General features: G+C 40.4%; 117 protein-coding genes, 13 long non-coding RNA genes, 6 other non-coding genes and 1 pseudogene across 148 annotated transcripts in view; 75 read left to right on the plus strand and 62 right to left on the minus strand.

The window, feature by feature from the left end:
- Positions 1–271: 271 nt before the first annotated feature.
- LOC145704765 (protein S100-G-like) lies at positions 272–775 on the plus strand. Its single transcript, XM_081782235.1, has 2 exons — positions 272–396; positions 442–775. The coding sequence occupies exons 1-2, from the start codon at positions 288–290 to the stop codon at positions 648–650; spliced, it is 318 nt and encodes a 105-aa protein (XP_081638361.1). The 5' UTR covers positions 272–287; the 3' UTR covers positions 651–775.
- Positions 776–4,859: 4,084 nt separating this feature from the next.
- Positions 4,860–6,099, plus strand: LOC145703460 (uncharacterized). Its single transcript, XM_081780819.1, has 3 exons — positions 4,860–5,069; positions 5,166–5,499; positions 5,575–6,099. The coding sequence occupies exons 1-3, from the start codon at positions 4,934–4,936 to the stop codon at positions 6,044–6,046; spliced, it is 942 nt and encodes a 313-aa protein (XP_081636945.1). The 5' UTR covers positions 4,860–4,933; the 3' UTR covers positions 6,047–6,099.
- Positions 6,100–8,904: 2,805 nt separating this feature from the next.
- Positions 8,905–10,900, minus strand: LOC145705493 (REST corepressor 3-like). Of its 3 annotated transcripts, none has more exons than XM_081782977.1 (5): positions 10,634–10,900; positions 9,977–10,346; positions 9,608–9,739; positions 9,324–9,561; positions 8,905–9,203 (listed from the first exon to the last, which is right to left on the minus strand). In XM_081782977.1, exons 1-5 carry the CDS (start codon positions 10,721–10,723, stop codon positions 9,005–9,007), a joined length of 1,029 nt encoding a protein of 342 aa, XP_081639103.1. In that variant the 5' UTR covers positions 10,724–10,900; the 3' UTR covers positions 8,905–9,004. The 3 variants fall into 3 exon arrangements, with proteins under 3 accessions (XP_081639103.1, XP_081639101.1, XP_081639104.1); XM_081782975.1 differs by having other exon boundaries at positions 9,932–10,346; positions 10,634–10,898; XM_081782978.1 differs by having other exon boundaries at positions 9,061–9,227; positions 9,932–10,346; positions 10,634–10,899.
- Positions 10,888–12,516, plus strand: LOC145705494 (myotubularin-like). 2 transcript variants are annotated; one of them, XM_081782979.1, is made up of 5 exons: positions 10,888–11,093; positions 11,706–11,847; positions 11,890–12,091; positions 12,148–12,180; positions 12,315–12,516. In XM_081782979.1, exons 1-5 carry the CDS (start codon positions 11,037–11,039, stop codon positions 12,499–12,501), a joined length of 621 nt encoding a protein of 206 aa, XP_081639105.1. In that variant the 5' UTR covers positions 10,888–11,036; the 3' UTR covers positions 12,502–12,516. The 2 variants fall into 2 exon arrangements, with proteins under 2 accessions (XP_081639105.1, XP_081639106.1); XM_081782980.1 differs by lacking the exon at positions 12,148–12,180 and having other exon boundaries at positions 10,892–11,093.
- A 43-nt stretch (positions 12,517–12,559) lies between these two features.
- Positions 12,560–16,857, plus strand: LOC145705492 (myotubularin-like). The gene is made up of 5 exons (XM_081782974.1): positions 12,560–12,821; positions 14,742–14,958; positions 15,003–15,270; positions 16,157–16,476; positions 16,521–16,857. Exons 1-5 carry the CDS (start codon positions 12,575–12,577, stop codon positions 16,597–16,599), a joined length of 1,131 nt encoding a protein of 376 aa, XP_081639100.1. The 5' UTR covers positions 12,560–12,574; the 3' UTR covers positions 16,600–16,857.
- On the minus strand, positions 12,874–14,186 carry LOC145705495 (3'(2'),5'-bisphosphate nucleotidase 1-like). Its single transcript, XM_081782981.1, has 5 exons — positions 13,634–14,186; positions 13,513–13,586; positions 13,314–13,407; positions 13,138–13,272; positions 12,874–13,092 (listed from the first exon to the last, which is right to left on the minus strand). The coding sequence occupies exons 1-5, from the start codon at positions 14,163–14,165 to the stop codon at positions 12,890–12,892; spliced, it is 1,038 nt and encodes a 345-aa protein (XP_081639107.1). The 5' UTR covers positions 14,166–14,186; the 3' UTR covers positions 12,874–12,889.
- LOC145705491 (RNA-binding protein 39-like) lies at positions 16,854–19,219 on the plus strand. The gene is made up of 7 exons (XM_081782973.1): positions 16,854–17,638; positions 17,708–17,798; positions 17,850–17,970; positions 18,030–18,240; positions 18,282–18,375; positions 18,417–18,533; positions 18,908–19,219. Exons 1-7 carry the CDS (start codon positions 16,895–16,897, stop codon positions 19,000–19,002), a joined length of 1,473 nt encoding a protein of 490 aa, XP_081639099.1. The 5' UTR covers positions 16,854–16,894; the 3' UTR covers positions 19,003–19,219.
- Positions 19,220–19,264: 45 nt separating this feature from the next.
- On the plus strand, positions 19,265–21,129 carry LOC145702331 (COP9 signalosome complex subunit 2-like). The gene is given in 7 exon segments (XM_081779552.1): positions 19,265–19,376; positions 19,416–19,611; positions 19,614–19,831; positions 20,084–20,321; positions 20,365–20,516; positions 20,554–20,753; positions 20,792–21,129. Coding segments are annotated over 7 exon segments (1,362 nt in total). The 5' UTR covers positions 19,265–19,280; the 3' UTR covers positions 21,054–21,129.
- LOC145702332 (protein Rae1-like) lies at positions 21,130–22,669 on the plus strand. Its single transcript, XM_081779553.1, has 9 exons — positions 21,130–21,300; positions 21,339–21,424; positions 21,471–21,591; positions 21,635–21,814; positions 21,857–22,055; positions 22,099–22,168; positions 22,211–22,340; positions 22,380–22,489; positions 22,531–22,669. Exons 1-9 carry the CDS (start codon positions 21,160–21,162, stop codon positions 22,652–22,654), a joined length of 1,161 nt encoding a protein of 386 aa, XP_081635679.1. The 5' UTR covers positions 21,130–21,159; the 3' UTR covers positions 22,655–22,669.
- Positions 22,670–23,085: 416 nt separating this feature from the next.
- Positions 23,086–24,606, plus strand: LOC145703680 (protein dcd1B-like). The gene is made up of 4 exons (XM_081781064.1): positions 23,086–23,263; positions 23,309–24,117; positions 24,157–24,340; positions 24,384–24,606. The coding sequence occupies exons 1-4, from the start codon at positions 23,104–23,106 to the stop codon at positions 24,557–24,559; spliced, it is 1,329 nt and encodes a 442-aa protein (XP_081637190.1). The 5' UTR covers positions 23,086–23,103; the 3' UTR covers positions 24,560–24,606.
- Positions 24,607–25,318: 712 nt separating this feature from the next.
- LOC145701388 (uncharacterized) lies at positions 25,319–25,778 on the plus strand. Its single transcript, XR_014134267.1, has 4 exons — positions 25,319–25,431; positions 25,479–25,535; positions 25,578–25,631; positions 25,674–25,778. It is a non-coding gene; the product is annotated as an uncharacterized LOC145701388 (long non-coding RNA).
- Positions 25,779–26,018: 240 nt separating this feature from the next.
- LOC145701389 (uncharacterized) lies at positions 26,019–27,881 on the minus strand. The gene is made up of 3 exons (XM_081778608.1): positions 27,654–27,881; positions 27,284–27,614; positions 26,019–26,629 (listed from the first exon to the last, which is right to left on the minus strand). The coding sequence occupies exons 1-3, from the start codon at positions 27,879–27,881 to the stop codon at positions 26,019–26,021; spliced, it is 1,170 nt and encodes a 389-aa protein (XP_081634734.1).
- A 5,711-nt stretch (positions 27,882–33,592) lies between these two features.
- Positions 33,593–41,370, plus strand: LOC145702217 (G1/S-specific cyclin-D2-like). The gene is made up of 6 exons (XM_081779430.1): positions 33,593–33,762; positions 37,584–37,656; positions 37,707–37,855; positions 38,390–38,558; positions 39,358–39,497; positions 40,403–41,370. Exons 1-6 carry the CDS (start codon positions 33,622–33,624, stop codon positions 40,565–40,567), a joined length of 837 nt encoding a protein of 278 aa, XP_081635556.1. The 5' UTR covers positions 33,593–33,621; the 3' UTR covers positions 40,568–41,370.
- A 2,925-nt stretch (positions 41,371–44,295) lies between these two features.
- On the minus strand, positions 44,296–44,624 carry LOC145705647 (uncharacterized). Its single transcript, XR_014134619.1, has 3 exons — positions 44,536–44,624; positions 44,402–44,491; positions 44,296–44,364 (listed from the first exon to the last, which is right to left on the minus strand). It is a non-coding gene; the product is annotated as an uncharacterized LOC145705647 (long non-coding RNA).
- A 141-nt stretch (positions 44,625–44,765) lies between these two features.
- LOC145702197 (prolyl 4-hydroxylase subunit alpha-1-like) lies at positions 44,766–46,582 on the minus strand. Its single transcript, XM_081779408.1, has 6 exons — positions 46,394–46,582; positions 46,032–46,348; positions 45,698–45,990; positions 45,149–45,656; positions 45,017–45,106; positions 44,766–44,968 (listed from the first exon to the last, which is right to left on the minus strand). The coding sequence occupies exons 1-6, from the start codon at positions 46,560–46,562 to the stop codon at positions 44,777–44,779; spliced, it is 1,569 nt and encodes a 522-aa protein (XP_081635534.1). The 5' UTR covers positions 46,563–46,582; the 3' UTR covers positions 44,766–44,776.
- Positions 46,583–50,662: 4,080 nt separating this feature from the next.
- Positions 50,663–51,611, minus strand: LOC145703650 (uncharacterized). Its single transcript, XM_081781035.1, has 4 exons — positions 51,407–51,611; positions 51,252–51,365; positions 51,095–51,200; positions 50,663–51,056 (listed from the first exon to the last, which is right to left on the minus strand). The coding sequence occupies exons 1-4, from the start codon at positions 51,565–51,567 to the stop codon at positions 50,817–50,819; spliced, it is 621 nt and encodes a 206-aa protein (XP_081637161.1). The 5' UTR covers positions 51,568–51,611; the 3' UTR covers positions 50,663–50,816.
- A 257-nt stretch (positions 51,612–51,868) lies between these two features.
- Positions 51,869–53,833, plus strand: LOC145701390 (uncharacterized; the record flags this gene model as incomplete). Its single annotated transcript, XM_081778609.1, has 8 exons — positions 51,869–52,055; positions 52,098–52,391; positions 52,566–52,866; positions 52,909–52,983; positions 53,024–53,196; positions 53,390–53,465; positions 53,510–53,647; positions 53,689–53,833. Coding segments are annotated over exons 1-8 (1,320 nt in total), but the record flags the coding sequence as incomplete, so codon positions are not given.
- A 1,279-nt stretch (positions 53,834–55,112) lies between these two features.
- On the plus strand, positions 55,113–57,031 carry LOC145702499 (F-box only protein 32-like). The gene is made up of 5 exons (XM_081779731.1): positions 55,113–55,453; positions 55,719–55,889; positions 55,933–56,299; positions 56,447–56,654; positions 56,693–57,031. The coding sequence occupies exons 1-5, from the start codon at positions 55,411–55,413 to the stop codon at positions 56,993–56,995; spliced, it is 1,092 nt and encodes a 363-aa protein (XP_081635857.1). The 5' UTR covers positions 55,113–55,410; the 3' UTR covers positions 56,996–57,031.
- A 2,324-nt stretch (positions 57,032–59,355) lies between these two features.
- On the plus strand, positions 59,356–62,084 carry LOC145701391 (solute carrier family 22 member 15-like). The gene is made up of 8 exons (XM_081778610.1): positions 59,356–59,538; positions 59,662–59,921; positions 60,103–60,237; positions 60,428–60,671; positions 60,725–60,991; positions 61,035–61,572; positions 61,704–61,914; positions 61,958–62,084. Exons 1-8 carry the CDS (start codon positions 59,451–59,453, stop codon positions 62,066–62,068), a joined length of 1,854 nt encoding a protein of 617 aa, XP_081634736.1. The 5' UTR covers positions 59,356–59,450; the 3' UTR covers positions 62,069–62,084.
- A 519-nt stretch (positions 62,085–62,603) lies between these two features.
- Positions 62,604–67,190, plus strand: LOC145705787 (uncharacterized). Its single transcript, XM_081783272.1, has 10 exons — positions 62,604–62,735; positions 62,780–64,537; positions 64,582–65,752; positions 65,798–65,892; positions 65,935–66,187; positions 66,228–66,417; positions 66,459–66,558; positions 66,602–66,684; positions 66,731–66,833; positions 66,877–67,190. The coding sequence occupies exons 1-10, from the start codon at positions 62,654–62,656 to the stop codon at positions 67,116–67,118; spliced, it is 4,077 nt and encodes a 1,358-aa protein (XP_081639398.1). The 5' UTR covers positions 62,604–62,653; the 3' UTR covers positions 67,119–67,190.
- Positions 67,191–67,355: 165 nt separating this feature from the next.
- On the plus strand, positions 67,356–68,847 carry LOC145703685 (uncharacterized). The gene is made up of 7 exons (XM_081781069.1): positions 67,356–67,482; positions 67,530–67,630; positions 67,674–67,785; positions 67,826–68,020; positions 68,064–68,205; positions 68,249–68,547; positions 68,589–68,847. Exons 1-7 carry the CDS (start codon positions 67,438–67,440, stop codon positions 68,766–68,768), a joined length of 1,074 nt encoding a protein of 357 aa, XP_081637195.1. The 5' UTR covers positions 67,356–67,437; the 3' UTR covers positions 68,769–68,847.
- An 833-nt stretch (positions 68,848–69,680) lies between these two features.
- LOC145701392 (inositol monophosphatase 3-like) lies at positions 69,681–71,135 on the plus strand. The gene is made up of 5 exons (XM_081778611.1): positions 69,681–69,999; positions 70,212–70,385; positions 70,430–70,641; positions 70,794–70,990; positions 71,030–71,135. Exons 1-5 carry the CDS (start codon positions 69,699–69,701, stop codon positions 71,133–71,135), a joined length of 990 nt encoding a protein of 329 aa, XP_081634737.1. The 5' UTR covers positions 69,681–69,698.
- A 5,683-nt stretch (positions 71,136–76,818) lies between these two features.
- Positions 76,819–78,416, minus strand: LOC145704227 (uncharacterized). Its single transcript, XM_081781671.1, has 4 exons — positions 78,266–78,416; positions 77,534–78,057; positions 77,166–77,275; positions 76,819–77,121 (listed from the first exon to the last, which is right to left on the minus strand). Exons 1-4 carry the CDS (start codon positions 78,315–78,317, stop codon positions 77,022–77,024), a joined length of 786 nt encoding a protein of 261 aa, XP_081637797.1. The 5' UTR covers positions 78,318–78,416; the 3' UTR covers positions 76,819–77,021.
- A 19,332-nt stretch (positions 78,417–97,748) lies between these two features.
- Positions 97,749–99,863, plus strand: LOC145705464 (uncharacterized). Its single transcript, XR_014134594.1, has 3 exons — positions 97,749–97,870; positions 99,590–99,709; positions 99,781–99,863. It is a non-coding gene; the product is annotated as an uncharacterized LOC145705464 (long non-coding RNA).
- A 167-nt stretch (positions 99,864–100,030) lies between these two features.
- Positions 100,031–105,789, plus strand: LOC145701393 (uncharacterized). The gene is made up of 6 exons (XM_081778612.1): positions 100,031–100,178; positions 100,790–100,866; positions 101,323–101,558; positions 101,606–101,696; positions 104,306–104,495; positions 105,783–105,789. Exons 1-6 carry the CDS (start codon positions 100,084–100,086, stop codon positions 105,787–105,789), a joined length of 696 nt encoding a protein of 231 aa, XP_081634738.1. The 5' UTR covers positions 100,031–100,083.
- A 609-nt stretch (positions 105,790–106,398) lies between these two features.
- Positions 106,399–107,464, plus strand: LOC145704241 (uncharacterized). Of its 2 annotated transcripts, none has more exons than XM_081781684.1 (3): positions 106,399–106,710; positions 106,941–107,023; positions 107,099–107,464. In XM_081781684.1, exons 1-3 carry the CDS (start codon positions 106,504–106,506, stop codon positions 107,460–107,462), a joined length of 654 nt encoding a protein of 217 aa, XP_081637810.1. In that variant the 5' UTR covers positions 106,399–106,503; the 3' UTR covers positions 107,463–107,464. The 2 variants fall into 2 exon arrangements, with proteins under 2 accessions (XP_081637810.1, XP_081637811.1); XM_081781685.1 differs by having other exon boundaries at positions 106,399–106,698.
- A 1,183-nt stretch (positions 107,465–108,647) lies between these two features.
- On the plus strand, positions 108,648–109,796 carry LOC145704116 (holothin acyltransferase-like). The gene is made up of 6 exons (XM_081781552.1): positions 108,648–108,696; positions 108,738–109,023; positions 109,064–109,320; positions 109,362–109,510; positions 109,552–109,649; positions 109,692–109,796. The coding sequence occupies exons 1-6, from the start codon at positions 108,648–108,650 to the stop codon at positions 109,762–109,764; spliced, it is 912 nt and encodes a 303-aa protein (XP_081637678.1). The 3' UTR covers positions 109,765–109,796.
- Positions 109,797–113,549: 3,753 nt separating this feature from the next.
- LOC145701395 (histone lysine acetyltransferase CREBBP-like) lies at positions 113,550–114,529 on the minus strand. Its single transcript, XM_081778613.1, has 4 exons — positions 114,293–114,529; positions 113,892–114,093; positions 113,773–113,848; positions 113,550–113,729 (listed from the first exon to the last, which is right to left on the minus strand). The coding sequence occupies exons 1-4, from the start codon at positions 114,369–114,371 to the stop codon at positions 113,550–113,552; spliced, it is 537 nt and encodes a 178-aa protein (XP_081634739.1). The 5' UTR covers positions 114,372–114,529.
- Positions 114,530–115,879: 1,350 nt separating this feature from the next.
- On the plus strand, positions 115,880–116,935 carry LOC145704371 (uncharacterized). Its single transcript, XM_081781820.1, has 4 exons — positions 115,880–115,903; positions 116,403–116,503; positions 116,548–116,719; positions 116,758–116,935. Exons 1-4 carry the CDS (start codon positions 115,901–115,903, stop codon positions 116,887–116,889), a joined length of 408 nt encoding a protein of 135 aa, XP_081637946.1. The 5' UTR covers positions 115,880–115,900; the 3' UTR covers positions 116,890–116,935.
- A 1,807-nt stretch (positions 116,936–118,742) lies between these two features.
- Positions 118,743–123,089, plus strand: LOC145705982 (uncharacterized). The gene is made up of 5 exons (XM_081783488.1): positions 118,743–121,158; positions 121,199–121,824; positions 121,865–122,062; positions 122,106–122,216; positions 122,278–123,089. Exons 1-5 carry the CDS (start codon positions 118,863–118,865, stop codon positions 122,452–122,454), a joined length of 3,408 nt encoding a protein of 1,135 aa, XP_081639614.1. The 5' UTR covers positions 118,743–118,862; the 3' UTR covers positions 122,455–123,089.
- Positions 123,090–124,625: 1,536 nt separating this feature from the next.
- On the plus strand, positions 124,626–126,947 carry LOC145701396 (uncharacterized). Its single transcript, XM_081778614.1, has 4 exons — positions 124,626–124,853; positions 125,051–126,659; positions 126,766–126,868; positions 126,912–126,947. The coding sequence occupies exons 1-2, from the start codon at positions 124,626–124,628 to the stop codon at positions 126,647–126,649; spliced, it is 1,827 nt and encodes a 608-aa protein (XP_081634740.1). The 3' UTR covers positions 126,650–126,659; positions 126,766–126,868; positions 126,912–126,947.
- Positions 126,948–130,033: 3,086 nt separating this feature from the next.
- LOC145701397 (uncharacterized) lies at positions 130,034–131,049 on the plus strand. Its single transcript, XM_081778615.1, has 2 exons — positions 130,034–130,570; positions 130,625–131,049. The coding sequence occupies exons 1-2, from the start codon at positions 130,357–130,359 to the stop codon at positions 131,047–131,049; spliced, it is 639 nt and encodes a 212-aa protein (XP_081634741.1). The 5' UTR covers positions 130,034–130,356.
- Positions 131,050–170,798: 39,749 nt separating this feature from the next.
- Positions 170,799–171,087, plus strand: LOC145705791 (uncharacterized). Its single transcript, XR_014134638.1, has 2 exons — positions 170,799–170,886; positions 170,927–171,087. It is a non-coding gene; the product is annotated as an uncharacterized LOC145705791 (long non-coding RNA).
- Positions 171,088–171,658: 571 nt separating this feature from the next.
- Positions 171,659–172,822, plus strand: LOC145701398 (kelch domain-containing protein 8A-like). Its single transcript, XM_081778617.1, has 6 exons — positions 171,659–171,764; positions 171,805–171,948; positions 171,987–172,080; positions 172,115–172,322; positions 172,360–172,528; positions 172,569–172,822. The coding sequence occupies exons 1-6, from the start codon at positions 171,659–171,661 to the stop codon at positions 172,820–172,822; spliced, it is 975 nt and encodes a 324-aa protein (XP_081634743.1).
- A 565-nt stretch (positions 172,823–173,387) lies between these two features.
- Positions 173,388–174,950, minus strand: LOC145701399 (uncharacterized). Its single transcript, XM_081778618.1, has 5 exons — positions 174,624–174,950; positions 174,365–174,585; positions 173,767–174,325; positions 173,628–173,723; positions 173,388–173,590 (listed from the first exon to the last, which is right to left on the minus strand). Exons 1-5 carry the CDS (start codon positions 174,910–174,912, stop codon positions 173,388–173,390), a joined length of 1,368 nt encoding a protein of 455 aa, XP_081634744.1. The 5' UTR covers positions 174,913–174,950.
- Positions 174,951–176,916: 1,966 nt separating this feature from the next.
- Positions 176,917–177,750, minus strand: LOC145701400 (beta-1,4-galactosyltransferase 2-like). The gene is given in 5 exon segments (XM_081778619.1): positions 176,917–177,093; positions 177,136–177,343; positions 177,388–177,439; positions 177,442–177,582; positions 177,624–177,750. Coding segments are annotated over 5 exon segments (642 nt in total). The 3' UTR covers positions 176,917–176,979.
- Positions 177,751–178,127: 377 nt separating this feature from the next.
- On the plus strand, positions 178,128–179,619 carry LOC145703846 (uncharacterized). Its single transcript, XM_081781243.1, has 3 exons — positions 178,128–178,343; positions 178,389–178,896; positions 178,951–179,619. Exons 1-3 carry the CDS (start codon positions 178,278–178,280, stop codon positions 179,484–179,486), a joined length of 1,110 nt encoding a protein of 369 aa, XP_081637369.1. The 5' UTR covers positions 178,128–178,277; the 3' UTR covers positions 179,487–179,619.
- Positions 179,620–180,678: 1,059 nt separating this feature from the next.
- On the minus strand, positions 180,679–183,480 carry LOC145702873 (beta-1,4-galactosyltransferase 2-like). 2 transcript variants are annotated; one of them, XM_081780163.1, is made up of 7 exons: positions 183,375–183,480; positions 182,105–182,192; positions 181,667–182,058; positions 181,484–181,622; positions 181,247–181,442; positions 180,995–181,202; positions 180,679–180,951 (listed from the first exon to the last, which is right to left on the minus strand). In XM_081780163.1, the coding sequence occupies exons 1-7, from the start codon at positions 183,399–183,401 to the stop codon at positions 180,838–180,840; spliced, it is 1,164 nt and encodes a 387-aa protein (XP_081636289.1). In that variant the 5' UTR covers positions 183,402–183,480; the 3' UTR covers positions 180,679–180,837. The 2 variants fall into 2 exon arrangements, with proteins under 2 accessions (XP_081636289.1, XP_081636290.1); XM_081780164.1 differs by lacking the exon at positions 183,375–183,480 and adding an exon at positions 182,376–182,489.
- A 398-nt stretch (positions 183,481–183,878) lies between these two features.
- LOC145701401 (uncharacterized) lies at positions 183,879–185,019 on the minus strand. Its single transcript, XM_081778620.1, has 5 exons — positions 184,927–185,019; positions 184,728–184,843; positions 184,459–184,543; positions 184,236–184,410; positions 183,879–184,025 (listed from the first exon to the last, which is right to left on the minus strand). Exons 1-5 carry the CDS (start codon positions 185,017–185,019, stop codon positions 183,955–183,957), a joined length of 540 nt encoding a protein of 179 aa, XP_081634746.1. The 3' UTR covers positions 183,879–183,954.
- Positions 185,020–185,938: 919 nt separating this feature from the next.
- On the minus strand, positions 185,939–188,665 carry LOC145701402 (transmembrane protease serine 9-like). Its single transcript, XM_081778621.1, has 6 exons — positions 188,656–188,665; positions 188,080–188,519; positions 187,477–188,006; positions 186,641–187,429; positions 186,292–186,583; positions 185,939–186,243 (listed from the first exon to the last, which is right to left on the minus strand). Exons 1-6 carry the CDS (start codon positions 188,663–188,665, stop codon positions 186,016–186,018), a joined length of 2,289 nt encoding a protein of 762 aa, XP_081634747.1. The 3' UTR covers positions 185,939–186,015.
- Positions 188,666–189,403: 738 nt separating this feature from the next.
- LOC145703113 (uncharacterized) lies at positions 189,404–190,483 on the minus strand. The gene is made up of 4 exons (XM_081780425.1): positions 190,261–190,483; positions 189,894–190,211; positions 189,666–189,847; positions 189,404–189,622 (listed from the first exon to the last, which is right to left on the minus strand). Exons 1-4 carry the CDS (start codon positions 190,372–190,374, stop codon positions 189,499–189,501), a joined length of 738 nt encoding a protein of 245 aa, XP_081636551.1. The 5' UTR covers positions 190,375–190,483; the 3' UTR covers positions 189,404–189,498.
- Positions 190,484–190,512: 29 nt separating this feature from the next.
- Positions 190,513–191,885, minus strand: LOC145701403 (uncharacterized). The gene is made up of 3 exons (XM_081778622.1): positions 191,459–191,885; positions 191,182–191,416; positions 190,513–190,868 (listed from the first exon to the last, which is right to left on the minus strand). Exons 1-3 carry the CDS (start codon positions 191,882–191,884, stop codon positions 190,513–190,515), a joined length of 1,017 nt encoding a protein of 338 aa, XP_081634748.1. The 5' UTR covers position 191,885.
- A 175-nt stretch (positions 191,886–192,060) lies between these two features.
- On the minus strand, positions 192,061–193,979 carry LOC145702442 (selenide, water dikinase 1-like). Its single transcript, XM_081779666.1, has 6 exons — positions 193,865–193,979; positions 193,522–193,818; positions 193,300–193,476; positions 192,849–193,090; positions 192,646–192,810; positions 192,061–192,604 (listed from the first exon to the last, which is right to left on the minus strand). Exons 2-6 carry the CDS (start codon positions 193,583–193,585, stop codon positions 192,395–192,397), a joined length of 858 nt encoding a protein of 285 aa, XP_081635792.1. The 5' UTR covers positions 193,586–193,818; positions 193,865–193,979; the 3' UTR covers positions 192,061–192,394.
- A 128-nt stretch (positions 193,980–194,107) lies between these two features.
- LOC145705612 (protein Aster-B-like) lies at positions 194,108–198,276 on the minus strand. 2 transcript variants are annotated; one of them, XM_081783098.1, is made up of 11 exons: positions 198,139–198,276; positions 196,547–196,789; positions 196,331–196,503; positions 196,069–196,157; positions 195,731–195,845; positions 195,283–195,503; positions 195,127–195,240; positions 194,991–195,085; positions 194,752–194,945; positions 194,463–194,709; positions 194,108–194,419 (listed from the first exon to the last, which is right to left on the minus strand). In XM_081783098.1, the coding sequence occupies exons 1-11, from the start codon at positions 198,162–198,164 to the stop codon at positions 194,302–194,304; spliced, it is 1,635 nt and encodes a 544-aa protein (XP_081639224.1). In that variant the 5' UTR covers positions 198,165–198,276; the 3' UTR covers positions 194,108–194,301. The 2 variants fall into 2 exon arrangements, with proteins under 2 accessions (XP_081639224.1, XP_081639223.1); XM_081783097.1 differs by lacking the exon at positions 198,139–198,276 and adding an exon at positions 196,861–196,990.
- A 22-nt stretch (positions 198,277–198,298) lies between these two features.
- LOC145705624 (putative oligoribonuclease) lies at positions 198,299–199,039 on the minus strand. Its single transcript, XM_081783112.1, has 3 exons — positions 198,778–199,039; positions 198,498–198,732; positions 198,299–198,451 (listed from the first exon to the last, which is right to left on the minus strand). The coding sequence occupies exons 1-3, from the start codon at positions 199,014–199,016 to the stop codon at positions 198,338–198,340; spliced, it is 588 nt and encodes a 195-aa protein (XP_081639238.1). The 5' UTR covers positions 199,017–199,039; the 3' UTR covers positions 198,299–198,337.
- Positions 199,040–199,100: 61 nt separating this feature from the next.
- LOC145705616 (uncharacterized) lies at positions 199,101–201,016 on the minus strand. Its single transcript, XM_081783104.1, has 6 exons — positions 200,855–201,016; positions 200,034–200,516; positions 199,774–199,991; positions 199,651–199,729; positions 199,456–199,609; positions 199,101–199,417 (listed from the first exon to the last, which is right to left on the minus strand). Exons 1-6 carry the CDS (start codon positions 200,998–201,000, stop codon positions 199,121–199,123), a joined length of 1,377 nt encoding a protein of 458 aa, XP_081639230.1. The 5' UTR covers positions 201,001–201,016; the 3' UTR covers positions 199,101–199,120.
- Positions 201,017–201,050: 34 nt separating this feature from the next.
- Positions 201,051–203,233, minus strand: LOC145701404 (retinol dehydrogenase 14-like). Its single transcript, XM_081778623.1, has 5 exons — positions 202,984–203,233; positions 202,648–202,929; positions 202,354–202,596; positions 201,302–201,444; positions 201,051–201,260 (listed from the first exon to the last, which is right to left on the minus strand). The coding sequence occupies exons 1-5, from the start codon at positions 203,193–203,195 to the stop codon at positions 201,208–201,210; spliced, it is 933 nt and encodes a 310-aa protein (XP_081634749.1). The 5' UTR covers positions 203,196–203,233; the 3' UTR covers positions 201,051–201,207.
- LOC145702424 (uncharacterized) lies at positions 203,210–205,075 on the minus strand. Of its 2 annotated transcripts, none has more exons than XM_081779648.1 (6): positions 204,889–205,075; positions 204,756–204,847; positions 204,554–204,676; positions 204,376–204,510; positions 204,021–204,328; positions 203,210–203,827 (listed from the first exon to the last, which is right to left on the minus strand). In XM_081779648.1, exons 1-6 carry the CDS (start codon positions 205,025–205,027, stop codon positions 203,806–203,808), a joined length of 819 nt encoding a protein of 272 aa, XP_081635774.1. In that variant the 5' UTR covers positions 205,028–205,075; the 3' UTR covers positions 203,210–203,805. The 2 variants fall into 2 exon arrangements, with proteins under 2 accessions (XP_081635774.1, XP_081635773.1); XM_081779647.1 differs by having other exon boundaries at positions 204,021–204,337.
- Positions 205,076–208,965: 3,890 nt separating this feature from the next.
- Positions 208,966–209,489, minus strand: LOC145704745 (c-Myc-binding protein homolog). Its single transcript, XM_081782213.1, has 3 exons — positions 209,364–209,489; positions 209,211–209,322; positions 208,966–209,169 (listed from the first exon to the last, which is right to left on the minus strand). Exons 1-3 carry the CDS (start codon positions 209,478–209,480, stop codon positions 209,042–209,044), a joined length of 357 nt encoding a protein of 118 aa, XP_081638339.1. The 5' UTR covers positions 209,481–209,489; the 3' UTR covers positions 208,966–209,041.
- Positions 209,490–214,815: 5,326 nt separating this feature from the next.
- Positions 214,816–215,758, plus strand: LOC145705622 (transcription factor HES-2-like). The gene has a single exon (XM_081783110.1). It carries the CDS (start codon positions 214,907–214,909, stop codon positions 215,636–215,638), a length of 732 nt encoding a protein of 243 aa, XP_081639236.1. The 5' UTR covers positions 214,816–214,906; the 3' UTR covers positions 215,639–215,758.
- Positions 215,759–219,116: 3,358 nt separating this feature from the next.
- Positions 219,117–219,405, plus strand: LOC145705631 (uncharacterized). Its single transcript, XR_014134616.1, has 2 exons — positions 219,117–219,172; positions 219,220–219,405. It is a non-coding gene; the product is annotated as an uncharacterized LOC145705631 (long non-coding RNA).
- Positions 219,406–219,461: 56 nt separating this feature from the next.
- On the plus strand, positions 219,462–221,739 carry LOC145701406 (transmembrane protease serine 9-like). Its single transcript, XM_081778624.1, has 5 exons — positions 219,462–219,909; positions 220,056–220,301; positions 220,345–220,932; positions 221,013–221,249; positions 221,339–221,739. Exons 1-5 carry the CDS (start codon positions 219,462–219,464, stop codon positions 221,737–221,739), a joined length of 1,920 nt encoding a protein of 639 aa, XP_081634750.1.
- A 375-nt stretch (positions 221,740–222,114) lies between these two features.
- Positions 222,115–225,210, plus strand: LOC145701407 (macrophage mannose receptor 1-like). Its single transcript, XM_081778625.1, has 4 exons — positions 222,115–222,267; positions 222,340–223,791; positions 223,989–224,610; positions 224,863–225,210. Exons 1-4 carry the CDS (start codon positions 222,176–222,178, stop codon positions 225,208–225,210), a joined length of 2,514 nt encoding a protein of 837 aa, XP_081634751.1. The 5' UTR covers positions 222,115–222,175.
- Positions 225,211–225,212: 2 nt separating this feature from the next.
- LOC145701408 (macrophage mannose receptor 1-like) lies at positions 225,213–234,380 on the plus strand. The gene is made up of 16 exons (XM_081778626.1): positions 225,213–225,429; positions 225,796–226,626; positions 226,956–227,678; positions 227,728–227,824; positions 228,469–229,388; positions 229,547–230,770; positions 231,703–231,987; positions 232,028–232,315; positions 232,354–232,463; positions 232,787–232,818; positions 232,996–233,177; positions 233,219–233,410; positions 233,513–233,712; positions 233,754–233,961; positions 234,002–234,181; positions 234,224–234,380. The coding sequence occupies exons 1-16, from the start codon at positions 225,339–225,341 to the stop codon at positions 234,343–234,345; spliced, it is 5,685 nt and encodes a 1,894-aa protein (XP_081634752.1). The 5' UTR covers positions 225,213–225,338; the 3' UTR covers positions 234,346–234,380.
- LOC145705627 (myosin regulatory light chain, smooth muscle pseudogene) lies at positions 230,838–231,486 on the minus strand (annotated as a pseudogene).
- A 3,578-nt stretch (positions 234,381–237,958) lies between the features above and the next one.
- LOC145705611 (uncharacterized) lies at positions 237,959–243,264 on the plus strand. 2 transcript variants are annotated; one of them, XM_081783094.1, is made up of 11 exons: positions 237,959–238,093; positions 238,172–238,293; positions 239,626–240,056; positions 240,280–240,475; positions 240,517–240,863; positions 240,909–240,986; positions 241,030–242,183; positions 242,242–242,341; positions 242,385–242,655; positions 242,702–242,783; positions 242,825–243,264. In XM_081783094.1, the coding sequence occupies exons 3-11, from the start codon at positions 239,688–239,690 to the stop codon at positions 242,985–242,987; spliced, it is 2,760 nt and encodes a 919-aa protein (XP_081639220.1). In that variant the 5' UTR covers positions 237,959–238,093; positions 238,172–238,293; positions 239,626–239,687; the 3' UTR covers positions 242,988–243,264. The 2 variants fall into 2 exon arrangements, with proteins under 2 accessions (XP_081639220.1, XP_081639221.1); XM_081783095.1 differs by lacking the exons at positions 237,959–238,093; positions 238,172–238,293; positions 239,626–240,056 and adding an exon at positions 240,142–240,231.
- Positions 243,265–243,420: 156 nt separating this feature from the next.
- Positions 243,421–243,927, plus strand: LOC145705628 (uncharacterized). The gene is made up of 2 exons (XR_014134614.1): positions 243,421–243,593; positions 243,743–243,927. It is a non-coding gene; the product is annotated as an uncharacterized LOC145705628 (long non-coding RNA).
- A 251-nt stretch (positions 243,928–244,178) lies between these two features.
- On the plus strand, positions 244,179–245,967 carry LOC145705617 (solute carrier family 28 member 3-like). Its single transcript, XM_081783105.1, has 4 exons — positions 244,179–244,294; positions 244,337–244,477; positions 244,584–245,484; positions 245,542–245,967. The coding sequence occupies exons 2-4, from the start codon at positions 244,358–244,360 to the stop codon at positions 245,880–245,882; spliced, it is 1,362 nt and encodes a 453-aa protein (XP_081639231.1). The 5' UTR covers positions 244,179–244,294; positions 244,337–244,357; the 3' UTR covers positions 245,883–245,967.
- A 166-nt stretch (positions 245,968–246,133) lies between these two features.
- LOC145705608 (uncharacterized) lies at positions 246,134–254,402 on the plus strand. The gene is made up of 8 exons (XM_081783092.1): positions 246,134–251,655; positions 251,832–252,120; positions 252,161–252,361; positions 252,404–252,769; positions 252,814–253,158; positions 253,201–253,377; positions 253,424–253,903; positions 253,944–254,402. Exons 1-8 carry the CDS (start codon positions 246,190–246,192, stop codon positions 254,279–254,281), a joined length of 7,662 nt encoding a protein of 2,553 aa, XP_081639218.1. The 5' UTR covers positions 246,134–246,189; the 3' UTR covers positions 254,282–254,402.
- On the plus strand, positions 254,347–255,238 carry LOC145701409 (uncharacterized). Its single transcript, XM_081778628.1, has 4 exons — positions 254,347–254,377; positions 254,455–254,569; positions 254,613–254,891; positions 254,934–255,238. Exons 1-4 carry the CDS (start codon positions 254,347–254,349, stop codon positions 255,100–255,102), a joined length of 594 nt encoding a protein of 197 aa, XP_081634754.1. The 3' UTR covers positions 255,103–255,238.
- Positions 255,239–255,250: 12 nt separating this feature from the next.
- Positions 255,251–257,704, minus strand: LOC145705613 (aldehyde dehydrogenase, dimeric NADP-preferring-like). 2 transcript variants are annotated; one of them, XM_081783100.1, is made up of 9 exons: positions 257,556–257,704; positions 256,893–257,034; positions 256,519–256,791; positions 256,253–256,479; positions 256,059–256,213; positions 255,889–256,016; positions 255,635–255,847; positions 255,427–255,593; positions 255,251–255,381 (listed from the first exon to the last, which is right to left on the minus strand). In XM_081783100.1, the coding sequence occupies exons 2-9, from the start codon at positions 257,026–257,028 to the stop codon at positions 255,265–255,267; spliced, it is 1,416 nt and encodes a 471-aa protein (XP_081639226.1). In that variant the 5' UTR covers positions 257,029–257,034; positions 257,556–257,704; the 3' UTR covers positions 255,251–255,264. The 2 variants fall into 2 exon arrangements, with proteins under 2 accessions (XP_081639226.1, XP_081639225.1); XM_081783099.1 differs by lacking the exon at positions 257,556–257,704 and adding an exon at positions 257,142–257,256.
- Positions 257,705–258,857: 1,153 nt separating this feature from the next.
- Positions 258,858–259,869, plus strand: LOC145705623 (pfs47 receptor-like). The gene is made up of 4 exons (XM_081783111.1): positions 258,858–258,972; positions 259,018–259,223; positions 259,345–259,634; positions 259,674–259,869. Exons 1-4 carry the CDS (start codon positions 258,911–258,913, stop codon positions 259,776–259,778), a joined length of 663 nt encoding a protein of 220 aa, XP_081639237.1. The 5' UTR covers positions 258,858–258,910; the 3' UTR covers positions 259,779–259,869.
- Positions 259,870–259,885: 16 nt separating this feature from the next.
- LOC145701410 (uncharacterized) lies at positions 259,886–261,226 on the minus strand. The gene is made up of 4 exons (XM_081778629.1): positions 260,954–261,226; positions 260,561–260,878; positions 260,283–260,516; positions 259,886–260,034 (listed from the first exon to the last, which is right to left on the minus strand). Exons 2-4 carry the CDS (start codon positions 260,721–260,723, stop codon positions 259,886–259,888), a joined length of 546 nt encoding a protein of 181 aa, XP_081634755.1. The 5' UTR covers positions 260,724–260,878; positions 260,954–261,226.
- An 889-nt stretch (positions 261,227–262,115) lies between these two features.
- On the minus strand, positions 262,116–262,620 carry LOC145705630 (uncharacterized). Its single transcript, XR_014134615.1, has 2 exons — positions 262,522–262,620; positions 262,116–262,378 (listed from the first exon to the last, which is right to left on the minus strand). It is a non-coding gene; the product is annotated as an uncharacterized LOC145705630 (long non-coding RNA).
- A 1,071-nt stretch (positions 262,621–263,691) lies between these two features.
- LOC145705632 (uncharacterized) lies at positions 263,692–264,041 on the minus strand. The gene is made up of 3 exons (XR_014134617.1): positions 263,888–264,041; positions 263,803–263,841; positions 263,692–263,750 (listed from the first exon to the last, which is right to left on the minus strand). It is a non-coding gene; the product is annotated as an uncharacterized LOC145705632 (long non-coding RNA).
- A 1,990-nt stretch (positions 264,042–266,031) lies between these two features.
- On the plus strand, positions 266,032–266,750 carry LOC145705626 (uncharacterized). The gene is made up of 4 exons (XM_081783114.1): positions 266,032–266,187; positions 266,234–266,357; positions 266,404–266,562; positions 266,602–266,750. The coding sequence occupies exons 1-4, from the start codon at positions 266,089–266,091 to the stop codon at positions 266,733–266,735; spliced, it is 516 nt and encodes a 171-aa protein (XP_081639240.1). The 5' UTR covers positions 266,032–266,088; the 3' UTR covers positions 266,736–266,750.
- A 481-nt stretch (positions 266,751–267,231) lies between these two features.
- LOC145705620 (steroid hormone receptor ERR2-like) lies at positions 267,232–269,000 on the minus strand. The gene is made up of 9 exons (XM_081783107.1): positions 268,810–269,000; positions 268,601–268,767; positions 268,335–268,447; positions 268,054–268,204; positions 267,883–268,011; positions 267,706–267,842; positions 267,560–267,664; positions 267,409–267,517; positions 267,232–267,364 (listed from the first exon to the last, which is right to left on the minus strand). The coding sequence occupies exons 2-9, from the start codon at positions 268,611–268,613 to the stop codon at positions 267,321–267,323; spliced, it is 801 nt and encodes a 266-aa protein (XP_081639233.1). The 5' UTR covers positions 268,614–268,767; positions 268,810–269,000; the 3' UTR covers positions 267,232–267,320.
- Positions 269,001–270,148: 1,148 nt separating this feature from the next.
- Positions 270,149–272,579, plus strand: LOC145705619 (4-hydroxyphenylpyruvate dioxygenase-like). Its single transcript, XM_081783106.1, has 7 exons — positions 270,149–270,192; positions 270,234–270,573; positions 270,735–270,987; positions 271,364–271,554; positions 271,756–271,877; positions 272,069–272,293; positions 272,437–272,579. The coding sequence occupies exons 1-7, from the start codon at positions 270,175–270,177 to the stop codon at positions 272,524–272,526; spliced, it is 1,239 nt and encodes a 412-aa protein (XP_081639232.1). The 5' UTR covers positions 270,149–270,174; the 3' UTR covers positions 272,527–272,579.
- On the plus strand, positions 271,936–272,007 carry TRNAE-CUC (transfer RNA glutamic acid (anticodon CUC)). The gene has a single exon. It is a non-coding gene; the product is annotated as a tRNA-Glu (tRNA).
- Positions 272,580–273,476: 897 nt separating the features above from the next.
- On the minus strand, positions 273,477–276,430 carry LOC145705615 (uncharacterized). Its single transcript, XM_081783103.1, has 5 exons — positions 276,305–276,430; positions 275,886–275,959; positions 274,800–275,820; positions 274,491–274,755; positions 273,477–274,445 (listed from the first exon to the last, which is right to left on the minus strand). The coding sequence occupies exons 2-5, from the start codon at positions 275,929–275,931 to the stop codon at positions 274,302–274,304; spliced, it is 1,476 nt and encodes a 491-aa protein (XP_081639229.1). The 5' UTR covers positions 275,932–275,959; positions 276,305–276,430; the 3' UTR covers positions 273,477–274,301.
- A 4,281-nt stretch (positions 276,431–280,711) lies between these two features.
- LOC145701411 (uncharacterized) lies at positions 280,712–285,561 on the plus strand. The gene is made up of 15 exons (XM_081778630.1): positions 280,712–280,852; positions 281,071–281,427; positions 281,478–281,698; positions 281,740–281,839; positions 281,890–282,090; positions 282,137–282,264; positions 283,163–283,290; positions 283,334–283,616; positions 283,658–283,823; positions 283,872–284,230; positions 284,310–284,494; positions 284,538–285,033; positions 285,084–285,161; positions 285,224–285,423; positions 285,462–285,561. The coding sequence occupies exons 1-15, from the start codon at positions 280,712–280,714 to the stop codon at positions 285,548–285,550; spliced, it is 3,132 nt and encodes a 1,043-aa protein (XP_081634756.1). The 3' UTR covers positions 285,551–285,561.
- A 114-nt stretch (positions 285,562–285,675) lies between these two features.
- On the plus strand, positions 285,676–292,122 carry LOC145701412 (scavenger receptor cysteine-rich domain-containing protein DMBT1-like). The gene is made up of 11 exons (XM_081778631.1): positions 285,676–285,807; positions 286,022–286,292; positions 286,340–286,508; positions 286,553–286,734; positions 286,775–286,937; positions 286,988–287,166; positions 290,731–290,893; positions 290,946–291,293; positions 291,338–291,519; positions 291,560–291,725; positions 291,772–292,122. Exons 1-11 carry the CDS (start codon positions 285,702–285,704, stop codon positions 292,120–292,122), a joined length of 2,280 nt encoding a protein of 759 aa, XP_081634757.1. The 5' UTR covers positions 285,676–285,701.
- LOC145705020 (uncharacterized) lies at positions 287,494–289,622 on the plus strand. Its single transcript, XM_081782470.1, has 7 exons — positions 287,494–287,609; positions 287,703–287,868; positions 287,911–288,445; positions 288,499–288,994; positions 289,059–289,144; positions 289,286–289,462; positions 289,501–289,622. Exons 1-7 carry the CDS (start codon positions 287,494–287,496, stop codon positions 289,587–289,589), a joined length of 1,665 nt encoding a protein of 554 aa, XP_081638596.1. The 3' UTR covers positions 289,590–289,622.
- A 31-nt stretch (positions 292,123–292,153) lies between the features above and the next one.
- Positions 292,154–293,374, plus strand: LOC145701413 (anionic trypsin-2-like). The gene is made up of 4 exons (XM_081778632.1): positions 292,154–292,361; positions 292,427–292,925; positions 292,965–293,227; positions 293,265–293,374. The coding sequence occupies exons 1-4, from the start codon at positions 292,154–292,156 to the stop codon at positions 293,351–293,353; spliced, it is 1,059 nt and encodes a 352-aa protein (XP_081634758.1). The 3' UTR covers positions 293,354–293,374.
- A 765-nt stretch (positions 293,375–294,139) lies between these two features.
- On the plus strand, positions 294,140–295,703 carry LOC145701414 (uncharacterized). The gene is made up of 7 exons (XM_081778633.1): positions 294,140–294,368; positions 294,525–294,670; positions 294,713–294,788; positions 294,831–295,009; positions 295,048–295,148; positions 295,338–295,468; positions 295,519–295,703. The coding sequence occupies exons 1-7, from the start codon at positions 294,140–294,142 to the stop codon at positions 295,665–295,667; spliced, it is 1,011 nt and encodes a 336-aa protein (XP_081634759.1). The 3' UTR covers positions 295,668–295,703.
- A 1,466-nt stretch (positions 295,704–297,169) lies between these two features.
- Positions 297,170–298,547, plus strand: LOC145705621 (uncharacterized). Its single transcript, XM_081783108.1, has 4 exons — positions 297,170–297,316; positions 297,801–297,919; positions 297,971–298,106; positions 298,174–298,547. Exons 1-4 carry the CDS (start codon positions 297,172–297,174, stop codon positions 298,506–298,508), a joined length of 735 nt encoding a protein of 244 aa, XP_081639234.1. The 5' UTR covers positions 297,170–297,171; the 3' UTR covers positions 298,509–298,547.
- A 352-nt stretch (positions 298,548–298,899) lies between these two features.
- Positions 298,900–300,675, minus strand: LOC145705614 (calcyphosin-2-like). The gene is made up of 7 exons (XM_081783102.1): positions 300,254–300,675; positions 300,133–300,205; positions 299,896–300,085; positions 299,558–299,851; positions 299,388–299,516; positions 299,136–299,337; positions 298,900–299,096 (listed from the first exon to the last, which is right to left on the minus strand). The coding sequence occupies exons 1-7, from the start codon at positions 300,667–300,669 to the stop codon at positions 298,901–298,903; spliced, it is 1,500 nt and encodes a 499-aa protein (XP_081639228.1). The 5' UTR covers positions 300,670–300,675; the 3' UTR covers position 298,900.
- Positions 300,676–301,742: 1,067 nt separating this feature from the next.
- Positions 301,743–302,212, plus strand: LOC145701415 (uncharacterized). Its single transcript, XR_014134268.1, has 3 exons — positions 301,743–301,844; positions 301,958–302,018; positions 302,064–302,212. It is a non-coding gene; the product is annotated as an uncharacterized LOC145701415 (long non-coding RNA).
- Positions 302,213–303,247: 1,035 nt separating this feature from the next.
- LOC145705625 (uncharacterized) lies at positions 303,248–304,155 on the plus strand. Its single transcript, XM_081783113.1, has 4 exons — positions 303,248–303,515; positions 303,665–303,811; positions 303,857–303,934; positions 303,979–304,155. Exons 1-4 carry the CDS (start codon positions 303,282–303,284, stop codon positions 304,099–304,101), a joined length of 582 nt encoding a protein of 193 aa, XP_081639239.1. The 5' UTR covers positions 303,248–303,281; the 3' UTR covers positions 304,102–304,155.
- A 5,826-nt stretch (positions 304,156–309,981) lies between these two features.
- LOC145701418 (UNC93-like protein MFSD11) lies at positions 309,982–310,620 on the minus strand. The gene is made up of 2 exons (XM_081778638.1): positions 310,162–310,620; positions 309,982–310,122 (listed from the first exon to the last, which is right to left on the minus strand). Exons 1-2 carry the CDS (start codon positions 310,618–310,620, stop codon positions 309,982–309,984), a joined length of 600 nt encoding a protein of 199 aa, XP_081634764.1.
- LOC145701419 (UNC93-like protein MFSD11) lies at positions 309,994–311,686 on the minus strand. Its single transcript, XM_081778640.1, has 4 exons — positions 311,572–311,686; positions 311,175–311,470; positions 310,162–311,134; positions 309,994–310,122 (listed from the first exon to the last, which is right to left on the minus strand). The coding sequence occupies exons 1-3, from the start codon at positions 311,684–311,686 to the stop codon at positions 310,658–310,660; spliced, it is 888 nt and encodes a 295-aa protein (XP_081634766.1). The 3' UTR covers positions 309,994–310,122; positions 310,162–310,657.
- Positions 311,687–315,245: 3,559 nt separating this feature from the next.
- LOC145701420 (uncharacterized) lies at positions 315,246–316,300 on the minus strand. Its single transcript, XM_081778641.1, has 4 exons — positions 316,208–316,300; positions 315,555–316,164; positions 315,424–315,515; positions 315,246–315,380 (listed from the first exon to the last, which is right to left on the minus strand). Exons 1-4 carry the CDS (start codon positions 316,298–316,300, stop codon positions 315,246–315,248), a joined length of 930 nt encoding a protein of 309 aa, XP_081634767.1.
- A 1,975-nt stretch (positions 316,301–318,275) lies between these two features.
- Positions 318,276–321,605, plus strand: LOC145705610 (transmembrane protease serine 9-like). Its single transcript, XM_081783093.1, has 4 exons — positions 318,276–318,589; positions 318,667–320,830; positions 320,873–321,159; positions 321,239–321,605. The coding sequence occupies exons 1-4, from the start codon at positions 318,341–318,343 to the stop codon at positions 321,503–321,505; spliced, it is 2,967 nt and encodes a 988-aa protein (XP_081639219.1). The 5' UTR covers positions 318,276–318,340; the 3' UTR covers positions 321,506–321,605.
- Positions 321,606–323,598: 1,993 nt separating this feature from the next.
- LOC145704544 (uncharacterized) lies at positions 323,599–325,235 on the plus strand. The gene is made up of 4 exons (XM_081781998.1): positions 323,599–323,691; positions 324,686–324,801; positions 324,848–324,987; positions 325,032–325,235. Exons 1-4 carry the CDS (start codon positions 323,652–323,654, stop codon positions 325,186–325,188), a joined length of 453 nt encoding a protein of 150 aa, XP_081638124.1. The 5' UTR covers positions 323,599–323,651; the 3' UTR covers positions 325,189–325,235.
- Positions 325,236–325,423: 188 nt separating this feature from the next.
- On the plus strand, positions 325,424–326,071 carry LOC145704473 (uncharacterized). The gene is made up of 3 exons (XM_081781925.1): positions 325,424–325,611; positions 325,659–325,798; positions 325,838–326,071. Exons 1-3 carry the CDS (start codon positions 325,606–325,608, stop codon positions 326,004–326,006), a joined length of 315 nt encoding a protein of 104 aa, XP_081638051.1. The 5' UTR covers positions 325,424–325,605; the 3' UTR covers positions 326,007–326,071.
- Positions 326,072–326,194: 123 nt separating this feature from the next.
- TRNAS-GCU (transfer RNA serine (anticodon GCU)) lies at positions 326,195–326,276 on the minus strand. The gene has a single exon. It is a non-coding gene; the product is annotated as a tRNA-Ser (tRNA).
- A 145-nt stretch (positions 326,277–326,421) lies between these two features.
- Positions 326,422–327,044, minus strand: LOC145704992 (uncharacterized). Its single transcript, XM_081782447.1, has 3 exons — positions 326,845–327,044; positions 326,666–326,799; positions 326,422–326,619 (listed from the first exon to the last, which is right to left on the minus strand). The coding sequence occupies exons 1-3, from the start codon at positions 327,040–327,042 to the stop codon at positions 326,433–326,435; spliced, it is 519 nt and encodes a 172-aa protein (XP_081638573.1). The 5' UTR covers positions 327,043–327,044; the 3' UTR covers positions 326,422–326,432.
- A 563-nt stretch (positions 327,045–327,607) lies between these two features.
- On the plus strand, positions 327,608–328,249 carry LOC145702769 (uncharacterized). Its single transcript, XM_081780036.1, has 2 exons — positions 327,608–327,814; positions 327,917–328,249. Exons 1-2 carry the CDS (start codon positions 327,672–327,674, stop codon positions 328,152–328,154), a joined length of 381 nt encoding a protein of 126 aa, XP_081636162.1. The 5' UTR covers positions 327,608–327,671; the 3' UTR covers positions 328,155–328,249.
- Positions 328,250–328,257: 8 nt separating this feature from the next.
- Positions 328,258–329,421, minus strand: LOC145702768 (uncharacterized). Its single transcript, XM_081780035.1, has 5 exons — positions 329,269–329,421; positions 328,981–329,205; positions 328,747–328,939; positions 328,465–328,705; positions 328,258–328,419 (listed from the first exon to the last, which is right to left on the minus strand). Exons 1-5 carry the CDS (start codon positions 329,348–329,350, stop codon positions 328,288–328,290), a joined length of 873 nt encoding a protein of 290 aa, XP_081636161.1. The 5' UTR covers positions 329,351–329,421; the 3' UTR covers positions 328,258–328,287.
- Positions 329,422–330,217: 796 nt separating this feature from the next.
- LOC145703851 (uncharacterized) lies at positions 330,218–334,540 on the minus strand. Its single transcript, XM_081781249.1, has 10 exons — positions 334,298–334,540; positions 333,481–334,090; positions 332,788–333,430; positions 332,310–332,663; positions 331,628–331,886; positions 331,404–331,586; positions 330,985–331,344; positions 330,796–330,945; positions 330,541–330,750; positions 330,218–330,498 (listed from the first exon to the last, which is right to left on the minus strand). Exons 1-10 carry the CDS (start codon positions 334,422–334,424, stop codon positions 330,317–330,319), a joined length of 3,078 nt encoding a protein of 1,025 aa, XP_081637375.1. The 5' UTR covers positions 334,425–334,540; the 3' UTR covers positions 330,218–330,316.
- A 227-nt stretch (positions 334,541–334,767) lies between these two features.
- On the plus strand, positions 334,768–339,982 carry LOC145702184 (cyclin-dependent kinase 9-like). The gene is made up of 7 exons (XM_081779397.1): positions 334,768–334,876; positions 334,955–335,037; positions 335,886–336,158; positions 336,203–336,372; positions 336,551–336,781; positions 336,880–337,015; positions 339,483–339,982. The coding sequence occupies exons 1-7, from the start codon at positions 334,774–334,776 to the stop codon at positions 339,708–339,710; spliced, it is 1,224 nt and encodes a 407-aa protein (XP_081635523.1). The 5' UTR covers positions 334,768–334,773; the 3' UTR covers positions 339,711–339,982.
- On the plus strand, positions 337,091–339,394 carry LOC145702183 (uncharacterized). Its single transcript, XM_081779395.1, has 3 exons — positions 337,091–338,139; positions 338,190–338,861; positions 338,999–339,394. Exons 1-3 carry the CDS (start codon positions 337,224–337,226, stop codon positions 339,349–339,351), a joined length of 1,941 nt encoding a protein of 646 aa, XP_081635521.1. The 5' UTR covers positions 337,091–337,223; the 3' UTR covers positions 339,352–339,394.
- A 35-nt stretch (positions 339,983–340,017) lies between the features above and the next one.
- LOC145701000 (cyclin-dependent kinase 9-like) lies at positions 340,018–342,187 on the plus strand. 2 transcript variants are annotated; one of them, XM_081778225.1, is made up of 7 exons: positions 340,018–340,258; positions 340,717–340,973; positions 341,019–341,132; positions 341,174–341,343; positions 341,405–341,771; positions 341,811–341,904; positions 341,952–342,187. In XM_081778225.1, the coding sequence occupies exons 1-7, from the start codon at positions 340,048–340,050 to the stop codon at positions 342,077–342,079; spliced, it is 1,341 nt and encodes a 446-aa protein (XP_081634351.1). In that variant the 5' UTR covers positions 340,018–340,047; the 3' UTR covers positions 342,080–342,187. The 2 variants fall into 2 exon arrangements, with proteins under 2 accessions (XP_081634351.1, XP_081634352.1); XM_081778226.1 differs by lacking the exon at positions 340,018–340,258 and adding an exon at positions 340,370–340,578.
- A 916-nt stretch (positions 342,188–343,103) lies between these two features.
- LOC145704151 (uncharacterized) lies at positions 343,104–345,054 on the minus strand. The gene is made up of 8 exons (XM_081781590.1): positions 344,878–345,054; positions 344,689–344,833; positions 344,497–344,647; positions 344,392–344,449; positions 344,085–344,216; positions 343,969–344,039; positions 343,472–343,926; positions 343,104–343,428 (listed from the first exon to the last, which is right to left on the minus strand). The coding sequence occupies exons 1-8, from the start codon at positions 345,013–345,015 to the stop codon at positions 343,172–343,174; spliced, it is 1,407 nt and encodes a 468-aa protein (XP_081637716.1). The 5' UTR covers positions 345,016–345,054; the 3' UTR covers positions 343,104–343,171.
- Positions 345,055–345,425: 371 nt separating this feature from the next.
- On the minus strand, positions 345,426–347,549 carry LOC145703629 (uncharacterized). Of its 2 annotated transcripts, none has more exons than XM_081781013.1 (8): positions 347,343–347,549; positions 346,789–346,933; positions 346,588–346,741; positions 346,486–346,543; positions 346,282–346,440; positions 346,167–346,237; positions 345,737–346,122; positions 345,426–345,688 (listed from the first exon to the last, which is right to left on the minus strand). In XM_081781013.1, exons 1-8 carry the CDS (start codon positions 347,544–347,546, stop codon positions 345,438–345,440), a joined length of 1,428 nt encoding a protein of 475 aa, XP_081637139.1. In that variant the 5' UTR covers positions 347,547–347,549; the 3' UTR covers positions 345,426–345,437. The 2 variants fall into 2 exon arrangements, with proteins under 2 accessions (XP_081637139.1, XP_081637138.1); XM_081781012.1 differs by having other exon boundaries at positions 346,486–346,549.
- A 796-nt stretch (positions 347,550–348,345) lies between these two features.
- Positions 348,346–350,126, minus strand: LOC145704152 (uncharacterized). Its single transcript, XM_081781592.1, has 8 exons — positions 349,897–350,126; positions 349,702–349,846; positions 349,507–349,660; positions 349,388–349,445; positions 349,145–349,264; positions 349,032–349,102; positions 348,532–348,990; positions 348,346–348,488 (listed from the first exon to the last, which is right to left on the minus strand). Exons 1-7 carry the CDS (start codon positions 350,047–350,049, stop codon positions 348,609–348,611), a joined length of 1,083 nt encoding a protein of 360 aa, XP_081637718.1. The 5' UTR covers positions 350,050–350,126; the 3' UTR covers positions 348,346–348,488; positions 348,532–348,608.
- Positions 350,127–351,189: 1,063 nt separating this feature from the next.
- Positions 351,190–355,077, plus strand: LOC145701421 (uncharacterized). Its single transcript, XM_081778642.1, has 9 exons — positions 351,190–351,482; positions 351,525–351,804; positions 351,849–351,962; positions 352,170–352,851; positions 353,043–353,640; positions 353,709–353,913; positions 354,134–354,372; positions 354,415–354,865; positions 354,905–355,077. The coding sequence occupies exons 1-9, from the start codon at positions 351,391–351,393 to the stop codon at positions 355,010–355,012; spliced, it is 2,769 nt and encodes a 922-aa protein (XP_081634768.1). The 5' UTR covers positions 351,190–351,390; the 3' UTR covers positions 355,013–355,077.
- Positions 355,078–355,082: 5 nt separating this feature from the next.
- On the plus strand, positions 355,083–357,684 carry LOC145703343 (protein FAM81A-like). The gene is made up of 6 exons (XM_081780694.1): positions 355,083–355,225; positions 356,462–356,581; positions 356,626–356,791; positions 356,984–357,153; positions 357,204–357,380; positions 357,424–357,684. The coding sequence occupies exons 1-6, from the start codon at positions 355,118–355,120 to the stop codon at positions 357,568–357,570; spliced, it is 888 nt and encodes a 295-aa protein (XP_081636820.1). The 5' UTR covers positions 355,083–355,117; the 3' UTR covers positions 357,571–357,684.
- Positions 357,685–357,819: 135 nt separating this feature from the next.
- LOC145703041 (X-linked retinitis pigmentosa GTPase regulator-interacting protein 1-like) lies at positions 357,820–361,883 on the plus strand. The gene is made up of 10 exons (XM_081780352.1): positions 357,820–358,061; positions 358,132–359,483; positions 359,553–359,763; positions 359,810–360,153; positions 360,191–360,580; positions 360,624–360,765; positions 360,806–361,074; positions 361,123–361,355; positions 361,400–361,553; positions 361,595–361,883. Exons 1-10 carry the CDS (start codon positions 357,820–357,822, stop codon positions 361,708–361,710), a joined length of 3,453 nt encoding a protein of 1,150 aa, XP_081636478.1. The 3' UTR covers positions 361,711–361,883.
- Positions 361,884–361,892: 9 nt separating this feature from the next.
- Positions 361,893–362,515, plus strand: LOC145703043 (EF-hand calcium-binding domain-containing protein 10-like). Its single transcript, XM_081780354.1, has 3 exons — positions 361,893–362,040; positions 362,089–362,203; positions 362,247–362,515. Exons 1-3 carry the CDS (start codon positions 361,917–361,919, stop codon positions 362,389–362,391), a joined length of 384 nt encoding a protein of 127 aa, XP_081636480.1. The 5' UTR covers positions 361,893–361,916; the 3' UTR covers positions 362,392–362,515.
- Positions 362,483–363,679, minus strand: LOC145703042 (D-alanine aminotransferase-like). The gene is made up of 4 exons (XM_081780353.1): positions 363,401–363,679; positions 362,958–363,235; positions 362,684–362,914; positions 362,483–362,637 (listed from the first exon to the last, which is right to left on the minus strand). The coding sequence occupies exons 1-4, from the start codon at positions 363,677–363,679 to the stop codon at positions 362,547–362,549; spliced, it is 879 nt and encodes a 292-aa protein (XP_081636479.1). The 3' UTR covers positions 362,483–362,546.
- A 157-nt stretch (positions 363,680–363,836) lies between these two features.
- LOC145704488 (uncharacterized) lies at positions 363,837–365,546 on the minus strand. Its single transcript, XM_081781940.1, has 5 exons — positions 365,444–365,546; positions 364,466–364,969; positions 364,312–364,426; positions 363,953–364,028; positions 363,837–363,910 (listed from the first exon to the last, which is right to left on the minus strand). The coding sequence occupies exons 1-5, from the start codon at positions 365,502–365,504 to the stop codon at positions 363,866–363,868; spliced, it is 801 nt and encodes a 266-aa protein (XP_081638066.1). The 5' UTR covers positions 365,505–365,546; the 3' UTR covers positions 363,837–363,865.
- A 1,087-nt stretch (positions 365,547–366,633) lies between these two features.
- LOC145703648 (uncharacterized) lies at positions 366,634–369,424 on the minus strand. Its single transcript, XM_081781033.1, has 9 exons — positions 368,992–369,424; positions 368,701–368,777; positions 367,657–367,780; positions 367,511–367,613; positions 367,378–367,465; positions 367,090–367,260; positions 366,977–367,043; positions 366,798–366,925; positions 366,634–366,754 (listed from the first exon to the last, which is right to left on the minus strand). The coding sequence occupies exons 3-9, from the start codon at positions 367,681–367,683 to the stop codon at positions 366,688–366,690; spliced, it is 651 nt and encodes a 216-aa protein (XP_081637159.1). The 5' UTR covers positions 367,684–367,780; positions 368,701–368,777; positions 368,992–369,424; the 3' UTR covers positions 366,634–366,687.
- A 5,776-nt stretch (positions 369,425–375,200) lies between these two features.
- LOC145703070 (uncharacterized) lies at positions 375,201–377,809 on the minus strand. The gene is made up of 6 exons (XM_081780383.1): positions 377,412–377,809; positions 377,243–377,348; positions 376,249–376,422; positions 375,897–376,210; positions 375,716–375,857; positions 375,201–375,416 (listed from the first exon to the last, which is right to left on the minus strand). The coding sequence occupies exons 1-6, from the start codon at positions 377,450–377,452 to the stop codon at positions 375,225–375,227; spliced, it is 969 nt and encodes a 322-aa protein (XP_081636509.1). The 5' UTR covers positions 377,453–377,809; the 3' UTR covers positions 375,201–375,224.
- Positions 377,810–378,978: 1,169 nt separating this feature from the next.
- On the minus strand, positions 378,979–380,478 carry LOC145702834 (uncharacterized). The gene is made up of 6 exons (XM_081780118.1): positions 380,347–380,478; positions 379,798–380,266; positions 379,443–379,756; positions 379,317–379,404; positions 379,154–379,278; positions 378,979–379,109 (listed from the first exon to the last, which is right to left on the minus strand). The coding sequence occupies exons 1-6, from the start codon at positions 380,415–380,417 to the stop codon at positions 379,010–379,012; spliced, it is 1,167 nt and encodes a 388-aa protein (XP_081636244.1). The 5' UTR covers positions 380,418–380,478; the 3' UTR covers positions 378,979–379,009.
- A 139-nt stretch (positions 380,479–380,617) lies between these two features.
- On the minus strand, positions 380,618–381,522 carry LOC145704143 (uncharacterized). Its single transcript, XM_081781582.1, has 3 exons — positions 381,140–381,522; positions 380,840–380,927; positions 380,618–380,799 (listed from the first exon to the last, which is right to left on the minus strand). Exons 1-3 carry the CDS (start codon positions 381,431–381,433, stop codon positions 380,654–380,656), a joined length of 528 nt encoding a protein of 175 aa, XP_081637708.1. The 5' UTR covers positions 381,434–381,522; the 3' UTR covers positions 380,618–380,653.
- A 40-nt stretch (positions 381,523–381,562) lies between these two features.
- Positions 381,563–381,635, plus strand: TRNAR-UCG (transfer RNA arginine (anticodon UCG)). Its single transcript has one exon. It is a non-coding gene; the product is annotated as a tRNA-Arg (tRNA).
- LOC145701423 (uncharacterized) lies at positions 381,633–382,675 on the minus strand. The gene is made up of 3 exons (XM_081778643.1): positions 382,412–382,675; positions 381,940–382,335; positions 381,633–381,898 (listed from the first exon to the last, which is right to left on the minus strand). Exons 1-3 carry the CDS (start codon positions 382,464–382,466, stop codon positions 381,633–381,635), a joined length of 717 nt encoding a protein of 238 aa, XP_081634769.1. The 5' UTR covers positions 382,467–382,675.
- Positions 382,676–382,941: 266 nt separating this feature from the next.
- Positions 382,942–384,029, plus strand: LOC145701424 (serine/threonine-protein phosphatase CPPED1-like). Its single transcript, XM_081778644.1, has 2 exons — positions 382,942–383,611; positions 383,656–384,029. The coding sequence occupies exons 1-2, from the start codon at positions 382,942–382,944 to the stop codon at positions 384,027–384,029; spliced, it is 1,044 nt and encodes a 347-aa protein (XP_081634770.1).
- A 255-nt stretch (positions 384,030–384,284) lies between these two features.
- On the plus strand, positions 384,285–385,986 carry LOC145703607 (tau-tubulin kinase 1-like). Its single transcript, XM_081780989.1, has 8 exons — positions 384,285–384,383; positions 384,421–384,542; positions 384,586–384,742; positions 384,786–385,011; positions 385,056–385,299; positions 385,346–385,467; positions 385,512–385,761; positions 385,813–385,986. The coding sequence occupies exons 1-8, from the start codon at positions 384,314–384,316 to the stop codon at positions 385,966–385,968; spliced, it is 1,347 nt and encodes a 448-aa protein (XP_081637115.1). The 5' UTR covers positions 384,285–384,313; the 3' UTR covers positions 385,969–385,986.
- A 416-nt stretch (positions 385,987–386,402) lies between these two features.
- On the plus strand, positions 386,403–386,824 carry LOC145704606 (uncharacterized). The gene is made up of 2 exons (XM_081782065.1): positions 386,403–386,607; positions 386,652–386,824. Exons 1-2 carry the CDS (start codon positions 386,454–386,456, stop codon positions 386,801–386,803), a joined length of 306 nt encoding a protein of 101 aa, XP_081638191.1. The 5' UTR covers positions 386,403–386,453; the 3' UTR covers positions 386,804–386,824.
- A 262-nt stretch (positions 386,825–387,086) lies between these two features.
- LOC145701425 (uncharacterized) lies at positions 387,087–388,206 on the minus strand. Its single transcript, XM_081778645.1, has 5 exons — positions 387,946–388,206; positions 387,742–387,906; positions 387,598–387,700; positions 387,308–387,557; positions 387,087–387,249 (listed from the first exon to the last, which is right to left on the minus strand). Exons 1-5 carry the CDS (start codon positions 388,204–388,206, stop codon positions 387,087–387,089), a joined length of 942 nt encoding a protein of 313 aa, XP_081634771.1.
- A 6,903-nt stretch (positions 388,207–395,109) lies between these two features.
- Positions 395,110–397,585, minus strand: LOC145705454 (uncharacterized). The gene is made up of 3 exons (XR_014134593.1): positions 397,484–397,585; positions 397,341–397,436; positions 395,110–395,244 (listed from the first exon to the last, which is right to left on the minus strand). It is a non-coding gene; the product is annotated as an uncharacterized LOC145705454 (long non-coding RNA).
- A 414-nt stretch (positions 397,586–397,999) lies between these two features.
- On the plus strand, positions 398,000–398,700 carry LOC145704882 (uncharacterized). Its single transcript, XM_081782346.1, has 2 exons — positions 398,000–398,085; positions 398,127–398,700. Exons 1-2 carry the CDS (start codon positions 398,004–398,006, stop codon positions 398,441–398,443), a joined length of 399 nt encoding a protein of 132 aa, XP_081638472.1. The 5' UTR covers positions 398,000–398,003; the 3' UTR covers positions 398,444–398,700.
- A 1,094-nt stretch (positions 398,701–399,794) lies between these two features.
- On the minus strand, positions 399,795–399,876 carry TRNAS-AGA (transfer RNA serine (anticodon AGA)). Its single transcript has one exon. It is a non-coding gene; the product is annotated as a tRNA-Ser (tRNA).
- Positions 399,877–402,555: 2,679 nt separating this feature from the next.
- LOC145704315 (uncharacterized) lies at positions 402,556–404,371 on the plus strand. Its single transcript, XM_081781765.1, has 5 exons — positions 402,556–402,945; positions 403,008–403,188; positions 403,253–403,401; positions 404,115–404,169; positions 404,215–404,371. Exons 1-5 carry the CDS (start codon positions 402,556–402,558, stop codon positions 404,313–404,315), a joined length of 876 nt encoding a protein of 291 aa, XP_081637891.1. The 3' UTR covers positions 404,316–404,371.
- Positions 404,372–405,418: 1,047 nt separating this feature from the next.
- Positions 405,419–410,183, minus strand: LOC145703141 (uncharacterized). The gene is made up of 11 exons (XM_081780457.1): positions 410,075–410,183; positions 409,860–409,907; positions 409,474–409,521; positions 409,356–409,414; positions 408,830–408,888; positions 408,682–408,781; positions 407,716–407,848; positions 407,204–407,357; positions 406,454–406,521; positions 406,248–406,408; positions 405,419–405,694 (listed from the first exon to the last, which is right to left on the minus strand). Exons 3-11 carry the CDS (start codon positions 409,505–409,507, stop codon positions 405,509–405,511), a joined length of 954 nt encoding a protein of 317 aa, XP_081636583.1. The 5' UTR covers positions 409,508–409,521; positions 409,860–409,907; positions 410,075–410,183; the 3' UTR covers positions 405,419–405,508.
- Positions 410,184–411,030: 847 nt separating this feature from the next.
- LOC145701426 (uncharacterized) lies at positions 411,031–412,014 on the minus strand. The gene is made up of 4 exons (XM_081778647.1): positions 411,895–412,014; positions 411,746–411,850; positions 411,638–411,699; positions 411,031–411,254 (listed from the first exon to the last, which is right to left on the minus strand). The coding sequence occupies exons 1-4, from the start codon at positions 412,011–412,013 to the stop codon at positions 411,031–411,033; spliced, it is 510 nt and encodes a 169-aa protein (XP_081634773.1). The 5' UTR covers position 412,014.
- Positions 412,015–412,956: 942 nt separating this feature from the next.
- On the minus strand, positions 412,957–435,238 carry LOC145704767 (uncharacterized). The gene is made up of 15 exons (XM_081782236.1): positions 435,100–435,238; positions 434,899–435,008; positions 432,184–432,271; positions 429,289–429,485; positions 428,491–428,599; positions 418,613–418,775; positions 418,408–418,472; positions 418,043–418,210; positions 417,844–418,002; positions 417,485–417,574; positions 417,189–417,297; positions 415,960–416,040; positions 415,744–415,883; positions 415,551–415,691; positions 412,957–415,217 (listed from the first exon to the last, which is right to left on the minus strand). Exons 4-15 carry the CDS (start codon positions 429,399–429,401, stop codon positions 414,966–414,968), a joined length of 1,590 nt encoding a protein of 529 aa, XP_081638362.1. The 5' UTR covers positions 429,402–429,485; positions 432,184–432,271; positions 434,899–435,008; positions 435,100–435,238; the 3' UTR covers positions 412,957–414,965.
- LOC145704770 (uncharacterized) lies at positions 420,846–422,116 on the plus strand. Its single transcript, XM_081782239.1, has 4 exons — positions 420,846–421,058; positions 421,318–421,643; positions 421,684–421,771; positions 421,815–422,116. Exons 1-4 carry the CDS (start codon positions 420,957–420,959, stop codon positions 422,007–422,009), a joined length of 711 nt encoding a protein of 236 aa, XP_081638365.1. The 5' UTR covers positions 420,846–420,956; the 3' UTR covers positions 422,010–422,116.
- LOC145704773 (sulfoquinovosidase-like) lies at positions 422,190–428,492 on the plus strand. The gene is made up of 22 exons (XM_081782241.1): positions 422,190–422,308; positions 422,359–422,477; positions 422,524–422,681; positions 422,869–422,990; positions 423,330–423,410; positions 423,867–423,904; positions 424,379–424,490; positions 424,715–424,969; positions 425,125–425,255; positions 425,800–425,873; positions 426,022–426,092; positions 426,134–426,210; positions 426,431–426,475; positions 426,738–426,895; positions 426,946–427,024; positions 427,069–427,203; positions 427,243–427,314; positions 427,388–427,519; positions 427,702–427,748; positions 427,852–427,922; positions 428,027–428,151; positions 428,371–428,492. Exons 1-22 carry the CDS (start codon positions 422,197–422,199, stop codon positions 428,452–428,454), a joined length of 2,298 nt encoding a protein of 765 aa, XP_081638367.1. The 5' UTR covers positions 422,190–422,196; the 3' UTR covers positions 428,455–428,492.
- A 7,224-nt stretch (positions 435,239–442,462) lies between the features above and the next one.
- Positions 442,463–444,689, minus strand: LOC145701427 (organic cation transporter protein-like). The gene is made up of 6 exons (XM_081778648.1): positions 444,683–444,689; positions 444,502–444,641; positions 444,022–444,457; positions 443,700–443,805; positions 442,652–443,660; positions 442,463–442,603 (listed from the first exon to the last, which is right to left on the minus strand). The coding sequence occupies exons 1-6, from the start codon at positions 444,687–444,689 to the stop codon at positions 442,463–442,465; spliced, it is 1,839 nt and encodes a 612-aa protein (XP_081634774.1).
- A 12,604-nt stretch (positions 444,690–457,293) lies between these two features.
- LOC145703548 (serine/threonine-protein kinase pim-3-like) lies at positions 457,294–458,736 on the plus strand. The gene is made up of 4 exons (XM_081780918.1): positions 457,294–457,626; positions 457,811–457,959; positions 458,006–458,140; positions 458,313–458,736. Exons 1-4 carry the CDS (start codon positions 457,377–457,379, stop codon positions 458,649–458,651), a joined length of 873 nt encoding a protein of 290 aa, XP_081637044.1. The 5' UTR covers positions 457,294–457,376; the 3' UTR covers positions 458,652–458,736.
- Positions 458,666–458,739, minus strand: TRNAN-GUU (transfer RNA asparagine (anticodon GUU)). Its single transcript has one exon. It is a non-coding gene; the product is annotated as a tRNA-Asn (tRNA).
- A 512-nt stretch (positions 458,740–459,251) lies between these two features.
- TRNAN-GUU (transfer RNA asparagine (anticodon GUU)) lies at positions 459,252–459,325 on the plus strand. Its single transcript has one exon. It is a non-coding gene; the product is annotated as a tRNA-Asn (tRNA).
- Positions 459,326–466,500: 7,175 nt separating this feature from the next.
- LOC145705093 (uncharacterized) lies at positions 466,501–467,178 on the plus strand. The gene is made up of 3 exons (XR_014134550.1): positions 466,501–466,655; positions 466,706–466,940; positions 466,983–467,178. It is a non-coding gene; the product is annotated as an uncharacterized LOC145705093 (long non-coding RNA).
- A 1,296-nt stretch (positions 467,179–468,474) lies between these two features.
- LOC145705506 (uncharacterized) lies at positions 468,475–469,798 on the plus strand. Its single transcript, XR_014134601.1, has 3 exons — positions 468,475–468,502; positions 469,393–469,677; positions 469,723–469,798. It is a non-coding gene; the product is annotated as an uncharacterized LOC145705506 (long non-coding RNA).
- A 78-nt stretch (positions 469,799–469,876) lies between these two features.
- Positions 469,877–472,434, minus strand: LOC145701428 (beta-1,3-galactosyltransferase 5-like). Its single transcript, XM_081778649.1, has 7 exons — positions 472,378–472,434; positions 471,413–471,579; positions 471,080–471,371; positions 470,623–471,009; positions 470,253–470,559; positions 470,036–470,209; positions 469,877–469,991 (listed from the first exon to the last, which is right to left on the minus strand). The coding sequence occupies exons 2-7, from the start codon at positions 471,518–471,520 to the stop codon at positions 469,877–469,879; spliced, it is 1,383 nt and encodes a 460-aa protein (XP_081634775.1). The 5' UTR covers positions 471,521–471,579; positions 472,378–472,434.
- A 360-nt stretch (positions 472,435–472,794) lies between these two features.
- LOC145703542 (uncharacterized) lies at positions 472,795–476,109 on the minus strand. Its single transcript, XM_081780912.1, has 10 exons — positions 476,080–476,109; positions 475,636–475,817; positions 475,466–475,590; positions 475,359–475,402; positions 474,288–474,415; positions 474,104–474,213; positions 473,862–474,030; positions 473,317–473,410; positions 473,111–473,267; positions 472,795–473,016 (listed from the first exon to the last, which is right to left on the minus strand). The coding sequence occupies exons 2-10, from the start codon at positions 475,766–475,768 to the stop codon at positions 472,846–472,848; spliced, it is 1,131 nt and encodes a 376-aa protein (XP_081637038.1). The 5' UTR covers positions 475,769–475,817; positions 476,080–476,109; the 3' UTR covers positions 472,795–472,845.
- Positions 476,110–476,237: 128 nt separating this feature from the next.
- LOC145702878 (abl interactor 2-like) lies at positions 476,238–477,157 on the minus strand. Of its 2 annotated transcripts, XM_081780169.1 has the most exons (3): positions 477,039–477,157; positions 476,548–476,661; positions 476,238–476,505 (listed from the first exon to the last, which is right to left on the minus strand). In XM_081780169.1, exons 1-3 carry the CDS (start codon positions 477,079–477,081, stop codon positions 476,324–476,326), a joined length of 339 nt encoding a protein of 112 aa, XP_081636295.1. In that variant the 5' UTR covers positions 477,082–477,157; the 3' UTR covers positions 476,238–476,323. The 2 variants fall into 2 exon arrangements, with proteins under 2 accessions (XP_081636295.1, XP_081636294.1); XM_081780168.1 differs by lacking the exon at positions 477,039–477,157 and having other exon boundaries at positions 476,548–476,830.
- LOC145702877 (uncharacterized) lies at positions 477,130–478,893 on the plus strand. The gene is made up of 6 exons (XM_081780167.1): positions 477,130–477,441; positions 477,504–477,956; positions 477,998–478,198; positions 478,242–478,451; positions 478,494–478,733; positions 478,775–478,893. The coding sequence occupies exons 1-6, from the start codon at positions 477,177–477,179 to the stop codon at positions 478,885–478,887; spliced, it is 1,482 nt and encodes a 493-aa protein (XP_081636293.1). The 5' UTR covers positions 477,130–477,176; the 3' UTR covers positions 478,888–478,893.
- A 6,244-nt stretch (positions 478,894–485,137) lies between these two features.
- LOC145701429 (acetylcholine receptor subunit alpha-type acr-16-like) lies at positions 485,138–486,870 on the plus strand. Its single transcript, XM_081778650.1, has 4 exons — positions 485,138–485,432; positions 485,479–486,488; positions 486,532–486,681; positions 486,725–486,870. The coding sequence occupies exons 2-4, from the start codon at positions 485,696–485,698 to the stop codon at positions 486,868–486,870; spliced, it is 1,089 nt and encodes a 362-aa protein (XP_081634776.1). The 5' UTR covers positions 485,138–485,432; positions 485,479–485,695.
- Positions 486,871–487,052: 182 nt separating this feature from the next.
- LOC145701430 (b(0,+)-type amino acid transporter 1-like) lies at positions 487,053–489,443 on the minus strand. Its single transcript, XM_081778651.1, has 7 exons — positions 489,197–489,443; positions 488,624–488,933; positions 488,079–488,273; positions 487,807–488,030; positions 487,679–487,761; positions 487,217–487,360; positions 487,053–487,170 (listed from the first exon to the last, which is right to left on the minus strand). The coding sequence occupies exons 1-7, from the start codon at positions 489,414–489,416 to the stop codon at positions 487,060–487,062; spliced, it is 1,287 nt and encodes a 428-aa protein (XP_081634777.1). The 5' UTR covers positions 489,417–489,443; the 3' UTR covers positions 487,053–487,059.
- Positions 489,444–492,285: 2,842 nt separating this feature from the next.
- On the minus strand, positions 492,286–492,985 carry LOC145705087 (uncharacterized). Its single transcript, XR_014134549.1, has 4 exons — positions 492,903–492,985; positions 492,637–492,855; positions 492,434–492,593; positions 492,286–492,393 (listed from the first exon to the last, which is right to left on the minus strand). It is a non-coding gene; the product is annotated as an uncharacterized LOC145705087 (long non-coding RNA).
- Positions 492,986–500,897: 7,912 nt separating this feature from the next.
- On the plus strand, positions 500,898–502,990 carry LOC145704768 (creatine kinase B-type-like). Its single transcript, XM_081782237.1, has 7 exons — positions 500,898–501,115; positions 501,323–501,398; positions 501,478–501,666; positions 501,710–502,016; positions 502,058–502,479; positions 502,526–502,738; positions 502,788–502,990. Exons 1-7 carry the CDS (start codon positions 500,931–500,933, stop codon positions 502,824–502,826), a joined length of 1,431 nt encoding a protein of 476 aa, XP_081638363.1. The 5' UTR covers positions 500,898–500,930; the 3' UTR covers positions 502,827–502,990.
- A 10-nt stretch (positions 502,991–503,000) lies between these two features.
- Positions 503,001–503,627, minus strand: LOC145704772 (uncharacterized). Its single transcript, XM_081782240.1, has 3 exons — positions 503,410–503,627; positions 503,221–503,367; positions 503,001–503,180 (listed from the first exon to the last, which is right to left on the minus strand). The coding sequence occupies exons 1-3, from the start codon at positions 503,623–503,625 to the stop codon at positions 503,040–503,042; spliced, it is 504 nt and encodes a 167-aa protein (XP_081638366.1). The 5' UTR covers positions 503,626–503,627; the 3' UTR covers positions 503,001–503,039.
- A 7,892-nt stretch (positions 503,628–511,519) lies between these two features.
- Positions 511,520–512,520, minus strand: part of LOC145705022 (uncharacterized) — a 1,895-nt gene continuing 894 nt past the window's right edge. The window contains exons 3-6 of the mRNA XM_081782471.1: positions 512,482–512,520; positions 512,250–512,436; positions 511,857–512,118; positions 511,520–511,694 (exon numbers count right to left, since the gene is read on the minus strand). The exon at positions 512,482–512,520 is cut by the window's right edge and continues 61 nt beyond it. Coding sequence (XP_081638597.1) covers positions 511,520–511,694; positions 511,857–512,118; positions 512,250–512,436; positions 512,482–512,520 — 663 coding nt within the window. The remainder of the gene's footprint in view (positions 511,695–511,856; positions 512,119–512,249; positions 512,437–512,481) is intronic.

Here is a 512,520-nt window from a genome sequence, read left to right on the forward strand (position 1 = left end):
AGAAGAAGGCACAACAGAAATTTGAACAAATTAAGGTGCCGATAAGGCGGCTCAAGAAAGACACGAGCTGTTTGGCATTCTTATCGATACAAGTGTCTTCGTAAGAAATTGAAAAAGCTAGACAAATATCAATTTTCTTGCTAAATTTTTCAATTTTCATTAAAATAGAGTCTTCTGTAATGGCCTTTGCTTTGTTAAGATTAAAAAAACGGAAGTAAATTGCGAATATTATCGAGAGTTTCCTGTAAGTAGTCGCATATCAAATAAGCTAGTCAATTTTTTGAGCCATGACGAAAATTGTCCACTTGATGCGATCCATCATTGGAATCTTCAACGAGCACGCTGGTGAGGACAACTTGCTCGACAAGGAAGAATTGAAGGCAATGATGGGACAAGGTATTGATAATCATAAAGCTTATTTTTCTAAATGATTCTATCAAGAGCTCCCTGAGGTGTTTTCTTCTGAGGCAAGGGTGAATGAGCTCGTTGCCCATATCGATAAGGATTTCGACGGGAAGATCAGCTTCGACGAGTTCATCAAATCGATGGCCTACATCTGCAACCTGGTCAAGGTCGACAACGAGGCCTCTACTGACGGCAATAACGGTAGCAGCGAGGGCAGCAGCTACAGCGGCTACGGCGGCTACTAGAAAAATTGCAATGGCACGCGAATAAATTATTCGGAATAACTCATAAGGTAAACTGTCTACACAATCTGTACAATGCTAAATAAGATTTCCGTCTACAATTACTAATTGCCAATTTGAAAACTTATTCTTATTCGTGCCAATAAAAAAAAAACTCTTAATCTCTCTCTTTTTTGATAATTATTTTTGGATAAATAACCGGAAGTTATTACAGTTTCCTTTCCTATCTTTTGATATATTCTCTGTCAGAGACCTAGTAAAGATTAGCCTTGGATGCTTTATTAAAAGTTGTAACAGGGAAATTTCCCTGGAATAATATATTCTCCACCTGAAATACAAAACAAGCAGGTGTCTGGCGGGGTCAGAGTTGGCCCTTCTTCCACCCTCGGCTGATCTGAGAAAACCATGTTTCGGCTCGCTCCCTTCAATCAGCTGTCCGCCCCTCTCGTCCGAGAAAATGCATGTCAACCCGGTTGTATGAAAACATGATTCGTGGAAAATGACTATTTTCAAAACAGGTGTCAAGAATGGGCTCAAGAATTTTATCCGCTGAGAGAATCGGACATGACGATTTTGACAGGAGTAAACAGCGTTCTGATTGATAGAAGACTGATATACAGTCAGTTTTGTTTTGAAGACTTTTGAATAAAGGCTTCTGAATAAGTTTCAATAAGAAATCATGTTCTGAGTGTGATTTTGGCTCAAAAACCTGTGTGAAAACCTGAGTCAGGATCCTAATAGACTTTTAAGATCCTGACTCAGGTTTTTACACAGGTTTTTGAGGCAAAATCAAATCCATTAAACCAGAAAACTTTGCGTTTAGATAGAGATCTGGACAAACTTCTCCAAAATAATTTGAGGTCATCACGTGATTCAGTCGCGAAGAGGAGCAGGAGCAGGATCTTTTATCAATTGAACCCATCGGTACTCAAAATGGCCCAAAATCGAAAAAAACATTGTTTCTTGCTTCAATCTCGACAGGTTTAGGGTTACACGTGTTATGCAAATTTGCAAGAATTAGGCATAGATTCTAAGGCGTCGATTTTTATTGGCGCAAGTCAAATTTTTAAAACCCTTGCTCCTGGCAGGCGATCAAAAGGGGATCAAGAGGATCCAAATCCAAGCCACAAATCAGATCAGCAGTAAATATTTGAAACGCAATTTTTTTTGTCTTGCTGATTTGCTTGATTGAGGCTACTCTAGAATTAGTATCGGCTATCTGTGCGAAAAACCTGAGTCAGGATCGGAAAATGAGAAAAATGACCAAATCAATTTGTTAAATAAATTCTGGCGAAGCCGCTTTAGGGCTTCGTTTTAAAAAAAGCCGCTGCGCGGCTTTTCAATTAACCTATTTCAGGACCCTGACTTAGGCTTAATACACAGCCTAACTACTCGAGCTCTAGAATTTTATGCATTTATTAACAGAAATGAGCCTTTATCCGTGTTCGTATCAAAAAAAAACCTTTCATTTTTCGATTTTCTGAAAAAGGAATAAATTTCTCAAAAATCATGCGATTAAAATTTTCATAATCTCATCCCCTTACTAGCATATTAATCCATTTCTCATCCGCGGCTCAGCCAACAGGTACAAATTTATCCCCTCCCCTGATCGATCCTCCCACCCTCCAGTCTATCCACCTCCCGCTGCGCCCGTCAATTCTGTATATTGCCAGTTACAGTTCTGCCAACAACCAAGGTGTATTTTGCAGTTTTTAATATTGTTGGAAGGATATCATGCTGGTGCAGCTTTTGAGCTGTTTCCGGTCGTGTGCTTCAGGGTGTCCTAATATCCATTTTGAGCGGGCTAATCGCCCGAGTATTTACGCTCTAAGCGTGAAACTAAGCAGCTCACTAGCTGACTAGATCAGGTCACTGTCAGGAACCGATACACTTTCTGCTTCCGGACAAAATAACAAATTCAGACGGATAAATCGGGCTCAAATTTTAATCTTACCAATTTTTCCACAAAAAATTTTTGCACTCAGGGAGCCTGAGTCAGGTTTCTACACAGCCTTGCCAAGCCCAGCCCCTTGGTCGACTCGAAAAATGCTTTTCCTGGGAAGTCAAAACGCCATAAAACGCAACAAGGGGCGTATATCAGATTTCGCAAATATAACCATTTCCTGAAAAAGCAGAAATCTGAGCCGGGTTCCCAAGTGCTTCGCAAACTCAAGTGATTGCAATATTCAACGGTTCGTTACGCAGATACCATATGTTGCTACTTAGCGATCTACAGATCCGTGGGAGGGGTTTTCTTGCAAAATAAAACTTTTTCCTGGAGCTTCAAAAATGATCAATTATTTTTATTCAGATTCAAAATTGATCAAAAAATATTTTTACTGATCAATGCACATTCCGCTGACTAACAAATTCATCCCTTTTCAAAGATCCAAAACCGCCTATAAACCCCACTAATGGATCTCCAACCGCGGCACCGGAATTTCAAAGAAGGCCGGCGCGAGGAATCCATTACCGGCCTGATCAAAAATTTTTCATTGTCCTCCTTTTTTGACAAATAATCATGTGGTCACGACCGGGGACAAGAGACACTGGACTTGAAGTTTTTCATCCTAATTGATTCGGAAACATGGGGGCGAAGGTTGAAAAGAGAATTTCAAGGGACGTGAAATTTATGGGCTTCCGACTTTTTCAACTTGACGATTTGCATTTTTAATTGATTGATTCATGGACTTTTGGATCTGAAACTGGTCTCGGAAATCTGTGTGGAAACCTGAGTCAGGGTTCTGAATTTGAAAAATGATGTTTTTTTTTGGCGAAGCTTTGCGGCTATTTCTTATAGTTCATTTAGTAAACCCTGACTCAGGTTTCAACACAGGTTGAAAGGAGATTTTTTCATGGGGAGGAAGAAATCCTGTGTTTTCGATTATTTGAAAAATGTGTCACGCACTTTTCAAAGTCAGAAAGACGCGAATTTGGGAAAGAAAATCTGTCAATAGGATCTGATTTTGGCTGATGTATGGGAAAATGGCGAGGTCAGGCTGGAGATGCGTCCAAATGTGTGTGTGCTGATTTTGAATGCGCCCAGCAGTTGCTGTCGAGTGGCTCAGTGGGAGCTCAACCCTTATGGATCACGCGAGCAGATAAGGACACCCCTCGATCTCATCGCCAAAAATCAGCCTAGTTTAGGGGTCGAGATTTGACAGGTGATTGTATATTACGCAAATAGAGGTGATAGAGGAGTACCCTACTTAGCGATTTTTGGCCAATTTTCGAGGCATTTTGAATTAAGGGTGTCATTCCACTAAAATGAAAATAAGCAATTTTAGCGAGAATCTTTCATTTTCGCATCCTTTTTGAGCCAAAAAAAGACTTGTCTCAATCTAAATGACCCTTCTTTCGGAAGACTCTTATATTCAAAGAAGGTATATTTTATCTGGAGATAATCCAGTTGTCAGTATCGATCCCTGACTGACCTAATTAGTGCTCTAATGTTTCCTTCATTTTCCATCTGCCGCCGCGGCGCGCTTTCATCTTCAAACCTCGCGCCAAATTTACTTAGTTCCTCATTTGTCGATTCCTCTTTTTTCTTCTTCTCGATATCGATACGGTTAACTGTTACTTATTGAAGGACTGTAGCTGTTACCCAGTTAGAGCTTGAGAAAGTTGAGTTTGTTTGTTGAGCCAATTCATAAAGTTGTTATTTGCGCCTAATCCGCGCGAAAGTTGATCAAGACAGCGATTTTGTTTTCCCATAAATTTGTTATGTTCGTCGAGTGATACAAATAGAAGGGAAAATGAACCCCAAGGAGTGTAACATTGGAATGGAAAATCTTATCTCCAAAAGGCTAAGACCTCGGCCTAAAAAACGTACGGTAATTTTCGTGAAAACTCATGAAAATTTTAATTTTCGTGAAAACTCATGAAAATCTTTACTTTAAATATTTTCAAAAAAGTGACTGAAAATGAGTCTTATCAGATCATAATTGTTAATTCATTAGGAGAAGCGATAGAAATTTGACAAGTTAACTAAACAAATTAACGCTCAAAGAGCCCCAACAGATTTCAACCCGCACCTGCTTCGGTACTCGTTAGGCGTCCGATAACCCACTGTCCTGTGAAGCTATCTTGGAGGGCGCTGTCGACGCTTTTTTGGTGGACAATTCAAAATTTGCGCTCGCGCGCGCCTCGGCGCTCGGACTACTTCTACCAAGTGCTGAGACCTAAGCCAGTCACTCAAATTGTAATCTCAAATTAATTCGAACCGAGAAATTTTTCACTTATCAAAAAACTCAAAAAACCAAAAGCAAAACTCACCAGCAGCAAAAATGCACGAAGTCAAGCGCACATCAAGCTTCAGGATGCCAATGACGATCCAAAGAAAGAGACCAAAAAACACGATGAGGGACTATGATTCGCAGACAGCAATGCCTCTCAAGTCTCAAGGATGGAGAGGATCAGTCGGTAAGTAAAGAGATTTTGAGTTTCGAGCCGAAAATTCGGACATTTTTTTTTGAAATTTTCAAAATATTTGATCGATTTCTAACCATTTTTCTTCAGAAGTCATCTCCGACGTCGAACTCACCGTTTCCGACACTGAAATGTGCTCCACCTCGAACCGCCGCCGCAAAGTCATTCCCAAGTACATCTCCGGCTTCGTCTACAGATCTTCTCCGGTCACTTCCGAGCAGAGCACTTGGGACGGGTCTTCCACGAAGTGGCGGAAGTATTACGCGGTGACAAGTGGCTCCATTATCGCCATTTCCGATCCGACTTCTTTCATGCTTCAAGAAAAGATCAAGCTCAACAAGGCGATGATCAAGGAGTGCCGCCTCCGTGGACGCGGCGTGCTCTTCATTCAGCTTCAAAACGAGGAAACCGGCTTTCTTCTTCGGTAAGTCAACTTTTTCACCACTTTTTTCTTAGGGAAATTCTCAGTATCAGACCTTTCCCTAACCCTCTTTTTCAGGTTCAAAGATCGAATCGAGCGCCGAAACTGGTACCAAGTCCTTCACTCGACTTCTACCCCAGCTCACGCCCTCAACATCACCTCCGCTTACCCAGCTGCGATCAAGGAAACCCCCACGATCCTCTACTCTGATCAGGAATCCTTCTCTTCCTCTGGCACGGAGTCTTACAACCCTCGAAAGCGGCTCAAAGTCGTCACCGCCAGCTACAACCACTCCCTCGCCAACTCCTCGACCATCAGCAGCAGCGTCAGAAACACCTCCCGTCACGTGATGAGCCCCCGCGCGATGAGCCACCTCGGCAACTTGGGAGAACGAGAACTGGACCAATCGTTGGACCAGCAGGAGAAGAGGAAATCAAGGAGGAGATCCGCCATCGACTTCATCAAGAACTTCAAGAGCAAGTTCGAAATCCTCAAGCCGACCGGTGGGAAATCATCGAGAAAGCAAAACAAGCGACTTTCTATTAACTGAATTACTGTGCTTTCAGGCTGATTACTGTATATATTCGCTCTTCCAACTTGTAAATAAATTTAAAAAATACGATAAATAATCGTTTCCGCTCATTTTTTGCAAAAAAGCAAGTTTTAAAAATAAAAAAAATCGACTTTTGACCTTTATGCATTTCGCCTCAATTGTCCAAGTCAAGATCCAAGCACTTGATTAGAATTTTGATTGTGGCTAGCCGCTACTGTAGCTACAGCAGGAATTTCGCGTTTTGGCTTTTTGTAATTTGAATTCGTTATGCAATTTGGCCCGTTCGAGGTGTTAGCCAGAACGGGATGGGCTTGAATTTCGGGGAAAGATTCTTCGAACAGCTGATTCAAGCCTGGGCTGATATGGATCGCGAAGCTAGGAATTGAAGATGAACTTTTTGATAAGCAAAAAATTTGATGAAAATTGAGCAAAATTTTTTGACCCCGTGATTTCCATGAATTCCTCCGCGGAAAACAGCCAAAAATTATTAAGGGTGTCAATGAGAAATCGCTTACTTTTATAACCCTTCGAGTGAGGTATAGAACCTTAAATTTAAGTGACTTAAATATATTTAAGGCAGCTGAAACCATAAACTAACCTTTATCAAAACCCAATTTTCCTTCCTGTTCAAAATCTGTTCCTTTCATGTTTTTCTTTGATTTTCAATTTTGAAGAAATCAAGTTTATATTTTTATTTTTCTCCTTGACCTGCCCTTGTCTCAAAGATAAAAGGCTAGGATTAATATAAACTTGGGGGCTTCCCGGAAACGGACTGATCTCGGATTCGGGTTTGATCCGAGCTGGCCGAGCGCGAGACCGCAACAGCTGGGAACTGGGTGGAAGGGAGGATTTTATATTCGACTTTTATGGTGGATAAACTTGAATGGCAGTGGATAAGCGCTCTGATCTACGGGCGCTCAGATGGAATTGATCTTTTGCTGTTCTGTCTTCTTTGATGGGAAGAGCTTTTTTCGAAGATGATGCTTTTGGCTCGACAACCTGTCAAGAAACCTGAGTCAGGGTCCTGAAAGAAGCTGGACGAAAGATATAAAGCTTCAGATGAAAGTTCTAGCAGAGCCGCTTTGCGGCTTTATTCTCAGAAAAGCCGCGGCGCGGCTCTTTATTTCGGCTTCTTTTCGAAACCCTGAGTCAGGTTTCCAGACAGGTTACTGAGGCTAGATGTTGAAAAAAAGCGTCTTTTTCGAGGCAAAAATTAAGGAAAGGTATGAAAATCCTCTCGACACCATTTGTAAAAAGTAAACATAAGAGCACATGATTAGCCATACGCGCCAAATACTCCACCACATATGGATCGTCGAGTGTATACAGCCATATGTTGTGAGCTTAGAGGATCAACCACAGATGCACAGTTTTGTTTTTAGCACAATAAGCTCAACAAACGAAAGCTCCAAATCTGTAATCTGATTGTCGCGAAATTTCAAATTTTTCAAAATCCAAATTTCAAATTTTCAATTCGCATTTTTCAATCGAAACTCTGAGTGCCTCGAAATTCCAGTCGGACAATCAAAGCAATAATTTTCTAACAAAAAATTCTAGTGGAGAAATTCTTGGAATTTTTTTGAATTCTGGACTAGCGAAAAGGATAAGCTGGTTTTGAGAAAAAAGGCTGGAAAACAGGTGTCAAGAAAAGGCCAAAGCTGAGTTGGTATTATATACAAATGAGGTGGGGTCTAATCTTTCCCACAAGAAGGGATTTTGTGATATGGGGGCTTTGCCACGTGATTGACAGGGCTCTTTGGTTTTTTGTTCAGAACCAATTAGAAATTTAAAACCCCAAAATACGGACCGTAATTTTGAATTATCACTTTGTAAATATAAATTTTTGAAGCTCTCTAGAATTCGAAATTAACAAAAAAATGTGATCACGCCATATACCAGCAGCCAATACTAAATTGAATACAAACATGAAGAATAAATAAAGCAAACGGAAGTATCGCCCGAAATCAATTTCTCCGTTTTCACACTGGTCATTTCATCCGGTGTCCAATTAGCCGAGAAAATAGCGGCCTGGGCTGAGAACGGAAACTCTGAGTGGCGAGCAATAAAACTTGCTCAAGTGACCCCTCCCAGTCAGGAAAACTGCTGCACCTGCGGATCGACGGGGAAATAAACGGAAATTTTAACATTAACAAAAAACTCTCCTTGGGAAAATAAACAGGTTGGAGGAATTGATGACCGTTTTCAGGCGGATAAATAATCAGAAAGAAAAATTGGCAACCTGTAAAGGAAACCTGAGTAAGGGTCTGGAAGATCTTTGATAAGAAGCCGCGTAGCGATCTTTCAAACCCTGACTCAGGTTTTCTACACAGGCTTTCGAAACAATGGGAAAATCGTCCGAAAAGTCGAAGAAAAATGTCTTTCCGGCTCAAGTAAAAAGTTAATAGGTGAAAATGATGCTTGTGGTAAAACATCCGGCGTCGAGAAGTTGATCGGATAGGCCGAGGCAGATTTGAACACGTGATTTGAACGAGATGTTCTATTTAGTGCGGAAGAACGCAACGTCACGAATCAGCGGACACGAAATCGACGATAACACATTGCCCAAAATAATGATGTTTGCTTAATTGACAAAACAGATGCTCTTATCTAACACTGAATAAACCAAGGCTTCAGAGAACTGGCTGTATCTACGAGTTTAAAGAGATAAAAAGGGGGTACCCTTGTTCATCCTCTAACTTCCTGCATGTGTGCCCTTGTTCATCCTTTGGCCACGTATCCTCGACCAACCAGCTTACGGAATATGGAAACGTGGCCATGAGATGAACAAGGGTACACATGCGCGGGTTTCGAGGATAAACAAGGTCACCTCTTTTTTTGGTCAAAAAATCATTTGATTGGCTCACTTTATTAATTTTAGACTTTGCAGAAGACGGCTGATTTCTTCAGTAAATAAACGGACAGAAAAAATAGTGGCATAAAAGTTAAAAAGTACATTCAACTTTGAATGTTACAACAATGCTGTTTGATCAATTTTTTCTTTTGCTCGAAGAAGTGTTGAAGCATTGCCGGTGATTTCGTAGGGATGATTCTGGACAAGAGCTCAAAATTGGGGCCGAATTCGGTGACTCCTTTCAGTAAAGCGGCGACTTCGAAAGGAGTGAAGATGGTGGAGACGTTTTGTGTGCCAATTTGTCTAAATTTGAAGCTCTACTTCGAACTGAAAAAGACTTATCGAAAATCGAGAAGGGTCAAAAACGAACAAACTTGGATAGTGACCACGATAACCTCCGTTGTCAGAAATTCTAGCTCTTACCTGTCTTTGAGAATCTGGTCCAAGTCAAGTTCGCCATTTGGATTGTACGATCTGAGCTTCTTCTGAGTCTCGTTTTTCTGCGCCTCGACTTTTTGCTTGAAGAGTTGAATTGATTGATACGTCTGATAGATTTCATGCTGCGCTCTTTTCTCGATTCTTTCTTTTTCTTCTTTTGGGATGTCGTTGAAGACGGAGTCCAAAAATTCGTCAGATTCTTCTTCTTTGAGTTCAGGCGTTTCTTGAAAGATATTTCACTCACTCACTCACTCACTGTATTTCCTTACCAGGATCAGCATCGAGGTCATAATGCCTTGAACCTGAATTCAGGCGGCTGATTTTCTTCTTGAGACCTCCTTTCCTCTTCCAAATGTAGTAGAAATTGACGAGCTCCGAGATTTTTTTGTGCGGCAGGTAACCTGAAAACAATCTCATTATTCATCTATGATTTACAATTCTGACGATGAAAGAGGCCAACTCTTAGATTCACGAGAAGAGGTAGACTTCATGGTCTTTTATTAGAAACATCGAGACAAAGATGAGTCATCTTAGATGACCTCTTGTCGAAAATCTAAGAGAAAGCCTTAACTGAAGTGAGTTTTTCTCGATACCTTTTATTTTTGAAAGTTTGATATCATATCTGGTATCATCGGTACCTTTAAGCTTGCTAAACTGTCTCGAGTGCACCTTATAAGCATAAAAGAACGCGTTCTTATCATCCTCTGTGAAGCTTTCCATCACACTGGGCATGGGTTCGAACGTTTTAGTTGTATCCATTGCTCTGCGAAAATTAAACTTTCTCACGTACAAAATCCCCAGTGCTTGTTCCTCGGCCCAGCCGTGTTCGAGGTAACATTTTTCAACAAACTCCTGGACTTTGTGCTCTGGAATCTTGATGTTTGGTGGTCGCCAGATGCAGGTTTCGAGCTCTGTTGTTTGGCGAAAGATGCTTGTGAGGCCGGTATCCATGAAATCACCGGCTTCGTTGGGTTGGCTGTAGGGACCTTCGTACATTGGGATTTGAGCCTGAAATGGAGGGTGAAATCATGGAGGAGACGATGGAATATGGAGCTCTTGGATAATCGATGTTGCAGCTTCAAGGAAGCAGGTGCCCTATTGGTCCTTCTACTAATCAAAGTCTTAAGGGTATCACTAGGAAAGCTTCTTGAGGATCTCCTTAGTACTTTTGAGATGGAAAAACGGATGAATTTATCAATATTGGGCATTTCAAAACTGCAATTATTGATGATAAACGAGGAGTCGTTCTTTCAATGTCGAGAAATGACTGTAGTAAGAATAAAGAAATACAGTACCTGATGTTCATCTCCGACTTTGATCTCAGCCTTGGAATCCTTGTCATTGCTTGTTTTGCGTTCTGGTTCGCTATCACCGTTTACTGACATTTTTGGCGAATAAAATGGGGTTGGTTATTGTGGTACTAGTCCTAACTCATTGTTCTGGTATCTCTGGAATCTCTTGACAGAACCGAGTGGAGTAATGAACGATAAAAAGCAAAGTTAGAGTTTTTGTGTTCTCCGCGAGAGCTGGAGAGCTCGATTTCCCGCCGAGGAGGAATCCGAAAAAAGCGCGGGCGGGAGGCAAGCCAACCAAGCTCGAGTTTTCCACTGGAGGAGAATTCTTCCGACAACGATTTCTTTCAGCGAGTAAGAGAATCTGAAACGTCCTCAATTTTTTCTTCTCGAAGACGAATTGGAGATGGAAACGATCAGTTTGGACTTGCTACGCAAAGAAAATCTAGTGGAAAATATAAAGGTATCGTTGATTGTATTCTGGGGTTAATTTTTGTTTTCGTGAGTTCTAGCTATATTTATGGTTCTTGCATAATTTTCGGTGATTTTCATCCCTTTTTTTGATAATTTCGGCCAATAAATGGCTAATAGAACTATGGACTTTAGTACTGTCTTGGACTGAGCTCTAGAAAATTGTAAACGCATTCCTTTTCGATTTTGCTTTCTTCGACTTCTTCTTCGATTGTTTCTTTACTACAGGACCTGTACTGATAGCGTTTCCATTTTCGTCCTTTTCTTTCAACTGGGATCGGTATCCTTATTTTAGTGTAACTATCAAACTTTGAGTTCTTTAGTTGTCGACCCCAAGCTTTAGGCTGTATATTCGTTATCTCGATTTCTTCATTCGTGTCGTTTTCTTTCATCAATTGGCTTCTGTTCATTGAGATTCTTTTTGAGTTCAGTAAAAGCATTATTTTTCAACCTTTCAAATTTAAAAAATCGTCAATCTTTCGCCTTTTCCTAGTTTTGACCATCGAAAACCTGTGAAAAAGTTTCAATTCCAGGTCGAAATTCTAGCGATTTTCCGCGAAAATATCCCTTCCCATGTTCTAGAGAATTTACCGTTTTTATTCAGGAAGAAGCGCAAGATAAGAACAACAACTCCGAAGATATTATTCATCATTGTCAATACCGCGGCGAAGTGAATGGAAGAATCATCTTTACAAACTATCGACTCATTTTCGCTGCAAAAGGAAATTCTTGGTTCATCGTCTCAGGTTCGTTCTAGCTTCAAAACTGGCAAACGAAGGTGATTCTAGTGCCGTACAACACGATAAACAAAGTCTCAAAAAGCCCCCACCGAACTACCAACACAAAGAACCTCCTCAACGGCTCAGAACAAAGCCCACTCGTTGTGGAAATCGAATGCAAAGACTTCAGATCACTGAAATTCGACTTCAAACACGACAACGGGGACAAGAGCAAATTTCACAACAATGTTTCACAACGGGCTTTTGGCAAGTAAGTTTCGACAATAAGGCCTTCAAAATTAAGTGTAGAATTTGATAATAATTTAGAGACTATTCCGTGAAGACTTTTTCGCCAAAAAGGTTACTTAAACTCCAAGTTTCAAATTCAAAACTCATGATTTCAAATCCAACCACAAAATTGGTGATTTCGACAAACAATAATCATTCCATCACTAGAGCCTGTTCTTGCCCAATTATAAAATAGCATTTTTTAGTATTGAGCGATTATTTTGCTTCGTGAAGAAATCCGAAACGAGTGAAAATTGGTTCATCTACGATGTTCACAAAGAGTTCGAGAGGCAGACAAAGAATTTACAGAGTAAGGGAGAGTGGATTATTACCGAGGAGAACAATAATTTCGGCCTTTGCGATACCTATCCCAAGGAACGGCTTATCAAATAATGTCCATTTCTTCCCAATTTCAAGGAGAAATTGCTTTCTTGAAAGCCTTAAAAAGTACCTCGTTGTTCCAAAAATGGAGAAAGAAAAAGTCACTTTACAAAAAGTCGCCTCCTACCGAAGCCGAAATCGTCTACCGGTCGCCACTTGGATTCACCCAACGAATGGAGCCGTGATTACGCGCTGCAGTCAACCCCTTGTTGGTGTCACTGAAAGAAGATGTGGGGAAGACTATCTGTATTTGAAGAAAATTCGAGATTTGAGAACACCGGAGGCGAATAAATTGCTGATCTATGACTGCAGACCGAAGGTTAATGCACAAGGTTAGTACTGTAGCTCAATGACTCAAGCTAGGAGAGACCCGTATTAGTTTTTCTTGCTTTGATTTATTCTATGATTCTATTGATACAGTTATAAAAACTAGAAAGGAAGGGGTTTGAGTTATTTCAAGGCTGGAGTTGAGGATTGTCCCGGACAGACTGGGGCACATGTTCCAAGTACCACTTCTGCGTTTCGGGGAGATTGTGGCGAGAACGCCGCCGGAATTGGGCTTTTTCGCGTTCTTGTCGTATGGCATCACGTTTCCGTGCATATCTAAAGGGTGGAGACTGATTTTAGGGAGAAGAAAAGGCATTTTACCAGTCAAAGCGCCGCCCATAGCAACAAGAATGGCTTCTGGAGCGCATGTATCCCACTTTTTGGTGCCAGGGGAAGCAAAGACGTAAGCGTGCGCGTCGCCCTCGATGACTCGCAAGACCTTGTTTCCGGCTCCACCTAAAGATAAACATAAGCTCCTTTGATTTCTGATTTCCTACCTTGGCGAAGGATTTCGTCAGGCTTCATAGCTTCAATGCAAGCGTTGACATCGTGGGAAGCGTGAGATCGAGTGGTGCAGATGATTTTCTTGTCCTGTTTTTTGGTTAAGAAAAAGTTGTTTGACTTGGCCTTGATTCATTTTTTCTTTGTCAAGGACGAAGTGTTACATTCTCTGTTTTATTTTTTCTCAAACATGACCTTTGGAAGTGGTTTTTGCTCGAAAGGACCGAATGATCCAAGACCGACGACTCCCCAGATTGATCTTCCCCACTAAAAAGGGGGTTGAATTCAAAGTCATATGAATGGGAGTACTTGATCGGGTTTTTGGATTCATCGTCGAATCCAAAGAATGGCTGATTGACCACTCCGGAGATTGCTTTTCCGTCGACGGCGATGCCGATCAAGATGGTCACGTGATGAAGCATTCGGTCGATGAATTCCATCGTTCCATCAAGAGGATCGACCCAGATGCAGATTCGCTCAGGCGCCACATCTTGCAGGTCTTTTGGGAAGGTTTTCTCCATAACTTCCGGGGCAAGAGCATCAAAGACTTTTTCATCCCCCGCTTCTCCGTCGTCTCCGTCTTCTTCTCCGATGACCGTGACTTGTGGGTACTTGGTTTTCAAGGTCTTCAGGATCAATCGTTGAACAGCACGGTCGCCTTCGGTTTGGAAGTTTTTAAGGCCGCCCTTGTCGATGACTCCAAGGTCGCCATTTTTGAAGATCTTTCGGATGAGCACGGCGGATTCGTCGGCAACGGTGACGCATGATGCGGTCAAGTCTTGAAGAAGTCCTTGATTCAGGGTTCGAGAAAGATGCTTTATGGTAGTTCTTGTTGAAAAACGAAGCATTTTATTTTCATTCTGAATTCTTTAATTTTTTTTTCTTAAGATACTGTCTTATCAAAAAATTCTTTCTTTTTCGAACCCATGGCCATTTTTTGAATTTTTTTCTCTTCTCGTTTTTCGAAAAGAGTAGCTTGTGTTTGAAAATTTATGAAATCAAGTAAATATGATCTGCGCGCGCCGTATTTATTGGGCGAACGAGCGCTATTTAGACGCGTCGCGCGTTTCAGATGTGGACTCAAGCAAGGAAAAGCGGGACGGAAAGGTGAAAGATTGGCCTTCAATCATTGTCGTGGTTTATTATATTCTGTCGGCCTTGTTTTAATCCATCAATGTCGCCCATAATTTTAAAATTTTTTAGATTCTAAAAGTTACTCTTTTGGTAAAATCAAACAATTTTCCTTGATGAAAAATTTCTTTAATTTAATTTAATTGATGATCATTCAATCGGCAGCGATATATTTTTTTCTGATTCATTTTAGGGAAATCGAGAGGAACAAAATAAAAGCTAATAAGATATCAGTCTTATGTTTCATTTTACATTTTATGGTTTAAAAAAAAATGATAACCTTTTTATTTTAGCGAATCGAGCAAAAGGTGGAGGCTACGAATCTCACGATAGTTATGAAGAGCACGGCGGAACGACCTTCATCGAGCGAATCTTTTGCGACATCGATAACATCCACGTGATGCGCGACTCGCTCGCCAAGGTGATCGAGGCACTCAACAATCCAAACAAAAAAGGTGAAAAGAAGTGGTTCGAGTTGTTGGACGATTCAAAATGGATGCAGCATCTGAGGTTTGAAAGAACTAAACGAGTAATCAAAGACGCTGTAATTTCAGGTTGATTTTGATAGCTTCAAATCGCGTCGTCGACAGAATAAAAAACAACGGCCATTCCACCCTTATTCATTGTTCTGACGGGTGGGATCGTACACCTCAACTTTCGGCTTTGTCGCAGCTTTGTTTGGATGGGTACTATAGGACTTTGGAGGGATTCTTAGTGCTGATAGACAAAGAATGGTGCGCGTTTGGACACAAGTTTCAAGACAGAATAGGACATACAGTGAATAAACCGCAAGATACAGAAAGAAGTCCTGTCTTCATTCAGGTTTGTTGGAAAAAATCAGGACAATTTGGATACACGACGTTTTCAGCATACCGACGTTTTCAGCAACCGACGTTTTCAGCATAACGATGTTTTCAGCGCCGCTGAATTCGTCGGTTTGCTGAAAACGTCGGTTTGCTGAAAACCTCGTTTTTCACCTGAAAACGCGTGGGCGTTTAGAGAGGCAATCATTTTATCAAACTACATCTGTAAACGATATTTCCGTAAATCGTAAAATAACATAAAATCGATGTAATATTAATGAATCATTTACAAAAGACTATATTTAATAAAATTATTATTTTTATCTTTTTCAATATTGATTTATCATTATTTTCATTGTTTTAAAACAGATTCACGAAACTTGATAATACGTTTATACTGTAAACTTTCTAGTGATTTATAGTGACTAATGATTATTATGATAATAATGTATTAAGAAGTAATTTAGCTAATTCTTACTTTTTTCTAAATAATGCATAATAACGTTTTCTAAATAATGCATTCTTAATGACTCATTTAGAAATGCTTTCAAACTATTAACTAGCCAATTAAATTGCGAGAACCTCGCCTTTAGATCCATTTGGTTTGAAAATTTCGTTCCGGCAAACGCCCACGCGTTTTCAGGTGAAAAACGATGTTTTCAGCAAACCGACGTTTTCAGCAAACCGACGAATTCAGCGGCGCTGAAAACGTCGTTATGCTGAAAACGTCGGTTGCTGAAAACGTCGGTATGCTGAAAACGTCGTGTATCCGGACAATTTCTCTGCGACAAATTTTGCCCCTGATTGGCTGATCAGTCGGAGGGAACGATCTGATTGGTCGAGTTTTTCCCAGGAATTTTGTCGCAGAGACACTTCAGATCCGAGAAAATAACACGCCTTTCTAGTTCCTCGATGCAGTCTACCAAATCATGTGTCAATTCCCCGAAGCCTTCGAATTCTCCGAACGCCTCTTGATCTTCCTCGCCGAGCACCTATTCTCTGCTCGTTTCGGCAACTTCCTTTTCAACTGCGTGAAAGACCGACTCGCTCATAATCTCCACGAAAAGACGAAAAGTATTTGGTTTCATATTCTTCACAACGACCATCGTGGACAGTTCTTGCATCCGATCTTTGACAAGAATAGCCGTTGCAAAACGCTTGTTCCCAATACAGCTGTAATAAGGATGACCTTCTGGATAAGGCTTTACAACAGATTCAATCCAAGGTAGAGAAAGATAAACGTTTTCCCAGAATAATCCTTCATTTCAGTACACCTAGAGATCAACTTTTGGAATGGGCGCTAAGAAGTCAGCAGAGACAGAGTCAATCTGCACCAACAAACATGTAGAAAAATCTTCAAATAGTGCAACCTTCAGTTTTGCCATCAAAAATTATTCCTTCCTATCTTCTCGTAATTTAATTCTTCTGTTACTTTCCTCTATCCATGTCTCTTTTCTTCTACATATTTTCATACATTCAGAGTCAGATCAAACTTATGCAATATATGATCTTAATTATAAAATAATAATAAATACATGTAGATTAATCGTTCAAACTGTGCCAAAGCAAAGGATGATTCCACAAATATAATTTGCCTTATTCTTCATTCCTTCTTGCTCTCATCCAAACCTGACAGATATAGAATGGCAGATGATATCGATGTCGAAGCTATGCTGGAAGCCCAGCTCGAGGAAAAGGCCAATATAAAGAGCGAGCCTGGACTGGACGATTCCGGAAGCAAGAAAAGCTCAAGAAGAGAGCGAGATCGTTCAAGAGATCGAAAATCGTCAAGGAGAAAGTCTCGATCTCGGTCGCGTGAGCGAAAACGATCGAGGGATCGGAAGAAGCGATCTCGATCAAGGAGTAGGAAAAGGTCCAGAACTTCGAAGCGTTCGAGGTCACGTGATCGGAAGCGAAGCCGATCGAGGGATAAAAAATCAAGGAAGAAGCGATCCAGATCTAGGGATCGAAAGAAACGATCGAAATCGAAAGAACGGGAAAAGAAAAGAAGCCGCACTCCTCCACCGAAGGTCGACACATCGAATACCCTTGAGGATCGAGATTCACGAACTGTCCTGGCGATGCAGCTGAGTCAAAAGACGAAAGAAAAGGATTTGAAGGAGTTTTTCAGCGTCGTCGGAGACGTCAGAAGCGTGAAGATGATTCAAGATCGACATTCTCGACGCTCAAAGGCCATCGGAATCGCCTACATTGAATTCAAATACTCACAGTCCGTTCCCCTCGCGCTTGGGTTGAGCGGTCAGCCGGTCAATGGAATCCCTATCCTGGTACAACAAAGTCAAGCGGAGAAGAATAGGCATGCAGCGATGGTTGAATCAGCCAAACAAACTCTTTCCAAGCTCGGAAATGGGCCGATAAAACTCAAGGTGCGAGTCGGAAATAAGAGGGCTTTTGGCCCTCTCCTTTCTTGATATGATTAACAATCCGATTCTTAGGTTACGAATCTGATCGACGAAATAACGGAAGAAATGTTCAGGACGATTTTCGAGCCATTTGGTCGGCTCGAGTCAGTGGAACTTATCGATGGTAGGGATCACTTGTCTTTTGAGCAGGTCTCTTTCTAGCTACTTTTTTAAGATCCAATCACGGGCAAGTCAGCTGGCTCCGGATTTGTCACCTTTTCCGACTCCGATGCTGGGAAGACTGCTCTTCGAGAGCTGGACAGATTCGATCTCGGAGGAAAACGAATTCGAGTATCAGGAATTGCTCTTAACACTCTTGAACTCAAGAAAGAACTACCAGTTTCGAGCTTTCAAAAGTCGTCGATAAAGTCGTTTCCAAAAACCGAGGCGATAAAAACGAAGATGCTCCAGCTCTAGAGGAGTCTTTCCCCGATGGAAGCGTTGGTCGAATCGCTCTTATGAACAAACTCGCGGCTAGAACCGACCTGCTCAATCAGAAGGAAGAACAGCCTGTACCAAAACCTGTAGCAAAACCTCTCCAAGCCATTGAAACCCGATGCTTTCAGGTCTGACGTGTCTGAAGGTACAAGATTAACGGAGATTCTAGCTATCGAACATGTTCAATCCGGAAAAAGAAAGTGCCGCTGGCTGGGAAAACGATATCCGCGACGATGTTATTTTGGAGCTCTCTGATCACGGAGGTAATTCTTCCTTTTAGAGCTGCTTCTGATCATCATTCTAGGGGCCCTTCATGTGCATGTAGACAAATTTTCAAAAGATGGAAACGTTTTTGTAATGGCTCTCTCTCCAGCGGTCGCCCAGATTGCATCCAAAAAGATCCACGGAAACTACTTCGACGGTAAGCTATTTGGTCGGTCACTTCTTGAATTAAATCTGGAACTCGAACTGAAACTCGAACAGGAAAGATACTGACTGAATAAATTAGGCGCCTGAAAAACCCAACTCGTTGATAGAAAGACAGTCAGACAGTCAGGAAGCTTTCATCCCTCAAATCCTTCCTCGAATTGAGGCCCATAAGACGGTACTTAGCGCGAAATACTAGCTCAGTTATCGATCTTGCCAATTCTGATATATTATCTAGGAACAGATTCAACGAGAAAAATCCACGAAATCTGACGTATCTGGCTGCGCAAATAACGCTCTAACTCGATCATAATGATCAGCTAAATCTAAAACTGACCTTGTCGGCCCAATGCTAATCATACCTTTTAGGCAAGATGATCCAAGCCGCATACATCCCCGAAGAAAGCTACAAAGAGCTCTTCCCCGAGTCCGCCGACGCAAATAGAATCCTCCGGCCCGCATAAGCAAAACGACCCATCAAAAGACCAACCTGACTTTTAAAAACTCCTTACCACTCTTATGCTTTTAAAATTATCGCCAACTTATTGTTCGTTGAGCAAAAAAGAAATCCCTCCCAAATTCGTTCTGGCCTACTTATTATCATTTCTTGTGAGTCACACGATACGCATTTTTTTCAACATTACTTGTCTGAAATTACTTTAGAAAAAATAAAAACAAAACTGCCAGAATCAGAGTGTCGATGATTTCCCAGAGTAATACCATTTTCTAGAGCAGTTATATAATGTCGGATATTGATATGAGCGATAATGACGACGAGTACCAGATGGAGTACACGTCAGAGTCGGATTCAGAGCCAGATGTTGATCTTGAAAATCAGGTTGAAAGACTAAGAAAGCTCCTTTTCATCCCTTTCTAGTACTATACCGCTAAGGGGCTAAAAGAAAGTGGCGAAATCGACGAATCTTTAGCAGCATTCGACCGCGTTCTAGAGCTCGAGGAAGAGAAAGGCGAGTGGGGCTTCAAAGCTCTGAAGCAAAAGACAAAAGTCAACTTCAAAAGCAAACGCTACGACGACATGCTGAACTCATACAAAGTCCTCCTCAGCTACATAAAAGCTCAGTGACGAGAAACTATTCTGAGCGATCGATTAACTCGATTTTGGACTACATTTCTGCGTCGAAGAATATGAAGCTGTTGAAGGAGTTTTACGGATTGACGCTGGAGTCGTTGAAAATTGCGAAAAATGATAGATTGTGGTTCAAGACGAACACGAAATTGGCGAGCTTGTATCTTGAGAATCATGACTGGAACTCACTACTCGTTATTTTGAAGGTAAAGTATTTTTATACATATTATCATGATAAAAATCAAATCTATGAGAGTTGTAATAGATAAGTTATAACTTATAAGTTATAAGATAACCATAAATTGGATAAAAAGCGGAATTATTGTTTTGAATCGACACACAATTTCATTGTCAAAATGATTCAAAAGTTCTCGTGAGAAAATGATGTGTGCCCTTGTGACACCGTCCTTTTAGTAAAGTTTTTAAATATATAAATACCAATTTTAACTCATGTTCAGCAACTGCGAAGCAGCTGTCAAACAGAATCGGGCGAAGAGGACCTAAAAAAGGGCACCCAGCTGCTAGAAATCATCCAAATCGACATCCAAATGAGCACTCTTCGAAAAGACAACAAGCGACTGAAATTCCTCTACGAAAAGAGTAAAAGCATCAAAACAGGCATTCCTCATCCGTTGACGAAGGGGATAATCCACGAGTGCGGCGGAAAAATGCATCTTTCTGAAGAAAACTTCGCCGGTAAGGTCCTGTCTCTATTTCAAGATGATCAAGATGATTCTAGCCGCGCACACTGACTTTTTTGAAGCCTTCAAGTGTTTCGATGAAGCTGGTTCGCCAAGGCGCATTTCTTGCTTGAAATATCTTGTTCTCGCGAATATGCTCAGTTCATCGGACATCAATCCGTTCGACAGTCAAGAAGCAAAACCATACAAGGTAGCATTCCTACCTATCATCAATACTCATTTTCTAGCGCTACGATGATATCAGCGCGATGACAGCTCTTCGAGAAGCGTATCAGACGAACGATATCGAAGGTTTCCAGACCATCGTTGCAGATCCAAAATCACATGACGCAATCATGGGCGATCCTTTTATACGAGAACACATTGAATCCCTTCTGAAGCTAGTCCGCACGCAGAAATTGACCAAGCTCATCATCCCTTACAAAAGGTTAGACAGGGCCTACTTCTATTCTGACAGTATTTGAGGATCAAAATGTCTCGATTAGCAGAAGAGCTAAAAGTCAACCTTGAGGACATCGAAAGGCTGCTTGTAAACTGCATCGCTGAGGAAATCATCGACGCCAGAATCGACCAAAAGAACCTGCTCGTCTTGATGAACGAAAAAGAACCAGATCAGGAAAGATTGAGAGACACGGGCTTCGCGAGCTGGGGCGCGAACATAGCCGAACTTAATAGAAACATTGAATATTATCAAAGAATGCCAACAGCGAAAAAGTTCGGCTACTGACTCTGACTTCACTGTTTTGTACTATTTTGCTACCATTCACTACCGATTCCACCTGGTTCAGGAATAAAGTTCAACCAAAGAATTTCGACAATTTTTTCATTCAGAAATGACCCTTTTTGGCAATTCGGGGAGCAGTTTCGGATCTTCAAGCAATTCAAACAGCAACAAAGAGCATTTTATTCAAGAAGTTCCGAACGATACAGTCTCTAGGCTTCGATTTACTGGTGCAAATTCTTCAAATGGACAGGTATTTCCTTGATTTATCGACTTTTTCAAGCGTCTTAGTTCTTGGCTTCGACTTCTTGGGCAAATGATGTTAGAATCTGGCAAGTAGCGACTCAGAGTTCTGGCGGTAGCTTTGGAAATAATGGGTAAAATCATGACTCGATGTTGATTTCACTCGAACTTGTTTTCAAGAAATTTCCAAATGGCGACTCAAGCAAAAGCTATGAAAAATCACGAAGGTCCGGTTCTCGATTGCTGCTGGACTGGAGACAATACCAAGCTGTTTTCTGTTGGAGCGGATAAGAAAGGAATGGTGAGTTTGTTCTGCTTATTTTTGATCCTCACGATGGGTTTAGTTGTGGGATCTTGGAGCTGATAGCTTCAATCAAGTTGCGGCACATGACCAGCCGATCACTTGTTGTGCCTATGCGAAGGGGAATAATTACGAATGCATGGTTACTGGAAGTTTGGATAAAACGATCAAAATGTGGGATATGCGACAATCTACTCCAGCGAAAACTTTTAACTGCCCAGAGGTAAAGAGCATTTAACAAAGAGGGTTTGACTGTAAAAACTAGAGAGTGTACGCGATGGACTTGATGATGCCGATCATGGTCGCCGTCACAGCCGACAAGAAGCTCCTTGGTTACAGAATGGACAACGATCCGTCAGAGTGGAAAGTATTCGAGTCACAGCTCAAGCAGCAATTAAGATGCATTTCAATCTTCAAGAATAAAAACGGAACCGAGCCGTTTGGCTTTGCTTGTGGATCTATTGGTAATCCATATCGAGTCCTTTATGTCTTCAATAAATCATTTAGAGGGAAGAGTTGCCATTCACAATTTCCAGCCAGACAAGCCAGTTGATAACTTCACATTCAAATGCCACAGGTAAGCTCTCTCCCGGCTCTTCTCCTCCTCACTGTTTCCAAGAGGACCGAACAACACAAGCTCGAGAGATGCTCAAGAAATTTACCCAGTCAACGACATCGCCTTCCATCCAAATTACACCGGTCTTTTGGCGACTGTCGGCTCAGATGGAAAATATACCTTCTGGGACAAGGTAAACCACTCATGTCATCCGAAATAACCAGAAACCCAGGACAACCGAACGAAAATCCACGGCGCTCAAAATATGAACACAAATAACGACCCGAAGAAGTCGATTTCTTGCTGTACTGTCGATCACGAAGGAAAGATATTTGCATACAGGTTCGTCCCGACGAAGTGGACACGAGTTAAAATTATTCTAGCGTCGGTTACGATTGGCACAGAGGTCACGAATCTAACGATCCAAACACGAAGCCACAGATTGTTCTCAGAAACGTCGTGGATGAGTTCAAGCCAAAAAGGAGAGGTTCCCAATTTCCCGATTGAATATTTTGAATGAATTTTTATGCTCAAATTTGGAACCTTTCTGAAGTAAGTAATTAACGAAAGAAAAAAAACCTTCACGACAAACTACACAATTGACAAAAACTGATAAATACCGACGTCAATTTTAGGTTGAATTGCCACACTTCTTAGGCCACAGTTTAGTCTTTCATTCAAGTTTTAAATATGAATATTTGTTGCACTGCCTTTTTAAAATGAATAAAAACTCACATGTCACCACAAATTTGAATGAGTTGAAGAATATTTCTTCAATTCAAGTGTTATTCGATTATTAGGAAGCAGAAAGCCTTTGAGTTCATGAGCATTTGAGCAACAGAAGACAGCCTAAATAAATAAAGAAATTGTTATGCACGAGACTATCCATGAGAAATCCAGCAGGTGTTCATCAGCAGAAAAGAGTAGCAGGGCAATTCTGAGCATAAAAAATAGAAATGAAGCTTGTCGATTTTCTTTTACCAACCGTCTCTCTCGGAGCTTACTGCCGAGGCGGTCCCAAGCCCGATGCTCCTTTGAACTTGAGCCCCATCTTGGACCAAGAGCCGACTTTCGTCAAGGAAGTTGAGAATGGACGACTTTACACTGTCAACACAGGTTGTCTCGCAATAGATCTATCAAATAACTAGGCTGTTTTCCAAGGAAACAATGAGGTAACCATCGCTCACGTTTTCGGTACTCCCATGGAAATGGGCCGAGCCCATGGTGAACTCTTGGGTGAAACTGTCAACAACTTCATCGACGGTCTTTTCGATTACATCATCGATGCGCTTACCAAAGAGCTCAACGATTTTGCACCAAACCTTCCGGATGATTTCATCCAAGATGTAGTTGAAGGCGGTCTTGACTGGGCGATGGATAGGACCATCAATATCACCGAGCCCTACACACCAGACTACTTCAATCAGGAAATCGAGGGAATCGCTCGAGCAACTGGCCTCTCCGCTCATAAACTGAAGCAAGTTCATATGTTTGGCGAGATCACCAAGGGAGCTTGCTCGATGTTCGGTATTTGGGACGAAGCGCTTGCATCTGGCGAAGGTCTGATCCAGGGACGAACTCTTGATTGGGACATGAACGGTCCCTTCAGAGATTTTCCCCACATCACTGTCTACCATCCTTCCGAAGGCTGGGGCAACGACTTCATCAATCTCGGCTGGCCCGGTTGGGTTGGCTCCCTCACGGGCATGAACGATCAGCTCATGGGTATCTCTGAAATCGGCGCTTCTTATGCCGATCATACTTTTGGAAGAGAATCTCGCCATGGAATTCCCTTCACCTACCTGCTCCGTGATATTCTTCAGTGGGACAAGAGCCTTGATGATACTAAGACTCGCGTCAAGACTGCTGATAGAACTTGCAATCTGATCCTCGGAGTCGGTGACGGAAAGATCAACGAGATGAATTCGATCAGATACAGCTACTCAGCTGCTGATTTCTTTGATGACAAGGTATTACTCTGGGTTAAACAAATTCCTCATTCTTTGTAGACTCTTGAACCAGGACCATGGTGCATCGAAGAAGTCCGACCATGCGATTGGATGCCGCTCATTGACAACGTTGTCTACCACGGAATGGACTGGAACTGCCCAACTTACACCAGAAGACTCTCGGAAGAGATTCAGAAGAAATGGGGCGAGATCACTCCTGAAAACGCCATTTCCGACATCATCGGTAACGAACAAACAAGTCACTCACTTTTCTAATTCCGTTTCAGCTCGAACTTGCACCGGTGACGTTCACAATGCAGTTTACGACTTGACCAAGAACGACTTCTACTTTGCCGTCGCTTCTCCCCACGGAACTGATTCTAGCACCAAACAGGCCTACAAGAACTCTTACTACAAGCTCGATGCCGACAAGCTCTTTGCTGAAGAACGACCACGCCTTTAATTGAACTTACTTCTTATTGAAATAAATCCCACTATCGAAAGCGTTAAGAAGTCTAGTGAAATCGCGGAGTTATACTGAAGTTAAGGAAGTTGATGCTCACTCAGTCGTGAACTCGCTCGCTTTAAAACTTCGATTCTACACATTTTCCTCAGTTATTATTGCTCAGAGATGCGACGCAGCATATTTCTTCTCATCTTTGCAGGTTTCAAATTTTATTTTTTCCTCTACCATCAAGGAGATTCTAGCGCTTCTTGCCGAAGGCGCAACTTTCCCTGGCATATCAACAACTGAGCTTTCGACTTCTACATCAACAACTATGACATCGACTATGACTTCGACAACTAGACTAGAATCAACGACAACTCGAGCGACAAGCCTTTTTCAGTCCCTTTCAACCAGAGTTTCGAAATATTAGTTGTTTACTAATGACTTTTATTTTTAAACTTGACCAACAGCTATCGGCTCAACATCGCATCCGACACAATCATCACCTGTATTTTCCACAGGATCAAAACTTCAATCCTTCTCTACAACATCACCTACTACTACAACGAGTTTCTCGTCGACTTCTACAACTTTCTACAACTTAACTCCCAGATCTCTGACTTCGACAACTAAGATTAGCACTCACTCATCCATAGTGGGACTCAAAACTGTGGGAGGCTATCGCGAAGGGTTTATTTCGCCATGTTTCGCAAGCATTAATCCCCTGTACTTTAAGTTCTATTTATGAGCGGACATTTCCGAATGCTTTTCGAAGTCTTCGAAGAAACGAATTCCATTTTCGGCCAAATAGCGGAATTCAATCGTACGTCGGATTCGAAACCAGCGCCCCAGAGAGTTGGATTGACGACGAAATGAAGGATTTCGAAGTATTATTTTTGAGAAAGAATTTGAAATAATAACGCCCAAAAATAAGATCGAAAAAGAAAAACTGTCCGAAGAAGCTGTTGGAGCATTCAAGCATATTGAAAATGTAAGACACGAAATTTTTTATCCCAAACGATTTTTTTCATAGATGGAAGTTCTTTTCATTATCACTTGGATCGTGGCCATGATCACATTTATCTTCGTAAGATCCATTATTTTTTCTTCAAACTAAAATGCGTCTTAGGTTCTCAGTCTCAAGATCAAGTCTCAAAAGAAGAACGCTCAAAAGACCGACAAGAAAAAGAAGGGAAAAAAGGAGACCGACAAAAAGATTGATTTCGAAATCTGATCATAACTTTTTCATTTTATCCGTTTGCTTTATTTTGATGGCTCTGCTCATGTCTCAGAATATGTTCAATAAAGTCAATAGTTTCCAGCAAGAATGTCGAGTAAAAATCTATCATCGTCCACGAATTTCCTTGTTTTTTCGTCCCCAACTCTTTGGATGTGCACATTACTTGACCACGACGATGGTCTTGCTCGCTTTTTACGGATCAAAATATGGCTTCAAGAGCTTCATTTCAGTGTATTATTTGATCCGTTCCAGAAAGATTCTTGCTCTGAGGCAAACTTCTTGTTCTATCGAAGACGTGATATCTCCCCTGAGACCTTCTGGAATGTCTTTGAGACTGTCATAGTACGGATCTAAGTCGTCAGCGTCGAGAAACTTGACTTCCTCCTTCGTATATCTTTTCTTCAGCGCGTTTCTGATGGCACCGTGAATTTCTTTTTCTTGCGGCGGGGAAGCGAGATAAACGGCATTGAGGCTAATGTTCATCGCTCGTCTTGACTCGAGATAAGTGACAAAAGAATCTGCCGCGCTCCCAACATCCTTTTTCATGTCCAAAACGACCTGGCAATTGCTTCTTGAAGCATCAGAACATCGCCCGAGAAAATCTCGCTCATCAAATCGATAATGCAGCGCTATAAAATCGCCATGAAAAAGTTTTTCTTTCACGAAATTATCGACAAGAGATCGGATGAATTTCGGCCGCTTCACATGATTGACGACATCGGCAAAGATACGCTGATCTTCTTCTGGAAGCTCTGAGTTTTTCCAGCCACGGAGGTTCCGGTCGATGAGGCGGTGAAAATTCGGGAAGAGGACGAAGGGATATGTGATCGCTGCGCATCGCTCATCTAAAAATTGAAGAAACAAAATATGACTCGAGGTAACTTTTTGGGAACGTTGTCAATCAAGGGTTGATTGTTACTGAAGTCGCATTTGTTTTAACGACGCTGACGCTAAGAGTCGTCGGGAGTGGCTACGCACTTCAGGAAATATTGAATATTTAATTTATATATTCAAGAATGATCCTATTTAAACTTGAAAAAGACGTTCAAAATTGCTCAAAAACGAAAATGATGGAATTTTTTCTTTTGAGCATTTTCTTCATCTCTTTTTCTAATGTACTTCCAACTCCTCATAGAGATTTGAGCGCTGAACGCAAGCTCGCAATTGCTAATAAAATGTACCACGACTGCGAGCAAGGTTTGACAAAGAGACATTTTATAAGCTTCAATTATATTTTAATCTGAGATACGTAGGCTAAAAGAAGTAACTCCTCGATCACTCGAAATTATTGACGAAATGTGCTTGGAGTTTCCCAATCGTTTTCTTGTAAAAATGGATGCAGCCCATCATCCCGACCGGTCAAATACCGTGATCTTTATGAAATAAAAGTGCTCTATCAATTCAAAAGCGCTAGAATTACATAAACTTTCTGAATAAACAAGCAGAAGAAATCTTTCCTGATAGAAAAATGCCTCGTTGTTGACACCCTTAAGACTTACCGCTTGGATAATATTCCTTCAACCAAGTCCGATTCGTCGACAGCACTCTCGCAAGTTCATCATCCTCTGGATACGTTTTCACGCCATTCACGCCTCGGCAATTATCTCCATCCATAAAGGCTTCAAGCCCAAGTTGCTCCCAGGTTTCTTTTGTTGTTCGAAATATATCTCCAGAACAGATATTTCTTCCAAGGAACAGTGCGTCGATTTTTCCTCCACAATTTTTTGCGATTTTCGAAGCGTCGCAAGTTGTCATCAGATTGTGAATTTCAGAAACCTCGATTCGAAATTCTGGCTGAACGAGATGTTCGCTCTTTGCGATGCTTGAATCCTAAAAATTATATTTTGTATTGAGAGCAAGACATCTTACTGTATAGTGCTTGAAGAAAAGAGGAATGCAGATTGTTCTGTTGAGCTTGATTGCCAAAATAAGCGCTTCTTGAAATCCTCGTATTTGATTATTTGGCCCCCAGTTCAAAAAAGGAATCAAGAATTTATCATCTCTTGTTACGTATTTTGGATTTATTTTTCTCTCTTCCTTGATTGCACCGATTCTAGCTCTTCGGATCTCTTTTTCTTCGAAACCCAAAAATGTCATGAAAAGAAATTGAGCTCCGAATAACAAAAGGGTTGAAATAACTAGCGTTGATGCGCATATTCTGATTTTATTCATTTGCTTTGCTTTCTCTAGGCTTTATGGTCAAGTAGCAAGGCTAATTAGCAAGGCTAATTTATTATTAAAGTTGGAGCAAACGTCGATTTTTACGATCATGAGAAGCGAAGTTGATTGCAAGACGTCATCATTCAAGTCAGAAAGCGTTTTCTATTAAAAAAAAACTAGGGAGCTTCTACAGAGCATTTCATATGATTTCGAAAGTACCACAATTCTCCAAGATGATCTTTGAACTCTAAAAAGCAATTTTACTCGAAATTCGGAGAGAAAATCGACCTGTTTCTGAGCCGTATTTTCTGCCAAGTCTTTCAGAAAGATATCGGTGATAATTTTCTTCTGAAGTACAGTCATTAACGTGCTTAACCATTGATTTCTTGCACCAGGCAATTCTTAGCTGTCCCCTTGCATCGATGAAGAATTCCTTGTGGCCTTTTCTATCAAATTCTAGGTCTGAAAAAGGAGTCATTTTATTGAAGTGAAGATTTTGCCCCTTACCGAATCTTATTTTTCCCGCAGTTGCTGTCCTCCCCAAGAAAAAATTGTCCATCAAATCAACAATCAAACACTCATCTTCAAATCCCGGTAGTTCAAGATTCCGATACATTCCCCTGTGGAAGCAAAATCCACTTTCAGATGCCCGGATATTCAAAAAATCACTCTGCGCCCACAGGCTACGCTCGTGTTTGTTTAAACTTCCGCCAACAATATCGAAGCCGGTCGTTTCGGCAACATGAACCATATACTCCAAGTCGGTTTCGCTGGTGAACTCGAAGTCGTCATCGCACCAAACAAAAAACTGCGTCCTAAAAGAAATTAACCATAAAATCAGCATTATTTTCAATACAAGGTAAAAAATCAGCCTCAAAAAAGCGAGATTCATAGATAAGGTTTAGTTACTATTTAACCATTTACACGTCTAATAACCATAAACGCAGAATTAAACTGGGGGAATGGTTAAATAAAATGCGGATAAAGATTGAGTTAAACTCATTATTGCAATTTCGACTTCTGTAAGTACCATCGAAATGTCAAAGACCATAAAACTAGTAAAATTTAGTTTTATTCACAAAAAAATATATGAATATTATGACAAGAGTAAATATCTTGTTCCCCTTGTTGGGTATTCACCGTAACCAATAGTCCATAATTCATAGTATTATCATAGAAGTCCTCAGGAGTTCTCACTATCATTATCAAGATAAGTACAGTTAGAATCCTACCTAACTTGACTCATCCAGAGTTGCAAATTGTTGAAAATTTTTTCTGAGCTGAGCTAGCTGAGCTGAGGTCGAAATTGAGCTGAGCTGAGCTGAGCTGGCTCCTTATAAAAATCAACTGAGCTGAGCTGAGCTGAGCTGGTTTTTATCAAAAAAATTGAGCTGAGCTGAGCTGAGCTGGGGCATTTTTGAAAATTTTTGAGCTGAGCTGAGCTGAGCTGATGATTTCTCAAACTGAGCTAGCTGAGCTGAGCTGACCATTTTTTTATGCTGAGCTAGCTGAGCTGAGCTGAGCTAGCTGAGCTGAGCTGAGAAAGCTGATTTTTATTTACTACAAAAAATGTCAACAAAATGTGTTGAAGCGAATTTCAACCCTCTAGCGTAGATGGACAGGGAGCCCCTGCCCTCGCACACCCCTAGACCAGTCTCTCACATTCGCAATCACATATTTATCATCTGTACTTTATTATTTCTTTATTGGAAGCCCTTTTTTATTAAATTTCTCTCTTGTTTCAAAGAAAACTCGAATTATTTCTATCTAAAATTGACCAACAGGAAAGCATGAATAGAAAATACGTCGAAGTTTTTGAAAAAAAGACCAATCGAAAGTGGTTCGATCTTCGTCAGCTCAATAGACTGAGCTGAGCTGAGCTAGCTGAGCTGAGGTTAAAATTGAGCTGAGCTGAGCTGAGCTGGCTCTTTTCGAAGAACCATTGAGCTGAGCTAGCTGAGCTGAGGTCAAATTGAGCTGAGCTGAGCTGAGCTGACCCTCACCTCGAAATTGCTGAGCTGAGCTCAGCTAGCTCAGATAGCTCAGCTCAGCTAGCTCACAAAATTTGCAACTCTGGACTCATCGCTAAAGCTCTTCCAGCAAACCATCCTTCTTTCTCGGGCATTCGGTACTGCTTGATCCTCAATGTCTTGCTTTCAATCTTTTCAAAATCGTCGTCGACGTTATCATCCGCAATTATTACAGTGATTCCAGGGTAAAATTGCTCGACGCTCTTCAAAAATCTTTTGAGACAAGAATATCGCAAATATGTTTTGGTAATGATAGTGACACGATGCTCAATTGCATCAGATATTCGATGATGAAGAACAGGGAGTGGATTCCATCTGATTGTAACTGGAAATTGAATGGTAAAGTCGAGGTCGCCGCTGACGAAGAAACTGACGATGTCGACGAGTTTTCTTCCTTGATTTCAAATTATTCTTGATTTCTCGATTTCTAAACTAAGGATTTTTTCAATCAAATGAAATCATTTCCTAGCATCATAAACCCTTGGGAAATATCGAGCTTTTTCGAAGGCCTTGTTCATTTCTAAAACACTTATTTCTTCACCCCCAATCCAGCTTACTTCGCCAAAATGAGCCGTGAATCTACCGCAGACTTTCTTTCCCGGATCTGCCACAATTTTGATCTTCAAATGAACTGACTCAATCGGTTCAATTTCGTAGCCATTCGAAACATATTCCACAGGAAGATTGCTTTTTGCAAAAATCATTGGCGGCTTGTTTATTTCAAAATAGAAATCTCGCTTCCACAAATCAAAGTCCTTCACGTATTTAGCAAGGTTTTCTTTCTTCGACATTTTCACAAAGTTAAAATATTTTCCGGCAAAGTCGCATTTGCACATTTTTCCATTATACAAGTCCTCTGGCTGTGGGTATGTCTCTGGAATGGCTCTGTTCCACCCTCTCAAATGATCAACGATTATTCTGTTCCCGATTCGCTTGGTGTCGAGTTTTTCTTTTTCCTCGATTTTCTCGTTTTTGGTCGTTTTTGTCGGTGAGATTGGAGTATTTGGCCTGTTTTCTTCCTTGATTTCGACTTCTCTCAATTTCGAGCTGAGTCCAAAGAAGTATCCGGCGAAAAAGAGGGCGAAAGGGATTAAATTTTTGAAAGAAAAAGGGAGAGCTCTCATAGAAAACGGAGAATCTGACATATTTTGCGATGATTTTCCCGCTTTGGCGCGAGGAAAATGTCACAAACATCATAAAATCGTCGGTTATTCCATGTTACTAAGTGCCGGAATTCCAGAAGACTCTCGGATCAGAGTCGGAGTCGGCAAAAACAGCGTTTTTTATTCAGTAGAAAGTCAATAAACAGATAAAATTTAAATAGCGTGAGAATATATCAGAGGCGCCTCTGCCTTTTCTGCTTTCCAAAAATCGATGTTTATGGCACTTCGGATTATCTGAGAAAATCTCAGCGACTTGAAAGGAAAAGCGCCGAGTAATGATAAGTTGGATTAACGGCGCCTGTTTAGGACGAGGACCGCAGAAACGGCGAGGATTAATCGCGACGGAAACCACCTAAAAGGATAATTTATTGATTGCCCTTGATTGATAATTACACCTCAAAGGGATTAGCTTTTCCCAGATCGTGGATAATTGGGAAGATTTGATGAATTGTTCTTTTTGGACTTCTGAACTTGAATAATTGCCCTTTTCTGTTGAAAATAAAGAAGCATCTTCTTCTTGAATATCAAAGATTGTCAATTTTTCTTCTAAAATTTTGCCCAAGATTGTCGATTTTTCCCAGGATTTCCCGATATTCGAAAATCGGCAATTTTATCGGCGAACTCTTTTACCGATTATTGCCGATTTCGGGAATTTCGGTAAGAATGACTCAAATCGACAATCTTGGGCAAAAGCCCTGAAATTTCATCGACAATCTTGGATCGAAAAATGAAGATTTTTTTTATCAATTTCATCTCAAAAAAAGGCCTTTTGAACCGTTCATTTTTCAAAATAAGCTTTTTCAAAATAAGCTTCTGCCCTTGTTTCTGGGAGAAGACACTCATGAGCTCAAAATCCAAGCAGGCGTAGAGTTTGATTACGGAACGGGCAAACACGAATATCGCAGTTTCTTTTCCCTTCGTGATTATGGGCAAATAGCACTTCAAAATGTCAAGTGTTTTGGAAATTTCTTTTGTAAACTCAAAAGCCCTTTTTAAATTCTTCGGGGAACACTAATTTTCGAGCTTATAGAATATTACGAGTCGTAATTTACGACCAATTTCCTCCCGTTTCATCTAAATCTTTTGCAAAGCATCGATGACTTTCCTCCTTCACAGGAAAAGCTGAATCGAATTATCGATAAAAATACGCGGTAAAGGAAATCTATCTTCAATAAAGGAAACTTTCCCATGATTCATGGGCCATGAATCAAAAATGTAATCAAATTTGTAACTTCCTCTAGGAAGAATTTTTTAATGAAAAATCAAGCAATAATTTTTCAAAAAACAAGAGTAGGTTAGGGTTAGGCTCGAGGAATAAAGAAGCCTTACTTAGGGTTATGGCTAGGCTTTTCCGTAGTTAGCAACTAAAGCCCTAAAATTTGATGATTTCAGTGAAATTGGGAGGGGCCTTGTTCATCCTTTTATTTTTGCATTTGTGACTTTGTTCCTCCTCTAAACTCGGGTTTAGCGAGGGGTGACAAGCAGATAATTAGAGGATGAACAAGGCCATATATGCATGAAGTCAACGATGAACAAGGCCTTCCTGAGGTAAATTGCCCTTATCAACCACTATTCTAGAGGTTTGAGAATCTTGGACTAATAAAAAAACTGAAAATCACCAATTTCGTTCTTTGTTTTGAAAATACTAGCTACGGCAATCTATTCTTTTTTGAATGAGCTGCCTGTTCTACTTTCCCCTCAAAAACTAAGGCTGAGATCGTTTCATTTTTCAAAATTTACGAAGACCTTATAAAATTGGTAAAAAGTAAATTTCACGCTACGCACTCATAAAATTCCAAAACACGTGACTAGGCAGTGCCTTTCAAACATTCCTCGCCGCTCGTCACATTTCTTTCGCTCCGCGCATTCGAAAACGCGCCGCTGAAATAGATGGCGCCAGAGGACGCCCGCGCAGCTCAGCCGCACTTCTCCTTTTCGAAAAAGAAAGAATTCAACGAGTCGAGTCGCCGAGTCGTTATTTTCGATCAATTACCGAGTTCGTGCGTTTTTCTTCTAGCGTCTCTTTTTGAAGATTTCGAAAAGAAATTTTAACCTGTTTGAGAATTGAGTGCCAATTTTTTGGCAAAAGAAGGACTTTGATAAGAAAAAAGAGAGAGAGAAGATAGTAATCGAAGATATAGAAGAAAAAATGTCGCAGTGGACTTGGGATCAATCTGCTCAGGAAAGGGTTCAGCTTTTGCATGTATCTTTGTTACTGTCTTTGAACTACAGTAAATATTATTAAAAATGTCGAGGAAAAATGAGTTTTCATGAAAAGAAAAATGATTTTTTTATGCCGGAATTTAATAAATAGACAGCTTTACTTATCTGACTGTATCTCCTTAACTGTAAATATCAGACCTACAGTTCTATACAGGTTTCGATAGAAGAAGATCTGATCTTTCTTTTGGTATGAAAATGTTTTCGTAAAAATTTTTTCTGAGCCCTAAAAAGTGGGTTCAAAAATCCATCAACGACCCAGCAATGGACTGTAACCCGCGCGTGCTCGAGTCCCTCGTCCGTCTGGAGGAAAAGTATATGCCCATCTCGAATTACTTCTCCCTCGTCCAAAAGAACGTAATCGCCCCCTGGATGCGCCAAAAAGTCACGATGTGGATGTTAGAGGTAATGATCTTTTTCTTGACTTTTGCGCTTCTTTTCAAAATTTACGAATCGTTGAGTCGACTATTTCCGGACGGTTTTGATCCGTTTTCGAGCCGAAAATTACTGTTTCGGCTCGACCAAGCGATTTTTCTATCGCCGGAGGGCATCGCTGCGCGCAAAAATGTGCGCGGTTCCGTTGGCCGAAAAATGCGCAAAATTTGAAAAGGCTTCGCGGGCGCCTCGGCCAAAAATGCAAATTTGTAATAATAAATTCGCTAATCCGATTCCCTCATCGGACGTACTGCCGGATTTTGCGGCTTTTGACCCCCTAGGAAGGCTTTAATAAATAATCATTATGTTCCCCTTTTCCCTTTTTCACCTTATTTCAGCTTTTATTCGTCTGTCTATTCCAGCTTCGGGTTCATAAAAACAGACGACCTCTGAAAAGAAAACGTCGCTTATTTGAAAACATTGCACATTTCAAATAATGATGAACGCCTGGGTAAATACGAAAAATCACGTGCCCGGATGAGCCGTTTTTTCATTGATTTCCTTCAGGAAGTGAAATAGCGGCCGGGAAACCCTTATTCAAAGTCTGACTTTGACTTTCTTTTGAAAAAAGATTGAAAATATGTTTTTCAAATTAAAAATTTTTGAAAAAAAAATCGGGCTTTTCGCCAAAAAATTTTAAGGGCATCCGGCGGAAATGACTGTCCATTTTGTCAAAAACCGCAAAAATTAACGGCTTTCGATTCAATCTTAAAAATTTACGAGACCAAGAATTCCAATTTCAATTTTGAAAAATTCAATCTTGAATCTTCTTGTGCCCAAGGGTACTTGAAATTCACTTGTCGAGCACAACCACTAAACAAGCTCCTGAAAAAAAGAGGGTCAACTTTTTTGGGCGGGCCTTGGCGCTTAATCAAACTAAAATTACCGCCAAACTTGACCTTTTTGATTCCCACCGAAGAAGTACAATAAACAAATATCCCTTCCCTTCCCCTTCAAAATAAGACCCCCAAAATCCATAGGACACCCTTATCAATCTTCCCGATAAGAAAAAAAACGTTGTTGACACCCTTAATTGACCCTAAAAGACAGAAAGAAAAGCGTGCGCATAATCCGTGCCCTACAAGATCAAAAAAAGACCGAAAGACCTAACAACCTAAAAACCGAAAATCCGAAAATCCGCTGATCAAAGAAATGCCCGGCTGTTAAAAAATTAAGGGCGCGACCCGTACGTTAATCTTCCGAGCTTCCTCTTAGCTCCATGAGCTGGGGTCTTGTCGATGACTGTTTGACATTTTGTTCTGACAGTTACGTTTTCGTAAAAAAAAAGAAAATAACCCCAGAAAAGTCATCGAACAAAAATTTTCTTGAAATATATTTTTTATCATTTTTGGAAGTTGAACTTGAAATTTGGCAAAAGAACTTTCGAATTGAAAATGTCAAATAATATTATGTTACGGATTCTTATCTCTTTCCCTCTCCCTTTTCCAAGCTCCCACGACTTCCCCCCGCAACCACGAAATCCACCATAATAAGCTCACGTGATGATTTTTCTTATATTCGTCAATGGACAGGTGCACCCAACATTCAACTTGAAACACAAACAATTTCATGCTCGAGTACCGAAATGAACAAAAAAGGGACTTTATTTTTGTCGCGCTCGATAATTATCGTTATAAAGCCGTAAATTTCATTTTTTGTATGAAAAAAGACATGTTTCGGTGGCGATTTTTTGATAAAAAGAAGCCGTAAATTGCCGTTTTTTCAACTGTCAGGTCCGGAAACAGCTATTCTTTTCTATCATCTGATTTTCGATGATTTCGAATAACGGCTTGATACCCTTAATCTTGAAGCTTTGGGGATAGGCAGAAAAGTCTATTGAAATTCAAGTTCTTTCATTCAAAAAATTACCTAACTTTTTGTTTCATCATTTTTTATGACGACCAAAATGAACAATTAAAAATCTGCTACTAATTACAAGAACTAGTAATTACTTCTTTCCTTCATGACATTTTTGCGGGCAGTTTCACGATCGGTGACCTTACCGTTTTTCTCAGGCTCTGAATTTTTTAACTGGTAATATATTCGTATGTTTATTAGGTTGTGAATTATTTCCTGCTGTGATCAGCAATGATCACTTGTCAGGATTAGTGCTGATGTTATAAGTTGCTGATCAATACTTTCACAACTGTGACAACTGTAAAATCGATTAGCAATAGGACTGTTGAGAATGAGGACTTATGGCAAGTTTCAAACTTATTTTCGGTTGAGTTGCTTTTGACCCTGATTTCTTATTCCGATTTACTGGGCTCCCCAAACTGAGTAGAAAGCCTGAGTCAGATTCTGAGAGTGCTAAAAAGAAAAGCCGCGTAGCGGCTTTTTCTAAAAACGAAGCCGCAAAGCGGCTTCGCAAGTATATCTTGATCGATATCATTATTTAGCTCTTTCAGAACCTGACTCAGGTTTTAAACTCAGATTTTCTAGCCGACAAATAACTTGTGGAATTTTTTCCACAGTGGAAAGATCGTTAAGGCTCTTCCTACGATAATGAGTGTCATTAGTGTCATGAACATTTATAAGCTCATTACTTAGATAGACACTTATTTAGACAAAGTAATAAATAAAATTAACATTTTTCTGAAGCCTGGGAAAGATTTACTATTCAACTTGACATTCTTGGTAGTTGTTTGTCTTGGTGGTCTGTTTTTATGCCGGATGATCATTTTTTCTTGTTGTAAAAAGCGTCGGCTTTGAAAGTTTTGAAGCGTTTTGAAAGTACTTCCGAGCCGCGGCGGCGCCCCGGCTGATCTCGCCACGCATTAAACGAGCCCGTGTCCGGTTTTATCGCGCGTTTCCGGCTATTACGCAAAGTTCGATCTTCCGGTGGCTATCTTGAATGATTGATTAATTTTTCAATTGAGGGGAGACTTGATCGGAAGTGCACCGCGTGGGAGATCATCGGATTTGAGAAGAAGGGGTCGAAAAAATCGGATTTATCGACTTTTTGAAGCGTTTGATTCCCGATTTTTTCAATTCTAGCGTTCCAGTTTTCGATTAAATTGAGGAAAAAAGCTTTTTTTAGGCAAGGGATACCTTTAAAATCCGGATTTCTCGCATTTTTCTTGTTAAATTATTCATTCCATCCATGTTTGTTGATTCGGTTTGACACCCTTAAAAAACTGGACCATGAAATCACCCAAAAAATCGTTGATGAGACCCTTAACCCTTCCGTTTGATCACGTGATGTTCCGCCGCGTCCAGAAATCTGTCAGTTTTGGAAGACAATAAACGTCCGGCCCAAAAGTGGGCCCACTTGAAAAGACGGAAACGGCACCCAAATACACTTTTGCTCGGGTACTTGAAAGGATGAGGCCCTTTATCGACGATTTTAATGAGTCTGGGTGGAATCAAAACAATGCATTCATCGATTTAGATCTATTAAAACAACTAGTTCTTTTTTATAAAGAAAAATCGTTGCTGGAAGCTTTTCCTGTGTTGAAAACCTGACTCAGGGTCTGAAAATCTTGTTTCGTATTTTAGTTTTTCAGACCCTGACTCAGGTTTTTCACACAGGTTTCCGACCTCAGCAGCTTTCAGAAATATGGGAAGAGTTCGAAAAAAGTCTTTGAACTTGTGATTTTCTCGTCGGGGAAATATAATTTCAAATTAAATTTGACGTATTTCGATGGTCGGCCACAGCGCGATAATCGATTTCATTTAGCTCCCAGAAAAAAATGCGCGCCTACCGGAAATTCTCGACAATAGCGATAATTTATTTTCTCCTTCCCAGAAGCTCAAATCTTTCTAGCGTCGCTCTAACTGTATGTTTTCAGGTTTGCGAGGAGACGAGGACGGCAGAGACGGTTTTCAGCTTGGCTGTCAATATGATGGATAGATTTTTATCCGGTGAGTTTTTCGTCTTTATTTTTTTGACTTTTATGAACTTTGAATTTTAGTCTGCACAATCCGCCGCTCGGAGCTTCAACTACTCGGCGCTGCGACCCTCTTCCTTTCCGCCAAATTGCGCGAGTCATTTTCGCCGTTGACGGAAGTCGAGGTGATCGTGGCGTACACCGACAGATCGATCACCGCCCAACAGCTTCTGGTAAGTGTGCTTCACCACCGGTCTACGTATCCGGATAACATAAACTAGTGGTAGAAATGACTAGTTTTGTCGGGGAAGGATATTGTTGGTATGGTGATAGATTGGGATCTTAGTCTTTTCGAATTCAAGGTTGTCGAAAATCTCGGCTCGAAAACCTGTGTAGAAACCTGAGTCAGGGTCCAAAATAACTTTCATGAAAATATGCCCCAATTTTTTTAGCGAAATAATACCAAACTTACCATCTCTATTTTCGGACTTAGCAACCTGTGTAAAAACCTGAGTCAGGGTCTTAAAAAAGCTCGGTGAATCTCAAAGGATTATTTTTGCGAAGCCGCCCTGCGGCTTCGATTTTGAGAAAGCCGCTATGCGGCTTTTCATTTGAGCTTTTTCGGCACCCTGACTCAGGTTTTTACACAGGGTGCCAAGAGCTGGTTCAAAGGAGATGTCAATTGTTTTTTTTGAATATTTGTAGATTGGTGAGTATATTTTCCCTTCCAATAAAATCCGCCGAAGCATGACATTTTGATTTTTAAGGACATGGAGCTGCTCATCCTACTGAAGCTAAAGTGGGACTTGTACGGTCCCGTGGCGAAAGATTTCATCAAAGAGCTCGTTCAATTGCTTCCCGACGACATTTCCAAATCCGACGACGTCGATTTGGTCGCCCGTCACGCTTCTACTTATGCTGATGTCGTTGCCATCGGTAAGAAAATGAGCTAGAAATAGCGACTGTTTTTGAAATTTGGTGTCAAGGAGTTTTACGCGCGATCGGTTTGATCCAATTTCGGGCTTCTTGGGTGGCAAGGGAGATAATAGCGGATTTGCATGATTTTCAACGAGGCCGGTTGTGGATAGGATTTTGAGGAAAAAGCCTTCAATTTGACATTGAAGGCAAATTAAGGGGCTCTTAATTGAAGGGCGTCAACACCTTTAAACGCTTTTTTAGCTGACTTAGAGGACGCCATCCTGTGCAGAAAACCTGAGTCAGGGTCTTGAAAGGGATTCTTATTAGAAGCTCTTAAAGGACCCTGACTCAGGTTTTCTGCACAGGATGGCCACCTCTTAGTCAGCTAAAGAAGCGCTTAAAGGTGTTGACGCCCTTAATTTGCCTTCACAGTTTTCGGGCTCAAAACTTACTCTTGTCTAAAATAAGGGTTCTTTTATTCGTTAAAATCTTTTTTTTTTAAACTCAAAAATCTATTTTGATTTGAGCCACAAATATTCATTTCCCACGCACTTCTTCCTTTTTTTATTCTCCTTCTTTATTTTCGCTTCGCGCGCGCTTTTTAAAAACTGCCACCTGGCGCGATCGCCGCCCTGAGAACGCTGGCTTAGGGTTTTAGGCAAAACAGATTGACACGGGCTATTGAGTATTAAAAATTGCACAGAAACCGTTTTCCCAGGTGCGCGGAGAAGGGGAGATAAACAAAGATAAACCCTCGCGAACAAAACAGGCCGGATCTTCGGTCGTCTTTTTGACGCTTCATTCAAACTTCTTTCAGATGAAAAATTCATCATGGTTCCGCCATCAATGATCGCCGCCTGTTGTGTCACCGCCGCCGTCTGCGGAAACGAAAAATTCCCAAAGAACACGCCTGAGGGCATTTTGGCCCGGATGCAAGCTGGAATCGGCGTTGAAAACGTAAGTTATGCACTTTGATTCCCCCTAGCTAGCGCTAGAATTTTAAGAAATTTCGAAATCTCGATTTTCGGCTTCGAAAATTCGAAATTCTTTTTATTGTTTTGAGTCGAAGTTCAAAAACGTGGGAAAACGCTTCGTAAAACTTTTCAAATTCCACTGCGGTTTTGGGTTTTGAATACAACCGGGTGACTAGCTGGCGCGGGCAAACACTCGCTTTCTTGATAATGATGAAAAGCCCCGTTTTCGTTTGCCAGATTTCGCCGCAGAGCACATTTGTCAAACAAATTCAACGCCATAAAGTTATTTAGGAAGTGGGATAATTGAGTAATTGGCCGAGATTATCTTTCTATAAAAAAAAACACTAATAAGAATTATTTTGGCTCGAAAACCTGAGTCAGGGTTTAATAGAGCTTGAATAAAAAGCGGCATAGCGGCTTTTTTGTTAACAAAGCCGCAACGCGGCTTCGAAAAAATAACCCTTGAAGGTTGACAGATGTTTTTCAAAAACCCTGACTCAGGTTTTTCCCTGTGTTACACAGGGTCGCCAGCCAAGGATCCCACAAGCACCGAAATCTTGACCCCGAAAAAACCGTCTGTCTGGTAGCACCAAGATGAGAAACTTCCAAAAAGCCCCAGCCAGCAAAAAAAAAACTGATCAGCTTTTCAAAATCTTTCTTGTTTCGAGCTCATCAAGCTCGCAAAAGTCGCCCTTGACGTTTGAAATACGTCGCGTCCGCTATTTGGCCGGAGCAAATAAAACCAGCGACTTATGAGGAAGTTAAAATCCCATGGAACGGACTCTGATTAACTTACGCGTTGCTATGTGATCTGCTGACCCAGGCGGTTTTTAGGATGAGCTTTTATGAACCCAAATTTTCTTCCTTGATTTCAAACTTTTTTTTTAGGATTTCCTGAAAAGCTGCTACTCGACGGTCGCCGAAAGCCTCAAATCCGCCTTTTTCTCCGACTCTGGTTCCGATTCTGGCGTCAACGATTCCTCAATGTCGTCTGAAAATTCTAGCGCCACGCTCGAGCGAGTCACTCCTGACGAAGTTGACGAAAATGTCTGACTTGACTTGACTTCCTGACATAAGTTATGACTCATGCAAGCACGATTCTAGTGACTTTCTGAGTCAATCCGACTGTTCTTTTTACATGACTAGAGCCTTATCAATGTTATCTCTCTTTTACGAGTTTTGAACTTAAGGGTATCGAGCCCGAAATCGTTAATATTTTTTTATTTAAAAGTTTTAGGCTAAAACTTGATTTATTGAATACTCTCAGCAGGATTTCTTGAGTCTCTGACTCTCAAAGGATCCTGAAAGCCTAATGTGTACAAAATTATCGGGCTGACCCCCTTATTTAGCGAAAATTTAAATTAGTTTTTTTTTTCCCAAAAATATGCATTTTCTTACAATTTTAATTTTCAAAAATAATCTTACCCTCAAAAACGATCTTAAAAGCCTCAATCCGACCAAAACTTAGGCAACAAAAGAAAAATACAGTTCTCTATAACGGCAACCTCAAAAAGATATATACAAAAAAGTATATTTCAAACTAAACTTTCATATTCAAACATGATCATTTTATATGTATAACGATTTGTTTTAGCTTTTTTATTCTTTTTTTTTTCTTGATCACATGTTTATCTCTCTATTTCTTCTTGTTTTTTACATATTTGTATATTGGTGTGAATACTCAAAAGACGCTCAAGTTCAGCTTTCAAAATTCTCTATCAAAATTTCCCCTACTGTTTCCCTCGAACTTCTACTACTGTACACTTTTATTTTTATTCTCCCTGTTAGACAAAATAATACTTTGATATATTCCGACGCTTCGATACATTCTTGAATAAATGTGCGATTTTTTCGAACCTTTTGCTGTCTGATCTTGACAACCGTAGAAAATACCTGAGTCAGGGTATGATGGATATACAATTGAATCTTTTTACCTTGAATGATAATGTCGCAAAGCCGCTTCGCGGCTTCGTTTTTTGAATAGCCGCTGCGCGGCTTTTCGTTAAATATCTTCACGACCCTGACTCAGGTTTTCTACGCAGGGTCCCGCGGCCCGTGCCCTTTTTGGACTATTTTTGGGAGTCAAGCGGTGTTAAAATTTGATGATATCCATTTTTTGTATTGTAAGATTACGGGACAATGATAGCTGAATGATCTTATTTGTACGAAAACCGCAGGGGCTTCGGGGCTATGTTTTCTAAAAACGGTGTAAATTATGTGAGTCGTTTATGATCTCCATTTCTAGTCACGCGTCAAAAATTCAAAAAGGGTGCAGAAAATATTCTCTTTCAAAATTAAAACGCAAAAAATCATCAAAATCTGGTAAAATTTTAGAAATGAGTGTTTTTTCGTCCTTTTGAGCTCTTTTTTTGCCCGTTTTCTTACTAAAAAATACCTTATTTTTTCCTAAGATTATTTTCCTAACCCTAACCTAAAGCCAAATGAAAAAAATACAGGAAAAAAACCCAGTAAAACCTAGTTAAAAAAAGGAATTTGCAAGCCATTAACCCAGTTAGCCAATAATGACGTATTCGTAATTTACAAGCGCTTTGACTTGTGTAAACCCCGGGCTTTAGCTAAAATACCGCGTTGTCAAACAATTTGAACTTGAGTAACCAATTTTTATTATCCTCGTTTTGCTTTATTTTTTTTCTTCGCCAAACAGCGGCATTTTCGGCTTCTTCCAAGGGTGTTACACCGTAATAAAGCCTGAATAGAATCCGAAACCGGAGAAATTCGCATTTGTGAAGGACGAGTGTTTGGCTACGTATTCAAAGCTCTTTCAATTTTTGTGACAGCCTTCCGCCGATAAAATAATCCAGAGGCAAACAAGCTGTTTCCAATCGACTGCATAAATTTACTTTTTCCAGCTCGATCTCAAGTGTTTTTGATACCAAAGATTGTTACTGCTTCCATGTTTCTCATAATTTTTGAAAGGTCATTCCTTCTTCCAAGTTTGGCGTAGTGACACCCTTAGTTGACTTGACTGAAAGAAAGCTCAATCCCGTATTTTTGTCCAACACAGCTTAGCGCTAACCCTAACCCTAGCGGTAACATATCCCTTGCCCATCAAAGTCTCATTCTTTATCATCCGCTGAGTCATCAAAAATCAAATCATCGCATGCTCTAGAAAATCGACCGGTTGGTATTGATTTTGCGCAGGTGCAGAGTGAATTTTAAATTTGACCTATTCTATCGTTCGGCCTTGATTTTGTCTAATTTCTTCTTTTTCAAAAATGCTTATTTTCTCCCTCATCACAGTTACATACAGTTCGAGTTTTTGCTACATCCAGCACAAGCAGGACTGGATTATTCTGCAAGAGAGCTGCTTTGAGTCTTGGAATGGAATCAATGTCACTGAGGAGAAAAAAGCACTGATAGGAATGAAGGTTTATTAACAAACTGACACCCTTAACAAAAGTTGAAGAGCATTTTTCAACCTTGAAAAAGATTGCTCGGATATCTCATCAGATTCGGAAAGCACTCTTTCGGTAAATCTCTTCAGCGACAGGAAAATAACTCAGGACGGCTTTATCATCGGCCAAGTAAAGGAAGGTCCTTATCCAAAAGACACAGAAAGTCCTTGCGACTTTCACTCAGAAAATGAAGCGTCTGGCTCGCCCGGAGAATATGTCATCTTTTGCGAAGAAAATTCAAAGAAACAAAATTGCGACGAGCTGAAAACTGAGCTAGAATCATGTAACGCGAGAAAATTTGTCTGCAAAGAAGTTGATAATTCTGAACAGTCAGAATTCAACTGCCCAAGATGGACAGAGTGGAATCAGTGGTCGGATTGTATTGCTCAACATCCCTGCTCGCCTAATCGAACAAGGGTAGGAACGGCAATGAATTGTACCCCAAATTCACTTGAATTTCTAGTACGAGAGGAAACAGCTGAGAGAATGCACTCACAACGATGACTGTATGATCGATTGTATTGGCTCAAACGAGAAAACGGAAGGTAAAGAGGGTTTATCTCGCATTTTTTCTTCTTTTTCTTAAAGATTGCTTATACGATGCATGTCCTGATTGGAGCGAGTGGGCATCATGGAGCGACTGCATCCAAATCCCGAGTTCTTTCGCTGACACTGATCTTTCGGAAAACTGCCCGCCGAAGTTCAGATTGAGGGAGAAGCGAAGATGTCCAGAATCGGAGCAATTTTGCTCGCTGATAGAAGAGGAGCCCTGTGCCTGCCACTTAGAGAGTGAAAGAGAGGGAGAAAGACTTGAAATGAATGGAAATCAAGGAGGAGTACCGAGGGAGAAGAAAAAGATTGAAGGACTTAGTTCTGCGTCAATGGGAATGGGTCAATGGATTTCCTTCTTTTAGATTCTCAAAGAAAATTTCAAAGTCATTCATATTGACCAGTAAAAGTTGCTCTTTCGTGTGTCGTTGTTCTGACTCTTGTCGTCATGGTCCTGATCGTCGTCCTCATCAAATACAGACGAAATCAAGAAGATAGTTAAATTTGGTCTGAAAATACCATCCACAAATTTTTTTTCTCCTTCAAGAGTGGACTATTTTCAGCCTTTCATAAGTTTCGAAGTCAATCAAGCAGAGCTCAGCCAACAGTCTCTGCCTTCAATCGCTTCTCATAGAATGGTTGGATAAGATACCCCCAACCATTGCCCCAAAAAATCAACTGAACAACCTCAACCCTTTTTTCAACCAAACAAAAGAAATACTGATGCTGATGACTGGAGTTCTGTACCTTTTGAACGTCTCATGTGAAGAAAAAAATAATTTGGCTTCAAAAATATAAATAGATTAAAAGAAAAGAAGCAATTTCTTTATTTCATATTGAGCAGAAATCGTAGGCATCCCATCGTTGTCAGGATGAAAATGATCACTAAAGAGCTATTTTTGAAGATACTCTTTCCGTTTACCTAGGAAGACATTGAGCGAAAATCGTTGTTCTGTTGACTTGATTTCAGTTATTGACTCTTCCAAGACACTTTTTCGCCGAGGTCGGAGAACTTTGACATTTTTAGGTCTTTCGCGATTTTTGATTATTTCAAACCTGAGTTCTTACTTTTGACAAGATTTTCGTCAGCCATCTCTTTTGATGTTTCCCTTTTTTCGTCTTCTTAGGAATCTTAGACGCTCGCCGTGCTGACCGAGGAAAGAACACGATGCATCTTTCGCGAACTAACGCTATAAACAAAAATTGACTTCCTTGGGCGGGTCATTCTGCCAAAGTGCAAAATCAGTAATACTAATACAGTTCAGCTGAAAGATAAAGAGCTCATTTTCAATTTATTTTACAAGTAAGTATTTCGAGTATTTTCATCAAGCGCACATTTTCTTCTGAATTCTTGCCCTCTTTCGTGAAACCATTTGTTTGACACCCATTTTGTCCCTGACAATACTGGACAAGCTGCGTGTTGAGTGTTGTCATCGCTTTCACCAGAGGGTAGGAGATTGTACCAGAAGACGGCGGAGTTTCTCACGGGCTAGAAATGATAGACATGAAGAGATTTGATCAAATTTGAAGAACTTACTCTGGCTTGAATTCCTGCTTGAATAAATACAGTTCCTCCGCCCATGTTTGGCTCTGACATGTACGCCAGCCACGTCGCTATTCTAGAGCCCTAAAAATAGATCATTCTAATGACTCCATAAGAAAACTCTACCTCTGCAGGATCCCAACGATTCTCAGCGCCGGGGTAGCTCTGATGATCCCAATGCGGCTCATATTGACCCGCGACTCCATAATTTCCAACTTGCACGAGTTCCGCGAAATCTGCATCGAGACCCGTTATTTGCGTCAGTTTTCTGTTGTATTTTGCGATTGTCCCGTTGACATCGAGTTTTTCATGTTCAGTAAGCCAGGCAGTTTTTTGAATTCGATAATCAGCGTTGACAAGTTCTCCCGTTGCTGGATCTTGAATTGTGGCGCGGTTGAGGTGTTCTCCAGCGAGTAGTTGAATTGCTTTTTCCTCCTCGTTCGAGACGACTTCGTAGAATTGGACGATGAGGGGGTCGTCGTGGAGCTCTTCGGTCTTGACAGGAGCCCATTGGAGGAAAGAGAGAGGGCTTGGGCCGGTCCAGTAGAAGCATTTGAGGTTTGGTTTGTGAGGAGGGGAGAATTCTCGGCACAAACGCTCGTATTCTCGCATAGATTCGTAATGCGCCTCCGGTCTGAAATGCATTTTCAGTAGAAAATCGACAATGTTTTTTACCTGGGAAGATGTTTCGCTGAAAAATTCATCCCCCTTTTCATCGATGGTGTTGATTCTTGATCAAGTCCGAGTTCTTCCAAATAGTAATTGTAATTTCTTTGATATCGCGCCTCTTCTGGTCGCATTTGCATCAAAACCGCTGTGATTTCCAGGGCTTGGAGAAGATCACCAAGTTCAGCGATGGAAATGGCAAGGTGATCGAGGATTTGAACAGCGAGATCACCGTCGTTCTCTTCGATTTGATTCTGTTGCCAAGCTGCTACGAGCCAGAGAGCAGAGTGATAATGGTCGCTCTAGAATCTATTTAAGAAGAGAAAGAGCGAGGTTTCGTTACCTTCCAATAGGCAATTTTTCCTATGCTGAGGGTTTCTTCTACTGTCAAATCTGATGGCTCTTTGTCCTTGACCCCGAGTTCCATTCCTTCAGCGAGGTCAAACGAATCGAGAGCATAGACATCTTGAATCCTGAAGATTCCCTCCGCGGCGCCGACTAAATCATCTCGATTCGGGTACGGCTCAAATTGCTGGAAGTCGAGAGATTCTTCTATTTCGGATTGAAGGGAGGTCCAAAAGGTCAGAAATCGACGAATGATCTTGTATTGTTCGATTGGGTGGTCGATGGATGATTTTGACTTGAGATTTTTGACATTTTCTGAAGAACAAAATTACGGGAAGATTTTTTTTATTAGGTTTTCACCGATATTGTCCCTGAGAGTTTCATACTGTCCCAATTTCTCCTCAATTTGGATAAGTAAGCTTTCAATAAGTTGGCTCTCGAAATTGCTCAGTTCTTCTAGCGCTTTCTTTGAAGAGAAAATCTCTTGTGCAAATATTTTATTTAAAAATAGAAAATTCAAAAGTTTCATTTTATTGAAGCTCGACTGATTTTTACAACTGGGCAAGTATTGTTTTGGGATTTTTTATTGGTGTACTTTGTGAGTAAACAGTTGACGACCGGCGTGATATCACAGGCCAGTGGTGAAAGCTATCGTATGCGGGAAATAAAAGATAAGAAATCTTCATGGATTTATTCTCACCGCCGGTCTGAGTCACCGGTCTGGCTCCCTCAATGCATGTTGCAGTATCAGTTCTCATAGCCGAATTCGGCTGATTATGCGTGCTAACATTTGCCCAAATTAAATCGTGAATGACTAGTTTTCCTTTTTGAAAAAAGCAAAAATCGAAGGCAAATCTAAATTGAGCATGTCTACGAATATGTCGACCCGTGCATACTCAGAGAGTTCCCTTGGTTCTTATCAAGATGTTGACGTTCCAAATCCTCCGAATTATTTGACTCCCATTCTTGAGACCGAAGAAACTGAGGGTAAAGCCGCGAAAGAGACGAAGAAAAATGTCAAATTCTTGACAATTTTAAGCGTTATCTTTGGAATAAGTGAATGTTTGAAACAATGAAAAATAATTATCAATACTAATCAATAGGCTCGGCAAAATATTTGGAATTAAGAAGATTTGGAGTAACAAAATCTGGAGCAACCGAAATTTTAAAACCAATTTCTAAGGGTGTTTAGGGCCTCCCGGCCCCCTCCAACCCTGGCGAAAACCCGGCTTTGGGCCCGGGCTTTCTTTTGACCGAGTCAGATACCCTTAATTATGACTTTAACACCCTTAAAAATCGGTTTGAAAATTTCGGTTGCTCCAGATTTTGTTACTCCAAATCTTCTCCTGAAATTGACTTTTGCCAAATCAATAATTTCTAACCTACACTGTAGTTATTAATGTTTGAGCTTATTCTCAAGTGTCAAACACAGACAGTCTTTTTGCTGTAATTGGAATTCTGATCATTGTTGGCTCAGAATCTGGGCTCGGCAATCTGAGTCATGGTCTGTAAGGTCAGAAATGAAAATCCGCATTGCCGCTTATTTATAAACGGCTTTGCCAGAAGTTAAAAATACGATTAAATGATAATCCAACCCTGACTCAGGCTTTCTACTCAGGTTGCCGAGCCCAGATCAGAATGGAACCCTGAAATATCAAAGCTTGGCGAAGAAATAGAAACCCTGAAAGCTTCGTATGAATATTCTAAGAATGAAACTAAAACTTGGAAAACTCTATCAAATGACCAGTCAAGCGAAATCGATAGACTTCGCCGAGAAATGAAATTTTTCATGTCCGACGAGCAAGCAATAATGGTCATTGCTTCATCTTATCAGAATTCTTATTATTATTTAATCAAACCAGATGGGGTAAAATTTGATATAACGGAACAAATAATGGGAAAGCCAGAACCAATAAATGGGCGACCATATTTTGTCAATACAATTTCGGCGATAATTCGAGGAGAAATGTTCATTTTTGGTGGAATTGATGATTCATCAAGACGAGTAAGGCCCATAAAATATGCCTTCAAAAATTGATAAATTAAGATTGTGAGATTAAATAATTTGGATATTTCATTCATTTTTATTGTCGAAAAAGATGTTCGGTTGACAATTGATATTGATGAAAGTTCATCCGTTACTTCTTTGAAAGATCAAGAATCAGGTTATTTTTGAATATTCGATTGTCTTTTTTCTCATGATCTTTAAGTTCTGCTTTGTTTTGAAAGCCTTTATGTTAATATTGACATTGGATGGAATGGAACATCTCGAAAATGTGTTGAATACGATGGGGGGAATTCTGTTGAAGAAAGAGCATCGACAATTTATACGCATAGAGACTCGTGTTTGGAGTACGAGTTCGAATTTTTCATGCTTTTTTGATAGTTTTTTGATCAACTTTTCATTTTCTTAAAAAATGAACTCGTTTTAGCATTTTTGAATGGTAAAGCCATGGCTGTCGGAAGCTCACTTACGGACGGAGAGAGAAAGGTTGAAGAATTCGATAATGGAAACTGGACGGAACTCACAAATTCACAACTTCCGAAGTAAAAATTGATGATATGATCAGTATTATTTTTCATTTTCAGACCTCTTGGTTCTCATTCTTGCATCACAGTCGATGATGCTCTACTTGTCTTTGGAGGCCAAGGATCATTATTCATTGGTTCTGGTTTTCTTACTCCACCTTCAACGGATGTATATATGCTGCGAAATTATGAATGGAGAGTCGCTGCGAAACTACAAAATAATGTCCTTTGACCAGGAATATTTCATTTTATAATTTTCATTTTAGCACATTCTTTCATCCCTTGCACGAATAAATAATTATATATTTATTATAAGTGGCCAGCAAAAACCGTAAGTTTTAATTCTTATTATATATAAAAAAATTGATGAGAATGTTTAGATTTCCCATTGAAACTGTTGTCTGGGATCACGAAAGAGCAAGCGAAATGTCCAATAGAAGTTCATTGTCGAATATACGCAATTTTAATATTCTGACTAGCGACTACACATACGAAGAATCACCAATGTAAGCAAAGTGAATTTCCGTCGACAAGAGGGCTGGCAAATTGGAATCCTACTACCCGTTCTGACTTGAGTTTGGACCCTATTGTTGGGGCCCCAACTTTTATTTTGTAATTTTTTGGATGGGTTAGGATGGGTTAAGAAAAGCCGTACTAACTCCGTATTAACTAAGTACGGATTAACTACTAAGTTAGTAAGGCGCGCGCGCTGATTTGTCCGTCAATCAACGCGGTTGATTAAAAAAAAACAAGAAAATAGTACGAATTCGGAGGAAAAGCCCTTCTAACTCGTGCTAACTTTTGGTTAGAACCCCAACCATTTTTTGTTAGTACGGCTGTCGGGACCCCAATTTGCAAGGCCTGATCGATAAATTATCGACGATAATGATAATTTTAGTTTTCCCGTCAGCGAAGAAACCATCATCAGCCATCACTCGGAAGGCTTTTCCAGACCGATTGTTTTCCCACTCACTGATAATCAATACGATCATATTAAACTTTTGCGTGGTTTAGAGCTAGAGGAAGAGCTCGGAGAAAGAAAATTTGATGAATAAAAAACTCTTTAAAACACTCAAAAAAGTTTTTTTTTGAAGAGTCTGCAAATATTTTTTAAGAAATAAAAAAAAAATAAAAAAGTTTTATTTTATTTTAGCTTGTGAAAGCTCTTGGCTCCGGAAAACAGCTTATCATTGAATTCGATTATTCAATGCAGAGTTCCAAAAAACACAAAATTCTCGCGTGTGCGTGCGTGCGCGTGCGGAGAAATTTAGAATTTTGCGTGAGCTGAGCAGTCATTTTGGAAAATGATCTGATCTGCTCAGCTCACCTCAGCTCAGACAATTTCCACTTAGCTCAGCTCAGGTCAATGATTTGCATACAATTTCAAAAAACAGTTATAAACAGCTCAGATCAGCTCAATCAGCTTAGTTCTAATATGGGTCCGCTTAGCTCCAGAGTTATACATTTGGCAAAATTTTCTCGTAGCGGACATAGCGGAGCTGACCCGAAAATTTAGCGGAGCTGACCAAAAAAATTTTCCCCGTAGCGGAGCTGACTAATTTTCTTTTCCCCGTAGCTGAGCGTAGCGGAGCTGACTCAAAAATTTTTCTCCGTAGCTAAGCGTAGCGGAGCTGATCAATTTTTTGTGACCCGTAGCGGAGTCCGTAGCGGCCTTTTTTACACAGAGAGTGGCCTTATTTTACAGAGAAAGGGGCCTTATTTTACAGAGAAAAGAGCCCAAACTTAGTCAGCTTAGTAGTGGTGGAGCTGAGGGGAAAGTTAAGCTAAGCGTAGCGGAGCTGATAAAAAAAATTTTCTCCGTAGCTGAGCGTAGCGGAGCTGGTAGAAATTTTCTTCACTGTAGCTCAGCGTAGCGGAGCTGAGCAAAGAATTTTTTTCCCGTAGCGGGGAAAATCAGTCGCAAAGCGAAATTACTATCGGTAACCACACGGAAGCTTGCGTCAAGCCAATTATATTCCCTTTTGATCAAATTTGGCATGACGGATTCAAAGAAAAGGAGTATTTGACACGAGTTCCACTGTGGAATACATAATTATGCGATTAAATAAATTTATGTTGGAAATAAATAAACAGTTAAAAAGCCCTCGCGAAGGGATCATTTTATTTTGGTTGTTAAAAATGAAATATTTTCAAGTTCTTTTTCAGATTTTTTATCAACAGAAGAATAAGTCAGATCAGTCCTTTGAAAAGTTTTGATTTTTTCGGACTTTCGATCTGACCATTGTGTGTTCATCTAATATCGATTCTTCTTTCCGCCCTTGCCGCCCTTTTTACGGGTGGTGGTAGTCGTAGTAGTGGTGGTTGTGGTGGTGGTGAGGCCGAGGTTCTTCTTGTAGAGATCCTTGAGCTTTTCTTCCCATTTGTTAGCGCGGTTGACCTGCAATTCTGGCTGAAGAGGGCAGTCTGCAATGTATCGAAGCGCCCATTTTCGGTAGCCTGTGAAGATTTGTCGGAGGCCGATCAGAGGGTTGTTCTGTTGAATGAGTTAAAAGATCATTTTTTAGGACTTACGGTGTCATATCTGACGGTGAGAAGATCATCCTCTTCAGCAGCAGCGGCCTGTTCCACTTGTTCTTGCTCAGCAGGAGCGTCAATTTCTCCGACTTCTCGTCGCTTTCTGAAAAAAAAAATACTTATCGAACTCGTCGATTTATTCTGAGATGCAAACCTGTACTCCGGAGCAGGTCCACCATGCTCGATATGAACATCAAAAAAGCCGCAGATTGAGAATCGCTTGCGCATTCGCTCCGAGTTGTTGGTAATTTTTCGGGCCCATCGCTCGCTAAAATCGCTGTAAGCGACGAAAAATCATTCATTACTTACGCTTGGTTAGGGCTCAAATTTGCGTTGGTCCATTCAATTCCGAACTCGTTCAAAGTCTCGAGTCGCTGAATCGGAGTTCTATATGGAACCTTTCTTCCCTCTTCTTCTTGATTTTCTTGAGCCAAGACGGCGGCGGAAAAGAGACCCAAAAATAGTTTCATTTTCAAGCTGAAAATATCAAATCAAGTTGTGCACCTTTTTGATACTTTTTAATCAGATGAAATTTTCAGTGCGAAAGGGACGGTTTTATAGCGAAGGGTTAGATGTAGCGCTAACCACCGAAATGGCGTAATTGGCGATCGGAAAAACACGTGGTTCAGGAGCATCGAAAATTCGTGTCGGCCAGAAAAAATAAGGTGAAATTTCAAGTTCGCTATTTTTCAGCGCATTATTCGATCATCATGATGAGCAATTTAATTGACGTGGAAGGATCAGTACTTCCTGACGTTCTATTTGTTTGTCTACTTCAGTCAGAGTTGGCAATGATCGCCAGAAGCGACCTCAGAAAGGTTTGAACTCAAAGGAGAGAAAATGAAGTTGGCTACTTTTCTGACAGTTTCTGCCGCCGGAACTGAAGCTGCTGGAAGATGGATGGGAGATCGCCCGGAATTGAGCAAGGAAGATGCGGATTCCTTTCTGAAAAGATACAGTACGTGACAGTAGGGAGAATCTGAGCAGATTCTTATTCTAGCGCGAATGAATTCCGTCCCTGGCGCAGCAGATGACTCCCTTTTGGAAGAAATGCGCACTGGAAATCTGGAGCGAGAATGCAACGAAGAAACTTGCGACTGGGCCGAAGCGTATGAAATCTTTGGCGACAAGGCGCAAACTGACGATTTTATGTACAATCGACTTCACCAGTGCGAGATCAAGAATCCTTGTTTCAATTTGGGAACTGCTAGTTGTCAGAATAAATGGGATAGTTACTGGTGCCAGTGCTTGAGTGGGTGGTATGGGAAAGATTGTGATTTTATGGATACAAAAGGTAAACACCATAAAAAATTTCAAAATTTTTTTCGCCCCAAAATTGTTTCCTACATTTTGATGAGGATAAATTAAAAGTTTTATTAGGAAACCTACGTGCAATTTGTCGTTCTTAGATAAGCATAACTTCAGTTATCAATAACAGATGAGTTATAAATTATAACTTATAATTAAGATGGATACATGTGCCAACGAGCCACCGGTTGCAGTAGTCCTCTTATTGCCGCACCTCAAGTCGTCCTTGAATCCACCGAAACTCAAGAAACAACAACAACAACCACCTCTACGACAACAACGAGAATTCAACAAAAACTATCAGCCTACGAACCAAGCGTTGAGTGCGATACAATCAATGATCGATTTACTGTGAAAATGCCGCTTTCGTATGATGGCGACTTTTTGCTCGGCTGGGATATGATGACTGCCAACTGCGGGTTTACTTCGGAGGATCAGCAAGGTGTTGTTTATTCTTACAAGTAAGAGGGTTTTTGGAAGATATTAGTCGAATGAAAATTGAGGTTTACTGAATGCGGAACGCAAATGAAACTCGACGAAAACGATCCAAATAAATTTGTCTACGAAAATAATCTCAGGTATCCGCCGTAATCAGCTTGTAATCTAGCTTTATTCTAGCCGAAAACCAGTACTTTCTGGAGGTGTTTACCGAGACTACGGAGCCATTTATAATTTCCGATGTATCATTGATCGTCTTGGTCATGTCGACAATGATTTTGTCAATGCAACGACTGGAGAAGTCTCTGGAGATATTTTGCCCGTTTATGTTGTTTCTGATAATATGATCTCAGGTTATGGTTGACTTGATATTGAGCACCTGAAGCGATGGTTAATACCGGATGGTACGATGGATTATACTTCTAGCTGATGTTTTAAATTTTATGTCTTCTTCAAAATATCCCCTAGATTAGATACCCAATTGTTTGAATTTATCTTCCTTTTATGGTTTCTCGAAAATCAATATTATAAAAACCATGATAAAAGCAATGGGTGAATACGAAAGCAACGACAAATTCATCTTCCGACTCAATGTTTACGAAGATTCTTCTTACCTCAACAGGTACACAACTCAAACGAGCGAATATGTAAAACATTTTCATTGAGATATAAAATGCAAGAGTTTCCTCTTCTCAAATCTCTCAAAGAAAGAATCTATCTCGGGACAGAAGTCATCACCAAAATGGAGCACGAATACATCTTCACCAAGCGCTGCTGGGCCACGCCTTCTGTCGATTCGGAAATGTACAGTTGCCCCCTTTTCAACCCCATCAGTTCTTTTCTAGCAATGTTGCTTACTCGCCAATTATCGACAACGGTTGCCCGTCAGATGCCTTCACTGCGCTACAAGCTCGGCTCAACCACGAAGATCGCTTCTCAACGGAGACGCTGAGGTTTCCCGAGTCTAATTACGTCTACATACAGGCAATGATTAATGTCTTTAGAAAGTTTGAAAATCAATGTGTTTTAGTGCGATGTTATTGTCTGCGACCTGCGAAAACCTAATGTTAGGGGTTAAAAATTTATTGAAAAAACCTACAGTTTTTTTCCTCTTTTGTGGACCCCAAGTTTGTGGACATTTTTTCCATTTTAAGGCCTTTCAGTGGGACACTTTATAAAAGATGCTGTTCCAAGTTTGTGGACATTTTTTCGCGGAAGGAAATAAAAAAGACAATTTTTTGTGTGTTGAGATTAATTCTTGCTAATCAAGATCGAGTTGTTCATTGTTTACGAAAAAAAGACAAAATTAAAGGTTGAACTAGAGACAAAGGGGCCTTTGTCAGTCTTTCAGGAGCATAAATGCAAAGTCTAGAAAACCATTCGGCGTACTCAAATCTCGAAAAAAAAATTTTAAGCGATTTCGATGGGACATTTTTTCGAAAATTTTGGGACAAAAAATGTCCACAAAAGAGGAAAAGAACTGTATTTATATGTCTAGTAATATTAATTTGTATTGTAGAGAATTGATTTTCACTATAAATTATAGTCTATAATTAAGGCCTACGGGTTACCACATGGTCTTACCAGACGAGGTTAAACGTCGTTTATCATCTTCAAAGCGTTCTCTCATTAAAAACTCAGAAGGAAAAGGTTCTTCACTAAATTATGGTTTTAATAGTTTTGAAACAATATTACCATCTTATAAAACTTAACCCTCTGTAAGACCCAGCTTGTCAATCCACCTGCCGAGCCGATGCTCCAACAAACCTCCAAGCTTCCGAGATCATCCGCCGAAAGCGACGATCCGCCTTCGACGAAACTTCTCACCCAGAACAAACCGTCACCCTCGGCCCCTTTTTGATCAAAGATCAGGAAGAGCAAGCTCAAGAAGAAGCAGCAGGTTTTAGCTTTTGGTCGACTAGTTTTGGCTGGGTCGTGGCAGGATGCGCGACTGTAAGTCTTGTCGCTTACGTCAGCCAGCGAAAGAAGTTTTCAACGATCGAGCCGAATCATGAAAATACAGTTATGTAACTAAGATGATCATTTTTACTGTCAAAAAATAAAGGTCAGAAAAAAAGTCATTTTTACCAAAATTTTCGGTATTTTTTCGGTTTTTTTTACAAAAAATCATTTCACAGATCATAAATCAAAGAGTGTCTGCAGGTCTGTATTTATATATTTTTCCACGGCGTCTGCGCGGAGCATGTGAGAGTGAGCTCACGTGGTGTAGCTCTCCCTTTCCTTATTTTCCATTTCTACATGGCCGAAAGCCAAAAAACCGAGAGCCAGAGCGAGATAAATTCAATTTCCCTGAAACCAAAACTCTTCGTTTTTATTATCGGACTCAAAAAGAAAGAAAGAACCATCAATCTTGAGGAACAGAAAAATAGCTAGTAGAGGATAGGTGTGAAAACACACTCATCAAGAAAGAACCTTGAATCAAAAGAATCGAGAAAGAAGGATCAACAATTTCGAGTCGATAAAAAGGAGGGGTTCTCGAGGGGAAAGAATTCAATTTTCTGAAGAAAAAATCAGAACGAGAAAGTAAAAAATCAATAAGAAGAAAAATGACGAGCCCGATTTATTGCGCTACTGATGGAACTGGACCAGGTATGACATGGATCTTTTGAGTTGAAAAAAATAAGGCGCTTATCAATTTATATTCATCATATTTCATTAAAACCCGCTTCGAGATACTGTTCTAGATATTAATTGTAAAAACAGTAATGGCATCTTTTTAGCAAATAGTTATATAATTTCTTCAGATGAAATTACTGGAAAAAAAGAATGATAAGCCCATATTTTTGTCTCAATCGGGCCAGCTTAATGTATCAAATTAATTTATTCATATAAAATGACTCAACAATAGATTAAGGCTCTCAATGGATTCGAACACGAAGTGGCTGGAGATCAAGCGAGTCTGAAAGTACTGTAGAAGAATCTCCACCTGACAAAGAAGAGGTCAAAGAGCTCCTAAGCTCGCACGTGACCAAACAGTGGCACAAGCAATGTCTCGTCCAAGCTCAAGGCATCAAAGGAGCGCCTCGTAAGTCAAAAAGCAGCTGGTTATCATCATCGTCTTTTTCTAGCGTCGCGGGCAGGAGCAAGCGAGAATTTATCCTACCTCCCGATTTTGACCAAAACGACTCAGGAATTCGGCTACACGACTCTTGGCGAAGCTCTCCGCCGGCTGAACTTTCTTTCCGCCCTTGACGACCGCCTCAAGTTCAACTTCATTCTCGACGTCGTCCATCTTTGCGTCAAAGATCGACTTCTCTCTTTGTCTGGTTTTGCCATCCGAAGACTGTTGGCTATCATTTCGCATATAATCGACAAAATGGAGGAGAGGAGTGAATTCGGGGCGAGGGATGATCTTCATGCGACGCTGGAAGTTTTTATCAAGAAATTGACGGAGTTCAAGAAGATCATTAGTTGCTCGCATTCTGGAATTCAACAGTAAGTTTGGATGGTTTCTTCTCTTCGGACACCATAAAATTGATTTTGTTTTAAACAAATATAAATTTTTTCCCGCTAAAACGGCTGATAATACCATAGAAAATACGATACTTGTTGAACACTCTAAAGTTTGTTAAATAATTTCAGGATGATAAATCAAAGCGAAAATTTAAAGCTCCGTCTTCATTCACTCCAGCTTCCTGAAGTTCAAAGACAGAAGAAAGAAGTCAACATAATCGACCTTCCAAATGAAATTCAGGATAAGATCTTGCTATCCCTTACGACTCCAAAGGATTTTGACAGATTGGCGAAGGCGAATTCGAACTTTGGAGAAATCGTTTCTGTTTTTGAAGAGGTAAAATAGCCATGCTTTCCTTAAATTATTTTTGGTAGCTTCATCTGAAAAATATGGTTGATTTCCACTGGCAAGAGGAGCAAAAACGCGACTGGCGTCTGCCAATCTGGAAATCCGACGCGCCGAAATCCGATTCCGTCAATCTCTCCGCCTCCGATCTACGAAATCAGCACCAGCGACTGCTGAAGAAACATGGTCTCCGAAAGGAATACTCGTCGATTCTAATTTTTTGTCCGAAAAACTCGATTTTATTCTGGGACGATGCAGAGCATCCTTATTCGATTTTTGAGGAAAATTTGAAAGAAATTTTTCCTGCTGATTTTGTCTCGTTTTTTGATTGAGCTGCTGACTTTTGGAAATAAATTGAAAGGTGCTTATTTCATTTTTTATTAAAAAGGGATTAGAATTTTCGCTTGAATTCTAGAGCGTCATTTTGATCATGTCGTCGATGTTTTTTGCAAGCCGCTTTGCAATATTCTTGCTTGCATAAGAATTGTACAGTAGCTCAGAAGTTATCAGATCGATGGGTCGGTGAGCCAAATCTTGGTATCGAGTGGCTTTTCTGTAGAAATTCCAAAAGTATCCATAAACTGGCGCCGTCAAAAATAAAACAAGAAAAGTGTTTATTCGTACCATAATTTCAAATAATTTATTTGAACGCTCAGATCGACATCAGCTTATATTGCCTTGATGTAAAACAGGTAGCATGATTTCCAATCAAGAAGAGAAGCCTTTGATTCCATTGAAAATTTTATTAAAAAAGAGTCTGGACTAGAATAATTTATTCTTTCCTAATTTTTGGCAGAAAAAAGTTACATCATATAGCGCAGCTCTCGTGAAAGTTTCGGGAGTATTTCTTCCATCGAATAAGCTGCTTTGATTAGTTCTAAGGTATTATCCCTTACTGGCTTTTTCCACATCTCCTGATACTTCGTCGCCTTTCTAAAGAAGCACCAAGGGCTAGCAAAGACGGTCAGAACCATGAAAGAAAAGATTTTCATGGCGTTTCGTAACTAACGTTTCATAATTCTGTAAATTTTGTTTTATACTCCTCCTCGGAATATATTGAAGCGCGGGTATTTCCATTTTTGAATAAATAAAGAAAGAGATCGAGATGATTTTTCGTGAATCATTTTTTAATTAAGATTTCAGAGCGAAACCGGGACAGGGGAAAGAATCACATCATGTAGCGAAGTTCTCGTGAAAGTTTTGGGAGAATATTTTCCCTTGCATAAGCAGCTTTGAACAGTTCAAAAGTATTCCCCCTAGCAGGTCTTTTCCAAAGTTGCTGGTATTCTGTCGCGCTTCGGAAAAAGCACCAGGAGCTGCAAAAAGGCGAAGCAAAGACGGGGAGAATTATGAAAGAAGCGATTTTCATGGCGTTTCGTAACTAATGTTTCATAATTCTGTAGATTTTGCTTTTATAGTCCTCCCCGGTTCACCAGGAATAAATTGAAGCGTAGAGATTTCCATTTTAGAATTAATTGATGGAGATCAAAAACGACCTTGGCGACAATTTTTTGATGATGTTAGAAAAAAAACTGGAACAGTCAATTTTGATCAGTCTATTTTTGTTCAATAAAACGGATCCCCCGTCACGTGGCAATGACTTTTTCAAAGAGCGATTTCGGATTGATCCCCTTAAGGTTCTCGGAAGTTTTTGTGCTAAGAATCTTGCCCGATAGTTGTTCGAACGCAATAGAAGGACAAGAATGTTCGTGTTTTTCTTAAGGGCGTCGCCACGATAAGTGAAAATTTCAAACATCGGTATAATATAAAATCTTCGCCGTAGTTTAATGGATTTGATATTGCTCCGAGTTTTAGAGTCAAAATGCCCAAAATTTAACGGATTTTCGAGCTCTAGAATCTTGATTTCTTCGAAAAAGGGCATGCTTAAAGTTTGAGCAAATAAAAGTGCGCACTGCTGGTATTATATTTGAAATAAATCTTTCACTTATTCTTCCCTCCAGTAGAGTAAAATTACCGGCGATAGGGAAGTGCTTAAAGATTTAAATGTCTTTATCGCTCTTATTGAATCACAAATATCGAAGTGGTATTGAACAAATAATAAGCTATTTGGTCGGGCTTTATGCGCCGGAAAAACTTTGAGATTTTTGCTACTCTAACAGGGCTTTTAAAAGCACACTTACGGCTGTACAAAATACAGTTTGTCTGTCTCTACTTTTGAAAGAAGAAAAGTTCGAATTTTCCGAGAGAAAATTTTTGAAGAAAAAATTTGAAAAATGGAGGAAAATAAGGAAAGATTTTGATCAATTTTTCATGATAGTGAAGGCATTTTTTGGATACTGTAATTTTGGATACCCTGTATAAAAACCCTGAGCCAGGGTCCTACGCGGCTTTTCAGACCCTGACTCAGGTTTTCTTCTCAGGTCGCCGAGCCAGGAGCAAGGTAAACCCCCTTAATCGAGGGAAAACTTCAAAAGAAAACGCCCATTTTCAGTAATAACTTTTTCGTAATTATTTTGCCCTTCAGCGAAATTCGCATACAGCCTCATCCCAGGAAGATAATCATTCCAAACACAAGGGTCAAAACACGCTATTTTGTAATTTCTCAGGAAATATATTTTTATCGTCCCTATTTGACCTTTTAGAGCTCTTTCTTCTTATATTTCAAGTTTATTTACTTGAAAAGTAGGTTCAACTAAGGGTTCTCACTGAGCCGTGCAAATTCCTCGATTCTATCAAACTGAAGAATCTGATAATAATCGGGCTTTCTATTCTCTTCCCAGCTCAGTTTAAAAAAAAGAGAGTTATTTGGAAGGTTTTTGAAAAGATATGAAAACAAGAGATTTTGGCAAATATGCGAAAAAAGAGAAAGAAATTTTGTTGGATGAAAGTGCGGAAACCATAAGTCGCAAATCTGGTACGTCTTTTTGTATTTATAAAACTGCCGAAATTTGATCCGCAAAAAAATATTATACAAGATGTTGTCTCTAGTCGAAAACTCATTTTGAAAATCTAAAAAAGTCTGACCACAACATTCAAGATGACAAATACGAAGGAATGGACAAAATCTTCAACCGAATGCCTCACTTCTCCGGTTACCAATTCTTGGTGCTCGTGCTCGGCTCATGGATGTGCTTCTGTGCAGGGCATGTTCAAACCGGTTCAGTTTTCCTTCAAGCGGCTCCGGAAGAGTACAGGTGTCACAATGAGCTGGATGAGATTGCGGAAGGAGCGAATTACTCGAATACGGAATTTGCTTCAGGAGGAAATTGCAAGGTCTTCGAAATTGATTGGAAGAAGGTATAAAATTGAGTCGAAAATCGACGTTCAGAAAACCTGTGCAGAAACCTGACTCAGGGTTCTAATACATGAGATTTGCTGCTTGATATCAGGGCTTACCTAAACCCTTACTCAGGTTTCTAGACAGGTTGCCTAGCCCAGAATAAAAGCATTAAAAAACCAAGACCCAATGCAATTCTAGCAATGTCCTGACTCATCGACTCCAGAAGAATACGAATTCTGCATGATCGAGAAAAAGCTCAACGAAACATCTGTCTGCTCAAAATGCGAAGATTTCGAATACTCTCCCGACAACACATTCACTGAAACTGTTAAGGTAACCGACCCCTATTTAATTTTTGGATAATCCGAAATTGATTGTCGTTAAAAATCACAAACGCTAGAATTTTTCTATTCCTAGAAAAGACGCATGAGAGTTTTGAGTGCACTTTTGATTGGTATTTTCACAGGTATTTTTTGATTTCGAATCTCGTTTTTCAACGTTCCTTTCTCACTCTGTCTGCTAGACACAATTCGATTGGGTGTGCGATGACAAAGTCATTCCGACCGATTCAATTTCGACTTGCATCTTCATGACTGGCTTGTTTTTTGGAGCCCTTGGTTTTGGAATGATTTCCGACCGAATTGGAAGAAAGAATACTTTGCTTCTCGCTGGATTCTTACATTTTGGTGGAAACTTGACGCTTTATTGGATCGACAATGTCTGGGCGTATACTTTTATTAGGCTTGCTTGTGGGGCATTCGGGACGGGTTGAAATCATAGAAGAGTCTTTTGATAAAACCGATTTAATAACCCGAGAAAGCGCATGGAGGAGTCGTGGTTGGATACGTCTACGTCATGGAATTCATGGGGCCAAAGTGGCGCGCAAATGTTGCGAACCAATATTTGACGATTTTCAGCTTAGGTTTCATGTCTCTCTCCCTGATCGCTTACTATGCACGGGACTGGCACACGATGGAACTGGTGATTGCTCTCTGCGTCACGCCCGTTTTTGCTTTTCACTTTGTTCTGCCAAAGAGCTACAGATGGCTTTACAGTAAAGATCGAATTACTGAAGCTCGTCAAGCAGGTAGGAAGATGGATTAAGGGAGAGTTTGTTGATTGGTTTTTAGTTCTGACGTTTTCGGACAAAACTGGTGGTTCCTTGGACCTAAATTATCTTGAAAAAGTCGAAGCCGCAGCAAAATCCGGCGATGGAGAGCAAGTCAAGATTCTAGAAGTCTTCAAGTACCCAAAAATGAAGTGGATCACCGTCAACTGCATGTATGGCTGGTTCGTGACTTCAATGGTCTACTACGGGCTTGGACTAAATGCAGGGAGCCTCACAGGGAATTTGTTCGTCAACAATGTGATAAACGGATGCTTTGAAATCGCAGCTCGATTGCTCGCGCCGTTCATTCTTGAGTGGAAAATGATGGGAAGAAGAGGCAGTTTGATCTTTTTCTTCATGGTTTGCTCGCTCTCCTGCATCGGTTCCCTGATTCTGACACTCCAGGCTAACTGTGAGCCTACCTATGATCCTGATGATTGCTCGGAGACTCCGATCATTCCAGCTGACTGTAATAGAAATCTTCTAAATATTGCTTCATACACTGCCTTTCTCGGGAAATTCGCTGTTGCTGGGACCTTTTCTGTCCTATATGTTTACAGGTATTTTCAAAAACAATAATCATTTGAAAAATCGATAAAATTTTTATTTTAAATAGACAAAAGTTCTGATATCCTTTGTATTTATTCCCTTTCAGATAGAAAAACATTTTTATGAAACTCCTTAATTCTAGTGCTGAATTATACCCAACTTGTGTGCGAGGATCTGCTGTTGGACTTTGCTCTTCCGCCGCTCGAGTTGGTGGAGCCATCTCACCTCTGATATTCGGCCTTGATGGCACCATTTGGGCTGGATTCTCAAATACTGTCTTCGGAACTTTAGGATTTATTGCCGCTGTTCTTGCCTGGTTCATGCCTGAGACTCAAGGAAAATGCATGTCACAGGTAAATGTCGACTCGAAGGATTAAATCAAAAGGAAATTTTTAGACTATGGAAGAAGCAGAAGCTTCCTACTATCAGCCAAATAATGTCCGGCCAGAAGAACAATCTGACAATGAAAAATCCCGTGCTTCGATTGAAAGTTCAACTAGTTTCTAAATAAATTAAATATTCGTCAAAATGATTCTTTTCTAAATCAATGCAGTACGCTCAAGTTAGATTTAGAATAAATTATTGCACATTATTGATCATTGTCTACAATAAATTTTTTGATTACATAATCATCAGTAAGTAGAACATTGCAGAATATTCTTCAAGGATACTTGAGTTGTCAAACTGCTCGATATTTATCAATACTAAAATGGTGGGATTCTGTTTTCACGAGTTTCCACAAGTTTCAATATCGACGTCAAACTTTCCATGAAGTCGTATAAAATCGCTCAATTTTTTATTCATTTGACGCATAAGAATACAAAAATGTCTGATAGGCTCTCATCACGCCTCCTTAACACTAATGAGCATTTATGTTATGTAATTATTTCGGTCATTTCTTGCAAAAGGAAGTCTATTTCGTGCAAATTCTCGTGTTCCAAATTTTGATTAACTGCTTTGCAAATTGTAAACTTGCATCGCCATGATGCGAGCAACCGGCGTTAACTGCTCCGCAAATTTCGCGACAGCAAGCCGCTAAAACCGGCCCTGGCTTTGGTGAAAAGTTCAGTCACAAATTTTTCATTCACGAAAATGAGGAACCCGATTCTCCTACTTTTTGTGGGAGTAAGGGTCAAGGCCGCCTTCAATGAGACTTGTTCCTGGCTCAATCAAGGTAAGTCATAGAGAGAAAAAGGAGAGAATGAAACTTTTTTTCAGAGCAAAAATGCTCCGGTGAATGTAACGCCGACTACCAGACTTGCATGGGCTCTTGTGATCCCTCCGATTACAAGTGCACCCAGTACTGCAACCGAGACTTGACCACTTGCATCGATCGATGCCCCTGCCACGACAAATGCTCCTGGGGTTGCCCATGCGGCTTCTACCAGTGCTCTCCCCCATCCACCTGCGACATCCAAGAAGAAAATAGTGAGGCCTTCGACGAGTGCGGTATCTACTGCATCTCTGAAGCTGACCGAGTCACTGGCGAGTGCATCGCTGCCAACCAAAACACCGAGGACGAGTGCTACGCTAAAGGAAACGAACACGGCTGGCGATGCATGGAGGACTGCCCATGCGGAGAAAACTGCAAGGGTGGCTGCAAAGAGTGCCCCAACAACCAGTTCTGCGGTGACAACGGAGGTATCTCCAACCAGGACATGTGCATGTACGTCTGGGGAGCTAACGAAGCTGCCTGCAAAGGTGACGTCCAGGCTGAGCGAGAAGTATGCATGGGTGCCTGCAACGATGCCCTCTGCGAAGATGACTGCAACGAAAAATACACTGAAAAGCTCAAGCTCTGCCCCTGCCACACTGTTTGCCCCAATGGCTGCGCTTGCACCCCATCCAACACTTTCGGCAACTCTTACTGCCCAACCCTTCCCCTTCCAGATGAGAACTGCCTTGGAGACCACGGTGACGTCTCACAGGACTGCCGAGATAGCTGTGGCTACGACGCTTACATTTGCGTTTCGAAGTGCTATGGCGACGGCGAATGTCTTGCCAAATGTCAGGACCAGGAAGCCGTTTGTGTCAACAAATGCCCCTGCTACCCTGGTTGCCCAGGCGGATGCCCATGCTTCGACTGGTGCCAGTCTACTCCACCACCAATCGAAATCCAGTGCGAAGCCATCTGGGGCGATGAAGCTTCCCGATGCGAGACTGATCAGAAGAACACCCTCACCGTCTGCAACGCCAACTGCCAGAACGACGCTTACCCATCGATCTGCCAGGACAACTGCGCAGAGCAGTACTCCGAAAACCTCAAAAAGTGCCCATGCCACAAGCAGTGCGCAAACGGGTGCAACTGTCCAACTGAGAATGAGCTCGGCAACAGCTACTGCCCAGAGGGCCTTCCTGATCCAGACCTCGAATGTCTTGAGCAACACGGTGAATCTTCCCAAATCTGCCGAGACTCCTGCACTACTTCTGGATACATCTGTGTCAATACCTGCGCTGGTGATAGCCAATGCGAAGTTTACTGCCGTGAAAAGGTTATTGAGTGCATCAATGGCTGCCCATGCTACCCCGGATGCGATTTCCCGGAGACTCCAGAGTGCCTTCCATCTCTTGAAGACCAGTGCAAAGTGATTTGGGGAGAAGAAGCCACTAATTGCGAACAGGATCAGCTCGCCAAGCTGAACTCTTGCCTCGCCGGCTGCTCCACCGGAACTTGCCAGGATCAGTGCAACCAGCAGTACGTCAATGACTCATCCAAGTGTCCTTGCCACACTCACTGCCCCAACGGTTGCCGATGCCCACCAGATAACGTCCTTGGAAACTCCTACTGCCCCAACCTTCCTGATGCCAACGCTGACTGTCTCGAAGACTACGGCGACATCTCTGCTCAGTGCCGAGACTCATGCACTAGCGATGCCTACTATTGCTCGATCGCTTGCGCTCCAGGAGATAGCCAATGCCAGAGCGATTGCCGATTTTATGAGAATGTTTGCGTCTCCAACTGCCCATGCTACCCAGGTAAAATCAATATTTAGCTTCACAGATTAATGACTGTGTTCTAGAATGCCCTCTTGGCTGCCCTTGCCCAGGATGGTGCGGTGGAATCTCCGACAAGGACAAGTGCCTTGCTATTTGGGGAGATGAAGCTCGAGCTTGTGAGCAAGACTGCGCTGATAAGCGAGCCGAGTGCCTTTCAAGCTGCACAACTGGAACTTGTGAAGACAAATGCAACGACGAGTACATCGAGGAATGTGCCACTTACTGTCCATGCCACACTTACTGCTCCCTTGGCTGCGCTTGCCCTGAGTGGAACGACCTTGGAAACAGCTACTGCCCAGAGGGAGTTCCAAAGCCCGACCCTGAGTGCCTCGAGGACCCATACCATAACAACCTCTGGCAACAATGTCGATCTGGATGTGCTGACACCGCTTACTATTGCTCTCTCACATGCTATGGCAACCCTACTTGCTTGTCCATCTGCCGAGCCGATGAGTACGCCTGCATGAACACTTGCCCATGCCACGAAGAATGTCCCAACGGCTGCCCATGCCCAGGATGGTGCGGTGATACCGAAAATCCTTCTATCATCGAGAAGTGTCTCGTTGTCTGGGGTGATGAAGCTCAAGCTTGCGTCGACGACTGCGTATCCATCCGAAACGAGTGCATCTCCGGGTGCAACGGTTCGAGCCTCTGCGAAGACGCCTGCAATAGTGACTATCTCTACCAGTGCTCGTACCACTGTCCTTGCCACAGCTACTGCCCCAACGGTTGCCCCTGTTACAATGAAATCGGAAATCAATACTGTCCCGGACCATCCCCACCAGCAAACTGCATCGAAGAGCACGGGGAAAATGAAAAGAACTGCCGAGATCTGTGCACTGACAAATCCTATGATTGCATGAAAGCATGTGGTTTTGACGAACCAGCTTGCGTGAGCCAGTGTCAGGCTGAGATGCAAGAGTGCACTGCTCTTTGCCCATGCCATGAACAATGCCCCAACGGCTGTCCTTGCCCAATCTACTGCCCAGAGCCACCTCCATCTACTGAGGACCCTAATGTGTCAACACCAACAACTCCGCCAATCACTGCTCCTCCAGGAGGTGAGATCGAACCAATCTACGGTGATCACGTGCTTGTTCTCTCTCGTGATGCTGCTACAATGTTCAAGTGGAGAAATGGCGAGGCCCTTTCCTACACTGAGCTAACAAAAGGCTTTACTGATACCAACGCTCGGTATGTTTTCTCCTTCTCTTTTTTTTTTAATTTTTATTATCCAAGATTCGACATCAACGGCTTCTGGACTCATGATGCTTGCTCAGTTGTCGTCAAAGGCAAATCCTACATCATTGGTGGTGCTTATGACTGCACTACTCGTAAGTTTCTTTAAAATTCTTTTTTCTATTCGAATATTCTAGAGCCCGAATTCTGCGGCCACTTGAACGTTCAGCGAGCGGTCATGAAACTCTCCGAAACCTCCTGTGGACTCGACATCGTCATGGACGGTATCACCAAGAAGCTCCCATACTCGATGAAGGAACACTCTTGCACTGGATTCCAGAAGCGACTTTCTGGACAAGCTGATCAGGAACGAGCTATCATGTGCTCACCAACTGACTCTGCTGATGAAATCAACGACGGTATGGACTACCAGGATCGTGCTTGCTGGAGGTAACGTCAAAAAGTAATTCAAATACCAAAGTGACTCTAGTTCTTCTGATATGGTCGTTTGGGAGCGAGAGCCATGGCTCCGATACACCCACATCAAGGCCACGATGAAGTACCACAAGGGATACGTCGTCATCATGGGTGGAACTGGCCTTAGCAACGATGGCAATATCCTCGCTTACAACGATCATCCATACGTCGAGTTCCTCTCCCAGAATGGACAGTACAACACTGTAAGTATTTTGGTCATCCACTCATCTAACACTTTTAATAGACCGATGGAACCTTCGGAACCTGGATCCAAGGTGTCAGCTTGCCAATCACTCTCGAAGAGATGACCTCTGTCACTGATGGGGAACATCTCTACGTTTTCGGTAAAAATGGTCTTTATTTCAAAATTCAATATATCTCTCTTAGGTGGTCTTCATTACACGAGCCAGGAGTGCAACTTCTGGGCTGATGCCGCCACCTGCAACTCCCGACGTGTCTACCGAAACTCTGTTAGTAACTGATTTTACTCATTGATATTTACTCAATTATTTTAAGGATCCTACCCGAGGCTTCCAGTGGACTTCGTACGGTTCACTGATGAACCCTCGATCTCGATTCAGCTCCATTCTCGTTGGCTTCCAGAACCAAGTCCCGAACCGTAAGTCAAAACAAAATTATATTGCGCTCAAAATCCATTCTAGTCTTCCACGTCGCTGGCTACGCCAAGGCCGGAACTGATCACAACGGAAATAACATTTCCGTCACCGGCCGAACCATCGAAAAGTGGTGGCAGACTGGAACTGAATTTGAAGCTGCTGAAGAAATGATTGCACCCGATTTCAGCCAAGTCTCTCAGCAGACCTCGGCATCGTTCCTCTATGATTTCATCTCTCCCCAGACTTTCGTCATCAACGCGGATTGGTACAACCGATACTGCTTGTAATTCGGTTTCTTTTTTATTATTACTATTTGACCGCTTGCTCTGACTTCTGTGAATAAATATCAATCAACACAACAACCAAACCAAATCAGGAGTTCAAAACAAGACCGTTCCTCTTAGAAAGAAACATCTTACGAATAAACTCGCGTTCAAGCCAGCAAATATATCTTCATGTAAATTAGAAAAAAAAAGTGGAATTGGCGAGATAAGAATTTGTTTGCGCGGCTTATCAGGGCGCGTCGCTTATAAAGGTTCCAAAAATTCATCCGAAGCACTTCACTTGATTCTCAAATCAGCTTTTTGATTTTTTGAAGAGAGAAAAATGAAGCTTTTTTCTTTATTTCTTCTTAGTGCTGAGGCGTTAAAGGTAAGGAAAGATGGTAGATAAAGCAAGAAATCTTGATTCCTTTCCAGTACAAAGAAGTTCTTCAAGCATACAAAGAATCACCAGCAGAAACTGGGCTTGGACTGCGAAAAAAACCAAAGAAACCGAAGAAAAATAAAGGCAGCTCAAGGTGAGAATAGGTCAAAGAGGGTCTGCCTGTATTTCATTTTCAGTAATGCAAGCGAATTCTGGGAGGAATGCCCACCTCTTCGAGTAACTGGCGACATTGAAACATTCTACTGCGAGGATAACAAATGCATGGCAATTTGCAAAGCAAATTCTCAGGTAAAAACGTAAAATACTCTTCCTCTTATCGTGTCGTTAGCCGTATGGGAATAGCATGCTGACCTGCGTAAAAGGCAAAAGAAGAAAGGACTCTCCTTACTGGAGCGGGGATCAACCCCAGTGTATAACATGCGGTGGCTCAGCTGATCTTGGTCCACCTTTGACCGATAAAAATATTGAAGCGCATTGCACCATCACGAAGAAATCGAAAAATATGAAGCTCTGCAATCTTCAGGTTCTTATTCTCTTCCGAAAACGAGAGAATGATTGATTTCTAGTGCACAAACGGAGGAAGATTGTATCAGGAAGCGCGAGAGATGTTCAAAAACATGGAAGTGAAATGCATCTGCTTGAACGGAGAGTGCTTTTGGGGACAGGGGAAGAAAACGTCTATCGATACGGAATCCCTGACTTGCAAAGGTTGCTCCTTCGAACAATAAAGGGAGGAATAATGTTATTTTAGGCAACAAAATCAAGACAACAGAAAAACCCATCACGACAAAGCCACCAAAAGGGGAAACCACCACCACCACCGTCGCAACAACCCACCCTAAGAAGCCGAAGCGCTGCGTCGATTTGGGCCCCGAAAGCGTCAGAGTGATGAACACATGGGTCTGTCGAAACTGCTTCCGGATCAACGCCAGCTACAAGTTCCGAAAAGTCGGGCTCAACAAGTGGGACCCAAGAGACTTTTTGATCATCGAGTTTAACTCGCCCGTGGAATGGACTGAAATGAGCCATCCAATTTTGAACGCGAGAAAGGTCAGTTTTTAACCCATTTTCGCGCCTTGACCAATTTTCAGGTGAACGATTATGACGACACAAGATGGCGAGTGAATTTCAAAACCGATGCAAATTACAAATCGGGAATGAAATTCGACGCGAATTTGATGCAGTTTGGATTCGAAAGCATGAACATGTCTCCTGGAAGCTCTCAGATAAAAAGAGTTCAAGCCTGTCCCTACTGGTACTCTGATTATTAACTCCTGAAAAAAACTTTTATAAATTTTTACCAAAGAAAAAAGGGATGGTGTCTGGAACCGACAAAAAAATTCGACAAATTTTGCGTGGGCGGCTTCTTGGCTGCTGAGGGAAACGGTCGGTTACAATACCAATTGGTATTCCAATACCAATTTTGGTATTCCAATACCAAAGTCGGCAGAAAATGCCAATTTTTCAAAATTAAAAAGCGGGTGTGCGCTTCGCGCCTGTATTATACGATATTTTAGAAGTGTTTTTAATAATTTCTCGGGCAAAAAATCCAAATTGTCTAAAAAATTTGGTATTGGAATACCAAATTTTGGTATTGGAATACCAAAAAAGCTTTGGTATTGTAACCGACCGTTCCCGGCTGCTGATTGGCCGGTTTGCCGAATCCAGCCTTGTAATTGGGTGTAGGGCGGCTACGTTCGAAATTTCGAACGCCGTTCGAGATTTTTCGAACGCCGTTCGAGATTTTTCGAACGCTGTTCGAAAAATTTCTGAAATTGCTTATAAAAATGAGCTTATATGCGCTCCGCGCCTGATTTGTAAGAAAACTCCTTCATAATGATGCCAACTTCATCTGCTTACACAATGACATTGATTTAAGCTCATTCTAAGGTCAAGATTTTTCGGAAATTTCGAACGCCGTTCGAAAAATGGGCCCAAAAACCGATTTCGAACGGGGCCGCCCGCCACCCTTGTAATTGGTTGAAAATTTCCACGCAAAATTTGTCGAAATTTTTGTCGATTCCAGACACCTCAGAAAAAATCATTGTTTTTATTGTGAAATTTCTCGAATAATTCTAGTGCGGCTCAAAAAAGGCCAACAAAATGACCCTGCCGGAGGGTGCGCCACGAAAAAAGCGATAAAAAATATTATCCTTGGTCTTTCTTTCCATCAAGTTTATTGTCAGAAAATTGATTGTAAAATGCCGAAATCAGAGAAAAATCCAATTTGTACGCTTATTACTTTCGTTGTTCTTTTTTGGCTGTTTTTGCATTGGGTTCATCCGAAACATAATAAAATTTCGGATCATGAGACGATTTCGATGAAGGAACTTTTATCCGCGGCGATTGATGTGGCGGAAGAAGGGGGGAGAGAACTGGTGAGAATTCAGAAGTCGGGGAGATTGAAGACGGTGGAGAAGAGTGGAAAGAATGATTTGGTTACGGCGGGAGATCATGCTTCGCACAAGATTATGTTTTACGGGCTCAAGGGGGCTTTTCCAGGTGAGATGAGGAAAAAGAAGAGACCATATTATTTATGAAATGAGTATTTGTATATTTTTTTAAATTTGATGGTAATTGATGACGTAACAGAAACTTTCACGGATGATGGAAGAACACCCCGTCTTGATCATAATACTCTATATACTGTATATAATATACACCCCATAGAATGATATAATCGGTAAACCTTCCTTCTACCAAATCTTTTCTAGGACTGGCCGTGATTTCTGAGGAAGGAGATGCGCCAGAATCTACATCATCTGTTTTCTCACCTAAATTATCGAACAAGAAGCTGGAGCGAATTCTAGTGTCGGACGAACTGATTCCCATTGAAGACCTCACCGTCTGGATTGACCCACTTGATGCGACAAAAGAATATACTGAAGGTAATATTTAGCCTCTTTCTTTTTGATGATTTCTTATTGACAAGGCCTGACGGAATATGTCACGACAATGGTCGGATTCGCCGTCGATGGAGAAGCAGTTGGTGGTGTTGTTCACTTTCCGTTTACTGGAGAGACTGTTTGGGGATGGCAAGAACATGGGAATAATATTTTGGATCAGTCGGAAAATGCGCCGAGAAATTCTGTTCTAGTCTCTAGATCTCATACAGGCCAAGCGGAAGAACAATCGAAAAAGGAATGAGTAACGAAAAAGAAACCATAAGATTAAGCGACAAAGAATTTTACTTGAAATTTATCAAAGTTTACAAATTGATAAGATAAATGAAATTTCCTCAAAGCATCACGCGTTATGAGCTTCCTTTTGATCAAAATTTGAATACTTTTAAAAAGCACCTTGGGTCGAACGCAAAAATAATCAAAGCTGGTGGCGCTGGGTTTAAGGCCATTTCCATCTTCCATGGCCGCGGAGAGGCTTACTTTCACTCTGGAAAGATCAAGAAATGGGACATTTGCGCAGTTGAAGGCATCATCAAATCCACATGCTACGGAAAATTCACCAATTTGAAGGGTAAAACTATCGATTACAGGTACATCTCCTCAATATTCAAACGTAACCTAGATTCTAGTGCCGAATCAGGAGCAGTTAATTATGATGGGCTCATCACATCGTTACATCATCATGAAAGATTTTTGAAGGCTTTTTCAAACTTAGAAAAACACGACCAACTCTGAGTCTTATCAATCGCTAGAATTTAAAATTTCCACTTATCAGTTCTTTCACTGTAAATAATAAACAATATTCGCACAGTCTAGTCCTTGTTGATTCCTTGTCTTATAACCGCTTGATATGTCCGCTAATCAAATCCAGTTCCAGGCGATTTCAAAAAAGTGGTTTTCCAAAAAAAGTACCAGCACTGCCCTTTCAAAAGGCGCAAAAATCCCATTCCAGGCAATTCCTTCAATTAGCTTCATTTTCTGAACCGCTCATTACCTCTCCGCACGAGTCATTTTCGCGCAACTCAGATTTATTAGCGTGAAAGTTTGCAGCGGAGGAAATATTCAACGAAATAATGCAAAAATGCCGCGGCGTAAGAGCGGCTCAAGATTTTTTTGATGAATCAAAGAAGCTTTTTTTTAGAAAGAACATCATCATTTTTCATGGAACGAATTTCGTTCTACGAAAAGTAAAAACGGTAAAGGGAAATGACAAGGCGTAAGTCGTGTCGAATTAGCATTTCTTCAAATTTTCATCATCGCCATCGATTTTCAAAGCACTTCCAAATACAACGCTTGATGAAAAATGCGCATAACGAGGTTGAAAATTCATCAAAAATGATGCCATCAAGTCTTATATTCTCCCCCGCCTTGGAGCCTCACTGCATCATTTTTGAAAAATTGGAAGGTTTTGAAAAATAGTGACGTGGAGGCATCTTTAAACTCTGTTCAGAGAAAAAAACAGTACTTAATTGGTTTGAGAAACTCGACGAATTTGGTCGGAATTCGGCTCGGAAATTGGCGCAAGAGGAGGATTTGGATTCATACTTCTTAGATTTTCTGTTTTTCGCGTTTTTCGGAGGCCGTTTTCTTTTTCAAATCGTCGGATTTTGTCCGAATATATTGCTGGATTCTGGTACCAATGAAGCGCCACTGAATTAATAAGCGAGCAAAGCCTTTATCATTATTTACTTTTGTATTTTTCCAAATTTCTGTTGGCAAACTCCAATTTTTCTTCAAAATCTTCGATCATCTTTTTGTTTTCTTCAGCCTGATCAAGCTGGTCAAGGAGATCAGAGTTTTCCTCGGTGAGTTTTTGAATCTCAGCGTCAGCCAGGACTTTTTGGCTTTGGACTCGAGCAAGTTGAATTTGATGCTGTTCCATTTTCTTTGAGATGCTCTTGTTTTCTTCGCGAAGAGATTGAAGCTCATTTTGCTCTAGACCAGAAAATGAAGCCAGCTTGAGAAAAAGGATCTACCTGAGTCTTCTTTTTTTGACTCTGCTTTGGCAAAATCAGCTTTGAGTATTTTGAGCTGCTTCATAAAGTCATCCTTTTCGAATTTCACCTTCTCCAGCTCGTTGATATTCAAATTCTGAGACAAATATATGCAATATAAAAATTTTGTCAGACCTACAATTTTCTTTTCTTGTCGATTATTTGTCGATTTCAGAACTCGAAGCTCTTCTTCAAGCTCTTTATTCTTTTGCTTCAACTCTCCTACGATTCTTTCGTTTTCGTCATGACCCGCTTCCAGCTTTCTGTTTTCTTCTCTGAGTCTCTCCAGCTCGGAGTTTTCTTGCATTTCTAAGCAAAAATAAGGAATTTCGAATAATCTTAATTTACCAAAATTCATCTTCTCGTCTTGAAGTTGAATAACTCGAGCTTTAAGTTTTTGAATCTCGCTTTCTTGAGCTTCGATTTTCCGGGCATTTTCATCGTTGAAATTTTTATCTTCCATTACTGATAAAAAATAAAAATTAAAATATTTTTGTTGAATTTACCCGCTTGAATTCTCGAAATTTGCAATTCATTGATTAAAATTCTTATTTCACTTTTCAGCGTCGAAACATATTCTTCGTTTTCTTGCTTGATTTTTGCTTCGTTTTCGCTGAATCTGATTTCTGATTGAAGCCGCTCGACTTTCATCATTTCAAGGTAGTTTTTCATCTTCGCGATTTCCTTCTCTTGCTCTTCAATTTTTCTCGCGTTATTTTCATTTTGCTCCTTCATCATTTTGAATTGCTCGTTTTCCTGTGAATCGGAACTTCTTTTCTGATTCTGGAGTCGTTCCAGCTCGACCTGCAGCAGGTACATTTCGTTATCAACTGTATGTCGGCTTCTAGAGCAGTTGTCGAGCTCAGTTTGTTGCTCCATGAGTCGGGATTCGAGTTGGTAATTGATGTTTTTGAGTTCTTCGATTTTTGCTTGAGATCTTCTATTTCTTTTGATGACTCATATTTTCTAACGTCAATTATGGGGCAATAATTAGCTAGTCTTATGAAAAGAAATCGAAGAATCAAAGTCAAGAAAATCAATAAATGACATAATCTTGCAAGATTTATGGTTTTGGAAATAAATAAAAAAGCAAATTTGATCATTAATTAAGTCGTTCCTATGGATCTTTCATGCTGTTGAGCCAGGGTCGTCTTTTCCCTTATCATTGTAAATTGCCGTTGAAGTCGCTTTCGACCGATTAAAAGGACGGGTTAATTTCTCCTGTCAAACCGCTAAGTGCCTCTCTGTAATCAGTTCCTGCGGCTCATAAATATACTCGACTCCAACTTGGAAGTGCTCGTCGTGCAATAATCGCACTGCCTCTTTCAGATTTTCGTTCTCTTCTCGCAAAAGCTCATTTTCAAGTTGCAATTCTTCCATTCTTGAAGTTTTCCTACGGTCATAATAAAATGCGATCAGTAGTTAGGAATTCTCCCCCTTGTTTTTTCGGGCCCGATAAAATAAACAAATAGAAACGATCTTTATTGTAGCGACGTTTTACTTTTATTTACATGAAAATGTGACAGAATAATCGTTCAAAAATTCTATTTTCGATCAATGAGCTGGCTAAGCTAAGCTATTTCCAAAAAGGGGGGCCATTTTTTCGCCGAAAATTCTTATTAAAATTCGTCGAAGGGGAGTTGTCTCGAACCGACGAAAAATCTCGACAGATTTTGCGTGGAAAGTTTACGCCAATCAGAAGCCTGGACTTTTCTTATGGACCAATCCGCAGCCGAGTAGCCACCCACTCAAAATTTGTCGAAAATTTGCGTGAGCGGCTACTCGCCTGGTCATTGGATGGTTTGCCGAATTCAGGCTTCTGATTGGTTGAAAATTTCCAAGCAAGATTTGTCCGGATTTTTGTCGGTTCCTAAAAACTTCCCATTTTTTGTCCTTTTTTCCTCGAAGCCGCAAGCGGCTTTTTGCTCCTTAGCCGTCAAAATCAAGGAACTGTATTTCTGTCTTTTGAATATACAGAAAAAGACGCGTCCGTTTCTTGAATTTGGTTTGCGTCTACAAGAAGCTCTAGTAGTAAATTCAAGCTGAAACGCGTAACAAGGATGTAAAAAAGGGCGCAGCTGCTTTTTCGAGAAGCGAAAAATTCGGAATTCAAGTGTTCTAAAAATTAATCAACAACTCTTAGTTGTCCTTTTTTTCGACGGTAGCTGTTGCGGAGAAAGACGAGCGCGGCGGATAATAAATCGAATTTGTGATATTTTTAAATTCTCATCTGGAGATCTGGAATGTCCCGATCCAGTTTCATTACAGAAGGTGTCCACGTGATGAAATTAAGGTGCCACAGGCTTCTAAACGATCACACGTTTCTAGAGCGTAAAAAAGAGTGCAGACCTCTCGCGATTGATGATAAGAGAGTAACGCCCTTATTGGAAAAATGATAATTTTTCGGGGTGGCGTCAGGAACCGAAAAAAAAAATTTCGACAAATTTTGCGTTGCCGGCTTCTCGGCTTCTGATTGGCCGATGAGCCGAATCCAGGCCTCTGATTGGTTGAAAATTTCCACGCAAAATTTGTCGGGAAATGAATAAAAACAGCCATTGAAATATCATTTGGAGCTCAGAGCGATTAAAAAAAACGTGATTCTAAGAGTGCCCGATTACAGCGTAACCTGGGTCGCCGAGTGATTAATCCCGAACCGGCCTTCTCGCAATCGGATCTTTTCATAATTCGAGAAATTATGCAGCGCCTTAAAACTTTTAATAAATCAAATATAACTCGTATTAAATTCCCTTGCCCAAATTCGATCACTTTGAAATTTTTGGGCCAAAAGTCGAAATTCGAAAAAATCTTCGAAGAAAGCACTTTTTTGGACAACGTGGTTCCGGTCGGAGGTACTTGAAAAACTGCCAGGAAAATCAAATAGGAGAGTAAGAGCACCTGTAATACTCCCTGCTTATCAAAAAGAGAGGAAAAATAGAATTGCGACATGTCACATGTATGATATCTCTGAAATGTCTGGTAGACAGATTTTCGTGGGAAAATATTTTTGTCACGTGAGAGTTTTTATTTTGAGTAGGAAAAATGGGGACTAGAAAAGACGGATAATTTGGACGTTTGTGAATTCTTTTCGGCAAATCGGACAGTTCTTTGGAGCCAGTTCAGTCAGGCACTTCAGGCAGGATCGATGGCCACAATGAAGGGTGGAATGGATTCTTTCATCGTTGTTGTACTTTTCGAAGCAAACGTTGCATTCTCCATTTTCCCCTGCAATTTCTTATTAAGAATTTCTTAATAAGATAGATTTTTTACCAAAAAATAAGTATTTTTTTTATTACGCGTCTTCGAGATCTTATTGTTAATCATCTCGACTGTCTTTTCAAGCAGAGCTCTGATTTCTGTGTCATCTTTTCTCGTCTCCTTATAAATTTTATCAGCTTCATCGACTGATTTTCTAGCTGCAATAAGAGCATCTTGAGCTTTTTTGCCTCTTTTTTGGTTTCAAGCATTTTTGCCAAATTTTGCTTTTGCTTAGAATCTGTTTGTTCTGTGAACTTGTTGGCAATTTCGAGGAGAAGATAATCGTCCCTTTCGAATGGATACATTTCACAGGCTTTTTGTAGTCACTGAAGCAGCAAATTCCGCTGACGAAATCGCGGAAGGAGAGATTCGTGTTCGAGCACTTTTTCGCAGGGCATTTGAAGGTCGAAGTAATGAGCTCTTGTTTTCCAGTGCTGAATTCATTTCGATGCCTGTTTTGTGCGCATGGAATACAGATTGGATCCCAATTTTTAAAGAACCACATTTTCTCAAAATAGCTAAAGAGCATATCAGCCTCATCAAATTAAATAAATAACCTTTTACAATAATAGCAATGACCACAACCCTGATGATTGCTTTGATGGACAAACTCGTTTGCAATCGAAAATTTATCCATTTTCGAAATATCTCTTCAAATTTCAAAAGAAAACCCAAATTTTATGTCTAAAAATTCTGTTCGATTCGTAAAATATTAGTAAAAAATGCTTCAAAACGCAAATAAACGGGCGCAAATAGCATGGTATTTCATTTTCCCTTTTTCTAATAATTCATCAATGCAAATAGTTACTGCGTTTTTGCAAAAAATGACAATTTGGCGATTTTGTGTTTGATTGTGTAATATATTTATTTGCATGAAAAAGTGTGTTTTTTAAATTCTTGGAAAAATCTTCTGATTCTTTTCGCTCTCCAACCATCGGCAGGCAGATCAATGGCCATCAAGTTTGTTTTCTTCATTTCGGCGAAAATCCTCAGCAGTTTCCAAAAAATGATGCGTTTTTAAAAAATGATTTTGTGTATCGGGCGAAATCAATATTTACAAAAATAATAATTATTCTATTTACAAAAGACAATTTTAATTTTTAACCAAAAAGCCGCTAGAATTTTTGAAAAAAGATTTTTTTGACTCAAAAAATATAAAATTTTTTTAAAATTTTGACTCGAAAAACAGGTCGAGAAATATTTTGACTCGAAAAACCGACAAAAGGATACTGCATAAATTTGGACATTTTGAAAATATGTCGTTAATGTCAAAAAATCTAGCTTTTTTATCGAAAAAATTCGGCTTTTTGGCGAAAAAATTGTTGTGCAATTTAAACATTTAGAAAAAAAAGAAACTCAGTAGAAGCTCGAATTACTGGTTTCCAAGGCTAGTAATTTGCCCATCAACGCATTGGTTGTTGAGCGAGAGGAATGGCTTTCGTAGTGGGTAGTTGCCACAGCATTGGTCAGATCTAAAAGAAGGGTTAAAAAGGGGCTGGGGGAGACGGAGTCGTACGGTCCAGTGATGACTCGGGAAGCGGCGGGAGTTGGCTTCTCGCATTTTTCGTCGTAGATTCCATTTTCCATCAGCTTCCAGTTCGAGGGGGAGAATTCCGCGAAGTTTTGAGCTTTCATGGATCAAAATTTGGAACAAAAGGGTTTCAAATCATGAGCATAGGGATTGATAAAGTGAATCAAAAAACGCCCTTATCGTTGTTGACACCCTTAAAAATCGAGAAACATCAAAATAAAGCCGCACTCAACCAGCGGCTATCTGATGTTTACCGAAAAAGGAAAGCCGCGAGTGGCTTACGTTTCAAAAATAATATCAAGTCGGATTTTCGACTTTTTCGTCAGAAATTTTTTCTTTGTTTTTGATCCCTTAGCAAAGTTATCAGCAAAAGCTTTGTCGCACTCGCAGAGGTCTCGTTTGCAGTCGCCGTTGTTGGTCTCTTTCTTGTTCATTTTGTTCGTGCATTCGACTTCCATCGTTCCGTTGTTTCGCGTGAGTTTTGCCTTGTACTTGGTGGTGTGCGGGTTGCAGGTCTCTTCGGAGTAGTCGAGTTTGATGCAAGTGTGGCATTTGGAAAGCGCCTGGCAGCTAGAATCGAGAGCGTCGAGGGGAGTTCCGTAGCCGTTCAATTTGTCTTCAGCTCGGGCCCAGCAGTAGCAGCCGTATTCGTTGATGCGCTCAATGAATCGCTTCGGTCGGAGCTTCTCGCCGTTTTCGTCGAACATTGTGTCGAAGTTCACCTTTGCCAAAATCATCGTCATTCGCTGAGATCGTCGCTTGGTGCGCTCGATTCCGTCGCCGTCGGAGAGACTCATGATTTCTTGAGCCCAGGAGAGGTTTTCGGGAGTTCGCTCGAGGCAGAATCCCTCGAAATCGAGCTCATTTGGGCCGCAAGCTGAAAAAAATTTTTAATAAAAAAATTATTTTTTTATTTCAAAATTCTAAATAAAAATATTTTTTTCACTAACTTAAAAAAAATATTAATTTTTATTCGAAAATCAATCAAATTTTTAATTCAAATTTTGTCAGAAATTTTTTTTCTATCTTTTTATTCAAATTTATGTTAAAATAATATAATTAATAAAAACCATAATTTTACTTACAGGTTTCGTCTTGGGCAAGGGCAAAAGCAGCGATAGTAGCAAACAATCTCATTTTTTCTGTCTTCTTCGTTTTTTTTGACTGCGAAAAAGCGCTAACGATGAAATTCAAACTTTTTTCAAAAAGTGGCAAAAGACGAATTCGTACTTTCTTTCTTGCTTGTATCGGAGATGATTGACGATGACGCGCTTGGTCGTTTTTTATATACGCGGCCGCTAGCGGACAAATGGCGCTGGTGAGCAGCGAGTTTTCACGAGCGCCGCGGTGGATCGAACGCGCGCTCAGACGTACCACCACCGCGAGATCAAAAACCGGCGACAGGGGGATTAAACTTGTTCGAGGGAGACTACCGGTTGGGGAATGACGACCAAGGTCATCTTTTGCTGTAATATTTTCGAGTCAAGTAACGTAGAGGACATTCAAGGGCGGAAGCCAATAAGAGTCGCACTTTTCGAGTATTTTTTTTCCTTAGTTAACAAAGTGATACGGTATCATTGATACCCTTAATTTTCAATCGAAAAGTTGGACTTCGATAAAGCTTGTTTATTGGTTAGAGCTTCAAATTTAGAGAATTTATTACAGATTTATAGCAGAATTTCAACTACCGGGTCGATCTAACAGCTTTTTTTCGAATATTAAGGGTGTCAGCATTGTATTTTAACTGTCGAAAATCATTTAAAGTTGAATTTTCGGCCTGTTTTTGATAAGTAGGGCCGAACGAATATCGCTTCAACCTTTTTGATGTTAGAAAAACAGTTAAAATCGGCGATGGAACATGATTTGCCACCTTTACCGCGGTTTTACGACCATCAGCGGCCAGACGTGCCCGCCAAGACGTTTTGAAGACCAATCATTAGAACGATAAGGCCAGACCTAAACGTCAAAAACACGTCGTTCGGGCTGAAATTTTTTATGCAGATGCGAAGAAGCTGAACCTAAAAGGGGATAGGAGGGGCTTTTTATTGACTTTCAAAATTTTTGAAGATTCATAAGAAATATTTTATTTAGAAACTGTTCTCAGAAAAATGAGAAAATGTCGCATCTTGAAGCAAATCAAGCTTCATTTCGTGGAGAAGCTTCTTTAGCGGCAACTCTGCGCTGTCTTTTTGATCCAAGATGATTTTCTTGAGACTCTTCTTGTTTTGGTTTTCCTCAAATTCTTGGGGTGCCATGTAGCCATGAGCATATATGAAGTCTTCGTCGTCGTTGAAACTCTTCATTGTCGACCAATCTTAGTGAATTTATTAGTAGAGAGTTACAGCGACTTTCCGCGATAACGAAAATTTTTATCAAGATCTGATTGGCCGAGAAAAAATTTTTGAAACGAGCCAATCAGGCGAGAGAAAGAAATTCTTCGTTATCGAGGTAAAAAGTTGTAGAAAAAATATTTTGACTCAAAAAAGAATAAAGTAAAAAAATCCTTACAAACCTAAATTATCCCTTGCAAAGCAAAATGAAAAAAGCAAAATATGAGAAACTCTCATTTTTCGAAAAAAAAGGAAATGATTTTCTCACTCTATCTATTTGAGTGGTGAATGAGTTGGATCAAATCAAATTGAACCGATTTGTATTTTGCTCAATTTGAATTTTGACGCGCGCAGATTGCCAAAAGCCCCTTATTTCGAAGAAACCGTATGTCCTCGCAGTTCGTAATAGGGAGGGTCTTATCGTTTTTTTCGTAGTACGGATAAAAGTTTCGGCAAACGCGACCGAAATGAAAGTCACTTGGGAAGGCATAAATGTGATAAATATTTCGGCAGCCTGCCGAAATATTAATACAAATTTCACTCATTTTTCTGGCAAAACATTTCGGCACGAGCCGAAACAAAAATCAGAATTAAGGTGGTAGAAACAGCTTTTTTGAAAAAAGCCGATTTTTGAACAGCGCCCAAGCTCACCCAACCTTAGATTTTTAAATTCTCTCTTCGATTTAAGTTAGATCTATCTTAGATCTAAGAGCATCTGTTTTTAAAATTATTTTTTGTTTCGCCAGTTTAGCGCTAGAGAGCGAAACATCAACCCATCTCCTCCAAAGTCCCGATTTTTGCCCATTTTCAAACACAATTATCTCGAGTCATGTGATGAACCGAGAATTTAAAATTTCATTTTTAGATAGTTCAACCCTTTTTCTAGGAGCATCTATGATTGAAATTGCGTAATCATGAAAAATGATAATGTTGCGAGGCCGATTGAAATTTGGGTCTCAAATTTTCAAAATTTTGAGTTTTAAACACCATTTTTTTGTGATACCCTTAAGTTATGGTCCTACCAAAATTATTCAAGATGATCATGTGATCCAAGCAAATCTATCCTTTTCGCATTTATCCCCTTATAAAACGATTTTAACTGTCCCTAAATTTCGAAAAACTCAAATTTGCGCCAAAATTTCAATTTTAAAGGCAATTTTAAAAGCGTTCCAACAAAGTTAGAATAAAGTTTTTGATAAAAATTATATTCTTCATGCATTGCGTTATCAAAATCTTTAAAAAAATTTTTAAAATTCCTTCTTTGGCAAAAGCTGTTTCTACCCCCTTAACCGCCTTCAAAGCAAAAAAGTTTCGGCAGGCTTTTTCATTCTCATCCTGATGCGCGCTGGTATGCACGTCCAATGAATGTTCATTACCAAAATCTAGAGTTCTTCTCTTCTCGCATATTTAGAACTTCTGAATCAGAAGAGTTTTTTTCTAGCGCTTCACTCTTCATTCTGCAAAAATAGATGCATTCGAGGATGATTATGCCCCGATTAGAAAAGCAAAGAAAAAGTTGAGGCTCCCCCAAAGATATATTTTCGATATAAAAAATTAAAAGCGTAGTATTGGCTTAAATAAATGTTAGGGTTAGGGGGCACCTGCAAAATGACGGAATAAATTACCCGAGGGGGATAGGCTAGGGTTAGTTAGGGTTACCAAAGGTAACCCTAAGTAACCCTAGACTAGACCCCGGCATCTTAGGACCGAGGGGCGGAGCCCCGAGGTAAGGGACAATTAGATTTGATAATTTTTTAGAAAACATATTATTGAAATATCTAGCTTAATGATTTAAAAATAAAGGAAAATCGAGTGCAGGAAATCTCCCTTTTTGATAAGCAATTTTTGCTTATCCGACCTTAATCCTTCTTGAACCAATTTTCTTCAAATCGATGTTATGCAATGTTTTTCATTTGCCGAAATATTTTTACTAGAAACGAACTAAAGAGTGAAAAAAGTTTCGGCAGCTTGCCGAAATGTTTTTGCAAAAAAAGAGTGAAAAAGTGAAGAAAGTTTCGGCTATTGCCGAAATATTTATCAGAAAATGACCTCACAATATTTCGGCAATCTGCCGAAACATTTATCCCTACTACCGTTTTTTTTAGTTTTATCAGTGATTGGAACCGGCAATTGCGTCAAGGATTGGCGCCAGTTTTTGTCTCTTCTGCCTGTCAAGAACCCGGATCTCCACCGTCGTGGTAAGAAGATTATGATCGAATCGTTTATGCAAAAGTCTCCGAAAGGAGATGATAGTCCATGTTGATGATGCTCTTTTTTTTTGGAGTCGGATCTGTCGAAAGTCGGAAAAAATTTTGAACTCTTCAGTTTTCGAGCTCCATCCTTTATCGAAAGACTGTTTTATGAACTAGAAATATTATATTATATTATATTAACAGCTGATGGCCTAAGTCATCCTCTTAGCTGCCGAATGTATTGCCTTGTTCAAGCTTTTAGCCACGTGGCCTTACACTTTAAAGAAATAAAAATCTATTTTTTTGAATGAAAATTTCTGACTCAGAGAAGAATTATTGAAATCGCAAATGAGGTGAATCTTTACATCAAATTTATTCTTCAAAAATCATAAAATATGATTCATGAAATAACAATTCTCGATGCAAATTTTTTTTTGCCTCTTTGTTTTTAATAAGTGCACGTTTTTCGCGTTCTTCGAAAACTTTCTTCTAAATTTTTTGCTTTCGAAATTCCGAAGCTTTCTTGTTTTTCGATGAAGCAAGATGAAATTACAAGAATTTAAGAATTTTAGGCATTTTACGACGATTTCGCATGGATTTGTGTTGATTTCGCTAATGAGCAGTTTGGAGGAGGATTATTACGAGGAGATAAACAAGCTCATTACAAGCTAATTGACGATTTGACGAGTTTAAAGGTAGCTTCGTGAAAAGAGACGTAATCACGTTGAGAGGAGGAGAGATTAAAGAGAAGTGATTGGATAGCACTTCCGATCTGAGGGTGGAGATTTGTGTAAGGAAACCTTTCCAGAAGAAATATTTTCGTTAGAGGGTCTAAACGGCTTATCGCTTTTTAGAAACATCAAACGAGATTGCGCAAAAAAAGCTGAAGGAAAAGATGAGTCGAGAAAAAATTTAGGTATTTCCCATTTTAACCGGCAAAAAAACTTCGACGAATTTTGCGTAGGCGGCTTTTTAGCTGCTCATCGGCCGGTTAGCCAAATCAAGGCTTTTGATTGGTTGAAAATTTCCACGCAAAATTTGTCTTAATTTTTTTGTCGGTTAAAGAGGGAAATACCTAAATTTCTAGTCGACTCATCTTTTTTTCAGTTTTTTTTGGGGACCCCTCAAAGCGAAGGATTCTAGTGAACTCTTTCTCATTATTTGCTTATTCGAAAATTCCCCTAAGCTGTCATTTCAGACGCTAAAAACGAGCGACGAGTACAGTCGACTCTGGCAATTACGAGTAGCAGAATTACGAGTATTTTGACAAAAACCCGCCAATTTTGAAAACAAGGGATCATCGACCGAAAATAATTTTTTTCGAAAAAATTGAGAATGCTTGATTTTAATCATTAACCCGCTAACAGGGTGGTCGATTTTGCCTACGCTTTTGCCTGTCTGTGATTGAGTGAAAACATGGATCCGGGCATGCGATTGGCTACTCATTTCCACGCGTGGCCGTGAGACGGCCACGCGCCTGTTACCGGGTTAAATCGTTGGCTTAAGAGTCTCCGGCTCTTCAGATGGTTTTAAAGCAGCTTCAACAGATTGAAAATTTGCATTATTTTTTTTATGAAAGTCTCTGAATATTATTTTAATTTTTCGTTGACAAAAAACTTTCCAAAGGGGTACGGTGGTAGCTTAGAGCCTTAGCTCTCTCCTGAAAAAAATTAAGGGTTTCCCTCAGCTTAAATCCCTGAAAAAGCTTGATCCTATCAACCTGATCTTTAACGGCCTGTATATCATTGAGGAGGTAGAACTAGATTTTTTGAACAACCGTGATTTTCGGGATCATCATAAGGGAAGCGTTTGTAGTCGAGTGTTAAATTCGAGTTCCAATTAAATTAAGGGTGTAAATAAGATAGCTTCGGAGAAATACTAGCTCCAAGGAGGCCCATTTTCGCAATTCTTGATGGGGGGTCCTTAAAAATGAAATCGAGAGAAAATCGAGCCAAATTTTCCAACTCGGAGAATTACGAGTATTTCACGAAATTCCCGACAAAAAAAGGCTCGTAATTGCCAGAGTCGACTCGTTTGCCCTTGTCTTGAGCTCCTCGTCGAGTTAGGGGATCAATATTCGGGACTAAACTCATCAATTGGCGCAGATGCCAACTTGATGGATGGAGGCGCGAAGCGAGAAGAAGAAGAACTGGCGGTTTTTTCTCCTGGGCGCGGCCGATTCGACCGCAGCGTCGCGACCTCCGAGCTTCTAAAATTTCCACCATTTTTTTGCGAAATGGTCAATTTTTGCTGAATTCGATTTGATGATTGATCGAATGCTTGTTATTCTTTGAAGAAGGGGAGAAATGAAAATACTAGAACGAAAAGATACGAGGATCGAAAATGAGACACCAAAGGAGTGAGCAAAAAAGGAAGCGACAACAAAGAAGCGAATAAGAAAGTATTGTCCACCAGAGGAGTGATTCTGATGGATTGGTTTTGAAACAGCAATCTTATTGGCTCCAAAAATCATTTTTGCTCCTTTGGTGTCTCGTCGTATCTTAATTGTTCCTATTCTTGGTTTGTCCCGAATCGGGACACCCGACAATGTTTTTTTGACAGTTAATAGTGAAATATGGCTTTCAAATTATTTTATCTTGTATATTAATTTTAAGCGTTTTTATCTTATATACCAGGTAATGCTCATATTAGAAGCTAATCAACGAAACGAAGTATCAAAAATAGATGATCAATTATAATCTTGATATCTTATGGTTTTTTTTCAAAATTTTTTGTTACTAGAAAATCTCCTTGGTTTTTTCTTGGTAGAAATACTGACTTGATTTGTCATTTTTCTCAACAATACTGATGCAGCAACAGTGATGCAAATTTCAATTCAGAGAAGGTTAATTGGTTTTTCCAAGATTTTGTCATTATATGTCGAAATAACAGTTTCAGCTCACATTTTTCAATCTGCGGTTCAGAATTTCAGAGCTAATGGCAAAGATAACAACCCTCAACTCAAAGATAATTACGCTAACCAAAGAGGAAGGAATTCCATCCGCGGTCGATTCTTCAGAATTTTACAGGCAAAATGTTCCTCATTTTACAATTGGAATTTCATTTCCCGAGTCATCATAGTGAACCAAATTCTTGACTTTTTCATTTTCGGAAACGTGTGATTCTAGAGTTTTCTTCTAGAGGTTTCTTGAAGGTTTCGGCTCGTCAAACCCTGAGTCAGAGGCTCTGACTCAGAGCCTGGAAAACCTTGAATGGAAAGCCGCGTAGCGGCTTTTTTTTTTAAACAAAGCCGCGAAGCGGCTTCGCCAAAATAACCAAAAAAAAAGGAATGTTGATTTTGGCGAAGCCGCTTCGCGGCTTTATTTTCGAAAAAGCCGCTACGCGGCTTTTCATTCAGAATCTTCAAGGCCCTGAGTCAGGTTTTAAGCCAAAGTCATGTTTCTTGATCAGAAGGAGGAGCATCAGAGGGCTCTTGAGCTTCAGAGGATGATCAATTAGGATAGGATGTCAGCAGGAGATAAGAAAACGTCGTCTCCCGCGGAGAAGAAGTGCAATAAATCGCCGCCGCGGTCGGCATAAAATCGGCCTCGACATAAAGTGGATAAATTGTGCTGCAATTGCAGCAGCTTCTGGGACGCATTGATTTACAATCACACGCAGAATAGAAAAAGAATAGATGACTGAAAGCAGGGTTGAGTATACAAGAAAACAATTGGGAATTGGAGAATTGTAGAATAAAGATGTTGTAAAAAACCTTTGTATTCAAGATTTATGATCTTTCATTCGGTTAGCAAAAGACTGAAATTAAAGGTTTTCTTGATTGATTTTTGAGTTTGTCATTTTGAGTGTAATTATTAATAATTAGGGAGGGGACACAAAAAAATGAACTTTCTCAGCAAACGTCGTAGAGGCTTTATTTTTGGTGACAAGATGGAATCAGCCCTAGAAAAATTTTTGACACAAAATTTTTTTTTGAAATTTTTTCAGGTCACGTGGGAAAGCACTAAGTGTATGCTAAAATCGCCGAATGAAGATCGATTTTTTTTATTCCTGCATATGTGATAGAGAATTCAATTCTGAATCTGATGGTACCAAAATCTTTTTGGAATGGACCTCCTAAAGATCCATAATGACCATTTATATGCCAAATTACGTAATAATTTTGAAAAATGAGTCATCAACAATGACGTCATGCTTATTTTAAAAGTAAGTTTTTACACCTAAAACCAGCAAAATGTAGTCTAAGGAGTCAAAAACAGTACTTATATGTCTTTCAATACTTATGTCTTACAGCATAATCCTATATTTTACAGTAATTTACAGATCCAGAATCAAATTCTCTATCACATATCCGAGAATAAAAAAAATCCGTCTTCATTCGACGATTTTGGCATTTTTGGCACTTACAATGGCGATTTTCATCACGTGACAATTAAAATTGAAATTTTTTTTTTCAAGAATTTTTTTTGGTTGACCATAAAAAATCTTTTACCAAAAATTTTTTATCATTGCTCCTACGAGTAAAAAGTCCATTTTTTGTATCCCCACCCTATTAATAATTGTTATGATAGTAATAACGATAATTAACGTCGTCGACCGAATTCTGAATAGCAATAATACTCGTTAGTAATCGACTTTAGTAATAAACCAAAATTATATAAATTTAAAATAGCAATCAGTTTTATGGTTCCTTCTATGATAAAAATAGAAGTCCTTCTAAGGAAGAAGATTGATTGTATCATCATTTGCTCCAAAGCTCAAATTCATTGATTCCTTGATTTATTGCTCAGAACCCCTTGGAAAAAATCGGGACCCGGGGGCGCCCTTGAGCCGAAAAAGTAATCAACCCCGGGGCGAGAGAGAGCGTGGCGGTTTTTCCTAAGCTTATCTTGTTGTGTTTTTTTTTGGTTTCTTTTTTAATTTTTCCAAATAACGAACTTGATTTTCGAAAGAAAATGAGATTTTTTCTAAACTTCTTTTTGCTTGGATTTCCAACCGCGGAAGGAAAGAATGATAAGAGATCGAAAAAGGAAGAAAAAGTGATGAGCCCGAAGATTCTTCAAAATCCAATTGATCACATCGGCAACAGAGGCGATACAAGTAAGAAGCTCATTTGAATTTATGCATGGGGAAGTGGAGAAGTAATCGTTTACCCGGGGTTAAATTCCAGGTTCAATTCTAGGCAACCCCAGCTCACGACGGCTAGCGCAATTACGAGGAAAATGACCGCACAAGTCACCTTTCTCACAATTAGTCTTTTTTACCTCCAAGCTCAATTCGTATTTTTTGCAAGAACTTGACGTTTTTACCAGAGGCGTTAGATAAGGGAAGACAAAGAAAGCTATTTTCGAAAGAATTTTCTCCTAGAAAACCCTGTTTAGACCCTGACTCAGGTTTTCTACACAGGAACAAGAGCCTAGTAAGGACCCTGTCGTCTTTTTGAAAAAATAAAATAAGGGTGTCACTGTGCTAAGAAATCCTGATTTTCTTTGCCTAGTCATTTCTAACCAGCTCAATAAATTCAAGCGCTAGCCCAGTAGAGCCCCCAAAACTGGACTTGGAGAGTCGGTGTCAAAAAGCTCACGGATAAATTGACACGTGGCTCGCTCTCCTCAAGTACTTCTGTCACGAAAACAGCTATGAAAATTTTCTCAGAAAACTTTTTTTTTTCTTTTCGGCTCTCCTCAGCTTGATTCGCTTGAATGCAGCGAGTGGTGGTTCATTGAAATGCCGAAAAAACGTGCGAAGCATCATTTTTTCCACTGATAAGAAAATTTAAACAAATCCGTCCTGATTGGGATTGGGCGTTGCCACTTTTTTGGTACTCGAAAGTTCCCGGCTCTGATGGATAACTCCAAGTTATCAAGATCAACTTCTCTCAACTCGGAAAAGTACTGTAACTCGACAAATTCCAAAATTCCAGAGGGGGAAGAGCACCGCCCTAGAAAACGCGGAGGAGCTTGGTCGCTCTTTTCAAGATATGATTTGTTTCTTGTTCGTTGTCAACAGCGCATGCTAATTTGAGCGACGATTCTAGCGCACGGGGGAGCTTTTCTACGAGCAAATATTACTACTCATCAGGGCGGAAGGAGAAATTCTTGGAGAAAGGGGATATGGGCAAAGTTAAAAAAAATTGCCTTATTTTTGCTGAGCTGAGCTAAATGAAACTTTATCTGAGCTGAGCTGATCTGGGCTATTTTGGAGGTCATTGAGTGGAGCTGAGCTGAGCTAAGTGATGATTGTCTGAGCTAGGTGAGCAGAACAGACCTTGTTCGAAAATATTTGAGCTGAGCTGAGCTGAGTGAAAATTGAAAGTGAGTGAAAGTCGCCCAGCTTAGCTCAGCTCAGCTCAGCTCAATCAGCTCAGCTCACTCAGCTCAGCAAATCTGTTGCAAATCTGGATATGATAAGAAATTCTCTGAAAAAAATCTCTCTGAAAATCGCTTTTTAAGAATGTCACCCTACTTTGACATTGATCAAATGGTAATCTCAATGCAAAAATTTATGTTTTAGCGAAAAATATTTAACGATTTTGGTCTCAAGAACTTTATCTTCTTTTTTTTGTACTAAACACACGTTGAAATTTCTCGAAGTCAGCAAATGCGGGTCCAAGTGCGCTTCGTAGCGCCTGAGTACTATTATTAAAGCTGGCCATAATCGTTTGACTTTCTTCCGATAAAGGTACGTACTGCTCCGGCCGCCAAGTTGCATTTCAAATTGGATTTTGATCGCTGGCTGGAACTGGTGGATCGTCAGTTCCGACCCTAATCGCTCTTTAATTCCCCTTCGCTCTGCAAAAAAGTACTTCAGTAAAACCGGAATTCTATTCGAAAAAGAAAGGCTGAAAAAGCTTCGATCAGGGCTCGAAAACCTGTGTGAAAACCTGTCTCAGGAAGGGTAGGTCAATCAAAGTTGCCCAAAAATCGTTTTTTCGAGTAGAAAACAAGTTTTACTGAGTCAGAGAGCCTGAGTCAGGGTGCTTAGAAGGCATTTGATACCTTTCTGACCCTAAGTCAGGCAACGTGAGTCAGTTTAACATGTTTTTTACACGAAAAAAAAAATACTTTTTTGGCAAATTTGATTGAATTTCCCCCGACAGTGTTTTTTTCGCCCTGCAGACCGACTATTGATTTCTGTATTTTTTTTTCTATTTTTGCTTAAAGGGCCCCCATATGGTCCCCATTTAGACCCCCGGCTCGAACAAAGAGACTGCTCAAGATTAATTTCAGTTAAATGAGCGATTAATTGCCGCGTCTGTAATGGCCCGAGACTTGTGATTTTGAATTTCGCGGTGGATCAAATCAACACCCTTGACCCAAAATCGGGTAAATCACGGTTCACACGCACAGACCAGCAAATTTTTAGCAGCAAGCGAAAAAGTTAATACAATTTGACAAGGAGGAAGTTCGAAACGTGGATTACACCAGTTTCTTTTCAAAACGAAAAATTCTCAAAATAAACTTGGCAACCTGCGTAGAAGACCTGACTCAGGGTCCTGGAAGAGCTCAGGCAAAAAGCCGCGTAGCGGCTTTTTCAAAAATGAAGCCGCGTAGCGGCTTCACCAAAATAACCATCAAAAGTTTGATGGTTATTTTTAGTTCAAAGGTTTGATTCAAAACCTTGTTAACCTGAGTCAGGTTAGCTGACCTTTTCAGAACCCTGACTCAGGTTTTTACGCAGGTTTTTGTCGCCAGGGCAGAACGAGTTTTTCGGTGAACTCAGGATCAAGTACAGTAAAGATCAATCATGTCCTCCTTCTTTTTATGAAAATAAATAATTACCATAATTGAATAATAAATAAAGCAAACGAATCTCAGACGGCTGTTTAATTATCTTTCTTATGAAAAAGAAAGAAGCATATTGTGGCTGCTCAATATTGAATGGACCGGGACTCCGGCTTCAATTTGCCCTCTGTCTTATTTCGCTTTATACAGTCGTTACCGAGGTGAATTCGGTTGATAAAGAATATTCACGTTTATCGAATTTTCTCCAAAAAAAGCTGGTCATAGATCTTATCATTCAAGTTTTTTTATTATTCCGACAACAGAGCGGCTTTGGAGCTCCCGCTGCGTATTCTTATCATTCTTTCGTACTAAATCTTATTCAGCGCTGATAAAATAATTTGAACGGTTTGCTTCCTGATTCAATCCACGTTTTCGTAATTATGATTTTCTGACGCAAAGCTACTTCATAGTAATTATATCGCGGCAAATTATCTGGCCAGAACGAAAGGTGTCTGAGGTTAACAGCTCGTGGAAATTGTTAGGGGTGCTCCCTAAAGTTCGCACTTGTTAACTTATCAATATCAATAGTATAAAAGCTTTCTATTAGCTGCTGAAAAGCAGCCTCCCTTGTTGGGATGGTATCAGGAATCGACGAAGAAATCTCGATAAATTTTGCTCGGGCGGCTACTCGTCTTCTGATAGGCTGATAAGCCCAGTCCAGGCTTTTTATTGGCTGAAAAATGCCAGGCAAAATTTGTCAGGAATTTTTTTGGTTCCTGACACCTCGACCCCTTGTTCATCGTTAAAATTCCTGCATGTGTCCCCTTGTTCATCCTTGGGCCACGTAGCCTTAGCTGTAAAATCAATTTCGGTCCTTTTTTACAATTTTCTAATTTGCTTCTTTAGTCCGATTGAACTGCATTGCAAGTGGCTATCCTCCGCCTGAATACCGCTGGTTAAAGTCTGGTTTTCCAAAAAGCAACCCAAAGCTCAGAGCTCGCCATCATCCTTTCTGGAATTCGCGTCATATTTGGCCAAGAACTCTTGAGGGGACTCAGAGGAGCTGGATTCCCCCGGCAGCTGGTTGCTCTTCACTGAGTACGACCAAAAGCCTGTGATCAAAATATCGCTCGAAAGTGTCAATCATCTAGCCACGTAGCCGTCTTTTACGTAGGAACACGAAGGGGTCTCTTCTTGAAAACCGAAAAAAGGACGGAGTGGAAGTCAAGCCAGACTTAGAAAACAGCATCATCATGTTCGACGGATCGCTGATCATCCAGAAAGCAGAATGGCCGGATAGGAAAGAGGGATGAACTTGTTCGCCAAAGAAATGAAGAAAGTAATGGGCAGGTTAATTATCTCGTGGAAAATGTGCCAAATCAAAGGGCCTAGAGCAGATTTTACACGCCATGAGTTGTGTCCAAGCAATTAAGCTAAACTCTCCCAGGGGGCTAGAGTTCTTATTAAAGAAAAAATGTTGATGGAGTAAGATTCGTCAGTTTTTTAACCCCTCACTTTCGCTGATAGTGGCACTGATGGACGAAAGTATTTCCTAGAGACTGGTCTTTACAGGACCGCAAACACCACTGATACTTGGGCGGGCGAGTGAGTTAATCTCGTAAGGCCTTAACTCAATGAACGGTCGGTTTTTATGTCGACCGGAGTGTGGTTCGCCACTCGGCCACAGTGACAGGATTCCAGCTCATTCCGACTGGACGTGTCTTGTGTAGACGACGCCTGCCCGCGCAGTAAACAGTTTTGATTATTACAACTCCCCGCTCGAGTTCAAAATGAAAGTTTCGTAAACATTCTCTTCATTCTTTGGGTGTCAATTGCGGTCAGATGTCACAAAAAAAATCGTGGAAAATCTTGTGAAAATGAATAACGGTGTCAAATTGTTTTGAAAATTCTGGTCAGCAAGAAATTTTATCCAGACCTTTTTTCCAGACTTAACATAGTGACACCCTTATTTTTAAAATTTTTATTTAACAGTAGCTTGTTTTTCACGGCTTTCTTTTTTGGACATCTTGAGGTAAGGGGATACCCATATGATAGAAAAACAAAGTTTCTTGAAATAAAATAAGGGTGTCACTTTGTTAACCTCAAAAAAGCCTGAAGAATAGTCACAAAAGCCACAAAAATGCCCTTTTTCTGGATTCAACAAAAAACTTCTATAACATGAGAGTCTGATGAGAGTCTGTTATTTCTTGACTTTGAAGACTTGGCGCGTGTGTGGGGCCAATATTATGCACGTCACATAGTTTGGGTTAAGCTTATCTGTACTGTAGAAGCACTTGGCTTTAGCTGCTTACGGCATAGCTCCTTTTGCACAGCTGCGAGGATCTGTCGAGGCTTTTCATCCCTCGCCGAAAGAATGAAGCAGGCAGCTTGGGCCGGCACGTACCAGTGTATCGCCGAGAATGTTTCGGGACGCGCCCTTTCCCGGAACATAACCGTCCAATCGGGATATATTAAGAAGCGATTCGAGAAGCAGCCAAAAGATGTCGAGGTCAGAATCGGCCAAGGAACGGATCAAAGTCAAGTTCAAGTTCAAATTTTTTTTTTGCATTTCTTACCACAAAAATGTCTCCAGATGTCAACAAATATCCTCTCATGTCCAGAAATATGAGTTTAATGTCCAAAGATGAACTCAAATGTCGCTTAATGTCTCTATTTTATGACAAAATGTCTTCAGATGTATCCAAATGTCCTTTGATATCACCATTTTTCTTCATCAACGGACATTATACCGACATTGCGAGACATTTGAGGACATCTTCTGACATTCAGAAGGAATTTTTTTATTTAACAACATTTGTCGACATCTGGGACATAAAAATTTTCATTTTTTTGTCTATAGACTAAAGACTATAGTAGAAGAGCTACACTTTTTTGACTAAAATATTCTAGAGCTTGATACGTCTGTATGCCCTTAATTTTCCGCCTCCCGTCATTGACCTTTTTTCCATGTTCAAAAGTGCAAAATTGCGATTCCACTATCAACTGATGAACATCTCAAGCCACTTTTTGGATCTTGACCGAACAAGATCTCAAATCTTTTTGAGCTGTAATTGAAGCAAATTGAAATTGAACGAAGTAGTACTTCGCGCGCTTGTGTGAATTGACTTTGATCCGATGATAACAGCCGTCCACTTCGACTGTCAAGCGCCGAAAGGCTTTCCGGATTCGGTCCAGATCCCCTTTTGAATAGTAATTTTGAGACACACTCTGTAATTTTTTGGAACGAGCGTTTTTCGATTCACTGGAGTTTTCGAACAGTCAAAAGGTCAAATCATGTTGGCTTCATCAAAATTTTTTGAAACGTTGAAATTTGGCGCCGAAAACCTGTGAAGAAACCTGAGTCAGGGTTGGAGACAGGCAATTTCAATTTTTTATACTAAAACTCTCAATTTGGACTCGAAAACCTGTGTATAAACCTGAGTCAGGGTCCTGAGAAATGTATTTAAAGCCTTGTTAGGACCCTGAGTAAGGGTTCATACACAGGTTTTCAAGCCCAGATTAAGACTTTCAGTATAGAAAAATAAAAGACCCAGTATCCAATCCTGACTCAGGTTTCTTCAGAAGAACCTGTTCTTTTTTCGAGAAACTCTTAATTTTCAAGTTGAAAGCTGGCTTTTTTCGTGTTTACGGCCTCACGTACAAGAACGTTAATCCCATCCAGGTGCGAAATTTCTCTGGAGCACTGTCTGTCAATTTCACCGTTGATTCTTGTTTTGGCAAGACCGCCAAGGTCAGAATCGTGACTGCTGTCATGAGAGTTTAGAATCGTTTTGTTGATGATTTCCACGGAAGCGCGAATTTTAGAAACAACGAGTGCGCGGGGCAACTGAGCTGAACGTGTCCACTAAATACCGCGGCCGAGTGGGCAAGAGTGTTAAAAATGGCGGACTTTCAATTGACTCGTTTGAATTCTTCTCACACACAATTTAGAAACGCGTTCCTTCCACTAAATTTCAGATTCACGCGGTTTTTGACGTACAAATGCTCCGAAAATCGAAAATTTACGCGAAAAAAATATGTTCCTAACAGGATTCGAACTCATCACCTTCTGTTTAGCTACTTTCATGATCTTTTAATTGTTTCATTTTTGTGTGACCATAAATTTTAAAACCATTTAAAGTCTTATAATTTATAATTTATAAAAAAATACAAGAAAAATATTATGAATAAAAAACTTGAATCAAGACTCTTGATTCAAGAGGTCATAAATTCGAATCCCGCTGGAAACATGTTTTTTCGTTTTTTACTGAAAATTGTTATCTCCGAGAAAACCCGGTCAAAAAATTGCCGTGTCAACTACGGTACGGATGCAACAATCCATTACCAAGCTGATTCCGGCTAGAATGGCGATTTTGGGTTCGCCCCGTTCACAGAGCCCAAAAATGCAAGCCGCCATAAGACCACCACAGCTCGCAAATTGAGCGATCCTCGGCATCTGCCTGAAAAGAGAGAAATAATAAACGACTAGTTGTCTGAAAATATTTGCGCTTTTGTAAGCCAAAGATAACACGATTTTAGACAACAAGTTGATGCCAAAGAGTCCAAATTTCTCCGCCATTTTTGACCGCGATAAAATTCAGTACAAACAGTAGATAGACAGTATAAATTCCTGTTTTAGTGTGTCTCATCAGTTTTTGAGTTGTTTTCTTTAAAATTCTGGACCGCGCCTCTAAGCCGCCGATTATCAGATGGGAAAAAGAAAACCAACCCATCAAAGCGACCGGCAACATCCGGGTAAGTCAGATAACCTCCCACCTCACTTCGTAAATACGAAGTTTTGGTTTGTTTTTTTGGCAGTAGAAGGGGTCCATTTGAGTTATGCAGGAGCCCTTTTAGAAACGAGCTTAGGGATAGGATTCTTTTTCCATCAAAAATCTTTATTTTCTACGTAAAAATAAGGGTATCGCTATAATATTTCCTCCAAAAGATAAAGTAATATTAATAGCATTTATCAAGCCTTATATGAAAGAATTATGATAGTGATACCCTTATTTTCTTGATTGAAAGAAAAGATAATGAATAAGGGTGTAACTCCACTAAACAAGTTTGTAGAAATAGCCTTACTTATTTAGTTAAGATACACCCTTATTCATTTTCTTTCAAAAACCGATGAAAATAAGGGTATCACTGAAGTAATTATTTCGAAAAATCATATTTTGTTTATATTCTCCTCTAAGTAACCGCATTAATTTCTGCGTGCATCCACATTTTTCCGATCGAAATCGCTCAATATGACATTGACAGAAAGCAGGTCGGTTATTACTGTCAGCCTGGTCTGATGCCCTGTCACTGTGGAAGTTCTAAACATATGTCATTTTACGCTCTTGACATTTCACCCACGTTTTTGGTTAAATCGAGCTTACCGTAAAGTCACAAGACTTATCTAAGAAAAGAAAATTGAAAACTAAAAACTATTTTTGTAGAAAAATCTCGCTCTTCTTTAAATCCCTTTATTCTCCCCGCTCCCTAGTCGGGATGAAAAATTCTAAAGAAAAATCTTATAAATCCCAGCTTCAGTAAAATTCTTCGAAGAAAAAAAGGAATTTTTGCGGATTTTCTTGACCATCATATATACAAGAGTGACTACTCTTTTTATCTAAGATATAAAATTTTATACAGCAAATGGTTTTTGATTATTTTGAACGGAATTTTGGAAGGTGCGTTTTTCGCGCTTATCGAAAATCTGACAGCGTCATTGACGCTCGATTTTCGGCTCAAAAGCTCAATTTTTAAGTAGAAGGGTACTTTTAAAACGAATTTTACGTAAACAAAGCTGATTAAGGGTACCCCTCGCGTCATCAAAACAAGATTCCTTGTCGCTATATTTCAGCCTTCAACCCTTTTTTAGCCGAGTCAAACTGGCCTGACAATCCTCAATTCAAGCTTGGAAGACGATGGAAAATATACTTGGCAGGGCTCAATCTTTTTTCATAACTAAGTCCTTCGGTATCAAGAAAGTTCAAGTTGCTCGATTGCTTCAATTTGTTGAACCTTCGAGTTTGTTTTCAAACACTCTCAAGAGTCTCAAGGGCGGTCTAAGAGAATCTTAAAACCGGTCAGAACTGTTGCACAAGCAAAAGTTAATCAAAAAGTGTAAACAGCAATTTTTAAAATATTTGTGGTTCACTAAAAAATCTGCTAACGGGTTGCTAAGACGAGTTTTAGCGAAGATTTTCGGAAAGAATAAACAAGGGGATACCCTTAATTCAATTGCGCTCCCCTTAAATAAAACTCAAGTCTAAAAGAAAGCCGATTCGATGGTAACTCAAAAACATTTTCATAATCCAGCTCAATCGGGGATTAAAGCGATTCTTAACCAAGACTGCGAATTTTATACGACCTCGTTCTCGGTCATTTTGAAACACACAAATCCCTGGGGTCGCGTAACGGGTAAACCCGCTCGCTGCATTAATACGCGTAATCACATACAACCCTTCTTTTTGACAATGCCAAGATCTAGCCGCAGACTTTGGTCAGGGTTACAAACGATAAATTTGTCTCTCAAACTCGAGCCAATAAAAAGCATTGCCGAAAATGTCGCTGGATCCGTGAATTCTAACTCGGCGAGGTTGGTGGTTCTTCAAACTCCTGAAATAGAAGGTCTTCCAAAAGGTAAAAATAAAAGAAGAATAAAAAATTCTAGAACCTCTAGTAGAGGTAGAAGTCCCCTGAGTTGGTGGTAGTTTAGATGGTGACAAAATAAGGGGGTATACAGTCATAAGGCCCTGGGAGGGTTCAAAAGAGGGGGGAGTCTCGTGGCTTGAGGAACGATGGGGGGTCAAGAGCCTACCTCTTAGCTAAGGTTAAGGGTAAAGCCCCCTCCCCCAAGACCAAAACCTAAGGCCAGGAGACCTTTCCCTACCAAGGCCTTATCATTGAGGACCCCCTTATTTTCGTCAACATCTAAGTCCAAGTTGAAAGGCGTTCTTTTGGTCACTATCCTCTTTTTGGCACGAAAGTTCCATTTTTGAATATTCGTGTATTTCAAGATAGTAGCACTGCATTTGACAACTCATCCGTTTTCTTATCTCAGTCAGTGCATGCATATTTTTTCCAGCGCGATAATGCCCTGTAAGACACGGATCAACTAAGTCATGGCCGCGCTCCGATTTCAGAAACATGACAGTCTCAACTTTCCGGGCAAAAACGAGGTGCCAAGAAGGGACTTTCACTGTAATCAGAGCGACTGACCGGAAAGTTGAGATAAACCAAGCTCACGTGACTTGAACACTCGCCCGGAAATCGGGGAAGAAGAACAGCTGAGTCATCGCTTCTCAAAACTTAGACAAAAAGAGTGAATGTGAAAAAAGGGTTGAAAGAAAAGAAAGGACAATGATTGATGGTGGAAATGTGGTCTGAAGAAATGATTTCGTAACATCGTTTTCTAGCGTCAAACTCGCTGATCTTGGTCGACCCACGTCGAGTATTGAGTGTCGCGCTAATGGATCACCGACGCCCGTTGTTTTTTGGGAGCTCGACGGAACCAGGTAGAATTCATATTTTTTTATTTTTCAATTAAGATAGCGTTCGGATCCTTCAACATTTCTGATAAAATAAGAATTTATTTTTTGTAAAAAGCTGCTTGAAGAAGAGGATTTTCCTATGACGTGTTTTTCGGCGTCAGGAACCGACAAAAAATTTGGACAAATTTACGTGGGGCCCACGTCGTGGGCGGCTACTCGGCTGCTGATTGACAGGTTTACCGAATCCACGCATCTGATTGGTTCAAAATTTCCACGAAAAATTTGTCGAAAATTTATGCCTGTTCCGGACACCTCCCTTTTTCTAATGTTATTCAGTCAAATTTAATTTTTTTGAAACTTCATTTAATAGTTATGTTTATCAACGCTATCTTTTTTATTGATACTCTTAATATTGGGTCATCAAGCTTGTAAAGAAAAAAAATAAATCATCGATAATAAAAAAATAAGTTATGATTCTCTAGCTAAAGAATACTATTCAAGAAAATACAATAAAAAGATCGTTTGTTTGTAGAATGACGGAGGCAAGTGGTTACAGGAGCACTCTGCGGCTTGGCAAAGAAGGGATCTACAAGTGCGTTGCGGAAAGCCGCGCTGGGAGCTCAACGAAATCCGTCCTCGTCTACGACGCGCAAATGAACTCGAATAGAGTTCCGCCGATTGTCAAAAGAACGGTCGATTATGTCGAAGAAGGATTTACAGGAATGGTTCATCCGGTTTTAATTAGCCATTCAGGCTTTTTTTGGGAAAGAATTTGGCGCTAGAATTTAAAAAAAAGGAAGATTTTAAAATTCATAAGCCACTCAAAAGTGTTTTTTCGCCCCTGTCAAACACAAAATTACTTTCTTTCGTTTTTCTACGGAAGATAGGTCATCCTTTGTAATTTTGTTTACGGAAAGAGCGCGGCGCCGCTTCTAACGATGAACCACGTGCCCAAGCCGACTGTGCTCCGACAAATGCAGATCACCTAACGACTTATAGGTAAGTCACTCCGAGAAAGTATTAATTTTGCTTCATCTTAACAAGTTGGGTAAGAGTCTGGCCGCAAAATTGAGGGTTGGGCCCAAAAGGTAAAGGTAACAAAAATGGTAAAGATGAAAGAGCATAGAAGGTATATGATGAAAATTCTAGGCTATAATTATAGCATTTATATCATATATAAATTATATTATATAATATAATATATGTTATGACATTTCGCGATCTCTTGAAATTTTTTTTGAGGAGGGATAATGATCGAAATAATTCCAAATGGAATCTCAATTGAAATTTTCATCATTTATTCATTAAGGCTTGGGCTAGACAGAACCTTTACGGTACGAATAATATTTGCTTGAAGAAATCAAACAAAGTCTAAATTTTTTCTATATATATTTTCGTTAATAAAGCAAGTTTGTGGTGCTTGTATAGTTCTCACCGACTTCGTTAAAAAATCAAATTTTGCTGCCAACGAATAAATATTTTTTAACATAATCAGAGGGCAACTTTTCTAAATTTATGAATCATAAATTATGAAAAGAATCCGGGGGCGGACGGTGCCGGTACCAATCCGAAATTGGAACCCAGATCGGGTTACCCGGTACCAAGTTTGTTGTACCCGGTACCAAAAAAATATCAGGTAACCGATAATTGAAGTTTCGTTACCTTTCAGCCGCGGGCCGGACACTAGTTTAAAAGTCAATGGAAAATTATGGCTGTTGAATCGAGAACCTCATGATGATGATCTTCTTTCTGATTTTTCGCAAGCATAATCGTTGAAAATATTTGCTCGGGTACCTTCTTTACTTTCTATCTTGAAAAGAAACCCGCTCCCCTTGAAGCACTAAATAGCTAGCCTCCGAGTACTAAGGTCGTCACTTTGCGCAGAAACGCACCAAAAGGATAAGTACTTGATAAGGGCGGAGGAATCTCGGAGGAACACGTTTTAAAATTTTAAAATGTTGTCGCGATAAAATTGACTTGGACACGCGCAAAATGCCTTTTTTCTATTTTTTAGTTCAAAATAATTTGAATATAAGAACAGCATAATTTCAATTTTAGAAAAAACGGCTCTTTGACCCGATTTTTTTCGTTGAAAGAGAAATCTAAGCAGTGGGCTCTAATAACTTCCCGCGTAAAATTTCCCTCCCGCAAAAACATTTTCTTATGGCAATTTTCATCCTTAGTTATGTCAGCCAACTGAAAGAACATAATTCCTACTGTCTTCGGCAAAGCTTTTTGGCTTCGAAAGAGATGTTTTTCTAGCGGCGTAAAGCGATTTATGAAAAAAGTGGCTAACGAGTAAATAAGTGACGCGCTTTTTAAAACGAATTTTCTAAAAGGGTGTCATTTCAAGTTCAAAAATGACCCGCTACGAAAACCAGATTTTCGGAGGACAGACTTCAGAATATCATTCCTCCAGGAATAGAAAAGAAGGCTCCCCTTTTAACGGGCGACACTAGTTATGTCGCCAAATGTCGCCAAATGTCGCTGAATGTCGCTGAATGTCGGCGAATGTCGGCGAATGTCGCTGAATATCGAAAATTGTCGGCTTATGTCGCCCTTTTTTGCCTTTTTGACGACATCGACGACAATCAACGACATTTAGCGACATTCAGCGACATTCGGCGGGATTCGGCGACATAACCAGTGTCGTTTTAACGGGAAAATGCCTGTGAAAGATCCTTTTTTTAACAGAATCATTAAAATTGTCCCTTTCAGATGGACAGTTGACAACAACGCTTCAACAGCAACTGGAGCCATCCTGTCCCTCCCCTTCAGTCAATCTGCTCGCTGCGAAGTGTTCAATTCCCGCGGCTCCGCTCAAGTCACCTTTTACAGGTAAAAAGAGGCTGGAAATTTGAAAATTATGCAAAGTTTAAATTCGTCTTGTTTCTAAAAATGTTTATCAGGGGCGCGGCACCGACATCTGGTCTGTCTTCGGAAGGTTTAATCCGACAAATATACGTCAAGGAGAGCGGCGATGGTGTTCAGGCGCCGCTTTTTAAAAAACAATTTAAATCACCTGAAAACGGGGTAATAGGGTTATTGACGCACGATTTCAGTTTTGAAGATTATTCAACGAAAAAAGCTCGAAAATAACTTTTCTTTGAAAAAAATATTAAAAAAAAAAAATTTTTGAAAAGCCGTTGAAAAAGGTCGATTGGTACAAAAACGATGATGATAATGATGGTGAAAAAATTGAAAACAATGAAATGGAGCTGAGCATATTCGCGCTAAACAACCCAGATTCCAGCACCTGGCAGCTGCAGCGAGCCAACCCGCCGATATTTTTGAGCGACAAACTTAGGTAAGTAAACTCATTTCAAACTTATCCACGTTTCCGCAGCCAATTTTCATTTTTTTTTTGTATAAAAACGTTTTTTTATAGAAGAACCATAATTTTATGATGCATTTTTTCAACTGGTCATTTTTCTTGATTTGAAAATTCGAATAATTTGTAAAGATCGTAGTTTCATAGATCAAGTTTCTGTTGCCTTCGTTATTCATGAAAACTTAATTAAAAAACCCTATTGAAAAAAAATAAACTGTATTTTTGTGGGCTCTCAGAAAATATAATTGATCGAGGTGTATTCTATTCCACGTATCCGCAGGTGCAAAAAGGGTCGATAAAAATCGCCAAGGCATTTGGAGGTCGCTGAGGATGATGCTCGCTTCCTATCAAGTGATAGCCCCTACATACCAAAAGTACACGGGAGAGGCTTGAAGTCCAGCTCACCGGCGCTTGTTAATTAACCGCGCAATTACGTTGCTCGTGTTCAAGAACTTCCGAATTGAAAAAAACTCAAAAACTTCAAGACCAAATTTTCGACCCTTCTTTTCTTTGAAATTTGAAGAAAAACGTTGTCGCCTTCGAGAAATTTTCAGTTTATTTGAATCAACTAACCTTTCTACCCGCAGGAGGCAATCGCCAGTGATGATATTCGCCCGCGATCGAGATACCACAGCTGGAGATAGCATCCTTCTTCCGCAAAAAGGTGAGCAAGCGAAACGTCTAAAAGAAGCTGTACTCATCTAAAAGAGCCTTTTTATTATCAAAAAGGAATAATAAATTATTATTAATAATTGAATAATAATATGAATAATAAAAGAATTATTTCAGAAAAATATGAGATTAATGAATCTTCATCGACGAAAAGCTTCAAACTAACTTTTTTAGGCTTTTTCAGGCCTTTTTTCTTATCGTAGTGACGCCCTTATTTGAACTTGATAATACGAGGATATTTTTTAAGCTAAAAAATCAATATTTTAATGAAAATTTTGATAAAAACTGATCTTTTCCTGGCTTCTTTATAGTTTTTGAAAATAAGGGTGTCACAGCGCTATTTCTTAAAATCCCGATGACTTGTATATTTCGCGAAATTTATGATCAATCGAGTTTTTTGATGCTCTCTCCCCTGAAGCTGAATCAAATCTGAGAAGATTATTTTCAGAGGTGATTAAATCCGCTGCCGGAAAAATCCTGGAAGCCACGCTGAAAAACTCAAGCTTGCATCTCAAATGGGAGAACAAAAAGTGCGATCTTCGGTCAACCATTCTCATCCAAACTCCTTTTTCCGGTCCCATCCACACTTCTTGCAACCAGAATTCCTACGTCATCGATCTTTCCTCCGAAGAATCGAGCAGAAAAATGGGCATCGTGAAAATGAAAATTTCTTCTGGCGAAACGGTGTGAACGTAATCCGACAGAAACATCCATAAATCCCCTTCTTTAAGAGCCAAGCGTTTACTAATGAGGTGATTTTCTCACGCCGGAGCAACACGGAGCAGACGGCGCTGGTTCCAGTCCTGGCCGATCTTTTCTTCGGTAAGCAAAACGCAAAAGAAAATAAATCCCAAATAGCAGCGTCGAGAGTTGATTACGTACAAGCTCAAAAAACTCGGCAAGTCAACATCCGCTTTGACGAGGGTGCCACTTGAACTAGTTTAGCGCAAAATCGTTTGATCATAGCCCGCGAGCGAAATACTGTTTCAGACTGTTTTTACGTCAGCAGAAATATTTTTACGAAATCAATTGAACCTGAATTTGGCTATTTTAAGTCTTGGCTTAGAATTTCAAAGTCAGAAATCGGTGTAAAAAACCTGAGTCAGGTTTTGAAAATCTTAAATGAAAAGCCGCGTAGCGGCTTTTCAAAACACAGCCGCAGAGCGGCTTCGCAGAAGTTCTATTTCCACCTATTTTGACACTCTGCAGAAGCCGCTTCGCGGCTTTGTTTGAAAAGCCGCTACGCGGCTTTTCACATAAGATTTTCAGAACCTGAGTCAGGTTTTCTATGCAGGTTTTTTCGCCAAGTTTTCAAGTTTGAAACTTCAAAATTGAAAATTTGAGTTTTGTTTTGAAGAACTTTTCGTTTCTTTTTTCTTGATTTTATATGAGTAGGAGCGAGAGTAGAGTGATAGAAAGTCTAAAACAGGGTCTCGAAAAATTGGCGGCTAGGCGGCGGCCAGGGTTGATTCATACTCCGCGCGCCGCCCGCGCTAAGCCACCACGCATTTCTGGAATCCACGCGCTGGTGGCAAAGGTGGCCGCCGCCCTTCGGATTCCACTGGCGGCCAAACTTCAATCTCGGGTCAAGAATCATCTTTTTTCCTTGAAAAAAAAAGAGATGAGGAAGGATAAAAAAAACGCTTTTTCAGCGAATAACGGCGTTTGAAAGGATTTTCCCCAGTATACCCGAAAGTTATTTTTGTCAAAGTCGCTCAAATGCTAGAAAATGGAGTCAAGTGATCCTGATCAGGAGGAAAATGTGCTCAGAGATGTTACAAACTTTGTTAATGATGGGCCACTTCTTTCTCCGAGAGTCGGGCCGCTTATTTCTCCGGCAGTCGAGATTCAAGAGAATGTCCAGCAGACAGAGACTCCAAGAAAACAGAGAGAGAAAACGAGAAATCGTATCTTGGAATTGCTTGAGGACACAACTAATTGCACAACTCCATTAAAAAAGTAAGGATCTACTGTTCAAAGCTAGTTTAAGACTTAGAAGGGCTAGTTTTAGACTCAGAAAGGTTAATTTTCGACTCAGAACGGCTAGTTTTAGACTCAGATTGGCTAGTTTAAGACTTCTTTTGTTCAATTCCCAAGTTCATGAATATTCTCTAGAACAAAAATCAAACATGACAATGAGCGAGAGTACGACCTTCAACGCTTATCCTATATCGAAAATGGCGTCGAAATCACCACGAATTTTGTTCTCTGCGATCATCCAAAGTGTCGTCTGAACCCTGAAAAAGCTCTCTACATTGGTATACGAAGTGATCGAAAGTCAAAGAACCTCGACCGATGCAGATATGAGAAACATGAATCCCGCAATCACTCGGAACCGGACAAGTTGATATACTTGCTTGCGACAAAAGCAATTGCAAGGGGCGCCTTGCCTCTTAATCACTTCGAGTCTGAAGAAATGATCGAGCTTATTGCCGCATTAAATCAGAAATGGGCTGACGGCATCTCCAGCTACTTCATCGCAAAAAACCTCGAGTAAGTCTTCGTTGTGGATCATACAGTTCGTTAATCTGAGACTAACCTTATTATTAGTTCAATGTCCGCCGAAGTCATCGCTGATATCAAAGTTCTAGCTGCTGATCTCCTGAACAATAATGATGCCTCAATCGTCTGCGATGGCTATGATCATAGATCAGAAAAATTCATGGGCGTTCTATTAGTTTCATACAATGAAACAACCGAAATTCTGGAGAAATGGCTACTTTCGTTCAAGAAAATCCATTCTGGAACAGACGCGGCCACAAGAGAACACCTTCGAGATGTGCTTGTAGATTTTGGCATCGAACGATTCTACGATGAAGATGTAAGTAAAGATTTTCTCCTTTCTCAGTCTGAGACTAGTCTTTCTTAGTCTTAGACTAGCCTTTCTTCGTCTAAGACTAGCCTTTCTTAGTCCAAGACTAGCCTCCAAACTAGTCCAAAACAAAGGCGTGATACTTGACTGTTCACATCGCTTCTGCAAGAAATGCATCGAAGAAGGAAGATTAGAAAAACAAGTAATTAATTATCAAAGAATGTGAATTTGAAATTTTTAAGTGTTGCCCATATTGTCGCGCAAACCTGTTCTAGTTCAAAAAGAAGAAGATGGAATCAAGCAAATATAGTATTCTCTAATTAACGGCTTAAATAAATTTTCATTTTAATCCTTCAAAGAAGAAATATTTTTCATTCAAAATTTTGAATTATTTTTCTTTTTTAGTGATCTTTTATTTAAAAATCGGTTTCACAAAAAAAAACTTGGTTTGATTTGGTCAGGCGCGGGATGAATCATAAAGTGGCCGCCGAGCCCTGGCGGCCAAGGGAGGCGCGCTCCGAAGAGCTGGAAACCGAAAAAGTATGAATAGGCCGTGGCCGCTGCGCGGCGTCCAATTTTTCGAGACCCTGGTCTAAAACAATATTCACCCGTTTTGTAGACGCCGAAGCAAAGCTGATCAAGTGGGAGCTAAGCGACGAAACCGCCGTCGTGTCCTCTTCTTCTGGACTCGTCGGCTTCCGGATCGAGCTCCGCCTCGGCAAAACGATCTACTCGGCTGATCTCTCACGTGATCTGAGGCAGATTAGGAAAAGGGTCACGCCGCGGACAAATCACTCTTCAAATATACAGTTAACTAGAAATCCTAAAAAGGTCAAGAAAAGTTCATTATTGATTTTTCAAATCCAATTTTTGTTGATAACCTGTGTATTTAACCTGAGTCAGGATTTGAGAGATCTTTTATGAAAAGCCGCGTAGCGGCTTTTTTAATAACGAAGCGGTAAAGCGGCTTCGCAAAATAAAACTTGAATTAAATTTCCTGCGAAGCTGCGTTTCGGTTTCGTATTCAGAAAAGCCGCTACGCGGCTTTTCCTAAAAGATCTTCCAGACCCTGACTTGGGGCGTCAGGAATCGACAAAAAAACTTCGACAAATTTTGCGTTGGCGGCTACTCGCCTTCGGATTGGCCGGTTTGCCAAATCCAGGCTTCTGATTGGTTGAAATTTTCCATGCAAAATTTGTCGAATTTTTTTCGTCGGTTCCTGACATTTTTCCACTGACTTACAGCTTTTGCTTATTTGTGACGAGATAGCGGGGCCTTTGATAGCTGCCCTGAGCCAGCATAATCGAAAATTCTTATCATCCGACCCACAGGTTGAATCATTCTGCATGTCTCTTATTGGAGTTTATTGCGCGCGCTTCAAATGAACAATGCTGGCGGATTAAAGGAATTTCGATAGAGGTTGCCCAGTCATTGTATCAGCGTTTCCTTATCTCGTCCCAAATAAGCACAGCCTGTAGCTTTTCTACACAGCTTTTCAAGCCTAAGAAAATTTCGAAATAGAAAAGCAGAGATGATGAGATGAGTAGATTTGAATCCCTCTCGTGAACCATTGACTAAGCCCCGATCGCGTGCTCAAAGGAAATCTTGCCGAAATCCGGCAGCGTAAAAGTATCGAGGCCACGTTGATGACCTTATCTCATGTTGGCACTGGCTCGGCGACGAGCATCCAGTTCAACCCTTCCGGAATCGAGCGCGGCTTTTTTCTCGGCTTTTTCGACGTGAATTCGACTCAGGCGCGGGTCCGAAGTTGCTTGAAACGTGCTCTAGAAAAGAATCGCTCCAAACGATTATGAAAAAAAGGTTCAAAAAGTTGAGCGAGTCCAGGTGTTGTCACCTTTGCTCCAAATTATCCGATCCGATTAGAAACGCTTTTGCTGGACGGCTTTATACCGAGCGGATGAAATTATGTGAACGAGAGGTCACCAGGGGATTAGGCTTCTGGAATACGCAACTGCTTTTTTTTTGCAAACATCTGAAGTATGGTTAATTTTTGATAACTGCATTGATACTCCCAAAATCCTCATTGTAGTAGGTCCTTTAAATCGACAAATGAGATCTAAATCTCATGATTCTAGATTCTAGACTCTAGAATCTAGAGAGAAGATAAATCTTAATTCTAGAAATTAAATTTCCCATATAGAAACCAGAATGAAGTTGTATTTTTATCTTTTATGTTTTTTTTTCTTCGGTTAAATTTCGATAATCATCTTTGATATTAGCTTATTCCGCTGTCTGGTTCAGGTGGAGTTTAAGTTTACCGATAATAGATTGAGAACATCCTTTCTTTTAAAATTTCGGCCTCGAAAGTCGAAAGGATACCTAAATCAACGATCAATATTATCAATGTTTCCTGAAACTTTCGCTTTGAAAATTGCTCTAATACAAAATGCGTCTGAAGTTGAAAGAGAATATCTAAGAAATACTTGACGCGGTTGACGCGACATTGTACAACTGCGAATACCATTTCACCATTTCGACACCTTCTAAAACTGTCCTCTACATTTTTCCCTCAATTTGATTTTTTTCCTCCAAAAGAGCAAAACTAGACTTTTTTCTAAAAGCTCGCGCATGCAATTTTTGTGTTATCTTCTCGGGGATCAAAGAAGGAATCGCGAAGCTCGTTAAAATAAGTGAACAAGTCAGAGATTAAGTTTCTCGAGAAATACAAGAACGAATTGGCGGGGCAGCTTTAGTGATAAGAATTTCTTGAGAGCTGATAAGAAGAGAGAATAAAAAGCATTTCTAAATTTTGAAAATCGGAAAAAAATTTTGCTGCTTTTTTTTGGCTTAATTTGCATGAAAAAATGGTTTTTCAAAAAAGGGACTTTGTCAGAACTTGAAGTACTTGTTAAATCGAACCCAAAAATCAAGCACGCTGTGGCGGTCGCCGTTCTCGTTGCCGTTCTAGCGATCGTCGCCATTTGCTTAGCCGCATTCAAGGGCCGACAAATATGCCGAAAAATGTGTCGAAAAGACAGCGACAGCGCGCAGGTTCGAAAAATTGTACGTCAATGTATTCCAACGTGTCTCTCTTTCCACCCATTTCAAATGACAAATAGAGTTCTTGATTCTCAAGAAAGGACCCTCCTTGATCATAATTCGTAGCTCTCTAAGTGAGACTCGTTCACAATGATAATAACCACTCGTACGATTAAGTGCAATGTTAATAATGACGAATAACGTCAACCCTAACTAAACCCCCTTTTCCATCTTGAATAAAGAAGAATTTCTAGTGGCCAATCACGGAAGAAATCTTCTCAAAAGTCGAGCGAATTACTCACGGACATCAAACTCCATCTGAACCTTCGAATACCAGGTACACCCTTAATCTTCCAACGTGACTTTTTCGATCTTTTAATGAAAAGGATCGCGTCATTGATAATAATTTCAGTCAGCCAAGTCTGCCTCCATATGCATCAATCGAATGTGTCAATCGTAATGACCACCTTGCCGAGCCATTTTTACTTCCGCCCAAGTATTCTGTTTCGGGGTTTCAACGAACACGTGATCTTTCTTTTCCGATCAATAGAAACCCCTTGAAAGTCATGAACAACACCATGCACCAATACTCGACCTTCCAACACCATCAAATTCAAAGCCACCAGCGCCACCAAGACCAAATCAATACCTTTCTCAGAACCGAACCGCTCAGTCCATTGGAAAGCAGCAGCAGTAAATTCAAGAGCTGCCCAATGATCATTGATGTTCAGACAGGAGCGGATGAAAGAAAAAGCACCCTTCGTAAAGAGAACTAAGAGAACGCAAGGGTCAGCATGTTTTCGATGAATTTTATCGTCAATTTAAAAGCCCTCGATAAAAACGTAAAAACTCCTTATCCCGTCATTATAACATAACCCTCGGCCCCGTTTACCCAATCTTATCTGCCCAGAAAATATGTCCCGGCCGCGTAAAAACCCTCTTTTATCACACCAAATCCCAATGTGCTTGTTTGCTCATCCTTTAGAAAAGGCTACTGCACGCTTCCTCCACCACCGCCGACGCCGCCAATCAGCAAGAGCGAAGAAGAGGACTTCTCCGAAAACGACTCGTTTTTGCTCAACAGCACGGCGGAAACGAGTCTAACTCCTGCGAGTCAGAAAATGACGCTCCCGCGATCGGGACCGACGATGGGAGTGGCAGCGACATGCTTAAGAAGACTCCCTCTTGAAGAAGATTAAAATGAGTGACATGGCTTTTCTGTCTTCTTAACTTCCGGCAAAGATGAAAGATCGCTTTCTAGCTCACTGTTTCTTGGACCGGATTTAACATTTTCTACATACGTGGCAGATTTTCTGTATAAATTATTTTCATACGCGAAAGCTAAGATCTGTAAATAAAATCATTCAAAAAAGAGCGTCAAAGAACTGAAATCAAGGAAGAGTATGTTGAAAAAAAAAGATCAAAAACAACCATTTAAGGGGGTGGTGGTCGAGAATTAGGATTTTTCAACCTAAAAAACGCATTTTTTTCGAAAAATTTTTTTCTTGTTCTCAATCCAAACAAGTTAGAAAGGGTTGAAATTGTGTGGGCGGCTTAGTTTTAGAAAAAAATTTCAATGGAAAAATGACGAAATCGAGCGTCAAAGTCGAACTGAAATCGTAGTTTTTAGCAATTTTTTAGTTGACATTTTCCGATTTTTGGTCATTTTTGACCTTTTATTGAAGCCGATTCTCCTGTTACGTGATTTAAACGCTAGAAATAGATTGTTCGAGAAAAAAGTACATGTTACATGTAACATGTATGTTATTTCATTGAATAACTGTAAGTTAAAGCCGAAAATTAAAAATCATTTTATAATTCTCGACCACCACCCCCTTAAAAAAAAACCGGAAATCAGAGAGATGAAAATCGAACCAAAGGGCAAAGGTAATATTTGACCAATGACTTTTCTTCCGTCCGAGTTGGAAGAATTTCAATAGAGCCCTCGGCAATCGAGAAAAATGACGGTTCCTGAGGTCAATATTCGAAAATTGAGGCATGAAGATTTAGGTAAAAGAAAATAGTCATTTTTCGATAAGAATTCGAGCTAGTAAAATATCACAAATTATCTGATGATGAAGTCTGGAATGTCGGAATGGACGTTTACGAGAAAATGTTTGAAATTTCCCCAGATGGCTTCTACTGCGCGGAAAACAAGGAGACAAAAGAAGTGGTCAGTTTCTGCGGAGGAGTTGACATTGGAGACAAACGGGCTGTTATCGTTTCGTTTATTACGGAGCCGAAATTGAGGGGACAAGGAATTGGGTCAAAGGTCATCAAGAAGATCTTGGAGCATTACGAAGGATATGAGATTATTGTCAATTCTGCTGTTGGAAGGTGAGTTATTGATGAAAAAATCCATTCATTCTTCTTCAAGAGAGCCGATGTACGAGCGATTCGGAATGGCAAAGTTTCTTTACCAAACAAACCAGCTCATTTGCCGACCAAAGTCTCTCGAAAAACAAGCTATCTCTTTCAACATCTTTCCTCTTGAAAACATAGAGGATATTTACCCACTCGATGAAGCAGTCACCGGATCTGATAGAAAGCAAATCTTGAAGTGGTTCTTTGAGACTTCTGATAAGAGTTTCTTCTCGAAAAATGAGCAAGGGGAGATTGATGGTTATACAATGGGTAATTCAAGAGTATTGGGTAGTAGTTACTGAGAATTCTAGTGCGAAAAACGCCCCTGGGAATCTCACTCAGTCCCTGTTATGCTCGATCAGAAAATGCACTGAGAGGATTGATTGAAAAAGTCATCTCAATCTATCCAAATTCCGATGCTCAGATCTGCCTGCCTATCGACAATAAGGACTCTCTCAAGGTCATAGCTAAAATGACTACCCTCTTTTGATAAATATTCAGATTTTAGAGCAATACTTTTTTGTCAAAATTTCATCCTGCTGCTTTCCAAAAGATGCTCCTGAAGATTTGACAGTGAGTTTGCCGAACACATGGCTTGGGTAAGCTTAACCATTGTTTTTTGTTTTTTATAAATGTTAAAGCTCGAAGCAAGATTTGAAGTTCGAAAAATCATCGGTCATTTCTATTTTGGACTTTCATTTTGGCGTCTGCTAAATAAACGTTCTTTCTCGCAGAAAGAATGACTATTGATTCAATAGTATTGAACTAGAAATAAAAAATAAAACTTATTTGACTCGAAATGATTTTTTTTTCAAATTGACTTTATTCGTTTTGATAATGTTATAAGTAAGCAGGCGTAAAAACTGAGAAATATTATGAAGAAAACTGTTCTCTGCTAAAATTAAGCTTTAAGCAAAGCCAGATGAAAAACTTCAAAAGATCAGAAAAGATACAATGTTAATAATGATATATAATGGAGAATATATATAATAGTCGTTAATAATATTAATTTACGCAAAAGTCAGAAGAACTTTCAAATATAACAGGCATATAAGTGTAGCCATACGAATTTTCTGTTTGAGCAATGATTTCGGTGCTGATGAATTCCTCTCCATCGAGATCGATTCGTTGAATAGTCATTGATTTGTTCTTTGCGTCTTGAGGGTTGAATGCGCCTCCAAAGAGGAAGATGGACTCTCCAACTCTTATTGCTGAGGCTCCTCCCACTGCCTAGATGGATGTTTTCAAAACCCATTTTTAGTTAATCTTACATATTCAAGATTTCCAATATTATTCCACGTATCATCTTTCAAAAGCCAAATATCACTGTAGGTAAAGGCAGAACGCCATTGGCCTCCAATTACCAGCATGGATCCACTTGGTAGTCCGATCAAAGAACTCCGTCGTATCTCGCTAAATAAATTCAATACGGAATTAAGAAAAAGACGCTTTGAATTACTGTGGAAAATCAGGAAGAGACTTCCACCCCATCGAAGAATCGTATGTTTCTACTTTCATTTGTCCGTCAAATTCGCCTCCATAGCTGTCACCTACAGTTGTCGGTTGGCCTTTATAGAAGCCCAGTCCAGCAGTACCATGTGAATATTGAGTTCGGTAAGTTTGCACTGAAACTTCTGTATCGAAAATCTCGCAGTTTCTCTTCGGTTCCAATTTATTCTGAAAGCAAATCAAGGCTTTGTTTCCGTCTTCGATCGCTAAAGCTGCAGAATAAACGCCCATTTCGTTATTCAGACGTGTCGAGAGCTCTGTAAAAACGCATCCATCGAGCCGCCCAATCTTATAATAAACTCAACCTTGTTTCTTACAAATTTTCGCTTACTTTATAATGATCGGAATTTCCACCGAAAATGTATAAGTTTCCACGGACAATAGCAAAAGGAGACCATTTAGTAAATTCGTCGGAAGGGACAACTATATTCGACTCAACTATCGTTGATCCGTCTTCATGAAAGATTAAAGCCTCGTCAGGCATATAAGTAAGGGCCGATATATGAGTTTTGCTCTGAATAAAAAAAAATTATATTGGAACGCTCCTATTTGACCGTATACGCAAATTTATTATTTGAGCTTGATCGAAAAGTAATTGATACCATAAAAAATACTGATCATTGCAAAATCGCTCTTTATATAAAAAAGCACCCGCCTAAAACATGCTTTTTCTTAAAAACTACATATTCGAAGGTCAAGAATCGTAAAATCGTGCAAATTTGCAGAACTTGCCTTCGGTGGCTCAGGCAACTCAGGGACAGGACAATCTTCCCAGACGTAGACAGTAGAGTCAATTCGACAGCGGAAGATCTCCGTTGCCCAGGAGCACGGGACATCGTTCCAGACAAAGGGGTTATTGTAATCGACTCCACCGCCGTTGATCATTGTCGTCGCGCAGAATTCGTTATCATTATCAAAGTCCGGCTCTCCGGCTGCCCATGCAAAAATAGTAGCCTCTTCACCAGTGACCTTGGCCCATCCGCTTTTAAACTCGTCGTTTTTGACGATTCCAAGCCATTCTCGCTCGGGGTCTGGTCTATTTTGCCATTCCTCAAGCTCATTCTTATCGTTGAAAAATGGAAGGTTTCCACCAGCGGCTTCGCAATATTCTTGAGCTTTTGCTTGCTCGTTCGCTCTTATTTTGGCGATTGGCCAGGCGGTGCATGATTTCTCGTAAATTTGACCGCTCTGGCAAGCTGCATAGTACTTGCTGTTGCAGTCTTTTGGCCCGTCGGAAACTCCATATTTGACTTTTCCTCCAGGGCCGGCGCCGCCAAAATATTCTTGCACCCAACACTCCCCTTCAGCTGCTTGCCAGGAGTCGAACCAGACGTAGTTTCCAACCGTCATGCTTCTTACGATGCCTTTTTGCTGCTCGTAGTCTTCAGGATCGGCTAGCCACATGTCTTTGCTGAAGCAGTAGAGTAGCGCTTGATCGTATGACATCTCATAGTCAGAGATGTGGAAGGAAACATCCTTATCGCTGTTGATCTTTAATTTTGCGACCCTTTTCATAGCGACAAGAGCGACCTGGATCGTCTCAAATATTGCTGGATCTTCGATGCAAGCATATGACTTTTAAATTTATCAAATATTTCCCCTTATTTTTGGACAGCTTAAGATAATTTGATGAAACTCTCCTGAGTCCAGCGATCAAGAATACTCGCAAGATTTCCGATGTTAGCGCCAGGGCTCACCTGAGCGTCAAAAACAGCATCGAAACCGACCGGTTCGTAGCTTGGGCTAGAGACATCGGAGTCGCAAACACCCTCGTCCTGGAACCATCTCATCGCGTCTCTAACTTGATCATACTTTTTGATGAACCGGTTGGCAATGCCCTTCTTCTGAATCGACTTTTGAACTCGATAGGCAAAAATATCGCTCTCTGTCCAAAAATCAAGAGGCCCAGCCTCGCCGGAGCCAGCTAAAACTGACAAAAAAGGCAAAATTTTCATTTCTCTAGTGCTCTGGTATGCAGTTAGCTAGAATGAATTCGATTGTTAAGTTTCCTTCTTTTTATAGGAAAGTTTACTCCACGCTTTTTCCACCATGCTTTGTACCAACAACATAACAAGCTTTTATTTGATAAAGGTTTGTAAAACAAAGCTATGGAAACATGTTTTTTTTTCTACCGGCCGGTTTTCGTAAGAAATTGTGGGGATAAACATTTTTTACAAATGATTCGCATGGCAAAAGTTCATATCATAAAATTCTGACAATAGAGGAGTTGAAATCGACGAAGAGAATTGCTTTATACCTTCAATGCAAATATTCTTTGTCAAAGAAAATATTATCTATTTTTCTTTAAATGCGTAATCTATTCTGGCCGACAATCAGGATCAACAAGATGGTCACAGTCGGGCTCGCCGATTCCTTCTTCGTGCCGGTCATGATTTCCGAGGACGATTCCCATAGCGACTTAAAATTGTTAACAGCTAGAATCGCTAAAACGATACTTACTCATGGCATAAAGAAAGACAAGCCAGCAGATCGGGAGGATCAATGTACAAATATTCCTCATTCTTCTCTTTTTTTTCAATAGATTTTTGATTCTGAGAATAAAACAGACCAGAACCTGGGGTTTTGTGAGAGTAAACTGCGGTATTTCAAATAACGAGTAAATATCAAGCGCATCAAAATTTGGCCGCGCATAATTCTGATTCTTTCTTTTCTGCTTATTGATCAAAAATTCCTGAGAAAAGATGATCTCGCGGAGATTTTGGCCTGAAAACGGGATGAAGACGTCATGAGCAAGAAAATAATCTATTTTGAAGAAAGTGAAAACGTGCGTGCCGTGGCTCATTTATCAAAAACGGGACTTCTGAGCATGTCGACAACAGGAGGACTTGGACGATTTATGACCTACTCTTCCTTGTGGATCACCAGGCTTGTTCAAAGCCTTCTACCGTATCTTCTTCTGTCGTCAAAATGTGTTAAGGACAAAATTTATTGCAAGATTATATAACGAAAAAATACAGAAAGAATAAAAATCAAAGAATCAAGCCTGCTTCTTTTGCTTTTTCAGCCATTTCGGTTTCTCTTCGATCTCGTTCGGCAACGGAAATTTGTGCTTCAATGGCGCTGATTTTTGATTTGAGAATGTTACAATTGTGGACTAGGCAGTTTTCGTCAAAGCAGTACTGGGTGTGTTTTCGGACGACCTTCGCAAACTTAAATTTTTGAAAAGGGGGGTTTCTGGCTATTTTTTCTTACATTTTTGCAGATTATACAGTTATTTGGCTCGTCGACGCTCCAGTGTGCTTTTGCATGGTCGATAATAATCCTCATTCTAAAGAAAACAATCAATAAAAAGATCAAATTTGAAACCTAACTTGCAACAGCCAGGAAAGCCGCAGTTTCTGACATCGCAGTTCGATGTATGTTCCAAGCTAAAAAGCGCCATTTCCGGCTCCTTGATAATTCTGTCTCCAGCGCTTCCCCCAGCGTTCAAAATTTCCATCTGAAGTTTTGCAAGTTCGAGTCTTCGTTCTTCTCGGTCGCGCTGGATTTCAAGCTCGACATTTTTGAACGATTCTGAAATGTGAAAAATATGATAAATAGGCACTTACACTGTACTAGGCTCGGGAATCTGTGTAGAAAACCTGAGTCAAGGTCAGGAAGGAACTAAAATTTTAGTCGCGTCATAATTACAGTCAGCCGAATCTATCCAATTCTTATCTTTTCTGACCCTGACTCAGGTTATCCACACAGATTGCTAGAAAGAAGAACTTACGCAAAATATCAGAAACTTTTCTTTGAAATTTTTTTGAATCCGGATTCGTCTCCCATTTCGCTTGCTTTTTCGGCGGCATTTTGAAGCTCTCCCATTTTCATCCCTTTTCTCAAACACAACAAGATCCCTTCCCAGTGCTCTAGAAAAAAACTACGTTTGATAAATGAGTGATTGATTGATTTGCTGCTGACGCGACGAATTGCTGTTTTTTCGTTTTCCTTCCCATCTGCTCTTAAATTCTTCCTAAGGGCGGCTTTAACACCTCGTTCTTCTCCCCCCTAGCGGGTCCCCTTAAGAGTCGTTTCGAGAAAAAAATATTTACTGCGCTAGAATATTATTTCGTGTCTTTTTTTCTTAGTCGTCAGAGCAGCTGATTGAGAAGAAAAAAAAGCTACTAAGAACTGTCGGAAGTAGCAGAGCAAATTTACGACAAAGTAAAAGAAGGATTTATTTTTCAACGAAAAAGCAAGAGCGAAAATGATGAAACAGAAACAAGTTCAAAAAGCAGAGAGGTTTGCTAGAGGAGCAATGAGAGAATTTGGGTTCAGGAAAAGGATGATGATTTATTACCCCAAGAATTACCCCTTAAGGGTACTACCTTCGATTTCCCAAGCTTTAACCTTGAATAACCCTTAACATGGCATGGATAGCGGGTATCATATGGCCTCTAAAAGTTAAACTATCTTAGATCTTTAATCTGTCAGAGGCGTTTTTGAATTGCTCAATGAAAAGTCGGCTAATTTCTAGCTTAAAAATATCATTGTTGCAAAAATAGACTTAATAAACGGCGAAATAGCTCGAAAAGTAGCTAGAAAACTCAGCCTGATTTTATTTTTTATGTGTAAATTGAACCTTCATCTTAAAAATGACAGAAGGTTTTCTTGATTGAAAAAGGAAAAATACCAAAATTAATTTTTTTAAAATTGTGTCTCTATGATTTTGCCAAAATTGAGCATTTTTCAAAATTTGGCGACGCATTTTTGTCTCTAGAAGCTAAAATATCTTAGTTCAAGAATTTATGAACTCACCATAATCCTCATCTTGTTCTGAGCTTCAAAACGAGCCTTATTTGAAAGAATCGGACACCAAAAATTTTTTCGGAAAAAAATGCTTTCTAGTACAGAAATCAATTAAAACTCTAATTATTATGAAAACGCTTGACGTTATGAATGAAACGTTCGGACCTTTTTTGGTCAAAATTTTATGAGGAATTCATTTCCGATGAAAAATTTAGCATAACCGGTCATTGGGAAAATCGACGGTAGTACCCTTAAATTACCCCTGATTCGATTGGGGTCCCCTGTGTTCGGCACCATGAGTAGAAAACCTGAGTCAGAATCTGAAAGTTCTTTAGTGGAAAGTCGCGTCATTTTAGATTTTCAGAACCTGACTCAGGTTTTCTACTCAGGTTGCCTGTTCTCATGTTCACGGGTTAAGGGTGTCAACAACGATTTTGCAAAAGTTTTGACTCTTACTGATTGGCACCTTTAAATTTATTTGAATAATTGCCTTATGTAAATTAATAAAAATTAAACTCTCTGATCGTAGTATTTTTCTATATTGAAACTTTATCCTTTCAAAAGAGGAATAGATCTCTTTTCACGATTAATGGTAAGTTTAAACCAAGATCAAATTTATCGGTTGTTCTAAAACGACATGTTTGATTCGGCCAAAAAAGACCATTTGTCGAGTAGTTCACCTGACAGCTCAGATAGAAGCTACGCAAACTGGTATTGAAAGCTTACGTGAAGTGTTATTCGAGTTGAAATAAGTGATAGTCGCGTTCTGACAGCCAGCAGACGCTAATTCATTATTTTTTTACATCTTCGTTGTACCCCTGACCGAGCGGAAATAAAACGAGATAGAGCTGAAAAAATGCCGCTAAGGAGAGTTTTATTGAACAAGAATATTCTAATTTGCTTTCTCTTCCAAAATGAAACTCAAAAAATAGCGTTGTTCCGGAATGGTCCTGAGTTTCAAAATATAAAAAAAAAAATCCTGTCTTTTGAAACTGATAAAAGCCGCCTAAAAAATTTTACCGGAAACAAGAGTATGCTAGTCTGAAAAGATCAGTAGGGTTCTTTTCGTTTTTATCAATTTTCTTCTTCAGCAACAACGCTATCAAAAGAGGAAGCCACTAGAAGCTCCGCCCCAGCCACCAAAACAAGCAACTTCTCCAGTCGAATTCAAAGTCGTCCGAACAAAATACAGGTTCTTCCTGTATTTCGATAAAAATTCCCAATAAAAATTTTCAGGATCGACAAAGTCGAGTCCGAGCCCCTGGAACAGCCAAAAATCTGCACCCCAGCGGATCAAAAAATTCTTGAAATCAAGGAAGAAAATGAGCTTGGAGAAGAAAAATTAAAGCAAATGATTGAAGATGTCGAGATTGACGACAAAATTCGCGCGAAATTTTCATCCGTCGAGGTAGGTCAAGGTATAGAAGATAAATTTTGACTTTCCAGGACTGGATGGGAAAGAAAACTTCAAAAGTAAAGAAGTGGCTTGGCTCTTCTGAAGCGCGAAAAATCTCCTTCCTCGACCGCCAAAAAGTCAAAAGTATTCTACGGAGTGTCAATCGTCAAATCGAAGCCTAATCAAGCGTTATTTATTCTGTGAAAAATACACTGTTTCTTCACTGAAGACCTAGTTCTGTGCTTTTCTGCGTCAATAATAAGAAGTTTCTTATCTTCACACAAAAGAAAGTTCTATGACAGCCCAATCTGTCGGTTAATTCCACTTGATTGGCACCTGTCATCTTTTTAAGTCCTCGACCTTCGAATCAAGTCTATTTTTATCGAGTTCGTTCTAGATCCAATCTGCCGTTTTATCCAAGTTAAAGGGCACCTGAGAATCATGACATTATTCAATAATGAATAGTGTACTTGATGAGCAGTTCAAGTTGAAAGGAAAATCAGGCTTTTTCTTGTGGACAAAAGTAAAAATTCATGGAATTGAGAAGAAACTGAACTGATTCGAAAGTGCTCGTGACTAAGTAATCTGAACGGAGACTACCTGCCAAGACAAGTTTCTTCAAAGGGCAACATCATCAGCGCAAATTTAAAATTCAAGCGATGAGTTTCATATAAAACTGCGATTTCTTCGAAGTGATGCCAGAAAAATATCCAATTTAAAAACAACAATTAAAATCTGTGATGAATTTTGTCCAACTCCTGTCAATACTTGCGATTGAAACTGAAGCTTTTCCTTATTTAGGGCTGGTTCAAGAGTTAACTTAGTCGAAAGAGAAACAAGAAGTATAATGGAGACACCCTCTTTTCGGTTCAATATTTTTTAAACCAAGATAAAGATTACAACCAAGAAACCAAACAAATAGGAAGGACCGATGTACCATCTTTAGTTGAAAACGAATGGATCCAACGACTGTCTTCCTCCCTAAATTTTAACAAGCTACGAGCAAGAACAGACCTCTTTTGATCACTTCAACTAGAATAAACGAAAGATATTGATAATTGAACATGGATTTTTTATGATTTTTATTGTTATTTTTTCAAAGAAAAAGAAGGTTATTCCCTGATCCTCAACGCCTGAAAGGATTTTTTTAGCGGAGATCGAGGTTTCGTCGAAGCTGTTTTTCGGCGTTTAGCCTTCGAATGAGTCGATTGTATTTGTTAACGTCAAATACAATGGGATGATCTGGATGGTATGTTCGAACCACGTGGTTGCTGAGGAAATCAGCAGACTCAGGGAAGTCCGAACGAATGTCGTATTCAGTCCATCGGCCATTGTCGAAAAGATCCGGCTCTTCGAACTGAAATCGAAGATCCCGGTTGGATTGAGCGTATCGACTTGGGAAGGCCAAAATTGATCCGAGGAAAAAGATTGTAAGAAGTATTTTCATCTCTCTTGTTGATTGAGCTGTGTTTTGAGTACTTGGCGGAGAGGTGTTTTTTAAATAGCTTCTTGGATTAAAGTTTTGGCAATTGACATTTCCAAAAAGTATTCTAAGTGTTTCCTTTACTCACGATGAGTTTATTGCTCATTTTCCCAGACTACCGCTTTAAAATCCAGTTTTGACAGAAAAATTCATGTTTGTAGACGTCATCTAATTATTCATCGCATTTTACCAAATTTTCATATTATCAACTCGGTTTTCTCTTCAAAAACCATTGAAAACACCCGAAAAGCAAATTTGGCAGAGGAAAAATCAATGTTGAGTAGAAAAATATGCAGTTTTGCATCTATTTTCCTCAAGAAAAAAACCGGAAACGGGAGATATCCTCTTCTAAGAGTGTTGAAAAGGTCATCCTCGGATCTTTCTGCCTGGCGAACGTGCATCTCGCGAGTCGGGCGTGTAATTGGCCCTTCGCTGCCATTTTGATGTGATTTACACTTTTTCTTTAATCAAAGGCTAAGCCTATTCCACCTAACATGAGCACTATAAAACGCCCGGTGCAGCGACTAGACGGCCATTCTCGGTTCACAAGACACTCGCTTCTACCCAAGCAGAGTGATTGTTGGCACAAACCGAGGCTTTCTTTGCGCTCTTTTTTTTAATAAAGATTTTGTACCTTTTTGAAGAAAACTTTTTGATTTTGGAGAAAAAACGATGAAGCTCGCTACGGGACTTTTAGCCACTTTGGGCGGCGTGGAAGCCCTCCGAGACCAGGAATTCTTCGGCGGATTTGTCAAAGAGTCCGACCTTCCCACCAACGAGACTGAGCAGGCTCAATTAGCTCTTGATGCAGCAATTGAGGCAGGAGAAGATATAACCGGCCTCCAAGGTCGAATCGGCGGTGATGGTAGAAATGCCGGACCCGTTGTTTTCAAAAACTGCGGTGTCACTAACCGACCAAGCGGTTTCCTTTCCTCTGACCATCCCTACAAGCCGGATACTGCCTGTCGATGGCGAATCGTTGGACCCAGAAACGCTCGAATGTTCGTCAAGATCTTAAAGATGGACATTGAGGAGGAGCGACCTTCCGATTCCGCAACCTGCGGTCACCCAGGCAACCCCAGCCATCGACCCTGCCGACCAGGAGAAAACGAGCACTGCGAGTGGGATCATCTCCGATTCATCATCGGCGGCCGACCAACCAGAAAAATGTGCATGTACGTCAACAAGTTCAAGAAGTTCGCCATCCAGGCCAATGTTCCCAACAGCCCAGATTACTCCTACTTCTTCGACAAATTCAGCTACGTCAGCAACCCCTGGTTCAACAACCCAATCAAGCAGGGTTGGTTCAAGGGAAAAGTTCTCGACTCTAACAACTTGATTGTCGAATTCAAGTCTGATGCCGGAGCAAACTTCTACGGATTCGATATGGTTTGGCGAATGATGAAGCCAGCTACGACTACAACCCCTAGGCCTGTTACCACTACCACTACCACCGAGGAAGCAAGCACCGCTGCTGCCACTACACAGAAAGAAGCTACTGAAGCTGCTACAGAAGCCGCTAAAGAAGCCGCTACCGAAGCCGCTACCGAAGCCGCTACCGAAGCCGCTACCGAAGACGCTACCGAAGCCGCTACCGAAGCCGCTACCGAAGCCGCTACAGAACCCCCAACTGAACCACCAACCACTACTACCACAACAACCACCACCACCACCACCACCGATGCTGATCAATGCGCTCTTGGCACTCACGATTGCAGCGCCAATGCTGACTGCATCGACTTGGAAGACGGTTTCTCATGCGTTTGTCACGCTGGTTTTGGAGGTTCTGGACAGAAATGTTTCGATGTCAACGAATGTCAAAACGGCCAGAACGTTTGCTCGCCAAACGCTGACTGTAACAATCTTGTCGGTTCCTTCGAATGTGCTTGCAAACCTGGTTTCATGGGCAATGGCGTTGTCTGTAATGAAATTGACGAATGTGCCAACGGTTTGGACAACTGCTCGCCAAATGCTAGCTGCATGAATACTCGAGGAAGCTTCCAGTGCACTTGCAACGAAGGCTTCAATGGCGACGGTGTCAACTGCTTCGACAAGAACGAATGTGCTCTTGGCCAGGACAACTGCGACGCTGATGCTCACTGCATCAACACTGTCGGCGGTTTCGAATGCCAGTGCAAGAACGGCTTCTCTGGTGACGGTTTTACCTGCCAGGACATCAACGAGTGCGTCGTCGACAACCCATGCTCCGAACACGCTAGCTGCACCAATACCGATGGTGGCGTCCAGTGCGCTTGTCGAAAGGGTTTCTTCGGTAATGGCTTCAACTGCCGAGATATCAACGAGTGTGCAGCTGGAACTGATACTTGCGATCCAAATGCTCAGTGCTTCAACAAACTCGGTTCATTCGGCTGCGTCTGCAACGCTGGATTCAGAGAAGAAGGCGATGCTTGCGTTGACATCAACGAATGCACCCTTGGACTTGACAACTGCAGTAACAACGCTCTCTGCACCAACACGGCTGGTGGATTCGAGTGCGAATGCCGCGCCGGCTTCACTGGCGACGGAGAGACTTGTCTCGACATCGACGAGTGTTTGGATGAGTCCTCATGCGGTGGTACTGACTGCACCAACTTCCCCGGTGGTTTCTCTTGCGGCTGCGAAGAGGGTTTCTCCAAGAACGATGAAGGCGACTGTGTTGATATTGACGAGTGTGCCGCTGGAACCGATAACTGTGCGAACGAAGCAACTTGCACAAACACGAACGGTGGATTCCGATGCTCTTGCAATGATGGATTCTCTGGAAACGGAAAGATCTGTCTCGATGTTGACGAGTGCGCCGCTGGACTTGACTCTTGCAACGCCGCTACTGAGACCTGTGTCAATCTTTCTGGAGATTTCCGATGCGATTGCGCTGCTGGATTCGTTTCTGTTGGTGGACAATGTGTTGATGACAACGAATGTGATGCTAACCCATGCGATGCTAATGCTGTCTGCTCTAACACTGAAGGTATTGCATGCCTTAAAATTATATTCTAGTGATATTCTAGGTTCTTTCTCCTGCTCATGTGCTGCTGGCTTCTCTGGTGATGGATTCGCCTGCGATGACATTGACGAGTGCGCTGAGGGATCTGACAATTGTGACGCCAACGCTACCTGCAAGAACAACGCTGGATCCTTCACCTGTGAATGCAATGCTGGATGGTTCGGAAACGGCCAGAGCTGCGCTGATGTCGATGAGTGTGCTTCCGATGATGCCTGCGATGCCAACGCCAGCTGCACCAACACTGACGGTGGATTCGTTTGCGCTTGCAACGATGGCTTCACTGGTAACGGCAAAGAATGCGCTGATGTCGACGAGTGCGTGACAATGCAAGACAACTGCGACGACAACGCTCGATGCATCAACACTGACGGTGGCTTCGAATGCGCCTGCAACTCTGGTTTCGTCGGCAACGGCCAATTCTGCCAAGATGTTGATGAATGCACTGCTGGTTCTCACAACTGCGATGCCAACGCTGAGTGCACGAACACCCGAGGATCGTTCACTTGCCGATGTGGAACTCGACTCAACAACTTCAACGACTTCAAGGGAAATGGTGTCACCTGCCAGGATGTCAACGAGTGCTTCCGAAAGACCGACAACTGTGATGTCAATGCCAAATGTACCAACACTGTAAGTCTCTTTTCAGTGCCTTCTTTTCATGTTCCTTTAGGTTGGTGGATTCGAATGCAACTGCCGACGAGGTTTCTTCGGTGACGGATTCTCTTGCTCTTCCGATGCTTCTACCGCCCCAACATCTCTCGATGATGGCAAATCTGCCGGCAAGATCAAGACAAAGAAGGCCAACGTTGGTATGCACAAGGCTAACATGGTCGATGTCCAGGGTGCTATGCTTACCGCCATCTCCCGAGTAAGTTTCTAGAATCGATTCAGAAGTAAAACTGCTTCTCTAGGTCACTGATGGTCGACGAGGAAAGATGACTTTCGTCAAGCGAGTCCGAGGAATGGCCCAGAAGGCTCTTGCCCGAAGACGAAGAAAGTGCCCACTCCGAGACAACCACGCTGTAAGTAATCTTCTATCAGACATTTTCAACTCCAATTTTATGACTCAAACTCATCTTCTAGGCCTCTGCTCTCTCTGCTTTCGAGTCCGCCAGCCAGATCAGCGATGTCAAGGACGCCATCGTCGCCACCCTTGCCAACCGAACCAACGACACCCCACCCTGCCGCAACATCGAAAAACTCGTTGGCGCCAAGGTCAACAAGGTCTTCAAGCGACTCACCCGACACACACGAGCCTAAATCCTTCCTTCCTCTTTTTCAAAATCAAAATCACTCTCTCCAAAAATGTATAATCTTTAACCACTTCTCTAGCTCCTTAGCCACTCTCTCTCTTTCTGTATCCATGTCGCTAAGGGTTGCTTCTAGCCCGGTAGTGCCATGTTGCCCCGAAGGCGCTGCTCTTTTAAGGGGCAGCCTCTGCTAATCACTCTTATTTTTGGTCCCTTATGATCTGTTTTCACAAGGAGGGGTGCCTAAGTACTTCTTTTGTCCTGTCTCATGACCGTTTTGAAACATCGATAAACGGGTTAAGCGCAATTTTAACCCGTCGACACGCGATTTGTTTTCACTAAAACACGCGTAAAATGATCGATAAACGCGAGGGCTCGACTTCATTTTCCCCAATTCCGGTGCTAGCTTCTCTCTTCTTTATTTCTTCTTTTTGTCGGTGACACAATTCCACAATGCGTTCACCTTCTTGTGGCTTTCGATTTTCAAGAGCCACCGAATGACCCTTAATCGGCGAAAAAAGGCGAGATCTGAGCGCACGCGAGTGCTCCGCCACGATGAGCTCATCGTTGAGTTTAGAGCATTGTAAATTGTATGTATATCTTATTCTTCTATGTTTTGCCCTGTGCCAGCAATACACAAAATCAAAGAAATCATGAGTTCGAGGAAAAATTTAACTCAAAAATACTTCCATCGCATGGGTTCTCCGGGGTCCTTCAAGAGGTCACATGATTGATTTTTATGATGGATCTGATTCAGATGAGGTCCTCCGGGGTTCCCCGAAGGTTCACGTGATAAACTTTCTCGGAATAATTACGGTCACATTGCGAAAATAAGAAGAATTCCGCGGAATAGATTTTTCTTCTTTTAGCCTAAAGTATTTCCAGTAAGAGGGTCCTCCATGCTAGAATTGCACGATTGGTGGTGCTTATTCGGGCTTTTGTTATCGGGGCAGCCATCAAATATCATCGGTATTCACATTATTACATCCCTTATTCTCTTGATCAAGATAATTTGGGAAATTTATTTAATTTGGATCGAGAGTCTCAACCTTAAGGGACCCCTGGAAGCAGCGCCGAGCTCAACTTCACGCGCTCACGGTTCTTGTTCGGATAAAGATTTTTACAAGTTTCTTTTTGCAAATCGCATCTGCAATTCATCAGCTTTCTTTTCCAATTTTCAGTTTTCTCTATCATAAGAAATCAATGAGATAGGGAGAGAAAGAGAAATTAAACTTCAAATGGCATCAAGTCTCGTTATTTATATCTTATTTTCATGAAACCTGCACCATTGAAAAGCCCATTAAATTCTGCACAGATCTTACTTAATCCGCAAAGCTCAAAGTTTACAAATCGCCCAGGAAGCGCTGATTAAAAGAGGAACTTAGCGCGCTCAGCTCGGTTGGACGCTCCGATGCAGCTATTTTGGGCTCCCGGGACATGATTCCCGCTGGGCGCGCGCTAAGGTTTCTTGTTTATTTGACCTTTATCGTAATTATGAACTGTTTCCCTTTGCGGATTAGGTAAGATCTGTGCAGAATTTAATGGGCTTTTCAATGGTGCAGGTTTCATGAAAATAAAATAAAAATTACGAGACTTGATGCCATTTGAAGTTTAATTTCTCTTTCTCTCCTATCTCATTGATTTCTTATGATAGAGAAAACTGAAAATTGGAAAAGAAAGCTGATGAATTGCAGATACGATTTGCAAAAAGAAACTTGTAAAAATCTTTATCCGAACAAGAACCGTGAGCGCGTGAAGTTGAGCTAGGCGCTGCTTCCAGGGGTCCCTTAAAAAGTAATGTTGTTTCTAAAACAGGCTCGCATCGCCTAGCTTTGCGTCAATACAATTAATTCACTATCGTGTCACGTGGAAAGCCGCACCTATTTTCAGAATTACACAAAAATGCTTCCAATGCCTAGTTTTTGAAAGAAACCTTGCTATGAAGAAATCATTTCGGAGGTGCGCTGAGTCAACCTTTCCGCAAAAAATTGTCTTGTGGGTAGGCAGTGAAACATGTTTTGATGGCTTGTTTTTACAAACCTTTCTCAAACCGCCTATTTTAAAGCTTGTTTTTAAGAAAAACATGCCGAGTGCGCGTACCTGGTACTCCACCTGCCTATAAAAGGGGGATCTGAACGAGCGAACTCATTCTAGCGAACTGAATACCAGGGTACTAGAGAAATGAAAATTTCGCCTTTTTTGACAATTTTATCGGTCTCCGCCGAGGCTGGGCCCCTTGATTTTTGGACAGAGAGCGATATTTACGCCTACCGAGTTCAAAAGTCGATTCAGAAGAAGGGTATTGCCAACCGTTTCATCAAGAAATATGATCAAGTTAGAGACGCGATGAGATGGTTCCAGGACGAGGGTGTTTGCGACTCCGTTGTGTCTAGCCCAAGCTATGAACCGGTCGGTTTCGATGCTGTTTTTGACGCTCGGGCGAGTCCTGGCGCTAACATCGGAAGTCTTGCGGATCTTCTTGATCGCTGGACTCAGGAGAGTTTGATCAAATTATTGTTTTTCTAGCTTACCAAAAATTGTATAATAATACTTATATTTCTTGAGTATTGCCGAAAACATGAGGCAAAATTTGATAAATTTTGAAGTCTTATGCTTGCATCGAAGATCCAGCAATATTTGAGACGATCCAGGACGCTCTTGTCGCTATGAAAAGAGTCGCAAAGTTGAAGATCAACAGCGATAAGGATGTTTCCTTCCACATCTCTGACTATCAGATGTCATACGATCAAGCGCTTCTCTACTGCTTCAGCCAAGGCATGTGGCTTGCCGATCCTGAAGACTACGAGCAGCAAAGAGGCATTGTAAGAAGCATGACGGTCGGAAACTACGTCTGGTTCGACTCTTGGCAAGCGGCTGAAGGGGAGTGCTGGGTGCAAGAATACTTTGGCGGCGCCGGCCCGGGTGGAAAAGTCAAATATGGAGTGTCCGACGGGCCAAAAGACTGCAACAGCAAGTACTACGCTGCTTGCCAGAGCGGTCAAACTTACGAAAAATCATGCACCGCCTGGCCAATCGCCAAAATAAGAGTCAACGAGCAAGCAGAAGCTCAAGAATACTGCGAATCCGCTGGTGGAAACCTTCCATTTTTCAACGATAAAAAGGAGCTTGAGGAATGGCAAAATCGACCAGACCCCCAGCGGGAATGGCTTGGAATCGTCAGAAGCGACGAGTTTAAAAGCGGATGGGCCAAGGTCACGGGTGAAGAAGCCACTGTTTTTGCATGGGATGGAGGCGAGCCCAATGATGTTGGTGGCGATGAAGACTGCGTTTTCACTCGAATTGATGATCCTCTCGTTTGGAACGATGTTCCCTGCACATCGCCGGGTACGGAGATCTTCCGCTGTCGAATCGACTCTACTGTCTACGTCTGGGAAGATTGTCCTGTTCCTGAGGTGCCTGAGCCACCAACTTGCGTTGATCCATGCGAAGGGAAAGAAATGTGCACTACTTTTGTAGATAGCTGTGAAATCTATCCAGAAAAGGACAATGTCGTCGGGACAATCTCGCCAACATCGAAGTACTACAAAATCTCATTTGACTTCAAGTGCACGGACCAGGTTGATCCAGAACTGACTGTACCATCAGCGAACGTACTTCGATTGGATACCCTGGAACCGGGCGCTGCGTACATACCCAGACAACCTCTCTACTTAGAAGTCGGAACTTATCGAGATGACCCGCTTTCATACTGGGTTTACGGCAACGCTGTCTCACAAGAATACTCATCCGATCTGATTGATGTTTTGGTCAGTAAAAATACGCCGTGTACAACAGAATGGGACTCTTTCACTCTCGAACGAAGTACAGTCGATGGCGTGAATTCAAGATCTACAATGACAAGACACTCTGATGGCGCTCTTCTTTTCGATTACACCCAACCAACAGCCGACGTTCAAGAAATGCCACCAGTTCTCTACGCTCGCGTTAGTTCAAACATTTACGAACCTTCACGACTCTACCCAGTCAGAAACTACTACTATGAAGAATTACCTGAACCAGTGACCGGTGCTTTTGCAATGTATTCGGCAAGCTATGCAAGTGGAATAAACCACAATGTGCTGTTGTCTCTCGACGGAGAAAAATTGGTGATCTACCTTCGGCGGGTTTCCGCGCTCACGCAATACCTGCAATTATTCGCGGAACAGTTTACATCTTCGGGGATACGAGAAATATCCAGATGCTGAATATAATAAGGTCTGTTTATGAATCCGACAGCAAAAAATAACAAAAATAATCAAATATCTTTCGGTGCTTATTATGTTAGTTTTATCACAAATTGTGGGCTAAGAATATTTTTGAGATTGCAAAGCTTTTGGGCGATGAGTTTGTTGACGTTCCACTTACCTTACCAATGAGAACAAGAACCTGGGGCCAATCGATGACAATCAACGACAATACCGAAGGTTTCTATTTTCATTTCATTCATTTTCATATATTCTGATTTAGCTTTAATTTGTTCCCTGGGAACTTGTCAAATCTTTGACGAGGAGTCTCTTGCTACTACTCCTTCTTACCAATTTGGCCATTACTATGGCTGCATGGCCGAATATCAAGGCAATCCAACACTTGTTGGTGGTTTCATCAACGGCGGAGAACCCGAGTCATTTATTGACGGAAATTGGGCAGCTCTTCCACGCCCTTCCGATCCATCGTAAGAAAATTGAATGATTTAAAAAATTAATTAACAATTCCTTTTTAAAGGGTCGAAAAGGTGTATTCAAGCGCTTGTTTTGGCCTCGATGATGGTTCATTTTTGAAGGTCGGTGGCAAACCTTCGGGTGCAGACTTTGTGAAATCTGTCTGGTTGCTTAGAGAAGGAACATGGTCACAATTGGCCGACTTGCCAGAGGTAACTTTCCAAAATATTTTCTACCTATGAAGTTAATTTTAGGAATTTGATTCTTATTACAATATGCGAATCGGAAGCTTGTACTTCATGGCTGGTAACGGATACACTGGCGGTAAGATCCGTCGAATGGAAATCGAAGACAACACCATCGTTTCAACTGAATCAATCTATGATTCATACGGAATGCTTATCCCTAACTAAAAAGTTCTCACCAAACTATCCTGTCGAAAATTTGCCGCCATCAAAATTTATTTCAGTACTGATCGTATCTTATTCTTTTGTCTTGCCCTGTGCTAGCAATACACATAATTAAACGGCAACTACTATTTTCAGGAGTTTGAAAAATTTGGATTAAAATTTTTGTAGTCAATTTTCATTTTAATTTCCAAAGTGGAGATTTTTTTCTGGAACTGTTTCTCAAAAAATTTCATCGATTCCATTTGGACCAAAAATAGCACCTTGTTCAGACCGATTTTTAAGGGTGTTAGAGTAATAATTAAGGGTATCTGACTGGGGCAAAATAAAGCCCAGGCCCCGAGCCAGGTTTTTACCGGGGTTTAAGGGGCCGGGAGGCCCTTAACACCCTTGAAAATGGGTTTGAACAAGGTGTTATTTTTGGTCCAAATGGAATCGATGAAATTTTTGAGAAACAGTTCCAGAAAAATCTCCACTTTTGAAATTAAAATGAAAATTGACTACAAAAATTTTAATCCAAATTTTTCAAACTCCTGAAAATAGGAGCAGCCTAATTAAACAGATTATTGAGTTTTTATTTGCGTTAGAAAAAATGACGATTTTTCGGCTATGGTCAATTTCAGGAGTTAAGAAGATTTGGAGTAAGCTAAAAGGAGCAACTTTATTTTCCGGAAATACTCCAAATCGGAGCAAAATTTCAAAGCCGATTTTAAGGGTGTTGCAGAAATGTTAAAGGGTATCTGAATAGCTCAAAAGAAAGCCCGGGCCCCGAGGCGCGTTTTCGCCGGGTTTTGAAAGGGCCGGGAGGCCCTTAACACCATTATAATCGACTTTGAAATTTTGCTCCAATTTGGAGTATTTCCGGAAAATAAAGTTGCTCCTTTTAGCTTACTCCAAATCTTCTTAACTCCAAAAATTGTGTCGAGCCCGATTTTTCGATTCTTTTGTAGAGCATGTTTTATTATTTACTCACAACTACTTTTAGAATCGACAAATCACCAATATTAAAAGAAAAAACGAGGATAATTGAGTTTTATAATTTTGGTTATGAAAATAACATCACATCCGAAAGAACTGACGAGAGAAAATGTGAGAATCTGGTTGAAAAGCTTTGTAAAGAAATTGAAGAGAACAACAAGCCGAACTGATTTGGACAGACTCATTTTGTCCGTTGACAGAATAGAATTTGATTATGATCATAGAAGGTTGAAACTTCGAACAGTTCGGGATCCCGAATGATTCGGGATTTCCCGAATCATTGGAAGAGAAAATGGGGTTTTAGTCTTCGAACGATTCGGAATTTTTTTCGATGTTTGTTGTCCGTAAAATAAAATAAAAAGTATAGAACAACTTAGTAGTGATCCGTTTGGAAATCAATCGATGCTCCATAGCCAAGAATATATTTTTTACAAAGAATGGGTAAATCACCCGTAAAATTTTCTACAAGACAGGCGCGAAGCGCATTCAAGCTCGTTGACTCTATAAATCATAGGAATTTGAACTTCTGACAATTTCTGTTAATTCGAATAATTACCTTCCGTTAGATGAAAGTTCCTTACACTCCCTAATCATTCGGAGAATCCGGAATGGTTCGGGCATATCCCGAATAGTTCGGGAAAATCCCGAATGGTTCAGGAAATCCCCGAATGATTCGGGATCCAGAACTGTTCGAAGAGACAACCATCATAGAAGGTCTTTGTGGTCGGAAGTTATCTTTGAGAATGGAAAACTACGCCTTTATTACTTTAATGCTGGTGATGAAGACTGGTCCGAAGAATTGACAGTAACGTTATTGCAAAGAGAAATACTTGAAAGCAATTCAAGTCTGAATGGGAGAAAAATCAGACGATCAGAATTAAAAGAAGAAAATGGCGAGTGGACAATCGACCCTTTTTCATTTTACCATTTATTTGAAGAAAATGATATTCACACTGGTGGTGAAGCTATTGTATTAACTGTCAAATTCGGTGAACTAGCCGTAGCAGCTCGCGTTCAGGTTTTGATCCGTATCTTTTCACGGAAAAGATTGAAGATATTGAGTTTGAGATCAACTTGTCAGAAGGTCATTCTTAATTCTTGCGAAAATATTCATTTTATTTTAGACTACCATATTGCGACCAGGCATGATTATGATAATACTATTCCCTATCATCCAAACGTTATTAAAAATTATGCAAACATCGAAATCTTCGCGAGTCACGACGAGATAAAAGAAGATTGCATTGGATGGATCACTCTTATGGAGAAATGTGACTCAAATTTGAGAGCTCGATTAAGGGGGTAGAACTAGGTTTTTCGAAAATAGCCGATTCTAGACCGGCGCTCAAAGCCAGGAGAGCTTAGATTTTCAAATTCTCTCTTCGGCTGAAGATAGAACAAACTTAGATCTAACAACATTTTTTTAATTTTTTTCGTCAACCCATTTTGGCGCTAGAGAGCGAAACGTCAACCCACCTCTTCGAAAATCTCAATTTTACAGTAATCCCTTTAAATATAAACCTATCATAAAAATCATAAGTCATATGGTGCCGAATGGCTGTCATCTCAAGTTCCAGAAATCGAAAATATACAAAAAATATTGAGGGTAATTTCGCTAAAGAACAATATGCAGAATTTCGGTATTGACGATCCAAATATAACGAAGTCCTTTGCAATGGCAATAATGAAACAATCCTTGACAAGGCAAATTAATTGTGACTTCGAAAGCTTGACCAAAAACAGCCTTGACCAAAAGACACGAACCTCTGCGTACCAATTTCGATTTCTATTCTTCTGAAATGGGCGATAGAGAATGAAATAAAGGACAAATCCTTGCTAAATCTCGAAGAAATCTTGATTATTCTAACAATGGTTATTTATCCTCGGAGCTTGGCCGGGCTGAATCTTAATCCAAATAAAGAAGAACAACAATATCAAGAAAATGAAGTTGAGATTCTTTTGAAAAGGTTGAAATTGAAAACATATTTGAATAAAAGTGGTTGTGATATCTTATTCGAGCATTATTATGATATTGATGAATATGATGGAACCGTGGAGTCCGCTCTCTTTAATTATCAAAAGGGTATATTGTCAATATAATGTTCAAATATTTTTCAGTACAATAACTCATGTTAAGTTCTTCTTCACAATAACTACAAATTTGACCGTCCACTCACCGTGACCGGTGCCTTTTTCATTTCGGATGGCGACGTAATCTTCCACCAAATGACTCTTGATCGCATCGAAGGCGATCAGTACGTTCTTCAAAACACTGTCCATTCTCATTTTCCTCCTCAACTTCGGATCTTTGTTCAAAACCGTTATTACGCTGACTACAAAATGATGAAGGAGTGTATGCGATCTTTCGGCGACTATGTCTACCACGGTCCGAATGGCGAATTTTTTCATGTAGCAAACGAGCGATGCAATAACATGTATTCTAACGAGTGGTATCTTCTTCCTCAAGCCTATTCTATCACTCTTACTCCTAAATATTTTTCTTCTGATTCTGATAGCAAAGAAGACAGTGCCGAACCAAAGGAGAAGAAGCCCAAAAATTAAAAATTATCAAATCTTTCAGCATTCTTTCCATTTTTTCCTTCCAATTTCCAACAATTTTGCTGTGCTGCGTCTTCTGTCAAAAATGAATAAATAATCACTTGCTCTGCTGACCACTCGCGATTCGATATTGATCCCTTCCATTTCATTTTCAAATTTCTACAAAATAAAATAGAAGAGAAATAGAAGTATGAGTTTTACGCTTGGGAAAATCAAAGGTGAATATAAAATTTGCCCCAGCTTACCAGGTAAAAGAGACTTGTCTTCCTTGATTTCAATCTTTCTGGTAAAAGAGGCGTCTTGCAACGCTTCGGCGGCTGTTTTGAATGAGAAGATTTATTTGATTGGAGGATGCAATAGATAGGGTCCGTACACAAAAATTCTAACTTTTTTGTTTCAAAAGCAAATCCTTTGAAAGTTTCAGGGGTTATTTATATGCCTTTAAGGATTCTAAAAACATAAATTTATGAAAAATACAAAAAGGGTTGATGAAATAATCGCATTAATATGCTGAAAAATACTGTTGCATTAAAATTTCAAAAGAATTAACTATACTAGTACATTTAAACATAGCTATTTTAATTTAAATCTTCAAGAAAAAGTTTGAACACCGTCTGCAACATGCTCATTTTTAGAAAAGAAGATCAAAATTCTGCCTTCTTGCGCTGCGCAGGGCGCGCGGTGAGTCACTTTCCATATTTGGAAGTCGTAGGTTGGTCGCAGCGCAACGACGCAACCAGAAAAATTCAATTTTCATTAAATTTATATTCTAATAAAAATTAAGTTTTTTGAGAAATAAGTAACAATAGATAATTTAATATTTAAAGAAATGAAATTAAATTTTTCTTTAAAAATTCAAAAATTAAAAATTAGCGAATTAAGCTTGATGAAAAATAAGCTTGATTTTTAAATTTAAGGGCTTGACGGCCCTTCGGGCCGTCTCAGCCCCGTTTCTTGATTTTTAAATTTAAGGGGCTTGACGGCCCTTCGGGCCGTCTCAGCCCCGTTTCTTGATTTTTAAATTTAAGGGGCTTGACGGCCCTTCGGGCCGTCTCAGCCCCGTTTCTTGATTTTTAAATTTAAGGGGCTTGAAGGCCCTTCGGGCCGTCTCAGCCCCGTTTCTTGATTTTTAAATTTAAGGGCTTGACGGCCCTTCGGGCCGTCTCAGCCCCGTTTCTTGATTTTTAAATTTAAGGGCTTGACGGCCCTTCGGGCCGTCTCAGCCCCGTTTCTTGATTTTTAAATTTAAGGGCTTGACGGCCCTTCGGGCCGTCTCAGCCCCGTTTCTTGATTTTTAAATTTAAGGGCTTGACGGCCCTTCGGGCCGTCTCAGCCCCGTTTCTTGATTTTAAATTTAAGGGCTTGACGGCCCTTCGGGCCGTCTCAGCCCCGTTTCTTGATTTTTAAATTTAAGGGGCTTGAAGGCCCTTCGGGCCGTCTCAGCCCCGTTTCTTGATTTTTAAATTTAAGGGCTTGACGGCCCTTCGGGCCGTCTCAGCCCCGTTTCTTGATTTTTAAATTTAAAGGGGCTTGACGGCCCTTCGGGCCGTCTCAGCCCCGTTTCTTGATTTTTAAATTTAAGGGGCTTGACGGCCCTTCGGGCCGTCTCAGCCCCGTTTCTTGATTTTTAAATTTAAGGGGCTTGCCGGCCCTTCGGGCCGTCTCAGCCCCGTTTCTTGATTTTTAAATTTAAGGGGCTTGAAGGCCCTTCGGGCCGTCTCAGCCCCGTTTCTTGATTTTTAAATTTAAGGGGCTTGACGGCCCTTCGGGCCGTCTCAGCCCCGTTTCTTGATTTTTAAATTTAAGGGGCTTGAAGGCCCTTCGGGCCGTCTCAGCCCCGTTTCTTGATTTTTAAATTTAAGGGCTTGACGGCCCTTCGGGCCGTCTCAGCCCCGTTTCTTGATTTTTAAATTTAAGGGCTTGACGGCCCTTCGGGCCGTCTCAGCCCCGTTTCTTGATTTTTAAATTTAAGGGCTTGACGGCCCTTCGGGCCGTCTCAGCCCCGTTTCTTGATTTTTAAATTTAAGGGGCTTGACGGCCCTTCGGGCCGTCTCAGCCCCGTTTCTTGATTTTTAAATTTAAGGGCTTGACGGCCCTTCGGGCCGTCTCAGCCCCGTTTCTTGATTTTTAAATTTAAGGGGCTTGAAGGCCCTTCGGGCCGTCTCAGCCCCGTTTCTTGATTTTTAAATTTAAGGGCTTGACGGCCCTTCGGGCCGTCTCAGCCCCGTTTCTTGATTTTTAAATTTAAAGGGGCTTGACGGCCCTTCGGGCCGTCTCAGCCCCGTTTCTTGATTTTTAAATTTAAGGGCTTGACGGCCCTTCGGGCCGTCTCAGCCCCGTTTCTTGATTTTTAAATTTAAGGGGCTTGCCGGCCCTTCGGGCCGTCTCAGCCCCGTTTCTTGATTTTTAAATTTAAGGGGCTTGAAGGCCCTTCGGGCCGTCTCAGCCCCGTTTCTTGATTTTTAAATTTAAGGGGCTTGACGGCCCTTCGGGCCGTCTCAGCCCCGTTTCTTGATTTTTAAATTTAAGGGGCTTGACGGCCCTTCGGGCCGTCTCAGCCCCGTTTCTTGATTTTTAAATTTAAGGGGCTTGACGGCCCTTCGGGCCGTCTCAGCCCCGTTTCTTGATTTTTAAATTTAAGGGGCTTGAAGGCCCTTCGGGCCGTCTCAGCCCCGTTTCTTGATTTTTAAATTTAAGGGGCTTGACGGCCCTTCGGGCCGTCTCAGCCCCGTTTCTTGATTTTTAAATTTAAGGGGCTTGACGGCCCTTCGGGCCGTCTCAGCCCCGTTTCTTGATTTTTAAATTTAAGGGGCTTGACGGCCCTTCGGGCCGTCTCAGCCCCGTTTCTTGATTTTTAAATTTAAGGGCTTGACGGCCCTTCGGGCCGTCTCAGCCCCGTTTCTTGATTTTTAAATTTAAGGGCTTGACGGCCCTTCGGGCCGTCTCAGCCCCGTTTCTTGATTTTTAAATTTAAGGGGCTTGACGGCCCTTCGGGCCGTCTCAGCCCCGTTTCTTGATTTTTAAATTTAAGGGCTTGACGGCCCTTCGGGCCGTCTCAGCCCCGTTTCTTGATTTTTAAATTTAAGGGCTTGACGGCCCTTCGGGCCGTCTCAGCCCCGTTTCTTGATTTTTAAATTTAAGGGGCTTGATAAAGGCGTGGAACTGTGAGTTGATCAATCTCAGTTATGTCCCCAACCCCACCCACACCCATCTTTCTTAAAATTCCAATTATCCTTGTTTTTATCTTAATTATGGTTTTTATTTTAAATTATGAAAATTATTTTCTTTATTTTTAATAAATATAATTTATGGCTCGAAAAAATCTTCTTTGAGCATATTATTTAGTCCTCTATGTATGCTTAGGCTAAGTTTTATAAATTTGAAAAAAATTTTTCCTACACCCTGGGTTTTGCGTGCTCACCCCGTCTCATGCGCTCCCTGCGTGATCGCGCGCCGCGCGAGTAGTTATATATATGGTAGGGTATCTGGTGTTGCAGGCTGTCGCTGAATGGCTAACTCCGTTTGGCGCGCAGTTTGAAAATTACCTGCTTTCAATTGCCTGCTAAGATCCCTCTGGGCAAAATACAATACACGAGTGTGGTAAGTTTCAAAGTGTGGTAAATATATTTGTTAGTGTAGTAAATAAATGTTAGTTGCAGAGTAAATAATTGCACATAATCAGGTGATCATAATAACTTGTCGTTCTGGGTAAAGTTCTTGCGCACCAAGCCAGAAGCCTCTCATGTAATCGTACAGTTCTTTTCCTTGAAGTCTTGTTCGATCTTTTACACATAATATCCAAATCGGTGGTGTTGGGCTATAAGGCATTTCTTCAAGTTTTGAATAATCTAAATAAAATTTAAACAACAATAATAACATGTTTATAAACCTTTTCGCAAAAGCTCATCTCTGCTGATTTCTGTAAGTGAAGACATTCTAAAAAAACCAATGACAAAATTTTTCAGAGTGAGCTCCACCCTGCAAAAAGCCGGTATAATTACGACTGCCGCAGGCTACAAAAATCAACAAGCGGTTTCGATGTAAGTTTTTATTCTTAATAAACACCAGTTAATTGTTTTTAGTTTCCATTCGAGTTTCAAGTTCTTTGTTGATTTCAGCTACGAGTTCTTCAATGGTCATTTGATTGCTTGGTTTGGGGAGTGGTGCTTTCTCCAGCCTTATTTTCTTTGCTTTTGAAGGTTGAATCATTTCTCTTCGTTTTATTCTGAAAAAATATAAAAATCAAAAAGCTGTTGCTTCTATCGCTGCAAAAATGCGAATGAGCTTACATTATAAAATTCTCCCGTAGCCAATTCTTCTTTAATCATTTCCACGTAGCACGGCCAGAATTCAATTCGCTGTTTCCTAGAATTAACATGTTGCAAAACACGTGTGCATGATTCTAATTATTACAGTTCTCGTTCAAAGTATTCAATTGATTTTGTAAGCTCATCATAAGGGCAGTCACTGACCTCGACATTCTGTTTACAGAGTAAATTGTTTTTAAATAAATTTCAAATGGCAAACATAACAACGCATGTCGAAAAAACAATTTCACTCTGGACAGAATGCCGAGCCCAATGCAATCATCGCAATATCCTTGATCTGCAATTATGGGAATCGCTTTTGTCTTGAATTTGCAAATGGCGCTATCGCATTTGTCATCTTTCAATATTTGAATTGTATGAAAATCTCTCGGAGTAACTAAATCCTCAGCATAGCAAAGCGCATCTTCAGGATCAATTTCACGAGCTTTTTGTTCCAGTTCTTGGCGTGAGAGCATTTTAAATTCATAGTTAAGCTCTCTCTCGCGCTTTTCAATGTCAGATTTCTGAAGTCTCGTTCTTGATCCAAAGCAACTCGTCATTGCGCTATATCGCTGCTTATTGTAGAAATGATCCATCCATTTGTTGTAATCCATCTTTTTCTCGCCGTCTTCTTGCATTATCAATTTTTTGAATAAAAATATGCGCTTTTGCACAAATTTATTTCCAGTTTTATTTAACACCACACGGCGGCGTGTTTGCCGCTTGTCATTGGTGGCGCTGTTCTTGGCTCAAATTAGTCGAGTGTTGATGATTATACAATGACCATACGATCTATCTACTTTTTCCATTTTAAGCCAATAGATTCGTGTCGTCACGTATATTTACATCTTTGTGCAATTGTCGAATGGAGCTCATGTTCATCATTCTAGCCGGTTAGGACGCCTTTTTTTATTTTTAAAATAAACGTCCTTTCCAACTTTATGATAAATGACAAGTAATGTTTTGGCGATTGTAAGTGGCAATTTAAGAACTTTCAAGCCCGACTTTTTGCCAAGAATGCTTTCAAAAAGTAATGCTTGAACAGGTCCTATAATTGCACACTTTTCATCTCTCTGTATGTCTCTCGCTCTCTCTCTCTCTCTCGTCGGGAGTTTTTACAAGTCGATAATTTTAATCATGTTCAAGTTAGCCTATGCCGATTCTCATTATTATTGTTGTTGTTGTTGTTGTTGTTTGAGTCTCAGTCTTAGGGCTAACAAAAACAAAATAAAAATGCGCAAATTGTAGAATTTTCCCTACATTAAAGCGTGGCATCTAATCTTCAACTTGCATTATCCTTTTTGAAAGCAGAAGTATTACTGCCGCGCCATAATGCGGTGATGTGATACCGGTCGATAGTATTCAAAAGCAGACTGCACGAGAGTTCTGTAAATAAATTTACATAGAACTATCGAGCAGATTGTTTTTTAAATGTTTTGTTTGTAGCTTGTTGACAATAATAACCAAATAAAACGCTAAAACAACGAATGTTTATCATTCCTGTGTCTTCGCGCATTATTTAGCTCTATCGTCGAGAGAGGACGACGCAGTCTCTTTTTGTCGATTGTGATAATATGGTGAGTTGTGCTCTGTCCACTTTATACATAGATTGATAGTATTGTTTAAAGTTTTCTTTACACAAGTCGCGTTATTTTCTGTTTCACTTTGTAGACTGGTCAATGAAAGTGATCAAAGTATAGCAAGCACAGAGTCTATACCAAATTTTATTAGATAGTAAGAACCTTGCGCATACTATGCCTTGACTTGAACTAAAATATCTAATGGTGTTTGTGAATGAAATCACATGTCGACGCGCTCTTTTTAAGCACTTTTTCGGGCACTATCAGCGATGGCGCTAGAGGTTTACAAATTTTTGCTGATGTCGCGCTTGTTTTTCGCTCGTCTTTAAAAGAAAAATTTCTTTCAAGATATGTAAAATAAAATAATGTTAAGAGAGTAAATCCCTTTTAGGGTCGGCAACTCTAAGTAAATGTAAAACGCTGTTCTTTAATTAAAATAACAGTTTAGAATGAACTTTGTTGTTATGTTTGTAAAAGACTTTTTCTTCTGGCAGTAGTGGGTTTTTAAAAAGTGACAAGGCGCGTTCTATTTCGCCAATCGGCGTTGTATATATATAACCCAGTATCTCAACAAAATCAAAAATGCATTTCACCTTCAAAAAAGTATGTACATTCAACATCTTTGACAGAGCGTATGATGGGTAGTATCTGACGCAGCTGACATTGATGTCCTTTTAAAAAACCTGTTTTATTTTATTTGTGCTATTTATTCAATTGTCAGTTAAGGAAGTCATGGAATTAAGCAAAATGAGGATATAGGAACCGTAGGAAATCTTTCTCGACAACAATGTAAAATAATGCGGGCACCAGTATTTTATTGCGTTGTCTTTTTTCGCACTGTTATTTGAATTAAACAAGCAGCTATCGGCTGTGATTACTTATAGTTGTCGACCTTAAAAAATTATTTTGCTGTGCGGCGAATGGTTTGTTTTGAAAGAATTACGTGTAAGTCTTTAAAATGTTTTATGAAAAAGTTTTATGCCAATTTTAAGCTCGACTGACGACGAAGATGATGAAATGCCACAAAATATAAAAATGCAAAGAAATGAAGGCAAAATTGCAGAAATAAATGAAATGAATGTCAAATATTTCTGAAGTACAAAATGTTCACAACAATTTCGCGAAGCTCCTTATACTGGGTTACGACGTTGTTTATTATTTTTAATAAAGAAATCAAAATATAACGCGTTTTCAATCATGTTGTTTACATCTTTGCAAAATTGACAAAAAATCTCTCGAACGTGTAAAAAATTTTCTAGAACTAGTGTTGTTGTAAGGCAAAAAAGCCATTTTTCGTCAGTTTCTCAAAGTCTTTTGGAGAAGCAAGACGTCTTTTTGTCAATTTTTTTGAAGCCATGTCCGAGCAACCGGTAAGTTAGCGGGGTTTTGAAAAAAAAAGTTGAAAATTTTATTCTAGTCCCCAGCTGGGTCCTTGATCAACATGGTCTCCCCAACTCGTAGCGCTAATCCTCACCCGGAGGAGTTTCTCCACCATAATTGGGAAGATGTCGACGTCACCCAATTCACCGAGTACGCCCCTGTTGGCAACCTTGGCGATGCTGAACTTGTTTCAGTTAGTAGCTTTGGTTCCAACTTGGGATCGCGCGATCTCCTAGAGATCGACGAAGTCGATGATGAGGAGGCGGATCGAATCTCCCGCAACATTGTGGGTGATGACTCCGTCGACCCCACCCAGTTCCCCGCTGACCACCCCTTCTTCGGCGATGGACCACCTCGTCACCAAGACCCCGAGGAGCAAGCTGAAATCGAGCGAGTCGAGAGGGAAGCGATCGCTCGACGACGACAAAAAGCCGCCTCCGCCAAGCTGATCAAGGGTGTCACCTTGTCCAAGCACCCCCACCGATTCCCCGAGCTTCTTCGATACGCTGATGGAGCGTCTTTTTCGCAGTGGTTGTGGCGACCATACGACTGCAGACTCTCCATGGAGGACCTCTTAAAAGAGGTGCCATTCGACGAAAACGACGAATGTAAGTTTTTTTGTTATCAAAAATATAAATTAATAATTTTTATTATTTTAGACCGAGGTCTTGAAGGCCGAGACACCGAAACCGCGATCATGCTCCTCAAGGCATTCTTTCGGGGCATGGTCCGTGAGACGACCCATCTGGAGAATGAGCTCAACCTGGGCGCTTTTGGTGTCCACTTGGAATCCTCCAAGTGCACCATCCCCTTGATGAATGTCCAGTTCGGCCACATTCCCGAAGTTGGCAAGAAGGGCTCTATTCGACGAGGCCGAATCTTCAAAAGACAGCGACGAAACTAATGAAAGAAAATCAAATTTATTTGATTTTCTTTTCAAAAAAAAGAAACCACTTTTAGTGGTCCATTTATTCTGTTAAAAAATAAAATTTCTTTGAAATTTTCAAAAAATACAAGGATTGGTAATGATTCATAATCATATCATCCTTTGACCTCGTGTGCATTTGATAAAGCGGTTTGATTGGTAGTTAATCGGAAAAATGAGTAGTTTGGTTCAAAGTCACTTTTTTCAAAACAAGTGACTTCTAGAAAAGATTGGTTTTGTCGCAGCGGCGGAGGATTTTCCAGATTTGGGTTTTCGCTCGGGATATTTCGAGAATTGAATAAAGCGCGGAAAAAACGGTTTATTATACAAAAACTTATCATTTAAAAGAGAATTTACTCAGAAGAAAAAGTAAAGAGAATTTTTCAATCAAGCTGATAAATTTTACCTTCGCTGTGAGAAATTGCCACACACTTCCGTTTTTGATACTATGTTTTACAACTTTCTCACCGGGCGTTATCTTTTCAGAGGCATGGTGGTCATTTTTAGCAAACTACGAAAGAATCAAACAGCGCCAGAAGTGATTACGCCACCACCGCCGTATCGAATGTGTTGCCCACCAGGAAGCCATCGCCATCGCCGAGAAGCAGAGCGCTTTTCGTAAGTGAGCTTATTTACGAGCAAGAGAAATTATTTTTTTCTAGCGATTTCTCGATTACCACGAGACGTCCACGACCAACTATCTTGATGCGATCCGAAGCTGCGACCGGTGCTGCGACCACTCCCGCCACCTCCACCACCACCACTGCTACACGCATGATGGGTAACAAGGTAATCAAAAGTTTTTTGTTCAATCTATTGAATTTTAATAGGCGCCAACTACCCACCGATTGGCATCTTGTGAGCAATTCACTACCAAGGTCACTTTCTTCTTGCTGGGCAGCTTCTTTGCGCTCTCCGTTTACTTGTTGATTGCGAGCTTTCAACATGTTTGCAATTGGCCGACGGTAAAGACTTCTTCGAAAGTAGCAGATCCAAGGATCGTTCGAGATAGACGCGAAGGTAGGAATTTGAAGCTTTTATTGTTCTATTATTTGTCAATAGGCGCTGAAGAAGAAATTGCCATGGTTGATCTTGGTGGTCTGGCTGCTGCTGCTGCTGCTGCTTCTGGCGATTACGAAGGCAGCGTTGAGGGAAGTGGCGGCGACGCACCGGCTGCTGCTGCTTCGGCGGCGGTGGTAACTGTTGAAGTGGAAGGCTCCTCCGATAGCACTGATCCGTGGCCTTCTGACTGCGAGGACCCATTGTGCTCCTATTGCCGCGGCTATTGCTGTAAGTGCTGTTTTTTAAAATTTTTTTTAAATAAGCCATAATAGACAAGATCAAACCTGCCGCTGCCAACCGGGATACGCCAACCAACAACGCCCAAGATGACGATTCAAAGGTAAACCATTCGCCGGATTTGGAATTGAAACTTCCAAAGTTGGAGATCACCGAGAACCAGAGCGATCAATTCCCCACAATCAACCACGATCCTGCGGCTGCAACCGAAGAGAAGCCTGCCACCATTTTGCCGACGCCAACCACCAACATGGCCAGCGGCTCTTCCACTTCCACTCTCGACTATGAATTCGTCGACAGCATCTTCAACGATTTCACCTCAGACGGATCCGCTGTTATTCTCGAGACTCAACTCGGCGACAAAGTCGAATACGGTAAGTTTTGTAAAAAAAATTTTTCAAGTTGTAAAATAAATAATAGAGACTGACGCTGTCTAATGAAGACGACAACGAAAAGATGCCGCCACCACCAAGACCTGCTAACTTCCTTCTCCCACCCTTCAAATTGAAACTGTTGTTATCGCTTTTTGCTCTCCTTGAACTTTTCTTGTACCCTGACCTGACTTTTTATTAAACCATCTTTAGCGCGCGCGCGCGGCGGCGGCAATTAGCTCCCCTAAAACATAAATTTTATTTGTTTTTTTTTCAGAATGGATAAAGCAATTTTAGACTTTTTCTTCAATTCATTCTACAAAAAACTCAAGATCACGGTAAGCAATTTAGCGGCAGCAGCAGCAGTAGCAAAATTGACAAAATTTTTAGCTCTCACCAATTGTGGAAAACGATCAATCGATGAAGGACAATCAATTACCCTGTTTTACTTTACGGCTGTTTGAAACTCATGCATATGAGGTAAAATTATGATAAAAAACAAGAAAATTTAATAAAAAATAGATTGACAACGTCAATACGCGACTCGCTGTCATGTGGATCGAAGATGATGATAGATTTAAATCGTGGCGTGTTGAGAATTGGGTTCAATCTCAGCAAATGATGACTTTGAGCGCGATCAAAATCACTGGCAGACCCAAGTTTTCACCGCGATATGATTTGGAGTGGGAATTGGAGTTTCTTCGTGATGCTTAATCTGTTTGTCAATCGCTGTTCAAAAATGAGGATGATGTCAACTGCCAATTTTGTTTAAATTTTATTATTTTTAGACTTTTGAAGCATTTACGTGATGGGTCGTGTCGCGACGAACGTAAAAAATGAGTTTGTCGCTCTCACAAAGTAAGCCAAGCTCACAAAGATATAAACAAACATTTTTGTCTAGCGATTATATCGACAAGAAGATCAACAAGCACGCCAAAAAAGTCGCTTCCAAAGCGTACTCGATGGCCAACAACTACCAGAGTGGCAAGCGACGTCGTGGATCGCCTCAATACTTTCGTCGCCGCTCGCCCAGTATGCGCCAAAGTTTTCGAACTCCTAAAACAACTTTTTGTAGATGGGTATTACTATGATCAGCAGCGTCTTTCACCTTCTTCTCCAGAGGTCAAGAAGCAAAAACTGGCCAAAAAGTGCAAAAACACGGCGATTCTTTTTGCTGAAAAGACAAAAGAAATCATTCGCGGTGAGTCAAATTTTGTCAAATTTTAGTTATTAACAAATAATTTAGAAATTGCTTCTGCGCCGCCGAAAATGGCAACAGCGTTTTCTTTTGGCCCGTATGAGGCCAGATTCGCGCTCTGCCCAAAAAACACCAGTGAGGCGGATGCGATTCCATCCCTGCGTGAAATCACTCATGCAATTGAGACTCAGGATGGTGATCGGCCGATGATCATTCCAAACAAGGGGATTTTTTTCCCGTTTCATCTTTTCACTACGCGAAAAATGAACATGGAGCCCCTCTTGCCAGCAATTGGAGAATCATCCGAGTATCATGCGGCGGCAAATACTCGTCGATCAATTACCTACCCTCCAGGTAAGCACTTTTACTTGTTACTAAGTTTGTAACTTTATTAGCTAACAACAACTCCGTCGAGGATGATCAAGAGGTGGCTCACGAGGAGGTGATGATGGTGGAGACGTTGCCGCTGCCGAAAATCAGACACCTCTCGTCTTCGGACAATGACTCGGAAATCGAGTTCAACAATCCATTGCTCCGCCGCCGCTCGATCGCCGCTCCACCCGCTCGACCACCTCCACCTGCTGCTGCTGCTGCTGCTGCTGGCAAGACACCAATTCAGCGAGAGCAGCGCCGCCGATCTGCAATGAAAAGCCGCTCTGCAAGAAAGTAAGAATCGGCTAGCAACTACAAACTGCCAAACTGGGTCTTTTCTAAATTTTTCAAATTGCTATTAAACTGCTTGCTGTCCCATCGCCCCAACCAGCCTTGCCCCTAACCAACTCTTACCGCTTTTAACCATCTGCTTATCAATTGACTAACCCAATTAATCATTCATTTATGGCAAAACACGCATTTCATCTCAGTGTCTCAATTGTTTTTATCTTTGGTAATTTTTAGACAGTTGAAAATAAAATGGGGCGCCCGATTCGTCGCGCGCACCTTGAGTCTTCGGAAAGCGATGCTGATTCGACTCCTTCAATCAGCAATCTAATTTCGCCCGGATCTTTTGCACTCGCTTTACCAACATCGTCGAGTGACTCTGAAGCGGAGAAAACTTCTCCGCGCCGATCAAAAACACCCTCTCCGCGTCGATCAAAAACACCATCTCCGCGTCGAGCAAAAACACCATCTCCGCGCCGAGCAAAAACAACTTCTCCGCGCCGAGCTTCTACGCCTCGAAAAACGCCTCGAAAAACGCCTCGCCGAAATCCTTCGCCTCCATTTAAAAAAATCATTGCTGGCCTCTCTTCCTCGATTGTACGCTCTAGTGGTGGTGGTGGTGGTGGTGGTGGCGGTGGCACCAAGGTTTGAAGTTTGAAAAAAGGTTGAAACTTATTAGAATTTTAGCAATTGAGCATTTCGGATTATATCCATAAAAAACCAGCGACTACGTCGATTCCAGGTGTGGTCCCACTCTCCTCTTCTTCATCTTGTGGCGAGGAACAACAAAGCCAAAAACAACAAGGCCTGGTTCAATTTTTCTTTTATTTTTGATAAATATACGCGTTTTGAACTCTTTGAAGATAAGAAAAAAAAGTCTAAAAAGAAGAAGGGTAAAAAAAGTGCACCACCACCGCCGCCAATGTCGCCGCCGCCACCATTTGAAACTCTGCCAGAAGTGAGCAACAACAAAAAGAAGAAGAAGAAAAGTCGCAAAAAAACGCCGCTTGTTGTTCCACCGGCAATCCGCGATCTTTCGAAGCAAAAAAAGCCAGCTGCTCGATCATCGCCGCCAAAGCTCTCACCAATGAAGGATCCTGCCAGAGATATTATTGAGCTCTCATCAGAGACTTCCGACGCCGAAGAAGGCGCCACCACCGCCGCCGCCGCCGCCGCCAAGCAGAGCGAGATTTTCAAGCGACCGTACGAGAGCGAGAGCGAGGGCGAATTGACGATAATTGATGAGGAAACTCCGCAGCCTGTCAAGTCTCGAAAAACCAAGGCGAAAAATCCGCCGAAAAAAAGAAAAACTACTCCCGCGGCGGCGGCGGTGGCAAAAGCTGCGAAAAAACAATCTGCGAAAAAAGGCGAAAAACGAGACGATACTCCTCGCCCTCGCCGATGCAAACCAGTTCCACCGAATTGCATCTCTCAGATGGACTACAATCGCGCGCGATTGTTTCAAAAGGGTGATCCAGAATTACCTTCCAATGACGCTGTCGGAAAGCCAACTGAGCCGCGAATCCTCCCCGTTGTCGATAAAAAGTCGTCTGTTCCTCGCGATCAAATGCCCGATTTGGAGAACACGATGACAATTGATCAGGGCGAATTCCCTCTCACCTTGCCAAAAGATTCCGATGTTGATAAAGAAGTCGGCGAGCTTCTTCGACGAACAGATGCGCTGGAAATAACCGACAGCGAAGACGAGTCGACTGGCGAGATAAAGAAAAAAATTGAAGCGTTCAAAAAGGAAGCGCCGGTTTGGCCAATGAATCGCTACGCCCTTCGAAAAGCTTTCAAATTGGCATACAATGCTAAATTTGGAGTGCGACCGTCTATGGCCGACTGCCGAATTGGTGCTTGGTTGCAGCGAATCGCCCGCAAGTACCATCATGCAAAGCGATACAGCCAGCCTCTGAACGAAGCCGAGTACCGTATTTTCATTGAAAATGTGAGCAAAGGCACTTCTCTGGAAAGCTTCTACAATGAGCCGGGGCTAGAAGTTGGTCCGCGCCTTGTCTGGGATAGAGTTGGCAGCTTCTTCCCCATTTTCGCCATCGATGGATTCATCCATTACTACATCAAAGAACTCAAAATTTGGGTGAGTTTGGTTATCAAAAAACAAATAATAATCGAGTTTACAAGGTTCACTTTGAAAAACGCGGTTGGCGACTAATGTCAATCACGGACAAAGATCTTGGTCACCCGGCGATTCTTTTGGCCACTCTCAACGAAATGCCCCCGATGGTCTTCCCTTGGCCCTTTACGTCGGCTGATGATCCGTACGCCAAGGAAAAGTCGACCATTCTACTTGTACTTGGCTTCATTCCTTTGGGCACTTATCCGGAATACGCGCTCGAAGCTGTCGACATAAGCAAAGAGGTTTGTGCACAAGTACACACACTCTCTTATCATAATTGTTTTCAAGGTTTTACAGACGCTTTGCATTGAAGAGCAAATCACTCAACCGCCCTCAGCCGACCAGATGATTGCTCTCAACGAGCGGCTTGAAAACAAGTGCTACAGGATGGTCAATACGGCCTTCAAGATGGATCTCCTGGGCCCCGAAGATGGACTAACGGACGAGGAAATTCTAGAGGTGCGATACAACGGCCTCATCCTCAAAATGGATGAGATGCTTGGCGGCTCAAAGCCAGCAACAACACTCCCTCTTAAAAACCGCGACCCATTCGAGGCAATCGTTGCTGCTCTTCCGCGGGTTTTTACCGAGAATAAAGACGTCTGGCCCCAAAAAATCTTCATCAAAACGCTCATTTATGCCAACTCTTGCCAAAAATTCACCGAAAATCCTGCGATGATGCAGCTTGTAAGTAAAATAATTATTTTTCATTTTTAAAATAATTGTTTTGTAGTTTGGCGTTGGCGAAATTTTGCCCGCACCAGTTGTCGCTTGGCAACAGTGGCTCAACTATCCGCTGCTCGACATCAACATGAGCACTGGGGAGGCGAAGCGAGCTCAAGTCGAATTGGAAAAATTTGTCGCCAATTACAAGCCGATGCCGGCTTCCAACGCCGTTCCCACCACCTCCTCCTCCTCCGCCGCCGCCGGAGACGAAGTCTCAAGCAAGAAAAAGAGCCGACGACTCACCCTTGAACAGATGGAAGATGCAGCAACATCGTACGGGCTTCATGATTCTGATGATGAACAAATTTCTTCTGTTCCTCGTGCAAACATGCCCCAGAATTAGAAACGTTATTTTTTGCTTTTATTTAGATAGTTGAAAAGGGGGATCATGAGTCGCCGCCGCCGCCGCTGCTACCAACCACCAATAAGTCGCTTGTTCATCATTATCATAATGTGCATGTATGCACCAGTGGTGCGCAAAAAATATCTTGCCAATGCATCGATGATCTTGATAACATCGTCTGATAATTGGTACCCCTTCCGATCATGCTTTGATTCGCACCCGTACGTTGCCCATGACGATTTTTGCAAGTTTGAACATGATCATTGTGCCGCGGTCTTGTCGCCAACTTCGACGACTACTTCGACCACTTCGACTAGTTTGACCACGACGAGTTCGACCACGACTAGTTCGACCACGACTAGGTCGACGACTAGTTCGACTACGACGACAAGTTCGACTACGACGACAAGTTCAATGGAATCCACCGCCGCCGCTGCTGACGACGATCTCATAACTTGTCGGCAAGAAAACGCAACAAAATCTGAAAACAACGACGACGGCGCAAAAGTTCTTCGACCACCAACAGCCAGTCAGCCAGTTATGCCACAAGTGACAACAGTAAAGACAATGCCCAGGATTCGCAAAAAGAAGAAAGATGAAGAAATAAAATCGAAAAAAAAATTTTCGTCGACCAGGTAACACTCGAAACAAGGGTGCGTTTTGGAGTTATGTGGTATTTGGATGCATGGTGGCAGTTGGTTTCATGGTATCAAAAACTTACATGTGGTGTTTTTTGTTAAAAAAACGCGAGTTTTGCCACCCCGCGTTTCATACCACCCCGCATTTCAAAGCACACCTAGTTTCAAAACACACGTTGAATTACAAAATTTTTTTTTTGAATTTTTTTTTTAGCATTTTCTTCATCATTCTGGCGTCGCTTATTGGAACAATTTTGGCTTGTTGTGGAATAGCTGCGGCTGTGCTGAAATGCAAACACCGAGACGAATCTTGCTGCTCGATTTGGCGACACGTGTTCTATACTCTACAACATTGGATCGAGGCATTTTTCAACGCTCTATTTGATCTTGTTCGATGTCGAAATCCGGTGCAAGAATACAGAAGACGTCAAGAATATTTTGACAATCTTCTTTATCAAAATAATCGTCGTCGTCGAAGCTCATTTTTTCGTAAGTTTTTTGCAAAAAAAAGGGAATTATATGATTGTTAGGTCGAAGGCAGCATTATGAGCGTCAACATTTGTTACCGCCTCACTTGGAAGCCGCCTTTCAAGCTCAACATGCGTATCACCAAGAAATGCGAGACTTGGCTGAAGAAGGCGACGCCGCTCCCGCCGCTGCTCCTCCGAGACGCTCTTTTTTTCGACGCATTTTTAATCGGCTAAGACCAAGACAAAGAGACAACGAGCAGTTTGGTGATATTGTAAGTTTGGCTGGAAGGCGACGACCAACTCCTTCTGCTACTCAAATCAATCAGGCTACTGAACGATACGCTTGGTATAGAAATCGCAGCAGCAATGGTCAGCAGCCACAGCAGCAGCATGACTTGCCACCTTCTTATAATACAGCGGTTTTCGGCCGCAGAAACCAACAACACGCCGATACCGCCGATGCCAATGACGAAAACAGCGACTCTTCTTCTTCTGCCACCGACGATTCGTCTTCGTCGTCGTCGTCCTCGTCGTCAATTTCATCAATGTCTTCTGGAGATGAGGGCGAGGATGAAGCGAGTGGTAGCAGTGACCGATCAGCAGCGGGCGAAATCACAAGCGACAGCGAAAACGGCCGAGACCAGATTTCGCCAGATGCTTATCATGATATGGCTTTTAATTCTCTTGTGGATGTACTTGTGTCAAAAGTTGCTTACAACACGGTCGAATCTGTTTTTGAAGAGCTGCTTAATTCAACTTGCAAGAAGACAACACTCGCCGATTTGGATATTTTTCCAGCGGATTCATCCGACAACAACAGTTACGATTCAATTGAGCCACTTAGTTCGCCAGCGATGAGCCCAATCGTTAAATTCCAGCACAAACCAAGCTACCAAACGCCTCAACATAAAAATCGCTATTCGGTAAGTTTAGTGCACCGCACGCAGCGCTGTTAGAAAATAGAATGTCGCCGCGTGGAGCGCTGCTTTCTTTTTAATTGAGTTTTCGCACCGTTTGTGGCGCTGTTTAAGCATCCAAAGCGCACGCCATAATTACATAATTTCAAAAATTACTCAACAATTTTATCAATTAACAACAAAATTGGCAATCAATTGAACCTTCTTGCGCCCATTAAAAATCGCAAAATTACTTAGAAATCATATAACTCTTAATTGAACAATCTCCAAGTATTAAAGTCAATTCTTTAAAATTGACTTTTCCTAATAATTTTTCGCGCGATTTTAGCAAGCATAACTACCGACAAAGATCAAAACAAACCTCCAAATAGACCGGCGAAAGCACCCCGGCGCAGCCGTAACGGACCAGCCACACAACGGGCCATTCCAAAGACGGCCCCGTTCCAGCGCCGGCAAAGCCGGCGCTTACACTCATCCCTGACGGGCCCCTTTTCCATGGCCGGCGGTGCCGTACGGCGTCGCCGGCCATTCCAAAGTCCCCTGACGGGCCCAAAGGGCCCGTCCGCGAGGCGTAGAACCTGCGCATGCGCAGGTTCAAGCGAGCCAAGTACGCGCGAAGCGCCCGGGCGCGCGGGGCCGCGGAGCGGCCCTGGCTCAAATTTTCGCTCGCGAGCTTCGCTCGCTCGGCTCAAATTTTTCGCAACCTTGTGCGCTTGAAAAATTTTTTGAAAAATAAATGTAGAAAAATTTTTTTCAGATTTACGGCGACGACGATCAACAAGAACCCGAGTTCTTATCAGCTATCATTTCCTCCACAACTACAGCCACAGACAATGTTATTGTCTTTGACACACCGTTGAGCAAGGAGCAAGACGAAAAATTTGCTCAATCACCGCTGCGAATGGTTGAACTAGTGGCTCAACACTGCGCCGACAATTCAGAGCACATGAAGATGATGATTTCGGCCGCCACTTCTCCCCTACCATATAGTACCAGCGATGAAACTTTTGGCGCCGCCGATGCAACTGTTTTTCTGTCTGCATGTGACGCTACAGTTGTTGCCGACGACGACGACGCCGACGACCAAATTGCCGCCGCCGGTGAAGAAGGCGCCGCCGCCGCCGATTCTTCTGCTTGGAGTTGGATGACAAAAACTCCACCACCAAACACTCCGCCAGCTACACCACCGCCAACGCCCGCCACGCCAGAGAACGAATGGTGAGCTTTGTTTATATCTTTGTTTGTTTACATCTTTGTAGCAAAAAGGAAGTAAAGAAAGAAAGTGAAGATGAGGAAAAGGAAAATCAAGATCCAGAAGCAGCAGCAGCTCAGCCCGCGCAAGTACCAAGGTGAGAACAAGAAAGTGAATAAAAAGAAATTTTATCAATTTTGTAGCAAGAAAAAAGAAAGAAACGAATGGGGGCTGATCAATTGATTGCAAATCAATTTGGAACTAGCACGCCGATTCTCCAACGTCACGAACGAAGACGAAAGAAGAAAAATAATTAAAAGAAAAATATTTTCTTACCAAAACATGCACACACACTCACATATGATGCCGCTGCACGGCGCTGGTCACTTGCGCCGTGCCACAACGGCGGCGCCCCACTACTATTTTTTCATTCTAAAACTGTCAATCAACTTATTGAATAGCTCATTCTAAAATTTTTTAAAAATTCTTGAATAAAAAACACACACACACTTACACACAAACACGCTTGGTCTTTCTAAATTAAAACGCTCTTCTCTTGTAAGCATTTTGTGCATGCTTTTTGCTGAAGTAGCGGGCAGGAAAGAGCAAAAAAATGAACAACGAAGCAGACGATCAAAAGCAACACCAATTCGAAGTATTTCACCACCACCACCAACATCCCCTGGGGTAAGATATTTAGCAATTAAAAGTATGTGCTATTTTATGTGTAGAAGGAAAAAGGAGGAGGAGGAGCAGCACGAGTTGACATATGTTTTGACGTCAGTAGAGGAAGAAGAATCAGCCCAGTCCAGACCACCACTAGAGCAGAGCGATCGTCTTCTCAAACCATTCAGGACTCGTCGTACTTACTCGATCCGCAGCTCGTCTCCGCAAACAATCGACCAACGCCGCCGCCGCCGCCGCCGCAACGGAATCAAAAACCTCTGAGCGGCTTGGTTGTGAGTCGAGCAAATCTATGGAAACGGAGATATCTACGCCGGCGGAGAATATTGGCTCGCCAAGAGCAAGAGAGAATGGAACAAGAGAGACTGGAGCGGGAGAGATTGGAAACGCTAAAAAGAATCGAGCCTCGTTCCAATCACCAATTCCGCTACCGCCGCCGCCACTCCAACCATTACTGTCTTTCCGCAGCAACGATCAACAAATGAACGACGACGACAGAGCGCTGACAACGACGCTTCCCGATCTGCGAGTGATAACTCGACCACCACCACCACCCCCTTCGCCGTCGATGGAAAGTTCAGTGACCCCTGTCACCATCATCAACAACAACAACAATCGTCAAGAAGAGGAGGAGGAGGAGTGCCAGAGCACGCGCCGCAGCAGCCGCCGACGACCACGACGACGACGACGACGACGATGCACCGATTGCAACAACTTTCTAATGAGACATCTGGCGCTTTGTTTCACCCTTATGCTTTGCGTAATATGGCTAGTCGCAGGTCTGAGCGTATTAGCAGTAAAAACAGCGCAGAAAAAGACAACAACAGCGGAGACAACGCTAATGGCGCGCAAAATTGCCAACCAGATGATCGAAAATCACACTCGACACAAAAACCACCACCGTCATCATCAGCACCATCGTCAGCGAAAACCAGCAACAACAACGACGACGACGACGACGATGACGACGACAACAACTGTGGCGATTCACGAAAAAGCCCAATTTTTGGAGAGACGACAACCGCAATTCCCGTGCACTTGAGTACAACAAGACAACAACAAGAAGAAGAGAAGGAAGGCAGCGGTATGAAGAGTACAAATCAATAAGTAGCCGGCGAAATTATCCTCACAAGTTATTACCACCACAACAACAACAACCACCAACAACAACACAACACAACAACAAAAATCAGCGGCGGCAAAAACAAAAAAAGTACCAAGCCAACTATTCCGTCTATCAGTTGTGTGGCAGGAGAGCGCCCAAATACACGAAAAAGTATCGAGATAGCTTATTAAAATCTCTTACTGATAAATCGGGAATATTTGAAAGCTCGCCTGCAAATTTTTACATTCGAGGAAAGCATACTCCACGCTGGTCAAAAACCCTCACTCATGACGACTGGTGTAAATTACGAGATTACTTTTTCAATTCTGACGATGGCCAAGTGTTGATGCCATTCGAGTTTTACAATAATGATGAGCGCCGCGGTCGCCGCCGCAGCCGCCGCCGCCGCCGCCGCCGCCGTCCAACGTCCAAAAAAGCTCGTTTTGACGACTATGAAGAGCACGACCATGATGATGACGACGACGACGATTGCGACTACAACTATTACGAAGAAGATGAAGACACTTATGATGACAGTTTTGAGGATGGTCGATTTAAACTCATTGATCACGATTCCATATTTTCAATGATCTCGATGGAAAACAAGTCGGCAATTTTAGCTGTACTTGAATTTTTCTGGGTAATGCTTGAGATAGATTTCCAATCGCCCCCGCTGGAAACTGTTCATCATTGGAAAAGCGAGCCAAATTTGGACAAAACTGACATGAGAATAGTCGCCAACGCAATTCGATTAATCAACCCAAATTTACCCAGCAATTTTTTCCAAGAAAAATACTCAACCGCTAGAGAATTCGAGCAAATAGATTCCGCCGATTGCTATACAAATGGACTCGATGTAACAAGAGAAATTCTTCACCTCCTTTCAAATTGCATCACTTTCTCCTATATTTCGGCAAAAATGGATGGCGATAACTCGGCGGCGGCGCCAGCTTATCAACAAAATGGCAATATTCTTGAGAAACCAATACACATGAGTGATATGTACATGTACTTGGTTTATCTCGAGTTGACAATCAGAGAATGCGCGCCGTTTTATGAATTTACGACTTTTTTATCGGACAGTAATGAAACAACTAGGAAAATGCCGGCAAGCATTGTAGCCGACTGGCGCTCAGATCGACCACGTCAATTTCGCGAAAATTATATACCCACTGCTGGCGCCTCTACACTCAACCCTAACCCTAACGAGTGTAATGAAAAGAAGAAGGGACTGTGGAGAACTTTTTGCTCGCAGGGGCCTCAGTCAATTGCCGATGTAAAAACATTGTCAAGAAAGCGATCAATATGCAGCACGTATAGTGAAGCGGTTGACACAGAAACCCTCAACAAAACACTTTTTCGCCTCAGCATCCTAAAACCAGTAACCAATCACCCACAAATCGCCTATTTGATGACGCTGAAGCGCTTCTTCAGCGGTTTCTGCTTTCTTGAGCAAAGAAAAATTGAAAAAATTTTGAAAATAACTTCGTATGAGCAAGAAATTCTCGACACGCGACTTCTTGGCAACATGGAGAGTGAAGAACAACGTGAACGCCGTTTTTCACTTCAGCATTTGATGGTCAAAGCGCGAAAACACATTTACTATCAACATCGAGCGCGAATCAAAAATTTGCTAAAACGGATGCTCGAAAATTATGTGAATTTTATTGCAACTTGTGGATCTGCTCCAAGTCTATCAAAATGCCAACTTCGCCGAGTGCAAACTCCACCTTCAAACCCAATTGCCTTTTTTGACGATCACTACAACTCGTGGGAGATACGCTGCTCAACTTGTATTTCAACTTATAATAACGATTACAATCGAATAGAAGGTTTCATAAACCAGCTTGGCCATAATCAAGATTTTGATCTCAAATCTGAGTTTATGTCAATGCGACGAGCTCAGCTGCATCGGTAAGTGCGCATTATGCAATTTCCGCGTTCAATTTTTGTTAGTGTTATGGAAAATCACAGATCCATTTTCGACTTTTTTACTCATCATAAATTCAATTTTGGTCTACTCAATGTGCAAAACAGCAGCATTCTTGCAGCGGCTGCTGAAATTGCAGAAATTGAGAATCGCCATCATTGTGACACGCCGATGATGATGACCCCAACTCCGGCGGCGGCGGCGGGAGACATTGCATCAAAAGAAACTCAATCTGCTGCATTTGAAGTCAGCAACCCTAACAATGCAGACAATGATGATGATAAATTGATAGGTAACAACAAATTGAGTTCATAGCTCCTGTCTTCTAACACAAATTGTCAAGAGCCGAAAGATAGCGCCGCCGCCGCCGTTGACGCCCCTGCCGACACTGGGTCAATCATTGAGATATCAAGCCAGTCTTCAGATGATGATGACGACGACGAGGACGACGATCCGGTAAGCGCCACCCTGCGCCCACGAGCGCCGCTGCAGGCGCTCTAATTTTTTTTTCAATATAAAACCAATCATCAAAACATTATTCAGTCATACAACTACGAGCCAAACAAAACTTTTACAGCAGAGCGCAAAAAACTGCTAAAAAAGCAGCGGCGTAATGTCTCCACTCAAGCTGCTATTCAAGCATCGTTGCAAGAAGAACGATTTAAGCCTATCCGACTCGGAAATCGAGGAGGGTCGACTAGTGATCGTCGAGTCGTCGGATTCGGAGCAGGAGGAGGAAAACAAGCGCGAGAAGAATCTCAAAAGACCAGCATCGACACCATCAAACTCGTCCACAGATCTACAACAACAACCACCTCCAGCCAAGAGAGCAGCAGCAGCAGCAAACAGCAGCAGCCAAGTGCAACAACCAATAAAGCTACGACTAAAAGCTTTGAAGGGTGCAGCGAATCCGTGCCAATATTTGATGCACACTTCCGACGAATCGGCCTCAAGAAACTTCTCCCAAAACCACCAGCCAAATCAAAAAAAGATGATGATGAATGGTATTTGCCAAATGGAATATATCTCAACCCAAACTACAACGGCGAGCGGCGACGGAACAACACACAGCGACAAACCAAAGGAGGAGGAGGAGGTAATTTATCTTTTCTTAAATCAAAAAAGACACAATCTAGAATCTTCCCCCGCCACCGATTCCACCACCAGTCGCAGAGTCAACTCCAACCAAATTCACAACAACGCCAGAGATGAAAACAGTGACGCCGTCATCAAAAATCTACAACTGCAAGAGAAATCTCACACAAACACTATTTGGCAAAAGGTAATTTACAAATGCGACTGTGTGTGTGTGTGTTATTATGTGCTTTTTAGAAAATCGCCCCCAAAACAACCAGATGTGCAGAAAATAGCCACCAGCGAACCGTCGCCAATCAAGACAACAGTGACACGAGAAACTCAAACGGATCCGCTGCTGCCACCACCACCGTTTCAGCGGCCACAGCATGCACCAACAATCTCCAGCAACAACAACAACACTCAGCTCATCATAACAATGACAAATTACGGTCTTCTCATGACGCCAGTCAACAATTCCAATGTTCAAGTGAGCATCAACGAACTCAACCTCCCCAAAGCGTTCCATCCCATCCCTGGAACAATGCCACAAAACATTGGAGCCAAGCGTCTCTTCATGAATGTGAGCAACCCAGCAGTAGCACCGGTGAAACCACCTCGACGAAAGAAGCAACAAAAATCCACAATCAACTCACCGAAACAACAACAACCACCACCACCACCACACATTGGGCATCACAACCAGCACAACACCTCCATTGGCAGCAACAAAACCACTTCTTCTGGCAGCAACAGTACAATCCCTGCATCTGGAATCATGATGGATCACACGCAGACCATCAGCCATTCAACAACGCCAACTACTCCTCAACTCAATACAACTATCCAGAGTTTCAACAGCGAATCCAACAGCAGCAGCATTTTGAGCAACAACGATTTCACAGCGGCCGACCAATGTTTTCTTCTTTCGGAGGAGAGGCAACACGTGGACAAAGCTATTCTGGAGCAAATTTACACCGACCAATTTATCAACAGAGCAACATCGGCAACAACTGGCCAACTTGGCCAGCAGACAGTCATTCCACCACCGCCACCGCCGCCTACCAACAACCACCACCTGACTTCGCTGCCAGCGCAAACCAACACTACTACAGCTCACATTTCCAACCAAACAACGTTAACCAACAGCAGAGACAAGAAAGCAGCGCCTCCGGCTTACAATCAAATCTTCCCACCGAAAAAGAATTCAATTATGACAAAGGATCAGCTTGCTCTCTATTTTCAACAACAGCAGCAGCAGCGGAATCAACAACTCTTTGCAGTAGCGGCGGCGGCGGCGGCGCAACAGCGTCAACCACAACGACAATTTCTTTACCGACAGCAATTATTACACCAACAAACATACAACAGTTACGTCCCTCATCATCATCATCCAAGCAACAGCACAACAATTCAACAAACGACAAACAATTCGTACCCACATCACCAGAAAACTACCGCCCAATTTCAACCCCGATGATTTTTAAAGAAATTGATACAGGTAATACAAATTTAAAAACCTTTTTATTTATGCTCTTATTCAGAAGACATAACCTGCGACAACGACGGAACCATTGATTCAATTCTTGGACTTTGACTAACTCACTTTCTTTCAATTTTTCTTTTCTTACTAATGCGGTGTTTTAATAAAAAACAAAAAATAATTTTAACTGATTTATTTATACATCCAGGTCAGGGGATAACTTAAAATAGCAATTTGATAAGCAAGTATCCGATGAACACGAACATTTGATTCTTTAAAAACATTGCGCCGATGAAAGGTGTTTCGCAGAATTCCATCTCTAAAGACTTGTGGTTCAATCTCACTTAGCAGCTGTTTTGCATCTTCAGGAGTTCGAATGTATTCTGTATCGTTGACTGAGCCCCATCCGTTGGCGTAGATTATTTCAGTTCTTGTTTTTGATTCTTTTTCGCCAGTCAAGTGATTATACACAACACTTGTTGACTTTGTGCTGTAAAATGCGTCGACACTTATTCTCAAAAAACCAGAAAGATTCTTCATTAAAAGCTTAGTAGCTTTGACAACGTCGCGATCGTTTAAAATTGTAATGACGAATCTATCGCACATTTTGCCCCCACGACCTTGTAGATCAGCTCCAGCAAGAAATTTATTGTGTTGCCATCTTTGTTCTAAATTTTGAAATAATTATTTTCAAACAAAAAAAACAAAAAACAAACGAATATAATGTTTGATTGGAAATCGAAAGGAGCTATTTCCTCCTGCAAGCGCTTCAATTTCTTCCTCTTCGAAATACGAATCATCTGGCACAATGACAGGAAAGGCGCTGTCCAAAAAGTTCTTTTCTCGAATAAGGATTTCATCATCAGATGCAATGTTGTTATCTTTGGCGGCGGCGGCGGCGGCGGCGGTGCTTGAGCGTGGTGGAAAAAACCATTGAATTTGCAATGGCGTCAAATTAAAATCTCTTACATTGTTTGTATAATAATCAAGAAATTTTTTTGGAATGTTTTTCGGCAGCCCATCCTGTCGCGCTCGAAGTCTTGTTAATTTTCGAATTCTCTTAATTTCGGCAAATTGCCGGTTGGCAGTCTCGCGTATTAAATCGGCTTGAGTTTGCGGCGGCGGCGGCGGCGGCAGCGGCGACAATGGTGGTGAGGATGATGGTAGTGACATTCTTAACAACTCCCCTTTTTTATACTTGTTTATCGAATTTATTGTTAGAGTTAAATAAGCGTGCCGTCCGCTCTACACAGTGGGTAAGTTCTAATCTTGTCACAGTCGATTATTCTTTTTTTTAAAGTTGAATTTATGACGCGTTTTTTCATTATCCAAGTTTTCATTTTCTTGTTCTTTTGATCGTAATTGATAGTCGGTATGCTCTTCTCGATTCGCTCTTCCATATTATCAGAAAACAGCGCGGCCAAATATTCGTAATGACTAAACAAGTCAATAAAAACCTACACTAACGTTCTTACTTTAATTTTATCATATGAGCAACGCCTTTGGCTGAGCGCTTTTTCGCAACTGTGTTTTGATCATTTCCACCGCCTCCTCCTTCGCTGGCAATGGTGTTGTTATACTCGTCAAGTAATTTGTAAATGTGGGCTCGATTTGCAGGATCCAATAATTTTTTTTCGAAATCGCTCGTATAACATTCACTCATAATATAGCATTTTGGCGAAAGAGCAATAAACCAACCACGAGTGATTTGCTCCTCGATTTTCAATAATCCGGGCTCCTTTTGAGATTCCGGCTCATCAGTTGCAAACCATTTTTTAACAATTATATTGTCCCATTCTTGACGCAGCTCATCCCGCACATGCTCCTCCAGTGTTGGTCTTGTCAATGCGAGTAAAAACGAATCAGTGTCGCAATAACAGAATCGATAGGAACCCTCGCGCATATACTTGCGTAAAACATCGAGAAATTTGAAAAAGAGAAGCTTACTATTTTGATAAACAAAAATCTGAATGTGTATGGCCAAATCTTCAATTATTCGCTTCTTTTTAAAGCTAACTTCGTGGAGAGGATCAACTCGATGGCCATCGGATTTTAGCGTTTCCATTTGCTTCAAAAGAGGATTTCTCAAAGCTCGATACAGACCATCGGCAGCGACGATTTTCGTATCTGTAAATCGACTTCGATTGACTGCAAAATTGCCAACACAAGAGTTTTGTAAAAATTTGGCGAGATTCGAGAGACTGGCATCTTTGTCGCGCACAGCTTGAACTCGATCGGCAACCATTGATCTGATAAACTTGTGAAATGGTTTTCGGCGCGTGTATTGTACAAAGTACTTTAACTTGAAAGTGATGCCCTTTTTCGCATAGTAGAGAAGAGTGTCAGATGTTGCCAAATAATTCTCAGCATGATAGCAAAATACATTCTCATCACACGGAAAAAGATTCTTCTTTTGCTGCTCAGAGAGAGTATTCAGCAAATCACCTTGAAGATCTTCAGCGCAGAGTGTTTTCTTTACAAAAATCGGCGGAATTTCTGGATGATCGGCAATTACTTGTTCAGTTGAAAAAAGATCAACCATGGCAAAGCCAAAGAAGCGGCTTTCTCCGTCGGCATTTGTCTCTAGCAAAAGTTCTCGAAATTCATCCTCGGTGACACCCTCATCGCCAAGCGCATAACCAGTATAATTTTTAGGTGCGCCTTTAAAAATAAATGGCATACTGATTGAAGTTGGTGGTGCGCCATCCATTACAAGCTGTCGCCACTCTTTTAGCCATTCGCAAGAATATTTTATTAATATAACTGGTGGTGAGTATGAATCGCCATCCTCATTTTTTATCAGCTCACGAATGGCGATTATTCGTTGAGCATCACGCTCGGCGAGTTCTTGCGCAGAGTAATAAACTGTTTTGGGATTTTTGGCGTCTTTTTTGATCTTGATTACTCGAGGATTGCGCTTACACTTGAAACAAGCGTGAAAAGAGCAACCCCTAAATTCGAATATGAAGCGTTTCTTTAAGCCAGTCACGTCATCAATAATTTCAGCATATCCATCTACAAAATAATCACCAATTTGCTTCTCCTTGAAATTGTAAGAATGTTGAATTCGACCATGCCAAATTTTTTCGCTTTGAGAGTTGAGATGTTCGAGCCATTGAATTGATTGAATTGAAGAATTTTCGCGCTGTTTAAATAAACCTCTACAGAAAAATCTTTTTTCATCGGCTGCGGTGGCGGCGGAACTCGTTATATTTATCGACACTGGCTCGAAAATCATGCCTGGACCGCTGGGTAAAAAGTGTTGAAAAACAAACGGGTAGAGAGCGTTAAAATCCAACAGCAAACACGCAACAAACAAATCGCCATTCGGTGCGCGATAGGCCGACTCTGGAACGTGTGGCTGGGCTCCATTTAAATATATGGCGCGATGAAGCACTTGCGTAATGCCTCCGGTGAGACTCTTACGGCAATCGCGATAAAAGTACGCAAATTCGGGCGGAATTGAGTAAATTGGCGGCGAATTTTTATCGTAAAGTGTGAAAGCCAATCGATGAGCAATTTTTGTAATACTAATTTCCGAATGTATGCCAAGATTATACTTGGTCAAATACTTTTCAGCATATGCCGAAATCGAACCTTCCAACAATAAAACATCATTGTAATTGTAATTGATCAAGTATTTCATCATACATGGTCTTGGTGGCGGGGGCAGCGATTGTTGCTCCATCGCGCTCTTTTCTTGTTGATACTCATCTTGCATTTCATCCCACATCTTGACGCATTCTTGATAAACACGTGGCGAAAATTTGAAAAAATCGAGAGAAGCGGCATCACACTCATCAATCACCGGATAAGGTTGATCATCCAACAGTTTAATACACTTTTCAAGAATCAAATACAAGTGAACCGAATAGTCAAAACCATCTTCGACAAGCTTTAGCAGTAGTTTTGAAATGTTTTTTTCTAGAACAGCCATTGTCAACAACAAACCATAACAAAATGTTTTTTGATAATTTTATACTTTTTAAAATCGAAAAAGAGATGAAGCAAAGCTAAAACTCTAAAAGGAATCTAGACACAAAGAAATTGCTCTAATCATAATTTTTCAAAACTACTCTCAATTGGACACTCGCGTCTTTCAAAGTACTCCTTAAGTGCATAATCATCCCTCAAATTGCTCAATTTCAAAAAGTTAAACACATGATCAACAATTGTTTCACGTTTCCATCTTTTTTCGTCAATCTTTTCCTTGATAATTTCATTCATTTCAACAATGAATTTTTTGTCCTTCATCGTCAGCGTTGAATAGAAGCACGTGTAAGCAGAAAACTTGAATGTTTTGTACAATTGATCAATACTGCTAAACCATTCATAAGGAAATGAGCCTTTTGAGTAAACATCCGGATTGAGACCGCATGATCGAGCCAAACTTTCCAATTTCATGGGGCATGTGTAGTTTTTAAAATCGCGAAAGCTAAGATTTATAGCATCAACCATCATATATCCAGAAGATCGTTTGATGATACTTATTTGAGACGCATCGCGACCACAAAACTCAAAGAGCGCAGAAATCAACGCCGGAAAGAGAACCACTAAGTCGTAACGTTCGCCAACCCAACTGTAAATTTTCAATTTCAAAAAGTCTTTCAAATAATTGAGCTTCTTTTTCATCATTCCCAAATCATGAAATGCCAATGTTGGATTCTTTTTTTCTTCTTCAATCTTCATCGAGTAATGCTCGATTCCGCTCTTTATACATGCTGGAAGATTACTTTCAAGTTGTTTTTGCAAGTGAATCAAATAATTTATAAACTCGGCGCACATAACTAACGCTGATTCAAACTCGTTGGTCCTTCTAACAAAGCACATTTTTTCCTTTTCGCTCGTATAAGTGGCAATTGTGGCGAGATTGTGGTACTTTGATTGTGTTGAAAATGGTCCATTATTCATTAAACATTCTATATCATAAACGGCGAAAAATTTTTGCACATATGAAGATGAAGGCAAAAACTTTTCTTCGACAAGTTCGTGAATATGCCGATTGATAGTTTGACCATCCTCAACACTTTGACGAATTATTGATATTGGCTCATCAGTGCAGACCGCTTCATGCTTTCTCATGCGATGCGCTCTAGATGTCGTAAAAAGACAATTCTTTGTTTTGCACTTTGGCAAAACTCTGACTGCGCTATCGGGTAGTATTCTAACGCGCGTATTATCATCAAAAACATTTGGAGCCAAACAAAAAACATTGCGAATCGGGCAATACTCATCATCATCAGCATCATGATGGTTGTCACCACCACCACCACCACCATCAATAATTGTCGTTTCAGGAGGTGGTAATGATGTTTGCGACGACAATGTTGATCGATCTTCGTGTTCGCATTCTTCATCCAAAAAAGGATTGTTTATAAATGATTTTTCAGAATCGGCGTTGTTTGTCAAATTATCAAAATCAACAACGTCATCATCGTCCTCGTCATCGGCGGCGGCGGCGGCGGCGGCGGCGGTTGGGCTGGTCTGCTCTTCATCATCATCATCATCTTGATCTGCCGCACGATGATATCGATGACCAGCGGTATTACACCAATTACGAATTTTATTCATTTTAGAATCGCTCATGTTCAAGCATTTGGCTCTTCTTCGATTGAAATCCAAGTCCTCCGAGAAAAGAGCCAAAAGACCAGGATTATTATGAAATTGACGATAAGAAACCGAAGTTAATTTTTTAAATTCTTTTTCAAACTCATCTTCTTTATATGAAGCAACCAATAAATTTAATTGTTTCATCTGAGAACTTCCAATAACCTTGTAAACACAAGACTTTAAATTAACATTATCATTTAAAATTTTTCCAACAAATAGAGCAATATTTATTCCAAATCGTGATCTGATGCGCTTAAAAACATCATCGCCAATCGTGAAAACATTAAAGGATTTTTCACCAATAATTGTGTTTTTAACAAAAAGCGCTTTCTCATCCAAACGCTCTCCGCCAAGATTTGGCCATTTTGTTTTGGCAACTGCTCTCCAAATCGAAACCCATTCAGAATCACAACGGTTTGCTGATTCTCGATTTGGCAAAACATGAAAAACTCCGAGACGGTGAAAGAATGGTCGAGCAGATTGCAGAACAACACGTGCTCGATCACTGCTGATGTCAACATTGAATAGCTCGCCAACATTTGTTGTAACTAACTCATCCCTTTGCGCGCGATATGACACGCCAAGAGGTGCATACTTTCCACCATAGAGTACGTAAATATCCACGTTTAAATATCGCTCCACTTGAGATATTGTTGCTCTTGTTGGAAATTCGCCAAATTTTTCAATTAATTCAGTCGGATCTACACATGATAATTCCTCGCGGAGAGCTCTAGTTATTTTCGTTGGCACAGATGGATATGATCTCTTATAGAAATTCGACCATTTGATACCCATTAAAACGGCGGCATAGAAATTTGAATAATTTTCCAAAGTGCAACTGTCGTCAACTGGTGTATACTCTTTACTGCTGCTGCTACTACTGCTGCAGTGACGACGACGAGAAGTAGCTGATGTTGTAGGCTGATCATCGTCATTATTTGAGAGTCGCTCCTCAGATAATATTTGTATGTTTCGACTTTTTGTTAAAAAACGCCTGCGTCTCTTTTTAGCGGCATTGTCCAAACCGCCAGGATGTTTCTTTGGTAGAAACCTTTTCATACTCTTGAACTTCAAACAAAAACACACATGTTTTTATACTCGATAATATTTTTTATTTCACCACGGCGCTGTTACTTCTTTACAGCTCAACAGCGCCTCCAATATATAATTATGAGCCGGCTTTTCTTTTCCCTGAATTCATTTTGCTTCTGTCAGCCATCGTTGACAAAATTGTCGCCTCTAAAAATTGTTTTTTTCTCAAAAAAATAAAAGTGAAACAAACCTTTTCGATTCCCATCAAGCATAATCGCATCAATGGGTATCTTCATCACAAGAACATCCCAATTTTCTTCAAGAATCTTTTCAAACGTAATTCTTGCAGTTATCGTGGCACTCTCTCCTTGTCTATCATCAAAAAGCAACGGAACCATCCAAGATTGATTTTGAAATTGAAAGAAATCCAATCCTCCTCCAATTGATTTGTTTTCATAACGTCCATTATGCATCAAGAAATTCTGATAGTGTTCCAGAGGATCAGTCCAAGGCGTCAAAAAAGCATTGTAATTGTCAACCAAAACTTCAAATTCCCTTATTTTAAAACCATCCTCATGCATCGTCGTTTTTGTTATACATCGTTGATAATCCGGTCTTTGACGTTTTTTGTTGGACATACCAGTCAACACTATCATATAAGGCACTGGTCCAGAGCTCAACTCCACCTCATAACTTGCAAGCCCTTTTGACAAAACGTGTATTTTTAATCGAGGATAAAAAAAGGGAATCTTGAGCATTTTATCACTGTTACCAACTTTGATTGGTTTTTCACATTCTCTTGCTTTGCAGAAAACACTCTTTAGCCAAAAATTATGAAGATTTGGCTCTTGACCCTCTATGACGACATCTTCAGCTGTTGGAATTGAAGCTCTTTGTAGCCAAAAGCAGGCATAACTTTTGTTGTCAATCTTTTTAACTCGAATTTTTGGAACTTTTTTGGTGATTTTATGCGCTTTGAAGGTCGATGAATTACAAATAGAAGTTTTATCTGTAACAGGTGCTTCATTGACATTTAAGATTTGTTCAAGTGTTGAAACATCATATTCACCGCTCGTGATCTTGTCTTTGTAAGAAGCAGGATCGTCTTCTCCTTTTGGAATTGCACAATCGCACTTATTCACAGTATCATGAATAAGGGTTTTTGTTTCAAATTCAACTCCAGATTCTTCATTAAACGGAAATTTTAGCTCATCTGAAAAAAAATCCGTATCTTCTGATCGACATTCAATATAATCACTATGCCTCATGATATAATTTTTTGTTGGAGCAAGAGTGGTATTAAACCAGAGGCGAGAGGCTGGAGGTAAAACTCGAGCTTGGCGAGCCAATCCGTGCGAAATTGGCGCTTTAATCTTATAAATATGATGCTTGAACTCATATTTTACTTTTCGTTGGTCTTTTCCAATTTTTATATATCGAGCCGATTCAAGGTTTTCCTCTCGCCATATGGACGTCGCATGCAACAACCGATTCTCAAGAGCAGTCAAATTATTACTCTTCAATCTGTAATCATTCAACTCATTCGCATCCAGATCATAAGCATCAAAATGACCTTCAGGAAAAAGCTCAATTTCTTGCGCTGATGGTGAGTAATTTAACTTTTTTATAAAATGATTGAAAAAAGCATACTCTAAACCTTCTGTGTACGACGAGAATATCGTGCTGTCCATAATGTTTATGTCCATTTTTGAAAATATTTTTGACCCGATTTCATTATCAGGAACGCAATTTGATGGGATCTCGATATCAAACTCAAATTGCATTTTGTCCAACTTGATGGGAAGTTTGTCTTTTGGAGTTTCAAACCGCCAAGTGTATGGCAAATCTTTAACCCCCAAACGTCTGACCGTTTTTAATCCATTGAATGGATCCATAGGGCGCTTGGAATCTTTATAAAATAAAAGATTTCCATAATCGCTTGTTGATTCTGGCATCGTTATTTTTCTTCCTAAATTAACAGGTTAAAAAGAAAATACTTGCTGCTGCTGCTGCTGCTGCTGATGTTTATCGTTTGTCGATGTTCTTGTTGTTGTTTTTGTTGATTAATTGTGACGATGGAGAGAAGTTGTGATTGCTAAAAAGAGAATTTATTTAAGAGAATTAAAAAAAGAATTGAGTGAAAATTTCTCTCTTATTTTCAAAAGAGAATATAAGATAAGACTAATAATAGTCAATTGGATAACAAAGCAAAAAATCAGGGACGCGTATTTGTAGTTTCTGTAGAATCCATCGATAAATCCAGGTGAACACTAAAAATTTTTTGAAAAAACATCATAAACATGTTGCCACACCTCTATTGAGTTTACCAGCGTCGTCTTCGAGAGTACGCGTTGCTTCGTCTCCGCTTTGGGGCCTTTCTTGTCGACTTTTTTCGTTTGGTTGTTTTCCGGCGACTTGAGCGTCTTTTTCTTACAAGAGGTCCCACTGAATAAACTCGTGGAAACCTCGAAATTCGAGCCATTGGAACACACTTTTACAATCTTAATAAACAAAAATTGATTTTTTTAAAAACATTGTATTTTTACTTCATTTCAGAAATAGGAATAACAACATTCAATTCATTTTCATAATATCGTCTAGATTGAGGATGACCAAATGAATTCACCAAAGAAAATGTTGGAACTTTTGACCCCTGATGTATTTGAATAACTTGAAACAAATCTCTCGACCATTTTTCTTTAAAACCTTTTACAAAATTCTTTTTAGAATTCGAAGATTTTGCTATTCTTACAACATCGCCTAATCCAACTAGCGATTTTCGCTTTCTATTATATAGAGATCTTTTTTGTTCAAGATAATCAAATAAAACACGAGCGTTTTTACGTGTTATAGCAGAAGGAGCGACTCCAATAGTCGAATGCACAGAGTTATTAATAGCTGTGTTGACTTCTTGAAGTATGTGGATCCAGCGTTGAACACCGCCAGAAGCAGTAAAATAACGACCCAATCGAGCTTCTAACGTTCCACTGAATTTCGTTTAATAAAAAAATTTTTATTTTTAAATACTCACTTGAATCGCTCGACGAGAGCGGCCTTGTGTCTACCCTGAAGATGAACAGGTGTCATCGACCATCGGGCAAGCAAGTCATAAGTGTCTTTTTCAAATTCAACGCCTTGATCAGAGCAGAAAAAAGTGTGTCCAGGAAGATCTTCACCTATTTTCACAAAAATTGATTCCAATTCCTTGGCTATTTCAGCAGATTTAAGAGACATTAAAGGAGCAACAAAACTTCTGCGCGAAAGTCCATCAATAACAGTAAGAATATATTTATAGCCATTGTTTAAATGAGCATAATTTTTAAATGCAGCGATTGTGTCGGAAAACAAACATGTAAACAAACCAGTCGCAATAATTGGATTACGCTCAAAATTAGATTTAAACGGCTTATGTAAGGAAATCGCATTGTTCATGCGTTTAAAACGAGACAAATTCATACCACTATAAAAAGAAGGATTTTTACTATTATAAAACAAATCAAGAGCTGAGCTTGGACGTTGAGAAAAAAGAGGCGCATCAAATGTTGTTGTATTATTAACCCCAGAAGTTGTCGATGTCTGCTCCGCCGCCGCCGCCGCCGCCGCCGCCGCCCCGTCCGACGTGCGATTCATTCTCTTCGTCGCCGTCGTCAATGTAGAGTCGATCCTCATCGGACTCCTCATCGGATCGAGATTCGATCCCGTCTGGGTCATAATAGTGGGATTTTTTAATGGCGCTTGAAGTTGGAGAGACGGCATTCTTACTTGACGATTGAGATTTTGGTTTAGCGAGTTTACGCTGTTTTGTGGCTCGTACGGTAGTGACACGTCCAGCGGCTCGCTTTGATCGCTTTGGTCGTTTTGAAAGTTGCTCGTCTTCGTCACGGTCGACGTCGGCGTCGTCATAAGCGTTGTTGTAAAAGGGAGTTTGTTCTCTGATACGTCGTCTGCCATTGATTCGGGCAACTCTTGAATTCGATTTGACGCTATTGGCAATAGATTCCGTCTCGGAGGTGTCTTCATCACTTGCAGTTGAATTGGAAAACTCAATTGCCCTTTTGCGTTTCGAGTCCCGATTACTTGCGTTAGAAATTGCACTCCTCCATTTTCGGTAATCATTGCTGGTGATAGGATACTCTTTGAGGCGACTTGGGCGAAGGAGTGGTTTTCGGGGATGTTTTGTAACTGGTTCAGGTTCCGCGAAATTTGATTTTTCCAAACGGTTAGATCGCTTTGATTTGACGACTGGACTTGCTGATCCAGAATCGGACCGTCGTTTGCGAATATTGCCACGTCGCGATTCTCTTCGGGCGCTCGTTGCTCGAGTGACGGGTTTTCTTGAAAGCTGACTACGCTTGATACGGGCTTGAAGTTTTTGTCGTCGAGTTTTTGCCTCTTGCTCGAGCTTTTTGATGTGGAATTCCTCTTCGTCTTCCGAGTTTGAGAACTCGACTGATTCGCTTTCTCTTTCGCTTTCGCTTTCGCTTTCGCTTTCCGATACGCTTCTTTTTCTGCTCTTTCTCGTTGCTCGATCACTTCCGTAAGGAATTTCTCTGTTGCATATACCGGCGATAGTGCGGGCGCTCGTGTCCTCCTCGGTCTCATAATCAGGATATGGCTCTGCTTTGGTCTTTGGCGCAATAACACGGATACGATTTGTCTTTGGATTCAGTTCCCAAAATGAAGCAATATTATCCAAGATTGATAATCGAACGAAACAACCACCGTTTACCAGTGCGTTATTCATCCTGATTAAAAAAATAACTACTAAAAAATTTTTACGACTTACCTTGAGTGAAAATTGTAATTTTTACCGTTTGCGGCTTCTTATTCAGAAGAATAATTATTTATGAATAAACATGCTTGTAAACTCTATTATATAATTATGAAAAAGAGTAGAGACAGCAATCACGCCGCCTAGCGGATTTTTTAAAATACCTAGTATAAATACCATAGGTATAACCTAATTATATCACAACTCAAAAATGTTTCAACATCTTAACTTTGATCAACTTCAACAAATTGGCAGCAAGTCCAAGCGAGCTAGAATTTTAAAAACAAACTTCAACCACCACGTCATCAAAGGAAAGGAACAGTATTACATCAAAGCGAGCGTTGCAGAACTTGTTGACGCGGAAGGAGAGGAAAAGTTTGGGATTGAAAAATTGGAGATCAACAAAACAGCCACTTTTGCACTGATTGAGAATAATTTCAATCTTGACTGTCCGAAAACACGCAACTGGTTTAAAAGGAAGTGCCAGAAGCTCTTCGAAGAGAAAACACCCTCATCGTCTCAATCTACGAATACCAGCCTCAAGCCGAAGAGTACAAGGGAAAATACATCACCGATCCTGAATCTCAGATCGACGGGCGATTCGTCATCTGTGGATTGAAATGCCCCAGCATATAATCAAATGGGTCCCCGATCCGCGCTTTCAACATCCTAGCGCGCTTCTTATATCGGGAACCACTGGTGCAGGTAAAAGTTATTTCGTAAAAAATATAATTGAGAAAGAGGGAATAGTAGGAGACATTAAACATATTTATTATTTTATGCCTAGACTAGAAAATTTGGATATTCAACCGTTACCCCATCAACAATTATACTTGATGGAAGGTTTGCCAACTAAAAACTGGGTTGACGACACATTTAAAAGTGAAAATAAAAATTGTATGATAATTGTCGATGACATGTGGTCTAAATGCGTTGAAGACCCAGTTATTGAATATCTTCTAACATATGGTCGTAGGCACTTCAATGTCTCGCTAATCTTCATTGCTCAAAACTTTTACGAAAAGAGTCGAAAGGCGATCACTCTCAGGTATGAACACATTTTTACCATTTTTTAAAAAGCTTTATTTAGAAACTGTATGACTGCATATATTTTATTCAAAAATAATACTGACACTGGTATGAATAAAACTATTGCCACGAAGACAGGAGAAGTGGACGCCTACAATTCAGCCATGAAACTCTTTAAAGAAAGAAGAATTCCTGCCTACTCGTACGTTATATTTAATCGAGATACCATCAACATGGACCAAGCAACTGTACTCACTAATTATTTTGGTGAAATACCGGGGCTTGGACCTTGGTTGTGGATTTTCGGGTATAATGACTGATTCGGAAAATAAAAATAAAATGGGCATGTAAATTTTGTTTTGTCTGTTTTGTATTTATTTTTAGTAGATGAAATTTTTTGACAATATGTCGCTTATAGAACTTGGGCAAAAAGATGTGACTATTTTATCGAATTAGAGAAAAGTAGTGAAAAAGAAAGAACATTCAAAGAGAATCATGCTTTATGGTTTTTAGATTAGAGCAATCGCAATTGAGTATACTTGAATCGTACAGAGTAGCTCCGACGAATGGTCGCATATTTCAAAGTATCTTCGTCAAAAATAGATGGTAAGCAGGCGGGTTCCTCCTTGGAGATGCGCTTCACAGATGCAACGGAAGCAGCTGTAATTGCTCCAACAGGTTTGATTTCTTCTGCATCGCAAAAACATTCTTCAATTTCGCCAATTGGGTATCGAAGAGTGGTTACGATTGGATTTACTTTTTTGAAGAATTTTGCAATTCTTTTGGAAAGAGTCTTTTTCTCTGGCTGGATTTTTTCAATCTTGACAATCATAGTAGTGGTAGTGGTTGTTGTTTGTTTTGACGATTGGTGATGATATGAAATTGACAGTAAGCAGTGAGTATTTATACGCCCTGGCGCTAGAGTTTCTATCAATTTCAAAAAAAAGAGTTTGTTTTGATCTTTGTCATGTTTTCTAATCGCCGATCGATAGGTGCATAATTACTGCTACGCCGCCGCCGATCGCAATATACAATTCACAGCTACTAAAAATCGGCACTTCCGCTCGCCAAAGACCAAAACAAATAACAAACTCTCTAGAACATGCTGCCAACATATAATGCGAGTTTTGTAAACAACCCTTGCCCCTTTCTTAGCTAAAGGGTGAGAGTGTTAAACTACAATGAGAATAACTCGAGTTCGAATCTCGACATGAACATGCATACTTATCAGCTATCAATTCCTCACAATCAAAAAATTTTTTTCCTAACTCAAAAACCATTAATAACAAACGAAAATGAAACACTGCTTTTAAAAACTACTCCAAAAAACAACACTCTAATGAAAACAGAATATGAATAACTATTCGTGATAACAGATCTACACACTCTTTGACTACACAAAAGAACCGCACAAACATCAAAACAAAGACACTTTTTTCTAGAAAAATAAATGTTTTTATTTACAGCTCAACTTTGGAACAGATTGGAAAGATTTTTGCGCGCACTTGGTGGTGGTGGTCTTGAATCTGGACACTTGGAACTTGGTGGTGGTGGTGGAGATTTACTCGCGTCGAATCACACTCGCGCCGTCGATGGCGAAAGTGCGGCCCGCGCGAGTAGTGATGACAACGCGGGCGGCGCCAGATCGAAGATCCGACCACAAATTGTGAAACGCCTTTTCATAGGCCTCTTCCAATCGTTGGAGCTCGACCTTGAGTCGGTCTCGACCAACAGCGTCCAGATTTTCGGCGAGCGAATCGTAGATCGCCTTCCAGCTGGGTTCGCGTGGGAGATCTCCTGATCGACGGGAGATTCACCAGGCAAAATGATGGCTGGGGGTCCTAAATAAAACGTTTTTATCTATGAACAAAATCAAAAAAATAAACTTACGTCGAGAGCCAATGGTGCTGGTGAGTCGTTTGCCAAATTCTTTGGCTTTTTAGCAAAAGTGGGGAGGGGCGCTTGATCCCGATCGCGGTTGCCACCAGCGCGAGCAGTTTCGGCGCTCTCAGCTTCCATATGGGCGACGCTGGGATCGTCGTGGATGGTGGTTGACGAGGTGGACGGGGTGTCGAGCATTTCGACAGCGTTGGCCAGGTTCGCTTGAGCCAAACCAAGGCTTCTTCGAAGCTTATTCTTCGAAGCTCTAGTCTTGGCGGAAGTGGACGCTCGCTTAATTATTTTTATTTAATTGTTTGGCGTAAAAAATTTGAGGATGATGGACATGTGATTTTAGTTTCAATTATTTTAAGTTGATAAAGTCTATAAAAATTCTAAGTTTTCAATTGTTATGGTTTTTGATTGTTTGTATGTTTGTGTGTTAGAGTTTGACGAAGTGAATTTCTGACTGATGATAAATATTAAGTTTCAAATAATTTTAAGTTTTTTAAGTTGATAAAAATAAAATTTTGTTTACTTTTATGATTATTAATCCTAACCCCATTAATATTCCAAGAGATGAGTGATTATGTTTCCCATTCTTTTTGTTTATTGATTTATAATTAAAGAAAACAAATTTATTGATTTTATGGTGTTTAGATTGAGTACTTACGACCATGGTGGTGGTGGGTGGGTGGGTGGGTAGGTGGACGGACGGAGTCAAGTGACACGCAAGAACTGGTGATGAGAAAAATCGAAAAACGACTTTTCTCTTTGCTGTTCCAAAGCAAACTGACGTGTTTTCATTTTTAGCCCTGAAGTAAGCAGCTGTTCTAGAGAAAATTTTGCATGTTTTTCTTGGAATTTGAGAATTTTACTGAGAATTTGAAAAACAATAACAACCGATTCTAGAAGCATGGTGGTGTCGAATTCTGGTGGTGGGGCCCGGCCCGAGGCGATAATTATCTTTGACAGAGAAGCAACAACTCAGCCGCATCCGATCAGTCTACAAAAATACAAGATAGAGAAAAGACGCTTTTTATTTTTTCGATTTTTGAAAAATGGACGACGCAGAAGATCTTTATTTCGATAGAGAAGGTTGATTATTTTATTGAATTGTTTATAACTTTATTTTCAGATATGAAACGATTATTTGAACTTGATACAAGAGTGTTTCCACCAATTTGGTTTATCAACAAAGAAGATACAACTGAAAATCGAAAAGAATATTATGAGTTTATGAAACGATTATGGAAAACAACGAAAAGACTTTACCCAGAAAAATGATCAATTATTCTACTGTACTGTACAAAAAAATACATGTCAATTTACTACACTTTTTGGTCTGATATGCCCAGAGGGCGATTTGCAGGGAGTTGAAAGCAGGTAATTTTCAAACTGCGCGCCAAACGGAATTAGCCATTCAGCGACAGCCTGCAACACCAGATACCCTACCATATATATAACTACTCGCGCGCTGCATTCAAAATATCGGCAAAATTTACAGTTTTTGTAAATTTCGGACAGATGCATGCTCTGTTCAAACTTTTTAAAACGGATTTGAAATCAGCTTGTCCCGCCGGTTATCCCAGTATCATTAATTTTTCTGAACTCGGAATGCAACCTGGTGAACACAAAAATCACCATTTTTGACCCTTTATATTTCTTCATCCCTTTTATTTTAGAGAAAGTTAAAAAACAAAAATACTTATTTGAGCTATCTTAAAAACATATTAAAGAATAAAAAGATCGGACAAGTATTTCGGGTACTTAATTTTTGTGTACGGACCCTAGCAATAGAAAAGGTCATCTGGTTGATACTGTTTATCGGTAAGTACAGAAGCAAGGGCGTTTTGACAGTAGAATAAGAATGGAGGAAGATAGCTGGGTAGAAGATGCAAAACTGCCAAATCCAATAGCAAAACCGTCCGTTCTTGTGATAAACAATCGAATTATCTGCGTTGGAGGAATCATAAGTACGACATTTCTCATTCTTTTCCTCATCAAAAATTGAAGATTCGCACGATCCATCGGATAGAGTCGAAGTCTTCGATGGAGAAAAATGGACGACTCAAAGTTTGCTGCCAGAAGGTCTTATGGGAATCGCAGCTGTGAATATTTCTGAAAATGAGGGGATCATTATGGGTGGGATGGCTTCAGGTAGATTTTTAACAAGGCTTGTTTGATAAATTATGGAGATACCTGCGCGCGAGATACAGTCAGAAAGATCACTTGGAACAAAGATGCAAAAATGCCACGATGGGTTAATCTCATTCCTATGCCAACTTCTAGGTAAAACTAAAAGAATCTCGATGAATAGTTCAAGATATGACTTGCACGTGACTTTGTACGGACAAAATGTCTTCGCCGTCGGAGGCAGGTGCGGAAAACAACCAGTAGCGGCAGTCGAGTCTTTCGATATTGAATTGAATCAATGGACTTCTTGGATGAATCTGCCAAGTCCAACTGCTCTTTCAAGCTTTGGTTGTTCGAGAGGAATGATGGTCATTGCTGGTGGTCTTAAAGTTTCTCAAGTAAGGATAAAAAATGGACTCATTGTCATTCTCAAAGGCGAATCACGATGGCTTTTGCAAGAAAGTTTCATTCCTTGACATCACGAAAAAGGCCTCAATCTCTGACTGGACCGGGCAACGACGATGGAGCCTTCTTCAACCAAGAGGTTCTTGCCAAACTTGCTCCATCGATGGCTGGTTTATCAATCTTGGCGGAATCAACAACGGTAATAAAAGCAACCTTCAGTCTTTCACGCTTCTTTCTAGAAGGAAAGCCAGCGGATCAAGTCGAGACAATCAACCTCCGAGAGCCTGCAAATCGTTTTCAGCCCCTCCCAAACCTTCCCTATCCGATCGCCTGTGCAACTACCCTTTTGACCAAAGACGCTTTCTACTTTCTCGGCGGTATCAGTTCCTTTGGACCGACAACATCTTGTTTGAAAGTCTATTTCGAGCGTGATCCAAACTGCATCCTTTTCGATGATCTTGCAAATAAAACACCAACAGGCGTCGATGCCTGAAATCAACAAAGAGAATCGGTTTTTCAAGCAATAAGTACCTTCCATAGAAGGTGGCAAATAATTAGTTGCAATTAGACATACAAAAAAAGATAAATTCATTAGAAACATAAAATTTATTTCTTCGTTCATTCTTTATTTTTTATGGTTACAATAAACACACTCTTATAAATTCTTTTCTAGACCTTTTGAAGAGTCCCTTCTACCTTACTTATCAACGAATTAAAACTGTTTATAAAAAGAACCTTTCTTAAAAGTTAATAATTCAACCCGAGTGGTAAATGAGTAGCAACTAAAGTCCTTAGCCTTAGAAAAAGATTCAGTAAAATGAAACTCTTTAAATTTTTTCTCCCAGTTCTTGCGGAGTATGAGGGAAACTACCAGCCACGAAAAGCCTTAGAGCTTCGAATCAAGTAAGAAAATCAGCTTTTATCGAGTTCTTAAGAAATTTTCAGAGAGAAGATTCATCATCGAAAACATGCAGCAATCAGTGCCCTCAGCCACAAATTCAGCGGGAGAATGTACGATTATGTAAAAGACAACTATTTATTGCAAGAAAAATAATTATTCAAAACTCGTGAAAGTCTGTATTTTTCTCAAATCTTTCGTTATCAGTGAATGGTATGCATGAAATAGCAAGAAAAATAATGGCGGCGAGGATATTCATTCCAGGAATAAGGATGAACAGCGCCCAAAAATAGTCGATGGAGCTTTTTAGCGGGCCAATAAGAAGACTTGGAAGATTTCCACCAATAAGACGGAGGAGGAAAACTGAATGGGTAGTCAAAAATCCTATTGGAAAAGGTACCTGTGTAGCCAATCGCCTGGCCTCTAGAATTTTCAGGAAAAAGCTCTGCCACAGCAACGAGATATGGCCCGTACCACATTTCAGTAATAAAATATCCTGTCGAAAATCCTTTCAAAAGAAGCATAAAGCTTTATCTTACCAATAAAAAGTGGCGCGAAGAGAATAGGGAGCTCCATATAAAATCCAGCTGTCAAAAGCGGCGAGGAAAGAAGAAGCGCCCCAGCGACGAATCTCAGGGATCTTTTTAGTCTGATAAAGCCAGTGGACGAGGCCTTTATCTTGTCGTTTATGTATCCGCCGAGCATGCCTCCTGGAATGCCACAGAGGATGGTGCAGGTCATCAGCCACAGGTCAATATTATAATCTTCGGAACTCTCCTTCTCGGAAAGAAAGAGAACTTGATTGTAACCCCAGGCATATCCGGCCGAGTTTCTCAAAGTCCCGCCGATGATGAGGAATAAAATGGACGGCTGGATGCATTTTGAAAAGAAATATTTAGAAGTTTCTGCTGATTCTTGGCAATAATTTGATGACTTTGACTTATCTGAAGGATCTTTTATCAGAAAAAAGACTGAGGGAATCAGGACGACTCCGAGAGCGGTAGAGAGCCAAAACGCCCAGCGCCACGAGTCTTCTACTCCAAGCCATTTCACTTGGAGAAGAAGGGTTTTAAGACCGTAAGACATTCCATAGCCAAGCTGAAAAATAATCAAAGGAAGACTGAAAAGTTTGCTTACATAGATTCCCCAATTGACGATCGACATTCCGAAAGCCCTGTTTTCCGGATCCAAAGAATCAGTAATTAGCGACACATTGATCGGATCATACGCGGCTGAAAATCCAACAATAACCCTGAAGACAACCAAAGCCCAGTAGTTGCTTGTAAATCCAGTCAAAACATGACCAGCTGTGAGGAAAACCAGCCATATTGACAAGATCTTCGATCGGTCAAAGATATCTTCTGAATAATAAAAGCTCAATTGAGAAAATTTTTACCTGATAAGTAGCCATTCAAAAGAATACTAATCGACAACGGGATCAAAAAAGCCAAGCTGAAATACGCCTGAGCCTCTGTTCCTCCCCCAGTCCATTCTTTTTCACAACTGGAATGATCGTTATTACAATCACATTCAATAGAGCTGCTCTTGTTGACACAAATGAAATCGCCAAAATGCACTGAATTTGCCATTTCTTTGGACATAATTACCGGCAACCAATGCGAAAACTCCGCAAATAGATTGCAACCAAACAGTAAAATGCAAAGCAAAAAGTCTTTCCTCTTCATCTCTTTTTCTCGTGAGCCTTTTTCTATCGCCTTCAGGACATGGAATCATTGCATGATTTTGTGTAACAAGGGAGACTTTGTGTTTTTTAATGTGTATTCTAGCTTGTCATCTATTTGTGTTGGCTGTCGATATAGCTGTTGCTTTTCGCAGATCCGGCATCTTTGTTTTGTCTGGGAAAAGTCTTCATTTTCTTCATAAAACTTGACATCTTCAACCGGTGAAAAATGCAAATTTTGATATGATTTGCTAAAGTGTTATTACGGCGCAAATACTAAGGCCCGCCAAAGGCTTTATTTGAGAATAAATGAGGACGGTAAATTTAAAGTCACGCCGAAATTTTCAATACACCATGAGAGGAGATGAGAGAAACCAGAAACAGCTTGCAAATATTTTGCTTTTTCTCGTTTTCGTCACCGTAAGAAATTTTTTAACAAAAAATTAAACCTAATTTATTTCAAGGTGATTCTTATACAACGATTTTTGTACGAAGAAGCGATCAAGGATTATTCAACAAAAATAATCAGCGATGAAGTCAATTTCTTTGGGAGCTTCATTCGAAAGAGAATCGAGGAAGATATGGAAGAAAGAATTGAATCTATTGAAGAAAATCAAGCTGAAATCAAGGAAGAGAAAGACATTTGGAAGTCGGTAGAGGGAAAATACATTGAAAAATGCACTTACGACAGATGCAAATCGTATGAAACACTTGAAGAAGCAAAGGAAAGCTGCCTGAAAAACGATGATTGTTTCGGAATAACTGGAATCAACGATGAATTTACATTGAGAAGAGGCCCCAAACTTGTTGAGAGCCCTCTTGGTGAAAACTCCTGGGTTTATGAAGGAGATCTTGAATGCTCAGACAAAGAAGATGATATATTTCTAGATCTTCAGAAGCTTGAGGAAAATTATCCACCTCTCAAAGGAATCAAAAGAAAAAATAGAGTCACGAATAAATGTTTCTATCCAGGTAATAAAAGCTATTTTCCACATTCAATAATATATTTTAGGCTATCGGACCGTTAATTCGATCATCCGCTTCAATCAAAACCTCAAACCAAAAATCCTCACCAAGCCTGACAACTGTCACTTTTCAAGCTCCGAGAAAACTTCGGTCGTTTTTGGGATCAAAACAATGCCTCAATCAACTCTCGCTAGAGCGACGATCCGAAAAACTTGGCTGAAAAAAGACATCTGGGAATGGCTAGGAGTCGAGATTAAAATTGTATTCCTCATCGGGAGACCGTCAGAAGAAAATGCTCTTCAGCAAGAAATTGAGGAGAATAACGATATCCTGATATTGGACATGAAAGAAAGTCATCACGGACTGCCTTTCAAAGACATTGCTTATCTAAATTTCATCAAGGAATCCTGCTCTTCCGTCCAATTCGTGTTCAAGGGCGATGATGACATTCTCCTTATCCCTCAAAATCTCAAGAAAGAAATCGACAAGCTCAAAAACAGGGACGATTTCGAAGCTCTAGGATGTCTGAAAAATAAACCTACACCAATAAGAGTACTCAAAAGCAAGTAGTTTACCCCAAAACAACTCTTCCAAGGAGATATTTATCCTGCTTTCTTTTCTGGCGCAGGTTATTTGACAACTGGCAACTTTTCCATCAACTTGGCGAAAGCCATTCCCGATGTCCCTGTTTTGCCGTTGGATGATGTTTACATTGGGTCCCTTATCGTCTCCTCTGGAATGCGCGAAACAGCACAAAGATCGAATGAAATCTGTAAAGGAATCGTGGCCACAAATGCTGCCATCCGAAAGAATGATTTTTGCGCTCTACGTCAAGTACCAGTCGCGCACAAAGTCACCAATTATACAGCACTAGAATCGATGTTTGAGAAGGTTGTTTCTGGAAATTTGGACTGCGAAAGAAAGAGAGAAGAGGATTTTTTATTATTTGATGATCTTTAAAATTGTGCATTTTTTTTATTAACAATATAAAAAATAATAAATATGAATATCTGTTTGCGAAATATCGTCAAGTGGCAAGAGAACACAGAATTGAAAGATTCTGTCAAAGCGACATGTACAGGCAAGGACCAAAGGAAGTTCATTTTTATCCGTTTCCGAGAAGTTCTTGCAGGGGTATTCTTTCTTCGTATTTTAGGTCAACTGTGATGTTTCTGTAGAAAACTTCGCTGTTTCGCTCGATTAGCTCGTAGTTCAAGCTCTAGAAAGCAGGTTTAATAATGAAGAAATGGTTGCATGTTACATTTAACCCGTCGAATTGGTTGTGTTTGTTCCAAGCTTTGAGGAGCTTGACTCGATTGGGGTTGGGTTTGTTCGACGTCTCGTGGTCGTGTTTGATCATTTTGTAGCGCGTGATTTGCGGTGATGGTCGAACAAGCTTGTATTTGGCACCACCGATTGTTCTTCTTTCCAAATCGTCGTCTTCTCCTCCCCAGCCCCAGTACTCATTGCTAGAATTGACAGTTAGGCTTTCAAGTTTTCATAGTAAAAGAACCTGTATCCATTGATTTTCTCAAATGCTTCAGTAGTAAAAGCAGTAATTCCCCGAAAATCGTGTTGTACGGCAGTTTGTAATTGAACTTATCGATGTATCCGGAGTAATGTCTCGGTGTGTCGAGGCACTCGTAAATATTCTTGTCGTTTTCGGGGACAAGATCGACATCATGGAAGAAAAAGCAATCGAATCCATCTAGAAAAGGGTGAATGGAGGGTGAAAAGAATGGTTGGTACCATCTTTTGCAACGTCGAAGCCAATGTTGAGAAGTTTAGCGCGGTTGAAAGGAGATCCATCATTGGCTTGATTGACCGAGTAAACCGCGAAATGATTGTTTTGGCGATGGAGACTGAATTGAATCATTCAATTTGAATGCACTGAATTTGCCATTTCTTTGGACATAATTACCGGCAACTAATGCAAAAACTCCGCAATAAATTGCAACGAAACAGTAAAATGCAAAGCAAAAAGTCTTTCCTATTCATCGTTTTTTTCTCGTGAGCCCTTTTTCTACGGCTCAGAGCCTATGATCCATAGAGGCTATGGATTTATTGCATGAACTTGCGTTATAATTGGTACTATGTATTTTTTGATGATAGCTTGTCGTATATTTGTGTTGGCTGTCGATATTGCTGTTGTCTTTCGCAGATCCGGCCAGGGCTCCGAATCGCGCGTGATCCGGCATCTTTGTTTTGTCTGGGAAAAGTCTTCATTTTCCAGATGTGATTTGACATCTTCAACCTGTGCAAGATATAAATTTTGGATATGATTTGCTAAATTGTTTTTACGGCGCAAATACTTAAGCCCGCCAGAGACTAAATAATTAAGTCTATATTTGAGAATTTGTGTGGACGGTAAACGCCGAGTCACGCCGAGACTTTCAATTCACGATGAGAAGAGAGGAGAGAAACGAAAAGCAGCTTGCGAATATATTGCTTTTTCTCGTTTTCGTCACCGTAAGAAATCTATCATTCAAAAAATTAATTCTAATTTATTTCAAGGTGATTCTTATACAACGATTTCTGTACGAAGAAGCGATCAAGGATTTTTCAACGAGAATTATTAGTGATGAAGTCAACATATTTGAAAGCTTCATTCGCAAGAGAATCGAGAACGATATTGAAGAAGGAATCGACTCCATTGTTGAAAATCAAGCTGAAATCAAGGAAGAGAAAACCATTTGGAAGAAAGTAGAAGGAAAGTACATTCAAAAATGCACTACTGACAGATGCAAATTGTTCGAAACATTGGAAGACGCAAAAGAAAATTGCTTGAAAAACGACGATTGCTTCGGAATAACTGGAATAAACGATGAATTTATATTGAGAAGAGGCCCTAAACTTGTTGAAAGCCCTCTTGGTGAAAACTCCTGGGTCTATGTGGCCGACCTTGAATGCTCAGAGATAGAACATGACATATTCCTTGATCTTCAGAAGCTTGAAGAAAATTATCCAGCTCTCAAAGGAATCAAAAGAAGAAATAGAGTCACGAATAAATGCTTTTATCCAGGTTGGTAAAGCTCTATCCGGGATAGACTATCCCACGATCATCATTAAATTTAAGGTTATCAAATCGTTAACTCGATCATCCGTTTCAATCCAAACCTCAAGCCAAAGATCCTAACGCAACCTGACAACTGCCACTTTTCATGTTCTGAGAAAATTTCGCTGATTTTTGGGATCAAAACAATGCCTCAATCAGCTCTCGCCAGAGAGAAGATCCGAAAAACCTGGCTAAGGAAAGATATCTGGGAATGGCTAGGAGTCCAGATCAAAATTGTATTTCTCATCGGGAGACCATCAAAAGAAAATGCTCTTCAGGAAGAAATCGAGAAGCATAAAGATATCCTGATGTTGGACATGGAAGAAAGCCATCACGGACTGCCTTTCAAAGGCATTGCCTTCCTAAATTTCATCAAGCAATCCTGCTCTTCCGTCGAATTCGTGTTCAAGGGCGATGATGACATTCTCCTCATCCCTCAAAATCTCAAAAAAGAAATCGACAAGCTCAAGGACTCAAAAGTTTTCGAAGCTCTTGGTTGTCTGAATCAGGGCTGGCAAATTAGGGTCCTAACAGCCGCACTACCGAAAAATTGTTAGGGTTCTAACTCAAAATTAGTGCGAATTAGTGCGGCATCCCCGTCCTACCCGTCCTATTTTTTTCCTTGATATTTTTTCGTCTATTAGGACTGAATCGCCGCCCTAACCGTACTAATTATGAGGCTCTTTTTCATCATCCAATCGGCGCGCGCTTACCACCAGGCGCGGAGGGCAAATTGGTGGAAGATTGAAAAAAGAATGGAGCTGATTGGATGAGAAAAACGAATGACCCGCCATGATTGGCGCACCAATAAGCGCGCGCCTCTTTTAGACGATTTTAGTGCGGCTTTTTCCAACTCGTACTAATCGCACTAAAAAGTTATAAAATGAGAGTTAGGGTTCTAACAATAGGGTTCTAACTCAAATTAGTGCGGCTGGGTAGGCTTCACTTTGACAAGAGCTTCATTTCGACAGAGCTTCACTTGGACAAGAGCTTCACTTGGACAACTTTTGAAAAACGATTATTTATTAATAACGTGATTAATAATGACTAATTATGGCCAAATTTTAAGAATAATAGACACTATCAGATGTTTTCTTTGATCTAAAAGTAAACAAAGACAAATAAAATTTTATGTAAAAAACTTGTCAATTTTATGAAAACTGTTGCTTTCTTTTTGAGAATTATTTATCAAATTCATAAAAATGACCCTTTTAAAATGTTGTCAAAATGACGCTTTTGTCCAAGTGAAGCTCTGTCGAAATGAAGCTCTTGTCAAAGTGAAGCCTACCCTAGTGCGGCTGGCGGGACCCTAATTTGCCAGCCCTGGTCTGAATCATAAATATCGTCCAATGAGAGCACTAAAGAGCAAGTATTTCACCCCAAAACAACTGTTCAAAGGAGATATTTATCCTGATTTTTTCTGGCGCTGGTTATTTGACTACTGGTAACTTTTCCATCAATTTGGCAAAAGCAATCCCCGGTTTCCCTGTTTTTCCGTTGGACGATGTTTACATCGGGTCCCTTATGGTCGCTTCTGGAATGCGCGAAAAAGCGCAAAGATCGAATGAGACCTGCAATGGAATTCTTGCGACAAATGCTGCCATCCAAAAGAATGATTTTTGTGCTCTACGTCAAGTACCAGTCGCGCACAAAGTTACCAACTATACAGCGCTACAATCGATGTTTCAAAAAGTTGTTTCTGTAAATTTGGACTGCGAAAAGAACAAAGAAGATTTTTTATTATTTGATGATCTTTAAAATTGTGCACTTTTTTTATTTACAATATAAAAAATAATAAATATGAATATCTGTTTGCGAAATATCGTCAAGTGGCAAGAGAAGAGAACAGCGAATTGAAAGATTCTATCAAAGCGACATGTACAGGCAAATACCGGAGCAAATTCATTTCTATCCGTTTCCTAGGAGTTCTTGCAAGGGTATTCTTTCTTCGTATTTTAGGTCAACTGTGATGTTTTTGTAGAAAACTTCGTTGTTTCGCTCGATCAGCTCGTAGTTCAAGCTCTAGAAAGACAGATCAAATGATGAAGAAAGGGTTGCTTGTTACATTTAACCCGTCGAACTGGTTGTGTTTGTTCCAAGCTTTGAGGAGCTTGACTCGATTGGGGTTGGGTTTGTTCGACGTCTCGTGGTCGTGTTTGATCATTTTGTAGCGCGTGATTTGTGGTGATGGTCGAACGAGCTTGTATTTGGCACCACCGATTGTTCTTCTTTCCAAATCGTCGTCTTCTCCTCCCCAGCCCCAGTATTCATTGCTAGAATTCACAGTAAGGTCTTTAAGCATTGATTGTAAGAGTACCTGTATCCATTGATTTTCTCAAATGCTTCAGCAGTAAAAGCAGTAATTCCTCCGAAAATCGTGTTGTACGGCAGTTTGTAATTGAACTTATCAATGTATCCGGAGTAATGTCTTGGTGTGTCGAGGCACTCGTAAATATTCTTGTCGTTTTCGGGGACAAGATCGACATCATGGAAGAAAAAGCAATCAAAGCCATCTAGAATAGGGTGAATGGAGGGTAAGAGGGGTGATTGGTACCGTCTTTTGCAACGTCAAATCCGATGTTGAGAAGTTTAGCGCGGTTGAAGGGGGATCCATCATTGGCTTGGTTGACCAAGTAAACGGCGAAATGATTGTTTTGGCGATGGAGAATCGGGACGATGTAGTAGAGAAAATACTAGAAAATAGGTTCATTTTCCTTCATAATTGTTATTTTCTTACATGAAATTGCTTGGTTCTGAACAAATCGGCCGTCATATCTCTGAAAGGAATGATGATAGCGATGTTTTTCTTCGGTGCAACTTCGCAATCTTTCGGCAAGTGTTCCCCATTTTCGAAATATTCTTGATTCTCGACCGCCATTTCTTTGTAACGCTCCTCGACTTTTGACATGTCAAAGTTGATCGCTAAAGCGCCCACTAAATCTTTGGGCGTGCAGATTTTTTCTTCAGTTTCTTCGGTTTCTTCTTTTATCCAACTTGGTTCAGCGGGTATTTGGGGGACAGTATCGCTTTGGTAGCCATAAGCAGGAGCAACAATGGAGAGGGTGTACTGGCAGCTCGATGTATTCGCGACTTGGAGGTATAAAAGTCCTCCGAGAAGAAGCAATGTTCCTACAAATCAAGTTGAATATCATATTCCCTTGATATCGCGCCTTACCGAATATTAAATTTTTATAACTGCAGGAAAGAAATTCATCATCTTCTGTCTTTCTACCACTTGTCTTCGGCAGCAACGCCTGTATCATCTGAAATTTATCTTTACTCTCTATTCGTTGTTCTTCTTTTAAATTTTCTCAAAAATCAATTTTTGAATCAAATTTCAAAATTTCTCATCTCTTAAATCTGTCCTTTTTTTCCTAAAAGAAGGAGTCAAGTCTCAGCTTTTCTACTTCAAAAATGACAAATAGCGGAGACAGAAGTACTAGTACCTCTTCACTTTCTTGAGCCATTCAATTTACAGTAATTTTTTTTTTCAAATCGATTTTTCTCTAGGAAAAAAGAATCATTTTCCATGCGGGAAAATTCGCATGCAAAAATTGTTTGACGTTGCCATTTAAATAAAATAATAAGGATTGAGTCATCCATTCAAACATTCAAACATTGTCAATGTCAACTTTTTAACGCTTTCCTCGAATCGTCAAAATCTTTTCTTTCTTTTTACTTACAGCTGCTTGAAAAATAATTTTGCTCTTGTTTTTGAAAAATAAGTCATTGAGCCGAATAGTTTTATGATCTTCAAGGTAGTTTTATCGTTAAAAGTCATGAAATTCTGTCGGTTTTTATTGTTAACTTGACCATGGCAACGATTTTTTCGAAGAGAAATTTGCTAATTACAGTCAGGGCTGACGATTTGAATGTCATTTTTTATCAGAAAATGGCATAACTACCTACCTTCTCCCGTATTTCTTTATTTCTATTTTCATCCATGTTAAAAAAATGACGAAAAAATCGAAATTTTTTCTCTCGCCCTTTGAAAATGGGAAATGATCCTTCAAATATTTTTTCGCAGGTGCGACGGATACGAAAACAAGGAGCAAAAAAATGAAAAATTTCCGTTTACGAAAATTTTATTGCTGGATCAAAAATGCACGGCTTATCACATGCAGATCCGATTTCAATGATAAAGTGCTTCCCTGACAGTAATAAAAGCGGCGATTCCGATTAATGGAGGGACAAAAAAAGCGTGTGAAGCTCGTTTTCTCAAAAAATAAGGGTGACACTTCCTTAACTTTAAAAAAACTTGCTCTGGAATTTAAAATTATACCTGTTTCCTTTTTATCATTTTTTCCGAAACTCAGAAAGATCGACTATCACAATCTCTATCTTTTTTCTATTTTTTTTCATCAAAGAAATTGATCCATTTATCTCTCGTGCATAAAAATGCAGCTTGAGATGCAGCCCGTTGCGTAATTTTTTGATCAACTCACCGCTTCCTTGTCTTCATTTTCCTTCATTTCTCTTTTATTTTCCTTCAAAAGTGCGCTTTCCCGGCGTTGAGAAATAATTACGAATCTAGAAATAAAGCCATCGTAAAATCAATAAAAACATCCGAAGATGATGAGTTGACCCTGGTAAAAACTCTTCAAAAACCATCAAAAGGATCAATTTTTTTCAACAAAAATTCTCTTTTTTGATCAAAATAAGGGATAATTATCTCGTCTCATAAACTGAAATAAAAATAAACTGTTGGCAAAAAGCTGACACAAAGTCTGAGAGTCAATCAGCCACTTACATTCACGCAATTACTGTTGATCCTCGCGCATTCCTCTATTAAAAACGAATCAATCTCTTTATCTTATTCGAGGAATTATTTTTTCAAAATCTTGTTCTTTAAACTTTTTCTTGAAAAACTTCTTCAAAATTCAATTGCTGCTGCTAGTATTGATGCCAAAGATGATTGTCTTAGATGTCATAGAAAACTTGCGGCTGTTTATTCACAGGGTTATTGATATGAACAATAGGGACGAATTCTCTTTTCAGTAAAAAAAATGCTTGCGCGTTTTTTCTCTACTTTTTTGCTTCTTTGCCTTTTGTGGCGATCTTTTTGCGGACCGCGCGCAGCTCGTCCTGGTGCACTCCTAAAAAGAGATAATAAAACAAATTCTATTGAAAAATAGGGACTGGCCTTGTTCACCCCTTATTTACTGCATGTGTTGCCTTGTTCATTTTTTGAGCCACGTAGCCTTAATTCAGAATGGCGCCTGAAAGTAAGGCTACGTGGCCCAAAGGATGAACAAGGGCAGGCATGCAGCAATCATGATGATGAACAAGGCCACTTCCTATTTTACCTGCTAGAGGAACGAGTCGAATCGGTCGCATATTTTCCTTCTCCACTTCTTTCCTGACTTTGTCTAAATGATCTTCATAACTCTTTCTTTCACAAATTTCCCTCATGCAAGCACTGCCAAACCCCGCAAGTCTTGTTATTTGGTCTGTCGCAGCTTCTAGCTTCGAACTTGGCCGCTAGAATAGAAAATTGTAGAACTGAATATTTACAGAATTGAATTTTACCTGAACACAATCAGAAAGATGCTGAGAGGCTGCAAGTGGCTCGCTGAGGCGTACAATATCGTTGCGATGAAGTGGCACTCGTCTCCTACAGCACGTTAGTTTTAAAAATGCAGTTGATTCAGAGCATTGCTTTCAATATTAACTAAGCCAGCTGGCCAACAACTTATCGAAATAAAAAGGAGCCTCAACACGTGAGCCCTTTTCATCTTCAATAACTCGAGGTTAAGAAAAAATAACAATTGAGGTTAATACAGTATTAATAATACTACCTAGCGCGGTAGATTTCAAACTCAGAATCGGAGCCTTCTGAAATGTCGGATTCGTATTCGGTGGAGCACTGGTACCAGGACTTTTTCTTTTGGAGGATGGCGATTTGATTCGTTATCTGAACAAAAAATAAGGGTTTCACCACGAAAACATCGTCCAGATCATCAATGGTTTCCCTAAATCAATCCGAAAGCTTCTTACCGGAATGGGTTGAATTGTGCATCGTTTAACAGGGTTGATAACTTGATGAATTCCAACGCCTTTTTTGTTTATTTTGAATTTGATTTCATGCATAAATCTTTATTCAGTTGAATGCACTGATGATTTTTGCAGGGATAAATAAGCGATTCGATTTTCGATTCCAATAAAGAAAAAAATACAAAATGAATCAGTTTTCATTCTTTGCTGATGTTCGAAAGAGCGCTTCATAAGAGAATTCTCAAAAGAATATAATCCTCTTATATTTTGACATTTAAAATGTTGCGACAACAAAAAGTTTGCTGTTAGTGAAGGATACCGCAAGAATAACAAAATGAACCGAGTTTTTATATGGAGTACTCCAGGATAACTTATCCTTACTAAGTCGCTTAAACTGAGAAAGTTATGAACATCTTCCTTTATTTTATATAAGAATAGATACAGTATCTACCGCGAATGCACCTGCATAATTTTGCGATTCTTTACTGTCAGATAAAATAAACGTTCCTGAATTCTGTTGAAGCATAATTCTTTTCCCCGACGTTGAAAAACTCTTCGACGACCCCGTCGAGCTCCCATATCCCGAAGAACCAGGACTGATATTCAAATTAAAATTGCTCATTTTGCTCCTCTCCTGAAGCAGGAGATTGTTTCCATTCTTGAGGCTTCTATTCGTCGACTTTGAAATGCTCTCTAGTGTTTTCGAAAAAAGCTGCGAGATGCTGCTGGTCCTGCGGTCTCTCATCTCAGAATGCTCTCTCCGCGCTAGAATATTTTAGGAGAAAGGACGATGAATAAGAAATAAGCGAAACATGCGACATGTCCCAGAACTGGAGAGAAAATGAGCAAGGGTGCTTGTTTCATCAGCTGAGATCTAATAAAACCAGGAAATGTGAATATTGCAAAGAACACAATCCAAAAAATTAGAGTCAGCCGGGCTTGTTTTTTCGACCGAAAATGGATTTTTGAATTTTTTGTGTTTAAATGTTTTATTTCAATCAGGAACAGGGAAATTTTAAGGGCAGGCAGGACTTTATAGTGATTAAGTGCAGGAAAAAAAAAACGCTAGAATTGCAGATCTCTTTTTGGATTTCAGAGATTTGCCATCGTTTCGAAGATCCAGTCGACATAATAGGAGACCTTGGCGAAGACTCCTGGTGCATTCCGTCCAGCACATTCCTCGCCCCAGGAAACAACTCCATAAACAACTGGCTTTCCGTAAGCTTCACAGACTAGGGGTCCACCAGAATCACCGTAGCAAGGGCCTTTGCCAGGATCTGTCTTTCCGTCGTCGTCAAAATCGGGGGTTCCAGCGCAGAACTTTGAAATAATATGTTTTTTTTTTCTTTTTTAGGAAATAATAGATACCTGAGTCTCCCACTCTCCCGCTTGGAAATCGACCATTTTTGTCGCGTTACAGTACTCGTTTGAAAAAGTATGAAGACCGACCTCATTCAAGAGGTTGGAAGGCTCGTTTCCAACGCCATATCCAGCAACTTTGCAGTAAGAACCGTCAGCTACGTGATCAGCAGGGAGGCAAGCTGGTGCGATCTTAGAAGCACATGTTTCTGGACCGTCAGCGCCGAGTTTGTTTTCTAGAGCCTGTTTGACGTTTGGGATCTTGAGGAGGCAGACGTCGTGAGGAATTCCCGGTTCAGTTCTTTTAAGGTTTTATAATACATAGTCTTTCATAAAACAAGGTAAAAGAAAACCTTGCCCATTGTAATCGTAATTCCAATGGTCATAACTATTGTGAATCTTGAAATCTTCAATATCAAGTGATAAATTGCAATCGCCTGAAGTGTCTGCTTCATTTGACATTCCAAGGTGTACTTGAGGATCACTCGATTCACCATAATTGTAGTAGCTGTAGTAGGCGTAATTGTCATCGTAGTAGAAACAGCAATGCGCAGCGCTCAGAACGTAATCACTAGAACCATCATCGAAGTTGGTGATCAATGTTCCTCCGCAGCTGAAGTCAAAGTTCACATAGTAAGGATGAGCTTCGATCGGAACATGTCTTCCTCCGATGATTCTTGCAAGAGGCTCGCTCTCAATCGGCTCTAAAGGCGTCTCACATGTCATGTTTTTCCAGGACGGCTCCTCAAAAGTCGCATTTGGAAGAGGCCCAGGGAGTGTTCCTTCAAATGGTGGTGGATTCTGAATAAAATCCTCGATTTCACTTGCGTCGACCGAACTCAAAATCTGATCATCAAGTTCATAGCAAGAACCGCCATTATATTCGAGAACGCCAGTTAGAATAGGGTAGTCATCAATGAGACAAATCAGCGCTCCGCCTGCATCACCAAGACAAGCTTTTGCTTGATCATTTTCGTTGAGAGATCGAAGTTCGCCATCCAAAACGATGAGAGGAGCGTCGCGGAGAATTTTAGCTTGCTCTGGCCATTCATATCCATAGTAGTAGTAATCAGTGAAGTTATTATAGCCGTAGTTATAATCAGCGTCTTTTTGTCCGCCGAATCCGGCAATGTAACAGCTAGTTCCGCTAAAAATGGTTGAAATAAGTGCTCTAGAAACACAAATAGAACTTACTCTTCCAGTTCTTCGTCAGACAAGCATGCGGGTTCAAAGCACGATCCCCCGGAGCACGATTGAGGCGCACTGTCGATCAAATTCGGAACTCTTACTATGCAGTGGTTTCCGTTGGGGAATTGTCCTTGTTTGTATTCAATAGGATTGATGATGAATTCATCGTCGTTTGGATATTCCAAATTATGAGCGCCAACGTGAATATCCCAATCACTCGGATGGAAGTAGCAGCACCACGAGTCTGTCAAAAGCCAGTCATCACTTCCGTCCTCGTTTTTGGTCAAAATTGTCAAGCCGCAGTTTTCATCCTCTGCTTTGCCAAATTTTTCGCTCCACGCGAACCAAGGATATCGTCCTTTTTTCGTCTCTTGGCCACCTGCGATCCTTGGAGAGATTCGCGGATCTGAACATGATTTCGTTTTTGGCATGGAAAGAGGCGGGAGTTGAAAGGTTTCTTCCCAGTCGATTTTTTCTTTGTAGAGAGTGTGGAGCATGCATTTTGTGTAATCTTCGTTGTGGCTTTCCGAGGTGTCCTTGAATTCAAAAGATTAGAAGAATATCTGATAGACACTCACTGATAGACTCTAGGTATTTATAGATCCTTACCTCTGTCATAAAGTAATAACTGGCTTTTGTGACGCATTGTTCAACATCATCAAAACTGTGCGCATCTTCATCGAAGTTAACCTCCATCAGGAAAGAGTCACCTTTCTCGTCCTTCAGCTCTTTCTTTTGATATCGTCGAGAAAACTGAATAAGAGTGGCTTCTTTGTGCTCCATCCAATCCTTTTTCGGAGCTTGGTGTCCGATGAACTGATTTTCGTAGACGTCGAGCTGTCGATCGGAGAAGGAGACGTGCAAATCTTGCATATGAAGATGGTGTTTTGTAACGAAGGCCCCACAGTTGGACTTCTTGAAGCGAATCATTCCAGTGTAATCTTCCTCAGCTGGTGGCTGGACTTTTCCTTTGAAATCGACGGAGAAAAGAACGGAGCCATATTTACGATTGATGACCCTGGTTTTTGTTTTCGAAGCTTGCTTTTTGACTGGAATTTTAAAGGGTTCAATGACGAAAAGATAAAAAAAAAACAAAAATTTGTCAAAAAATCTCAAATTCCGTTCCTTGAAATAAGAGCACTGATTCATGCACTTCACCGACGATCCGAAAACCGGTCCGTTTACCTTGTGACATCCTTTTCTCACTCTCGGTAAATCACAGCCAGGATATGAACTGGATGAGTTCTTAGTTGCCTCAGCGGCGAGTACAACGGAAGAAAGTAACTTCATCTTTCTTAGAGAAGCTCTCTGACTGCCTAATCCAGCCTGTCAACGTCGTATTTATGTGAATTATCGTTTTTACGACAAGAACTAGGATAATTAATCTTTGCGCGGTTCAAGCGGGTCATGAACGTCGATTTTGAAATTATGTTTTTATCCTTTTTCTTCAATAAAATCTGCTTTTATTTTATGTTGTGCACCTGAGAAACCGAAGAAACTGCCTGACTTGACATTTTTGTGCTGACTTTTTCGTAAGTTCATGGTCTTTTCCGGAAGGTCAGAACCACAACCATAAGATTTATTAACAAAAAAGCCGGTGTATGCGATAAATGTGAATTGCTTTGTCGAAATATTCAAAACATTATTGCGAAATTAATGATATTGTAATCGGGCAAGGGAGTTCTTAGTTTGCCGGTCTTTGACGATTTTAACTGTTTCCTTCCGCGGTTTCTGATACTTATCCTGCGGAAGATCGCTACCAAACCGCAGAGGTATGATAAAAAGAAAGTTTATAGAGCTAAAAAGCATCGATTTATTTTTGTGCGTGTCTTCTATTTTTTGAGAATCCTGTTGAAGACAACGAAGAGATCGAGGAAAATTCTGATTCTTTTCTGATCAAAGGATCGACTCCAAAAGAATCTGCTTTTGTAAATTCATTGTTTGTCTTTTATTATATAAATCAAAGTTCACAGAAAAAGAAGAATCAAGAATTGCACAAAATGTGAGGTCGTAGTCTGAGAGTCGTTTTCATACCATTCTGCCGCCCTGAAGAACTGAGATGACGATGTAGACGAACATTTCGCCTGGGTAGATGAGTTCGTGAATGATTGGTTCTCTTCGTTGGGTCAGGCCTTCAGGGACCATTCCAAATCTACAGAAAAAGGTAAGTAAATGAAATAGGGGGAGGATGAAACCTGAAAGCGAGGAAAGAATAAAGATATCCAACGACCATTCCAAAGAGCATGTGAGGCACTGGAGAGATAGGAGCGATCGAAAGAGGATAGTCGATGAAGGAGAAGAATGCGAGCCAGACGAGAGGAAGCTTCGTAGCGTTGAATCTCGTCAGGTCCAGACCAGCAACGACCGAGAACTTGTCCTAAAACGCGGGGTTGGTCATTTGAAAAGATCCCTTTGTTCCGAACCTGATAGTAGATCTGTGACCACGCGGTTATAATCGCCATTCTCACAACATCTCCATAAAAACCAGCGACTTCGTTGAAAGAAGCAAAAGCATTCGCAGCGCCAAAGAAGAGAAAAATCATCGTCAGGAATTGGAACTTTCGCTGGAAGAAGAAATAGTTTTCCATGTAGTAAAAGTATCGTAGAAAATTCATGCCGACGATGATGTACCGGACGATGGCGCCAGGACGAGCCTGATGCATGCCGAAAAAGAGGTGGGCGGTCAGGTAGCGCCACCACTCGCCCGAGGCGATTTCTGTTTCGTCATAAATCAGACTGTTCTATAGAAAAACTGTAAGAGGGGAATGGCGACTCTTTCGACTGATTTACCGGTGAGACTTTTCCAAAGACAAAACCACACGTGACCAAAAAGGAGTAAGTAGCAGCTATTCTCGTTAAAAACGGAAAACTCGTGTATTCATTTTGAACTCTGTAGCCATGCATCTTCTACTATCTTCTCTCTTTTGTTTCACCAATTTCCAAGTCCGAATTCAAGCCGGAGCTAACGCCACGTGTCCTAAAACAAGAAAATTCATTAGGATGACGTAACACATTCTATTTTATTCCAGTTTTTTCAGGTTTTCAGAAATGAAGAATCTTTGTCTCAGTTGGCGGTGAATGGACGATATCTCGGACGATTTCGTTGACCATTCCTTTTTCATAATTTCCTTTTTCTTCCGATTTCAACTTCGTCATCGCTTCATAGCATTTGTTGAGCTTTGAATCTCGCATTTCTTCAAGCTTTGTTTTGACAAGATCGAGGGCTTTTACGCGGCCAGCCATTTTCATAAATGTTTCATCAGAGGGGTTTTTGAGAGAGGCGTTTGTAGACTCAGGTGCGAGGTTGATATCAAGGAGGAGTTTCGCCAAGGCAGTGAATTTTTGAAAGTGGGAGGATTGAGGCTGATTTGCCACTAGATAGCCGAGGACTTCAACGTCTTGGAGTGACTACGACAAGGTTTTCATTAGTTCAAATGAATTATAATAATTATTAATAATAATTTATTATTTTTTCAACAATGAATATTGATGATTAAAGAACTTTTAACTAAAGTCTCTAGCCGAGAAGTCACAAACTACAAGAAATTTCATACCTACATGAGGACTTCATGATGAAGTTTACTTTCAGTGAGAGTCTCACTGTGAGACTGAGTTTTAACTCTGGTTTCTCAATAATATGAATCGTTTTCGATACCGTTTAAGCTCTCCCTAATAAAAATTATGGGCCACAATTTATGGTCTTTTGAAAACCCATTTCCTTTGGATCGAAGAAATGTAGATTTTTGCATGCACTGACAGCAACAGCAGAATGTGACATGATTTTCTTCCTGCTTTTCGAAGTCATGAAGGTTTTGATGCCGTGTTTAATCACCAATTCTTCGCCTATTTTCTCCATATCGATGATGAAAACAGGCTCGAATTTCTTAGATTTGAAGCAGACGTATTTGATACTTTTTGCTTCAGCGATTTCGCCACTTGCTGATGGCTTGGAAACGGTTTTATTGTTGATAAAAACAGCTTTGGTTACCTCAAAAGAGACAGAAAGCTGCGAGGAAGATTTCAACTTCACGAGCGTCGAGGTCAAATCCACTCGATTGTCGACAATTTCATATTTTCCAAGGAAGAACTTTTTCTCCTTCCTTCCAATCGCTTTTGACCAACCCGCGATTTCTGGTGGAAAGTTGGTATTTCCCGGATCGGTAATCCAATGAGCAGTTTTTGGAGCAGGAAGATCTTCAGCGTTCCGAACTTTTGTCAGAGTCTTCAAGTCGGTGATTTGGCTTTTCTTGAATCGCTGGGCTCTGATTGTGCGGCCAGATTCTGTCTTGACATCTTTCAGCTTGATTTCGTAGTCGTTCGTTTCTTTGTTTTTGTTAAAGTAGAGAACGGTGCCAGTGTGTTTGCCATTTCTAGTAGTGAGTTCTACCAGATCGTTTCGAGTTACATCGACCATTCTTACTAGGGAGAAGAAAATGAGAAGTTTTCCGATCCTGGGCTCACATCATGCAAAGACACCTGAGTCAGGGTCCTCGGAGATCTTTAATTTGAGTTCTTTCAAGACCCTCACTCAAGTTTCTGCCTTTGGTTCCGCGAACTAGGCTGTGGGCCAAGGTATTTGTGGTCTAAATAGCAGTTTCTATTGATGTATTTCTATTCTAGCAGAAGGAAGGAAGGAAAAAGCTCAAAGACCTAGCTTGAGAAAAAAGATCAGCATTTTTGGACCCAGCTTTTTGTGGTTTCGCCAAAAAACTTCATACGCTCGAGAAGATCAAAAAGCAAAGAAACAGATCAGGGATTGAAAGGTGCTCAATCTTTCAAAAACCGAGATCCACGAAAAGAAAGAAAGAAAAAGTAGAAAAATCTCAGGATGGAGGTTTGTTGAAGACAAAAAGGCAAAAAAGCAACTGACTAGTACTAGTAGCGCGAAAAATTGGTATAAGAGGATTGAAACTATAAAATTGGACTAGAGAGAGATGATTTTTTCATTTTCATCAAGTGCGACGTCGATAATTTTGACTTCGGGGATGATCGTGGCTTTTCGGCTTCCAGAAGTGACCTTTCCGATTATCCAGATATCGTGACCGTTGGCCGCTTTCAACTCAGCGACGTATTTATCCGCCTCATTCGGGTCGATGGCGAGGAGAAGTCCGCCAGATGTCTCGGCAGAATAACCCTGAAAATCAAGTCTTTCTGTGTCAAAATCACGATCACAACCTTGACAAGTTGGAACATTCTTCCCATGCCATCATCAGCTTTGGCGATTTTATTTAGAATCGGCAGTTTTTCAATGATAAAATCAAGCTCTTCTTCTTGACATTCGACTAAATTCTGAGCATGACCCAGAATTCCAAATCCAGTAACATCTGTCGCCGCATGCGCCTAGAAACTTTACAAAAAGATCAACATAAAACCTTCACCTTATATTTTCGCATAAGACTCGATGCTTTTCGATTGAGGGTCATCATTGAAACGGTCGCCGCATCGTATCCCTTTCGTACATCTTCATCATTCATTCCTGTCGGCTTCAATTTGTCAGTGTCTTCATCGTCGAGCCACTGGTTCAAGTTGACAGCGATTTGGGTTCCAAGGGGCTTGGTGAGGATCAGAAGATCGCCGGGTTTAGCACCGTTTGGCAGGACGAAATTATCTTTTGAGAGAACTTTCAAGCGTTTTGAAAATAGGAAATATTTTTAAGAAAAAGACAACCAATAAAATGTTTTCTAAGACTTAAAAGAGCTCTGATTGTGAAGGCTTGCCACAAGAGGGTCGGTACAAAGATAATGCCACATTTCTACAGAATGGAAACCTTCAGAAATTAAATGATTACGTCCAATAATGAATAGAATTATGGTTTCTCAAAACACGAGCCTGAAGTAGCACAACCTCCAAGAAGCACCCAGGGATTTCTGGTCGTTTGCCCTCCTCTAACTTGAGTTCCAGCGGCGAAACAGCAGTCCCTGAAGCCCGACATAATCTGTGGCAGAACTGCGTCCTCCTGTTTCGTAGTGAATTTGGTGGAAGTTGACAGGAGCATCAATACATTATCTGAGAGCAAAATTAAAAGAGAAAGCGTGATATCATCATCTTTACCGATTCGAGAGACGCCCATCGCATACAAATCAGAAATAACATTGTTGCAGGCGATCCAGCCCATTTTGTACGGGTCGTTAATCAACGGATAAAAGTAGTCAGTAGTTTGGACGAGGAATAAATCGGATTCTGGAATCGGCTGGACGCAACAATCCAGTCCGATTCCTATCTCTTCAGTTTTTATTGGCGCGTTTTTGTGACTACAGCCGTTTTCTTTTTCTGGCTTCGATGGTGCATTCGCGGGGGCGGAAAGGTTCGACAGGAGTTTGAGCAGTTTCTCCTGTGGAACCTTGCATCCTATTCAAAGAAATTTTCATCCTGCTTTTAATGGGCTTTTACGTACCTCACCCTTTTAACCCGGTGAAATTGATCAATCTGAAATCTTTCTCCAACCCGTTTTCCTCCGGCTTCCAAACATCCTTTACGCTTCCCATTTTCTACAAATCCCTTTTTTACAAGTTTTCTACATGAGCTAGTGGCTCGGCAACCTGTGCAGAAACCTGAGTCAGGGTTATGAAAAAAGCCGCGCAATGAAAAGGCCTCTGACATCCCGACTCAGGATTCTACACAGGTTTTTGAGCATAGCAACGCTTAGAATTCTAGTTTTAATTCAGTATTTGAAGGTGAAGAAAAATGGACAATTCGTAGATATGAGTCGAGAGAGAATAAAAACATGAGTGAAAGAGGATTTTTGTTTTTTTGAATGTTTGTTTAATAAAATAAGTTAAGGAATATTCAAATACAGGATGAAGAAAAATGTCGAAAATGAATAATTTTCAATTACAGTTCTTCGTTTTTGAAATTTGAACTGCTGGGAATGTTTGAAGAAGAAAGATCGCTCCGAAGATGACGCACTTCTTCGATAAGCTTCAGTAGAAGCTCTTCAACTCTGTTTTCGCTAAAAGAAGGATGAAAGGAGGCGGAGAGGTTGATTCTCTTACTTTTGCTGAGCAGAAACTGGTGGAGGAACAATCGTCCTCGTTTCCAACTGATTGAGCCGCGCGTTGAAGCTCCAGGATGTGTACAAGAGGATTCCGATGACAAAGAAGAAGAGAAAGATGGCCCAGTGTTGGATCGCCCCAGAATGGTCGATTCCACGCGGGTAGGAGAGGTTCGGCACATGGGGAGGCGTAGTCACGGCTTCGGGCAGCGGCTCTGGCTCGTCTGGATTTGGGGTTGCTTTTTTAACTAGAAAACTGTAGGGAAAAGAAGATAAAGGGCCGTTTTTACCTGAGATCTTTGTTCCATTTCGTTCTCGTTGCGTTTCATCAGTCAAATCATCCAGCGTCGGACTGGGATGAACCGACCCAGATTCGATGAAACGATTAAGCTCGTCTCTGAAGCCCTCCATGAACTCTTGATTCCCTTCGTACGCATTTTTGTCGATGAATGTTTTCACCACCTGCCAGCAGGCTTTATCATATCTACAAAGAAATATGAGTGGGAGAAATTTAAAGAGGCTTTCTTACACAATTTGCGTGGCAACACGAACTCGGCATCGATTATTTTCCGCTTTTAGGAATTGCCAGCGATTCAGGACGTGGAAATTCGGTCCATACGGTACCTAGAAGCATTGTTTCCTGGGATAAATAAAGGAAGACCTACCTCTCGTATATAAGTTCTAGCATCAATAACTATCTTTCTCCCGCTTTCATTCACAATCATCGTATGATTATCGACTTGTGGAACATCTTTTGCGCCCATTGGCAATTGAACATGCTAAGAAAACTGCTCAATTCACGCTTTTTTGCTCTCCTTTACCTGTAGACATCTGCATTCTCGCTGATATTCGCCATCCTTTTCACTCCATTCTTCTGCGTACCAATTTTTCGTCTTTCTTACTGTCATGAATTTCTTCCAAAATGGCGAGTCCGTCAACCAAACGAGCGAGAATAGTGTATCGATGGGGATCGGGAAGACGACGTCGAGGAAACATTTCGAGAGCTTGTCCTCATGATGCAGCGATGGAGGCTCCAGATTTTCTGAAAGACAATTGATGATTTGCAGATAAAAAAACCATTATAACAAGGCAACGTAGCAAACCATTATAAGATCCTTCAGGGTCACCGCGAGCCATGGAATTTTTAAATTGTTCATATCTATTTTTTAACTCTTGCCTCCTCTTCATCTCTTTTTCTATTCTAATCTAGCTGTAAGTGATCAAAATTTGAATTGAAAATAAATGCTCTAGAAAAGTGAAAAGTCATACCTTCTGAATTGTTGCTCGCCTGCGAGATGCGATCTCCATCATCGTCATCGTGCTGTGGTGGCAGTTCTTCGTTCTCTTGGCTCGCCATTTCGATGTTCTTGTTCTCTCGGTTTTGCTTTGATTCAATTAATTATTGATTTTCGGAACGGCCGAGAAAGTAAGATTGGTGCATATAAACCCCGCTCAGAATATTTTATTTAGATAGATTTCTTTATATTCATCAGAGATACTCGCTAATGGGCTTTTAACCCAGAAAAAGGATTCACTATCCAGACTCAATGTTAACTTTATTATCAACCCAACGCGTTCGAGTCTATTTTTACGACAAAAAGGCTTACCTTGAACCTCCAGAATTTCGTGAAAATGTGAAGCGCACGATCTCTGGCAGTAAATGACGTAAAGATGTATTTGTTCTGATGACAAACAACTTTTTCTAAGGATCCAAAATTGCCCTTCAAGTTGTGATTTAAGAAATTTGATTTTTTAATCTCAGTTGTGAAAATATAAAACGAGATTTGCTCACTGAGCAGGGCGGAAATACGTTTGATTGGCCGTTTTAAGATAATTATTTGAAGAGCGATGAAAATTAAGGATCCGGGCCTGAGATGGCGTTTGGGATGATTTTGATGGTCTTCTCTTTTGAAATGCTGGTGATATCAGTGAAAGGTATCACGGCGCTTGTTTCCCAGCGGAGGATATTGGAATGGAAACAGCAGTAATTCGGGGTGAGGAAAAGACGGCCTTGGACCAGGATGTCTCGGACAAGAGCGCAGCTAAAAAATGAAATCAAGGAGAAAAATAAGGCTCGAATCTCACCTGAAGTCGGCAATAAGAGGCTCGTTTTCGGGGATCTCTTCTTTGAAAAATTTCAAAAACTCGCTCTGTCGTTTTCCAACTGTTCGCGGCGCGAGGACCTTTAGGAGACCTTTTTTCGACGATGACTTGTCGGGACGTCGGGTAAGCTCAGGCGTCTCAGCGCGCGCGTTCGACCCGCTGCCTCGTGAAACGCCGCCACCTGATTGTCCTCCCTCCGGTACTGTCAAGTTTGAACCTTGTTCCCTAAAAGAAGAGAGGTAATTTTGTTTTGGCGAGACTTTGGGGAGCTTTGGGGTTTATGAAGGGGGTCAAACCTTTGTTCATCTTTCTCATCATCACTTCCATCGGACGGATTAGAGGATAAGTCCACATAGACATTATTTTCAAAACGCAAGAGATCAAAAATTTGGTCTGAATTGGGCATAATTCGTTCTCTTTTTTTTTCGTTCTTTGCGGTCAAAAGCCCATTAGAAGCGCGAAAAAAGAAAAGAGTCAACTTTCAATGTCAGAATAATGTACTCAGGGGAGACGTTTTTGGGATTGTTTCGCCTCTCTCTTTCTCTCTATCCCAACTGTTCTGGGGAAATATCGATCTCTAGTCGTTCATTATACATTTGGGCTGACTCTTTCTCTTAGATTAAACGCCACCCCGCATAATGAAGATTATGAGATAGATTCTTTTTTCAGAAGAGTCTTTTTGTCAGAAGGATTAATTTTTGATTGATGAAAGATATTTTTTGAGCTCTAGCCTGCGTTGAGTTGGGATAGGATCTTTATTTGAAGTTACCAAGGGATTAGTTAGTTTTTATAAATTTCTAAAGTATAAGTTTTAGAAGTATTTACTTCCACAAATAGAAATTCTACTACTTTGAGTGACCAAGTAGAACGACTTTATCAAAATACACCAGTCTAATCGAATGTAAGTCATGAAATAAATACATTAAGTTAAGGTAAAAAGTAGATTTATGGTTGAGAAACCCTTACTTCGTTATACAGCTTATCAATCTTAGATTTACAACTGTCACTTGTCAATCTGAAATTAGGAGTCTTTATTTCTAATTGGACAAAAACGGTAGACTTTCAAGGGTAAATTTAATTTTTTAAAAAAATATTTCCAACCTTTCGGAAGTTCAACTAAAACAGTAAGATATCATTTCTCTGTTTTCATTAATTCTTAAGCCTCTGTAACTCTCCTTTTTTGTAGACATTACACCCTCTTTGTATCAGTACTGGGCCTATTAGTAGTACTGGCCGATTGATTAACAATGTGCGAAACGAGCATCGAAAAAAATCGAACTTCACAGACCGGGCGAAGGCTTGTTTGTAAAATTACGAAACGAGCTAGGTAAATATCATATTGTCTCTTTCTCTCTTTCTTAAATATTTAGGAACCGTCTGGAACGATAGGGGAACACCCTGGAACACGCCTTAGTTTATTTTAGGAATTGCCTTTTGAGTATTTTTTCATTATTCTGATATGGTCATGATGATGATGAGAAAGGGTCTATTCAGAAGGACAATAAATGAACGGGAAATAACTGTATATTTAAACAATAGATAAGGTAACTTTCAGAGAAGCGAAAGTGACTTACGAGTTGATGAATTCTCCTTCAGCCATTCGTCTTCAAAAGAACCTCTTTCAACTCTTTTTTTCTTTTCAATTTTTTGGAATAACGAGTTTTTACATCCTCTCTTCGTTGATTTCAAAATCGATTGGGTCTGAACAGTTTTTCTAAGAGAAAAGTTGTTTTATTTTGATAATTGGCAGGAAGTATCTATTAAAAATGATGTTCAGTCGAGAGAAACGGAAGCTTTATCTTTGAAGACATTTTTGCGGTAATGCTTGAGCTCCTCTATCGACTCGTAAATATCGTATTTCGCCGTGTGAGCTCCTCCAACTCCAGTCTGAAGGTAACAGTATTTGACCTTTTCAGCGGCTTATGGTTAAGACCTTTCTGTCTTTGTTGCGTTCCGGGAGGCCAGGATACCATCGTTTTGCGAGCTCTTTGATGCTCGAAACATCAATGATTCTGTAATGAAGTTCCTTGACCGATTTTGGCAGCTCTTTGCACATAAATTGGCGATCCGCGTGGACAGAGTTTCCGGCAAGCGGCGCTTTCGGACAATTTTTTCGAATGAAATCGGCGAGGATTTCGTCTCCTTCTTCGTGCGTCAAATCGCTATCCCTACAAATCAATTTTCAATTGTGCTTATTTCTATCTCCATCTTACTTGCACTTTTGCGTTAATCCACTCTCGCCATGCGTTTTTCTGCACCACGGCCCCATTTTCTTCAGCTGCTTATTCGTCATTGCAAACACCAGCTCTGGCCCTTCTGCTACTACGTTCAACTCTCCATCAGTAACGACACAGGCTATTTCCATGATTGAATCTTTTCCGAGAACATCGAGACCGGTCATTTCGGCATCCAGCCAGAAGATCCGGTCGGGAAAAGGCCGACCTTCTGTCATTCTACGGATACATATGCTTGAAGCTCGAAACGATTGTAAAAAGGGAAAAAATGCACGCAGCATTCTACAATAAAAACCAAGCAAATTTCAGCATTTTTGGTTGTTTATTCGTTGGACAGTAAAAATCTCACTTTTCCTTCGTTTCTTATTCCATAATCTATCGAATACTCGTCGCCTATCGACTTCATGTCGATATAAATTTCATACAAATATCCAGCCTGCGCATCCAAGAACGCGTCCATCATTCTGTTCGTCGACGGTGGCAGGATCTTTCGGAATGTGGCGGGTGATAGAATCTCTCCCGTGAGAGAGGCTCTTTGTTTGATGATTTCAGCTCTTTCGACGAAAGTTAATCGCCAGGAAGGGGATTTTTTCGGACGACAGTTTTGCAAAAATCGACCCTAGAACATTCAACAGTCGAAACAATGCCCGGTTCTACCTTTCGTCGAGCAATAACGGACGAGAATTCATATTCTAGCGATGCGTCTCCCTCGTCATAATCGTCCATAACAGTCGCCATATTTCGTTGATACTTGATCATATTTGACACTTTCGGATCCGCGAGAAAGTCGTCTTGAATCTGCTTTGCAAGCCTAAAAGCTCGTTACCGAAAAATGAAGTGAAGAAGACTTACTGGAGAGAAATCGTATGCGCTGGTGAACCAATTTCGAGTGAAAATTGACGAGATGTTTTGTCCTTTTCTCGATCATTTCCTGAAAAAATCCACTAACAAAAACAATTAAAATTGTAAGGGTACCTTTGAAAAACGTAGGAGGTTTGCGAGCCCAGGCATTTTGCCTCAACTCGTGAATTAAATCGTAGAAAATACTGTCCAGCGCTGAATAGCCCGACTCTCCTGGCTGCAAGTTTCGAAGCTCGTCCAAAACGGTTAATTTCGCCTTCTGCTCTGCCAGCAATCCCGTCGATTTCTTCAGCTCAAGAGGGTTCTTTCTTACCATCGTTCTTTCTGTATGACTAGATGTGAGTTTTATGTTGAGGATTTAGGTCGTTTCCTACCTTATTCCAGCTCCGATATTATGCGCGATTGTCCGTAAAAGTTGTGTCTTTCGGTCCAAGTCCCAATTTTCGACGACTCCATACGGCTCAACCGGAAAAAACTTGAAATCGTTCATTCCGCTATCTTTTTTCTCAACTTTATCGAGTGGAAATTGGGCGTAAGTATTCAACGCTTCGAAGAGCGACTGAATTCCAGCAGTGTTCATTCTTCCCGTTATTCTGAAGACTTCTTTTCGATTGACGAAGATGCAGTAGGTCGGGACAGCGTCGATCTTTAGATCGTCGACGATGTATGGATGATCCTCGATGTCGACTGTCAAGTAGCGGACTTTGGGCTGCGCGCGCGAGAGGACTCCCATTTCCGAAGAGGCAAAGGAACATTGATTGCAGTACTTTGACACGCAGGTCAGGACGAGAGGCGATTCTGTTTGGAGAGTCATCATGAGATATTCCTCTTCTATTTGTGTTCGTTGATGATATGATCTGAAAAGTCAATTAACAATTGTATCTGTACGTTTACAGTGATGTGACTAATTTTAACCATTTCGCATCATTTTGTAGGGCGACAAATAGGAACTCATATATTAATGAGGATTAATAACTTATAACGAATTTATGGCGTTTCAAATAGCGGCAAGGGCCGCAGGTTCTTACTTACAGTGGCGTTTGCGGTTGCCTCCCTATCCAAACGCGTCTAGAGAGGGAGGCAACGCGGGACGATTTCTGGTTCGATTTAATGCGCCCTTCTAGAAAAAGAGCGTCTGGATAGGGAGGCAACGAGGGACGCTCCAACAGGGAGGCAACCGCAAACGCCACTGTACATTGTACTGTTTCCTTTTGTGACTTCGCTCAAATTATACGGCTTGTCCGAGAAGATCGCTTTATTCAACAAAACTGGCTTCCAAGTATCAGCTGTAAAAAGCCTTGTTTCAATTCTTTTTCTTACAAATCGACTTGTTTTTAACATTTTTCTTGTTTCCCGATTTCTGAAGAAAGCTTTGATTGAAAACATTTTGAAGCAGGTAGAAGTATTGAAGAATAAGAAAGGACAGTGAATGAACTCACGGAAAAAAAATGAGAGACATGCTACTGAAAAATACAGACAAGAATGTTGGCAGACATTTCTTTTAAAAAATAAATTGTACACAAGGAAAGAAACGGCATTTTTATGGCATCAAACTTCAGTTCCGGCAGACAAGAGCTTTTCAGTTTTTTCGATGATTGTCGCTAGAAATGAAATGAAGAGAGTCTTTCTTTGGGAGACTTACAGATAGCTTCAGGGTCAATGCATTCCTTGGTCAGCTCTTCGGGGCCTTTTTGGGTCAGATAAGTTCCAGATTTGATTGTCGAATCGCCACAAGCGGTGAGTCCAGGTCGAGCACCAGATTCTGGAGAATGCAGAATGAGTCGGCCTGTAAATGATTTATTCATGCCAATAAAAGCGTTTTCCCTTCCGCCGGTTACCAATTGTTGTTTGATGATGGTCATAAAAAACGTTTTGTTAGTAAAGTTAAGTGCCCTCCTGCAAAGTCAAAAAGTGCTGAGATTTTTCGAGAGAAGAAAAAGTTATTCAATCTGAAGGATGGAGTTTCTCCGCTCATTTTTTACGCAGATGCTACAGGAATTTCGAGAATATGTTTATGATATTATTAAGAATCTTATAATTCAATAATCCTCGAAAAAGAGCATGCTGACAAGCTTTTTCCCGGATATGACGACGTTGATAATTATTCTTCTAGGGATTTACTGCTTTTACAGTCGATTTCAAAATAGAAAAATGGAAGAGCAAATGAAGTTACTGAAAACTGTCGAAAGTGAAGTGACAAAAGAGGAGATAAGGGGAAAGGAGAAAATAAAGAATCAAAATCTAATGCTTGCTGACAGTATATTTGCGCTGGTAAGTTGCAAATTTTCAAACAGATGTGAATACTACAATTTGTGTCAATACCTATTCAGATAAAATTCCTTGCATTGGTTTATCTGAGTATTGTTCTTTATGATTTCAATAACAATTTGGTAAGTATTATTCTGAAAGACTGAGCTAGGTAAAAGACAAAAAACTTTAAATAATATATTAAAGGGATATGTTATTGTGGGCGCTCTTGTATTCGTTATCGTAAAAGACAGTTGTGATAGACAAGAAATAAGGCGACGAGAAATTACCAGCCGAGTACAACTGGAGGCTTATAAGAAATTACTTGATCATCAGCGAAAAATGGGTGAAATTGAGCATGAAAAACGATTGGCCATTGAAGAACGAAAGAAAGCGAAGAAAAAGTGTTGCATTCTATGAATAATCTTTTTTCTTGAATAAACCATTCCTATTCCATGCCAAAAAGTGTTGACCATAACTTTGTGAAACCCACTCTTTCCAGCCATATGCCTCGCTAGGTCTGTTCTTACAACACCAGGAGATGTCAGGACGAAAGTAATATCAGGCATGGCAGCAGTCAGAGCAATCGCGCATTGATTCATCGCCATTTTCGACTGAGAATAAGCACTTACTCCACCTGATTTTTCGTAGTCAGGAGTTTTCTCAGGACTGTGGGAGAGATAGGGCAGGCTGTAATTGATGATAAACGTCTGTAAATGACAGTAAATCGCTCTTTCTTACCTTGGATCAGCATTTTTATACAAAGAAGACGTCGTAAAGACGACTTTTCCACCCTTCAAAACTTCCTGTAGCTCTTTGATGAGTACATAATGCGACAAGTAGTTGACTTGCATGTGCGTTTCAAATCCATCCTTTGTCAGTTGAAAGGGATGATGCATAACGCCGGCATTACACACAAGCACGCCGATTTTATCGTTGTTCAGGGAGAGTTCATTTTTAATTTTGTCAGCCCAGTGGCGAACGCTTTCTTTACCGGATTTACTTATCGAAAGAAGGAAGCGACTTATCGACTCGTAAAGAACGAAATAAAAGACAGCTTGATTTTCTAGCATCTAAAATCCAGTTCCTAAGTCCGAAAGCTCGAGTCCATCTCTGACAGTTATTTTCGACGAAGGATCCGATCTGTGAATCTCCTTCAGAGCTGCCTCTCCTTTGACCTTGCTCCTGCAACCAAGAAAAACATAATGCTGCGCCTTCGCCAAGCCTCGCGCGATTTCAAGCCCGATTCCAGACGATGCTCCAGTAATAAGAGCGATTTTGGAGGCCATGAAGGACTTACAGCAACAATTTATCTGTAATTTATTCAGTGACGATTTTGAGCAGATTTTCTTTCAAAAGAAAGTTTTTTTAGAACATTGAAGGAGGGGATTTCCAAATAAAGAATTATCAAGGCAAATTGATTTAGACAAGGGAAAGATTCAATTTTCGAATTTTTAAATAGGAGCATCTTAGTATCGAATTTTCTGTCAAGTTTTGCACGAAAAATGAATAAGAAAGGTTGAAGTCCGGGCTCGGCAGCCTGTGAAGAAACCTGACACAGGGTCTTCCTTAAGCGTTGACGAGTTCAGGCCCTGACTCAGGTTTCTAGGCAGGTTGTTGGGCCAAGATTGAAGGTTTTTAACGTCAAAAGAAACAAAAATTTTGTAGAGCATCAATTTCGGAAAAGGAAAAAGCAGTTACGGAACATGAAATAACTGAAAAGAAAATCAAAGAGCAATAATAAAGTAGGTTAAAGTATTGAGAGCGTGCATGTTTCAATCGGAGAAAAAAAGAGTTGAAATTTGAATTAGGATTCGGGCGTGAGCGGCGTAGGAACGACTGGTGCGGGACCACGAGGGACGGCGACGATTTCGTCCATGTTGATGTCTTTTTTGCGGCTCAATACTCCATATAATAAGAACTAGAATTATGATAAAAAGGGGGTCAATTATTGAATCTTTTGGAGAAAAAAATCAATTGATTTTTTATCCCAAGTTTTTAGATGAATCGGATTTCGCGATATTCTTTTCATGGTTTAGCTTCTTTTTCTAGCGTTTTATCTTGTGTGCATAATCAAGGATGGCATGAATCACCGGTGAAGAAAAGAATTTAACCTGTCGTCGACTGAGATTTCTGGCTGAGGATCAAGAGGGTCAGGGTTGAAACCGTGTTGATATTCTGACGCATTGTAACCTTCACTTCCGAAAAAGAACTCAACAGGGTCAAAATGCCACGAATCCTCGTCTTGAACTTCTTGTACTCGAAAAGAACCAGTATAAGAATCAAGGTCTGTATCGGAAAAGGGATCTGTTGGCTGAAAAGCCGCTCCTGGAGTCTCGCTAGAGGTGTAATCAACATCGCTGGTGGCGTATATTTTTGGATTCATCGTTCCGTCCATGCCGTTTGTCCCGTAGTCCAGACCCTTAAGCACCTTCTAGTTACGAAATTAAACGACAGAAATGAACGTACGAAGTTGTATCGTCGGAAATAATCGACAAAGATCATGAAGCAGCCGATCATGATAGCCATTGAAGCGACGTGACGAGCGCGCTGCGAGATGATTCTAGCGTGCAGGTAGTCGCCTCGTTGGAACAGGATCCCAACCTAGAAGGAGCTGAAAGGGGATTGAGGGAGACGAGTTTCAAACCTGGCAAGAAAGGAGCGTGGCGAGAACACCAAGAGGAAAGCAGCAGAAAATCATGGAGCAGATCGAAAGAAGGAGATAGTTTTCGATTTTTTCTGGTTGCTCAGGGCTTGCCTCGGTAGAAAGCTGAAAGAGTGATAAAAAGGAGGAAGAATGAGGGGTCATTTGAGGAAGACTTTGGAAACGACGAGCCTCTTTATAGTACCTGAACGCGGGTAGCATCAGGAGAAATGGTTATTGGAGTGCTTAGGCCAGCGATGAAGATCTGTGGACGGGTTGGTTCGGCACCGGGGACAGCTAGAATTCATTACTCAAGTTGAATGAAGAAGTTAAAGAACCTGAGTAAGGAGGTGGGGGCGGCAACTTGGAGTTATCAAATGGCTCTTCTGTCTGTGTCTTGCTCGTTTCGGAGCCATCAGCTGGAGTGTCTTCTGCTTTCTTTGGCCCCGGGTATGGTGGTGGAGCTTCGTCGGACATTTTCTCGCCTCTGTGTTTTCTTCTTTTATGCTTTGTGTTCGATTAGGTCTGAAAAGAAGCCGGTCGTAAAGAGACAAATGCTTATTGATGTCTGAACTGGGGCAACTGGTCATAAAGAATGAGGCACAAATGAAGGCGGGTTTTAAGGAAAAAGAATTTCCTATTATATTTATTCATGCTTGTGAAGTTTAATTATTCGTTTAGCAGATAAAAAACATTGTAAGAAAAGTATATGATCTCTTGTGTTGACGTTGTAGAATTTTCGATTTTTGTTTTATTGCGAGCTTTCGGAGGGAATGCCCTCCTTCATCAGGCTAGTACAGTTGTTAAGAGAAGCTACAGTAAAATAGGACTCACCGTGACTTGCGAAACTCGCGAGTGATCGGTAAGTGAGGAATTTATGAGAGCGGAGAGAAAGTCTAGAAAAGAAATGGAAATAGAAGTCTAGAAAAGAGTTTAATTGCGTATCTGGGGAATTTGATCTAAGGCTCCAGATACGCAATTAAACTCTTTTCTAGACTTCTATTTCCATTTCTTTTCTAGACTTTCTCTCCGCTCTCATAAATTCCTCACTTACCGATCACTCGCGAGTTTCGCAAGTCACGGTGAGTCCTATTTTACTGTAGCTTCTCTTAACAACTGTACTAGCCTGATGAAGGAGGGCATTCCCTCCGAAAGCTCGCAATAAAACAAAAATCGAAAATTCTACAACGTCAACACAAGAGATATTATAAATGGATAATCGACGTAAAACTCACACCAGAGAAGCTACTAAAATTGGAAAAAAATTACATCGTAACCGCCAACACCTCATTTTTCTACAAAAATGCCACGATGCTAAAACTCCACCACCATATACGTATGTATCAACTGACTTTCTGAACCACTCGCATTGGTCACCTGATCAATTGCGTAACCATCGCCTACAACGTACCCTACACGACATAAAAGCCACCGAAGACAAAATTAACTCCCTAGTCACACTCTACGACCTCGAAATGTCTAAACTAAAACAAATTCTACCGCACCCCGAATTTACGAAGACAAAGCAAATCATCTGTTCAACTATTATTAACCGTCAAGCTAAATCCGATTTCCACCGTAACCGTAAACTACAATCTATTTTACCGCCTTCCTCCCCTCAAAAATGTTCTATCAAAATTCACAATCTTACTGATACCGTGATTCCACCTGACCTCCTTTCCATCTTAGAATTTGGGTGTGAACTCCCAGTTGGAGGCACACCGAACCCGTACAAAATTTTAACATCTATGGAGAAATTGATACAAAACTGGACCAAATATGCCCGTGAAATTAAGATAGACCCTATGACTATTGACGAAGTTTTAAGTTTCCTAAAAATAAACTTCCACTCCTTACGTAAGTGCTACGAACCCGCTAAAAAACAAAAATCACTCATCACCTTCCTCAATAATCACCCTGACCTACGATTCGTCCGAGTTGATAAATGCAAGGATATTGCGCTAATCTCCTTAGATGAATATAATCGTAAACTAAATGCCCAATTTAACACACCCCAATTCTTTAAACTCAACCGCGACCCCTAAACCAAGACATCCAACTTTTCTACAAAACCATCCGTAAACTAGAACCCTATCTAGGCAAGGACACATTCAATTCCATTCGACCTAATTACGCGATTAAATCGAGCTATGGAATATTGAAGCGCCACAAAACAGGGCACCCGATGAGACCAATAGTGTCTAGTAAAAACTCAATCACCAGCGGCATCGAAAGATACTTTTCAAAAATTTTGACCAAATTCCTGCCAGAACTTAAATACAGTATTAAATCTACCCAAAATTTCAAGAAGAATTTTCTTCGAGCAAGAGACACATTCGATACAAAAAAACACTGGCTAGTCTCATTTGATGTACAGAGTATGTACACAAACGTTAATTTACAACGCATAATTCCTAGAATAGTAGATCGCATTTATTCCGACCCTCAAAGATTTTTCGATACTGAAATCAACGATGGGGAAGAACTCCAAATTATTCCGCGAAATATTTTTGAGGACGTTTTTACTAAAACACTGACCTATTTTACGGCATTCAGTACTCAGGACTCATATTATCGCCAACGCCGAGGGGTAGCAATGGGTGCACAAGCATCTGGTATTTTAGCGAATATCATGATGCACTACCTTGAAAGCGACATTATAGACCATGAACTAGCAAGTGGTACCATCAAATTTTACAATAGATATGTCGATGACATTGCGTGCGTACTTGAAAAAAACGAGCTCCCCCGAATCAACCACCTACTCAACAATTGGGACAAAGACCTGAATTTCACCATAGAACACGCTCAAAATAATAGTCTATCCTTTTTAGATACTACCATTTACCTTGACCCGAAAACCCACAAATATGAACTTAAATTCTACCAGAAACCTACATCTAGTGACACCCTTAATAATTTTAATGAATCAGTTAGCCCGATCTCCCAAAAGCTTGGACTTCTTTCAGGCGAAATATTTCGAGTAAATAACACCTGTTCCACTCCTGCTAACCTTAATAACGCTCTATCTAAACTTACTGACAAATTCGTTAAAAATAACTACCCCGTAAAACTTGTCAAATCTAAAATCAAATCTATTAAAGATTCTAACTTCACTCCTCTCGAGAAAGACCCCAATATTACCCACCGCTTCTACTTAACCCTAGATTTCACTTCACACCGAGTCAATAAAATAGGTAAAAAGATTGTTAATTTCATCCGTAAAATCACGCCAGCATATAAAGTATGTCTTGCTTTCAAAACTTTGCGCCTAGGACAAATTATCACATCTCGTCTAAAAAGAAAGCTCGATATCAACAAAAAATCCGGGATTTGCTATCAATTCGACTGTAAATGTCAGCTCACTTACATCGGTGAGACCATGCGTACCTTTCACCTTCGTAAGCGAGACCACACATTTCCAACTAGTCAAACTGCAATTAAACAACACCTTCGAAATTGCCCTGACTTTCAAAACGCATACCAAGACCATGTGAACTCTCCAGAAGTTACTTCCTTTATCTCACCTGGCGATTTCGCCAAATCTTTTTTCTCCATTCTACAAACAAACCTTCCAAATTATAATGACCGCAAACTTACCGAATCATTTCTCATAAAGTTAAACCGACCTCAACTTAACGAGCAAGGTGACTTCCGTTTCGTCCACTTTATTTGATCTAAGGCATTGTTAATTGCGTATCTGGAGCCTTAGATCAAATTCCCCAGATACGCAATTAAACTCTTTTCTAGACTTCTATTTCCATTTCTTTTCTAGACTTTCTCTCCGCTCTCATAAATTCCTCACTTACCGATCACTCGCGAGTTTCGCAAGTCACGGTGAGTCCTATTTTACTGTAGCTTCTCTTAACAACTGTACTAGCCTGATGAAGGAGGGCATTCCCTCCGAAAGCTCGCAATAAAACAAAAATCGAAAAAGTATATGACTTCAATGAAGATGAATATGCTTTCATTTGATCAAGGAGATTTTATAGAATAATAATAATCAGTTCATTTAACAGAAAAGGAAACCAATAACATGCAATTCCAGCATTTGCAAAAGTTGCTTATGTTTTGTTCACTTTATAAAATAAAGTTGTACCCACTACTGTATTATTTTCAATAAATTTTTATAGTCAGAGATAAATGGCTTTTTCAAACCGATATTGTGACTATCCTTATTTTCAGTTGTAGTTCTGTCATTCATTTCATATTCTTCTCAAATAATCTCTACAACAAACGCGGTGCGCAAATTGATTCATCTTTCCCAGATTCTGGCATTTTCTCTGTATCTCCGCAAAGTGGTTCGATTTCGCCGCGCTCCTCCGGCCTCTGAGAAAAAGGAGAGTCCTCCACTGCGATGGAAGACCTTGTGAAAAGAAGAAGAAAGAGACTTTTCTATTTTGAAATAATTTTATGTAATTTATTAAATAATAGAGCAAGATTTCGATACAAAAATATATAAGAAGATGAAAAGAAGAAAAGTAATGAAAATTATTGGGCTGGTTCTTCGGGCTCTTCTTCAGGTTCGGCTGGGTTCTCCTCGTTGTCTTCAGGTTCGTCTTCGATTCCTTCCTGTTTTCGGACGATTGCTTCTGCTGTCTCTGCCCGGATCTTCAGGTCTACAATTGGGTAGGGATGAGAAGGAAATAAGGAGGTTTACCTGCGACTTGCGCTTGGAGAGCATCAAGTTCTGCTCGCAGCTCGTGAGTTTCTTTCAGCGAAACCTGGTCTCCGTGGATGTATTGCGCCAAAAACGCTTTTGCATCATTTGGCTGAGATTTTGATTGAAAAAAATCTTTTGTCGAGGGCTTACCTTGTCATGTGTTTCGTAAAGCTTGACGAGAAATTGATTCAGGGTATCCCAGACGCCAGTTTTTCGAAGGTAGTTTTTGTACTCTTCTCGGCTGGTTGCTCGTTTTTCGCTGTCCATTTTTGTCTTTTTACGTCTGTTTGTCAGCGACTGCTGATTTTTCCCAATAATAAGACGTCTTCTAGAGATTTTTCAAAGCAAGATCTTTAATTTTTTGGTGCAAGTTTGAACTTTCTTCGCGAATAATGGACATAGAAGCTGGTTGTGTTGAGTGTTTTGAAAGTCTTTTCATAGATTGTCTTTCCCATTACAGTACTTTTCCTTGCCCAATCTGTATTTTGAGGATTAACCAAGGTAGTACTGGAAGATTTTGACCTGATCCTTTTTAATTGAAAGAAAAAATGGGGAGATAAAAGCCCAATAGCCGCCATAATCGCAACCTCGAAAGCCTTGTCAGCCCCGCTTTTCTTACAAAGACGATTAGCGCACGGGGTAATTGGGTAAGGAGTACCGGGTTATTGTTTGGCCTAACAGCCTTTTCCAGGAATCAAAGGGAGTGCCGCTGCGAGACGGCCACTTGCGCTTGTTGTATCACATTCCCAGACATCAACAGACATCAACACACGCGGCGGAACAAAATCATCCGGAACAGACTCGGACAGAATCAATAACGATCAGCATCATGTGTCAAGATTGCCAGAAGGTTCCTAAAGTTCCCCTAAGCCTGCTCAAATCGAATTTCAATTGAATGGAGTTGAGATAATAGCACGGAAATAAACAAATTTTGAAGGTTTTACGATATGCTTTTTGCATGTTTATGAAATGCGAAAAAAACGCGTGTGCTCCATATGCTCACTCTATCCGCCAGCCCTGCCCTAAACCAATCTGCTTCTGTTTGTCAGTTCGCACCTCGTTCGCCCCTAATTTCATCAAAACCCCCCGTCATCATTTCAACTCGCCATAAAACCAAGAAAAAAGAACGCGCACCGGAAATACTTATACGAACTTATCGTGGCCGATCAAAGAGTTCATCCCCGTTTATTTCTTATCTCCGGTTTCCGCCGTGTTGCCCGCCTCAAAGGGGATGACCGTAGTCTTCTCTTTATCAATTCTAGGGGCAGCGGGCCGGGACGAAGCCCACTCGGAGCGATTCTTGCTCAGATAGCTAATCTTTCAGTGCTTTTTTGACAAATGATGATGTTTGAAGAACCACTTGAGCGGGAATTAAAGTCATGTGACCATCTTAAAGTGTTTTTTTCTTGAATAAAAAAATAGTATTTTTGTGTTCATAATTTATCTAAGTGGTACTTAGCTCGTATAAAAACCCGATGATCCTGGTTTTGGGGCTCAAAAATGATCCTTACTGTTCTTTTTCTACTGTCTTCTTCAGTTCTTGCGACGCTTGCAGTGATGGAGATATCCAAAATGAATCCAAGAGGTCATTAACTTGACATGTAGCGAATTTCTGTTGAAAATCTATTTCAAACAGACTGAAAAACCTATTTTCTTACTTTAAGGGTATCAACATCGATTTCGTCATTTTTGCGTACGAAAAACTGACCCTAACTCAATAGATGAGAACACCCTTAACTCTCCTGTCTCTACTCTTTACTATCCATTAAATTTCAATCCACTGTAATGAAAATCATGAAAGGAGGGTATCAGCGTGTTGATCTGTCGATTCCAAGTGGTCTAAACCGGGCTAATACGGCTACGTTATGAAAACACGTGCCTCAGTGAAGGGTTCCTAATCCGCTCCTTCTGCACGCGAAATAGGGTCGCACCCAAGCGAGGTCGTACGTTTTCCCAGATACTTAGCAAAAACCCTTTCCGGAAAAATCTAACAAATCGGATTAATTGCAACTGCAACAGTGGACGGGTCATGGGAAAAGAAGGCTAATTAGGGGCAGGAAGCACACAAACAAAGCACGAATCAATATGCTGGACGGGGCAACCCGGATATGGATTTTACGCAAACGGAAGGGATCAGATTATGGTTAATTGGAATTAGTGATGGGATGAGACCTGCTGCTCAAATAATCAAAACCACTGTTTCCATATTGCAGGAAGGGTTTTTCCCCTGGAGCTTTCCGACAAGAAACCTTTATCTGGGTTCGGGAACCTGTGCAGAAACCTGAGTCAGGGTCCTGAAAAGCAGCAAACAATGTATGCTTTAAACACTAGTGAAGCCGCTTTGCGGCTTCATTTTTAAAAAAGCCGCTACGCGGCTTTTCGTTTAAACTTATTTTAAACCCTGACTCAGGTTTTCGCTCAGGCTGCCCAGCTCATATGAAATTTATTGATGCAAAAGCAAAAATTGTGTAAGCTAGCAGCTGATGAGTTAACACAAATACCTAACCGCATCGTTATTCAATTCTAAAGCGAGAAAAAAGGGTTGAACACAACAATAGAAGACCGCGATGTCGAAATCGGTGGGAACGCGCGTGACACGGGCCACAATAAATATCCTTTTCATCCCTCGTGGAGATGTGGCACTTGGGAAGCAAGTTCATGGAATGAGGCCAGGCGCGCGAGAAAGGGATGAAACACGCCCGGCGAGCTATATAGATTTCAAGATGGCCTAATTTTCTTGACAAGGGCTGGTCATGGGAAGCGATTGAGGGCGCGGATAACGGGAATTGGAAGGAGGAGTTTACGTTTCTGGGAATTTACGGGCTTGATGATTGAGATCTGTATTTTTAATGATGATTTTCAAGCTCATAATTTTACAAAAAAAAAACAATTTTAGACCCTTTTTTTTTAAAGAAAAGAAAAATTTCGTCAACACAGGTTTCAGCAACCTGTGTGGAAAACCTGAGTCAGGGTCCTGATTCTTTGCATAGCGGCTTTGAAAAAGACATAGCCGCAAAGTGGCTTTACTAGAATATAATTTAGATTTTGATGGTACTTTAGTCAGGAGCCCTACTCAGGTTTTCTACTTAGGTTGGCGGGACCGGGGTTGGTTTTGTTTTTTGAAAAAAGGCTGGTCTTTCCAAATTTGTGCCGTCCATAATTTCGCCCGATTCATTCGTTCGGATTTCCGTTCCTCCTCAAAGTGCCAATATCTTTGCCCCTTGATCTTACACGGATCCGTGTTATTTGTCGGAAGTCGGCGCGTCGGACATTTTTTGATTGATCGCCGTTTTCGGCACTTTGGCACACTTTGAGTTGGCCTGTTTTATTTTCACCAGTCGACCAGGCCGGAAATGAAAAAGGAGAAGAAAGGGAGAGTCACAAATTTGATTTCAAAGAAGGACAGCTGCTGGGAGGAAAAGGCAATAAATATTGAAATTACTATCGTTATTTGAAGAGTTATTGCCTGACGATTTTGATAATCACAAATTGTTAAAATTTTGGCTTCATTTAGGAAAAATTGCAGAATCGACCATTAGTGCAACTTTTGACTTAGATATTAGGAATAATAGAGTGTGCCCTTGTTGATCCTCTTACTTTTTGCATGTGTTCCCTTGTTCATCCTAAGGCCACGTAGCCTTACTTTTAGCCGGCAACACGATGAAGTCCTTCTTGGCTCTTCAGTTTTGGGCATTTGCTGCTAAGGCTACGTGGCCAAAGATGAACAAGGCAACACATGCAGCAAGTAAGCGGATGAACAAGGACACCCCGATTTTTTTCTCGAAATATTTTTTTTACATTCCCAAATCTCAAAATTTCTATTTTTTGAAGAATATTCTTCTTCGCAAAATAACCACATATTGTTGTTTATCCTATTTCTTATCCGCTTGAGCCAGCCAAAAACCATGCGCACTAGATAAGCCACCTCAATGCTCCGCCGAGCACTGAGTATTTTCCAAGGTGCTAAAGGAAAATATTTTCCCAAGTTTCAACTTTTGCCCGTTTCAAGCGCTTTGAAATCGTTTGAAGATGGTTATTTTGGCTTCTGACGGCTTTGAGACGTCTATTGTCGCAGTCGGCGCGGCAAAAGTGTGTAACAGAAAACAACAGAAAATGGGGAAAATTACGAATTTCAAAAGGAATTCGGACAATGGGGGGAGGAATTAGCACCCAGCAGAGCAGGGGAAGCACGGGGTTTCAAGTGGGTATTTGAAGATTGACAGGGCGGCGGAGGGGGTTTTGAAGATCTCGGTGCTTTTCAAGAATTCTCCATCAAAAAACATTTCCCAGCTGAAGGGGAAATTAAATTTTTCGTTGCATAAAAGCCTATATATCCCTCCCCACGTGCCTACGAACCCACTTGGCAAGAATATCTCCAGTCTTGATCCGCTCAATTTCGCTTTCTGGGCCACGCGACGCCATGTGCATCCCTCGCCCCTTTCCCACGACTCTAAGATCGCATAATTTCGCCCTGAGCTGCCTGGTATATACATTTCAGAGCCCTGTTCTCAAGGAGCTCAGCCAAGTTTTTGCTCCAGTGAGTAAAGAATGTGGCAAGTGGTTATTTTATGTTTATTCATAACAACTTTCAAATCGTAGAAAAGTGCAAAGATGGAAAATTAAGGGTGTAGCCATCATTAATCTGATTTTTCCAGAATCAAAAAAGTCGACCCTTCATGGATAATTCGAACCTTTTTGATGGATTTTTCGATATTCAGAAGCTTGAAAATTTCGAGTAGAAACTTCATTGAACCATGCGAAAAAGAATAAGTTATCAGATCCGTCAAATCTCAAAGGGAGGCCTCCCCTTTTTATTGGAGGCAGAACGGAAACTATAACTGGCGATGTGGGGCGATAGTAACGACAAATTGGACAATTTGCATGAGGCGGCGGCGGCGCAACAAATTGGACCGCCCAGGCAAAACAGTTTACGCCGCGGTGCACACTTTAGTCCTGCTGACGGACGAGCCAAGATTGCGTAAAGAAAAGATAAAGGGCTAGCGTTATCAAGTTTCGAAGGGGGCAAATTTGAATGCTCTCAAACTGTCAAAAATGTACCGAAGTCTTCAGCCTGAAGCTGCTTTTTATTGAAGGGATCTTTTTTAAAAGACTAAAATAATTTTGAGAACCATAAGGATGTTTCTGCTTCTATTGTTCCGCAATAACTGAAATGACCAGATGCGAAATCTAAGACAAAATCTAGGAAGAGCCTAGCTTGAACTGTTTACGCAAGTTTAATTAGAAATATTTGATTATAGACAGCTATTGGTTGATTTATGAAAGAATTTCATGTTGACAACTTGACTGCAACTTGTACTAAAATTATGAAAAACTGAAAATTTGGTTCTTTTTGGAGAGCTAAGAATAAGAAATTCCTGCTTATCCTCACCGAGGCCACACTTGTTCCCACGGTCACTCGCCATTGTCGGCTCGATCAAAGCGCTCGGCACGCCGTCCCTTTCGCTAAACAAAAAAAAGTCCGAGTAGCCAAGTGCGCCACCCGCGCGTGCGTCCGGCGCTGCTGTACGTAAGGAGCGCCGCCACGCGATTACGTCGCCCTGGATTCCCCTACTTCAACCCCTTTAATTTGCCGAGACGTGTTTCATTCAGTCACACAAATCAGAACAGATTTACAAAAAACACGAAGACTAAAAAACTTCCTTTTTTCAAAAAGAAAGAAAAAATACGAAAAAATGTCGACTTACCGAAAAGAGATTCTCCCCACCGCCGGTTCTGTCGGCCCGATTCGCTCCAAGATCGACCGAGCAACCAGCAAACCCTTGATGGAAAAGCGAAGACGAGAAAGAATCAACAAGTCGCTCAACGAACTCAAGTCCATTCTCTTAGAAGCCTACCGACGAGATTCCGCCTCCTGCTCGAAGCTCGAAAAAGCCGACATCCTCGAAATGTCCGTCCGATACATTCATTCCCTGAAGACCCCAAGCGGCTATCCTTTCCCTGGAGCCGTCCTTCCAGCCCATGCTCAGCCAAAGCCACAGCCGCAAGCAGCAAGTGAATTGAGCCGGGTCCTAGCAACTTGCCCAGAAATCAGCGAAGAATCAAAGCGAAAAATCCTCGGTTCCATCTCCCCGAATTCCAGCGCCCCTCGAGTCCCCCTACCAGCCCCTCAGAAGCCTGCTCCACAAAACCCGCTCAATTTGCCAACCCAGCAGCAAATCGCCTTCCAACAGCAGCTTCTGGCCGCTCAGCTCGCCCAGTACGCCGCTGCTCAAAGCCTCGCCGTTTCTCAAAAAGCACCAAGCATCCCTCGATCCGACTCGTTGAGTTCCGGCGTCAGCTCTGATGAAGATTCAAACTCCGATGTGAACTCGCTCTCTTCATTTCCTTCTTCCCTTCCCGAAAACAAAGCTCCCGAGGCGGCCATTCCACAAGCCAGTACAAGTCCGATCTTCCGTCCCTGGTAAAGAGCTTCTTTTCTGCTGTAAAAATATTTGATGCACCTGCTACGCATTGCCTTCAACCTTTCAATTCCATATCTGCTTTTTTCTTTTATTCTTTATCTTATAAATATAAAATGCAAACTATCAAAAAATCAAACGAGTTGTCATATTGAGGTTTTGAGCTCAAAAATAATCGATAGTAAATTCAAGAGTCAAATTGTTACTGAAGCAGGAAACTAAAATTACAGAAAAAACTATTGAAATTCTTGAATTTTTCATATTTTTATCTTAATTTCTATTTTTTATCATCAATTCGTTCTTTTTCCCAGAAATTTAACCCTGAAAGATGAAGAGCCGTCGAAATTCCATGGGAAGCGCGTAAAATGCGTCCGTTCCGCTCCATCCACTGTTCAAAGCTATCTTCCGCTTGCGTTAGGCAACTCGTTAGGCGCGGCGGGGCCGTTCCGCGGCGCGCGCTTTTGAAAAGCCGAAGCACGCGCATCGTCGAAATACACCTGTCAATCCGGAAGTCCGATCGACTCTTTATGACATGATTTATGGGACAGATTAGGTCTTATGCTCAATTTATCTGGCTAAAAATCGAATAGAATAATTCAGGAACAATTTTATTTTGCGAAAAAAGAACAAAAAAAAACTGTCAGTTGAGAGCTTTTCTTTTGAAGATCGAGTATCTGCTCGTCACGTGAGCGCGATAATGCCAGTTTCGAAAAGCCGCGTCTTTCGTTGATCCGTCTGTAGTCCCGCTCATTTTTGCCCTGTAATGAGGCGTAAAACTCCCCCTCGAGCTTCCCCCTTGTTGTTCCTTCTTTTGAGTCACATGATTTGATGTGTAATCGGTGGACAGGACGGATGTCCGACTGACAGGCGCGAGAATAAACGGGTGCGATTAGTAAGTTTGGGAAATTTGAAAATTTGAAAATTGGAAAATTGACTTCCTGTTTTCCTTAGAGTTACTCAACTGGAGAAATTATCTGCATTAATTAGTATCTCACGAAAAATTTTCCTTCCAAGCTTCGAATCTTTATTCTCGAACAATCATCAAACAAGAAACTCATCATCCACGCGATCAAAAAGACGTCGCCAATTACAGTTACGCAGAACACTTTTCCTTGGAAGGCGGCGTGCGTCCACGAGCGTGGCCGGCGTCAACGTCGTGAGTTCAGGTTCCGTCGCAGCGCCGAAATCGAAGAATCAGGTTTCATCGCCAGAACGCTCGTGCGTCCATCAGATACTGTTTCATTACTGTTTTTTATAGAATAGGACAGAACTCAATTGACAATTGATATCAGAAAAAAAGGTCGAAATGACTTTGATTTGACCTTTGATATTGAAAATTAAGGGTGTCACTTGTCTATTTCTTTGAAAAAAGCGACCATAAAGGTCAGGTTTCCATAAAAAATTTCTTTAAAATTATTTTTTTTTCAACGATTGTGATTTTAACGACCGTTTTTCAGGCTTGAAAAGCGCATTTCCTGAAAGTTCACCATCTAACATTTTAATTTCAATTTCAATTGGTTTTTTTGATGCAATGACTTGACGCCTGCCATAACTTTCCGTCAGCTCTCTCCCACTGCGCGTGCTTCTGTCATGTGGCTGATTTGATTTAGAACCTCACTCGTGGAAAGAATCTCATTTTCAAACCCTTCCAAATTGAAAACGTCAACAATAAAAATTCTCCGCAAAAACCGCTCGGAAAACATGTAAAAAAAGGACTGCTTCTGAAGAAAGGTACTCAAAACACAAACAAGCGGCTAAAAGAAACAATTGTTAAAAGAGGCATGAAATTTTCACACGTGTACTTTCAAAGGAAAAACCAGCGGTACGACTAAAAGGGAGGAGTTGAGATCTGTTGCATGAATTTTACGCTTGGAGTTTTTGTTCGAGATCTGAAGATGATTTGTTTTGGTAACTGGAGAAACTTGTTCTTTTGAGGAAACTCGTTGACTCATGAATATTTTCAGTAATGAAGAAAATCGTCGAGTTTTTTGCAATTTCAATATGATAGTGACATCCTTATTCTAGCTTATTTTTTGCCTTTTACTTATTCTACCCATCATTAAAGTTGTGACACCGTTATTTTATTTTCTACTTCCCCTAATAAAGCCAACCCTAAACCCTTCTCTTAAGTCGTACTGTTTGTATTACAGTAAAAATGACTCATACTTACCCGTAATATTGCTAACGCTAACCCTTACCCTACATTCTAATGAATTACTAAAAATAATCTTTGAATTATCAGTCAAAAAACTCTTCGATTAAAAGTCATCTTGGCGCGTAATTTGGCACGAGTCGTTTAGTTAGTTTCGTAAAGGAGCGTCAGATGTAAGTCGCGGTGGTCCATGTGAATTGTCTCGGATCTGGCGACCACATCAATCAAGGCACGAGCGAGGGTGCGCGCGTGGGAAACGCTCCGGCGGGATATGAGCCAAGCGATAATGAGGCAAGATAATTTGAAAGCGCATCAGATTCCCTTCAAAGGGCTCAGGGAGCGTTCATGTGGAGCTGCTCTTCGCGATTCTGGATAATGTTACTGTTACGGAAGAATAGAGCCGCTTTGATGAATTTCTGATGTAACAGACTGGAAATTTAACATTTTGGTAAAAAATTTGGTATTCATCGAGTGTCTTTTTAAAATTATTTGTTGAAGAATTATTGTCAAAGAAGCCGGTACTAACACACTGAAGGTAGCGAGTGATATTGTTTCATTTGGTCGATTTCTGAGCGAGAAGAAATAATTTTATTGTGAAACTAGGAATAATTTTATGGTTTTCAGTACAACTCTTCATTCAGCCCTTTTGATAATTTTAAACTGTTACAGTCAAGTCTACAAGCTGGTACGTCTAATTTATATTTAGATTTTTCAAGTAAAAGGTCAATTGATAACCCTAATCTTTCAACTCTTTCAAAAGCGACCACAACTTTGACCGATAAAAAAAGTCCCGAGCTTCGGATCAGCCAGCCAACACGCTGAGCGGCTTGGGTACTTTGATCCAGAGCCGGAGAAATTGATACGAACAAGGTTTTGGCATCAATAACAAGTTAGAGTGATATCAGCTCAAGCCCGCGCACCCACCTGCTAACAACATCGGATTACCGCAAAAAGACTCGTCGGACTTTTTCGTATCTTTTTATTCAAATGATGCAGTTGGAGGTTCATTTTTCTCTCTTTCATAATTTTGTTTATGCGTCTGCGGATTTGAGGATGTTTGACTAGACGCGCTGCTGATGAATATAAAAGGTCAATATTCTTTATTAAATTTCAAGGAAGCCGGCTACAAAGCATCAGTTTTTTTCGAACGATACAGAAAAAAATCCCATGTAATCATTTTCAATTAGATAAAGCCGTTCTGATTAAATTGAAGGTCATCGAAATCGTTTCCAATTCTCGAGTTTTCCGTACGTAAGCTGGTTTAGAAACGTTTTTGTATGCAATTGCAACTGAATTCCAATTCAATGATATTAATTAAATGTCGATCTAACTGTTTATAATCGAGCTCTAACGGAGTTAAAATCACAAAAACCGTATCAGAGATGAAGGTAACAATTTTTACTCAATTTCAAGGTTTTTGATGAGATATTTTTAGCTTCTCGCTACCATCCTTGCCGGGACTTATGCCTATGAACAGCCGAAATACTACGATTTTCTCCGTGCTTTGAGCCAGAAAAAAAGCGGCTGGGGTGCTCCAACTAATCGAATCTCAGCTTTGCATTCGCTTTGCCCTCCATTGACAACTCCTGATAATGGAGAAGTCGTCTGAGACCAGTCAACTTGTGTTGTCTTTCTGCTCCGCCAACTGGTATTGTCGCTGACTGTTGATTCAACTGGATGGGTAAGAAAAAATGCACATATAAGTGTGCAAACGGCGCTCCCGTTGTCTTCGAAGGACAGAGCTTCGGAGGCATCACTTCTCTCTGCGCATGTCCACGATGGAACAACCGCATCTGCGGATGGAATACGCGTAAACTTGCCAAAATGATCACGAATAATGATCTTTCGAATTTCACGTGTGGAAGCGCGCCAACAACATCCAATCCAACAACTCCAGCAACATCTGCTCCAACAACTCCAACATCTCCAACAACTCCAACATCTCCAACGACCCCTATAACTCCAACAACTCAACCTGGTGTATTTCAGGAGGTCTCGGATACGATCGATGCTTCCTTGAAAACATGTTCAAGCTCACCAACATTTGAAAGAATCATCGGTGGAATAGAGCTCGATAGTGCAGGACAATTGCTCTGGCCTTGGCTTGGCCGTCTGTCAGTTGCCGGTTTACATAATTGCGGCGGAGCTATTATTGATAAACATTGGGTTCTTTCAGGAGAGATTTAAAATATATTTTTTTGATACGGAGGACAAAAGTGTTACTCTAAGTGAATCTTTTTCTAAAAATGATTAATTTTTTATCTTCTGAAGCCGGTCATTGTTGTAAAGACATAGATCAGATTGAAGTTACTTTCAACGATTTGAAGATAAGTGAAGAAGAATTGGGAGAAACAACTTACACTGCAAGTGAGATTCTAGTTCACCCTAAATACTTCCCTGGAAACGAAGAGACCTTTGAAAAAATGCAAAATGACGTTTGTTTGCTTAAATTTGAGGAGGATCTCCTTGCCATTGAAGAAACGGCAAGAGCCTGCCTTGCTTCAGAATTTCCCGAAGGTAAAATATCAGTTTCCAAGCTCTTCTTAAATGAAAAATTAAGCTGGACAAGCTTGCTGGATTGCCGGATGGGGATTTTACGAGGAGGATAGTGGTAGTTCGGACATACTTAAGAGCGTCGGTTTGAACATTCTTTCCCATGAGTATTGCAAGGAACATGCTCCAGCTTCGAATATGATGACCCAGAATGAAATCTGTGTCGGGCTCCCGGATTCTGATGACGCTGACGATCTCACAGATGGCGGTAGTGGCGCATGTAGTGGCGACTCTGGAGGACCTCTCATTTGCAATGTCGATGGGTTCGCGACAGTCATGGGTGTAGCATCTTACACTTGGCCGCCTTGTGGCTCCGCTGGGCTACCCTCTATCTACGCTTCGATCGCACATGACAATTGGGTTGAGATGGTCCTTAAAGGCAACAACGCTGTTGAATTTGATCCTGTTTCTGACCGAATCGATGAAACTTTAACGACTTGCTCTGACGCACGATCGCTTGAAAAGATTATAGAAGGAACACATTTGGACTCGCAAGGACAAGCACATTGGCCGTGGTTGGCGCGACTTGCAATCGGAGCGTTAGATGGAGGAACTTGTGGTGGCACAATAATTGATAATCACTGGGTTCTCACAGGCAAGATTCAAATTTATAAGTTTGATTTAAGAAAAATGATGATTTTGGTAAAATTTAATTGTGATTTGAATTCATTAAAGCTGCTCATTGTGTTGAACATACAACCACAGTTTTCGCTACTTTCAATGATTATTCAAGCGTTGAAAATGAAAATGGCGAAAAAACACTCGAAGCAAGTCAAGTTGAAATACATGATGACTACTTTGATGATCCAAACGGACTTTCTTTTATGGACATTGCTCTCCTTAAGTTCGACGAAGATCTTCTTTCTTTAGATGGAACAGCTAAGGCTTGTTTGGCAACAAGCTACCCAGAAGGTTTAACTCAATCGTATTTTTTAATATATTCTATGTTTTATTTATATAAGAAATTGTTTTTCAATTATCAATGCTTAAAATAAATTTAGCCGGACAAGCATGCTGGGTTGCCGGTTGGGGAATGCCTGAAGACGATCATCCAGTGGACTCAATTCCAGCCTCAACGATCCTTAAGAGCGTCGGTTTAAATGTTTTTTCACAAGAATACTGCGCACAGAAAGCAGAATTCGATCTTTCTACTATGCTGAAATCTCATGATATCTGTGTCGGTATTCCGGATTTGGACGGGGACGGAGAAATGGAAACTGGCGAAAGCATTTGCATGGGAGACTCAGGTGGACCTCTTATCTGCAATGTGAATGGTGCTGCAACTGTCATGGGTGTTGCTTCAGGCGTATGGAGGCCATGTGGAGCAAAGACGCTTCCTTCTGTATACGACTGGATAGCACAAGATAATTGGATTAGCCAGACCATTGCAGCGAACACTTGATTTAAATTTCTTTTCTACGATCATAGTGATATCTCATTCTGTTCTCATTTTTACATGGTGAATAAAATATTTAAAAATATATGAAAAAATTTAGATCACAATCTCAATAGAACACGATGAAATAACGAATAATTTTTTTGCATATTATCGTCATTTAGATAAATACTTGATGTAAAAATAAAATTCGCATTAGGAAAATCCACTGTATTACGTAATTTAGTGCTTATGCAAAATTGATATTCTGACTACTTGTCTACTTGGTCGTTATAGAATTTTCCACGTGCTTGATTTTCGCACTTCTTAGTTAACGAAAATGCGCTGGTCGGAAGAGCCAACTTTCAGAAATCACACTTTACGAAGTGATCATAGTTCACGAATTTTTTCTATAGAAGAGAAGTTACGAAATACTTGCTAGGTAGATAGAGTTTTTTACAGAATGCGCATTCTAGCGCTAGTGCTGGGGTTGACCCAGGCGCAGAATTGCCCAGATGGATGGGATTATCATGAAAACAACTGTTACTACTTCAGGTTTGATTTTTTTAGCAGTGGCAACAACGAGGAAATATTAAAAAGGAAATCTTTTTTTATTAATTATCATAGCGGAATACCAGATAATGGAGCTGGAGTCACATTTGGCGTCGCGGAAAGCGAATGTCAACATATGGGTGGACATCTTCTGGCTACTCTTGGCTTTTCTGAGCATCAATGGCTTATTCAAAACGACGATTTACGGGAGATGTTCAGCAAGGTCTTCATCGGCGCGCACAAAGTTAACGGTAAATTCACCTGGACATCTGGGGACGAGTGGCAAGACAAATGGGCTGGAAACATCCCCAGTCAGAAAAGAGATCTCCCGTGGAAGGAAGACGAGCCAATGAACGATCCGAATAAATTGTGCGTGACTATGGACATGCGAAAAATTCGCCCAGGAGAAGTTGGGGGTTGGGAAATGGAATCCTGCAGCAGGCCCCATACATTTGTTTGCAAAATGCCTCAGAATCAAGTCGTAGTAAACTGCAATGATGGATTCGAAGAAGCAGCGAATATGTGCTGGCTCAGAATTCATGAAAAAATGAACTTTCTCGACGCTCAAAAAGCTTGTGAAGAAAAAGGCTCTTATCTCGCTGAGATTCGAAATCAGCAAGAATCCTACGCGTTTATTGAGTACATGAAAGCATCTTCAGCAGAAGCGGGGCCCTTCTGGATCGGCTTGCGCCATGATGAAGGTTCTCAAAATCCAGAAAAATTCACCTGGCAAAACTCGCAAGAACCAATTCGATTCAATGAATGGCTCGAAGGTTATCCGATTCTCCAAAGCCCAGCCGAAAATACCTGCGCTTTCACAGAGTGGGATACAGACGTTGAAGGCCGCTGGATGACAACTGCTTGCGACTCGGAAGAATACAATTTTGTCTGTCAACATGACCTTGGCCTCGTTTGTCCGAAAAATTGGATTCGAAACGATGACATGTGTTATAAAAATTTCGCAACTCCAGCTTACAGACGATCGTGGACCGATGCGGTCAATTTTTGCGACGATATTGGTGCTGAAATGGTGATGATCAAGGACCAGAAAACGCAAAATTTTCTCGCTCTTCATCACACGAGTTTGCTTCAAATTGGCGTGCAAGATTATTGGATCGGTCTTTCTACCACTGAAGATGGTTTTTCATCGCCGCGATGGATCGATGGAAGCCCTATCAGCTACAGTGAGATGGGGGTATTGAATGGAACGTACAACCCTTATTGCGTCGAAGCCCTGACAACTGCGAGCGAAGGCAACTGGCAGGATGCTTATTGTGGAAACATCAGATCGTTTATTTGCCAGGCAAGAGTTGGAACTCGAATTTATGAACCCTCGGAAGGCATGCTTGACTATCTCTGCGCCAGCGACGATGATGATGGAGAGGACTGGCATTTCTTGAACAATACTGATTCTGGAGAATTGAGCTGTTATATGATTACTGAGACTCCGACGAGTTGGCAGAGAGGGTCGAAGATTTGCCAAGATGCTGGTGGTTATTTGACTTCTATTACGTCACAAAGGAATGAGTTTTCAAAAACCATAAATTTATTTTTCTTCGTATAAATTTGAGTTTTTTAATTTTTTCCTTGAATGAAATCAATTAAATATTAAGCGAATTATTTATTGACTCCGCAGGATTCTCATCATATTTTCTAATCAACTAATAAGTTGATTGCAATTTAGCATTTGCAACAAAAGGCAAAAATTTTAAAAACTCTTAAAGGGAGCAAGATTTTGTCGAACATCTTTTGTACAAAAAGTCCCTTCAATTTCTCTCCGGCGACGCTTGGATTGGTCTTCAAACAACAAAAGGACCTCCAAGAAATCGCAAAAAGTACGACGGAATCCCGAACGAATACTGGGAAGATGGCAAAAAGTACGAATTCAACAACTGGGCGGAAAATCAACCAATGTACACTGACAAATCTGACTCGTGGGAAGGCGACTGTGTCTGTCTATATGGACTTGATCATCCTACTGTCGGAGCATGGGCAAACAAGGACTGTACTAGGGCTTTTGATAAGCGACCAGTTTGCAAGCGCCCAATGGTAAAAAATCCTGACACGACTCCGCCTGGAATCATCGACGAGGACCAAAAAGAAGCGAATATCAAATACTGCGGCGCTCCTCAATGGCGATGGAATGCGGAATTCAAAAGCTGCTATAATGTTATTGATACACCTTTGCCATGGGACAGTCAGAGAAAGACCTGTGCTGATAATGGTGGTTTCATGCTGGATATTACATCGCCAAGTGAAAATCAATATGTTCAGACATTAGGAAAGATTTTCATTTCAATTTTATTTATTGTGATTACTTCCTCAGATGGCTACCTCAAAAAGTTGGTACAGTAACATTTTATGAGATTACTAGAAAATTCAAGTTTGAGTAGAGTTTGATAGAAACGCTTAGTTTGAATCAAGCTTTGAAATCCTTTGAAATCCTCTTCAAAAACAAAAATTTCGAAATTGCTGCATTTAATTTTTCTTGCAGAACTGAAAGCGCCACTAAGCTTTATACGAGTATTCAAGATTCGATACTCATCTTTCCGCTTCGGATAAAATTAAGACCTGAATCATGCATAAAATCTTTCAAAGTCGCACTTCTCCCTAGTGGTGCATTCTGGACAGGTGGCTTTGATGCTGGCCGAGATTGGCTTCCAGACGATGAAGATGGTCCTGCGATTGGACAAAGAAACGGCAACTGGAAGTGGGATAGAGCAACATCTCCTCTGCCTTATTTCAATTGGGAAACTGATCAGCCAAACCTTCCACAGCAAATTGGACCAACTTGTATCGAAATTGGCGCGAATGGAAAATGGACAAATCCTGAATGCACTCAAAAACGATTCACCATCTGCGAACGGAACCCAATTTACCAGGATCCAGTTGATCCAGAAGAAGAATGCGACGGACCTGAATGCTGCTCTGGCCACATTGGTCTAGAAAACGGAGGACCCATTCCTGCTTCTGCCTTTTACTCGAACTCTGAAAATAGAACAAGCTCTGCTGCTGATCATGGCCGACTGAATCGAGTTTATGATGTTTGGGGCTTTGGCGGATACGGAGGTTGGATGGCCGAAAAATATGCAAAGGATCCGTATTTGCAAGTCACCTTCGATGATTTCTATGAAGTGCGAGGAATCATTACTCAAGGAATCGGATTCTTAATTGAAAATATTATGGAGATATTATATCTTTGATGGTATTTTTTATATTTTGGATTTTATTAATGTAAGTTTTTATGTAAGTAAACAGGAAATTCACTTATGGCGGCGACCTAGAGAGAACTTGGACATCTGCTTCATTTTATTTTTGAAAAGGGTAAACCGTTGATTTCTCTTTGATTCTCAGCGTTTTCATTCGAGTGCTTGGGTCACCAATAATGATGATAAGTTTTTTGGTTCATAATATGAATTTGTCAGTTTTCTCATCAACAGAGCTCTTTTAAACCCTCTCTCAATCAATTTAAAGATTGATTCGCCCCAAACTGCGCGAAATTTAATCGCAAAAATCAATATTTAAATTCGATTTGCATCCGAACTAAAGGTGTTGATGGCGGTGGAGCTTATGGCGTGCAAACTTTCAAAGAATGGACCCGTTCATTTGCCATTCGCTACGCTATCGGTGATGGAGATTATACCGATCTCGTTGACGATGTCGGCCAGACAGCTCTCTTCGACGGCAACTACGATTCCAGCTCTCAAGTGATCAATATGTTTCCCCAGGCGCTCATTACCAAGTCCATCCGAGTCTACCCCCGCCAAATCAAAAACAACTACGCTGGTCTGAGAATGGAACTGATCGGCTGCAAGGCTACTTGTGTCGATTCCCTTGGAGCTGCGAGAAATCCTCCCAGCGGGATGAAAATTCCAGACCAAGCTTTTACGAGCTCCAGTGCTGTTCCTGGTCACGAAGCAAAGCACGGAAGAGTCGTTTATTCCGAAACGAGAAGTGAGCGAAGACCGCATCAGATTTCAGTGAGCAACACCGTTCAAACACAAGAACTCGCCGAACTCGCCTGTCAAACTGAATTTGAAGGAAATGGCGCGCTTGTTTCGATTCATAATTCTGAAGATCAAGAACTTGTCCAGAGCAAAATTCAGAACTCAAACCCATCTGACGACGATACTTGCTTCTGGATCGGGCTCAACAGAAAATCTTCAAGCTGGCATTGGATTGATGGCTCTGCTCTGAGCTACAATAATTGGGCTGCGGGAGAGCCAAAAACTGGTAACTGTGCATGCATGGATTCTAGCAAAGGCTTCAAGTGGTATGCAAGATCTTGCTCGAGCATGAGCCCGTATGTTTGCGAAGGATTTCAACCTGAGGATGTTTGGATTGCAGAAATTCAAGGAATAGGTCATTTTTTGTATCTAATATTTTTTGTTCTCATATTTTGGCATAAGTCAGCAATATAAGTAAAACGACAGCTGAATATTTGTAAGAATTTATTTAATACTTTGGTACAAAAATTTGGTCTATTCAATTTCTATACGAGAAATATTTGTGTGTCATTTGAGAAAAATCTGTATTTTGATTAATTTCAACATTTTTTCAATTAACGGCATTGCGATGTAAGCTAGGTATGCTGCTTCATTTTTTGCTCATATTTTTTTAACCTTATCTTACTTTATAGAGGCTGATAAAAATCGAACCACATTATCAATATTTTTATCTACCTTCGAAAGTCGACCCACTTCAAGATAACACTCAGTGGCTTCAAATCGACCTCGGAGAAATTCATGCTATCAACGGTGTCGTTGTCCAAGGCAATCCCGTTGCAGATGAATATGTCAAGCAATTCCAGCTCAAGTTTTCCGATGACGGCGAAAACTGGTGGTGGTATTACATGTACCATCCAGGAGGACAAGGAAATGCTTGGGTTCAGAAGTTTCAGGGCAATTTTGATGGACAATCTACTGTTTCTGCTTATTTACGGCATCATATTACCGCACGATTCGTTCGAATTAACCCAACACTTTGGGAAAAACGAATCGCTCTTCGTGTCGACATCATCGGCTGCAAAGAACACGGGCGTATAGAATGCACGGACTCAGCTGCTTCAATCTTCGATCTTTCAAACAAGGACCATATTTCGGCAGATTGCCCGAGAAACTGCGCCGCGGACGATTTCAACTCCGACGCGCCTGTTTTCGGAACAGGACAATATGAAATGACCTCGAGTTTCTGCCGCGCGGCAATTCATGACGGCAGAATCGACAACATCAACGGCGGATATGTCAGCGCTAAGAAAATCAAGAACAACCCTGAGAGCTACAAGGGAAGCGGCGCTCACGGAATTCAATCGCTTGATCTCGACTCGAACACTCCTGGATTTATCTTTGAAGGCGATGTTCTCGGTTGCGAGGATGGATGGACTGGCTTTAGAGAAGTTTGTTACTACAGGAAAGGTTTAACAGTAATCGGAGTTTATTCCATAGAAGCTTTCTTGTTGAAAAGATTATTCTGTTTATCAAGAGCTAGCTTCCATCCTCCTCGCTGCAAGGAGTCAACAAATTTGGCGACTTCGTCCAACGCAAGAGGGGCTTGACGAGGGGTTGCGAAGTAATTCGCTGTTCCCTCTGGTCTGTTTTCATTGACATTTGGAATATTCCAGAAGGCCATCGTCAACTAAAAATCAATTTAATCAGGATTTCAAGAGATCTGTTTTTACCTGAAACGGAATAAGTATCAAAATCTTCATAACTCGTTTATTTCTACAATTGAACCCGAACGACTGTTTTTATACAGTGAAAACTCAAAAATTGGCCGGTTTTCAGATCCAAATTTCCGAAAAAAGCGGCCAAATTTTGAGTTTTTTGCCGGGTAGCCAAGCTTCCTCTTCAAAAAAGCAAAGTTTCGAAATTTTCGAATTTGGGCATGATTTTCACGTTTTTGATGAATTTTATTCAATTTTTTTGCTTGTTCTAAGTCATTTTTATCAAAATAAAGTTATTTTAGATGATTTAAACGCTTCAAAATAGCTAAAAATGGTCAGAAAGACCATAATTTGGGTCTATTTTGATGCAAATTTTTTTATTTTTGAAAAAGCGGCCAATTTTTGAGTCTTTTTCAGATTCAAAATTCAGCCAATTTCGATCAAAACCGGCCAAATTTAGAGTAGGCAAATTTTGAGTTTTCACTGTACACCTTTATTTCGGAACAAATGTTAGATTTATGAATATTAAACCTTCGAAAAAGCCCTAGTGTTGCCAACGGCGATGACGAGAATCTCGTCACGTGGTCAGAAGCGCAACAGAAATGCAAAGAAGTTGGCGGCTATTTAGCAACAATTGACGATCAAGCTGAGCAAGATCATGTCGCTGCGATTATGCACCAGAAACAAGGAATCAATGAGTGCTGGATCGGGCTTACTGACAAGGGACATCCGAATTGGTACGACAAGTGGGCAGAAACGGGCGAACAAGTTCGCTACACAAACTGGGGCATGGGCGAGCCAAACAGCGGAAACAGCGACAGCTGCGTTCGAATGTTCCGAGGAGGGCCTCAGAAAGGAAAATGGGATGATTACGGATGCGACAATCTTGCCAGTTTTATTTGCGAGAAACCCAAGGTCCCTGTGAATTCTCTAGAACCAGATCACGAAAAGTGCAAAGTCGGTTGGGAGCCGTTTGGCAACCGATGCTACAAATTCGTCCAAAGCCCGGAGGAATGGAGCTGGGCAAAGCACAACTGCCGTGGCCTCGGGGGAGAATTGGCGGCGATTCATGATGCAAGTGTGAATTCCTTTATCGCCTCTAGAATTGCTGAAAACACGCTTGATCATCACAACTACTGGATTGGTTTGTTCTCTGAATCGAAACTCGGAACTGGGGAATATTTCAAATGGATTTCAAAGGAGCCTGTCGACTTTACCAACTGGGACACGAATGAGCCGGGCACTGCGAATGAGTGTGCTCCTGTGTGGACCTATCGTGGGGAAGAACAAACAGGCTGCATTGATAAGGGTCTCCCAGGCCAGCTTGTAGGAGAATGGTGCTCTCCAAATGAAGAGTTCACTGGAGCATTTATCGCTTGTGAAGAAGGAACTGGTCTGAAAAAGGAAACCGAGTGCACTGCCATGAACAAAGAGAATGGCAAGTGGGGATATCCCAATGAAGGTACGATGATATCAATTCTTAATCATTTGACCTGATTAAAGAATTTCTAAAAAGAATAATTTATTTTGAACTTTCTGTTTTCTTTCTGTCAGTTTTTGACAGTTTTTTTGAAAAATCAAAAAGAGAGAAATAGAGATATGATTTCAGTTTATTTTCAGGTGATGGAGCCAGACAATGCTGGGAAAAATACAATTACGTTTGCGACATGATGATGGAGGGAGAATCTCGTCCAACGATTCCCTCTGAGCCAATTGATGACACTCCTTGCAAGACTTCTGAAGGTTGGTATGGATATGATGGCGGCAGCAAATGCTACAAATTTGACAATGAACCAGCAAGTTGGGATAATGCGAAGAAACACTGTAATGCGTACGGAGCCTCGGCCCATTTGGTCGCGCTGCATAGCTATAGTCAGGAACAGCGACTTTTGCCGATTTTATCAGAGCATGGAAAAGGAGTCGATCATTTCTGGATCGGTTTGAGCACAAACGGCGTCTCTGGCTACCGATGGGTCGATTTCTCGCCCGTTGACTATGTGAACTGGGCTACAAACGAGCCAAACAACCACAACGGCGAAGAAAACTGCGTTGAAATGATCAATTACGGCCTCTTTTCTGCCTGGAATGACTATTTCTGCTACTCAACGAAGGCTTACATTTGCGAAATCGACCGTTCAGAAACCCCACAGACTCCAACTGTGCCTCCAACAACGCCGCCACAACTTGATCCACGATGCAACCAAGAAGACTTCCCCGATGTGAAGTTTTATTCTACAAGAGTGGACGTCAATGGGCTGGACAAGACAAAATGCGTAGCTTTTATTCCAGAATTGGATAGCTGGACTACTGCAGATCGATACTGCCATCAGTTCAATGGTGGATCGGGAAGATTGATTGCTATTCATAGTCAGAAAGAAGTGGAATTCGCAATAACTGTTTTGGCTGCTCAAGAAGATCAGTCAACGGAAAAGTCATGGATCGGTCTCCAACAGCCCTTCCCTGGAGAGCAATACAGCTGGACTGATGGAACTCTTCAGGACTTCTCATTTTGGGCCGGATCGCAGCCGAACAATGACAATGGTAAAAAGACCTGCGCGGAGATGGATGTCAATACTGGCCTTTGGGTCGCCGCTGATTGTTCAAAGAAACAACAAGGACTTTGTCAATTTATCCTAAACGAAGGTGGTGCTCCTCCTCCACCACCACCTGATTTTGACCAAACTGGTGGGTGTCCTGAAGGATGGTATCGATACAGAAAACGATGTTTCCAGTTCAATGGACTTGATACAATGAGTCCCGAGCGATTAGGATTCGAAGCTGCAGAAGCAAAATGCGTCGAACAAGGAGGTCATTTGGCATCGATTTACGACAACTACTACAACTGTAAGTTTTTTAAAAGTAAAGGGAGGTTTATTCACAGTAATGCGCTTGCTCACAGATTTAATTAAACTTGCAAACAACGGATATTAACAGTGGACGAGAAACCGTATATGGCCAGTTGTTCCCAACCATGGCGGCATTTTCCCATACCAGCCCTTAGGCCCCAAGGGTGATTTATTCCTCAGCGGCGTCCTCATCGGTCTGACCGTGAGTGATGGTGTAGACGAGGGCCTTGTAGTCAAGGTTGCCTTGGTCGTCCTTGGAGGCGGCGGCAAGGAGGACATCGAGTTCTTCCTGGGAGAATCGGTCGGCCTTGGTGGTAAGGACTTCACCAAGGTACTGGGAGGGGATGGTGCCGGTGTTCTCGGGGTCGAAGACCTTGAAGGCGTTGCCAATGACTTCCTCGGAGTCAGTGCCGTGGAGCTTGTCAGCCAACATGTTCAAGAAGACGGTGAAGTTGATTGGGCCGGGAGCTTCAGCAAGCATGGCATCCATGGTAGAGTCGAGGCAGGAAGCGCCGAGGGACTCGTAGGTGGCCTGGAGATCACCCTTGTCGATGAAACCGTCTCGGTTAGCGTCGATCATACCGAAGGCTTCCTTGAACTCCTGGATCTGGGAGGGCTCGAACATCGAGAAGACGTTCGATGCCTGCTTCTTGGACTTCTTTCCCTTTCCCTTTGGCATGTTGAAAGTTTTTCTAGAAAAGAAAGTTAGACCCCGATATTTTCTTTGTTTCCTTACCGAGGACAAGATCAAATCTCTTGACTAAAGTTCCCTTTACCTCGGTCTGTATTTATAAGATCGAGGTGTCAGCAGTCCTCAGCAGTCCTGCTAAGCTGAGAGTTGCTCACTATTTTCCTGGCGTGGTCCCTGAGCAGCTGTTCCCAAAATACATCCTTATTTAGAAATATGAAAGTGAACTTCTTCTTTTTCAGCTTTCTTGTCTTCCATCCTCTTCCGCGGACCATCAAAGAACCTCCTCATTGGACTCAAATACAACGGACTCGCTTTCCCCAGCTGGACTGATGATCAAGGACTGACGTTCACAAACTGGGGGCCAAATGAGCCCAGCAACGCGGCGAATAAATGCGTGGAGCTACTGTATCATGGAACAGGAATTTACACTCCTGGACACTGGCAAACTGTAGATTGTGATCAGAAAAGACCGTTCGTTTGCCAGCTCAAGTTAGATTCCCAGTACCCGGATGATCCTAATCAAGGTACTTTTTAGAATCAATTTTGTTGCTCACATTTTTCTAGCTCCTAATCCCAACAACTGTCCAACGGGCTACTATCCTTACGACACTTCTTGCTACAAACTCAACTCCGCAGCTGCAAGCCGTTCTCAAGCTCGCGCCAACTGCGAGAGCGAGAGCCACAGTAATCGAGGATTTGCTGGGCTTGTAACTGTCTGGAACGAGCATGAATCCCAATTTGTTTCTTCAATGCTTTGGGGACAAAATAACAATCTCTGGCTCGGAATGAACTTTGCTTATGATGCGGACATCGGAAGGGCAAATTATTACTGGGATGATAATTTCCCAATCGGTAGGAAAAATTTTGAGATGGAGTGAATTTATTTATAGTGTTTACAAACTGGGGACATGATGAGCCTAAGTCGTCGACTGATGCACAGGGATATGTTGAGCTTTTCAAAGATGGAACTTGGGGAATCTCGAATTCGACTTCAGGAAATGTTTTTAAAGAAAACCATAAAAGACATAAATTCTTTAGAAATAGATATTTTGCTCAGTATTATTATACTGAGCATGATTTTATTGACTCTATTGCAGTTCGGGTATCTCTCTGTCCTAATCTCTACTAAATACCGAGGATTTTTAGCATTTACCCCGAAAATTTCCTAAGTATCGATATTTGGAAATCTGAGTTTGGCTAAAGCCAATCGAATGTCTCGAGACACGTAGTGGTGCGCTGTTCGGGGTAAATTGGTAATAAATTTTATTCTACTGCCTAAAACTTAGGCCCTAAGTAGGAATTTCATTTAAAACGAATGAAAAGCATCCTTACCATACATCTGCAAAATCGAAACGGTACCCACTCCAAATCCTGACACCGACCTTGGCGAATCCTCTTGCGAACCCGGCTGGCATCTTCTATTCACTGACAAGGGCGAAGAAGATCTCGACGGAAAATACTGCTACAGGAACTGCTTTCATAACTCCTCATAAAAAAAGATTGCAATAGAAAATTTTATGAAATCAAAAAAGAGAGCGACTCGAGCCAAAAGAATTTGGTGATGCTTATGCTGACTGCAACATCTTCGGCGCCACGATTATGTCAATTCATTCAGAGTTTGAGGATAAATTTGCGCAGAGTATCATCGGACACGACAATGCCTGGCTTGGAGCCATCAACATGCCTGATGGAAACGGAGAAGTCTATCCGACAGGTTTCTTTGAAAAACAAGCATTTCTTCAGCATAAATTTAAGGATGGCAGTGGCTCGACGAAACAGCATTCAAGTACACTAACTGGGCTGAAGGAGAGCCTTCTCTAAACGGCGACGAGTACTGCCTCGAGCTTTGGACTAATGGATTCTGGAATGATGTTGCTTGCACAGGAAGAAAGCCCTATGTTTGCCAGAAACGGTCAATTCACTCTTTCTGCGCTGTTCCAGGACCAGGTAAATTCGAGCTCGAAAACAAGGGGAAACGGGACAAAACCCTGACACCCCCCGCCAGCCGAGATACTGCACCTCGCTACCAGTCCTCGCTTATGTATTTAGATCGACAACTTTGTGGTCCTATTAACATCGACGAAATGGAATGCGCAGATGGATTCGGCTGTTGCTGGGATCCCGAAATCGATCAGTGTTTCCGACCAGAAAGTACTTTCCAGTGCTTGGAAATGGGTGGAACTTGCAAGCCAAAAGATTACATTGACTGTAACAGAGGAATTGGACCTGGAGCGGATATTTGTCCTCAGGTACGATTTCTATAGAAAGCGCGAAAGACTGAAATCATCAGGATAAACGATGCTGCCTCGACTGTCAAACAGATCAATGCCAGAAAGAAGAGGATCAATGGCAAGCTGATGATGGCGAGTGTCTTCTTGCACAAGGCCAGTGTATTTTCGACTCGTTGAGCTGCTCTCAAGTGATTGGAGATGGAGGTGTTTTTGGCAATGAAGAGTGCGGTGGTCCAGATGATCGGAGATGCTGCAAAAAACCAACAGGTAAAAATGAGTAAAATCGAAGTCTTCAACAAGCCTTAAGGCCCATCGACGGTTACAATTACTGTCACAGTCCCTGGATCAACTGGAACAACTGAACCAAGTGGTGGCGGTCTAAGTGGAGGAGCAATTTTTGGGATCGTCTTTGGCGTCATTTGCTCGATCATCATTGCTGGCACGATTGCATATTTCTCTGGAAAGAACAAGAGCAGTGCACCTCTTGGTAAGAAATGAGAAACTGTTATCGATTTTATTTCTTTTTCAGTGCCACAAGCAAGTGTTTCGAACCCGATCACGTACGGAAAAGATGAAGAGGAGGAAGATGCAACCTACATGGGTCAGATGAATCCTGCCTTCCAAGAAAATGCTGAAGATACGAAAGAATAGCTTTCTGCAGCTGCTGTAAATACAAAACTGACAAATAAAGCACTTCATATTTATTCAACAAAGGAGAAATACTCTTCGCAGTAGATATTTTATTGAGCAAAATGGGATTCGCGCTATCGGTATTCATAGGGATTTCCGTCGGCAAGCGATTTTCTTCTCGACCGTGGGGCGATAAAACAGATCCAAAAGAAATTAAGAAGAAAAGCAACTCCAATTATGTATAGAGGATATTTAAAATAGCTATATCCCTGAAAACTGTACCAAATAAGCAAAACGCACAGAGCATACTGGATTTGATGGATAATTGTATTGATCGCTCCCTGAATTATTCAATATCAAATGATGTAGTTTTATACATACAAATATTCGAGACTCATCGTCCAAATCAGGGCTGGCAAATTAGGGTCCCGCCAGCCGCACTAATTTGAGTTAGAACCCTATTGTTAGAACCCTAACTCTCATTTTATAACTTTTTAGTGCGGTTAGTACGAGTTGGAAAAAGCCGCACTAAAATCGTCCTAAAAGAGGCGCGCGCTTATTGGTGCGCCAATCATGGCGGGTCATTCGTTTTTCTCATCCAATCAGCTCCATTCTTTTTTCAATCTTCCACCAATTTGTCCTCCGCGCCTGGTGGTAAGCGCGCGCCGATTGGATGATGAAAAAGAGCCTCATAATTAGTACGGTTAGGGCGGCGATTCAGTCCTAATAGACGAAAAAATATCAAGGAAAAAAATAGGACGGGTAGGACGGGGATGCCGCACTAATTCGCACTAATTTTGAGTTAGAACCCTAACAATTTTTCGGTAGTGCGGCTGTTAGGACCCTAATTTGCCAGCCCTGGTCCAAATCATAGAAAATGATCTTTGTTGTTGAAAGAAGCAAATCCTTCTTTGATTTTCTTTCTTCAAAAAGCCAAATTGCAAAACAATGTGCGAGCATAGGAAGTCCGAAGAAAATAAGAACTAGTGTCCGCTCGGAGAGACCGTTTTCATATATAACACTCCGTGGTTCAGTTGAGATTTCCGCAATATGATCATAATAATTAACTGCTGTAATTCCTATGAGAGCGATATACAGCACCAAAACAATAACTTTCGTAAGTATTTGAAAAGAAAACTAAAGATGTGTTTGTTAATTAATAACAATTATTATGTTTTTACCATAATGAATAAGAATGCGACCCGAAAAATATTGAGCTCGCCGTCATACTGCAAGGTTTTCTTTTGCGACGTTATCGACCAAGAAAATGAAAGAAGCGAGAGGAAAGCAGAATAAACAGCATATATATTTATGGGATCAATATCTGACCACTCAGATATTCCAATATAAATTTGTAGCAAAATCTTCAAGAAAATAAAAAAAAAATGATTTTTGATTTTAAAAACCTGAGGAGCCGATTCAAGAGCAGCTTCAACAAATCTTATTTTAATCATTTCTTTTTGTAAAGAAAGATCATCTGTATTCCGTCGTTTCCAAAAGTGATAAACTGGCCCCAATAAAAAGATATGCATGATAATAAAAATTGGTGATTTTCGATCATTCGATAGTTTTTCCGACGTAAAAGAAAGATATGCTGATAATGTACCAGCAAATAGAACGATCCCAAGCGTCAAGGCTGCCCAGTTATAGTCTTCATTGATTAAGTAGTTTATCGCCAGGAAAATATCAGAGCTTTTGAAAGTTTATAATAATGGATTGCTTAAAGAACCTACCCAACATCAAGAATATAAAGACAAATCCTTGCAATTACTGCAACAAAAGCGTATGCCTTTTTTATTTCATTTTTTATGCTCATTTCGAAAATGACTTTCTAAATCAATACTCTTGAATATCAGTCTCTTCCTCAAACAATATGAAGCTAATCTGCAGATTCAATTCATTTATATACCTTCTGGATCAAAGGCCCAAACTTTCATGATTCTTTCAACTTGAAGCCGCGTATAAACATTTCAAAGGATCCTATTTGTCCACTTCCTGGTTAATGACATGAATTATTGCCGGATATCTAAATGAGAGAAAAAAGTCTTTTGGTGAATAATTTATTGATTTCTTCTAAGAGAATTTTTAGAAATGAAGTTGAGATCAGCTCAGAACAATATTCCAGGCACAATTGAAAATAAAATACATGTAAACGATGCTTGCTGACATGATCAAAAACATAATCACAGTCATCCATATTGCCATTGATCTCTCAGCTTGAAGATTCACCAACTCACTCGCCTCAGTTGGAATGACCAGATTTGTCTGTGGAGGAGGAGCAGTTTTCTCATTCGATTGAGGAATCGTTGGAGCAGGTGCTCCTTGGTAGGATCCTTCAGCAGCATAAACAGTAATCAACGAGCTGGTGGAGAAGGTGACTTTGACGTGATCGACGAAGCTGACAAAGGAAATGATTCCGACGAATCCGATCAAGAACCAGGCGATCACGTGAGCGTAGTTGTCCCACCAGCCGATCCAGTAGTATCCGATGCAGAAGGTCAGAGCGGCGGCGAATTCGAAAAATCCGATGGCGCCCAACTGAGCGCTAGCAGTGCGGCTTCTTGAGAGTCCTATTTGAAAGCTTGCGCTTTGAGGAAGACAGATTGTCACGACGAAAACGAGTCCAAAGATAACCCACATCATGATCTCGCTGATCCAGTAGGAGGACCGATAGCAGGAGGAGTATCTTGGGTCGGCTTCGGCTGCTTCGTAAAAGTGCATTTCTTGATTTTTCGATTGTCGATTCTTATGAAATCTGATCGACTTGATTCAAGAATCAGATTTTATACATGGCGATAGGAAAATAATAGGACAAGTAAATATAGGTTTCCACCATAGATGCATTGATTTTGCGTCTTTCCGTTGCTCATTCCTACATGCATCGCGCTCAATTTGTACAGTGACTCAAGGTCGATACAGTATTGACAATTCTGTATCAAGGGCATTTTTGGCATGCACTTCGCTAAGCAAAGATACTGTAGCAATGTTTTTACTTGCTTTCAAAAATAAAAAAAACTTAACCACATGTTTATTTATTACTATTTATAAAATTATTAACTAATTACAAATTTTGTTAACTATTGTTATCTAAATTTTTCATGTTAAATTTCCAATTATCAGGTTTTGATTCTGAATTTTTGAACAGATCATTCGAAATAAATAATTTATTTATAAATAATAAATAATAAATAATATATTTTAAAACAATGTTTTTATCATTTCAGATCAGACTATTTGAGTGGCAAAAATTCAATTATTAATAATTATTTCAGTAAAAAATCATAAGCCAAAAATATTTTTAGTGATAATAAATTTGACACCGAAATAGCCTTATTTGAAATATTAAAAATGACTCATTTCAAACAGACTATCCGAAAACTCAGAAATAAATCCTGAAAAGTGAGCCGCCAAGGGTTGCCACGCAGTTTGAAAGAAACAAAAAGCGTGGCAACCCTTGGCGCGAAAAGTTTCATTGTGTGTTAGCGTGTTTGCGTTGTGGATGGTGGATCGATTGTATCTGGTGCGTAGGTGTCTCCCCCACAACCGGCGCGTCATATTTCGAGCTGGCTCGTTGGCCCTGGAGAGGGGCGACCCGCGAGGGCTGCTGCTGCTCGTGGCCGAGGCCAGTCACACACACACACTGAAACCAGGAGCGCTCATTTCACTTCGGAGCCTCTCCAATTCGCGAAATATCACACACACAAATCCACACTATCCAGAAAAAGATTCAGATTTAGCAGAAGAACCTTCTTTCTTTAAGATTATTTTTGTAAGGAGCTTTACTTTTCTTAAGGGTGTCCCCCTTTTTTCGAAAAAAAGCTCTTTTTCCTTACCCTTGGCTTTTTAGGCAAATCATGAGTGCTACAGAGGATGGAGAGCTCTCTGATGGGGAATTGCCATCTGGGGATGAGAATAATGACGTTTCGGAGGCAGTACAACCCTCTTATGCTTTATTTTCGAGTCGCCAGCCTAAAACTAAAGGAAATTGGCCTCAAAAAGTACCCATTAGATTACACTAGAGAATCATTCCATAAGTTGTAATTAAATTCAGAAAGAGAGAAAAGCGATTATGATAATTCCTCCTGTCGTTTTTGAAATTCCCCATTTTCGAGTCGAAAGCGTTTCGTTTCTTTTTTGACACGTGTGGTGACGTGATGGCGCGCGAGAGCACGAGTCGAAATGATGATGTTGTCGATTGCGCGATTTTGAAAATTTACCATACCGAGAAAAACCCATCATACTGGCCTTACTGTACCATCCAGTACGGTACAGTCCATTCTAGAGTTCTTGCTGGATCGATTGGTTTTGGTTGGTCAATGGTCACTTGGTTGACAAAATTAATTGTCAATTTTTGATTTGATGACTCAACCTACGAAAAATCAAAAAATTCGATGGTGCAATTCAAACAGTTGTGTAAACAAAAAAAAAACATTTGAGATCTTTTCCCATTTCCGAGATTTTGAAGAAAAAATGAGTTCATCGAAAATCTGACTCAAAGAAGAAATCTTCCTTGATTTCCAATCGATCAGTTGGTCGATCAGTTTGGTAAGGTAAGTGATAAAATAACGAAGATACATAGAGAGAGATTGATTCGTGGATCGGGTCTTGTTGGCTTATTGTTTTTAGAGTCGATAATAGACAATTTGTTGTTTCCTTTTTTGAAATGTCAATCATTCATAGTCGATTTTGAGCTTGAATAATTGACAGGATCGAAGGTAGATAAATGCAATCTGCGTTGAAAACCTGAGTCAGGGCCTAAAAGTTGCGGCCTTTTAAAAAAGAAGCCGCAAAGCGGCTTCGCAAAATAGCCATTCAAATATTTCTTCGAACTGGCGAAGATTTGCGGCTTCGTTTTTTTTAAAAAAGCTGGTACGCGGCTTATTCTTCTAGCTCTTTATAATCTGACTCAGGTGTTCTACGCAGTTTGCCGAGCCCGGGATAATAGGTAGTAAATTATAGACATTCGTAAATTTGGACTCTTTCGATTGTCCTCGTTGATTTCAACAATGCCTTGGGGCGAAAATATCATCATTTTTACCATAAATCATTTGTACCCATAATACCAGTTGGCCACGTCGCCTTGCCAACTACCGGTTGTGCCATAATCTAAATTCTAAATGCCATTCCAGCGAATACTAGAAACTAGAAAAGTAGAGACCCTCCAATATCCAAATCATGGGAAACGGTACGTATTCTTCGTTATTTATCACATTACCCCAAGCTCTTTTTTTCCTCCCCAAGGACTCGTGCTCTCCGCGGCTTAAATTTTTAAACCCACCCGCGCTAGAATCCATTTTTGACGCCAAATCTAAGACATCCAAAAGCCAGAAGCTCAAGAAGATCCAGATGAGTTCGACGATGACATGGCGATGGATCCATACTCGGATTACCAGCCTCCCGCGAAATCCGATCGAATCGCCAACCCTCCTCGTCCCCTGACACCAGAGCATACCAAGCACAATCACCAGAATGGAAACGACGACCAGCAAGGAAACCACGAAGACGGAATCATCCGAATCGACGAAAGAGAGGAGCTCTACCGCTCGTACGTCAGAACTGAGCGCGACGATCGACCAGTCAGCGGACCTTTTGGAATTCAGCCCCAAATGAATGATTCCGTCGAGCCAGAACCGATTGCGAAGCGGGGAAAGTTCGGAAAAGATAGAAGCAAGAAAAGAAGAAAACGAAATGCATCTGAAGAAGGCGACGAGTTTTTGAAAGAACTCAGCAAGGTAAGCTCCAAATTCTCTAGATGGAAGGAAATTTTTTTCTTGATTCGATATTTTCTTCCTCCAAAAACTCATTACAATGAAACTATCAACTGATCTAATGGAGGATAGATATAGAAAGAGACGGAACTCTAATAACATCTGGGCCCCAAAGAGTTTCTTTTACCCAAATGACTCGGTAGCAACCCATTCTCTTCCATGATCGCTCAAGCAAATCCCTTTTTAGTACGAACGAATCAAGGACGGGCCAAATCAGGCAAATGCGAAGAAAAAGAAGAAGAGCTATTCAAACTACGGGGAAAAATACTACGATCATGACAACCCGCCGAAAGGGAGGACTGAACAGTCGGATTTCTCGGACGACGAAGGGGGCGCTGCAAATGAATCCGCTTTTCGTTCTAGATTCAATGAGAATTCGAATGGTAAAGAGAATCTTTCAAGTTTTCCCTATTACATTTTCTAGATCATTCCGATGAAGCCTCTGATGGAGAAATTCAAAATGCCAATGGACTCCGCAACCCTGACACTATCTTCAACGACGACAGACCTATCATCATCGACGAGCGACGAAGATCTCCATCGCGCTTCAAGCCAAGGAAAGAAATGAAAGACAAGGGCATCCGACTAATTGATCATCGAACAAAAGGAGGATACGATAGGCGAGACCGGGGAAGGCAGAAGTCTCCATGGCCGGCGAGAAAGGATGACTACAAGAAAAGTGACAAAAACGACAAGAAGGGAAGTCAGAAGGAGGAGAATTTGAGGAAATACGAGCTCTGTAAATATTATATTGCCGGAACATGTCTGAAGGTAAATTTGTCCTTTAGAAACCCATCGATAACATCTTATAATTAGGGAGAACGCTGCCACTACATGCATAAAAATTACCCTTGCAAATACTACCATATCTCCAAAACATGCCAGAAGAAAAACGTAAGTCTCTTTCACTCTTTTCTTTGTTAGAATCAAATTCTAGTGCCTCTTTTCTCATGATGAATTAACCGCTATCACCGCAAACATTATCGAAAAGCTCAAGTCCGACTATTTCCTCGCCGATGATTCACTTGAGCTTGAGTTCATCAAAGACCGCGGAGTTGAGGCTTTGCCAAAACCACCACCAGGTGTTCCTCTTCTGCCGACGCCTCCCGGCGAGTTGGTTTGTGAGAAGTTCATTGGAAAGGTTGATACGCCTGTTCGTCCTCTTGTCCCTTTGCCTGGTGAAACTTGGCCGACTGTGATGGACTACGAGCCGTATTTGACTCAAGAAGCGCATACAAAAGCAGAGAACGTCATGCGAAACGTTTTGGGAATTTCGATCGGCGAAGAGGTTGATATCAACGATGAGACCTCGCATGAAGTTGGAACGCCTCAGCCAGACGTGGTCGATGCCGATTCAATCGGCTGGATCATGTACGAATGGCACAACAAAACTGAGCCTGTTCCAATGACTGGCGATCGTGGATTGCCCAGCAGATATTCTCCTACTGGCCCTGGTCCTATCAAACCTCTTGGATCGCCGAGAGGATATGATGATCGCTCTCCTCCTCGCCATAACTCTTACAACTTCCCTCCGATCAGAAAACCTCTCGGAGCAACTGATGACGAAGAGGAAGAACGAAGAAGATATGGAATGGATCCGCGAGATCGACTTACTCCTCCGCCATTTCTTAGACGAGATATGGACGATAGAAGCTTCAATCCAATTGTCAAGCTTCAAGAAGAGCAAGATCGTATTGATCGCTATGGCCGAGAACATTCACCTGACCGATATCGTGGCCGCTACTCGAGATCCAGATCGAGATCTCCAGAAAGAAGTGGAGGGTGGAAGAATGAAAGAAGATCCGATCGTGATGAGCGAGAAAAGTATGGCTTCACAACTCCAAGCTGGGCGAGACCGCCTTCGAGGTCGCCAAGTCCGAAGCCATATCGACCGAGGGAAGAGAGACGATGGCCAAATTATGATTCCTACGACTCGAGGGATGATCGAGACAGGAGAAGCCCGCGGTATTCCCCAAGACGTAGGGATAGCTACTCGCCTCCTGGAGGAAACAGGACACCGACTCTTGATGATGATCCTTTCGACGAACCAAAGAAACCGAAATTCGGAAGACAGTACTCTCCCCCTACAGTGTAAGTGTTGTGTTTTTTGAATGTTTACATCCTTCGAACTTAAATAAATTCTTTATAGTGGAGCACGACTTGATGAAGCGCAAAGAGATCTGATAGAAAATTATGACGAGCCGTATGTTCCAAAGCCTCGGAATCATCATGTTCGAGATGCCATCGAGGTAAATTAATTTTCTTTCTGCCCCACTAACTCTTCTACATCAGGGCGTTCCAAGCAGACCCTATCGTCGACCATCAATGCCCGAGCCTCGGCTCGAAACTTGTCACATCCCAACAGCAGTTTCTCGAGAAGCTCAAGATCCTCGCCCCCACCTGCCACCTCCAGCAACACCACCATCAGAATTGCCGATTCCTGACCTGATCGACCTCGTTGATTTCCGAGTGACGTTTACTATCAATGGCGTGCCCTATCAAATGCCCAATGATATCATCAAAGATGTTGTGACGGAGAAACCAAAACTTCCCAATCTTGCCCGTAAGTCCTTCATCGAAAGTTATTTTTTTTCATCGATCTATTCTAGCTCTGCCGATGCTGAACAAACAGCAAAGCCCAAAAACATCCGCTCCCATGGATCCCAGAAGACGATCTATCTCCAATCAAAGGTACTCCAATTTTTACTCATTTTTCCTCACAAAATTCTCAGCCCCGCTACTTCAAGATCAGATCACCCCCTGGCCGGGCTCTCCGGCAACACCCCAACAAGGAAGAAGATTTCCCTATCAGACTACCGCAAGAAAAGTGACTCGAAACCTGACACTTCACCAGAACCCAGCCTTCCTATCTCCCTTTATGGCACTCAAAACTGATGCGAATATTGGGGCCTGAATATTATCAATTTTCAATCCTATCACTTATTTATAAAAGCAACTGTTTATAAAACTTGTTAAAAAAAACTATCATTTTTGCAGCTAAACACATGGAAAAAAACTCACTTTCAAACTTACTGAACACAAAATAACCTACCAAAACAGGTAATATTTAAAGAAAAAATGCTTTAACCCACCTGCTCTTATCTGACACTTATTTTTTCAACCTTTTATTGCATTGAATCTTACAATTTTAAATAAAGACTCAAGAATTAAGTCTATTTATAAGTCTCACCGCAGGGCAAGAAAATGTCTGATCTTGAGAAAAGCCACCTGATCAATGATTTTTAAAAACCGCTGCAGGGGGTTGAGCTTTTTGCTTGAATAGGTTTGAAAAATAGAAAAGTTCCAAAAAAATACTCGACCGCTGAATATGTATAAAGATTTGTAAAGAGCTTCAGGAGCAAATAGAGCAAACTATAAAGACAAAAACCCGGAAAAGAACATTCCAAACGCACTTTTCTTTTATTTTGGTCGAATATGACTAAAATTGAAGCTGCTAGTAGAGAAATGGAAGAAACCGACTTTGGTGTTGAAAATAAAAAGGTAAGAAAAATGCTCTAACAAATTGTATCTTTTGTTGAAAACAAAAGCCTCCGATTTTATCATCCGGGATTCGTCATTTTAAATAAATTCAAAAATCACGAATGAAACCAATTTTGCCGTATTCAATTGAGATACACGAATTGATTCAGAGTTCTTCCGAAGAAAACATAGAAGATGAAGTGGCAGAGAAAGGAGCAGAAGATGACTTTGAAAACTTCGAGTACAGTTTGGCCAAGGATTTGGAGCACTGTACTACTTGGAGCTTTGGCTTAGGAAAGGGGATTTTTCTCTCAGATGATTTTTCTTGAAAGAAGGAAAATCTCTTGCAGTGATTTACTGGCCATTCATGAAGATTCGACAGCTCTATCATTCCCATCCTCGGATCCCGCTGTATTTGGGGATTCTTTTTGCCATCGGGCTCCTCATTTTCGCGATTTTCGCGATGGTCAGAAACTTCACTTCGCATGGAGTTGTTTTCCTCACCCTGGGAGTCCTGGTCGGTCTTTTCAAAGGCTGGGACTGGTTGGACTCTAAGAACAATTACAAAGGCCCACAGCTGAGTTCATTCCAGAAAAAGACTCAGGTTCAAAATAGGCTTCTTTGGTAAATTTCATTAGAATGCGTTTTGAACCCTTTTCTAGTTAGGCAACTGGATATTTGGTGGATTATTTTTATGCTTTGCGGTTGCTTATGCTCTTTGGGTAGGTCATTTCAGCTTGCCATTTTGATCAATTTCATTCTAGACTGCTTTTGGCAAGAGCGGAATGAACCCTCAAAACTTGATCGGCATCACGGGCCTGGTTTCATATATTCTTCTATCGATCATCCTGTCCGTTGCGCCTCATAGAATCCGATGGCGGCCAGTTTTCTGGGGCATCGGAACTCAGGAACGAGCTCTTATTTAGTAGGAAAAGATTGTAGGAAGGCGACTAATATCATGACTCGAGGAAAATATCAAGCGACTGTATAAATTCGCATTTATCAAGCTCGCAGTATATCGCCGCAGTCATCGTTCTCCACACAGAATGGGGCTACGCAGCATTCGAGTGGCTAGGAGAAATCATTTCGAAGTTCGTTTCCTACGCTGCTTTTGGGGTCGATTTTCTCTTTGGAGAATCCTTTCCAACCGACAACTTTGCCTTCGCAGTGCTACCGATCATCATCTTTTTCTCCATGGTCACGAGCATGCTCTACTACGTCGGTTTCTTACAGTACATTATCAAAAAACTCGCATGGCTCTTCTCCTATTTCTTCGGGACAACTGGACCGGAAAGTATGACGACAGTAGGGAACATGTTCTTGTCAATGACGGAGTCGCCACTTTTGATCAAGCCGCACATTGAAAACCTCACAAACGCGGAAATTTTCGCCGTCATGACGGCCGGTTTTGCCAGCATTGCTGGATCCGTTCTCGGCGGATACATCGCACTGGGGATTTCTGCCGCTCATTTACTGACAGCTACAGTCATGAGCGCGCCGGCAGCCTTGGCCATCGCGAAGATAATGCACCCGGAAGTGCAGGTCTCTAGATATGCGGGAGGAAAAGTGGCGGAAAGTGAAAAACTCGACGCTGGAAATGTCATCGAAGCTGCTTCTCGTGGAATTTCAGATGCAATCATGGTCGTTATGAACGTCGCGGCAAATCTTCTCGGATTTGTGGCGATTCAAAATTTACTCGATGATATTTTGGCCTGGCTTGGAAACTCGGTTGATCAACCAGGATGGAGCTTTTCGGGACTTCTTGGCTACATCTTTTATCCATTCGTAATCGTGATGGGAATCGAGCCCGGAGATGCAATTGCTTCAGCTAGATTGGTCGGAACAAAGACGTTTTTCAATGAATTTATAGCATTTTTGGACCTTTCGGAGATGATCAAACTCAGAGAATCAGGCATTGGTTAAATTTAATTCAATAATTTATTAATCCAGTTTTTCAAACCAATCAAAGGCGCTTGCAAATGCTCTGATTCCGGCCAAGTTCAATGGCTCAATCAACGCTCCGAAGCCTTGGTCACTTACGCCCTTTGCGGCTTCTCAAACTTCGCCTCTGTCGGAATCATGATTGGTGCCATGAGCTCTCTCGCCCCAAAAAGAGCTCCTACTTTCGCAAAACTGGCTGTGAGAGCGCTTGCTGCAGGAACGATTGCATGTCTTTGCACTGGCTGCATGGTCTCAATTTTGTACGTCGATGATGGTCGAGAATTTCTGTGGAATGGGATCGATATTTCGTCTTTCGAGATTTTTGATTGTGAGATTCGAGACACAAATGGCACTGTACTTCCTTGCTAACTGTAAATAAATGAAAATATGTCACTTGATTTTTGACATTGAATAGTTGAGTCATTAAAACGTCAATTACGCTCATTATTCCTTGACCTTGAAAATCCCATTTCAATTTTCGAGAAAAGATCGAATAATCCAGCTCCGTATTGAATAAAATCATAATTCGGAAAATTCTGCATTTCGACATTTTTTTCAAATGTCACTCAAATCAGCAAACCCCATCCGAATCGGCGATTGTTGAATAAAGCTGGGGCGATTTCAGAAATTCAGATCCAGAATTCATTTTCAATCCAAACCGCTCAAGTGGTGGACGATGAATTTAGAGAAATTTACCCTGCTGCTGGGGACGCTGGCCTCGGCGGACAGGTCGATTAGAGAATCAGACGGCTTCAACTATAAACCGCTCTACCTCAGCTCAAATGTCGCTCCATTCCCCCTTATCGATTTTGACGGAAGTTTGAGTAGAAGTGCTACCAGTAAAACTGTCCAGGTCGATGATGGAACCGGCCCAGTTCCAATTCCAGAAGCTCTTGCCGGCTCTGGCATCACCTCTGCCGGATGCAATACACAAGATGCCGACTTTGGCTACCCCGACTGCATGCCTTGGACTGTCTACAACGGTAAAATCCTCTTCCGACTGTCCGGCTACGAATATGGCCGAGCAAGAGCTAACGAAGCTTGTCAAGCGATGGGTGGCTGGCTCGCCATCCCTTTTACTGAGCAAGACAATCAAGACATCAACAACTTTCTTGACGCTGCTCTTGGTGAACCTAACGATCTGGTGCTTGCTGGCGCGACGGCTGGAACTGAATCATGGTTCGCTCCGATGGCCAATATCGAAGTCGTCAATGGTGTCCAGCAGCTCATGTGGTTCGGACAGCAGTGCAAAGGATTCCATCTTTGTACCCATTTTCGAGACAAGCCCTCAGCTGGTTTTTGGGATGATTGTCCGGATTGTGCTCAATGTGATAGTAACTGCCCTGATATCCCCGTCTACACCTACACAGGTTTTTCTCCAAATGACTCTCCACAGCCCCACTGCATGATGTACAAGATTCTGGCCGATCCATCTGTCACTTTTGGCAACGAATTTTACTGGAACGAAGCTAACTGCGATCGAAAACTCCCGGCTCTCTGTGAAATCGATTTCAAAGAAGTCGGCTGCAATGCTTTTGGCATGGAGAATATCTCTTCTCCTAAATGGAAAGTTGACTGTACGACCTACGAGTACTGTGATGCTGGAACCATTGTCATGGAAAGCTGTCCTCCAGGAACTCTTTTTAACCAATTTGCTGATCCACCAGATTGCCAGGATCCATCTCTTGTTGAAGACTGTAACGTCGACGAGTGCGAGACTGGTGAAGCAACATGCGATCCAGTTGGAATCTGTGAAGATACCATCGGCTCATATGATTGTTCCTGTGGTCCAGGATTCATCGAAGTTGAAGCAAATGCCACTCTTCCAGATAACTCAACAGCCGATTCTCATACCTGCTGGGACATCAACGAGTGCGACGACCCAACACTTTTCGAATGCGTCATCGATTCTGGTTGTTCAAACACCATTGGCTCGTACGAGTGCATTTGTGATCAATGGCTTGCTCCTTCGGCCCTTGATGCTGACGGAAACCCCGTAAGCTGCATCGACGATGATGAATGTACTCGGCCAGATTCTTGTGGACCAAATACTGTTTGCGCGAATACCTTCCCTGGTTATTATTGCTCCTGTGCGATGGGATTCTACGATGAGGGATCAGAAACTGAACAAGGTGCTTGGGATCGAATCGATAACGGTGTTCTTGTCAACGAGAACTCAACCTACATTCCAATGGTCAACGGCTCTATCATCATTGGCGACGGAACAATTTGCGTTGATGCTGACGAGTGCGATGCTGAACGAGATGCCTGTCCAGCAGAAAAACTCAATGTTTGCACGAACACTCCGGGATCTTTCGTCTGTGAATGCGCTCCGGGAACTCGATACATCAACCAAACTGTCTCCGATGAATGTGAAGATATCGACGAGTGCACTGAGCTTACTTTTGTCTGTGACCCTAACGCTGCTTGTGTTAACGACATCATGGACTACCTCAAGCTGATCGCTGGAGATTTGGTCACTTATCACTGTGAATGCAGACCTGGTTTGAATGCCACGGATGTTGACGGCTTTGAGTATCAAATTTGTGAAAATGTCGATGAATGTGCTCAGCCAGATAACAGTACATGGGCTGACATTTGTGGCGATTATGCAATCTGCACTGATGCTTATCCTTACTATTTCGAAGCTGACCCGGTTGCTGGAACTGATGCCTATCAACAAGTTCCTTACACTTGCAGCTGCCCAGAGGGTTTCATCGTGAATGAGACGAACTCAGACCTTCCACCTTTCAGCGAATTCGCTCCTCATGAAGAACAATATGCTTTCACTTGTTCAGATAGAAACGAGTGCGACTTTGACAAATACGGATCCTACTTCTGTGATTTAAACAATGCTGATGGCTGTGGAAACACAATAGGAAGTTTTTACTGCAGTTGCCGAGAAGGTTACGGAAACACTGCTAGCGGAGGTTGTGGAGACAACAACGAGTGCTCGGATGAAGGACTCATGTACACCTGCGAAGGAGCGAATCCTAACTGCACCAGAGGTATCGATTGCGTTCAATGCGTGAACACGGCCGGTAGTTACATTTGCGGATGTAACGAAGGATGGGATTTTGTCGGAAGCTACGCGAACCATCAACGTCTTGAAGCACTTCCTCTTGCCAATTGTACTCTTTGTGATGACTGGGACGAAGCTGTCAATGGATCATGCACTCTTTGTGGCCCTATGTGCGTCAACTACAACGAATGTCTCAACGGCCAATCAGAATGTGGTGTCGGCTGGACATTGACTGGCATTCTTACCGGTGACAATGTCACGTGTACTGATACAACTGGTTCATACTACTGCACTTGCCCCGAAGGATTTTACACAGCTGATTTCAACACTTTCGACAATCCCCTCTTCGGAGAATATCCTCCAAGAACTGGCGAAAAGAATCCGAACGGCGGATATGACAAGAAATGCTACGACATCGATGAGTGTAAATATAACATGTGTGGTCAGCCGAACCAGCTGTGCTTCAACAATATTGGTTCCTATGAGTGTGGCTGCGCAAATGGCTACGAACCCACTACTTACTGCGTCTGGGAAGGACTTGCTAATGAGACTTGCATTGAAGTTTGCATTGATATCAATGAATGTGACGACAATTCTACTTGTATTCATACTGCTACTGGTTCAGACACATGTACTAATACTGAAGGAAGTTACATCTGCGAGTGCGGAGCTGGATACATTCAGCATACCAATCTCACTGTGAATGTTGAAGAGGGCGATGATGCTGGTACAGTTTACAATATCACCAACTATCTTCAGTGCGAAGACATCAATGAGTGCGACGACTACACATCCTACTGTCACGTTGACTCTAATTGTAACAATACTGATGGATCTTACTCCTGCTGGTGCGATGATTGGCGGTTCATAGACGTTTATGGAAACGGAACACTTTGTGAAGATCTCGACGAGTGTCAAGGTTATAATGCTTGCAATGCAACAACTGGCTCAGAATGCCACAATCATTATGGCGGCTACACTTGTCTCTGCGCAGATGGATACCGACCGGACGGCACTTACAATGTCACAGTTGCCAACTCGATTTGTGAAGATATTCCTGAGTGCGAGGAACAGGTCGATACTTGCGTTACCGATCCGCATGAGGACACTGAATCATTCCCTTGGACTCTCGAAGAGCCTTACTGCAGTAACAGCTCGGATATTGCTGCTAATAATCGATGCGGATTGCAAGCAAGTTGTAAGAATACACCGGGATCTTTCGAGTGCACTTGTAACTACCCATACACCTTCGGAGACGGTATTGCTGGAGGTGTTGGAACAGGCTGTAACTACCCTCGCGAATGTATCCTCGGACAACATACTTGCCCGTCTATGGCTGATGTTCAATCTCGCCATCCTGATATTGTCTTCGAAGCTGAACCAGTTGAGTGCTACGAACAGCCGTATTTCTACCAGTGCCGATGCACCACTGGCTTCTTCCCTCTTCCAGATGGGCAAACCTGCGACACTTTTGATTTTGCTCCATACGCTGATGAGATCGCAGAATACGAAAATAACCAAAAAGGACTTTGGTGTGACGACTACAACTACACTATTGGTGGCGACGGAGTTGTGAATGAGACAGTTGTTTACTACGCTTGTATTGACATCGATGAGTGCGCTGGATCTCAAGTCGACTTCTGCAGCACCAATGCCGACTGTGATAATACCGTCGGATCGTACATGTGCACTTGCCAGCCAGGCTGGGAAGGAGATGGACGAACTGACTCGACAGATTGCTCAAACATTAACGAGTGTGACACTGGAGCTCATCAATGTCCAACTGATGATGACTCAGCAGAATGTGTTGATACACAGGGAAGCTACTACTGTTTCTGCAAGGACGGATACAAAGATGTTACTGCTAGTCTTAATGCGACAGAATGCGCTGATTGCGATGAATGCACTGATAATCTTCACCAATGCGACGGGCTCGCAACATGCTCCAACAGCATCGGATCGTACGACTGCGCGTGTATTACCGGATACGATGGTACTGGATTCGCTGGCGACTGTAACGATATTGACGAGTGTGCGACTGGAGACAACGATTGTCATCCAAGATCTCTTTGTGTTAACAATATCGGATCATTCGAGTGTTTCTGCGTTGATGGATTTGAGGGTGACGGTCGAACACTCAATGCTTCTTTCGTTGGATGCATTGACACTGATGAATGTACCGAAGGACTTCATAACTGTAATGAACTAGCTGGATGTGTCAATACCGAAGGTTCCTTCGCATGCAAGTGTAATGAAGGATATCTTGGTAATGCTCTCAATGTCACAAACAACGCCACAAGCGGTGATGGTTGCTACGACATGGACGAGTGCGATTCCGTTGTCGATCTTTGCGGTGTTTTTGCCGATTGCTCGAACACTGTCGGTTCATATTTCTGTAACTGTACCGAGCCTGGTTACAAACCAGCTGCAAATGGCTACGATTGCGAGGATATCGACGAGTGCGACGCTCTCTCTTGCGCTGACTTCGACGCCTGCCCTGATTGCGATGCCAATCGAGGAACATGCATCAACTTGCCAGGAAACTACACTTGCGAATGCCAGGAAGGATACAACGGAACTGCTCGAGGAAATAATACTTGCTTTGAAATCGACCAGTGCAGTCTTGGAATCGCCTCTTGTCCGGTTAACGCCACTTGTGTTGAGCTGACTTATGCCGAGGGCGATTACAGATGCGATTGTCACGAGGGTTTTGAAAAGGTCAACGTTTATTGCCGAGATATTGATGAATGCCAAAACGCAACGATGATCAATTGCGACACGAATGCGAATTGTATCAACACAGAAGGAAGCTTCCAATGCGAATGCATCGAAGGATACTCTGGCGATGGCGTCACTTGCACAAACGTAGATGAATGCGTCGATCCGTCAACAAATCCTTGCAGCGCAAATGCTACTTGTACCGATAATGAAGGGTCCTACGAATGCAATTGTAAGACTGGATACCTCGGCGATGGAGAGCTTTGCTTCGACGAAGATGAATGTCTCAGTGGTAATCACAATTGCTGTGGAGTGGCTGGATGTGTTTGTACGAACATTGAGTCCTGGTACACTTGCGGCTGCGAAGATGGTTTCTCTGGAAATGGCTTTTTGCTGTCCGAGGTTTGACCATTTTATAAGCGCTACTCTTTTTAAAATTATTAGAAAATGAGATTAATTCCCGGTGTTAACTGACACGTCTGATAACAAATACTTTACAATTTCAGCTTAAAGGATTATCAAAATATATTAAAAGAAAGGAAATTAAACAAGATTATGGTTTTATTTATTCTATAAAGGTCGGTGGAACCGCTTGTGGAAACCAGAACGAATGTCTCGATGGCAGCCACAATTGCGATACTAACAGCTCTGCTATTTGTATGGACTCTTCTGGAGGATTCACATGTTCATGCCCTAGTGGTACCACTGGAGACGGAGTCAAGGTCTCTGAAGGTGGCTCAAGCTGTGTTGACATAGATGAATGTGCTGATTGCAGCACTGGCGGCGCTGGTTGCCCATGTAGCCAGAATGGAAACTGCACCAACACTTTCGGTTCTTTCTCCTGTGCTTGTCTCGCTGGATTCTCCGGTAAATTATTTTCTAGAGCTATATATTCAAATTTGTCTAGGCGATGGTAAGACATGTCTTGATATCAATGAATGTCAGACAGACAATGGCGGCTGTGATCCAGTCAACGGAGAATGTATCAATACACAACCTGGCAACGAGTGCAAGTGCTCTGAGGGATGGACTGGAGATGGAGTTACCTGTACGAATATCAACGAGTGCGACCTGGTGCCAAATCCTTGCGTGAATAAGACTCATTCAAGTAAGATTTATGAATCTTTCTGGAAACTATTTCCTCCTTTAGCTTGCTCGGACAACGACGGTTCTTACGACTGCATCTGCGATACCGGCTACCTCGACGTTGCTGACCAGTGTCAGGATCAAGACGAATGTATCATGGACCCGAGCACTCTTCCATTCTCCTGCTCAGCTTCCGATCCTACTTTCAACAAGTGCGTGAACACCGACGGTTCTTACGAGTGTCAGTGTATCACCGGCTACACCGATGTCGCCGGAACATGTACCGATGATGATGAATGCGCTGATCCTTCAAGTTGCCAGGCAAACGCTGACTGCACGAACTTGCCTGGAACATTCGAGTGTAACTGTGCCTCTGGATACCAAGACTCCATCGATCAGACCGAGTGTGTCGATGTGAATGAATGCATTGGTAAAACTCGCCAAGCGCTTGCTTTATCTAATAATTATTCTTAGCTTGTTACCAAGGAAGCCCAAGCTGCCCTTGTGGAGCAAACACCTGGTGCACAAATGAAGAACCCGGATTCGTCTGTACCTGCCTCCCTGGCTACGATTTTGCCTCAAACGGTGTCGACTGTGAAGACATCGACGAATGCACTGAAAACGCTCATGATTGCGGCGACCACGAAGTTTGCTCAAACGAGCCCGGAGGATTTTCGTGCCCATGCGAAGATGGTTACTCAAAGTCAACAACAGGAGATGATACATGTGTCGATACGAATGAGTGCATTCCATGTGATTCTGATCCTCGAGATTTCTTCAATTGTCCTTGCCCGAATACCGCCTCTTGTGTCAACACCGGTAAAAATCTAGTCTCGAAATATGGTTCTTACAGTTTTCTAGATGGAGGCCACGAGTGCTGGTGCCCACTTGGATGGTGGATGTCAGAGGACGAATGCGTCGACGTCGATGAATGTGACGCTCCGGAATACCTTGCCGCTCAGACCTACTGGGACGATGCTGCCGCTGCCGAAGCTGGTGGAGACTTCCACGAGGCTGGCATGACTCGACGATCTGCTGGTAAAATTAAGATTTTCTTTTGAAAAAATAATTTTTCTATTTCTAGACGATCCAAATGCTGGATGCTCTGATCTCGAGAATTGCTTGAACAACGACGGATCATTCACCTGCGAATGCATCGAAGGATACCAGCGAATCGTCAACACAACTGACTGCGAGGACATCGATGAATGCTCAGTTGATGGTTATTGCCCAACCATCGGAACAACTTGCACGAACACAGACGGTTCCTTCATCTGTGAATGCCAAGAAGGCTTCAATGCAATCATCGTCGGCGGAAAACTAGTCCAATGTGGCGATGTCAACGAATGCTCTCAAGATCCTTTCATTTGCGGCAACCAAGCTACCTGTGTTAATACCTTCGGAGCATTCAACTGTCAGTGTCTTTCTGGATTCGAAGCCAATCCCGCCGGAACAGGATGCGTTGATGTGAATGAGTGCGAAACTGGAAATCATCTTTGCCAGCAAAACTTCCCACTTGACTGCGTCAACATTGAGGGCAGTTACACTTGCGTCATTCCTCCAGGTAAAATCACAAATGAAGAGTTTCCGCTTATTATTTTCAGGACTTGTTCTCGACGGCAAGATCGTGCTTGAGTGGCTCATCGAGCTCCAAGAACAGCTCAATAAAAACAACACCAACACTTTGAATAACAACCAGACTATTGACGCTCAATTTTTCAACAACACCGGCAGCGGAACAACTACGCCTGGTCCTGATATTGGAATAAACGACTTCAATAGTTCAGATTCTTTCACATCAACCCTTCCTCCAGGAGTGACCAATCCTCCGCAACCACCACCAAGCAACAACACTGGCGATAATGGCGAAGGAACGAGTTTAGAAATTTCCAAAAAAATTATCATCAATTTGAACAGGTTTTTAAAACTCATGAAAAGGTGAGACTTCTGGCGATCCTCACGTCCGAGTCAGTACTAAATTCGGAACGCCGATTTGCTTCAATTTCCATGGTGATAACGGGCGATTCGTCGATCTTCTGTCAGATCCGGTCACGAACTTCGAGGTCAATGCGGAAATCAAATCCACAGGGGCTATCACTCGCTTTATTGCTGTAGGCTTGGTGTACTCAAACGGTGGGGTGACTCATACGATCAAATGCGACGAAGATGGAGTCGTGATTCAGAATAACGGGGAAACTGTTGGTACTTATCCTTACGCAGATACTTCCATGTAAGAGCAATTTCTTAGTTAAAAGAAGTAATTTCGTATTTAGCCGAAATCATGGAGATATTGAGCTCTCTGACAACCCTGGTCATCGAGCAGGAGTCACGATCAAGATCCAAAACGTCGCCGAGTTCGTTGTCACCTTCAAGGACCGAAACCACAAAAAGGCCGACAAAGGTGTCTTTATCGATGACAATCATTCCATGGGTTTCCGAACTGTCAACACTGACGGTATCTCTCATGCAGCTACTGGTATCATCGGACAGTTTATCACACCTTTCGCTTATGATACGATCGAGGACACAAGCCCCAACTTCGTTGTCTTCCAGTAAGCGCCTTTATCTTTTACTTCTTCTACAAGTATTTCTAGTAACCGTCACGTCCCCGCAGAGCAGGAGTTCTTCCATGGCCTTGACTACTGCATGAAAGTTCAAGACGCTCTCATCCCAACTCTACTCGGAAACGAAATAAGCGCATACTATTCTGAAAGTCTTTTTGGCGTCAATGATCCAGCAAATATGATGGATATCATGAGCTAGAAAGTTTCTCAACCAAATCTTTGTACAGCTTAATAACTCACGGCAAAGGCCGATACTAACAAATGTGAAAGAAAATTGTACAGTACTAACATCTCAACTTTCTGTAAATAAATAATAACATGAATTCTTCATTTTCTGTTGGGAAAGATCTTGGATAGATATTTATTGCTTGAGCAGCCATTCGAACTGAGAAGAATTTGCAGGATCATTAGAATAAGGCGCTGAGCGTCGCTTGAGCAGGAATTGAGGTGTTCCAACATCCATAACACTCTTGTAATGCTTAAAATGCTCAAGTAAGAGTAGAAAATTTCAAAAACCACCGACCGAGAAAGTATGGAACGAGGCTTTTCCGTGATAAGCGCCAATACCAGACTCTCCAACGCCGCCAAATGGAAGAGTTTCCGGAGAAATATGCATGATGGTGTCGTTGATGCACATGCCACCGGAGCTAACTTCGCTAACCCAGCGATTGATGATCTTCTTATCGTGAGCTACGCAAGAATCAAACCCCTCCTTTATAATAAAACTTTACCGAAGCAATAAGCAGCAAGAGGTTTTTCAAGGGAATGGACTTTAGAGAGGGCATCGTCAAAGTTATCAACAGTGACGATTGGTAGGATGGGGCCAAAGAGCTCTTCTTCCATCAAAATGTCGTCCATTGTGACATCGGTGACAACAGTCGGCTCGATGAAGCATGTCTTCTCGTCAAAATTTCCTCCGTGGACGACTTTTCCCTTCGTCTTTCCTAAAACAATAGTCAAAAATAGCAAATTGGATTGAAATTACCGAGGAGGCCAACAAGACGCTTGTAATGCCTCTCCGTCACCATCTTTCCGCTGTAGCAGTCCGAAATCTTCGGTCCTTCGGGATAAAACTCCGAAAAGATTTTCTTCAGTTCCGGCACCAATCGATCCCTAGAGCATTCTTGAGAAAGTTCTAGAAGAAAACCAACTCACCTGGTAGATTTGGTGCAGAGCAAATAGTTGGGAGCAATGCAAATTTGACCAGAATTGATGACCTTGCCAAAAAGAATTCTCTTCGCAGCGAGGTTCAGGTCGTAACCGTCATCGACCCAGCATGGGTTCTGTCCGCCAAGTTCCAGGACGCAAGGCTAAAATGAATAGATACGGAAAGTAGGGGACAAACATACAGTCAGATGCTCAGCAGCGGCTTTGTAAACAATCTTTCCAATTTTGGTTCCTCCTGTGAAGAAAATCAAGTCGTATCTCTCTTTCAGCATTTTGGTCGCACCCTCTGGGCCTTCAACAAAGACAGGGAATGCATCAGGGTCGAGGTATTTCGGGAGAACATCATAGATCATTTTCGATGAAGACTTCGCTACTTCTGATGGCTTTACTATCGCCGTACAACCAGCGCCTATAATGGTCTTCAACCAGTTTTCCCCCAAAACCTTACCGATAGCGCCGACAAGAGGATTCAAGCACAAGTCAAAAGGATAGTTCCATGCTCCCATGATCAATACAGTTCCCAGCGGTTCTGGATGTCTGTACAAACTGTTCGTCATGTTCATCATGCCTCCAGAAACCTTCTCGTCCTTCATCATGCTTTTGCCGTTTTTGAGCATGAAGTTGACTGCATTTTTCATGTTCATCCATTCGATAGTCAGCTCCAAATGCGGTCGACCAAGATCGGCTTTGATCGCGTCAAAAATTGCTTGTTTTTCATTGTCTGAAAATTCCCGATCATATGATAGTCGAAGTTATGAAATGAATCGTGATCTTTGACCAAGAAAATATTTGCTCTAAAGGTCACCCAGTTTTATTGCTTACCCAAAAACTTTAAAAACTGCTTCAGTTGCGTCTCCCTCCATTCCCAGCTCCGAGTAACACCGGACTTGAAGACATCCTTGGATTTGTTGATCCTGGCCAGTTTAGCAGCCCATTCAGCATCTGTACTTGCGGCCATGGCTCTCTGAATCACTCTTTTGCTCATTTATTCTGAAATGAAAATACAAGTTTGAACTTGGAAGACCCTCTCTAGAAATAAATAACAATTTAAGAGCTTTAACTTTTTATCACCTTTTCGGGGTCAAAGGGCGTTGCATGCTGTGCTCGTTGGGGAAAGGTTGATTTTTGACCCTTTTTACAAGATTTAAAACCCATTTTTTGAAGAATTCTATTTTGCTTTTCGAGGGTGAGGGGGGTTTTATCCATAATAGCTCTAGAAATACCCTCTCTTTTATTGAAAAATTCAAAAGCTAAGGGAAACTAGAGATGATTGGGATTTATTAAATTGATCTTATGAAGGCCCTCAGGGCGAAAAAAGGGCCTTAATTTTATCATAAAATATTGATGAAAAAAATGGATCTAATAAAATCTCTTTTCGGGTCAAAATTTAACCCGATATCTCTAGAAAAAATTGTCAAAATAAGTCACCCTCTCCCTAATTACTGTTTGTACATAAAATCGTAAAAAATAAATCACTGTACTTACGAAGTAGAAGTGTTTTTTTCTATCTCTGTGAGAGGCGTGTCCTCATCCGCACGCAATGTTAGCTATTTATTAACACACAAAAACGCAGAAACTGTGTAAATACGTTTCTCGCGTTAAAGTTTCTCTCTTTGGAAAACTGAAATTGAAAAAATAGGACCAATGGAGGGAAGCAGCGCGCTTTTTGACTTCTAAAGAATGAAAAAAAATCATCGAAGCAGCGAGTCTGTAAAGCCGTTAATGAGTTCTTCGGTCAAAAGAGGTGGACAAATAAGGTCAGCGGTTAATTTGACTTGGGCACGCAGGTCTTCTTCTTTGCCTGACTGTGGTTCTGTAAATATTAACAAGGGGTTGAAAAGGGAACAGGAGTGTTTAATGGTCTTTCTTCCTTGATTTCAAGGACTGGTTTCGGCAACCTGTGCAGAGAACCTGAGTCAGGGTCTAAAAATGCTGGAACGAAAAATCGCTGGTCTCTCAAACCCTGACTCAGGATTCCTGCGCAGATTTTCGAGCCGAATAAAAACCCGAAAATGTCGCAATGGCCAAATTGCTTATTTAACCTATAGTTAGCATATGCCACTTTTTTTGGCTTTTGTCAACGCAAGCGTAATTCGGCGAAACGGAAAGACTGTATCCAGCTTGTTCAAACACGCGAAATGTGTTAAACAAATGTAAAAATTCTTTACTATTTCGAGAAGCGATAGAAAAAAAAGCAACAATATCGAGTCCATTTGATCCAATTTTCATGCAATATACTTGGAATATCAGTACTGGAGATATCCTTATTGGACTGTTTGGCTTTTTATTCAGCGTTTTCTGTGGGTTGTTTGTGGCGACGGCGATTATTTTCCAGTGCAAATGCTCGATGATCGTGAATTTCTGGGCAGTGACACTCGGATTTTCCCCGGTTTATAAGAAGAATGAGTTTGCTCCCTTAGTTCCAGCTTCGCCTGCGACAACTAGGACCAGTTCGGTAAGTATTTTAAAAACCATAGCCTACACCTCAATTCACTATATTTTCCAGTATCGATATTCAAATCAAATCGAAGAAACTCGATTCATTCAAGACGCCGAAGAAATTTCCTGATTGCAAAAACCACTGCTCCAAGTTCATTTTTATCCATGTGAAGTTATTTTCGGTCTGCTTCCTTAGATTGACGCAAATCAGATCATCAGTAATAAAACAATCAGCTGAATGCTCACAATTAAGTTCTATGATTACATAACTATGACGAAAGCAGGGCGTGGTCTTAGTTTTTCATCATTATTTTCAAGTTTTGGAGGCACTTTGAAATATATAGATTTTAATTTAAAAAGAGAAAAAATAATTAAAAAAGGCGAGAAATTGAAAAAATTCAATGTGCGTTGCATATTCGCATTCTAGAGCCGAAGAAAACGCTGCAAGATGGGAGCGCATAATGTAAGTTCTTGACTTAAATTTGAGCTTTTGAGAAATTCTGTTTAGCGATCGGAAAATTCCAGATAACGCGATTCCCGTCGGGCGCGATTCGCAGAATCGAGTACTCTACGCTGGCAGATGCTTAGTTCGGCAAAATCGGTACCGATTTGTCCCGGGATATGTCTGCAAAGAAGAACCTTGGGTTCTAGCTGCCTACGGGACAAGAGCAAGGACGGGGACTCAAGATGAAGTTTTGGTTTCAGATAAAATCGGTACTTTCTTTTTTTGTCGAGCTTAATAATGAAGAAATGATTAAATTATTAGATAAGTATATTTAGATAAACACAACCATTGTAAAATGCATTTATGGTCTTCTATTATTTTTTCTTCTAGAATCCATCTACTGGGAGTCTTCAATAACCCCTCGATTCCCCGTCGTTGGCGGTTCCGACGAAGACGACAAATACCTCATTGGCAGAACTCGCTCAACTTTTGGCAGAACATGGCGCGGCAGACGTCTTTCCATTACAAATCTTCCTGATGAATTCTGCCTCCCTGGGAAGGTTCATCCTTCACATGCAGTTCTCTACGCGCCGTTTGGAGACAAAGAGTACATTTTCAAGGATTTTGAGACGATGGCGATCAAGGCAAGTCCGAGGAGTTTGTTCGAGATCGCGGCATTAGTAAGTGACAGTAGTTTTATTCAGTAGAGTCAATTCTAGACTTTGAAAATCAACCTCGACGACGACAAACTCATCTCTCTCGCGGATAAACAAATCCTATCAAAACCCGTGCTCGCTGAAGTCCTCTCCGTATCACCTCACTAACTGTTCCTTTTTTACTGTATCTAATAACTGAATGCCTGTATCTTGTAACTGATTGATTGACTGTTTTTATGATGAATGTTTGAATAAAGTAACAACACATGTCCTTTTTACACAGTCGTCGGAAGTTTTATTTTGAGAATAAGTTTGTCACCAATTCTAGATCTGTAGACGGATCCAGGGGTGAGGAGGGGTTGTTTGTTCTTTTCGGCGGGGGTTCGGGGGCCTTTGATGGTTTGAACTGGGATCGGAAGCGGCTCTTGAAGGAAAAATAAGTAAGAGTTGATCTTACAATTGTTTCATTCTTGCGAATTATTCATTATTAATATCTTGGAATTAAATGTTTATAAGTGATGATCAGTGTCCACAAAGACATTCTTACAATAAAATAAGTGGATCTCTTTTCACGTCACTTGAAAATCTATAAAAATTCAAAAATAAGCGAATTTATGGTTTTCGAAAAACAACTGCCGTAGCCGCGTTTCTACTTCGTTTGTTTTAATCTACCTTCGCAAACTTCAGTTGCTTTATGATTGACAGTCTTCTCCACTATTTCTTGATCAAAAATTTTCGAATTTTCTAGCGCCAGAGGATTTCTTTTCCGCCTCCTTGAATTCGGCTTGAGTTGTCGTTTCGAAGCAATAAGAAGTTCCATGATCCGATCTTCAATCGAAATCTGCCCCCTTTTCAGGCTCTCTTCATATTCCTCAAAATGGCTTTCATTCACAGACCGCGATCGAGCTAAAACAGTCTCTGAACGAGAGGAAAGGAGATTTAGGACTTACGGAGGGTGGTGAGGAGCCTCGGGTGTTTGACAAGTTGACGCGGTCCGGGAGCATTTGTCGTCCTAGCTCGACTTGTTTCCTTTTGAAACGAATTTCGAACTGCGAATTCCGGTGTTTTTGACAAACGATATGGGCTTCTTTTTGCGCTTTCTTGCACTGTCATGGTTTTTCTTTCCTTTGAAAAAGCTACTCAGAGAATTTTTCTCTCAAATTGCGAGCTCTAGAATTGTCCGTAGCTCTTTCCTTTCGATTCTTCGCGTTGAAAAGCGATGCTCTTGGATCAAAAGGAACTCTGACTGGCTCCAAACTCCCCAATGCCTTGAAAAAAATGTCGACAATAGGAAAAACTGTACCACAATTGTTTACAGTAAAGTTTGACACACACACACACACCTTTTGAAGATGCGATGAATGACTCTGGTTCATTTTGGTGCCTTTCAATCGAGCTGATTTCCTTCCTTTTCGGTCAAAAAATGAATTGAAATGAGCTCTACCTTCCTTCGATCTCTTGGGCGAATTCGACGAACGAAAACGTCTTGAACATAGTCTTCAAGTCCAAATTATCAACACTTGAGCAAATTTGAAAATCAGTCCAGATCGAGAGAATCAGTCGGCTCAGATTGACGCTACAAAAGCGGTCGATTTCCTGCGCTCGATTTTCTCTAAAATTCCATTTCGAATTTCAAGTTGAAAACATAAAGTGGCAGTCTGGCAACTGGCATACTTCACGTCTGTCAGAGTCAGGGAAGGGAATCAGTAACAAGCGGCAAATACAAAAGTAGACGGATCAATAGGAGCTTCTTGTTTACTGATAAACAACAGTTTTTCATGAGAGTTTTACCCAAACAAAAATGCGAAAAAATTGAAAAATTATTTTAAAATATTAATTTTTCCATCATGCACTAATGTGACTAGCAGAACCTCAAATTGAAGTGATTATTAAATAGAATCATAGTGAATATCAATAAAAAAATAACGTCCAAAAAGCAGGAACCCAAATAATGGTTTTTGGCTTCATAAAAATCTCTATTCAAATTTGAAGGGAAAAAAGTTGATACAGCTTTAGTTTGAAATCAGCTCAAAACTCAAGTAGAAAACAGGAAGTAACGCGTGCACCGTTTGATCACCCTATCAGCAGGGTAAATATTTTCAGAAAGTTTTGATAGATCTGACACTTACTGAAGTCCCAAAACAAACTGTCAGGAGAAACGAAGTCTTGCCTTCAAAGTAAAGTTTGTTTTTTGAAGAAATCTCTTTTACAGTATCATATCTACTGTCTCCTTTTTTAATGAAGATTAACAGTATAAAAAAATCTCTTTGTAAAATTGAAAAACTCAAAAAGACCGCAAGAAAAAAGCGTCAATTTAATAAGAACCAGATCAAACAGTAAATAGTAGCTATGCCATAAATTACTGTAAGTTCAGCTGCGCTGCCAAGATTGAACTAATTATCTATGTGTCCAAAGTGTCAACGCGATTCGATAGAACTCATTCGTATTTGTATTGAAGCAGAAAGACTGTATAAAATGCAGAATAAAGCAAGTCAGTTCTTGAGTATAAAGTTTATTACATTAAAAAAAAACTTGTTTTGCCGAGAGTGTGGTGTTGTTATCTTAGAATTGGGAAAGTGGGGTGGAAAAAATATTGCACAGGCGGTGATTATTCTTGTTGAGGGAAGAGATTTCCTAAGCTGAGATCAGCCATGTTGGTGAAACCACTTCGTTTATATTCGACAAATGAATCTTGCGGCATGGCGGCGTATCCAACTGAGCCCATATTTCGCTTCATGATTTGGTGTTCCAGGGAGCTGGCGTATCGACTAAAATTTTGATGATTTTTCGAAGAAAAAAAAAATTTTTTGAAAAAAAATTTTCGGCTCCCTTGATTGAGAGTTCGAATCCCGATAAAAACAATTTTTTTTCAAAAAAAAAAAATATTTTGTAGTGAACTATTTTCAATTACCCGAAAGCCATTGAGATAATCGTGAAGAGAACAACCGGAGACATCATCTTTAAATATCTGTTTTTTTAAATTAAAAACTCTATTTTTGTACAATCTTTTGCGTGCTTGCAAAGTGTATGGCGAAACGTATATTCCAATCGGTTTTTATAGCGCTCTGAAGTGGCGCGCACACGCTCGAGCAGGGATTAATAACCAATGTTTTGTGCTCAGAGGCACAATAATTGCCAATTTTCCTTCTGAAAATGCTTTCCATGCTTTCAAGGCCAGGAATTCATTCAGAAAATACCAAATAGGACCTTCGATGATAAAAATTGACTTAAATCCAGCAAGAAATAAACATATCGTATCTAAGATACGGTATTTATTCTAGAAGTCTTTGAAAATAGCCATCAAAATTAGGGATAGGCCCCCTATCTTAGCGGTAGTACGGCATTTCGCAAGCTCCTTTTTTCGACTTAAAATTATCCTTTTGAATAATCGAAAATTAAACACGTGGTCATTCTCAAAAAACAGTACCACTAACCACTTTTAGAACACTCGTGTCCTACTGTAGTTCGAATTATGCAGCACTTTCGATGTCTTTTCGAGAAGTACCGCAATCCACTTACGTGTGTGTCTTCGCCCCGTCGAGTTTTCTTTTTAACAATTCATTTTTCAATATTTGTTTAATTTGCTTACGCGCGCAATTTTTAACATTTAACAATATTCCATATTGACAGGATTATCAGTTCGCAACTGTATCATCCTTCCTCGCTACCAGCCTCATTCAATTACAGTAATAAGGGTGAAGCGAGGTCTATAGAGGACATTACTGTATTGTCTATCAGCCTGTATTCCAGATTTATTCAATACAGTAACAGTCTTATCTTCAAAAGATCGGTACGGGAAAACATACAGTTGTCGCCGCCATAAGAGCATTAGGATCGTACCCAGTTAGACGGTATTCTGATGTTTCGCCATTTTCGAACAGGAGGGCTTAAAATTAATGACAAGGAATGACACTGTCAGAATTGGCAATAGATAATTACCCTTTGACTCTGGCCGCGCGTCATAGTCGCCAAGAATCAGCGTTTTTTTGTTCAAGGTTGCTACTGTTTTCAGCTCAAATCTTAGACAGTATTGTCAGATTTTGTCCAAAATCAATCTTTCATCAAATTCCTTGAACTGTTCCTGAGTGCATTCGCCTGCCATTAGGAAGGGCTCCAACGACTTGATGATGCCCCTCAGTTCTGAGAAAACAAGTTATGGACAAGTCAATGAATTTTTAATTCAATCGCTTACCCATAAATGAAAACTTCTTCCCTGCCAAAATCGGAGTATCTAAATTTTAAAACAATCTTGTTTGTTGTTTTTGAGATGGATAAACCTGGAATGATTAAAACCGCCAGCAATATAAATCTGTTCATTTTGGAAGAAAGCAGCGGATTCTGTCAGGATAATTGGAAGGGGCTTTTCAAAGGAAAAGGTTGAGCCGGACTCCAGGTCGGATAAGGCGATTGATTCGACTAATCTATGAAAGATTTAAGGATAGCCCGAACAAAGATGAACAGAGATCCTTTCTTCTTAAATCGTTCCTTGTGTAGCCCATCTGAACTTGGCCACCGAAAATAAACCACTGTCAGAAAATTGATGAATCTTTTATGATTGAGCTGGAGATCAGCCACTGTGCTGTACCAAGCTTGCTTTCCTGCTTGTTACAAGTAATAAAGAACATGTCAGATGAGCAAGGGGGTTGCACTTGACACATGTTTTCTGAAACGCAATTTATTGTACTGTCGCTGAGACACAGAAACATACAGGTTTCAGGTGGAAAATGAATGAAAAAGAGTGAAAAAGAAAAGTTAGGGTTAGGGTTAGGATAAGGTGACAGGGGCTAACCCTAGCCCTAATCCAAACCTTTCAATGTTGCCTTTGGGGCCTAATTCTAACCCTTATCCGGGAGTGTAGCCCCCTCAGTATGAGGCACTTATGGATTAGTGCCAGGGATCTTAAACTGATTCATAACTATTCCTTTGATCCAGAAACGACAGAAGCTCCAGATCTTCTTCCTTTCCTCAAAGTAGTCAGAATTGGCCGGGAAGCAAAAGTATCCAAGTCAAATTTCTCACAAGAACTCAGCACTTTCGAGTTATGCTGACCTCCACAGGAAAAGATAGAACGCCCATAATTAATAGACACGTGACCTTCGCGTGCATCGACAAGTTCACCGCAAGTTGACCACTCATAATTCGTTCCAAGACAGAAGATGTCTGTCCGGGTTTGTCCGACCGACCGACCGCCTGAAGATACAGTTACTGTGATGAGGGTAAACAGTACCTAGAACAAATGCAACTTTTCCACCACTTCCATCTGCCGCAACGATCGTATGGCTTTAATTTGTGGTCGATTCTAAAAGCTCAATTCTGAAAATGAGACGATTTTCTAAAGGTGTCCTCGCGGTTCAGCCAAAGAAACCACAGGCTCTTTGTATCTCTTTGGAAGCAAAGTAGCCTCGACCCTTTCCCAGCACGCGCCTCAGGCAAGTCGCCGCCCTTCTTGACCACACTTGAATGAATTGTTTAGTATGCTGGCTATTTGTACACTTACTGTGAGTTCCGGGCAAAGTCGACTATCTGAAAAATTCACAAATAAGCACCTAAAATAGTAAATTACCTGAGTTGCGTTTGAATAATGCCCTGCTTCTCGCCCTCCTAAAAAAAGGGATGAAAATTCGAGATCAAGTTGAATATCGAAACTGATGAACTTCAATCCTTGCCTGTAGCGACTGCATAACAGTTCTCTGCTTGAATTTTGATGAATAAAATTGACAAAAGAAACATTTTAGCACATTTATTTCAAGAACAAGAATTTGCAGTTGGAAATCATCTGGTAGATTCTCATGAGTAATTATCGATGAAACTACTAACGCAATCTATATTGCAATGCGTCGTTCAGGATAACAGGATTTCATTTTAAAATTGTATTCTTTTATAATCTTAGGAATAAGGAATTATAAAATTAGGGAAAGGGGAAACACTCATACAGTCATTCATTGCATCCTTCTGTTTTTGAGCTGGTCATTGAGGACTCCTCAATGAGGAGAGAGCATATTTGCACTTCCATTATCCAAAAAATGAGCAATCCGTTGTTTGCGCTAAAAATGGACACCTTGAACTAACACACGCATAGATATCCAAGAGAACTTTTATTTTTATATTTTTAGGAGAATCAAAATTTTTTTACTGAAGAGAAATTCCGAGCCAGAGTTCAGTATATTCCATGTTCCAGTAGCTTCTGTTTCATTTCATAAATATTTTTCTTCTCTTTCGAAAAAGCTCATTTTCGCGAAATTGTCAACATTTGTCACCGTGAATTAAAACCTCATTTTTACGCTCCCGGTCGACCCAATCACCCATCTCCAAGTTGACGAGATGGATTTTTTACGACAATGAGCGATTTCGTCATAATTTGCGCTTGCTTTGTCTTCCTACCACTGTTAAACTCTGTGCACCGCTTTTTTCCTACGAATTTCTATCAACTTTTGACCACCCTTTCCTTTTGTTTCAGAGCGAGAGAAATTCGAAGATTATGAGAAATTTGGCCGCCTGTCTGTGTTTTTTGAAACTCGTTGCAGGAGAATGCGATTATTCGAAAGAAGTGACTTTGACAGCGACAGGAGAAGATGACGTAAATATATCATGAATCGTGTCTCAAGATCGTATCCTTTTTTTAGCTAAAAGAACAATGCAAAGATCCTACTTTGTGGGCCGAATTGTCGGATTTGCTCCAAGGAAACTTCGAACATGTCCACACCAAAGTTCTGGTAAACGGGTGTTTGTGCATAACAACCGCAAGTAGTGAGTCCGTCGTTCTCTTGTCATTATTTTATTTAAATCGCGTTAGATTCGACAAACACAATTACAGAGGAAGTTGATTGTGTGGCCGCCTGTGTGAGCCAAACTGATCGCGCTGCCAATACGATGTGGGCCGTTTCCTTCATGTTCATCAACATCGTCCTTGCCATTTCCGTTGGGATCATTTTCATGGCTCAGTCTACTCCAGGTTAGTCACTCTTACCGTTCTCTCGTTATGATTTTCTAGCAACAACGCCTCCATATAACAAGTTTGTCTTTGGGATTTTGGTCTTTACAGTCATCTGCACGATTATTTCATTTATTGGAATGTCGAAAGTAGACCCAGGAGGAAAGGTTTCAGAGAGCCCTCAAGTAGATTAGAGTCAAATCATTTGGAATCATTATTTCGATTTCTTAGCTAGAACTTAACCCAGTTAATTAATCAGCTTTCTTGTCATATTTTGTGGCTCTTAGTCTTCTTGAAATAATCTAGCTTTGAGTCAACTCGAAAATAGACGGCTTTTTGTTAACTATATTGAAATAAAATGCTGCTAAATCAAGATTTTACGACAGATCTTTCGGCTCTCATAGATAATCCCAGAGCAAAAATCCGACTCCCTGAAACCTGAAAACAGCTGTTTCCGCCTCTGCGGTAGCATTTTCCGTCTTTACCTTCTTATGCTCGTGTATAGTCGCCTTTGGCTTCTTCCGATCTGGACCTCAGGTTATGTAATCAAAAAGCACTGACTGTGACAGTAACAAAACTGAACCGCTGCAATAACTGTTATCTGATCAAAATCACAATTTTGACTTCCGAATATATCTTCTTCTGACAATTTTTTTTTGATAAGTTTTGAGTTAAAGAATCGTTGAACAATTTCTGCTTAAAATTATAATTTATAAATACAAGGTCTTAATAAAAAAATCAGTAATAATTTCAGTTTTGTACAGTTCTTTTTTGGCAGATCAAGCTTCTAGATTTTCATTGGTTCCACGAAGAAGCTCATTTACTAAAAATCGCCTTTAGCTTTGAGAATTTTCGCTCTGAGCTTACCAAGAGGATCGACAGAAGGTGCCATGAGCAGGAGATCCTTAACATTTAGCGCCAGTTCTCTGACGTAAGACGACAGAACCATAAGGCTTCCAAGGCGATTATCATCGTCCTAGACTGGTTTTACTTAAATGGAAACATGGTGTTCTTTTACCGAAGCTCCACTGTTACAGTATTCGGAGAACAGGCGGGTGACTTTGTTGGCGAGCATTTTTGCTTTTGAGTCGATTGGTTCGAGAGTTCCAAACAGAAACAATGCCTGAAGGAGTTTTTGAAAGATAGAAAAGAGGAAAAATCTACCTTGAGGAGGACGAATTCGCTACTACTGAGCTTCACTGCCGAAAGCGACAGTAAGAGTTTCTTCATGACTTCGTGAAATTTTTCGATTCCGAGGGTTTTGCATGTTTCTTTCGAGAAGATAAAGTCCTTCGAGACAACTGAAAACGCTCTAAAATCAGCAATAGAAGGCAGGCTTACCTATTCGATACTGATTTGAAAATTGGGATGAAGAAGGTTGAGAGTAGAAAGCAAAGTCGAGCGCCAAAGCATCGAGCCAGCCGTTTCGGAGGACTGTTGTTTGCGTCGGAAGTGCCATTTCGCAGAATCCTGAGGAGTCTTTTTCATAGGTTTTTGACGGTTGATTCTTACCGGGGACATTTTTTGCCCAAGAAATGAGATTCAGAAGACGATCCCTCACGCCAGAGGCAAATCTATTGACACATCCGCCTGTCACGTCGAGTTGCAAAGGCTTGAAAGTAGGCGCGACTTTTCTTTCTGCTTGCAAAAGTTGAGCCACGATCTGAATAAAATGAATGATATTTCCGATGGTCATACAATTCCAATTTATTATAAGCAGTATTCATGAGCAAACGGCAATAAAAATTCAATTCTCGGCTATAAAAGCCGCAGTTATGGTGATTATAATTTACCTGCTGAAGTTCCATCGGTCTTTGGGAAACAGTAGAAGTGGTACAAGCAGCTGCATCGCCAACTGTTCTTCGATATTTCTGTCGACCTCCACGAACTCGATCAAGGCGTACTCCTATAAACCATAATCATGACTGCCAATTTTTATGAGGACAAATTTTATATATCTTGAAGATGGTGAAAAAAATCTACTTTTAGCGACAATATGTCTTCGACAGCCCTATCTCTGAAATGCTTTCAGTCTAAGCATATGTCCAAGATATCATACCTTCTCGAAGCATCCCAACTCGAATGCATTTTTGAAATCTGCATGCTTGGCAAGCTTTTCTTCTCCTCTTTGTTATCGGACAATCATTATTCGAAGGACATGTGTAGTCAATCGCTCCTTGAACTGTTCTCTTGAAGAACGCTTTGCATGCTTCGCAGCTCGGAACTCTAGAATAACGATAATCATTTCTTTCATCCCTTTCGCTTTACCCATAGTGCTGACCACTTGCAGAATCGTTGCAAACAAAGCACAGACGACCAACTGGGCCACCGTTGAGTCCGGATGTGAGGAGGGGCCGTAGTCGGGCTCGATCTTAGGGGAGGAGTATTCGCGTGCCCAGGAAGGTTCGATTTGGTCAAAAGCAGAAATTTCGGGAGAGACGTAATGGTTCAGCTGGACTGTGTCTTTCTTTTGATTCAGAATTATATAGATTGAAATGGTCTGTATTTTATGGAATCATCAAAATTGCTTTCTAGAACCAATGGACCTCCGGAATTTTTGCAAATTGGTAAAAATATGGTAAGATCGTCAATTCTATCCAGTAAGAAAAATTTATACAATTTCCATAAAAGTTATTTTATGGTTTCTCAAATCAATTCCTGGAGAAGAATCATGCGAAAAACCCGACGAAAAGCTGTCGTTGATACTCGGTGGCGGGCTTCCATCAATTCTAACCGAAGAATTTGCGGTTGAAATCGGCTCTGGAATCGGAAAATTCGGTGGATATCCAAAGCGAGATAGCTCAAAGCCAGTTGGCATTCCCATAGTCGGAGTATAGCACAGCATTCCACTTTGCTCTAGAAATTTATTTGATGAAAAATAGGAAGAATTATCGAGCCCCTTTCATCCCTTTTTTTGCTCTAGAAAGAAATCTTACCTAGGTAAAGAGCATCAGTTTTGAGCTCTGAAATCTCCATGATTGTTTTCTTCTTTGTCTTCTTTTCAAGCTCTCAGAAACTGTAAAATGCGAATACAGTTAGCCGCAGGATAATTTGAAAGTGATCGGATGCAATGACCGCCGGCGCGTTTTCAAGGAGTTTTTCCGTAATCGATTGACACTGATTGAAAAGAATTAGTCGACTCTCATTACTGTTACGAAGCTCTCTTCATCAATCACTTCTGTTTTCTCGCTAACTGTATGTTCAAACAGAATCTTACCTCGAAAAAGTAAAAAAGGGTGGTTGATTGCAAATTGCTCAGCAGATCGAAATTTTTCAGGTGAAATTTTTAGGGTGCGAAAAAAATGGCTTTTTCGCGGGATCAACGCGGTACTGAGGCGGATTAGACAGTAATCAGCTCATTTTTTTAATAGCTCAGCGGCATCTTCTTCACCACCCGATCCGGTACTGCTGAGAAATACCGCAATTCCGAATCGCGAGCGCGCTACTAATTTATGAGGCTGCTCATCATCAGAATCGAACGATATTAAAATTATACATTTTCGGGCGATCATTTTTTATGGAGTAGGATGTGTCCTGGGCGGGTCGGCGGATGATTCTGAAAAATCTGAATTGAGTCTCTTCAGAACTTCTTTAACGAAAGTGAGAAAGAAGCAGAAATCCTGTTTTTAAAAGATGGTTGATGCGACTGAGGTAGGAAGAAAGATCGAAAAAAGAGAATGAAAAATTTTCAGAAAGCCGAGATCGAGGCCAAACAAGCCGAAGAAAAAGTCATCGCCGGTTCCCAAATCGGCGTCAAATACACCGACAAGGGTGCCCGCCACGAAAAAGGCAAACTCAACAACTTCGGCCACCTGACTTTCTGGGTCGGAAATGCGAAACAAGCGGCCGAGTGGTATTGCATTCGATTTGGCTTTGAAGAGTGGTGCTACAGAGGATTGGAGACTGGTTCGAGAGACATTTGCTCGCATGTGATCAAGCAGAATGATGTCGTTTTTGAGTTTCAATCGGCACTGCAGCCGGGAAATGAGGAGTTTGGGAAGTTTCTAGAGACTCATGCTGATGGTGTCAAAGGTATATATTGAGAAGACAGAGACCATATATCGTCTATTTGAGAGGTTCTTTCATATTTTCTGAAAAACTCATTTAGTGAAGTCTTATTTTTTTCATTTTGTAGACTGTCATGTTTATGATTATTCAAAATTGTGTTGTCATAATCTCAAATAATATTCAAGATATCGCCTTCAACTGCGAAGACGTCGACGCCTTGATTGAGAAAGCCCGAGAAGGTGGCGCTATCGTAGTCTCCGAGCCCGAGACAATCAGCGACGAGTTCGGATCAATTCGAACCGCCGTCTTGCAGACTTACGGCGACGTGTGCCACACCCTCATTGATCGATCGAAATATCCAGCTGATAGACATCTTCCAGGATACAAGTTTGCTTCGGAAATGAAGAACTACCGTGTTGATCCAGTCGCTGCTAAAATGTACGTTAAACATATTATGATAATATCGTAAAGTTGACGAGTATTAAATACATTATCTCGTTTATTGCAGAAGCTTTTCGCCTTTCGGCATCATCAGTGCTTTAGAGACGCAAAGTTGTATCTCTTTACGTAAATACAACTTTGCGTCTCTAAAGCACTGATGATGCCGAAAGGCGAAAAGCTTCTGCAATAAACGAGATAATATTATGATAAGTAAAGACCATATATAAATAATCGAATTTTTCATTTGGGCTTTTTTACTTCGTTTTTATTTGATAATCTTGATCTACCATAAGCTTAACCTGTTCTCATAAAGTTAGCCTGCTGAATTGGTCATTGATTATAGTGTTTGTTACAAAAAGTAAAATTTTAATAGGTCGCCAATCAACCTCGAATTCATCGACCACGTGGTCGGCAACCAGCCTGACAAGGGTATGGAGCCCGTTACCCAGTGGTACGAAACTAACCTCCTCTTCCACCGATTCTGGTCCGTCGATGATTCAATGATGCACACAGAATACTCAGCCCTCGCCAGTACAGTCGTCGCAAGCTACGACGAAAATATTAAGCCAAAGTTCGAGAAAGACTTCTAGAGACCATAACCTTAATCTTATAAAATTGTTTATAGTTTTTTCCATCAAAAACACGTAGAAGACATTTTATTTATAATATTCAACCCTGAATAGGTTGTATTCCAAAAATTTATTACAATGTTCTAAACTCGAAATCTCATGAAATTAGCATCATAAATTTTTGAACTCTGCGTCGAGTTGCCTATTAACGAACCTGCTCCTGGGAAGAAGAAGTCCCAGATTCAAGAATACTGCGAATTCAACGGCGGTGCTGGAGTCCAACACATCGCTATTCGATCTCACGATATCATCTCTACAGTAAGTCTTACAGTACCCATTCCTGTGTCTGGCTCCCATCATTACAAAGTTTCTCAAGTCCCGAATGGTCTAGGGGTTAGGATTCCGGATTCTCACTCCGGCGGCCCGGGTTCGATTCCCGGTTCGGGAGGACTTTTTGATTTTAGACCCTCTTCTCAAGTTTGACACACCTCTCATTAATTTATTTTTAGATCCGTGGCTTACGAGCTCGCGGCATGAAGTTCCTGGTGCCACCTTCGACTTACTACAAGCAGCTGCGAGAGAATCTCGCCAATTCTAAGTGCGTCATCAAGGAGGACCTCGACGCGATTGAAGAGCAAAACATTCTAATTGACTATGATGACAATGGATATCTTCTGCAGATTTTTACGCTTCCTGTTCAGGATCGACCGACGCTTTTTATTGAAATTATTCAGGTTAGATCCAAAAAGACAACACGTATTCATGCTTATGTAGTAGTTCTAGCGGCTAATATTAAGGACTCGAATTGACATTGCTTTATAATCATGAACATAATATTAGACTTACAAGCTTATGGTTTGTAAAGACATTATTCTAGAGAGCGAATCACAACGGCTTCGGCGCTGGAAACTTCAAGGCCCTCTTCACCGCCATCGAGCTCGAGCAACTTCAACGAGGAAATCTGTAAATCCTATCCTATCCGATCTTGTGCTAGAATCATTTATCCATGAAGAAATTCCACACTTGTTTCCAATAAAAAACAAAGCTAGAGGCTTATCGATCAAGGTTCGAAAATTTCAAGTGCTGTTCAAAAATTTAAAAGTTCCAGATTTTCAAATTGAAATTCCTAAGTTTTGTTTGACAAACTTGCGTAAGAGCACTTCTTCTTTGAACCTCCTTCAATTCCTGCAAGAGAGAACAAGAAAGAGTGATTTATAATTTCATTCAACAAAATTTGTCTGTTTATTCAAGCAAAAATAATCGACAGTTTGACCCCTTCGCGTCCCGACCATTTTCGACTATCTCCTTTTGGTTCCAAACATTTTCCTCAAAGGGGAAACATTGAAAGTTAAAATATACAAAACATAAAATAACGGCCTGTTTTTTACGCGACACCGGGGCCAGGTTATTTACTCAATACGACTACTGTAAGAAAAGAGAGCCGTAAAGGAGGGGTGCTAAACTCAGTGGCCGGCTTTTATACTAATCCTCTCGCACACAGAGTGAACAAGAAAAACGCGAAAAAATCACTCTCTGTCAAACTTTAAAAGCCTCTTTGCCCCGGGGCGCGTACCAAACTTGACGCACCCCGAGGGCTGAAAAAAGGCTTACTCGAAAAAGGTAGTAAAGTATCCGTTAGTTATGTCCGCATCAGATTTAAGGGTACCCCAGCCGCAGACTTAGGGCGCCCTTGAAACCCCTGTGCATTCACGCTAGGCCCCAAGAGATCGAAAGATAGGGTCGCATGGCGAACAATTGTGTCCCACGTAACAGTTTGGTCACTTCTCAAACCGGGACGGTGAAAATCAAGAACACCCGGTTTCGAAAAACGGGCGCCGCACGAGCTCCACGCCAGCCGGTCCTGACTCCCTGGCGAACTTGAGGTCCTATTTTGCTCAGGCGAGTGAGGAAATTATGTTGGCGGCGTTGCATTGGCGGTGAATCTCGATGGAGAGGATGTAAGGCAGCCGACTGGCACCGAGTACTAGCGGGTAAGAGAGAGATCCGAGGACCATGGCGGGTGAGATATGTGGCTTAGTTCAGCTATGACACCGGCCAGGGGACACCAAAAGAAAAGTTGATGGAGTTTGAAAAGCACGAGTTGAAAAATAGTCCTAGAACTCAATTGAGGGAAAAATAACGCTGGCGGAATGGGTTTTTCATCGAGAAAATTTCTCGCCGCGTGTCAATTCCATTTTTATGGACTGACTATGGGCCAATTGGAAATAGCAAAGCTGGTGAGGGGGCTTGGGAGTCCTGTCGAATTGAAAATAGTATTGGTGACGAGTACAGAAGATCGGGCAGCTGGCCTCAACATTGGCGAAATTGTGGGCGGCCAGTGCTCTCTACTGTTGATAGTTGTAAGCGTTTTTTTGTAAGCGACGATGATGTTTTTTGGAATTTTCAGTTTTCGGGAGAGCGAAGTCATGAGCTCAATCATCATCAGTTTTTTTTTCTCAGCATCGTGGAGGTATTTACAAAGAGCATTCGTCGAATTTACCTAAAAGTGTTAAGATACTTAACCGAAGATAAAATTCGCTGGAAACTAGAACTTCTGGATCAATTTTGGCCACAGGGAACGTCAGTTTTGCTCGGCTGAGGGTCACGTGGGGTCAATTTGAAAGGTTCGTTATGTTCATCATCATGTTTGTAGCTTTTGTGTCATCGACAGGTTAGTGAGTTGAAGCGGAAATGAATTGAAGGCCGTATTTACAAAAAGGAGGTTGTTGAGGTCGGGTCTCCTTAAAATTCCATTGGTTCAAGACCTCTGCAAGTGCCAGGGCAAGTAGCAGCCACTTCTTCTTCGTGGCAGAAGTCGACAAGTCCGGCACAGGCAGCGTTTTGGTCGCAGAAACCGCAAGTTTTTCGGCAAGATTCCATGATTGGCTAGAGATTCAAAATTATTATCTTTTCGAAATTGATTGTTTGTACCTTGAAAACGCTGAAGAGCGCATCCTCGGGAGTCATCGAGCAGAATCGGTACTGATTCTGGGAGAACTCCTCGCAGTTGATCATAAAATCTTTGCAAGTTGAATTCTCTTCTGCTGGAATTGGGACTGGGCCTTCGCCGCTTGGGTACTCGGTGACGATTTCAGTGATTTCCTCTGGTGTCGTCGTTGTCATTGGCTCGGTGGTGGTTGTTGTGCTGGTAGTGGAGGTTGGTTCGATGATTTTTGGAGCTTCAATAGCTTCTTCTCTGAAATTATTGTTTAGAAAAAATTCTAGAGGAACTTGTCTTACTCGATGTTCTCCCAGGGAGCACCGTTTCCACTAGCTTCTGGCTCTTCAGTAGTAGTGGTGGTAGTAGTAGTGGTCGTGGTAGTAGTGGTGGTTGTTGTTGGTGCCATGGTTGGTGGCATAGTAGGCATAGTGTACTCAACTGAAGCACAGGCTCCGCAGGACTTTTGACAGACGTTCAGGATGATTCTGTTTGAGCACTGGTCTCGGAACTTTTGACAATTATTGTATTTATCCTTGCACTCAGCAACAGCAGCGACGGGAAAAGCTGGTTTCTCAACGGGGGTCTGAACAACTGGAATTTGTTGGAAAACTGGAGCTTCTTCGACTGGTCGAGGGAAAGCTGGACGATCGAAGGGAGTGAGGTATGCTTGCTTTGCTGGAAGAACAGGAGCGGGAGGAGCGACTTGTTGGACTTGAACGGGTTGCTGAATTTGAACCTGGGTGCCGCAAAGGCCGCAAGTTCCAGGGCAAAGGTTTTGGATAGAAGCGTTGTTACAGACTGATTTCCAAGCAGAGCAGCTGGAGAATTTATCAGCGCAAGAGGTCTGTTGAACTGGAGCCTGGTAGACTGGGACCTGGTAGATTGGCTGGAAAACTGGCTGAACTGGAGCGAGCTGAACTGGCTGGATCTGCTGAACTGGTCGCGGGAAGAAGTTGTATGCGGGCTTTCTGAAGACTGCTGAGTTCATGACTTGTTGAACTGGATCGACAAAGACTGGTGCAGCTGGAGCTTCTTCAACTGGTTCTTGAGCGACTGGTTCTGGTGCAACTTGAACGACTGGAGCAGCTGGGGCTGGGTACTGTTGAGAGACTGAAGACACGCCGCCGCATTTGCCACAAGTCTTGGCGCAAATTTTATCGATCGATTTGACACCACAGGCGTGTTTCCACGAGCTACAACGGAGGAAATCATCTTGACACAAAGGATCTTCGACAGAGACGATCTGAGCGGGCATGGGCTTAGATTGTGTCTGTGTGGATGGTGTGAACATTGAGAACGGATTCCAGAAAGCTTCCACTTCTAGAATTTTTGAATTAGCGCGGTTTTGCGTGGAGGGCGCTAGAGAAAAGCGGACGGTTACTTACGGTTTTGCGCGGTGAGCGCGGCGAGGAGGGATGCTTGGATCTTCATGATGTTTTTGTGATGTGATTGATTAGAATTGACTTTTTTGGGATAAGCAACTGTTGACTATAAAAATGATTTCCTTGTTGTTTTCAAAGGGCTTTAAATTTCGTGATAATGATAGAAGAGTACCCAAAATGATGATGAAAATGAGCGGAAAACAGCAACTTTTTATTGCGAAAGGAATTTCCAGGTCCTCAATAAATTGTTATCTAGACTTAGATTTCGATTCTAGTTCGTAAAGTTTTTATGCTTTCCACTAAGCTTTTTGATCAAAATTTTGAGCTACTCCTTGTTAATTTCAAAATCGAAAATTTGGTTAAAAATTTATGAAGTAAAGAATTCTCTTGAAAGATTTTTTTCTCTGAGCGCTTTCCCACACTTGACTTAGAAACAAAAAGGGATATACGGGGTGTTGAAAGTGGTTGATAAGGAACACGAAATTGTTCGACGTAATTTCAGTCTTTTCGTGCCTTTTCGAACACACGGATTTCGCCAACTGATGAGGTCCCTTGGTTGAACGATCAGCGATCGATTGAACGGCCTAGGTGACGCTAGTGAGCGGCGGCGCGCGCGGGTGAGCGAGTATTCACGATTTCTTGCTCTCGAGTGTGGTACAATTTAGACCCAGTTTCTCACAGTGCTCATTACATAAGTAAAAGTCTTAACAATCTTGCGCAAGGTGCCCACTCAGATTTGCGAGTTCAGCCGAAACAAACAAATTGCAATCAGCTTTTGTCGTTCTCGGCGTTTTTACTTCTCGCAAAGGATTGTTAGATCACACTAAGGTATTTACATGAACAGATAAAAGTATCGAAATTAACCGAAAAACAAATTGAAATTGGTAGAGAAAAATTAAACAACAATTAGCAATTTCACACTGCTCTCTCAACATAAAATATCCTGATGAAGTTTATCCAATAAACGAAAACGTTCGATACAAAATCATATGATCTATTAACGAAGTCAACCCGAAAAGATATAAACAACAATTATTCAAACAAAACGCATAAATATTGATGCCGAATCATAAGAAATTATTCATGTCAAGAATAAATACATTCTGAATGTTCTTTCTTTTCATATTCAATGCCCTTGTTAGTTTTAAGAAAAGAAAATATCCTTCAGATTTCATTTTTGATGAAACAATTTAAAGGTAGGGATAATCCCTACCTAAATAATTTATTTGATAAATTTCTAGATCATTTTTAAGAAATAACGAAAACCATTATACTCAATAAAATGATAATCCATTTGTAATTAAAAAAATTCACCAGACGAGATTTATAAGCGTAACATCTTAGTGTCTACGTCGACTTTGGTACCAGTTTTATTTAAAGATTTATCTTACAAAAAATAGCAGAAACATAACTTTTGTTACATAAGGCATTTCTTGATTTTGGTCTATCCGATCTACCCAAGGAATCTGCCAATTATCCTCATCCTTTTGATCCCTGTGGCAAATTCTGGCGTCTATTTAAATAGGTTAAAACCTCATCCTTGTTCCTAACTTCAGCTTTCTATCAGCTCAATGAGCAAATCTCGGTCCCAATTAGCTAATGTTCTCAATTTCCTTTTGTTATGGCTGGTGTTCCCTTAATAGCTTTAATCTTCACGGCGCGTTTTCGAACCGCGCGGTCGGTCGGCCCCGCGCTCCGGTAGTCTAGTATCTGCCCGAGCTGCTAAAATTTCTGGAATCGACGTCGCCCCCCAGAATCGCACTTTTAGCGGAGCACCGCACCTTTGGCGGTGTAGTAGCACCGCGCCCAAGATTACCCAACACCGGATCGCAGCGCTCTAACGTGAGCAAAGCTAACAAGCCGAGCTAAGAACCGCATTTGATTTAATTTAACGCCAGAAAACGCTTGTAGTTACAAAGTTAAAAATTACTTAGAAAAAAAATTTAAAAACTATAATAAAAATTTTGAAATTTTATTTTCTCTTTTCTTCGAATTTTTATCTCTTTATTAAAATTTTAATATAAGAAATCATGATTTTTTCTGATTACTGTCAAACATAAAGAATTAAGGGTCCTACCTTCTGTTTTTGGAAGTCAGAAAATTCCGAGTTTTCTTTTAGCCTCTCTCTTCTCAAAAATACGGCAAGATTTGTGGCCACAAAAATTCTACACCCTGGTCAATGTGATCGTGTCACAACCCGTTATTTTGCCTGATTTTACCTACGTTTCCGTCAACAGGAGTCACTTTAGTAACTAGTTTATAACTTTAGTAAGTTATAAAGGTTGTTGCTTATCCTTTCTCTGATTTTTTGCAAGTAAGGAACTTCGGGCCGCGTTTTTCTGCTGAGGGGGCTCAGCATTGGATCTTGGCCAAAAGCCTTCCGGATAGATGGGTTCTTATTCAGCGTTTTCGATCATTACAGTATTTTTTCAGGAAAAACACGAGCGACAAAATATCCAATTACGCGAACGAAAGATATCCGTATTCAAAAATTGCTCCGCCACTTAGAGATAAATGCCCCTTCTTTGAAAAAGCAACAGCAACTGATTCCTGGTATTCAAGCGCCTCTGGGAAGGTAAGCCCTGAAGACTTGAGCTTGAGATAGTCATTTCATAATTCGTTTGAAGATGATACGGTTCTAGATAAATGATTAGGAGATTGAGTCCGGATGAATTTGCCGCGCTAGAATAAGTGGACAAAAAACGCTTTCAATGTTCATTTTTACGATGAAAATTGCTGAAAATTGAAGGTTTTGAAATCAACTTGAATGTAAATTGTACAAAATCACCCTTTCACGGCGTCGCCATTTTCAAGGTAACCTTATCAAGCCACCCTACCATGACTGATATGATAATGTACAAGACTTGCGGTGATATCACCGAACTTTTAAGAAACATAACACGCCTTTACATAATTTATTCAAATCCATCACTACGCAGGAGAAGAAGATGACATCGAAATATTTTCAAGTTCTTGATTTTCCAACCCTTCGATTTCTGATGAATCATCCCCGACGCAACTAGAAAAATGCACATTTCAATGAGCAAAAAAATCTTTACCAATGATATCGTTGAAATTCCCGCTGCCAAGGGGGACTGCTGAGAGTTCTGCCGCCTGTTGTGATTTGATTTTTGAGAATGAAATTTGGGCATTTGATGTCGCAGCATAATACTAACAGGATCAGTTCGATGGAAGTGATGGTGATCATCAAGATGTTGATGTATTTGTGGAGTTGCTTGAAGAGATTTCTTTCTGTAGGCCGGGAGATCCAACATCGCATGGTGTCTGTCTTGCATTCTTCAGTTTTACAATCATAATCTTAACATATATTACAATTATGGGTCTCAGTTCATGGGTACAATTTTTAATATCAATGTGATTTTATTATCGATATGAAAAATAGGCGAAAGTTCATATTCGCATCAACAAAAATGCAAATTATGACGTTTTTAGAAAACTTACAGTCAGAATATTTCCAAGCAAAAATCTTCAAAAACACCAAATGGAAAGCGATCTCCAGAAGGAGCCTTAGAAAAACCAAGGCTATATAAATCTTCGTCTGAAAAATCGATCTTTCAGCACCAGAAGTCGGGTACTTGAACCACGATTTTTTCTCCTCAACATCCTCCCATTCCACCGGTTCTATTTTGAATCAAATTTCAGGCTTTGTTTTTTGCTTTACCTTTCGATCGAAACCATTCTTGCTTTCGTAAAAATCGCTGCTTGTCCTTCTTCTTCTTCGAAACCCACAAGCTGATATGCAAATTGATAGTGACAAAAACGATAAAAGGAAGACACGTCATGACAATTTGGACAAAACAAAAACGATGGAACGAAAATGGCTCGTACTTATTGAAGCAAACATTTTCGCATCCGATTTGGTACTTATTTGAGCAAGTGAAATATCTTTTTCGAGTTTTTTTAATCATGAAGTTCAAATTTTAACTGAATTCCGGAAAAATCTATGCAAAAGCGAGTTAACTTCGAAGCTGGTTTAAATTTTAAAATTCCAGCCACTCTATTGTGAATCTTCTTTATGATTTTTGAAAAAAGGACTCTTTCCTTCTTTCATCCGAAAACACCGAATTTCCGATATAAAAAACACCAACATAGCGAAGCAAAATCGTAAATAAAATCTCAACATGGATCTTTGACATTTGAGAAATTCGAGATTTTTGACACTTGGTTTGGTGCAGCAAGGATTATGAAATCAAAGACCCAAACATGCCCAAAGCTTGCCAGGAAAGGTGACAGTTTTCTCGATACGCTTCAGATCTCTGGTGACGACAGTTATGCTCATATTTATAAAGATACTGTCTCGGGCTTGACAACTTTGAGAACACACAAGCCTTATCAATTATTTATTGGTTCTTTATATTCACGAGTTGTTCAAAGAAATTTCTGCTTTTCTTTTGTTTTCCCCCGTGAAAACAGTATTCCCTACCCTAAGTTCTAAGTAAAATCGCCCAAAACAAACCTCGCCTAATCCCCAATTTACGTCAATCCTGGAGAAACGAGAGGTCGGCTGAATGTTTTTATTGAAGCTAAAGAACAAGACTCGTCTGATCTAATCCCGCTCGCATAACCAAAGCTGATCAAATAAACATTACGCAAAACGAATTTTCCGACGGCGGATTCTCAACCAAACTTATTGAACGTGAAAACCGCAAAGCAAAAGTTCTTGGCAAAGAGCTTCTGAAGACAATCGCTTCTTCTGACATTTCAAGACCGGCTCAATTCAATTTTTTTTTATTCTAGCGCTTTTTTCTTTCTAGATGGAGTTGTATAGTTGTTTGGGTGGAGAAGAAATGCATCAGAATAAAACAAAAATGAAGAGATTTGTGCTTACGGGCCTTTTATTGTTACAAGCAGTTTCAGGGACAAAATTTTTGTTTGTTTCCGAATGCGAAGCTTTTGAACGGAAACTTTGGTACAATGTCGTTGCGCCTCCATGGGGTGACTGTAAGAAAGTAAGTGCTTTCTTTGTTTCTAGGGTTTTGGTTAGGGCCCCTACCTGAATGGGGACTCCTTGGGTCTTGGGGGGATCGGGGATCCTCTTAGCCAATCAGAGGCCGGTATTTCGTTTACCAGCCAATCACAAGTGAGCCTTGAGTTAACCCCCTTGAGTCAAGGACCGCCCCCCATATCCAAAGTTAAACCTTTTGATCAATTCTAACTCTTATTCTAGCGAGATCTATCCAACGAGCCGCTAAAACCAAGCATGTTCAAAGAAGGAAGGTGCGATTGCCAGAATGGTGGTCAATGCCGAATGCTGCCCAATTTCATCGACCGAAGAAAAGAAAAAAGAATGAATGGTCGATACGTTTTTTCATTCTGCGTTTGTAAAAAGCACTGGGGAGGGGACAACTGCGAGAAGCAAATCAGGCATTATAGCGAGCGAGAACTTCCCGATGACGTGAAAAAAGCGAGAGCGGCGAAGCAGTTTCCTAACAAAATTCGCCATCTTCTCGCGACCCACTGCCAAGCATATCAGTATCAGCTGCAGAAGGGAATCAAAGCACCAACCTGGGGCAATTGCAAAGAGGTGCGAAATAGTTTTATTGAAATCGAGTGATTTTTAAAGTGAAAGTTTAGAATGATCTCTCAAAGGCACCGATAAAAGTGGAGGAATTCAAAAAGGGCGACTGCCGGGATCTCAAATACTGTAGCAAAAATGGCCAGTGCGCATCTGTTCCGAATTGGTTCGACAAGGAACGAGCTTTGGATCAAAAAACTGTCTTCGTGTTTTGCAAGTGCGATCATGGATTTGGAGGCGATGATTGCTCGAAAAAGATGACGAATACTTATTCAGAAAAGTATGATTTTCGCAGTCTTTTTTTGCAATTTATTATTTTAGGAGAGTTCGGGAGACAGAATACTACATCCTCAATCAATGCCAAGCTCATCATTACCCTCTCCAGTTTTTCAAAGATCATCGACCTTCTGGCTGCCCACCGGTAAACCAAAAATCAATAAGATTTCTCGTCAAATCTCTTCATTTTTTCAGTTCGATCCTTCGAAACCGGCAAATGACAAGAGGTTCTTCCGAAGAGGCGCTTGTTACAATATTCCAAAATGCTCGCAAAATGGAAAATGCTTCATGGAGGCGATCAGGGAGGAAGGAATCACTCAGCCGACAATGGTCTTCAGCATCTGCAAATGCAATGATGGTTGGTATGGAACCGAGTGCGAGAATTCCTTCGATGAGGTGAGAAGAAATATTTTCATCAAAAGTCAATAAAAATTTTAACAAGAAACAAGCGTCAAAGAGAAACACTGTACCACCAACAACACCGCCTACTGAAAAGGAAACCAAACCACGAGACCAGACCACGGCCCCTACAGTCAAAAAAACTACACCCAAGACTTACATGCGTCCCAGGTCAAGTCGAAAACGACCTTACTTCGCATCGCCAAAAAGAAGGCCGTCGATGTCTGGATCCAACAATAAGCCCTTTTCCTCTTCCAGAAGACAGTCATCTTCACCAAGACAAGGAAACAATGCACAACCAACAGAAGCTCCAACTAAAAAACAGGCCAAACCAAAAGACCAATCGACGGCCCCAACAGTGAGGAGAGGTACACCCAAGACCCAGTACTCAAATCCAAGGTTGATCCGTAAACGACCTTACTTTGCATCGCCCAAAAGAAGACCTCAGATGTCTGGATCCAACAATAAGCCCTCTTCCTCCGGAGGACAGTCTTATTCACGAAGAAACAAAGCACCTAAGGGGCTGCATAAACGTGTCATTTATAGAGACGGGAAAATTGTCGGTGAGCATTTTGCAAAAGAAAAATTGGGATCATCTCCCGCGTAAAAACGAGTCTGAAAAATGCACTTTCATTTATTATCTGCCACACTTCATTATAATCTTCGTTTTCCAATAAAATATAAAAAATCATGAAAAAATATGCCAAAATTCTTCTCACGTGACTTTTTGGAGCGCTCCCGTTTTCACCCGTAAGCCTCTTAGACTTTGCATACGAAAAAAGCTCAGCTTGGGAAAAATAAAGAAGCTTAGACAAAGTGGTGTTTAGACGCTGTGGTTCCGGTGTTGTACTTGAGAAGAACCGGTCGGTATTTGGTAAATATTTCATAATAATGCGGCCCAGAAGTGGACATAATTCCGAGGGCAGCAGGGGGGACTTATGAAGAATTCAAGAGAAAACATATTTTCTGGGTCAATGATTTTTTCGCCGGCATAAAAATATTTGATAAGGAGTCTCTAGAACGCTGACTACAAAAGTTTTTATGGGGGTTAAAGGATTTTGGTATTCAGTTTCGATGGAGCCTCCTTGAGGGAGTTAGGAAAAGAGGGAAAGATGCAGTTTAACGTGCAGCAAAACGCTGTTGCACCTCAGTCTCAACCGGATTATTTACAAACGAGCCCAGGACAACCAAATCAAGGTTGAAACGAATATCAATATCCACTTACAAAATGAAAAATTAGCTCTTTCGAATCATTCCTTCATGCAACCTCCATCAAACCCCGTCCAAGAATCGAAAAAGAATAATTCGGTTCTTTACAGTATCCTCATATTTTTGTTCCTCTGTGTCTGCGGCCTACTTGTGGCCGTTATTGTCATGGGAAATCAATTGGCTGCAATCTTGAGTGGTCAAACAACTACAAGTTCAACAACGACAACAATAGAAACGACAACAACGTCGCCTTATGAAGCTGATATTTGCTCTGGCGCTAACGAGGTCACTGTTGCTTCAAGTTTGGACATCAAGTAAGCTTCGAATTGAGACCTAGAATACACTGATATTTTAGATCTTCAAATTACCCGAGCGACTATGATGACGACACTGATTGTACCAAGGTCTTTCACGCTTCAAGCAACGGACTAACGTTTGAATTTATCGATTTCTACACTGAATCTAGTTACGATTTCCTCACCTTCTTGGACATGGACGGAAATGTTCTTGAAACACTTGATGTAATAATCGTTTTCGGACCCTTTTTTTGAAATTGAAATGATATTTAGGGTTTTCAAACAAACTATGGTCCGATCTCGTTCGAACTCTCATCAGTTCAAGTAAATTTTTATTCCGACTTTATGGTCACCCAATCTGGTTTTCACATCCAAGTCAACGACGGATTCGATCCTGCATTTACTCCACCACCACCAGTTCCGCCAGTTCCCATTCAAGGTGGCTTGACCTGCCCCGATCCCTTTAATCCACCTTCGATCACAAGCTCTCGGATTGTTGGAGGTCAAGATGCGGTCCAAGGAAATTGGCCATGGATCGCTCATCTTGGTGGTTGTGGAGCAACGATTTTGACGAAAAAGGCAGATGGGAGTAATGATATTATAATGACAGGAAATGCTCTAGCGAATCAGAAGCCCCTTTTTTCTCCTTCAGAAAATTAGAAACGCTCTTTAAAGCATCTTCAAAGCCGGCCATTGTTGTGGCTATTTTAGCTCAGTCGACATTGGCAAGCACAGCGAATCCGACGCCAACTACTTCACCGTACCAATTTTGGACTACCAAATCCATCCTCAATACAACGACTATACGATTTCTCACGATTACTGTATTCTCATCGTTCCCAATTTGATCAATAACGCAAGCCCTGGTGCGGTTTATGAACCCGCTTGCTTACCCGGTACGTCTTTCATTATAAATTATTTTTTTATGATTTTCTTTAGACAGCTATTTCGGTCAGGGAAAACAGTGCAACGTTGCTGGATGGGGCACCATGAACTTTGGCGACTTCTATGGCTCCGATACACTTCAAGATGTCGATATTACGCTTATGTCGCAGGACTATTGCGTGGCCAACAGCTATATGGAAGATTCGTTCTTGGACGAGTCCATGTTCTGCGCTGGAACTCTTGACAATGATGGTGACGGACTTATTGATGGTGGCAAAGACTCTTGCCAGGGCGATTCTGGCGGGCCTGTTATTTGCGCTGAAAATGGGGTGCCCTTCCTAACCGGTGTCGTTTCGTGGGGGTATGGCTGCGCTAATGAAGGATACCCGGGCGTTTACGCTGATGTTTCTAACGTGAAAGACTGGGCGATGGGCTTTTTTGATGGACAAATTCCTTGCTCTTCGAACATGACCTACAATCCTGATAGCGAAAGCCCAATTTGTAATTCTCAATCAGTGGACATTTCTGAAGGCGAAACGATCGGATTCACGTAAGATAATAGCCGAAAAAGAGAAATAATATGAAGTTTTAACTTTAAAGGATCCCGTCTAATTATGGCGATTACAATGACTGCTCATTGACAATCACAAGAGTTGGGTCAGCAAAAGCGATCAATTTGTACATAGGAATCGGATTTTATTTGATAAATAATCATGATTTTCATTTATGAGTTTTCAAAGCTCCTTAATGAATCTGCCTAAAGAATATCTCGACTTGGAGCCTGGATATGACTTCCTTTACATGAATAATAACGCCCAATCATCCATCGTCAACAAACTTGTGAGCATCGACCAAAACAATGTTGACTTGCGATTCACATCTGACTACAGTATTTCGAGCTTTAGTGGACTTCAGATGACCGTCATGCTTGGAGACTACGGTAACTATTTTCTTACTTACATCTTCTTAGTTTTTTAGATAACGAATGCGACATCACTGTGTCCAGATCCCTCGAAAACGCACGCAAGCCAAAATCATTGAAGAAACGAAAAACCAATGTTCAATAACTGTTTGTTAATAAAGGAGAATGTTTGATTTTCCGGTCTTGATATCTAAGAGTCTCTAGAACATTCTTACAAAATTTGTTGTGAGGAGTAAAAGTACTTTTATCGTCAGTTTCAAAAGAGCCCCCATCCGGGAGACACGGTTTTCGGGAAGATGCAGATAAATGTGCAGCAAAACGCTGCCGAGCCTCCTAGTCAACCTGGATATTCACAACCTTATCCAGGGCAAGGAGGACTTTACCCAGAACAACCCAATCAAGGTACCTGAAGAATATTGTTTTTAATCATTCAAGCCGCTTGAGCACAGAGTTGGAAAAGAAGTAGGATAGTAACATAGACTATGTTACATAGTAGTTTAGTAAATTAATTCATTTTACTACATCGGACGGTAGTAATGGTAGTACGTAGTAGCATTGTAGCATGTTACTTTATTTCCAACTCTGCTTGAGCATAAAGGATTCATTTGGTTTTTAGTCCTGTCTAATCATTCCTTTGTTCCACAACCTCCCCAGCAGCCACCGAAGAAGAACAGCTCGAATCCGGTTATTCTTGGTCTCATCGGGTTTTTACTCATCTGTGTCCTTGGTCTTGGCGCCATCATTGGAACCAGTTCCGATGCTCCCACACCTACAGATCCCCCAACGACAACGACTACGACTACAACCACGACAACAACAATTGGCTATTTCGATGATATTTGTTCTGGTTCCTACGATAACACCGTTGTTTCGTCTTTGGACATCACGTTTGATCGTATCTCTTGATTTCTCTACATTCATGCTGGAATTTTAGGTCTCCAAATTATCCAAACAGCTATAATAACAACGCATACTGTACCAAAGCCTTCCACTCTTCAAGCGGTGACGGACTAACATTTGATTTCATCGATTTCGACACAGAATCGTGCTGCGATTACCTAATGATTTTGGACGCAAATGGCAATACTCTTTATTATGTTTACGTGAGAATTCGTAGAAAAAATTCCAATGGCTAATTTAATTAAAGGGATCGTACACTGGTGCAGTCGTATTTGAAGAGCCAACAGTCATAGTTCAATTTTCTACGGATAGCTCGGTAACCTACTCGGGATTTCACATCCAAGTCAGCGACGGAATCGACTCTTCGTATTCTGAAAATATTTGCTCTCAAAACTACGATAACAACGTTGAGACAACTATGGATATCAAGTAAGCTGTATTTTTTTACAATTTTCTTCAAAAACTTCAGGTCGCCGAATTACCCAGAAAGCTACCATGGCTACTATCACTGTTCGAAAGAATTCCACTCTTCAAGCAATGGACTCACGTTTGACGTTCTCTATTTCGCTATCCATCCTTACGACAATGTTTGGCTCTCTGATCAGAATGGAAACACCATTCAAAGTATTTCTGTAAGTTTTTTTTCTTTTGCTAATGATTTGGAAATGATCATTTTTAACAGGGCGTCGGAACTATCCAAGTATCATCACCAACAGTCGCGTTTAACTTTTATTCTGATGGCTATTACGCAGCATATGGATTTCATGTACAAGTCAGCGACGGAGTCGACGCTTCATTAAACACTGACAGTATCTGCGATGGCGAATACAATAATTACGTCGATTCAGCAATGAACATCACGTAACATCAGCAATATCAATTTTCTCTTAGTGAAAGTTTAGATCGCCAAACTACCCGAATAATTACAACGATAACGCTGATTGCACTAAAGTTTTCCATTCTTCAAGCGGCGATGGGCTCACTTTTGAGCTCATCGATTTCAACACCGAAACAAACTACGATTACGTTTTCTTTTCCGATATATATGGAAACACTCTAGATTATTTTCACGTAAGCTACTCTTGAAATGGTCGATTATTTATCTATTTTTTATAAAAGGGCTATCACTCTGGTGAGACCATTTCATTTCAACTGTCATCAGTCCAAGTTCGATTCTACTCCGATTACATGGTGACAAGATCCGGCTTTCACATCCAAGTCACCGATGAATTCGTCGGAACACAGTCTGCAAGTATTTGTTCTGGCAGCTACGACAACTACGTCAATTCAACTTTGGACATCACGTAAGTTTATGATTGACATTCGATTTTAATAGAACGATTTAAATAAAATGATTCGATTTCAATAAGACGAATCTAATAAAACGTACATTTTAGCTCTCCAAACTATCCAGGCAACTATTATAATAGCGCGGATTGTTCGAAGGTCTTTCATTCTTCAAGTGATGGACTGACTTTTCAGTTCATCGATTTCATCACCGAGTCGTGCTGCGACCACGTGACGTTCTCTGATTCGAATGGCGATATTCTTGAAACCGCGAATGTATGTTTTTTCTTAAGATTTTTAACTCCAAATCATTTTAAGGGCGTTGAATCGGGAATTATCTCATTCCAATTACAGTCAGTCTACATTCATTTCCATTCCGACTACTCGGTTACCTATTCTGGATTCCACATCCAAGTCAGTGATGGATACGACCCTTCATTTGACACAACGCCGATTCCCATCGAAAGTGGCTTGACCTGTTCTGATCCTTACAATCCACCTTCGGTTTCAAGCTCTCGAATTGTTGGAGGACAAGATGCTGTTGACGGACACTGGCCTTGGATCGCTCATCTTGGAGGATGTGGCGCAACGATTTTGACGAAAAAGGCAGATGGCAGTAACGATGTTATTATGACAGCCGGACACTGTTGTGGATATTTTAGCTCTGTCGACATTGGCAAGCACAACGAATACAACAGTACCTTCTTCACTGTCCCCATTTTGCACTACGAGATCCATCCTCAATACAATGACTCAACAATCTCTCACGATTACTGCATTCTGATCGTCCCCAATTTAATCGACAATGCGATTCCTGGTGCTGTTTTTGAGCCTGCTTGTTTACCAGGAAAGGGTTGATGTCTCTTATTTATAGATAAAAAGTTATCATCAGAAAACTCCCAAAAGATGGTCATTTTGGACATGGCAAACAATGCAATGTTGCTGGATGGGGTGGATTATATTATGGGGATTGGTATGGATCCGCTGTTCTTCAAGATGTCGATATAACAGTTATGTCACAGGACTATTGCGTCGCCAACAGTCATCTTGACTATTCAAATTTGGACGAATCCATGTTCTGCGCCGGAACTCTGGACAATGATGGCGACGGACTTGTTGATGGTGGCAAGGACTCTTGCCAGGGCGATTCTGGTGGACCAGTTATTTGCGCTGAAAATGGAGTGCCTTTTTTAACCGGCGTCGTTTCGTGGGGCTATGGCTGTGCTAATGAAGGATATCCCGGCGTCTATGCTGATGTTTCGAACGTGAAAGATTGGGCAATGGGCTTCTTTGATTTTGATGTTCCGTGCTTTGCTGAACTCCCCTACAATCCAGATACTGAAAGTTCTTTTTGCAACATCACCTCCCTCGATATTTCTGAAGGAGAGACATTTGGAATAACGTGAGTTACCCTTGATACTATCAAGTTGATAGTATCAAGAAGGCGATCTTCTAAAATTGTTCAGGATTCCATCTAACTACGGCGACTATAACGACTGCTCGATGAAAATATCAAGAATCGGGTCAACAAAGGCGATCAATATGTACATAGGCATCGGGACTCATTGCATTATTTTACAAAGATGGCCCGAAGGTCTTCCAGGAAGGCCAGTCTTCCACCAGAAAAAGTCCTCCAGGGGTTCTCTAAGAGTCACAAAGGATAAAGATGGTACTGTTATGAATCCGTTCAAAGAATATCTTGACTTGGAACCTGGATGGGACTTCCTTTACATCAACAATAATGCTCAATCATCCATGTTCTACAAACTTGTGAGCATTGATCAAGAAGAAGTTGATTTGCGATTCACTTCAGATTGGATTTTTCATCATTTCAATGGACTCAAAATGACTGTCATGCTCGGAGATTACGGTAAACATCGAAGTTCGCGGCTTGTTTCATTTTTTTAGACAACGAATGCGACATTGCTGTGGCACGATCGTTGAAAGAAGCTAAAAAGCCAAAGTCTTTACTGAAGAAAAAAGCTGGTTTCCAATAATTGCTGAATAAAAGGGAAAAAGTTGAAGTACTGAATGCTTGATTTTGAGTCAAAAAAATTGAAAGTTCAAAAATTTCTCTGTTAATCTCTAGAACACTTGAAAAAAGTTTATTTTCCGGGTATCTCAAGTCAGTTCAAATTTTAAACTCTGAAAGGAGCCTCCCTCTCGGAGAAAGGGTTTTTAGGAGGATGATCGTAAATGTGCAGCAAAATGCCGCTGCTCCTCAACAGCAACCTGGATTTGTACAGCCAAGTCCTGTATACTCACAGCAACCACCTCAAGGTTAGTAACTTATTTTTTAGTCCAAATTTTTGCCCTAAAAACCGAAGCGATAAATCGTATTTTGACATGAAAAAGGGGGTTCCACAAATTTATGTCAAATCATTTCTTAGTTCCACCTCCTGCTCAGCAGCAGCCCGAAAAGAAAAACTCGAATCCGATTATTCTCGCTGTCATTGTATTTTTAATCATCTGTATCGTCGGTATCGTAGCAGGCATTGCTATGAGTGCCAATCCTCCCCCACCTGAAGATCCTCCAACGACAACTACGACTACAACAACAGAAGAAACAACGACAACAATCGGCTACTCTGCTGATCTTTGCTCTGGTCTCTTCGATAACAATGTTGATTCCGCATCATCTTTGGACATCAAGTAAGATATTTTCTATCAAGTATATGCGGTCTTAAATTTTAGATCCCCAAATTATCCAGGCAGCTATGATGAACACACGGACTGTAGCAAAATCTTCCACTCTTCAAGCGGCGAAGGACTCACCTTTGAATTCATCGTTTTCGACACAGAATTGTGCTGCGATTATGTTCGTTTCTTCGATTTTACTGAAACTGAGCTTGAAACGTTTTATGTAAGAATTATTTTAAGAAAACCAAAAACTCTAAAATTGAAACTAAGGGAATTCGCTCCGGGAAAGTCACGTTTCAAGAGCCAACAGTCCAAGTTGATTTTTATTCTGATGGCTCGGTTTCTCATTCGGGATTTCACATTCAAGTCAGTGATGGAGTCGACCCTTCGTTATTGGACAATATTTGCTCTGAACCCTCAGAGAGCTGGGTTCAGTCAACAATGCACATCAAGTAGGCTTTTTGATTGATTTCAAGGAATTTATTTTTCATCTTTTAGGTCTCCAAATTACCCGGAAAACTATCACGGCTTCTATTACTGCGCTAAAGAGCTTCACTCTTTCAGCAATGGACTGACATTTGACATTCTCGACCTCAATGTCAATAATAACGATAATGTTTGGCTCTCTGATCAACATGGAAACCTTCTTCAAAGTCTCACTGTAAGTTTTCTTCAGAAGATTTTTATCAATGACTCACCCATTTGTTTTACAGGAGGTCGGAAGTATCGGAATCGAATCGACATCAATCAAGCTCAATTTTTACTCTGATGGCTCGTCTCCAGCAGCTGGATTCCACATTCAAGTCAGCGACGGCGGCGTCGACTCTTCATCGTCAAATGATATCTGCTCTGGCGACCTCAATAATGACGTTGACACGACTCTGGACATCAAGTCGCCAAACTACCCGTCGAACTACAATGATAACACGGATTGTGCGAAAATTTACCACTCTCCAAGCGGCGATGGACTCACTTTCGAGTTCCTCGATTTCAACACCGAGGTGGGCTTCGACTACGTTCACTTTGAAGATTCAAATGGAGACAATCTTGTTACTCTCGATGTAAGTTTTTATCAACGAATTTATAAGTTAAATTTTCCATTAAGGGTGGTCACTCCGACACACTTTCTTTCCAAGAACCGTCAGTCGGAGTTCATTTTACATCCGATGGTGGTGTGACAAGAACTGGCTTTCACATCCAAGTCACTGATGGATACGTCTCTACATCGTCCAGTAATATTTGTTCTGGCAGCCACGATAACACTGTTGTTTCACCTATCGATATCAGGTGTGTTATCATTGAAAACTTTACCTGACGAAGTTTGAAGGTCTCCAAACTACCCGGAGAGCTACGCTCATAACACGGATTGTTCCAAAGTCTTCCATTCTTCCAGCGATGGACTAACTTTCCAGTTCATCGATTTCCATACCGAAGAAGATAACGATTACCTCGACTTCTCAGATGAAAATGGTGACAATCTCGAGTCAATTCATGTATATCCCCGTCTTTTTCTAACAAAACAATCACTTAAATTTTAAGGGATACCGCTCGGGAATGATTTCGTTTCAAGAGCCGTCTGTTCATCTTCGTTTTCATTCCGATTGGTCGGAACAAAAGTCGGGTTTTCGCATTCAAGTCAGTGATGGCTACGATCCTTCACACGACACGACAGCGACTCACATTGAACATGGCTTGCATTGCCCTGATCCCTTCAATCCACCTTCGATTTCAAGCTCTCGAATTGTTGGAGGTCACGACGCTGTTCAAGGAGACTGGCCATGGATCGCGCATCTTGGAGGCTGTGGCGCAACGATTTTGACGAAAAAAACAGATGGCAGTAACGATGTTATAATGACAGGAAATGCTTCAAAACAACTGACAGCAATATAAGATCAAAGCAGTACTTGAACGAATTCGAAGCATGCTCAAAGCCGCTCATTGCTGTGGCTACTACAGCTCTGTCGATATTGGCAAACACAACGAACACAATACAGATGACTTCGCTACCGTCCCCATTTTGCACTACGAGATCCACCCTCAATACGACGACAATTCAGTTTCCCACGATTACTGCATTCTCATTGTCCCCAATTTAATCGACAACGCTGACGCGCATTTTGAGCCTGCTTGTTTACCAGGAAGGGATTGACTTTTTTTTCCTTAGTTTCAAAGAATGAAAAAGGACCCTCAAAAGATGCTTATTTTGGACATGGAAAACAATGCCACGTTGCCGGATGGGGTGCTTTATACTCCGGCGACATCCACGGGTCCAGTATTCTTCAGGAAGTAGATATAACGCTTATGTCGGAAGACTACTGCGTCGCCAACAGTCATCTGGAATATTTTAATTTGGATGATTCAATGTTCTGCGCCGGAACTCTGGACGATGATGGGAATGGCTTGACTGATGGTCTCAAAGACTCTTGCCAGGGCGATTCTGGTGGACCAGTTATTTGCGCTGAAAACGGCGTTCCCTTCTTGTCCGGCGTCGTTTCGTGGGGCAATGGCTGTGCAGGGGAAGGGTATCCTGGCGTCTATGCTGATGTTTCGAGCGTCAAAGACTGGGCGATGGGCTTCTTTGATGATTATGATATTCCGTGCTATTCTGAAGTCGCCTACAATCCTCAAATGGAGCTTTATCTTTGCGACATAACCGACATGGATATTTCGGAAGGGCATGTTATCGGATTCAGGTAAAATTTGCTCTATCAATTGGTCTTCAAATTCTTTAGGACTCAACATCACTACGGCAATTTTAACGACTGCTCGATGAAAATAACAAGAGAAGACCCAACAAAGGCCATCAATATCTACATTGAATATATCGACTTGGAACCTGGAGCGGACTTTCTCTGGATCAACGATAACGCTCAATCAACTGTTTCCAACAAACTTGTCAGCCTTGATCAAGACATTGTCGAATTCCGATTCACTTCGGATTGGAATAACTACAACTTCAATGGAGTGCGAATGATGATTATGCTCGGAGAACACGGTAAACCTAAAATTTGCGATTTTTTTTCATTTTTTAGAAACCGGATGCGATTTCGCCGGATCAAGATCGATGAAAGATGCTCGAAAGCCAAAGTCTTTGATGAAAAAAAGAACTGATTCTCAATAATAATTGCTGAATAAACTTGAAATTTTTTAAGTACTGAATGATTGATTTTTGAGTCATTTTTCAAGAATCAAAGAAAGATACTAGATAGTAGCTAGCGTCATTTTGATAAAAGAACCCTTGTTCTTTGCTAATTATCAAAGCTAAAAAAGCAGATAGCAGCAGTACTTTGCTTATCAGAAATAATTGGACATCGCTTGCGAGCGTGAGTATAAACATTTTGCGCCGCAGCGCGATGGCGTCATTTTACTAGAATCGAGAAGTTCACGTTGTCGCTCTGCTGCATTTTTAAGACGCCTGCTCTTTTCAGCGCTTGCAAATTGGGAGGGAAACATTCATTTCTTACCAGATTACGGCAGAAATGTTTAGACGCGGATGGTTTTATCTGTCGCGAAATTGCGGCTCTCCCAAGTGGCAATTTTAAAATTTCTGCGCTATCTCCCAATTTTGGGCGACCTCACCCTCTTTATCTCCTCGCTCGACTTGAGAATTTTCATGTCTATCGAAAGAGCCCCGCCGCGGTAAGAGGATCGCCGCGGTTTTGTAACTCTAGAATTTTTTCTTACGAACGATCAAGGATCACATTGCTCAGATTCTTGAGATCCCCGGCGCTAGAATTTGGTCAAGTACGATTCATAAGAATAATTCAAGCGGAAGATTCTCAAATTGACAAAATAAAAAGAATCATTATTTACGCCATCATGGGAAACGAGCATATGCTCTTCATTTGCCCATTTTTTGCAAAAAATTGATGACAAAGTGTGTCATTTGAGAATTTTTTCTTAAAAAATGAAGCTTCTTTTATCATTTTGGGGACTTGTTTTGAGCGTGGATCCGTGTTTGAGTGGAGAGAATCAGCCAAATTATGGGGGAAGCTGCTGGAATAAATGGGGATCTGTCGAGGATATTGATCAATGGGCTGAGGAAAATTGTGGAGTCAATAGTTGTCCTGAAGGGGTTGATCTTACAGGAGAGGATTTATTGATATGGCCCATATCATATGGCCCATATGATATGGGTTAATAATATTCATATTGAAGTAATCCTATAAGTGGAATCAAATTGGTATAAAAATATTAATTTTTACTACAATTCAAGGAAAAAAAAATAATTTGAGAACGACAAAATAATAATTAACTTTATGGTTTCCACAATAATCTGAAATCCTCACCAGAAAACTGCTTCACCAATCCCTTCCCGTACAAACCCAACGATCTCAAGCCAATTTCTTTGGAAGAATATGAAAAATTCCTTGCCAAGCAAGAAAAACCCGACTTCAACAACGACCCCGAGTGTGCTGATGTCCTCAAGCCCTACCAGGTTGCTCTTGATTCCTGAGAGTTTTTTTGATCTTCTTTTCAGGAATGGTTCAACTCGCCAAACGTTCAAAACTGCAAGTTCAACATTGACATGACAAACAAATACGGAGAGGTCCAGTGTAAGTCCTAACCCTCTCTTGCCACCTGAGAATCAATTCTAGCGACGATGTTCTACTCAAACAACACCGAAGCCGCCGGATGCAATCAAAACGGCAGCGGTCGAGATGATCTTAAAGGTTGCTACTGCGATCTTTCTCCTTCAAACATCTGGCTCGAAATCAGCAACGACTTGACAAAGACACATCCTCAGAATCCAAAAACTGTCCGTCGATCTGCCGAGGTAAGGAAACAAGTTGATTTTTTTCTGAGAATTTTTAGCTTTTCGACTTGTCCTCGGATATCGCAGAAGTAGGCACGCTGAATGAGAATATCTACCGAGAAATGAGACATGCCAAGAATCATGCGAATATGAACAACTGGTAAGGGCCCTACCCTAAGGCGATAAAAAACGAGAAAGATTCGTATTTCGAGAAACCATAACTTAATTTTTTCTGTTTTGTATTTGTACAAAAATATATTTAAATCTTGGACTTAAATATAAAAACTTTCAAGAAGTTCAGCTTTTATACCCCTACCATTATAATGTTAGATATCTTACTTATTTCTAGGCGTATGGATTGTCTGTATTGCGCAATGATGGACGTCAACGAGCGCCTGATCGGCAAAACGTTTTACTTCGAATACGTGCTGGAAACTTACGAGGCCTATGTGGATTATCTCATGCATTTAACCTGCGCAGGTGGCCCGATTTATTTTCTGATGCAGCTTCTTAAAACTCAAATCTTCTAGTTCAATACAATGAGGAAATCATGATCTACATCAGGAACGAGTTCGAGGAGATCAAGGAAGAAATCGAAAATGGCGAGGAATTCTGTAATGGACCTGGAGAAAGTTGCTTTGAGGGCAAAGACTGTAGTCTTGGAACTTGTGTTTTTTGACGCTGAAAATTGAAATAAAAATTTTGCTATTTTGTATTTCGAAATTTCTTAGAAAAAAGCTTTTTCTTGTCTGCTAGACAGATTGTCTAGTAGACAGGAAATATAAAAATTGAATATTGTTAGTAAAACGTCATTTGCTCGGCCAAAGATTGACAAAATTGAGTTTTTCCTAACATTTTGAGAGATCAACCAATCAGACGAGAGAGGGATGAAAATTGAGAATCTTGGGCAAATTTTCTGAAGTTTTATCGATAATTTTAGACCCGAAATATCCACTTTGCTTTCTGATTATTTTGGACAAAGCCTCTTGAGCACCATAATTGCGTTAGATCGTTACATTGCTAATTACATTTCCGCATGTTTAGATGAGATACAAATGCAATTTAAAATGGGAGACAAAGGAGTCGCTTCAGAGAAAGCGCCTTCGATGAATTGAACGTAACGGGCGCGCTCTTTTTGTGCCGCACTTGGTGTGGTGGAGCGACTAGACCCTTAATGGTGCATCTAACAAGGTTCTTTTGCTATGATACTGGACCCAGGCCCAGGAGAAGGTACTAGACCCCTCTTACCGGCAGTGAGGAGAGAGATAACAATGTGAATGTAACATGTTTAAAATTGCAAGCCAGGATTACCGCAACAATATGTTATTATGCAGTAGATAGCGAAAATTTTTGAAGAAAGAAGCGGTTTTTCCATTTATTCAGAAATCCTACAAAATTTTGGTACAGTGGTATGAGCGGTTTCCGCACCCCTATTTTTCGCCTTTAAAAATTCATATCTTTTGATTGAGATATGATATTCGATTTCTGTTTCCAGTTATGAAATTTTCAAGCCATTTTCTATTAGGGAAAAATACAATAAATAGAGTTTTTTGAAATTATCTGTGTAATTTTAAAAAATCGTAGGGGTGCGGAAACCGCTCATACCGCTGTAGTCAGATTTGCCATAATTTAAAATTGGTTTCCAGTTAAATTTAAGATAGTGACACCCTTATTTCTCCATCTTAAAATCTTCTTTAGACCCTCATCTTCCATTTTGGTACAGTATCTTACAGGCTTTCTTTTCATATTTGAACCCTTCTGTAACAGAATAAAGGGTAAACAAGATTTCAAGTTGAGCGGTGCGAAAAGCTGCCGACACTTGACCTTTTCAAAAAGCAGAACGTATTTTGCATGCTGCGGCGGATTACGAAGCTTTCTCGTTCTACACCGCTGACGATGCTCGCGATTAACCTCCACGAAAAATGCCGGAAATCATTATTTCTGAGAAGTGTTCATTTTCTTCTTGGCCCCTGCCCATCAACGAGTACCTAATCAGCTCGCGGACTAATAATACACTAATAAAACAACAGGAGCAGGAGCGCCCATGATAATGAATCAGACTTATCAATTCTTTACGATCGGAGCCAAGCGAACTCGGTCCAAAATTTTCCGCACCATTGTTTTTTAATTACAAAACAAAAAAAAAGAAAGAATATTTTTCTTTTAACTTAACAGAGAAAAGAATGAAGTTTTTCGCGTTGTTTCTGGCAGTTGTCCTTGGAGAAGAAGTTTGTAAATTTAATGGGATCCGACGAAGAAGAAGAGGATACAGAGCGATTGATTATGGACTCGGCACGGATTTGAATATTGTTTTACTGAGAATTGAAGGTAAGGAGAGGAAAGATGATTTTAAACGAAAAATTTTGTCTTCTATGCTCGGCTCTAAGTCCCACGTTTTTATACCCAAGAACCCTTTAGTAATGTGCCCTTACCCTTAATTGACCATTAACCCATACGACTACTGTATTTGAAGTACAGTATTTCCAAAACAATAACTCTCAGGTTGACAGTCTCAGCTACAATGTCTAGAGAAATTTGCTATTAATGATTTTAAAAATCCAATAAGATAATAAAGTATTATTAATAATATTATCAAAAATAGCCGAGTTGTTTTTGAGTTTTCGAAGATCATCAAGTTTTCTCCGGACTCTTTTTAATTCTCAATAATTTATTGACAATAAATTTAAGTCTACTCACCATAGACAATGGCTTTAAGACCACCAGGATTTTTACTCGCTGGGAAGAAGACTACTAATAAATGGGATAAAATTACGATTGAGCGTAAAAATTATTCGCTAACCGTGATATTCAGAGGACTCATTAACAAAGCTTGATCAATCGACGACTGATCATTTGAAGATACTTTACGGCGTCGATGAAGATTATGAGACAGTGGTTACTGTCGGGAAACCCATGAATGCGAAATATTTGGTGAGTTATATTTGGAATTATGCTGGGCAGGATTTCAAGTTAATTTTCTAGTGCTGCGACGAGAGCATCATTCATGTTGACATGATTCAAGCTTGTCAGGTTCTTGATTTCCGGACAGCGGAGGTCCCGGATTCTCCAGTGACAGATCACGATGTTCAAGTCGGCGAGGAGGAGATCTTGATGGAAGGTACTTATTTGAAATAAGTTATTTCAAAATTTTTCCCCGAAAAATTAATAAATTGCCTTCAATTCAGACATCGACTTCAAAAACTCAACGACAACTTCACCTGGAAATTCAAGCGAATCATTCGACGTCCCTGAAGCTGTAGTCGACTCTGCTCTTATCACCATCATCTCTCCCTTCTTCAACGCTTCTGGCTACATCATCATTCTCGTTGGCTTCATTCTCGGAGTCATCCTCACCCTTGTCTGCGTCAAATGCTGCTGTGATGGTTACGAAAGAGAGCCGGAAATTAAAGAGGACGAAATAAACTCGCTTTTGCTCAGGGGAGGAATAAGAGGAGGTTCATTTGACTATCGAAAATCGCTCAATGGGACGCTTGATAGAGCGAATACTCTTACTGCATGAAGCTTATCGAAAAAAAACTGTATATAATTTTCAAATAAAAGGCGAAAAAACCATTTCAATGAAAATCGGGACCATTTTATCGAATGAGTCAAAAATTGTCTTTTTAACATGATCTTTGGTTAATTCATTTTCAAGTTCCTTCGAGTAATTTTCGGCTGAACGTCCGAGAATTGTCAGCAATTGAACCTAATTAATTGATTCCCCGCGATTTTCATCCGTCAACACGTTTTTCGATATGAAAATAAACACGTGACCAGACGGGGCAACTTCTTTTACGAAGAAATTGCGGTAGGGCTTCAGGTGCTATAAATATTTTATATCCGGTGCGCCTTTATCGCCTTGCCCCGCTCGTGTCGCGATTCTTTTGAAGAAAACTTTAGTGTCTCTTTTATTTACAACCCAAAAACAGCAAACATGATATTGAAGAAAACTCTGTCTCGCTCGATCAGAAGCGAGAGCATCAGGAAAAAATCGTAAAAGTGTCGATAGAGGAGCTCGTTGTTTTTCGATTCAAGGAGAGTGAAGAATTTTTGGCGAATCTCGGACTCTTGCTTTTCGCCGCTTTTGACTTTCGGGTGAATTTTGAAGCTGATAATGATGATGAAGAAAATCGACGTTTGAGCGTACCTGAGTGTTTTCTCTGCATTGAAAATTGAGCATTTTCCTTCTCCTTTCGGATCAAGCTTTTTCCATGCTTTCTGGACTAAACCAGCTCGTTCCTCCGTCATTTCGCCGATAAAGGCGGTCAGAAACTCTTCGTATCCAATCGTTCCGGATTGATCTTCGTCCACGATTCTCCAGACGCTTTCAAATTCTTCGACAGACAAGCCTACATGGTAAAATATTCAGTCGAAGTGGAAATCGGAAAAAAGCTCTTACGAATATTCGCCGAGGAGAGAGCTAATTGAAGCTCGTCTTTTGACAAGCTTCCATCTCCAGATTTGTCTAACTTCGCGAACTGTTTCTGAAGCGAGCTGATGCTTTTGATGAAATTCTCCTTCAGTCGATCTAGAATCTCCTTGAACCGAAACTCACCAGCGTTCTCTTACCTTTTACGAGTTTTTGAACTCCCTCAAGAACCTTTCTATCCTTCCTTTCCTCTTCTGTCAGCGCTCCCCCGGTCGGACAGCCCCACCAAGTATCGAAGCTTTTTTGCTCGTAGTCTTCCACCGCCGTGATTCGGACATAGATCGGCTCTGGATTTCCGGGCTTCAAAAAGCTCAATGTTCCTCCGGGTCGTATATCACGAGCTTTGAAGACTTCGCCCTTCCTCCGCCCGTGCGCGAAGGAATAAGAAAATCGGGGAGCAATGAGAGTAACTGGCTTTGAATAATTCGAGCGTCCTAGAAAATGAAATGAGGTCAAGAACACTTTGAAGAAGAAAAACCTAAGTTGCGGTAATTATAGACCATCATGGTCTGATCAATATTGAAGAAAAAGCCGTGCAGCTCCTTGATTGCTTTGACGGAATCTTTGGTGATGAACCTGGCAGTAAAAGATTTGTAGTTTTCCAGAGAAGCAGCGGTGACAGAGCCTTTTGGAGCGATTTCTGTATCGTGCAGTCTCCTGCATTTTCCCTGAAAGAAAAATAATCCTGGTTGTTTCAGTAGATTCACTAGAGTACCTTCAGAACCCCAGGATCACGACCAATTGGTTTGACTTTCTGCTCATTAGAATTAATCGCTCCATTTGACAAGCTAAAAACAAAATGAGATTTCTGGCGACTTTCTCTTATTGTTACTCACCAATCTTCTTTCATTTGTTCCTTGACAATTTCTTTGATTCTCTTATTCTCCGCAGTCTGAGCCTCGATTTTCTCGTAGCAATCTGCGAGGACTAAATCTGCGAAATCAAGGAAGAATTTCGCCATTTCTTCTGATCCATCATTGGCTGTCGGGTAATTTGGGATATAAGCGGAAAGGTCCATTTCTGACCGGTCGGTCGTGTCGAGATAGTAGTAGGGTTGTTTCTTTGGCACTGCTGGAGCTTCATTTTCGCCCGATCGAGCTGAATTCTGGGGCCGAGCGGAGCCAGATGGAGTGGGCAATGGGGTCCCCCAAGAAAGCTCCTTCGAAGCAACTTCTCTAACTTTCAAATCTCTATCTTGGCTCTCATCGTGACCAAGTGCGGTTTTTAGGTCAAGCCGAGGGACAGAAGCCATTTTGGGAGAAAATAAATTGAAAGCGAAAAGAAGAAACTTGTCGTGGAAATAATTGGATGAAGATATTTGCGCGTTGCCAAGGAAACGAAAATTATAAGAAAATTTCAGCGGCTTTGAAGACCTTTTTGACTTGATTTTGTCGAATTCGAGCACATACGGTATTTCGGTTAATACTTACAGAATGAATAAAATCATGACAGAAACCTTCTTTCAAGGACATAAGAAGGTTAATTTGCGCGCTGACCTACCTATTACTTCTTTCCCTTAAATAAGCTGTCAGCATAAGCCTGACATCTTTCGGGATAAAAACAACACGAGGCAAAATGGAATCAATTATTCATCCTTGATTTCAGTCAGCTTAGGAAACAGCTCACGGAGAGTTTATAATGCGGAGGGCGGCAAAGGTTAATTTTATTTTTCTTGAACCGTCGCATTCGGACACTCTTGCCGGTCAAAATCGTCTCTAAGAATCAATCACGTGAATAAATTTGAATTTCCTTTTTTGATAAATAAGACGAAAATTAGAGATATAAAAAAAGAAAAAAATAATTGGTAAATAAGAACCGGTAACAAAGCATTTTTTATTTAAGAAAGTGATACCCTTATTTCATTTGATCAAAATTAATAAAATTTTAAAGGAAAATCGTCATTTTTTCGGTGAATTTATGATAATAATCAAAAATAATAAATAATTATTTTAAATAATTAAAATATTTAAATAATTATGAAGCATTAGATTTCAAATCTGCCATATAGAGACAAATAAGTAAAGTTGAATAAGAAGTCTTTTTGTCGCAAATCGAGCTTGTTTTATATTCAAAACAGGAGACGTTTTAGCAGTCATTAGTAAATGCAATCATTCAACCCAACGAAATGATATGTTTTAGCAACGAGAAGCTGAATACTTTATGAAAGAGAGTCCATTACGTGAAAACCGTCAAGAAGAGCATCAAAACTGGCTTTCTTGAAAATACTCAAATCAGAATTTGAATTAGAAAGAGACAAAAAAGGACGAAAAAAAGGCAAATTGTTGAAATAATATTAAGTTTTTTCATCATTTATTTTCTAGGAAAGGATCTTATCTGACAGTTCTTCAATGTATGGCGACTCAAACTGGCGACAAGCCTCTTTACTTTTTTGTCATATTCCCACTTGCACCTGCTTTTCTTCTCTTGGTAAGAATAACCTTGAACTATAGGTTGGAAAAAGTAGATATGGGGGTAAGGGGCCCAACAATGACCACCTCCCCCTCACTTCGAAGAGTTTGCCCATCCTTGTTATATTTTAGTCGTTCGCGTTTTGGTACAACTGTGTTCGGCCAAAACTTTTTAAAGAAAAAGTCCGGAAAGGTATGAAACCCGCCGTTGAACATAATTCTCAATCGTTTTTTCAAGAAAGAGAAGCTCTTTACATAACAATCGCCGAAGATATGAACAGAAAAGCTGCAGCAAGTATTCGGAAAGAGTTGATAATTAGACTTATTGACAACGATTTTGACTATTCACCAGTTATAATTGAAAATTATGAGACCGCTTTATTTTGAGAAAAGATTTCGAATTGTTTTTCTTTCTTATTGGATGTTCAAGGTCACTGAATGAAAATAAGCCATAATTTATGGTTCATAAATTATGCTTGTACAAATGTCATCTGTGTCCTTTTCATGTAAATACAGTCTTGTCAAAATGCATTTTGTTGTTGAACTTAACCAACCTTGCTTACTGAACTAATAGCATGAACCCTGTTGCTTCATCCTGGTGTTTCCAATGTTCATTTGGCCCTAATCCTCCCGCACACAAGATGTTATTCACGTCATGTAATAACATTATTAATGCTGAGCATTTCTTCGAGACGTCACAGACCATTTTTCCAATTTTAACCCGATCAAACATTTTTGAAAATGGATTGTTACGTCTCCTTCTGGCAGTTGCAAGGCTGTCTATTTTCCATTCCTATCAACTCCCGAAAAAGCGCAAATCAAGACGCAAAGACGCAAGAAAAGACAATGTCTCAATTTCGGCAAAGCGAAGGCACTTTTATCGACTACACTTCCTGAATTCAAACAATTTTCTTCTATGTTTTTCTTCAAAATATAAGATTTTGACTTTTATTTCAGCTAATTAATGGTTTTAAAGAAATGTCTAGTTTCCTTTCCTAAACGAATTCCGAATTGCGAATCGCAGGAAAAATAGACAGTTAATCATAGGTCAATTAAGAAGAATAAGATAATTGCCAATAATTTGTTGGCTTATAAAACATTCAGAAGTGGGAGTCGATTATCTTTTTCTGGACCATGTTCCACATCAACATTAAGACATTAGCAGATTGACTGTCATCTGCGAAAGAAACGATTTTCGTTCCCATGGAGACACCCAACTGGGACTAATCATTTATCTTGATCGCCTTATAACCCTAACCCTAACCCTAAGGACCTCTCTTATTGGAAGTTTCTTGAATCACTCAGGCACTGAATTAATTGCAATCCAAATACTTTGTGTCCTAGTCATTTTCATTTGCTCGCGAAAATAAACGTTAATATTTAACTATCGCTGCCGCTACTTATCTATTTCGCGCATTTCTAAATTTTATCTCGGAAATAAAAAATATTTGAAATCATGGAAGACGCAGAGAATAATTTCATGGACGCTATCGCCAAGTTTCAGGAGGCTTTCGAGCTTGTGAAAGAACATGGCGGTGGATCGGCCAGTTTGAGGGAAGAAATCGAAGAGCTGCAGGCGCAGGAGGCTGAGTTGGAAGAAGCGAAAGAAGAGCTGAAGGGGGAGTTTGAGGAGATTTGCAGGACGTATTTGGCGATGGAGGATGAAATGGCCGAATATGACCAGCTCAAGGTTCGATTTCCCAGCTTTTTGGCAGTTTTTTTTTACTAAAAATGGCAAATAAACGCGCAGAACTCGTCTTTATATTGCCAAAGAGACTGTTTTCAGCCAGATTTTTACCGAAAAAAAACCTTTTTAGTCATTTTTCATCCCTTTTTCAGGAAAATCTCCAAGCCGCTGCCGATGCACTTGGAATCGAAAACGCCAGCCTCAAGGAAATTCGAGAAGCAATCAAGGCAAAATGCGAAGAGCTCGGAACTGAAAACGCCAATTTGAAAGCACTCATCGAATCTCACGGAGATCTTGACGTAAAACTAAATATTTGATGTTCTCAAATTTAAGTGATTGTTCAGGAAGAGGTCGAAATTCTCCAGGTTGAAGTTCAGTCCTATCAAGATGCTCTTGAACCGATGCAAGCTGAATTAGACAGGGTAAGTCTTTTGAAGAAATTTGAGAACTCTAGAGCGGTGTTTAGCTTGAAGCTGAAAATGAATCCGTCGGCGAAAAGTACAGAAAGTACCGAAGAAAGCTCAAGAAGCTCGAAAAACTTGCCGGAATCATTCGAGACAATGATGATTCATCTGATTTCTCAGACTAACGAGTTCAATATTGGAACTGCTGCTCTAGAAACGCTTTTTCACCAATAAAAGTCTCAGAAAAACCTTTTCTATTTTATGAATATTTGTTTTACGATAATTCGAAAAAGCGAGGGAGGAATGAACATTTTAAGGTTTGGTTCATAACTCAAGTATCTAATTTATATTTAAGGTCGCAATTATTTCATCTTTTTCAAAAGGGAGAAAAGAAGATTTTTTCAACAAAAAGCTGAAAAATCCTGGTGCTTTAAGGCTTCTACTCGGAGTGTTAACTACTGGAATTCTCTAGAACATGATCGCTTCCCTGAAAAGAGGATGGTGCCATCACACTTGACATGCTCGCCGGTCTGATCGCTGCGGTCAAACCAACAACAAGTGTTAGTGAGATTTCAAGCGGCGTTTGCATAAAATTTTTGCAAGATTATTCATCAAATTGTAGATTTTATTTGAGCATGGTTTTACCGAATAGCGAGAATGGGGATTTGTTCTCATATAAATTTAAATTCCTTCTATTCGTTGGGTCTTTCACATTTTTATCATCGGCAAATACATATTTTTTTAAAGAGAATGCTCTCAACGAAGAACTTTACAGGTCGCCTACAACTGCTGATTTTAACCAAGATGAGAAGAGTCTCGAGGGATTCGCCTGCCCCCTATCCGGCGGGTGACAAAAATGACCGGACCACGCGGGTGACAAGCCCGCGATGCTCGAACTGCTCAACTCCGCAGGGAACAGCGAGTTGCGGTTGGAAATCGCTTATCAACCGTGGAGAATCATGATCAAAGAGACGTTTTGAGCTCGAGTTTATCCACACAAGGCTCATATTTTCAGAGGATCAAAATTATTTTCGACCCACAATTTTTAGAACAATACTTTATCCGGTTAAACCATTACACTAAACCATTACACCTACCGGGGTAGTAGGGGGTTATTGTTTGGGCTGCCCCTAAGTCTAAACCTAACCCAGGGGGCTACGCCCCCGGGACCCCCCCACCTAACGCCTAAACCAGGGGGTTTCGCCCCCCGGACCCCCCTTAAGAGTTCCCAGTCCCTAACCCTAACCATTAGCTCAGATTCTAGAGTTATTGGATGGCTCGAATCATAGGCCCGAATGATAACCCCTCTCTTCGCCTACCGGTTGTGCCTATCTCCTAGCGCGTTTCTCGCGGGTGCCTCAGCTGCTTCACCCAAGCGCCTCTCGCGCGCCCTTTTAGAATTCGCTCTAGCGAGTGCGTAGAGAAGATCTCTTTTCCCTCTTTTTTGCAAATTATTCAAAGCAAGAATTGTCGATGATTTTATCGAAGATCAAGAATGGCGATTTGTTCAGTTTTAAATTTAAATTTCTCTTATTTGTTGGATTTTTCTCATCGTCGATTTTTTATATTTTAAAAGAGAATGCTCTCAATGAAGAACCTTACAGATCCCATGTTACTGTTGATTTTGACCACGATGAAAATCTTATCGAGAAAAAAGAGAAGATAATTATTCCAGTCAATCTTTACGGTCCAAACAACCAAATGATGGGCCTCCGTGAAAGTTTATTCATTACACGTCTCATGAATCGAACTTTTGTTGCTCCTCTATTTTTTCGACATCATACTACTGGGGGTCATCCCTTTTCCGAAGCGGCTCTTTTTATCGATCAGGAAAATTTATCCAAAATGGTAAAAACAGTCAACTCAACTGATGTTCGGTCAATTTGCGGCGACTCATTCGATCTCATTCTTGATCATCGTCCAGCCTCAACATACGGTAGCGCTCGGATTGAAAAAACGTTCAAGTATTTTAAAATGAATTATGAAACATGGAACAGGAAATCGGCATTATCTTAAGCAACCGAAGTCGTCAAATTTTGGAATTTTTAATTATTGACAAATTGCTAATGGCAATTGTCAATGAAAAATTTATTTATCAATTATCAAGTATTCGATGAAGAAGTTATGCCGGTCAGAACAGAAAGGGTCCATCTAAAAAACATAGGATCTGAAGGAACTAAAGCTTTGACAAGATCTTTGAGCCAATACGAAGAAAAACGATGCATTTTATTAAGGGGGAGGTCGACGAGAATCGGGATTTCCGTGACCAAGAATGCGGGAAACATGAAAAAATAGATTTTCAATTGATTTTTATCTTAACTCCGCAACTGGTTCTCGACATTTTTTGTCGATAAGGCCCTGTCCTCCTATTTCGAGATATTTGATTTGGAAGTTGAGCTTCGAAAAATATTTTTCATAATAACTCGTAACAGAAAGGGAGGGCCCAGTTTTTTATTGATTAAATAGAATGCCCTTATCAAGAGCCTTCGAATGAGCCCACTCCTGTTCACTAACGACGCCCGGATGGTGAAAATCATCTTTTTACGTCCGAGGCCTAGTAATGAGTATTTGCACTGACCTCCTGCACCCTTAGCCAAAAATAGGTCGCGCTAATCCCTCTCGGTGGCGCTTGGCACCGGAAAGTGTCATTAAAATCAGACTTGTTTTAGAAGGAAACTTTCTTATAACATTTTTATCCTGATGATATATCTGCATTTATGAGCTGAAAACATCTTTTTATAGTTTTTCGAACATTGAGATTTCGAAAATTTCATTAAAATGTCGAAATTCCGACCTTTTTTTGGAAGCAGTTGTAAGAATTTGAAGGAGATATAGTTGCGCTAGAGAAACCTAAAAGCGCCATGTGAAAGAACACATTGGTATGTCGACGAAGTTTCAGAAAATTATCTCAGCGGGAAGGTCTTTTCGACAAAAATTGTCAAGCTCCAGTTGGGGGGTTCTTGGGGCGCGCTCCATTTGGGGAGTTTAAGGACCCCCGCGAGATAGTCACCCTCTCGGCCCTATAGCGCCAGCTGTGGTTAGATTAAAAGAAATCTCTGAACTCCTTTACTAGATTCTTAGATTAAAATATTTGCCTCTTAAATAAATTTTTTGAAAATTAAAGTCAATTTCGTCGTGAAAGGCAGTCAAAAATGGCCAATTTCGAAAAAACCGTTTGGGACTCCCTTAAGGGGGGTCGACGAGAATTTTTTCTGAGGTGATCGTAATTTCGCGTTTACACATGGTCTGTGCAAGAATCTTATATTTTTGGAATCTACAGATCCTCGCGAATCTGTTGAGCCTATAATCATTCGATTAAAATAAGATTAAGGGTATAAAATTATGAAAAATGTAAATAAAATGACTATTTTATGTGCATTTTCGCGAAAATGCCCCTACTTTAATGGCATTTTTGACCGATTCTTCTGGCGAAAATTTTTTCTACTTCTCGCCGGTTAATTTTTTCAGCCCTTTTTCATTTGCCGTTAAATTCAGATTTTGCCTTTCTGATCCGCATTTTTGGTCACGGAAATCCCGATTCTCGTTGACCCCCTCCTTAAGATACACATATGGTTATCTCGACTGGACTTCGCTGTTCCGCAATCAATTTAAAAATTTGAAGCCCTTCGTCGACTCAGATTTCGAGCTCATCAAAGAAACCATCAAAGCAACTGTTCGACCGAAGAAAATCAAGAGTCTAGCTGAGAAAATTGTGTCAATCATCAAATTCGAAGGACTTAAAGAGCACAAAATGGCGGCTTTCCATTGGAGATACGATTTAAATGACTGGGGAGCTCATGAGGATGATTATAAGGCACTTATGAAAAATGTGCTTGCAATTAGGGACAGACCCGAATACTTAGCGGAATTCATTCAACAAGAGCTTGGGAAGAGGAACATTTCGAGACTGGTGATCTTTTGTCCTCCAAGAAATGGGTGAATTTTTTCAGAAAAAACGCACGAATAAGACATAAAATTTGACCCAAAATTAATGATCACGGCTTCGTGGAGCAGCTTCGTTCAATCATTGATGATAAAAAAATTTTCACTGAAAAAGAAATTCTTTCACTTTTTCGATCTGATCTGGATAAAATTGATGGCGACACCGAGATCTCTCTTGTCGAACAAGAGATTTGCTTTCTTTCTGATTTTTTCCTGTTCTCAGAAAAATCTTCTTGGAGCATGAATATAAATCTCGAACGAGTTATTGATGGAAGAACTGATAATTTATTCAATTTGGATTTTCCTATTATAAAAGAAAATTGCGATATGGGGATAAGAATGGGTAGCAAAGACGAGTTTGGGGTTTTTCCTTTAGTTTCTTTTCCAGGCAGCGGAAATACGTAAGTACCAAAAAATTGTTATAATTGATAACCGGATACCCTCTGTTCGCCGGGATATCCTCGGTTCGCCGGGATTCGGGGAAAAAATTCCCGGCGAACCGAGCGTCATCCCTGATATTTTTTCAGGCACTACAAAGGAGCTTACTTTTTTGGTAACCAGGCCCAATAATTCGTTGCAACGAAATATTCGTTAGGAAAACGAATTATTCGTCAGAGTAAAAAACTTTGATGAAGTAGTAAACCGACCCAAAATGAACAGAACCCCCCTTTAGATCTAACCCAGGGGGCTTTGCCCTTCGGAAACTCTCGTCATTGAGCTTATTTACCTAACCCTTACCCCTTACCCTAATCATAATCCTAACCAATCATATGAGAACCTTAGGAATATCATTATCGCTTCATACGCTTACTTTTTTCGTAGTTGGACACGAATGCTGCTTGAAAAATCAACTGGAATTTATACAGGAAGCATTTACAATGACCAACCATTGTTCAAAGCTGGTATGCTCGGCGAAATCACTCTTCCTAAAGATGGTGAGACTCTCTTCCAAAAATCGCATGACATCAAGGACGAACAAATTTCAAATCCAAGAGGGATACTTTTTCTTCTTCGAAACCCATTTGAAGCGGTTGTGGCCGAATGGAAACGTAGATTGACAAAGGGACATACGTCAGATGTAGAAGAGAATGTTTTCAAGGGCGAAGAATGGCAAAATAAGGGCAGTTATTTTTTGAAGAAATGGAGAACTCTTGCGAAAGAAGTAATTGACGTTTATTTAGGAAGGGTCGATTCCAATGTACTTAGGGTTTTTATCAGATCAGTTTGCGAGGCGAAGTTAATATATTTAAATATTCTGAAAAGAAAATAAATTGATCTTTTGAAAGAAAACAAAAACGTTTCACTTCACGTATTTTTTTATGAAAACTTGAAGGCTGATGCTTTACATGAAATGGAACAAATTCTTGATTTTATTGCGCAAGAGGATTATTTTCATGTTTCTGATCGTAGCACTCGAATGAATTGTTTGAAAAATGTAAGTCCTACTTGCAATACGAAACATGGCTTTTCAAATTTATTCAAATTTGCTTTTAAGGGGGTAGAACTAGGATTTTCGAAAATAGCCAATTCTAGACCGGTGCTCAAAGCCAGGCAAGCTAAGATATTCAAATTCTCTCTTCAGCTGAAGATAGAGCAAACTTAGATCTAATAACCTTTTTCTTAAAATATTTTTCGTCATCAAATTTTTGGCGGTAAAGAGGGAAACACCAACCTATCTCATCGAAAATCGCCATTTTAGCCTATTCGCGTCCTCAAATTTCTCGAGTCACGTGACTAGTCAAATTTTTTTAATTTTATTTTTTGATAGTTTAACGCGTTTTCTCGCAACATCTATGAGGAAATTTCGTTAGAATAAGTAAAAACAGGTTTTTCTTATTTAAAAGGGCTCTCGAATATCACTTTTTTCGAAAAATCTAGTTCTACCCCCTTAAATATTATTTATTTGAGACGCTTGAAGAAACTGAAAAATTTCATCGACCAAAGAAGAAGCCGTCTTTCGAATATTTTACGAAACCAATGATTGAAAAAGGAAATCAATATATCAATGAAGTTTACGATCTATTGGAACAGAACAATTTCCCTACTTTTGAGAAACGGAGCTATTTGAAACAAAACACAGCTTCGTAAGTTAAATAGAATATTGAAAATATGGCTGTCTGAATTTATTTTGCGATAATTCGCCTAAACGGAATGAAAGTAATTATGCTGAAAACAAGCAGGGCAAACATTATGCAGACATTTGTTAGCAGATTTATCGATGTGTTGATGAAGAAGCAGATCGCGCAGGAACCAGCATCAAGGAACTAGAAAATCGTGAGTCATCAAATTTGCGGGCATCAAACCTGATAGAGGGCAAAAGCATAGGATGTCTGGCCCGCAAAACCTTCCGTTACAGAAGAATAGACGACATTCTTATAGACTGTGTAGCAAAAACCATTTGCAAAAGCGATATAAAGAACGAGTTCTCTTTTCACAGAATCAAATCCCTTTGGCTGTTCGTCAGTAGCCGCGATATTTGCGGAAAACGGATGATTAAGCAGGACGAAGACCAACATACTAAGCATCAAAACACTGTTGCAAAGCACAATTGTCACTCTTGAAAAGCGATTCATGATTTTTGAACCAAAGACAAAAATTCCACCGCCGATTATTCCTCCAACACCGGTCATTAATCCGCATAGTCCTACAGCAGCACTAGCATTTTCGAGGTTCTTTGAATTTCCGACTGCTGTTGGGTAGACGCCAGTGTAAAATCCGAGGAAAAATCCATCGAAAATGATGAAAGGCGCGAATAAAAGCATCTTTTTCGTGACTTTAAGCGGCTCATAAGCAAAATTACTACTGAAAATTCAATATTTCTAGAGCCATTCCTAAAAGCTTGAAAGAGCATTTGACTGAATTCACGAACTTCTGTATTCCAGAGCTCCCATCATCATTTTTGCTTTTGAATCGTTTCTCCAACCCGAGGCATTGTGACTTCAGCGTAAACAGCAATCCACAACCGGTCGAACCGAGAATCGCGAAAATCGTAAAAATCTGCTTCCTCATCTCAGTATCCACGTACTCTTTCCCCTGCCAAGCGAACATAATGTACAAGTTTCCAGCAAGAAGAGAGCATTGAAAGATCCCCCAAAAAGTCCCGCTATTTCGCGCCATCAGTTTTTCTGTCCCAGATTGGTGGTGTAGAAAATCTCCTTGAGCCGTCCAAAGAAATGCCGCTCCAAGACCGTTGAGTGCCGAAACACTGTAGAGAAAGCCTGGAACTGGGTTGAGATACGTCAATATGTAGAGAACATAGGTCGCGGCGGCGATGAACTAGAATTTCGGTCACTTTTGAAAGCAAGAAAACTCTTACCATCGTCGTCTTATGGCCAACAAAAGCAACTACCCCAGGAGCAGCGAAATTCGACAAGCAAAAGGTAATATAAACGATCGACAGGGAAATGTACCCATCTCCGAATTTCTGGTCAACGAACGATTTCTTCACTTTTTTCTCTTTTTCTTCAAAAGTAATGTTCTCTCCCTTCGACTCTTCCGGCCAGTTAGAGCTGTTGAACTCAAAAAAGGCGTCGTCAATTTCTAGGTTTTCAACAGTTTCGAGTTTAAGCGAGTCGATGATGTATTTTCCAGCCATGGAAGTTGTTAAAAACGCTTTATTGAGAAATAAGAATTGAATTTTTTGATTTTTTTTCATGAAAAATATACTTTTTCTCTCCCTTTTCCTGTAAAAACCAGCATAAAAGCGAACCCACACATGAGCACGTTAAACATTTTCCACCCATTAGTCAGCCCTTCTTCGCTTTCTTCTACTTTCAGTTCCTCTTTCTGCATCTTTTCGCCCTCTTCTTGACTTGGAATATCTTTCATCTCGACTCAGAAGGGGTGGTGCCTGGTAGAAGCAATTCTTGCTGTGAGTTTGCCGCAAGGGCCGAGTTAATCTGACAGAACGCCACTCGATCTTGCTCAGGTGCATTTCTGAAATTTTTCGACCTCCGCTGTGGGAATATTTTATTGTTAAGAAAATATCTCCTCGGACTGCAATTTGAACTTTCTACTACGAAAAAATCACGAATTAGGAAGTTTGAATGACTTGATCTTTTATGGAATTTGACATAAAGCCTTTCTTTCCGCAATAAAAAGCATACACTGCCTCGAAATCATCAAAAATGGGGTTCAAAAGAGAATCAACCCACAGATCAAAAGACCTTGCCAAGAAAAAAGCGCCTCTTCTCCCTCGTTTTATGAAAAAAAATGGCGAATGCAACATCCGTCAAGACTCAAAAGATAAATTCGAGCGATTCATTTCGGACTTTTTTACAACAATTATTGATTTGCCATTCGGAGTATTTATGATTTTTTACTTCTCAATGACATTTTTTGGGTGGATTATTTTCTCTTCTGCTTATTATTTGGATGCGAAGGTTCGAGGAGATATTGACTATTACAGCGCGAGGGAGAAAATGGACAGACTGACGGTCGAATTTCAGGATAGTTCCAAAGCAATTGGGAGGATCAGAAGATTTTCTCCACAGCAATTGATTGAGTTTTCGGTCGAAAACGGAGCCGTAGAGAACAAACTGACAGAAAAGGATCTTTTCTTCCTCAGGTTCATCTTTTCATTCCCCTGATTTTTCAATTTTTCGCTAGAAATTTGGACCAAGGCCCTGGTCGAAAATTCTACTGGCTCGTCAATGATACTCACTACCAACGGCCAGTTTGCTTTGAGCATGTTTACTCCTTCCGAACCGCCTTTCTCTTCTTTCTCGAAACAGAGACTACAGTTGGATATGGCAAGCGAGCTGTAACTGTTCATTGTCCTGAGGCAATCGTGTTTTTGATCATTCAATGTCTTCTCGGAACACTTGTCGATGCCTTCATGGTCGGTTGTATTTTTATCAAGATTTCAAAACCTCAGGTTCGTGATTTTTTGCTGATGGTGCGTAAGGGGCTCTAGAATCAAAACGACACGCTGATCTTCTCGGAAAAGGCAGTCATCGCGATACGAGATGGGAGACACACCTTCATGTTCCGGGTGGCAAATCTTCGCAACTCGCTCTTTGTCAAATGCATCTGCAAGGTCAAATTCATCAAATCCAAGCAGACGATCGAGGCAAGCCCACTTATTCACACCCAAAACAAACATGCTTTTAGGGGGAATTCTTGCCGATGGATCAGAAGGACATGGACATTGGAAACATGACAGGAGCTGACAGATTGTTTCTCGTGACGCCGATGATAATTGAACATGAAATAAATGAGAAAAGCCCGCTGTGGACCATCAGCTAGGGTATTTGAGAGAATCATAGAAGAGAATATCTCAGATTATTGAATTTCCAAAAAGCAAAGCCAATATGCTGAATGAGCACTTTGAAATCATCGTGCTCTTGGAAGGCGTTTGCGAAGCGACTGGGCAAAGCTCTCAAGCAAGAACGAGCTATACCAATACTGAAATTCTTTGGGGGTATCGATTCAACCCATTACTGACAATCAGCGGACCAAACAATTCATATTCGACGGATTACTCGATGTTCGACGAAATCTACGAGGTGCCAATGACGGAAAATTCTGCTCAATATATTTCTATGAAAAAGAAAAAGGGTCGAGTTTCTCCTTTAGGGTAAGATTTAGGTGATCTTCAAAAACGAGAATATTTAGGCGAAAACTTGGGAAATCGGTAGAAAAGATGCGAATTATGAAAATTTACAGTAACGATGCTTGAAAAATGACGACTATAAGTTTTCTGCAAGTGAAATAAAGAATTTATTATAATTAATTCTCAGTCGGAATTAAAACCAGTTTTGGAGAAAATCAAGAATACGAAGAATCATTCGAAAAGCACGATTCTTGTCTTCCATGCTTTCATCATCGATATTGACGCTCGGTGGTCGCGTTGTAGAGGATGAGATGGTAGGAGGTCGAGTTGTAGTTGTCATGCAAGGACAGGGTTCTGACTCTGATCGAGTTGATTCAGTGATGCTTGGAGGACGAGTTGTTGAAGAGGAAACGGTCGGAGGTCGAGTCGAAGTTGTTGTTGAGACTGATGGAGGTCTTGTCGTCGTTATCGTTGATGAAGAAACTGTTGGAGGCCGCGTTGTTGCAGTTGAGCTTGAAAAAACATTTGGTGGACGGGTAGAAGTGGTTGTTGAAACTGACGGAGGTCGAGTTGTAGTTGTTGAGCAAGTGCATTGTTTGGTCGTTGAGACTGACGGGGGTCGAGTTGTTGTTGTCGTCACTAGGGTTCGCAATCAAATAATTTCAAAATTTAAAATTGCTCTAAAAATAACCGTTTTCAGGATTCCCCCCTTTTCAATCATCAAGATTTCATTTCTGAAATCAGAATTTAAAAATCTACAGTAGAACTCGAGATATGGCCCCGGAAAAAAGAACGAATTTCATCGGCGCGGGCTGCGCGCTGCGCTGTATGGGTGGCGCCCGAGTGCTTGAATTTTTGACAGGAGGGTTATTTTGCCTGTATAAATGTATGGTCGAGGTTGCGAAATCGTAGAACACCTGTGACCCAAGATATTGATTATTTTCCGGAATTTCTAGCTCATAATTTGTTTGTTTGTTTATTTTTCTCATTTTTTTTCGATTTTTTAGATTCCCTTATACCGATTTACTATACTAAAATTCAATTTTATTATTATTCAAGATGGTCAAAATTATTTGATTGCGAACCCTAGTCGTCACAGATGGTGGACGAGTGGTGGTAGAGGAAACTGTAGGTGGTCTTGTTGTTGTTGTTGAACTGTGGGTCGTTGAAAGCGTTGGTGGTCGGGTCGTCATTGTTCTTGTCGAAGTAGTTGTGGTCGTAGCCTTGGTTGTTGTGGTCGTTTCCTTAGTTGTTGTTGTAGTTGTCGTAGTTGTCGCTTTTGTTGTAGTTGTAGTAGCCTTCGTCGTCGTTGTCGTCGCCTTCGTAGTCGTAGTTGTAGTCGTGGTTGTTGTCGTAGTCGTTTGAGTGGAGCAAACAGTTCCACAATTACTCATGCAACAGTGCGACGTATCAGTAGCATAAGCGTGGTTACAGCCTTGAATAACCGGGTCATAAACAGTCCCACCAGTACAGCTCTTCACCGCCGTCTTCTGATTCTCATAGCAGTGGTAGAATTTCTGGCACTCGCAATGCGGATAGTGCCCATTATTCGCCTTTGATTCGCAGAAATTAAGATCATCTGTGGATCGACGCTCTCGCAGAAATCCTCTCGCGAAGGCTTCACCGGCGAAAAGAAAAATGAAAACTTTCATTTTATCGGAAAGTGATCATTTTGGAACGATTTATGGACGTTTTTATATTTCAATGGAGACAAAAAAGTTTCAGAGGAGTAAATAACGGAAAAGAATGATAAAACACTTCCGCCAGAAGTTTCCAATCGCGACAATACAAAGAGCTTGAGTGATTTAATAACGAAATATATGAAAGAACTTTTCATTCAAATTCATGTCGCTGTACTCTTTCGCGCTCTCTGCAAACTCCAATAACAAGCATGAGTCCTAAAATCAGCAGTACAGAATTCAGAAGCGAATTGAAGAAAGCAGCAGGATAGGGATTTTTCTCAGTGATCTAAAAATTTTGCACCCTTGCTCAATTTTTGAGAAGGAATTACCACTTTTGAAATTGCGCTCAAATCGACAATCAAGGCAATGAAAATAAAAAACCAAATCGCAAGAAGAATTTTCTCATGCTTCTTATTGAGACCTAAAAAACTAAAATAAAAATCAGAAATGGAACTGTTACCTAGAGAAATTTGGTTTGACCAGATGATCAAGATCGCGATCCCGAGGCTTATATGTTGCAAAAATACGGCTCCTCCCCAGGTGCGAAAAATTGGAACGCTTGATTCATGAACTTCTTTTATAACGAGATATTCTCTGATTTCTTTCTTGTTTTCACTTTTTTCAGTGTTTGTTTTTCTTGTCTCTTTATCGCTTTCCGTGTCTGTGCCAGGGTCAGACTCCTCTGTTGTTGGTTTCGTTGTTGTAGTGGTAGCCTTTTCGGTTGTCGTAGTTGTCTTCGTTGTTGCTGCTGTTGAAGTTGCCTTCGTAGTCGTCGTCGTCGCTTTTGTCGTTGTTGGTTTTTGTGTTGTAGTCGTAGCCTTAGTTGTTGTTGTAGTTTTTGTAGTTGGTGCATCAGTTGTAGTAGCCTCTGGTCTTGTCGTTGACGCCTTCGTCGTTGTGGTAATTGTTGTAGTTGTGTTCGGTTGGAAGTCCAATTCTATCGCCTCAAAAGTGACATTGCAAAGAAGCAATGTTCTCAATTTATTATCGCCAATTTCTTTGGTAGTGTTCAACTTGAACTTCAAGTCATCAAAACACTTTGAAAAATCAAGGATGTCGTTTGGCCAGCCCTTAATCTTCAGTTGAGTAATATAACTTAATTCTATGACTCACGGTTATCTCGTATTCTGTATGATTGAAACTCTCTTCCGAAGAATCATCACAGGAGCAAAAATTAATCAGAAAATAAGCCAAAGTGAGCTTCATTCTTTCAATAAAGCTCTGGAAACTAAGCCGAGATGGACAAAACTAAGCATTGTTCATGGGTCGGAAACAAACTCATTTTTCTATCGTAGGAACCATTCAAAGTCATCAAGCTAGAAAAAATGGAAGCATCAAATGGCAATTGTTAATAATTCAACATGTGATGGAAAAATATAAAATTTTTTATAAAAAAAATAGCGCTGATCAAGTTGTTTTGCCGAGAAAGCGTGTAATTCAAAACAAGCCCCAAAGATTGACACGGATCCGTCACCGCGTCTAAGCGCTTTAAAATTCAAGTTCCATTTTCCAGTTGCCAACCTTTTAAGATGACCTTTTTGGCTGGGAGAAAAGATGCTTGCTGATGAGTTTGAAAAAAGGGTTGACTTTTAAACGGTCCCCAAAATGACGAAATCTGACGTTTTCGTACTAAAATAACCGGAAAATCTGATTTTTCAGATTTTTACAGATTTCTCGCAAAATATTCTAAAATCTCGACAACGAAAACTGGCGACTTTTCGAAATTTCAACCGTTTAAAATTGAATTAGAAATTGACCTTTTCCGAACTGTCCAAGTTCAGCCGAGTACTCGAGAGCAGCGCTTATCCGATTTTGCTCAGACACGCTTTGGCTCAAAATAAGTGCACTTGAATGAACCTGTTGAGCTTTAAAAATTCAGGGGTGATGCAAGAATGACAATTTAGTGTTCCGTTCCTGAATTCGCCAGTCACAAATCGCGAATCTTGGTTTCAGGCTTCTAAATATTCAGCAGCCCTTTTGTCTAAGCTCAAGTTAGATCAGGTTCGCATATAATCGGATTATCAGTTATCCTTGATGACAGGAAATTATACAAAGAGCTCTCCATAAGTGATAGACCCAGCTCAGAATTCACTTTGCGGGTCAAGAAAATATGGTCTTTCTAAAATGAATGAGTGAATTCAAGAGCAAACAATTGTTAAATCAGCTCTAGTAATATTTGATTACGCAGCATCTGAAAATGGACACGCTGTCTGTTATCTTTTCGTTTTACGGAGGATAATAAATCAATGGTTCTTGCGAATTTCTTTCCGAATGTCTGAAAAACCGTTTTTACCGATCAACGAGTTCAGAATTTTATTTCTAGAGTGATCAATTCAAACAGGAGAATATTTAATTATCAATAATCTGTTGCTAAAAACGTGTGATCTTGCCAATTATTTTGGTAACGGCTCATTGTTCGAACTTCGAAGACTTTATTTTTAAACGCAAAAATCAGCAGAAACCTCCAGAAGAACAGGGATTTTTGATGATACTAGGGACGTTGCAATGACTTCTGTGCTCACCGATAGATCTCCATCAAAATCGAGTCTTTGAAAAGGAAAAGGATATTCTACACCAGCGACAAGGAAAATTGAATTGTCAATTCTGATGGCTGATCCCCATCAATCAGCCTAAATTCAAAAGAGCTTCTTTTTAAAGGATTCTCTTACATTCTGAAGGTCATAGTCCAGATATCAGAATACCAGAGCCGGTTTTATATTCGTTGATAAGTCGTTGAGGCTGTTTTTCCATTCGCATCCTTCTAATTTAGCAATCTTAGGATGGTTTAAATTTAATAAACTGATCAAAAAAAAATAATTTTTGCTGATCAGCAGTGTTTCTATTAAATATAAAGCTCGCCATTAATATGGGCATGAGAAGTTTGTCCAACTTAAAAATCATCTGGTGCTGAAAATTGTTGGTGTCGTATTAAACAAGTAATGTATATCTAGCATATGTTTTAACCGGCTTGAAATTTGAAATAGATGGAACATTCATCTCTTGGGCATTTTAGAACGATGAAACAATCTGAACCCGGACAAACGAACGGTAGCTCCCGCGCGTAACCTTTTCCTAATGCTTTTCTTGACAGGCGCGCGTTGTCACGAGCGCTCTCTCACTCCACCGCGTAATCGCGCGCAATATTAAAACCCTTCGTTTCTCTTGTTTCCCACACGGCAATAATCCGTTATTTCCCATTTTTTGATATACTTTTTTATAAAGAAATATCAAAAGTAGCTAGCGAAAATGAAGTTAGCAGCTACTCTTTTGACCTTCGCCGAAGGAGCTTGGAAGGACAAATGGGAGAATCAAATAAGAGGACGATCACCAGCGACTGCGGCGGCTTGCACTGCGGCTATGATTGAGGAGACCGCGGCTTTGCCGATCGTTAATGGTGAATGGGACTGCCCAACGCTAGGACAAGATGTTTCCACGATGGTTTGCTCAGCGAAATGCCTCGTCGGAGAGAAAAATTGGAAGAAGGCTTCGATTCAGGTACTTTTTCGATTTATTTTTTTACAGAACTTTCGTCTTAAAATTGAGTCTTTCCCTAATAATCATCAATTTTGTAGGCAAAATGCAAATCCACCCCGAAAATCAAGCGAAAACTCAGCACTGAGAACCTGATCTGTGAGGAAAAAGTCGATCTCTGCGAGGAAGCGCTCTCATCCATGGACATTCTTATGGGCTCCCTGAATCTAGTCAGCACCCACCCTAAAAAGGGAAATACCTACCGACTCGTCTGCGACGATGGAGAGGATCTGGGCGCGGTCAAGTGCAAGAATGGCAATTTCAAGTCGAAAATCAACTCATTCGAAACTGCTTGCGACCGATTTGTCTGCAACGAGGAAGATGCCTTCGAAAACTTCCCGATTGGCGAGGGCGAGTGGAGATGTTCCACCAAAAAAGGCAAAATTACTTGCAGTGGAAAGTGCTTCTGGGAAGAATCTGCACCGATTCGTTTCAAAACTCGCTGCACGCCAAACGATGGCTGGTTCATTTTCAAAAATGAGAAGTTTTCTGATGACTTCTGCGAAGAAGAGCCAACAACAACTACGGAATTTACTTCAACGACTACCGATGCAACCACATTCACAACTGGTCCAAGTACAACAACACTTGCAACAGAACCGCCTTTCACTACCCCAGATCTATCCGATTTCGAAGCATTGACAGATGTGATCACTCCTGGCCTTCTTACCTGCGCCCGCGAATCAAACTTCGGAATCGACGACGAAACTCGTGGATCTTCAAAGATCGTTGGAGGAGTAACAGCAGCAGAAAATGCATGGCCCTTCATCGCCAGACTTTTTATCAAAGATGATCCAGATAGCCTCACTGGTTTCAGATGCGGAGGAACAGTAATTGACAATAACTGGGTTTTGTCCGCCGCTCATTGTTGCGAGGGCGCGGTGTCGATCAAAGCGGTTTTTAGTGATTTGAGCAGCAGCGTCTTCGAAAGCGGCCAATTTGATCTCACTGCTCATCACTTCGTCATTCACCCCGATTACGAAGGAAAAGGAAATGATATCTGCTTGATCCATTTCACGGAAGATATCGTTGCCAGTGACAATGACGGTGATGTCAAGATTGCTTGTCTCCCAGAAGAGCCTGTTGAACATGGAAAAGCCTGCTGGGTTGCCGGATGGGGAACGACTTCCTCTGGAGGATCATTGTCCAGCGATCTCCTTCAGGTCGGCGTCAACGTAATGGATCAGGACTACTGTCTCGCCAAGTCCTTCATCGCTAGCCTCGAGGGAGACGACATCTGCGCCGGTATTCCTGATATGGACGGCGATCATCTTGTTGACGGCGGAGCAGACGCTTGCCAAGGTGACTCTGGAGGACCTCTTCTTTGCAATGTTGATGGACGAGCCACACTTGTTGGTGTCGTTTCACGCGGAACAGGTTGTGCGTTGCAGGGATGGCCAGGATTGTACTCTTCGGTTGACAGCTCCATTGACTGGATTCAAGAAACTGTTGCTAGCTTCATGCCGACAACTTCCACAACGACAAGCACTACTACTTCGACAACTACAAGTACTACCACTACTACAAAAACAACGACCACCACAACTACCACTACAACAACGACGACAACATTGACCACGACTACCACCACTACCACTACCACTACCACCACTACCACCACCACTACCACCACGACTACGACAACGACGACCACAACAACGACCACAACCACCACCAAGACAACGACGACGTCGACCACAACATCGACAACTACCACCACCACCACCACGACTACGACGACCACGACGACGACTACTACGACGACTACAACTTCTACAACTACAACTTCAACAACAATCACCACAACCACAACTACAACTACCACAACTACTACAACTACTACTACTACGACAACCACAACTACGACAACTACAACGACTACAACCACTCCTCCTGAATTCGTCCCTCTTACAAACTCCATCACCGCTGGACTCGACACCTGTACTGACTCCTCCAATTTCCCAACAGGTGGACGAAAGAAACGTGCCCGCATGTCAAAGATTGTGGGCGGAGTTACCGCAGAAGATAATGAGTGGCCATGGATCACTAGACTTTTCCTTGCTCAAACAGTTGGTGGCACAAGTGGATTCAGATGCGGCGGAAGTATCATCCACTCGAACTGGGTTCTATCAGCTGCTCATTGCTGCGAGGATATGGCGGAAATCACTGCGACTTTTGGAGAACTTTCAGTGAATGATTTTGACTGTAAGTAAAGACTTTCATTTCTGAAAATCAAGGTCTTTGTAGCAAACGAGTACAGCCTATCTTCAACAACCTTCTTCAATCACCCTGAATACGGAAACTCAAGTGACGGAAACTCGATGAATTCTGACTGGTGCCTTATCAAATTCGACGATGATATCCTCGCTGCTGATCCAGAGGGAAAGACTCGTATGGCTTGTTTGCCAACTGAGGAACCAGAGCATGGCGCAGGTTGCTGGGTTGCTGGATGGGGAGCTACTTCTTTCGGAAGTGGTACTTCTTCTGAGCTCTTGAGCACTGGTGTCAATGTTATGAGCCAAGAGTACTGTCTTCTTAACAGGATCGTTTTATACAAATTTTAACGGCAAACCTTTTTTTGGTTTACGACTTTCTTGAATCATTTCGTAAAACATGAACAGTAACATCAACTCCCTGATGCCCGACGATGTCTGTGCCGGGATCCCTGATCTTAACTCTGACGGCTTCACCGATGGCGGTCAGGATTCTTGCCAGGGCGATTCTGGTGGACCCCTCATTTGCCCAGTCAACGGCCGAGCTACCCTCATCGGAGTTGTTTCTCGAGGAGTCGGCTGTGCCAGCGAGGGATGGCCGGGAATTTACTCCTCCGTCTTGAGCGCAAAATCTTGGATCGAAGCGACCATCGCGGCAAATCCCTAAAAAAATCACGAAAATGACGGAATTTTTCATAAAATCTTTGATAACAACAAGGACTCATATTTCCATTTCTCACCTGTAAATAAATAACATCAAACAAAAAGTGAGGTCATTTTAATCCACGCATACAGGCAGGAATATATTTTCTTCGACACGACAACACATGCATAATTTATCAAAAGACAACTCGTTGCTTGCCGCTTTTTTTAATAACCAATTTGAATTTCAAAGACGGGACAATACTTAATGTCAGCGCCTCCTTACATGCCATTTCAGGTGGAAATCATGTCCACAGTTTCCAATTAACATTCGATTTTCTCATTTTCTTGATGAATGATTGATTATTCCGGCGAGTATAAAAGTCATCGACGTCTGATTTCCTCAACCACATAATTAATTCGCCATTCTCCGAGTTTTCAACTGCAGGTTTGTCAATTTTTGATTTCAAGAGGGCACCTTAGTACGACGAAAACGTTCCCAAAATCAGATAATGCATTCCACGATGATAAATTGCGGATCTTAGATGAGAATAATTGATTCTCGGAGAACTCTCAATCTTTAATTCGTCTTCTTTAAAAGGAAATACTGATACAGTTTTTTGATTCAGAACAACATGCAGTTGAACCTCTTTTTCCTCCTTGTCGCCGTTGCCGATGGTTTTCTTCAGAGTAGATACAGCTTCTCGGATCACCCTAAACAAGGTTCGTCTTTTTGAAAAATTTAATGCAAAAATGATCTTTTAGAAAAAGACACTTCATCTGGACTCAAGCAATTTCTAGAGCAGTGCTCACGATATAGTTACAGTTAATTATGAAATTTTTGGACATTTTTTGTCCCAAGATTTTCGCAAAAATATCCAAAAATTTGATACACGCGGCCAAAAAAAATGTCCCATCCAAATCGCTTAAAAAATTTTTTTTGAGGAAAATCTCCATCATTCTTTGTTGAATCCTTCTTCTCAAGACAAAAAATGTTTTGGGGGTACGAGATCAACCTTCAATCTTATTTTTCTCAAAGAAAAAGTAAGATTTTTAATAAGAAAAAACATCATATTATAAGAAAACATATCTTGAGCAACAAAAAGGCTGGCTGAACCCGATGAACATTCCGCCTTTCAATAAACGTCTTCAGAAAAGAAATCATTTCTTGGAGAGGAATTTTGAATATTGACTGTTAAAAATAAAAGAAACTAAGGGTGAAAATATGTTTTTCTCTATAAAGATTCATTTTCGGTTTTTAACCATTTATATTTTATGGTCTGGAAGCCTATTCATAATTTGGCTCTCTTCTGTTCCAGTGAGCGCCTTTTCGTTAGCCTACTGGATTCTCAGTTGCCAAGAGAATGGATTACGAAGCGTATCTTGATGCTTTTCAAGCCGAGCTAAATTACAAGCCGAAAGCTCCAGCTTTTGGTCATCCTCCCGCAGCTGGTGAAATAGGAAGTGCTAGAAAGGCCTCCAGACCTAATTCCGAAAATGCTCCGCTTTCTGACGAAAAGAAGGAGGCAATAGCAAAGGCGAAAGGCGCAGCGAAAAAGGTAATTATATCATATAATTTATATGATTCTAATTGAATTCGAAGGATTTGCAGGATCTTCATGCTGATGGCCTCAATATCAAGACAATGACTCAAGATGATCGAATAAAAATGATCACCGAAGGCCTGAAGAGTTTCGTCGAAAACGACAAAATCGCCAAAGAAATCAACAATATGTTCCAGGACCCTCGGTATAGCTTATGCCTTTTCCACTTCAGTCTTGATTGCTTTAAGATTCAATTTGGAGGACGCAATCAAGCGTGATCCGTTGAAGATTTCACTGAAAACGATCAAAGGCTGAAAAAATGCTTCAGAAGAAATGATGTTTCTGAAAAGTTCTGTTTCATCAACGAAAGATTCCAATAAAATGGTTAATAACAACCAAAATATATGCCTTATTATGCAAATTACTTTATTATTATTGAAAGTTAAACTGTTGAAAACTAATTTGATTGATATGTTTTTCGTTTAAAAAACCTTCTCATGAGCTTTTTTATGAGCCTACTCATGAAGAGTCAGAAGAGTCGTTGACAGTGTCTAAATTTATCGCTTTTTTCAAGCGCAGTGCTAGCAAACGATTCCGCCTCAGAAGTCAGACTAGTTTTCAAAGAGAATGACCTTGGATTACGTAGCTTATTTGACTGCGGTCATACGTGGTCAATCTTCGGGGTAGGGATCCCGAAGAATAGACGATTTTAAATACGCTCAATCTTCGGGGTAAAATCCCGAAGAGCTACCGATAAAAAATGCGGCCAATCTTCGGGGTCTCGAAAATCCGGAGACGAAGAATAACCGATCAACATTGTGGTGAATCTTCGGGGTCAGAAAAAAACTTTGAAGATGAATACTTATAAAAGATCAGCATATTTAATTTTTCTATAGTTTTTCCTGCTATGAGAAACTATCAAACAAATAGAAATCCGATGTTACAATTTATGAATGAATAATAATGAATAATAATTTAATGAATAATATTTTATTAAAGTGGCCGATATTTCCGACCAGAATTCAGGGATTTTCGAATAAAAATTTCGTCCTAAAGATTGAAAGCCAATTAACAACTCTCTTATTGAAAGTTTTTAACAGTAAACTATTTAAAAAGTAGAAAATTATCAAAACTGATTGTCCCTAACCTCGGGGCTCCGCCCCTCGGTCCTAAGATGCCGGGGTCTAGTCTAGGGTTAGTTAGGGTTACCGAAGGCCTATCCCCCTCGGGTAATTTGTTCCGTCATTTTGAAGGTGCCCCCTAACCCTAACCTTTATTTTAGCAAATACAATGATTTTATTTTTTTTTATCGACAAAAAGTCTTTGGGGATTTTTGAAGCGCAGGATGAAGTATTCTTTTTTACCAACTCTTGTGCTGATAGCAACATTCATAAGGCGGGCGGATGATAGGAATTTCGATAACGCGGCAGCGAAATTTAGCACTCGACAATCTCGAAAACACTCATTTGACCCCGAAGAATCACCGCATTGTGCATCGGTTATTCTTCGTCTCTGGCTTTCAAGACCCCGAAGATTGACCGCATTTTATATTGGTAGCTCTTCGGGATCGTACCCCGAAGATTGAGCGTATTTAAAATCGTCTATTCTTCGGGATCCCTACCCCGAAGATTGACCGCATATGTCGTTGACTGCTTTTCAAGAGGAGCTCCACCGGAAACCAGCAGGTTTTGGGCCTCCTCCCGCAGCTGGGGGAGTCAGTAATGCCAGAGCTTCTTCCGAAACTCCGGATTCTGGGGAAAAGAAAGAAGCAATTCAGGTAATTTCATGAACGAATAAAGACAATTACAATTCACGAACAATAGGATCTTCATGCCGATAGACAAAATGTCATCAAAGGAAAGACCAAGGAGGAGCTAATTACTGCTATCACTGCAGAACTCAAGAGCTTTGCAAAGAATGACGAAATCGCGAAAGAAATGCAGACCTTGGTGGACAATCCCAAGTAAATCTACTTCTTTATTTATTATCCTACAAAATTTTCTTTAGATACGACGATGTCGCGGAGAAAATCAAGACCGATCCAAGTGAGATCGTCGAATATCTCACCGCAAAATGGGCAAAATTCGCCCTTCTTGCTGCTGCTTACTACGTCGGCGCTAACCAGGACACTCTGATTTCCCTGGTGGAAACAATCAAAGCTTGAAAATAAAATTTGGCGCTGACGAAATCTGATTTCTCCTGACGAGTTCCGTTTCCTGGCCAAACTATTTCACTAAAAATAGCACTAAAAATTATTTTCATTCTCATGTTTTTTTTTTCAATTTTTATGCTTTCTTCGCAGTTCTCATTGAACGGAGAGCCAATTGTTCTGTTTAAATTTACTTTTATGAATCAGCAAGCTTAGTCTCAGCAAATAATACCGCCTCGCAAGTCAGACTTCTCGCTTTTCAGTTCCCAAGAGAATGGATTACGAAGCGTATCTAGATGCCTTCAAAGAGGAGCTCAATCGGAAACCAGCCGGTTTCGGGCCTCCTCCAGCAGCTGGGGAATAGGAGGTTCCAAAAGAGGACCCAGGCCTAGTTCCCAAAGTCAGTCGATTTCTGAAGAAAGAAAACAGGCGATGCAGGTAACTTGGCATTTTCTGGCATATAAACTTGACTCAATTCGTTTAAGGATCTTCATGCGGATGGGATGAATGTCAAGGCAATGTCCCAAGATGATCGGATTCAATTTATCGCTGGAGAACTGAAAAATATCGCGGCGACAAACGACCAAATCGCAAATGAAATTCAAACGATGCTCGAAAATCCCCGGTAATTTCCATCGATTTTCCCCGAAAATAATCTCTTCAGATTCGACATGGTGGCAGAAATCAAAGAAAATGCTACGGGAATCATGAATTTTCTCAACCTAGGACATGCCAAACAAGTCGTTAAAGTTGCCCTTCTTGCTGCTGCTACTGTAGTTGTTGTTGACAACCGAAGCACTCTCTTTTCCCTGGTGCAGACGATCAAAGGCTGAGAAAGAAATTTCTTCGAAGAATGGATTCTCCTGACATGTTCGGTTTCATCAGCAAAACGTACCAATAAAATGATCAAAAAGCAACCAAAATTGTTGTTTTTCTTTACTGAATGTCTTCCCTACCGCTCTAGAGTCGATAAACATACTGTTCTGCTTGTAATTACCACGAATTCGTGGCGAAAACAAAACGACACCGATGGGATTCGAACCCACGCGTGCAGAGCACATTGGATTAGCAGTCCAACGCCTTAACCACTCGGCCACAGTGTCATGTCTGCCCGCGCCAGCTTTGACATTTATAAAGCGCACTTTTTAAGTGAAAGAAAACGCACTGGAACTAATCAATTCTTTCTACCGGTACCAGAGTTGGATTGATATTTTCAAGCCTTTATTTGTTTTGATGATTCACGGAAAATAAGGCGAGCATCAGACAAAATACGATTCCTGACCAAAGAAAGTCGTGGCAATGCTTCTCAGAACACTCCTATCGTCTCCTAAAACATTGACTGCAGCAGTAAGAAGCATGACTTTCGAAGCTCGTTTCGCATTTCCGAGACTGAGAAGAGTTGCGATTCCTGTGGCATTTTCTTTTATTGCCAGTTGCTCGTTGAATCTAAAATGAAAATAGCGCCTCCGGAAACACACTGTATTACGCGTACTTTGACTCGTTTACGATCTTTCGTAGACCTTCTGCAACTTCTTCATTGGTTTGAGCGATTTCTTTAAGGTCCGTGAAGATAGCTTTGACACGCTCTTCCTGAGTCATGAAAACATTTTTACCAGAGTGGACATCCTTAATAATTAAAATCAACAAAAGTTACTCCCAAAGGAGTCCTACTTGTATGGCTTGTTGTTGCTCAATAGTCCGACTCGTTTGAGGCCGCTGACTAGTGCTTCCTCTCCGAATCGGTCCAGCCGCCATGTAGAGAGGCTTGGAAGGTCCCACTCCCCCAGCTGCGGGTGGACCCCCAAATACTGGCCGTTTGGGCCGCTTGAGCTCCGCTTGAAAAGCATCTAAATATGCATCGATGTCCATTTTCTCTGACAATAAAGAAGTTATGGCTGAGTAGCGAGCCCCAACGCTGAATCATAAAACATATTTGAACGAAGAGCGTCCCTCAAGTACAATCAAAGGCGATGAACTAGCACTAGAATCCGCAAAACGATGGTTCAATCTATTCAAATGGGAGCTCTTGCTAATCTTGATGCATTTAATTTGATCATCCTAATAGGATCGATCAAGTTAATTGCTATCAAAACGATGGGTAACGGGGCAATTTCGAAATGGCAGATTCTATTTACGGACATAAAACGCTGTGCGTAGCGATTAATAAGTCGATAAATGCGGCATTTATCTGGAACATCAACAATTCTCCGTAAGCCGATTCGTTTCAAGCCCGTTTTGTTAATTGTGGTTGATTTCGGCTGAAAACAAATTTACCTTTCTTTTAATACTTAACCAGGGCCGATCAGTTAGACGGCCGAAAATGGCCAACGTGTATGATGTTTTACACCAAAACTTTGCGAATAATCTAAACCAGAGACGTTATTTTTAACATGGTGTTTCTATAAACATAGCGCTCCATTTAAGCGCGGGGAGAAAGCAGAAATGTATCATTCGACCTAGAATCGACCAAAAAAAAAAGAAAAAAAAAACTCTTAAAAATGAAGCTTTTTGCCACCCTCGCCGTCGCTACTTCCGCTCTCGACTGCTGGACCGGTATTGGAACTTCCGTCGCCGACTTTGATGCCAACAAAGTCAGTGTTACCTGCCAGGCGAACGAGGAGACCTGCCAAATCACCGTCAGGTAAGAGAGTTTTCAGCTTTTATCAGATGATTTCAACGATTTTGATTCTTTTTTTTTGGTCTTCAAATCCTTCATTTTTCCAGGGTTAACTATATTGTTCAGACAACGAGGAGGAGTCGTCGAGCAAGTCATCGGATCATGCAAAGCTGAAGATGCCTGCAAAAACAACCGAGCGCAGAACTTCTGGAAAGGCGACCAATGCAAACCAGAGGACACAGTCGACGCTAACGGCGCTCAAATCACCTCCGTCTGCAGAACTTGCTCCGACACTGCTGCCGAGCAGATCGCCGCAGCTAGCTACGCTACCGAGGCTGAATGGAAGACCAACCTCCTCGCCTAAATAGACACAAAAACTACAATATTCCGCCTTTGACTGCCTTATTCGCTCCCCGACGATTTTCTCTCCCTCTGTGAAAGAATTCAATAAATAAATTATTAAAAAACTTTGAATATATTTTCAATTATTTTCAGTATTATTGTCCAGCAGTGGCAGAAAGACCTTTCACACCAGCAATGATTGTTCCACAGCCAAAGTTCTTGAAATCATCGTGTTCTTCGAGGAATTTCTTGAGCTCATTTTTCTCTGCGAACTCTTTCACTTTCGCCTTGAATCACGATTTATTCCCTTGACCTCCTTAGTCATATTTTACCTTTGCTGCTTCTCGCTCCTCTTCAGTCGCAGAACTCAAGACAGAGTCCATGAACCAAGCTCGCTGATTTTTGCAAAAGATTTCGTGGTCGTAGTAAGTCTCGTTGCTGCAGTAATGATTCGTCATGACTTCTTCATCTGTAACTTCAAAACCAGCGCCTTGAAGGAGCTCCCGTACTTTTTCCTTGCTTGGACATCTGGCAATCGTTCGCGCTCTCGTTGCTGGGACCAAATGAGCGTACCTACGTCAACTTATGAAAAGAAAATAGGAAGAATGTCTTACCAGTTGCCCCCTCGCTGTTCAGGAGTACTGAAGGCAACAACAAAGACTCCACCAGGTTTGAGAATTCGGAAGGCTTCAGAAAAGGCGTTGCCAATGGGCGACCAATCGTCGACGACGCCATTTTCGTTGGTTTTTACGAGATGATGGATGACCATCGAGCATTTGGCAGCTTCAAACTCGTCGTTTTTGAACCCTAAATGCATTTTCATCTGATTCCTCGGGTAAACCTTCTACCTGAATCGGGAAGACAGACCTTCTTGATACCGAATCGTTCATCAAATCCGCCAGCAGATAATTTTGCCTCGCACTTGTCAAGCATAATCTGACTGAAATCCGTGCACATGGCATATTTCAGGCCACTTTTCAGGAGTTCAACGATGTAGCTGCCAGTTCCTGTTCCAAAATCGACCAAATTGGTTTGCTCATATCCAGCAGGAGAGTTTTTCCGAATGAATTTCTCTGCAAAAAATGTTAAAAATGATCTCCTTTATCAGCGACCCGTCTACAGAAAAACAACCTTACCCATAATGTCTGCGCCAATGGGCAGTCTTGCCACATCGTAGTCACTTGCAGCGCTAGAATCGTAATTGGTGAAAGTCGACATGATGAAAAAGAAGTGAAGAACTGAGAGTTCTGTCAGGAGCCGGCTCTTTTAAACTGCAAAAGACCTAAAAGGTAATCAGGTCTGGAAGCCAGAGGAGAGGTCGGACAGAGGGGTGTGGACATTCGTAAGGTGGGTCGGGCGAAATACGTGATTCCGATGATTAAAGTTGAACAGATGATAAAAGTTCAATTCTGATTGCTTACTCATCACATTTTTCTATACGGGGCCTTTCAGGGCCGTAAAATGTTCGAAAGGATGGAAGAAAGCTGAGTAGGTCAGGGCTTTAGTTTCTGGGATATGTGACTTACAATCAGCTCTCTGTGTATTTTGGCTGCTGAAAAAACGAGGTCACAATCGCTCGAAATTATATAGTCCCGTGTATTTGCAGAAATTCGCAGAATTAGCAAAATAAATATTCAAAGGTCATGCGTTTTAAAACCGACAGTATTCAACTTCAAAATTGCAGCTTTGAATCTTTAAATGTGTTCATTAAAACTCATCTTCTGTTCTATCGATTCTTCTGCTCGAGGAGAGGGTGAGACAGGCAAAAATCGATGAACATACATTTTATTCAAAATCTCCAACCGCTTTTTCGGCAAAGTTGAGAAAGACAAATGAGCGAGGAGGGAATCGAAAGCTTGTCCAGAAAAAGGGTTGCCATTTGCTTGCTGCTGGGTTTTGCTTTTTCTTTTGCAAAGAGATACGTCGTCATGCTTTTCTATGATCCGGATGAAAACAGAGGCTTTTCAGGTAAGAAAAATTTTGAAGGAAAGTTGCTGAATTAATTTTTAGATGAAGTGATTTCTGTACCACATGCTGCTCTTCAGTAATAAATGAAAACAACTTTTTTGACTGCATTTTGTGCAACTCTTTCTTTATTTAGATAACTGGCAGTGGGCTAAATGTTATCTTACAGTGAGGTCTCGTTAACTGTACAAAGTGATTCTTTCTTCTTGTTAAATAAGGCTAGTACTTGAGAAAATAAGGGAACGGGCGGCTGAGGAAGTCTTTATCATCTTCATCCCAGCAAGCAAAGCCTCTTGATTCGAGATAGTCTTGTCCCCCGCCTCGTTTTCGGATGCCACGGGCGTTCAGTTCACCGGACTCCTTGAACTGCCGGTAGAAGTGGGCAATGGCAGGAACATAATCTAAAAGTGAATGAATTAACAAATCAAGGAAGAAGATTGTACCTCTGGCGAAAAGCCGATAACCCATGCTATAAAAGGGAGGCACCTTCCAGCAACAGCCGTCGAGTTGATTTTGATAATTGAGGACTTTTTCATCAACCGAACTGGCCGTCATCGCTTTGCTTTTTGGCAACGGCTTGCTGAACTGGAACTCTTTGTCGATTGTTGGCAGCCAAAGACGCTCGGAAATGGTCGAGTTTTGCAACGCCGATGCTATAAGAAAAATGAATTGATGTGAGAATGCAGGATAACTCTTACTCTCAAGGTAGCATTGAATTTCTTGCTGGAGCGAGTGATGGCGATTTGAGTCCATTCTAGGAGCTCGGCAACAACTGTTCGTTGTGTCGGACTTGGCGGAAGACCAGGTTTCCTGGATGCTGCAGGTTCGGCGATCAAGTAAGCTCATAACTAAAAAGTTATCAAGGGACAATTTTCAGCTCTCTTTACCGGATGTAAATCGTCTCATCTTCACCAAGTCATCGAACTCGTCTTCGTCCATTGAAATCCTCCTGTATTTCACCCCTTCGTTCATTAATTTCCACCGATTTACAGCTATGAATCTGACTCCGCCGTTATAAAGGGAGAGGAGTTTGTCTTTCTTGCTGTCAAGAAAAGCTATTCTGCTGAAATCTTGAATTTCCTGAGGTTTTCCGTCTTTTTCGTTTTCTTCCTTGTCGAGTTTTCGGACTCCGCAAGTATCAAGGAGCGGGGAAGAATTGGCCAAAGGATAGGCACAGCTCCACAGTTGAAGCTGCAAAAGGCACTGGCGGTATGAATGGCAGTAGTTTGTCAAGGTCGCAGCGTTTTCTAGAGCGAAGTTGAGAGAATGAAAGGATATTGGTGCCCTTTATTTCGAGTGGATTTACCTTGGGATAGGAAAAAGCCTTTGTCAAGAGCAACGAGTCGCAAAAAACTAATGAGGTCTTTTCGCTGCATGCAAGTAAGTGCCACTTCTATGCATTTCTGTTGCTCCTCTGCGTCGATATTCGACTTTTCAGGATTCAACCCGGAGTTCGCTTCGATCGTTTCTCCGGAAAAGATGATCGGAACTAGAAAACTCTTTCTCAAAAGCTCTTCAAACAGATCTTACCTTTCGTCTTGTCGATGAAATTCTTTAGCGCTCTCCAGAAGCCCTCGTCCTCGGAAAAGAGCAAATCGACGTTGGAGAAATAGATAAGCGTGTCTTTACTCTTCTCCGCGGTTTTCATGGCTTCTTTGACTTTCGAAATTTTGAAGAAGTTTTGTATGGCTGTTTTCTTCTGCTGAAGGCGCTCTGATTGAGTTGCTTCACTCAGCGTTTCACGGAGGACAGATCCGCTTCGTTCTTGCCCAGGGTGGACTTCGATAACCTAAAAAAGAGAAATTAAGTTGCAAGAAAACATCTGGAGTCGTGGGACCTGAGTAACAGGTGCGAAAGAATTGACTATCAATTATTTACGAATTGCCTAAATCGGAGCAGCGGGAAAACACCTGGAATATGCTGTATAAAACTGTCAAAAATCCAAAATCCACACTCAAAAATAAAATGAAGCGAAGATAAATAAGAAAAATCGCTCTATTCCCTGAAATAAAATGGAATAGAGTGCTTTCTATAATTTATAATCAAGAAATAGTGGACGAGATCCAGGCTTACATCCGAGCATTGGCGCCTTCATAAAAATTTGTAATTACAATCAAATTTTTGATAAATTTCATTCAAAATTAAATTATTTTTAACGAAAAAAACGGTTATTAAAAAACCTATTCGACTCCAACAAGTCTTCTTTTGCTACCTTAAAATTGTATTCCTTCGCGCAAGCATGAACAAACGCGGCTTTTCCAAGCCCCGACATTCCAAACAAAAACACCGTCTTCGAGTCCGGTACATTTTCCTTTTCCAAAACATACTCTTCGTCGCTGCTGTCCGAATCGCTGCGTCGTCTTGATCCCTTCTTTTTGGTTTTCTTCTTCTGTTTCCCATTGTTCGACTGAGGGGCGACTGCTTCTGCTTTTGAACTTTGAGATTGTTCTCGCCGCTTGTCAGCTAGGCAGCGCCAGTCGTACATCCATGAAGCTACTCGATTCTTGTCGCTGGAGTCTCCTCCGATGAAATCTGGCAGTTTTACCGGCTGGTATAGTCGGGTGAACTAGAATTTTAAATGAACATTTCGCACCATCATGAGTTCTATGAGAGCTCTTCTCTTGTTGGAAAGCTTAAAAAACTCAACCAAAAAGTTCAGGTTTTCTCAAAAGAAATCTGTTGTAACTAACCTGAAGAAGATCGCTTTCCTCAGAAATGCCCTGGTTGCTCACTCGTTTCCAATTCTCCGCCACATCCATGCTCTTATTCGCCTTTTGAATCTTCCCGAGAATCTTCTCAATATCTTCGTCGTTGATGATCAAGTTTCGTTCCGCCCGCTCAATCCTCTTCTCCAGATGCAGCTGGAAATCGCCATCTTTTAACTCGCAATACTTTTTCCAGCTCTTTACTTTTTCATCTTCTTTCGCGTAAAAATCTAGTTCTTCTTTGGTAATTGGTGGCTCGGTCTTCTTCGCGGGTTGCTGGGGTTTTTCGTCGTCTGAGTCGATTTCGATCACTGGGCCATTTGAAGACGATTTTGACGAAGATTTCGACGATTTGTTGGGCGTCTCCTTAGCAGTGTTCATGAGTTTTTTCAACCCATTGACTTTCACTGGCGTTCCGTTTTCAACGAGTTTGGCGCTAGAATTCCTCTTTGATGATGGAGTCTGGGCTTTGGAAGAAGTAGTAGAGGAATTTCTACGAGCTTTTGGGGTCGCTTTAGCGCTGGATTTGGCGAGTTTTGGGTCGAGTTTTTCGCGCTTTCGAGGGGGCGAAGGAGGGGATGGACTGGGCTCTTCGACTGGTGGCTTTGTTTCTTCAATTTTCTTGATTCTGAAAGGAGTGGATAAGGATAAGGGAAAGACAGGAGCAAATAAACTGACCTAGAGCTTCGTCGTCGAGGAGTACTTGCTGCTTCATCTTCTTGAATCGATTCAAGACGAGCTGGTTTGACAGCCTCTGTCGCCGAAGCTTTCCTCTTCTTTGACTTCTTGTTCGTTTCGGAAACTGGACAATCTGGCTTTGGAATTTCCTGCTCTTCGTCTTTCTCTGGTTCATTTTCTTCCTCTTCGTTGATGGGCGCGATAGCCTGCTTTTTCTGGCTTTTCTTTCTCTTGCTTCCTGAAGATTTCTTTTTCGTCAGCTTGATTTTTGGTGTTTTTGCTGTTTCTTGAGACGTGAAAACTTCTCCATCGCTGTCGGAAGATATCACTTGGCTTGTCGAAGATAAGAGATCGATTCCGTTAATGTCAGGAAGAGATTCGTTGAGGGACGCATTCGAAGAGGAGCGTTGAGGAGTCGGCGGTTTTGAAACTTTTGGTGAAAAAAGTGGAAAATTTTTGAGCACAGCAGGTTTTGGAGGGGTTTTTCGAGGAGTAATGGACTTTTTCGGCAAGGCTTTAATGGAGGGCTTCTTTTTAGAGGAGTCGTTTTCCGGCTCGGAGTCTGAAGAACTGATTTCGACGATTGGAGAGGGCGGGTTCCTTGGGCTTTCTGAAGAATTATTTTAATGGTAATTGAAGAAAATGCTTTTGCGACTGAAAATCCTTCTGGTTTTCAATAGGAGTTAATAAAACCTATCAGAGATGGTTATTTTTTTCTGTGGTGAATGAAAAATCTCCATTTTCGTAAACGGACTGATTTTCGAGCCGAGAAGGGTTCTTTCTTTAGATCTCAAATTGAGACTCAATATAAAATTACCTGTAGATAGATTTCTTGACTTGGTCTTTTTCTTCCCATTTTCTGCAGTTTCATTATTCAGATTTTTCTCTTTCAAGGGTTTGAAATAACCCAAAATCCCTTTTTTCTTTTCATCTTCTACTGCCATTTTCTCTTTCGTTCTTTTCGTGTTCTTCTAAATCTTCATTTTCTTCACAGTCTGCTTTTTCCAGCTAAAATTTGTCACTGGAAATCAGGAAAACTCGCTTTTTGCAAAACTGAAAAAGCAAAAAAACGCGGGGCCCAATGGTTCGCCGCGCGCAAATCGTAGCGCGCTAACGGGGCAATCGGCCGTTTTCGAAAAGAAAATAACCGATCTAGAGAAAAAATCAAAAAGAAGGAAAGAGAAGAACTCAATTTCTGATAAAATCTTTGGGTCACTGAAAAAATTAATTTTCAATTTTCCTTATAATAATTATTAATATGAAAAACATTAAATCAGTGAGGAAATTTATAGAATGTCAGTTCCATCGCGAAGTCGACCCGGTGGCGAGCGAAATCGTCATCATCCCTACAACAACCAAAGCTCCTCTTCTTCGAAAAATGATAGAACCCAGTCATGTACGGTTTCAGTTGAAAATTTTTGATTTTTAAGAAATTTCTTCCATAGACGATACTTTCAATAACGTCTCTTTTTAGCGGATTTGACGATGCATGAACGAACTTTTGAATATTGCCCAGACAAGCAGAAGAAATACAAGGCTACAGCCAAGATCGGACAGGTAAAAATGAAGAAATTTGTAGAAGCCATAAAGCGAAAGAAAGTTGTAAGAGAACGCTTAGAAAGAAAGGGTTTCGGTTGTATAATAAAGACGCGCTTTTTTTAAGGTGGTGGAAGTTTTCTAGCCCACTTGCGCCTTATAAACCCTAGAACACCATACCTTTTTAGAATCAGCAGGAAATTCTAAGAACTTTGACCGTTTTAGTTTTCGAAAATTCCACTTCCGGTCCGATTCTAGAGCCGGAAGTTGGCGAAATTTTGGAGTAATGGTAGTTGGTGACATATGAAATTAATGCTCAGAAGATTTTGAGTCATCCTATAATCAAACCATCAGAAGAAACAGTCCCAAACGTGGTCAAACCGACCGGTAAAATGATGTAAAAAAGGCATAAATTGATGAAATTTTTCACAATTTTAACCGGTTGGTTTGGCCGCGGTAGGGATTGATTCTTCTCTATATCGACAGGAAATCTTCTGGGGAGCAATTTGATAGGTCACACATTACCTTAACTACTAAATTTCGTCAACTTCCGGCTCTAGAATCGGACCGGAAGTGGGATTTTCGAAAACTAAAACGGTCAAAGTTCTTAGAATTTCCTGCTGATTCTAAAAAGGTATGGTGTTCTAGGGTTTATAAGGCGCAAGTGGGCTAGAAAACTTCCACCACCTTAAAAAAAGCGCGTCAAAATGAACTTCATTTCTTCAACCACATCTTCTTCACCACTCTCCTCTCATTTGTAGTCATTTAAAAGATATTTGATGAACAGTCGGCTATTATGAAAATAAAGCCGGGTTCGCAAAATAAAAACTCTATTCTATGTCAAAATTCTCACGCAGCCGCTATTTCAGGGAACCTTTGGCGAAGTCTGGAAAGCAAAATGCACAGTAACTGGGCGAGTCGTCGCACTGAAAAAAGTTTTGATGGAAAACGAACGAGAAGGCTTCCCAATCACCGCTCTTCGCGAAATAAAAATCCTTCAAAAGCTCAAGAACGAAAATATCGTCGAGTTGATCGAAATCTGCAGAACGCGGCCAGATCATCGGACGAAAAAACGGCCAGAAATTCATCTAGTTTTCGAGTTTTGCGAACATGATTTGGCCGGACTTCTCACGAACAAACAGGTTGAATTTGATTTTTCACTCCCTTTTCTTCATGAAGATTTTAGATGAATTTTTCGATCGGAGAAAAGAAAAAGGTCATCCAGCAGCTTTTCGAAGGACTGTATGTTATTCACAAGAACAAAATTCTTCACAGAGATATGAAGGCGGCGAATATTTTGATAAATCGAAAAGGGATCCTGAAGTTGGCTGATTTTGGTCTTGCCCGTCCTTTCAGGTTATTATACTGTTAATATTGATATTTATTACTATTGACTTGATGCTCATTGGCCTCAAAGAGTTATAACTGCTAAAATCGATTCATTTTCTCGGTTAATTTTATCAATGTTGAACATAATTTCTTCAGCTGGATACTTCTTTCTGGTTTTCGTAAAATAAATTGATCATCTTTTTAGCATACCAAAAGCAAGCCAGCCAAATAAATACACCAACAGAGTGGTAACCCTTTGGTACCGACCTCCCGAATTGCTCCTTGGTGAGCGAAACTATGGCCCGGCGATTGATGTTTGGGGCGCGGGCTGCGTCATGGCAGAAATGTGGACAAGAACGCCGATTATGCAAGGAAAAGTGGAACAGGATCAACTTCAGAAGATTCAAAAACTTTGTGGTGGCATCAATCCGGAAACGTAAGAGCATTTTTAAATAATAAGGGAAGAGGCTTGTGGATTCAAGTTCAAGCAAGCTGCTTCTTCATTTTCTCGATAATAGTTGAGTATATTTTAAGATGGCCTGGTGTGGAGAAATTGGAACTGTATAAGAAACTTGTTCTACCAAACGAAGTCCGAAATTCCAGCCGAATCCTGACGCAGCGATTAAGAACGTATATGCCGGATAAAAATGCTTTAAATTTAATTGACCAGGTACTTTTGGAACTTTTGAAATTGCAGCACTTTCCCATGCAGCTATTAAACCGTACTGACGCGATAAACTACCGGTAGCCGAACTACGGGTGTCGCGGTTTTCTCTAATTGCCCCCTTAGTCAACAGTTTTTATGCAATATAACCCCAAACTTCTCGCCGAGAAATCAAGCCAGAAAGTCAGCTTTTTCGAAGATAATTTGAAAAGCGATGAAGCTCTTCCAGTTCTTTCAATTCGTCCAGCTCGCCAAAGCGACTAGCTACTCCAACTGCGCTCCGCTAGAATCGCCAGAGAACGGCAAGCTCGAATGCTCGGGCCACCACTGCTCGGTGAAATGCGAGGAGGGATTTCTCCCAACTGGATTGAGGAAGATCAAGTGCCGCGGAAATCACAACAGCGGATATTCGTGGAAGAGAGAACTGGGCGGCTGCGGGACGTGTCAAGATCTCGCTCCTGGATCTGGTATTGTCAAGAGCTGCGACATCTCCAAGCACAACAAGCGTCGATGCCTGTTTTCGTGCGCCAATGGCGATCCGATGAACAACGGTCAGACGCAGGTTGATGTTTTGTCCGCCGTTTGCCAGTGTCCCAAGTCCGATGTTTTTCCATTCACTTGTGATTGGAAAGGAAAAGGCGATTGGAAAAGCGCACTGAATCAAACAACTCTTGATAGCTTCACTTGTGGCAGTTTGACACCAACAACGACTACCACAACTACAACAACAGCTTCTCCAACATCATCAAGCTCAACAGCAGCAAGTTCTACCACTGCTGCTAGCTCAACTACAACAAAATCAACAACTACCACTTCTTCGACCACCGCAGCTTCCTCTGCCGCTACTTCTGCCTCCACAACAGCCTCGACCACGGCTTCTACCACTCCCTCTTCTTCAGCTGGCGTCGACAAAACTGCCTGTGTCCAAAAACTTACCGAATACGGGCACAAGGACGCAGCCGAAGCTTGCGATGCTATCATCCGTCACAATCAATACCGAGCGAATCATAACTCCCCTGCTCTTGGAATTCCTTCCAAAGCCCTTTGTGATGGTGCTCAAGAATGGGCGAACATCCAGGCAGAGAGACGAACAGGAAGCATGGAGCACGCGTCAAGGGATCAGCTCGGAAGTAAGTCAAAAACAGTTTTGAATGCAATCCTATGATAAATCCTCCTTTAGGTCTCGGTGAAAACATGGCCTGGTCAAGCGTGAGCTCTGGCTACTCCATGTCTGACGGAACCCAAGCATGGCAATCAGAAGATGTCAACTACGACTTCTCTAACCACCAAGAATGTACTGCCGATAGCTGTCCCTCTTGCTCGAAGGGACCGAACAATGCATGGTACGATTGTGGCCACTTCACTCAAAACATCTGGAAGAGTACCAAGTTCGTTTGCGTCGCCAAAGCAACAAATGAGGCTGGAACTTTCATTGTCGCTCGATACGAAAACGGAGGAAACATGCAGGGTGCTTACTTGGCGAATATTGATGGCAACGGGCCCAAGAATGGTCAATTCGTCGGAAAACCATCCAGCACTGGAGCTATAACTACGGCTTCTGCTGCCTCCACGACCGCATCTACAGCCGCCTCTACCACCCCTACAACTTCCTCTTCTTCAGGCGGCGTCGACAGAGCTGCATGCGTCCAAAAGTTGACCGAATACGGACACAAAGATGCAGCAGAAGCTTGCGATGCCATCATCCGTCACAATCAATACCGTGCAAATCACAACTCTCCTGCTCTCGGAATTCCATCAAAAGCCCTCTGTGATGGCGCTCAAGAATGGGCGAACACCCAGGCGGCAAGAAAAACGGGAAGTATGAAGCACGCGTCGATAGATCAGCTCGGAAGTAAGTCAAAAATGCACCAGCGGAATTACTCAGAAAATCGAGAAGCCGCTGGCGGCTCCTTTGAGTCTCAAACTCAAAATATTGTCAGTCTTATCGGCTGATTCTAGCCATAGGAGCTTTTTCAAATCTTTCTTTAGGTCTCGGTGAAAACATGGCCTGGTCTAGCGTTAGCTCCGGATATTCCATGTCCGATGGTACCAAAGCCTGGCAATCGGAAGACGTCTACTACGACTTCTCGAACCATCAAGAATGCACCGCCGGCAGCTGTCCTTCCTGCTCTAAAGGCCCAAACAAATCGTGGTACGACTGTGGCCACTTCACTCAAAACATCTGGAAGAGTACCAAGTTTGTTTGCGTCGCAAAAGCAGCTAACGAAGCGGGAACTTTCATCGTCGCTCGATATGAAAACGGTGGAAACATGCAGGGAGCGTACTTGGCTAATGTCGATGGCAACGGGCCCAAGAATGGTCAATTTGTTGGAAAACAATAATAAATTCTGCGTTTCTCTGTCCCAATTATCTAATAAAAAAGTCCCTTATTTTCAAAAATGTGTTTTTTTTTCTTGTTTCTTGTGGCAAAAGCCTCACTTTTATTTCGAGCTTTTTAATTCCCTTTCTTTAGCTTCTTACCTTGAAACCCGAAAATCGAATCGACTGCGACACAGCGCTAAATCATGACTTCTTCTGGACAGATCCGATGCCAGTTTCTCTCGAAGGCACTTTGAGCAAACTCTCGTCCTCGATGTTCGAGTACCTGACTACCAATCCGCAGCGAAATCATCACCAGCCAGCTCAAGCTTCAAGGCAAAATAACGCATCCCATGGCGGCATGATCGACCGTGTTTACTGAGATATACTGTGCCCCTAATCTACTTAATCACCTTTTCTGCTTACATTTCTATTTTACTATTCTCTGTCCATCAGCTAGAAGTCTCCCTCAAAGATCGGTGATTTAACAAGTCATTTTGCCTGATTATCTTTATATCTCAAAGCCGCACGCGGCTTTTTGTGATTATCATCGAAGATTGTTTACTTCACTAGTCTTCTAAATATAATTTCAACGGTTTAAATTTTTGAAATACTCCCAAAAACTTGTCACAGATAAATACAACATCAATCTATTCAAAATCGAAATCCATCAACCCTTTGTAAGTTCAGAACAAGGAAATCGCCCCCTGGTTCAGAAAATGTCGATTGCCAATCAAGTGATGCCATACCGAACTCGCCCATCAAGACCTCACAACAACCACCATCATCAGCATCAGCAACAGAATCTTCCTTATGCCAGACCGCCTCAGAAAGAAACCCGATTCCCAGATGGAAACGCTCATCGCCAGAATGAGAAAAGTCGCCCTCCCTTCGTTCACAAGTTGAAATCCCCTGATCCAACGAAGTCAGGTAAAGCGCCCTTGTTCTTATGTCTGAGAGACGTAGCTCAATATTGCCGGAAAATCTCTGGAATATGGAGTCAATCAATTGTTTTCATCAATTTTTTCACCTACAAAAAATTGATTTTTTGACGCTAATAGAGATGAGTTACGATCCCAGTTTCAACCGTCAAAATCCCAACATAATGGGCGATTTGATGAAGGATATCACGGATTTTATGAAAATGAGAGATCGGAGTAATTCCACGGAAAAACGACAGAGAGAGGCAGATCATAGAATCCCGATTCCTGAAAAACAGAAGCCGAAAAAGAGACATGTTCATCATACAGGTCTCTTATTTGGCGCTAGAATCTGCTATGAGGAAGTTTTTTGACAGTCATCGACATTTTTGACATCGATAGACATTTCAGGACATCTACAGACATCCAAAGACATCATGAACATGATTTTCTAATCGACTTTTTAAGATAACCCCTCTATGTTCGACCGCGATTTCCCCCACTGCCCCGATCGTCGACAAAAGTACATGACTATCGCGAAAATTGGCCAAGGAACATTTGGCGAAGTCTTTAAAGCGAAGAACCAAGAAACAGGTCAAGTTGTAGCGCTGAAGAAAATCCTTATCGAAAAGGATCAAGCTTCGGCGGGTTTTCCAGTCACTGCCTTGCGAGAAATCAAAATTCTCAATAATTTGAAACGAGTCCCGACAGACAACATCGTCCAGGTACTTTTAAACCTCCGAAAAAATGAGTTGAAAATGCGTTTCAAGCTGATCGAAATCTGCAGAACCCGCTTCGATCCAAAAGAAGGGCGCCGACCAGAGATACATTTGGTCTTTGAGTTCTGCGATCATGACTTGGCCGGCCTTCTTCAAAACAAAAAGGTTTAGAAAGTCCATTCTTTGATTCTTGATACCATCTCGAGGTCAATTTTTCAATGGGAGAGAAGAAGAAGCTCTCCTACATGTTGTTCGAAGGCCTTTTCGCGCTGCACAAGAACAAAATTCTTCATCGAGATATTAAATCGGCGAATATTTTGATCACGAAAAAGGGTGTGCTTAAGATTGCTGATTTTGGACTTGCTCGCCCTTTCAGGTGAAAAATTAACAATTGCTCGATTATTTCAAAAATCAATGTTGACTAATTTTCTTTCTAGTTACCCAAAGCAAGGAAAAGAAAACCGCTACACGAACCGAGTCGTGACTCTTTGGTACCGACCGCCAGAGCTGCTCCTTGGCGAGCGCAACTACGGCCCAGCAATTGACGTCTGGGGCGCTGGCTGCGTCATGGCCGAGCTCTGGACGCGAACTCCCCTGCTTCAAGGGAGCAACGAGCAGGATATGCTCGAGAAGATCCAGAGATTTGTTGGAGGCATCAACACTGAATCCTGGCCCGGCGTCGAGAAATACCCAAGCTTCAGAAACGCGCTTCAGGGAAAACCGATCACGAAGGAGAAAAGTAAAATATTCAAGAATCTTGGCCGGTACTTGAGAGATGAAAATGGACTGAAACTTGTTGAACAGGTGAATAGGGAAAAGAAACCTATTCAGACAGTTGTTTAGCTCTTGACCCTGAAGCCTGAGAATAGATGGGACTGTGACACAGTTCTGGATCACGATTTCTTCTGGACTGATCCCATGCCTTGTTCACTAGAAGGTACCTACCGGAAAGTCAATTGAAAATCTCCATTCACAAATTCCTAGAAACACTTAGCAAACTTCACAAATCGCTCTTCGACTTCACAGAATCACTTCCTCAGCAAATGAAACACGCCCAGCATTCCGCCGCGAAAAAGCCCGCCTTTACCGGACTTGTCGATCGAGTCTTTTGATTCTCAGCAAAAGTTCATTCAATTCTTCGCTACTGTAGATTGTTGCTTCAGTAAAAACAAAATAACGAACATTAGAAACATTATTATTGATAATAAACTTGACAGATAAATCCTCAAAAACCGACTTTTTACAGAGTTTATTTACAAAACTTTACAAGCAGAGAGACAAGATCATATCCATTTTGGGAGGTTTCCATGGCTCTCTGATGCTCTAGAATTTTTTCTGTTGAAGCTTTTAAAACTTGTCCGTAACTCTTCGCCTTTTTCTTGGATGGCGTTTTTTACATCATCAATTCAGCGAAACTATTCATTGAAAACTTTGAAAAAACGCTGCCTTTGATTTCTTTTTGAAAGCAACTGTATATCATCCACCAGATAAAATATAAGATCACTAAAAGATCCTCCAGTTTAAATTAAATAATGATCAAATTATTGACCTGAACTTCCAGCAGTAAGATAAATCGTTAAAATCGCCGTCTCTTTCATTTATTTTTCGTCTCTTTCGTTTTCGCGAAAAACAAACTTGTTCGATATTCTGTCGTTTCGCTAAAAGGGCCCTAAATAGGATTTTGACTCGCTCATTATTCTCTGTGTAGTCGATAGTATGACCTGTCTATCTGCTGTCCGTACTGACATTAGCAAGCGCATGATTAGTGGCATCATGGCTGCTCAACAATACCTCGCAATTACTCTTTTTTTCGAGCTGCGATTTGTGCTTTGGTCAAGTATTTGGGGCTGCGTACCTTTTTTAATTCGAAAATTTGCCTCTACGATGTTTTTTTTTTGGTTTATTGGAAGCAGATAAAAATCTCTTCCTTCTCAAAATATAAAATAAGCCGTCTTGCGAACTCGTTTTCTTTCAAAAACGAATAATTTTGAGTTAATCCCCATTCTCTTGTGGCAATGTCATTAGCTCTGCTATAGCCACTATCTTTGGAGAAGGCGAAAAACGAATAGAAGGGCGATTACAAAATCGATTATCTGCTAATATAGTGTCTGAATAAAATGGAACATTCTTGAAAAATGCAAAGGAGGAAATTTATTAAATTAGTTCATTTTTCAATAAGAATAAATCGTCAATCAATCAAAGAATCAAGCAAAGGCAAAAAGAAGAAGAAAAACAGTGGTGAATGAAATGATTTCTTTACCAGCCCCGCCAGAGACGCCGGGAAGTTTGCTAGCTTCTTTGTTCTCAGTTTGTGCTTGAGATTTGAAGGAGACGAGGTCTTCGCAGTTCTTGACGTCGCCACAGACCATCTTTTCGGTGGCGGAAGAAAGGTCAGCTGACATTTCATCGGCAAGAGCTCTGAAGTCTTCTTCCTTGATTCCCTTCTTGACCGCGTTTATCGCTAAAGAGCGAGTTATGAAAGAAAAAGGGAGGGAAAAACGTACCATGTTCATCCATTCCGGCCATTATCAAAAGTTCGTCCATGTTTGACTTTATTGTTTTCACCATATTCGGAACTGATTTGAGCACTGCCTGTCCCACTTCACTCATCTTGTACATATCATACGACAATGGTTGCTGTCCCGCTGGAGGTGTTTCAGATTTCATGAAGTCGCCAAGAATACTCATAACATCACTCATCATTGTTGAGCTTTCCGCTTGTCTTCGTCTTCGAGTCGCCATGTTCATCAATTGAGAGAGATCTCCTTCCAATAGTTGATCTACATTGACTTGAGATAACAAATCCTCAACGCCATTCATTTCTCCCATCAGATCTTCAAAAAGCTGGGCGCCGTCTTCTGTCAGCTTTGTGCAGGCGTTTTCGTTTAGTAGAAAGTGTTTTGATAGACGGTATTCAAAATAGATCATCTTTCCGATGCTCAGAAGTCCTTCTTTGCCGCTTTAAAAACAACTCAACGTCGATTCCTAGCGTTTTTCCTACCTGACCGCATTGTTGAATTCGCGGATTAGACCCAAGGCAAGTGGTTTTACTTTATTAAAGATCGGCATCACCTTGAAAACAAATTTTACGATCATAAATTCAGCGGTAAATCTAACCTCGTCCATTATTAAGCATTGCTCATCATACTCGCCTAGATTTGATGGATCGGCGGAAGCAGTAAATTTGATCGCCTGGATAATTGTTCTCACGGTGTCTTTAGCTTCTCCCCAGAGATCGGATTGAGCCAACTAGAATTATCTAATTACAGTTTTTTCGGGAACTATCGGAGCGAAAAGAGTAGCATCAATATTTATCTTGATTTTTTAGGAGTAAGTTGCTGTTGACTTTGATAAACCAACTGTTTTTCTTTCAAGGTAAATTTGATGAATTTTTCAATTCGATTTCTATTTATCATTATGTTACCATGAATGCTTTGACTTCTTCAAGCATCGCGACAAGTCGGTCCACTTGTGGATTCACACTGAATAATTAACATCATTCTTTTGTTCGCTTTCAACTAAAAATTACCCAAGTTTGCGGAAAATGTTCAAAATTATGCCGACAATAGACTCGGTAAAGTCCGTCGCAGCTTTCAACTCGTCTCCTTGCGATTCCATAGCGGGGATAATTGCAGAGACAACCTTGTTGCACCAGTTTTTGTTCATGTTGCTCAAAAGTCCTGAAAGAAAAGCTGCAGAAACCTCTCACAGATTATGTTACTTTCAGTTATTTTCATCCCATCAACGACTGTGAAGGCCTGGAAATCCTTGTCCGTGAGAAATTCGGTGATCTGCTCGTCCAGATCCTCGATGTATTCACGCACGACATTCAATGCTCCCACAAGATCATCGTCTTCAGGTTTTCTCTGAAAACCAAATCATCGATTAGAATTCGATTCTGATGACCTACTTTGCAAATGTTCTGAAACTCGATGTCGTCAAAGAAGCTCCCAATCTCTGAAACTCCATTCCCGTAATCATCATAAAAGTAGTTCTCCCACTGTGCTTGACTTATTCCTAGAAAAACGCCCAATTTAAAGAGCATCATTTTTTCTCGAGTTTTTTGACAGACTGATGAGCAGAGTGTTGTTTTCCTGCTTTTATAATTTTTGATGGCGCTGCTCGATTAGTGTGCCTTTGACGAGTTCAAAAAGAATGATTAGCTGTGGTCAGCTGAATGATTTCACGATCGGTCATAACACGCTAGGAACAAATAGGAAACATATATGTTGTAAAATTGTCCGGTCAATTAGTACTTCTTTGTGACAATACTGATACAGACAGAATATCGATCATAATAGGCTTTTTTAAATCGGTTTTTTTAAAGAAAAAATATCTGAATATCTTTTAATCTGGACGAGATTAAATAGACGATATTGTAAATCAATCATTTTATTAAGAACAGTCAATTTCAAAAAGTGAATATCATGGACTCATGAGTCATGGTCATGCATTTTATCATTCTCTAAGTTAAGCAAAAGTATAAGCCAAGAGGCAAATAGAAGAAATAGAGCTCAGCATTCTTTCTGCCCTGCTTTCAATATCTGCGACGTATGGAGCATTTTCCTTTTCCACTTGAGCCTTAAAAGCTTCCAAAGCATCGCAATTACTGTCAGTTTCACAGATCATTTTTCTTGTAGCAGAAAGAAGAACCGAAGACATTTGGTCAGCGATCACTCGGAATTTTTCTTCCTTGATTTCATCCAGGACAAGTTTTGCTGCTAAGAAGTGTTCAACTCGTAAATGTCAAAATATTTTTTGATGCTTACTTTCCTCAACCACTTCCATAATTTCAAGCACTGGATCAATTTCTGACTTGATAGTTTTCACCATATTCGGAAGGGCTTGGAGCAAGGTTTCTCCGATCAGGCTCATTTTAAACAGATCGTATGTCAATGGCTGCTGTCCAAATGGCGCGATTTCAGACTCAACGAAATCTCCAAGAAGGCCCATCATTTCCCCAATCATTGCCAACCCATCCTGCTCTCTTCTCCGCCGACCGGACAGCTTTTCCAACTCTCTTGTAAAGTACTCAACTATTCCGCTCCCATCTTGCATAAGCTTTGAGCAGGCGTTATCATTGAACAAAAAATGCTTTGCAAAGCGGTACTCAAAATAAATCATCTTTCCAATGCTCAGAAGACCTTGTTTCTCCCTAAAATGAATGCTTTATTTGATTCGTCAAATATTTTGAATTACCAAAAAGCTTCTTGAAAGTCGGAGATAAGTCCTTGTGCTAATGGTTTTACTGTATCTATAATCGGCATCACCTTAAATGAATAACTTCGTTTAAAATTGAGGGGAGGGAAATTACTTCGTCCATCTCAGAGCAAGTCCTTTCGGAATCAAAAGCACCAAGAATATTGCCAAGAATATCGCTCAAATTTTCTGAATCATTTGAAGAAAAATCGATTGACTTGAGAATAGCTTCCATTATCTCTGAAGCTTCGCCAAAAAGATCAACTCGCTGTAACTAAACATATTCGAGTACACGCAAGTTATTAGCAATAAATCATACCAAGAATCCCCTCATTTCTTCAACCATAGCGAAAAATCGGGTGAACTCCGATCCGAGACTGAAACTAAAAGAATAGACATCACTCGTTTCTATAATTATTACTCAATATCAGTGTTGAATATCTCAAGAAAAACTTGAGTTACAGCTTTTGTGATTTCCGATACTGTTTCTTGCTCATCACTTCCATTTTCCAGCGCTGGCTTTACCGCGGAAATCACCTTATTACACCAGCTTTTCTTGAAGTTCGTCAAAATTCCTATGAATATATCAATTTTCCATGTATTCTTTTCCTGTTAAAATGACCTTCAATTATCATCATGAAATCAACAATGGTAAAAGCCTGGAAATCAGAGTTCGTGAAGAGTTGAGTGACCGGTTTGTCCAAATCTTCAATGTATTGACGAACAACATTTAGTGATTCCACAAGAGAATCGTTCGCTGGTGCTTTCTTCAAAATAAAAAGATGAAGGATGAGAAAACGGGTTCAAGATAGACTGTACCATGCAGACATTCTCAAAGTCTCAAAAAAGTTGACTTCTGATAGAAAATTTTCAATTTGATTCCCGAAATACGAAATCGTTACATCATCATCATAGAGACTTTATACCAGTTCTCTGGTCTGTAGCAACAATATATAGCAATGAAGAACTCTAGGGTTTAAAATCACATCTTTTTCTTCGACATTTAAAAACTGAAGATAGCTAATTCCGTTGGCTTTTATGGTTAATTTTTCATGGCGCTGCTTAGTACTTTTCTAACAATCTCAAGATTTAGTTTTGGTTTCTTTTGAGGACTTCAGAGTCCGCTTTTTAAGAAAAAAAGTATGGGGTCAACAGTTGACCGTCAACTATTAGTACCTTGCAGATGTTCTTGAAGTCGTTGTCAGTATAGAATGCCTCGACTTCAGAGAGTATAGATTCAAGTTGATACTCGTAGTACCCAATCGTCATTGGCCAGTAGGAATCGCTGCTATCAGAGTACCAGTAGTAATCATAGTGATACCGGTTGTATGATTTGGCCAGACACGAAACTAGAAGCAACTCTAGAGTAAAAAATCTCATCTTTCAAAGTTCTCAAGTCTGAAGAGTGGTAAACTCCTTCGTCGCTTTTATGGCAATTTTTCGACCGCAATGTTTAGTGTTCTTTTGTTTCTCTCTCAGGATTAAGTTTCGATTTCCCTTTTTGATGAAGCGTTTATTTATAGGAAAAGATAGGATGACAAGGTAATCCGAATCGCTCTACGATAACATTCCGAATGAGAATGAGAGGAAAAGGAAAACACGGTTGAAAAAGTCGATGAATTTTTCAATTTGAAAATATTTTATATTTTATACAGTAGGTTGCGCTGGTTATTGCCCCTAAAGAGCGATAATGATTTGCTGTGGTCAGCTAAAGGATTTCACGATCAATCATAACACGCTCGGAACAGATAGGAAATATTTGTAGCGTAAAATTCAAGCCAAAATTCAAGCCATTTAAATCAAGCATAATAGAACCGTTACAATGTTCTGATTTAGCGTCAACTTGTTTAAAAATTTATCTAAAGCTCGAATTAAAATTTTGCGAACACGGAAATTATTTAATTAATTTATTTTACAATCTTTAAATTGTAAAGTTTACAATATGGTACAATTAGAAAAAATGAGCTATCAGTTAGAATAAAAATTGAAGAAACAACTATCATGCTCTGAAAGTGTGCTGGCGCTCAAGATACGGTTAAGCAAATACAAATAGGAGGAGAAGAACAGTGGTAAATGAAATAATTTCTATGTCAGCACCGCCATTATCAGCGGCGTCATTGTCAGCGGCGCCATAGAGTCCGATTGGTTCGACAGCTTCGTTGAATTCAGTTTGTGCTTGAGATTTGAAGGAGACAAGGTCTTCGCAATTCTTAACGTCGCCACAGACCATCTTTTCGGTGGCAGAAGAAAGGTCAGCTGATATTGCATCGGCAAAAGCTCGCAAGTCCTCTTCTTTGATTCCATCCATCACCATGATGATTGCTTAAAGGATGAGAAAATCGCTCAAAGGAATATAAATACTTACTCTGCTGGTCCATTCCGACCATTTCCAAAAGTGGGCCCATGTTCGACTTCACCGTCTTCACCATATTCGGGACTGATTTAAGAACTGCCTCTCCGATTTGACTCATCTTGTAAATATCGTAAGTCAACGGTTTCTGCCCCGCTGGGGTTTTCTGATTTCACAAAGTCCCCAAGAATACTCATAATGTCATTCATCATCATCGAACTTTCTGCTTCTCTACGTCTTCTTCCAGTAGTCGCCATGTTCATCAATTGAGAAAGATCACCTGCCAAGAGTTGATCCACATTGACTTGAAATAAAAAATTTTCAACGCCATTCATCTCTCCCATCAAGTCTCCAATAAGCTTGGCGCCGTCTTCTGTCAGCTTTGTACAGGCCTTTTCGTTTAGTAGAAAGTGTTTTGAAAGACGGTATTCAAAATAGATCATCTTTCCGATACTCAGAAGTCCTTCTTTGCCGCTTAGAAATCAACTGCACTTTTATTTCAAACGCGTTTCTACCTGAACGCATTGTTGAATTCGCCAATAAGTCCTAAAGCAAGTGGCTTTACTATGTCAACGATCGGCATCACCTTAATTGATTTTAACGAGCTTTATAAATCAGTTAAGCTTACTTCATTCATAAATATGCATTGCTGATCAAAGTCATCCAAATTTGAAGGGTCTGCGGAAGCAGTTAACTTGATAGACCGGACAATGTCTTTAGCTTCTCCAAAAAGATCGGATTGTGCCAACTAAAATAATCGAATTGTCATGGGTTTTGGGGAAAACTCAGAGCGAAAAAATTGACTGGGATGAGCCAACTGTTTATCCTAAAATTTAAAATTTGATAAAATTTCAGTTCGAATTTATATTACCATGAATGCTTTTACTTCTTCAAGCATCGCAACAAGTCGGTCCACTTGTGGATTCACACTTAATTTCGTTCAGTTATTAATTAACATCATTCTCTTTTCCGCTTTCAAGTAAAAGTTACCCGAGTCCTCGAAAAATGTTCAAAATAACGCCAACAATGGAGTCGGCAAAGTCGGTAGTGGTTTGTTTCAATTCGTCTACCCCCGATTCCATAGCGGGGACGTAGACTGAGAGGAACTTGTTGCACCAGTTTATGTTCATGTTTTTTAGAAATCCTAGAAGAGAAAACTATGAAAACTCTCAGATAAATCTTCACCTTCCGCAATTTTCATCATGTCAACAAGAGTGAAGGCCTGAAAATCCTTGTTCGTGAGGAATTCGGTAAAATGCTCGTCCATGACTTCGATCAATCCACGGACATCATTCAATGCTCCGACCAAAAAATCGTCTTCTGGCGTTCTCTGAAAACCAAATCATCTTTTCTAAGTCATTCGATTATAAAATATCTTACCTTGCAAATACTCTGGAACTCGATGTTTTCAAAGAAACTCCCTATCGCTGAAACCTCATTTCCATAATCTCCAAACATGTCTTCATATGAACTATAGTTCTCCCACTGAGCATGACTTATTCCTAGAAAAATACCCAATTCGAAGAGCCTCATTTTTAACTCTAGTTTTTGAAAGACTACTGAGAATGAGTGCTGATCTCCTTCTTTTATAATTTTCGATGGCGCTCTAGAGTAGAAACAGTGGTCCCTCCTTAGTTTTGTTTGGCGCATCCCCCTTTTCCCCTCACCGGTTCCTTTTCCTGTTTTCACCTCACAACTTGGAATATTATCAAGCCGCTACCAGGGTTTAAAAAGTCACAAATGCCCAGTGCTCTGGGCATGCCGACTTTTCGACTTCTCTTTCGACTTTCGACTTTCGACTAAATTTCGACTTTCGACTAAATTTCGACTTTTCGACTAATTTTCGATTTTTTCGACTAAATTTATATATTTTTCAAGTTTTTCGACTTTTCGACTAATAAGTCAACTAAGTCGACTCGACTCGACTAGCAAGTTTCAAAAACGCTTTCGACTCGACTCGACTTCTGATTTTCAGCTCAGATTAAGAACCCTGGCTCAGACTTTTCAAACCCTGGCCGCTTCCATTTCTCTGCACCATCATCATCTCATATCATTTTTAGAAGAGAGTCCGCGCTGCTTAGCCCAATGATTTCAGAAATGGTCTGCTCAGCTCAACTCGATAAATTCTGAGACTAATCAGCTCAGCTTAATTCCATGATTTTTTGAGAAGACCAGCTCAGCTCACACTATTTCGCTTCTTTTAATACTGTAAAACCTGCTCAACTTGGCTCGAAATTGTGTCTGCTCAGATCAGCTCAACAGCTTACGAAAAAGATCTGCTCAGCTCAATGATTTTTTAAAAAGTCCAGCTCAGCTCAGCTCAATAAGCAAAAATTCTACTCAGCTCAGCTCTGAAAAACTTCAATCAGAATCAGCTCAGCTCAGCAATAAGGACAAAATTTGCATCCATGGGGCGTCTCCTAGTTCATTTTGACTCAAAGCTCAAAAATTACAACAAATAGTCTATTTGTTAAATGCTTCGAGTCAAAAATGAACTAGGAGACGCCCCATGGATGCAAATTTTGTCCTTATTGCTGAGCTGAGCTATTTGAAATAGCTCGTATAAGCTACGTATAACTGGCATGCAATTAGCTGCATTACTCTTCTTGATCCTAGTTCATTCCTCCTTTTTCGCAAAACTTTAATAATTAAATCAGTTTGTGATTTCAGACTTGACCGACCCGAGTTGACTTCCCCTCGAGCGCGTGAATAACTCGTCGTCCGCGCCAGGGTTTTGGCAGCGCGAATTGGCGAACACGCGTAGGTGGTGTTTCTGGAACGAATGGAATTTCTCCTTGAAAATCTCATACAATTTTCATAAAAACATCCCGGAAAAAAAGAATAAAATATTGATGATTGATTGAAAGAGAAAATATGGATCTTTACGATGGAGAGCTGGATTTTAGCGAAATTGATGGAGTTTTACGCGAATCGGTCAGATCTGATAATGATTATTCGATAGCCAGGTAAATTTCTTTTGTTTTTCTTGAATCAATGTTTTCACAAAGTTCTGCTTCAACAGCCGTATCAAGAGAAATCGCCCATCTTCGGTCAGAAGTCCGGAAAATCGCGGAAAATGCGACTCGTTCAAAAGAAAAAGCTCTTCGAGAGAAGAAAATCGCCCAAAACAACTCGATCATCGAAAGAAAAAAGAGCAAAATCGCCGAAGACAAGGTGAAACAAGTGGCGGAAATGGCCGAGCAAATCAAGAGAATGTCTGATCAGAAGATTCGCCAGAGCAAGGAGAGAATCGACCAGCTCAAGGAAGGGTTTTCGGATGATATTATCGCGGAAAATTTCGGTGAAAATTGAGTTAGAAAACTGAACAAAAGGATGAACTATCGAGGACGAAAGCAAAACTGGGGACCTTCGAGGATCAAAGCTCAAAACTGGAACGATGCAAGATAAGAATTTCAAGTCTAGAAGATACGCTAGAAAGAGTCAAGGCTACGGTTCAAATATGATCATTCAGTGTTCAAAATTGAACAAACCATAAAATTAGTAAATGTAAAAATTTTCTGGATTTTAAATTTTTTTTCGTTCGAGACATACCAAGATAATAAGATAATTTATACCAGTTAGCTGACTGCTCCATTAACAAACATTTTTTTCGATAATCAGATTTAATTGAAATTTTCATTAACCGATAAAAGACCGAAAAATCAAAAGCACTGGCAGAATTTCAGCTCGAGCGAGAGCGCCGAATTCGCGGAGAAAACCGACTCACAGCCGAAAACGACTTCGACCAAGAACTTCAATCCCGCACCCACGAGCTGGAATTCGAGCTCAAGGAGAAAAAGAAAGAAAACGCCAACCTGGACCGCCGATTCACCGAACGAGGAGAGAAGCTCGCCGAAGTGACGGTGAAAATGAATGAGTTTTCAAAAGAAAATATTCGGCTGAAAAAGAGGCTGGAGAAAATCAACCAAACGAATAAGGAAATGAATCGCGAAGCTGCTGAGACCGGGGGAGACCTTGAAAAGGCTCTGGACGCCCTGAAGACGCTGAAATCAGAACTGAAGACGAAAAACGACTTGGTCAAGAAAAAAGATCATCAAATAGCGGCGCTGGAATCCGAGCGCGCTGAACTGGTCGAAAATATCGACGGAATCCGGGCGAACGAGAGGATTCAGAAAGATTCCAAAAGCGATGTGGAAAGAAGACTGGTCGTTGCTCTTCAGGACCATGCGATAGCGCAAATCACGATCAAGGAACTCGAGGAAAAGCTGACGGAAAGAGTGGAGCTGTTCGAAGGGTTGAGGGAGAAGGTTGAGGAGGATGCGAAGAAAGAGAATCAGAATATGGTTGAAAATCTTCAGGAGGAAATAAAATCAGGTAAATAGTGTTTGCGATTAGTTATAATTTTAATAATTATGATAATTTTTTGTTTTCATTGGACATAATTTTGGATGATCATTACAGACCGATTCGAAGAAAATGTTCTTAAAATTTCTTTTCCGAATGGGATGATTCTCAAAATTAAGAATTTCATTCATTTTTTCTTCTATTATGGTTTTCATATTCAGCCGAATCTCGAAAGGCCCAACTTCAAGCCGTAATCGACGGCCAAAAAGATACGATTTCCACCATCGAAGAAGAAAAAACCAAACTCGAACGAGAGTTAAAGACTTATAAATCCTCAACAGCTGTTGGAAACAAAGAACTTATTGAGAAAACTTCCGAGTGCACTCGACTTACTTCTGAAGTCACTGCGTTGGAGAAGAAAATAAAGGACTTGACGAAGAAGATTACGAGTTTGGACTCTGAGCGAAAATCGCTGAAGAAAATTTCCGAATCTTTGGCGAAAAAACTCGATAAAAGTCAACAAGAAAACGACGACCAAAAAGTCAAAACTCTCACTCTTGAGAGACGAAGCGACAGTCTAGTAGACGAAATCAAATGTCTGAAAGACGAGATCCGCGGGAAGGAAAAAGAACTGGAAGAAGAAGTGGCGAAGGTAGAGGGCTATCGATCGAAAATTGGCGATTTGGAAATGAAGATGCAAAATTTTGACGGTCAAATTGTCGATTCTACACAGCGGGTAAAATCGCTAGAATTCGATTTGAAATGCAAAGAAAAAGAAGCTATGGATCTAAAAGAACAGTTAAATAATGAATCAAACAGGTAATGAAGACGACAAAAATAAGAAATTATAATCAACAAGGACTAGCAATTATCTCGTTCATTTCTAGGTGCGATGAAATTAACGCAAATTTGGAGTCGACTCGTTCAAAATACCTCGTCAGCGAGCAGAAAATTACTGAACTAAAGATTGCGCTCCAAACAGCCGAACTGACTTCAGAAGCGAAGGTCAATCAAGATGAGAGGCAGAGAGAGGAGCTCCTGCAACTTAGAAAACTCAACAGAAAATTGGATAGAGAAATTTCTATGTACAAGGTAAAATAATCAGAAGAGATAGGCAACCTGTGAAGAAAACCTGAGTCAGGAGTCTTGACAGATCTTTTATTGCCTTGAGAAAGACCCTGACTCAGTTTCGTTATACGGGTTTCCTTCTTGGTGAAATTCAAGTCTATCTTTTCGATCGAAAAATCTGTTCCTGGGAACCTCAAATATTTACGCTTATTTACTATCTCTCCATAATTCATGTTCTTCGTAGGAAATCCTGACAACGAGCTCATCAACAGAAGCCAAAAACACAGAGAGACTCGTCGAGCTGCGAAAAAGCCTGAATGAATTGACGGAGCAAAAGTTAGATGCCGAATCAGAGTTGCAAAAGTTCATTTCGGAGAATGAATCGCTCAGAGGAAAAGTGAAGGAATTGGAGAAGGAAAGCGTGAATATCAAAAAGACGGTAATGGTGAATATGGAAGCGGTTCAAAATGCGGAACTTGAAAGGTTAAAAATAGGGTCTCCCTTTCAATATTGAGTTTTCTTTAGAACAAGAATTGAGCTTTCGAATGAGCGTCAACGCGCAATGTCCGCCGAAAAACTCAACGAAATCCTCCAAACGCGTCTCCGGCGACAAGCAACCGCAGAAGCTGAATCAAACAAATACTCCAAAGAAATCATCGAGCGCCTGGAGTCTGAGCTCTCTCAACGCTCTTCAGACACTCCGACGCTTAGAAGCTCGAAACCAAACTCGGCCAGAAGTGGGAAAAGCGATACGTTGAGCATAAACGACGAGATATCAAGGACGATCGAGAAGATAGACGAAATGGCGGTTCATAATTTGGAACCGGATTTCGGCGACGTGGAAGAAATGAAAAAGCAAATTCAGGCGATCAAAGATAATTTGGAGCAATCGACTGTTTCGGAATCGTCAACTCTGCTTCATGAAGTCAGCCAATTCAACGTCGAACTAGAGTCCTTTCTGACTGAGGCTGATCAGGTACAATTTCGAGGTGAAATATTCTTATGCTCATTTCAGTCGCATTCGGACACACTCCTGATCGACGATTTCAAAGCCAAACTGATCGACATCGAATCTCGCCTCAACGCGCTTCCCGAAGACATCTCATCTCTGCCAAATGCTTAGATTTTAATTTTTAATTTCTGTTTTTTCACACACACTTTTCTATTTTTATAAGTTTCTTATTTTAACTCTCATTCTCTCTATAAAATTGTAGATTTTGAAGGAAAAATGACGACGACGGAAAGATTGAGTGATGCTCAGATGAGAAGATTTGTTGCGACATTGACAGAGACTGTATCCAGGTTGACGGACAGTATCAAGACGCTAGAATTCAAGGTAAGGAGCCTTTTAAAAGCTTTTAAATAACGTCAAACTGCGAATAGACCCTAAAGAGTCAGTAAACCAGATCAAGCGGTCGTTGACATAGACGTGCTTTTTTTAAGGTTAAGGAAGTTATTTCTCTTCGTACCTCTTTTTAGACCGGGAACACCATACATATTTGGAATCAGCAGGAAATTTTAAGAACTTTGACCGTTTTAGTTTCTCAAATTTCCACTTCCGGTCCGATTCTAGAGCCGGAAGTTGACGAAATTTTGAGTTTGGGCAACTTGTGACCTATCAAATTGATGCTCAGAAGATTTTGAGTCATCACATCTACAAATTATTCAAAAAGACCGTCCCAACCGCGGACAAACCGACCGGCAAAACAAGGAAAAAAGGCATAAATTTGTGATTTTTCTTTCAGTTTTTAGCGGATGATTTGACCGCGGTCGGCATTGATTCTTATCTCAGATGATAGGAAATCTTCTGAGCATCAATTTGATAGGTCACAAGTTGCCCAAACTCAAAAATTTCGTCAACTTCCGGCTCTAGAATCGGACCGGAAGTGGAAATTTGAGAAACTAAAACGGTCAAAGTTCTTAAAATTTCCTGCTGATTCCAAATATGTATGGTGTTCCCGGTCTAAAAAGAGGTACGAAGAGAAATAACTTCCTTAACCTTAAAAAAAGCACGTCATACGCTTTGATCAGATTTAGTGATCCGTGACAGTGCACTTTTTAATTCAGTCCCAATAAAGATCTTTATGTAACAGATGCTAATCGTTTTATGATCCCTCTGTAAGTATTTAACCTCAAACTTCCTTACTCTGAGCCACAAAATCTCAAAAGGTTTTTTCCCTTTTCAATCTATGCACGATTTCGTCGGGCCCTCCATAATGCAGAAATACACGATCGTCAAGATTCTTGAGGAATGAGAGCCGGAAGAAAACAAGTAAGAAAAAGCCGCCCAGCTGCAGAAGTGGCGAATCGATTCTTGTTTTCTTCTGGCCGTCGTTTCCGCCATCGCTTTTTGCTGCATCCTGTCTACAGTGTCGAATTTCAGACTGTTTTAAGATGGCCCCGTATTATTCACTTCTAAAATGATTCCAAACGTTCGGTGATCCCACAACTATTGCCATTTTGTAACTATTGTGAAGTTTACAACTACTGTAAGGCTTACAGTGTAAGCTGCTACTTTTTATATTCTTGAATAAAATAATTCTTACAGCAATCTCCTCAATGAATGCTTTAGGTCTCCGCATCAGAAAACAACTACATTTCCGTCCTAAAAAAGCTCAACGAGGTCGAAAATGAAAACAAAGATCTCTCCAAAAAACTAGTCCAGCAAAATGAGCAAATCTTTCATCTCGAGGTACTCCTACTTTTTCTTTTTGGTATGTTATTTGCCTGCACTAGAATTCGTTGAAGCAGCAATCTCGCATATCAGAAGAGCACACTCAGACGATCCAAAGGAGGATCATGGATCTGGAAGGCGATAATAAGCAAATCGAAAAACGGGTAGAGCAAACGGCAAGGAGCGAAGGACAACGGGCTCTTGAAACATCAGATTCTATTGCCAAAGGTTGATTTCAGTCCAACTGTAACTTACAGTTGCATATCAGAAAACGAAGTTTTTCGGATAAAGCGCATGTTTCATGATTCAAGCCATTCAAGGCATTTTTGAAGCTAAATTTCTTCATAAATTCTCTTGATTTCTCCCTGATTCTTGCATGAACCCATTTAAAAGCTGAGTCGAAAATAACCGGAAGCGCAGAACTTCAGCTGCTGCAAACCAGACTCAATTCCCTCGCCGAAGAAATGCGACTGAGCATCGAGAATTCCAAGCGCTGGGCAGATCAGGAGCGAGAACGAACAAATCGTGAAATGAATGACAACATCAGAGAAGCTTTGGCCACTATCGAGAGGGACAGCAAAGATCTCAAAGTAAGACTCTCGTTGCTTTTGGCTTTTTTATAAATTATAATTTTCTTTAGAATTTCGTCCATGAAACAGCGGAAGACTTGAAACAGACGACCACTCTTTCGGACCAAGAATGCAAAAGACTGGACGATAAAGTGAAGCAGATCATCAAACGAATCACTGAAAACGAAAGCAGAAGCCGATCCAAGCATTCACAGCACGTTGGCGAAATCAAGAACACTAGAAGTGAGGTAGGCCAATAGCTCATTATTCGTATACTTATCCCTCTCCAAGATTGAGCATGGATTTGACAGTCTTCAATCGACTGTTTCTGGACTCCAAAAACTCCTTGAAGGCAAAATCCAGCTGTACAAGGACGATTACGACCGCCAAGTGGCAGAAATGAAGAAGCTCATTGTTCTGTCTGACACCAGCGTTTAAAGTCTTCCACGATCTTCCATGTTGTTGAATATTTTTTTGAGAAATCTTCCATTCCTTCAAGCTTTTCCTTTCTGTTGCAGCGAGCTTGACTCTTATTCTTTCATGATAAAACATTCTTTTTTCTAAATAAAGTGTATTTTTATATAAACATGAGTCGTTTCTAGAGCTCTCCTTGTTTTCTTCCTTTTTTCCTTGATGATTTCAAAGTAGACAATGAATACAAGCCTCCCTTACGAGCTGGATTTTAGAATGTCAGCCCAACGGGCAGGCTGGCATCCCGGACTCGCGAAGCTCTCCCAGGAAGAAGTGCTCGACAAGTATCTGACGCTTTATGACAAGCACGAGGAGCTGAAAAAGATTTGCAGGGCGCAAGAGGAAAAGAACAAGCGCTTCGCCACGAAAATATTGAAATTGGCGGATGATCGGAAACGAAGAAATAGATCCAGATCGGGAACGAGAGATGAAGCCTTTGATTCTGAGGAAGATATCAGGTTGGAAAGATGATGAACTTTTTAAGAGAGAAATTCGCGAAGCCGATTTTTGTTTTTATAGGCTTTTTAGTTATGAGTGGCGGCTGAAATGTGAAAAGCTTGAAGACGAAAATCGCAACCTCGCCCGAAAAGTCGAAACGCTCAAGACTCAATACAAAGAGCTTCAGCAATCGAAGAAGATCCGCTCGTCAAAAGTCGATTCTGGCCTCCCATTTCCCTCAGGTGGCCGACCCATGAGTGGAACATCCCCTGCTCGTCAAGCGAAATCAGCGACTGTAACGGCGAATTCGATCAGAACTGGCATGAGGAGAGTCGAGTCAAGCCCGCAGCTGAGGAGTCTTCAGCAGCATTTGGACGTAGCAAACCAGGAAAACGAAAATATGCTCGAAGCAATAAGCCATCTTCAGCGACAACTAGCCCAGACAGAAGCGACTAACAAAAGCCTCAACACGCAGCTTTCTCAAAAGAACGAAATGCTCAACTTCTCTTCCGCAAATCTCAATACCCACCAGAAATCGCTGAAAACCGAGATTTCCAACATGCGACGAAATCTGAACAAAAGCCAAACTGAAATTCAAACGCTCCAGTTTGAAATCGACGCCAAAGATTCAAAAGTAACTCTTTTGGAACAGCAGCTCAGCGCGGCGATAGAAGCTCAAAAAGCGACGCTAGAAGAGCTTGATGCTGTCAGACGAGACTTTTCGAGCGAAATCGAGAGGAATAAAAAGCTTCAAAGTGACAGAAGAGCGCTGGTTCTTCTCAAGGAAGAGCTTCAAACTGAAAAAGACACTCGCCAAGATTTGGAAAGCGAGCGCTCTCTTCTGCGAGATCAACTAGCAGCGATTCGAAAAGCAGATTCAGTCGGAAGCAACATCGCCAAGGAGCGAGAAAATCACTACAAAAGTCAAATCAAATTGCTAGAAGACTCGATCGGCCACGATGCTAAAACTGCTCAAAAATTACGCCTTGAGCTTCATCAAGAAAAACTCATGACCCAGCGACTTGTGGCGAAACTTGATGAACTCGAAGGAGCGCATAGAAGCATGCAAGAAACCTTGCTCGTTCATGGAAAAGGAAGCGAGTTGAGAGAAGAGCCGAGGGAATCGACTGAAGAAGCGTTTGAGCGAATGTCAACGCTAAAAATCGCCACGAGCAGTGCTGGAAACACGAATCAAGAGCTCGAAGTTGCTCTCCGCCAAACTACACGGCGCGTTCGAGAGCTTGAGCAAAAGCTGATCACTTGCCATAGACAGATTCAAGCGAAAGATGAGGAACTTGTCAAGCTTCAAAAGGAATACGACCAGACCAGACGAGCTCTCGAAGAAATGACGGCGAAGCAGGCCAGAACTATCGATAATCAAAACAGCCAAATAGACCAACTTTCTCGAAGCCTAAGGCAAATTGGTCTGGAAGGAACAGCGCCTCCCGTGTCAGGAAACGGTTCAATCAGGCTCAATTCTAGCGCTCTCTAGTAATTAGCGCCTATTGAACCTTTTGAATTAGGATTGACAAGCTCGAAGCTTATCGACACCGAATTTGGTCAAGCAGTTCCTCTAGGTGAAAATGAAATCTCTCTGAGATTAGAGGAGTGCGAGTTGTTTACGCAGAATTCTTTCCAAATTTTTGCGTGTGTTAATTTCGGCAGATTCAAGCCTGTGGCGACCAACGTTGTGACTGGAATCATGCCAAATCTCAAGTTCAGGTACTTCCACTCTTTGTCTTCATAAATAAATGACTACATCTCCTAGACATTGCTATCAAGTCGAAGTTTCCGACGATTTCCTCCAATTCCTCCAAGACGGGTGCATCTTCATCGAGCTCCACCGCGTTCTTGGCGGGACACAATACGAACTCATCGGTCGAGGAAAAATCCCCCTTCGAAAGTTTCTAAGCGCTCAGCACTTTGATGGTTTTGTGGAGATCAAGTCCAACGATCCAGTCGTAGCTGTGAGCGAGATTGCAAGTATTCAGTACGCGGTGGCGGCGAAAATACCCTTTGAAAATGCGGCTACGCTTCATTTTGAGAAATCAACCGCGAGGGGATTTTTGAATGAGGAGGAAAGTGCAAGTGGAGGATTCAATTCTTTGACAGGTAACAAATACAAGGATGCGATTCCAACTCGTTCTAGTGAACATCATCGGCGGTCGAAACTTCGACGGAATCTTCGAAAACGAGGAACCAAGCTGTTTCTGCATATATAAATTCTTTACGTACGACGAAATGACGACTAACGTAATCGAATCATCTTCAAATCCGCGATTCAACTACACCGCGCGCCACCCCGTCGAAGAAAACGAAAATCTTCATCGCTACTTATCCACCGGGAGATTGACGATTTTGGTCGTGGATAAAAGCGATGATGGCGAAGATCAAGAAGAGTACCTTGGCAAGTGCGAGATCGTCCTTACATCTTTGATTCAACAAGACGAGGTTACTGAAATTCTGACGCTCACGGACCCGCATGGTGATGAAAGCGGACAGTTGGAGGTCAGACTTGCCTGGGAACACTCATACAGAGGTACTCTTTGATTAGCTCGTGCCTCCAACAATCAAAAATTAAGAACGCCATGGAGCGATGAGAGTTCCGGAAATAATTCCAGCAGAAGTTGATTACACCAATCCACTTGTTATTTCCGACAGTCAAAAGTCAAGCCCAAGATCAGCGACTCGATCAAGGACCAAATCATCGGCTAGTCTTCTCAGGTAGATTTTCTCTCTCCAATCTTTTTTCATAGACTTCTAGCGCCTCGATCAAGTCAAAATCCCGCTCGGTCTCTCGCGAGGTTACTCCCTCCGCAGCAGAAAGTGAAAAGACGCCAACGCCGCCGCCGAGAACGAGTCAATCTTCAGATCCATATCCATTCGACGAGAAGAATATCGATGATGACGATGCAGCTTCAGTTGCTCCACCGAGCATTCCAGAAATTGAAAAGATCAAGAGTCCGTCTCCTCCCGTCGAAGAAATCGAGCCAGAGCCCACTGAACACGAAGCAACTCCTACTCCTGAAGACGGTGAGTTTACAGCGCTAGAAATTGTTTTGACTTAACTTTCAATTGAAGAACGAGAAAATGCGGAGGAGCAAGAGCCTGAAAAGGTTGAAGACAAAGAGCTGCGAGTTTGTTTGAAAGAGCTTCGTTGCGGAAAAGATGCAGAAGAGACACTTCTCAATTCAAAAGTCTTCATCGAGTTCAGCCTCTGTGGAAAATTATGCGAAACGAATCCATCAATCGACTATCCCAAAGATCCTGAAACGCCAGTCACGATCAACCATGATGAAATTATGCCAATAACGGTAAGAAATCTCATAAAAACAATGCTTTTTATCATCGTTTCAAGGAGGGAAGCGAGGAAGAAAACCAACTGAAGTTGATGATGAATGGCGAGTTCGATTCTAGAGTTACTTTCACGCTGCTGACGGATCCTGGCGAAGACGATGACGGAAGCGTCGAATGCGAAGATGTTGCCACTGCTGAGATCGATCTCCGAACCTGTAAGTCGTTTATTATCCTCCCCAAATGACTGTCTCTTTAGTCAAAGAAAACGAAGATCTGAAAGATCATCTTCTCGAATTCACGAGCGACGGAAAAGTCCTCGGCGAGCTTCTCCTCGATTTCTCTGCCGCCGGTGTTATTCGTTCTTTATCTTGATTTTTATATGACTTCAAGCTTTTATTTTTATACTGACACACTATTTTGATAAAAATCATTTCTATTTTCTTTCATTTTCATCAACTCAATCTTCAATGCCATCAATCTATTTTTTATATTTCAATGTTCCAAAAACTTTATTTTTCAAGTTCCAATTTCCTTAAAGATTTCTTTCTTCACCCTTTCGAACTATAAACTGCTTCAGAATGAACCCAAGAGAAACTGAAGCTATCGGCTATGTCGAGGAGCACAAGCTCCAGCCACTCATGCAGCAGCTGATTGAATTGACGACTTATCATCAGCCTGGAGATCCAAGAGCATTTATGATCGGTAAAGTCTCTTTTTGCGGTCATTTTGAGTGCCTTTTCTTAATTCTAGAGCAGCTCAAGCACCTGATTTCTGCAAGAGAAAGCGGAACGGAACCTCCAACTCTCCTTGAAGCCAACAACTTTGCCGCTATTTTCGGCCTCATCGATATTACTGGTCGTGGAACGTAAGAGCCTCACATTATTCTTCATTGGCTCATCAAATTCTAGCGTTTCAAAGGCAGAAGCCCAGTCAGCCCTGCGCAAAGTCGGCATCGAAGCAGACCTTTTCGAATCGGAACTGATCACACGTGACCACTTCGTCAAAGCAGCAGAAGCCGAATACAAAAAGCTCAATATCACCTTCAAGAACTGAGAATCTCAAAGTCCGAAAAACTTTTATGTACAAGTGCACCCGTTTTTCCCTTTCATTTTCTGCGAAACTACTATCGGTATATTTTTATATAATTAATAAAGTTTATTTTGATTAAACCAAAAGTTTTAATACAGAAAGACAAGGAAACATCTGTATTAAAAATAAGGAGTGAGAGTTTTTTGATAGTCGCTAATGAATTTGAGAATGACTTCATTTGCTTTGATCCAATTTTCTCGTGAAGAAAAGCTGAAGAAAGATACTCAATTCATCATAAGGATTTGGTCTACTTTACCTGTGTTCTTTGCCATTTAGGTGGACTAAATTAATCGGATACAGATTTTTCGTTGTGCTGGAAAGTGCTACTTCTTCAGCTTCCAGTAGCTCTCCAACTTTTATGTCACGGATTTCCGCCTTGATTCCGGCTGAGTTCAAGGCCTCGATGATTTTATCCCGTGTTATTCCTGAGAGGACGTGTTTCGCCGGAGTGGACCAGGTTCCCTTTGAGTAGAGCCAGAAATTAGCCCTAGAATGGACCTTTCAAACTGCCTCCATCAAGATCCATTTACCTGGAAAGCTCACATAGCAATCCGTCCCGAGACATAAGACACTCGTTGTATCCGTCTTTGTTTGCTTCGTCGAGCGCTAGAATGTTGTTCAAATAGTTTCCCGACTTTATGTTCGGATCCATCGAGTCATCTGAGTTCCGTTGAATATCTGTAACTTTGACGGAGACGGTAGAAGTGAGTGGGTCGGCGTTGACGGGAAATTCTTTCACGATGATGACGAAGTTGTTGGGTTGAGTTTGGTTAGCCAAGGTTAATGGACCAGTTCCTCGGGTGATGATCTTTTTGGGTTTATTTTAGCTGATAAAAAGTTTGTCCAAATGCAATTGACGAAGATAATTTGCTTTCGATAGTTCTTCCGAATATATTTAGAATATAATTTTGCAGTCTTTCAGGGTAAGGTTGTAATTTATGGTCCTTTGATTTTTTCAAAATGAACCCGGAACCCATCGGCAATAGATCCTTTGAGGCTTCTCTCCATAAAACGCGATCGTTCTATTGATCTCCTCAGTCATTTCTTCATCAGAAATCGTAAGCTTCATTCTCATTTTCTCCGCTGACTTCTTCATTCTTTCCAAATGCTCCTTGAGAAACATTGGGTATCCATTTTCGATGATGATCACTTCATACAACGAGTCCCCATAAAGAAACCCGCGGTCAGTGATAGGAATTCTAGCGTCTTCAAGAAGCGATAGAGTTCCATTCACATTGGCAACTTCTCTCATTTTTTGATTTCTATCGGAAATGGGACACTGTGTGTTTTCGAGGTAGTATTTGAGATTTGGGAGTGGTCTTGTGCCAAATATGGAATTTTTTGAAATAAAGGAACCAGTTTTTACAAGTTTAGGAATTCAGATCGAAGTTTCAATCGAATGTTTTATTTACAGAAAGAATACAGGTCAGTGAAATCTTCAATTTTCACATCTATCTTTTGAACACAGCGCGAACATTGCCCTCTATAATTATTGTTACGTAATGAATAGTTTTTATCAACTCACCTGGAGCTTCTTGATACTTCGCCAGAACTGGTTAGATAATCGCTTGCACTGCGGCTTGTCTAATTTGAACAAAGTTCTAAATGCCTTTGTCAGAATTGAAAAACAGTCACGCTATTGAAACATTTTGGCGCCTGAGACATTCCCAGATTTGACATCTGTTCCTGGTTTGGCGATGCGTTGTCCCTGTTTCCGGTCAGTTTTTCATTAGAATTTTTTATCATTAAATAAAAAAGGTCTCGGTCAATTCTATGCGATTTCAATGGGTATTTTCATTCTATCACTTCATTAGCGAAGAGGAAAATATATATTCTATTTTCCCTTTGAGGTAATTATAGTCTTCCTCTCATCATAAAACTTACTTGATGGTCGAACTGTAGCAAGAAGTCGTTACTGAAACTCCTGTCTTCCATGATTTCGCGCCAAGAGATCTGATCAGAATCCCTCTTTGATTTATTTCAGTGTGCACCACCATCCCTAAAATTTTCTTTCACGCCGTTTTCCAAGAAAGACTACCTTTAGCATCAATTTCCATGGCTTCCTCACAAGTCTGCGCGACTCTCAGTAGCTCGTCCTCTTCCAACTCATCATTCAAACACCCCTTCATTCTTTTCTGATCCTGGGCAGCTTTGACAAGAGCCATTTTGATGCCCTGGGCGAGTTTGAAGCTCACTAAATCAGTTAAACGAGCTCGATTACTAAACCTGTTTGGGACGAAATGCGCAATGAATTGGCCGGTCATTCGTTCGTGGACATTTGTCGGGAGCCAAGTTTTTCCTTGGGCAGGGAAGGGGACTGGGGAGCAGTTGAGATTTGATTCTAGAGAAGGGATCAAAAAGAAAGGTCGTTTTTCGGCTTCCTCCTTGATTTTTACACAATGAATTTTGATCCCTTTTCCTGGTCTGGTAATTTCCTTCGCGCTGAAAAATTCCAAGTCTCCAGGATTCTCAGACGACTTACAAGAGCACGCTTTTAGTGGCCGCAATTTCGCTTGAAAGTATTCGCTGCAGATGGCATTTTCTGAACATAAACGTCAATTGTTGTCGATAAAATTTGCGCATAATTTGCAATTGCGCGGGTTTTCGTCAGATTGGAGATCATCTGATTATTTGCTGAGCAAGGAAATTCTCCGACCTTCTCTTTATTGAGAGTTTTTACAGAAAAGTCAACACAATCAAAGAATTTGCGATGAACTCTGGGGTTTCTTTGGGTCTTGCATCATCCACAGAAATCATTACGTAAAAATTTAATCCTCGGCCATGAAAATTTGGGCTCAGCAATCTGTCTTTAAAACCTGACTCAGGGTTTTAAGAGAGCTTCATCAAAAGCCGCATAGCGGCTTTTATGAAAATGAACCCGAAAAAGCGGCTTCGCTAAAATATCCATTCAAATCTCTCTTTTAATTTCTAGTGCAGCTATTAGAAGATCCTGACTCAGGTTTTTTCACAGGTTGTCGAGATTGGAGGTCAACTTTTGGTGTAAACAGGGACTTACTTCCGCATTCTTGATCTTCGCAGGCGAAAGAAATAGCTCCAAAATATGTCAAAATCTTCATCCTCGAAATAAGTTTCAGCTTTCCTACGGTAGAATCGATGATTGTTCCTCTGGAGACGTTTTTATTACGAAAGCGAGCCCGCAAGTATCAACCTGGTAGCAAATCGAATGCGGTCGGCGCCACAAGATGGCGGGATCAGAAGATGTTGTCGCGAAATTAGCGCGGTAATTGAAATTTTCGCAATTATCACACAATCATGGATGCTCTTTCGAAATCGGAATTACGAGCCGGAAGTGTTAGAAAACCAGCCTCAAGTTGTCCTTCGCGGGGACGAATCGATTTATACAGACATTATGAATCTCAAGTTTTCCTTGGAAAATCGTGACAACTTCAAGGACAAGCCAATCGTGCAATTTTTACGCATTTTTGTGAGGTCACAGTCTTCAAGAGATTTTCGACGGACGTCAATTTATGGCCTGACGTACAATGAAATTACTGTGTACTTTTTGAGTTTAATCCACGAGTCTCTACAACAGACTCTTACAAAAAGATGCTGGATGAAGAATATTTCCCTTCTATTTCTTATGATAAAAATTCTTATTATATTTATAATTTAGAGTTTTATAATAAGATTTTCACTTTGAAGGCCAGAAAACGCGCCATGTCCACCTTGAAATACACGATTTTATGACATCCGAAGGGCTCTGGATTCTTCTACGTAATCTCTGTCCTTGTTTACCTTCCGCATAAAAACCCATCGTCTTTTGCGAATGAGGTCAAACGCGGTGACGTCCCAGAATTTCCACGAAGAAAGACAATAACCAAAAACAAAATGAATTTTTTAAAACTGCTTCTTTTCGTCCTCCAAACTGCTCAATCAATTCCTCTTGAAAAGGGGCTCAGAAGAAAGGGAAGAGATTTGATCAGCAGAAATCACATGCTCAATAGAGTAAAACTTCATCAAGCAAGTAGACGAAGAAACGTCCCTAGAATCGGAGAGCAAGAATTCATGCAACAGATTCAAATGGCGTTGAATTCGAGAAGATCGAGAAGAAATTTGAAAGTCCCTAGGCTGATCCGTTTTAACTAGATTTTTTCACTTTTCTGCCCAATTTTTTGAGTCAATTTTCCAGAAACGTATCTAAAAATTACTCTTTCTGTTAATAAATTCTAGCTTTTTTTCTTCATTTCGTCTTATTATTTATTGCATATGGCACTTGCTCAAGAATTCTTTATCTCCTCATCATTTGCTATTCTTTTTCGTCTTTTGTTGAACTGCTGCTGCTGATGCCCCGCCAGATAATTGTTCCCTGAGCAGCGGTTAGTGAAAACATAGAAAAATTATGGACTCACGTGAATTTTTGCCAATCAGCAAAATACTGAATAGCTTTTACGATGATCGAATCGTCCATTTCGTTAAAAGAATTGGCGATGTACTCTTCTCGTCTGAGGACGTACTGGAGGTTGAAAAGCAGATACGACTACGGTAGAAATTATCGAATAAGAGGATGAAAAAAGATGTTGATTCTTACCATCGTGAACATTACTAGAAATTGAATGATGTAACAGGAGAAGGAAAAGATCGAAACTGCTTGAAGTCTAAAATTTTTTGTTCATAAAAGTCGCTAGAATCGGATTTCCTTACCGATAAACAGGATGTTTGAGAGTTTCCCACCCGTAGTAACCAATAAGCGGTAGACATAAGTACGCTCCAACATGACAAACAGTCGCCCAAAGAATAATAAATCCTTTCTTATTCTTTTTGACGGCGCGGTCGAGGAAGAAGAGATTGCCGATTGAGATCACGATTATTCCACTAGAATCATTGTTAATTATGAATTTGAGGTTTAGAAGGAACCGTTCCTTAGGAACGGCAATTCCTCGAGTTAGTTGAGCCACTACTTGTTTGACTTATTAATGTAAGTTTACTTACAGCATTTGGGCGGCAATACCGCCGAAAGCAACGAAGCTGCTGAAGTGAAGATATGTTCGCGTAAAGATCAGAAATGCATTCAATCCGGCTGAAAAGGATTCAAATTAGATAAACCAGGAGGACAGGTAAGTACCAGTAAGCAAGCAAATCGCAGTGAAAAAGAAAATCGCCTGTATCCCCCGCCAAGTATCACCCAGCAAGGAATCCTTCAGCTTCAAGTCCAAGTTATCGATTTTCTGAAAATAAAAATTGTAGGAAGTTAAAATCATTCGATTGTACCTCGATTTGCTCTCGTATCCGTTCCATCGGGGTAGCACTGCGTTTGTAACTTTCCACTTTGCCAGTGTGTTCATTCCACGACTGCGGGCGTAAAAGCGACAAGTCGTCATTAAAATTTCGAGTTCTGATAAAACCAATTTAATTTTTGAATTCTTTTTTAGGTTTAAGAAAGTGCGATGATGATGATTTTTGGTGAATTTGAATGAAGATTGAAATGTCACGAATGTCAACGAAGTCTTTCTCAGTATGCCTGTTGATAACGCCAATCTTGACATAAATGACATTTGTCTCATTAATAAATATGTCACGAACGTCACGACTGTCGTTAATATCGCAAAATCGACTACTGTCACGTCAGAATGTATTCCCGACATTCCTGACATTCGTGACATATTCATTAATTGCCACTTTTTATTTGCGCCTTTGAAATGACGATGGTATGTTAGTGGTTGTGCAAGTTAACTCCTGACTTTCAATTTCAATCGTCTCGTGATCACAGCCACTTGTCTCGCAGACAATTGTTTCCGGCAGTGGCACGGGCGCACATGAAGAGGGCGTTTTGCCGCTTGAATCGGACTTTAAGTCCACTAGCTATATCTCGGTTATTCAACTGTTCCTAACGCTAGAATTGCTAGTTGTCAAGAACCAATCCTTGATCGAACTTGAACTTCCAATCCTCGAAAGAATTTTCAAAATTCCTAACATCTCTAATGAAATAACGACAAAAAATTAAAAATTCAATCGTTTTCTTGCCCGAAAGAAAATGATTCAAACGACGATTATAAATATCGAACAGTTCTGGAAATTTGCAATATTGATCAAGCTTTTTCCGAAATCGCTCAATTTCAAAATCAATATCAAAGATATCACTGTGTATAAAATTAAGGCGAGTACTCAAATGAGCAAGTTATTTATGAAAACTTGACGTATCGACATTATTTTGAAAGAAATGAAGGCGTGTCGAGGTAAGTGAGTGAATTTACGATGACAAAGTGTGCGGATTTTTATGAGCCGATTTTGATTAAAAAAAGGAACATCAAATACCTGAGTGTCGTATTTTGCTTCGCGTTGCTTTTCGAGAATGCGTTGCCACTTTTGCATATGACCTGGCGACCCTTTTACTCGGCTTTGAAAAGAAAAAAAAGAAGAAGAGGACCTTCTGAATGGAACACGTGTCCTTTGGTCTCCCTTTTTATATTGAAATTCGTGTATTTACCGCCTGTATCACTTGATTAACACAAGATCTGACGGTTTAATGAAGGTTCTAACGTCCAAAACCACGACGATTTCAGTACTGTGTCAGTACTACTGTTGTTTTAAAAGCCGTTCCTTGACTAAGCTCATCGAAGACCCACTTCTATGAGACAGTTTTGCCCGGCTTCCTTCATTCATTGTCAAAGTTATCATCGCTTTTAAAAGTGGTTTATAAAGTGGAAGCTCTGCGGTGAAAGTGATATTCTTTATGAAAGGGGGCGGTTTGGTAAGAAATCATTGATTTTTGTTGAACTCGATATTTATTTCCATTTTTGTTACATCCTTTGTTCCACCTTGCCCCTGAGAGCTTCAATTTACTGAAGATAAAAGGCTCAAAATGAAGGTGAAAACGAAAGATAAGGCATATTTAGTTTGCTTGAGCCCGTGAAAAAATAAAATTTTGGATGAAAATGAAGTTGAATTTGACAATTTCCTGCAAGTGAAGCTGATCTCGTCCCAATTTGATCCTCGGCAAAGCTTTGAGATCTGTGTTCCATCATCTTCTTTTCTTATTATTTTTCTCTAAGACGATGAACTAATAAAAAATAACCAAAACTGGGTGATCAGGTACTCCAATTAACTTCGCCGCGTCGGATCGTTAATTTTTCGCTTTCCAATTAAAAAAATCAGCGTCTTATATTTTACGACCGGTTCCTTTTCTGGAGAGAATTGAGGTCGAAAATTATTCGCGAATTTTTCAGCGAATATTTTCGGTAATTAGATGATTCCCCTGATTTGGGAGAAAGGATTTTATTTGAAGAGTCAAGTCATGTTAAATAAAATGCGCTGAATTTTGAATGAGTTTGCGAGCGCCAATGTTCTAACCATCTTGAAGAGAAAAAGGATGAATTATAAAAGAAATGGCTGGCGAGGGCTCAATCAAGATATTTTGGAAAGTCTTTGAACCTGCTACTAGACATTGTCAATAGAAAAACAAAGGCTTGCGTAGTCCTCATTGATTGCAAAAGACCAAAAGCGTTTGAAAGAAAAATATATGTATTGGTTAAATAAATGGATAAATGAAGGGAAAGAAGGTTGTTTAAAGTCAGCGCTCAAATACAGTTAATATATTTTGCCTCGACAGAAATCTTGTAGTTCGGAATAACATCGTACTCGAAGGCTTTTAGTTGATCGCCCTCAATGAAGATTCGCTGGAGATTCTGACCTGCACCTCTGAAAAAAACATAAAGAGATTTATGTAAGTCATTGATTCTCACATTCCGTGAAGGATATTGTTCAAGCTGAGAAATTGAGTGATCGTGTGATGAACATGACCAACAGTTGTGAACTTTTCATCATCGAAGCGGACAATTGTTCTTCCACTTTGAGCAATAAAGATTCCGTTCGGTGTGGAAACAATTCCTCCAGATCGATATGAGCTATAATTTTATTAATAAATATTTTTATTTGAACGTAAATTCTTACCCATATTCTACTCCTTCAACAATTGACCATCGAGTTCCATTAAGGAATTCAACTGTTTTTGCAAAAGGGTAGCAATAATTACTATCGTAGCCACCGAAAACGTAAAATTTGCCTCTGTTTTCGCCCATGATCCCCAATGGATGATGATTTTAAGTTCTTCTATCCCATTCTCTAACTTAAACAGCTCGAAACGGAAAAGATTAAATATTGCGAGGTTGTTCTGACCCTTAATCTGAGTCGCCATCAAAAATTTGGCATTCGTTACCAGCTTGGTGGTCTTGATATCTTGTGTTACGGTAGTTAAAGTCTTTGTTGTACGATCCGAAGCAGATGTAAACTTAAGATAATAATAATAATATCAAATGACAACTTAAAATCTTCACCTTCATTATCGTAGGTATAGAGCGTTGACCAATCTTTCAATGGGTATAAAAGTGAGGCTGTTTTGCCCCCAAAGTAATATAGTTTATTCTTCAAAATTATTGATCTTGTATTCTCCAGAGCTCCAGAGCTCAATTTGAAATTTGTGACCTTTGAAGAAGCCCGATCTTATATTTGTTAACAATCTTTCTTTTTAAGGGAATTTTTACTCGTTTATTTGAAGCGACTCCGTTCAGCGTCATCATTGAAAATGAAGAATGACCCCTGAAATTTGAACGGAGACAAAGAGGAGGATAATGTGTCCTCGTCTTAATATTTTTAATTCAAATATAACCCAGATCTCTCAAACCTCTGACGTTTTCCTTTGTGAGCGTAAAGTCGCATTGGTAGGATCCCGTGCAAGAGGTCTTAGGAGCACATCCAGTATCGCAGTTTGCGTTGCAAGGACAGTCCTCGACCTTCTTGTCGAATGCTGAGCAACAATCATCGTAGCAGGTTGAATTCGCAGAGCAGACCTTAGTTTATTACGAATGCTCTAACAGATGACTAAACCTTGATGCAAGCAGAGAAAGCGCCACTCGCCCGATCCATACAACGCATGTAGTTCGGATTATTTTCCTGGGGCTTTTCGCAGACGTTCGTGTCCTTACAGGTTGCTTCAGGTTCATCACAGCATCTTCCTTGTGCATCGCGATTGTCAGGGCATGGGTCCTTCCGTGGATCCTTTCGTGTTCCGATTCAATAGTAAGTACTATTCAAAAATAGAGAAAATTATGCTCAAAATATGATTTCTCTGTTCGTCAGAGTCTGTTAATAATAATCTTTACGTTTCACATTTAATCCTCTCCTTCGAGTTACAAGGGCAAAGTATCACACAATCAATCGCTTGATATCCACATGCCAGGGCGCAGCTCATGTCATCAATGCATTTGCTGTGGCATTCCCCGTATTCGGCTTTGCATTTTGCCTCACACGTCAAACAAAAATTTTCATAACTAAATAGACAATGACCAGTTTTTCAGTAAAAAATGAAAATATTTTCCGAAAATTATGATCTGTTCTGAACTTACGGGCAAAATTGAGTCTTCGGTGATAAGTGAGCCTCGACCGCGATTCCAGCGAAAATTGAAAACAATTTCGACCTCATAGTTTTGTGGTGATGAACTTGAGCAAGCTTTGATTAAATAGGCCAATGTACTAGGGCAAGATGGGTTATAGTTTCCATTCTATAAGGAACAATGTGGTGGGACTGGGTTCGTGGGACTAGGTTCGTGGGTTTTTAATTGAAATTTTTTCTATAAAGAACAATAAAATGCGATTAGGTTCGTGGGACTAGGTTCGTGGGTTTTTAATTGAATTTTTTTCTATAAGGAAGAATAAAGTGTGACTAGGTTCGTGGGACTAGGTTCGTGGGTTTTAATTGAAATTTTTTCTATAAAGAACAATAAAATGCGACTAGGTTCGTGGGACTAGGTTCGTGGGTTTTTAATTGAAATTTTTTCTATAAAGAACAATAAAATGCGGCTAGGTTCGTGGGACTAGGTTCGTGGGTTTAAATATTGGTAAAGTTGAATGGTAAAAATTGACTTTCCCACCCCACCCCCAAATAAGCCGCTAGGCTCTTTAACTGAATTTCTATGTTAGCGCTGAATAACAATGGTTGCCATACTTCATGGTTAAAAAATGGTGAGAGTATAGCTCTCCCATTAGATTATTTAAAGCCTAACCATAACAAACAAAAAAATAAAAAAATACATATAAAAATCCAAATTCCACGAACCTAGTCTCACGAACCTAGTCTCACGAACCTAGTCTCACGAACCTAGTCTTCACGAACCTAATCTTCCCGAACCTAGTCCCACGAACCTAGTCTTCACGAACCTAGTCTTCACGAACCTAGTCTTCACGAACCTAGTCCCACGAACCCAGTCGCACTTCACTTTTCCTTATAAAAAAATTTCAAAACCCACGAACCTAGTCCCACGAACCTAGTCGCACATAATTTCTCCTTATAGAATAAAAATAATTACCAATTAAAAACCCACGAACCTAGTCCCACGAACCTAGTCGCACATATTTTTTCCTTATAGAATAAAAATTATAACCAATCAAAAACCCACGAACCTATATTTAGATAACAATATTATATTATATGATCATTAACAATTACAATTCATGCATATAAATATATATAAATAAATATATACATATAAATAATACTCAATCATTATAAATAAAAATATACATATAAAATCAAAAACTCACGAACCTAGTCCCACGAACCACCTTTTCCAGCCAGACACCCACGAACCTAGTCCCACGAACCTAGTCCCCACGAACCTAGTCATCCCACACATTAGAATTACAAATTTCAAACAAGCTAGAGAATATTGAGAGCATCGGTTGTGTCTAAAACCCAGCATTTCGGGGTCAAGTGGTATCGTTCTTCCACAGCAGTGAATTTTTCCCCTCTGAAAACAGCATTTTATCATTTTCATTGGCGATTTTTTCTTTACTTAATAAGGACAGAGGCAGTTCCATCTTCTTTAGGCACAACAACATAAGCGTTGTTATTCATAAAAGCGCCGATAATTCTCTTTACTTTGTAAAAATCCTCGACTTGTCCATGTTCAACAGAAACCTAAAACTTTCACGCAACCAGTTTCGAATCCTTCTCCAGACTCTTTCATGTCTTCAACTTCGGTTTCAAGACCATTTTCAGTGCTGACGTTGATCGATTCTCCCTCAGGAGAGCGGATATTAACCGATTTGAGGAATTTACGTCCCTTTTCATTTTCGAACATTTTGGCGACAAAGGACAGTCCGCTTGGATCGAAGGGCAGAACAAGATCGTCAAGGGTTTCAGGATCGTAGTCGAAGCAAATTGGAGGCTTGCCAAGAGTTTGGGCTTGAGTCGGCTTGGGCGTGACCACCAGCTCCCTACAAAAAGCGCTCATTTTTTTCTCGATTTCAAAGTTTTGACTCACCGCGTCGTAGTTGTTGTTCTGATTGTGGTTCTGGCTCGGCTGATTGTAGTTCTGCTGATTGTACTGGTCTAGGGTCGGACCCCTTACTAAGGTTTCCTTAGTTACTAAGGGTATGGGTTTTGATTTTGATGAAAATCAAGAAAGGCCTAAGGAAGGACTAAGGGCCTTCCTTACTAAGGCCTTAGTAACCTTAGTAAGGATTTGATAAGGTACGATTTGCAAAAATGTTCTTATCGATGAAAATAGCATTTATTTAAGTCAACGACCCTATATTTCGAACAATTGGTTATTTTTTTGCAGTCAGTAAGTTGGCAAGAGACATTTTTCTTAAATTCCTTCACAACTCGTCCTTAATTCCTTTCCTTACTAAGGCTTGTGAAAAGGTTTTTTAATAAAAGCGCCCTCCAAATGCGTAGGCCGTCGAAAAAATCCTTTTTAAAATCCTTAGTAAGGAAAGGAATTAAGGAAAAATCGCTAAGGATTGAAGATCCTTACTAAGGATCTCTGAAAACTCAGAAAGGAACTATGGTAAGGATTTTTTTCAGCCGAAATCCGAAAAAGGGTAAGGAAAAAATCCTTACCTTACTAAGGGAAGGACCCTTAGTAAGCAAAAAATAAAGGAAGGAAGTCCGACCCTAGGTACTGGTTCTTATAATTGTTGTTGTTGTAGTTTCCCAACATTTGTTCTTCTTCTCCTGGTCCTTCCTCTCCGGCTTCATCAACAACGGCTTCCTGGATCTTTTCTGGTGTAGTGTCTTCGACAGTTGTTGTGGTGGTAAACGTTGTTTTCGTTGGTTCTTCCGTTGTTGTTAATTTCTTCCTTGTATCGGTACCCGTAAAATTATTTCGACATTTTGCGGCATCAGGACACTCATCTTCTGAATTGCATGGACAAATGATGACGCAGTCATTCGCGGCATATCCACAGCCGTGCAGTGAAAACTCAAAATTTTGCCTACTCGAAATTTGGCCGGTTTTGGTCGAAATTGACTGATTTTAGAATCTGAAAAATACTGGCCGCTTTTTCAAAAATAGAAAATTTTGGATCAAAATTGCGCCCAAATAATGCTATTCCTGGGCATTTTTAGAGTGTTTAAATTATCTTAAATGACAATTTCTAAAATAAATGTCTTCAAACAAGCAAAAATTTGAATAAAATTACTCAAAAACGTGAAAATCATGCCCATTTTCGAAAATTTCGAAAATTTGCTTCTTAGAAGGGGACTCTTGGCTATCTGGAAAAAAAACTCAAAATTTGGCCGCTTTTTTCTTGAATGAGGATCTAAAAACCGGCCAATTTTTGTGTTTTCACTGTAATAGAGCGTAGCTCATGTCATCAATGCATTTGCTGTGACATTCTCCGTATTGGCTCTTGCATTGAATCAATAATTGTTTTTTTTTTCAAAAAAAATGATTTTTACAAACAACAATTAAGGATAATAGGCTATTATTATTAATAGCAACAGGGATAATAAAATTTAATAAAATAAAAATATAGACATTTTATCTGAGAATTTATTATTAGACACAATAATCAGGAGAGACCTCAAGAAGAACAGGAACCCAACTAAAACGAGTGCCGTGAATATATTCGGTCTTGACCAGTTCATCTCCTTCAAAGTCGAGTCGTTGAATTGGTGCTGGATTTTTAAATTCGCCGGCGACAATGAAAATTGAGTTTTTGATCATAATTGCGGATCCCGTGTTGTCAGCCTGAATTAAAATATAAATTTTCTGTTTTAAGAATAAAGCCGCTCCAGAAGCACTTTTAAAACCAATAAAGCTCTTCTCACTTCGTGAGGGGGTGAGTGTGGGCAAGTGCGGCAGCGTTAGAAAGACGCCAGCGCTGCTGAGTACGGCCCTCCACCTCATCTTTTTCTCGGGCTGGAGATCACTCTTGTCCGTAACCGACTATGACTCTTTACTTTTGAAATGAAAAAAATCTACCGTCCCATTTTCGAGCTACGAGTGTTCTTCTGGAGCGGCTATATCCTTGACATATTTTAACTTACGTATTGAAGATCCCCAATTTTATTCCAGTTGTTGTTTTGAAGAAGCCAAATTGCTGTTTGACTATAAGATTGATCATTTTCTCCTCCGGCAAGCAAAAGACTTCCACTTGGAAGGCCCATCAAAATATGATATTGTATTTCGCTAAATATTTTTTGAAATTAATAATTCCTTCAAGAATACCTTGGGAAATCGGCTAAAGAGGACCAGCCTTCAGAATTAAGAGTTTCGACCCGATTACTATCTTGAGAGCCCCCAACAGTTGTTGGGTGCCCTTTGTAGAAACCTAGCTTGCCTCCGTTATGGGCAAATTTGGATGCATGTGTCGTAGCTGAAGTTTCTCCATCGAAAATTTCACATCTCTTCCCTTCGCCGTAATTAAAGCAAATAAGTGCTTTATCGCCATTTTCGATCGTCAGTGCTGCGGAAAGAATACTCATCCTATAGATCAATCTTGTCGACTGCTCTTCCCACTCGCAGCCAGTCAATTTCGCAATCTGTATTTAATTATTACAAAATTACTAAACGTCATAACTTGTTGTTTCTCCGTTCTTCCACCAAAAACGAAGAGCTCGTTCTTAATAAGAGCATGACAAGCCCATTCTAGGTAGTCGTCGGAAGGACCTGTAATTGTTGCATCCGTCGATGTTGATCCATCGAGTGAGATTAAGAATGAGTCGTCCAAGTCATCGCCCATTATCAAAAGGTACTTGGGAAATAATTAAAAGTTTGCGAATAGTTTGACCCGTTGCCGAGCAACAACAGGCCCCGATGCTTGAAATCGCACTGCTAATCTAGGGTCGGCACCGACCCGACTAAAAACCCGACCTGGTCGGAAATGGTCGGATTGATAGGGGCACCGACCGGACCGACCATTGATTATGACTTTTTGAATTGGTTGGTCTGTTTTTGGTCGGTTTAAACCTACGCATTGTGCGATTTATTCAATTCTCTCCGGCGAAAGGAGAAAAAATCGACGGCGAGTCCGCGCTAAAGCTCTTGAAAATCTTACTTTTCAGGGCAAATCTACTGTTACAGTAAAATGCTTCGATTCGAAAGCCTCGAGCGCTGTCTTTTGTCTGCTCTTTTTTCTTGGCACAATTTTGTGAACTATATTCTGAGTAGACAGTTCCAATTGGTACCCGAATTTTCTCGTCTGGGATCAGGCTTATATCATATAAGTTATATGAAGTATGGTCAGATTAAATTATTTTCGCTTTCTGATTCAAAATCTTCAAAAAAAGTACTCTACAAGGAAAGCTTTTTGTGAAATTACAATTTTTTACTCTTTTAAAACTTCACTTTCGAGCTAATACTCGACAAAGCTTGATCCGATTTATGATTTATCCGAAGGACCGGCCAAAAAAAGCCGACCCGACCGACCAAACCGACCACGGATTCGGCCTCTTTTCACGGGGACCGACCAAACCGACCATGAAAAATGGTGGTCGGCGCCGACCCTTGCCGCTTATTGGCGCAGAAGACATACATATAATGTATTAACGCCTGCCGCTCGGACTGTTTTTTACCTTTTCATTCTCTTTCGAATTTGGAGCTTCGAGAAAAGATCTTTCGGAAACGCCGGTTTGATTTCGAATTTTTTGAGATTGAATATTTTCGTCCAATATATCGATTCTAAAGAAAAGATTGAACGAATTCTTTTCATTTTTCGTCCACAAATAGTATAAAGTTACTTGCCTTGTTTTTGATTCATCAAGGTCTTCCTCGGGTCTCTTCATTTCTTCCAAATCGTCATCTTGATTTTCGCATCTTTGGATTTTCGAAGCTCGAAGATTTCTATTTTCTTCCTTTAGCCGTCTGATTTCGTCATTTTTCTCAATCAACAAAGCAGTTTTTCTTTCGTTTTCTTCTTTGAAAGAATTTGCCTTCTTTCGCAAAGTGGAGATTTTTGAATCGCAGTCGTCAGCAGAATTGCAAATTTTTAAAATTTCCTCTGAGCTAAGCTTGCTGAGCTGAGGTCGAAATTTAGCTGAGCTGGCCTCTTTCAAAAACAACTAAGCTGAGCTGAGCTTAGCTGTTTTTTTCAAAAAAATTGATCTTAGCTGAGCTGAGCTTGGGCTTTTCTGTAAATTGTTGAGCTGGCTTTATTCAAAAAAATTTAGCTGAGCTGAGCTATCTGAGCAAGCTCACAAAATTTGCAACTCTGGTCGTCAGAAAAATTGAAGCAGGGGCACTTGCTGATTTCTTCCTCAAAGGTTTTTCTTTTAGCGGTTTTTTTTTACTTTTTTTTTAATTAAGCTAATTAGTTTTCGTGTAAGTAAAAATCAATTCCTGCAAATTTCTAGACAATCAATTGTTTTGCATCTTCTTTTGCATTTTTTCTCCATTTTTTCCGCGTTTCTGTTGCATCTTTTTGAGTTATTTTGGTACTTTGATCCTTCCGAGCTCTGACAAAAATCGCTGCAAGAAAACTCCTTCGAACAAACACTTCCGTAGTTCCTTTTCTCCCTCGACTGAGCAGCTATTCCGACAAGGAGGAGCCATATTCCAAAAATAATTGCCCTCATTTTTTTCTCTTATTTTTTCTGAGGAAGTATTGTTATTGAGCTTTCGCTGCCTCTTTTTCTGTTTGCACTCTCTTAATCGCGCTTTTGCAGAGGCAGTCTCGAACAAAACGTGATCAAGTTCACCCTCACGTTCTCGTTTCAGAATGTTTTTATTTAAGATTTATTTAAGATTAAGTCAAGATTTTCTCGATTCGATCCAGAGGCTGCGCTGAAGAAGAAGACACCGATCCATCCACTGATGAAATCACTCCTTCCCCCCTCAACCATCAGAAGATCCGAGAAACCTAAATGATGCAGAACTTCTATGCAAATGCAAACAAACAATTCTACATCCAACAACCCCAATTTTTAGAAAATCAACTCTTCCAAATTCAAGTTTAGCCAGTTGAACCGAATACGTAAACAAACGTCCAGGAACCGACTTGAGTGCCAACAACAAAGAGACAAAAAGCGGAAATATGCAGGATATCCTTCTCATTCTTAATTTTCTCGCAGAAAAGCTTATTTACTTTTGTTGAAAAGCAATTTCTCGCTGCGTTTGTTATTCCTTCTATGGACACAAAAATGATTCAGAAACCTTACTCGGCTGGGGGGGAGAGAAAAATTCTGTGGACAGAACCATTCTGTTTGAAACAGAACTATTCTGTGTCGTACCTTTTATTAATTCTGATACAGTTGTGGTCAAGATTAAAGATTTAGGATTAGCATATGACCCTGAATGAGACTTCATGACAATTTTTGTGAACAAATTTATTAGAATTACAAATTTCAAACAAGCTGGAGAATATTGAGCGCATCGGTTGTGTCTAAAACCCAGCATTTCGGGGTCAAGTGGTATCGTTCTTCCACAGCCGCGAATTCTTCACCACTGAAAGGAAAATGTTATCATTTTCATTGGTGCCTTTTCTTTACCCAATAAGAACAGAGGCAGTTCCATCTTCTTTAGGCACGACAACATAAGCGTTGTTGTTCATAAAAGCGCCGATGATACCCTTAACTTTGTCGAATTCCTCGACTTGTCCATGTTCAACAGAAACCTAAAACTTTCACGCAACGAATTTCTAGAGCATCTAACCTCCAAATTCCTTTTGATCGTATTGGAAATAATCGCAAAAGCTGGTCCTCCATGAATGTGTACGCGAGTGTGTTCATGAACTCCATTCCTAGAGACTATTATTTTTCTTCCAAAATAGAGACCTACCAGTTGCTTTTGATTTTCAAATCTCCAACGACAAATCCTTCTCCAGACTCTTCCATGTCTTTAACTTCGGTTTCGAGACCATTTTCAGCGCTGATGGTGATGGATTCTCCCTCAGGAGAGCGGATGTTGACCGATTTGATGAATTTATGTCCCTTTTCATTTTCGAACATTTGGGCGACCAGGGAGAGTCCGCTTGGATCGGAAAAGAGGACTAGATCGTCGAGTGTTTCAGGATCGTAGTCGAAGCAAATTGGGGGCTGGCCAAGAGTTTCGACCATGAAATGAGGATCGGCTTGAGCATAACCACCAGCTCCCTACATAAAGATCAATTTTCCTCTTTGATTTCATGACTCACCGCATCATAGTTATTGTTCTGATTGTAGTTCTGGCTCGGCTGATTGTAGTTCTGCTGATTGTACTGGTTGTTATAATTGTTGTTGTTGTAATTTCCCCACATTCGTTCTCCCTCTCCTGGTCCTTCCTCTCCGGCTTCATCGACAACGACTTCCTGGATCTTTTCTAGTGTGGTGTCTTCGACAGTCGTTGTGGTCGTAAATGTTGTTGTCGTTGGTTCTTCCGTCGTTGTTGTTTTCTTCGTTGTGGCGCGCGTTGTTGGTCGAGGAGTTGGTCGAGTTGTCGGACGATTTTGTTGTTGAGGTCGGTTTTGGACGGGTGGACGATTTTGAGTCTGGCTAACTGGGCGCTGACCTACTGGTCTTTGGCCGAATGGTCGCTGAGTTGGGCGCTGCTGCATAGTTGGCCGATTTTGGGAAGGGAAGCCTCCACTACTTGGTGCTCGCGCTCGGACATCTGGAGAATCAGGGCTAAAGAAAGGAGCTTCTTATGAAAATTATAGGCAAAATTATCGCTGCATAAAATTAATGAAGAGGCAATGCGTACTTACGCAAAGAAAATAGCACCCTGAGAAGCAACAGTAACAACCAGCGAGGAAAGAAGGCTCGAAGCGATCTTCATCCCTTTTCTTTATTCTCTGTCTTTTAAAAATGCGGAATAGCGTGGAGTTATTCTCTTAACTTCCCTAAAGAGAAAAATTCATGCGCGCCATTTTTCTATGATCCAAAAAAGGTCGATGCATAAAATAATATCCTCTGATTCATAATTTTCGTCAAGCTTTTAGAAATTTAAATAGATGCTGAGTTTGTTTGTACTATATTTACAAAAATGATAAAAACAGTGGTGGCAGTGGTGATTTAGAAAATTTCTAGAGCATTTTTTGGGCGATAAATTGGAGTGCCAGCCTGGCTTGGGTTCAGGTCTTCTAGGGTCATGCGCACGGGCTCGCCGGGTTTGCGGGTGTCCAGGCCGGAAATGGTGTTCGTGGTGGAGGACTGACTCACTTAAGGAGGTTGAAAAACTGGGGAAGGAAATGTTCTCACCCATTTGTTCACTTTTGTCTTTGAAGAAGCCGTACGACTGGTCACATTGCGATACTTTTTGGTTGTGTTTCTGGTTGTTCATCTTCCACTGAAGAGATTGTCAGTCGATTTTCTTGATAAGAGAGACAAATAAGAAATTTTTACATTCAAAAACTTCTGGTTCTCCAGAAACAAGCATAAAAATTGATCTAAACTTACGCTTGTCCAAAGAAAATGCGTCAAAGACATCATAAATGAACTGTCTTGGACTTATTTCTTCCTAAAATTCGCTTGATTAAGTGTTTTCCCTTCTTTACATACCCTTTCTCCTCCAACAGTACAAACAGGCTCAACAGTAACGAGCACTAGCGCGAAGAAAATCGCTAAAACTCCCCCAATCGCCAGGAAATATGCCTCTCCTGGATAGACCGTTGTGTAGTTGAAGTCGGTTATTTCTCCAGTCCCGAAGAAAGAGCTCAAGAAAGACGTCATAAGAAGAAGTGCTGATGCTCCAGAGCCAAGAGAGAGGCAGCACAAGCCGATCGCAAGACCTCTCAGATGAGAACGCAGAAATTTGAAGATGCAAGCCAGAAAAGATGAAATAAGGGAGATCATGAAAAAGCTGAAAATAAGCTTCAGTGGCCAATTTTTATATATCTTCGAGGTGTCATTATTCCAACTGTAGCAAATGAAATTCTTTTCTAAATCTTTTTCGTGGCTCAAAGCTTACAGTCATGCTCCCGTGGCCGCGTGGCCTAATGGATATGGCGTCTGACTTCGAATCAGGAAGTTGTGGGTTCGAGTCCCATCGTGGTCAAAAAACTTTTTTTTCTTTCTTTCTAGAGCCCGAGCCTGAATAGATACAGTATTCCCACAAGCCAACGGAAGTTCTTGGCAGGAATTCTTCACAAGAAGCTGGAGAGTTCGAACAGTAACCAGCAGAGTTGCCGAAGGTTGGCTTTGAGGTGGAAATGGCGATGAGTGTGCAGGAGCCAAGGGAGAAAATAGCAAATAGAAAATTGATGAATGTCCAGGTTCCAGTTGAGTGAATTGATTCTCGATTGGCGTGAGAAAATAGACCTGAACGAGGTTGGAAAGAGAAAAAGGAGAAGAGTCTCTACCAATAATGAACAAAACCGAAGATCCAGCAACAGCTAGCCAGAACGTAAAACAAAACTTGACAATCACAAAATGCGCCAAAACAGCAACAGGAATTGCCAGCATCGCCGTCACGCTGAAAAAGCTCGCTAAAATTGCGAAAAACGAGCATGTCGAAGCCGATTCTTTATTCAGCCGCACACAGGTCAGAAATCCAAAAACGGCGGAAATAACAATCGAAGCGCAGCCAATTTGAATCGGAATCGGGGAAGAGGAAGAATAGGCAGACCAGCTGGAGATCGAGTCGTTCGAGCGCTGGATTTTCCAGAGGGAAATTTTTAATGATTCTGAGGTTTCATTTGGGTCGGTGATTTCCAGAAGAGGGTGTAAGCAAAGACCGACAAGTAGTAAAGCGCATCCTGAAAATAGTCATTAGAGCCCCTTATTCAAGATAAAAGTATTTTGTCAATTTCATATTGTCTCCGTAAAACTTACCTATCCAAGAGAACAAGATAATTCCCAACGACGAGAAAAGCTTTCTCCAACCCATTTTTCCTCCCTTTTTTCTTTTTAATAATTTTCAGGTCTCTTTTTCTCGTCTCTCAGAAGTAGTTTATCAAGCTGCCAAATGCACTTGCGCGCAGCAATAAACGATTATTGTTTCTGCTTTCTTCTCTCTCCGGTAGTTGTAAAATGCGATCACCTGCACGAGTAAATCCGATATTCGGCGCCCACGGATCCATCCGCTGCCAAATCTGATCGAAATCCGAAAACGCGAAAACTTCGCGAAATCGAACAAAAGAAGCTGGAAAAAAACGAATAGGGTTGAATTTTAGCGCGGATTTTGTTGGTCATTTACGATTTTTTCTACATAAAAAATCAAAATTTTCAATTCTTTGAATATTCTTCTGATGAATTTAGAGTCATTTAGGAACACTGTGAGTTTTCTCTTCTGGAAAATTTCATGGGACTTAGACAGCTGTATTTTTCGCGTCATTTGACAGAAGATTTTGTTCTTGAAGAAAATGTTGTTGAAAAGCGCTCTTTTCGCTTTTTCTTCGGCCCGTTTGATTAATATTCCTACCAGTGAGAACAACTTCATCGACTTTAGCGAGTACGAGTCCTTTATTGAAAACAAGGACGACTTCAATTTCGCCGTCTTCGCCGATGCGCAATTTGGCAAGTACGACAAAGAGGACTTAGATGGCGATGGAACAGATGTTTCTTACGACATCGAGAGAATCGAAGAAATGTGTCGGCAAATCAGCGCGATGCCCAGTTCCGAGAGACCTGCTTTCATCGTCAACTTGGGCGATATCGCTCACGGTTTGCCACACGACGAAGGAGCCAGCAATCCTGGCTCGAATCCTGAACTCCGGCCATTCCAAGTTTCCGAATACATGGACGCAATGCGCTCTTGCCCAAAGGACATCCCACAATTCGCCGTCAGTGGCAACCGCGATGACGGAAACGAAAAATACAAGGCAAATGACATGCTTGGCTTTGAAAAACTGTTTCACGAGAAAAACTTTTGGTTCAAAGCTGGGAACCGCTATTTTATCGGACTCGAAACTCAAGTTTACTTTCTGGTAAACGGATTTGCCCAGACTAGGCTTCGAGAACAGGAGCACTTTATCATGAATACTCTTAATTTGCTCCCTAGCGACGCGCCAAAGACTGTTTTCATGCACAAAGGTATTTCTTCGCTTATTTTTCTTCCCTTTCATCTCTTTTTCTAGCGCTTTATATCGAAAACCCAGAAGAAATTGAAGCTTCCGAATTGAAAGAAAAATCTATCCCGATCGCTTACAGAAACCAACTTCTTTCCCAATTCTCAGAAAACGGTGTCGATTCGGTTTTCTCCGGCCACACTCATTTCGAAAACGTTCCACCAGCTTATGGCCCGGTTCAGCAATATGTAATGACTTCCATTTCAAGCCAGAACTCTTGGAATTCAAAGGAATACTGGGGTCCGAACGGAGAAAGGATGGCTTATGGTGACTGTACTCCGAGTTTTTATATGGTCAATGCAAAGGCAGAACGAGTTACTGTAACAGCGAAAAGAGTTGATGGGAAGAGTGGATCAATTCCCGTCTGTAAACATCCAAAATAAATCAATTTATTCATCATAAAGGTTCAATCTTGAATAATCGCATTACTTCGAGGCGACTCATAAATCTACTCATAAGCTGATGAAAATTATAAATAATTGAAAAGTTGCAAATTTAATAAACACAATTTCAGCAAGAGAATTTTTGAACTTGATTTTGTCTCTAGATTATTTTTTTATTGTGATTACAGAAAGTTAATTAGCCAGTTCTCGGCAGCGAAAAAGCCAGCAGCGCCAGACTCATTTATTTCATTTATTTTCAATTATCAGATTACCAACAAAAAAAAATGCCGAGCAACACGAAAAAGACTGAAGAAAAACAGCCTGATCTCCTGCTTCCCGATCAGATGATCAAAGGTACCTATCGTATTTTTTCATAAATTGATACAACTAGGCAAATGGAAAATTATCAAGAAGATTGGTGGCGGCGGCTTTGGCGAGATCTACGAGTCGCTTTTCGTTGAAACAGGAGAAAAAGTCGCGATCAAACTTGAATCAGCAGAACAATCAAAGCAGGTTTGCCAACTCAGTTTGAGACATGGAAATTACAGTTGCTAAGGTCCTGAAGATGGAAGTAGCGGTGTTGAAAGCTCTCCAAAACAAGTCAAGACATGTGTGCAAGTTTTTCGGCTGCGGAAGAGAGATCAGGTTCAATTACATCGTCATGACCTTGGTCGGCAAATCGTTGGCGGAACTTAGAAGAGCACAACCAAAAGGTAGAAAATGAAGATACTGTTTCATCTTTTTCTATAATTTTAGGAACCTTTTCTTTATCCACCACTCTGCGCCTTGGTCAGCAACTTCTGCAAGCAATCAGAGACATCCACGACGTCGGCTTTCTACATCGCGATGTGAAACCATCAAACTTCGCTATCATCGGTAGAAGAGTTTATATGCTCGACTACGGTCTCGCCCGACAATACATCGATTCTTCCGGAAACGTTCGTCAGCCTCGTTCTATCGCTGGTTTTCGCGGAACTGTCCGGTAAATTCCCTCACAATTTTTTCGTTGACTCACTTTCAACCTAGCTACACATCGGTAAACGCGCACAACAACAGCGAACTGGGCCGACATGACGATTTATGGTCCCTGTTCTACATGCTTGTCGAAATGCTCATCGGCCAACTTCCTTGGCGAAAAATCAAGGACAAGGACCAAGTCGGCCAGATCAAAAGAACCTTCAGCCACGAAGAACTGTTAAGGCACGAAAACGTTCCTGATGAATTTCAACCCTTTTTGAAGCACATTCAAAATCTCAAATATGAAGTCAAGGTTGGAAATACGCATAAATTATCGACATCAACATTATTTTATCAAGCCTGACTATGATTATCTCTTTTCGCTTCTCGACAATGCTATTGAAAGAAATGGTATTGAAGAAACGGAGCCGTTTGATTGGGAACAAGGCGAAGGTCCGACGGTTTCTGTGATAAACGAAAGGTAATTCGTTGTTTTTTTTACTTTTTTCTCCAATTTTATTCAAGAGACGAAGAACCAAGCGTCGTAGCAGTCCGGGAAGAAAAACAACGAGATGATGGGAAAAAAGAATCAAGAAAAAAGAGCAACAGCAAAAGCGCTGATAAAAAGGAGCGTCATAAAAATCGTCACCGGCCGAGAAAAAGTCGAGATCGACGACATCCAGGGTCCCGAACTCTGCTTGAACCGATTGATCGACTTTCTGCTCTCAAAATCAGTGAGACCCCGAGAGAAGAGAGGGGCGATGGTGACCATCAGGTTTGATTCTTCTTTTTCGTTATTGAAATCAACGAAGATTTTTTTTTTCAGAACGACCGACGGTTGCCTCGCAGAAGTTCTGTCGACCGCCAGTCTGCTTTTCGAGCATATTCTAGCGCCGATTCGAAGCGAACTTTCGAGCCAAAACCGCCGATTTCCAAAAAGCCAACTCGTCGAATTTCCGATCCAAGATTCGTTCAATCATAATTCAAAGCCGATGCCCTTATCTCTAGATGTAACGGTAGGATGGGTTGATTTTTCTACCGTTACACCTACTTATCTCTGCTTTTTTCTCCATTCCCTGCTCTTCAAAATACACTAGCAACACATTCAGACAAAACAACCTCTTTTCCATTCATTCTATCACAAAATCGACGCAGTTTTACTAGCGATAAGATTTCGTAAATCCGCTCTAAAATTCCTTCTCAAATTTGCTCTTTTGAAGTTTGAGAATCTTTGACTCGAGTACTCATCTTTCTATTTGCATTTCGAAGCTACGTCAGCTGTTCTTTTGTACTTACAGTGCGCTGTCGTGTAGTAACATACAGTCAGGTGGCTTCTCTGACGCGCGGTATTTACGCAAGTATCGCTTCTAAAGGACAAAAGGGGCAATAATTGCTTCAAGTAAATATACTCGCCAATATAACCTTCATGTTTCCATTTTTCTCAAGAACTAAAAAACTTTCAAAAAGATGATCGAGATCAAAAATTACGGAGAGCTAGAAAAGCTGATCGAAAAAGAAGAAGTTGTTATTGGCGTCTGTCTGGCAGACTGGAGCAGATTGTGCAGAAATATCAAAAAGGAGCTGCCAGAGATTGCGAAAAAATACGAAAACATCAAATTTGGTGAGGCACTTTTCCCCTTCTTCCAGTTCTAGCGCTCTTTTTAGCCGCGATAAACGATAATGCTTACGACATCAGAAAGAAGTACTCGATCGCCTCTTTTCCTACTTGGCTGATTTTCAAAAACTCGAAGCTGATTTCGGAAATTTCGACTTCAAGCGAACATATTCTTCAATCGCGAATTTCTGCTGTTCTATAAAAACGACTTTTTTCTGTAAATTAATGATAATCTAATTCAAGCATGTCCCAACGGTTTATTTTCAAAGACAAAAATCAGCTTGAACTTCCATAAAGATTGGATAATAATTGAAAGCTTCAGCGGTGCCGATTATTTCAACGTTTTCTATTTCCTCTTCTTTCATGTCAAGTCGTTGAATGATTGCGTCTTCGTAAAAATGACTTCTCGAGTACCCGGTGAATACAATTGAAGACCCAACAACAATTCCCGACAGATAATTGTCAGCCAAAAGAAAAGTTTAAACTCAGGGAAAGTAAGTAAGCCTAACCTCGATTAAATTTCCAATATGACTCCAGTAATCATCTTTGAAAAGCCAAATCTCGCTCGATAAATCTCGCTCTTCATCGACTCCACCAGCAAGAATAAGATTATCATTGAAACCAACAAGGGCATGAGCCCAAGTCTTTCTATGTTTATAATTAACATTCTTCGAAGGGTTAGGTTTTTGGGGAGCTTAGTATATACCTTGGAATTTCCCCAATGTACTCCCAACCAGATTGGGAATACGTTTCTATCGCGAATTTGGAAGAAAAATCTCCTCCAAGTTGAAGTCCTCCAACAGTAGTGGGTTTTCCCTTGTAGAGCCCAAGCCCACCAAAATAATGAGTATAATTCGATGAAAAAGTAATTTCGATTTTGACTGTATCGAAAATTTCGCATTCAGTAAGACTAGCGTCGGATAAGTGGCTCGTTGCGTAAGGGAAACAAACAAGTGCTAAGTCTAATCAAAAAGGGACAAAAACTTCGATTTTTACCTTTGGTGCCATTTTCTATCGCAACAGCTGATGAAAAGCCTTCGTAAAAATATTTCATATGAATATTGAGAGATTCAAAATCGCATCCGTCCAGTTTGACAACCTTAATTTTGGCAAAAGAAAAAAATGATGCAAATCACTCACATTTATCGGATTTGAAAACAAGTAAAGCTCATTTCTGATAATTGCATGAACATTTCCATCAAAATAAGGTGACGTAAGATTTGTCTTGGTTCTACTCAATGCATCAGAAGAATAAACTGAGGCTTCTTGACGTCCGTTTGAAAAAACAAGCATTTGAAAGCCGAGCTAAAAATATTTTCGATTGAAAGAGACATTCTTTTTTACATTTATATCTTTTTTCTTATGTTTTCTGGGATCAGCGACTTGCCCTTTCATACAAACAGCGTAAAAGAGATCATCACAGTTGCGCAAAAATGTCCCTTTATCATCATAATCGTTTCTTATTGTATAACAGTTATCGTAGTTATCATCATAATACTTGCTCTTTGGAGCAAGTTTTGCGTGATCGAACCAATATTCGTAGCCTTTCCAATTTTCTGACAGTCTTCTTTCTTCTCGCCAAGTTTGACGGTCTGGAAACCACATATTTCGAACACGACAAAATAAAAAAGCATCTCTGTAACTCATTGGTCTTTCTGATCTTTTGAGCTCAATTGGTTGCGGTCCTACTTTTGGATTTCTCTCTCTAGCATAGAAGCGAAGAAATCTGATGTTTCTGCTGATTTTGTTCATCTGTCTCCTCGCCATCCCAAATTCTTTCGACCGGAGCGCGCTGTAGTAACTTGAATAGCCGCGCAAAGTCTTGACGATTTTCAAGACAGAAGCTTCGGTTAAACATAAGAAATCCTCAATCCAAAGTTCAATCAATTTCACCAAATTGTAAACATTTTTTGCTTGGCTGAGTTGCAAATTTTTGAAAATTTTAAAAAGATAGACCAATTGAAAATGGTTCTGAGAGCTTTCTGAGCTGGAGTCAAAATTAAGCAAGCCGAGTTGAGCTGGCTCCTTTCAAAAAATCGTTGAGCTGAGCTGAGCTGGCTTTTTTAAAAAAATAATTGAGCTGAGCTGAGCTGTAGCTCAGAAAATTTGCAACTCAGTTGCTGGGTAGATCTTCTGATCATAAAGCTTGACCAGTCCGCCATCAACTCTTTTGTCTATCCAAAATCTCGGGTCTGATTCATTATGACAAGTGACATTTGGGTTTCCATAAATTTCCCAAAGTCCTAAGGTCATATTTTGAACATTGTGTTTGGTGCGATCGTATCTTGCGAAAAATCGTTTCTCTATTTGATTATCGACCAGAGATCGACCAATTCGATGAGCAAAGTTGTCAGCTTCTCTCCAAAAATCCACGAATTCAGGAGGAAGATATTTATCCCAGTTTTCTTCGAGATTCTCATAAGTTTTAAGGTAAGGTTCACCAGCTTGTGACAAGATACCTTGATAAAGTAAAGCGTTCATTCCGAACTTTTCCGATTTTTTCTTCGAGAAGGCGGATTTATAAAGCACAGGATTATTTTCTAAATAAGCTCATATGGACTCTGTTGAATAAAAACGCAGATGCAACAAGCTGTTATTATTGAGCAAAACGTCACTTGGTCAAAACTAAAGTCCAGATTTACCATAAAACTTCTTCAGACCGCGAAATAAGTTTTTGCTGTCAGAAGCAGAACGGAGAGTTCAGAAAAAAATAAAGGTTTTTCCAGGTCAGCGGAATTGAAAATCAAACAATGCAAAATTCTTGATTCAGCGTTTCGAGGTTGCTTCAAGCAAGCATGGTTCATAAATAATTGACAAAAATGATTGTCTTTTTAAAAATTTTAACTCAGAATCTCTGCTAGAGTCTCTAGAGAAAAATGTACATTTATACACCGCCAGAAACTAAGTCAACAGTATTGCAATGTTAGTTCAAAATAACTTGACCGAAGTCTAGTATAAATTAAGATTTGATAGGAACGACTCCGTGGATCATTATTCTTGTATTTTTGCTATTTCAAAACTGCTGCAGCAAACGAGAGGAGAGAAATGATGAGTTTTTCAAAGTCGATTATTTCTCGGGAAACGGGATTGATGTTGTTTCTGGCGAATCGGAAGAAGGAAAAGGTAAGAAAGAGAAGAATTTTTACACTATTGAAATCAACGAAGACTACCCGAAATTCAACAAAATATACGCGGCCAAGATATATTTTTTATCCTTAGTGCCACGATCACGATAATTCGAAGCAGAAAATCAAGAATATCTTACCGAAATTTCCTTTTTCTTAAGGGACCTGGGCGAGCAGCGCGGAGCCGAACTTCACGGGCTCGCAGCTTATCTTAGAAGTGAGATTTTTAAGAATTTCTTTTTGCAAATCATATCTACAAACATTCAGCTTTCTATACCTACTTTCAAAATTTCTCTATCATTACCGGTTGATGAACTAGAGAGAAAAAGAGAAGAGCAACTTCAAAAGGCATCAAGTCCTGCAAACCAAATTTTATCTTCCTGAAACTAGCACCATTGAAAAGCCCGTTTAATTCTGCACAGATTCCACCTAATGCGCAAATACGGGACAGTACCTATTGGCAATAGAGGCTAGATAAACAAGATAACTGAGCGCGCGCTCAGCGGGAATCATGTCCCGGAAGGCCAAAATGGCTTCATCAGAGCGTCCTTCTGCGCCGCGACCAGCTGAGCGCGCTAAGTAACTTTGTTTATTTGGCGTTACTTGGCGATAAGTACGTATTTAGCTTTGCGCATTAGGTGGAATCTGTGCAGAATTAAACGGGCTTTTCAATGGTGCTAGTTTCAGGAAGATAAAATTTGGTTTGCAGGACTTGATGCCTTTGAAGTTGCTCTTCTCTTTTCTCTCTAGTTCATCAACCGGTAATGATAGAGAAATTTTGAAAGTAGGTATAGAAAGCTGAATGTTTGTAGATATGATTTGCAAAAAGAAATTCTTAAAAATCTCACTTCTAAGATAAGCTGCGAGCCCGTGAAGTTCGGCTCCGCGCTGCTCGCCCAGGTCCCAAGGGTGCAAAATGAACAAATTTTATCGATTTTGCTGAAAAATCAACAAAAATTTGCCTCAATCTTATGCATCAAAAAACTCATAAATGACCACGTTTTTGGTCAAAATTGACTTTATCACGAAGAAATTATTTCAAATAAAATTTATTCAGGTGTTGGTTTATGGAATGAAGAAATCTTCAATATCGCCGAGCGAAACCTCTCCCGTCCAAAATACCAGATGAAGCCTTGTTAATTTTCTTCCCAAAAAACAGTTCAAAATTACAAAATAAACCATTCCTCCCTCATTCAAAAATCAGAAGCAGTCCAGGTGTAGCGGTTCTGGGCCGATTCACGCGTAAAGCTGAGCGCATTTTTTTGAATTCAGCTGAAAGATCGCCGAGCAGGATAAACCAGACGATTTGCATCGGCCGTTGCTTAGAGCGTTTTTTCCAAAGAACACTTTTCAGATTTCAAGAAAATCATAATTGATGATCATTTGAGATTTTATGGGGCTGCTTATCTTCATGGTCATTTAAAAAGGATAAGTTTAAGGGTGTCTTGATCGATTTTGGTATTTTTCTTTAATATAAAATTTAGCCAATAAAAAAAAAGTTTGATTTATTTATCTTTATTGAAATTATTTCATCATATGATATGATTCATATCTGTGTAATCGTGCTTTAACAGTTTCATTTAAAGTTCAATAATTTCTGTTGTTTATCCTTAATATTACAAATATAAGAAGTAGAAAATTTAGGAAATGAACAAAATAATCATGTCTTTCATTCGAAAATCATACTTTAAGGGATCCCCCCCCGTTTTTGCCATTTTCAACGGCAAACTACTTTTTTTTGGGCTTACAATTTCAAGCGTGCAATAGCGCAAATGAAAGCTCGTTCATAGCGGGTAATTCTCTAGTACAGAAATAAAATTCCGTAAACGCAAACCTACCACATGGGGGCGCTGAAGTTAGCGTATTTTGAAAAAACGCCGTTTTCGGCCATTTTCAACGGCAAACTACTTTTTTTTGGGCTTAGCTAGAATAAATCTGCGACTAGATTTAGAAAGAGTAGAGTTTAATCTCAAAACTCTAGTACAGAGAAGTCGTTTGGTCAAGTAAGAAAAAATTTTTCTTGGGAATAACTTTTTGATGCCATTTTGGCACATATTTGACTTTTAATAGCTCTCTAGCGCCGATTTATGACCAGAAATTCTAGTGCGGTTCTCATATTCTTACTCAGTGCATCCTAAGCTTTCGATAGACCCCTAATATGACTATTTTCGATCACTTTGAAAAGTCGAAAAAATTGCGATTTTTACGCTTTATTTTGTACTTAAGTACAATTTACATGCATTTTTGCAATTTTTGAAGGCCGAAATTTCGGGGATAGATGTTCGTAAAGGGGTCATGTGACACATCAAAATGATCCTCAGAACGCGAGGAATCTAAAAATGTCAAATATAGACCCGTATCAAAGACTTACAAAAACAGGGGGGGATCCCTTAATGCTCAATCCTCGATGTTTTTATGCGTTTTGGCAAGATGTTCCAAATTATTCGTTGTTGATTTTAATCAAACTTTATTCCTTACCGAATCCGTAAAAAAGTCCAGATGTCACGATTTTTCAGCTGAAAAATTTTTCGCCTGTTGAATAACAAGAATTCTGTTACTCCAAGAAAGTGAGAAAAACTAATAAAATCCAGCTCATTCGTGACTTACAGACAATTGAATATTGAGTGTTCTGGGTGACGAGAGAGGCACTTCGCTTTTTTTCATTCCTTTGTCACATGTTTTTGCCGCTGAGGAAATTGGCAAGGTGCATTTTAGAAAATGATTTAAGTTTTTTTGGAAGAAAAAGGGTTGTGTCCTGGGAAAAAAACATCAGATAGGAGGGGTGACATAACTTTTGGCTCTTCCAGAAGGGGATGAAAATATGTCGTTAAAATTCCAACCACGTAGGGAGAAAAATCAGCCGAATATTGGGAGAAGAAAGCAAGTTGAATGTCTAAAATAAGAATGAATTTTACTAGTAGAAATATTATTTCACGAAAAAGGTTCAATTTCTCAAAAGCAATGATCCACACAGATGTTAAAATTTGACCTGAAACGTGATTAAAAAATCGTTACCGACCCAGGCCGACTTGAAATTCTATCTTCGTTCTTATGCAAATCCTTTTTTCTTACAAGCCTCTGTCATCCCGCAAATTATTCTAGTCAGAGCAGGAATCTTTCCTTGCTTTTTATGGCCGTTTTCGCGTAAATTTATGATTGCAATTACTGATTAGCGAAAAAAAGAATGAAGAACGTATTCGGAAGCGTTCAAGTACCGGGTGAAGATTGGCGATTGGCGAAATCCGACCGCAAGATCCCGAGATTGTTCCCAAAAACTATCGACTTTCCAAGCCCCTGTTTATGATAGATAAATTAATGAACAATCATTAATTTTGACGAGCCCGCTTTTTATACAACAACGATTTAATGACGAGATTATGATGAAAATATCACTTTTTGGGGCCTTAGATTGTCTTAAAATTCGTCTGGTAATCCAAAAAACGGTGGGATTATTACTGAGTAAGGGTGGTCTGCGGTCGCGCGGTCGTTTTCTTTGTCTAAAGAGGCACCTGTTTGTCCCTTCCCGCTGGAGAATGCGCTTTGCTCAAATTCGATTTTGTCTTGGCTTCTCGGCCAAAAGCCACTTTGGCATCGGAACGCCCGGGTCGACTCATTTCAAGCGATTACCAGCAGCTTGTTCCCAAGTACTCTTTCAATGCTTTAAAATCACTAGATCAAGAACAATTATTCCTCAATTTTATTTTATATTTGATCAAAGAACATAGAAAATATCATTAGGAAATAAATTTTGTTCAGACAAAATCATCATAAACAGTGGATTTTTCAGTTTCATTTTGAATGATACTTGAATGCTGATCTTGGTTCTTTTATGCCTTTTGGCAAGATGCTGCAAATTAATCGGTCTTGATTAGAATCTGGGTTTTTTTGAGTATCGAAAATTTCAATTTAAAATTTTCCGCTTTGCTTTCAACAGCAAAGAAAAAAAAAAGCATCTTTCGGCCGCATAAAACAGTGTTTTCGGTGCTCACGTCAACAAGAAGCTTGACATAACCCTGCATATCTTAATATTTGCGAGATTCTTTGTTCAAAAAAATATTCTTCAAGAGAAGCGAAAGACATACTTGCTACAATCTTTCACGTTCTACAGAGCGCACCTGTCATGTCAAAGCTGACACCCTTTTTTTTTCACTAATCGGAGGCGCCTGAGAAAATCAGACTCAAAAAGGGCTTCTTTCTTTAGTACAGTTTTAAAATAGATAAGTAAATTTCTTCGAAACCCGGATTTTACGCAATAATTCCATGAAATTCCAAAGATTTTTCAGCCATAAAGATTTTTCATCTGTAAGCGAAAAAAAAATAGATTCCTATCAAAACCGTTAAATTCAGACCATCTTGCCGATTCGCATAAAAAGAAGAAGCCTTTTGATAAATCAGAAAGATTATTTAAATGAAACAATTTTTATAAATTTTGCTTGAGTTTTCACGTTTTGATTATTTGCTGATGATGATTTTGAAATGAAACTTTTTCATTTGCCAGTCGATTGTTAATAGAATGGGATTTTAAATAAATTGCTCTTTTAAATGAATCAATACTATTTTCAGTTATGTATTTTTTTCCTTCAGTCATTTCTGAATAAAAAATGAAACTATTCAAATAGAGATGTCGGCTCAGATTATTTGATCATAAGAAAATCAACGAAGTGGTCAATAAGAAAAGCATTTTGTTTTTTCCTCATTTTTATTATTGTTTTAATTCTGGCAACATGCAAAAACGTAGTGTCTACTCACACGCGTCGTTCTATGCAATAAGAGTGTAAATTGCGACAAAGTGTGTTCTTAGCTTTGGAACGCTCTATTCGCTCATCACTGGCCATTTGTTGCCGGTTCCATTTTTGGGACAGCGCACAAATTGACGTGTTTTTCAACCCAACGAGAATTGTTTTTCCAATCAATTTTCGCATTTCAGTCGAAAGAGGGTAACTTTGTTCTATCAATTTTCAGGCTTTTTCTTTCTCGAAAATCATTGACCAAAACTTAACATAGGGACACCCTATTAGTTCTAAAAATAAGTTTCATTTTTGTAAATAATTCAAATAGATCAAGGGCCAGCAGTCTGTAAACAAACCTGAATTAGAAAAAACCCATAAATAGTCGCATAGCGGCTTTTTAAAAAACGAAGCCGCAGGGCGGCTTTGCCAAAGTTCTCTAGAAAGTCAACATCAATTTCTGCCGAAGCCGCGTTGCGGCTCCATTTTTTGAAAACCCGTTGCGCGGCCTTTTTAAGGGCTCTCTTAGAACCCTGACTCAGGTTTTTACGCAGGTTACCTTATCCTAACCTTCGCCATTAACTTAACCCCAAACTAAGCACCTTTCGAATAACATGTTTCTATAAAGAATACTTTTGAAAATAGATTTTATTTTGAAGAATAATAACAGGCTAATCAAAAAATTGATAAGAATTTTTTGAAAATTCGCTTTACAAAACTCGCTAATCGATCGTTACTTTCTTCGGCAGCCAAGCAAATTCGTATTTCATCTTATCTTCGTTGTAGACTTGCTAAAATTGAACTTGAATTAGTTGGGCCGCTTTCTAAGGAGCATTTTAATTTCTCCGAATAATTCGCGCTGTTGCCCTTTTTTGATCGGATAGAGTCCCCTTTGGCTCTCCGGTTTCATGTTCGTAAGCCGCCGAGTAAAGCCGCTGCGATAGAACCTGCGACGAAAACGAACGCTCTCTGTATTCTCTGACCAAGCACCAATTAAAAGTTAATCGCCTCTTATCCTTCATAGAACTCAATTGATAACAACTTAAAGGGCTTGTTCCTACAATCACTAATTGACTTCTTATCAGGCGAAGATAATGACGTTTTTTGTTGATGGCGATGTCGATTTTTGCTGTCATCAAAATGCGATTTGAAGGGGTAGGCAGCGAAAGAGTGGAATATGGGCTGAAATTCAGCCCGGCTGAATATATTGGCGAAACTAACAAAGTGACACCCTTAATTTCAAATTACCAAATAGGCTTTGATACTTACAAAGAATTTTTTTAATTCTGAAGATTAACATGGTGACCCCCTTATTGTTGACGATCAAAAATAGCTTGGTTGATTAGTATTCTATTTTTCAAAAAAATAAGGGAGTCACTTTGTTAAATATAAAAGAAAAGTCTGTGCTTGATAGGATTTTCTATCAATGATAATATTATGACACCCTTATTATGGGTGTCATTTTATTATTTTTTTCGAGCCGTTATCATCCATTTTTGCAAGAAAAATGATAGTTTTATGAGGTGAAAATCTATCTGTCATCATCAAAATAATAGATTTTTATTGTTTTCGATTTGCCATAAAGATTAAACTCGAAAGTGCCATCTCAGCACAAGATGAACTCAAATGAACAAGTCTTTCTGGCAAAACGGATAATTTCGTTATTCAAGAATAATTCTTGTGGAAATTGTAAATTTTGCGCCGCGCCAACATGCTCGGCAAATCTGTTTCGGAAGTGGCAAATAAGATCAGCCGCAGTCGCCTCTCCCAGAAATGAAATTTTGAGGTTTCGGGCACCTACCGAAAAGACGCGTAACTCGACTTTTTTTGCTTTAGAAGGTGACTTACTCAACCACGTGGCTAGACAGTTACGATTTCAGGGAAAAATTGTAACCACAGGACATCAAGAAGATCATCTAGAAGAAAAATTCCTAGAAAATTTCAATATAGCGAATAATATATCAGAAATTGAGCTCGAGATTGTCGATTTTGATGATCAAAATCGGCAATTTTGGAGGAAATTTTATCAGAAATGCCCAAATTTGTCTACTAGACATCAACAATCTTGGTCAAAGATTGCCAATTATGCTTCAAAAATATGGCCTAAGATTGTCGATATCGGCCAATCATAGGCCATTATTCGATTACAGAATCGACAATCTTGGGTCTTACTAAAGAAGCATTTTTGACAATCTTTGACTAATATTGTCACTGTTTATTAGACAATTTAAGGGAAGCCCTATCTTATCGCAAAATTTGTTTTATCACTTTATTTGTTAATTTTCACCGAAAATAATTCGATTTTTCAACCCGTTCGCGCCTCAAAACAAATTGTGAAAACATTTTCATTTGCCAAAATACGCCCGATTCTGGAATTGAGTAAATAGACCGCGTGGTACATTTATAAGATTTACGAAACTGGCGCGGAGAGAGTCTTAGAGTCGCCGTTTTCCGAAACGGATTTTTGGCTAAACACCTTCAATTTTGCAACTCACGTTGGCCGGGGCGATTCGAGGGGTTCATCCAAAAACGGAAAAACAAGGGATTTCCATGAATAAGAATTTGACTAAATATGATACCGCGGAGACGAAAATAAGGGGTGGCGTCAGGAACCGACAGAAAAATTACGACAAATTTTGCGTGGGCGACTAATCGGCTGCTGATTGGCTGGTTTGCCAATCCAGGCTTCTGAATGGTTGAAAATTTCCACGCAAAATTTGTCGAATTTTTTTTTTCTGGGTTCCAGACACCTCCGGCAAAAATCAAGGGCAAAAATCAACGATGTTTAAAAAAAAAACCGGAAGAGAAAGTTTTCAGACAACAAGAAATAAATCTCAAAATTGACCTTGATCCCTCTGAAACCCCGTGATTGCATGTTTTTACGTACCGTGAGGCCGAGAAGATCTTTGAAAAACCAAAATAAGAAAATCATAGCTCCGTAGCCAATCGCCAGATACGCCAAGGTGTGCGCCATTACTGGATTCTAGAGGACACAAAACAGTCATTTCTTTACCCTGTTCAAGGACTTACGGCCGAACTGGTGGAGATTTTTGCATTGGCAGCCATCTTTTTTGCTTTCTCTCTTTAATTTTCGCTTTCGTTTTCGTGAAGGATTAATAGTGTCGAATCTCCTGAGCTCGTAAAAGTTGGAAGCGTCAAGCAGACTCAGCCGAACTCGGAGAGTCATTAAAATCGGTTGACTCTGGGAATCGTGTGGCGAATGGATTTGAATAATTTTTGAATATCAAAATAAAATTAACAAAATTGAGTTTTTCTTTGAATCAAGTTCAATTATTGTACGATAAAATAAACATTCCATATGCGTTTCAAAGTAAACTTGTCTTATTTTCCGCATCAATTATCGAATTCAAGGTCAAGAATAATCAAGTAAAGATGGTGATATTAGTGCATTTATCGGTAAATCGAATCCGTTGCCAGCAGAATTGGTAAATACGGTATCTCATTGATAGTCTTCCGGGTCTTATTCCGGACTCTTTATAATTGGCTTGTTTTGCATGAAACTGACTAAAATTTCCGAGTCTGTTTCAAAATGGACGCGTCGAAAAACGAGGACATAGCTCCTGTAAAATGGAGCAAGAAGAGAAAGATTGGATTTTGGGCTTCGGTTATTTGTATGTTTTGTTGATAAATTCTTGCTTTTTTAAGTTTTTAGTCGTTCTTTGTTGTACCATCGGCGCCATTCTTCCTCCAATTTTAACTCGATCTTCAAAAACAACGCCGTCGACCACGACAACAACTCCATCGACGACAACAACTTCAAAAACTACGATTTCGACTTCAAAAACAACAACAACGATGCAGACCTCTCAAAGCACTGAAAAAACAAAAACAACGAAAGAAGATACGACAACCATGATAACCACTGAAGAATCAAAAACAACAGCAATAAATTCTCCACCACAAAAATTCGGACACATTTGCAAGGATTATGATGGCGATGGTTGTAATGGGGTAATCTGCATTGGCTAAAAATTTCAAATCTCATGCGAATCAATTTTAGAGATATATGACTTATTATGATGGATATCTTTATGCCGATAATGATGCTTTGATGCGCAATGCATCTGTTGTCCTATTAGACAATGAACATGTCAAATTTGGAATAGTCGACCCTGAATATGATAATATCTATTATGCCTACCGTTTTAATGGGTACGAAGATGGTGCTTATATAGAAACGGATACTAATGACCATGGTGAAATGTCTACATGGAAAATCGTCTACCACCAAGCATTGGTTTATATTCACAAAATCTCAATAATCCTTATATTTCAAGAAAAAATATATTTAAGCTGAAAAGTAATGTAACATAACTAATATTCCTTAGTTAGAAATCCTTACTCTTATTATATAAGAAAAACCTTTCGAAAGATGGAATAAGCTTCTATATTTTCGATGTGGAAGAAGAGTATGGCCTGTTTGATCCTGCAGGAGATGAAATGGCGAAACTAAGGCTCTATAGTAACAATGAAAAGTACGCTCGCTGGGTTTTTGTTGAATTGTCGGACTAGCGCTGTTTTTGCAATAAATTCTCTATATACTGCTGTTGACATATATGACCCAATAAATGAAAATTATTTTTGTTTAAAAAATTTCTAAACGCTCAGAATAAATGCTTGTTAACGCGTTATCTAAAAACAAAATTCTCTAGTCTACCTCGGCTTCTATAAGTGGCACCTTGAATGGGCGGCGTTAGGGATGTTTTGGAAAGATTGGACGGCTAAGGGTTAACCGCAGCTACCGTTGGAAAACATTGCGTGAACTGAAAATGTACGTTGCGGCGGGAGGGACGAAGAGAAGCTCAAATTGGGAAGCTAGCGACTTCCGCAACGCTAGTTCGGAAAAAAATGATAACGAAAATAAGAAGGGCCTTACAGACAGAAACTTTCGCTTTCGCAACTTCAGTTTTGAGAAAAATTTTTAATCTCCAGTTTTAAGTTCATGCGATTCTGGCATCTTTTATTGATAAGGAGGATGATGGAAGTATTTCAAGAGCTGATAAGAGAGCGATCGTATCAGTAGCACTATCGGGATCATTTCAAGCACCTGCTGCGCGAAAAAACGGTTACTAAACGATCCTTGCGGTTTTTAAATAAGGCAAGCATTATTCCCTTTTTTGAAACCGAAAGTGTCGATTAGAAAAAGTTTCGGTGATCCCCTTAGATCAGCAAGATGTTGTTATTGATGGGCGAAAACGGAGCTGTGGAGGGATAGAATGTGATATCATTGTTAGTCTGGGCAACTTTGCATGGCGGGCATTGGCCAAGTTCTCGGTGAACTGAGATTTCTTCAAAAAAAGGGTTGAAAAGTGCAAAAGATCGCTGCGAACAGGATTCGAACCTGCGCGGGGAGACCCCAAGAGATTTCTAATCTCTCGCCTTAACCACTCGGCCATCGCAGCTGCGAGCATTTGGCGCTAGAATTGCGACAGTATCGGTCGTGATTTTACGCTTTCGATTTTAGAACAAGAAGAAAGGTCAGGCAGTAATCTGTTGAGCGAATGAAACTCGCAGCGGAACAGGAAGAAACTGGTCACGTGAGTTGGCCGAGGCGCAATAAGCTTCTGGGTAAGCTGCGGTCTACCCGCCGCAAGAGGTATTCTTTAGGCTCAACTCAAATGCAAAACTCGCTCTCTTGAGCTAATTTGGTCAGAAGCAATTATCGGAAGGACATTTTATGTGGCCACCAGCCGCTTTTCTGTTTCACTCCACCTTTTATGAGTGAATATCTTTATTCGAGATTTGCTCAAAAGAATAACACGGTGATGCCCTTATTTTTAATATAAAAGTCCCCATTTTAAGGGGCAAGACATCATTAATCGTGGTTTTCGAGATAATTTTTCGGGTAGAAATATTTGCTCAATGGCCCATTGACAATGGGGACCCCTTAATTTTTGAATAAAAACATGGGCATTTCTGCTCAAAAAATTCGCTTATCGATATTCTATCGATTATTCTTACGAAATAACCTCTAAGCCAGCCAAAAAAAAGCCGCTGAAACATTTCCCCCGTGTCAAGTGCCGCCCTCGAATTCAGAATCGTGTGTTTTTCTTCTGTCTGAGAGCTGGGTACAGCCGCGTGAGGATTGTGACTCCAGTAGAGACTCGTCCGGCCCCGGACATAGCGAAACGTTGATAAGGCGTTAGTTGGCTTTTTTGTCCAGCGCATCCGGACGTTTACATGTGAATTAACCAAAAACTGGAGCCCACTCCTTTCCCACAAAGAACAAGAAGATATGCTATTGAAATCAAGAAGCCGCTTGCGGCTTCGAGGGTAACATGAGGAAAAAGCCGCGCTCCGTTAAGGAGTTTAACTGAAAAATAGAGTCTTTCCCCTTTGAATGAGAGTTTTATTCAAAGTACATGATAGATGAGCGGAGGTTGAATAAGCGTTTTCCAAGTTGGCGGTTTGGAAGGGATATCAATAAAAGTTGCATGTCGTGGCTCTCAAGAGACATCCGACGAGCCGCGGAACAGGATCATCCGCGGATAAGACCAAGCGCTGCAATGGCTACGTAACCGCCTGTTCGGAACCCGCTTTTGGCATTCTGATTAACCCTAATCACGACTTTCTATACAGGAAAATAGAAGTAAAATAGAACCATCAAAAGGCTCGTCCACCCTCTGATTTTTCTGATTTTTCACCTGAGTCAGGAACCTGTATCAAAACCTGTGTCAGGGTCAAAAATGAATGCGGCTTTGCGTTTCAGAAAAGCCGCATTGCGGCTTTAAGCGGCCTTTTTCGGACTCTTGTTTGATTTCCGAAAATCTGTTGTCTAGAATACAGTTGCGGGATCGAAATTATACCACTGAACTTCGCTCAATCCTGAACCTATGTAGTAAGCAAAAATTGCCCTGTCAAAAAGTCAACGTGCCTCTAGTAATTATTTTGGCATATCTGATGTACGCGTGTAAGCGGCTCCGCTCCAATGATGTCTCTTTCAGCTTTTAGAAATAAGCGCACTTTTTTGATCAACGCTCGCTCTATCGCCATGTTTTGCGTGGCAGTAATCGCTGTACTTACAGATTAATTACATCAAAACCGCTTCGACCTACCAACTTTCCATTTTCATAATTTATCAATAGTTTGAACTTAATTTGAGTTTTGCTTTGCAGATTTTAGTGTGTGCGGAGGTCTAAAAGTTTCAAAAGCGGATTGAGTACCGTCGACCGTTATCGCCAGCCAGGTGCGGCTCAGGCTTCTTTTAGAAAAAGCTCAATTATTCCACGAGCACTTTCCGAGCGAAACGTGTTCAATACTAGGAACAGACAGTCAAGAGCCAATTGGTAATAAGGAATTAAAATTGAAGAAGAATCTTTATTTTCAAGAAAATTTAAGTTATCAACGAACATAGTTGAAAATGTAAGATTCACAAGAGTTGATTGAATGAAAACATTCCGAATTGCCTGTTCTTTCATCTTCAAATAAATAATAAATCCCATTGCACTTTTTTTTTTGAAAAAATGCATCGAAATTTTCTTTTTATAATCGTCTCATTTTAAATTCTCTTGAAAAGGCAAGGAAAATGCTGCTTTTAAACGAGTTTGATAAAGATCAGCTAGAGTTTTTCAAGAAATTTAGGCCTCTTTTATTTAAATACCCCAGTTTTATTCCATATCAATGATATGAATCTCAAATAAGCGGCAAATAGGCCAGTAGATCCATCTCGGCGTAAGATTTGTTTGCATTCTACTGTAAGAAGCTTTGAAGTCTAATACACTTAGAAATTGTTTTGTTGAATAAAACAGTATCTCCACGAATTCAGTAATGGGATAATTTCGTGCGAAAGAAGCTCAATTTAGTTTTGCAAATTGTTTTGGATCTTTTGTCGCATAAAACGTGAATACGAGAAAGCTCGCATGCGCCAAGAAATTCGTTTTTTCTTTATTCTTGGTCGGCGAGGCGGAAGCTTCTGTGAATTTTTAACTTAGCGCGAGTTCCACAGATATGAATCTTTTTGTCATTTTCAAATGACCTAAGCAACTTTTCTCCTGTTTCCATGACCTTGTAAATAGAATGGTCGTCTCTAGAATTAGTGTTGAAGATGTTGTGGCGACGGTAAAAGTAATCAGTTACAAGTTATGAGTTATTTTGACGACTACCAGTTCGGCGATGGAAATAAAGATCAGTGGGGATCAGCCTTTGATTCTGACTACGGTTTCGGGCAAACCCCTCAGGATACAGCTGTTACAATGCCGCAGGCAGCAGAGACATCGCAGTGGGCTCCTGTCGCTCCCATGAATAATAACACAAGCTCTTCATTCAACACCAATTCTCACTTTTCTCCAGTCCAAGCAGCTCCACTCCAAGCTGCTCCGATCCAAGCTGGTCCAGTGACTCCAGTCCAAGCTTTACCAGCCGCGGCCCCTCAAGAACATGTAGAAATTTATCGAGCGCCGATTTTACGATCTCATGCAGATCTTGTCATCGATCCAGAAATGAAACTTTTGTATAAATTACAAGAGAAATTCAGGAAATCGAACTCAATTTCTTGACCTCGAAAACCGGAATAAAAAATTAAAATCGATTAAAAAGAGCCGAGAAAGGAGCCGACATTCAATTGCGAAAAGAAAGACTCTATCAATTTCTACTGATCATTCAAAGCCGAGATATAAATTTCGGCGATCGTCCGGCCTCGTTTCCTCTAACAGCTGCGAATTTCCGAGAAGCCAGCCCAAGTTTTGTGAGCTACGTTATTGGTGGAGTCCTTCCAGGTAGAATAGCTACTTATGGCTTACGGACTAGAAGTGATCGACGTTCATAAAATCTTTCTTTCAGGCGTTCAACAAGATTTGGCTCCATGCGCTAACTCTTCTTACGATGATCGTCTCTATCAATTTCCGGTAGAAAAAACCTTTTGTGGAGACAAACCAATGTGGGACGAGACAAAGCCTCCTTCAGAAGAAGACATGATGATCATGGAAGTTGTGAGTTAAGGACCCCCCCCATCAAGATGAATTTCGTCAAAATTTTCTTTATTTTTTGGTCTTTTTGGGTTATTTAGACAACGAGGAGAAGTTTTTATGTTGAAAATTTTTTCGCTGCTTTAGAAATTCTTGACGAAAATTGGCTTTAAAAAGTGGAAATTTGCATTATATTTTTTATGAAAATCCTTGGTTTGCTATTTTTTCATTACAATTAAGGGTATACCCATCTAAAAATGCATTTCCATCATAAAAACGGTAAGAAAAACATAATCGAAGGCAGTTTATTAAACAAAAACAGAAAATGGAAATCTGGAAATTTGCCTAATATTCGACTTATAAGTTTTTAAAAGGGGTGTCCTCCTTAAGTTCGTTGACCAAAAACTCTCAAAAGAGGAACGGTCGTAGCTTAGGGCCTTAACTTTATCCTGTAAAAAAATTAAGGGTATACCTCAACTAAAATTCTAAAAAAATCTTTCACTAAGCAACTTTACCTTTAATGGCCTGTATACCCTTGTAAATTTGTAATCGAGAGATCATCATAAGGGGAACGGTTGCAGCCGAGGGTTGGATCTAAAGGTAGCAAGTGAAAATAAGGATCTACCTAAGATAGTTTCTGAGAAAAACTTTCACTAAAAAGGCTCATTTTCACGATTCTTGATGGGGGTCCTTAAAACTCAATTTTTCAAAGAACAGCTTATTTGATATTTTTTAAGACTGGTTGGAGCAAAGAACAACTGTACGCAGGAATGAAGGAGGTCCAAACAGCATGTGAGAAATTTCATGTTTTGATTTTTACTTAAAACCTTAATTCAGTGACCTATCAATACAACGCCTTCATGATCATAAGATGTGCTGCGCCCTTCGTCTTTTTCATATGGCTCATGATGGCTCTCAACGGTAGAGTAAGAACTTAAAAACTGAAGAAACAATTTCACTGAAACATAATGAATTTCATAAATCGTCAGAATAACTCGTCAAAATAAAAAAAATAATGACTTTGATGGATTCCACCTATTATCTCTGCATCGGTTCTCTAGAATTTATTTAAAAATATTATGAAGGTCTTAAAAATCTAGCCAGTTATGAGCCTTTTCGAGGATCACAATGAGAGACGAAATGATCAGTGGTCGTCAGTCGAAACTTATCGAGTAGCACCAATAGAAATTGACGACAATGAAAATATTTTGCACAAAATCCAGAAGAAATTCAGAGCTGACGAGTTTGCCCATCTTCGTTTGCGAAAAGAAAGACTTCGTCAATTTTTACAAATTATTCAAAGCCGCGACATCGAAATGTTCCCTCAAATAGGCAATAAAAAGGGACCACCGAAATTTCCCTTGACTACTGAAAATTTCATAGAAGCATCTTCAAGTTTCGTTGCTTTTGTTATTCATGAGGTTTTTCCAGGTTTATCAATATCAATCTATTTATTTTCAAAATTTTGTAGGTGATCCTGCGAATAACAGTACTTTTCGTATCTCAAATCGGCTTTGTTATCCTGGCTGTTTACTGAGGGTTTGTTGTTGCTGGAATTCGCACGACGACCGACTTTATCAATACCCAGTGAAAGCGACTTTCTGTGGAATAAAATCGGCTTGGGATGAAACAATGCCGCTTTCGGATGAGAATCGGATGATTATGGAAATTGTGAGTTAATTAGTGACTCAAAACTATAGTTTTTCTACATTTCTTTTGGCACAAAATTCACTTTTTCGTTTAGACTGGTTGGAGTAAAGACCAACTATACAATGGAATGACAGAACTTCAAGAAAAAGTAAGGAAAAAAAACTAATGTCTATAAAAATAATTTTAGTCAATAAACGGTTCCGAAATTTCTTGATTCTCCGAATTATTGTCATCCTCGTGCCAACTCTCTATTTGACAGCCATAATCTCGAGCATCATCATAAGAAAGAAAAATATCGAGTCAGAAGAAGAATGAAAAATCACTAGAAGAATATTTGTCATTATTATTTATAATTCATAAAGACTTTGATTGATAAATAAATTCAATTTGTTCGAATTTATTCAAAACAAGCTAGGGCAGATTGAAAAGTACGTTTATTTCTAATTTGAGGATGTGTCAAACACTGCAAATTGGTGGCAAATTACTCTGATACAACCTCAGAAACATGGTGTTCAGAAAGTAAGGGCTGATCGTCTTCGGAAATGTTTTTCTTTGATTTGATCTTGTTTGATGTGTTCATTTCATCGTCATTTGCCAAGTGAGCTAGGTGCACCATCACCATGCTTCCAACTGTGAGCAGAGTGAAGGGAATTAAGGAGACCAGCGCCTAAACGAACAATTAAAAAACGATGGTACACCCTTAATCCCAATTTTAGCCGCTGCTGCGTCTAATTCTTGACCGGTAGGGATTATGAAATGTGTATTTGAATGAATCGCTCTCGGGAGGACTTTTCAAACAATTCTAGCACGTGGCGGAGCAGCTGATCCCCGAGTGACCGCATCCACGTATCTTGAAAGAAACCCCCTCAAAAGTTCGAATTCACCGCAGTTTGAATCTAAAAAACATCTTCTAGAGGACGAAAAACGCTCATTTCTTTACTGCAATTCTTCAAAAGAGCCAGAAAAACGGCTAGAAAAGGCCTAAAAGTAGCCTTTTATATTAGTTTAAGAGAAATTCTAGAGCTTAAATCGCCTTTTACGTCATTTAATGACCAAAAGAAAAGGTTCACTACGCATTTTTTGGTTGAAAGAAAGCCCCGTTGGCCCTCGAAAATTGCGGTTGCCGGATAACGAGTCGCTGCCTCTTAAGTTCCTTCCCAGGATATGACTCGATCGATTTCCGAACCCGAAACCAGAAGGCCTTATGGACCGTTGAGTACCTGAAGGAAAATCATCTGCGCCCAGATTTTTTCGCAGCGGATTTCTCCGAACTCCAGCGCCCAGCAGAAATAGTAGTTGATGATGTACATGACGATGAAGAGGGCGAGGAAGAGTTTTTCTTGCAGCGGTCCTTTTGGTTTTTGAATCGAAAAGGGCAGCACTAGAATTTCGAGTTTCATAGGGTTCCGGAAGGAAAGAAACTTACGCTCAAGAATGAGTCCAGAAATGTGGCAGACGATGTAGAAAAATGGTCCAAAGATGAGATAAGCTGAGGTGGTGTGGCAAAAATTAATAAAGAGTAATTTTGAATTCGTTTACCTTCCTCGATCAGGTCATGAAATAGTACCATTTTACTAAGAAATTATTATTTTTTTCTTCAAGATAGGTAAATGTCATCTATAAATTCAATTGCTTGTGTGATGCTTTGATTTCATTAATTTTTATATTTTAAAAATAGAAATTGATAATTAAAATAATAAAATTCAGGTTTTCAAAAAGAAGTTTATTTTTGAACAATTTCCCACACGTTCAAATGACCTTTTGCGCCGCTCGACAATTACATCTCGGCTCAGAGACGGGATTATCTAACAGTGGCAGAGTGGTCAACAAGGTTAAAACACGTGTGTAGAACACGTGCTTGTCCCCCATGAAGTCACTGACAATAATTCAAGGGGACGTCTAACTGACATCAGGCCCGGGCATATTTCCGCTTTACGACCTTACTACATGCTTCAAGCTTCTTTTCAGAAGCTCCTTTTTTTCTCCTTTTGAGACCCTTAATTTTTCTTTTACGAAATTTTGGAAATTTCTTTCTCCTGAAAAAGGACCGGATAAGGGCCAAAAACTCAACTGCGCAAGATGTTTGGAAAAGGAACAGGGTCCTTTTTCACTCGAAATTCACGTTACTTCTAAATTCTAGTGCTCTTTGGCCATGTTTTTGCCACACGGAATTGAGGGAATTGCAATTAGCTGCCAGAGGTCTTGAACTCGATCGGGGAGGAACCAGTTGGAACAGTAGGCAAGCCAGATGACGAAGGGGAAGAATCGGACGAGGGTCGAATTTTCTCGCCACCAGAAATCAAAGGTGAAGATCCAGGCGATCACAAGAACTAAAATTTTTATCAAATTTCGATTTTTTTGAGAAAATCAACAATGATTTCTAAAACGCTACAGCTTGCTCTTGTTATAGTGAAATTTCTCATCAAGCGTTTTGATTGGTCAATAAACACGATATAGCTCAAATCAAGTGCTCTGATTCGTCAATTCATTTGGCTAATAGCTCTTTGGAAAACTTTTCTATTGGCCAATCAGAGCGCTGAATGAAACATTTCGTTATCGAGAAGAGACTGGGTAGAATTTTTTATCTTGAGATTTTCTGAATATTTGACCCGATTTCTAACTTCCGAAAATCGAGGATGAAATATGGAATAAGAAGGTTCTTACGTGTAGGAAGGAAGGATTAGGTACCTGTAGTGAAACCAAAGAAGAAAATCGGCCACAAGTCTTCACGTTGCGGGAGATCACGATTGCCTGTCTGATAAGCGATAACGCAAGAATGAATGAGGGGCCATAATTCGATAAAGAACGTCCATTGTTTCGTCTGAAGAACTTTTTTTTAGAAATCTTTTCTCAAAAAAAAGGCAAAAAAACTGCCGACTCAAAATTCGAGCAAATCACTGATTTGAAATCAGCCAGATTTGACGAGTATGACAGGCGCGAAGCTATTTAATAAAGTCGGCAATTGCACTTGTTATATTTTGTTGCTTCGTGTTTTCGTTTATTTTGGAAATTGATGTTTATACGAATGTAGAACGGATAAAATGGAGTTTTGAAAACACGGATTAACCATTGAACATAGCATAACGCAAACTAGTTAGCATGAGTTTTAATACTCTTACAGGACTCAAGGTCAAAAACATAAGTTTTCGAGTATTTTCACACATTATACCGGTATTTATGCAGTATTATATGACTCATATAATATGAGTCATATAACATGAGTCATTGACTATGAGTCATAGATTATGAGTCACAGACTATGGCTCATAGACTATGACTCATAATCAATGACTCATCGTTCTCTGTCAATTAAAGGATCTAAATCTATGATGGTGAATTTTAGGCAAACTGATCTTGATTACTATTTTCAACAATTTGTAAGGTCATTTGGTAATTCCCGCTCGCTGTCACATGACTGTCGAAAAAGGGCAAATCTTGTGAATTACTTAAAATTACGAAAACGTGAGTGCGTAGACATAAAGAGATCAGCAGTGGCGACAGGGGTTGATACCCGCGCTTTTCATTTTCAAAACGCGAAAAGTCCTAAATTGCACCCTGCTGGTGACAATTTCAATTTCAAGGTTTTAGAGAACGAAAAAACGAACAAACAGCGTTTTTGTGGTTTTTGAGGCTTGGAAACTCGAGAATACGTACAACGTGCATTTTTGTGTAGATCATCGAACTCTGGAGGAAACACAAGCATCCGTTGGTGAATCCGAGAAAGTGGCCGGGAGTAGATTCCATTGGGTGGTACCTTATTTTGCTGAGGAAGCAGGGGAAGTTCAACGAGGGGGTTACTTACCAGAAAGTGTAGCAGATGCCCCAGAAGATGACGTAGCCATGATATCTGCTGATGAACCACTAGAAAGAAAGAATAAAACCCTGGGCTCGCCAACCTGTGTAGAAAACCTAAGTCAGGGTCCAAAAAGCCGCTACATGGCCTTTTTTTATCGGAGCCGCAAAGTGGCTTTTCTGACCCTGACTCAGATTTCCTTCACAGGTTGTTGAGGAAAGGTTAAACCTGAGTCAGGGTTTGAGAGAACAATGACTCATAGTCTATGACTTTGACATGACTCATAGACTATGACTCATAGTCTATGAGTCATAGACTGTGACAGAATCGAGAAGCCGCTTGCGGCTTCGAGAAAAATAACGGGGAGAAGCCGGACTATGCGCGGCTTATGGCATCTTTCGCTCGAAGCCGCAAGCGGCTTCTCGATTTTCAACTGTTCGAAGTTCGAACAGTAAAAATACTAACAGTACTGCTGTAGAACTGTAAACAGTCTTTGCTGAATTTGAGACGAAGAGATTATTCACGTTTGACTCACCCTTGCAAAGCTCGGTTCGTTTTCACGTAGATCGGGCCAGCCGAATAAGAAACCGCGGTCTGATGTGGGGTCAGCGCGCACTCACGCCAGAAACATGCCCTTTTCGCTGACCCCGAAACGAAAGTGCCAAGTACCAAAATGATGCAGCCCATTAGAATAACAGATGCTAAAAAAGACGGTTATGATTAAGGAGACCCCTCGCCAAACCTGAGTCGGGGTTTTTCAATTAGCTGTTATTAAAGCCGCGCAGCGGCTTTTTAAAAATCGAAGCCGCAATGAGCCCTGACTCAGGTTTTAGCACAGGTTGTAGACAGTAGATTTTGAGCGGTTTTAAGGGTGTCGGAACAATAAATTCATTTCTAAATGATAAAATTGATTGATAGTTGATGCAATATTTGGTAATAACAGTGCACGAAAAAATTAAAATGCGCATTCTCAGACGCCCTTATAGTTTGCTGACAGCATTTTTGAGGCTTTCTCAAAATAATTTTTTGAATATTTTACCTTGAGAAGTCGATTCGGCGACGGTTGGGGCCAGGCCATCATATGAAACTAAATTTCAATCATTTATGAGTCTGTATTATAGAATTTTAAAAGAACATTTTAGACGATTATTTTTCTCGAATAAAATGATTATAAATAATGATAAACGGACAGGAAAAAACGTGTGTAAAACTCGCGTTTTTTATAAATAGTGAAATACCTCAGTTTAGACTTACTGTGGGTGATTACCAAATGAGCAATCACGAAAAACACGTTCGCTGCGGTCAGAAAGTAATTGAAGCTACTCAGCTTGGTTGTAAATTTCGCCTCGACGCCGATATCGCGTCCTTTCGTAACGTTTTGCAATCAGTCCAAAAATTCAAATTAATCAAAAATTAGAAAGATGCGACCCCGGAAAAGACTAAGATTAATTAGCTCTCTAATAAGGGTCTGATCCCCTTATTTGAAGTCAATAAACTCAGTTGTCTTTGACTATTTATGGACAAAAACACTAGCTTTTCTCCATAAATTATAATTTTAAGACCCCCGATTGGTCAAAATTTAAATTTGAATTTTCGACCAATCAGAGGCAAAATTTTCTATCGCGAGATTTTTTCTGTAGGAATCGATTTCAATCTCGAATTTTTTTTCCACAGAAAAGACTTTCGATAACGAAGATTACATCAAGCCCCCTGATTGGCTTCTTTCTACATAAGAAAACTGGCCAATCAGGGGGCGTGATGAAAGAATCTGTTATCCAGAAAAGATGAAATTGCAGATATTTTTGAATTTGAAAATTGAAAAAATTTGAAAAGCCAAAAAAGACGCGTGAAATCTTCAATTGAAAGAAAACTGGCATTCTTGATTTCTTGCACTTTTGATTTTTGGAACTTTGCTTCTAATACTCACCTGTCCAAGGCGCCATAAAATCGAAGAAGCTGAAAAATGTGCGCTTTGAAAAATACTAAAATCGGCCGGATGGGCAATGATGCGCCTTCCGCGAATCAATCCTCCCTCGAATTAGAATTACAAATGCCGGAAAAAAGCGCCGAAATGCAAAACGTTTTTGACCCGAGCCGAATTCCGAGTCTTTAAGTTTCTGAGCGTAGAAGACTCCAGCCCAGACAGTAATTTGATGCATCAAATAAAAAGCCCATGGGATGACATAACTCCAAGCCAATTCTGGTCTGAGCTAAATTTCGGGGCTCCAAAACAACAATTGCCGGAATTCGTGTAAGGGGCAATTATCTGGGGCAGATGGCTTGATAGTATCAGCGGAAAAATTTCGCAAGCAGGGGCCGGAAAGATGACAAGTGTATTTGGTAGCGCAAGCTAGGGCGATTATTTGAAACACGTGTTCGGAGCCCCGTTCCTTCCAGTAGTACCAACGTGTTACACAACCAGGGCCATAGTAACCTCCGCCGGTTAGTTATTTATCATTGGTCCACAATCCCTTTATTCTTTTTTTACACGAATAAAGATATTCTGGACAGAATGATAAAGATCTTATTTTAACCCTTTAGCGCAAAAATGGTCATTTCTGGACTTCTGTGCGCTAAAAGGTTAAAAATGACCATTTTATTTCTTTGGGTATTTTTAACCCCCTAGCGCAAAATGGTCATTTCTGGACTTCTATGCGCTAGGGGGTTAAAAATGACGATTTTATTTCTTTGAATATTTTTTATCCCCTAGCGCTAAATGGGAACAAAATTGTCAGAGTTGGCCAATTTTCGAGCCTCATGCGCCAGGGGGTTAAAAACAGTCCATTTTCATTTCAAAGAAGAAATTCATAACCGGACCTATCTCAGTAGTGTTACACAAGTCGTAGTCCATTTCGCACTCGAGAGGCCCTTGTTCAAATCTTAATGTATTCCTCTTTTGTTTTCTCTAAACATTCTCTGTGGTACCGTTCTCTGCTGTTTTCCTGCCCTGGCTGGTTGTAAACGGTTGGCGATGGAGCGTACCAACCAGCTGCTTCGCCCCATTCCAGCATCGCCCAAAGAAAAGAAAAGCTACGAATGGCTATTTATGGTGATTTTTCTTAAGGGTATCCTACGTGAAAATGATTCCGCCGACAAAGAGCTTTACATCTTCTCTAGCTTCTTCCTCAGCTTTCTTGAATTTCTCGACTTTTTCATACTCAGAATAAATTTTCTTTTTCGACTTGATCGCCATTTTCTACGGCAATGGAGAAAAAGGGGAGTAGGCAAAACTCGATTTGCCGGAAAATTCTCGACAGATGGAAAATTTCTCAGTGTTTTTGAGATAACTTTGTTTTATTTGGATCTTGTAACTTTGAACTATTTTGCGTTTTTTACCGAGAAAACTTAAAATGGAAGAGTTAGATTCTTACTTGTCCATTAGTAATGGACCATTACGCTTTTTTTGTTGCCATTTTTGCCGATATCTTTTCATGCCGCCCAGAAAAACCCCGCGCGGCGGGTTCTTATCTTCTCTGGAGCAAGACACAAAATTTTCTTATCGAGAAATTTTGTACGCTGAGCCGAGTATCTGGCGATAGGATTAGCTTTTGCAGTTCTAAAGCACGTGTTCCCTTATTGTGGGATTCCAGCGTCTTATCATCAGTTGGCTTACAAGGTTAATTTTTGATGGTAAAAGATATTTTACTCGAAAATGCTGGCTGAGTATTAAATATTTTTTGATAAGCGGAGAAAAAATTTCAAAGTTGAATATGCTAAAGGTTAAGGGTATACCTTCTTATATAATTTTACGCTAGATTATTTGAATGAAAGCGTTCTTATTGGTCAATAAGACCCATATTGTGAGGCTGCCTAGGGTTAGCGAATAAGAACAGATTTCGCCTCCTCCAATCAAAAAGTCGTATTTCAAATTATTGAGAAAGCTCTTCCTATTGGTCGATGAAACTCATATTATTTTCTCAAGCCAATCAAAACTCACTTTTTCTTATCTCCATGAATTCAAAACGCCCCGCGAATCAATTTGAATTTTTCAGTATCTTCTATTCTTACCTTTTTAGCTAGGTAAGTTATGGATACCTGCATTTTTATCGCTCAATTATCTCATGCTCTGAGTCTCTTTATGCAACTATCTGTATCTGTATCTGCTGATCATTTTTTAGAACACACAAGGAAAGATCTGATTTTCGTATTTTATTTATGCGAAAGCTTTATACAAAAGTGGCACAATGAAAATAAGGGAAACCCCTATTTCGGTATAAATAGACATGTAAGATTTTAACTGAACGATAAGGGTTTACACGCAGTGCCAAGAAAACGGGCAGAAAGATGATATGAAAGAATTAAGGGTGTTTATCGCACCTGGAAACAAAAAACTTCGAAAAATTTTTCGAAAAATTTTTAAAATTTCATTATTTCATCAAAATCTTGGCCGTCGACTTTTAGATTAATATTTACAAACTTGCCAATTTAAGACGCTAGACCCTTAATTTAAGGGAGTAGCTCTTGAAAGAAGAAAAAGAATTGGCGTTTTTTAAAAAATTTTGCGAGGCAAACTTTTATGAGCAAAACTGTCAAGCAGCTGCTTTTTTAGAGTAAAAAACATGGTTTAAATAGTATCTGGAAGTGTCCTTTAAGTTTTGTGACGCCCTTTATTTTTTCAATTTTTGCGGCTTGGAAAATAATGACTCGAGAAAGATCAATTTGGCAGGTTTGAAAAATTAAAATTTAGGAGTCAATTTTGAGAAGCCTTAAAATTTCAAACTCCTTAAAAAATCTTAAGGGTGTACCCTGCTTAAAGACTTTTTGGAGCGAAATTCTGTCGTTCGAAAATACCGCGCTTTTTGCCCTAGGAAATGACAGAAATTCGTTATTTTTCGCTTTTTCTTCGTTATTTTTTTGATTCTGGCTCGAGAAAACTTAAGGGTATCAACTTCCATTCGCGAGAGCAGAGAAAGAAGATATGGGTATGTGTTTTACAAAAAGTTGAATTGTACAAAATGGTGGCAAATTTGGTGAATCGTTTTTAAAAAGGATATAAAAGCAGAATAAGGAGCCTTTTTAAGGGTATCTTCTCGATATTAAGATATTTACAGTACTCGCCTGTATCTTAGCAACATGAATGTTTGGGTTGATTAAGGGTGTTTCCAGCCTATTGCGATTGAAAGAAAGGGTCTTGAATAAGAGATTAAGGTTTGGGTTCTGTTATGGGCGAGTTTGAAAAAAAGACTTTGAACTTAAGGGGGTACCGTGACGTTACCTGGCATAGATAATATTATAAAAAAGAATTGAAAACGCAATAATTTTTTGTTAATAAAAAAGATTTAGCCGCCTAAAGTTGGAAATGGTTTTTCAACCTTCCAAATAATAAGAATAGAAAAGAGTAGAGGCGGGGGTACTAAGGGTAGGGACTTAGTGAATAACTTAGTATGGGTTGAGGGCGTTGTCGGCTTCCCAGAGCGAGTAGTACTTGGATCCAGCTGGCCCGTCGATGCACCGCGGTGGGCAGAGGGTTTGGACGGTGAAACGCATCGAGTCGGAGGAACTGTTGCAGTTGACCTTGCTGTTCTTATTGTCGATGTGGATCTCCTTGACTTGAGCCAAGAGTTGTTGCTTTTGAATCTTCAAAGGGATAGAAACAGTGACTCTCTGGATGAAAAAGGGGCCGTGTATCCCACCCCACACCCTTAAATTTTGGTGAGATATTGAGGTGTCCCCACTTTAGAGTCCAAAAGTTATCATTTTATCGAAATTAAAAGCTACTTTGATTGAAAAATGAGCAATCAAAAGAAGCTCTAGAATCCATCGAAAAGTTCTAAGCCCGGGGTTAAGGAGCGTATGCGCAAACTGTCGCCGAAATGCATCAAACGTGAAGGCAACTAAGTAAAGGTTCTTAACCCCGTCAAGGAATACCGAATTAGATCTTAACCCCCCGCATAAGTCACGCTTCAGGTAAATTTGCCTCTCTAAGCATTTTCTATTTCATTTTTGATCCTCATTTTTTTTTCGTGAACTTGTCGAAAATCATCATTAAAATGAACTTTTAAAATTTCAACTTCCATTTTTTTCCTTAGGAAAAGCAATTTTAAGGAAAGTTGTTTTAACCGATGTTCCGAAATTGAAAATTGGCGATTCAGCTCCAGAAAACAAACCGTTAGACGGTGATTTTATAACGAACACGACCTCAAAATTACCACGCTCGCGAATTAAGGAGCCCGAATTCAATTGGATTGAGCTCTCTCGCTTTTTTACCGCGCGGTTGAGTACCGTAAAAGCGATAAGGAAAGAAGAAGGGGCGGATGAGTAGATTTTGTGATGAGTGGAGTCTTTTTCTATCCCGTTCCTGAAGTGATCGGCTCTGAGAGGCGTATTGAGCAATGCTGATTTCGTCGTTGTTGTATTGCTCGTCGAGGACGGAGAGTTTTTCTTCGATGGCGTTCAGCTAAAGTTTCACATAAAAAATGGTCATAGGCAGTCAGAACACGAACGAGCAAATATTCTTGATTTCCTGCTTTTTGATTGGCTCAAACGACAAATCATCAAATTTGATTCGTCCTATAACGAAAAGACGTTGACAAGCCAATCAGATCACATGATTCATAAATTTTATGTTTTTCTGTTTCTTGATTGGCCAAAAATAAAATCGTCAAATCTGATTGGTCAGAATTTCAAAAGAACGTCTTTGGCTAAGAGATTTATTCTATTCAGCGAATCAGAAAGCTCAAAAACCTGTGTTTTTTCGAGATTGATATTTGATTAAACTATTGATATGTACCTGGTCCTCGACAGAAGTCGATCGTCGCTGTCGTCCCTCCTGCGCTCGCTCGTCGTCGATAGCTTGGTTGATGCAAACGCTGGATCCCTCGGTGTAGCTGCCAGTCAAAGATCGGAAATCGCTGACTTCGAACACTTGGTTCTATAAAAAGGTGTGATTTACGAGCTGCTCGAAAATGTGCGAAGTCTCTCACCGTTTTGCCGTTAGCGATGATGTTGAGTTCTTCCTTGACGATTCGCTTGCCTACGCCAACGACGATGACGGCTTCCGTCTGTTGGTGGTTGTGGAGTCGGGCGGCCGATTCTGGGAGTTGATCGTTATCGTTCGCTCGGCCTAAGGAAGGAATGGTTAGTTCGCTGCTTTTCTCTATTGGTAGCTTCTTCTTTTTCTTTCTCTCTGTACTACTTACCATCAGTGAGGACAAGGACAGTATTGGGAACATCAGGCCGATCTCCAACAGACTCAAGGAAAGCGTTCTCGACGGTGAAATCTGAAAAGCAAGTTAGTTATATATCGCTCTGCTGCGCTGCCGGATTTTACGATTAGCAATAATTAGAGCAGAGACGCGCAAAGATTGGCATTTTTAATTACGAGTCTGCGGTTACCCAACTATCTACGTATTCCTCGACGTCACAATAAATTGCGCGCTGATTTGCAATGAGAAGATCAAAACGAAAGGGCGAGTGGTTTTGGATGATGATGATGTTTTAATGGATTTTTTTGACGATGAACTTAGTGTACAAAAAGATAATTATTCAATGAATCATCAAAAGACTTGAAAAAGAAGCTTTTTTACCAAAAAATGAGACTTTTGCAAAAAATTTTTGTTCAAGAAAAATCATCCTTTTTTACGATTACGATGGCCAGCTGGGGCAAATTACGATTAGCGGGCTTGAGACCCTTGAGTTCGCTGATATTTGCTGATTTTTCTACGCCTCGTTCCTACCCGTTCCATTTTTAATCCCCGCCACAAAATCTCAATCCCTTGTTACTTATCCCATGCCAGCTCGTAATTACGCGACAAACAAGTTACGCGCCAGTTACACCGAGCCGGGTCAGCTCACGTGGTGGAATGAGTGAGATATTATGAATCAAATAATCCCGCGCTTGTAATTAGCCAAAACACAACGTTTATTACACCAACCAATGTAATTACCAGAAATGTAGCTCGAAGTAATTATCGATTCGTTGACACAAAATATGACTTTCATAATCTTAGCTTTACCTTACGAAAAAACGTGGTTTTTGGTTTCCCAATCCTTTTTTATCGAAAAAAAAATCCGACAGTGCTGAAAATGTCACGAACGTCACAAATGTCACGAATGTCAAAAAAAATTTTTTTTTGTGACATTTTCAGCAAAATCGTGACATTCGTGACATTCGTGACTTTTTCAGTACTGACCAAAAAATCCCCTTTTTCGGGTCAAAAACAAGCATCATCAATGAGAATCATCATCATCAAAAATGAACTTAGTGTCCAAAGAGCTTTAAATTTTTATGCTACCTCCATCATAAAAATGGACAGACATGCGGCCATAAATTTATCGCCCCTTCATAAATTCTGAAAAAAGTACCCACTAATCGTAATTGTTACCACTTCCGTTCTACACCATTTCATCTCTTTCAAGCTATGCTTACCGAGGGCCCTAGCAGTCTTGGTTCCTTTTCCTTCGTATGGGATATTGGCGACGGCTTCGAGAAGATCGGCTTTGGAGTAGTAGTCGTTGGGTTTGATTCGGAAAATTGGCTAGAAAACGCGTCAAGGGTGTCAAGAACAAATTTGCTGAAGAGAAAATTTTGAGCGAGTGTTATGGAGAAAATTTGTAAAACACGTTGAGTCAAAAAGATAACATGCGTGTTTTGGTCGGTGCTTTTTCGATGAATCTGATGGGGCGGGAAAAGTTTTAAATGTGTAAGGAGAGAAGTTTACTTACATATTCGTTGAAAGTAATCACACCGACGCGGGTCTTGTTTTCGCCGATAGGGAGCGACTTGATGAGTCCGATGATGTATTCTCGCACGTACTGAAAAGTGGGGATTAGTGAAAGGCACACCCTTAATTTGGGAGAAGATAAGGATATCTTTTTCTCGCTCAGGAAGGTTTAATAGTAAGAAATAAGGTAAACAGACGTCAAAAAGTCAAAAATGAGGATTTCTGTCGGACAGACAATTGGATTGTCTGATAGACAAAAAGCCGTAGAATTTCAAGTTTCATCCAGATATTGTTTATTTTTTCTCAAATGGCTTCATGAAGCAAGGCATCAGCTAAGCGAGAATAAGGGTAGGGACTTACGTTGAAGTTCTTGTCCTTGATCGATGAAGAAGAATCGATGACAAAGATAAAGTCCATCTTCATATTAGCTGGGCATCCGTCTCGCATGCAGCATTCTGGTGCATCCCCAACCCAGTCACCATTTTCGCATCTGTAGTTCGGGTTGTCCGGGATTTTAATCTAAAAAGACAGTCAGGAGCGAAAATTGATTGTGTCTTACCTTGTAAGGTGATGGACACTGGAAGGTGCACTGGGAGCCGTGGTTGGAGAAATCGGTGCAAGCGGCTTCCATCTGGTGCGGGAGCCACATTTTGCGTCGGCAACTATTGGTATTGGGATCCATGGTTGTCTGGACGGTAGTTGGTTGCCAAGGCTCGGTGGTGAAGTCCTGAAGATAGCGAGTAAATAAGCATGTTCAAAAAAGTTTCAAAAAATGAAAACCATAAAAGACTATTGTTGACTGTCGATCTGGACTTTTGGACAATTTTTTAAAAACTGAGCTCTAGAACTTAGAATTGTCTTTAGGTTAGGGGTCTAGGTGAGTTGACCTTATTGACAAACTTCCAGAACTCTATGTTTACTTACATAATCAGAGTACGATTCAGTATGATCGGTGTAGTCAACCTCGACAGCGTTGCACTGGGTCCATCCTAAAAAGGTCACGTGAATACCAAAAGCAAGAGCAGAATATACGCGCGTGCATATTAAACGAGCCGCATATTCCAACTTCGTAAACAAACTTGCCGTCCAAAACGTGGGTTCGTTCCGTTTTAGAAAAAAAAATTCGTACCTTTGAGAGTTGACTCGAATACTTTGCAGCTGAGCTCGCAGCAGAAGCTGGTTGACTCGTCGTAGAGCTCGCCGCAGCAGCAGCCCTGGCCGGGGAAGTAGGGCTTGCCAGTTGGGTCGCCAGCAGGGCAGCAGCCGATTGCGCGGGGACCGATTGTTGGATTCTGAAAGGAAGAAATGAGGAAAATGGCCGAAAAAGGGGGTGTTTTGAGACTTGAAATGATTCGCTCAATTGCCATTTGAAGCAAAATGGCCAATCTGGACCTCGATTTTGATTAATCCTTCGGGAAGTCGCAAAAAGCTTTACAGGACAAACGGATTTCATTTTTAATTAGAGCGCTCTACCGTTAATTTGGCGTCATGAGGCTCATTTATTTTAGGCCCTTCCAATGGTGGCCTCCACTGTCTTTTCCTTCATTCCATAAAAAAACGCACACGCCGCTGGGCAAGACAATTTTTTCCTAATTACTATTAGCCAAACATTGAGAAAAAAATACACATACACAGACGGCAACAGGCCATTACAAATACGCGCGCCATTGTACTCCGGCTCCTTATTTTGCTTTCGCAAATATGAAAAAGTGATCTTGAAAAAACGACGAATTTGAACAAAGAACATCGAAAATCGAGAATGAGTGAAGATTAGGAGAGAAAATAAAGAAGATGAATACGGAATTGTTACTGATTGGATTACTGTGTGGGGCGATTCTGGGGTCGAGTTTGATACTACTGGGGATTTACTGTCACTGGCATTTTACGAGAAAAAATGGTAAAAAAGAGTTTCGTGGGTGGCCAAAATAAGGGGATATCCTACCTTTAGGCCTGGTTTTTCACGTAATTTCGACATAATTAGCAAAGTGACACCCTTATTTAAAATTCTAGGCGAAAAAATAATGACTTTTTTGAATAATTTTTTGTAAAAACTTATCAAAAAAAACCTGAAAATAGTATTTTGAGATGTATCTTCTATTTGATCACAGATCTTAATTTAGTATGAATACATATAGAAATGATATGCGGAGAAGACAAATCGGCTTCTGAGTCGATTTTACTTCTGTTCTAATTAATTAAACTCAAGTATCCGAATCGATCATCGGCGCATAGAATGCGCTTCAAATTTAATGAAGTACGACAGGCCTCGGCCAACTGCGTTTGATTTCCCCCGAGGCGCGTGCGCGCTTCTCATCCCTAAGAGTAGTAGTGAGCCTCCTCATCATAGATCTTTCTTTTTCACACTCAGAGTCTGGCAAAGGAAGAAAAATAGCAAAGACTATACATTTTTAACGAGAAAAACAACAAAAATGATGAAGATCAGAAAGAAATTCAGAATATTACCACTTTTTCATTCAGAAAGGGGCAGAAAGAAGAAATCGACAAAAGAAGAAAATGGCAAAAATAGGTGAGGATACCCTTAAATTTAGCTTTTTATTTCTTTATCCTTTTTTATCTCTTTTTTGGCCAGTGATAGTCATTTTAAAGCCGATTTTCATCATAAAAGGTCATTAAAATCCGGTCGAAATACCCTTATTTAAATGAAGATACCCTTAAGTTCTGACCTTTATTTCGACCTTCAAACCTCCCTCGAACCTGTAGGTAGAAGACAGTATAATTTGAGTGGCTATTTGCCCATTTTATAACCTATTTGAAGTCATATGAAAAAGCCATCAAATCAAGTGCCCGCCCCTTAGCCACAAAGCTCCCCAGGCAGCGCCTCAGTGACAAAGAAAGTTAAATGGCCACTTCACGTGGATAGCAAATATTGAAATTCGAATAAGCATGACTGAAGGAACCGATTTTTTTACGACTTCCGGTTCTTCTTCTTTTTTTTTCAAAGGTCGAAATAAACCAGTAATAATTTAAAAAAGGCAGCGTTATCGATTTTGTGTTTCAGACTGAGCCGAAGTCAAGAATCGACAAAGTGTCAGCAATGCCAGGTAACTGTCCCGTTTTTTCAATAATCCCTTAATCGAATTTAATCTACAGTCGCCAGTCATGTGTGCTTCCAAGAGCTTGCTGACTCCTAGCGGCAATATGGAAATCGGAAGAGATAGGAGGAAGGACAGTGTTTTTACTGAGATTGACATGAGAAGTTCTACCATTGAATTGGTTATTCACAGGAAAGGGTTAACTTCCAACTGCAAAAAGGGGTGAATTTGTGTATTTTGGCACAAAAAGGGCCTCTTTCTAAAAATGGGTTAAAAATTTCTTCTCGGAAATTAACCCTCTAACACAGGTCCGATGGAACGCTCCAAAGGAAGAAATACAATCACGCCTCAGCGGGAGCACCGAGCAATAAGAGCCGCGCCAATCACTCTTCTTATCAGTCTAGTTGGCATCCTGCCGATATGGAAAATGGCCCCTTATTGGGCGATAACCAGACGCCATTAGAAAACCACATGCGTAGTCTTCCCGAGTTCGGCTACGTCGTCGCGCAGCAAAATGGAAAGGTAACGAAACTAACGATAACAATCGCTTCTAATTCTCTTTTTAAAACTGACCCTAGAATTTGAACCGTAAACTTAGCAAATATAACAGCAGCAAATATTTATTGCTGACGCATATTTAGGCAAAATAAATCAAAATCTGCCGACCAAGAAGTTTTATCAAAATATTCACTAGAAAAGCCGCTCGCGGCTTTTTCAAATTGTGATAAACATGAATATGCTTATGGTATCCTGTCTGGTAGACAAATAATTTTGATTCTAGCGCGCTTCAATCAGCTTTTCAACAACTGGGTTGAACACAACTCCATCCACTCCGGCAGGATTTTCCGGCCAACTGGAGAAGACATCGACAAGCTCACTGCTCGCTGCGAAACGAACAGACATCAAGCCTCGTTTATCCTTCCGCTCGCGCGACTACCAGATTCTAGTTCCCGAGAAGCCGCCCGGCGAGAGTCAGATCATGAGGCGTAACACATCCGCGCCCGTCACCGGCTCCAGTCCGAATTATAGCACGAGGAGTAGCGGATACGAGTCCGCTGATTTGGCCAATCCAAGATCTCCGTCGCCCATTTCTCCGACCAGAATGAGGTGGCTTCTTTTTTCTTCTCCCTTTTGGACCCTTTTTTAGAACTTTGACGAGGAGAATCACGGAGATTCAGGCCGCTCAAAAACGTTTCAAAAGATTTGCCTCGCTGCCGAATTATCGAAGTGGACAGGTTAAGAATTTTTAACCCGTTGGGATCAATAGTTTCTTTTTAGAATATTAACCCGACCATACCGGAGATTAGCGATTCGCCCGCAAATCAAGAGGCCGTCAAGGTCAAATCTTCCACTCCCAGCTCTTCTTCGACCCTTTGTCTCGGTCTGGTCGGCCGACCCGGTCCGGTCCAGAGCTCTGAAACGAGTCCCAGGCCGGCCGAAGATCCAGAAAAAGACCCTGGAGGAACAAAATGACCCAGGAATCGGGTTAAAAATGGCTGCAAAGTTCAAAAGGTCACAGAAAAACTGCCAATTTCAAAACTGAATCGCTAGCCGACGAAATTTGATGCGTTCAAATATACTTTCACTGCATTACAAATAATAAATTATTTAGCCAAATATCGTCATTGCAAATTTTCGGGCAGACTTAAAAAGAGAAAAAATGAAGCTCTTGGGCTTGATTTTAGGTCTAGTTTTGGGCCAAGATTGCCCGTTTTATGCAGAAGGAACCAGTGGAAGTTACAAGGTTTATAGGCGGAATGCAGGGAAAAGCGGTAAGGGCGTCAATTTTTATCCTGAAAAACAGGTGAGTATGCCACTTAAGGACCTACACTCCTGTTCGATGAGGCGGTGGGTGCCATCCTCTCGACCGGTTCTGGCAATTTAGAAATAAAAGACCTTCGAGGGCAATTTTGGGAAAGCGACTTCACTCGCCAGAAAGAGGTTCGTTAAGGGCCTCCCCTTTCACAAAATAATAGACATAATGTAGTCACATGTGATCACGAGCACCGAGTACAAACGGAACTCTCTTCAAATTAACTTTGGCGAAAATATTCATTTATCGCTAAATTGCCTCGACACGAGCGCACAACTGGTTCAATTAGCGGTCGAGAATGGAATGGATAGATTTTGGCTTCGCTTTGCGGCAGGAAAGGGTTAAAAAGACGGACAATGCAAATAGTTCTGGAGGGTTAACAGAAGAGAAAGACACAAAATGTGTCGACTTTGCTTTAACCGGTTAAAAATCTGTCACAAGAAGTGCCATATTAGTTTCAAATGGTTAAAACGGAAGGATGAGCACAAAATGTGCCAAAGATCAAATTTAACCCAATCAAGGCAGCGCGGAAGAAGGTGTTTACGGCGGTGGGGAACAATTTTCCTACTTTAACCTGCGCGGCAAGAGCTTCCAAATGTTGACCCGCGAGCAAGGCGTCGGCCGTAACGCGTCCGAATTAGGTTTGTTTCAAATTGCCGAGGGAAATCAACTTAACTCCACGTTTGCCTTTAGATACAATGGTGCATTGCACCTTCTGTGTTTACCGAGTTTAAAATTTCCGAGATTTTGTGGCTTGATCAGCGAAAAAACCAAAATAAAAGGCGGCTAAATTTTAACTCCTCAAAGCACGATGGTCAAATCGGTGCCTTAAAGTGACAAAAATGGCCATATGCCGCTCGAGGGTTAAGATTTTCTAGCCGATTTTTAAAGAAAATAAGTTTGTCGAAGTTTTCGTATTTCGCTGACCTGCCAAAATATCTAGAATTTCAACCCGTCGCTCAATAATGTTCTTTTTCTAGTGAGCTTCGTGAGCGAACGATGTTGCCGAACAGGTGGCGAGTATCACCATACGTACTGGCCGCAGCCAACGTGCGTAATTTCAGGAAGCCGCCTCAGCTCACCTCCTCCTCCCTCCGGTTTACGGTGTTGTGTCAATCGCACAATCATTCCGGAGCCGGTTCAAAGTCATTTCTTCCAGAAAAATTACGCGATCGCGCTTTTTATCTGATCAAAGACAGGATTTGACAATGAACCCGCTGCGCGAAAATGACCAATTATTTGGTAAAGACGGAAAATGATGCTTTTTCCAAATAATTGGTCATCTTGCGCCAGCGGGTTAAAGAATAATTTTTCAAGTTTGAGAAAGAAGCTTGAATTTATCCTGGACTTGAATTAAATTCACAACCAAGTTGTTCTACAAACTTGAAAAGAAAAAAAATAATAATTTTCCGCTGCGCCGCGCGTTACAAATTTTTTCGAAATGAATTTTTGGAAATTTTGTGTAACGTGTGTGTTGCTCCAAAAAGACGGAGAGAAGTGTTGCTGAGCGGTGAGTACAGGCGGAGCGAGCAGGAATTTTTACATCAACTTCTGGGCACCGCACGGGCTTTGGCATTCTGCTACCGCCACGGTACATTCCACCAAACGAGAAAATTTGAAATTCTAAATTTTGACAAAAGTACACACGTCAGTAAATTTCCAGGCAAATTTCAAACTAGCTTAATTTAAGATTTTACTGTTATTTCTTTTTTGATCTTAAGGGAACCCACTTCAATATTTTCATAAATTTTTTTATCAAAAATAATGATTAGGAGGTCCTTAATTCATCAAAAAGAGAGCCAGAAATTTTGACCAATCAGAGGGCGAGAAATTGGAAAAAAGCGCCATCTACCGTAGAAATTTTTCAAAATTGCCTAGGCACGTTATTTCTTAAATTTATTCATCTCCAACACGCATGTACGTTTTGATAACGCTCTCCCCTTCCTTTTTCATCCTTATCAGTGTCGAATGGCATGAATATTTTTTCCACCACGTGACTCGAAAAGCGATAGAAAAGCCCGGTAAAAAGCATGACGAGTACTCGGTCTTCGATTTGACGCAAGAAGAATTTCACGAGTTTGAATTCCATGTTTCGAATCCAAAACAGGAGCTGCTGAAATTCGAAATGGACTTTGGACAGGGTAAGTGCGGTAGTGCTCGGTTCTGGAAACGAAGGAAACCCCAATTCCAACTCAGCCAATGTCTGCTGAGCCGCTTTTCGTGTCCGATTTCAAATCCGCTTTTCCTATCTAGCCTATCCGTTTCTCTATCCCTTTTTGCTGCAACAAGACTGGTCTTGTATTGGGAAAGTAGAAGATAAACGATTCAATTCGGTAGACTCCATTAACTCAGTGATACCCTTAAGACTACGCGGACACAGTTTCAAAACTCGCCCTTTCATACGGCAAGCAAAACAAGCTTCCTTCCTGGGTCACCACTGGCTCTATCGTCGGACTTCAAGGCGGAACCGACCGGGTTCTAGAAATCATCGAAGACAGCCAAAAAATCGGCGACATCGACATTCATGGCGTTTGGATCCAGGACTGGTCTGGGCAGATTTTCACGGACTTTGGAGACCGAGTGTTTTGGAACTGGCAGTGGAATAAGACACAATATCCGAGCTTAGGAAAATGGGCGGGAAATTTAAAAAGGCTTCGATGGCGCGAAATTTTTTTGAGACGAAAAATGTCTAAAATACGCAATTAGCGAGTCAAAATTGATTGCTCGGAAGAAGCACTTTTTGACCAACCATTTTTAACCCATTCGCGCCCGGCTGATTAGATACAATCCTCCCGGAAATGGCCGAAAAGGGCGTCTACTTTCTAAATTACCTCAATCCGCATCTCCTCAACACACCCACCTCTGATCTCTACCTTTACGGCGAAGAACATGGCTACTTTGTCAAGGTTTGAAGAAAACTCTCAGCTGGAAATCAGAAATTCGAAAATTCGCGTAAAAATCACGTGGTGAATTTTGACAAAGTGTTCACACTGTGCGGCGCGTTTATTATTGGAATTTTGATTTTCAGTGTTGTCATAAGGGCACGTAAGCGAGTTTCGTGAAAATTACAATTTTTCGATTTTTGAGTCGAAATTCTTCAAAGAATCTGTCGGAACTCACTGCAAAATCATAAAAACGCGAACTCGAACAATCATTTAACTAGAAATCTCAAAAATAAGCACTGGCCAATCAGAAATATGGATTTTCAAAGTTGACCAATCAGAGCAATTTAAACAGCGCCATCCATCGGAAAAAAAGAAAAGATCGACAATTAAGCTTGTTTTTCTCAAGTTTGAGTTTTTGATTCAAAAATTCGATATTCGAGTCGAAAAAACAAGCTTTCAGAATTCGCTTCAAACGTGCCCCGCGAAAACAACCTCGCGAACAAAATTTTCGGCATATTTGCTCGAACCTCTTAACCCTTGAGCGCGTCTCTTTCACCCCATTTAGAACAAAACCACTGGACAGACGTTGGAACAAGTGTTTGGTTTCGAGCCGTTTTTGGTCGTCACTGTCGACCTCAGGTTCTAGCGGTTCCAGCGAGTTGAGATTTCGCACGTACGCGAGAGCGAAACCAGCCGCAGCGCTTTGTTATCTCTTTGCGTTTTTGCTTTTTCGCGAATTGGTGATTTTCGAATTTTTTTGAATATTTTACTGGAACCGTGGTTAAAGCAATCCAGAGGCCGCGGAGTGGTTTAAAAACGAAGTCATCATCAAAAATACCATCGAGTTTGGATTCAAGGGTGAGAGCTTTGAATAAATGCTCGGTTTTGAATAAATTAAGGGTGGATGGCGGACTTTGGAGAGTACCTCCCTTATTCTGATGATGTTTTGTTCTTTGACGGATCAACAGGAAATGGACTAATAACGCGGTGATACCCTTAATTTGGCTTGAATCGAGCTGATTTTCAAGCTGTAATTTCTCGAAAATTTTTCATAGTGATACCCTTATTTTATCTTCACAAAAGATTTTGGAAACCGTTGTTAATGTTTTTGCGAAGCGCAAAATCAGCAAAGAAATCAAGTTAAGGATATCTCTACCATAAGAATTTCGCAATTGAGTCCACGAAAAGGCAAAGACTGGCACAATAAGTATAGCGAAAAGTGGGCAAATTTGAATATGCAGGTAAGATCCCCTCGGTTTCGGATGACAATCCCTCGTCGCCGCAGTTTTTGTTAAGGCTCTATCCTCTTTCGACTACATTTTTTCGCCTAAAGATCAGAGGCGGGAGATCCTTAATGAAACATCATCATTGCGTTTTCCGGTTGTGAATAAGTCGACCGGGGACTTAAGGGAATCGCACCCGGAAAACGCGGCTTTTCCGTATGCATTTCGCACTCTTTCCCACGTCCATGATGAATACTGGAATTGACGGTACAACCTTAAGGCCCTCGTGGAAACTGGCACGCTTGGGGATTGCTTTTTCTTCTCCCGAGCGGGCTGGAATGGCATGCGGGCAAGTTCAACTGTCGCATGGGCTGGCGATCAAAACGTAGACTTCTCCTATGGCGATGGTTTATTCACGACAATTCCAGCCGCCTTAAGGTACCCCCTCTCTTCTATCCGCTAATGCGGGTACATTAAAACCACTTAAGCTTGGGAGCAAGCGGATTTGGCATAACACACTTCGATATTGGCGGTTACACTGGTATGCCGCCGCTGATTAGAACCGAGGTGATATACCCTTAATCCCTCAACCCTCTTCATCCTGCTTTAAGGAGCTCTTCCTACGATCCGCTGAGGCAGCGATTTTCACGCCGATCATGAGAACGCACGAGGGAAATCGACCGTTTGAAGGATTCCAGTACTATTGCAACATTTGCAGCAAGAAACTCTTCGGCCGATTGGTCAAGGTAAGCATAAGCATGGTGACCCCTTTAACTATTTTTAAGGTCCACAACGTGCTAGAGAAGTATATCGACTTTCTAATGGGCGAGAACGCTGAGCAGGGTAAACCGATCCAGGTAAGTCTCAAAATGGATTTTGGATTCGCTCGCGCCGAGAGAAAAAAAAAGTGTTGAAACGGGTTAATTCTAGAGACCAATGATCTGGCTGGAAGACAAGGAAGAACTCAGATCGGTTGATACTCAGTACTACTTTGGAGATGATATGGTAGTTGCGCCGGTTTTGAGGGGAGGCATGGAGAAACATACGCTTTATATTCCAGAGGTAAGGGATTGAAAATTAACCTGTTGTTGCGGAGTATCCAATTTTTTGGCAAGACTGATTTCGAGATCAATTTCTGGTGTTTTCGAGATCAGAAACTAATTTGCCAAAGGTTTGGTCAGAACGACAAAACGGGTTAATAGGAACTTAACCTGTTGGAATTCAAAATCGCTTAACCCATTTAGGGAACCTGGGTTTGGGTTTGGAACTCAAACGTGCAAGTGACGGGCCCAGGAAAGGATCAAGCGATTCCCCTACGGTGATCCATTCGCTCATTTCATAATCGAAGAAATTTTATTCGCGATCCCGGGGAATCACTGATCCCCCCAATTTTAAGTGAGCAACTTCGAAATCGAATCCCCGATCGGCTATCCCGCCGCCTTCTATCGGCTTGGCTCAGCTTTTCAGGAGAGTGAATTGATCCCACTGGCTTTAATAAGTACCGTACCGTGAAATATATAGAAATAGAATGAGAGAATGGGCTGAAATAGAAAGAGATGAATTCGATTAAGAACGATTTTGAACGGATTCAGGAGTTCTACGATCTACCCTTAGGATGCAGAGACTTCAAGAACATCTTCCCAAATTGCAATGATTACCTTCCAGAAGGAAAAATCAAAAGAAGAGCTCAATTCAGGAATGCGTTTTTAACCCATTGAGACAGAAAAGCCTTTTTTGTACAAAATGTCACAAAAAGGGACATAACCTATCACACGAATAAAAAATTTTTCGGGAGAAATTTAACATTGTGAATGCAATCTTGATATTTAACCTGTTGAGGTAAAAGAGGCCGTTTTTGTACAAATTGTGAAAAAATGTCCGTTTGGTGTCTGTGGGTTAAAAATGCTAGAAAAAGCTATGAGAAAGTAAAATCTGATCTTATTGATGAATTGACCTACGAATTTGAGAATCATTTCAAGTCAAAAACTGAGCTCTAGAATTTTAAATCTTTGAATAAAATTCAATAAACTTACAATATCAAGTCTTTCGGTTCCTTTCGGTCCTCCGCCACCATGAGGCTGTGGAAATGGAGCAGGTCGCGGATCATGGACGCAGACGAGTTCTTCGGCGCTTCTCGCGTATCTAGAATTAAAAACCGGGTTCAGGGTGTGTTGCACGTTATGCAAAGGAAATAAAGTGACGTGAGGACGAAAATTTTGTATGATAATGATCGTGTTATGTTATTGACGTCCGAATATGGCGATAACGTCGGTGGCGGTGCACGTTTGCGGGTTAAGATTGAGGAGACAGGGATTATAGACGGCAGACGGCCGTGGGTTAAGATTATATAACAAAAAAATAAACGAACAAAAATGTCTGACAAACATTTTAATTTCTTAGATTTCTCCAAGTTTTCTTCCTTCCAAATCTTTCTACAGTAGCGGGTTAAGACTTAACCCATTCATGCTACGGCGGTATATCCGCCCTCGTGTGTAACGTGCATAAAACGGGGCGATATGCACACACCAAAGGTACTCAGTGTTGCAAATACCTTCCGCAGCGCTAGCTTTCTAAAACGCGCGTTTCTTTTTCTTTTTTACTCACTCACTATCGTTGCATAACGATAGGGATCAGCAAAGTTGGGAAAAAAAGAATGTTGAGAGCGTAAATAATACCACTTGTTTCAAAACACAGAAGAAATAAAACGGCTCAAAATCGTATTTTGATCGATAACAAGTTTATGAAATACTATTCCAAAGAATTCAAAATAGATGAAATACGGGTCCTACATTTGAAAATTAAGGGTCTATCACGTCGATTGAGGTCCTTACCTTGGATCGAGAACTCGCATGTCCGAGTAGGTTATCACATTGTTATCGTCTGGGAGAAGGTAGGCAGATGCCTTGAGCATCAGGGCCCCGTAGAGCTTCTTCATCATCACCATCGTTAAGGGGGTTAACGGTGTTTTTGTACAGTTGTGATTGGTTTTAGATTAATAGCTTCTTGTTAAAGAATCAATCAATCAGAGCTGAAAATGAGTAGTGAGTATTTGTTTTTGAAAAAATTTAAGGGTGTACACAGGATATTAGAATAAGGAAGGGAGAGCCTTAAATCTTCAATTTATGAGTTGGACAGTTTTCTTTAGATAGTACGGTGTCTCGAGGCAAGAAATATAGAGACACTTGTGCGAGTTTCTATTGTGCCGCGGCGGTTATCCCTTAATTAAGGGTGTAGCGCGCGCGGCTGGGGCGGGTGAATCTTTTTTTAACGTGAACGGGTTGTTATCTGCTACGACGAATTACTAAACTGCATTCTTACGCGCAGTGAAATGCCGCGCGACAAATTTATAACCAGAAATGCTTAGACGTTTATTGACGAGCATTTCAGAAGGAAAAATTTAAAACAAAAATAAATCCTGTTATACCCTTATTCTCATAAATCTTTCAAAAGCAAAAACAATTAAGGGTCTCTCCCCTAAATTTGTATCAGAGAAAATTTTCGATTTCTCTTTGTATACCCTTAAGAAAATCGATTTCAAACGTCAATCATATCTGAAATTTCCTTTGTGATACCCTTATTTTCATCAATTCTTTGATAAAAAATACTCTTAAGAGTAAACGTTTTTGATCTTTGACTAAGCTTGGTATACCCTTAACAAAAGAAAGCCCTAAGACATCCTTCTTCGGAAAAAAGACGACATCCTTAATTCATCTATAAATCCTCATAATTGTTCATAATCAAACACGCGTCCCAGTGGCAACAAACGTTCCCTCCCTTATCTTCGAAAAAAAGAAAGCGGCCAACCCCGCCCTAATAATAAATTCCCGAGCGGATTATTTAACGGTTTAGCTGATTTACGAAACGCCGTCTGAAATGAAACACACAACATCTTTAGCGAGGCTTCTCAAGCTGGCTGTGTTATGGGTAAAACATGGCTCTAACTGAAAAAACGTTTTATTACTGTTTTTGGCGAAGGTGAAAAAAGGGATAAAACGAGACCGCGAAACAGGTGGATACGCGCTACCAAAGAAACAAGCTATAATTAGAACTTTCAGAGTTTATATAAAAAGATAGCACTATCTGAACTCTTGGCTGGAAAAAGAGAACGTGAGAGCACTAGAAAGAACATGATGATACTTTCTTGTTTGAGTACCAAAAAATTTCGTGAACCTGATTTTCATCAATTTTTGGCTCAAAATCGAGAGCTCTCTCGCGACTTCTGGCAAAAGGAAGAAAAAGCCGCGCTGGGCGCGGCTTAATTCTCGTTTTACTCGAAGCCGCAAGCGGCTTCTCGATTTTGAGCCGAAAAATTGATGAAAATCAGGTTCACCGAACTTTTTGGTACTCAAAGTAGAAAAACTCATCATGTGAGAAAAGTGAGGGCGAATTAGCGCTTGACAAGATTTGTCACTGACAGGAGCTTATTTAGACGCGATTTAGCCATTCTCGTTCTACACCGCGCTTAATCCTCGCAGCTTGTGACGAGCGACCGGAAGTTTTTGGGCTCAATCAGCAGTTTTTTGTTCAAATGTACAAAATCGGCTATCGAAAACTACGATTTTGCGGTTTCAAAAACATGGTTGGACTCATTCGATGAATTTTTAAGTAGAAATACCTTAATATTTTTGACGCATAAGGAGGTAGACCCTTAAATGGAAATACTTGTTTTTAGAGGGGGTGAACCCTTAATTTTTTCTTCAAAAATTATTCAGTGCTTCTTTTTCGTCTACCCAAACTTTGCATGAAAAAAAACAACGTGCGGGTAGGAATTATCCCCCGATCTGGGGAATAAATTCAACCCGTGCGCGCGTTCATGCGCTTTGTCCGTCGCATTTTTTGGATTAATTGAACCTCTTTGCGCATTCATTTTCGAACCTCAAAAATGCTGCTCCATGTCCCGGCGGTAGAATCGGCCCAAAATAGACCACCACAAGCTTGAAATTATTTTCCGAAAATTTTGTTTTATTCTTGACATACACCCTTAATTTTAAAATTATAAGAAAGACAATTTTTGAATAATTTCCGCTGCGAAAACGTGAACTGCTGCGGGAGAATTATCTCCCGTGAGCAAATAATTTATCCTGTCGGGTTATACAAACGCGCCAAAAATTTGGTGAATGTTATGGAAATAGTCTGCTGATAGACGGAATTATTTAGAAAGGGGTTCACTTCGGCAATTAACAAACTTGGGCAGGGGCAAGCCATAATTAACAAGCTGATTAAAGGTGGGCTCGCTGAATTTTTTTCAATTAACGAATTTTATGTCCAGATAAAAATGGAAGGATCGACCGTAAAGAGTTAAAAAAAAGAGGACCTCCCGCTGAGTTTTCGATAAGGCTCGGTTTAGAAGGACGGGTGGTGGCTCCTCTATCGAAGATTCTGGCGGCAATTTGCGGTGGTCACCATGCCATCAAGCTAATCATTTTACTGTCGTCCTTACATTTTTATGGTTGACGAAAAGTAGGCCGTACTCATTACCAACCCAGCAAAATAAAAGTCTACTTGTCAAATAAAGGAAATTTGAAAAAAATTAACCTTGGGGATACCCTTAAGTCAATGTCTAAATCAAAACCGAAGGAAAAATTAAGGGTGTGTAGGAAAGTTCGCGCAAAAAGGGGTCCTTATTTTAACTGGAAAATAAGGGGGTAACCAAGTTAAAATGAGGACCTATGATTAATGGAAGGGGTCACCTTAGGAAGAATATTTTTTTCTTTGTTTCTTCTTACCTTATGAATTATATCAGCATAAAGAAGTCGTTTCGTAAGTAATAAGAATAGTTGTTATTGAATAGAAGTTATTTTTCAAATGGTAAATCTAAAAAAAGAATTGTTAGTTTCTCTTTCTTTCTCTTCCTCAATTTTTTTCTTCATTTTTAAAATTCTAGCACATTTCCGCGCGGCGACGGAATGGCAACTGACCGACTTCATTTTCAGTTCCTGCCCCGCTGCTGGCTCTAAGCTCTGAGAGTCGGCCAAAGGGGAAAATTGATTTTCAGAAAGAGGATTTGGGAATTTTCGCAGATTTACAAAGAGAGAAGTACGGGGAAGAAACTGGGATAATCCCATCCGTTTCGGCGGTAATCGGAATACATGTGAGAAAAATCATACGCCCGGGTCCTTAGAAGATGAATTTTTGGACCAATTTAAAAGGCAATTTATAAGATTGACACCCTTATTTTTGAATAAACTTTCTTCAAAATAGGCTTATTGAAAAAATTACAGGACTGTCTTTTGGAAAAGTTAAGGGTATCGTGAAGTTATTGAGAGTTTTTGAACCTGTTAAAAACTCATTTTTCATGGCCTACTCCCTTATTTCTTGAGCAAATAAAGAAACGAATCGAAAAATGGCTTATATTTAGGATTTTTCTTTTGAATTAAGGACCTACCATCATCCGAAAAGAAAGAAATAAATTAATTTTAAATCAATCAAAATCAAAGCTTACCCCCTTAGAGCACGCCTGAGAATTCGGAATCTGTCAACTCGTTATAATATCTAACCGCGATAAGGTCAAGTGACTTGAAATAAATCAACGACATGCAACTACTCATCCCTTCGAAATTTTCAATTCTAGTGCTTCATTATTCATCGTTATTTTAACCATAAATAGCGATTATTGATGATTCGGCGCGAGGGATAACGTGGTATCGTGAGTAGATACGACAAGTTATCGAATCCTGCTCTAAACAATTTTTCCGTCGCATTTTTTCCCAGCGCGTGCGAGCGGGTTAAGTTGATTTGAGGAATATGTAAATTTCATTTTAAGAATTTGTTGACATTATTGAATAAGGAAGGATCGGCGAAAACGGATAAATTTGATAAAAAAAACGGTTAGAAACTCCCTAAGGGTATCGACTCACAGTTCAGACTCAACAAGGATGTTCTTTAAGAAAGAACTGACATTCAGTAAAGCCAAGAGTTACTGTCATTTTTGACTCAAAAATCAAGTTCAAAGCAATTTTCGTAGTTTCTTTTCGGAAACTCGAAAATGATGAGTTTTGTAGTTAAAAATAGTTATTTTTCAATATCGAAGGGTATATCCTTAATTTTCGAAATAGCGGCAAAAAGGCAGTTTTTTTCATTTCGGCAGAAAGAAAGCAGCTCGCCGAGGCAAGTTTGAAATAGATCTGATTTAGTGCAGTACTTGAGTGCTAAGAAGAAGCTCCCTGGCTTAACTTGGCGGATCTGATTGCTCCCTTTTGGGCAAATTCTTTGCTCGAATGACCGACGATTCACAAAATCCGAAATGCTTTCAGATTCTTGTTCATCCAATCAGATTTGCAGCTGCTCAAAAATATCGAAAATCGCCGAAACTCAAAATCTTTCTTTCAATTTACTATCAAAATCTGTTTTCTCGTTGTTTTTTCTTAAGGGTATCCGTATCTAACTCGCTGAAATTGTCAATTAAGAACTTAGCTTTAAAATCAGTGTTGACGCCCTTAGGAAAAAACAATTCGTTACCCCCTTATTTGTGCTACAGAAACACAACACCGCGTATTTACTGAAGAAAACTGAATTACCAGCTTTTTTCTTAAGGGTATCCCTCCTTTAATAATATCAACCGAATTGTTTTTCTTCGAGCAGGAAAATCACTGTCTTACCCTTAAGATAAAACACTTGGTTACCCCCTTATTTACGCGTCAAAACTCAAAAGAGTTACGTATATGCCCCCACTTATCTCCAAAATACTTCACACTCCAAATTACTCAAAACTCCAATTATCGCCGCTCGAAACAATTAGTAAAATCTTAAGGAGAGTGTCCGAGAAAATGTGTTGTAAGTTGACAATCAAGACATGCGGTAATTCGTTATTACATTTTTTTGTTACAGAAGTACACGAGTAAATTTCCCCCGCCGCAAATTCAAAACGTAACGTTTTGTTTTTTATGTAGACAAATTTTTATCCAGCGCTAAGGGGGTAACAACTGTGGATAATTAAGAGAGGGGTCATCTAAAAGAAAATAATTCAAAAAATCTTTTCAAAATAAGACATTTATCTACAATAATTTGTTCGAAAAAAATTCTTGAGACTGAGCTCTTTCAACGCGAATTAAGGGTATACCCTAAAATTTTTTCGAAATTTTGAAGGTTCATTAGAAAGAAAACGTCTTTATCTAAGGATATCTTCAAGAAAATATAAGTTTTATTAAGGGTATCAACCATGAAATGACTGATTTGTTGTTTTTGATTAAGGGCATGCATCAAGAAATGCAATTTATTGCTATAGAAAATTTTTAACGGAATTTCTTTATGAAAGAAAATTATGAATTTAAGGGTATCTATCTATAAAAGGCGATTAAATCTGCAAAAACTCAATAAGAAAGGGATATCCTTAAGAAACTCCTTCTAATCTCGCGTTGTGTACCCCATATAATTCCGATTACCGTCGATTTGCAAAAATTAAACCCGTGACCGCGCAGATATGGCTCTAAAAATCGACGTACCTTTTAGAGTAAAACGCTAGAATCAGCCTTATCTCTTCGATAAAACAAAATTCTAGAAAGAAATTCTAAAGCCTAAAGATTTTTTAAAAGGTTTCTTCGTTTTTCTTCTCCTAAAAAAGCCTGATTACAAACTGATGGTTACAAACTCGAGCTTCTGAGTTGATTGACGAGTTAAGGATCTCTACTGTTTTGTTTCTCCACCTGATAAGTTTAAAAAAGATAAAAGGATCTTCGTTCTCTTGATTTAAAAAAAGAAGGGTTGAAGCCGTAAATTACGCTACGGTTCGTTTTTCTTTCGTGCGTCAAGGTCAGATCAACACAGGGTTAGGCACTAAGGGAGTCGACGCTAAACGAGTACGCTCAAAGTTGCCTCAGCGGGAGACGGCTCCAGCGCGCCACCGAGCGGCAGCGCCCAGCGAAAATCTTCGCCATTTTTTTTTTCTCGCTGCCACGCGGCGGCGCTACTTTGAAAAACATGAGAGCGAGGGAGTAGCTCGAGAGCGACCCCTCGCCAGGTCAAGAACTGAGGAATTTCAGATGCAAAGGGATGAAAAAGGCGATCAGAAAACAGATCAAGCAGATGAGCAGTTAATTGGAGGAGGGAGACGAAACTACTGATAAAAATTTTTTCAAAGGAAATCATTTTGATTTGAACATCATAAAACACCTCTAATTTCGTTGGTATCGTATTTTTTCTCGATAAAGATTCCTTGATTTCCCGCAATAAATAGATCAAATAATGGAACAATTTTTTTCATGTTCGTGACGAATATGTTTCTCAAGCATTAATTTTAAACTTATGACTGAAAAAGTTTGCTAACCTTCACTAAAAATTGTGATAACCAACAACGTGGATTTCTCCAAAAGTCGCGGTCTTAAATTTCGCACATTAATCTATCATTAACCACATGTGATGTAACTTTTCGCTTTAGTCTTTAAAAATCTTCGAATTTCAAGATTAAAAAAATCGGGCCTATGTTAATCCGGTGGTAGTCTTATGGTGCTTGTAATAAAACACCGATATGAAAAAGTTTTTTACAATGCTATTGTAAAAAAAGCGCCTGATGGACATTTTCTGCCTTCCTTTTTTTTCTTCTGAATTTTGGACAATTTTGACCCGTGTGCAAGCTTGTGTATTTCCTGCTTCGTAGTCCGCGATGAGCTCATTCGTAAAAAGAGAGAAAGAGCGCCTGCCACAAAAGGATTATGTTTACTCGGGTGACTGTGTGTTGGCCGCAGTTTCCTCACCGCCAATCGTTTTAACCGGTTGTTACATGGAAACGCATCCCCTGCCAAGAACTTGTTCCAGAACTTTTTCCGACAAAAAGTTTATTTTTCAGCTGCAAGTTGAATAAATTCAATAAATTAAGAAATAGGCTATTTATGATCCATAAATCAGCTTCTTCTTTCAAATCGCCGTTTTCTGCTCTTTTGCGATGATGACACTAAAAACGCGATTTAGTGAAATTTATGACGCATTCGACTCGAATTTTGTCAAAATGTTTTTAGACATTTGAAAATTCAAGCTCTAGAAAGCAAGATAAAGACCTCATCTGTCTTATGGCAAGATAAAATAAGGGACTTCCTATCTTAATTCTATAAGAAATATCAATTTTTAAATCGGGCTATATCGATGGCTATGCCCTTAGGAAAGCTATTATACGGTATGATATCTTTCCTAAGGGCGTAGCCATCGATATACCTAGGGGGTGAACGGTGAAAAAATTGATTTTTTTATCATCCTCTAATAGATCTACATGAGAAAATTGGCGTTTATGATGGAAAACAGCGTTTTTTTAATTTACAATTATTGAATTAAATGTTTTTTATGATGTGTTTTATATATATACATCGATTCAAATTAGTTTTCTAAACTTTTAATTTTGCTCATTTTTTCACTGTTCACCCCCTAGATATACCCCTATCTAAAAGAGGATATTTCTCATAGAAATAAGAAAGGAAGACCCTTATTTTATACCTTATTATTTATACCTTTCACTTTTGACGATAATACTTGGAAGCGGGCGAACAATGTCTTCTGGAATCGGGCCACTGACTGGTCCCAAATAAGAGCTTCTAGCGGTCGATCCGTCAGGCGAACTCTCGTCGCTGAAAAAAACACACGTCAGTTGAAAGACTGTAATTGAAGAAAAACGCTACCTGTAGAGATTAACATGAATGTGAGACGGATTATAACAGACTTGTTTCACCGAGTTCTAAAAAGATCATCAAAAGGGTTTGAAATTGAGAGCCGGGCTTACTTTTAACTCGCGGTTGTATTTGATCTTGTTCTGCGTCTTCCAGAAGATGAACTTTTCATAAAGATAAAAATATATTGGGGAAAAAATTTTAACCCCCTGTCGCGCAGAAACCAAGTTTTCGACAAAAATATAATTTTTGGTAAACTACGCCTTTTGTTGTTTTATGCAAAAGGTTAAAAATAGGTTAAAATTCTGTTGTTCAAGAATGCTTTCTCAAAATTTAACCCATCGACGCAGCATGACCAATCTTTTGTCCGATGCTTATTTAATTTCTGCGGCTTATCTGACACCTTTCAAACAAGCCTTAATTTTTGATTTGCCCTTTTTTGATTTGCCAAAAAATTAGTGAAGGCGCGCAAATAGGTTAAAAATTCATGAAGGAAAAAATTTTTATCCCTTCCGAAACGCTGATAAAAGCAAAAACGAAGCCCAAGGTGAACATGATTCGGCTCTTTCTTGAGGCCGAGAATTATGAGATCTAGTTGCTTTACTAAAAGCTCGGAACGTGGCCGGAAATTCCGCGAAACATTGAAATCTCAAAAAGCCTTGCCTGACCTTTAATTAGGCTCAAATCGCGCAGAATTTTGGACGGGACGGGAATACTTTTGTGGAGAGAAACGCTTTAGACAGGACTCCATTTCTTGATACATGAGATTTTGAAGCAATTTCAAGAAAAACCTTAAGGGTATCACCAAAATAAAAAGATTTCCGAAATCCGGTCGCGGTTCCGTGAAGTTTTCAATATTTATTGAAATTCTTTTTTAACGATTTTCTGAAAGAAATTTTTTTGTTAGTGATACCCTTAAAATTTTTCTCTAGAATAAGGGTATAACCCTTTATTCTCCAAATTAAAGGAACCTTACAATTTCAAGCTAAATTTCAAGCTTTATTTTACGCCACAGTTACGAGTTCTTTCAAGAGTTCTTTCCTTCTTACTTTTTATCTCTGTGGATACCCTTAGCCGTTTATCGAATTGAAAATGAGTAAATACAAAAACCATAATGACACAATCTGCTCTAGGGTCCTCACTGATAAGAGCGCTAATACTGCCCGTCCAGCGCTTTAAAATTAAAATGGAGTCCTTCCTGTATGGGTTCTGAAGCATAAGCTTTTCCAGCCAAAACAAACCGATGAGACCTGAAAGAAGATAATAGCTAGAACACGTGACTCGCGGTGGAAGCGCGCTTTTTCGTGAGAAAGAATTTAATTCAAAGTGGAATTCCGAACGTGGTGATGACCCGCTCTTAGATCTTGCTTGTTGCTCGGATTCTTGCGATTCTTCGAGACATGGGGAAGGCCTTTCAATCTTCAAGGAGGGGCCAAGAACAAGGAGCAATTAAGCCAAATAGTTTTCATCGAAATTCACGCTCAAAATTTAGCTGCGTGCGGCTTTTTCAATATAATTGAAACTAAATAAGCCGCGCCTTTTTTTTATTCGAAAAAGCCGCGGTTATAATTTTAATTGCGGTTTTTTTGACTTTCTTTTGAAAAAACTGCGGCTTCTTTTTAAAAGCCGCTTCGCGGCTTCGAAAAAAAATATTTTTTTTTTATTTTTCTGAAAAGCCGCAAGCGGCTTTTTTAATGAAAATAAAATTTTTAAGGTAAAATGGATTGAAATTTGAAATTTTGATTGGGATTTTTCCCATTCCCTTTTTCGTATTTTTCAAATTTATGAAAATGAGAGTTTTGTGCCGCGTATTTTTCAGTCGGTCCACGTTGAACAGGCTTAGTCAGTTGCCTTCTAACTCTTTTTGGAATTCAAAGCCCGCGACCTGGCGACTTTCCATCCGATTTTCTCGAGAAGGGTCACCGCCACCAGTTCCTTCAAAATAAACCCGAGAAGCCTTTTTCTTACCTGCGAGGAAGAATAACACGCCGAGGGACAAGGAGATGCAGATGACGGAGTTTAATTTGTTGAATTCGGGCCGGTTGGAGTGGGAAAGGACCAAAAGGGTGCGAAAGCTTTTTGGAGAGGCGACTCCGCTTGCTTTCAAAAATGGTCAGAAAAAATTTGAAATCAAAAAACTAAAAAATTTTTGGAAAAATCGCTTGAAAACGACAATTTGCGGAAAAAAATAAATAAGAAAAAAAGTTTCGCCTAAAAAATAAGGACTTCCTCCAGAAAAAGGATATTTTTTCCAGATTTTTATATACAAATTTAATAAAGTGACACCCTTACTTCAAATCAGAGCTCAAACACTCATCATGGATGAGTCATCTAGGCTCGGCATTACCAAGTCGGCAACCTGTGTAGAAACCTGACTCAGGCTTGTGAAGACATCAGAGAAGCGAAGCAGGACCCTGACTCAGATTTCTACACAGGTTGCCGAGCCGAGATGATTCATCATAGTCTATGATTCATAGATGAGCCTTTCGGCGCATATTTGAAGTAAGGGTATCACTTTATTAAATTTTTATATTAAAATCTGGGGACAAACATCCTGATTTCTCAGGAAAGTCCTTATTTTTTCAACAAAGCATATGACAGACCGACTTGATTAATTTTTAATCGACTGGAAATGCCATTTTGTCGCCCTTATTTTTCTCCCTAACCGACCTCGGAAACGTCTTTATTTTGACTCCTGAAATTATTCATCCCCCATTTGTGCAATAGACGGGATGAAAAACAGACAGGTAGTGGTGCAACTCTACTATTCCACTAAGACTGTCGCGGTACTTGAGCTTGAGCCCTCGTGCCCGTATAAGTATTTAATTGAAACGCTCTTTCTATTCTATGGTTATTTTTGGAAGTTGGCGAAAAGGGGGAGATCACGTGACTTTCTTTTTAGAAAAGTACAAGGCGCTTTTTCAAAGAAATTTTTTAAAAAATGGAAAAATGATTTTTTTTTCGCTTTTTTGTTTTTTTTTTGCGTTGTTTAAATTAGGTCATAAAAGAAATGCTTGAAAAACGAAACAGTTCAAAACGCCGTGTTTTGGCTTTGTTTTGAGCTGGCTCCTAGCGGAGCCGAGCTGAGCGATTAGACTGCGCGGCCTTGTTTGTCCAAAAGCACCTCTCTAATTACCCAATACAACGGCACTCGAAATAACGACGCCAAGATCGCATGATAGTACGCGCTTCTATTACTGTACTTTTAAAAGACAGGGAGTTCTTTAGTGGTTAGTATCGTGCTCCTCCAAAGTTTTGATAAAAAATTTTGAAAATCTTTCGCGAATTTTCTTTCAAAAAAAGGGGAAAACATCAATTTAAATGAGGTTTCCCATCGTTTTCTACCTTTGTATAGAGACACCCATATTTATTTTATGAAATGAAAGGCTGAATCTTAGTTTTGAAGAAGAGGGGGCACGAATCGACCAAATACGACGATCCTGGCCAAAATTTTGGTCAAATTCAAGCCCTATCCGATGTCCGCGGTAGGCCAATTTAAATTTCAGAATGGTCAATTTTTCTCTAGAAAAAGAGTCTTTCTGACCGTTTCCTCTTGTTTCCGGCCTTGAGCCAGGCGCTTCTACCGCCATTTTTTCGTCTTTTTTATCTGGCTTTGTTCTATCTTCACTGTAGCTCTGACTGTTTCAGTCTCCCTCTCTTACTCAGTAGTCGAGTACTACAAATGCTCGCCGGTTGCCCAGAAAAAAAGTGCAACTGCGCTGATGGAACCTGTCGAAATGAATATTCTAGCGCGCCAATTGCCAAAAGATTAATTAATGAACCAATTTCTTCCTACTCTCTTTTGCAAAGAAAAGTTCTTGAAAAAAAAAAGTTGGAAAATGAAAAACGTCGAAATGAATGGGACAGCCGACACTTAGTTCGGTATTCATTTATTTTTCAGAAAGTGGAAAGCTTGAGCAGTTTTTCGAGGAGGTGACAGGATGTCCTCAAAAGTAAGGAGCAACAGATTTGAAGAAACATCATTCTTGTAAATTGACAGAAAACTAAGTCATTTATATTTAATCAATTACTCTATCAACTCACTTTAAAAATAACCAAATATGAGGAAGCATTTCATTTATTTATAAAATCAAAATAACGAATCTTATTCGCATAAGCATAAATTATGCTTGTGATGTCATTAAATTATGCTGCATAATTCTACCTTTTATCAAGATACTAAATTTAAACATTTAACTCCAAATTACGATGTCAGTTTTCAAAACGTAATGGATCTCAATGAGATCATCTCATTTTAAGTCTAGGTTCGTACAGTAAAACCAGTACATCATATCTAGTTCGAATGGTTTTTAGTACCAATTAACTGTCGTCGGCATTTAAACGCTCAGATAGTTATCGATGTCGCTGATTTCCTACGGTTTTCAGGAGATCTGGATATTTTCTATAAGGTTAACATCAAGTCACTTAGTTGTTTTCAAAAGTCGCTGATGAAACCTTACCTTTGATTTTCCATGACAATCAATAAAGAATTCAAAATCTCTTTTTCATCATAATTAGCTATTAACAGTAATCAGCATTCAAGCGCTCTTTACTGATTTATAACTGTTCTCTTGCATTTTAAGAAATATTCAAAATTGGTACGCACTTTTATACCTAAGAAAAAGAAAGGTGTGAAATGATAAAAAATCTATTTTCGACCTCTGGTCCCTTGAAAGTCCCGATAGCACAGATGTGCCAGTCCTCTTTTTTTCTAAAGCAGGAAATACCAAAGGCCCTTTATAAAATTGCGGAAAGGATGACAGGATTGTGGCGTTGAATTGAATCAAAATTTCGCTTTTCGAATTTTGTTTTGGGCTGGGTCCGTAACTTTTGCGCGTCATCTCGGGCGGCTCTGGGTCCGTTTTATCTCAAACAAAGTGACATGCTCCGGATAGACACTTCGAAGCCTTTTTTTGCTGCTTGATAACATCCCACTAAAATACGCATACTGTAAGTAAACGTAGGGCATATACAGTCATGCAAGTTCATTTTCGTCATGGATTTTTTATGATTTCTTGTGGAAATTTTTGTCTAGAAAAAAGTTCAGACTAATTATTCCAAATCTTAGATCTTCGATTCGAGCATTCGTTAATTGGTCTTAAGGGGGTTTGTTCTATAAATAGCGATAAAAAACGCGGCCACGTGCTTAACGAGCCCGATGACGGCATGGGGCGGCACAGGGGGGCTCGTAAGTGCCTGGCGCGATAACCTTTATCAATTATTTGGCAAACGAGACAATGCAACTTTTAGAAGGCGCCCTGCCGTGCGATAAACCCTCCTCCCAAGTGCCCAAAGCTTCGAATTGCTCCATCCAATTATTCGATATACATTTTTAACAACAATTTTTATTAGGAAAGTGACACCCTTAATTTATTATTATTTTATTAAAAAGATAATTTATTAAAAAAATAAAGATTTAAAAAGAAGCTTCCGTTGTTGGATCTTCAATTCTTTCAAGACCTTCGTTATCATCGACAACTTCTTGAGCCGCTTGAATCTTATTCGGATTTTTATAAAATTCTACCGCCTCTTCGATTGTTTGCAAAATCGGCCGACCCTAAGAACAAAGAAAATCTAAAAAGCCGCAGAAGAAAAATCGACCGACCTTCACTTCAGGAAGCAGAAACATGAGCGCGCCGCCGACGATTCCAAAAATGCCAAAAATGAGATAAATGACCAATTGACTTTCTATTTGGATAATGAAAGGGCTGACGAAACCGCCGATTCTGCCTGTCATTGAGGCGAAACCAATTCCAGTGGAGCGGACTTCTGTTGGGTACAGCTCGCCGGCATAGACGTAGATTGCGCAAAAAGCGCCGCTGACAGCGAATTTGCCTAAAAAATTGGTCATTTTTCGGTTATTTTTGGTCAAAAAAGCGCACGAACCGACGAAAGAAAGCCATCTGACTGCCTCATCCTCCCCCACTTCTGCTAAAATCGCGCAACCAACAGAAACGATTCCTCCAAAAAGCATCAATCCACCCGAACACCACTTTCTTCCAACAATATCGAGAGCGAAAGTGACCAAAGAATACCCCAGCAGTTCCATGATTCCATTTATCGTATTGTTCAAGTACAAATTTCCACTGATGCTGGATACATTGAAGGATAAGCCGTAGTAGGAAAGAACTGTGGAAATGAAGCCAAAACCCATGATTAGGGCAACTTTTCGCATTTCTTTGTGTTTGAGCAAATCCAAAATCGTGAACTTCTTCACTTCTGCTTCTTCTTCTCCCTTTTTCTCCTCAACTTTTCGGATCTCTTCTTCCAAATGATTGAGGAACTCATCGTCAAGGGACTTGTTTGTTTTCTCGGAAAACTCGGTCAGGACCTTCCTCGCTTCTTCATCCAATTTTCTTGAGTACAAAAAGCTCGGTGACTCGGGAAAGAAAGGCGTGACAACGAGGAAGATCAAGTGAGCCATGGCGACTGCAAAAGTCAATCCTCGCCAATCCGGAAAGAAATACCCGAAGCCGGAGAACATGATGTATCCCATTGCGTAGTAAACATGACTGGTTGCTCCAGCTACAGATCGTTTCGTTGGGCCGAGAACTTCCAGGGAATAAGCAACGAAAGCGAGCCAGGAAGTATGGTGGGTTCCGTTGTTGAGGGTTCTATAATTGAAGATGCGGATTGAAATCAAGGAAGATTACCTGAGAATCAAAAAGCCCCACTTGTCCGGCATCAAAGAATGAATAAAGAGCAAAACCATTGTTACAACATGCCAAACAAGCAAAGAATTTTTTCTTCCGAATCGATCTGAAAAGCAATGGATGGCATGTTTTAGAGAAAAAATTGAAAATACTCATTATTTAGGTATCTTTGTTTCCATTTTGATTTTGTCTATTAGAGTTTGAGTTTGTGTTTGTGACTGTATTTTGGATTGCTATTGTGATTGTGATTGTGAGTTTTTGTATTTGAGATTTCTTGAAACTGAAGTTGTGGAAAGAAATTAAGAACGTTCGAATTTCGTACCTGTGTAAATGCCAGAAATGAAAGCGCCGAGCAGAAGGCCAAATAAGCCCATGGCTGTTGACAGAGAGTCAAACCATTCCATTCCGCAGTGCAAAGTAAACTGGGGGACCGCAGTCTCCCATGGCTCTCCCTTGTCGAACATCAGATTCGTGACATTTTCACGCAGCGATCGGTCATATTCGTAACTCTCGCAAGCGACCCACTCTGATTTTTCTTGTGCATCTTTAACCAGGCAAGCTTTGAGGCTGTCAAAGCTGGAAGAGTCGCAGCCAGCGACAGTTTCGTTGGAAAAATTGCAATGGAAACAACCGCCATCTTGGGAAGAATCGAAGTTTTGACAAGATTGAGTATCAGTTGATAGTTCGAAGATTTCGTCGAAAGAGAATTTGTCTGCCAGACCAAGGTGGTCAAAAGCGCTAGTGCATCGATACGGAGGCTAGCGCAATGGTTAAAAATCGAGGGGCTACAGTAATTGCTTACAGTATATTGCGCGAAAACGGGGTACATCGACATGAATCCTCCAGCTAACGAAGCTACCCCGCCAACAGCTGTGATTCGGAACTGATACCATGAAAGATGCGGTAGCCGATCCCACACAAGGTCGAAACCACTCTTACTGTCTGAATCCTCTTTTGTTTTTGCTTAATTTTAAAGATCTTACCTGCCATAAGAAAAAATTCTCTGTCTGCGAGTCAAACTTAGCTCTTTCAGTACAAAGTTGTAGGTAAATTTGAGCAACAAATAACACTCTTCCCAGAATAAATCTCATAATAGACGGGTTTTATGGTCAAAACCGTGCGTATTTGACCGTTCTGTAAATACGAGTAAATGACCTGTACTAATAATAAGATCTTGTGGGCGAATCTCATTGAGCAAATTTTTTCTTAGCAAATACAGTATAACCTGATACTAAAAATCATTTCCATCATGCATTTGTCTCAAAATGTCGCGAAAAAAGGGCAAAATAAGTGTTGAAAAAGAAGAGATTCCCGCAAAATACTTGACTGGAAATTACTACTTTGAGAGCGGGGCATTTACGAAAGGAAAGACCTTCGTGAACAAGTGCAGAATTTGTGAGTAAGTCATCATTTCTGCACTTTTTTTTGCCATATGATAAGTATTCGTGATTTAATTTTAAAGTGTAATTGCGATAAAATTCTATTGCAACTTTCAATGTTCCAATGGAGAGCCTGCGAATCATGTTTACTGTATGGATTGTTTGTCGCAGCAAAATTTTGTTCATAAGCCTTAGGGTGGGCAAAATTCTTCATTGAAAAAACACGCGAATACTTGCAAACCCTAGTAGAGGCCAAACTGTAATTGCAGACAGTTTGATTATCGAATGGATCTTTGTCATCTTTTGATGCAAATTCGCTTCAATTGCTTTTACCTCGAATGCAAGGAATCCCTGACTTTCACAAAATTCCTCCAACATTATCAACGCTGCGAATTCGCTCCAACCAGGGGTCTGGATTTTGGCCGAAAATGAAAAGCGAAAGCGAAAATTTTCTGAAAATTAAAAGCGAAAGCGAAGCGAAGCGAATCAAAATTACCAAAGCGAAAGCGAAGCGAAGCGAAAATTTTTCTCAAAAAGCGAAAAATCGCGAAATCTTTCCCAATTCTTTGGAGGCTAAAATTGGCCGAATCGATAGATTATTTCTTTCAAATTCAGCGCTGCTATAGGGTTTACAACTGTAAATTTTCAACTTAAACCCAAAAAATTTGACTTTTTGACTCCAGGTAGCTTCAAGTGACGAATAAATTTTAATTTAAGACGGATAGAATCCAAAAAATTCACAAATCAGTTGATTTTTGAATTATTTTCACACATTTTGTGTTCTGAAAAGTTAAAAAAAATTTTTTTGTGAAAAGCGAAAGCGAAGCGAAGCGAACTGAAATTACTAAAAGCGAAAGCGAAGCGAAGCGAATTGAAATTACAAAAAGCGAAATCGCTCATGAGCGAAATCGCTAAGCGAATCCAGACCCCTGCTCCAACAGGCCGAGCTCGCTTTCCTGAAGATCAAGAAGTCATACCAGTGAATGAAGGCAACAAAGAAGCAATAGAAGCTCGTCTTCCTGATGGCTTCGAAAGAGACCTCAACTCCCGAGAAAATGAACTGCAATCAACGAGGAAAGAATTTGAGAAAATTTTCAACGAAGAGAAATCGCTATCTGATCATCTGAAGTCAGTTGACAAGAGGATAAGAGATAACTCATTAAAGACAGAAAATCTTCTGCAGGAAAATGAGGTTCTTACACGAGACAAAACTGAAACTGAGAAGAAGCTAAATATATTAAAAGAAAAGCAAGAATGCATTCGAGAGAAACCTGCAGCTCCAGCGGCCTATGAAGGTAATAGAATAACAGCTCATTTTTGTATTATTTCAGGACAAGCGGACGAAAACTCCTGCAAAATCTATTTTCTTCTCTTCGATACAAATCTTCACCAGCGTTCATGTATCACGACATGCGGCCATTCTTTCTGCAAATCTTGCTTGAACGCTGTCGATCCAAAGATCTTCCCGATTTGTAGAACACCATTCAGGATGAATGAAATCATTCAAATTTTCTTATAAAAAAACGCTCGTTTTCAAATTTCTATATGATTCTTCTTCTTTTGTTGACCTTCACATTTATCCAATAAAATTTTATAACGACATCATTTATTGTAACGAATTTTGGAAAGACCCGTTGTTGTCACTGAAAAATTAAAGATTTGACCTTTCCCGTCAAAAAATATTTAATTTTAAAGATTTAATTTGTAAGAATTGAAAAACGTGGCTGCCCGTCACCCGAATGAGTAGACTCCTCCGGCGAATTTCGCTTGGCAAATATTAAGCGATATTAAAAAACTCCTTCTCCCTCTTTCGAACGCACGTTTTGTCGTTTATACGCAGATATGTCACAAAAAAGAGGCTATTTGAGTATCGAAAAACAAGAGATTCCAGCAAAGTATTTGGATGGTAATTACCGGTTCGAAGAATACAATGATCAAATGCATTCGATAGAACAGAAGCGCGTTTTCAAATGCCAAATCTGCTCGTATGTTCTGTAGAAGTGAAACGGAAAGATATTTTACTCTTTTAGAGTGGTTCCAGAAAAGTCTTACAATAATTTATGCAGTTCGCGAAGAAATGTCAACAATTTTTGCATGGATTGCGTCGCAACGCAAAATCTCAAGCACAGAACAGACTGCGGCTGTGGAACTCGTAATTTTCACACAATTAATCCATCCCAGCTTACCACACGATTCAAATGCTATTTTATTGAGTGCAGAGCTTCTTTGACCTTTAAAGAATTTTTTGAACACTATAAACGATGCGAATTTTCGTCAGGCGGTCTTCGTTTTCCAGAAGATGATATTGAGAGAAACCTCGACTCCCGAGAAAATGAATTGCAATCATTGAGGAATGAGTTAGGGAAGATTTTAATCGAAGAAAAAGAGTTATCGAAACAGCTCACCACCATTGACAAGAAGATTTATGATAACACCTCCAAGATAAACAATCTCGAGCTGGAAAATAAGCAGCATGAACGAAATAAAAAGGATATCAATGTGAAAATGAATTTACTTACTAAGAAAAAAGAAAAACTTCGGGAGAAAACAGCAAGTCCACAACTTACTAAAGGTTGATTAAATTCAAAAGACTGTTGCTTAAAATATTTACAGATCAAGTAGACGAGAACTGCTGTAAAATCTGCTGCCTTCCCTACGATACAAATCTTCATCAACGTTCATGCATCATAAAATGCGGGCATTCTTTTTGCAAATCATGCTTGAATACAGTCAACCCGAAGATCTGCCCGAGTTGCCGAAAACCGTTCAATGTGAATGAAATCATTCAAATTTTTTTGTAAAAATATAATCATGCTTAAGAAATTCATCTTGATTCTTTATTGTCCATCTTAATATGTCCTTAAGGGTAATACCTTCGATTTCCGCAACTTTCCCATTGAATAACTCGGAAAATGTCAAAGAAATCGGAAATCCAATGGGGTTTCTAAGTAGATCTATCTTAGATCATTAATTTGTCAGAAGCGTTTTTGGAGTGCTCAACGAAAAATTGGTTAAATTTTAGGTCAAAGTGGTCAACTATGTCAAAATTGACTTTATTCACGGTCGAATAGCTCGGAAGTTAGTCTGTTAACATGGCCTTCTTTAATTTTTTAAATGTACAATAGAGCTTTATCTTCAATGTGTCAGAAGGATTTGACGATTGAAAGCAGAAAGACACTAAAAATAATTTTTTGAAAATTGTGTATCGGTAATTTTACCGAAATTGTGCATTTTTCAAAAGTTTGCGACACATTTTTGCCTCTAGAATCTAAAGTATGTTACTGAGAGCATTTTTAAGCCCACCAAAATACTCCCCTTGCTCTAAGCTTTCAAAAAAGCCCTTACTCGAGAAAATCGAAGACCAAAAATTTTCTCCGAAAAAACTTCTAGAGCCCATATCTTGGGAGTGGTCAAGAATTTCAAAATTCTTTCAATATCAAACTTAGATAGAATTTTATGTAGAATTTATTTTTGAGAACCACTTTTATGTCCTTTGGAGATAAAGCCTATTTTTAAAATCGAAGGTAGTACCCTTAATGGTCATCCAATAAATTTCAAATCATAAAACTCTGTTTAAATGTTTGAATTGATGAGAACAATGATGTATAATCGTTTGTCATGTTTTGATGGGTCTTCCGAGCGGGAATGCTATTTTCGTTCTTGAAAACAAAATTTGGACGGAAATCGGGAAGCGTCAAATCGTGAATTGTAAAACTATAAAAAATTTTAGATTTGAATGAAGGCTGACGACTCGTCAGTGACGAGGCTGCATCTGCAATAATGATTGGCAATTCAATTTCGATCATTTCTGGCGGTGCGTGCACACAGCAATGTCCAAACAGAATTCAACGACTTGATTTCGAAGAAATTGATCAACCAACGAGTAATTTCATCCATTTTCGAAGGTTTTATTCCCATTATTTTTGAAGTTCCTGCAAATGACTGTGTGTAAAATTTAATCCGTTGTTTTTAATCAGATATTTGGACTGTATATTTGGGCAACTACTATTTGGAGTAAAATTTTTGTAGTCAATTTTCATTTTAATTATAAAACTGGTGATTTTTTTTTCTGGACCATTTTCTCAAAAAAATTCGTCGATTCCATTTGGACCAAAAATAGCACCTTGTTCAGATCGATTTTTAAGGGTGTTAGAGTAATAATTAAGGGTATCTGACTGGGGCATAAGAAAGCCCGGGCCCCGAGCCGGGTTTTCATCAGGGTTTTAGGGGGCCGGGAGGCCCTTAACACCCTTAGAAATGGGTTTGAACAAGGTGTATTTTTTGGTCCAAATGGGATCGGTGAAATTTTTTGAGAAACAGGTCCAGAAAAAAAAATCTCCAGTTTTATAATTAAAATGAAAATTGACTACAGAAATTTTACTCCAAATTTTTCAAACTCCAGAAAATAGTAGCAGCCGTATATTTGACTGATTTAATGCCTTGTGTTTGTGCAATTAGATAGAGCTTATAATTTTGCTTTTCTTGGAGAAGTTCCAGTATCGACAATTTAGCCTTAGTAGAAAATAATCTCATTATTTGGAAAATTAGTACGATTTCCGTATTTTCTCAGGGCGCGCCCGGCTGATCGCATTTACGCCTAATTCAATCACCAAAAATGCGAACTTGACATTGGCCTTCTTGGCGCGTGGCCAAGACACAACATTTGAAAAGCGGAAATCACCGCGCGGTCATTATCGCCGGTAAATTCTAACGAGCACTCAACCAACAAAAACACTACCATTCAACTTCTCAAGAACAGAAACCATCGTGGCTGGAACTGAGCCCAAGTTCAAGTCTAGACGGAAGTGCAAGTTTTGACGGCTCAAGTATGATGAGTCTAATGAGCTGAATATCAAAGCTTTTCTCTTAAACCGGGCTGGACAACTTATCTAAAAGCCTGATTTAAGGAGGTAGATATCGAGAATCGCCATTTTCCGTCATACTTTTCTCTCAAAGTTTAAATAGTAACACCCTTATTTTACTTTGGCGACAAAAACTTTAGACCTTTTTTAATCTCTCATAGAAGCCGAAATTTCCGATTTCAAAAAAATTTTGAACAAAATTTTTCGTCAAAGAACGCGAACTTTCCTAAAATGGTCATTTTGGCGACAATCAAAGGTGACTGATTTGCATTGTTGCTTCTCGAAAGCTCAAGATATCCAAATTTTTGGCTTCCATAGGAAAGAGATAATTGTCTGAAAAGAATTTTGAGCAAAAAAATAAGGGGGTCAATTTGTTAAAAATTTGACAAAACAGTGACAGTAAATCCGATTCTCGATATCTACCCCCTCAATGAGCTAAATAGGGTGACTTTTTACGCTCTGCAATCTGTAAAGGAGCTTGAATAAGAATGTAGCGATAAATTTATTCGTGACCTCTAAGAACGATATTTACGGGATTATGTAAGGCGGTTGATCGTAAACCTTCAACCCTTCTCCCACCGCCGCCGCGCACACACATTTGCATATTCTGTTTGATGCGAAAACAGAAAAACGAAAAAGGGTTGACGCCGCTCAAATTTGAAAATGTTGCGCCTTTTCGTGGAATCCTTTCGAGTTGCAATTTGAACACTTGAAAGTCGATAAACCGACGGATCAGTTTTGAGCTTCATAAATAAGAAAGGTGAATATATCGCAGGGTTTAAGTATATTTCGAAGCTTTAAATTCAAACATAAGAAAGACATTCGCAGTAGTCATGCTTTGACACTGAAAGAGTTGATTGATTTCGATGTCGATAATGCTGTTGATAGAGTTGTTCCGGCTCCAACTCGTTAAGTTTTCGATGAAAACAGGTGAAGAAGAACAAAGCTCCCTGAAAAACTAGAAAAATCATCAAATTTTTTTTTGATTTTGTCCCTGCCATCTTACATTCAAAGAAAAGGAAGCCAAATATGAAAGTAAAATGACTTACGATCAACAAAATTGACGGAAGAAGTGGAAAGATCATTACATGCCAAAGCCTTAATTCAGTTTCATTTTGCTTCTAACTAAGCGCTTATAAAATAATTGCTTGAAACTTTCCTTTGAGTTTGTCCCTCAATATCCATACTTACTGTATTTGGCGTGGTCCTTAAGAAATTCCGAAAAATCGAATAGTAAGTGATGTTCTTTGGGTCACCAAAGTTCGGGTTGTTCAAGCACGGCTCCGTCTCTTTTATTGTCCATTAAATTTGTCGATATTTATCAAATTTTAAATGTCGATACGCAATGAATTTTACATGTCGGATTTCTCGAGTTAAGCCGATATTTTATATACTGTTCGTCGATTTGGAAGGCATCGAGAATGTAAATAAGAAATAAGCATAGTAAAAATAATTGAATAGAAAAGCCCTGATTTTGATGAAGGACCTTTATTTTTACCAGGAAGGAGGAAATTTCAATTTTGTGTACTTAGGAAAAGACAAAAAGTCCTGATTGTCGATTGTCGTGTTTTTTGCTTGATTGAGCTCGTTAATTAACCGGTCCATTATTGCTCCTGTCACGTGTGTTTGGAATACAACTTCGACCCTTTCTTGGGACGAGATGTTAACAAAAGTCGACTCCGGCAGCTTTTCCGAGGAAAACTCTAATCGGTGCACTTTTCCCGTCATGTTTTTTGAACAGACGATTGACATGCTACTAAAAGTAGTACTAAATAGGTAGATAGCTAAAGCAGAGCCAATAAAAAAGATAAATTTTCAATTTTTTTTTCTCAAAAAGATAATGAAGCAACACCCTTATTTCTTCGAGATTCAAGAAAAATGAAATCGAAAATGATCATTTTGAAATATATTTTATTGATCAGTAATTTTTATGTCAACAATGGGTGGAATGGATTCCGCCTCTGCATCAGAAAGTCAAGTTTCATTTTATTCTCTTTTCTTTGTATTCAAAAATTTCATAAAAATGATTTCTTCAAAAGAATTCATAAATGGTTAAGTTTCATTTTATTCAATTTTCTCTTCTACAGGTCTTATAATGAATAGATTCAGAATGGGAAAAAATTGTGTCACCAAAGCTCACTTCCGGCAACAAAATAAACTAGTTTATATAAAGTTGAAGCTAGAACTCTTTTAACTTTTAAGAATAATGACTTATTTTGGCAATATTTTGCATAGAAAGAATGATATTTTAACAATCAAAAAGTTGATTCCTCTTTGAGGCTCTTACAATGTTTGAAAGTGGTCACGTGACCAAGGTCAATCATCATCCTTTGGATCATTGAAAATAGGGTCCTCAATTCAACGTCAAGATGGTGCGAAAATATTTGTACGAAAGAGGTTCAAGGGCTCGTAGACAATATACAAACTCGCCGCAAAATGGGTTCAGCCAATATTGAATATTGTAAACCCAGGTGGAGGAGAATTTATCACGAATTGATGTGTACTTGGGATTACGGCTGGCTTACCTTTTCACAAGCAAAACATATGCTCGAGCTTATTTCATAAACTGGTCGTTATCGCGTAAAACTTTCGAAACTTTCGAAATTTTTGAAATTTTAAGGCGCGCCCAAGTTTTCAAGTTCATGTTTAAAGATTTTGTAAACGCGGCTGGAGATAAGCTGGGACAGGGTTTACATAACAGCTTCGCGCGTCGAGTGTCCGAGTTTGATAATGACCGACCGCTACTCACTTCCGATTCATTAGCGGATGATTTTGGACACCGGCCAAGCCAAATCGAGGGGAATTAGTTTGATGAGGGATCAAGTCGGGAACCTGTGTCGAAAACCTGAGTCAGGGTTTGAAAGATTCGAGAATGATCTTTCAGACTCTGACTCAGGCTTTCGACGCAGGTTGCCCGATCCTGTCATACAGTATGAGTCATACAGTATGACTCATACAGTATGAGTCATAAACAAGAAAATAAGGCTTCAACTACAGTAATATTTTTTACAAAAAAGGCGACACTCCTACTGATCGTTTTGAAAACACGGAAATCCTCATTCAAAAACAAAGACGCGTGAAGAAAAAATGTTCAAAGAGTCTTTGCTCGCTCGAGCGAATTCAGCGCGACCTGAAAAGGTCAGAAAAGCTTCGGAGAATATCAATAGAAAAAGGGGTTTTCTTTCGGTAAAATAATAATACCCAATAAAGAATGTTGACAATACAAATTTACTCAAGCTAATCAGTCGGCCGTTCTGCCGGGGGATCACGTGTCAATTGTCGGTTTTCGCTATTTTTCAGACCTGAGCTCCGAAACCTGTGTAGAAACCTGAGTCAGGGCTCTGAAATGGCAAAGACAGAAAGCTCCATAAAACTTTAGCCCTTTTAGGACCCTGAGTCAGGTTTCAACACAGGGTCCCAAAACAGGAAGCCCAGGTCATCAGTTGGGCATCAAAAAAAACCTTGAATTTCCAACTCCTATTGCCTCAAAATTCACCTTGATCCGGAAATATCGCGCACTAATTACGCAACACCAGCGAGTCGGAAAAAATCTAGGAAGGACTCGATTTTTCGCGGCGGGCGGAAGTTGGCACTGATCCCACCTTTGACACTTTTCCCGGTTTTTGCAATTTCCGACGCCTGTGAAACACAATAAAAAACACACATGAAAAAAGTGAAAAAGCGAAAGTCAACTCTGTCAAGTTTTACGGCGTTCGCAGATTTTCCACTTCCGAAAAAAAATTAACGGAAAAACTTTTATTTTTGTTTATTCGCATTCTTGAATGATTTCAGAAATGGGGCCAGGCTCGAACTTCGACTTTCTCGGGACCGTCGCGACCACTTCTTCATCGTCCTTGTTGTGTGCCCTCCAGACTTTCTTCCCAAAGTAGCAGCAGCAGCACCAGATCATCACGATCCAAGCAATCACGCAACTCACCGCGGTCATGAAGGCTTTTTTCTGGTAAAAGGGGATGGTGTAGCCATCGACTCCCTGATCCTGGCTTTTTCCGCCATCGAAGCCCGTCGTCATTTTTTTCTCTTTTTTTTTTCTTGTGTTCTTGAGTTTTACTTTGTCATAAGGAGGACGAGATTGCGACCAAGGGATTTCTCGTGACATTTTTATTTGATCCGGTTTTATTCACTTTTATGGCAAAAACGAAAGAAGAAAATTTGCTCTTACTCCGGTTTTAGATCATTTGTAAAAAAGTAAGAGCTTTTTTTCTTCGATAAAAATAATATTTTGGATACTTAAAAATTCCCCGATGACCACAAAGCCTTCCTCCGCTCCAAGGTCATTGTCTAATTCCCGTCTTACGCAAAAAAGCCGCGAGTGGAATTAGCGCAAAAATTCTACATTTCAAAAAGCGCGCCGTTTCTCAAGGTTCAAATTGGGCGCCGAAGCGGCTCGAGTGCAATTTGAGTACTTGACCATTTTTTTTCGAGCTAATTCTAATAAGCAATTTGATAATAAGTACAGGCGAGGTGGTGATGTAATCTCACCTGCTTCCGAAAGGGGGAAAATTGCGATTAGTGGGGAGAGAGAGGGGATTAAGGGGTAGCGCCGAGGAAATGCGGTAAGGGGATCAAGGCTGATTAGGGCCATTAAAATTTTCAAGGAAATATCACGAGATGCATTTTTTCAAAACTCTTAAAAAAAGGATTTTGCCTGCTCGATACCCTTAAAAACAGGAGATATTCAATGAAAGCTTAACTTGTCCGTCAAAAAAAATTTCTTCCGAAAATCATGAGAAAAATTGCCCTAATCAGCCTAATTAGCAGCTTATCACCCCATTTATCGCCCCCTTTATTTATGGGAAATCCCCTTACCGCTTTCGATTTCCCGGTAATTTGCCCGCCCCGACTTCCGGTTATTACACAATCTCTCGCCTTGTAAACCGCCAGATTTTGTTTACCCTTATCTCATCCTTTTTCTCTTCTTTCCCAGCTGGAGCTTAAGTTTTAAGTCTCAAGAAAGAGGAGTGAAAGGTTTTGACATTTTTGAAGGAGGGTACCGCCTTGAAACTCTTAAATCCTCACCTGATATTTAGGGGAGGTTGCATAAGTTGTATATTTAGGGAGAGAGCGCCTTAAGCAGCTGGGAAAGAAAGGGGATCACAAATTGCATAAGCAAAAAAGCTCAAGTTTGATCAAGTTTGGGAGAGAACTTGAAAGGGATAGAAAAATTTAATAAAAATACAGCCGGAGAAGAAAAGAGAGATAACGAAATTTTAAGGGTATCTCGTCGTTAACCCCGATTTTCGAGCGGGCTTTTCTGCCGAGGTTTCATTATAAAAGCCTTATTCTTTAAGTAAATCTGCCTCCTTTCAACCTTTTTTTCTCAATTCAGGCTCATTAAACCCCCCTCAAGTCTGGCTCATTGTCAGTCTTGAAAAAACAGAGGCTCATGAAAACAGAAAACCAGAGAAGTCCGAGTTTGAGGGGATACTCATCTTTTTGAAACTCATATTCGTACCACTCGAGACCACTTCTCAATAAACTCTTCATCCCTTTTTGCGCTGAAAAAAGGACAATTCTTCTTTCAATATTTTGGGCAGGCAAAACTCATAAAGCAGATGTTTGAAAACATCGCACAAGGGGTCAGTGAACACACAGCTGAGAAGAAGAAGAAATAGTGGAAGCGAGACACGTGACCATTTTATTTGAGAATTGTTGCTCGGCCATGGGAAACAAGGAAAGAGCAATTATTGAATATTGAAAAAGCTCGGTCGACAAGTTTTTGGACAAAATTGAACAGCTGAAAAATCGAGTCGGAAAAGAGGGATGATTTGAGATCGTCATTTTCCCGTAATGATGCGATTTTGCAACATAAAAGGTGCTGAAATCAAACAAAATCCTCCTTTTTTCGCCGCGCGGAATGGATTTTCTCTCCAAATATCGTATTTTTCGCTGACCGGATGGACCTACTTTTGATCGGCCCCTCGAGTTTTGACGGATTAGCCAATTGATCATCCCTTTTTTGACAAATTTGAAATTTGGAAACTCAGAAGGCAAAAAAATACCGAGGCATCAAACGCGGGGAAAAAGACACTTGAAAATACTTTTGGATTAGGGGAGCTACTGAGATAGAAAGAGGGGAGCACCTGCAGAAATACACAACTTCGAGACAGGAAAATAATGAAGAGGGGGTATCAAAGGCAAATTAGATGGATCAAAGAGCAGTTTTAAAACCAGTTAGTTTCTATCAAAAATGATCCGAGAATTAAGGGACCCCCCATCGTTATTCTGAAGGTGCCTGGAACCGACATAAAAATTCGACAAATTATGCATGTGCGGCTACTCGACTGTTGATTGGTCAGTTTGCCGAATCCGTGCTTCTGATTGGTTGAAAATTTCAACGCAAAATTTGTCGGAATTTTTTGTCGGTTTCTGACAACATCCCAATTTTTCGAGTCAAAAAAAAATTTTTTGAGTCAAAATTACAAAAAAATTCATCGTTTAAGTTGTCGAAAAATATTTTCTTCGGATTTTTTGTGTATTTCTTGAGAGCCCAAACAAACCCCTTTCCTCGGAAATGAGTGACATAATCACATGCAAATAAAATATTTTGGCACTCGGCGATTCAGGAAGGGTTTCGCTCGAATTTGCCTAAAACTTCTTTTTCGACATGATTTGGGATTATTGAAAAGTGCTCAAGTATAATCCAGTTCAGCCTCCGCCGAGCTGCAAGAATCTGTCGAAAAGGCGCGAATTTCGCAAGCATCGCTGATTTTACCAAGTCGAAGGCGAGTTTCAAACGAAATCTTTTAGTAGCCTTGATGTTAGTTATTTCAAACAGATTCCAAACTTGACAGGGGAAATAATTCATTTGAAGAAATCTTTAAATCAAAAGCTTCAAGCTACGATGCTCGAGAAGATGGTCGATTTTTCGGTCGGATTGGTCGAAAAGTGAACCCTAACTTTAATAAAAATTATGTCGATTAAAAATAATGAAACTTGTCATAATTATTTTTTACTAATTTCTTTGATTTTCTGCCTTTTTAATCGAATTTTTAGCATGAATTCAAAGTTAAAAAATATCATTTGAGCCAAAAACTGCGATTTTGTCTGGCGAGCTTATTTATTTCCGAATATAAAGACCATAATATATTTGAAAATTTGAGAAAGCTGCATTTTACATACTGAAATTTATCGACAAGCGCAAATTATCAGAATTATCTCGAGGTTCTTGTTCATCTTGATTTTCTTTATCATTGATAAACTATCAATCTATTAGCAAAAATAACCCATGCGCTGGCGCCGCGCCATCGAGTGGCCAAAGATGGCGCTCCCGAGAAGAAAAAAGTTTTCAGCTCGGTGGCAGCGCGCCAACGACGTTCACTTGGATTACTTTGACCTAATCTTAACTTGAATTTTTACGTTCACCTAATTTTTCTATTTTTGGAAATTATCCAAAATTCACCCAAAATTGCCCAAAAATGGCACCAGAGATAATAGAAGCCCCGCTGATTCCAGTTCGCCCGCTGAAGAGAAGATCCGATGAAGGCTACAATTCGGATCATTCTGGGGCAGATTCTAGCGACTTCCCAAAGTCCGCGAAAATCAGAAAAGTTGATCTTGGAGAAGCAGCGACGAAAGAAGAGATTGATAGAGAAGGAGACATTTTCAAGAACAAGTATCATGTGAGAAAAGTCTTTTACAATTCGGCCAACGGGGTTATTTATACAGGTTAGTTATTTATTTACAAAAAAGATATTTTTAAAATGAAATTATGAATTAATTAAAATAAAAATATTTTTCTTTCATTTTTGAATAAAAAATTTAGTTTTTATTTTTTGATAAATTTGATTGAATTTTGAATTTTTTCAGAAAAACAACATTTCATTGTAAAAACCTTAATTTTCTATTCCAGGGTACCGAAAATCCGACATGACGGAGGTGTGCATCAAACAAGTTCCCAAATCGCGCGTGACAAATTTCGGCAACCTTGGCGGCCGTCGTTTTCCCCTCGAATTCGTCATGCATGTCAACGCTGCCAAAGCTTCTTCAGGAGTTGTCAAGGTACTTTCTTTCATCCTTCAAACAATCGACTAACCTTTCTTTGCAGATCTTCGACTGGTTCGAGCGAAAAACCAGCTTTGTCTTGGTGATGGAAAGGCCAAAGAATTCAGTTGATTTGTTCGACCTTTCTGCTAAATATGGATCGCTAAAGGAAGACCCAGCGAAAATCATCTTCCATCAGGTATTAAAATTTAAAACCAAGCCTTAGTTTTTCGCCGCGATTAATAAACTAACAACTGAATACGAATGCCTATAACTATCGATAACTTTAACATATATTTTTATAAATTTTTACCAGAAAAAGAAGAATTCTCGTATTTATCAAAATTTTCTTGACTCAAATCTATCTCTAGATCGTGAGAATCTGCAAGGATATATCCCTCTCCTCCGTCTTCCACCGGGACATCAAAGACGAAAACATCCTTGTCGACACGGAAACCCTCGAAGTCAAACTCATCGATTTCGGCTGCGCCACCGAGTTCGACAAGAATCGGGTCTACTCCTCCGTCTCCGGAACACCAGAATTCTTCCCGCCAGAAGTTTTCAAAGAAAACAGCTACCGGGCCGAGCCAAGTACAGTCTGGAGCCTTGGAACGCTTCTTCATGTCTTGGTTTTTGGAGACATTCCGTTTTACAACACAGAAGACATCGTCGAAAACAAAATTTCATCAAAGGTAAGAAAACAGCGCTAGAATCTCAAAAACAACGTCCCTGGGTGGGCTCGAACCACCAACCTTTCGATTAACAGTCGAACGCGCTAACCGATTGCGCCACAGAGACATGTGTGCCCAAATTTCTCACTTTCATTTTCCCCCAGGGCATTTGCAAAGATGAAAAACTTGGTTATTTTTTGCTTGATTTTATTCGTTTTTATTGTTGTTTCTCGGCAGGTTTTTAGGTTTTGACATGTTTTTCGCGCTTCTTATTTACAAATGATGATATGTACAGTTACAGTTTGGCAATATACAGTTGTGTTACAGCTAGAATAAGATTGATTTTTCCATTTTGGAAAATCAGGACATGTTTTTGGCTGGTTTCTTTTTGGAATGGTCAGGGAAGTGGTTTGGGCGTTTTTGGCGGTTAAGGGTTTCAACATGTTAATTTACAGAAAGAGAAGAGCATTTAGTTGAAAGTCGGAAAAGTATCTTTTAACCAAGGGTGCGCAAGAATCTCTCCGAAAGTCGGGCGCTCTTCAACTCGATGACTCATCATTTTCTCCAGCAGATTTTGGCAGGAGTCGGATAGTTTCTTCGAAGAGTTCTAAATGAATCGTTAGTCAAGTGCGTGCCCAAGTCTCTGTGGCGCAATCGGTTAGCGCGTTCGACTGTTAATCGAAAGGTTGGTGGTTCGAGCCCACCCAGGGACGCAATTTTTTTCGATTTTGGGAACCATAAAGCTTTGAAAAATTAGTTTTTATCGGATTTTTAGATGAACAGCCGGGTGAAATAGCTCTAAAAATATCCCTAGGATTTATAAGGCATTCGTTCGTCAATGAAAAATATTTTCTTTATGAATAAATCAATAAAAAAATTTCAAGAAAAGCTTCGAAATTTTCTTTCTTTATGAAAAATCAAGCTCTTGTTTCATCAAAAATTCACAACCAACCCGGAAAAACAATCTTTTTCCCCCCTTCCTCCGGAAATGAATTTCGCAATGCTGTTGCTATTTCGCGCAATAAATATTTTTTCCCTTGGCCGCATGTTTTGTGGTCTTGAGTTTGCGCGAAATGTCTCCCAAAATATCTAAACAGCGAATTATGACATGGAAGCAAGCTTCTTTCATCCGCCGACGATATTCAAAAGCGGCATCAAAATATAATAAAAAGAGGGATTAGACGCAAGAACTGTGTTTTGCTGTTTTGGTCGGGGAGATATTGAAAAGTTCAAGGAACCAATGACGTTTAAAATTGAATAAGATGACAAAATAAAAATTTTCTAAATATCATTTTTTGAGAATAAGACTCTGACACCCTTAATCTTTTTCTAAATTCATTTTTTTTTTCATTCATGAACGAAAACTCCTATTTAATTTTGAGATTTATTATAAGCATTGTGACACCCTTATTTCTCTGAAAAAGCAGCAAATAAGGGTGTTACAATGCTAATAATTAATCTCAAATTCAAAGGGCGTTTTCGCTCATGAATGAAAAAAAATGAATTATACAAAGATTTTGGATGATGATCCGATTTTGATCCCTTTTTTGAACCCTCTTTTACCGGATCACGTGGTTATCAAACTTCCGCAGGTTCATGATCAACAGATCCGCGGATCAAAAGCTCTCATTCCGGAAATGGCGCCCAACTCGGAAGCTACCCTTAACCTCGCTCACTAGGTCACGTGATTCAAGTTCATGCACCCACGTGATCGTACACAAATCATTTTAAAGAAAAGAAGGGTTGACAAATATTCATACCTCGAAAGAATGGGAGGAATAAATATTGCATAAATAATGAGAAAAAAAGGGGAAGAGACGCCCTTAATCCAGCGCGGGAACATAAAAACACCGAGGATTTACAAAAAAAGACAGCCCGTCGAATCGTCAATGTCAAATTCAATTTCAAGTACCATTGAATTTCCACCTTGAATCGTTAAATTTTTAATGGGACTTTTGATGAGCCGACGCATCAGTTTTTTATGAATGATATAAATTTCGGTGTTTAACAATGTCAAATTGGTCAATTTTGTAGCATTCTTTGGATATTGAGGAATGTAGGGGACAATATGAAAACAAGATATTTGCGGTCATGTGACACAAGCTGACAAAAGGTTTTTGTAATTTGGGTTTTGGTCAAGATCAAGAGCACCAGTCACGTGAGAAAACCGCTAGAGCATACACAATTATTACAAACATAGCTTTTAGGAGAATGGGCAAACAGTATAACACATACAGTATGTATGTATGTGACATACTGTATCTGGGATACTCTTAAAGAGCGACTTTTACTGGAGACCATAAGTTTCTTTTCTGATTATTCAGTATGAAATTTTTTCTCAATCAAATCCATGAACCATTATAAAATCTTTTACCTATTTTTCTTGAGATGCCAGCTATTAATCTGCTTTAATATCTCAGATAGAAAATCCGCAACTTGCAAGGAGTGTAATTGATAATTTGTCCAAACTAAATGCCAAGGGATTGATGCTCAATGAAAACTCATGCTTCATAAATATTTCAACCCCGAAATCTCCTAATAACCCAAAATGATCCTCAAGTCCGTTATTTGTCACTGTCAAAGCTCAAGGGTGAGTCCATCAAGTCACTCTCCTCATCCCTCCATTTGACAAATGAATCTCCAATCGATCGAGCTTTACGTCAACCCTCATCCCTTTTAATCCCCATAAAACCCCTTACTACCCGTCGTGAGGCCTCAAAAGTACCTGTCCATTCCTGTTGAAGTCAACTTGAAATGGCCGTTATCTGTACATGGAAGTGGGAAAAAGGGATGATCTAGGGCACTCAAGCTGGAGTTGAGGATTTCCGAGGTAAAGGGGGTTGTTTTTATTTTTCGGGAAAATACGCTTTGATGGAAATCAGCTGAGTGGCGAAAAAGGGCTCATTTGCGAGAAAGGAACGCGAATTGCCGAAGCTTTCTGAGGGCCAAGTATTTTTACTAAAAACACTAATTTGAAGGAAAGATAACAGTCAAGTGTACTTTTAATTGATGAAAATTTTTTATTCAAATAATTTCTATATTTATTTTTGAAAAGAAGAAAGGAATAAATCATCTTCAAAGATCCAATAAAAAGAAACATGTCTTGAAAAATTTGAAAGGGCCACGTGACCGAGCCTCGAATTTCCATGTCAATTTGTCGGTGCGGGAGATTTTATTTCGGTCAAGTTCGATTTTAGGTTTCTTCTTTTTGACAGTGGGAAAATATCGGTCGGGCGGGGCTTATCTCGAAGAAACCACTTCAACTTGAGTTGCGTTTTCAAAATTCTCATCCCTCTTCTTCTTTGTCACCTTTTTTGAATTGGAGATTTTATGGTGATTTGGAAGGGGAAGGAGGAGATTCTGTGAATATATAAAAAGGGGAGGCCTTGTTCATCCTCTTAATTACTGTATAAATACGCTTGTTCATCATTCGGCCACGTGACTTTAGCTGGAGGCTACGTGGCCGAAAGGATGAACAAGTGCACATATCTAGCAATTTATAAGGGGGCCTTGTTCATCCTCTAAATTTCTGCATGAAAGCCCTTGTCCATCTTCTGGCCACGAACCTGAAATAGTTCTGACTGAAGGCTACGTGGCCAAAAAGGTGAGCAAGGGCACACTTGCAGCAATTGAGCGAATGATCAAGGCCACCCCTCATTGATAATTTTCGCGTTACAAAATAGCTTTACATGTTGAGCAAAATAATTTGACCTCGCTACATGTCAACACAAGCAAAATGTCTCCTTTCTAGATGTCTGTAACATATTTGAGTGACGCAAGCCGGAACCGATTTTTATTTACCAACAACCGGTTGCCCCGTGTTCGCAAATTCCACCAGCGTTTTTCGCCCGTGCGGTAACAAACACATAATACAAAGTGGGCAAAAAGCAAGTGAAAAAAGGAGGGAGACTAATTGAGGGAAGGATATTATGCGAATAATAAGGGTTGAGGCTGCGTGTGGCTCACGTGACATTTTTCCAGCGGGTTTTGGTTTTCATTTTTTAAAATATTTAGTAAGTATTTTTGTATTTTTTGGAAAAATTATTGTCATAAATTCTGACTCATCTCTAAAATGAACCATTTCGGGTCGAAAAATTAGGGTCTCACTAAGAAAAATCAAGAAGAAAAACAGAATTACGCCCTTAGATGGAAAGGTCAAATAGACGAAGGGATGATCCTGTGAACTGATCCAAATCCTCGAGTCCACGATCAAATGATCCCTTCATCCCCTTTTTTCTCGACAAAAGAGCACCTTGGCCTTTCAAGACTGTTCCGCTCAGCTGTCGTCGAAAAATGTACGAATCCATTCGACCGAAACCTTGTTCATGTTTTTGCGCAAATTTACGACAAAGTGGCTTCTTTTTTTGTGATTTTTTTGGGGCGGAAGTTGAACGCACTCAGCCCTGTTTTGGAAGAATTCAAAGGCGACTCGTGTACTTCCGCTTTTCTTTTCTTTGGTTTTGACTTTGACCGGAAGAATAAATTTTAAAGTTTATTTTGACTTGAAAGGCCATCTTCAACTTGAAGATTCAAAAACTATTCAAAACAATAAATATTGAGGCAATAGCATATTTCCGGCCAGAGAAAAGTGACTTTATTAGACAAAATAAAAATAGGTTTTCTTGAGAAATTAAAATTTTGGCTTGAAAACCTGTCGTGAAACCTGACTCAGGGTTTTTAAGTTCTTGCGAAGAAGAAAATCTGCAGCTTTTTCGATATTCAGGGCCTGACTCAGGTTTTTACGCAGGTTTTCGACCTACTGATACTCAGGGCCTGAGTCAGGTTTTTACACAGGTTTTCGACCTACTGATACTCAGGGCCTGAGTCAGGTTTTTACACAGGTTTTCGACCTACTGATACTCAGGGCCTGAGTCAGGTTTTTACACAGGTTTTCGACCTACTGATACTCAGGGCCTGAGTCAGGTTTTTACACAGGTTTTCGACCTACTGATACTCAGGGCCTGAGTCAGGTTTTAACACAGGTTTTCGACCTACTGATACTCAGGGCCTGACTCAGGTTTTTACACAGGTTTTCGACCTACTGATACTCAGGGCCTGAGTCAGGTTTTTACACAGGTTTTCGACCTACTGATACTCAGGGCCTGAGTCAGGTTTTTACACAGGTTTTCGACCTACTGATACTCAGGGCCTGAGTCAGGTTTTTACACAGGTTTTCGACCTACTGATACTCAGGGCCTGACTCAGGTTTTTACACAGGTTTTCGACCTACTGATACTCAGGGCCTGAGTCAGGTTATTATTAAATTTGCTGAGCAAAGATTGGATCATTTTTTCTGCATTTCTTGAAAAAAAGGTTCGTGAAAGCTCATTATAAATTTTGAAAACAGCTTACAAGCTTCCTAATCCATCACCCTTAATTTCCCATGATATAACATTGTGTCAAAATTTGATGCATTAGCGCACTTGTCCGCGCTGGAATACTTTTTTCCCAGGTGTCAGGTCCAAACTCGCTAATTACTCAAAATAAGCCTCGTTACATAAAACCCCAACAAATACGCGGTCAAAGAGCCAGAAAGAATTGAGTATTACTCAATCCGCTAGAAGGGCTTTTCCGGGCGAAAACAGAAAGGGCGGTGATTTTGCATAATCGCTGGGTTGCATCGTTGCACAATATTCAGGGTGAATTTCAACTGTCAAGGAAATGGAGATGAGTAAGGATTGTTTCTTGACAGAAAACATATGCTTTTGTCCAAAATGAAATTTATCAAAGATTCGAGATAATGCCTGTTTTTCGACATTCTGCTCGAAAATCGAAAATTTTCTCAAGAAAAAAAGAAGATTGGCGCGAAAACTTGAGTCAGGGTCCCTCGCAATTATTCTTGTGCTTGTTAACTGACACCCTTATTTTGTTGAAATCTTTGTTTTATAAAAGAAAGCCTGACTCAGAAATCCTGAGTCAGGATCCTTAAAAAGCTTGAGGCTTAGGTTTTCAGGAACCTGAGTCAGGGTTTCTTTGATAAAACAGAGATTTCAACAAAAAAGGGTGTCAGTACACAAACTCAAAAATTACAGCGCTTTAAATTTTAGTTTAAAGCTTGTCACACGGTGTGACTCACACCATTAAAATCTGCGAAGAGCTAAATTTATGAAAGGGTTGACAAGTTGAGTTACCAACAAAAATGCGTTTGACAGTTGAAACGGACTTGAGAAGATGCAATTACCCGTAAAAAAAGGGAGCTTTCAACTTGAAACTTTGACACAGTCTTTGTCTCCTTCTTGCGCTTTTGAGCTTGATCCGACGAGGGTTTAAACCTTTCAAGCATTGTCAAAACGATGAAGTTCTTTCTCACGCCCAAGCATCGAAAATTTGTTTGTTTCAAAGTCGAACATCTTTAAATGGAACATTTTTTCTTCTTCCGGGAAATGAAGAGCCAATTTCTCAAAAATTTTGAAAACTTAAGATTTTCAAGTAGCTCTTGAGGGGAGAATTTTGACTGTAAACTTGCGCTTTTCCCTTTTTTCATCGATTTTTGGAAGAAAAAACTTGAAGAATTGAGAATTTTTGCACTTGAGATAGAAATTCTTTTTTTTTTCGATCTTTCTTATTTTGAATGAAAAAAATTTTTTCTTTTAGAAAAATATTTATCCGGTGAAAATCCAGGATTGACTGAATACAGCGTCGTTTCGTCAAATCCAAACACACATGTCCGGCAAACGTGGGGAGCAAGTGAAATCGTGCCGATCTAAGCCGATAACTTCGACGAGCCGTTTCATAATCCGCTCGAGCGACACTGCCAATTTGAAATGATTTCTTGATTTATCCAAGCGCGAAAAATTTATACATGTATTATTCTATTGCAAATTAGAAATTCTAGAGTAACTTTGACAATGAAACCTTAATTCAATGTAGACTTACTTTAATTTTCGTTTATAAATGATGAATTATCATGAAAACAAGGAAGAGAACGAAGTGTAAGATCTATTAGTAAATCTATTTCCTAACAGTATAGCAGAGCCGAAAAAGACGTTTAAAATTCAGAGTATGCTTCTGAAACTTCACTTGAATCCGCTTCGTCAGATTGGCTCTCAAATGAGTTTTCTTCAATGTTGAGCTCGAGAGCGTTTTCCTCGTCGCTGGAATCCTGAAAAACTTGATTCTGCTGGCAGATTTACTTTCTTTTTACCGATTGGCCCTGCACCATCATCCTTGATCCATCACTCGAAAGAAACTTGATCATGCCGACATATTGATGGACAGCGTTGACCGCCATCACATGATAATCCCCGTCTTCGTCGTCCATTTCTTCGATCCCGAAATCCAAGACTGTCATTGCATTTTGATCTTCTTCGATTTCTGCCGCGTCGACTGCGTCATCTTCTCGCTCTGAAGCAGATCCGGAAATTCCTTCTTCGAAATTGTTGTCGTCCTTTTTATGATTTTTTAGTTCGCATAAAACATAAAATTCCTTAAAAATGGACATGGTTATTTAACACGTGATGGGAAAAATAAATTTTGTCGGTCAATATTTGACCATTGAAGCTCTTTTTGAGCATGCCAATAAAATAGTCACTTCCAATCAGAGAGAGCTAGAAAAATGAGCAAACTAAAGCTTACTTATTTCGACTGCTACGGGCGCGGAGGAACTATCAGATTGTTTTTGAAGGTATTTGAATGTATAAATTATAAATTGCTCTTAAAAATTCTTGTGTCAGCTAGCAAATGTGGATTTTGAAGACATTCTGATTCTAATGAATTCCTCATGGTTTGAGAATAAAGCGAATCTTGAACTTCCTCTTGGTCAGCTGCCAGTTCGAGAAATTGATGGGTTTCAGCTCTGTCAGACAGGGCAATCGAAAATTATGCTGCAAAGACAGGTTTCGCGGACCGAAATTGGGTCGGCAATAAATTTTGTGATTTTAGCGGGGTTGCTTGAGAAATGCTCGCTGACGGACGCAAAGGGAGAGATGCTGTTGGAGACTCTTATCGACACGCGAACAAAGATTTGGATCGGTACTTTCGCCGTGCTTGCTGCTCAATTTCCGACTCTTCCGGGGACTCTTAGGCTTGTCGACGATACTGATGGTCCCTTTTCTTATTGAAAAAAGAAAGCCCTTTTTAACAATGTCTTTCAGAAAACAGGAAAAAACGAGCTGCTGCAATGGCAGAAATTTTCCGAAAAATGATGAACGCGAAAATCGCTGATTTCGAAAAAATTTCTCAGCCTCATTCAGTCCAACGAAAATTTCTGCGTCGGTGACTCGCTTAGCTCGATTGACATCCATGTTGTCTCTTATTACCACATACATCTTTTCTAAAGATGCTGTCATTGGCTTCGACTTTGAGGAGTTTTCTCCCAAGCTGTTCAAGGTATGAAAATTCTATTTCGGAGAGTAGTTCAAATTATCTTAGACGGCGGAAAATATCATCAGCAAAAACCAACAAATCAAAGACTTTGTTGATGAATTCCTCCCCTCGGGAAAGCCCTGTACTGCGATTGGAATTATGTACTGAGCAAAAATCATCATCAAAGAATAAAAAATCAAGGAGGACTCTACTCAAGCTTTTTTCTGTTTCACAATCTCAAGAGAATCATTCCTGTTCTATCTCTGCGTCCGCGAATCCCATTTCTTCATCATCCGTATCCTCGTACCCGTCGGAGTCAAAGCTCAAGCTTCCATATCCACCAATAGAGCTGAGAGCCAGAAAATCACGGCAACCATATTCGACATCGAAATCCGTATCCGACCCGTCCTCCTCTTCTTCTTCAAAGAGAGCGATTCCGTAGTCGAAATCAGCGCGTTTGAGGTCAAGTTGCGTTCCGGAAATGCGTCTTACAGTCGAGTGGCGCCAGTTTGACTTCGAAAATCGTCGGTTTAGTCCAACGGAAGGCTTTCTGCGGCGATAGGCAAATCGAGGACGCGGTTTTCGAAGGTCTGTTTTCGAGCTTTTTTATTTAATTCTAGGGAAAAGTTTATTAACATTTTGTCATTGTGAAGCTCTGTGCCTAAATCACCATAAACACACAGAATCAGCGCATCTCTCAGCCCCCATTTTCCGATTTCAGCCCAAAAATTTGTAAAAATATTTTTTATTCCTCTTTTTGAAATCATGCTGCTTTCTAAATCCCGATAATGAAATCAGGGGGGATAACTGTTATACGAGGATAATAGTATTGACATCAAGTCAATAAAACTATTTGAAGCTAACTGTAAGCTTTTTTTAATCCAATTTATCGGCTCGAAACGAAAAACAAGCCTTCAGCCATTTATAAGTTATAACTACCTTAACTTATCAGATTTTGCCTTATTAATATTCTCATTTGTTAAATAAATGCCCGCATTAATGAATTTTATAAAGAATTAAAAATATTTTTACCGAAAATTTTTCAAAATAAAAGAAAGAATTTTCCGTCTTGAATTTTAAAAGCCCCGCCCAACGAAATTCTGGGCGTAGCTAGTAGCTACTATCTACTTCGAAATCTGAAAAATCAACAAAGAGAGAAAAAAAAAATGGAAAGGCTTCAAAACAACTTTGTTTTTATTCTTGGCGGTTCAAGTGGAATTGGAAGAGCGATTCTTGAGCATTTTGGGTCAAAACTAGAGTCTTCGACAATCGTTTTTACGTGGAGAAGAAAGTCGGCGTTGGAGAAGATTGACTTTGGCTTTGTGAGGGGAGGAAATGAGGTTATTCCGGTAGAGCTGGATCTTGGGAAGGAATTCGAGGTGATGGCAGAGTTGGATAAATGGATCGGGAGCTGCAAAAGAGTGATTTTTGTTGCGTGTGCTTTTGAACTAGGAGCTGGTTTATTGACAGGCTGATATATGTCAATTTATAATTTTTGAGCCAAAAACTCTTACGACTTCTGAACCATTGGAAAGGGTATGATCAAAGTGGTGTGAGTGGACTCAATGCTGCTCGAATTTCAAAGTGTAAGATTGAATTTTTAAGTTAGATCATTCTTAAGGGTGTCCCCAACGATTTTTTTAAAACAGGCTATACTTTGAGCTATTTTTTATAGAACTTCCTGAAGGCTTTTCGGCTAAAAGAAATATACTCATTATTATTTAGACCCTTTTCTATGCCATAAATTTGGCAGAATTTTGAAATTGTAATCTTTTAATCCCCTACCGCTTCTTCAAAGAGTTCTGATTTTTCTATTCTGACCAATCTTTCAGATCGTTTTTCTCGAGTTCTACAAATTCAATTTTTAAATTTCGACCAGATCCTGATTCCTTGAACGCTCTTCTATGCCATAAATTTGACGGATTTTTAAAATTTATCTGTATGCATCAGATACGATGCATTCTTTGAAGTAACGATTTTGCTGAAGTTTGACCTCAATTCTAGCGCTGTTCCTGAAATTCAATTTGTCTCATTTTTACAGGAATAATAGCTTGATCTATTTTCAATCTCCCGGTACGCTCTGATTTTGCGTTGATAAGACCCTTAATCCCTTTTTCCGGCGCCAAAGTGCAGGTGTTTGCGACTTTTGGCGCACTGTTTGAAAGTGAAAAATTTGCGCTATCGTATTGATATAGGTATCATTGAATAGAGAATTTTTCAAGCTCTCAGAAAATATACAGGTCGATATATAAAATCGAAAGTTTGAAAATGACACTTTTTACAGTGCATTTCTATCGAGCCGTAATGCATTAGCGCTGTCATAGAAACAGTAATATCTCGAGAATCAGATGAGATATTTCAGATCTGAAAAAAGCTCTAGAATAAGCTTCCTTTAATTAACTGAAAAAAATTTGGTCATCAGACTAAGATTAGTCGAATCCGATCGTTGGGGACACCCTTAATTTTATCAATTTAGATTTCAACACAAACGTCTCAAATTTCGTCGAAGTCTTCAATGCGATAAACCGTGCTCGTGGAAGCAAAGATTTCACTGTGTTCAATCTCGGCAGCAGTTTTGGCTACGAAGGCCCTTCATATGCCGCTGCTAATTGGAGCTTACAATGCGTCGGAAAGGCTTCTAGGGGTATTTTTCTGCGAGCAGCTCAGCAAGAAAAGGGCGACTTTCGAATTCTGACACTTATGCCTGGCTTGGTCAAAACTGAAATGCTTCAGGAAGCAAAAGATCTTGGGATGAGTTCACGTGACATTTTTTGATTCTCGAAAAAGATGAAATCAATAATTTTAGATTCAGAAGAAGAAAGTTCTCCGTCCGAAATCGCCATAAGATCTTTCCAGCTATTGTTCGAAGACACAATAGATGAACCTTACTCTGTTTTTACTAAATAAAAACTATTTTATAAATAGATAAAATTTATTCCTTAGTGTGTGTAAGCGGCAGTTTATAATAGATTCGGCACTTCGTTGCTTATTCCCTGAAAATTCTCGAAGTTTTCGTTCCAAGCATTTTTCTGATGATCTTTTAATCTTCTTGTTCTTCCCTGAGTGCTTTTCAATCTTGGATAAAAAATTAAATGATTCATATTTTTGTTCTCATTTACCTCTCCTCATCACAATTGAAATCTTTTGAGACGACGTTAGCAAAAGCAGCCGGCATGATTTCGCTGTCCCAAACCTTGTGGACGATGGTCAGGCCTCGGACAGTACAGGTGTCGTGGATGGAGAAACCGTTCATGACGCCAGCGCAGATGGTCTCCGATCGAGCCATGTTTTCACTAAAATTATCGATGAAATAATTATTCCTTCAAAAGAACAAGCCTTTTGCCCATTTTTTCTATCAGCGTCCCGATCCAAACGTCATCCAGCGGCACTACCTGCACCTCCGTCGCCACTTTCGCCAGGTTCATCGAAAACTCGCCAGTTGTCAGATATCCAGCGCCGGAAAAATAAAGAGGCCACTTTGGCTTCGGGTAGATTTGATTCGGGATAAAATACTTTGAGGTCGGTTCTCTGATGACAAGCTCGGGACCTTTTTTGCAGCCAATGGCTTCGATCGATGGTGAGTATTTGATTTTGGAGATTTCGTTGATGAGATTTTGAGGGACCAATAAGATATCGTCATCACCTGGAAATTTTCAATAGAAAAAATGGTTCAAGATCGAAGATTCTCTGAGAATGATTATTTTACCTTTGAAGACAAAATCCGCGGAAGAGCATTTTTCTTTGATAAAACTCAAAAATGCCATGTCCTTGTAGGGCAAATTGTAATGACTTTCTTCAAAATCCAGCACCAACAAATCACCATTTTTCGTCATTTCTTCTTTCAAATTAACATTTTCTTTCTGGCCGATGATGAAGACGACTTTGATTTGGAATCCGAGCTTGCTCCAGAGATCGTGGTTTACCCATGTTTTTCGAATGGAATTTCGAAAGTTGACGGATTCGGGCATGGATTTTATCCCAAAAAGAATGGATTCGGTCGAGTTGTTAAAATCGCACGCTGAGGGAGAATGGACGGTAGAAAAGTCGAGCTTTGGGTTGAATTCAAGCAGTTTGTTGATATGCGTAAATTCAGCTAGAAATAGATTCGAATGAGAATAGATTCCAATTCGAAGAACTCAATTCTAGCGCAAACAGAAACTTACCCCGGTAAAGGCATCTTCCATTTGGCCGCCGAAACCGTTGATCTTTCAAATCTTCATATAAATTCTCCATTTGAGCAATATTGATCAGATGTTCCCCCTCAAGCTCATCGTTGCATTTCTCCAATTTCAGCATCCAGGAATGTTCTCCGTTTGAGCTCGAGTAAGAATCGCCGGCGCGAAGCTGAAATTCTCCGTTTTCGCGTGTTATTCCAAAACAGTCCTCCGATTTTATGCATTGCTTTTTGGCTTCTTCGAGAGTTTTGATACTTTTGCATTTATTTTTTGTGCAGCCCTAGAAGTAAATCAGTTTTTTTGAGTTTATCGATACTATACCGAAATATAAGTGTCCGGATAAAAGTTCCAATCTTGATCGTTGCCTGTGTCCAAATTGAGAGGGTAGCGGTCAATTCTCTCCGAAAGCTGGTCCAGAGAAGATTGCATATTGGCAACCGCCTTATTGAGTAAATATTCCTTCTCTTCGTTGAAGTTTGTTGCAGGCGCTAGAAATGGCTTGTCTTATTTTGGGGGTTCGATTAAGGGACCTGGGCGAGCAGCGCGGAGCCGAACTTCGCGGGCTCTCAGCTTATCTTAGAAGTGAGATTTCTAAGAATATCTTTTTGCAAATCATATCTACAAACATTAAGCTTTCTATACCTACTTTCAGAATTTCTCTATCATTACCGGTTGATGAACTAGAGAGAAAAAGAGAAGAGCAACTTCAAAAGGCATCAAGTCCTGCGAACTTAACTTTATCTTCCTGAAAATAGCACCATTGAAAAGCCCGTTAAATTCTGCACAGATTCCACCTAATGCGCAAATACGGGACAGTACCTATTGGCGATAGAGGCTAGATAAACAAGATAACTGAGCGCGCGCTCAGCGGGAATCATGTCCCGGAAGGCCAAAATAGCTTCATCAGAGCGTCCTACTGCGCCGCGACCAGCTGAGCGCGCTAAGTAACTTTGTATATTTGGCGTTACTTAGCGATAAGTACGTATTTAGCTTTGCGCATTAGGTGGAATCTGTGCAGAATTAAACGGGCTTTTCAATGGTCCTAGTTTCAGGAAGATAAAATTTGGTTTGCAGGACTTGATGCCTTTTGAAGTTGCTCTTCTCTTTTTCTCTCTAGTTCATCAACCGGTAATGATAGAGAAATTCTGAAAGTAGGTTTAGAAAGCTGAATGTTTGTTGATATGATTTGCAAAAAGAAATTCTTAAAAATCTCACTTCTAAGATAAGCTGCGAGCCCGTGAAGTTCGGCTCCGCGCTGCTCGCCCAGGTCCCTTAACATGATGAACCTTGAGTTGTTGAAAATTCAGCCTCGAGGGACAATGATTTTGCAAAAAGAATCACCAGCTAAAAATATGGAAAATTTCTTTTATTATTTTTCGTTTTATGAAAACATACGAAAAGAAAGCAGCAAAAACTCCCCAGCTTGAAAATATTCATCCTCTTCTCTTTTCCCAGCTTCCCATATCGCCACATTTGCGCTTTTTCTCTGTTCTGATTTAACTCGTACTTACGGAAATAAAAAATGTGCCGTAAGCCCGGTTTATTTCAATTTTAAAGCTGGGAAACAAAGTTGTTTTTCGCAATTTCCGAGCCGCCACGTTAAGCGAAAACAAAGACGATTTTAAATGCAATCAAAAACAACAAATTTTTGTTTCTTTGAAAATATATTTTTTGAAAAAATAGAATATAACTTATATTATATATTATATTATATTATATAAGGGTTACAAAAATAGATCAGAAATGGTCATTCTTCATCTTGAGCTTCTCATCATTTCTGTTTTTCGAGCCATCGATTGACGAATCTTCGTCTGTCGGCCGAAATCAGAATACGCCTTGGTACTTGTCGTTTTTCTCATTTGGAGCGTGCTCTTTGGAAGGAACTTGTTCAGCTCGTGTCGTTTTCGGAAGATGGCGATGCAGTTCTATTCAAGGGAAATCGATTTGAAGTGATAAAGATCTTCTTAGAGAAATTTAAAGCAAAGGATATTTTTTTTGAATATCAGTTTCAACTTTTTCCTGACGGTTTAAATAGCGTTGACCAATGACGGGAATTTTTTTGAAAATCCAGAACTTGGTGATGCAGAAACCAGCAAGAAGCGAATGGATCAACGGGATCAAAACGAAGAAGGCGAACATAATGACAATGCATCCAGCGACATCATTGTTATAAGACCTAAAAAAAAAATAAATAGCCCACGACGCGATTTTAGTAGATAACTTACGCAAGTGCTTGAGGAGGACTGTCATTGCCAGCCATTATTCCCCACGTCGATAATGCTCCAGCACACAAGGGGTTGATCAGTCCGTGCATCGTTACTAAAAACAAATAAAAAGATGGTCCATCTTAGATGGATGGAACAGAGTTGCAAATTTGCTGAGCTGAGTGAGCTGAGCAGTCGCTCAGCTCAGCTCAGTGATTTTGGGAAATGATCTGATCTGCTCAGCTCAGCTCAGACAATTTTCGCTCAGCTCAGCTCAATTATTTTCGAACATGATCTGTTCTGCTCAGCTCAGCTCAAACAACTATCACTTAGCTCAGCTCAGCTCAATGATTTGAATACAATTTTACTACCAAAAAACACTAAAAAAATACAGCTCGGCTCAGCTCAATCAGCTCAGCTCTAATAAGGGTCCGCTCAGCTCAGCTCCGCTCAACTCTCTTAAACAAAAGGTCTGCTCAGCTCCGCTCAATGCCCTCTGAAAAGGCCAGCTCAGCTCAGAAAAATTAATCAAAATTTGCAACTCTGGGATGGAAAATCATTGGTACCTTGAGTGTCGAACCAAAGCAATTCAACAAGCAAAAATACTGTTGGAGAGTATTCCTTGCTGGCCATCCAGAACGCTGACATGCCAAGTGGCCGCATCATGTATCGATATTTACAAATGCCGAACCATCGAGTCCACCACGAGATTGAGATAACAAGTCGAAGCGCCGCCTAACAGATCCTTAGTTTGACGCCTAAAACCTGATGCAGGTTTTCTAGGAAGAATGCTGAGCCTCGATCTCACCTGACAGTTGAAGAGAAATGACAAGAACTTGTTGAAAAATTGCATCCAAGGCCCAAAGCCTTCGACAATCCTTTCTCTGTTGAAATTGACATAAATCGTAATACACGCAGCTAAAGGAAAATTAATTTTTGCATGGTTACTGTGAAACCAAAGCATCAAAATGCTAAGATAGAAAAAGACTTACCCATAGGGAAATAAGCTCCAAAGAAAGCAGATCTGTTTCCCTCCCAGCCGGCGGTTGTCAAAGTAAGTGACCAAATGGCAATTGCAACTCGCATGATGATGTAGACACGGTCGTTGGTGATCAAGGTTGATGAGACGAGTTTATGGAAGGTGAGGAGTCCATATAGGTACTGATTTGAAAATGAGATAACAGCTGTGAGGTAGCACGGCGGATCAAAAGTAGCTTGAGGGGTAGAAGTGATGGTAATCTAGGTCGTAACCGGGATGGATCTCTTCGGTGCAAGCGTAATTCCAAAAAATATGGCGGCTAAGCATAAATTTAATTTTCCTACTTACGAAGAAGCGAAAGAGAAAATCAAAATGGCTCGAGAACTCAAACAAGGTCTTTCACTCCCCCCTAGTCTATCTAAGTACCGCGGGTCAAATGATAAATATCAGCATTTTCTGAATATTTGATGGGTCTTACCCCGAAATTTTGCAATGAATCTCTACTTGTTGACTTACAAAGACACTTTTGTCTTACAAAGTGCTAAAAACAAAGTAGCTAATGTAACATAAGTAATGTTATAAAGAATTAAATGAAAATGAAAGTGTATACAAATACTTGTCGGGCATCAGAAAGGCTCTGCGGATCAATGCCCACTTTGTTTTTGGTTTGAGGAAATTTCGAATCAGCCTGAAGATTGTCAACGAAGGTCAATTCAATTTAAAAGATCCTTTTTTTAATGATCTCCTAGAAATATCCGAGAAATTTGCCATCAATTAGGCTCTCCAGATGAGCCAATCGTCCAGTTTGAATCAGTCTTATTGCGGATTATAATTTGTACAAACTCATATTCATTGTGTATTTATCAAAATCTCGTCCATTTTTGTATTTCATCGTCGAAATATATTATCCAAATGTCCAGTTTACGTCAAATTATCTCTCTAAGGGGGGTACCGGATGTTGATTTTATCTGAGATACAGGGCAGTTTACGCTATTGATCCGCCGCACTTGCTCGCATCTGCACGGTCCCGAGACAACGAGGTGATACCACCTGCATATTTGGACTCCTCACCTTCCAAGACCCCGATGAGACGAAATTAATTGATGGTTCTTGTCCAAGCTTACATTTCTTTTCAGGGCTTCGATTTATGCTTTTTTTCGAAAAAAATTGAAAAAAAGATCTGAGCCATTCCTGCGAAAATTTCTCGAAACAAGTCATCGGCTCTTCTCCGAGTCGTTTTGAAAGACTGATGTGCTTTCGAACCCACCAAGTCATTATGTAGAGAGAAAACGTTATGATTACGAGTGCTATCAAAGCTGAAACCGCTGTTTAGCAGAAAATATAGTGATTGATTAACTTACTTCCTTGTGCAAGTTTGATGAGTGATGGTATTTTTTCGTCTGTGATTCCCATTTTGTCGACCCAATAATCTGGCACTGTGTAATTTTCCAGCCAGGGGTACTTCGCAAGATCTTCATCGGAAAAATTTCCCATCTTCGAACGACGGGCCTTTCCGGCTTTCTCAAAAGTTGCGTATTGTAAACTAAAGAAAATATGAAAATTCGCGGCTTATATACCCCGTCCCAAAACAACTCACGTGAGCGTTCTAGAGATTTTCAGTCTTGTAAGAGCACAGGTATTTGAGTAGTCGAGAAATCAAAAACATGTTCTTTTTTCACTCAAATATCACTCAAATTATTTAAGATTTTGAGATAATTTCTTCGCTAAACAGTAAAAATTTTTCAAACTTTCAGAATGATATTGAAAAAATGCCTACTGATTAGCGCTTTTTCAATGTTTCATACCTTTTCCAGCGATTATGGACGAACCAAAAGTTTCGGTCCGAAACTGAGTAACCCGTATTTTTTTTTGCAAAAACACTGATGATTCTAGAGAAGCATTTTTACAGTAGTTATTCTGCATAACATTTCGACTCATTATTTTTTTTCGAATTTAGTTATTTATAGTGCAGTTTATTGGACAAGATGACAGTAATTTTAGTTTTTGGCTGATTTGTGAACAAGTAGTCTCTTGGAAAGTCAAAATTTGTCATACAAGCTCAGATGCGACTAGTTTTTTCTCAATAACTGAAGTAGGAAAACGCCCAAGTCGATCGTCAACAATTCCAACTGCCCAGCCGTCATGTTCTTCTTCGATCAAATGAACCACTTCGCCTTGCTTGATCGTCAACTCGTCATCTTTCTTTGCTTCATAATCTTCCACGGCAACAACTAAACATTCCCCGTTTTTTATTTTAATTTTAGCCAACTTGCCTTTTTTCAACGGAACCAAGTGAGGAGCTGTTTGGGGACCTGGCGTTGGTTGCTTTGCTTTTTGCTTCTTCTTGTCGGGCTTCATGTTGCAGAGAAAAGAAGACAGAATGCTCGCTAGAATGCAGAAAATAATGAATGGGCCGCTAGAGTCTGAATCAGGAATGAATATCATTCCCCTAGCCATTTTCCTCTCTTTTTGTATGTAAAGAGAAGAGGTTGAGATGCAGTTTAATAACCGTGCGACCGGGTGGGCTTTTGATAAGAAAAAGTGAGAATGAGTTTATTTTCCTTTGATTCTCATCCCGAATTTATGCAACGTTTGTTACAAATTAACTCTAAAAAAGGAAAATGAATCGTCAAAAAGCACATTGAAAGTCAAATAAATGTGTTCCTTGAAAAGATAGGTTCTCTTCCTTGATTTCAACTAATTTGCTTGTTCTTTTCTTTCAAAAACAAGTTATTTAATGAGAGCATGAAAATCTCAAACTTACCTTGAACTGAGTGATTATTTGATGTTGGGCGTGTCGAACTCATAATTCTGGTACCACCTTCTGTAAATATCTCTGTAAATAGCGCGGCTTCAATCTCGTGATTTACTTTCCCGGTAAATTTGTGATAAAAAAGTTAAAATGAAGTTAAAAATTTTTCAAAAAAGAGCTTTTATCCTCATTCTCGGTTTTTACCTCATCGGCAGTGCTTTTGAGGCGTACAGTTTGAGAGCATTAAATTGGGTCAACTTGGAAATTCCGATTGAAAATGTGGATGATCGGGGCGCGTCGCTGCTGCTTTATGGTGGATTGTATGAGATTTGTTTGAAATCAACGATGATAACGAAGAATTCTGCTGCACATGGGCTGAAACAGAGACTCAGAGAGCTGAAACACAAGCTTCAAGGTTTGACGAAACAAATTTTATTAGAAATTTTCCGTTTTTCGAGCCAATTTTTCATCGTTTAGGCATCAATGACCTCCGCCCAACGACAACAACAACGACCACTACTACAACTCGAACCACAACAACGCGACCAACAATTACTTTACCGACCCTGTCCTCGTCAACCCAATCAACGAGCCGAACTCTCCCTATCTCGCCGACTTTACCTGCCGAAAAAGCGCCAACTTTACCTCCCCTCCCCGATTTCGAAACCATCATCGACAATTTCATCGACTCCAATTTTCCAGTAAACGAAACTGACACAATCGAATTCGACTACTGCTCCTCGTGGTATGGTATTCTTGGCTATGGTGTTCCGATTCCGATAAGATTTTCGCACAAATTCGCGGTTCTCGGATTGTTGACTGATGGGTTGCTTTTCCTAAGCGCTGTTTACTATGGAATGTCTACGATTGTTTACGAACTTATGTTTTTCTCTACCGTCTTGTCTGTTACCAAGCTTCTGGGACTCATTGGTAAGCAAGGATTAAAAAAAACATCAAGACAAAGCTTTAAGGATCCATCCCTGTAATGCTCGATGTCTCCTGTAATTGCTACAGTATGATCGGTTCTGAAGGGTGGATAGAAGTAACTGGGGTTGTCACAAAACTCGGCTGCGTGATCGCTCTTCTTTTTCAAGCAAAAGGCCTTCCTTCTCTCATCAATCTTTGGGAGCATCAGAGAATCATCGAAAACTGTATTTCTATCATTATTTCTGGTAAATTTATCCCTCACCGAAATCCAGACAAACTCATTTTTAGCCTTGACGCTGTACTCGCTAATAAGCCCAACTCTTTTCGATTCAAGAGGTTATATCTCTGGTTTTGCCACTGAAAAATGGTATGGCATCTGGAAAATCTGCACCGGAACCGCTTATGACTCATCGGAAAGGTGTACAACCTGGGATGAAGCGTCTCCCGGTCTTTGGGATCCGAGCTCTTACTGGCTTCGCCCTCGACCTATTGGATTTAGTAAGCTTTCTTTTGAGTAAAAAAGCGCTAGTTTTGACTCAGATTATATCGCCCTTGTTAACATCATCGTCTCAATATTTGGGATCCTGTTTTGCTTCCTCGATTCTCCCAAACTCCGGCGAATCGGAATCATGTTTACAGCGCTAGCCACATTTTGCCTCGTAACAATAGCAGTTTATGTCATTGAAGGAGTGCCCATCCTCACAGTTCCAGTGTTAAAATACGGACCGAGTTTCAAAGGATACTATGGTTCTGCTTGGTACTCTTTAGCTGCTGCAGCAGGTTGAAAATTTCTTATCAATTCGAGTCAAATTTTCTTTTAGGATTTGGCGCAATAAACTGGCTAGCGAATTCTGTTTGCATTTTTTCAACAAAAGAAGAAAACCAAGAAGAAAACGAAAAACTCAAAGATGAGAAAAATTTTATAAAAATTTAGTTTTTATTATTGTAAATAAAAAACTTGAAAAAAATTGTCTACTCAACTTTTTTTTTCTAAAAGTGAAAATTTGAACCTCTTTTCGACCAAAATCGCCCTCGACCGCGTTTTTTTTCCAACCAAAATCGTGCTGTAGAGCCCTTCCAAGAAAGCCATCGATAGTTAGCTCAGCATAAGAGCCAAGTTAATCCCTTTACATAGCGTCGCTAATGCGCCTCTAATTCTGCTGCTTTTTCGTGAGGGCGGAAACTCAACCCTCCGCAGCGCGACTGATGTTACTGGGCGGGAGACGGTCTTTTGACAAAAAACAACATCCGATCCTTTTCTGACCTCATGTATATTTTGCAAAAAATAATCACCGCGTCAAGTGAACGAAAAGGGTTAAAGTGGAAGTCATGATTTCCGTCAATTTTCGGACATTTTTCGTAGAAAATTTTTTTGCGGAATAAGGGGGCTGACGACGGGTTTCATTCTTTATAAAGAATGATTCTTTTTCGCAAAGAATGAAAACCGTTTATTTCTAGAGCTTAAGTCTTCTAGAGCAGCATTTATCAAAACAAAAAAGAATCATTCTTTTTGGAGCCACCCGAAAAAGAATGATTCTTTATTTTCAAAGAATGATTCTTTTTCTAAAGAATGATTCTTTATAAAGAATGAAACCCGTCGTCTACCGAATAAGGGTATCACTACTTAATTTCGAAGAAAAAATTTTTTCGGAATAAGGGCTTCACCAATAAATTTTGAAGATAAAAATTTTTGGTGGAATAAGGTTATCACTTCTTAATTTCGAAGAAAAAATTTTTTTCGCGAAATCAGGGTATCACTTCATTTTCTTCAAAAAAGTTGTTTTGTTGATTATGTCATTATCGTAACTCAAAACAGCAAAAGTCAAAAGGTGAGGAAGGACACGTGATTGGACTCCTTCTATTCCTTGATTTCTAATGACATCAGCTAATTCGATTTCGCGCTCACAAAGTTTGAGGTCAAACAGGAAATGCGTTGGCAAGCTTTATTGTGGCTACTCAAGCCGCGTTAATTCGGCACCGCCGCGAGTTCAAGATTTCTCCTCCAAGAAAGGATTTTTCCTTCAAGAAAACGAAAATTACGCTCTTCGAGAATTTTCGCTGTCAGCAATTTTCTTTAGACATATTGTTTGTCATAGCCGCTTAATCAATAAGTCCCAGACATACCAGGTATACAGTAATCTTAAAAAAAAAAGCTACAAAGTGCAGCTTTTAATTCTTTTTCGAATGAGAATTATTTTTCTTTTTTACTTCGGTGTTTTTTCGAATCCTGTAAGTCCGAATTTACAGTTGATCTTTGAGCTTTTTTTAGTATATTGATGAATTCAAATCCCTCCAAGATTTTGTCTTTGCAACGAAACTTCCCATCAAAAAACAGGTTCTTCAAGTATTTATTCAAAAAATCAAGCAAAAAGTCTTTAGGAACATGAATTGTCGAGTAAATCGAATAATCACGGAGTTTTCTCGGCGCTGATTTCAATTTTGAGCGATCCTTGGAGAGAAGAACCTGAAAAAACAGCAACAAGAAAAACAGACCCAAGAAAAGACCCGAAGAATGCGATTCGATGGGGCCATTTTTAGTCTGTTATGAATATTAAAATCAAATAAATTTTTCTTTTTAAAATCTTGATAATTTTAGACATTTAATTTGAAAATTTTGGCTTGAAAGATTGTGAAAAAAAAGCATCATAATGTCAAAACCAAGAAAATTATGTTTGACAAGCAATTTTCAAAAGAAAAATCGTCGTCGAATTGTTTTGTTGTCAACACTATTAGCGCCAGGGTTGCAGAAGAGGAGGGGGAGAGGGCTCGCGGGCACAGTGCGTGTTCAAGAAAACGAAGGAGCAACGATAGGTACCGTAAGGGACACGCGGGGCACCCAAAGGTGGGGATTTATCAAAAAAGAATTCTGCTTGCTTTGTTTTTTCTTGAACTGATTAGAGATTTGAACAAGAAGACGGCGAAAATAATCATCATCGAATTTTGCGTAAGTCATTTAATTTTTAGGAAAAATCAAATATTTGATTTCACGAAAATTTCTGGATGTTTTTTTCGAAAAAAGAATCAAATTTTTAAAAAAATAAAGAGAATATTATTTTATTAAATTTTTTGGTAGTAAAATTGATTTTTATAATTTTCACAATTTATAATATATTTTTCGCATTGCTTAAAACTAACAATAATAAGATTATTTTTGAATTGAAAAAAAAAGAAAAAAGTTTTTCTTTCGTTTTTGAGAAATTCAGTTGGGAAAGTATTATTCAGCTTCTTGATAAGATACGCTCTAGAAACCACGTTGATCTTCCCTGCTCTTGAACCCGCCATTTTCTCTTTTCTTCTAATATGGCAATCTTATCGCTCAAGCGAGAGGTTCAAGTTGAAAGAGAGCGCAAAACTCGAGATGTCTGAGTTAATCAGCAAGATCAAAATATTGGCAAAGAGTTAAATTTGTCACTTGAGGAACTTGCCGATTTCACTCAAAAGACACGTCATAAGGTCTCGGGTGAACGAAGCTAGAAAAAACAACTGCCTTTCTTCTTTTTCTTCTTCAAGGCGGATAATATTAGCATTTACAATTGCCGTGCCCACCGTTCGCCGAAACACGAATTCAAAAATGGCACTGGAGGTTTTCATCGATCAATGGTCATTTCAAGGAAATAGACATTTCAAGAAAACGGTCATTTAAAAAAAGGACATTTTAAGAAAACGGACATTTCAAGATAACGGACATTTAAAAGAAACGGACATTTCAAGCAAAGAAAATCTTCAAATGTCCAGTTTTTTAAATGTCCTTTTTGATAAAAATGTCCGCTTTTCTTGAAATGTCTTAACAGATCTAAATGTCCATTTTTCTTGAAATTTCAAGTAAAGCGGACATTTACAGGGCAGCAGACATTTAAGGGAAAACGGACATTTCAAATGTTTCTTCAAATGTCCACCTTCTTGAAATGTCCGTTTTCTTCAAATGTCGAAAAATGCCAAAAAATTGGTCGGACTTGTTAGTGTCCAAATTTGACGTCATGACGCTTATTTTTTTCTAAAAATTAAAGTCCAGGATGAACCCAAGGAACGGTGATGGTCTGGTCACGTTTTTGCGTTTAATCTTGACGCTTGTTGAATTTCGAGGCGTTGGGTTTTAGTCGCTTGTTTTGAAACTTTCGGATTCGCTTTTTAACTTACTTTTGGAGAGCAAGCCTTTTGCTTTTCTAATTTTTGAACTTTGAAAATAATAGAGGATTTTTGGATTCCGCCGCGGCTCAAGCGGACTTCGATTTGATCCGAAATTGAAAAAAGAACGTAGAAAAAATGGGAAAAAATTGAGAATAATTTTAGATTCGACAAAAAGCAGGAGCTTTGTTATGAATGAAAACTAAGAAGAAGCGATGGTGATTTTACTTGCAAGAACAGAAGATGGTCAGCAATATTATTTAGAGGTACAACTCAAGAAAATAAGAAAAAAAAGAGGGCTCGTGAGAACCTGTGTAGAAAACCTGAGTCAGAATTTGAAAAAGAAGCTTCGCGTTTTTATTTTTCTATTTATTCTTGAAATTCAAGCGAAGCCGCTTTGCGGCTTTATTAAAAAAAGCGGCAACGACTCTTTTTTCACAAAAAATCGACAAATTTTGCGTTGGTGGCTTCTCGGCTGCTAATTTGCCGGCTTGCCGAATCAAGGCTTCTGATTGGTTGAAAATTTCCACGTAAAATTTGTCGAGATTTTTGTCGATTCCTGACACTCCGCAAAAATTCTTGTTCAAAAATCCCAATTATCAGATGTCGATTATCATAAACAGTAATTATAGTCTCTCACGTGAGACGACGCACGTGCTCTTAAAAGAACGTGTAAGCCATTCAGGATAATAAAGTCTTGCGACGCACCTTTCCGGTTGGCCACTTGAGCTCTCGGAAATATTACTGCTTTTATCTTCTTTTATGTCTAACCGTTCTTTTTCGATTCAGGTGGAGCTCAATTGCCGACTGAAGAAGCTGCGGGAAAAGCTCGAGGAAGTAACGCACATTCCACGTGGTCATCAGAAAGTGATATTTAGCCATCCGTCGAGTTTCCACGACTCTGATGTGGACAAAGCAAAGGGCAAGGGATGCTTCAAGTGGTGGCTCTCCCGACATTTCATTCCCAGAGCGCCCGAGAAAAAGGAAAAGGGCTTGAAACAGTTTGTATTCAAATTAATCAGTTTCGAAAAAATTAAATTTTTTAATAATATATTTCAAATAAATTTAAAAAAATAATAGAATAAAATAGAATTTAATAAAATTTAAATAATTTAAAAATTGAATAAATTTGTTTTTAAATTATTAATTCTAAATAAATCAATAAAAATAATTTAATAAATTTGTTTTAAACAAATAAACTTTTAATAAATTTTGAAAATTGATTTAAGGACCCTAACACCCCCGTCAACAACTTTCCTAAAAAATCGAAAATTTCAAAACAGCCATATTTTGGCTTCTTAGTGTGCCTGGAAGTTTAATACATCATAAAAACATGTTCGGCGCACTTCTTGACCAAAAAAAATCTAAAATTTTACCAAAATTGGGACTTTCTCGTCATTTTTAGTCGAAAAGTCCGATTTTCAAACACGATTTTGAGGGTGAAGGAGTCGAGATAGACCCCCAAAAAATGAAGCCTCAAAATCGTTTTATGACCCGTTGAATCCATTTCCGGGGTCAAAATTTTAAAATTCCGAAAATAATTTTTTCGAAAAGTGTTGACGGGGGGTCCTTAATCAAAATTTTTAATTAAAATAATTTAATAAAGTCAAAAAAATGCTTCGTTAAAAAATAGAGCCCCGAAAAAGAAAATTCTGAAGCAAAAAGTAATGCTGACCATTTCTCATGTAAAGTAAGAACCACAATGGATAATGATTTATAAAAAAACAATTCAATTTTTATTTGACTGTAATTATTATTTTGCCTCTTCAAAATGTGACTTTTCGAAAGCGCGAGGTAAATCTTCTATCTGTACAAAATATTGTTCTCAAAATACAAATTCACGTGGCTACTGCTTGTTCCAAAAATATTGAGCTAAAAATGATGGCAAGATGATTATTAAGTGCACCAGAAAAACATGCGTGCGGAGGCGATTGGTATCGTTTTGTATAACAAGAGATAAGGAGCACAAAATTGATGATGATAATTTGTTCGTTCTGCGGTTGATTAAGGGCTTCAAGTGATTTTTGAACGGAAGGTTTTTATGTGCATTTTCGAAAGAAAAGCTAAAAGGGACTTTTGGATTCTTTAATATAAATTTCGCCGCGGTCGATTTATTTTTGTTCACGACAGTTCATTCAAAATCACTGGTTGAATACGTCACTGGCATGAAATAAAGTTTAATTGCTGCTCCTTCCGATTTGTGCGTAAAAATATCTTGGAAGACCTGTAGTTACCTAGTTGCTCTGCAATTTCACTGACATCGATTATAACTTTGTAAGAAACGCTTATTCTCGAATCTTTATTGCAAGTGATAATTTTTTGACATTCGATTTTACGAGAAAGAGTGGAGAAAACATTTTTACCACAGTAATATGCATTTTCGTTTACCAGAGATAAGACAAAATCGTATAACTTGATACAAGCAAATAAGTGATTATTATGGGTCAAATTTTTGGCTCAAAAGAGTGTTTTGTGGCTCAAGGGTGTATGGATTTGTGTTTGCATCCGTGGGTAAAATAACCAAATCGACTTTTATCGTAAAAATAAGAGAAATGAAAAGCTTTTAAAGTTATTATCATGAGAGAATTGCTGATTGATCATGTCGTCGTTCATCATCTTCTCTCTGACCACATAACTTCCTAGATTGTCCTTTTGGCAAATCTTTTTTGCTAAGATTGAAATGATACTCATCATCGTCGTCCTGAGCTTTGTGAAAGCTCGGGAGTACTGGCCAGAAGAAGCACTTCACGAAGAACTGTTGTCTCACTACGACAAGTGTAAGTTCCCCGTGACAAAAAGACGCTAATTATCATTGCAACTGATTGCCCTTTGAAAGAATTATTCAGCGACAGCAATAAAATAATTAAAGTGACCACACTTTTCAATGCACCATAAAAATGCTTTTCATTGGAGCAATTACTTCGATAAAAAACCAGAAACAGCAATTTTCTACCATTTTTTAAAGAACGAAACAAAATGCTGATAATTTTTTTACTTTTTGATTTCATAAATGCGAGAGAGCCAACTGCAGAGGAAAAATTGCACGAAGATCTTTTAGAACACTATTTCAAAGGTATCTTTTTTCTTCTTCGCTTATTTAGTTTTCAGATGTGAGCCCTTTAATCGTCCTCCCGAAAAACAAGTCCATCGAAGATCGAGAATACCGCGAAGAAATCTGTCAAGAATGGATTCCGAAAATCATGGAAAACTTCCCCGAAAATGCAAATCGAGAAGAATCCCTTGCTCATGTTTTCTACTGCACCCATGCGAGCTCCGATTTCGAAGAAATAAGAGCTTGCGATGAGTGGCTCGACTATATTTACTTCAAGAATCCCAGATCTGCGCCTTATCACGGTAGGATTAAAGATCAAGGGAGGGGTTTAAGACGATCTCTCTTTAGGAAAATGCGAAGTCCACGATGATGATTTCTACGAGCGCGTCGGCTATCTGGATGGAAAGAAAAAGTCGGCGATTTCGCCGAACATGACGATGTAAGCGCGAACGAAATTCTCATTCTCAACGACATTCTCAAACGACCCTTGTATGATCACGTGATCGATGTAGATCTTTACATCGAGCTCGATGGAATCAACAAGATCGAACTTAGAGGAGCATACATGGACTTGACCTTCACGATGTACGCGAACTGGTACGACTCGCGACTCAAATGGGACGATAAAGAGTACAACGGTGTTTTGTACACAATCTTCGACCCTTCGAAAATCTGGACGCCGCCGATCGAGATCATGAATCTTGTTCAAATGATCGACGGAAAGCTCGAATACGTCTGCGAAGTGCATCATGACGGAACTGTCCATGAAATCATCAAAATGCGCGCTCTCGTCGGATGCGACGTCCAGCAGAATTTGTATCCATTTGACTCACAAGAATGCGGCCTTTCTTTTGCCACACCGACAATGTCCGATTACAAGCTGTATTTTCACGTCCACGAGTGGAACATGCTCAACACTCTTGGAAATCTTTCCTCGAGCGTTGGAAATTACGAAGAAGTCCATCTCAGCGTTCTCAAGGGATCATTTTACCATGACAACGCAGAATGGGATCTTCTAGGATACAAATATGCAGCCGAAAAAGTCATTGGCCATTTGAAACGATCCTATTCCCTCGTCAATGTCTACTTTCTACTCGAGCGTCACACGGTCTACTATGAAGTCACCCTGTTCATTCCCATCGTTTGCTTGAATCTTCTGGTCTGCCTTGGTCTCTGGATGCCGATTTCTTGCGGCGAAGCGGTTGGTTTCCAGGTCACGATGCTCCTAGCAGTAGTGCTCTACCTCGACCTTCTTTCACGAACAACGCCGGTTTTCGACTCGATTGGTCAAAGTCCACGACTGATGATTCTCTTTCTTATTACAACCATCGCAAGTCTCATTGCTCATATTATTCTGAGTGAGGGAACGGAAGAGTATTAGGGGGCTCATTCTTATTTAAGCATTTACGATGTGGAAATCGTCACGTGACGAAGACACTCTGCATAACCTTTCGCCTTTCAAATGCAAGTTTACGATGAAAATGGCGAAACTTCTCGAATGGTTGACGAGACAGACGTACAAGATTCCAAAAGCGATCGAACAAATTATCGGTAAAATTCTCGGAGAAAATGACGATTATCTATTTTTCTTAAGATTCGCCGCAAAAAGTCGAAAAGATTGAAAATGAAGAGTTGGAGAAAGCTTGGCGTTTCTACGCGAAGATGTCAAGAATAAGGGTTCTAGAATTAAAAACACAATTCTGTAGAATTTCGGGGAAAACAGAAATGAACCTTGAATAGTCATTTTTGGGCGACTTTGCTGACCTCTGCAGTGGTTCTCTGTACATTCGTGATTATTCTCGACTTGCACATTGAGCGATACATTTTCCACTCGAATGTTGAAAAATCAGTTCTGAAGGGAGTTCACTAACTCAATAAACTGACAACGATCCTTAATTTATTTATACAGAAATTAACAATGTCCTTGGATTATTCCTCGCTATAAACTACATTGAGTAGTTTTTGAACTTTTCTCGTGAATTTGACATCGGAAATCTTGAATTTTTTGACGAACCAATACATCGCTAGACCAAGAGACATCTTATTTTTCTTTATCTTTTAAACAAGAGACGGTCTGATAGCTTACCCATCCGATTAAGACAAAGTAGGGTACGAAGCTTGAGATACCGGCATTGTAGTCGAGCTGGAGGAAGGGAGTGAAAGTGAGGTAAGTTCCAACGAAGATTGTAAGGAGAATGAGTGGAAACGGGACTCGAACTGGCCTCGGAGCCTTAAGGAGGTAGAGATCAAGAATCGCCATTTTCTGTCAGACTTTTCTCCCAAAGTTAAAATAGTAACACCCTTATTTTACTTCGGACACAAAAACTTTCCCCTTTTTTCCTATGGAAGCTGAAATTTTGAGTTTCAAAAAGATTTTTATAAAATTTTTCGTCAAAAATCGCGTATTTTTGGCAAAAATAAATTTTGAACAAAAAAAATAAGGGGGTCACTATGTTAGAAATATGAGAAAACACTGACAGCAAATCCGATTTTTGATATCTCCCCCCTTAGAAATTGAGAATTTTCATTTGAAGACATAGAAGATTACCTCAGGCTTTGTGAATCTGAGCACCAAGCAAGTGACAAACGTCAATGTATGAAAGAACCACATTGTGAAGCTGAAAATATTGACTAAAATATTTCATTATTTCTTTTTCCAACATTTTCAACTCAAACTCAAAAGGGTGAAATTGCCGATCACGATGAGGAAAATGGTGATTGCGGCGGTAAAAAGAACGGATGGCGAGGGCGATTTCTTGTCGACATTGATCATTGCTAGAATTTTCGGGAACATGCCCTCGCGAGCGGCGACGAAGGGGCCGCGGGCAGCGGTGAAGGAGGCGATGACGATGGCGCCGAAGGTGGAGAGCATGACCATGAAGGAAATTGCTCGATCGAGGCTAGAAAAGGGGGCATGTTTTGTCTTTCTTCGTTGATTTCACTCTTACCCAGGGTAGATTCTGTTCGCAAAAGCAGCACCAACGGCCTCAGATTCCAACAATCCGATCGGGCCCAACACCGTCAGGTAAGAAATATTGACGCAGACGTAGAAAGAAATCACGGATACGATAGAAATCATCAGCGCTTTTGGAAGATCTGACAGTCGTTTCATTTCTTCGATGATGTAGGTGAGCTGATTCCATCTTTTCGAGGGCTTTTTATTTCAAGAAAAACATAATGAATTTTTTCCCTTATTAAAAATAAGCCCTCCCCATCGTATGACCACATGGCCTGGTAAAACGCAAATCCGAGTCCCGCCAAAACACTCTTCTCCGAATAAATTGGGCTAAAAAGATTCTCTGGGTACCAAATTGACAAATCAGCTTTTCCAGAAACAGCAAAATAAACTCCGCCGATGATGATTGCCACCAAAGAAATGAACTTTCCAAGGCCGAAAAACTTGTTCAAGTTCGATCATTTCTCATGAAAATGGGTGTTTTGGTGTTAACAATTGACCCAATTATGAATTTTATTACCGCTCAAAACGAGCCACAAAAAAACGATCAAACTCGATTCCTTGACAGATTTCTGCGTCCACTCTATTGAAACAATATTCAGCGCTGCCGCTGTAGAAATCGCTAGAATCGCCCAAAGCTTTTGAGCCGTCTCGTAGTTGTCTGAATATTGGCAGAAACTGGGCGACATGAATTTCATCGCATAGTCTCCGAAAGTAATGGCGATGATTCCGAGAGTCGCAGTTTTGAGAATAGTCGCGCCGGTAAAAGCGAAAAGATATGCAGGAAATTTTCCTCGGGGTAAGCCGTGGTACATAAAGGCGAATTCTCCGCCGGATTTTGGAATCACTAGAAAATCACTGAAAAACTGGGCGACACTGGTTATGTCGCCGAATGTCGCCGAATGTCGCTGAATGTCGCCAAAAAGGCAAATTTCTGAATGGCGACATTCGGCGACATTCGGCGACATTTGGCTACATTTGGCTACATAACCAGTGTCACGCCAAAAAAGAAGAAGTCAAGTCGGTTCGAAATGACTTATCAAAATGAGGATAATTGATTGGAATGAGAATTACATAATAAAATCATTCGATAATTCGATTTTTACGAACCGCATGCTAGCTCAGCATAGACCATCGATCCCAAGCCGGCAAGGAGTCCTCCAAGAGCCCAAACAATCAGACAGAGTCCCGGGCTATTCGTATATTCCAGCACTCCCTTTGGCGAGACGAAGATGCCGGAGCCAACCTGGCAGCCGACGATGACCATAACTGCTCCTTTGAGATCGACGGATTTCTTGAGCGTCACTTTTGCCACATTTTCTGTCTTCATTTTCGGGTTTCAAAAAGTTAAAATTTATAATTTAAAAGAGTCTCTTGTTAAATTAAATCATTTGGAATGATAGCTTGTCAGCAGGATAATTAATTAAGGCGACGGGAGAGATAGATTATTACGATGTGGGATTTATAGACGGTTTGAGATACGGAAACGCCTCTAATTTAAACCCAGTCGTGCCTTTTCGTTGTTCGAGCATCCAGACTGTCTGAAATAAAGCAATGTCGAGGAATGTTTCCTGGGGAGAAACTCAATGCTCAATACTTTGAAATTTATATTCAATAATTTTTAGTCAAAAAGACAATATTTTATTTTATTATTATTTAAATCTATTATCATTATCATTATAATAATTAATTATACAATAAAAGGTTGATTTTTAATTCAATTTAAAATATTTTTTAATTAAAAAATCGGCTTTATTTTATTCAAAATAAACTTTTACCTTTCAACTCGAGAAAGTCGACGATCAATTCTCTTTCTCTGGAATTTCGTGAAAGTATTTTCCATGAAAAAATAAAACTGATTTGTATTAGATAAAAAGTAGTTACCTAATTGTGCGATTGGAACGTGATGAGCGCTTATTTTATACGAACGCTTTTATTTACGATTGGGCATAAAATTGAATCTTTTCAGAACATGTGCGAGAATGGTCAGATTCTTTTTGTCTTGACCGTTATTTTCGCTAAGAATGATGAATGGGGTTGCGCTGGTGGGATTTCGGCCGAAAACGGTTTGTTTTTCAAAATGGCTGAAACCACGGGACAATGTGTGAAAATTGGCGAAGATTTCATAAAAAATGGTAAAAATTAAAAATTTTTGAATTTTTGACGGTTAATTGGGATTTTTTTCAAAAAATACCGGGTTTTTCGCACGTTTTGCCGATTTTCTCACGTGGCCAGGCTTGGCCAACCAAACTGACACCACCACAAGAAAGCTCAGACAATGCTGTCTACATATCAAGTCAAATCTCGTCCGGCAACGCCCGGCAACGAAAATGCGGGCGATTTGAAAATTTCCGTTTTGGCCGAAAATCGCCTTTCTTTGGAAAAATATAATAAATAATGTTAAAAATGAATAGAAGGGGCCGTCTCAGCCCCGTTCCTTGATTTTTAAATTTAAGGGGCTTGACGGCCCTTCGGGCCGTCTCAGCCCCGTTCCTTGATTTTTAAATTTAGGGGCTTGACGGCCCTTCGGGCCGTCTCAGCCCCGTTCCTTGATTTTTAAATTTAAGGGCTTGACGGCCCTTCGGGCCGTCTCAGCCCCGTTCCTTGATTTTTAAATTTAAGGGCTTGACGGCCCTTCGGGCCGTCTCAGCCCCGTTCCTTGATTTTTAAATTTAAGGGCTTGACGGCCCTTCGGGCCGTCTCAGCCCCGTTCCTTGATTTTTAAATTTAGGGGCTTGACGGCCCTTCGGGCCGTCTCAGCCCCGTTCCTTGATTTTTAAATTTAAGGGCTTGACGGCCCTTCGGGCCGTCTCAGCCCCGTTCCTTGATTTTTAAATTTAAGGGCTTGACGGCCCTTCGGGCCGTCTCAGCCCCGTTCCTTGATTTTAAATTTAAGGGCTTGACGGCCCTTCGGGCCGTCTCAGCCCCGTTCCTTGATTTTTAAATTTAAGGGCTTGACGGCCCTTCGGGCCGTCTCAGCCCCGTTCCTTGATTTTTAAATTTAAGGGCTTGACGGCCCTTCGGGCCGTCTCAGCCCCGTTCCTTGATTTTTAAATTTAAGGGGCTTGACGGCCCTTCGGGCCGTCTCAGCCCCGTTCCTTGATTTTTAAATTTAAGGGGCTTGACGGCCCTTCGGGCCGTCTCAGCCCCGTTCCTTGATTTTTAAATTTAAGGGCTTGACGGCCCTTCGGGCCGTCTCAGCCCCGTTCCTTGATTTTTAAATTTAAGGGCTTGACGGCCCTTCGGGCCGTCTCAGCCCCGTTCCTTGATTTTTAAATTTAAGGGCTTGACGGCCCTTCGGGCCGTCTCAGCCCCGTTCCTTGATTTTTAAATTTAAGGGCTTGACGGCCCTTCGGGCCGTCTCAGCCCCGTTCCTTGATTTTTAAATTTAAGGGCTTGACGGCCCTTCGGGCCGTCTCAGCCCCGTTCCTTGATTTTTAAATTTAAGGGCTTGACGGCCCTTCGGGCCGTCTCAGCCCCGTTCCTTGATTTTTAAATTTAAGGGCTTGACGGCCCTTCGGGCCGTCTCAGCCCCGTTCCTTGATTTTTAAATTTAAGGGGCTTGACGGCCCTTCGGGCCGTCTCAGCCCCGTTCCTTGATTTTAAATTTAAGGGGCTTGACGGCCCTTCGGGCCGTCTCAGCCCCGTTCCTTGATTTTTAAATTTAAGGGGCTTGACGGCCCTTCGGGCCGTCTCAGCCCCGTTCCTTGATTTTTAAATTTAAGGGGCTTGAGATCGGCGTTGGACTCTGAGGTGATCAATCTCAGTAATGTCCCCAACCCCACCCACACCCATTCGAGGTGAAAATACAAATTATTCAAGTTTATCCTTTTTTTATGGTTTCTATCCAAATTTTTTATAATTTAAATTTCTTTATTTGCGGATTTATTATTTTGCTTCGACTTTTTTTCGACCCGAAAAAATCATTTTTGAGCTTTTTAAATGATAGTCTAGGTTTTCTCAGGCTTAATTTTGCAAGAATGAAAAAATCGATTTTTCGACCCCTATACCCTTAATTTTTCGAAAATTTTTTTTGATTTTTTTCTTGATTAGGACCTCAGAAATATATCCACAAAATTTCATCCCTCCAGGTTAAGTGCAAAAAAAGTCCATTTTCCCACTGGCGCAACCCCAATGATGAAGCTTGCGATGATGAAAATTTTCGCTTAGAGAATTTATTTCATTTATAACTATAATTCAGAGGAAGAGAAGGTCATAAAACTAGTCGTCACAATTTCCGCAGTAAACATGTTCGTCACAGTCGCCGACAAAAACCCATTGATGAAATTTGTTGTATCGATGAATATCTACTTATGAGTGAGCTCAAACGCTTCATTTTCTCTTTACCTTCAAATACTTTTTCAATCAGATTGACGAGCTCCCGAGGGGTCCCGGTCATTCCGTTTGCAATTGCTGAAAGCGCTTTCCTAGCCCAGGTGTCTTAATCACCACCAGATGTGTAGTAGGGCTTTTCGTAAAAGATAGACCTTATTTTATATTCTGAACTCTAAATTATTGAATTAAAGATGAGGCAAACTGTAAGAACTTACAATAAGACATTTTCGAAGAATTTTTCAGATGAATAAGAAAGGTAATAATCGCCCAAGAACCCACTCAATAAGTCCACAATCTCTTTACATCGATCCAAATGGCCTTCGAAAGGCTGCGAAATTCGATAATCATCGTAGACCTCTTCTAATTCCTCGGAGTCGCATGTTTCTTCGAGACATTCTCGTTCCAGATTCCCGGGTAGTCTCTCTTCCCACAACCTGAATCACAGTTTTGAAATCCAAAAGTCGAATGCTGTGATTCTTACGTAGAAGCACGGCGATTTCTTCCTCGAGTCTTTAAAAAGTCGCAGCTTTTTCTTTTTCGAAGAACTCGTTTCCCTGAATAAGACCCAAAAGTAAAGCTAACAATTTTAGGGTGAGGATATAAAATTTTTGGTTTTTTTCTAGCGATCCAATCGTCTTGTCCTTCTGGGGGTCTATATTTTCGATGGCGGAGGAAAATTCGGGCGAAAAAATTTTTTCAAAATTTTTGTCATGACTGTCAAATCACGTGTCAAAAGGCTGAAAATAGGAAAAACGCCTCATCCCATACTTTTTCACACGAAACTTTACTATCTGGTAGAGAATTTTTTCTGATTCGAATGATACCAAAAACTTCCTGGTATAGCCACTCTACGGTACACAAAATACTAAAAATATGGTTAATTACGTAATAAAATTGCCATTTTTAGCCGATTACGTAATAAATCAGCTGATCGGTTAAATTTTAAATTCTCTTATCTTGTCATATTATTGTTGTATCAAAGTGTTTTTGATATAAGTTCAATTTAAATGATAAAATATGGCAATTTTACACTCCAAAAGTACTTTTTCAGCTGATGACGTCATCAATTATTACGTAATTTACCATATATTTGGTACTTCCTGTACCTTAGAGAGGTCATACCAGGAAGTTTTTGGTACCATTCGAACCAGAAAAAATTCTCTTTCAGGCCGCAAAGTTACGTTAAAAAAGCTATGGGCAAACATTTATTTTCAATACTTTCGGGCTTCTACCACGTGACAAAAAAATTTTCAAAAATTTTTTCAAAATTTTTTTCTCCGACCTTGAATACATATTCAGTCCAAAAATCGAGACGCTCAGACTGATCGATAGAAAAACCCTAAATTTTATATCAACACCCTACAATTTCATTCTGAAAGATTTTGAGTTAAAAACTCAGAAAAACTCGTGATTAACTTTCAAACAAATATGGAGTGGGGTTTAATTGAACACTCAAGATTATAAATCAACAAATTTAATGGCTATTGATGAGCAGTATTTATTCAAATAACAACAAAATCAGATGAGAAATTCGAAATATGCTTCGCTCGCAGAAGTTTGATGGAGAAGTCTTCCTTGATTTCGAAAATTTGAATCACAAGTTCTGCTGTCTTATCACTTGGGTCGTACACGCCACCGTTCGCTAGAAAATCACGACGTTCCCCATCATTGGCGAGTCGCAAAATTTGACCGTCCCATTGATTATCAACAAATCTAGTATTCTCGCTTCTCGGATAAATAAGCGCGAAGGTATTGTCGCTAAGAAAACGAACCCAGGGTTTCACGATGGCAAAATAGCTTTGATATAGCCGAAAATCGGTATTTCTTAGAATTTGGGGGTTTGTCAGAGGATTTTTGATGACTGTGACGCCAGTATGAACTCCTTCTTGGCTCCATCCAGCGCCAGAATATTGGAGACTAGGTAGCGTTTCATTTTATTCTTAAGGGGGTCGACGAGAATCGGGATTTCCGTGACCAAAAATGCGGGAAAACCGGATAAGATAGGGAAAATCTGAGTATACTGGTGGATAGAAAAGGGTTGAAAAAATCAGGCGGCGAAAACAAGAAAAAATTTTCGCCAGAAAAAATCGGTCAAAAATCCCCTCAAAGTAGGGCCATTTTCCCGAAAATGCACCAAAAATGGCCATTCTTTTTACATTTTTCATAATTTCACCCCCTAAATCTCATATCAAATGTTTTTAGACGGATTCGGGAGGATCTGACAATTCCAAAAATATAAGTTTCATAGCCAGACTATGTGTACAAGAGAAATTACGATCACCCCTGAAAAATTCTCGTCGACCCCCCTTAAGGTGGTAGATATCAAGAATCCCCATTTTCTGTCAGACTTTTCTCCCAAAGTAAAAATAGAAACACCCTTATTTTACTTAAGAAACAAAATTTTGAGACCTTTCTTTATTTCCTATAGAAGCCGAAATTACGAATTTCAAAAATATTTTTAGTAGTATTTTTCGTCAAAGATCGCTTATTTTTCGAAAATGGTCATTTTCTCCACAATCGGAGGTGCTAGATTTGGATTGTAGCACCTCGAAAGCTCAGAGACTCTAAATTTTTTGCTTCCAGAGGAAAGAGATAATTGCCTGAAATAAATTTTGAGCAGAAAAAATATGGGGGTCACTATGGTAAAAATTTGAGAAAACACTGACAGCAAATACGATTCATGATATCTACCCCCTTAACTCTTACTCTTACGTCATAGTCCCTCCAATAATGAAGAGAGCATCTTTTACAGGAACAATCGCGTAGTCCTTGAAATAAATCTCAGTTGTTAACATTTGACCGTTATCATTGAAGCAGTTATCATTCGGCGATGAAAAGCGAATTTCCTTGATAACATGAGGCGAAAATTTGCAGTGCTCATCAAGCCCTGCTAGGCAAAGTCTGAAGACAGACAGCTCATTGAGACAGTCGAAGGAGAAAGAAATTATTCCTTGTTGATTGCCATCCGAAATAGAAACGGCTCTGTTCATTGTTGGGTTCAAAGGAAAGAACATCCGCCAAAAGGTTGCTTCGATCTTGTTTCCTTGATATGGGTCCAAATGCCGATCAAAATTAGCAAAGTCAAAAGTCGAGTAAGCAGAAATATGAGTTGTTCTTGCCCTCCAAAAATCAATGTCGTAGCAATCGTACTGTTCTTCTGGGAGATTATTTGTCGAGAGAAAAACGACTTTATTTTTGTAAACTATAGGCGCGCCGAGTGCAGTCATGTTCATTTTGGTAACCCTTCCGTATTGAAATGGCGTGAGGAGAAATAACTCATTTTCGTAAAGAGAAAGTAATGCATCTTGAATTCTGAAAAGATGACCCGCACGGACAGGCTTTTCTTGGACCCAGGAAGATGGCGAAGAAGTGATTTCATGATTTATGATTTTTGATTGGTTGAAATTCAAAATTATGGTTTCTTTTTCCCCGATAATAGATAACGCTTGTCCTTGAAGGTTGCTTGATTCAACCCTGAAGTTCACAGTTTGAAGATCATTCACAACCAACAAGTTGAAACTTCCATCTTGAAGGTCAATTACAGCTTCTATATCTTCTTCAAAAATTGCCTCTTTCTTTGTTTCTTTAATTTTGAGCCAGGGAAATTCGACTTTATCCATGTAAGAAACTTCTTCTTGGTAATTTTTCCCGATTTTTACGAAATTACTTTCTGAAAAAGTGGCAAAACTGCCGTAGCTCAGATATCGCAAGTCGAAATGAGAGGTGTTCTTTATTGAAAACTGACACTGAACCCTATTTTCGGCGTTGAAGTTATAGAGTGAGCCAACTTCGGTTGCCCAAACTTGGTTTTTGAATGAATCTTGATTGAGACAACTTGTGGCGTTTTCGAGATAAATGCAGCTGAGGTCATTCGCGTTCATGATGCAAAAAAGATGCTCCCTTATACCAAGTTCCATGTATAGGGAAATTGGAGTGACCATGAATGCAACCACAGAAACGAGCAAAAATCTTGAATCGTCCGGATTCCACAGAAAAAGTATGAATTTCAGCAAGTAAAACATAGATAACAGCGCAAGGACGACTGTAAATGAGGTTCCAAAAACTTGCAAAAGATCATTCTTCTTCACATCAAGTCCATACGTACAGTACGCTTCCTCCGCTACTGATTTTTGATAGAGAGAGTTCGACAAGATTGCCTCCTTGCTGATTTCATCCGTCAAAATAGAGAAATTTTTCTCGATCATGTAGTCTTGAAAGATGTGAAAATCGCTCATCACTTCGTTTTCTTTGACGTTTCTTACGACGAAATTTGTAACTTTTAGTTTTTTGGCGAAGATAAACGAGCTTTTCAATCGATGATAAATCTTTTCAATATCTTTATCACCGAAAAGCTGAGAAAAGCAAGAAACCGCCTGGTTGAAAGTATCAACGTCTTCAAAGTTCAAAACAGAATTCTGTTTTGGGTCTTGAATCATTTGATGAAGATCGGACTCCCGATTCTTCCTACGACTGTTTTCAATGATTTTTTGATAATTATCAAGGTAAGACTTCGTTTCCGCTTCGATGTGAAGTAATGCTTCAAAAAGGTTTGTCGCATATCTTTCTTTTTTGAAGGTCAAAAAATTGCCCATTGAACAGATCGAAATAAATCCATGAATTTTAAATTCTTCCAAAATGCTTCCCGTGCTTTTGAAATCAGAAACATTGGTCTTTTCTTTCCAATGCTCCAAAAAGATAAAAGGAGACTTTTTCCAGTGAGGTTGAAACCGATAAATTTCCTGATCATTGAGTGTTTTGTCGGAGCATGGGTCCCAATTTTTCTTCCAACAATAACCTCTGTACTTTTCGATCGGGCTGAAGCCATTATAAAATTCAAGGGAGCCATTGTTTTTCTTCATTCGCCAACGATTCTCATACGTTTCTTTGATTAGAGAGCTAGAATTGTCGGAAGAACTTGTTTGATTTGTCAGAAGAATTTTCGCAGCGTTTGATTCAAAGCATACAATAAACGATGGTTCGAACTTGATGAGAAAAAGAGGGGTCATTTTGACGAGGGTTAGCAAAATGACTCCAACTGTAAATCGCAAGTACATTCGAATAGTTCTCAAGAGCGCGGTAAGAAGCTGTTTCAGATATTGAAGTATTGAGAGAGGGTAGATTTTAGGCGATTCTGTCGATTTTTCGCTTATTTTTTCTAGTTCAGAGGAAATCAAGGGCTTCTCGAGTCCATACGATAGAATGCTTGTTATTCGGTGCATCTCAAAATCTCCTCCGACAACGATTTCTCCAACCACATTCGCGAGAACAGGAACAACTGGACAGATAACAAACAAAAAAGCCCCTCCGATGAAGTGATCGTTGTTGAGATATTTCCTCGTTTCCAGCCATCGTCTGTCGTAAAACATCAGCGAAGACACGAGGAATAGCATTCCAGCATTTTCAATAATGCCGAATAAGGAATTAAGCCCGATGACCGTAAAACTCGACAACGATTTCATCTTTTTCGTTTCCATAAAGAATGGGATGATGGTCGCGCAGCTGGTGGTCAAATAATTCAAAATAAAAATGGCATCGATGAGCTGAAAATAAGCTCTTGGCGAAATTTGAAAAAGGCGGTCATCATAATCGAATTCCCCGATTGATGGATATGCAATTGATAAGAGAATTCTAGCGATCTGAAAAGTCATTTGAATGCTGGTTTCTGTTGACATGATGATCTTCTTGAGCTCATGTTGTCTTCGATCATATTTGATGAACTTTTTGACGGTTTTCTGATCTTCTTCCGAGAGTCGTTCAAATGTGCTGTTTTTCTCGACAATTTTCGCCAATGGTCCTCGATATTTATGGAGTTTTATCAAGTTCATTACTTCAAAAACAGGAATAATGATCGAAATAATTGGCAAAACTGCCCAAATCTGAGAATAAGAAAGGTAGTTTTCAAGGAAATAAAACGAGTTCTTGTTGAGAATCAGATACAATATTGGATTCAAGAGAATATTCAGCAGCATCGCGAAGGAAATCGCTAATAAGGGCTTTCCGAATAAAATATTCTTTATTGAATATCAGCAAAAAGCCCTGTCTTTCAAAGCAGGAGCAGAAAAATCATCATGAATCAAATAAAAACTCATCACAATATCCGTCACCAAATCCAAACTCACCATAATTATCGACCCGATCAAAACAATCATCCTTACAGCAGCGTTGACCTGAATCGTTACTGACCATTTTCCGGTTCTGAGTAAGTTTTCTCTCTCTCTGTCGACCGGAAGCATCTTGTTCTGAGTGAGAAAATCGAGGTGGCTGGAAAGATTTTGAGAAGAAGAATCGGTGAAAATGACATTTTGCCGGACATTTATGAGACAGAAGTTCTGACAGCTTCATTATTCTTATTCAAGACATGCTTTCTTTAAGGTTAACGAAGTTTTCCTGCCCACTTCCGCCTTATAGACCCCCAAACACTGAACCTTTTTAGAATCAGCAGAAAATTTAAAGTACTTTCATGGTTTGAAATTCGAAAAACTCCACTTCCGGTCGATTCTAGAGCCGGAAGTTGACGAAATTTGTGAGTGAAGGTAAAGAGTGACGTATCAGTTAAAACTGAAAAAAAATCATCAATTTATGCCTTTTTCATAATTTTTCCGGTCGCTTTGACCTCATTTAGTACTGTTTCTTCTGATATACTGATTACAGTTAATTATGGAATTTTTGGACATTTTTTGTCCCAAGATTTTCGCAAAAAAGTCCAAAAATTTGATACACGCGGCCAAAAAAAATGTCCCATCCAAATCGCTTAAAAAATTTTTTTTGAGGAAAATCTCCATCATTCTTTGTTTAATCCTTCTTCTAAAGACAAAAAATGTTTTAGGGGTACGAGATCAACCTTCAATCTTATCTTTCTCAAAGAAAAAGTAAGATTTTTAATATGAAAAAACTTCATATCTGGCAAAAAAAAACAGAAAATTTAAAAATTAGGCGCAGAAAATGTCCAAAAATTTGATACGGGCACTTTTGAAAAGTGTCCCAAGAAAACCCCTTAAGGGGGTAGAAACAGCTTTTTTCCAAAAAAGCCGATTTTTGACCGGCGCTACAGAGAAGAGAATCTTATATTTTCAAATTTTCTCTTCAGGTTTAGATAGATACATCTTAGATCTAGGAGCATCTCTATCGAAAGTTTCTTTTAGTCATCAAATTTTTGAGTAATCGGGCTTAAAAGCAACTCATCTCGCCGAAATTCGTTATTTTCGCCAATTTTCAAGCACGAATATCTCGAGTCACCTGATAGTTAAACAAATTTCAATCACATTTTTGTGAAGCTTAACCCCTTTTCTAGGAGCATTTATACGGAAATTCCGTTAGCATAAATAAATCTTATGTTTTCTTTTATGTAGCTACAGTTCAAAATCGAGAAAGCTGTTTCTACCCCCTTAAAATAGCAAAAATGTCCAAAAATTTGATGTCCAAAAATTCCATAAAAAACTGTATAGGATAACGCAAAATCTTCTGAGAATCAATTTGATAGGTCACACTTAACCTTAACTCCTAAATTTCGCTTATTTCCGACTCAAGAATTGACCGGAAACGGAGTTTTCTAGAGTTTTTACCCATCAAAATTCTTAAAATTTCCAGCTGATTTTAAAAAGGTATGGTGTACGGTGGTCTAAAAGGCGGAAGTAGGCTGGAAACCGTAAAAAACACGTCTGAAGTCACCTAATTTTATTATCCTGGGGCGGGTGAACAAGAAGAATAAAAAGAGTGAAGTTTGATCGTCAGTTTTCGTGAATAAATAAAATACTGAAAAATTTTTCGTTTTCGATTCTTATGGTTTTCATTATTTTTTTGCAGAAAATCTGGCATTGATCGTGTTAATTCGCCTAATGCTGAACTATAATTTCTCCTTTCACTCTCCCTCTACGCCTATGTTACAGCACAGTACAGTTGCCGTAATACAGTACATTTTGAATGTGAAAATCTTCCGGGCGAGGTCAATGTTTTCGAAATCAAAGTCAACTTCTCAGATTCACTCAGACTCTCAAGGAGCTAGAGGTAAGATGTTTTCATTAATTATTTATTCATGTTTTTGGTAGAAAGAGATTTTCGGGTCGTCTCTAGAATAGGGCTTGTTTGTGATGATTTTCGCGGAAAAAATTTAGTTGCGTTTTGAACAAGTTAAGAACAGTACGAAAAGTGAGTTATTCCGATTTTTGATTAAATTCTAGTGATAATTCAAAATTCTTGAGTTTTACGTAAAAAGGGTTATCCAACGCCTTTGAATGCGGAACTTTGAATGAGCGCCTTTGTATTGCAGTAAATAGGCCTCTTCTTACTGTGTTCCAGTTTCATTTTTTTCTTCTTTCGCTGAGCGAATTTCGCGAACCGCCAAAAACTTAGATCCCGATCTCCCCGCGCATTTTTTTTCGCATATAAAAGTTCGCCCGAGCGACGATTTTCCGTCACTCCCGTTTCAGAGATTTTCCGCGAAAGAGACCTCTCTTTTTTCTGAATATTTTTCGTTTTTGAAATCAACAAGGAATAACCAAGCCACTCTAGAATGGTCATCGCTTCCCAGATCGGTCGAATTGCTGCCGGCTCTGCCGCCGCCGCCGGTACCTTCGTCATGGCTAACAAGGCCAAGGCTGAGGAGCCCGTCGCCGCTCTTGATAGCTACCCACCAAATGGCCTTTCTGCTGGTGTTAAGACTCTCCCTGCCTGGATCCAGAAAGGCTGTGGAAGCACGTAAGTACTTTTAAAAACATATATTATTCCAAAAAAATAAAGTGTAGGTCAAAATTTATTTCGCAATTAAAAAAGTAAGACCTTTAGCTAAAATAAAGTTTTTTGTGGATATCAAATTTCGGGCGTAGATACCCTTAAAAATATCTTTTTCTTTTCCGTTGAAAAACGGCATCCGAATTGCGCGCGCGATCTAAATCATGTTTTCAGCGAGTACATCTGCCCGGAGCGCGGGGCCACCTTCTCTGCTGACAACCCACCCGCTAAGCTTCCTGATCTCTCTCACGTATGTACAGATCTCTTACAGTATCAGCGCTTGAATAAGCGAACGTTTCAATGGTACTTTTGTTCAATCGCATTTCTAGCACAATTCTTTCTTCGCCGAAACTATGCGAGCCAACCCCAAGCTTTGGGACGAGCTCAAGAACAAGACCACTTCCCTTGGTGTCAAGTTCTCCCACTGCATCAAGACCGGTGTTGACAACAAGGGTCACCCCATGATCAAGACCGTCGGAGCCGTTGCTGGTGATGAGGAATCTTACAAGCTTTTCGCCGTAAGCCTCCGCCCCTCATTATTCTTCTTATCTCTCAATCTAGCCCTTCTTCGACCCCGTCATCAGCGCCCGCCACAACGGCTACGCTGCCGACGCCGTCCACCCCACCGACTTGGACGTCCGAAAGCTCTCCAAGACTCCCGTCGATCCCACTGGCAAGTACGTCCTCACTTCTCGATGCCGAACTGGCCGATCTGTCCGAGGCACTCGACTTCCTCCCTGCACTACCTTCCAGGAGCGACGAGAAGTCGAGCGAGTCGTCGTCAAGTCTCTTCTTTCTATGACTGGCGATCTTGCTGGTGACTACTTCCCCCTTGCTGGTTCTCGATCCTACGCTCCCAAGCCAAACGGTAAAGCTTTCAAACAGATCACTTTCTCAAAAAATATCTAGGCATGACCCACGAGAAGGAAGAAGCCCTCCGATCCGCTGGAAACCTCTTCCAGGAGCCCGACTCCACCCTCCTCCTCTCTTCCGGCTGCGGCCGACACTGGCCTGATGCCCGAGGTATCTTCCACAACAACGACCAGAACCTCTTCGTCTGGGTCAACGAAGAAGATCAGATGCGAATCGTCTCCATGGAGAAGGGCGACAACGTCAAGCGAATCATCGAGCGATTCGCCAAGGCCACCACTGAGATTCAGAAGTGCTTGAAGAACGAGGGCTACGACTTCATGCACTCCGAGCATTTGGGATGGATCCTTACTTGCCCATCCAACCTTGGAACTGGTCTCCGAGCCGGCGCCATGGTCAAGGTCCCACACTTCTCTTCCCGACCTGATTTCAAGAAGGTTCTCGGCCGAATGGGTCTCCAGGTAAAACTCAACAAAAACGAAGCCATCACTAACCTCTCTTTTCAAGGCCCGAGGTACCGCTGGTGTCGACTCCGCCTCCACTGGCGGCACCTGGGACATCTCCAACGCTGATCGACTTGGCAAGTCCGAAATCGAGCTCGTCAACATCTTCATCGAAGGTGTCTCCCAGATCATCCGATGGGAACAGGCCCTCGAGCAGGGACAGAACATCGACGCTGAAGTCGCTGCTATCGGTCTCCCCAAGACTGTCACCATTGAGGTAAGAAATCAACGACGATTTTTAAACCATAACTCACAACAAAATTCAGGTTCCATTCTCTTCCACCCGAGGCATGAAGCTCGACTAAATGTTTCCTGTCTCGACCAAATCGACGCTTCCTGCTCGCTGGACCCGAGCAAGAATGCCGTCACTTTTTACCATCAAACTGTACTAACAAACAAAAACATCAAGTTGTGAAAGTTCAAAACCATCTCAAGTTGTTTATTCGCGAATAAAACACTTTTCTTTATACCATTTTCTGTTTATTTTATTTCAATATTTCTAGCAGTTTTGTTCGAAATCAAAGCTCAGTTTTTTTCTTCTTGGGAGGAAGCTTGTAGATGTACTTGATGTAAGGGCTTTGTTTTTCTTCTTCAGTGAGCTTTTGGTGTTCCGAGTCTTTGTGCATGAATCCTCTTTGTCGGAGCTCTCTTCTTAGTTGCTAAAGCAAAATGAGTCATTTTTCTTTAATGATGGCTTACATAGAGGTTCCAGTTAGTGATTTGGAGATCTTCTTTTACTACTCCTTTTCGATTATGGAATTTGATGTAGAGTTCTTTGCAAGGATGAAGATGTTTGAAGCTGAAATTATGCCAGAGGTTGACTTCATTTTTTGAGAAATCTTTGATCTTAAAGTTCAAATAAGGGGATACCTCCAAAAAAACACTTACCCATGAGTTCGCTGTTGGGCTCCCCTCGATCCATCCTCCCGCAATTCTGGCATACTCCGGCAAATTATTCAAGTCATGTTTTCGTCGATGAACAATGGTCTCAACTCGTACCGACTTCACTCCATATTTTTCCCACCATTCTTCATTCGTTAGTTCTCCGTTGTCAGCCCTGGCAGAAACGCCAAGAAAAAGCAAGGATAAAGCTTTCAGGCGCATCGTTTTTTGTTTTGAGAAGATGAGAGATTTAGAATTTTTGTTGGAAAACTGAAGATCCGGGTTGCTGAGTTAGGTCTTACGTGGCTTTTTTAAAGATGAAAAGAATGTAGAAGAGTCAGGGTTTCATCAGATTTTCCGAATAACAAGAATCTTCCAAAGTTACCAAGCAACCTTACTTCAGGACGTTTTTGCAACCTTGGTAGAAGTAGACAATAATGTTTGGAGAATCCATCTGAAATCAATTTCACAGCTCAGCGGAGTGACAATGTGGAAATTATTGTTGGACATAATTAATTGAATCTAACATTGATTCAGTGAATGTTGATCTTGCCACTTGCCGATTATCTTCCTCCTTTTGAATTATTCATTTTTGATTAAAAAAACTAGGTCTCCATTTCTCGAAATGAAGGTTGCTAAAAATTGCTTGACTAAAGAAATGAAAAATTGTTTTCTTCAAAAATCATTGGCCATCTTTTTATTGACCATCTTTGGCCTGTCCTTTAAAATTCTGCCGTCAAACTTGGTCTTTGAGAAAAATAAGCGTTCAAATCGACAAAGACGAAAGTAATTCTTTTGACTTATTTTCCTCAAAAATAGGTGAGCCAGGATCATTTGTTCTGCTACTTTATGACAGTGACTCTCATTCTGTCAAATTAAATTTGGATCATTCCAAATTGAAGGTCGCTCGGGTACTTTTTTACACGTAACCGAGAGGAAACGGCGATGCGCGTCGATTTAAAAATTCATCCTCTAGCACGGTCAGTGGTTATTAATGCTGCGCTCTTTTCTTCTTCACTTTTGATTCGAATCAAATATAGTTGTACCTACTTCAAACTTTAGATTTCGACAATCTCGTTTTTCATAAAAGAGAAAAAATGTCGCATTCATACAGAGAATTTAGCGCAAACTTGTTGATTTTCCTTTTTCGTGGTGCTTTTTCGGAAATCTGCGGTAGAAGATCAAAGGCGTTGAGTAACTACTGCCGAAGCAATTTGTGTCATCAAGTAAGTACTCTTCTTTGGTCCAAGATGTTCAAGATTGATTCTAGTGCAAATACATCGTCGCTTCAAAGCAAAGCTCCAGCCCGTATACAAGACCTTGTATGGAGTTATTGAATCAAAAGTGCTGCTGTAGTTTGTACATGGGATTCAACGGTCTTCATGGGTCGGTTCAGTGCGTCGATAAAAGGACGATTTTAGAAAGGAAGGACAGCAAACTTATCGAGATTTTTATGAAATCAACGAGGAAAATAATATGACTCATACAGTATGATTCATACTAAATCACCCATATGACCATATAGCCCTAACCCTAACCAGAACTTTAACACCTTATCAAGGGGGACCCCCTTAGTCTAGTACAGGGCTGGATATTTTGAAATCAGCAAAAATTTCAAATCAATTTTTGTGTGAAATCTCATTTCTATCTCAAAATTTTGCACCATCTCAACAAATCTCAAATTTCAATATTATTGCAACTCCCTCGTCATAATTTTTTCCATTCTTGAGATTGCTGAGATCTCGAGATCTCAAATCTCAAAATTTTGCAAACCGCGCAACGGCCGCGGACAAACGTCGCGGGCTTAGAGCAAGATTTGTGATTGGTTCAGATGGACCTGAAATGCTTGAGATCTCAGAATTTCAAATTTCATTTCATTGCAACGCGCGTATCCAACTCACGCAGTTTTCTGAGATAATTGAGATCTCAGCATTTCAAATATCATTTTTTTGCAAAATCGAAAATTGAGATCTCAGACAGAAAATTTTCTGAGATTGCATTTTTGAAATGGATGAGATGATGATTCATGTTTTTTTCGGGGTTTGAGATTTTTGTTGATTTCAAAATATCCAGCCCTGGTCTAGTAGCAGTAAGATTCCATCAAATCCGGTTTTCCGATGCGAAGCCCTTAATTTTCTCTCTACTCGTTGATGTAACTGATGTCCAATGCTGACGAAATATGTCAAACTGCTAAATATTAAGAAGCTTCTACTTTCTTTCAAAGATATAAAAGGCTGTCATGAAGTTTTCTTATAAATAATCAACCGGCAGTCTGCTATCCTAAACAGCCCCACTTATCCAGATCAGAATCTTCCAAGAATCAAACAATCTGACATGTATCGTTTGGAGCTTCTAAATCTCAGGTGAATTATCTTTCCCTGCATCATTTATTGTCCTTACAAGGCTTTTATAGTGCGAACACGCCACTTTTCAAAGAAAACACTTGCGAAGTGGAGCGTGTCGATTTGCGCGAAGACGATCAAACAGGCGGAAACGCGTTAATAAAACACTTGAACGTCGTGACGCTCGTCTATGTTCCTATCGCATTTGTGTGCCTGATGGTGGTTGTTCTGCTAATTTTCCATTCATACTTGACTAGGTAAGGGCTGACAGATATTTCCTGAGTTTTTTCGGCTCTTTTCTTTCTACATTAAAAAATTTATCCCTATGCTCAATATTTCTAAAATTAAAAGAAAATCGCAGATTTTTAATTTTTATGGTTTATATTTTAGGTCGAAAGGCAGCAGATTTGAGCGTCTGAAAAGCTCAAAACGAAAGAAGCCCGACTTCCTACCAATCGAGAAGCCAATTTCTGTAGAAAAACCACAGTCAGAAACTGATGAATAGTCTTTTCTGAATAGAGCTTCTTTATAAAGTTTAGTTTTTTCTGAGCTTTTAGGTCTGTAAACAGCAAATATATTTATTTAATCAAAAAAGAATATCTTTTTACGATGAACTGAAACCATAAATTTTATCAAAATTACGATTTATTTATATTTTTTCATATTTAAGGAATAAATGGATCACTAACATAATTTTCATAAATTTTTCCAATAATGAACCCGATTTTAAGAAATATGAGTTTCCTAAAATAAAAAAGTGCCCAAAAAGCCTCAAATCTAAGGTCAACCAGGTGACACGAACAATGCCAAAAGAAAAAAAATGTCGCCAGCCGCCACCTTGAAATAGTTTTCGGTCAAGTCCTCACCCTTAATCCGATTTTAAAACGACCAGCTTTTCGAAAATTCGAAATCGCATCTCTGCGAAAGAATTTTTTTCCGTTACCGCAAGACGCGCAGTAAGCCCTTTCTAGCTGCTATTTTATAAGCAGTTTATGAGTAGAGCTGGTAATGAAACTTGAAATTTTTTCATTTTTTGAAATTTAAGTCGAAAAAAATAAATTCAATTCCAATCAATTCTGCTTCGAAAACAAGCAATTCTCAATCCACGAAAACTCGATTTCATACCAAACAAAAGCGATTTTTCCAAAAACAGAAATCAATGTTTATTTCCTTCTTTTTTCTTCTTCCACTTTGAAAATTAGCCTTCAAGCATCTCGTTTGCATGTGTCAATAAATATCATCACTCGAGTGAACTTTCAAGAAACTAATTGAAATTGGCTAAATAGCAAATGCGCTTTGTGAAAGTAAATTAGCAAAGAAAAAAGGGTGAAGATGAGAAAAAGAAAAACGCCGATTTCCTGTCGAGGAGTGAGAAAAAGAAACAGGTGACGGTTTGAAAACAACACTTGTTTTCTCTTCGCAAATACTGTTCTTCCCGTTCCTCCCTTTTTCCAAACGATGAAAATCGACAGTTTTAGCAGCTTCTAATTTTGATCACAAGAGAAAAGGGAGAAAAAAGGAGGTATTAATTTACCTACTACCGGTATCAGGATCGAAAGCTTGGTTCCGTAGCCTGTGTCAAAACCTGAGTCAGGGTCCAAATAGAGCTCTGCTGACCAAAAAAGCCGCGCAGCGGCTTTAAAAACAAGAAGCCACAGCGCGGTTTTTTTGGCCAGCAGATTTTTTTTTGAGCTTTTTCAGGACCCTGACTCAGGTTTTAACACAGGCTGCGAGAGTCAGTTTACGTATTTGTGTATGTTAATATTGGAATGTTTGAGACAGATGGCAATTTCCCAATGATGAGCCGGCATTAATTCCAACTCGTATTGTGTTGGATCTAAAGATAGATAAATTTAGTCAAGAGAGAAATTAAGGATGCAGGGCAGAAACGATGATATACGTGAGGAGGGCAATATCCGGGACGTGCGTTTTACCCTTGAGAGAAACTCCACAGCGATAATCTCCTCGTTCTCTTCCCGGATTTTGTTTCAATTTTTTTCTGGCTTCGGGAAAATGCCTACTTATCTTCACCTGGTTAGAACTTGAGTACGCCAACAATCAAATAGAGAATAGAGGCGAAAAAGAGATTTAAAAACCGAATCGAACCAATTGATAACTGATGAAAGCCGCGTGCGGCTTTTTTAAGTACCAAAAAAGATAAAAATAAAAAGCCGCATGCGGCTCTTTTTCAAATTGGTCGCTCAAAGTGAGCTTTTATTTCGAAAATTGAAAATTATAGAATTAGCCGCGAGCGGCTTTAAGGGTATAGTCATCGATTTTGGTCGGGTCTCCAAATTTTAATCTGAGCACATTTTTAGAATCCCCATAAAATTCTGAGCAAAAAACTCCTTAAGATTATTTTGGCTATCTTAACGCATTTGGCCGCAAATTGCGTTTGAAAGTTGTGAAATTTAGTGCATTTTGACCATTAGCCGAATATTTTGAAATTTTGACCATTTTTAGGGGCTTTGTAAGGGTGCCATATAATACATTTTTAGAAAGCTTATATTCAGGGCGTTTATTTAGGACCACCTAGGGTAAATTTGGGCTATGCCCGCAGGGCATTTTATCAAAGTGAAAGGTCAAAATTTGGTACCTTGGTTCTTTTAAAAATTTTCCAAAGAAAATTTTATGATTACAGTACAAGGCTGTGTCATTTTTAAGATTAGGGTCTATATTTTAAGAAAAAAACATAAAATCAATAGGTTTATATGAAAACTTTGGACTTATAACGCCTTGAAAAGAGGCTATTTTCGCGTTATTTGGCCGAGAGCTCAACTTTGAGCGATCCGCAAACCATGATTCCCTTGGAAATAACGTAAAAGGCTGTGACAAAAGTGAGATCTAGGATGGATCTTTTATATGACCTATTTAAGAGCCTCTCACATATTCCAAGTCCCGAGTTATAACCCCTTGAAATCGGCCAAATCGACGACTATACCCTTAATATTGGTTTTCTTACGACAGAAGCCGCATGCGGCTATTTTTCAAAAGAAAATTTTGACGAGAAATGTTTCTAGAATGTTTTTGGGATAATTTTATTTCCAGTCATTTGCGCTCAAATATAATTCTTAAACTCCAGCTGCACCAGCACCGATTTCTTTTCATCGTGGTGGTGATGGTGTGTGTGTGCACCTGCTGGCTCTGGCCCGAGCGCCCTTGACATTGAGACGGTGGTGCCGGTGCTGGGGCGGCGGGCTGCTGTGCCCCACAGCGATTTGGTGCTCTCGTGGCTGGACGGCAGGGCGGCCGTTTTTTGGGGTCCCTCGCTCAAAATCCACCGGCACTAGGCACCACCTCCACACACACACACGCATACTCGCGCAGACACATTTACACTCACTCCTCCTCCACAGAAGTTAAACGCACACTTAACTTAATTTCACTAGTGATACAGAGCGCAAAAACCTGACAGAGCGGAAAATATATTTGACAGTTGCCCTTATTCCACAACAAAAAAAAGGAAAGAAAAAGAGAAAGAGAGAGAGAAACCGCGAAAAAGAGGAGGAAAAAAAAGATAGAGATAATAATCACTCCTCATTTTTGAAAAAAAAAATCAATGATCTTGGATAGGGAGCCCCTTAAAATGAGTCAGAGATTTAAAATTAAACATATTTTCTTTCCAAGAAACACAGAATAGGATTCTCTCCAATCTTAGGCAATAAAAATCATGAACTCGGCTGATCGAAAATCACCGTTTCCGCAACTCAACGTAATAAATCATCATTAGAATTATGATCGTTCCCCGGTCCGCCCTCTTGAATAAAGATTTACCAAATCTAAAGACCCCCTTACCTCTTCCCATACCCCGATTTAACCCTTTATAAATAATAAAGCAAAGCTTAAAGGGTGCGTACGCCTCAAAATCGACTCTTTTTACCCGGACAATCGAAATAAAAACAGATCGATATTTCTATCCTATTTCTATCTTCCCGCCTCTACGACATACAGACATGAGAAAAAGGGGCCCTGTTGTTAAATAGAAGGGGAGTCCCTTAGGCTTCCTGAAACAAGAGCGAGAGAGAGGGTGAGTTAGGAAAGAGACAGAAAGAGAGGGAGGGATGCGTCAGCCGCAGTTTTGTAACGAGCCAAATCAGCAAGGACCTAGGCGCCTAGCATCAGATCACCTTTTTTCCTAGAACCCTCTCTCTCTTTCTTTTTCCCTGTTTTTCGAAGAGAAGATGAAACGATGAAGAAAAAGAGATAGAGAAAATATTTGGCAGCTACGGTTTACGTACTCATTTACATTCTTTAAGACGGTGGCTTAAATTTCCTTATGGAATGTAAAGAAGTATGTGAAAGTGGTAATGCCTTATTCGACGATTCTGGAGAGATTACCAATTGGTCAAGGGGTTTGACCCCGGTTGACCCCGGCTGACCCTTTTCAAACCACTTAAAGAAAACCACTTTATGATTTCTTATTCATGATTTTTATTTTTTTGTATGAAAATTCTTATAATTAATTATATAAGATTATTATTACTTGTATATCTAATACTGTAATTGGTAAAAATTGATCATAAAAGCTCATTTTTTGACCTCAAATGACCTCACGTGACCTCAGATGAACAGAAGTCCTCATATAAACATGATTTTTACGGATAAATTTATGATAGTTATCAAGATTTTCGAATCTATAAAATTACAAATCAACTATTCTATTTGGCGCTAATATGAAGCTATCAAATGCGTCACGTGTCTTCTACGGCCTAAAAATCCGCTAGCTATCGATTCTTAGCTCCTCTGGGACCGACAAGTCGAAATCACAGTATAAATCCCATCTTCAATATTGGCCGCCTTCCAAACTTGCAGAGAAGGAGCTTTATCTTTATGTTAAAAAGTGCCGGCTAAAATTAAAAAAATGATAAATACCAAATTGGCAGGAGCGGCTTGAGCCTATTGATCTTTTTATTTATATTGTAAATAAACGCTACATTATCGTTGTATAAACATATATATCAATTGCTAGGGATGCCAGATTTGTTGTATATATTGTTGTTTAAACTTTGAAATGCCGGGGCTAAACACGTGGAAAACCAAGAAGAAAAAACGTGACAATCGCCTTAAAATCAATCAAAGGTCAAATTATCCATTCCAAAAAAAGGGATTGAATTAAGGGGGTCACGGGCGCAAACGAAGTTTTTTTAGGGTTAAGGGTTAGGGTTCGTACTTGTGTTTGGGTAAGATAAAATAAGTAATTTGAAAATAAGGGTGTCAAAGCCTTATTTCAAAAATTAATTAAGGGTGTCAATATGATATATTTTTGAAAGAGTCTGCTGAAAAATGACTATAATATTTTTTTAAATGTGAAAATTCATTGATATCTCCCCTTAAAAATAAATGAAATAGCCTTAAATTCAAGGAACAAGAAGATCTTATATCAAAAAATACCACATGCGTCTCAAGATGTTGTTTCGCCATGTCGTTAATCACAATTTCTAAAAAGTTATCACAATAAAAATCGAGAGTCAACACAGTTTTTTTGTTTTGGCTTGGTGCCAGGCGCGCGCCAATGGGTGATAAGAAGCATGTAACAGCAGGTGCTCGATGATGCCAAAACCGGCCCAAGTTTGTTATCACATCACGGCGGGAGCGCTCTATCTGCGCGAAAATGAGCGACACGAACAACGAAATTTTAACGCTTTTATTTCTCTTTAATTATGATAAAAAAATTTGGACATGCTGATAAAATCATAAGACAAAATAAAATTTTAAAAATAAGTTTTATTTAAATTTATTAAAAAAAAGAAACAGAAATAAAAAAAAACGGCTCATCAATCTTTTGACGATGAATTTTTGATGAGCTCATTGGCCTCTTCTTCAGTGATGATTCCATCTTTGACGGCGTCAGAAAGTCGGACCTGGTTTCCATCTGAATCTTCAACAAAAAGTCGGTGACCCGCGATTGGCCGGGAAGAGTTGTCCTTGTTGTCTCCAAAGGAATTTTCTCTAGAACAGATTTATGAAGACCACATTTGTTAATTGGCTAAAAAAGATTCCAAATTTATGAATTTGCGGGAAACGATTCATTAATACTTTTATGTTTCTTTTCAAAACGCCATTTGAGCTCGACTGTTTATTGATAAATACTGTTTCTACTTCTTTACTCACAGTGATGATGTCAAAATCGGAGCAGCAGCTTCTTGAGTCTTTCTTTGTCTTCTTGGTTTTCCTGGCGTCATTCCATCCACAGTGCTTTTTCCAGTCGAATTCGAAAGATCAGCTACTCGAAGAGGAGAATCTGGAGTCGGGGTTGCGAGAGAAGATCGAAGGGATGAATTTGCAGAGGATGAAGGTCTGATGGGCTGAGGTTGGGAATTTTTGGAAGGCAGGCGGAGGAATAGATCGCCTTCTTCGTCACTCGACGCGTTTTCTAGACAAAAAAATCTGAGCACCATAAACTCGATTGAATGAACAAGCACAAAAATTTAAGGATTATCAATACATGCAAATAAAAAACTTCATCATAACTCATTTTATAGATTATTTCCTCATATTAAATACCTAATAAAAGCGAATATGAGCATTTCCTCTGTCCTTCCACAGTCAAATCCTTGAAAAGTCCATTTTTGATCGCCCTCTTGATCTTCTTATCCCAAACATCTGGATTTTCCAAAAGTTTCTTTGCCTTGACCGAGTCAAAATTGAGCCTAAACGGCACCCGGTGGTCAATTATTCCCCCAGTCGCCAGCTGAATTACAATTTTTTTATCAAATCACAAAAAAAGGGAGCATACCTGAGCGTCGATAAGTTTTAACGCGTCTGCTTCGCGCAT

This window comes from Oikopleura dioica, chromosome PAR (genome assembly GCF_907165135.1).
Source record: "Oikopleura dioica chromosome PAR, OKI2018_I68_1.0, whole genome shotgun sequence".
Taxonomy (NCBI): Eukaryota; Metazoa; Chordata; class Appendicularia; order Copelata; family Oikopleuridae; genus Oikopleura; species Oikopleura dioica.

Excerpts from the sequence above, each read along its gene's own strand:
- LOC145704765 (XM_081782235.1), top strand. The coding sequence starts at position 288 with ATGACGAAAATTGTCCACTTGATGCGATCCATCATTGGAATCTTCAAC. Across the intron at positions 397-441 it reads GAAGGCAATGATGGGACAAG|AGCTCCCTGAGGTGTTTTCT; the intron begins GTATTGATAATC and ends GATTCTATCAAG.
- LOC145703460 (XM_081780819.1), top strand. The coding sequence starts at position 4,934 with ATGCACGAAGTCAAGCGCACATCAAGCTTCAGGATGCCAATGACGATC. Across the intron at positions 5,070-5,165 it reads AGGATGGAGAGGATCAGTCG|AAGTCATCTCCGACGTCGAA; the intron begins GTAAGTAAAGAG and ends ATTTTTCTTCAG. Across the intron at positions 5,500-5,574 it reads GAAACCGGCTTTCTTCTTCG|GTTCAAAGATCGAATCGAGC; the intron begins GTAAGTCAACTT and ends CCTCTTTTTCAG.
- LOC145705493 (XM_081782975.1), bottom strand. The coding sequence starts at position 10,723 with ATGTCAGTAAACGGTGATAGCGAACCAGAACGCAAAACAAGCAATGAC. Across the intron at positions 10,347-10,633 it reads AAGTCGGAGATGAACATCAG|GCTCAAATCCCAATGTACGA; the intron begins GTACTGTATTTC and ends CCTCCATTTCAG. Across the intron at positions 9,204-9,323 it reads GACCAGATTCTCAAAGACAG|ACAAATTGGCACACAAAACG; the intron begins GTAAGAGCTAGA and ends CTTCAAATTTAG.
- LOC145705494 (XM_081782979.1), top strand. The coding sequence starts at position 11,037 with ATGGAAACGATCAGTTTGGACTTGCTACGCAAAGAAAATCTAGTGGAA. Across the intron at positions 11,848-11,889 it reads TTCTTGGTTCATCGTCTCAG|TGCCGTACAACACGATAAAC; the intron begins GTTCGTTCTAGC and ends AGGTGATTCTAG. Across the intron at positions 12,181-12,314 it reads AAGACTTTTTCGCCAAAAAG|TATTGAGCGATTATTTTGCT; the intron begins GTTACTTAAACT and ends AGCATTTTTTAG.
- LOC145705492 (XM_081782974.1), top strand. The coding sequence starts at position 12,575 with ATGGAGAAAGAAAAAGTCACTTTACAAAAAGTCGCCTCCTACCGAAGC. Across the intron at positions 12,822-14,741 it reads ACCGAAGGTTAATGCACAAG|CGAATCGAGCAAAAGGTGGA; the intron begins GTTAGTACTGTA and ends TTTTTATTTTAG. Across the intron at positions 15,271-16,156 it reads GAAGTCCTGTCTTCATTCAG|TTCCTCGATGCAGTCTACCA; the intron begins GTTTGTTGGAAA and ends ACGCCTTTCTAG.
- LOC145705495 (XM_081782981.1), bottom strand. The coding sequence starts at position 14,165 with ATGCTTCGTTTTTCAACAAGAACTACCATAAAGCATCTTTCTCGAACC. Across the intron at positions 13,587-13,633 it reads CGACGATGAATCCAAAAACC|AGTGGGGAAGATCAATCTGG; the intron begins CGATCAAGTACT and ends AACCCCCTTTTT. Across the intron at positions 13,093-13,137 it reads TATGGGCGGCGCTTTGACTG|ATATGCACGGAAACGTGATG; the intron begins GTAAAATGCCTT and ends TCCACCCTTTAG.
- LOC145705491 (XM_081782973.1), top strand. The coding sequence starts at position 16,895 with ATGGCAGATGATATCGATGTCGAAGCTATGCTGGAAGCCCAGCTCGAG. Across the intron at positions 17,639-17,707 it reads ATGGGCCGATAAAACTCAAG|GTTACGAATCTGATCGACGA; the intron begins GTGCGAGTCGGA and ends TCCGATTCTTAG. Across the intron at positions 18,241-18,281 it reads TTGAAACCCGATGCTTTCAG|CTATCGAACATGTTCAATCC; the intron begins GTCTGACGTGTC and ends CGGAGATTCTAG.
- LOC145702332 (XM_081779553.1), top strand. The coding sequence starts at position 21,160 with ATGACCCTTTTTGGCAATTCGGGGAGCAGTTTCGGATCTTCAAGCAAT. Across the intron at positions 21,425-21,470 it reads GGTAGCTTTGGAAATAATGG|AAATTTCCAAATGGCGACTC; the intron begins GTAAAATCATGA and ends CTTGTTTTCAAG. Across the intron at positions 22,056-22,098 it reads CTTTGCTTGTGGATCTATTG|AGGGAAGAGTTGCCATTCAC; the intron begins GTAATCCATATC and ends TAAATCATTTAG.
- LOC145703680 (XM_081781064.1), top strand. The coding sequence starts at position 23,104 with ATGAAGCTTGTCGATTTTCTTTTACCAACCGTCTCTCTCGGAGCTTAC. Across the intron at positions 23,264-23,308 it reads ACTTTACACTGTCAACACAG|GAAACAATGAGGTAACCATC; the intron begins GTTGTCTCGCAA and ends CTGTTTTCCAAG. Across the intron at positions 24,118-24,156 it reads CTGATTTCTTTGATGACAAG|ACTCTTGAACCAGGACCATG; the intron begins GTATTACTCTGG and ends CATTCTTTGTAG.
- LOC145701389 (XM_081778608.1), bottom strand. The coding sequence starts at position 27,881 with ATGACATTTTTGGGTTTCGAAGAAAAAGAGATCCGAAGAGCTAGAATC. Across the intron at positions 27,615-27,653 it reads TTTTCTTCAAGCACTATACA|GATTCAAGCATCGCAAAGAG; the intron begins GTAAGATGTCTT and ends TATAATTTTTAG. Across the intron at positions 26,630-27,283 it reads GAAGGAATATTATCCAAGCG|ATGAGCGATGCGCAGCGATC; the intron begins GTAAGTCTTAAG and ends TTCAATTTTTAG.
- LOC145702217 (XM_081779430.1), top strand. The coding sequence starts at position 33,622 with ATGGACTGTAACCCGCGCGTGCTCGAGTCCCTCGTCCGTCTGGAGGAA. Across the intron at positions 33,763-37,583 it reads TCACGATGTGGATGTTAGAG|GTTTGCGAGGAGACGAGGAC; the intron begins GTAATGATCTTT and ends GTATGTTTTCAG. Across the intron at positions 38,559-39,357 it reads TGCTGATGTCGTTGCCATCG|ATGAAAAATTCATCATGGTT; the intron begins GTAAGAAAATGA and ends AACTTCTTTCAG.
- LOC145702197 (XM_081779408.1), bottom strand. The coding sequence starts at position 46,562 with ATGAAACTTTTGAATTTTCTATTTTTAAATAAAATATTTGCACAAGAG. Across the intron at positions 45,657-45,697 it reads TCAGCGAAACATCTTCCCAG|ACCGGAGGCGCATTACGAAT; the intron begins GTAAAAAACATT and ends AATGCATTTCAG. Across the intron at positions 44,969-45,016 it reads AAGCAGGAATTCAAGCCAGA|CCCGTGAGAAACTCCGCCGT; the intron begins GTAAGTTCTTCA and ends TATCATTTCTAG.
- LOC145703650 (XM_081781035.1), bottom strand. The coding sequence starts at position 51,567 with ATGAAACTATTTTTGGGTCTCTTTTCCGCCGCCGTCTTGGCTCAAGAA. Across the intron at positions 51,366-51,406 it reads AATTTGAGCCCTAACCAAGC|CGAGCGATGGGCCCGAAAAA; the intron begins GTAAGTAATGAA and ends CAGCGATTTTAG. Across the intron at positions 51,057-51,094 it reads TCACCGTCAGATATGACACC|AACAACCCTCTGATCGGCCT; the intron begins GTAAGTCCTAAA and ends CTCATTCAACAG.
- LOC145702499 (XM_081779731.1), top strand. The coding sequence starts at position 55,411 with ATGACGAGCCCGATTTATTGCGCTACTGATGGAACTGGACCAG. Across the intron at positions 55,454-55,718 it reads TACTGATGGAACTGGACCAG|GCTCTCAATGGATTCGAACA; the intron begins GTATGACATGGA and ends CAATAGATTAAG. Across the intron at positions 56,300-56,446 it reads TCGCATTCTGGAATTCAACA|GATGATAAATCAAAGCGAAA; the intron begins GTAAGTTTGGAT and ends AAATAATTTCAG.
- LOC145701391 (XM_081778610.1), top strand. The coding sequence starts at position 59,451 with ATGAAAACAAGAGATTTTGGCAAATATGCGAAAAAAGAGAAAGAAATT. Across the intron at positions 60,992-61,034 it reads TACTGAAGCTCGTCAAGCAG|TTCTGACGTTTTCGGACAAA; the intron begins GTAGGAAGATGG and ends ATTGGTTTTTAG. Across the intron at positions 61,915-61,957 it reads AAGGAAAATGCATGTCACAG|ACTATGGAAGAAGCAGAAGC; the intron begins GTAAATGTCGAC and ends GGAAATTTTTAG.
- LOC145705787 (XM_081783272.1), top strand. The coding sequence starts at position 62,654 with ATGAGGAACCCGATTCTCCTACTTTTTGTGGGAGTAAGGGTCAAGGCC. Across the intron at positions 66,418-66,458 it reads AGAATGGACAGTACAACACT|ACCGATGGAACCTTCGGAAC; the intron begins GTAAGTATTTTG and ends CACTTTTAATAG. Across the intron at positions 66,685-66,730 it reads GACGTGTCTACCGAAACTCT|GATCCTACCCGAGGCTTCCA; the intron begins GTTAGTAACTGA and ends AATTATTTTAAG.
- LOC145703685 (XM_081781069.1), top strand. The coding sequence starts at position 67,438 with ATGAAGCTTTTTTCTTTATTTCTTCTTAGTGCTGAGGCGTTAAAG. Across the intron at positions 67,631-67,673 it reads AAAAATAAAGGCAGCTCAAG|TAATGCAAGCGAATTCTGGG; the intron begins GTGAGAATAGGT and ends TTTCATTTTCAG. Across the intron at positions 68,548-68,588 it reads CAATTTTGAACGCGAGAAAG|GTGAACGATTATGACGACAC; the intron begins GTCAGTTTTTAA and ends ACCAATTTTCAG.
- LOC145701392 (XM_081778611.1), top strand. The coding sequence starts at position 69,699 with ATGCCGAAATCAGAGAAAAATCCAATTTGTACGCTTATTACTTTCGTT. Across the intron at positions 70,000-70,211 it reads GCTCAAGGGGGCTTTTCCAG|GACTGGCCGTGATTTCTGAG; the intron begins GTGAGATGAGGA and ends AATCTTTTCTAG. Across the intron at positions 70,991-71,029 it reads GGTAAAACTATCGATTACAG|TGCCGAATCAGGAGCAGTTA; the intron begins GTACATCTCCTC and ends CCTAGATTCTAG.
- LOC145704227 (XM_081781671.1), bottom strand. The coding sequence starts at position 78,317 with ATGAGATTGTTTGCTACTATCGCTGCTTTTGCCCTTGCCCAAGACGAA. Across the intron at positions 78,058-78,265 it reads CCTTGCCCAAGACGAAACCT|CTTGCGGCCCAAATGAGCTC; the intron begins GTAAGTAAAATT and ends AATTTTTTTCAG. Across the intron at positions 77,122-77,165 it reads TCCCGAGTCATCACTGGACC|ATCTGACCAATGCTGTGGCA; the intron begins GTACGACTCCGT and ends CCCTTCTTTTAG.
- LOC145701393 (XM_081778612.1), top strand. The coding sequence starts at position 100,084 with ATGGAGCTGAGCATATTCGCGCTAAACAACCCAGATTCCAGCACCTGG. Across the intron at positions 100,867-101,322 it reads CATCCTTCTTCCGCAAAAAG|AGGTGATTAAATCCGCTGCC; the intron begins GTGAGCAAGCGA and ends GATTATTTTCAG. Across the intron at positions 101,697-104,305 it reads CCTGGCCGATCTTTTCTTCG|ACGCCGAAGCAAAGCTGATC; the intron begins GTAAGCAAAACG and ends CCCGTTTTGTAG.
- LOC145704241 (XM_081781684.1), top strand. The coding sequence starts at position 106,504 with ATGAAAAAATGGTTTTTCAAAAAAGGGACTTTGTCAGAACTTGAAGTA. Across the intron at positions 106,711-106,940 it reads GCGCGCAGGTTCGAAAAATT|TGGCCAATCACGGAAGAAAT; the intron begins GTACGTCAATGT and ends AAGAATTTCTAG. Across the intron at positions 107,024-107,098 it reads TCTGAACCTTCGAATACCAG|TCAGCCAAGTCTGCCTCCAT; the intron begins GTACACCCTTAA and ends TAATAATTTCAG.
- LOC145704116 (XM_081781552.1), top strand. The coding sequence starts at position 108,648 with ATGACGGTTCCTGAGGTCAATATTCGAAAATTGAGGCATGAAGATTTA. Across the intron at positions 109,024-109,063 it reads GTCAATTCTGCTGTTGGAAG|AGAGCCGATGTACGAGCGAT; the intron begins GTGAGTTATTGA and ends TTCTTCTTCAAG. Across the intron at positions 109,650-109,691 it reads TTGCCGAACACATGGCTTGG|CTCGAAGCAAGATTTGAAGT; the intron begins GTAAGCTTAACC and ends TAAATGTTAAAG.
- LOC145701395 (XM_081778613.1), bottom strand. The coding sequence starts at position 114,371 with ATGCCGCCGAAAAAGCAAGCGAAATGGGAGACGAATCCGGATTCAAAA. Across the intron at positions 114,094-114,292 it reads AAAAGTTTCTGATATTTTGC|AATCGTTCAAAAATGTCGAG; the intron begins GTAAGTTCTTCT and ends TTCACATTTCAG. Across the intron at positions 113,849-113,891 it reads GGCTTTCCTGGCTGTTGCAA|AATGAGGATTATTATCGACC; the intron begins GTTAGGTTTCAA and ends TGTTTTCTTTAG.
- LOC145704371 (XM_081781820.1), top strand. Across the intron at positions 116,504-116,547 it reads GTCGTCCGAACAAAATACAG|GATCGACAAAGTCGAGTCCG; the intron begins GTTCTTCCTGTA and ends AAAAATTTTCAG. Across the intron at positions 116,720-116,757 it reads CGAAATTTTCATCCGTCGAG|GACTGGATGGGAAAGAAAAC; the intron begins GTAGGTCAAGGT and ends TTGACTTTCCAG.
- LOC145705982 (XM_081783488.1), top strand. The coding sequence starts at position 118,863 with ATGAAGCTCGCTACGGGACTTTTAGCCACTTTGGGCGGCGTGGAAGCC. Across the intron at positions 121,159-121,198 it reads TGTCTGCTCTAACACTGAAG|GTTCTTTCTCCTGCTCATGT; the intron begins GTATTGCATGCC and ends GTGATATTCTAG. Across the intron at positions 122,217-122,277 it reads CACTCCGAGACAACCACGCT|GCCTCTGCTCTCTCTGCTTT; the intron begins GTAAGTAATCTT and ends CTCATCTTCTAG.
- LOC145701396 (XM_081778614.1), top strand. The coding sequence starts at position 124,626 with ATGAAAATTTCGCCTTTTTTGACAATTTTATCGGTCTCCGCCGAGGCT. Across the intron at positions 124,854-125,050 it reads CTAGCCCAAGCTATGAACCG|TCTTATGCTTGCATCGAAGA; the intron begins GTCGGTTTCGAT and ends TAAATTTTGAAG.
- LOC145701397 (XM_081778615.1), top strand. The coding sequence starts at position 130,357 with ATGGTTATTTATCCTCGGAGCTTGGCCGGGCTGAATCTTAATCCAAAT. Across the intron at positions 130,571-130,624 it reads TCTCTTTAATTATCAAAAGG|TTCTTCTTCACAATAACTAC; the intron begins GTATATTGTCAA and ends ACTCATGTTAAG.
- LOC145701398 (XM_081778617.1), top strand. The coding sequence starts at position 171,659 with ATGGAGGAAGATAGCTGGGTAGAAGATGCAAAACTGCCAAATCCAATA. Across the intron at positions 171,765-171,804 it reads CTGCGTTGGAGGAATCATAA|ATTCGCACGATCCATCGGAT; the intron begins GTACGACATTTC and ends CAAAAATTGAAG. Across the intron at positions 172,081-172,114 it reads ATTCCTATGCCAACTTCTAG|ATATGACTTGCACGTGACTT; the intron begins GTAAAACTAAAA and ends GAATAGTTCAAG.
- LOC145701399 (XM_081778618.1), bottom strand. The coding sequence starts at position 174,912 with ATGAAGAGGAAAGACTTTTTGCTTTGCATTTTACTGTTTGGTTGCAAT. Across the intron at positions 174,586-174,623 it reads TTTGAATGGCTACTTATCAG|ATATCTTTGACCGATCGAAG; the intron begins GTAAAAATTTTC and ends ATTATTCAGAAG. Across the intron at positions 173,724-173,766 it reads CTTCGCGCCACTTTTTATTG|GATATTTTATTACTGAAATG; the intron begins GTAAGATAAAGC and ends GATTTTCGACAG.
- LOC145703846 (XM_081781243.1), top strand. The coding sequence starts at position 178,278 with ATGAGAAGAGAGGAGAGAAACGAAAAGCAGCTTGCGAATATATTGCTT. Across the intron at positions 178,344-178,388 it reads TTTTTCTCGTTTTCGTCACC|GTGATTCTTATACAACGATT; the intron begins GTAAGAAATCTA and ends ATTTATTTCAAG. Across the intron at positions 178,897-178,950 it reads GAATAAATGCTTTTATCCAG|GTTATCAAATCGTTAACTCG; the intron begins GTTGGTAAAGCT and ends ATTAAATTTAAG.
- LOC145702873 (XM_081780163.1), bottom strand. The coding sequence starts at position 183,401 with ATGAAGGAAAATGAAGACAAGGAAGCG. Across the intron at positions 182,059-182,104 it reads TTATAAAAATTTAATATTCG|GAACATTGCTTCTTCTCGGA; the intron begins GTAAGGCGCGAT and ends CTTGATTTGTAG. Across the intron at positions 181,443-181,483 it reads ATTTGACGTTGCAAAAGACG|ATGGCTTTGATTGCTTTTTC; the intron begins GTACCAATCACC and ends ACCCTATTCTAG.
- LOC145701401 (XM_081778620.1), bottom strand. The coding sequence starts at position 185,019 with ATGCATGAAATCAAATTCAAAATAAACAAAAAAGGCGTTGGAATTCAT. Across the intron at positions 184,844-184,926 it reads GCACAATTCAACCCATTCCG|ATAACGAATCAAATCGCCAT; the intron begins GTAAGAAGCTTT and ends TTTTTTGTTCAG. Across the intron at positions 184,411-184,458 it reads ATCTTTCTGATTGTGTTCAG|CGGCCAAGTTCGAAGCTAGA; the intron begins GTAAAATTCAAT and ends TTTCTATTCTAG.
- LOC145701402 (XM_081778621.1), bottom strand. Across the intron at positions 187,430-187,476 it reads TCTGACGAAGAACTGGAAGA|CGGAACTAGCTGTTACATTG; the intron begins GTAAGTTCTATT and ends AACCATTTTTAG. Across the intron at positions 186,244-186,291 it reads CGGGAGAGTGGGAGACTCAG|TTCTGCGCTGGAACCCCCGA; the intron begins GTATCTATTATT and ends ATTATTTCAAAG.
- LOC145703113 (XM_081780425.1), bottom strand. The coding sequence starts at position 190,374 with ATGCATGGCTACAGAGTTCAAAATGAATACACGAGTTTTCCGTTTTTA. Across the intron at positions 189,848-189,893 it reads GGTCACAGATCTACTATCAG|GACAAGTTCTCGGTCGTTGC; the intron begins GTTCGGAACAAA and ends CCCGCGTTTTAG. Across the intron at positions 189,623-189,665 it reads TATTCTTTCCTCGCTTTCAG|ATTTGGAATGGTCCCTGAAG; the intron begins GTTTCATCCTCC and ends CTTTTTCTGTAG.
- LOC145701403 (XM_081778622.1), bottom strand. The coding sequence starts at position 191,884 with ATGGTCGATGTAACTCGAAACGATCTGGTAGAACTCACTACTAGAAAT. Across the intron at positions 191,417-191,458 it reads AGCTTTCTGTCTCTTTTGAG|CCATCAGCAAGTGGCGAAAT; the intron begins GTAACCAAAGCT and ends ACCGTTTCCAAG. Across the intron at positions 190,869-191,181 it reads CTTCGATCCAAAGGAAATGG|ACGTTGAAGTCCTCGGCTAT; the intron begins GTTTTCAAAAGA and ends AGTCACTCCAAG.
- LOC145702442 (XM_081779666.1), bottom strand. The coding sequence starts at position 193,585 with ATGGGCTGGATCGCCTGCAACAATGTTATTTCTGATTTGTATGCGATG. Across the intron at positions 193,477-193,521 it reads GATGGGCGTCTCTCGAATCG|ATAATGTATTGATGCTCCTG; the intron begins GTAAAGATGATG and ends TTTTGCTCTCAG. Across the intron at positions 192,605-192,645 it reads GAATGTTCCAACTTGTCAAG|GGTTATTCTGCCGAGACATC; the intron begins GTTGTGATCGTG and ends CTTGATTTTCAG.
- LOC145705612 (XM_081783097.1), bottom strand. The coding sequence starts at position 196,970 with ATGCCCAATTCAGACCAAATTTTTGATCTCTTGCGTTTTGAAAATAAT. Across the intron at positions 195,504-195,730 it reads GGCGAGCAACAATTCAGAAG|AAAATCTGGAGCCTCCATCG; the intron begins GTATGACTTTTC and ends ATTGTCTTTCAG. Across the intron at positions 194,420-194,462 it reads CCAGTTTCTGCTCAGCAAAA|CGAAAACAGAGTTGAAGAGC; the intron begins GTAAGAGAATCA and ends TCCTTCTTTTAG.
- LOC145705624 (XM_081783112.1), bottom strand. The coding sequence starts at position 199,016 with ATGACAGAAGGTCGGCCTTTTCCCGACCGGATCTTCTGGCTGGATGCC. Across the intron at positions 198,733-198,777 it reads GGATTAACGCAAAAGTGCAA|GGATAGCGATTTGACGCACG; the intron begins GTAAGATGGAGA and ends ATTGATTTGTAG. Across the intron at positions 198,452-198,497 it reads AACGCAACAAAGACAGAAAG|ACTGGAGTTGGAGGAGCTCA; the intron begins GTCTTAACCATA and ends TGTTACCTTCAG.
- LOC145705616 (XM_081783104.1), bottom strand. The coding sequence starts at position 201,000 with ATGTTAAAAACAAGTCGATTTGTAAGAAAAAGAATTGAAACAAGGCTT. Across the intron at positions 200,517-200,854 it reads ACAAAAGGAAACAGTACAAT|ATCATATCATCAACGAACAC; the intron begins GTACAGTGGCGT and ends TTGACTTTTCAG. Across the intron at positions 199,730-199,773 it reads ACCTCCTACGTTTTTCAAAG|GAAATGATCGAGAAAAGGAC; the intron begins GTACCCTTACAA and ends GGATTTTTTCAG.
- LOC145701404 (XM_081778623.1), bottom strand. The coding sequence starts at position 203,195 with ATGGCCTCCAAAATCGCTCTTATTACTGGAGCATCGTCTGGAATCGGG. Across the intron at positions 202,930-202,983 it reads TCGGACTTAGGAACTGGATT|TCGCTTCCTTCTTTCGATAA; the intron begins TTAGATGCTAGA and ends CGAGTCGATAAG. Across the intron at positions 201,445-202,353 it reads ACTTTTTGGCATGGAATAGG|CCGACTCATTCTGCATTCTC; the intron begins AATGGTTTATTC and ends ATCATTTACAGG.
- LOC145702424 (XM_081779647.1), bottom strand. The coding sequence starts at position 205,027 with ATGTCCGACGAAGCTCCACCACCATACCCGGGGCCAAAGAAAGCAGAA. Across the intron at positions 204,511-204,553 it reads CCACGCTCCTTTCTTGCCAG|GTTGGGATCCTGTTCCAACG; the intron begins GTTTGAAACTCG and ends AGCTCCTTCTAG. Across the intron at positions 203,828-204,020 it reads GAAATCTCAGTCGACGACAG|TTCTTATTATATGGAGTATT; the intron begins GTTAAATTCTTT and ends TCATAATTCTAG.
- LOC145704745 (XM_081782213.1), bottom strand. The coding sequence starts at position 209,480 with ATGGACAGCGAAAAACGAGCAACCAGCCGAGAAGAGTACAAAAACTAC. Across the intron at positions 209,323-209,363 it reads TTTACGAAACACATGACAAG|CCAAATGATGCAAAAGCGTT; the intron begins GTAAGCCCTCGA and ends TCAAAATCTCAG. Across the intron at positions 209,170-209,210 it reads TCTCCAAGCGCAAGTCGCAG|ACCTGAAGATCCGGGCAGAG; the intron begins GTAAACCTCCTT and ends ACCCAATTGTAG.
- LOC145705622 (XM_081783110.1), top strand. The coding sequence starts at position 214,907 with ATGTCGACTTACCGAAAAGAGATTCTCCCCACCGCCGGTTCTGTCGGC.
- LOC145701406 (XM_081778624.1), top strand. The coding sequence starts at position 219,462 with ATGGGTAAGAAAAAATGCACATATAAGTGTGCAAACGGCGCTCCCGTT. Across the intron at positions 219,910-220,055 it reads TGGCCGTCTGTCAGTTGCCG|CCGGTCATTGTTGTAAAGAC; the intron begins GTTTACATAATT and ends TATCTTCTGAAG. Across the intron at positions 221,250-221,338 it reads GGCAACAAGCTACCCAGAAG|CCGGACAAGCATGCTGGGTT; the intron begins GTTTAACTCAAT and ends AAATAAATTTAG.
- LOC145701407 (XM_081778625.1), top strand. The coding sequence starts at position 222,176 with ATGCGCATTCTAGCGCTAGTGCTGGGGTTGACCCAGGCGCAGAATTGC. Across the intron at positions 223,792-223,988 it reads ATTACGTCACAAAGGAATGA|GGAGCAAGATTTTGTCGAAC; the intron begins GTTTTCAAAAAC and ends AAACTCTTAAAG. Across the intron at positions 224,611-224,862 it reads ATGGCTACCTCAAAAAGTTG|TCGCACTTCTCCCTAGTGGT; the intron begins GTACAGTAACAT and ends AATCTTTCAAAG.
- LOC145701408 (XM_081778626.1), top strand. The coding sequence starts at position 225,339 with ATGGCCGAAAAATATGCAAAGGATCCGTATTTGCAAGTCACCTTCGAT. Across the intron at positions 233,962-234,001 it reads ATGCTGCAAAAAACCAACAG|GCCCATCGACGGTTACAATT; the intron begins GTAAAAATGAGT and ends ACAAGCCTTAAG. Across the intron at positions 234,182-234,223 it reads CAAGAGCAGTGCACCTCTTG|TGCCACAAGCAAGTGTTTCG; the intron begins GTAAGAAATGAG and ends TTTCTTTTTCAG.
- LOC145705611 (XM_081783094.1), top strand. The coding sequence starts at position 239,688 with ATGGCGATGGATCCATACTCGGATTACCAGCCTCCCGCGAAATCCGAT. Across the intron at positions 240,057-240,279 it reads TTTTGAAAGAACTCAGCAAG|TACGAACGAATCAAGGACGG; the intron begins GTAAGCTCCAAA and ends ATCCCTTTTTAG. Across the intron at positions 242,784-242,824 it reads CGATCTATCTCCAATCAAAG|CCCCGCTACTTCAAGATCAG; the intron begins GTACTCCAATTT and ends CAAAATTCTCAG.
- LOC145705617 (XM_081783105.1), top strand. The coding sequence starts at position 244,358 with ATGAACCCTCAAAACTTGATCGGCATCACGGGCCTGGTTTCATATATT. Across the intron at positions 244,478-244,583 it reads TTTTCTGGGGCATCGGAACT|CAGTATATCGCCGCAGTCAT; the intron begins CAGGAACGAGCT and ends TTATCAAGCTCG. Across the intron at positions 245,485-245,541 it reads GATCAAACTCAGAGAATCAG|GCGCTTGCAAATGCTCTGAT; the intron begins GCATTGGTTAAA and ends AACCAATCAAAG.
- LOC145705608 (XM_081783092.1), top strand. The coding sequence starts at position 246,190 with ATGAATTTAGAGAAATTTACCCTGCTGCTGGGGACGCTGGCCTCGGCG. Across the intron at positions 252,121-252,160 it reads TTGTCTCGCTGGATTCTCCG|GCGATGGTAAGACATGTCTT; the intron begins GTAAATTATTTT and ends AAATTTGTCTAG. Across the intron at positions 253,159-253,200 it reads CGCCTCTTGTGTCAACACCG|ATGGAGGCCACGAGTGCTGG; the intron begins GTAAAAATCTAG and ends ACAGTTTTCTAG.
- LOC145701409 (XM_081778628.1), top strand. The coding sequence starts at position 254,347 with ATGGTGATAACGGGCGATTCGTCGATCTTCT. Across the intron at positions 254,378-254,454 it reads GGGCGATTCGTCGATCTTCT|GCTTGGTGTACTCAAACGGT; the intron begins GTCAGATCCGGT and ends TTATTGCTGTAG. Across the intron at positions 254,892-254,933 it reads CCCAACTTCGTTGTCTTCCA|TAACCGTCACGTCCCCGCAG; the intron begins GTAAGCGCCTTT and ends AAGTATTTCTAG.
- LOC145705613 (XM_081783099.1), bottom strand. The coding sequence starts at position 257,225 with ATGGGTTTTAAATCTTGTAAAAAGGGTCAAAAATCAACCTTTCCCCAA. Across the intron at positions 257,035-257,141 it reads CGCCCTTTGACCCCGAAAAG|AGAGCCATGGCCGCAAGTAC; the intron begins GTGATAAAAAGT and ends AGAGTGATTCAG. Across the intron at positions 255,594-255,634 it reads TCTTGCTGCTTATTGCTTCG|CTCACGATAAGAAGATCATC; the intron begins GTAAAGTTTTAT and ends ATTCTTGCGTAG.
- LOC145705623 (XM_081783111.1), top strand. The coding sequence starts at position 258,911 with ATGTGCGTTGCATATTCGCATTCTAGAGCCGAAGAAAACGCTGCAAGA. Across the intron at positions 258,973-259,017 it reads GCAAGATGGGAGCGCATAAT|CGATCGGAAAATTCCAGATA; the intron begins GTAAGTTCTTGA and ends AATTCTGTTTAG. Across the intron at positions 259,635-259,673 it reads TGTTCGAGATCGCGGCATTA|ACTTTGAAAATCAACCTCGA; the intron begins GTAAGTGACAGT and ends AGTCAATTCTAG.
- LOC145701410 (XM_081778629.1), bottom strand. The coding sequence starts at position 260,723 with ATGACAGTGCAAGAAAGCGCAAAAAGAAGCCCATATCGTTTGTCAAAA. Across the intron at positions 260,517-260,560 it reads GAGGCTCCTCACCACCCTCC|CTCGATCGCGGTCTGTGAAT; the intron begins GTAAGTCCTAAA and ends AGACTGTTTTAG. Across the intron at positions 260,035-260,282 it reads AGCAACTGAAGTTTGCGAAG|AGCCGCTTCCGATCCCAGTT; the intron begins GTAGATTAAAAC and ends TTTTCCTTCAAG.
- LOC145705626 (XM_081783114.1), top strand. The coding sequence starts at position 266,089 with ATGAGAAATTTGGCCGCCTGTCTGTGTTTTTTGAAACTCGTTGCAGGA. Across the intron at positions 266,188-266,233 it reads CAGCGACAGGAGAAGATGAC|CTAAAAGAACAATGCAAAGA; the intron begins GTAAATATATCA and ends TCCTTTTTTTAG. Across the intron at positions 266,563-266,601 it reads CATGGCTCAGTCTACTCCAG|CAACAACGCCTCCATATAAC; the intron begins GTTAGTCACTCT and ends ATGATTTTCTAG.
- LOC145705620 (XM_081783107.1), bottom strand. Across the intron at positions 267,665-267,705 it reads GCGAATTCGTCCTCCTCAAG|GCATTGTTTCTGTTTGGAAC; the intron begins GTAGATTTTTCC and ends AAACTCCTTCAG. Across the intron at positions 267,365-267,408 it reads ACCTTCTGTCGATCCTCTTG|TAAATGAGCTTCTTCGTGGA; the intron begins GTAAGCTCAGAG and ends GGCGATTTTTAG.
- LOC145705619 (XM_081783106.1), top strand. Across the intron at positions 270,574-270,734 it reads TCATGCTGATGGTGTCAAAG|ATATCGCCTTCAACTGCGAA; the intron begins GTATATATTGAG and ends ATAATATTCAAG. Across the intron at positions 270,988-271,363 it reads GATCCAGTCGCTGCTAAAAT|GTCGCCAATCAACCTCGAAT; the intron begins GTACGTTAAACA and ends AAATTTTAATAG.
- LOC145705615 (XM_081783103.1), bottom strand. The coding sequence starts at position 275,931 with ATGAAGATCCAAGCATCCCTCCTCGCCGCGCTCACCGCGCAAAACC. Across the intron at positions 274,756-274,799 it reads GCTCCCTGGGAGAACATCGA|AGAAGAAGCTATTGAAGCTC; the intron begins GTAAGACAAGTT and ends CAATAATTTCAG. Across the intron at positions 274,446-274,490 it reads CGCTCTTCAGCGTTTTCAAG|CCAATCATGGAATCTTGCCG; the intron begins GTACAAACAATC and ends TTGAATCTCTAG.
- LOC145701411 (XM_081778630.1), top strand. The coding sequence starts at position 280,712 with ATGAAGAGATTTGTGCTTACGGGCCTTTTATTGTTACAAGCAGTTTCA. Across the intron at positions 281,699-281,739 it reads ACGAATACTTATTCAGAAAA|GAGAGTTCGGGAGACAGAAT; the intron begins GTATGATTTTCG and ends TTATTATTTTAG. Across the intron at positions 284,231-284,309 it reads AATGCTCTAGCGAATCAGAA|CTCAGTCGACATTGGCAAGC; the intron begins GCCCCTTTTTTC and ends TGGCTATTTTAG.
- LOC145701412 (XM_081778631.1), top strand. The coding sequence starts at position 285,702 with ATGCAGATAAATGTGCAGCAAAACGCTGCCGAGCCTCCTAGTCAACCT. Across the intron at positions 287,167-290,730 it reads GATTCAGCAATGAACATCAC|GTCTCCAAATTACCCGGAAA; the intron begins GTAACATCAGCA and ends TTCATCTTTTAG. Across the intron at positions 290,894-290,945 it reads ACCTTCTTCAAAGTCTCACT|GAGGTCGGAAGTATCGGAAT; the intron begins GTAAGTTTTCTT and ends TTTGTTTTACAG.
- LOC145705020 (XM_081782470.1), top strand. The coding sequence starts at position 287,494 with ATGGTGACAAGATCCGGCTTTCACATCCAAGTCACCGATGAATTCGTC. Across the intron at positions 287,869-287,910 it reads ATATTCTTGAAACCGCGAAT|GGCGTTGAATCGGGAATTAT; the intron begins GTATGTTTTTTC and ends AATCATTTTAAG. Across the intron at positions 288,446-288,498 it reads TGCTTGTTTACCAGGAAAGG|ATGGTCATTTTGGACATGGC; the intron begins GTTGATGTCTCT and ends AACTCCCAAAAG.
- LOC145701413 (XM_081778632.1), top strand. The coding sequence starts at position 292,154 with ATGCTCAAAGCCGCTCATTGCTGTGGCTACTACAGCTCTGTCGATATT. Across the intron at positions 292,362-292,426 it reads CGCGCATTTTGAGCCTGCTT|ATGCTTATTTTGGACATGGA; the intron begins GTTTACCAGGAA and ends GACCCTCAAAAG. Across the intron at positions 292,926-292,964 it reads GGGCATGTTATCGGATTCAG|GACTCAACATCACTACGGCA; the intron begins GTAAAATTTGCT and ends CAAATTCTTTAG.
- LOC145701414 (XM_081778633.1), top strand. The coding sequence starts at position 294,140 with ATGAAGCTTCTTTTATCATTTTGGGGACTTGTTTTGAGCGTGGATCCG. Across the intron at positions 294,369-294,524 it reads ATATGGCCCATATGATATGG|AAAACTGCTTCACCAATCCC; the intron begins GTTAATAATATT and ends AATCCTCACCAG. Across the intron at positions 295,149-295,337 it reads CATGCGAATATGAACAACTG|GCGTATGGATTGTCTGTATT; the intron begins GTAAGGGCCCTA and ends ACTTATTTCTAG.
- LOC145705621 (XM_081783108.1), top strand. The coding sequence starts at position 297,172 with ATGAAGTTTTTCGCGTTGTTTCTGGCAGTTGTCCTTGGAGAAGAAGTT. Across the intron at positions 297,920-297,970 it reads CCATGAATGCGAAATATTTG|TGCTGCGACGAGAGCATCAT; the intron begins GTGAGTTATATT and ends TTAATTTTCTAG. Across the intron at positions 298,107-298,173 it reads GGAGGAGATCTTGATGGAAG|ACATCGACTTCAAAAACTCA; the intron begins GTACTTATTTGA and ends CCTTCAATTCAG.
- LOC145705614 (XM_081783102.1), bottom strand. The coding sequence starts at position 300,669 with ATGGCTTCTGTCCCTCGGCTTGACCTAAAAACCGCACTTGGTCACGAT. Across the intron at positions 299,852-299,895 it reads CTATAATTACCGCAACTTAG|GACGCTCGAATTATTCAAAG; the intron begins GTTTTTCTTCTT and ends TTCATTTTCTAG. Across the intron at positions 299,338-299,387 it reads TCTCTCCTCGGCGAATATTC|GCTTGTCTGTCGAAGAATTT; the intron begins GTAAGAGCTTTT and ends TTTACCATGTAG.
- LOC145705625 (XM_081783113.1), top strand. The coding sequence starts at position 303,282 with ATGGAAGACGCAGAGAATAATTTCATGGACGCTATCGCCAAGTTTCAG. Across the intron at positions 303,812-303,856 it reads AATCTCACGGAGATCTTGAC|GAAGAGGTCGAAATTCTCCA; the intron begins GTAAAACTAAAT and ends GTGATTGTTCAG. Across the intron at positions 303,935-303,978 it reads TGCAAGCTGAATTAGACAGG|CTTGAAGCTGAAAATGAATC; the intron begins GTAAGTCTTTTG and ends AGCGGTGTTTAG.
- LOC145701418 (XM_081778638.1), bottom strand. The coding sequence starts at position 310,620 with ATGCTTTTATTCGCGCCTTTCATCATTTTCGATGGATTTTTCCTCGGA. Across the intron at positions 310,123-310,161 it reads ATGCTTTTGCCCTCTATCAG|TTCCTTGATGCTGGTTCCTG; the intron begins GTTTGATGCCCG and ends ACGATTTTCTAG.
- LOC145701419 (XM_081778640.1), bottom strand. The coding sequence starts at position 311,686 with ATGAAAGATATTCCAAGTCAAGAAGAGGGCGAAAAGATGCAGAAAGAG. Across the intron at positions 311,471-311,571 it reads AATGTTTAACGTGCTCATGT|CGTTTTTAACAACTTCCATG; the intron begins GTGGGTTCGCTT and ends TTCTCAATAAAG. Across the intron at positions 311,135-311,174 it reads TTGGCCATAAGACGACGATG|TTCATCGCCGCCGCGACCTA; the intron begins GTAAGAGTTTTC and ends CCGAAATTCTAG.
- LOC145701420 (XM_081778641.1), bottom strand. The coding sequence starts at position 316,300 with ATGAAGCTCACTTTGGCTTATTTTCTGATTAATTTTTGCTCCTGTGAT. Across the intron at positions 315,516-315,554 it reads GTCAAACCAAATTTCTCTAG|GTCTCAATAAGAAGCATGAG; the intron begins GTAACAGTTCCA and ends TTAGTTTTTTAG. Across the intron at positions 315,381-315,423 it reads TGAGCGCAATTTCAAAAGTG|ATCACTGAGAAAAATCCCTA; the intron begins GTAATTCCTTCT and ends CAAAATTTTTAG.
- LOC145705610 (XM_081783093.1), top strand. The coding sequence starts at position 318,341 with ATGAAGTTAGCAGCTACTCTTTTGACCTTCGCCGAAGGAGCTTGGAAG. Across the intron at positions 318,590-318,666 it reads GGAAGAAGGCTTCGATTCAG|GCAAAATGCAAATCCACCCC; the intron begins GTACTTTTTCGA and ends TCAATTTTGTAG. Across the intron at positions 320,831-320,872 it reads TTCAGTGAATGATTTTGACT|CAAACGAGTACAGCCTATCT; the intron begins GTAAGTAAAGAC and ends AGGTCTTTGTAG.
- LOC145704544 (XM_081781998.1), top strand. The coding sequence starts at position 323,652 with ATGACCTTGGATTACGTAGCTTATTTGACTGCGGTCATAC. Across the intron at positions 323,692-324,685 it reads TTATTTGACTGCGGTCATAC|AGGAGCTCCACCGGAAACCA; the intron begins GTGGTCAATCTT and ends CTGCTTTTCAAG. Across the intron at positions 324,988-325,031 it reads ACCTTGGTGGACAATCCCAA|ATACGACGATGTCGCGGAGA; the intron begins GTAAATCTACTT and ends AATTTTCTTTAG.
- LOC145704473 (XM_081781925.1), top strand. Across the intron at positions 325,799-325,837 it reads ACGATGCTCGAAAATCCCCG|ATTCGACATGGTGGCAGAAA; the intron begins GTAATTTCCATC and ends TAATCTCTTCAG.
- LOC145704992 (XM_081782447.1), bottom strand. The coding sequence starts at position 327,042 with ATGGACATCGATGCATATTTAGATGCTTTTCAAGCGGAGCTCAAGCGG. Across the intron at positions 326,800-326,844 it reads AGCAACAACAAGCCATACAA|GATGTCCACTCTGGTAAAAA; the intron begins GTAGGACTCCTT and ends TTAATTATTAAG. Across the intron at positions 326,620-326,665 it reads AAGATCGTAAACGAGTCAAA|ATTCAACGAGCAACTGGCAA; the intron begins GTACGCGTAATA and ends TTTTCATTTTAG.
- LOC145702769 (XM_081780036.1), top strand. The coding sequence starts at position 327,672 with ATGAAGCTTTTTGCCACCCTCGCCGTCGCTACTTCCGCTCTCGACTGC. Across the intron at positions 327,815-327,916 it reads ACCTGCCAAATCACCGTCAG|ACAACGAGGAGGAGTCGTCG; the intron begins GTAAGAGAGTTT and ends TATATTGTTCAG.
- LOC145702768 (XM_081780035.1), bottom strand. The coding sequence starts at position 329,350 with ATGTCGACTTTCACCAATTACGATTCTAGCGCTGCAAGTGACTACGAT. Across the intron at positions 328,706-328,746 it reads GAACAGCGAGGGGGCAACTG|GTACGCTCATTTGGTCCCAG; the intron begins GTAAGACATTCT and ends AAGTTGACGTAG. Across the intron at positions 328,420-328,464 it reads AGGAGCGAGAAGCAGCAAAG|GCGAAAGTGAAAGAGTTCGC; the intron begins GTAAAATATGAC and ends TCGTGATTCAAG.
- LOC145703851 (XM_081781249.1), bottom strand. The coding sequence starts at position 334,424 with ATGGCAGTAGAAGATGAAAAGAAAAAAGGGATTTTGGGTTATTTCAAA. Across the intron at positions 332,664-332,787 it reads AGGAAAGCGATCTTCTTCAG|TTCACCCGACTATACCAGCC; the intron begins GTTAGTTACAAC and ends TTAAAATTCTAG. Across the intron at positions 331,587-331,627 it reads TTTCATCGACAAGACGAAAG|TTCCGATCATCTTTTCCGGA; the intron begins GTAAGATCTGTT and ends AGAGTTTTCTAG.
- LOC145702184 (XM_081779397.1), top strand. The coding sequence starts at position 334,774 with ATGTCAGTTCCATCGCGAAGTCGACCCGGTGGCGAGCGAAATCGTCAT. Across the intron at positions 334,877-334,954 it reads AAATGATAGAACCCAGTCAT|CGGATTTGACGATGCATGAA; the intron begins GTACGGTTTCAG and ends GTCTCTTTTTAG. Across the intron at positions 336,159-336,202 it reads GACTTCTCACGAACAAACAG|ATGAATTTTTCGATCGGAGA; the intron begins GTTGAATTTGAT and ends TGAAGATTTTAG.
- LOC145702183 (XM_081779395.1), top strand. The coding sequence starts at position 337,224 with ATGAAGCTCTTCCAGTTCTTTCAATTCGTCCAGCTCGCCAAAGCGACT. Across the intron at positions 338,140-338,189 it reads GTCAAGGGATCAGCTCGGAA|GTCTCGGTGAAAACATGGCC; the intron begins GTAAGTCAAAAA and ends ATCCTCCTTTAG. Across the intron at positions 338,862-338,998 it reads GTCGATAGATCAGCTCGGAA|GTCTCGGTGAAAACATGGCC; the intron begins GTAAGTCAAAAA and ends ATCTTTCTTTAG.
- LOC145701000 (XM_081778225.1), top strand. The coding sequence starts at position 340,048 with ATGTCGATTGCCAATCAAGTGATGCCATACCGAACTCGCCCATCAAGA. Across the intron at positions 340,259-340,716 it reads CCCTGATCCAACGAAGTCAG|ATAACCCCTCTATGTTCGAC; the intron begins GTAAAGCGCCCT and ends CGACTTTTTAAG. Across the intron at positions 341,133-341,173 it reads GCCTTCTTCAAAACAAAAAG|GTCAATTTTTCAATGGGAGA; the intron begins GTTTAGAAAGTC and ends TACCATCTCGAG.
- LOC145704151 (XM_081781590.1), bottom strand. The coding sequence starts at position 345,015 with ATGATGCTCTTTAAATTGGGCGTTTTTCTAGGAATAAGTCAAGCACAG. Across the intron at positions 344,450-344,496 it reads AACATTTTCCGCAAACTTGG|TGTGAATCCACAAGTGGACC; the intron begins GTAATTTTTAGT and ends TTAATTATTCAG. Across the intron at positions 344,040-344,084 it reads AATGCTTAATAATGGACGAG|GTGATGCCGATCTTTAATAA; the intron begins GTTAGATTTACC and ends TTTGTTTTCAAG.
- LOC145703629 (XM_081781012.1), bottom strand. The coding sequence starts at position 347,546 with ATGAGATTTTTTACTCTAGAGTTGCTTCTAGTTTCGTGTCTGGCCAAA. Across the intron at positions 346,934-347,342 it reads ACTTCAAGAACATCTGCAAG|AAAGCACCAGCGAACGATTC; the intron begins GTACTAATAGTT and ends TTTATTTTGAAG. Across the intron at positions 346,742-346,788 it reads TTTCATGATGATAATTGAAG|GAATTTTGACGAACTTCAAG; the intron begins GTCATTTTAACA and ends ATATATTCATAG.
- LOC145704152 (XM_081781592.1), bottom strand. The coding sequence starts at position 350,049 with ATGAGGCTCTTCGAATTGGGTATTTTTCTAGGAATAAGTCATGCTCAG. Across the intron at positions 349,847-349,896 it reads AGTTCCAGAGTATTTGCAAG|AGAACGCCAGAAGACGATTT; the intron begins GTAAGATATTTT and ends TTTGGTTTTCAG. Across the intron at positions 349,103-349,144 it reads AATGCATATTTATGAATGAA|GTGATGCCGATCGTTGACAT; the intron begins GTAAGCTTAACT and ends AAATCAATTAAG.
- LOC145701421 (XM_081778642.1), top strand. The coding sequence starts at position 351,391 with ATGGATCTTTACGATGGAGAGCTGGATTTTAGCGAAATTGATGGAGTT. Across the intron at positions 351,805-351,848 it reads GGTTTTCGGATGATATTATC|GATGAACTATCGAGGACGAA; the intron begins GCGGAAAATTTC and ends ACTGAACAAAAG. Across the intron at positions 351,963-352,169 it reads ATACGCTAGAAAGAGTCAAG|ACCGAAAAATCAAAAGCACT; the intron begins GCTACGGTTCAA and ends AACCGATAAAAG.
- LOC145703343 (XM_081780694.1), top strand. The coding sequence starts at position 355,118 with ATGACGACGACGGAAAGATTGAGTGATGCTCAGATGAGAAGATTTGTT. Across the intron at positions 356,582-356,625 it reads AGCAAATCTTTCATCTCGAG|AATTCGTTGAAGCAGCAATC; the intron begins GTACTCCTACTT and ends TGCCTGCACTAG. Across the intron at positions 357,154-357,203 it reads GGGACAGCAAAGATCTCAAA|AATTTCGTCCATGAAACAGC; the intron begins GTAAGACTCTCG and ends AATTTTCTTTAG.
- LOC145703041 (XM_081780352.1), top strand. The coding sequence starts at position 357,820 with ATGTCAGCCCAACGGGCAGGCTGGCATCCCGGACTCGCGAAGCTCTCC. Across the intron at positions 360,154-360,190 it reads AGGATTCAATTCTTTGACAG|TGAACATCATCGGCGGTCGA; the intron begins GTAACAAATACA and ends AACTCGTTCTAG. Across the intron at positions 360,581-360,623 it reads CTGGGAACACTCATACAGAG|AACGCCATGGAGCGATGAGA; the intron begins GTACTCTTTGAT and ends TCAAAAATTAAG.
- LOC145703043 (XM_081780354.1), top strand. The coding sequence starts at position 361,917 with ATGAACCCAAGAGAAACTGAAGCTATCGGCTATGTCGAGGAGCACAAG. Across the intron at positions 362,041-362,088 it reads TCCAAGAGCATTTATGATCG|AGCAGCTCAAGCACCTGATT; the intron begins GTAAAGTCTCTT and ends TCTTAATTCTAG. Across the intron at positions 362,204-362,246 it reads GATATTACTGGTCGTGGAAC|CGTTTCAAAGGCAGAAGCCC; the intron begins GTAAGAGCCTCA and ends ATCAAATTCTAG.
- LOC145703042 (XM_081780353.1), bottom strand. The coding sequence starts at position 363,679 with ATGAGAGAAGTTGCCAATGTGAATGGAACTCTATCGCTTCTTGAAGAC. Across the intron at positions 363,236-363,400 it reads AAAGGATCTATTGCCGATGG|ATCATCACCCGAGGAACTGG; the intron begins GTTCCGGGTTCA and ends AAACCCAAAAAG. Across the intron at positions 362,915-362,957 it reads TTGCTATGTGAGCTTTCCAG|GGCTAATTTCTGGCTCTACT; the intron begins GTAAATGGATCT and ends GGTCCATTCTAG.
- LOC145704488 (XM_081781940.1), bottom strand. The coding sequence starts at position 365,504 with ATGAAGATTTTGACATATTTTGGAGCTATTTCTTTCGCCTGCGAAGAT. Across the intron at positions 364,970-365,443 it reads CGAAGATCAAGAATGCGGAA|AAAATGCCATCTGCAGCGAA; the intron begins GTAAGTCCCTGT and ends GTTTATGTTCAG. Across the intron at positions 364,029-364,311 it reads TGCTACAGTTCGACCATCAA|AACTTTGTTCAAATTAGACA; the intron begins GTAAGTTTTATG and ends AAAGGCATTTAG.
- LOC145703648 (XM_081781033.1), bottom strand. The coding sequence starts at position 367,683 with ATGGAACGGATACGAGAGCAAATCGAG. Across the intron at positions 367,614-367,656 it reads GGATACGAGAGCAAATCGAG|AAAATCGATAACTTGGACTT; the intron begins GTACAATCGAAT and ends TTTTATTTTCAG. Across the intron at positions 367,044-367,089 it reads CTCAAACATCCTGTTTATCG|ACTTCAAGCAGTTTCGATCT; the intron begins GTAAGGAAATCC and ends AAAAAATTTTAG.
- LOC145703070 (XM_081780383.1), bottom strand. The coding sequence starts at position 377,452 with ATGAAGAGACCCGAGGAAGACCTTGATGAATCAAAAACAAG. Across the intron at positions 375,858-375,896 it reads TCTTTAGCCGATTTCCCAAG|CGAAATACAATATCATATTT; the intron begins GTATTCTTGAAG and ends AAAAATATTTAG. Across the intron at positions 375,417-375,715 it reads AAATTGGGGATCTTCAATAC|GCTGACAACACGGGATCCGC; the intron begins GTAAGTTAAAAT and ends ATTTTAATTCAG.
- LOC145702834 (XM_081780118.1), bottom strand. The coding sequence starts at position 380,417 with ATGAAGATCGCTTCGAGCCTTCTTTCCTCGCTGGTTGTTACTGTTGCT. Across the intron at positions 380,267-380,346 it reads CAGGGTGCTATTTTCTTTGC|CCCTGATTCTCCAGATGTCC; the intron begins GTAAGTACGCAT and ends TCCTTTCTTTAG. Across the intron at positions 379,405-379,442 it reads TTGAAAATCAAAAGCAACTG|GAATGGAGTTCATGAACACA; the intron begins GTAGGTCTCTAT and ends AATAGTCTCTAG.
- LOC145704143 (XM_081781582.1), bottom strand. The coding sequence starts at position 381,433 with ATGATCTCCCTTATTTCATCTTTTCTGGCTTGCATCTTCAAATTTCTG. Across the intron at positions 380,928-381,139 it reads GTACTGTTGGAGGAGAAAGG|TGGAAGATGAACAACCAGAA; the intron begins GTATGTAAAGAA and ends CAATCTCTTCAG. Across the intron at positions 380,800-380,839 it reads AGACAAAAGTGAACAAATGG|TGAGTCAGTCCTCCACCACG; the intron begins GTGAGAACATTT and ends AACCTCCTTAAG.
- LOC145701423 (XM_081778643.1), bottom strand. The coding sequence starts at position 382,466 with ATGGGTTGGAGAAAGCTTTTCTCGTCGTTGGGAATTATCTTGTTCTCT. Across the intron at positions 382,336-382,411 it reads TATCTTGTTCTCTTGGATAG|GATGCGCTTTACTACTTGTC; the intron begins GTAAGTTTTACG and ends GACTATTTTCAG. Across the intron at positions 381,899-381,939 it reads TTCGGTTTTGTTCATTATTG|GTCTATTTTCTCACGCCAAT; the intron begins GTAGAGACTCTT and ends AACCTCGTTCAG.
- LOC145701424 (XM_081778644.1), top strand. The coding sequence starts at position 382,942 with ATGTTGTTGAAAAGCGCTCTTTTCGCTTTTTCTTCGGCCCGTTTGATT. Across the intron at positions 383,612-383,655 it reads GACTGTTTTCATGCACAAAG|CGCTTTATATCGAAAACCCA; the intron begins GTATTTCTTCGC and ends CTCTTTTTCTAG.
- LOC145703607 (XM_081780989.1), top strand. The coding sequence starts at position 384,314 with ATGCCGAGCAACACGAAAAAGACTGAAGAAAAACAGCCTGATCTCCTG. Across the intron at positions 384,743-384,785 it reads TAGAAGAGCACAACCAAAAG|GAACCTTTTCTTTATCCACC; the intron begins GTAGAAAATGAA and ends CTATAATTTTAG. Across the intron at positions 385,762-385,812 it reads GGGGCGATGGTGACCATCAG|AACGACCGACGGTTGCCTCG; the intron begins GTTTGATTCTTC and ends TTTTTTTTTCAG.
- LOC145704606 (XM_081782065.1), top strand. The coding sequence starts at position 386,454 with ATGATCGAGATCAAAAATTACGGAGAGCTAGAAAAGCTGATCGAAAAA. Across the intron at positions 386,608-386,651 it reads ATACGAAAACATCAAATTTG|CCGCGATAAACGATAATGCT; the intron begins GTGAGGCACTTT and ends CGCTCTTTTTAG.
- LOC145701425 (XM_081778645.1), bottom strand. The coding sequence starts at position 388,206 with ATGTGGTTTCCAGACCGTCAAACTTGGCGAGAAGAAAGAAGACTGTCA. Across the intron at positions 387,907-387,945 it reads ATAAGAAAAAAGATATAAAT|CTCGGCTTTCAAATGCTTGT; the intron begins GTAAAAAAGAAT and ends AAATATTTTTAG. Across the intron at positions 387,558-387,597 it reads GATAGAAAATGGCACCAAAG|CACTTGTTTGTTTCCCTTAC; the intron begins GTAAAAATCGAA and ends GATTAGACTTAG.
- LOC145704882 (XM_081782346.1), top strand. The coding sequence starts at position 398,004 with ATGGACGCGTCGAAAAACGAGGACATAGCTCCTGTAAAATGGAGCAAG. Across the intron at positions 398,086-398,126 it reads ATTTTGGGCTTCGGTTATTT|TCGTTCTTTGTTGTACCATC; the intron begins GTATGTTTTGTT and ends TTAAGTTTTTAG.
- LOC145704315 (XM_081781765.1), top strand. The coding sequence starts at position 402,556 with ATGAGTTATTTTGACGACTACCAGTTCGGCGATGGAAATAAAGATCAG. Across the intron at positions 402,946-403,007 it reads ATAAATTACAAGAGAAATTC|AGAGCCGAGAAAGGAGCCGA; the intron begins AGGAAATCGAAC and ends AATCGATTAAAA. Across the intron at positions 404,170-404,214 it reads GAAGGAGGTCCAAACAGCAT|TGACCTATCAATACAACGCC; the intron begins GTGAGAAATTTC and ends ACCTTAATTCAG.
- LOC145703141 (XM_081780457.1), bottom strand. The coding sequence starts at position 409,507 with ATGGGCTGCATCATTTTGGTACTTGGCACTTTCG. Across the intron at positions 409,415-409,473 it reads TTTGGTACTTGGCACTTTCG|ACCGCGGTTTCTTATTCGGC; the intron begins TTTCGGGGTCAG and ends ACCCCACATCAG. Across the intron at positions 408,782-408,829 it reads GGCATCTGCTACACTTTCTG|GTACCACCCAATGGAATCTA; the intron begins GTAAGTAACCCC and ends CAGCAAAATAAG.
- LOC145701426 (XM_081778647.1), bottom strand. The coding sequence starts at position 412,013 with ATGGCGATCAAGTCGAAAAAGAAAATTTATTCTGAGTATGAAAAAGTC. Across the intron at positions 411,700-411,745 it reads CAGGAAAACAGCAGAGAACG|ATTTGAACAAGGGCCTCTCG; the intron begins GTACCACAGAGA and ends GAATACATTAAG. Across the intron at positions 411,255-411,637 it reads GTGTAACACTACTGAGATAG|GTTACTATGGCCCTGGTTGT; the intron begins GTCCGGTTATGA and ends TAACCGGCGGAG.
- LOC145704770 (XM_081782239.1), top strand. The coding sequence starts at position 420,957 with ATGGAAAATGGCCCCTTATTGGGCGATAACCAGACGCCATTAGAAAAC. Across the intron at positions 421,059-421,317 it reads TCGCGCAGCAAAATGGAAAG|CGCGCTTCAATCAGCTTTTC; the intron begins GTAACGAAACTA and ends TTTTGATTCTAG. Across the intron at positions 421,644-421,683 it reads ATTTCTCCGACCAGAATGAG|AACTTTGACGAGGAGAATCA; the intron begins GTGGCTTCTTTT and ends ACCCTTTTTTAG.
- LOC145704773 (XM_081782241.1), top strand. The coding sequence starts at position 422,197 with ATGAAGCTCTTGGGCTTGATTTTAGGTCTAGTTTTGGGCCAAGATTGC. Across the intron at positions 426,476-426,737 it reads GGGCAAATTTGAATATGCAG|GCCCTCGTGGAAACTGGCAC; the intron begins GTAAGATCCCCT and ends TACAACCTTAAG. Across the intron at positions 427,315-427,387 it reads AGCAGGGTAAACCGATCCAG|AGACCAATGATCTGGCTGGA; the intron begins GTAAGTCTCAAA and ends GGTTAATTCTAG.
- LOC145704767 (XM_081782236.1), bottom strand. The coding sequence starts at position 429,401 with ATGGTGATGATGAAGAAGCTCTACGGGGCCCTGATGCTCAAGGCATCT. Across the intron at positions 415,884-415,959 it reads TGTCCTTGTCCTCACTGATG|GCCGAGCGAACGATAACGAT; the intron begins GTAAGTAGTACA and ends TTCCTTCCTTAG. Across the intron at positions 415,218-415,550 it reads CGACTTCTGTCGAGGACCAG|CTGAACGCCATCGAAGAAAA; the intron begins GTACATATCAAT and ends GTGAAACTTTAG.
- LOC145701427 (XM_081778648.1), bottom strand. Across the intron at positions 443,806-444,021 it reads CATTTCTGGCATTTACACAG|ATCGATTCGGAAGAAAAAAT; the intron begins GTACGAAATTCG and ends ATTGCTTTTCAG. Across the intron at positions 443,661-443,699 it reads TGGGGCTTTTTGATTCTCAG|AACCCTCAACAACGGAACCC; the intron begins GTAATCTTCCTT and ends CTTCAATTATAG.
- LOC145703548 (XM_081780918.1), top strand. The coding sequence starts at position 457,377 with ATGGCACCAGAGATAATAGAAGCCCCGCTGATTCCAGTTCGCCCGCTG. Across the intron at positions 457,627-457,810 it reads CAACGGGGTTATTTATACAG|GGTACCGAAAATCCGACATG; the intron begins GTTAGTTATTTA and ends TTTCTATTCCAG. Across the intron at positions 458,141-458,312 it reads CGAAAATCATCTTCCATCAG|ATCGTGAGAATCTGCAAGGA; the intron begins GTATTAAAATTT and ends ATCTATCTCTAG.
- LOC145701428 (XM_081778649.1), bottom strand. The coding sequence starts at position 471,520 with ATGCAATCTTCTCTGGACCAGCTTTCGGAGAGAATTGACCGCTACCCT. Across the intron at positions 471,372-471,412 it reads ATCCGGACACTTATATTTCG|GGCTGCACAAAAAATAAATG; the intron begins GTATAGTATCGA and ends ATTTACTTCTAG. Across the intron at positions 471,010-471,079 it reads TGGAAGATGCCTTTACCGGG|CTGAATTTACGCATATCAAC; the intron begins GTAAGTTTCTGT and ends ATCTATTTCTAG.
- LOC145703542 (XM_081780912.1), bottom strand. The coding sequence starts at position 475,768 with ATGGGAAATTTTTCCGATGAAGATCTTGCGAAGTACCCCTGGCTGGAA. Across the intron at positions 475,591-475,635 it reads CATCAAACTTGCACAAGGAA|CTTTGATAGCACTCGTAATC; the intron begins GTAAGTTAATCA and ends CAGCGGTTTCAG. Across the intron at positions 473,268-473,316 it reads AGTCCTCCTCAAGCACTTGC|GTCTTATAACAATGATGTCG; the intron begins GTAAGTTATCTA and ends TTTTTTTTTTAG.
- LOC145702878 (XM_081780168.1), bottom strand. The coding sequence starts at position 476,731 with ATGGCTAGGGGAATGATATTCATTCCTGATTCAGACTCTAGCGGCCCA. Across the intron at positions 476,506-476,547 it reads CTTGGTTCCGTTGAAAAAAG|TTGTTGCCGTGGAAGATTAT; the intron begins GCAAGTTGGCTA and ends GGGAATGTTTAG.
- LOC145702877 (XM_081780167.1), top strand. The coding sequence starts at position 477,177 with ATGAAGTTAAAAATTTTTCAAAAAAGAGCTTTTATCCTCATTCTCGGT. Across the intron at positions 477,957-477,997 it reads CAAGCTTCTGGGACTCATTG|GATCCATCCCTGTAATGCTC; the intron begins GTAAGCAAGGAT and ends CAAAGCTTTAAG. Across the intron at positions 478,199-478,241 it reads TATTTCTATCATTATTTCTG|CCTTGACGCTGTACTCGCTA; the intron begins GTAAATTTATCC and ends ACTCATTTTTAG.
- LOC145701429 (XM_081778650.1), top strand. The coding sequence starts at position 485,696 with ATGGACTTGACCTTCACGATGTACGCGAACTGGTACGACTCGCGACTC. Across the intron at positions 486,489-486,531 it reads CATTGCTCATATTATTCTGA|CATTTACGATGTGGAAATCG; the intron begins GTGAGGGAACGG and ends TTCTTATTTAAG. Across the intron at positions 486,682-486,724 it reads AGCGATCGAACAAATTATCG|ATTCGCCGCAAAAAGTCGAA; the intron begins GTAAAATTCTCG and ends ATTTTTCTTAAG.
- LOC145701430 (XM_081778651.1), bottom strand. The coding sequence starts at position 489,416 with ATGAAGACAGAAAATGTGGCAAAAGTGACGCTCAAGAAATCCGTCGAT. Across the intron at positions 488,934-489,196 it reads CTATGCTGAGCTAGCATGCG|TGATTCCAAAATCCGGCGGA; the intron begins GTTCGTAAAAAT and ends GTGATTTTCTAG. Across the intron at positions 488,031-488,078 it reads GCGAACAGAATCTACCCTGG|CCTCGATCGAGCAATTTCCT; the intron begins GTAAGAGTGAAA and ends CCCCTTTTCTAG.
- LOC145704768 (XM_081782237.1), top strand. The coding sequence starts at position 500,931 with ATGGTCATCGCTTCCCAGATCGGTCGAATTGCTGCCGGCTCTGCCGCC. Across the intron at positions 501,116-501,322 it reads CAGAAAGGCTGTGGAAGCAC|CGAGTACATCTGCCCGGAGC; the intron begins GTAAGTACTTTT and ends TCATGTTTTCAG. Across the intron at positions 502,017-502,057 it reads CTACGCTCCCAAGCCAAACG|GCATGACCCACGAGAAGGAA; the intron begins GTAAAGCTTTCA and ends AAAAATATCTAG.
- LOC145704772 (XM_081782240.1), bottom strand. The coding sequence starts at position 503,625 with ATGCGCCTGAAAGCTTTATCCTTGCTTTTTCTTGGCGTTTCTGCCAGG. Across the intron at positions 503,368-503,409 it reads GCCCAACAGCGAACTCATGG|ATCAAAGATTTCTCAAAAAA; the intron begins GTAAGTGTTTTT and ends TTGAACTTTAAG. Across the intron at positions 503,181-503,220 it reads TCACTAACTGGAACCTCTAT|CAACTAAGAAGAGAGCTCCG; the intron begins GTAAGCCATCAT and ends ATTTTGCTTTAG.